The sequence below is a fragment of the Dermochelys coriacea genome, chromosome 22, assembly GCF_009764565.3.
Source record: "Dermochelys coriacea isolate rDerCor1 chromosome 22, rDerCor1.pri.v4, whole genome shotgun sequence".
NCBI lineage: Eukaryota > Metazoa > Chordata > Testudines > Dermochelyidae > Dermochelys > Dermochelys coriacea.
In genome coordinates, this window is record NC_050089.1 from 10,673,590 (window position 1) to 11,182,557 (window position 508,968).

General features: G+C 42.4%; 2 protein-coding genes and 7 long non-coding RNA genes across 17 annotated transcripts in view; 6 read left to right on the top strand and 3 right to left on the bottom strand.

Annotated features, from left to right (window-relative positions):
• Positions 1-26,470: 26,470 nt before the first annotated feature.
• Positions 26,471-47,745, top strand: LOC119846752. 2 transcript variants are annotated; one of them, XR_006276583.1, is made up of 4 exons: positions 26,471-26,604; positions 39,844-39,925; positions 41,414-41,515; positions 41,763-43,748. It is a non-coding gene; the product is annotated as an uncharacterized LOC119846752 (long non-coding RNA). The 2 variants fall into 2 exon arrangements; XR_006276582.1 differs by having other exon boundaries at positions 41,414-47,745.
• Positions 47,746-51,796: 4,051 nt separating this feature from the next.
• Positions 51,797-55,328, bottom strand: LOC122457182. The gene is made up of 3 exons (XR_006276584.1): positions 55,107-55,328; positions 52,319-52,398; positions 51,797-51,841 (listed from the first exon to the last, which is right to left on the bottom strand). It is a non-coding gene; the product is annotated as an uncharacterized LOC122457182 (long non-coding RNA).
• A 43,537-nt stretch (positions 55,329-98,865) lies between these two features.
• Positions 98,866-158,060, top strand: LOC119846837. The gene is made up of 4 exons (XR_006276585.1): positions 98,866-102,171; positions 102,597-102,676; positions 150,358-150,543; positions 151,549-158,060. It is a non-coding gene; the product is annotated as an uncharacterized LOC119846837 (long non-coding RNA).
• A 38,200-nt stretch (positions 158,061-196,260) lies between these two features.
• LOC119846599 lies at positions 196,261-401,154 on the top strand. Of its 2 annotated transcripts, none has more exons than XR_006276594.1 (3): positions 196,261-196,486; positions 265,014-265,099; positions 400,341-401,154. It is a non-coding gene; the product is annotated as an uncharacterized LOC119846599 (long non-coding RNA). The 2 variants fall into 2 exon arrangements; XR_006276593.1 differs by lacking the exon at positions 400,341-401,154 and adding an exon at positions 265,569-266,506.
• On the bottom strand, positions 337,334-438,690 carry SORL1 (sortilin related receptor 1). Of its 3 annotated transcripts, none has more exons than XM_038380420.2 (48): positions 438,133-438,690; positions 422,140-422,256; positions 419,785-419,910; positions 417,281-417,442; positions 410,969-411,036; positions 409,151-409,331; positions 405,099-405,200; positions 403,705-403,874; positions 402,456-402,648; positions 400,436-400,553; positions 399,796-399,869; positions 394,849-394,937; positions 392,659-392,837; positions 390,246-390,432; positions 388,700-388,828; positions 388,206-388,291; positions 386,444-386,616; positions 384,882-385,013; positions 383,507-383,598; positions 382,660-382,906; positions 381,670-381,808; positions 379,308-379,481; positions 378,801-378,914; positions 377,882-378,004; positions 376,550-376,669; positions 370,404-370,529; positions 369,885-369,992; positions 369,246-369,377; positions 367,912-368,043; positions 366,913-367,047; positions 364,447-364,602; positions 363,610-363,759; positions 361,680-361,808; positions 359,596-359,722; positions 357,771-357,940; positions 356,885-356,997; positions 354,510-354,614; positions 353,295-353,367; positions 351,293-351,375; positions 349,913-350,009; positions 348,732-348,916; positions 347,358-347,477; positions 347,090-347,254; positions 346,131-346,305; positions 345,442-345,548; positions 344,080-344,272; positions 343,529-343,741; positions 337,334-342,306 (listed from the first exon to the last, which is right to left on the bottom strand). In XM_038380420.2, the coding sequence occupies exons 1-48, from the start codon at positions 438,403-438,405 to the stop codon at positions 342,236-342,238; spliced, it is 6,633 nt and encodes a 2,210-aa protein (XP_038236348.1). In that variant the 5' UTR covers positions 438,406-438,690; the 3' UTR covers positions 337,334-342,235. The 3 variants fall into 3 exon arrangements, with proteins under 3 accessions (XP_038236348.1, XP_038236349.1, XP_043356741.1); XM_038380421.2 differs by having other exon boundaries at positions 370,404-370,526; positions 438,133-438,658; XM_043500806.1 differs by having other exon boundaries at positions 363,610-363,756; positions 438,133-438,616.
• Positions 406,220-412,831, top strand: LOC122457192. 2 transcript variants are annotated; one of them, XR_006276598.1, is made up of 4 exons: positions 406,220-406,389; positions 407,266-407,376; positions 410,021-410,113; positions 412,785-412,831. It is a non-coding gene; the product is annotated as an uncharacterized LOC122457192 (long non-coding RNA). The 2 variants fall into 2 exon arrangements; XR_006276597.1 differs by lacking the exon at positions 410,021-410,113 and having other exon boundaries at positions 406,237-406,389; positions 412,785-412,829.
• On the top strand, positions 419,904-423,853 carry LOC119846598. Its single transcript, XR_005289913.2, has 2 exons — positions 419,904-420,097; positions 421,600-423,853. It is a non-coding gene; the product is annotated as an uncharacterized LOC119846598 (long non-coding RNA).
• On the top strand, positions 426,979-447,732 carry LOC122457191. 2 transcript variants are annotated; one of them, XR_006276596.1, is made up of 4 exons: positions 426,979-427,315; positions 427,795-427,893; positions 433,148-433,274; positions 447,630-447,732. It is a non-coding gene; the product is annotated as an uncharacterized LOC122457191 (long non-coding RNA). The 2 variants fall into 2 exon arrangements; XR_006276595.1 differs by lacking the exon at positions 447,630-447,732 and adding an exon at positions 434,505-435,426.
• A 51,806-nt stretch (positions 447,733-499,538) lies between these two features.
• The window catches only part of SC5D (sterol-C5-desaturase), a 15,476-nt gene continuing 6,046 nt past the window's right edge, over positions 499,539-508,968 (bottom strand). For all 3 annotated transcript variants that reach the window (XM_038380433.2, XM_043501050.1, XM_038380434.2), the window contains exons 2-5: positions 507,154-507,371; positions 505,893-506,025; positions 503,592-503,692; positions 499,539-501,899 (exon numbers count right to left, since the gene is read on the bottom strand). In XM_038380433.2, coding sequence (XP_038236361.1) covers positions 501,447-501,899; positions 503,592-503,692; positions 505,893-506,025; positions 507,154-507,363 — 897 coding nt within the window. In that variant the 5' untranslated portion in view covers positions 507,364-507,371 and the 3' untranslated portion in view covers positions 499,539-501,446. The remainder of the gene's footprint in view (positions 501,900-503,591; positions 503,693-505,892; positions 506,026-507,153; positions 507,372-508,968) is intronic.

Consider the following 508,968-nt stretch of genomic DNA (forward strand, 5'->3'; position numbering starts at 1 on the left):
TCAAAGCCATGGTTGCTTATTGTTTCTTAGCCTTTCACTGCTCTGCTTTTCCAAGCCTCTTTCCCTATCAGTGGCCCCTGTCAAGGGGAGGAGTAGGGAGAAAATTGCAAGAGTTAGTCGTCCTTTTTATTGCACACTGTTATGATAAACAGCCCAGCAATAGATTCCACAAAATTAGGAATTATAACGATGGGACGGGGTGGGGTGGGGAGAATTCTTTGTAGGTTTGTGTTTGTCGCTGTCCATCTGTCAGAAGATTGGTTTCTTAGGAAAGACTTTTTTGTATTGGTGTTTTGGCCAGCCAAAAAGTAGAAGCAGCTGCAAAGTGAACAGTGAGCTATTTAGCCACAAGGTAAAAATTTCCTGTTGCTATTTGGATACTGAAGCTTTTCAATCTTAAGGGGGAGAAAAAGCATGACTGAAGGCATTTCTTAGCTGTGGTCCATCCATCTATCTATATTTTACATATAAAAGCAAATTATGATGATTGCAACTTGGCTTCTTTTGAAAATGGTTCAACAAAGAACAAGGTTTTTGTTTTAGAACATTGAATCTTGCACTGGAAAATGAAGAGGGGAGCAACTTTCTTGTTCTAGTCACAAGAAAGACGTTGGGTTGTCAGTTCATCTTAAAGTAAAATTGTGTCATAATTTTTTCCTCCCCCAACAAAAATTGTGCTCAAGTGTGTAGTTTGTTTTCCACAAACAGGCCAGCTTTTCCGGTACCCTAACTTCAGGGAGGTTACAAAGTAATGGCCTCAAAAGTTTTTTTGTTTAACTATGTCCTAGTATTAAAAACAAATTATATTTATAAAATGTGGCTTCCAGTAAGAATACAAATGCATTTAAGTATCCAAGCTATAAATTTTTGTTAAAGATAGACAGTCTGACCAAGAAGACAAGCAAGTGAAATTTGGGCTAGAGCTCTAAATTGCTCTACTAAATATCATCATTTTACCAATCCCCTTTTATAGTTAGCAACCTCAATGTAAATTAAATTTGCCCAGTGTGGAATTTAATTTTTAAAAGCATCTCTCATTACATTACATTGACAAAACTATTTTGATATCTATAATTATCAAGAGAAAACATTTAAAATCATTCAGATGTTTATTCCTTGAACTCTGAATATCTAAGTGGTTGCGAATGTCTAGAACTATTTTATCCTGTCTAATAATAGTGGGAATAGTGCTTTCTCAGTTGTAAATGTAGTTTAAGTCTGAGTGGGGTTTTGGAGAGAAATATCCTTTAACTGAACATTCATACCCTGTTTTGGTTATATTTGAGAAGACCTCGTTGTTTGACTCTCCAAAATGATAAATGTTTCTTGTGAATTATTTTGAAATAATTGGGGGAAATTATTTCAGACCAACTCCTTCCCTTTGTAATAGAGAATTTTAGAAGTTACCGATTCTAGTGTATGTTAATGGTCCGATGAGCAAATTATCTTAATACATCATGCAAACACCTTGACTTGCTTTGTGCAGTAAGCTTTTTTAGACATATGCATTGTCTTGTATTACCGAGGTTTAGGTCAAGCATGTGTCTGTTTGAAATTTCTCTATAAATGAAACTTTTGAAGCAACGTTGAAAGAACTCTGGCCTTGTTTTCCGCCAAAGACTGAATGCAGTTGAGGCCACCCTGAGAGCACAATGTTTAATTTCTATTCCACATCTGCCTTATATTTGCAATTGTAGGCCAGTGATCCTGGGCAAGGAGTACTGATCAATGATAAAGTTTAGTACCTTCTTTGCCAGGAGATTGTCATGTCTGCCCTGTAAATCTGGACTATCATTTTGCAAAATCTTCTTTAATGGGAGCTGAATTGATAACTTCTGATGATCCTTACTATGGGGAAAAATACAATTGTAGAACAGGATTCAAATATGTTAAAAATTCTGCACACTGGCTCTTTCAGATACTATCTGCCTAATTCTGATTCTAACTCACTCTAGTGTGAATAAGGAGTCATTCTCTTGAACTCAATGGAGTTTTACCTGTGTAAAACAAGTAAGAATGGTATCAGTATCAGACCCAGTTAATTTCTTTTCAGTTCAAGACCATGGACCATATCTTTCAGGTCTTTCCCCATGCACAGCTCCTATTTACCACTTGTAATGACAGATGCTTATGGACCAGGTACAATGGTCCCAATTCTGCTTTCATTTACATGGAGTAAATCTTTGACTTGGGTGGGTACTCCAAATCCACACCCAATAAAATGAGATCAGAATTTGACCTTCTGGGGTCCAGGAATAAACTGTTGAATGTTTTCTTTAGATAGTAAAATGTATTTCCAATCTAAAATGAGAAGGTTGGGATTTTTACAAGTGCTCTGCATTGGCCTAACTCTCCTCTGATAGATGTCAATGGAAACTTGACCACTGAGTTTTGTTGGAAGCAGAGTTAAGTCAGTGCTGAGCAGTTTTGAAAATCCAATCCTGAGAGTAAATGAGAGGTTAGCCAGCATAAGGACAGCAGGATTTGGCTGCATAAATGTGTTTTACTTCAGCACAGAGCAGTTAATGGGGAGTGAATGCAGAGCTGTCATGACTCTGGGAATGGGAGAAATGGTTCGGATGTAATAAGAAAAAAACTCCCTCTAAGTGCTTTCAGCTGTATTTAATTTGAGGATAGAATATTATCTTTGTATTTTTGTATGTGTTTTTTCAATATTCAATAAACTTCTAATACAATAAATGGTTGTATCAGCCTCTATTCCTTGAGCCCTACTCTTACTGAGTGGAATTTACTCCCATACAGAGGAAAGACCTAGGCACCACTTAACTCCCCAAAACCAAGCTTAAGAGGGACTAAAGTGGTCCCTTGTACTGGTCCCCTAAGTAGCAATGAATGTAATCTTCCTGGTGTTATTGAGTAACTCTGTTACTTCAGTGAGAGTTATTCTGTATCCAGAAGGGAGAATGGATCATCGGGGTCCTATGTGAGACCAGAATCTGAGCCAAAATCCCATTAAAAAGAACATAAGAATGGCCATACTGGGTCAGACCAAGGTCTATCTGGCCCAGTATCCTGTCTTCCGACACTGGCCAATGCCAGGTGCCCAGAGGGAATGAACAAAACAGGTCATCATCAAGTGATCCATCCCCTGACAGACAGAAGCTAGGGACACCATCCCTGCCCATCCTAGCTAATAGCCATTGATAGACCTATCCTCCACGAATTTATCTAGTTCTTTTTTGAATCCTGTTATAGTCTTGGCCTTCACAACATCCTCTGGCAAAGAGTTCCACAGGTTGACTGTGCACTGTGTGAAGAAACATTTCCTTTTGTTTGTTTTAAACCTGCTGCCTACTAATTTCATTTGGTGACCCCTAGTTCTTTGTGTTATGAGAAGGAGTAAATAACACTTCCTTATTTACTTTCTCCACATCAGTCATGATTTTATAGACCTCAATCATATCTCCCTTTAGTCGTCTCTTTTCCAAGCTGAAAAGTCCCAATCTTATTAATCTCTCCTCACGTGGAAGCTGTTCCATACCCCTAATCATTTTTGTTGCCCTCAACCTTTTCCAATTCCAATATAAATAAAAAGGCTACTGGCACAGCAATGGGAATCTCACAACAGAATCTGTTCTCTTGAAATTTGAAATCTCTCTTATTTTTCACTGAGGTTCAGGTGAGCTCCTGACCATTGAGGTGCCTTTTTCTGACTGGAACCTGAACTCTGAACCTTTTGAGGTTTCCCCAGCATGTTCAATTAACTATGGTAATGAATTTAAAAGCCAGTCACTGTACTCCTTGCTCACAACACATACAACTCCCATTGACTTAACTGGGATTTACATACATATAAAGGCTGCAGGCTTAGAAAGTAGCAACTGAACACAAGCAAAGCAGGCTTTTTTGGGTAGCAAGGTCAGGGCAACATGGCCCTGTGGAGGCCAATATTAAATATTTATTGAATCCACACCCATATTTCATTGTCATTTGTGGTATATAGGAATTAGGACAGTATCTCTTTAAATAGTACATGAGTTATCTAATAGTGTTCACTCTTCTGTGTTTTAGAAGCCGCCAGAACCCAACCAGAAGTGCAATGTGTACATGTATCTAGGCCTTGCATGTTGTGTGTATTCAGTGAATATGCTGTGCCCATGTGGTTTCTTCATTTCATGTCTGTTATGTAAAGGGCAAAAGACACGACATCATTGTGGCCCAGCTACTGATTCAAGAGAGTATGGAGTGAAAGACTGGCCTAGCAAGTTACTCTTCTAGTGGGCAAGATTGTCTTGGTTTTCAGTACATAAATGTAAAATTGTGGGTACTGTGTCTATTAGAGATGGTTCAGAATGGTAGAGTTGGGGGGGGGGCAGGTTTTCAGGTGGTGTAACTTGTCATAGCAATTTACACCAGCCGAGGATCTGGCCTCGGACTCATATCCTGATCTGAACTTTCCCTAAAGTGGGAGATGTTTGCATCTGCTGCTTTGCACCACCTACTTTAGAGGTGCCAAATGGATTAACCAGATCAGAACTTTGAAAGCTATGGCCAGTTAGTGCAACAGATAACATTCATGTGATATTAATGGCCGCAGAGATAAGGCTTCTTCTTACAGACTTTCTAACTGGATTCATTAACTACGTTTTAATAGTGTGTTAGAAATATCTTAGATGTTCAAATATCAGAGTTAATTTGTATTTTACAACTAAACACAATTTCTGCTTTGCAGCTGAGACTGCCAGAAGGTGCCTTCAAAAGGAAAATTAGCAATTTCCTTGTCTTCAGTTTGTTTGATTGTTTGTTTATTTTAGCGTCATTTACTGTCTAAGAACTGTGAGTGAAATTTCCACTTTTATCAGTGCATGTTCCATTTCTGGACCCAGCACAGTCACTGATGCAATGATAGTACCTAAATAAAAAAGCTTGGGCAATATTCTGCCCTCAGAGACATGCCCACCATTCCCATTGACTTCACTAATAGTGGATCAGATCCTGAAGTGCTTAACTATGAAAATTTCCCCCTAAGGCACAAAATGAGAGACAGGTGGCCAACTCCTAGTGGTTTTTCAATGGGAATTGGGCACCTAATTGTGCTTTGTACCTTTGAAAATCTCTCTCTTTCGTTCTTGAAATCAACCATTGTTTAATCTGAGCAAGGGCTGAGTAAACATACTTAGGTTAATAACAATACATACTTACCCTTTTCATAGTCTTCCATCCTATGCTGTCTAAGCATCTCAAAAATTAGTTATTAGAGTTGTGTAGATACAGCATTTGCAAGCACAATTTGACCCCTTGTGTAATAAATACTAAACTTGCTATGGGAGAATTTGTCTCACAGGCCATATGGCTGAATCTTGGTACCTTACTTTCAAAGGCAAGAAGTGGGCTCTAGAGCATGGGATTTGAGGTCAAGACTCCCATGTTTTGTTTTCAGTGCTAGAGATTGACAGTGTGTGGATTTAGGCAAGACACTTAATCTCTCTGTGCCTTAGTTTTGCCACCTGTATGACAATAATACTTCCCTATATCTCTGGGCTATTGTGAGGCTTAATTAATGTATGTAATATGCTTTGTTAAAAGGGACTAGAGAAGTACATATAATAATTATCATTTAAAATTTGTTCTGCTAAAATGGGTGAATTTGTTTAGTTAAAATTAGACGACTCCCCCCCACGCACACACAAACACATACATTCTTTCATCAAAATCGCAGACCAAACCTCATTGGAGGTATGAAAATATTCATTAAACTCTTTCCTTATTTGTTTTAATTTTCATTCAGGTCTGAAATTCCAGTTTCCAGACTGGACTAAAACCAGAAGTTCCAAGATCTTTTGAGACAGGCTTTTTTAAAGGATGCTTCTGACCTGCCTGAAAGCAAGAAGTATTGGAAATCTAACCAGAGAGTCAGTTCTCATTAGATTTCAAACACTGGGGCAGATCATACAAGGAGCCGAGTGCCCTCCACTCACATGGATTTCAATGGAAGTAGAGGATGCTTCCCAGACTTGATTCCCAGTTGCTGGAGGTTCAGGAGGAGTAGCCATAAGGTTCAGAAAAACAACTGTTTATTCAAGTGCTTATTCCAATCAAAATGAACCTCCAAACTTATGGAAATTCACCCATCACTGATATCTACCCAGTTTCACATTAATTGGTGTGGCCAAATACTAAAACACTGAGGAAAAGGGTATCTCTCTCTGTCTCTCAAGTAGTTGTACTGGTGAATATCACCATAGTATCGGAGAGCCTAATGAAAGTGTTGTCACAAACTCAAATGTAATGGCACCAATATGCTAGAATAAGAAATCTCTTGTGTTTCATGTTCTTTGCACTAGAATTTATTGCAGACCATGTTTCCTGTATGTTGCCCCTCTTTTCCACCTATGTTACTCACCTTGACCCCTCTACTTGTTTGCTATTCCCACTCCTATCTTTTTCATTGCTCTCCCTGTGCATGGATCATTCTCCCAATCCCAGTTGGTGAAGTCACCGTCTTCTCCATATCAAATCCCTCCTAAATCTTCACGTCTTCAACAGCACCCAGAGAAAAAGAATTACCGTGTTAATATGTGGGTGTGTTTGTTATGGATCTAGATAGATTAGCTAAAAGCTGTGCATATACCTAGACAAAGTAACCATATGGTCTTCCTACTGTAAGCTTTGTACTTCCTTCCCCCACATGTTTGTTAATCTCACTTGTGAGAGGTCTAGAATTAGACTGGTAAACTCTTTTGGGGGCAGGGGACTGGGACAAGCCCCTTTTTTTGCTCCACAGAGTTCACAGCACATTTTGGGGACTGTGTGAATAGGTTAAGTGGTAACAATTCAGAGTTAATTCAAGTACAAGTCTTAGATCAGAAAAATGTGAGATCAACACAGCTGGCACTAAGACCTTGGTTGGTAAAAGTCAGTCAGTGGAACTATGCTGATGGACACTTGCTGTGCATCGGGTCCTGTTGTTCTATGGAAAACAAATTATGGGTCTGATCCAGAGAGGTACTGAGCATCTGAAGCTGTTGTTCAAGTCAGGGGGCATTACAGGTGCTGACAACCTCTTATGAAAGAAGACGTAGACAGTCACTGGCTTACTTCTCAGTGATAAACTCTTATGTACCACCAGCCATTGTACTAACCGCTTGTTACTGTGATGTAGGATGATAGCAAAACCCTTCAGAGCCAGTCTAGTCTGTGGTGTAATCCCATATTCAGGACAAATGTCCACTAATCACTGATATCAATGCACATTACTTCTTCATCTAATATTACTGATATTAGGGGACAAAGCACTCTTCATAGACATTGCCTGAAGTTAGATTAAATTGCAAAATACAGAAACAGTCCTATCATTTGTTGGTCCCAGCTGATGGAGACTGGTAGAGTTGATGGTTTCTCTGTCCCAGCTGCTGGGGACTGGATGATATGGACTGGTAGGGTTGCTTCCTTCTTCTGTATTTGCATTGTTGGAGGAGAAGATATAATTATCTATGAATGGCCAAGTTTTGATGGGATGTGGAACCTCTGGAAAAGCATGTCTTGCTTTGGTGGTTAAAAGTGCTTCCGTTACTTATACTGTGTATGTCACTGAGAGCAGGAATCGTAGGCATCTTTGTGTGTGCGTAAAATTACACAAAACAAAATGTGACTTTCTTGAATGTTCATACCAAAGAAGACACTGACACAAACGGACAAACGTGGTTTGTACCAAGGTTACTATGCAGCCAGTCAGCTCCCAACATACAAAGATGTACTATTTGTTTTTGTTTTGTTCACAGACCTTTTAATGGCTTGGAAAAACTTTCATGGGGTCAAAATTAACCTAAGGTGGTTATTTGTATTAGGGTAGAGGCTCCACATGAGAACAGGACCGCATTATGCTAGACATTGTACAAGCACATAGTGAGGGACAGTCTTTGCTCCAAAGAGTGTAGGATCGATAGGCAGGAGAGACAAAGGAAGTATTTTGCAGTATTATTGTAGCCATGTTGGTCCCAGGATTTGAGGGAAACAAAGTGGGTGAGGTAATAGCTTTTATTGGACCAACTTCTGCTGGTGAGAGAGACAAGATTTTGAGCTCTGCAGAGATCTTCAAAACTGGGAAAGGTAGTCAGAGTGTCACAGCTAAATACAGGGTGGAACTCGTCTAGATACCAAAAATCATGGACTCAGTAGAGACACAAGTTTTATGTCTCATTACAACAATCTCTATGTAACCCACTAACTCTCTACAATGTAATAAGATCCAATAATTTAAAGAGGCAAATTCATCGATTCATTCAGAATGAGGTTACTGCATTGAGTTCTTTGTTCACTGTTTTTGAAGTCCAGTGTTTTTTCTCTTCCAGTTTTAACTGTTTGAACTCACTCAATATTTGTGTGTGTAGTTGTATAGTGCTTTTCATGTTTAAAGCACTTTCCTAACCATGAGCTTGACTCACCTCTTGTGGGTGCACATGGGGCTACATTAGAGTGTGTCACAACTCCATGGAGAGAGAAGGCACTGATGTTGTCATCATACTTCTCCAGTGGAGGGCAGTTTTATGCCCAGCTGGGGCTCCACAGGTGAATAGGTTGCTTAGAAGACCTATTGAATCTCCTATAGGTCTTCTCATCTGGTCCTGCTACTCCTCGGGCTTTGTCGGCCACCTCTTAGCCACTTGGCAGAGTGGGCTGGCAGACAGCTTGCACTTCTGGGACTTTCTGTCACTGGGGAATTGTAGCCCGGGCTTGACTGGTTGAACAAAGGCAGTGTTTCTGGCTCATGAAGCACTGCTTCATCATATTTGACCCCTGAAGTAAGGAAATAGATATCATTGTACCCAGTTTTGCACACGGGGCAAATGTAGCACAGGAAAAGTGACTTGCCTATATCTATAGAGGAGTCCGTTTCAGAGCCAGGACTAAAATGAAATTCTGTGCTTGAACCTAGAGCTGGTCAATAATTTTTTGACTAAGCCTATTTCCATCACAATGCCTGTCTGTAGACACAGGTCAGTTTTGATGAGTTTTTTGTTTTGAAAAACTTTGGAAATTTTTTTTTAAGTTGTTGACACCCCCATCTTGACATTTTCTGAACAAGAAGTCTATTTTTTTATTCAAAACAACTTCTTCTTTTTAAAAGTAAGTTAACTAAAGTAAAAATAAATTAAAAAGTTGAAATTGAAATGAAACGTTTAGGTATTATTAAAACAAAATGTTCTGATTGATCCAAACCCACGTGTGATGATTAGCTCATGAACATTTTTGAGATTTTGACTTTTTGTCCCAATTTGGGATGGGGAAAAAACTCAAAATCTGGAAAACCTCCCTGGGATGGGACAAGTCTTTCCCACCCAGCTCTACCTGAACCACTGGACAAACACATCAGACCACACTTCAGGGACCATCTTTTTGTTCTGTGTTTCTATAGTGTCTAGCACAATGGGGTCCTGGCCCATGTCTGGGACTCCTTGGACCTACGGCAGTACAAATAGTTAGTAATACTAAATGGTAGGAGTCCTTACTGTCTTTATGGGAAATGTCCCTCTACAGGGGTAGTAACATCACTCCTGCAAAGTCCCCTGGTAGCTGACTCCTGATACTTACAGAACTTTGCATATACTCCCAGTTGAACGCACTTACTCTGGTAAAGTGGATAACTCTATTAGAAGGAAAATTGGAAGTGGGGAGAGAGGGTTTAAAAAATGCTAGGACTAATTTGAACAAGTTACTAATCGGCTTTTATTATTATCTGATTTAGCTATATACTTTAGCTTTAAAATTAGCTCATTTAATAATGACATTGTGAGAATTAAATCTATGCAAAAAGGTAAAACCTCTCAATAGCTCTCATGCTGTATATTTACTGCCTGTAGTGCAATACAGATGACTATAGATACTGTAGTAATAAAGCTATATACACTGTTGGCCTTGTAGTCTCACTCTTTGAGAAAGCATGTCTGTTTCTAAGGGTGCACTAAGCCTGTAGCTTGCTATTTTGGATGCCTCCTTCTAGGAAATGATTCAAAAACTAAACATTTGTAAAATGATCTTGTGGGCCATCTGGTTCTTGCATGTTTGAAAAGCTATATTCAGCAGGGTGGATCAGACAAGAAAGTCAGCGACAAAACCTCATTGTTCTGAGATTTAAAATAAACTTGTTGTGGCTAAAACGTAAAGTGTTAGCTCTTTAGAAGGCATGCTGTCAGTCCAGTGCACTGTACTTGGTCAGTCAAACTGTGATTAATTGCAGCACAATGGTTTACAATTTGAAAGAGACATAAAATGCTAATATTTCTTCCCATAATACCCAGATCATATCCGGGCAGAATATACACAAACTTAGTTCCTGCTCCTACCAACATTTGTGCATGCAAGTGTATTACTTTGCTCACATAAATAGTCTGACTGACATAAGAGGGGTACTCACTTGAGTAAAGTTGTGCACATATGTGGTTGTGTTAACCACATTGGTCTCACTCTGTGTCCAGTGCACATGGGCTCTGAGTCTGTTGCAGCCCTAGCTAGGTACCCCAGTCTCTAGCTCAGGCTTGGGGACATTTTACGATATCATTTCTGGAGGCTCCTGTTCAATCCCTAGTGCTGGCCAACATGGCAGCCATCACATAAGTGGAAGCTCATTTGGGGTTTGAACTGCTGTGGACCTCAGATGTGTGGATGGCACTTCCTCTATCTAAAGGAAGTATGTAACCCACTTGACCGTATGTGTTATGCCTCTCTTCTGTGCCTGATTCACAAAGGATATGCATCTCTTATAGCTCCTAGCTCAAGCACGGTTCTTTATTTCAAGCTGTAGAGACTCCATCTTTCAGCTCTGGAGATCCCTGGTTTAATCCTTGGTGTGTTGGCTAAGATGATAGCTGACACATTTGCAGGATCTGACACCTTAGGCTATGTCTATAAACCAATAGAATGGTTTAGCTATTATGAAATATCTGACTGACTGTACAAACCATCAAGGAAAGTTGCAATTTTAGATCTTTGTTTATGTACCCCCACAAAGGATGGACACTGTGACTGTGGCTGTTGATTTGCAAGAGATACTGGGCCTGGTTCTGATCTCTCACTGTTTTCTCCTCATTGCAACACCTCTGGCTTCGTTGGAGTACCCCGATTTCAAGTGTGTATGTGTAAGGGAGATCGGAATCAGGTCACAAAAGATTGTGAAATATAAAGGAACATGGGATGATTATTTTTTCAGCTGTTTTGTGGGTTAGACATGAAAAAGGCTTGAGAATACTGTAACTAGCTGAAAATAAAGAGGGAGTTTTGGAAGGCAGAATGTCATTACCCAAGTTGGACTTTGTCCAGGACTAACATTCCTGCCCTTGCAAAAAACACAATGGCATTTTTAGAAGTAAAATTTTTCATAGTGCTGCTATTATTATTATTGAATCCCACACCAAGGACACTATCTGCATTCACAAGCTATCAGAGTCTCCTTACAATTTGCTTAGCTAAGTTCACAGCATGCATGGTTTAACAATCACAAAGTGCTTGGTTTTAAAGTTACTGTAAGTCCTGAATATGTTCTCTCTATATTTTTGGTCATTTCCTAGATGGAAGTCAGTGAGTTTGTGGAAGCCCATCTTTTAGAAGAGATGGATTTACAGCGGTAAGAAAAGTGAACCATGTGTAAGAGGGTAGGGTGTTTCAACCAAGATCTTTGCAGGGTTCATTTTCTTGAGCCGGGATATTTCTATAGGATTCTCTGCCCTCTGGCAACAGTTCATTATCATTAAGCTTAAAAAACATTGGATTAGATCCTCCTTTGGTGTGGTTTCATTGAAGACAATGGAAGTACGCTGATGTACACCAGTTGAGGACCTGGCCCATTGTATGTTTGGGAGGGAATAATCCCACCACTATTATGAGTCACTGCTAATAGGATGGCTTGGATAAAATAACCACTGATTTTAGCTTTTACCTGTCCCTCACCAATCCAAATCTTGGCCCAAATTCTGATGCACTTACTGAAATAATCAAGGTTTTCTTAAGCAAAACTACCACTGAGAGCTCTAAACCGAGAAAGGACCACGAAGAAGGGACTCAGGTTTTCAGGATTTAGCCTCATAAAGCCTGATGCAATGACCAATAAAGTCAATGGGAGTCTTATTCCAGGGAATACTGGATCAGACCTTTGCTTAAGGTTCAAGAAGCTCTGGCAAACTTTTTATGCCTCTCTATTTATTTTAATGTTTTGCCAGCTTCTTTGCTTTTTGATCTCTAATTCTAGCACTGCTAGAGTAAGGACATTATATTGTGGGGATTTAGTTTATACTAACATTTTCCCATGATGTGGCATGGTGCAGAGGCTTTACTTGGTTTCCAGCAAGCAGAGAGTTATTTCACTGCTCAGATCCTACAGAGAAGTTCTGTGCTGATGGGACTGAGAACTGAAAGTCCCAGTGTTTACTGAAAAGGATCCTAGGAAATGCTACAGAAGCAGCCATTGGATGTGAAGAATACAAGGAAGAAAGACCTTTGAAGGAGGGAGAGCAGCAAATTAAAAAAAGAGTAGAACCTTCAAGGCATAATCCAATTTCTAACTAAATGGAGATAGGAAGAAACTTTCCCTAGATGCAGACTATCCCATACCTATGTATGAGAGGGGTCGGTGGAGGAAGGGCATCCTTCCAAAGTAGCTGCTACCGGCTACTATGAAAGACAAGATTCTGGGCTAGACGGACAATTGGTTTGACCCAGTATAGCAATTCCTATATTCCAAAATCAAACCAGGTTCATTGGAATAGTTCCCAGAGAAGTCACATGATTTACGTGACGGATGTGCTGAGCCTACCTCTTTATGGTCAGGAAAGTCACCATCAACTCAGCAGAAGTAATTCTTTACTGACTTCTCAGAAAGAGTTATTGACAGACTCCATATGTTAGCTGAACTCTCAAGAAAATAGGGAAGAAAACAGAAGGACCAAAGCATTGTCCCTGTGCCTGTCTGATTCAGACAGGCAGTGGCCTAGTACAGTGGCACCTTCCCCCAGTAATTGTGGTCTGTCTCATAATTGCCTTTTATTTTACAGAATAATTATATCCAGTTTGTACAAGGGGAACATGGTTTCCCCTCTGGTTGTTGTGTCAGAGCAGAAGCTTAAACCCAATCTAGATCCCAGCAAACCTGTGGGAAAGGGCACAAACCCATTCACCTGAACCCTGCTGATGGGTTTGCAATGAGAGTCAGTCAATAGGAAACTAGGTACATTCAAACTTCAGATCTATGAACGTATGCAAACAGGCCCTGACAAAAAGAAAAAAACAATTCAGAAATCTTTTTTAACTTGAGCATGGAAAGGTTTGTTTTCTAGTAGAATACCCAGTGCTAAAGCTTTGCAAGTTATTGAATAGCAGAAGCATTGGGTGGTCTCCTGACCTTGCCAGATTTCTAGTCCACCCATAAAGGATAGTTTTCTGGCCCAAGCATTACCTCTGAAATACGTGGACTGCCTCAGGCTGCAGATTCAAATCCCAGCAGGTGCAACTCTGTCCTTTATTCTTTTGAGAAAGATAAGCTCAGTTCAATTCCATTTACTCTTTAGAACAAAACCTTGCTACAGGCCTTTCTACGCTACCTGGGTATTAAAAATCTAGTGACACTTTTCATAAGGCTAGGAGTTTGCTGTGGACCAATTGTCTTCCAGCACTGTAGACTGTCCCATTGATTTGTATCAGTTGGTTGCCACCCTTATCCCAGAAATGGCTTCATTTCATTGATGCTATATGAAGAATTTGCAAACCTTCTGGATGATAGACATTAGAAAAATGTAACGTTCCACAGATGTGCTGGTCATTTTGGATAAGCCTCAGGTGATCATCTGAATATGGGGAGGGTGCTGATATGAGCAGAAACCTTTGAGGGTCACAGATGTCCTTCCTCGATCTTCACAATTTCTTACATGTCCACCTCCTGCTCTGAGGTCCAGTAACTACCTCTGTCATTCTCAGCCAGAGATCTTCACTGCCTCTTCACTCCCCTCTACTCCTCCCGCCCCCCATCCTATGTCACCAGGGACAGAACAAAGCAGTTACAGTTAGGAGAGAGAGAAGAAACACTACAGAAATGTGATTCACCACCCACACTTACATATCTACTCTTCCTTTCTTTAGATAAGCAAGACTTTAACTATAACCATAGCATAGATAGGGACACACCATAATATTTATTATCTAATTTAAATTCTCATTATATTCTATATTAAAGAATGAAGACTTTGACAAAGGGCCTGAACTAATTGCTAATTATGCTATTTTGCAATCTTTTTACAATTTTGTTCAAGAAGGATTAAAAAATCTGCTCATTATTCGTTCCTCTTGTTGGCAACCTCAACACAGGATCTCTGCTCTTGTGCTTAAGGCACAGGACTGGGCCTCAGGAGAATGGTGGTCAGTTGGCTCTGCTACAGATTATTCATGTGAACTTTGTCATGTTACTTACAGCAGGATTTTCAATAGTTCCTAAGTCCTAGGAGGCAGAAGCAGCTTAGGTTCCAGGTGGACCAAATTTTTAAAGGTGTTTAAGCTCCTAATTTCCATTGATTTCACTAAGAGTTTGACATTAAATACCTTTAGAAATTTGCCCCAAGTGCCTAAGTCACTTTTGAACATGAACTTAGTCACCTAAGTCACTTAGGCATGTTTAAAAAAAAAAGTTACCCTTAACGTTGTGCAGGAGGTCAGACTAGATGATCATAATGGTCCCTTCTGACCTTAGTACCTATGAATCTCTGTGCCTGGTTCCTATCTGTAAAATGGGGAATAACAATTACTTCCTTTCTTCTACCCGTTGTTGGTCATTTCTAGTTAATTTGGAAACTCTTCAGAGTAAGGACTGTCTCTTACTATGTTTCGGTACTGTGCCTAAAACAATGGCACTCTGAAGGTGGCTTTTGCCTCTCGGTACAAGTAATCATTAATTAATTACTGAATGGGCCTGGGGATGGGTGCGAGTCTTTTGCACCTACGCCTGGGTCAGAATTGAAAGGCATTGACAGGGTGAGGTAATGACAACCTTACAGCTCAGCAGTGGAAATGAATCTGTTCTGTGGAAAAACTGGAGGCTTCAGTCTGCCGCCTGTTTCCAACCCAGCAGCTTTCACCAGTATTGTACAGCTCCCACCAAGATTTAAAAACTATTAAAAAGAAATCAAACAAATAAATAAAAATACATTTGTGACTCCTGGGAACAAAACCCTCATTGGAATGCTCTCCGTACCTTCCTTGTGGTTTCTCTTGGGACTCATGAGCTAGTTTCAAAGCTATCAGCTGTTCAGAATAGAGCAGGGAGACATTCTTTCACTCTGGTTGACCTGGTGTCCTGTGAGTCCCCCTTGCCGCTTGTCTCTTTTTATATACTGTATGCCAATGACCAACACCGGGGGCGTTCTTGTCTGTTTCATGGCTGTGGCTGACCATCTTGAGGAGAAATTAAGCACAAATCAAGCGTTCTCATGGATGAACGCGAGGAGCAACAAAGACAGGCTCCAGATGGTGGATCCACCTCAGTAGCCAAACTCAGGCCACTGCAGAAGGAACTGTTTTGAGAACGGAAGTGTCAATACGATCAGAAAGCCACTGAGGTTCTGTCATTAGGAACTATGGGAGATGGCCAATGGGAGGCAGCATTCTGAACACAGAATGCTGTAGCAACACAGGCTCCATGAACGCGTCAAACCTGTCATCCAGTCGCTATGCTGATTCTCCCAGAACAGCATGTCATAGGTGAGGTCTTTGTCTTGATCTTCAAGGTGCTCAGTGATGCGGGCTCAGGCTATCTAAACCATTGCCCAGAGTTCTGGGATGAGGACCACAGCTGACAAACCCAAGCACACTGCAACTCTCCACCACAACAATAAAGCTTGTCTGTGCAGGAGACAGAGCCTTCTTGGGGACTGGCCCAAGACACTGGAACATTACTCCCACAAGAGCTAAGAACCATGACAAATCTCCATTCCAAGCACACGTCTTCAGCTTGCTTACACTAAGAAAAAACATGGGTCACCGACTTTTAAAAACAAAAATCCACCCACGATTTTCCTGGTGTGGGGAACGTGGGTGAGAAGAGAGACCAGGTGTGCTACATGCTAATCACATCACTTAATGCAATGCTGGAAGGCGCTCATATACCACAATGATGGAGGCAGTATAAGAACTGGAACAGAATGGAAGAAAAGAAAGGAAAAAGCCTTTTTGTCTGCTTCTGGGTAGCAGTCGCGTATTTTGAGCTGCATCTGAGAGGTCACTATTTGAATCTGTTATTCACTAGCTGTATTTGCGATGACTGTTGTTTTAGGTTGCTATTAAGTTTAATTTACATAAAACAACACACGCACCTTTTTATGCAATGGGAGCATATCTCAGTAGGTAGCTACTGGACTCAGTGATTCCTTCTCCCTGCCTAGTGACAGCAGTATAACCATTTGTAACCCTGACTCCTGTCATATGAAGTGCACTTACCAGCAGTCTTGTGTGTCTCACCCTTATTATATGGTATATTAAGGATGGTGAAATTGGGCCCACACTATTATGGAGCAAGGTAGAAAACAGAACACCCAGCACTAAGTATAATAACGTAATAGGATAAGTGAGAGAGTGAAGCAGCAGGATGTAATAGATGCCTTAGGTACTTCCGTGATGGGGCCCATATATTTACCTAGATAACAGAAAGCAGAAAAACGAGGGCACAGGGATACTTTAGTGCTCCAGGAGGTAGGTGTGGGTGAATTGAGAATGCAGCAATGTGGGACACTATAGGAAAAAAAAATAATACCCAGGGTTTAGCCCTGTTCATCCTGCAGTTTTGGACCCACGGGTGCTTTATACACCTCATATCATAGTGCTTTCCCCTAGCTGTCCTCTTTCCTAATATGTTTTCCCATTGTGCCACTTAAACATCATCTCTGGACAGTGCTTTGTGCTTTGTTAAACCTGGAACGAAGGGAAGATTAGCATAGTCTCCAGTCTAGTTTAAATGTCACCTCTCCACCCACCGACATTGAAATGCAGCCATAACAGGGATAGAGGCATGTGCATGATTCACCAAGGACCAGCAATGGTCTGTGACATTTGGGAATGGAGCCAGCAGGGGATAAAGCAGAACTGATGATAGTGAGCAGGGGTCTGAGGATGCTGTGTGCAGGGGAATTTATGCGGGTGTTGATCAGCCAGGCCTTATCTGGCCTCTGAACAAAACCTCCCCAAATGTCTTCTCCTTTGAGAAATGTTTAGGATATATTGGGTTCCCTATATGCTCAGAGGGGGCCCTCCCCACTTGAATCTGCCTCTGCCATGGGGTCGGTCGTCTCTGTGGCACTGTTTCTGTATGCCATGCAGAGGCCTCTGCCAGGACCGGATGCCTGGCAATGAGGAAAAGCACATGAGCTGTTGAAGTGAGGCCCCCTCACCCCACACTCTGGCACGAAGGCAGCCCTCTTTACGGGAGGAGCAGGATATAAATCTGTATTTCCACAGAGCCGGAGGGTGAGAGCTGGTGGCCTTGGACTGCCCTTCATTTCATGTTTGGGACATCCCCAGGCTAGTCCATTGTGGGATGTCCCCTTTCCCCACCAAATGGAGTGACTGGGAAGAAACTCCAAGGGGGAAATGGTGTCAGAGCTCTCCCTGCTTTCTGCCCCATTGGCACCTCCCTCCCAGCAGCAGATGGAGGCAATATGACTTCCCATATGTAGTTTCAGAGTAGCAGCCGTGTTAGTCTGTATTCGCAAAAAGAAAAGGAGTACTTGTGGCACCTTAGAGACTAACAAATTTATTAGAGCATAAGCTTTCGTGAGCTACAGCTCACTTCATCGGAGTTCATATGTAGTTGTCATCATGCTGAGCAGTATAGCTATGGCAAGAGGCTATGCATTGAACTGCATACTTCCTCAGGCAAGTTCAGACAGTTTTCTTGCCAGCCTTTAGCATGTTTAACATTGGTTTTCCATACCCTCCTTTGAAGAATGCTGTTCTTATTTTCATGGTCTTTTTGCTGCTCCGAGTCTGGATTCCTTAGCTCTGACAGGGCTGCTCTTGGCCACTAAGCCTCCTTTACAGTTTTACTGTCAGTGGAAATGGATGCTTATCTTATTTGCTGACTTGGATTGAGAAAGGTGATGGCTCATATATTCTCCTACTGAAGTGAGAGTCATGTATTCTTTTCTGCTAACACAATGACTCAGATATTTTCTTCCACAGTGGTGCTTAGGATCAGGTTAAATGAACCATTTAGATGAGTTGGAGATAAAGGCCCAGATACAGAGGTGATGTGTAATATGCCGTTATATCATTTCTCTTTGACTCAGGCTGCCTTGCATTGAGTTAGACTCTCTTACACCCACCTACACCCACTTACTGATATCAAAGAGGACCAAGCTGGCTTCAGTTACAGTGAGGAGCTCAAAGAAGTAGTAAGAAGTGCAAGTTAAAATAGCTGTCGCCCTTATGTAACTTACACCTTCCTGCTGATTGCTTTTCATGCTATATTCTTCTCTCCTGACCTCACCCCAGCATGCGACTGTGGCCTGGTCTACAGTACATGGTTAGGTTGACATAAGTTACCTTGCGTTGACCTAGCTGGGGAGCGTCTTCACTTAAATTTGGCTCCTGCCGACGTAAGTGCCTCTCTGCGCCGATTTAGTAATACCACCTCCTCGAGTGGCGTAGAGTCACGCTTGATGTAATTAGACAGACGCGGTGTCACTATAACTACTGCGTTGCTTACTTTGACTGTTACGGGCTTTCAGGAGCCATCCCACAATGCCCCACACTGGCAATGCAATCGATACAAGTGCTCCTTTTGTGGACGTGCACCGCCAACCCAAGGAATCAAGAATGCATGTACACAAGCGATGTAATAACTGTGCTGGCTGCATGCTGACATAAGTTAGGACAACGTAATTTTGTATGTAGACATGGCATTAGTCACACAGACTTAGACTCAAAAGGCCAAATTCCTTTTCTTTGGTTATAAGATTTTGGGGTGAGATTGTTTATTATGGGCCAGATTTTCAACTGAGGTAAATGGATGTAATGCCATTTGAATCAATGGAGCTATGCCAATTTATACCATCTGAGGACATGGCCCTATAATTGTTAAACGGACATTACTAGTATAGGGAAATTTAGAGTGTGTGTGTGTAAGACCCATGACGTTGGTAAACCCTTCATTTGTTTTAAAGGGGATTTGGGACTAACCAGCCCATGTTAAAAAAAAAAAATTATTTTTCCTGTGTTTTGAGGGATTGAGGAGGGACAGGAGAGGAGACCTTTAGACTAAAAAGGGTCGAGGACCATACTTTGAACTCAGTTGCACCAGAATGTTAATCCATTACAGTAAATGGAGTTCCTCCTAGTTTAAACCAGTGCAAATGGGCATCTGAATTTGCCCCTGAAATTCTAAATGATTCCTTAACAAAATCTCTGAAGAGAAGTGCTACCATCCAGAACATTATCTGCATTTCTAAGTCTGAGTTGGGTGGAACTGTATTGGGGCAGTTAAACTCCAGTTTGCCCTTTATTTGTTAATCCATTCCCTTCAAACCGTGTTAATATGTCAGGGTCCGGAATTTGTCTAAGGTTGATATATAGACTCAGATGATATTACTTGTCTTGTGTTAAATAAATGTCCGAAGGAAATGGATAATAAAATTCACACCATAGTTCAAAGGATTGCCAAGATGGAGAAATCTGTTGAACATACTCAGAAAGATGCACAGTGCAGTTTTCAATTATAGAATAGGGGACGTTCTTCTCTCTCCCCCCCCCCCCAAAAAAAAAGAGAGAGAGAGAGACCAAAACTTCTAAAAATTGGTGTAGTTCTTTATTTGGAGAAAGTATATTGTTATACAGGAAAACAGAATTTAAAAAAAAAATCCCATGGTAAGAAACTTAAAAATTTTAGAGGTGAAGGAAGCTTACAAAGGACACACAATCCTTCTATAAATTTGTCAGATTTATTAGGGAAAAAAATCAATTTTAATCTTATTTCAACTTACATAAGTGAAATCATCTTGGTCGCTTAAAAATGGTCAAAAAAAGTTTCATTAGTGTTGTACATTTGCTCTTTCTTCCCTGAGGAACATACACAGAATTTGAATCCAAATTAAGGAGAATTCTATCCTTTATTAAGGACAGCACCACTGGAAAGATGTAAAGTTGAAGATTTAAAATCAGAATTTATTAGATATGAGGGCAGAACTATAACCATATTTTTCCTCTGCTAACTTCAGAATTATTAAAGGTGGAAATAAGTATGCCAGTTTAGATTATGTTGATACAACACATTGGTTGGGTGCCAAGTGCTTGTCTCCCAGGGATTAAGAGGGTGATATTTTATAGAAATTTGTATTTACCTGAGTTTTAGTTAATCTTTGTCAAATTATTTGTTAATGAACTGGGTTACACAATGTAACACTGCTACTAATATAACAACATCTTAGGTGTTTATATGGCCTTCATCACTGTAATGACTGAGCATCTTAGAATCTTTAGTGTATTTATCGTCATAACACCCCTGTGAGACAGGGCAGCCCCCTTTTATGGATGGGAAACTGAGGCACAGCGAGTCTAATGGCCAGATTTTTAAAGGTATTTAAATGCAAATACCATTAAAAATCTGAACCTAACATGCTTACCCAAGGTCATATATGATGCTCAGGGCAGAGCAAGGACTTGAACCGAAGTGTTCCATGTTCTGGGTTTGTGCCCTAACTATTGCACCATCCTTCCTCTCTACTAGGCTTTGCTACATAGAATAATAGAAATGTAGGACTGGAAGGGACCTTGATAAGTCATCTAGTCCAGCCCCCTGCACTGACGCCGGACTCAGTGTTATCTAGACCATCCCTGGCAGATGTTTGTTCTTAAAAACCTCCAATCTGTACAAACTGTACAACTCCCTAGGTAATTTGTTCCAGTGCTTAACTACTTTTATAGTTAGAAAGTTATTCCTAATGGCTAACCTAAATCTCCCTTGCTGCAATTTAAGCCCATTACTTCTTGTCCTGTCCTCAGTGGATAAGGAGAAGAATTTATCCCTCTCCTCTTTATGACAACCTTTTACATACTTGAAGACTCTTACCATGTCCCACATCAATCTCCAGACGAAACAAACCCAATTTTTTCAATCTTTCCTTGTAGGTCATGTTTTCTAGACCTTTCATCGTTTTTGTTGCTCTCCTCTGGACTTTTTCCAATTGTCCACATCTTTCATAAAGTGTGGTGCCCAGAACTGGACACAGTACTTCAGTGCTAAGTAGAATGGAAGAATTACTTCTCATGTCTTGCATGCAACACTCCTGCTAATATATCCCAGAATGATGCTTGCTTTTTTTTTTTGTAATAAACAGTATTACATTTTTGACTCATAAGTTTTGTGATCCACTATAACCCCCAGATCTTTTTCTGTAGTTCTCCTTCCTAGGCAGTCATTTCCCATTTTGTATGTATGCAATTGATTAGTCCTTCCTAAGTGGAGTACTTCGCATTTGTCCTTATTGAATTTTATCCTATATATTACAGACCATTTCTCCAGTTTGTCCAGATCATTTTGAATTCTAATCCTGTCCACCAAAGCACTTGCAACTCATCCCAGCTTGGTATTGTCTGCAAACTTTATAAGTGTATGCTCTGTGCCATTATCCAAATCCTTGATGAAGATATTGAATAGAACCAGACCCAGGACAGATCCCTGCTGAACCCCACTTGATATGCGAATAGGTAAGAGTAGTTTCAGCAGGTGGAATGTATTCCAGCCAGAGTTGGAAGTAGGGACCACTAGCAGCCCTCTTTTTATGGAGAAAACAACACGGGATATTTAATCCACAAGGAATCTCAGTTTTATCCAAAGATGGATAACAAATAGCCTTGTGCGTGCTTAGAGCTTGAAAAGGCGTTTTACTGCAATGTGGGAACCTGAGTGTCAATGTCAATGTGTCACATGACAAGCTTCAATCAGATTTTAGGCTGCAGTGTGCAGAGCCCAGAGACCATTTTAACTGCATTTACACTAATTTGCTTCTTATAAGAGATGCTGGCTACTTAGCATTATTGATTCCTCTTGACTTATTGGGTGCATTAGTTGCCATTGACCCTGGCATCCTGTTGGAACAGCCTGGTGTCTCACGTGATGCTGTCTGGCTTTGTCCTTGCTCTGAGTCGATTCCTGTTTTACTCAGCAGATGTCTTTTGTTCTTCTCAGAAAAGAATTGCTCATCCAATTGCTCTAAGGTTTTACTGGGTGTGACCCCGTCAGACTTATATTTTTGCTGCCATACTCCCCTGTAGGCCAGACTGTCTCCATCTCCCCCTACCCCACCCCCCCTTTAGTCAATTTTACTGCTTCTGCATAAGCCAGAAGGAGCCAACGGGTTGGCTGGATTCTTCCTGAAATCAGCGTAGTTCTTTTTCTGAAATGAAGCAAGGAAATGGATTAAAAAATGACTGAAAGGGCCTGTCTAGTGTAAATCAATGTGACCCCATCACTGATTTCAGTGGCGCTATGCTATTTACTCCCAATAGAGACCCAGCCCTCAATGCAGAGGGTTTATGTGGGACTTAAATGGTACCCTGGCCATCTGAAGGCCCTCTTGCCAGGGCTTAATTTCAGCCTATTTAGCTTCAAAAAGCTGCAGAATTCAATATCTTCTTCTAATGCCTATATGGAGGTAAGAACTAGGGTTTTGCCTTGGATTTTAATATTTCTTTATTATAGGCCCCGGCTGCAAATTTCCTAGTATGCATAAAACTTTCACATAGTTTGAAGAGGGAGTGATGTGGGAGGATCTATTTCTAGGGTTTTGGTTCTACCCCTGGTAGAGATGGGGGTCTGTCTGTGTCACAATCTGAATTTCCCCAAAGCTCAGGAGCATTTGGATCCAGGATCCTATATCACTGCAGGGGCATGTGTTCATTACACTGTGTAACTGCAAACGTTTCTGCTCAACAGCTTCCGTATGCTTGATTTTTTGTTTGTTTTAAATTGCAAATGTAAAAATGCAATAGGGTCTGATTATTCTGCAGTTACTCCTGATTTGCAGCTGTGCAGGTGAAATCGGAAGCAGACTAAGTCTAGTCAGTTTCATTATCTTCCAGTTGTATTATTCCTTTTCTGACTTACTATCCCTTTGGCTCAGTAACAGAATATTGTGTTTCATTAAAAACTTACTATTCCTACTTAAACCACCATAAATTACTATGTTATCACCTTCTGCTACTGACTGCATCTTTGTTCGTATGAAACCGGTTTTTGGCATGAATATATGTTTTTGATTGTGAGGTGGGGTGGTAAAATTAAAAAAAAATCTACTAAAAGGAAAACTGATTCTGGTGGTAAACGAACATACCTGTCATTACTATAGAGGCGCTCCCTCTGCTGGTTGTATGTGGAATTGACTGCTGATAAAAGTGTTTCAGACAATAGAGCTATAGCGAGTCCGGTTGCAATGTTTTCACTTTTATTTTCCTGATGAAAGGTCTGATTTTAATCTTGCTTTACATCAGAATTACACCAGCATAATTCCATTGTCTTGAGTGCAGTTACTCTTTCTTTGCATGAGTCTAAGTCAGCAGCATTAGACCACCATATTTTAAACCTCACTTGCAATACGTCACGTCTTGTAACACAGACAACAGGGTGGTTGATCCTCCATCGCCTGGCACTTTGTGCCATCATTTTCCCCTATGCAAATTAGGTGTGAAATGCTGCCATTCTGATTTTGTAGAATTTCAGCTTCACTTTGTTCAGGTGAAAAGGATGACGAGGTGAAAGATTGTTTAGAATCAGCCCCAGTGTGCCCTCAGGACCTGTTGTGTGGGGTGCAAATGGAAGAAGGGGAAGGCAAAGAATGCTCCTCTGGGGGGGCCTGAGTCACCTGTCATTTACACAGGTGTGAATCAGGAGTAACTCCACTGAAGCCCATGTGATTTGTAAAACTGGCAGGTTAGATCAGACTCAGACCCTGTGAGCAGAAAGCAGATCCAACATGCCAGTTCCATTCCAGGTCCTAACTTTTCCCAAGGTTTTGTCGGTTCAGGTACGGCAGGGTTAGCTTGGCTCAAAACGGTCACCAGCCAAGTTCATGTCCCACTTCGGACTTCATTTTCCAGGATTGGGGTCTAAAGGCAATTGAGCTGGAGACCTGTTGCTGTCTAGTTGTCTAACATCTGCCTTATTGCCCCAGAGCTTTCCTCTTCCTTCTCCAACGGTAATCACTCTGGAGCTGGTTACTTCCACCAGGCCTGTTACAGGAGGTGGGGAGGTATTTTGGGAACACAATTAGTTACAAACTGGGGTGCGATCATGGTGGAGTGGGACTGGGGAGTGCAGCACCCTCTTCTCTGCTAAAAGCACAGGGAGAGCTCCCCTCCCTGCCTAGCCTTGGGTCAGCCCTGTGCCCATACAGTTCTCCATCTGCCTTGGCTGGGGCGATGAGAGCACCTCCTGCTGTTTCGATCTACTTCAGCCCCGGGAGCAAATTGAGATGGAAATTAAAAAATATGGGGTCAAACTCAACATTATCTACAGGAAATCGAGGTTGGGAATCTGCTGGGATAGCAGGGACGGAACACACCCTGTACTTCCCAGAGCACGGAGGTTGTTGACTCTTACACAGGCCATGGAGGGGGCGAGAAGTTTCCCTTCTTATCCTTGCCACTCAGCACCTGTGGAAGGGCCAGGTAAAATCTGAGCCTCTAATACTGTGTCAGCAGGGGGGAGATGTGTCTATATAATGTTGGAGTGGGAGGAGCCATCTATTAAGCTATGTACTGTGAAATTTAAATGATGCCAAGGAACCCAGAGCATGGGAGCGTGCTTTGTCTTATGAATCCATATAAATATTAAACCTGTCTTTGGGCAGAATGAAGTGGCCACATGGGCCAATGGATGAGGCACTCGCTTGGAATTCAGGAGATGGGTTCTTTTATTGGCTATGACATGCTGCAAGGCTTTACTTAAGTCACTATACCCCTCTGTATCTCTCTTTCCCTGCTCACCCTTTGTGCCTGTCTTGACTATTGGGATTGCAAGCTCTTTGAGCAGGCACTGTGTCTTGCTATGTATTCTGTGTATGTACAGTGCCTAGCGCAATGACGCCCTGATCGCAATTGGGGCATCTAGGCACTACTATAATGGAGATGATAATAAGGCAACTTGCCAGCTACTTAGTGTGCTGGCATTGAATCATCGACCCCCTTTGCCAAAAGAAGGAGGCTGAACCACTAGGGGAGTGTTGTGAAAAGAGAAAACAATCTGAATATATGTGTGGAGATTTCTGATTGAAACCCCAGGCTGTGTCATAATGGGTCCATCTTCCTTTCAGGTAGAAACTTTCCAAAGAATAATAAATTCACTCCAGGTCTGAACTGCATGTAAAATTGATCAGACTGCAGGAACCTCCAGAAATCATATGTATGTATGTGTGTGTGTGTGTGTGTGTGTGTGTGTGTGTGTGCATGAGCCCCATCCGCAGCACGGCTGAGGAGTGCACTGAATATTTGTTCCCTCTCTCGCTTGCTTTCTCCTGCACCTGCCTGCTGATGGCACAGAAAATTGATTTTTATGAAACTAAAAAGGTGAACCATGGCACTAGGCAGTTCGGAGCCATCTGTCTTGTCAGGACCGTAGTTGCAGGGAAGCCGCAGAAGGTGGTCACTTAGAATTATTCATGAATAAAGAGACAGCCAAACTCCAGCCAAATAGCCATCCTTCTGTGTGCGGGGGGAAAAAACCCAACCTTATTTTTCTACAAGAATTAGGCAGCGAGTCTGGGCTTTCACTCACACCAATTGAAATCTGGGCAAATGATACATCCAAGCACATATTTATGAAAGGCCTGACATTGCAAAGGTGCTGAGGGCCTCCCGAGAGGGACTGAGTACCTGGAGCTCCCATTGACTTGAGCAAGAATTATGCGTGCTCGGTACCACTGAAAATCAGACTAGAAATGGATTAAAAAAATTCAGAGACAGATCCTGACCCGTGACCTAGCCCCTTTGTGGAGCTCTTGTCTCCCAACGGGGCTGGAAATCAGCTGGATCTCCTTACATGGGGACTCCCCTGGCATAGCTAGCTCCTATGCTGCCGCCACTGCCCCTAGTCGTCACCAGCCAGCACATATCAGAACAACACTGTGCTGGGGCTGGGTTGGAGCTGGACTCAGACTCAGGGAGCCACAGCTAACTGTGCCCAGCAGAAGGGTGGTGCAGTTGAGAATCTAGTGTTTAAAAATCCCTCACTGTATCAAGAAGAGTATTAAGGATACTCCAGGAAAAAAATGGTAGGTTGCCCATGGTATGAGGATAGAGTTAAGGTGTTTTGGGTGACCTTAACGGTTCATGCTTTTCAGCACCTGTTTGTTTTGTAACATAGCCTGGGTTTCCAGGTATTTATATCTATTCTTCCTTTCACCTCACTTGGATTCCCTTTGTTTAGCTGTTTGGCTTTCTTTGATTTTAAACCGACTCCTCTTTATCATTCATTTTTATACTACTATTCTTTTCAGGTTGCATTGGAATATAGAGCCAGATTGTCAGCTGCGATAAACTAGCATAATTACATTGAAGGCAAGGAAACTTCAGGTTTACACCAGCCGAGGATCTTGCTGATAGTTTTACCCCCTTGATCTTGAAAAGGTGGGTTATCCTTCTGTTTTCCCAGTAACATTCTCTGTACCTTGGTTTGCTGAGGAGCTTTGACTTCCAGGCTGTAAACTGTACTGGTTGGATTTCAAAGTGGGAGAGACTGCACCTTCCTTTATTATTTCAATATTGTATCATGTTGAAGGCCTCTGTTTTGAGATCATGTCAGAGATTACAAAGCCCCCAGAACCCTTTTCTGTCCCTGAAGAATCAACCAACCTAAACTAATACTTTAATGATTACTTTTTCTACCAAGGAAACAAATTCAGGCATACACACACACACACATCCACCCCCAAAAAAAAGAGAGAGAAGAAAAAAAGAAGCTAGTAGCTGAGGGGGACCTTGTCTGGTCAATGAAAGGAAGAGACGGATGTCTGGTGCCATGGCAATGGAATAGGGATTACTTTGCTCTGGGAAATAGGTTCCTTTTTTTTTTTTTTTTTATTCCAGTGCTTTTTCTCAGGCAGCTAAGAGTTGTCACTGAGCCTGATGAGAGGCCCATTTAGAGGAAAACGAGATTTTCTGAGTAGAATTGAATGCCTGCTTTCACAGACTGCTGCTTGAGCTGTCTGCTTTGCTTTTAAGGAAAAGAAGCATACCAATGCCTGTGTTTGTTTGGAGCACTTTCGCAATCAATGTATGTGTAAATGTGTGTGTGTGCGAGAGAGAGAGAGAGCATGCAAGTGCAATTCTATATAGATTGAGGCTGGTGGAAATGAACGACATTAACAAGTTACTTGAGGATTGTTTTGATGGTTCAAAAATATTTCATATTGCTGGATATTGTGTAGAATCACATAAGTGCATGCTTAGCACTTTGCCATCATTGGAGCTGATCCTCAGATGGTATCAATTAGCCCAGATCCATTGACTTCAGTGGAGCAACTCCAGTTTACACCAGCTTGAAGGTCTGGTCTAAAGCTGATTGGGAATTTTTCGATGCAAAATTTTTTGTTGGAAAATGCCTGTTCATTGAAACTTTTTGTGGGAAAGGGTCTGGTTTCAAGCATAGGTGCTGGAACTAGGGGTGCTGAGGATGCAGCAGCACCCCTTCGCTTGAAGTGGTTTCCATCACATACAGGGTTTACAGTTTGGTTCAATGGCTCCCAGCACCCCCGCTATACACATTGTTCTAGTGCCCCTGTTTTCAAGGGATAGTTCAGTGTTTTGAGCATTGGCCTGCTAACCCAGGGTTGTGAGTTCAGTCCTTGAGGGGGCCATTTAGGAATCTGGGTCAAAAATTGGGGATTGGTCCTGCTTTGAGCAGGGAGTTGGACTAGATGACCTCCTGAGGTCTCTTCCAACCCTGATATTCTATGATTCTAACTTGAAATTTTTTTGCAAAAAAGTTTCTTGATTGATGAAATATTTTTGTTTTGACTCTTCCAAAACGACAAATCCAGTTTGAAATGACGTCTCCTTTGGACATTTAAGCTATGTGAATTTTGATAAAAAGAAAAGGAGTACTTGTGGCAATTGCATCCGATGAAGTGAGCTGTAGCTCACGAAAGCTTATGCTCAAATAAATTTGTTAGTCTCTAAGATGCCACAAGTACTCCTTTTCTTTTTGCGAATACAGACTAACACAGCTGCTACTCTGAAACCTGTGAATTTTGATGTCATTGAAATGATCAGAATGAAATATTTCAATTGACCTGAAGGTTTTTTGTTTTTTGTTCTTTTTTTTTAAACCAAATTTTTGGTTTGCAAAAAGTTTTTCCTATTTTGACTTGCTGTCCTGATTTGGAATGGAAAAAATTTTTTGTAGGATGGGAAAACTGCTTCTTGTCCAGCTTCAATCTGTTCCATTAGCTACTTAATCCTCCTAACCATATTTGTGAGGCAAGGAGGTGTTAATAGGGCCATTGACAGATAGTAAAACATGGTACAGGGAGGTTAAGGGACTTGCTGAAGTCATACAGGGAGTCTCCAAGCCAGCTAGTATTAGAATTTGGGACCCCCTAGGCCCCCAGACATGCCCTGTGCTCAGCCCCACGCTGTATCTCAAACTAGAACTGGAAAGGCCATCTGACTCCTGCTTTCCAAGGATAAGATTGTTCCCTTCTATGCTACAGAGCTGCTATAAATCAGGAGATAACTCCATGAAGTCAGTGGGCTTGACTTTCCATTGCTTTGGGCCTTTTGAAGTTATTAAAACGTGTGTAAAATGGGCCATGCCCTCAGCTGGTCTAAATCAGCTGAGCTCCATTGACAGTCATGGAGCTGTGTCAATGTATACCAGCTGTGGAATGGCCCAGTGAGTGACAAGTGCTGTGAATGGTACTTTGTTAGTAACTTATGCCCAAATTTCACTGGTGTGCATGACAGCTCAAGGGGCAAGGTGGAGTCAAACAGAACAGGGGTGTTTATTTTGTACCAGTGTTCAGGTTGGCATTGTGCCCATACACAACTCCCTACCGAAGCAGGCTGCTTCTATTGGGAGAAGGAACAAGAGAAATGCGGGAGAGTGGACAGTATGGGTAAGTGTATCAGAAGTGTTTAAGCCCAGAGAGGACACCCCCTGACTACACCCACCCTGATATAGATTCTGAAGTTCATGGTGCACCGGGTTTGCAGTGTGTCACTTCTAAGAAAGGCCAGGATTAGGGTGACAGTGTTTGTGCTCCCCCCTTTCCCCTCCTAGCCATAATAATAATTTGAGGGGTATGTGTAGCCTGCTATCAGTTTAACCCACTGGGACAAATTCAGCCCTGAATAAACTGGTGTGACTTCAACATCGACTTCAGAGGAGATCCAATTGCTTATTCCAGGGCTGAAATTAGGTTATTATGCTTGAAATGTTTTAAATTATGTCCATCATGATGATTAGGTGTCATGTAGGAAACCACTCTGCCCTGTGGTAGAAGGCTGGAATAGGACTCGAGATCTTAGTTCCTGGGACTCAAGATCTTAGCTCAATTCTCAGCGCTTGCCACAGTCTCCCTGTGACACCTTTGGCAAGCCATGTGATCTATCTGTCTCAGTTTCCAGTCATCAGATTGTATGTTGAATCTTTTCCTAACACCTTTTGTCTGTCTTGTCTATACATATGTCCAGCATTTAGCACAATGGGGTCCCAAACTTGGTTAGGACCATTAGTTACTCTTCTAATGCTAATAATAATATTGTACCCTCTCTTTTTCCTGTATGTGCAGAATAGACTTCATAAGCCCTAACACGTTTACAGCATTTGTATGTTGTCTGTCCAGTCTGGAGTGAAAAAGAGCTCCTCTCTCTGATTTTCTAGGAAGCAACCAAAAATAATCTCTTATACGGTGTTTTGTGGGGAAAATGCACCAGGAGTAAAAACTGAATGTAATTCTCCTTTTAAACTGTTAGCAACTGTGAAATATAAAATCTCTGTTCAGATAAAAATGTCTCGTAGTCATAGCAACAGCAGAACAGCTATTTATTTTTGGATTTGCATTTTCACTGATTTATTTAACACATTGAAGATCAATTTGTAATAAACAAACAAATACAAATAATTTGTAATAGACCTTTTTTAAGGTCAGGCTTGACAAAGCCCTGGCTGGGATGATTTAGTTGGGGATTGGTCCTGCTTTGAGCAGGGGGTTGGACTAGATGACCTCCTGAGGTCCCTTCCAACCCTGATATTCTATGATTCTATGATAAACAGGAATTTGTTGAGAGGGTTTGTTTTTGTTTTTAAATTGAACAAAACCAGGGTTGGGTTACTTTAGCCTGTGGAAAATAAAAGGGATAAAACAGAAACCTCTGTTTCTTTCAGTGGCTTTTCTTCTTCCCACAAATGTGTGCACTGAGGGAAGTGTGGGAGTGCGAGAACATGACTAATATATGTATTTGCTGCCTGGTAGAGAAGCTGAGCGGAGGTTTAAGCACAGTGAAGCTATGAGCCATCAGAAATGGATGCTCACTTTGGCCCATGCTTGATTATTTGCACACACCTGCTGCTAAGTAGATATACACAGCCAGTGCTGGATGGCTTTTGCTGCCGTGACTATCATATAGAGTCAGGGGATGCCCCTACACAGGGCTGATAAAGGTGAGGGATAGTGGGGACAGTTGTACTTGGCCCCCTAGCTTGGGGGAGCCCCACAATGTCTGTAACTGGGGTGAAAGGGGAGGGAGTAGAGAGCCAGTGAAAATGACGGACCAGGGCCCCAAATTTCTTTCAGTAGGCCTTGGGCCTAGACAGTGAACAATAACCACTGGTAACTTCTTGCTTTTGACCTCTTAGCGATCCAGTTATTGGTGTGCCAAGCTGACAAGAATTAAAATGGGGACATATGGGGCATAGTGTGTACATTGTATTAACTAATGAGTGTGCAGGTGTGCTACTACCCTCTGCTGGGCAGAATGAAAACTACTCAATTGCACATCATAGGCTCTATAGTGCCAATAGATTCCCCTTTAGCTCGAGTGGTGAGGGCCTGTGCAATAATAATAACACATTTTAAACTTTAATGACATTTCCCATCAAAATTTGAATTTTGAAAATAAAAGGAAAATCTTCATGAAATTTTTCTCCTGTTTTTTCAGACATCTCTAACTAATACTAATAGCCCTTCTGTCATCTTTTCATACAAAGATCTCAAAGGGCTTTAAAAATGGATAAATATCTCTATTTTAAAGATGGGGAGACTGCCTCTTACATAGTTGTTTGAGGCTGATTCCAAACATTGCAGATGTGGCCAGCAGCTTTGGATACTTCCGTTTTTGGGTTTCCATCTTAAGACACTTGGGGCCTGATTTTCCAAAGTGCTAATCACCCACACTTCCAGTTGAAATCAATGCTCAGCCCCTCTAATAGTCTCAAGTTGTGTGCAGAAAAAGGGTGGTGCCCCAAATCAGTGGCCACTTGTGAAAATATTGGCCTAACTAACTTGCTGAAGGCCATATAGTGAAACAACAGGAGAGGGGACAATAGAATCGAGGAGTCCTGACTCTCTCTAATGCTCTGTATGGATTACTCTATTCTCTCTAACTCCGTTGCCTGCTGGTAAATCACCTTTTAGAGTTTACAGTTAGGAGTTATGCTAAAATCTGGCTATGTCTACATTTGAGCTGGGAGGTGTGATTCCCCCGGTTGTGTGGATGTACCCAAGCTAGCGTACTAAAAATAACAGTGTAGCTGCAGTAGTAAGGATGGCATCTCAGGTTATCCATCCAAACACAAACCTGCCCAGACCCCAGGGTATGTACTTGGGCGGCTAGCTGCCCCTGCTACCCTGGCTCCATGGCTGGTTTTAGCATGCTAGCTCAAGCAGAGCTAGGGTAGGTACATCTTCATGAGCTGGGAATCACACCTCTCAGATCAAATGTTAAATGTAGCCTCAGTGGTATTGATTCACAAGGGATTTGCCATATGTGTCAAATTTTGGTGTAAAACGTCTGTTTTCCAACCAGATGTAGTCTGCTCATCTGTGAATTTCGCCTTCACTTTGAGTTTCATCTTCAACCACTCTCCTGAACTCAGTCTAAGTTTGACCTTGCCCAAGCAGAATCAAGTGTTGGGCCAACTTTTGGAAGGCTGGAAAGTATGGGTGTTTAAGGCGGGATTTGTAGAATCAAGCAAAATTGGAAACCGAATAACAGGGAGCAAAACTAAACACACAGGTGTGGAGGGAGCCTGAGTATTTCTCTGATTGGTTACAAAAGCATCATTGCTTTATCATGTTGCTCCAAAGCAGGGGTCTCAAACATGCAGCTTGCGGGTAGCCCGCAGGGTTATTTTCTGCGGCCTGCCAGCTCCCCGTGGCTCCCTCCCAGCGTTTACCTAGAGTGGCTCTGGCCTGGCACGCACCGGGGTCAGGGCAGTCTCCCTGCCTGCCTGCCCTGCCCCCGTGCCACTCTGGGAAGTGGCTGGGACCTAGGGAAGAGGGGGGCCCAGGGGTCTGTGTGTTGCCCTGGCTGCTCCTCCAGGTACCTCCCCCGAAGCTCCCATTGGCCACAGTTCCCCGTTCCCGAACCCCTCCTGCAGTCAAATCCCCTGCCCTGAGCCCTCTGCTGAACCCTGCACCCTGCCCCCGCTGCACCCCTCCTGCACCCCAAACCCCTGCCCAGAGCCCCCTGCTGCACCCTGACCCCCTGCCACACCCTGAACCCCCTGCTGCACCCTGCACCCCAACCCCCTGCCCTGAACCGCCTGCCGCACCCTGATCTCCTGCCCCACCCTGCACCCTGACCCCCCTGCCCTGAGCCCCCTGCTGCACCCCAACCCCCTGGGGGGCAGGGAGGGGGCGGAGTTGGGGGTGGGGATTTTGGCAAAGGGGTTGGAATGGGGGCAGGGAAGGGGTGGGAAGAGGCAGGGCAAGGGGCCTCATGGAAGGGGTGGAGTGGGGGCGGGGCAGCGGGCGGGGCGGGCGTGATCAGTGGTGCAGCCCGCGGGCCAATATATTAGTCCTCATGTGGCCCTCATGGTCATTTGAGTTTGAGATCCCTACTCTAAAGGTTGGTCCCTCTCTGTGCCATGTTCCCTGTGATAGATATGGGTGACTAAGATGGATGGCTGTAAAATAAATAGTGTTGATGACGCATTATATAAGGCTCATTAAAAATTGCGAGTATGACAGATGCTTGGGAAGGCATCAGTCATTTTCTTTTTTCTATTAATATGCATTTCCTTGGTTCAGGCTTGGACTGTATTCAAGAAATGTGTGACGAGAGGCCAGCAGCGGACCAGAGAAGGCTTTTTGCAATTTAGCAGATTTGAGCTGAAAAAAAATGTACATTTTGCTTTCGGGTTGGACATTTTGGCATAAAGTGAGCTTAGGCTTGCATTTTTAAATAAAATCAGACCTGGTTCCAGGTCAAATCCTGAGCTGGTGTAAATCAGAGTGTGGTTCCATAGAAATCGGTGGAGCTTTGCTGATTTACACCAGTTGAGGATCAGGCCTGGGAATAATATTGGGGTGGGGGGAACTCAACAAAAACCCAGCCTCCAGCTATAAACACAATATGGACCAAGACCTAAACATTATTAAACAAACTATCTCCCTTCAGGGCAGGTTTGTTTTATAATGCTTTCTTGATTACAATACCCCAAATCTGGGAGAAGTGAATAGTGGGCTGATTATCCATGGACCATGATCTAAATCGGGATGAAACTGTTCCCATTGTAAGTGAATGATGAACTTTGCATATTCATAGGAAGGGAAGAGTCACTTTCCTCCTTAATACTCCTCCTCCAGATCTGCTTGGGGCCTGATCCAAAACCTATCAAAGTCAATGGGAGTCTTTGTTTTGGCTCTTCATGTGTTCCACATTCCCATATCTGACCATGAAAGATTTGTTTTATGTATATTAAAAAAACTTGAGGAAGCTTCTGTAATATTAACAATTAAAATGATCACAGCCCAAAACTGCTGCACAAGGTACAATGAAAAAAGCCTAAGTAGCCAGATCAATGACTTCAAGTTCAGAATAGGTAACCAGAACAGATGAAGAAGAGGGCAACAGAAATGCTATTTCCATGCAAACGTCCAGCATAAAAAAATAAGCAATAAAAGATGCCAAATGTATAATATATTAGCAGAATTGTTTCCAATTGGTTAAAAAAAATCTGAGAGGTGTCCAAATCCTGTTATATAATGCTTCTGTGGGGGTAGACATTGATAGCTTCACTCACATTAAGTACCCATTGACTTTAATAGGACTTCATACAGAGAAAAGACATTGCTTTACTGTGAGCATTACTGGCTGTTGGTGGATAGAGTCACAGAGAATCAGACTTTGCAAAGGGATTTGTTTTGGCAAATACACTTCATAGAGGGCCACACTTGCTTAGTATTGTCAGCATACCATAGACTATTTGAACAAACACACAGCATGCATTTGTCTCGTGATTCAGCTATGACAGACTTTTCTCCCAGCTTTTTAATTAGCACTCATTTACTAAGCATTAAACCATCTTTTCCTTTAACATAAAGATCACCCCTAGGAGCCACACATTCCAAAAGATAATTGCACCTTGTAATTCCGATGCGTCAACAGTTTAGACTGAAATATTGATGGTAATATTCCAGTGTTGCTGGATTGTTTTTTTTCTAAGCACATTTACTAATCTTTTAAATATCTCTGTGTCATAAACTTTAATACAAACTCCAAATCCAGTTTGGCAATAAAAGTTTAGTGGTTTTGGATAATGCTAATCAATCAAAAGCATTTCAGGCAGATTTCTGTTTTCAAAGATGAAAAAGGCAGTTAACATAAAGTATTGTAAATACAAATTTATGATGGATCTACATTAGTGATTGAGGAACCTCAAAAAAAAAAAGGGCTAGATTATAAACTTGTAACGCTACTGATTTGCACCAGATTCTGTCTTTATGGTGACTGAATGTTTTCATGAAACCTTTAGTAGGAATAGAATCAACACTGAGCTGTGCCCAGGAATTGCAAATGGATATGCAAATCCAGTGAAAGTATATGAAAAAATTGGGAAAATCATTGGAAAAGAAAATCATACCCTGACCTCTTGAATAGCAGTCAATGGCCAACTTTTCTGTTTGTGTGTTGGAGATGGAGGACCACTAAAAAGTGCATAGTAGAGAAACAGCATTTGGTTCTGAATTTATACAAGATCTGATGGTTGCTGGAGGGAATGCAATGGGGGAAAGCATATTTCTCCTCATTTGGGAGGGATTCCCTAAATTACAGAGAGTTGCCCCACAGATCACTGAATTAATTGATAAATAAATAACTGACCTTCATTTACCTTTAACATTGACCTTCTATCTCTTAGTGGTTCTAATGGGACTTTCAGGAAAGGATTATTGTCTTTTGAAAAGCATCAAATGAATTTCATATCTTCTAGTCTCAGACAGCTGGTCTTTGGCACAATTATGGAGAAAGGGTAAAACTCTCAGCTACAGAATCAGGAGGCCTTATTCTCACAAAGCAACAAGACACAAGGGGCTCTCACTGAAATCAAGGGGAGTTATTTGTAGTTTATGCAGTGCGATTGGGAGCCTGTGTTTTGTAGGATGAGCGATCTCCTGGTTATGGACAAAATGATGAATGATCAAAGAAAAGGGGGAAGCCACTTTGAATGGTTTGGTGTATGGTTCAGATACGAACAAAATTACTCTAGAGAAAGAAGTCTGAGACCTAGCGAACGTTCCTTTATTGTGATACAAAGTACTCTTTGGTAATGTATTTGCAAGTCAACACACTCTTGCCTTGATGTTCTGAAGGTATTGTTGTGTATTTCATGAAGCAGTTTTCTGCATCACTCCGTTATGTTTTCAGGTGGTCTGTAGGCTCACCCACTAGATCTTTAACCTAGATTATTTTTGCAGTTTTATCCCATGTTCTATCTGTTGTATCTCACATTGTTTTCCCTGTTTTCTCTGCTGAAAAATTAAATAGGACTTGTGAAGTTGGTAACGCTGCACCCTAGCCTCAACGCTATCCTGGAGGGACCCTTTCATCGACAATGGGACATAGTCCAGACTTTCTTCCCATTTGGCCTTTGGCTTCTCTGGCAAGGCTGCCAAGGAGGATACACATTGCGATCATATTGTTGACCTCTATCCAGTAGGAACTGGAGTGAGACCATCATTTCATTTCATATAGGTCTCCAGGGACAATCAGATGGAGATGACTGTCCATAGGTGTGGGTTGGATTCGAACTAGTGTCCTAAAATGAGTGTCCTTACCCCATTACCCATAATGCTTGCTGTGCATTGCTCCAGTTTGCCCCTCAGAAAGGCTAATGAACAACCAGTTCGTGACCACCCAGGATTATTCTACTTTGGCTGGTTGCCACCTTTTCTGGCAAGTGTACAGCTCATGTCTTGAACTGTGCCAGATATACTGTTCAAGGTTCATTTTCTGCTCTGAGCTTGGCTGCTCAACAAGGCTATATATACACCAGTTGTATTCATGTTACATACAATCTGACACTCACTAGATAGTCTTGGGATTAACAAGGCACCCACTGCTATACAACTTGTATTCCAACTTGTGTTGGAAGCCAGAAGAGCTGGTGGTGAATCCCATGCCTTCCTTTCTCCTGAAAGTCTTCAAGTTTCTTTTTGGCACGTAAATGCAATCAGGCACAAGATACTTGTACTGCCAAGGCTTCTTGCGGAATAGATGACATTTATATTATTATACAGTTTACTGATCTGAACATACCATTGCCTTGCCCTCATAGCCCAGGGCAGGTTCTAATCAGCTTGTGTGTAGGCACCAGGCCATCTGAAAGTCTAAGCATGAGTAGAGACAATTTGTGCATCAGCTGTGAGTGTTGAGTGAACATGATTTCCAGCTGAGGGCATCCAAATGTGTCTGCATCCTGAGCATGCATTTCGGTAGTTTAAAAGAGAAGCGCCGGCACTAAGGATCTTACATTTTAAATAAAACCGATATCTATTCTACAGTCATTTCAGGTGGTCTTCATTCAAGGGGTCAGATCCTCAGCTGGTGTAAATTGGAGTAGCTCCATTGAAGTCTTTGGAACTACACTGAGTTACATCGGCTGATTTCCTTTTATTACTTCACAAAGAAATTGCGGTCTGGAACTTAGCACATGAGGCTAGGAATCAGGACTCCTGCATTCTAGTCACAGTTCTGTCACCGGCTTACTAATTTACCCCAGGAAAGTCACTTATTAACTTCTGTGCCTTGCTTTTTCCAGTTGTTAAATGGGAATAATAATACGTATTGCCTCATGGGGGTCTGGGGCAATTTGCTCTTGGCCGAAGTTTGTAATCATTGAGCTCATTGGATAAAAACTTTGAGATCACTAGATAAAAGAAACTGTCTAGGTGCAAATATTATTTCTTTAGAAACATTCGTGGCCCTACTGAGTGTAATCTGTACTAATCAGCAGGTGGCGTGAGGCTGTTGGTGTGGACATATGTGTAAGAAATAACATAGAGTACAAATCTTCCAGTTAGCCCTTGTTCTTACTGTAAATCAACAGTAGCTCCATTGAAAGAGGTTATCCTGGTATAAAACTGGTGTAAGCACAAAGAGGGTCAATCCCATTGGACCTGATTCTGATCTGAGTGTCAGCAGTGTAATTTTACTGGCTTCAGTTGAGTTACCACTGATGTACATTAGAATAAAAGGCATCAGAATCATGATATTGCTACATTGCTTACTGTACTGTACATTACTTATTGAAGTTCATTGTTTATCCTTAGATTTATTATAAAAATAAAATTCCAGGCTTATCTAATTATTTAAGAAGTCTTTAAAGTTCACCAGCCACGGAATTTGACTCCAGACACTATGTGGATCCTGGGGTTTGATTTGGGCCATTATAAATCTCTTTTTCAGTGTCGATACGGATATGATGCCCATCAGTGCCGTATTGGAGCGCTACACATATGTTACTGAATTTATCCTCACAAAACACCCTCTTATAGGAAAGGAGTATGAACTCTACTTTACAGACAGGGCATGGAAGGGCCCAGATTTGTAAAGGTGTTTAGGTATCCTGGATTCTAAAAAGCTTTTGGGAATCCCACTAGGCAACTACCTGCATCTCTAGGCTCCTAAATACCTTTACAAATCTGGCCCTAAGGTACTTGCCCATAGTCACCTAGGAAATCTGTGGCAGAGCCATGAATTCATGGAGATTTCCTGAGTCCCAATCCAGTGCCTTATCCAGAAAAAAAAATGTGAATAAAAAGGTTACATGTGTAATTTGAATCCAAATTCAGGCTCAGAGTTCTGAACAGCCCTAAAGTTTGGAGAGCGTTTTGATCAATCTCTAGTTTCTTTTGAATTGACTCACAGTCAACTACAATGATCTACAGTGATCTGTGTAGTAAGCAGCAGCTGCTTGTTAACCTATTTCAAAGATGGGTTGGGAGTAAGGGTAGGTAGGGGATAGAGGGGATGTGTACACAGAGACACGCCCATTGCCGAATAGGCCATCTCCTGTTACTATCTCATCAGGTACTACAGTGAATGAAGGTGTTGTGTGTCATTTCTAAGTGTTGCCTATTATCCAGTGATGCAGTTAAGAAAAAATTCAGAAAGATAATTTACAAATTTGTATTTAATATGGTACCTTGTTCCAGCTATTCTACGCCTGATAAGTGCAGAAAATACACTCAGTTTGATCTCCTGCATTAAATTGAATATCCTTGTTTGATACCTTTTTCTTTTTCTTTCTCCCTCTACTTTCCTTTACACTATCATTTAGTTTGATTTTTCCTTCTCAATTTGTATTTTTCTGGCCAAAGTTTCAAGAAAGATTGCCTGATTTGCATTACATTGCATGTAACAAATTGCACTTGCAAGCTTCTGAATTTACAAGTGCAAGTGGTGCTTGCATGGGAAAATGGGGTACTTTCTTTCTTTGTGCAAAAGGGGCAGGTTCAAATTTGGAAGCTGTGTGGAAATTCTGCTGAGAGTTTGGCCCCTGCCATTCAATAAGCATGTGATAATTTTCTTTCCAACAGGGGTTTTTATTCACAGTAGAATACACATTACAGTATGTGCTGTACCATCTACACTTGGGCATAACAAATAGTGACATTTGCAGAACAGAACTATACTGAAATTATGTTGTAAATGTGTTACATTTAATAAGAATTAAAGTTTTTTTAAAAAGGGGAGGAGGATAATTTTCCAGAGTCAAATTAAGGGAATATTGATTTGATCTAATTGCTGTTTTCATGTAAGTGTGTAACTGAAACCAAGCATGTTATTCAAAGCAATGTATACACAGTATTAACTAGAGTCTTGGGTCTGATCCAAAGCCCATTTAAATTGGTGGGTGTCTTTCCTTTGACTTCAACAAGCATTGGATCAGGTCTTAGAATAAATGATGAAGATCCTGTGATTTAAAACTAAACCAACATGCGCTAAGGGATGGGAGCTTCTGAGGTCTAATTCTGGCTCTAATGCTGACACACTGGCCTCACGCAGGTCACTTCTCACTTCACCTGTCTGTAATCTGTCTGTTTCACCTCACCTATTGCTTTGAACATATACCAGTACTATAAGAAAGCTGTGTGTTATTACTGGAGATTCGGCATCTGCAACACACGTGCACACACACACATGAAAGACGGTGATGATTGTTTTTGGTTTGGAAGATACGAAAATGATCTAGTCTGTGGCTTGTGCAAATTGTTACAACTTCATTGACCTCACTGGAGCTGCACAGTTTTACACCATCTGAGGATCTGGCCTAAGATAGTATCATAAGACTCTGTCAGCTCCAGTTATAAACCATTCACAGCGCTTGAGTTTAACTTGTATTCATTTCCCTCCATTTAGCTGGATGTCACATGTCAACAACGTTGAGCAAAGGAGTGGGGAAAAGAGAGGTGTGTTTTTAAGCAGGCCAATGGAATGAAATGTAAGTAAATTAGTTTTCCAGTAAATATATCCTGTAAGAATATTATTGTGGCATATTATTTTTATGTAATGGAGAATACAGTGGAATATGCATATGGAAATACCATTAAAGTTTAAAGAAGACACACAGCTGCTTGCATCTAAAATATAGGGTCTGATTATCCACTCACTTCCATCAGCTTTATGCTGGTGTATCTTTGCTATCTTCAGCAGAGTTAGTCTTGACTTAGACTAACATAAGCTAGAGGAGAATCAGGCCCAGCAAGTTCTGAAGTAAGGCCCCTGATTCACTGAGGTAAGTATATGATGGATTTTATATAGGGCTAGCTGGAAAACAACTATTCTGTTTCATTAGAAATTTCAAGATTTTGGCATTTTCTTTAGTTCCAAAGTGGAACCCTGAGACTTTATGAATTTGTTTGAGAAGGGGGGAGAAAGCCCTCCCAACCCAAAATATCCAAGTGGTTCGGGCACTCACATGTGATGTGGAAAATACAGGTTCATCTTGATGCTCTTTCTGATTTGGGGAAGGGACTTGTACCTGGCTCTTCCACATTGCAGGTGAGTGGCTGAACCATTTGGCTGTTCTGGAGTGGGTCTCTCTCTCTCTCAAATTACATCCTGATCTGGAGAAACCTTCTCAGCATTTTCATTGAAACCGATATGCATCTGTGAAACATTTTTCTTTTTGGAGGAATGGCATTTTCTGATGGGAAAAATCGTTTTGTTGATATTTTTTCAACCAGTTCTATCTGTAAGTCCACACGTAGTTCCACTAAAGTCAACTGGACCATTTACATGTTTAAAGTTAGCTTAAATATGTTGATGAACTGGGGGCTATGAGAATTGATGGGCCTGATGCTGTAAGGTGCTGTGGACCTGTACCTTTAATTAATTTGAAGCCCCTAGTGGGTAAGCATCCATGAGCTACAACCATCAACCTAAAACAGAGGCATAGTAAGGCAAATCTCCAAGCATTGCTACTGGTAGAGAAATTAATGGAAAAGAGGAAAATCATAAATTGTACACTGGTATATAATATATTAATGGTTTAGGCTGGATAGTCGCATCATTCAGAAACTAGACTGAGTGAGCACAGCCTGTCAGGGTTTGACATTGCCAGTTCATCCCCAGCTCTCCCTATTTAATCATCTTCTGGAGCTCCCTCAACAGAGGGCGGGACGGTGGGGGGAAAGATGGTCAGATGTTATAAAATAAGTCAGGCTTGCTGTGAGTCATTGCAGGGAGTCTCTCTAGTGGAAGCACATCTAGATGAGTAAAGCACTCAAGAGCAAGACGTCCAGCCACCCCTGCCCATAAGACATCAGCATGCTCTCCATTACTAAGGGCTGCAGTACAAGAGGAAATCCAGCTTTTACTTTCTAGCAGCTTCCTTGGCTAAGCCCCGTCTAGCAGCATTATGGCTGATGAAAGTCCCAGAATGCATCTGGATTCCACCTCCTCAGGTCTGAGTTCCCCTTTCTCCTAGGAATTAAGAACATCAGTGAAGCTCACCTCTTCCCAAAAGGGGAGCTGTGGCTGCATAAGCTTCTTCCCAGCTGCTCTGCCAATGGACCTAAAAGAACTAGCGGTGAGATTTTCAGGCTTCATGTTGCTTCAGTCAATTGTGACAAGTTTTTTTCCTTTTGTGATATAGATCCCTATCTACTAGGAATTGAACCAGCGGTACCAACTTTTTTCACACAGGCCACTGAACAGCCATTGGATGTCAAGTAAGTCTATTCCCTATAAACCTGACTTGGATTAATACCAGTGACTGACAGATCAAAAGCTCCATAGCCTGTTACCAATCTCACAAGTGTCTTATTTCTCTACAGTTATCCCCTTTTTCAGTCTTTTCAATATGACCATTAATTACCTCCTGCTGCATCGTGTGACTTTATGTGGTTAGAATTTCTCTCATCTGTGAATTTCACACCGTACATTTAAAGGCACTGCTGGGTCTGTTGAAGGCATGTGAGTTGAATGCTAGAATGTACGTTGTTTAAAGAAAATGAGCCGTATGATATATGGGCAGTAGCATATTGAAAAATATCATAAAGCCAAGTATCATGGACAGTATGCTGTCCACTGTCCATGTGCAGAGCTGGTTAGAAAACAGATTTCCATCCCAGGAAAAAAATTGAGATTTTGAAAAAATGTTCATCACAAATCAGGATGAAAAACCAAAATTTACATTTTTTTCATTGAAACAAAATTCTGAAAATTTCTGTGTTTCAGGTCACTGGCAAAGTTTGGCTTCAGTACATTCAAGATATTTTGTTTATATTGTAACTCTCTCTATTTAATTTTTTTAAGTTTTTTAAATATAAAAATAAAATTGCAAGATTAAAAAGTCATTTCAAAACAAAAAATCAAAACTCTCCATTCTGAAAATGTTGAAATGGGGCGTTTCAACATTTTGGAAATGTTCTTTCCCCCAATTCTTTTTCCTAGTTTGTTGTTGTTGAAATCAATACAATTTCATAAAAAGTTTTGGTTGTGTGGAAATGACATTTTTTGACAGAAAATTGACAGATTTTTTGACCACTTTTATCCATGTGTACAGTACTGAGGTAAATGCCACCCATGTGTCATTGTGGAACGCTATCAGTTGTGTCTCTGTTTACTACGGATGCGCTTCATCATCTCAATCTTATCTCCATACACAGGACACTAAGGATTTTTTGGAAGAGTTACTCTCCTAAATGAAATAAAACTGCTGCCCAGCGGGACTCATCCATCATTTAACTCATGATTTTACATCACTGGAATGCAGAAAAGCATCTACAATGAAAAACAAACAAACCCTGTAAACAATTAATCTATTTCACTGAAGGCCATCAAGTTCTGCCAAAGATTAGTTTGGACAATCCATAATGCACTTCTGCAGATCTCAAAGCTTGTTCGATTTCCATAGTTCAAATTTTTAAAGTGACCTTTCTCTGAGTGGGTCCTTTTTAGTAGGAAATGAAGTTCATTTCTGAGTGCAGTCACAAAAGTAACATTTTCTGTGTTTTTGCAAAAGTGGACCCTTTTGAAGCTCTTAATGACATGGAAGACATGCAAAATGTCAAGTACTTTTTGCGACTCTTTCATGCCCCTCTAGTTAAAACTGTGTTGGGCTCCAACGTTGCAGGATGTATTGCCATTGACCCAGCATCTGCAGAATCCTGCAACACATGTCCAGTGACTGCAGTTAGATGAGTCATATGTAGCACGGGCCAAGTTTCATCCCAGAAGGAAAAAAAAACAGCTACAGCACAGGAACAAACCCCTGAAAATAACAGGAATTGGTTCTGTATTTGGGCTATAAAAATAGGTTAGAACAGCCTGGCTATTTCCTTCTTTTTTAAATTTAAGTGGTATTACTCTGCTAACCACTTTCCATTTTTGTTCCTTTTTACCATGACATAAGGACACAAAATATTTTAGAAACCAGAAAAGGGCCATTTGCACTAGTATGGCCTGATGCTAATTTCTGTCCATTATCTGAACTGACCCTCATTCCAGAGATGAACTGTCTATTTCTTAACATAGGCCTCCCACAAAACTTCCCATCCCCTTTAATCTATGATAAACCCCATAGGGGTTGCGTGATCTCAGAGAGGAGGATGGAAGGACTGGAGGAAAGCTAACTTTTGTCCCTCCTCCTGCTCCACTCTGATTGACATTGTATAACAAAAGATCCTCCTGGTAGGGATTGTTGGTACAATTTTCAGTATCTTCTGAGTCACTTAGGAGATACTGAAGTCACATTTTCCAAAAGCACCTAGGCATCCAAGCATCATTAAAAGTCAATAGGGCATAGGCTACTAAGGGTCAAATTTTTAAACGTATTTAGGCAACTAAAGATGATGTTAGGTGCCTAGTGAGATTTTCAAAAGTGATGAGCCTAAATCTCATTGAAATAAATGGGAGTTAGGTGCCTAGATGCTTTTGAAAATCTCCCTAGGCATTTATCTGAATCTTTAGGTGACCAAATACCATTAAAAATCTGATCCTTGGTGCCTAAATCACTTTTGAAAATGGGATTCCTAAATAGAGCGGGGAGACATTTTTCAGATGAATCTTTTTTTCACCGAAAAATGCAGATTTGTGTCGACTGAAATAGTTCACAAATTCATGTCAAATTCACCAAATTGTTGCAGTCAGAAAAATAAATTCAAATTCAGAAGAAATCAAAACATTTCTTTTACATCTGTTCAAAATGAAACTTTTTGACTTTTCAATTTGAAACAATTTTTTAAAAAATTTAGTTCATTTTTTCCCAAAGGTTAAAAAACCACAAAACTGATATGAAATGTTTTCTTTTTGGACAAATAAAACGTTTTTGGGTTTTTTTTACATGAAATTAAACTTATTTGACTTTTTCAGCTCACTGAAACATTTACAAAAATATTTTGAATTGTTCCAAAACTATTTTTGTTTTCAAGTTTTGGGTCAGCCACTGAACCGAAAAATTGGTTATTCGCACAGCTTTTCTCGTAAGCCATGTGTCTGTATTTAGATATAAATATCAACATGTGAAGTTGCAACTCCATGCACACCCATGGCAGCATTATACACAAAAGTTCAGTAACAATGACAGATGAGGACAATGGACAGACAGTGTAAATAGGCTCTTGGGGACCACATTGATTGAAACAGCTGAGGGTCAAGATAACAGATATTTAATTTGATGTATTTAAAGCTTTTCAGCAGGGAGTAGGACTCCTGTTGCTGAAGAGATAGGGTGGGGTACATTATAGCCTTTCCCTCTTGCAGACCTCCATAGCTCACACAAGGATGATACAACTTTTCAAATAACAAAGGTATTTCCTGAGAGAGCCCAGCCACAAGACTATGTCTGCACTAGGGATTTGCCCCAGTTTCAGTCATCAGGAGTCCAGCCGCCAGAGCTGGCTCAAGGTTTCTTGCCGCCCCAAGTGCAAAAAAAAAAAAAAAAAAAAAGCCGGAGTGCCACTGAAGCAAAAAAAAAAAAAGGCCAGAGTGCCGCCCCTTGAAAATTGCCACCCTAAGCACGTGCTTGGTTTGCTGGTGCCTAGAGCCGACCCTGCCACCCGCTGATGTTGTGGCCCAATGCAAACCCCTAGAGTAGATGGGATTGTTAAACTGCAATCTGCACTTTTGCAATTTATTCTGGCTATGCAGCTCTGTTTTCCTCTGTTTGGGTGTGGTTTAGTGGGTATGGCTGGTGACGAGAGCTAGAGAGAATCTCAAAACACATACAGTAACATAGTGAGGATTATTTTATAGAGGAGTAAACAAATCTCCTTTTTCCCCTTCCCTTAACAGTAAGTTGGTAAAGCCAGTGAATTTTAATAGAGCCCTAAAAAAAAAGTGTCTGCTTGTTTCCTAGGTACACCACATTACCCACAGCAAGTCTTACCACTCCACGAGAAAGTTTGTGCAAGTCCTAAAATAATTTCATCCCACTGGCCCACAAATATTCCCCTTTGGTAAACCTTATATAGAGTAATTATTGTTTAACATGGCACCATAGCTAGGTCAGGGTTTATTTTGGGTTCTGTGTTATAAAAAGCCATTTGTAAAAAAATTACTATATTTTCCAGTCTGTCATTTTGAACAAACGGGTCTAGAAACTTGTTAGTTGACTTTGTTGTTGTTTGTTTTGCTTTAAGAGTCCGCGTTCATCAAAGTGCTGGTATCAGTACCAAAGCCATCTAGTCATCGCAGCCCGGCGTATTTAAACGTGTCTGCACTTTAATTATAGAAATGTCACCAGTAGGTAGCCAGTTGTTGTGGGACTATCGACCTATGTTAGTGGGACACACATGTTTGGAAGAAGGGGTGAAACTTTAACAACTACAAATGTAAGAAACTGAATATCATTGGCAGGTAACAGGTGTGACCTTTGAGGAGGAAGTTAAGCTAAGAATCTGACCTGCTTCCCTTTTCACTGTTTTCCAAATGGCACTTAGCATTTTAAATGCTCAAAGCGCAGCATAGCTGTTAGGCAACTAATTCCCACAACTGCTTTGTAAGGTAGGTAAATGTATTAGTCCTGTTTTTCAAATGGAGAAACTGAGGCAGAAAGAGGTAAGTGAATTGCCCCAGGCTACATGGGTGAGTTAGCTTGGATTACAACAAAGGCGCTTCTGGCTCCTTTCCTTATGCTTATTTCTCCAGACCATGCTGCTTTGGATAGCAAAGTTCTTTCTAATTTTAATAACTGGTTGTACAAACTACCATGTGTCTGTATAACAATTGCTTTGCCCATTTCTGAAATGCAGCTACCTCGCGGGTGGGAAACACAGCTGCTGTTTAATGGTGCGTAGCAATACTTTGCAATATTTTAGAACAGGATGGGAAGAATGTTGCATTTAGTTATGTAATTACTCAAGTTGGAACTTGGCCAAGACCTCAAAATTAACACCACATACTCTTACAAAGATGGTCATAGCATCTTTAATGATCACAAAGGAGGCAAGTGTTATCTAGGAGTTAGAGCAAGGATCTCTGAGTTAGGACTCAGATCCAGTTCTTAATTTTCCCAGTGTCTCATTGCATGACTCAGAGGAATTCCTCTCGCCTTTCTGTGCCTCAGTTTTACTCATAAAATGGAGTTAGTAATACTCATTTACTTTGAGTGGGGCAGGTTAGGGGCTAAATTAATGTTTGTAAAACCTTTAATGACCGAAAGCAACAAGTGTAACAGTATTATTACAAATGGTGTGGATCTTGGCTTTATTAATGGTAAGTAGTACTAGTGCAAAGAAGGCTGGGACCAAATGGAGGAACCAAATGTAGATAGAGTTCATTGTTATCTGTGGGGGAAATGATCCAAGGCACACATCGCAGTTGTGTCCACACACACAAAATGATAAGTTCTTTGCTCCAGAGAATGTACAGTCTGAGATACATAAATAAACAGCAGATCGATATGTTTGCTGGACAGGTAGATAGTTGTATTGGGGAGTTTTTCTAAGTTCTAAGGTGCTGTTTTCTCTTCAGTTTGTGGGACATTTAATTGTGTAACTCCTCATTAACTTTTAAGAGGAGCTACCATTTTAAGAAGATTTTAAAGGTTTTTACCCACACGAATATGCTCCAAGGAGCCTCTGAGTTTCCAGATTATGGATTAAGGTGGGAGTTGGTTGTTTTGTTTCAGGAAGGGTGAAGTGGTTGGAACAAAATAGGAACCAGATCAAACTTCCATCTAAAATTTAAACCAAACTTGTCTGTGAGGCTTTTCTCACAAAGGCGGCTGAATTTTTTGTCATTGACCAAGAATACCAAAAGAAAAGCCTTTGCACATGGTACTTCAGGCATCACGGGAAGCAGGTTGTGTCATGATATACGGAATCATAGAAAACAAAGACAGATACAGATTACCACACAGCTTGAATTCTAAACTTTGCCTCCTTTGTTTATCACAGACCACACCCTGCATGAAACTCTGTACAGCCCATAGAGACATCTAGTGGCTGAATAATACCCTGCAAGGGAAGAGATAGTAGAAGAAGCTGAAGTTGAAGAGAGCTGCTTCTCCTGGTGTTTCCAGGCTGAAGGGAAGGGATGTTTTGTTTCCTTTTCTATATTTTCTGCCATGTCATGCCCCAATCCAAGTCTCCTCTGCATGCATTCTGTGCCATCTTCCCTCTGAATCTTGATCTGCAAAGGAATGAGGAGAAAACAGTTTTTCATGCTGATCTATTTTTGTTCATGTAGATCACTACTGTTCAGACTTGGATGTGAAGAGAGGCAAATTCAAGACCACTCTGTCTTCCTTTGTTTGAGGAATGCAGCTACCGCACTAGCACAGGACTGGCCTGGGGAACACAGCAGAAAACAATTGTCAAGGTAAGGAAACAACATTTCCAACTTGTGCGGCAAAATGAGCTACAGCAGATCAAGGGTTAACCTGTCAGAATGCTGGCCATAGCAACACAGGCAATAAACCCCACAGTCTCCTTATTCACCACCCCAGCAGTTGAGATCTCTTGGCATACTTTTCATAAAGACTATGCTTGTCTACAGTATCTCTCTGTCAATGGGATATCTAATGGACCCATCATGGTTATATCTCAGCACCAACCACGTCTCAGAGCCCCCAGATGTGGACTTTGTAGAGTTTCAAGGTCAGGACCTTCTCAGTAAGAGGGCCTCCACTACTGAATTTGCTTGCAACATTGCTCTGACAAAGCTGGAGTTGGTTGATCTGCAAGGCATGCCCACAAGTCCTGTATTTTCTTTAAGAAATGGCTGGCATAAGCCAGGCTTTTGATTAGGAGCTCTTCTTTATATTGACTATTGTAATCTCAGCGGTTTCTAATTTGAGGTTTTCCTTCTCTATAATTGCACACAGAAAGCATAACGGGTACCTGTTTTACCAGTTTAAAAAGAGAGAAATTTTATTTCTTTGACATAGTCTATACCAGTCCCAGTCTTTGGCTGGGAGGAAACAGAACCCAAGCATTTGAAGTGGCACTGATGATCAAAGAGGAAATAGGAAAATTTCTCTTATCTCCTAAGCTTCTTTCTTTCTGTTTTTTCTGCAACCAATCTTGGTTATAATTCCTCCCAATCAAGCTTCTGGACAACGTAAAGGACAGGTAGCAAGCTTCCCCCAAACAGCTACGCCAATGTGCATTAGGATATGTCTACACTGCAATAAAACACCCGCGGCTGGTCTGGGTCAGCTGACTTGGGCTTGCAGAACATGGCTGTAAAATTGCTGTGTAGACATTTGAGCTCAGGCTGGAGCCTGAGCTGTGGGACCCCATGAGGAGGAAGAGTTGCAGTACCCAAGCCCTGTGAGCCAAATAAGCTGACCCGGGCCTGCCGAAGGTGTTTTTATTGAAGTGTAGCTGTACTCTTAGTGCATGACTAAGAGGAGGTCTTATTTTAGAAATTAGAGAGGAGTTCAGTCTCCATGTTCCTCCAGTCACAGCTCTCCTCTGCTGGGCAGTTGGCTGCCAGTGGTGATCTTCATGAGCAGTTTTAAAGCTGTATAAAATATCTGACTTTTTGTTTTGCTTCTTCATATCACATGAAATGTGCAGAATGCATGCTTTCAATGTGGAGCCACCTTTGCTCAAAATTGGCTTTTTTATGGAAAACATTGGCAATCTGGCCGCCTTCTGCTCATCCCCTCTGGGTTCCTATTTTACATTTCACCCTAGTCTTCAAGGGCATCAGATAGCAACTCCCTCTCTGGTGTGCTCTTCTGCCTGGGAATGGTCTTCTACTGAGGCAGGAGGGACCACCCCACCAATAATGCAGCAAGAGCTGGGAACATTCCGAGTGACCTCCGTCCCTGAAGCATGCTAGGGATTAAGCACCATCTTTGATGTAGCTCAGTAGAACGTTGGTGGCCTTGTTAAGAGCCTGGAGTGTTTTCCCACTGCATTGTGTGACACATGCGAGCTACCTGCCCACGCTAAAAGAGTCTCGTGAGGATTGGACGAGGCAGAGGACCATATCAAACAATCCCCTAAAGAACCTTGTGAGGAGAACATCTGACATGCTACTAAAGCAATAGAAAGTTGCTTCCCCTCCACCCCCATGCACCTGCTCCATCTCATTTCCTGAATTTGCTACCCCAGGGAAAATCTGACCAAATTTAGCTCAATAGATTAAATAGACTGCTAGCATGCAACAATGTTGGGTGTCTCCAGACATAAGGCCCAGTCCCACAAGGCGTTGTGTGTCCTTGACTCCTGTTTTCTTGTGTGGAAGTTGAGGCTATTAGCATCCTGCAGGATCAGAGCCCTGATTCCAGGTTTTAGGTGCTGTGGTGACTGGGGAGAAAGATGACTTTTCAATTACAGCCACCCACTGTTTTGCTCTGATATCTAAATCTGCCATCTAAAAACCCCTGCAAGCACGGCCAATATGGCTGCATGGCAGCAGCCAGGGCTCCAACTCGTAGGATAATACAATGCTTATCTGCATGCAGAGACATAGACGGCAAGAGATTTAATGCAAATGTAGCCTCTAGCAGCTTCGGTGCCTTCTTGCAAACTATTGATTAGGTGTCTGATTTACTTTCCCTTGATAATAGACCATAGGAATAAGCCAATAGAACGAGGAGGAAGAAAACCTGTCATGATCATTCGATGCAGCTGGCGAGCCAGTGGAGAGACAAAGCCATCTGATTGGGTTAGAATAAAGCTAGGGTTGGGGGAACTGTCTTAGCAACAGCGGAAAACAACTCCCCCGCTTCTGCACCCACTGTACAGCCACACTGGAAAGTTCCTGATTATATTTCTTGATGCTTTTGTTTCACTACAGCCCTATTTGAACATGACTGGTTTGGTTTACAATGTGTGTCTGTTTACCTGGTCACTCCATGGTCCTTTAGAAAGAATGAAAGGGTTTCTGTTTTCCTGACCAATCTTATTAAAACCCAGTATTGATCTCCAGGTAAAATGATATTCCATTATCTAAATTACCTTCATTTTGAAATCCTCCGTGTGGGCATTTTGGGCTAAAAATGAAGGCGGGTTTTTGTCTTTTGGGGTTTTCAGTGTCTTACTTTGGATGCATTTCCAAAACAGATGAAACTGTGCAAAACTGTCACCTCCAGCATGATTTGATTTTTATGGTACAGTATTACATTCTAAAAAAGAAAAGGAGTACTTGTGGCACCTTAGAGACTAACAAATTTATTAGAGCATAAGCTTTCGTGAGCTACAGCTCACTTCATCGGATGCATTTGCATCCGATGAAGTGAGCTGTAGCTCACGAAAGCTTATGCTCTAATAAATTTGTTAGTCTCTAAGGTGCCACAAGTACTCCTTTTCTTTTTGAGAATACAGACTAACACGGCTGCTACTCTGAAACCTGTGATATTACATTCTAAGGGAGACAGCCAGCTCTTGTGGTTAGAGCTGGAAACCTGGGTTTAAATGAGCAGCTCTGCCAAGGACTTGCTGTGGGAACATGGGCAAATCACTTCACCTTTCCCTGCCTCATTTTCTCCAGATTCCATCTGGATCTATCCTGCAGCTCACACAATCCACATCAGCCTGCACCATGGGTGGTGCTTAATTCTTAGTCTTAGAGTTTAATGTTAGTAAATTGTGTTGAGATCCTAAAATGAAAGATACCTTCTCTGCCAGGTGAATGTCACTGAATAACATTGAGTTCCCATAGTAAGGATACTCTTTTATTGCTGGATAGGTGAAATCTTCAGTTTCCTGTACTGCAAGTATACAATATGGGGAGCCAGTGGGGTCTGGTTCCTAGGTCACTGGTTTGGGAATAAGGAGAAAAGAGTTCTAATCCCAGCACGACCACTAACCTGTGTGATTTTAGACAAGTCACTTCAACTCCTCACACCTCTTTTGTCTGCCTTGTACTTAAGGCAGGGGCTGTTGTTATTATATGTACATACAGCACCTAGCACAATGGGGTCCTGATCGGACTCATGACCTCTAGGCACTATCCTGAGGTAATTATGAGGTGTTAGTGGTGGGGGTTTTTTTGGATAAATCAAGTGAAAATGCAAAGGGCAATTTAAAAAAAAGGTTGAGAATGGAGATAAGCTGAACATTTATTGGAAACCAAACTTAGGCATTTTGAGTCCTCTCTGGAGATGACCTTCATTGTCCTCTTCTCACCTGCTGCCTTGTTCAGCTCATAAGCATTCACACTTTTATGTCACTATTTTCATGCTGATAATAGGCATAGATTGTGTTAGTTCTGCATCTGTTGAGACGGCGGGTACGATAATAGAAGCACTGCCGGGACTAATATATATTGGCCTTGTCTTAGGACCATGTCCAATAATGTCTAGGTCAGGGAGCCTTTAACTGCAGAGTCAGGGAATTTAGTCAGCTGTCATCACTCCTTAATTAAAAATAGCAAAGACTCACTTGGATTCCATAGCTGTGTGTTAACTCATTTGTCATCTGTCCTCTTCTCGCCAACCGACCACCTCCTCACCCTGAAAAAAAGAAATGAGGGGCACAAGCTTAGGAAGTACAAAGGCAATGTGGTAGGTTTTAATAGAGAGCACATTTAAGAAAGAAAATACCTTTTCACGCGATACATAATTAACCTGTGGAACTCATTGCTGTGAGATGCTATTGAGACCAAGAGTTTAGCAGGAATCAAAGGAGGATTGGACCTCTATAATTATGTGGGATGTCCAGTTTCATACTTCAGGGCATGAATTGGCAAGCCAAACAATAACAACTTGGGGTTAGGAAGAAACTTTTTTCTAATGGAAAAATTAACCCATAATTTTCCACTATGGGGTTTCTTGCTACTTCCTCTGAAGCAACTGATCCTGTGCTGTTAGAGACAGACTGGACTATCAATTTGATCCAATCAGGCTGTTCCTGTATTCCTATCTGCATAACTGATTGAATTCCTCATTTCCCACTAAATGGAATTCTACGATATCTCTGCTTTCTCTCACCTTGCAGTAGGTTTCACTAATTTCATTGCAAAATTCCTGAGAGATCAGTGAGATGGAAGGGTTACACAAAGGTCCCGAAGCTGCAGGGAGAGATAAATAGTGTGTTGTAATATATTTATTGAATGAAAATGCAGCCCCCTTTCCTCTTCCCCACCAAAAAAAGGGGGTGGGGTGGGGAATACATTGCCTGATGGAGATATTATTTAACACTTGGAAGCAAGGAACAGGTCTGGCGGTGGGGAGAATTTTTCTGATTGCTGCTACTACAAATAAATCACTGGTGGAATTACATGATTCTGCCCATACTTACACCAAAGTCCGTTAATTTCAATGAAATTACTCCTGGTATGCACCAGTGTAAGTGATAAGAGAATCGGGCTCAATATGTATCTGACCTGTTACCTACATCCAAAGAAATATATGTGCAGGTCCATTTGATTGATGTGGGGCCAAATTCAATTCCTGGTGTAATTTCACTAAAGTCAATTGTAACATCGGGGTGAATTTGGCCCTTTGTGTTCAATTATTATTATTTAGTACATTTAATACAGTTGTGCCTAGGGACCAACCAAGAACAGGGCCCTGTCATGCAAGGCACTGTGCAAACATACAGAAGTAGATAGGCCTTTCCCCAAAAACATATGAACAAGAAGGAATGTAACAGTTTAGTAACTTAACGTCTCCCAGTGGGTCAGTAGCTCAACTCGACAGGTTTCCACTCTGGGTATTTTAAACGAATTAGGTGCTCAACTCCCATTGAATTTTAATAGGCTCTGGGCAACATACTGCTATAGGTTCTTTTGAAAATCACAGCCTCAACTACTTTGTAATCCAAGCAGGTATTGTGACATGGATTTATAGCTATTTGTGTTCCTGTTCATTGAAACCTTTGACCAGTCAGACATGTAGAGATCACTTTCAGTTGAAACCACTTGTCAGCTCATGTATCCCAAGAAGGGTTGCCACTTGTGGCTGCTAAAACAGAGCAGGAGTGATGCATGCAGCTCACCAGTTGTCTGGAATCTATTCTCAGCTTTTCCTGCCATTGTAAGGACAGCACTAGGCTGCTATATGGGGGACCTCTCCTAAAGTACTTTCTGTAAAGAAATAGACTGAAACACAGCCTGTATGATAAGAGCTAACAATATTCTAACTCCTTCAGAGTTTTCCCAGGAAGTTTTCCTTTGACCCTCGGAGTGGAGGCCTAATATTGTGAAAGTGAAACCAACCACGCCGTCCAGCCTCATATCAATCATCCACAACACCAGCCCACTAGCCATCTGTTCTTTGAGTAAACCAAGGGCTGGTTTCCAGGGCGGTCAGTCCATCAGCCCAAATCTGCGAGTTGCAATAAATGGATGTGGTGCAAACAGCAGGGACAACTATAGCTGTATTCCGCATTCTGCAAGGGAAGCAGGATTAGAAGACCCATTGTCCTTTGGCCCCATAAAAATAGGATTCTACTACTTGAGCTGGAGAAGGCCATCTTTAGCCAATAGCAGGGGCAGGTTTCATAGTCTCTCTGTGGCCTAGCTGTTAGATTGGGACATTGCTCGTCCATGCACACAAAGCTAGCATGTTACAAAGCCCTCTTTGCATGGAACTACCATTGATTTCATTGGGAGGTTCACGTGCAGACCGGTGACAAGATTAGGATACTTGGTGCCCTTCCTGGCAGTGGTATGATTCCTTTACAGTGGACATGCATGCACAGCCTGGAAATGGAGCCCCCAATTCATCAAAACCTTCTCTAAATTGCATAAATCTTTGGTGTGAATTTGGCCCATGGCTTAATTTGTGCCAGGGCTCGCCAGGGCTGAGCCCTGGCACCTCTGGGCTTGGCAGTTCACAGCCCCGGCACCCCTGGGCTTGCCATGTCAGTTATGAATGTAAAAAAATTGCTTGAGCCCCTTTTTGTTACAAATTAAGCACAGATCTGATCCCCTATTCAAAGAAACATGGAAGAGTAAATAGAGCAGGGATTCTCAACCTTTTTCTTTCTGAGGCACCCCAAACATACTTTTAAAAACTCCGTGGCCCATCTGTGCCACAACAACGGTTTTCTGCATATAAAAGTCAGGGCCGGCGTTAGGGAGCAGCAAGCTGGGAAATTGCCTGGGGCCCCATGCCACAGGGGGCCCCTCAAAGCTAAGTTGCTCAGGCTTCGGCTTCAGCCCGGATGGCAGGGCTTAGGGCCCCAGGCTTCAGTCCCATGTGTTGGGGCTTCAGCTTTCTGCCCTGGGCCCCAGCAAGTCTAATGCTGACCTTGCTTGGCGGACCCCCGGAAACCTGCACGCAGCCCTCCAAGGGGTAGTGGACCCCTTGTTGAGAACCGCTGTAATAGAGGAACCAGGGGAAGCTAACTGGTTTTGACTGAGTGTTGCTTTGAGAGTTTAGGTTCTTTCAAAGAGATATTCAAGGTGTGTGAATCCAGGGAGATTGAAATTTCAAGTCAAGGTTCATATGGACCCTTAGGAAGCAAAGTCATCCAGTTTGGGGCAGATCCAGGACAAATTTACGTTAAACTGTTGAGAGGGGTAGCGAAATATGAAAATATTTCAGAACCTCAAAAAAGTTTAGTTCAAGTTTGGTTCTAGGGTGATTCCAATCTTCATCTGAGTGTCTCAAAGCACTTTATAAAGATTAAGCCTCATAAAGCCCTTGTGAGGTAGGTTAATCCCATTTTACTGATGTGGTAATTGAAGCACAGAGGTTAAATCCAACATTTTTTAGTGTCTACTAATTTTGGATACCCAATTTGAGAAATTAATTTTTCAGTGGTTCTTACCCCTGCTTTTCCCATTGACTTCAGTTGGAACTAGAGGTCTCAGCACTTCCGATAATCAGTTCCTAGATGTCTCATGTTGGACATCCAGTGGACAGTAAAGAAGCTGAAGTGACTTGTCCAAGGTCACACAGAGAATCTGTGGCAACGTTCGGGCTAGTACTCGTGTCTCCTGATTCCAAGTCGCCTGCTTTAACCCCTAGATCACGCTTCCTGTTTGATCCGATGTCGACCTTAAAGAAAATCAGTCAGTTAATATTTCTCCACTGCTGGTCTTTCTCAAAACTAAAAAACAACACTCTAGCAATCTTTCTCCACTGAATCGAAGTCTTTGTCTCCTCTCTGGAAACCCTAGAGGCTTCTTATCTTCATGTCAGTGGAGACGTTTTCAGACTGCACCAAACTTTTTTCAGACTAATTAAGCTCTGATGACTTCAGCTGTATTTGCAGATCCTGATTAAGGCCATGATACTAATTAAACTCTTAAATGATTAAAAATGCAAATAGTGAGACCCGTGTTCAGCAGCAGGTTTCCATTTTCAAGCTTCGGGACAGCAGAGTGAATATGTGGCAGAGTCTCTAGTGGAAACAGTCTATTTTTAAACAATTTTGCTGCATTCCACTTCATGCAGAAGTAACAATGGCTGCTGGGGTAAGCGTCTCATCTGTCTCACAGCTAAAGAAGAAGGTGTGATTAAAACACAACTCCTCACCACCTTGCCTATTGCTGCCCTAGCTGTGGCAGTCTCAGCAGAGAGGCTGAGAAACCGAATGAGCCATGGGCATTGAATTACCATCTTGACTCTGTAGGCTGATTCTGCTCCCACAGAAGTCAGTAGCAAAATTCTCAGTGGGTGGAAACTACCCCGGTGCAGAGAGCATATGTGGGATTCAAGAGGAGCATAGGCCCTGTACACAGAGGTACATTAAACCCAATGGCACTACAATTGGGTGGGCCTTAGGAGAGGTTCCATTAGGTCAGGATTGAGCCTTACTGGCTAGGTAGTATGAGAGATGCTTGCACTGCTGCTGCCAGTGCCGTATCTCATCTCATTTGGACCACAGAGAAGGCTTTCCTCTCAAGGGCTGAAAAGTCAAGATATTTCATTGATATCACAAACATAGGTACCTAGGGATTTCCATACTGGATCAGCAGAGGGGTGTCTATACTCAAGTATCCTGTCTCCACCAGTGATCAGTACCTGATCCGTCAGAGGAAAATGTAAGAACTCTGCAACTGGCAGCTATAAATGTAACGTGCCCAGAGGGAAAGTTTCTTCATAATTCCTGTTAGTTAAATTCATAGTAAAAGAAATACATGAAAAAACAGATGTGAGGACACTATATGGATGCAGCTAGTGCTGGTCACATCGAATGAGCCAGATCCTCAGTAGGCAAAAATTGGCATATATCACTTGGAGTTGCATCAGTTTACAATAGCTGTGGATGTGGCCCCATTGACTCCAATGGATGATTCTGATTTCCACCAGCTGAGGATCTTGCCTATTATCTCGAACTGGTTCCAGTCAAATAGTTCAGGTGATGTTAAATTGTGTCTCTGTCATTTAGGTGACGACACATTTTTTTTGCAAGACTCTCCTTTTCATAGACTAAAACAAAACAAAAGAGTAAGAGGTAACTGCTCCATGTACAAATGGTAGATTTTATCCATCCAGTGACAGTGGGATGCAGGTGTTTCACAGCCGGCACAAATTAACAAGGACAGACGTGTTGGCCAAATGCCAAAATGATAAAATTGTCCAGGGAGGAAAAATAAAAGAAATCACAAGAGTTATTCCATGCTGAGGTTTGTACTTTTGTGTCTCCTGAAGTGAACACATGGGTCAGTAATCAAAGGTTTGAAAGTCATTCGACCCCTCCAGCATGCCCTCCGAATTAGAATGCAAATCATCTGCACCCCACACTACAGCTCTCCTTAAAGGCTGCAGGTCAGATTCTGATCACCGTTATACCAATGTAAATCCAAAGTAACTCCCTTGAAGTTAATGGAGTCGCTCTGGATTTCAGATTCTGACCTATGCCAGAATAACATCTATGCCAGAATGACATTTGGGGCCCCACCTTTTTACATTGTATCACCATATTAATGGGCTTCTCTTCTCTAGAGCTGATGAGACATTTCAGAGGATTGTCTCATTTTAATCAATCTCGCTCGGCCAAAATTTGCACTCAAAGGAAATAAAAGCTATGAAGACAAGGCAGCCCAGTTGCTGATCTGCAGCCTCCCATCATCATTCACTTCAGGGCCAGGTCTGTGGTGCCAGTCCCAGATGCCACAATAAATCCTATGCTTTGTCTAGACATTGTAACGTTGATGGCCAGTCAGCGGGAGGAAGGATATGCTATGTATGTACTGAAATATCATGCACGTCCTAACTGCTTTGCAGATTGTACTGCTTTGGAAAGCTCATATTGTGAAGCAACAAATCTAAGATGTTATGTATATGGATGTAAATGAAATTGCAGCTTCTGAGAAATGGATGCAGAAGTTTAAAAGAAGAGATGGGCCTGAGCCCTTGAGTTTGCATCCAAAGCCAGGTTCAAGGATTTTGTTCAGCCCGTTGTATAGATAGGGGCCCAGACACCATGGTTATGGGTGTATCTGAAATAGATTTAGTTTTAGATTTAATACAGTTGGTCCCAGTCACTAATTCTAGATCCAGGAAAGCATAGGGCTGTTTGGATCCAGGGTTTGGTTCAGGTTCTTTTCTATCCAAGTGATTTTCTTGTATTTTTGGCTTAGAAGAGGAAAGCAATAACCAATGGGTATGTTTTGTTTCTCTTAGATCTTCCTTGGCAACTGAGTTGACTGGATTTCCATGAGGTGAGAAGAATCATAGAGGCAAAGTTAGATACGGAGGTAAATATTTGTCACGCATCAATTGCCACACTGGAGGGTGTAATTCTGCTCCTGCTGAAGCCATGGGGAATTTTGCTGTTAACTTCAATGGGAGCTGAATCAGGCCCTAAATATGGATTTAATAGGTACTGAAAATCTTTCCTAGATAATTTACTAAATGTCATTTGAATTTAAAATGAATTGTACTGTATTGGTACATGGTTAAATGTTTTAAAATGTGCATTTAAATTGAAGCCAATATGAAACCCAAGATTTAAAATGTCTTCCTCTGAGTGTGAAAACTTCTTGGTACATTTTGGTTTCACATGTGACTCATGTGCAGTTCAATTTTGCACGACGTTGATGTGAAAGTAGAGGAAACTTTTTTGTTTTTGCCAGAGTTTCACGTTAGGCCAGATTTTCAATTGGTGTAAATCAGTGTCTCTTTTGACTATGTCCATTTAAAAAGGTAAAGATCTGGCCCTTGAATTTGGGGATTCACTCAAAGCACAGCCCCCAACTCAGGGTTCACAAGCCCCAGGCAGGACAGAGCTGAAGAAAATATTCACACAAACATCTTCACAGTTAACAAGTTCCTTGCAGTTCTAGTAATAAGGCAAAGCTTTAATCTGAGGATTCTGTGGCTTTGATCATTCCTTTAATTGACTTCAGCATGGGTTATGTACATACAGCTGTTGAGGTGATAAGGTGCCAGTATAAACCTCACACACTTTATGTTGGTGGCTTATTTTGTATCCAGAAATTCTGAATAAATGTACAGCTTTATAATGTGAATGTTGTACAGAAGTTCCCATTTTCTTTCTCATTCCCATGTGTACACACTTTAAGTATCATAACTGTACATAAATGTGCAAGCATGATATGCCATGAACTCTGTTGCATAGAAATAAACATGATCTCTACATTTAGTGTTTCAAACTGGCCCAAACACTGCAGACCTTAATCCCTTTGAAGTCCGAGTAAGGACTGAATAAAAACTGTGTAAGGGCTACAGAATTTGGCATAAGCTTGTGAATTAGAAACACAGTTTCTCCCTACCATTTAAGAACCTAAGGCTCTGATTAGTGGTCAAAGATCTTGCAATATAGTTAGGGCTACACTATGAGTTGGAGTATACGTCCCCCCAACATTTCTCATAGCCTGTTTGCTCTTTGTGCTTCATTTCAACGTCTTGAAAATTGAAAATGTCATGACCAAAATTATTTTTTCATTGCCATTAGCAGGCATACTGCTTCCAAGACAAGAACACTGCCATATAAATGAACTCAATTTCCAGTGACCAGCTGGAAGTTCCAAAGTACCATGGAAGTAGCTGTTCTACTGGTGTTTGCAGATATGACTAGGAAAGGAAATGGCAAAAATTTGATGAGAGACCTTGTTCTTTTTGTCCTATGTTCTGGCCTCACAAGTTGCACATCAAGGTGAGGAAGAATGTGTGTGGAGTGTAGGTATGGATGCAGGTACCATTAAGTACTAAAAGTAGCCTTCTGTATGGAGGGGTGGTGTGTCTCAAGCCCCCTGTGTGCCTACCCCATTCCTTGCTACTGTGCAGAGAATCGTGAAAAAAGAGATGTGGAATGGGTGAAGACATAGGCTTAACTGTGATATTCACCATGCTTGGTGGTGGTGTTAGTATTAATAGTTGTATTGTGGTAGCAATTAGAGGCCCAAATTATTATTTATTATTACTATTTACTGTTCGTATTTTAGTAGCAGCTCAGTGCCCCAGCCATAGACTAGGATCCCATTATGCTAGGTGCTGCACAGACAAAGAACAAATAGCTGGTCCCTACCCCAAAGACCTTACAATTTAAGCATAAGACAAGAGACAACTGATGGAGACAGACAGGGGAGTGCAAGGAAACAGTGAGATAAGGTTGGCCACCCTGGGCCATATTGTGCTAGGTGTGGTACATACACATAACAATACGATGGTCCTTGCCCCAGGGAGTTTACAATCCAAGTCACAGCAGATGGAAGAGAGGACAAGGAGACAACAAAACCGTTAAGATCACCACAGCAAGCAGCAGTCACAGCATACCAGCTGCCTAATCTGTGAAGAGTGTTGTAGGCATCACAACAGATGGCGACGATCTAAGGAGAAATTTGAAGGAGGGTGGAACAGTAGCCTTGTAAGTTCTTCTCTTAGGATTTTCTTCTGCTACTCGGCAGTACTCTCGTTAATGCTAGGCTGGATTCCCCTGCTCTCAGCTCTGCTTGCCACATGGTATATGTGCAATGCTCTATACCTATCGACAGGATCAACCCCCAAGTGCTGGAATGGAGTTTAAAATTTAAAGGGCCAGATCCCCAGCTGCTGTGACTCAATGGAGCTGCAGTGAAGTCAATGGAACAGTGCTGGTTTACACCCACTGCGGCTCAGCCCTGTTGTCTTTCAGATGTAGTCTTTTCTGCCTGCCTCTGTCAAAGTGTATTCCCAGGAACCCCCGGGCTGTTTCCTGCCGTGCTCCTGAGTTTCATTGTGTCGACTTTGGTCGTGCCGCTGTTCTTAATCTACTTCTGCCACACTTAGTTTTTGTTGTTTGTTCTGAAATTTGGTCTCATTTGCTGTTGTCCTTGTGCCAGAAATCAGACAAAGTAAGAGGCAAGGGAGACTCGTCTGGTTTATGTCAGACTGTACCACTCTGGAGGATTGTTCCTGCTTTGTAGCTCCACCTGCTGGAACCAGCTCAAAATATGGATCTCACAAACCTCTAACACACCCCTTGCTTTCCATCCGAGAGTACAGATTTGAAACCGAGCAGACAGCTGTTATGCTCTCTAACACCAACCCATGTGTCTGGATCTCCATTGTTCTTGTCAAATCATATCTGTTCCCTATCCAAAGATTCTCCAGTCCATAAAACCAGGTGCTGTGATTGTATTCATGCCTAAAATACCATCCTTCTATGGTCTTGGGACAGGTCTAAATTTCATTTCAAATCTGTGATGGATTTTGCTGTGATTGAAGCATTTTAACTTTCCTTTGTGGTTTCCAGAGACAAATCCATTTTGTCCAAATCAACCCTAGATCTTTTTCCTGGTTCACTAAATCATCTCTCACTAAGGCATCTAAACTGTTCCATCCTGGGTTGCTGTCTCTGAAACGTGATTGCTGTATCCAGTCTTTGAACCTCAACCTTTTCAGGTTGGAGTAAAGCTAGTAGTAGGTCTAGTGCAAACCTTCATTGCCTCATGCTTTTCTACTCTGCTCAGTAATTACCCTGAAAAAGATTAGCAGAAGGACTTAAAGATTGGGGCTGCCTCTGATTCTCATGTCAATTTTTCATCTTCATTGAATTTGCAAGAACTGAGTACAACATCCTCTCTACCAGCCTCCATACAAAAATTAATAGCATTGGCACCAAGACCACAGAGGGTTTCCTGATGCTGCCAAGAAGAGGGGTGCTAGCTGCAGAGCAGGGATCTGCATCCTTATGTGCTGGAGATCTTGCAAACTCCAAAATGCATCTGCTTTATTTCAGGTCATGTACTGTCCTGAGTAGTTCTTTGTGTGCTCTGCGTCCAGCTGCTGGAACTGGCTCGGGAGAACCCTGAGATAAATATATGACTCCTCTCCCTTGGTACCATGTCCTGACCCACACCCACTGGCTATCTTGACTTTGTTAGTAATACTGTTTATATTGTTATATCAACTTCATTTCTTATCAGATAACTAGAGATGGGGCAAAAGAATGTGGAATGCTTTTCTGTACCTCTACATACAGGGTCATTTGGAGGTCCACAGAAAGGACGGGCACTTTGCTACCACACTAGTTACCCTTGGTGAATGCCATGATGTTCTGTATATCATTGAAGAGAAAAAATGATACATCTTGGAATGACAGAACCACAGGACACTTGAGGGCTGGTTGGCATACTCACAGCTGGACAAATCTTCCTTCCACAAGTATGTGCTGGTATTTTGAGACTTGCATAAGTAGTGCCTGGGCATTTTTCATATTGGGTCATTAGATTCTAAATTCATATAAATTCTCCCTGTAGTTTCATATGGTTACAATAGTCTTTGTTTCTTGTCTTGAACTGCTTTGCGTAGTGTTGACATGAACTGTTTCACAACTCTCATTTTCCATCCTTGACATGCTTGCATTTGAATGGCGGATGAAGGGATTTTATATATACACAACTATACACAGAGAGACAGGCACTATCTATCTCTGAATAGGTTATATATAGCATTCCACCTGCCAAGCATTTTCAAATGTAGCCCCTGGTTTTGAATGAGAGCTGTGGATGTCAGTGAGTATGAATGGGACGTGCTGTTGCTCTGAAAAATCAAGCCCAGTGTGTTGCAAGTTGGACTTCCAAAGACCAACTCACCCAAACTCAATGGCCACTTTGACTGATTGTGTGTGTGGGTGTGTGTGTATACACACACAAAGAATAGCGTAATATGGAAAAGTGTGACTTCTACCTCTGATACATGCAGTTCCATTCCTGGAGTGCCACAAGCAGTTAGTGCAGTTAGACACTTTTGGAAGGCCAGCTTTTCCTACCCTGACTCTGGAAAATGTTTGGTTGCATTGTTTTTATCTTCTTGCCCATCTGTGGGAGTCAAATCTTTATACTGAGATTGCACAGCTTGGCTTCTAATGTGTCCTGGTTGACTAAGCTAGGCTCAGATAGAAGGCGAAAAAGGTATGAATGGTGACTGCAACATTCTGTAGGTCAGCAGCAAGTTTAGGTTCGTTCACAACTCAGAAGTTGCTCAGGACACAGCCACGGTGATGTTGCCAGATCCCCTCTCTTTGTCTGGCCTGGTCAGTATATCTTTCAGGGTCAGAAGACAGAAGGTCCCGAGATGTGATGGTAAATCACAAGTACTGGTGATCATCAGCTTGCTGATGCCCTGTGCAAATGGCCAAATAGTCCCTCAAAACAAATGGGCAAAAGGAGTGGCAATCTTGTATCAAAATTAACTAGTCACAGCAGCTTTCAAACAGCCCATTTATAGGCACTTCTTTTCTTCTTAAGGTTGTGATCTTTTGTTGTGACTTTTTCGTAACCCTCCCTCTCTGCCATCCCTTGATAATGGCTTAACAATTCTCTAAACTGAAACAACCTGCACTTATGTTGTTTCTGGGACTCTGTTCTGTGCCGATTCAGAGCCCTACTGAGTTATCAACATCCTTTGCTGCAATACCTGGCTTTTCCTTGAAAGTCTAGTTCAGGGGAGAGAATGTATGTGAAAAGCTCACTGGTGAGGAGAGGAGGATAGGACCGGTTTCCAGAAGCTGAGAGGTTGTTCTCAGTGGATGTACAAGGGGAGATTGTACTAGGCATGGACAATACATGAGACAGTGTGCAAAGCTGGCAGAGGGTGAAATAGTAATGCAAGAGAATCAGGAGTGATGGATGGATGGATAGATAGATGTCTTTTTCAAGCATTTTGAGATCCTTCAAGATAAAAGGCACCACATAAATGTAAGATGTTATTATTTATTATTATTAGTGTTGGGGGGTCTGCTTCAGTGTTTTCAAATCAATAGTCCCACATTCTCAGACCAGGTAGGACTTTGAATCCAAGACCCTGGTTGCATGTTTCAGTTTTTTTAGATTTCAATTTGATCTTTTTCTTTTTTCCCATTCAAATCAGTGCATGGCCCTTCTGACTGGCTGTCCCACTCGTGAGCAGCAGGTCACGTTGAGTCATAAGGGGTCAGTCAGTAAGGCATCTCGTCAGCCTTTGAAAAAATAGATTTTAATATAGAAAACAGTCTTGTTATCTTAGTTGGCTTCTTCCTCAGGCCAACTCCTTCCTAGGGTGAAACTCTAAAGGCAAATCAAAAAGGAGCTAACCCAGCAAGCAAAACACAACAGAATCATCTTGTCTCAGGGGTGCTCTCAGAAATGGGGTATTTATGCTGCCTCAAACCTTTATTTTATATTCCAGTTGTCACGTATTTTCTTTCTATTGCATTTTTCCTTTCATTAAAATTTTTGTGATGATTAGGCAAACGTATTGTCAATGCTTCATTATCATTATTATTTATTTATACTGTGGTATTACCTAGCAGTCCCAGTCATGAACCAGGATGCCATTGTGCTAGGTGCTGTACAAATGCAAAGGAAAAACACAGTCCTTGCCCCAAGATGCTTACAATCTAAGTAATATAATAATAGTAGTAATCATTTTTAATAGAGACAGCCCAAGCCAAACACTCCCGGATTTTGTGGGTTTTTGAAATCCTAAACTAGCTCCGGATCCATGTTTTGCATATAGCCCATACATTTATGATCAGTGGAACCAGCGTCCAAAATCCAAACACTCTGATGCTTTGAGATGTTCGGAAGGCAGATTAGAATCCATATGCTGTGGGTTGTTGTACTGTATTAATACTTAGGGTTTGATTGTTTCTTGGACTGTGTGCCCAAGTAATGGTGTTTGGGGAAATAGTCTATTTTGACCTCGTGTCCAGGCATTCAGGAGTAAGCGGACATGGCACACCAGCTATTCCCCCCACATGTGTACCAAGCAGGTGGTTGGAGGATTGATTATTTCCCCCATTATGCACTGGCCAGAATAGGTGAGCCAATGGAGGTATGTCATAATTTGCAACTCTCATAGTGCAGCAGCAAATTTCTACCCCTGGAGTAAGGAGGGAACCAGGTGCTCAGATACTGTAGTGATGAGCACAATGTAAGAACCTATACCTAAGAACCTATAGATTAGAATAGAACAGAGGGGCTGAACTCCCGGAGCTACGTTTCCTTTCCTGAGATGCTAGCTCAGCAATCCACTGCCCCTTTTTGTGTCCTGTATCCTGTTTCTAGCCTTTAAAGATTATTAGCATAATCTAATGTGGTACTGGCAGCACAGGCAAGGGGGAAATGTGTTTTTTTGGGGAGGGCGGGGAGGTTGTGTAAAAATAGGAATCTTTTATCCTATCAGTATTGCTTTGAAAATGTATACAGAAAGGAAAACTTGGGTAATATGGTTGCATTGCTGCCCCTAGGGGCATTGGGTATTCAGTGTGGTGGTGGCATGCCCTTAGTCTCAAACTGGTTATGTGACTCAGTCCCTTAAAAATCATACAAGGAATTCAGTAGAGGTGAAAATTTCAACCTAGGGAGGCTTACCAGCTCCTTTCTCCTCCCTCTGCCTGATATTACAGACCAAGCACTGGCTTAAAATAAAGACAGATTCAGATATCCTGCCCTCCCTCTCTTTTGGCCTTTGTGTAAACGGCATTATATCTTCCACCTTAAAAAGAAAAAAGAGGAGGAGGGGGGAAAAGCCCACACTGTGCAGAGAAGGAGAGAGCTGCAGAAAGTGGGCCCCCTGCTTTTTTCAGAGAGGGAATGTAAGCAGATCCCAGCTGAAACTGCTTCGCTCAGCAGTCTTCAGCTTGTTTTAATTGGCCTGGCCTGAAAGAATTCTGAATGCTGTACCTGTGCCAATGAAAATGAAAATGTTTCCCCTAGACTGAGTCGCTCATATTGGTCAAGCCCCGGCTCTGATAGCAGCAGCAGCAGGGCATGGCGACGTGTATCTGACGGGAAACAGGGAGGCTATGATCTAGTGCAGCTTAAAAAAAAAAAAGAAAACAAAGGGCTGTGGAAAGCAAAGAAATAATAACGGAGAGAAGGGGGAAATGCAGTGGTACCTTTTAGAATTCCCTTGAAAATAGGAGCTTCTCCTTAGAGAAGGACAGATGCAACACAAGGCTTTTAAAAAAGGAGTACTTGTGGCACCTTAGAGACTAACAAATTTATTTGAGCATAAGCTTTCGTGAGCTACAGCCCACTTCATCAGATGCATCTGATGAAGTGGGCTGTAGCTCACGAAAGCTTACGCTCAAATAAATTTGTTAGTCTCTAAGGTGCCACAAGTACTCCTTTTCTTTTTGCGGATACAGACTAACACAGCTGCTACTCTGAAACCTGTCAAAAGGCTTTTAAAGGTTCTTTTTTTAAAACTTAAGGGGGAGCTCTGTTTCTGTGTGAAGCCACTATTGTGGGAGCTTTCTCACCAGAAAGGAAGCTGGTGTTTTCAGACACGAGACACCATAGTTCAGAGCAACCCTACAGCCTACTGATGTGGACATGTTAGGCACCAAATTCTGGCCTCGGTTACACTGATTGAAGACCATGAAAATGCACTGGAATAACTGAGGTTACGATCTGAGTTAGTTTGAAAGGCCCAGGCAGCATGACAGTGATGGGAAGTGGGATGTGAAAGTAGGGGAAATATACAAGATATGATTCTGGTACTTGCTGGCTGCCCTTGAAGTCAGCGGGTGGCACAGCTGTAATTGGGGCATACATTGATTTATAGTGCCTAGTGTTTGTTTCTTTTTTGTTTTGTTACATGAATGATACGGTACATATTGATTTAGACCACTTTCTCCCCCCACTTCTCCCCTCACACTTGGATCATTAAGAGCCAAATTCTACTCCCTTTTCCACAGCTGCAAAGGGTCCGCGGTGCATCTAAACCAGTGTGGTTCCGCTGCACAGAGCAAGTAGTATTTTAGGAACTAGCGCAGAAAGGTTTGCACCCTTTGCCTCCGGAAGAGCCTAGCTCCAGAGGGACTCCAGAGGGAGTCTCTTTGCAGGTGGAATCAGAGGGGCAGGATTGAGGCTGGTGTATCAGCTAATATATAGATATACCAGCCAGGGCCCATAGAGGACTGGCTGGCAGGAACAGTGGGGACTACTGCACATTCTGCTCAAGAATCAATGTGGGCTGCGTATGGGCCCCTAGAGTTCTAACCCCACCTCTGCCACTGTGTGTCCTCAGGCAAGTTATAGGAAGCTTCATATTTCCCATCTGTGAAGTGGGGTAAGAATACCCCCCATTTAGAGATGTTGTAGGGTTAATTGATGATTCCATTCCTATAGAGGCCTTTGAAGCTATAAACTGCTAAGAGGGTTGTTCTTAGAGATGAGCCAGGTATGTGAAGTTCAGTCCTGGAACTGGCTGCATGTCTTAAGTTGTCCAAAGGTCAGGGACATTCAGATTTAGAGTTCCCAGTTCGGGGCCATAGTAAAGATGGGTCTGAGTCAGAAGTTTGGTTCCTAACCCAAAGTCTGGTGGGGAGGAATTGGAGCTGCTGTTATAGGTTTGACTCATCTCGAGTTATTATGTAGAGGCTTCCTTGAGGCTCGCAGTCCCTGTTTTCCTTCAGGAAGCACCAGAGCACTAGTACAGATGGGTACAGTTCAAGTGGCATTCCTTCCTGAGCTCCATTTCTTGGGTAAGTCCTTATTTGGCTACTCCATTCATAAGGCACAGCCCCGCTTAACCTTACAACAACACTTATTCCCTACTGGAGCGGAGCACGGGAAGGCTGATCAAGGGAAAACTGTGCTAACCCAAATCCTGTTGCAATAAGATCCCTGGCCCAACCTGTTGTTCAGAGGCTTGCTTAGCTACAGGCTGATAGGTTGGACCCTTGAATAAGCTTTTAACTTAAAGCTTCAAACTGGAATCCAGCATAGACCATAGAAGTGAAAGGGGGGAGTTAACTGGAAGATTGAGAGGGGAAGAACTAAGAAGGATGGATGAACAGTTTGGGACAAACTAGGAACAGGCCTTAATCTTTGTCAAGAGACCAAAACAAACTCAGAGACTCATTTTAATTTTTTTTAAAATAATAAATTGCACTCATATGAATGGATTTTGAAATATGAATGAAGCAAATGGGATTTGTTCCCCTCCCTTTCTCATACAAACACCTACAGAATGTTCTTAAATATAACACAGCAGTTATACTTATAACTGTATAAGATACAGGACCATATGTCTGTGTGTGTGTGTGTGTGTGTGTGTGTGTCTCTCTCTCTCTCTCTCTAAGAACTTCTGTAGTGCCCATCACTGTGGTATGTAAGTATGTCTTATATGATCTTTATACTCCATGGGGCAAATTTTCAAACAGACAAATTATACTTTGCAGTCCTCACCATTCCTAGGTGACACAGGTACCTGCATGTCTTATGACCAGTTTGAGCACCTTGGTGTGGTATTTGAGCATCCTGTTTCGTTGTTTGCATTTGAAAACTGAGTTCTGTAGACATGATCGATCAAGGCTCTTTTTTTTTCTTCCACATGGATATTTTCTTGGTCTGATGTTCATAATACCTTACACGTCTCAGAGGAGGATCTCAACAGGTGGGTGTGATTTGACCATATTTCTATAATGAGCAGCTGAGGCTCAGAGAGTAAAAGTGACCAATCCAAAGCAACGCAATAAGTTGGGACTAGAGCTTAGATCTCATGATTCCCAGTTCCCTGCTATAATCTCTAGTCTAGTCTGATTTCCAGGTTCCCCAGCTGTCCCTGCTCCATAATAGGCCAACCAGAATCCAAGATACAAACGTCCTTGAACTTTGAGGAAGTTCAAATCTGTATTCAAATCCAAACTTTGATGCTGGAGCTCATCTTTAATTGGGAGTTTTGATTATAGTACTAAGTAATTGATCTCAACCAGTGTGTGGTTTATCTGCCTGTTAGGGGCTGTGTAATCCAATATTCAGCAGTACGCAGACATTTCTGAAGCTCCCGTGTCATCCCTACTTTCTTCTAATTCTTGTCTTCCACCTATTTATGCAATCTGCTTGTTGTTTTTCGGTTCCTGCTGGTTGCCTCATGGTTCCTCATGTCTGAGTTGGTCCAATTTGTTGGATATGATTCTGCTTTGTCCTGACAGGATGCAGTACAAACCAGATGATGCGCTGAATCAGAAGTACAATAAAATCCTGTGTAGGCTTCAGATAATAGGTTTCCACCTATGGGGCTTGTCTCACCACTTGACAATATCCAAAACTAGGAAAGGTGTTGGGTTTTTTTGTTTGTTTCTTTGTTTGAGGAAAGGTTTAAATTTTGAGTGTCTGCATCAAGTGGAAAAAATGTTCAAGTTCTACTTGGATTTGGCAGTAAGTCATTCTGGGTTCATAATAGTTAAACTGTGGCATGGGTGTACACACATGAACACAGAACTTCCCCAGACATACTCATACCTCCCCTTTCCAAGCATACATGTCAGCCCCACCAAAATCATGTATACGCTTATGCGCAGCTCATTCCCCTAAAATGCCACCACACACACACATCTCCCGCACACGACTGTCTTACACAAGCACACAAATCTCCCATACACACATACCCCACTAATAAAACACACATGCCTTTATATACCCTACAGACACATCGTCCCCATGGATGAGCACACCTGCACACAAATCGCCCCTGCACACAAACACATGTCCTCTCCATATACACATATTTATGCACAACCACTCCATACACGGACATCTACAGATTCCCCACAACTACCCATTCCCCCTCCCCCCTCCATAGCCATGCCAATGCCTATTGTCAACATCCATAGACACAAACGTGCATCGATCCAAAAGCCCATTCAAAGGAATTACAGGGAGCCATGGGAAACCAGCCCCTTTGCTTACCTGGTCAGCGTATGGTCTGTGACTACTACTCACTGCCTCCATTGTGTATTAGTCCTGTTGTCAAGGTAGTGAATTTAGAAAACAACTCATTTTTAAGAAACTGTTGATACATTTTTCTGGCCTCTTAGCCCCATATCCAGTAATGAACACAAATGATTTCCATTTTCTAGATAAATATCCAGCATCTTAGGGTATCTAAAATTAGATTTGTATACATTTATGGAGCAATGATTATTCTGAATCTCATCCATGGCAATTAAAAGGCATCATGATGACATTTAAGGTGATATTTTTCTCCCTGACATTAAATAATTATAAATAATAATGATTAACAAATTGTTCCATTGCTCCCACTCCAGATAAACCTTTAGGTTAATGATCCAAGCCATTAAAATTCATCTTTCTCAAAGGATTGAGCAGTTAGAATAATGAGAGGAATCTTTGTGCATAAGTGTGATTGATATTACGAAAGCAAAGGCCATTCATGGGATACATGGGTAAAAATTATGAGGGGTCACCAGCTCAGAGGTCTGGTTAAGCTAAGCACCCATAAGATTGAGGGGCCGAACCCTCAGCAGCTGTGAACTGAAGTCAATGGAACTATGCTGATTGACACCAGCTGAAGATCTAGTTCTGGCTGCATAGTTGAACCATAGAACTGATATATGGCCACAGTGGAATCAGCTGTGCCAAGCAGACCTCAGCCACAATCTAGTCCTCTGTCTCTAGAGGAGTTCCTCTTGATTTACACTCACGTGAGAGCAGAATCGGGCCCCAGTTGATAGGATGGAAATGTGAAGCTTCCCCCGCAGGGTTTAGTGGGTTGTGAACATCTCAAGTATTTTGTGGGTTTCCAAAAGTTAGTCAAGGATCAATCATCTTTCGTTGCTGTTGAAGAAAATAATATTTTGCTAGTGGAAGGTCTTAAGGAAAGACTCCTTAAAAACTGATCTAGCATAAGTAGGCTTTCTAAACAGAATATAGACTAAGGTGTAATCCTGCTGTCAATTAAGCCAGTGTGGATGAAATCAATGGAATTATTCCTGATTTAACTGAGAATAGAATCTGGTCCTGTGTTCAATAATTTCTTTTCCTTTTCCTTTTCTTTCTTTTCCTCCGATTACCACTGAAACTGGAAGAGACTCATATTCCAGGCTCTAGTTTTGGGCCAGCCCTATGTTAATCTAAAATGGGCTTTCTTAAAATTCATTGGTTGAAATTTTAAAGCCGTCTCTGGTATATTTTAATTTAAACAGAAGCTGTGTGGCTAAATCCCCTAGACTGATTTGAAAATCTGAAACAGTCATTAGTTTTCACACAGTGGCTAAAATGGCTGATAATAAGGTTTTCCAATACAAACGAAAAAATACTACAATAGTTGTCCAGTAAAGTGTAGTAACACTTTGTATCTATATTAATATTGTTGTTATTTATTATTATATAATAATAATATTTGGTTGCACTTAGAAAACACAAAAAAAATTGTACCCAAATTTGAATTCTCTCCTTTGATGAAGTCAGTGGGAACGTTTAGAGGTCCCAGCCAAAACTGGCATCCCATTGTGCTGGGTGCTATATAAACACATAGTGAAAGACACTCCTGTCCCAAAGAATTTACAGTCTAAGCAGATAAAAAAGTGAAAAGAGACACAGAGAAGTGAAGTGACTTGCCCAAGGTCATCCAGCAGGGATTAGCAATCACGTCATCTGACTTGCAATCCAGTGCCCTTTCTCCCACACCACCCTGTCTTGCAGAGATAAAGGTCTCAATCCTCGTACGTATGTGAAAGTCCCTTTGAGTTCAGTAATAGGTGAGACTTTGTAGAGGGTGAGTACCAAAGACATCCATCCTGTATTTATCTACACAGCCCATCATTGTCACTGTGCAACTAAAGGTACAGTTGGGCACATAGGATTTTGGGTCATTACTGCAGAATAGTGTAATGTTGTGCACTTTTGTTTGTTTTTGGTTATTTATATATATATAGTAAAACACAAATAACATTTATTCATGAGACAAAACAGGGACACGCTGCCAGAAACAGAGGCTGCAGTCAATTACACAGGTTGCTGCTGTGGAGTTTTATGATTCATCCACTATGAGTATGAGCAATTCTTAACCTAAGAGCGCTCTTATTTTTGTGTCCTGTGGCACATGTACCAATCAGTGCAAAAAACCCCAGATATTAGTAAAACAGGAGGGCTATGATTTTAACTATTAAGAGTCATCATGTTTGCTGTTAAGAAGCCACTACTTATCATGCAGACCAATACTGCCTCAGTGTTCACTTGTACTCCCTCATCTGTCTATATCTGTTGTCTCTTATCTTATACTTAGATTGTAGGCTTCCTTGAGGAAAGGACCTTCTTTTTGTTCGCTGTTTGTAGGGAACTTAGCAAAATGGAGTTCTGGTCCATGGAGCTCCTTGGCTCTATGGTAATACAAATAAATAAATAAATAAATATGTTTCATGTGTGACCTTTAACACTGCCACCTTGTGCGTGTGCATTAGGATCAGAGGGAGGATTTTTGACTTGATCATGTAGCAATGTGACATGTTGTTTGGCAAATACTGGTTGACTATTGGCTGAGTGTGCCTATGTGATCAACACATCTTTGATGTAATTCCACTGTAGTCAATTACATAAGGGATTAATTTGGCCCATATGGCCCAGTGCAGGTGAACATAGCTGACTGGTGAATGATTCCCAGTGAACAATTTATTCAACAAAGTTAGAAATAACACTGCTAAGGTGAATTTATTTAAAAGTTTGAAAGAATTATGAGAAACTTCTGTGCATTCTTTGCTGAGCTCTAAACTGATATAGAAATTCTTAGCTGGTGTAAATCAGTGTATTTGTGCCAATTTACACGGGCTGAGAATCTGGCCTTGAGATTCATATGGCCAAATGGCTATATATTGAGTATCACTTGCTTTGGATAACAGCTAGATAATGGATGTGTCTAACCATGAACCAATTTCTTTTGCCTAGTTCTCCTTTTTCTATGTACCATAATATGGTATAAATTAATTAACTTCTCCATGAATATTTGAGGCAGAACAATGGGCAACTTGTCCCTTCCAGTCCTATATCTTATGTCCTAAATATCAAGCTTCAGGGCTTCAGACAGTTGCCTGTGGGAGTCAGGAAGGAAACTTTTCCCCTCCATGTTTTCTGGGTGTGTTTTATTTCCCCTGAAGCATCAGAGCTGGTCATGGCTGGAGATGGGACACTGGGCACAGGGTGCTGGTGTGCTTGGAGGCTGTACAGAGAATTCTCTTTCTCAGATGCTTGGTTGGTGTGTCTGGCTTATGTACTCTGGGGTCATACTGGTTGCTGTTTTCAGAGTCAGCAAAGAATATTCCCCCAGCTCAGATTGTCCGGGGTCTTTTTTTTTTTTTTTTTTTGCCTCCCTCTACAGCATGGGCACAGTGTACTTGCTAGGATCATCTGAGAGTATCTCACCAAATCAATTTCTGGCCTTTGCAGGAGCCTCAGGCACTGATCCCTTACAGACCTAGGATCCTCACTTATGCACTGAATGCTACATCTGTTGTCACTAGCTGTGAATATGGCCTGAACAGTTCTGGTGCATTACCTCAAAGCCAAACTTTATTTGAAATTTGGGTGTCCTCAGTATTAGTGCTGGTGAAATTTGGCAAAAAAAAATTGTAAAAAACAAAATTAATGGTCTTTTATCCAAAATAAGTTTCTGCCCCGACCTATCTCTAAGTACCAGCACATCATTTCCAAATTGATTCTCGTTTTAAGTTGTTAATGCAGCCCCAGACTTGGTGGTTAATAAATAAGTAAATATTTAAGTAAACATCAGAGCTTAGCAAGCATCTCTGTTCAAAGGATCAATGCAAAGGCTGTGCTCCACTCAAGCCCTGTTTTGTGGTGGGAAGCAGCATTTAAATGGTGCATAGACCTTGAGCTGGCTCTGTGCACGGGGTGAATTGTACCTTCACTGCCTGTATAATAAGAGGGCGCTCAAGTGGGTATGAGTAGTGGATTAGCTCGTTTGGGATGATCATAATGAGAGGAGAAAACATTACAACAGGGATAAATACTCATGTCAAAGAACAGTAACAAATATGGAAATGGTAGGGTGGGTCCTTTTGACATCACAAAGACAGCTGTTGGCTTACTGAGATTTGGATCTTTGGTAGGAAACATTGTTGCTGAGACGTCCGTTGTTTGGATTTCTCATTTTGCTAAACAAGTACTGTGATCTTCTCATTTGATTGCCCCCACTTTTCACAAGCTAAGCAGGGTCAGGCTAGGTCATCCTTTAGGAAGCAGACTTACTAGGAACAGCCAGGGTTGGTACCATAGGAAGTGTTACTGGGGATTCGGTGGGTGATTTTCAAAGATTATAAACCAGAAGGGACCTTTGTGAGCATCTAGTCTGACCTCCTGCATAAAACAGGCTATAGGACTTCCCTGAATTAATTCCTGTTTGAAGTAGAGAAGATGGTTTAGAAAAATATCCAGTCTTGATTTAAAAGTTTCCACTGATGGAGAATCAACCACAGCCCTTGGTGAGTTTTTCCAAAGGTTAATTACCCTCCTGTCAAAATTTTGCACTTTATATCTAGTCTGAATTTGTCTAGCTTCAACTTCCAGCCATTGTATCTTGCAGTATGTTTTGTCTGCTAGATTAAAGAGCCCTCTACTATTAAATATCTGTACCCCAGGTAGGTGCTTCTAGATTGTGATCAAGTTGCTAATGCTCCACTGTGATATAAGCAACCACCCCTGCTATCAGAGCTGTTGTCTTCAGATGAGATATCAAACAGAGCTGCTGACCACGTGTGCTCATTTAAAAATTCCCCCATGTGAAAAAACTGCCAAGAGAGTTAAGCCCAATGTCCTGGCTACATTCCAGTTGTGTTAACTATATTTTGCCTTCCCAAAAATTTCCCCTGCAATTTCTGTTAGGCATGACAGTCTTCAGTTCCAATCTGAAATTATGGCCAAAACACGGTTTTTGTACAAGTGTCAGGTAGGGGTACAAGCCCTCATGTGGAGGTAGTTATACTGGTATAAAGGTGCCTTATTCCACTTTCCATACTGGTGTAAGTAGATTTACACTGGTATTATTTGTCCGCCCTCGGGGGACTACACCACTAAAGTGGCACAGCACCTTTTTGTACACAAATCCTTACATTATTGTGTAGCATCACTAGTCACTGTGATGCACTAAATACACCAGCCTCCTTTCAGCAATGTATGATAGGATCATTTGGCAAAATGCTTTGTGATGCTTCGGAATGTAAGGCACTATCATATATGTGCCCAATCCAGTGTCTGTAGAAGCCATTGGAAGCACCCTGATTCAGTGGGCACAGGATTAAGGTCCATGATACTACTATTAAGCTGATTCTTTCTCACACACACTTTCTTTCTGTATCATTATCCCTTCCTCCCTCTCCCTCATTCTCTTTCTTACTCCAAGGACTGTCCTTGTCTACTGGCTAATAGTTCAGATCTGCTCGGGAAGGGGATCTCCCCGAGGATAGTACATTTCCACCCTGTTAACCACCTTTGATTCATTTCCTTATGAACATGATCTTTAAGCTTTGAAAAGTCCTTCCACTCAGTCTTATTCATTCAAGGGCCTGTTCTGCTCTCGCTTGTGCCAGTATAAATCTGAAAAGACTCACTGAAATCAGTGGAGTCACACCAGTGTAAATTGAGTGTAAAAGAGGAGAACCAAACCCTCAGCTTCCTGACGACATGATTTACAAGTGCAGCCAAGTGGTTAGAGACCTGAAGGACACAGGGCTAGACTGTGATTGAACTACACACCTGTGCAGTGAAGTATGAGGTAGTACAGACCTTACATCTCTATGCAGACATTGGTTCTGGGTGTGCAAAGGTAAGCAGGGATATGCACTCACTCTTTTCCTGTGACAGGTGGAGTGGGAATCTGCTCCCCCCAACCTCCCCTCCCACACATCTACATCACTGGCTAGCAGAGCTGATGCAAAAGATGTTGTAATTTATTGCTAGTATAGGCCAGCAGCAAATTCCTACCTCCACCCCCGGGAGCAAGGAGGAAGCAGGAAAGCATCATGACTCAGAGGCATGTGACTGAGTCACAGCATACACTGCTCCTGGGGTGGTGCCGTTTACACACATCCCTTGTTCAAGGCTATGACTGAAGTCACAATCTCGGCCCTGAATTTATCCTGCAATTGTTTGCATGCCCACTGTTATTTGCGAGTACAAAGTGAGAGCCTGTGTCTAAAAATCCAACTTCATTAATACCCTAACAAAAAGCTCAAGGCAGGTGTTTAGAAATATCATGATAATCAACCAGCCATTTATTACAGTTCAGGAAATATATTAATTACATGTCTCTCCACTCAGTACAGCATATGTATGTCTTCAGTTCACTGTGTCTGGAATCCTTGAGGTTGCATGGGAGCATGTGCTGTTCAATTTCAGGTAATAAATCAAACAGCTGAACAGATTGCACTGAAAGGGCACAAACTGACCAAGAATTTCGCTCAGAAAAGTAAGCATCAGCACAGCCAAAGTGAAACCTTCCAAGCAAATTTGCATTTACCTCAAATCCAGTTATTCCCTCCAGGCAATTGAATCATCTGAATAAATGCAGGTCACTTTACCTTGGCTAAACAACAGCTTTGCTATTATCAGAGCCAGACATATAACAGTTACAAAATGCACTTGAAAGTCTCACTGCTAACAAGATGTCAGGTTAAATGAACCAGCTAGTCTGATGTGCTCTGGGTAGGATTCAGGATACTTAGTTAGATGGGGCCAGGGGTCTGTTCAGCTGGTTCAGTTCCTTCAATAGAATTATGGTGTGCAAATGAACAGAAGAGTTTAAGGAGGAAGAAGATGAGGAAGTCAGGGATAAGGGAGAAGAGATGACTTCTAGTGATATGGAAAAAAAATCCCTCCCTTCAACCTTCAGCTGCTCATAGGACAACAGGAGAGAATAGTGAATGTGGAGAGAGGAGAAATACAGGGAAGGGGCTGGCTAGTTTCTCTCCCCATTTCTGATGCTAACACTTTACTCTGCAAAAGCAGATATGGGCCTTAACTCACAATCCCAGATGCAAACACCTTTCCAAATGTCAGGAAAGTTCCAGTTCAGATATTGAACTGAACTATACTGCAGGGGTGAGTCCTGTCTCAGTATGGAAGTCGTCAGATAGTTAGACATTCAGAACAAACACTTTATAATGTCCTTGTAGCTCACTTTATGGCACTTTGTTTTACCCAACTTCAGTTTGCCAGACAATGTCTGGGCTTTCAAAAGGGCCAGTGGAGTTAGAGTGAGTTATTTGTTAAGAGGAAAGATGGTCCAGTGATTAGGACACTGGACTTGTAAGACCACAGTTCAGTTCCCTAAGAGAGAGCAAGATAGTTGTCCAACTGCCTTAGAAATTCAGTGGGAGTTATCTATCTATCTAGATTCCTTCAGTACTTATGTGATCCTATCATTGCAGTATCTGAGCACCTCACAATCTTTAATGTGTTTATCCACAACACCCCTAAGAGGCAGGGCAGTGCTATTAGCCCTATTTTTAAAGATGATGATCTGAGACTCACGGATACTAAGTCACTTGCACAAGGTCATACAGTGAGGCTCCAACCCCAGAAACAATGTCTTGTGTTTTGCAGGTCTGAATCTTTTGGTGTCAGTGGAAAGCTTCACACTGATTTCAGTGAAGACTGGTTCAAAACCCTATTTTCATTTATCTCTTGTACATTGCTGTGTCTGCCATTACCTTCAATCACTCTTCCTCCATCAAAAAAATCTCCCCACTAAATAAATAAATATCCCCACATTTTTGGCCACAAGTGGTTGCTCTAAACAAGTAATTAGGTGCTGGATTTAAAAGCTTAAATCCCTCTTCCAGTATGAGTCAAGCATGCATTTTGTATTAATCACTCCATTACTCTATATGGTATATATTTCCGTAGGAGATGAATCAGAGAAGAGGAACCTTTGCCTCATCTCCCCTCAAACCAATGAAGAAAGAGAGGTGTTTTTTTTTTTCCAATGGTGGGTCAGTTTACAAATGTGTTCTGTACCAGGTGACTCATAAACATTGATACATTTCACAGCAATGCAACCACAGAAGCATTTCTAAATCTAAGCCAGCCAAAGATAAATAGAGGAATGAATGTTCATGCCTGTAATAGAAAAAAGAATGGTTTCAGAGTAACAGCCGTGTTAGTCTGTATTCGCAAAAAGAAAAGGAGTACTTGTGGCACCTTAGTCTCTAAGGTGCCACAAGTACTCCTTTTCTTTTTGAGAAAAAAGAATGGAAATGCTACCTGCCTCCATTTAGGACCTAATCCTATGATTTCCTGAGCACCTCTTGGGATCAGGCCCCTAATGTACTTCCTGCACTGTGTGTGTTATGTTTAATTAGTTTCACCTGTGTCCTAAGTACAGGAGAACCCTTTGTTTCTGCTTAGAACCCATTCCTAAATCTAATTTGAAAGTTGGATTTGTATTCTGTTTAGGAGAGACTGGGAGAAAGATGCAGAGTAAAAATTTTGAGTGAGAAATGGAATTTTTGTGGAGAGAGGGGAATGGATCATCATTTCCCTTGAGGTGATTGAAAAAACAATTAAACAAGCAAAAAAGCCAACCCTTTTTTACTGTTTTTTCTGTTTCCAAATTTTTGAAAAATTCCATTTTTTTTTCAAATCAAAATGTTTCAGATTTAAAGCTGTTGGGAATTTGTTTAAAGCTTGTGCACAGAAATTGTCACTGGCATTTTTCAATTTTTTTTGTCAAGATTTGATTTTTCAACAAAAAAATCAGGAGTCGAAAAAAATTAAAATTTGTAAAACGTTGGCTCTTTCCCCAGAGCTGACAGATGGGGGTCTGTTAGTCCTCAGTGCAATTTACGGAGATCACTATATTTATTCCTAGGGTATTAAGGGTTAAAAGTTTTAAGCAAGGAATCAAATGTCTGGGCCAGATCCTCAGCTGGTGTAAACTAGTGTACATCCTTTCAAATCACCGGAGCAGTGTCATTTTACCCCAGCTTAGGAACTGGCTTCATGGTTTTCAAAGAAGTTTGTAAAGAACCCAACAGCTTATGAGGTGCAGTGACTGCTGCTGCTAAGACCAGTGTCCATTCCTGTAAGGTTCTTCCTCTAAACAAATTCTTAGAGGTTTTGGTTATATTTTTATTAATTAATATCCTGCATTTAGTTATCATCTGTCAATCTGAGAGCTCCCAAAATGTTCATGATCTTTCTAACAGGAACATATGTTTTTGTTAAAATAATAATAATTATAAATAATGCAGCTTTAGAGGGCATGGGGAAGGAAGATTTAGGGCAATGCTGTTGTTAATTAGTAATTATTTGTATGTCAGAAGCATCTGAAACAGATGGGATTGGGCCGCTGTTCTGCTAGGAAATGTACAGATACGTAGCAAGGGACAGTCCCTGCACCAAAAAACATAGTCTAAAGGGCAGCATTTCTTAGTCACAAAGGGCAGGTAGGTGCCAGGTTCCCATTGAAAGGAAATGAAAATTGGGTGCCTACCTCCCATCGGAGCCTTTGAGAATCGCCCCCTAGATTGATGAGACAGACAAAAGGGCGGGATAAAGGGGAAGTGCCATTATCCCAATTTTATATATGGGGTACTGAGGCCCAGAGATATTAAGGGTGAGCTCTTCAAAGGAGCCTAAAGGAGTTGGTTGAAATTCAGAGAGACTGGATCCCTAGATTCCTTTTGAAAATCTCAGCCCCAGTGACATGTCCAAAGTCGCACGCTGAGTCTGTTTTGGAGCTGGGTTCAAACCCATATCTCTGGAGTTACAATCCATTGTCTTAACCATAAGACCATTTTTCCTCTCTATAGGATTAAAGCTTTAATTGTACAAAAAGTGGCAGGAGATCTTCAATGTCCATGCAAAGCAGACAGGGGCTTTGGTTTTTGTCTGCCACGTTAATCTGGATGAAACGCAATTTAGATTTAAAAAAATATATATCTAAATTTGTGGTTGAGATGTCGAGCCACTTCTCTTCTTTATCCCCAAGCAGTTCTCCCCACTCTTCCTGCCACAAAAAAAGTATCCTGCCTAATTCTTTGCACCAAAAAAATGTATTTCAGGATCAATGTGAAACAGTTACACCAGTGATCTCTACACTTTGAGGAGAAAACTGAGTAGCAGTAGCTCTGCTTTGACAGGTCTTTGGAGGATTTCAAGGAAGTTACACCCACTTCATTCATCATAATCGGCTGTTTAACGCAGAACAGCTCAGTGTTATGAATGAACAGGAACATGTTTTGGCTTGTGGATCAATTCAAAATATAACACATCACTCATCAAATACCCAGCAAGGTAAAAGTCTGACTTCATTCTTGAAATAGAAATTAAGAAATGTAAGAATCTTTAAAAAAATTTTTTTTTTAAATTGCAGCTTTTGTTTCTCTAAAGATCCAGAAACATTTTCCATTTCCTTATGGTGGACGTGTGAGTCACTGCGGCTGGAGAACTTGGAAGACAAATCAGAGCCTCTGAAGCAAATTTGATGCAACTGAAATCAGGTTGTGGTGGGGTTTGTGTGTTAGTTCTCAAAATGCCAAACTCCGGGATTTCATAATGGCGGGGAGGGGCGGCGGTGGCGGGGGGGTTTGCGTATGAGGAATGAGATGGGATGGAGCTGCTAGATTAACTGGTTTCTACTCCACGTGGATAGGGAGGTAGGGAACATGCTGGCAAGGTCTGGGTCATATCCTGTGTTCCACAGTGGCTTGGATATTCTTGAAGGCCAGAATGGCCCCTAGGGAGCTGTTGCACCCAAATATAGGTTGGAACGTGCCAATGTAGGGAGTCATGAAAGTGGTTTAAAGCTCCCTTTGGCCCACTCCTTATCCCCAAATCATTCCAGAGCTGAGAGAAGAATCTGTCCCGCTCTGTTATGTGATTGCAATCTGCTTGTGCTTTCTGTTCCAGGCAGGAAGGGGTGCAGCAATTTAAATCCAATAAACACTCACAAGCGATGGCTAAAGCTTGAACTGCATTCAAGCTGAACCGCTTTTTTGGTAGTTTTGAAAAAAAAATGTGGATAACCATTTTTTTTCTGCTTTCTTGCTGCTTTTCTTCTGGCTTTGGGACAAAATGACCAGAAATAATAGTTAGCCCTTTTCTTCTCCCAAGTGCTTTACAAAGCATTAGCTATTTTCACCACTCCCCTGTGGTGCAGGGGGACATATCACTACCTCCATCTTAGAAACAGGTACACTGAGGTACAGGGAGGTGAAATGACTTGCCCAATGAGACAAGAGCTGAGATTAAGAACTTGTCAACGCTACCGCGTGGGGTCGATCTAAGATACACAACTTCAGCTACGTGAATAGCGTAGCTGAAGTCGACGTTCTTAGATCTACTTACTGCAGTGTCTTCACTGCGGTAAGTTAATAGCTGATGTTCTCCTGTCGACTCCGCTTACGCTCCTCATTCTGGTGGAGTACCGGAGTTGACGGGAGAGTGCTCAGCAGTCGATTTATCGCGTCTATACTAGACGCAATAAATCGACCCCCGCTGGATTGATCGCTGCCTGCCGTTCCAGAGGGTAATGTAGACAAGCCCTTTGATGTATTTATCCTTACAACAGCCTGGGGAAGGTAGGTAGGGTGATCATACGTCTTGTTTTGCCCAGTCCCTTTTTAAAGCCCTATCCCAGCTATCCTGACTTTTCAACTAATCAGGTTGGCAAGAGCAAATGGGACAAATGCCCGCTTTTGTCAAAAAAGTGGGGTGTGCTATGGGGGAACGTGCAGGGGGAGGGAGCAGAGATGCCAATCCCATGCAGCGAGAGGCTGGGCTGGAGCGGGGGAGGGAGGAAGGGTTCCAATGCGTCGGGGGGCAGACAAGGTTCCAGCGACAGCCTCAAGTGGTGGGCTGGGAGGGTTCGAGTGACCAGTGACTGTCAGAGGGGGCAGGCCTCTGGCGAGCGGCTGGGGCAAGCCCCGCAGAGGGGCGGGGGGCCTTGGGTCAGCCACATACAGTGTCCCATTTTCCCTTTGGGAAATATGGTCACCTTAAAGGTAGGGAAGTGATGTTGACCCATTTTACAGAGGGGGCACTGAGGCATAGAGAGGCTTAAGACACACTGAGGCAGCTTATAAGGGCAGTGAGTCTCAGAGCCTGGTCAACTGACCTGGGCTTGCCAGGTTCAGCTGCAGAGCAAAAAATAGCAGTGTAGACATTCGGGCTCAGGCTGGAGTGCAGGCTCTGAAACCCAGCGAGGGGGAGGGTCTCAGAGCCAGGCCTCCAACCAGAGCCCAGATGTCTACAAGACTACATGTAGCCCTGCAGTGTGAGCCCTGTGAGCCCCAGTCAGGCTCTGAGACTCACTGCTATGGGTGTTTTTTTCCTCTGTAGTTCTACCCTAAATGATTTGTCCAAGGTCAGATAGGAAATCTGTGGCAAACCTGGAAAAGCTCCTATTGACTTTGATGGGCTTTGGATCAGGCTGTATAACTTGGAGTTTCTAGCTCCCAGTGCCACGTAGTTGTAATAATAATAATAATAACAATAACAATTAACAAAACTAGAGCAGTAAAAAAAAATAATATCGCAGTATTGAATCCGGCCCAAGCTTTTTCATTCTCTAATGCTAATAGAAATATGTGCTTGGGGGAATAAAATAATGAAATTTCAGTGAAAACAGTTTTTTGGGTTAGGCTTTCATATTACACTGTGGTGGTCCCCCCCCCCCTTGCACTGCAGTGTGTTACAAGTGGACGAGTTGCTTTGTGCTCATGCAAGGTAACCTGTAAGGGATTGTGTAACAAATATGAAAGTGACTGGCTTTCTGTTATTCATATTCACTGAAATCCACAAAAGGGTGCGATTCAGCCCTGCATTGAGGGGCCAGCATGATGCCTCCGCTCCGCTTAAGTCCTCGAAATGGGGCTTAAGTAGAACTAAAGTGGCCCATAGACCTGGTGCTGGCCCTCTGAATGGGGATGAATGTCACCCATAGAAAACAGACAAAATAAATGGTGAAAAGTGCATACGATTTAAAATTCTTGCATTAATTCCTTTTTTGTTGGGGGCACTCTGAGATTAGATCTGGGCAAAATTTTTCATTTGAAACTTTCAATGAAAAATGAAGCTTCGGAAACACTGAAAAGTGTTGCAAATTCGTGTCAGTTTCAATTTGTCTTTTGATTCAAAACAAAACAAAAATATGAAAATGACATTTTTGAAATGAATCGAATTTTTGGGGGTTCAAAATGACTTTTTGATTAGTGATCTCATTTATTTTCCTTTCATTTTATTTTTAAAAAATTAAAAAGTTATAAAAGGCTTGAAAGCAGAACAAAACATTTTGTTCAATTCAAAAGGATTTTTTAAAACTTTTTTGAGTCACCAAAAATTTTGGAAAATTTTGTTTCCATTTCAACCCAAAACAACTTAAAAAAAATTCAGAATTGCCACTGAGCCAAAAAATCCATTATTCACACAGCTTCTTTCGAGCAGGAGTTCTCAACTTTTTCCATTTCACCACCTCCTTTTCCGTACCAGGATCTCCCAGAGTTACCCTCCCCTATGGCTGGGATCTAGCCAGAATTTTACTCCCCACATTTAGAAACATGAGAAGAGCAGATTGATTGTGACCCTATGACGCCTGTTTGCGACCTCCAAGATTAGACACCCACAGCTAGAGTGAGGCAAAGTGGTGGTGGTGTTATGGGCTGTCATACACTGCATAGACTAATGCCTGTCTTTCTTTCACAGGACTGTATTTGAAGAGATCAAGAAATGGAGAGCATTTTTTTTTCCCACGGCAGTGTTTAGGGTGAGTAGAATGCCTGATTGTGTACACTGTGCAGTGAAGAAGCATGTCTGTATGGTCAGAGGAACCCCTCCCTTGTTCTATCTTGGCTAGGATAACGCTAGGCCTAATTTAGCAGCAGCGAAGCAGAACATTTGGATTTTGTCATCCATTTCCAAAACTATTGTTCACTTACTTTTGGCCCCCCCATTTTTCATTTTAGCTCTATGTTTTCTGGTAGGTTCCAAAAGATAAGTTAAATGCCAACCTGATGATTAATTAATATTTTGTTTGTGCTCTGAGGATGGAAAGCCTTTATCGAAATACTTATTAATTATTTTATTTATATTACATGGGCACATGTTGATGTATTTACAAGTGTAACCTCTTGAAAAATATGAGCGAGGGGTATAACTAGGAGCAATGAGATAAAACATAATGAAGGAAAATGTATGTTAAATATTAGGAAACATGTCCTAATGGTGAGATCTAGCTGCTATTATTATTAATTATTATTATTATTATATTTATTATTTATGTGTATTACAGTAGGACCCAAAAGCCCCAAGCAAGATCAGGACCTCACTGTGAAAACTGACTCGCAGTGTTCAGTGCTTGGGCTTATCTAACTTAAGCCCTGAAAAAGGGCTGATTTTCAGAAATGCCAATAACCCCTCCTCTGAAAATCAGGCCTCTCAAAAGTATCTCAGGTTGGGCACTCGCAAGTCGCTTGTGAAAATGTAGGCCAAAGATAGTCCCTGCTCTGAAGGCCCATACAATTAAGGGCCCATTTCAACTTCCATTGAAGTCAATGGGATTCTTTCTGATGACTGCAATGGCAGTAGGTTAGGGCATCTAATAACTACCTATAGCTGTTTGAAGGGTGTAATAGTCAGTATCACTTCAATGAGAGCTTGGGCTAGGATCTTCAAAAGTATTTAGGCTCCTCACTTCCGCTGAAAACCATGGGAGTTAGGGATCTAAATACCTTTGAGGATCTTGGCCCTTGTCTTGTTTCTGAGAATGGATTTCAGGATTGACTCCCAATGAAGAAGAATTCTTACTTATGATGGCATCAGTACATAGGGAGTCAGACCTTGCAGTGATGAGTATGATGTAAGGGCATAGATACAACTAGAAATACTGGAATGAAATGGAGAAAGAAGGAAATTCAGGTTGAATAGCAGGGCAGATTTCCTGATGGTGAGGTCTGTATTACTTGATGAATAGACTTTCAGTGGGAATTGGGCGCCTAACATAATTTTGGCACATTTGAAAAGCTCACTCTTGGGCTAAAATTCATTGATTCCTGGGGTTCCAAAGATGTGAGGGCAGAAAATGGGCCTTCTTTTGAAATTCACACTGTGCCTAAAGCCCCCAAAGCACTTGTGTACCACTTAACTATGCACAAGTAATGCATCGAACTTGTATGAGTTTCCTACACCAAGATTTTACCTTCAGTCACAATAAGTCCATATCTAAGTGTTTGAGAATCAGCTCTATGATATTATATATTATCTGTAGACCATTTCTAACGGATGTTTCTGAGTGTTACTGCAATATAAATATTAAGTAGATATATACCTACCGCGAACCACATATGTAAATAATATAAGACAGTCTGTCTATAACATGTGGATGAATGTGTACTCTGTGTGCGTGTGTGGAACAATGTGCTATTGAAGTCTGGCAATACCTCTATTGATTTCAATAGGCACTGGTGGAGGGCTCCCTGGGTCAGTCTCATAGGCACCCAGCTGAAAGCGGCCTGATTTTTAGAGGTCCTGACGCCCTCATTGTCTTTAGTGGGAGTTGTCAGGGCTGAAAACTTCTTAAAACATCAGGCCACATATATCTGAGACTGCTGACTAGATGTGGGGGCCTCACGTGGCCTGTTGGTATAGCACAGAATTTAGACATGAGAAAGAGCCGCTAGGTCATTTCTCTGCCATTGGCAGTGTTTATGTACCTGGGTGGGACAGACAGACGGACGGAGACACACACACAGAGTGTTTTTGTGGTTAAATTTCCTTCCTTCCTTCCTTCCTAGAAACACTAAGGGAGGGATTCTCACTTCCATGCCATGACCTTTTTATAGAGCCACAGTGTACAGGGGCCATAGAATCTCCTTAGGTTCTGGGTGACAATTTCCATGGCGCAGTCATTGGATGTGGGATGCTGCAATCAGAGGTGTGACGCAGAACATCTAGACATACCTGAGCTAGCTTTGATCTAGCTAATTTGAATACCAATAGCAGTGAAGCCATGACTGCACCCATGGCAGCTTGGTCCTGGGTGGGGCTGAACAGCCTGTGCTAGCTTCGCTGCTATTGTTAATTTAGCTAGCTAGATCAAAGGTAGCTTGGGTGTGTCTACACATGCTGCAGTCACACCTCTGATTGCAGGGTAGACTTACCCAGAGGTTGTCCTACAAAGGCTCCTTTGCAAGCCCAGAAATGGAAAGGGGGTCTGTATGCAGCAGCTGGAGAGTCCCTTTAATTTACACTGCTATGAAGATTCTTGGCAGCTGCAAAGCAACCCATGGGCAATTGTGAGGCTGCACCATAATTTAGAACAGCTGCTGGCTGTTTTAAATTATGCCGGTGGCCGCACTGGCCCCTGCAAGCAGCCCAAAACTGGGAGGGCGTAAAGTCACTTTTGTCCCATGTCCCCTGACTGCACCTGCTGAAGAATCCTGGCCTTTGATAATTGTTGTTCAGTCCCCAACTGTAAGAGTCAGCAAACAGCAGGGTCACGAAGATCAGTGACTGAGCATGAGCAATTTATGACTGAAACTGAAACAAAGCTGATTCTCTGTCAAACTGATGTTTCCCTGGTGCATGCTCTTCTCTGATATTATTCTTTGCTTGTAAATTCTCACATTATTGCAGGAAAGAGGGGATGCAAAATTAAAACTCTACTATATAGAGGAAATATGAACAAGCTGTGCAAAAAGTTAGAACCAGCTGGGTTTATGGTGGCGAATTAGATATATCTTGCAGAAACATAGCTGCTTTGTATTATGTGCTCCCATCCACGAAATATCGAAACTATGCTGTCTCTGTGGCACTCAGAGTTTAATGTGTTTTGAATAATATATCACAGTATTGTGGAATTCTTTGTAATCTAGGGCCTTATTTGCTGGAATTTTTACCCCTTTTCTACACCAATATTATTGTTTTGTTTTGTTTAAAACAGAAAAAACACACAATGGGACTTTTTAAAGATGAAGACCTGTTTTAATTTAAGTGTGAGGCATAGAAAAGTTTGGCTAAGGCCACAGACCTGCATCTTGATCGTGACTTTCACAAAGGTCAGGGGCCAGATCCTCAGCTGGTGTAAATGGTAATAATTAAGAATAACTCCACTGAAGTAATTGGAATTCACCGTGTAAAACGTGAGGAATTAAATTTCTTAGTATTTTGCTCTGAAAAAAGTTCCCTGAGACAACAAAAATGCCCATGAAAAACAGATTGGCAGAGGCCCTGGGGTTTTTTTCACCTTCCTCTGCAGCATGGAGCATGGGTCACTTGCAGTTTAAACTAGTGTAAAGGGTGGATTCTCTGTAACTTGAAATCTTTAAACCGTAATTTGAGGACTTCAGTAACTCAGCCAGAGGTTAGGGGTCTGTTACAGGAGTGGGTGGGTGAGGGTCTGTGGCCTGCAATGGGCAGGAGGTCAGACTAGATAATCATGATGATCCCTTCTGACTTTAAAGTTTCTGAGTCTATGAGACATAGAGATACAAGATAAAGACATACAATGCTATCACTATAACCCATTCAGAGTCCTGATGGAATGAATCTCCCAGGGGTTAGGAGCCACAAGACAAAATGAAACGGTCTCCCATGTAAATCCTGGTGGTTGTGATATGGATTCCTGTGGGACCTTTTCCACGGAGGCTGCCTCAGAGAGTTGATGTACTGCATTTGCTGCAGCCGGGGGAATAGAAATCTCTATTATGACACTTTGGACTTACTCCATGCACTCCTTTTTTTTTTTTTTTTAGGCATCTATAGCAATACCAATCGTCTGAGCCTGTATAGTCATGGTGGCTTAAACTATGCCCCTGGCGGTGTCTTGGGGCAGACAAAGGGTTAAAAATTGAGGAGAAAGACCTGGGGAGAAATATGGACAGGGTTAGTGAGTAACCAGAATCATCTGTACCTTGGTAGAAAGAGGATGGGCTGAGATAAACTTGGTCCCTCCATAAAATACAATCAACTGGGAGATGCATGGGGCTTGGGCATAATATATTTGTTCTCTTCATTCACATGGGTGGCATAGAATCATAAAAATGTACAGCTTGAACGGAACATGAGAGGTCATCAAGTCCAGCCCCCTGTGCAGGACCAAGCATACCTAGGCCATCCATGACAGGTATTTGCCTACCTTGTTCTTAAAAACCTTACAAAGAGGGGAGAAAGTTTGGGATCATACTGAGATCAGTCTAAGTGGGAACCTATACTCTTTCTCGAAAGCAGTGGTTCGCAACCTTTTTGATACCAGGGATTGGCTTGCTGTCTTCCTAACCTGTGTCAGGGAGATCTCAGGGACTGGCGAGGAGGCTGCCATGGACCAGCATTGGTCCACGGACTGGTCATTGAGAAACACTGTTGTAGAGAGCAACAAAGCATATACTAATAAGGCTATTTGTGAGCAGCTCAAGATTGTAATATTTAACATGTCTGTGTAAGAGAGGGGGTCTCAGGTACAGCATTATTATCTGGATTTCAAATTCCCCAATATCTAAGGATGTCTCGTTGGGATGGTCTGTAGAAAGAGGTTCTTATCATAACTTTGGGATCAGGATCTAGATTTTGAAGCATACATAAAATTTGTATGCATCCACATTCAATAGTACACTCCTGGACCATTTAGTTCTAATGTTCGAAACTGCCTCTCCCAGAAGACAGGGGAGTTAGAGTTCAGACTTCTGCTCTGGGCTCATCTCAAAGCTTATATGTTTCGTAATTTGATTGCTGGACCCAATGAATACACCAAGTATCTAAGATTATTTTGTATGACGTATTAAATGTCTGGTGTGGTATACTGGGATACTTTGGATATATCCTTTTAAAGATTGATATGCCAGAGTAGGAACCTATAAACAGTCACTGTTGTGCTCGATGCAAGTGCATAATAATTGAGCTTGCCTGTGGCCAGAAAAAACCCAGGAGCCTTTTGGTCAGACTCATCCTCATCCCCTAGAATATTGGTTCTCTCACTGATGTGTTGGGAAGGGCTGTCATTAGCCAACTCTTTAAACTCACCCAGTAAACTGAAGGAAGTTTTGGAATGATGTTTGCCTGTCATCCCATCTCTGGATACTGCTCCATCATCTATGCCAGAGATTCTTTGTTTCTGGGGCTCATAGGGCAATTGTATTAGATTGTACTGTGTGTTAAAATCATTCTCTGCTGCCCATCACCATAATGGCAGAGCACCTCCCAAGAACTAAAAATAACAAAACCGTATCAGTATTACTCTTTCGCTTCCCAGCAGATACTCCTATGTTCCTTGATTAGACTATTGGGGCTTTTGTGGTTGTGAGAGCATCTTAAGTAGGAGGAGCCAAATTGATTTTGCGTTACCAAGCACATCCGGTACTGTCAAAAAGACTTCCCTAAGAATCCTACCCAGACCCTCCAACATGGTTTCAGACACCTTGCATTGCAGAGCGCACAAGCAGAAGACTGTGCTGCACTATCAACAAACTCTTCATGAACAAAGTATCACCACTTCCAGCAAGTAGCACTTAGTGTGACTGTTTGGCAAGTAGTGTTACTTCCCTCCTTGGCTGTGCTGATGAGAAAGCATTTTCTCTTTGAATGGGAAAATGCCGTGAACAGATTCCATGAATAGATTCCTGGGCTGGGACTCAGGCAATGTAGGTTCAATTCCTGGCTCCCCTATGAACTCCCTGTATGGCCTTGGTCAAGTCACTTAATCACTTTGTACCCTAGTTTCCCCATTTGTGAAGTGGGCTGATACAGAGGTGTTATGAGGATATATTCATTAACATTTGTGAGGCCACAGATACCATGGGGTGAGGGGCTACAAGTACTTAGATCAAAGAAATCTCTCATACAGCCAGATATATATGAAATTTACGCAGATCTCCTGAGTCCCAACCTGGTGCATCATCACAAGACTGTTTATCACAAGCTAAAGAGGAGATGGTTATATATTTATGAGAGTCCCTTGTTATAATGTTGGCACCATATTACTAGTTTCAGCTCCCATTTGTGTTCCTTTGAGCAATCAATTTGCCGTTGTCCTCTTTCCCCCACCCATCTAGTAATAACACTCCAAAATACCATGGATTGCCGTTGTGGTGAATCCCTTATTTGATGTGAACATTTGCTAGTCTTGTTTCTTTCTGATGCATTTCAATGCAAAGAAGAGAGAAAAATATCCCTTGCTCCTAGTGAAATTCTGCATTAGCATTGGTTATTTTATCGGACGTGTCGCTTTAAACGACGCCTTTGCCATCTGTTCTGCCTGCTAATTACAAATGCAAAGCAAATGTAACTCACATCTGCTTCATTTAAAATAAGGGAGACTGCAGTGACTGAACTGTTCCTTATTTAAGCATCACATGATTCTTTATTTCCCGGTATAGGCCAATGCCTGCTCTTCCTTCCAGTTTGCAGTAATAGGAATTTCCATAATAGATCAGATGAGTGAGCTCCACCTACCCAGTAACTTGTTTCCAACAGTATCCTGTACCATCTGCTTCAGAGGAAGGTGTAAGACACACTCTACAGTGAGCATTTGTTGAGGTTTTATAGGGGACATTCTCCCATTGCAGAGAGATGAACAATATTACCTAATGTGTCAGGTGTGAGGTTCTGGTTCTAATCTCACTTACAGGGTGTTGATCAGGAGTAACTACTTTGAAGTCAGTGGAGATACCCTAGTGTAAAATCTGTGGAAGATCAGAATCAGTTCCGAGGTCATTTCCATCTCTGTTTTCTGTGGAATGAGGCAGGTTTAGTAGTGGGGCCTCTCCAGTCGCCATGGCAGGAGCTGCAGCAGGTAGTCGGTAGGAAGAGGTGGTGCAGTGTTCTGCTGCTGTGTTGTCCATCAGAAGAAGAAATGAATGTTCCTGGCTTCTGAATATGGGCTCAAAGACTCTTATCCTTAGAGTGGTTCACCAGAAGAAGAGCCATCCCTTTCCTCCTGTGAGTCTGAAGGGGCCACATTGCAAGAAGCTCAGAAAATCACCCCCTTAAATAGGCTCTGCCTACCCAAAGTGTGAGCATTGGCAAAGCTATTTCTGAGTCCATTTCCACCAACACTGGTTCATGAGACTAGTTCCTCTTTCATGTGCATCTTAGGTTGATATGTAGATTGTTGAGCCATCTAGCTGCTGCATCGTCGAGGGTAGCGAGGTGTTGCAGTCCGCCCTCCAACCTTCTAATTGTGTACTTCTCCACAACATGTTTGGTTGTCTGCATCGCTGCCCTGCAGTGACACTGAAGTTTGGGCTAAGCCAAATTTCTGCATTTCAACACCTGCTTGGCGTTGGACATGAATGCGTGAATGGCTGCTGTAAAAGGATGTCACAAAGTCAGTGGTGGCAAGTCAGCAGAGACTGCAGGTGTACATCTTTTCTTGTGGAGACAGGCAGAGCTTCCTGTGGGAAGCTGATTTGTGCCTGTTGGCACCATTGTCAGTCTTGTGCGCAGCAGGTGGTTTTTTCCCCTCATAGCCTTCTGTGCAGTTTTAAGGCATCTCGTCAAAGCTTTGAGGGAGCTAAATAAGCCAACACGTGTAAATTAGATGTTAATCAGGGTGATTAAGGCAACCACTAATGATCTGGGTAGCTATGTTCATCTCGGAATCAGTGAGATGTGTATGCCAACTTCTGCCCTGGACTGCTGCATGGTATTCCGCTGGAGTGAATATTGTCACCAGTCTGAGGTTTGTAGGACATTGGCCTCTGCTCCCCAGGAGGTCCCTGCTAGATTCTGGATCAAGGCAGTGCAGGAGGTGATCTTCTTTAAGTATTCTAAATGGGACCAGTATGTTAGACTATGTCCTAAATAGGTGACAGCTGGCTGGAAAGGGAGTGGATGATCCTCCACACAGACTGTAGGATGCTGAGTGGCCAGGTGACTGTTCAGACAGAAGGGTGTCTTACACTCACTTAACTAAGTCTCCACTGATGAAGGTGATTGGCCAGAGCATCCATGTCCTAGCTGAGCAACCCTTTATGATCATGTAACTCATTACTCAGTGAGACAGATACCATCCTCATATACGTCCTCAATGGCTTTAGCTGTTGGTCGGCAGTGAGTCTATACGTTGAAAAGAACAGAGGGGCTAGTTGGGATCGTTGCAGGAGTCTGGAGTCCTAAGCCAGCATCTCTTGTGTCTCCGGCATCTCTGGCTGAGGCATCTCTGTAATGAGACTAGTTGCAAAAGTATCATTGGAAGCACAGACACAAATTGAAGTGACCTAGATTTTGAAAGCTGAGATGAGACGAGACGCTCGCTGTGCTCTGTTCTAAGGGGACATGAAGCCAAAAGCTAAGCAGTGAAGCAATTTCTCTTGCTGCAGCACTGAAGAAAAGGAGATTTACTTCTTTCTTTAAGTAGCTCCTTATCTTGAGTCCTGTTGACCCCATTTGTTTCACCCTTGGTACCTTCAGTCTCTCTCCTATTACAATCTCAAGAGCAGACATAGAAATGACCCTGAGATATTTTTCCTTTCCTAAAAGTAGTTGTAGCTTTTAGAAACACACCTGCTTGGCTTCTATCCTCCCTGCTTTGGTATTGAACATGTAGACACATGCCTCTATCCCCCAGCCATCACTCTCACTATCAAAATGAATGCATTCCCTTTAACTTTACTTTCAGAATGGAAAAGAAGGGGGTGGTTATGGTGTTTATACCTGCCAAAAGAAACCTTCAGGTTGGTAAAGTACTTTTTCCTCTTCACTTTAAAGCTGATGTGCAATCTTGCCTTCCCTTCCAAGAAATTTAGAAATCCTGCAAACTTTTTTTAATAGGAGTTTTCTTAAAGTATTAGGGCAAAGGTCTTCATAGTCAATTCTGTATCTATGCATAGGTAGTTGTGAGTGGGGGTGGAAATGGTTTTTTGGGGGGGCGTTTAAAGATCACACTTGGAACACCTATGCCTCCAGGTTCAAATCTCAGCTGATTGACTTAGCCCTTCATACACCTGAGGCAGATACACTGGGTGCCATGCAGTTTATGGTGTGTGGGACTTTCAGATGAGACCTTAAAAACTAGTTATGGTAGCCCTGGTAAAACACAGGTCCTAAACCTTCCTTAACTTCAGGGCAATGAGATCTAAATCCAGATCCAAACTCTGTGATTTGAGATCATCTCTGTTAGAAAACAAGGTTCCAGGGCACTTTTCATAAGAGTAGAAGCTTTTGTCTGTATCCTAGGTCTGAAGAATGATCTTATGATTAAAGCATTATAGTGGAGCTAGGAAACCTTGGATAAATTCCTGGCGCTGTTGCACACTTCCTGGGGGACCATCTGAAAGTTGTTCATTCTTTCTGTGCTTCCATTTGTAAAACACAGTGTTGTCACCTCTCATGAATTTATCATGAGTCTTAAAATATTTAAAGCCTCAGCTCCTGGAATCATGTTATTTTGCGAGAATCTGAGCTTTCATATAAAAAAATATAAAGTTTCTAGCCCTCATGGTCTTGGGTAAAAACTTGTACATCTATCTATACCACTATTTGTACTAGTTTTAGGGCATTTTATACAGAATAATATACAGAGCCAGTTGTACTAATTTTAGGTCATTTATATAGATCCAGTGACAGGAACATAGGAACATGATAGTATTTTATTAAATGTGATTTTCTACATTATTTAAATCTAATTTTTGAATCCAGTCAGATGTCCATATATATATATATATAATATAATATTACACTCATAGAGGGTTATTTTTTTTATGTGGTTGCAATGAATGGGTGGCCAGAAGAATGAACTTCCATTCTTTTTGCATTACCCAGCGTGTAGGTGTGTACATATATTCTCCCCGCAAGGCACACTGCAGCCAGTGGCAGCTCTACGCCTAAAGATTGGGTGGGGCTCTGGAACTTGCCTGTAACTGTACATGTGCTCATTAATGGGCTGAGCGCCCTCTACCCCCGTTGACTTTAGAGGGAGTCGAAGGTGCTCAGCACCTTTCAGAAGCACCTGGCACCTTGTAGAATTAGGTCCTATAATGGAGGGCACTGTCTAAAAAAACCCCTTAATACTCTCCTGCTTTAAACCCCTTAATGCTCTAAAAAAAAACCCCTTAATGCTTTCAGGCTTTTCCCTGAAGTCCCATTGACGTTGATTTGGAATCTTGCTATCCTGCACTATGTAGCTGTCCTTGCATTGATCGTTCATGGAAGAGCTAGTGTATTAAATAAGCAGCTATGAATAGTGTATAGAGTTGGGATCAAAGAAATTAAACATGGGAAAGATCTGTTATTTCCCATCCAATCTATCTCCTGGTCAGTGCACGATTGTTCCACTGTCAGGAAGCTTTTTCTTGATATTCAGCCGAAAATTTCCTCTCCCTCATTTCATCTCATTACTTCTAATTACAGCCCCGCGTTAGGGATGAAAGGCAATTGATTTTACTCAAGTCTGTTGGGGGAGAGACTGCAACTCCTTGGATGGAATTATTTGTACAAAGCCAGGGCAGATATGATACCACAAGCCCACCCCATGCGCATCCATTTGTTCTAATTCTTCCACTTCTCTCCATCCCAACCTCAATCCCAATGCAGTCCCAGGTTCAGCATAATTTAGAGGAACCTACCAATTCATGCTTGGTCTGCTTCTGCAGCAGCACACCGATGAATCACCCCTTACTCAGGGCAGAATATTGTTACAGTCAGTCTGTGGTGTCTGGAATAAGGCCACTGCTCATCAAGAGATGAAAGTGTGCTTATCCCATGGCCAGTCCTCCAAGTCATCCAGTCATCTGCCTTGAAACTGAACTTAAAATCATACAATAATTATGTCTGTCTCAACTAGACCTGGATTATCTCCTTCACTCTTGGTCTCCCAGTGCACCTGCTGTTCCATGGTAGCAGCATCACATGCGTGTCCCCTTACAGTGGAACCTTATGATGTACCTACTACAGCAAGCAACAATGCGGATGTATTTTGTCCAGCATGCCTGATCAGTTACATCTGTGCAGCTCTGATTTGCCTGTTCATCACTTAGGTACTTTGGTGATGGACACGGTAGGAAAAAAAATTACGTTACTCTGAGGAGTTAGCAGCATCAAAGCAATGTGTTACTGTAGAGGAATAGCAAAACAGGAGGCACGCTCAGAGAAAGTGACGCAGGCTCTATCCACATCACATTACACGAATCCTTGAGCCAGTCAGCACCTCCCCTCTTGTCAGACTGTTCTGGTTGAGACGCCAGGTAACTTCTTACACAATATTACTGCATCCCATTAAGAGAGCATGTGCTAAAACTTGATAGTCTCAGACACCAATACTTGGATGTCAGCTTGTATGGAATCATTCAAAGTTTTCTTGCTTTCAAATCCATTTTAGAACACAGGTAATGGATTATATGTTATTTCTGGTGGGGGCAGAGGGACCACATTTTACAGCTTTTCTAGATAATCAGCCCTTAAATACAATGCTGGGAATGTGTGTGGGGGGGCATTTCCCTGCCTCTAATGAGGGTTCATCCTCCCCAGTTGGATACTTAAAAGCCATCCAGCAGCAGAGATGGTTTGCATCCATGACTAATATATGTGTCTCTGTTTCTGCTGTTGGAATGCACCAGCTTGCACCGAATGGCAGGTAGTATCCAAAAACTTTGCCCAGGGGGAGGTTACCCTCAGACCCCCTGCAAGGGTTTTATCTCCTCATCTTCAAATTACACAGTTCAAATATGTTGCTAATGATACATGTAATGATGATAAAATGTATGTGTGACTGCAAAGAATAACATTAATATAATGATATACCTTTCACTAGGTCCTATAAAAGGAAGTCTTAAACATCTGCTTTCCTCTATCTGGGTAGAAACAGATGTTTTGAGGCCTTGAGAATGCATAGAGTGGCTTTTAAAAGTTCTGGCTTAGCTCACAACCAAAATGAAAACATGGTCTTGGTTCAAGCACACCATGGATTAAAAGTCACTAGAACCTTTTGAAAATATAACACAAAAGGGACCCAGAATTCAATGTGTCTGTGTTTAACTGCCGACTATGTTGGGTCTCTTATGTAATTTAGGCCTCTAGGCACTGCTGGAATACTGTTACTAGTAAATCTCCCTTGTGAACTGGGTGAAGATCATGCAGTTAACAAACGAAACTAAACGTTGAGGTCACTAAAGATAAATATCTTTAGTTAAAATATTAAATTTTATTATAGGGGTTAAAATATTCTGTCAATATGCAGACAGTGCCTGTTTCTGGGTCCTGATCCAAATCACATTGAAATCCACAGACTCTGAATTACACCTTTGCTGCATTCACTGATTTGTGGAGGGAGGAGGTGGCTGTGGGGTCTTCAGAACAAGGGGTTATGGCACTGGTCAGTTTGGAAGAGGCTGACTGAAAGGCATTACTAGCTGAAGGCTTTTAGTGTTACAGTGCATGAGTGGAACAATGATAATCCCAGTCTATCTGTTCTAGTAGACAAGTGTCCAACACATTATAGAAACCACCTTCACCACTGGCTCCCTTATGGGCACTGAGGCCACTGATTAACTGTACATGGAACCTTAACTGCCGTCTTTTCCTAAGGTCCTTTGTGATTCAGGTTGAGACGCATTAGCAGAGTAAAAATGCTGCTACCCAGGTTGTTTGTTTCTTTGGGTAAACTCCAAAAGTTCTCCCTAGTGGTCAGTTCATCACATTTCAAAAGTAGGAAATGTGCATGACAATTTAATATAACCCTAAAAGTTAAGGTGGAGAAATCTGGTCTGAAGGAAATAACACCTGCCTTGAACCTGTGTCTGTTGCTTGAATTAGATTGGACTCAGACATTTTTGAAGTTCAGTAATTTAAAAAAATAAATGCAAAATCATCCAACTTCTAGACTTCCCATTAAAACAGGAAATAGAAATATCAAAATGCTGAGACCAGATTCTCCTGATCTCTCACAAGATTCACAAAACAAACATGGTCAGTGAAGCTTTAGAACTTTTTTTTTTTTAGATGTTTTAGCCAAAGGGAGCCAAACCTCTGAACCTTTTGACGTTCACTCATCGCTGTCTCAGATCCAGTTTAGTGCTTGCTCTAACTGAAATTTACAGGAGTGATCCAATTTGTTAGTGTCAATGGGGGCACATTCTGAGCCTGCGGACGAAGCCCAGGTATAAGAGAGTGAGTGAAGCAGGGGACTCAGCCCTCAGTCGGAGCTCACAAGCGGTGGAGTCCTTGTGTGTGCCCCTGCAGTCAGACTGAGAGTAGATGCTACCTATTTTTATGGAGGGTGAAAGAGAGTAATTCTTATTCATAGAGCTCATTGCGCTTAACAAAGGTAAGTAAGTAATATTATTCATGTTTTATGGGTGGGGAAAAGGAGGCACAGAGGATACATCTACACAGTAATTAAACACCCGTGCCTCCCCAGGTCAGAGGGTTCAGGATCATGGGGCTTGGGTTGTGGGGCTGTAAAATGGCTTTGTAGGTGTTCGGGTCTGGGCTGGAGCCCAAGCTCTGGGGCCCCTATGAGGGGGAGGGTCCCAGAGCCTAGGCACCAGCATGAATCTAGATGTCCACACAGCAATTTTTATTCCCACAGCCCAAGCCAGCTGACCTGGACCAGCCACAGCCGTAACACAGATCTTTCATTTCAGTGTAGACGTATTCAAAGAGGTTAAACGAGTAACCAAGATCAGACAGCCATTTAGTAGCAGAACTAGGAATGGAAGCCAAGTCTCTTGACACTCATCTTCCAACCTATTCACTCATTGGACCACCTCCTTGGGAGCACATGTCCCTTGTCACAGCTTGGAAACCCTAAAGAAAAGTACACTTATTCTTAGAGTTCTTGGGTTTATCACCATCTATGTCACACAGACACAGAGTGATCTACTTGGGGGTCTGTTTGTCTGCCTCAGGATGATGAAGGGCTGAATCCACCCTGCAGGGAGACTTGGTTTTTTCAAAGCTGAACCATAGACCTCTAAGCCATCCTCAGCACACTGCAAGCATGTGATCCAAACACAGGTAAAAGTATTATAATTGTGGTCATTCTTTGTCTGTAAGAAGTTCATTCCAAAACGTACTCATGTTTCATCTCTTACGTTTCCAGGTTTTAAAAGTGCAATAGTGATAATTTCAGCAAGTGAGCTCCTACCTGTGAAAAGTCCCATATCCAAAGCCCTGCATCCAAAGTAGAGCTGGTTGGGATTTTTTTGACGAAATACTTTTTGTCGGAAAATGTCCATTTGTCAAAACCAAAACTATTTGCAGGAAAAGGTTGGTTTCAACTAACTTCCTATTTTGAAAAAAATTGTGGGGGGGGGGAAGGTTTGAAATTGTTGAAACACCATCTTTCAATATTTTCTACATGAAATAGGGTAGTTCTTGAAACTTTTCATTTCAAAATTGAAGTTAATGTGTAGTAAAATAAAATAAAATAAATAGTTCTAAATTGAAATGGAGTGTAGTTGTAGCTGTGTCGGTCCCAGGATATTAGAGAGACAAGGTTGGTAAGGTAGTATCTTTTAAATAATAATTTAAAAGGTATTGGCTGCATGAATGGAACTGAAAGAAAATGTTAATTTCGCCCAAACCTAATGTCAACACATGCCGGCTACTGTTTAAAGTGTGTGACAGAGGGGTAGGAGAATGGATTGTGTGGCAGGAGAAAAGTCACCTTCAGTGCCCCATTCCTGAATGTCCCTGTTTGTTTATTTATTTATGAACACTGTTTTCTCTTTAATAATAATAAAAAAGAATAAAAAATGCATTTTCTTTAAAATGCAGTTTATGAATCTGCACATTAGAAAAGAAAAAGGGTGGTTTAATATGTCTGTATGATTTCACAGAGATGGGAGAATGAGCTACTTCATGGCGCAGGTTGTCTGGTGGCATAGACTGGGTCCGACATTGTTAGATCTGGCAGGGATTCAGATGCCTCAGACATCTGCCAGGGGATGTGGGATTTTGTTATAAGGAGTGGGAGAGAGAGAGACACACGCACAAGAAAGCTAAGGGAAGCTTGCAGCTTTCTACATACGCCCATATAACACTTCCTCTTTAAAATTCCCTTACTATGCTCGAATCCTGTATTTTTATATTCAGAACGAAGTGTCCCGCCCCCCCACCCCTCCCCACCTACCGCCACCGTCTCTGCCTTTAACTTGTTAAATTTGAAAGATGATATATACACACGGTTTGCTCTGCCAGTCAGCCTGTTTAAGGCTAAGATTAATGCAGGGGATTGGTGCAGTGGTGTCGCAGTGGTGCGTGATCAGAATACAAGATGGAATATAAGGGGAAAAGGCCAAGAAATGTGCCTGTGTTCCGAGTTTACACAAGTCTCCTTAGCAACTTGTCTGAATTTTTTTTAATGTTGTGTGTGTGTGTGTGTGTGTGTGTGTGTGTGTGTGTGTGTGTGTGTGTGTGTGTGTGTGTGTGTGTGTGTGTGTGTGTGTGTGTGCCTGCCCCAATTCACCGGTGAATAAAACGTTCCTCCAGTTTTTAAATAGCCTTATTTTTTTCTTTCCCTTTCCCTTTTGTTAAATTAATCATTTAAATTGGTGGCATGACTTTTTTTTTTTTCTTTTTTTTAGGGGAAGGTGCTGGGAGCGGGGAGAAGGGAGGAGTGGGTGCCTTGATAGTTTTCATTGTGACTTCTGGAGAGTTGGTCTCTTTCAAGTTGTTCACATCTCAGCATGTGGAATTATTGTGCTTTCTTCCGATTTGCCACAGAATTGACAGTAGCCCGACACTAAAACTTATTTGGGTTTGATTTGATTTTTTTATCTATGTATTTCTGACCAGGGTTTTTAAAAAAAAAAAAAAAAAAAAAAAAAAAAAATTGTGACAAATTGTCTTCTCAACCCTCATATTCCTCCCCTCCTCTGCCCCCAATACATTTTTTTAGTTGTCTACTGAAGAATAAAACCCCCCATAGGAGGGAGTGACCTTTTAGTGATCAAGGTATGTTGGATTTTTTTAAGTTGTGTGTTACTATGTTAATAGCATGAGGAAGAGACAGGACTTGGGGAGGTGGGGGGTGAATGAATTACCCTAGAAATGCTATACCTTGAAATAACTCAAGGGAAAATAGTTGCTCCCTCACTTGAGCTGCTTTCAAAATCTTGCTGTGCGTTTTTTTTTTTTTTTTTAAGAAAAGCTTTCCATAGAGGGGGAAAAAAAAAAAAAAAAAAAAGGAAACCAAGCCAGAAAAATTTTGAAGGCTTGATCTTGGCTTCTATACAAACAGATGTTGCCTGTCATTCCGTTGTTAAGCAGGCACCAGATTGGAGCAAGCAGCAGTTTAAGAGGAACTGCAGCGGAGTTTGGAAAATGGGAGGGAAATATATGTATATATGATTTTTTCTATACTGCACATATATATTTTCCCCCCCAGAATTAACTTTACTTATAACAAGTATATTTTATTTTTTATTTTATTTTTGTATTTGTTTTTTAGTGGGAAAAACAAACCCAAAATAAAACGGAAAAGCACTAGCAACTCTGACCCAAATTTTACCAAAACAGCTTCTTTTTTTTTCCACGTAGGTGAACATGTATAGAAAAGGGGGTTCTGTTGGAAAATGCTTAAGGCATTCTCGGTAAGTGAATGTTTATAATGGACTAGGTCAGGATTCTGTCGTGGTTTTTCTTTTTTTTCCTGCTGCAAACCCCGTTTCTGATGGGTTTGCCACTAAATTCTCTCTGTAAGTTTAATTGTGAAGGTGGAAGGCCTTTTTGTCGCCTTTCCAAGTTTTAGCAACATTGTAAGAACAAGAATCACATTGTTTATACAGTAGAAGTTCTAACGAAACATGGATGCTCTCCATATTGTCGCTCTTTTGTGTGCTGCATGCGCTCGCGGATTTAATCCCCCGGTTTCTTATGCTTTTTTTTTATTCCCCCTTCTTTTTATTTTCCGCTTTCTAATCGAATAGTGGCATGCTCAAGAGAAAACATGAGGGGGTTTGAGCCGAAAGAGTTAAAGGTTTCTTGGCACCAGAGCAGCAGTTTAGCAACAGATCAATTCATTTAAATGAAAGAAATCACCGACCAAGCCATCTGATTTTGAAATTTCGTGTCTTATACTTCCACTTTGGAACAAAGCTTCCATTTTCTTCCCCCCCTCCCATTAATCTTCACTGCTTCTGTTTAACTCTGTTGCTTTTGATAGGAACTTTAAGTTATCAGTCACTTTTTTCTTTTAAAAAATGTGTATATTTATTTTTTCATTTGGCATTTGTACATGCTGCACTTAGCACTTCTGTAAATAATCACCCTTACACCTCAGACCATCCAATAACTGTTATTTATGGCAGAGTTTTTTTTCCACATTCTAATTTTATATTTGGAAATAGTCAATTTTTGCATGATCTAACTTTCAAACTATATAAACTATCTGCCACCCAAGTACTATGTAAAATATCCGCCTGTATCTATCTATCGATTGCTATACACATACTGTATAAATACATCTATGTGTAGATATGTCTGTAACTCAAGAGATACCTGAAAGATTATTTGATGGTGAGCAATATCTTTATATACAGAGCTATTTTATATATACTCATTGTATATTTCTCCAATATATCTGTCTGTCTATACCCAGATCTATTTATATTCTTACTGTATATGTGTGTATGTATGCATATACCCACACAGACAGGAAGGATTATATCATTCAATAACTAGATTACTATATATTCAGCATGTTCCATTGAGCCATTTCTTTCACGGCTATTTAAAGCTTCAAAAGAATGAAAAGCAATTTTTTGGTTCATGTAGCGTATTTGATCATAAATATAAGTTCTTATTTTTGTTGCTATATTAAGTAAAATAAAATAAAATAAAATAAAAGACCTTGGGGGGGGGTTATTTTGTTTGCTGCCGTCCTCGGTTTATACAACCTACCATAAAAATAGGGTAATTCCGCTCACAATAAACAAATACATTCGGTGAACGAATTTGCAGCCCCGCATTGAATTTTGATGGTGGCTTCCACGCTGTGATGCTGAGTCTGTTCACGGTGGCACTGCATTAGAAAAAAAAAAAAAAAAAAAAAAAAAGGGCCATGATGCTTGGGCAGGAGCAAACTCCTATCAGCGAAAGCAACGGAAGGGTGGGGACAGGGGAACCTTCTTTTGTTAGGCTAAAAAAAAAAAACCCCAACCTTGAGTGAAGCTTAAAGAGAAAGAAAGAATAGGAGTGAGCGAGAAAGTGGACAAAAAATACAAGTAGCATCCCATCCCCCTTGCCCCCCACCCCCAGCCACTACATGACTAGGGTGGATCACAAATCTGGACATTTTATTGTCTCTTGTTCTTTAACTAGTGTTCCCAGCTGTTTTGTAGGAGAACACCAGGGTGTGGAGCGGAAGGAGCACCCCCAAAATATCAGCAATATTTCTGTGGGTGTCATTTTGGTTACATCACAGCACGCTCCTTCCCCGGCTGTGTTCTTGTGCAAAATTCAAATAATTTTTTTTCCCCTGTTAGCAGCTGTGCATGGGTTTAAGTCAGTCTTTAACATTGGGAAAGGAACAATAAAATGAAAGGCAAAACCGGCATCTTAAAACTTGGCAAGGGAAAGCAGCTTGGAATGGCAGCCAAGAATCGTGCTGTGGTGCAAAAAGAATAGCATCCACGAAACCACCACAATCAGGGGTTTCTCTTCTTTTACCAATACCATCGGCAGAGAGAAATAATGATTTCTAGAAACAGTGTTAAAGAGTCAAAAAAGTTAAAATGGTTGCTTGATGAATCTACTCAGATGCAGGTAACGATCCTCTTATTTGATTTGATTTACCAAACTTTAATCATATGTGGATCAGTACATGATAACTAATCTGTTTAAGACGTTGATGCATGTAACTAGCTACCCAGGAATGTACTTGCAGTCGCAATCTCTGTGTTTGCTTTATTTTTATTGATTGCTTTAGGGCATTAGAATTATCCTGTTTTATGTGCTGCAAGAAATGTGTTTTATTTCCAGATATTTAACTCTTTATGCTGAGGGCGAATAGCACAAAGGCATAGCATTGACATCACCTTTTATTTTGAACAATCAATCTTGCTTTTTTGGATCTCATCTCTTTCTGTCAAGTTCTGTGCTACTAGAACTACAGAGCTTAATGTACAAAGGCAGAATCAGACCATTTAAAAAGGCCACCAAAATATCTGAAAATGTTTTTTGTTTTCCAGGATACGTTTGTTGAAGAGTTGGGCCTAGCAAGATGGCAGCGCATGTGCAATAAGTATTCACATGAAGTACCACTGCTAAGGTAAAGTCATTTCTATCTGATTTGTAAGTTACTCTGTTTTCCAAATATTTTTTTTTTGCATTTGAAGTATATAAATCTATTAATAGATTGATATAAATTATATAAAAATAAAATGATTTTTTAAAGGTCTATATATTCAACAGTTAAAATAGGAAGGGAGGGGGAAGAATTGTTTAGGACTTCTGTTTCTGATTTCTCTCATTGTTATGATTGAAATATGAAATGGCTGCAAACAGCTTTTACACAGGCACACAATATGTTCCACATTGATCGACAATTTTCTTGGAAAATGCATTTGTGCAGTATGGTTTGCTTGAAAACCACATGCAGACCCAAATCAGTGTTATGCCTTTGGAGACATACATACATACATTTGTATATATTCCCCTATATATTCCTTTGGCTGAAAGAGTGGAAAATGCCAGCTTTTCAAAGGGTTAATGCTAGACAAGGGCATCTCTTTTTTATTTTTGTCATCCCTAGTTTCTGGAACGTAATGTTTGTTGATATTATGATCTTTTCAAACTTACATGCTAATCAAAATAAAAAAGACTAGCTGAAGTTCATTATTTATAAGCTAAAGTTACATGCAAATGTATCACAAAGACAATTGATTCATTTGTCTATCATGGATTTTCTGCCAGTGTTTATCTCTTCATGAGGTTTCCACAAGGTATTAACAACTGCATAATTAATCTACAAGGGGAAATTTTTCAAACCTCACCTTTCTGTGTAACCTATAGTCTTTCCTCTGGCACCTCGAATGCATTCGATGGACGTACAATGAGATTTAAAAAAAAAACAATACTTCAGTACAGAAGAACGTTTGTTGCTTTGTATCTTGTTTATTTTCATTTGCTTCTTCTTTTACAAGTTCACTTCACGGGACATTCAAAAGTGTGGTGAGGTTGGGGGTTTTGGATTTTTTTGGTTCGTTTTTTACAAACACTAGGAATTGATAGCTTAGACCTGGACACTTTGTTACTTATAGCATATAGATGCCACAAAATGAAATGTGTACATCTACCAAGCTCCCTTCCTCTAGCCTCAAAGGAGTGCAGAAGCAGTTCCATAAGATTTACGGTGGGAATCCTCTTGAAAGCTAACCATGCCAGTTTGACATATAAAGATCCATTTCTAGAAAGACCTACTATAACATTTAACAAATATAACCATGAAAATTAATTCTTACCCTGAAACTACTCACATTCCCATCCCTTTTCCTTTTTTGCTTTATAAAGCCATTATTGTGTTACGGGAGCTGTAGATGTGAGGTCATTTAGGCATCTAAATAAAGGGTCAGTTTTTCAACAAGGCTTAGCACCCCGCAGCTCCCAATGCGACTGGGTGCTGAGCTCTTGGAAAATCGGGCCACTTATTTCAGGGCTCAAATAAGAGCTAAACTATAATGGAAATCTTGCCCATAGGGCCATGGTGTGCTGCGTGCCCTTGAAACCAGTGAGAATTGAGGGCTCACGTCAATCACAAGAGGTACGTCTGGGCCACCCAATCCCAGTCAGGATGCTAGTGATTATAGAAGTGACTGGGAGATGAGAATATTAGCTTTCAAGGAGGGAAGTTTAAGAAACAAGAATTTTAGTAAACATTTACGCACTTCCATACATTATATACTCTTTCGGTAAGGTTATTAAATTCCTACCATGCACAGGATAGATGAACCAAGATGAATTCTGGTACAAAGAGAGTAGCGTTCATTATGGGCTACTGCATTGCATCCTTGGAGGGACTTGCAAATATAAAGCAAAATTCTTAGCAGTCATACTAGGTTCTCAGGTCAGTAGCAACAGTTGTAATAACGCCTTCTAATTATATGGTTATAGGGAAAGACTCTTAGAAGGCACTCTTAGAAGACTTTTAGAAGGCATCCAATGAAGTGAGCTGTAGCTCACGAAAACTTATGCTCAAATAAATTTGTTAGTCTCTAAGGTGCCACAAGTACTCCTTTTCTTTTTGCGAATACAGACTAACACGGCTGCTACTCTGAAACCTAAAAGAAGGCACTCTGTATTTTAACCTAGATTCCCTTAAAATATATCACTTTGGTGGTGCTTGTATAGTAAGGTAAGGTCTTCCATACTGAATTTGCAATTCCCTTATCTGAAAATATAACTATTTGTAATCTCTGGTCAAAGCTCAATAAAATGTATGTACTGTCCCCCTTGGTGGGTCACTGCACACATTGATGCATCATAACTATTCATGCAGGGGGCTCCTAAATCCATATTTAGGCTCCTCCATAAAAGTTGCCCTGATTTTGAAAGATACTAGACATCTGCAGCACCTGCTTTCAGTGGGATTTGTGGGTGCTGAAAATTTTTGAACACCTGACCACTTTTAAGTAGATGCCTAAGTATTGATGTAGGAGCCTAACTTTAAGCAACCCAGTTTGCAAATTTTGGGCTTAGTTAGTATCTAGACTTCTGGATGGAGGATGAGTAGAGATTCAAGATGAACCACTACCCATGAAGGAAAGCTGTCATTCATTTAATTGTGTCTGTTTACCAGGCTGGAGAGATTAAATATTTTTTATTCTCAGAACCTGTACGAGAACAGAAACAAGCACTTAAAATTATGCCTATATTGCAATTACTATACATGAGTTGACCGTATCATATCGGAAAGAATAATACTCAATTTTGCAAATTCTTATCTGTTGTCTGAAGTATAAGGGAAGGTAGAAAAGGGAAGTTTCTATGACTTTGGGTGGCGGGGAGTAGGGGACAGAAGGCAAGCAAGTATACCTCAGTAGGTTTAATATTCATATTTATAAGTTACAAATAACTTAGGGCCTAATTCTCCTCTCATTTCCACCAATTGCACACATTCAGTGTAATGCCGTTGATTTCAAGTGCAAATTAATTACATAGGGGTGAAAACTTTGGAACTTCCCGGATAATTTTTTTGTTGCAATGACAAAAATTTACTCCTAGATAAAGTCAAATCTTATCAGAAATAAGAAAACATTCACATGTTTTTTGTCTCTATCTCTTTTGAAAGACATTTAGCTAGTATTTGGCAGATTTTCTGGGGAGCTGGGGAAAGTTATTAGATTGCTTAGTGAAAGGAAAATATATTTGCTACAGTTGAAATTTTAATTGTTCTGTATTAAAAAAAAATCTAGACCAACAATTACTTCTCTGAAAGTTAATGCAACCCATATTTTTCTTTTGCATAGTTGTTTTTTCCATCTGTTTAGGAAGACTGCCAGAATGAAAACTAGGAAGATCCTTAAAAAAACTAAGTTTTTTTTTATACACACACATACATACACACCCGCACACGTAAACTCTCACCGATCTATTTTGGAGTGCACCTGTATTACTATCTAACACAAGCAAAAAGTCTTTGTGGTAGGTTGGTTTGCCATGCTGTTATCAACACACCAGTAATGTTTATCGTTTGTCATTTAGTATCACATCATCAATAATCTTGTCTAGCAAAGTGCTTATCTGAAGGAAATACAGAGTGTTACTTTTTTGGTTCAAGTGATATTTATAATGTATTTTGCTGCTCTAAAAAAGGAGGGTGTGGAAGTTATATTGCAGTGAAAGAAACGGTAGTCACAAAAGTAGTGTTTCAGTACTATAAAGAAATAGTTATTCCTATAAATTAGTGTCTTTAATGTGTTAAATATTATGAACACTGCTATTTACTAACAGCTTTGCAATTTCATTTGCAGAAATGTTTTTTAAAAAGTTTTAAAAAAAAAAGGAAGAGATCAAAGCCCGTTGCCACAAACCCGTAGATCCGAACTTGTGGTCATATTCCACACAAGCTTGTATCTATAGGTATGTGTCTGCATGGCAAATGCACAAAACCTGGATATGGTGGTGTTTATGCATTTAAACTGAAAATGTCCAATGTTGCTACTTGCATCTCCCTCTAGCCCCGCTCCCCCCCTTTTAGGAAATATAAAATTAGAGCTGCAAATCTTGTTCTGCAATTATCATATCAGTTTTCAGCTTTGGTTATTATTAACATGTACTCATGGTTGTACAAAACCAATGGCTCATTTGTGCCTGAATAAAATGGGACACAGAGAATTATTTGACATCAAGCTGAAGAAATTAAATCTCGGGTGCATTATGTGTGGGTCTGGATATTTTTTGGTTGTTTGTATTTCCAATGCGATCTGAGGAAGCAGAAAAGAAAAACTTGTTTCATTTTTAAAATAAGACGGATTCATTCTTACATTGATGAAATTGTATCCTCCTTGGAAAATGACATAACAGTTGTGTATGGAGCAATATAGTTTAGTAGTTTTTGGCTGTATAGATTCGCAAGCTACTCTGAAACACGGATTCTGCTCATCCGAAAGCCAGTGTAAATCTTGAGTGATTCTACTGAAGTCATTGGATGTAGTCTAGCGTTGTTCTGTGGACCTCTGTATTATTCTCAGTATAAAATTAGCTTATTTTGAAATTCTTTCCCTTCTCCACTTTGTTTTACTTCAGTTTAGATGTACTATCTATTTCTTTAATTCTTAGGGGGAATATAGCAAATTGCACAAAATCGCTAAAGGAAGAAAAAAATGTGGAAGCAGCAATATAATTTAATATAAAAAGCTGTAATGTTTTAAGTCACGAAGGTAAACAATTATTTTTTAAAAAATGAGGAACATTTAAAAACAGAGCAATATACATATTTTACACATTAATACTTAGAAACTGTGTAGACTCAGAATAAAAACTTACTGGCTTCTTCTCTTAGCTTTCAGTGAAAATTCAATTAAGGAGTTGGCCTGGGTTTCCTTTTTAACTTCCACTTTTGTATGAATTTGGCTGTATTTACCACACTGCTTCAGTGCAAGACTGATTTTTTCCCCCCATTTTAGATTGCCTGTTTTGTATTGTATGAGTGAAAAATAATAGCAAATATATATATATATATATATATATATATATATATATATATATATATATATATATTTTAAAGATTCAAATGCTTTTCTGTGTCCTGGTTACTAGAAATCAGCTCTATATTTAAAACATATTTAAAACTATATTTAAAACAGAATGTTTGTTTATAATGAGACTATGCATTTGGATATCAGCCTTCTACCCCTCCCCCCCTCCCCCCCACATATACCCCGCTTGGAACCTTGGAGTATAAAACATGTATCTGCCATATATGAGGAGTTACTACAAAGACTTTTGCACAGGAGAGTGTACGGATCATACAATGTAGTTATTTTTCAGGTGCATGGTCACTCCCTCTAGACAGTGCAACCTAATAGCTAAAAGCCATTTGTTCTGGTCTATTGTTTTTAGAATCGTGTTGAGTAAGGATCTTTTGTGATATGTAGTGGCAAGTTATACTTGGTTGGCTCTTTAGAGAGATTTTTGATACATCCCGTTCCGTTTGGCCGCAGCTTGAAGGCCCCGTTGAAGCATAGTTATAAGAGGCCTCCCAAGTCATGAGCATGTATCTCACCTAGGGCTTGGAGTTAGTGGGAGATTTGCTATTGGCTTTAAATGGGAGCAGGATGAGATGGTATCTGATGTTGTCACAATGGGCTGTGTTCCTCCTGTGGAGGCTGAACAGATGGGTTGTTTTTCAGATTCAAAATAGGACTTTTAATTCCTAGCTGTTAAGGCACCCTTAGATCAGCTAGTCTGACCTTGAAAGAGAAGGGTCCTGGATGAGAACCCTGATCCTAGCTCTCCCAGACATTTAGGTGTACTTCTTATCTTAGCTTCTTATCCAAATTTGCTGGCATATACCATTTGTAGACATTACCCTCCGGCAGCATTTACCAAGTACTCCCAGCGTTTACTACTGAAGAATTTCTACAGTTGCTGAAAGCTGGCATTTATGGTGCCATTACTTTAAAAGTTCCAGAAACCCTGTAGTATAGGAGCTGTGTGGTTCTGTCTGATATGTGAGTTGCTGCAGTTGGATTTACAGATTTTATTTTTAAAACTATTTTGGGTTTAAAAAATAAATACACATACCAAGGGGAAATTCCATCCCCCGATTTTCCAAATATTTTTGTGCTTTTTTATTTATTTACTTTACTGAAATCTGTTTATAAACATCACCATTTTTGTGGGAAACATAATCTAAAACTGAACAGGTGTCTAGAAAGGAAACTTGTAAAATGTTTTTCCATTAATGGGTACTGAGAATGTGACACTATGCTGCTGCTGTGTGTGTGTGTGTCTGTGTGTGTGTGTGTGTGTGTGTGTGTGTAACATCACATGATATTTTAGGGCTAAGCAAGACATCTGACTAAGGGGGCTGTGGACCTGGATCCAGAAGTCCTAAGTTCTGTTCCTGACTCTGCCATCTACCTTATTTTTGACCCCGGGCAAGTCACTTTCCCTCCCTGCTCTTCAGCTTCAGTAATAACAATAACAGGAACCTCCTTTGCATAGTGATTTGGGATGTATACATGAAAGGCCCAATATAAGAGCTAAGTATTATTATACTCCATCTTTCATTCCCCATTCATGAGAGTCACATGCCATATATGGTACACACTGGCCTGCGCTGTTAATTATGACCTTGATTTTCAAAAGAATTCTGCTATTACTCGGGCACCTAAATAAAACGGCATAGATAGTCAACAGTGTGCACATTCAAGCTGACTTCTTTGGAAAACCTGGCCCTCGTTGTAAGGTGCTGAGCCGTTGTAAGTCTGGGTCTGAATTCTTATGAAAACCTGGCCCCATAATCCTTAGTGCTACTTCCCTGCAAAGCGCTTTCCAAATAGGAACGAATCACCACTTAAGGTAACTACAAGGCTTTTCTCATACTTGGCTGTTTTCCTTTATTGCAGATACAGGGTTGCAGTTTTATTTAAAGACTGAATATAAAAATATAATTGGAAGAAAGCATGCTCATTGTCATCGCAGGCTGGTGAGGTGGATAAGTCTAATTATATCCAGAGAGATGATGGTCCTGATTTCTCCAGGCATCGAACACCTTCTGAGTTGCCAAGTGCTCTCAGTAGGAGTCGAGAGTGCTCAGAACCTCTCAAGACTGAGCCCTAAGTATCAATTGCTCAAGACTACAGAGAAGCCATGTCCAGGCTAGCACAGTCTGTACAGCGATGGGTGCAGTTGCGCCGGTGCTAAAAATGATTTAAGTGTAAGTGTAGACATAGCTGACTCCTTTTTCAGAGCGTTGTGAAGATGACTTGCTCTGAGCAAGCTCAGTATCCGCTTCTGAAACAGCTCTGAACATAGCTTTTGTCCCTGCACTTAAACCAGTTTCAGCACCAGTTCCGCTGAAATTGCTCGCTTGGTATTGATAAGGCTGAAAAGCCAGAGGCAGGATTAGTACTTTGGAGTTCCTGGCCCCAAACCCTGCATTCTGGCCACTAGACCGCATCCCTGTTCTTTTCTCTCACCTTTACTACATATTTCCTGCAGCTCCACTGAGTGTTCTCCGTTTGTTTTTGGGTTTTTTGCATCTCCTGCTCTCTCTTCTCAGCTGTAGCCTCTGACCCCCTCCCCTCCCACAACAGGCTGCCCCCCGGTTTTTCAGCTCAGCCTTTTGAAGGGCAGCTGTGTTGTGTGTTCTACATTAATGTTGTCTTTCTTTCCTGTTAGTTGTATTTCCCTCTGCTTCATTACGTTCTGGAGATTAATTTGACTGTGTGAGAAACCTTGAAATGCATCTTTCCTGTAGGATGGCATGAGCAATGGGAGTCTGCAGAGAGCCCAACCCCTATCTTCTGGGGAAGGAGCAAAAGTGTATTGATTAAATTTCTCAGCTTTGTTGATAAGGATCTTACAGGTCTACATTAGCTTTCATGCTGGTTCCTTACCAGCTACACAAAGTTCACTTCATCTGCCACTGAGCCATAGCATACAGACCCAATACATAACAGTTTAGGGCAGGAAGTAGAGACTGTTTTACACAGGTTGCGGTTGAAAGTGGAATTTAGGGAAATAGACTGTAGTTATCCTGCTTGGAAATACTGTCAGAGAGAGTCCCATGGGCTCCTTAATGACAGGAAAAGGTTAGGGTATCTTATCCAAAAGATGACCACATCAGGATCACAATGCCTCTTCCTTTAACACCATATTGGATCACTGGTTTTAGTTCCTACTCATAGATGAAAAAATACTCTCTTCCTGCAGCATCTGTGTGGTTTATAGAAAGGTGTCTAAGCAGTATCTAAATATGTCTGCGTAGGCTATGGCAATTAATAGAATTGCATTTCACTTCAGCATCGTTACTGTTGTGTCTAGAAGTAGTTGCTCTTGTTTAAAGTTTAAAACAAAAACTATCCAGAACCTGGCATCTCATTCTGGGTGCAGGTTAGATCAAGTCACACCTTTCCCCCCCCATCAAAAATAATAGCAAAACAATTTCTAATAGCTATACATTGCACCTTTCATTGAAAAAAGACCCTAAAGTCCTTTTCAAATCAACACAGGTATCCAAGAATCACTTCATCCCCCTCTGAAACACTGTTGTCTCTGTGGGGGGACACAGAAGGTGTTTATCAGCACCAAGCAAAACTACACAGTCATTTAGGACAAGAGATGCAGAATACTTTATCCAGTTGCAACCACAAGTGGGAATATAGGGAGGCAGAATTGGAATTTGAAACAGTTTGATACCCTAGTTCAAAAAAATCTAATGTGTTTAAACTTTGCAAATACAAATCCCTATATAATGTAGTATTTGGCCTGAGGCTTGGTTATTGTAAGTCAGATAGCAAGAAATATTTTTACCAAGAACAGAAAAATAGGTGTGGGGAAAGATAGTGTTGTGGTTAAGACATTGGACTGGAACTCAGGAAATCCGATTGGGTTCTTACCTCCATTGTAGTCTTCCTCTTTGACCTTAAGTCACTTACTCTCTCTTGCCTCTGTTCCCCATCTGTAAAATGGGTGAATAATTACAGCTGGTAAATAAATGGCAAGTTCAAGACTAGCTGTTGGACCAGTGATAGTTGAACATATAGGGCCATATCTTGTTCTTGATCTAGGAAGTCCCCATGATGTGTATAGAGAGAGTTATACGCGAATCATAGTGAGCTGGAGAAGAAAAAGGTGATGCACGCTAGTGGAACAGCTGCCACTGGGTGATATCCTGTTATGGCAAAATGTGGTCTCATGGTGCCATTCCAGCATTGGCATCAGGTTTTGATGCAGCATCTCAGTATTCAGATTCAGCTTTCCTTCTTTTACGAACCAATTTCTGCTCTGTTGGACCGCTTCTGTTAAAGTCCACAGAATTTAAAAGGCTACCAGATGCTAAAACATAATATTGAGCAAATCAGAGAACTGGTGCAGGTCAAATGACCAACTGGAATCTTTGCTAAAATTCAACCTGAAGCTAAAACACTTTTTTTTTTTGGTGGTTTGAAAAAGTTTGAATAACTTTCTAAAAAAATATTTTTGGGTAGCTCTGCTCTTCTGAGTCCCAGATGAACCCAGATGAGATTTCCAGCCTAATACTGGCAATTCACAATGTCCTAGTATAGTTTGTCGCATCATCCAAACTTTCAGGTGCATCCAAACTGAGTGAACCTCTGATGCTCTTGAGGTTTGCTCATTCCATCAGCGAAGTGACAATGACAATATTTCATCAAACAAAACTGAAAGATTGCTTACTGCTTGGTGACCAGACCACTAACAATCTTGTCAGCATTTCCACTGTAAATTCTCTTGTGCCTCAGGTTTTCAAAAGTCAGCTGTTAAAATAAATAAATAAATAAATAAATAATCCCAGGCTGAAACTTGAGAAACAAGGTCACAGACCTCAGACTGGAACAATATCATTTGTGGGCTTTGGTACTTTTTTTTTTTCAATGACTTAAGCAAATTTTTTCAGTTCAAAAGATTTTTTTCCCTCCCTAACAGCCAGAGCCACAAGGTCTGCTTGGGATCTGAAAATCAAGTCGGGCCCTTTCTTCTTCTTCTTTACCTCTTGCCCAGCAATAAATATTCTGCAATCAAAACTAAGCTGATGATTTTGCTGATGATGCATGAGACAGAATAGAATCCAGCTCCCTCTCCTGGAGCTGTATTGACCCTGCATTACTAATGTGAATAACATCTTGCTTATGTCAGTTTAGTCTGCAGAAATTATCTGTAGACGCATGGGAAGTGGATTCAAGCTGCAGGGAACAAGTAGAATTCTTTGGGCAACATTTCCCATTAATAGTTTTACCGTTTTGAGTGTTTTCACCCTCCAGAAACCCTGCTTTTCTATGGATTTTGACAAAGCAGCTATTTTTGCATTGAAGATGTGTTACAAAATTGAATTTTTATATATTGATGTAGTTGGAAATGTGCCCATGATGGCTCAGAAGTGGGTCCGCTTCCTGCTTGTAAGGTAGTGTCAGAGAAGCTAAATCACAATTTTTTTAAAAATATTTTTGAAGGAAATAGGACAATTTATGTGTTTGTAAATGGAGGAAAAGATCTAGCATTCTCATAGTTTCAACAAGGGAACCCGAGCCACAGAGTTCCGAACCAGAGGTAAACATCCCAAAATTCCCATGAATTTCTATCTAGAGTTTTGATTCATCTCATTGTAGAACTGGGAGCCAGGCATCAAAGTCAGATCTAGACCCAAACTTTCCTGAAATCTGAGATAGGAACAGTTCCTGTACTGTAATCAGCAGTGCATTCCATGGTGTCTTACCAAGACCAACGTCCACTGAGATTTATGGAAAGAGTCCCATTCCCAGCAAAGCCTGTTAGTCTTGGAATTAGTGCGACAGGTTCTGATTTTGTCCAGCTCCCTCAGTGAATTGTCCCCTCTGTTTGTATTACAGTTGAATCCTATCTCTTCTCTGCTACGAGAGACTCTACAGTCTCCATCCAGGTAGTTGATTCAGACTGGTCACCACAGCTACTGTGTATATGTCATAAACCATAAGGACAGATCTATTGAAGGTGCCATTTTTAAACAGACATTTCTGACTATAAAATTGCATTAAAATAATTTTTCAAAAAAGCTGATCCAGTTATTGCTGAGATCTCATTTGTCAACAATCACATGAAGTTGCTTCTAGGATCCTTTTTTTTTTTAAAGCAAGCTTTAAACTCCCCTGAGGTGCATAAACTTTTACAGGAGCTCTCTGCTTCCCACACAGAGCTCTTTTCTCCACCATTGTATTTAATAAGCATTTTTATGACATCAGTACATATCATAAGTGAACCTTGTCATTACAGGACTGTACATATTTACTCTAATTACCAAATTAGCTATAATTGCACTAATTGGGTAAATACATAATTGACTAAAATCACTAAACAAACAAGGACATTCACACAAGTGAAAGAAGGCTCATTAAAAGACACAAGTTCTGTGAGTCTTACTCCCGAAAAGCAAGGAATATCACGGGGAATGGTTTATTGTCAAATACCCAGGCATGGCAGGGTGCAGAAGGGTAATGCCAAAATGAAATGTGAAGTTAGCGGCAGCCAGGGACTTTAACTGTTTTGGGACGACCAGAGCAATTCTGTGCATGGGGACCATCTTTCTGCATGCCATTGAATTTGCCTATGGGATGCAAATTCACCTGTACCTGCCCTAGATTAATCTAGAATTGGGGGGTGGAAACCAAATGTCTATGTTTCTCTGATGCGAGGTCTACAGAGACAAACACCTGTCAAGAATGATCTAGGTAATTAGTCCTGCCATGAGTGCAGGGGACTGGACTAGATGACCTCTCAAAGTCCCTTTCAGTCCTATGATTCTATGATGGGGAAGAAGATTAGAATAATCTGTCCTAAAGGGGCCTGGAGTTTCTAAGAATTCACTGGGAGCGAGTTAAGTACCAAGCGCTGGGATGGAGGCTCCCTTGATGTTAGAGGGCTTGATTCTCATTGACAGTAAGACCTCTTTACACTGCTCTGTGAAGGAGCCTTAAAGTGGGTATAGATGACAAATGCCCACTTTAAGGCCTTTTTACACTGTCCAAGTGGTATAAAGGCATCTTAGTGTCACTGCAAATTCAGGCCAGAATATTTTCTTGGTGCTCTGATGATGTTGGCTGGATCCAGCAGTCCTTGCTCTGTCAACACTTCCATGGATCTCCTGAATAAGGACTGAGAGTCAGGCTCATAGTGTTGGAGCTGGAAGGATTTCTCTTAAGTGGAGCTGAACTCTTATCTAGCAGCAGGGAGGCGGGAGAGTGTGCTTAGAACTGCGGTGCTTCAGCAGAAGGAACTGCTGACACTAGAAGGGTGTTCAGCACCCAGCATGAGGTACCTGCCACAGGTTTAAGGGATTGCACAATGCTTTGGTGAAGGATGGGGTGCAGGTAGGAGGGGAGAGTGACAGAAGTAGAGGTGTGCCAAGTATTCAAAATAAAACTTTAAAACTTCAAAAATGGAGGCTTTCTTATTTCCTTTTTTTGAAAACAGTCAAGTTTGGCAATAAAAAATATAGCAATTTAGCAGGACCACTTACAAATGGGCCTGTTTGTAATTGAAATTTAGCCATTCTTTCTGTTTAGGATCAGCTCCCCAAACATATTCATTCAAAAGTATTCACTGAGGACCTGATTCTAACACTTTTACTCCTGTTGATTTTGCTGGGAATACTTGCATGGTAAATCCAGCACTAATCAGGTTGGATATAGTGGGCAGAATCCAACCTGGAATAATTTCTCCTCATAATTTTTGGTATGTAGCAAGCCCAGGAGCAATTAGTTGCAAGTATTCATTATGCAGTACCTAAGCTGTGCTGTGGTTAGTTTTGACTGAACACTTAGTTCCCCCTTAGGTTTCTTTCAATCTTTCAGTGATCAGATGAGCTAAATTCTGAGGGTATGTCTACCCTGCAGTTGGAGGTGTGATTGCAGCACAAGTAGAAGTACCCAAACTAGCTTTACTCCAGCTAGCCCGTGTACCAATAGTAGTGAAGCCATGGCAGCATGGGCTTCAGTGCAGGCTGTACACTCCCGCCTACAACCCTGGGTATGTACTTGGCTGCTTAGAAGCCCCAGCCCAGCAAAGCAGATGCTCCCTGGAAAGTCAATGAAATCCTAGCTCCTCCACTGCTGTTGATCAGCGCTGCTCCGTTAACTTCAACATTGCTCTGTCAGTTACACCCACTGAGGACCTGACCCTAGATATGAAGTCCAATGGTCAAGAATAAGAGTGTTGCTGTCACCTATTAAAAAGTTGGGATGGTTTCAGCACAAAACCAGACCCAGTAGTATCTTGTAGACTGTTACAAGGTTCAGTGGTCTGCGTGTAGAAAGCCATGAGCTTCTGAGTTCTAACATTGACTCACTGTTATAGGTGATAAAATTAAAATGTGATTGACATGTTTCCATTTGACCATACTATTCATTAGGTTTTAGCCCGGATTGGATATCAACTAGAAGTGACTTCTGAAATGTGCACTCAGTGGAAACTTGAGTAACATTGACAACATCCTATAGGTTTAAATCTCTATAGATTGAACAGTTTTCAAACATACATTAACAGGTGCATACTGGGGAAAAATGTCTTCTCTCTAGAGTCTGTTTTGTTAATATGCTCAGATGTCAGGGTAGGATACTAACTTTTTGCATAAGTCAATACCATTACTTTCTGTTGTCCTAAGACAAAATATGTGTAACCAAGAGGCTAGTTGTTATACAAAACTCAGGATTCAAAGCATCTGATTCACTCTTAATCCCCTTCCAATGCTGTGCAGTTATGCCTGAGAAGGCATTCGCCTGAGAGAGACAGAATCCAGGATCTAAATCAGTCCCAAGTCTTGACTAGCTTTTTTTTTTTTTTAGGATGGAGCTAATCCTTGTTTGCAAGCTGTAATAAATAGATGCAGAACTGCCTTAAGCAATACCTTGGTGGTTGATAGGAATGAGTCACAATGATAACCTCCTGCCCTTTTGACTACAATCTAGTAGAAGTTTAATATGTTCCCAATAAGAAGACAGTACTTTACTCGTGCTGGTCTGATGGTAAAAGTATTTATATAACACCTGACATCCCATGTGATCCCAAAATTGCTTTACAGTCGGTGCACACAGAGTTTCTATGCTGAAATGCAGACACTTCTAGGGTGGATGGGAAGGGAAATTTTGAGCTAGAACAAACCCTCTCTTGTCTTATGAAAAAGTGACAAGGGATCCTATCTACACATAGCAGTCATGATCTGGATTTATGAAATCTCATCTCTTAATCTATGGTGGCATGGGAAGCTATATTTGTCTGGGTATCTTCTGACCAGCAAAGCATTTAATACTGCTAAATTAGCAGATGAGATGATGAGCTCTGTTAGATTTTTCTGGAGAAACCCTGGCGTTGTGTTGGCTGTGACTTGGTGGGTGGTTTTTCAGCATTTTTGACTGCACGCATCCAGGTTGAGGTAGTAGGTTGTATAGTTTAGAATTACACCAAGGGAGATAACTGTACAACCTCCTAGCTTTCCTTGGGTCTTGCACAAAACGGCGTGGTGAGAGACCGTAATTCCTCAACACTGTTTTCTCTGGACACATGGAACACGAAGGAGCAGGTAAGAGTCCGTTGGAGAAGCTGTTTCACTCATATGGAATTCCAAATGTTCATTCTCTCACCATTTTTTTTTCACCGTATCAATGGATATTTAGCAAACTCAGCAAACTGGTAACACTTGTTTCCCCTTGTTAGCATTTGATCTGCTGAAAGTGTAACGTGTGAAAAGCACCATGACAACATGTCAATGGTATTGCCTTTATGGTCAACAATCAGAAGTCTCCAAAGAACATGAAAAGCATCACATACTCTATCAGCCCTGGAGGTGGATGAGTGGGCTGCCCTTTATGTTAGCCTTTGATTACAGGTCAGTTACTCTGTACAATGCCCAAAAAACTAAATTATGCCTCACTTTGTGACAGTGCATTAGAGGAGAGACGAGGTGCAGCTCAGCATACTTGTACAGGAGCTAATTATAACTGGCACCCAATGCCAGGAGGGTAGCCAAGGAGTGCCGGTGGCTCCAGATAGGGTATGCCAGGGTAGGACCGTGCCTGACACCCCCAACATATTAGAACAGCTGCACAGGGGAGGTGCATCAGCTACGAACCTCATAGCTCAGGGTTCCAATCCCTTGGCTTTTTCCAAGTGTGTAGGGATGCATCTTTCAAGGGCACAAAGCCTCCAGCCACTTCCCAGGCAGGTGATACACTTCCTCCTTTTCTCTGACTATGCATATTCTGAAATCCAAAACAGACGCTACATGGAGAATGGGTACATGCAGAGAATGCCTGTGCTAATGTAACCTGTACTAAGCAAGTGTCAGTCTTTGTCCCCCTCTAGTGCCTGGGACCTCATAGGAGGGTTCTGAATCTGAAGCTCCTTCAAGCATTAGACCAAGGGCCAGATTTGTTAAGGTATGTAGGTGCCTAAAGTTGCAGATAGGCCCTTTGTGGGATTTTCAGAATGTCTTGGCACGTGACCCCATTGCCTCAATCTGACCCTGAGTCTCTTTGTTCAAGCAGCACAAGCTCAGGTGCTTAGCTCTCAAGGTCCAGAGTTCAAACCCCAGTGGTGAACCCAGTGGGGTTGGTTATACCAATGCTTAACCCAGGGCCAGAAGAAGTATTTGCCAAAATGGCAAATTATAGCAGAAGTTTGCTAATTCACACTGATGACTGGAACTCCCATTGCTAATTACTGAATTTTGCAAATGAGTGTGTAAATGAATAAATGCATGGAAATCAAGCAAAATGCATGTGGTTTGACAACTAAAAGTTAATTAAATTATTTAGGATAGTATTTCTCAATATACGAATAACTGTACAAAAGTATATTTTGTAAAAATAATGGAGTTTGTCATGAGAGACTTAAATGCAACTCTGCTGTTGAATGTTTGCAGAATGTGGGGAAAGACTGCCACTTTCTTGAGTGGATTATAAAGCATGCAGTTAACGAAGTGTGGATTAGTGTTTTCAGAAGAGATATAGATATCATTACCATGTTGTATTATTCCACAATTCCCTAGATCATGGCTAGAACAATACCGGGTGTGTATTTTATCAGGGCATGTGCATTAGACAAATGTTGCCAGTTTGGCAAGTTGGCAACTTCAAATGTTTTATACAACATTTTGTGAAGGTTTTTTCCTGCTCTTTTTTAAAGATTGAAGTCCAGATCCTGAGCAGGTATCAATTGACGTGCTACACTCGCCAGTTGCAGATCTGTTCCACAGTGCTCAATTCTCCACCGTCTTGCATTTCAGGTCATCGTTTATACCTGTGCAAATGGATGTAAAATGCTACCAAATCAGAATTCTTCACTCACTTAGATGGTGGTGGTGGTGTTTTACACCCACTAAAGCAGTAGATAAATTAAGCCTATATACCTATTTGCTGTTTAAACTTTTTAATTTTTGGACAATAAGGTGTCACTATTATATACCAACCAGATATTCAAGTCAGTAAACCTATCTTGCTGCAAAGAATAAAAACAAATTAAATGGTAATTTCTGCCATGGAATTGACAACTGTCATAATCCAAGATGCTCATTTTGTTATTAAAGAAAATAGCATTCGAGCTCTCCCCTGGATTAGAGTATCATATTGTCAATTAATTAGGCTTTCATCATATGTCCTCATATGCCCTTCTATCATATGTCCTCCATATGTCATATGTCTTCCGTATGCCCTATATGTAATTAGTCTTCCATCATATGGCTTCCATCATATGTCATTTAGATAGACTTCCAGAAGAATATGGCCGTGTTACAACTGTGGACCTTTTGCACTGGGTATTGGAACAGCAATTCTGTACCTCTCAGCCCCAGGAGCTGTGGATTAAATGAGGAAGAAACAGAAGGAAGGTGGCTAGTTCTGAGTGGCCCTTTTAATGGGAAGATTAATTTCTCTCTCAGCTTGGACAATGAACAAATGAGAAACTTTCACTTCTGCTTATACTCAATTTCTAGTTCATTTCCCTGTTGAGTTTGAATGCAGTAACTCAGTGCATTGCAGGAGAATATCTGTTTATGTTTAACAAACTCTTTCATTTGGAATTTAAAAAAAAAATTCTGCTACAAAATAATACCACCTAAATTTTAAGCACAGTTTTAACCCTTTAGAGCTGGAGTCTCAAGCAAAGTACAGAAATTTGCTCTGGTGGCAAGTGAAAATGAGACAGTAGGTTCTTGGTGAACAACAGAGTCATTGTGTGCCTCTTATGGACAATGAATACAGTAACACTGTGCATTTATTGAAATAGGTGGCTCTTAGTAAGTAGAGTTTCTGTGCACAGGAATGTGTATCAGTGTGAGTTCCAAACTTGCCGTGGCTTATTACTGCTGATAAAGGCCACAAATAGCTATTGATGCATCTACCCATAATAAGAGGAGGAAAGCTGCAAATATCGAATGATGATGCAGTTTCAGGATCACTTTTTGTAATCACTATGTGTAAAAAGAGCTTTCACATAGATTTGGAGAATGCATCTGTAATGGTTTATTTCTTTTTGTTTTCAACCCTCTTTTCTATGTATTTGGTCCCATTCCTCTTTTCAAAACAAATCTCTTCAGGTTAAAGTCTAGACTATCTAGAATGTATTTTGGAGATTCAGACTGTGGTATTGCTCCACAATTAAAGCTGGTATTGTTATGGGCATAAAATGTATTGTAAATTCTTTAGCCCTATGCTTCTTCCACAGCTCATCTTGGCTAGTTCATTAAGCAGTGGTGAAAGAGACAGGGCCAAAGTCTGGAGTTCTCTTAGACTCTTGTAGTCTCCCAGTTGGCAGCCAACAGGAAGGTTCTTGAGATGGTGCATTGCTTATTATTTTCTTTTTCTTCTACATTTTTCATGTGAATATAGTGCTGGTGAAAGGTGCCAGATTAACAGCCCTGAAGAATGAAGAGCTCTATCTATCCTCAGAACAGGCACCTCCCACTTCCTTCCCCCCCCCCCCAGGTTGCAGCAGGGCAAGCTTCCTTCAGACAGCTCCATCAAGGTACCTCAACCCTGACATTGGAGGGCTTACCTGTAAGGGTGAGAAGGAACTTCAGTCTCCATTCTCCATTAAGGCCTTGGTCTCTATGCCAGCAAAAGGGGTAGTTTCTTATGCTGTGGACACTTGTCCCCTGGGAAGTGGACTGACACCCTCAAAACTCATTTCTTCACTACAGTCCTTAAATGTGGATTTTTTAAAAAAATATTTTCATCCATCTGCACGGCCGGTCTAACTTGTGCTGCAGCACTTCTATTGCTGAATCAGATACATCAAGTAGAGCCCAATTTGTACATAAAAGTTTTGTCAGAACTTGGATGAAATAGAATGGAATGCCAGAATGATTCATTGTTTAATGAATAGGGCCCTAAGTGTGCTACTGATGCCATTTATAAATCTGCATAAAATGTAGAGAATTCATGTCATAACTGGAATTCCAAGAACAGCAACCTTGTGAACAAAATTATGATGATGGTAGGATACTGCACAATATAATATGAATTCTAACATGCTCCTGCTTGCAAGCTACTCAGGCTGTGTTAAGAATAAGACCGTTTCTTTACATGCACTCAAAACCTAGACCTCTGAGAGACTGATACTCTTCCCCTTTGAAGTTGTAAATTACTCAAAAAGGAAGTGGTGTGTGTGTGTGTGCAATTAGACACCTTATTTGCACTGGTTCAAACTGAAGGCAGTGGAATGACACTGGTGCAAATCAGCTCAGAATCCAAACACAGAGAGGAGTTAAATGACAGCTCTGAGGTCACAAAGTGACTGAGCATCAGGGCTCAGAACTGAACCCAGCTGGCCTGACTCCTGGTCTGCTGCTTTAACCATGAGACAGACCATCTTCACCCTCCCTTCTGCATGGCCTTTTAGGGTTTCATCTGTAAACTAGGAAAGCCTGGTGGTTTGACATGAAACCAGGTGAAACTCAGCACTTGGAGTTTTGTGGTGGGGTTTCTGGGTTCATTTAGGCACAAGCCAGAGGCAAACCCATCCGTGTGTGGAAGCCGCAGAAGAAACTCTCGTCCCCCCAGTAACCAAACCCACCGCATTTCACACAGCAGCGCTGGCAGCCTAGCAACTTGCCAGCAGCCCAGGGCTGCCCCCAGATTGCTTATAAATAGATATATATATATATTTTAAGTAGAGTATGCATTGCCCAGGGGCAAAATGATTTACCACAAATGATTAATTTTTCCTTTTTCTTTGCGCAGTGATCATGTCTCTGTCCCCTACTTGAATGGGCATAACTTTTCGAATCAGGTTTCTGGTGCAAATATGGATACAAGCTTGAAATTTAATTCTCTGATGAGCTGTGTGCTTTCCTCCTGCCCCTAGGGAACACAGGGGATCCACTTTAAAGTTAAAAAGCAGGCCAAGGCAGTACTAGCTGTGCTGCACACAGGCTAATGCCCTGCTTTTAGGAAGGGTTCAGAGCAGTCTCTCTCTTAGATTGAAACAGGATGGGGAGCTCTCCTTGCACCAGCTACAGAGAATGCAACCTAGCTGTGGGGAAGTGCTGCTTACCCTAGGCAGTGAGAGGAGATAAAGCTCCCCTCAATATTTAGGAGAGGAGGGGAAGACAGCAGCACAGGGCTGGGTGGCAGAGTCGAAACAAAGGGCCTCCACCCTGACCCTAGCTTCTGGCAGATTCTTGGGTTCAGGGAGCCAAACGAAGGGCCCATATGGGCACAAATGCCTGCTCCCAATAAAATGATGTGGTGCAGAATTTCCTGTTCCTTTTGCAGCTTTTCCCTATAGAGGAATGATCCAGCTTTTCATTAGAGAGAGTGACTCACCCTTCTGCCTCTGTCGGTTCTGCCCTTTCCCATGGTCTGTTGACAAGACAGTGATTCTCTGAAGTTTCTCTTTGTTACAGGTATGACATCTACCGCTTATAGGGTTTCATTATTGGTTTCAGAACATATTAACGAAATGTCAGGATCAACTCATTTATAATTAACAGTGACATATAAATGTCATGTCTAACAATAGTAGTATTAGAGCGTTTTTGTGAATGGGCCAGTTTTACACATGTGGCTGATGTATCCAAAATGCACACACCCTTCAGCAAAGAAGAAGATTAGATCGTTTGCAAAAGGCAGCTATTTTTTTTAACTGCAGGTCAACATGGGTTTACTCCTTGCCTGGTGTAACAAAAGCAGTTAAAAATACCTCAAAGATATTAGGCTCAAGCTATCATTACTGTGTCTTTATTGCTTTTAGGCCCTGATTCTGCAATGAGCTCTGAGCAGGGAAACCACTGACTCTAAGCCTGTAGAGAGCTCATTGCACTATGGAGGCCATAGAAAGTGAACTATTTGTGATAGGAGCTGTATTGCAGAATTAGAGGGTGTTCAGAGAAGGGCAACATGAAGGATCAAGGGCACAGGAAACCTCTGAGATTGAAAAGATTGGGGTTGTTTAGATTAGAAAGGAGACCAGTAAGCCTACCTTCAGTAGCAGGCAAATTGGTTGAAAGTATAGTAAAGAACAGAATTATCAGACACATAGATGAACATGATTTGTTGGAGAAGAGTCAGCACGGCTTTTGTAAAGGGAAATCACACTTCACCAATCTATTAGAATTCTTTGAGGGAATCAACAAACATGCGGATGAGGGTGATTCACTGGCTATAGTGTACTTGGCCTTTCAGAATGCCTTTGACAAGGTCCCTCACCAAAGGCTCTTAAGCAGAGTAAGAAGTCATAGGAAAAAGCGGGAAGGTCCTCTCATGGATCAGTAACTGGTTAAAAGATAGGAAACAAAGTGTAAGAATAAGTGGTCAGTATTTACAGTGGAGAGAGAGGTAAATAGCGGGGTCCCCCAAGGATCTGTATGGGGACCTGTGTTGTCCAAAATATGCATAAATGATATGGAAAAAGAGGTAAAAAGTGAGGTGGCAAAGTTTGCAGATGATACAAAATTACTGAAGATACAGTAGTTAAATCCAAAGCTGACTGCAAAGAGTTACAAAGGGATCTCACAAAACTGAGTGTCTGGGTAACAAAATGGTAGATGAAATCCAATGTTTGCAAAGTAATGCACATTGGAAAACATAATCCCAACCATACATAGAAAATGATGGGATTTAATTAACTGTTACCACTCAAGAAAGAGATCTTGGAATCATTGTGGATAGTTTTCTGAAAACATCTGCTCAGTGTGCAGCAGCTGGCAAAAATGCTAACAGAATGTTGGGAACCTTTCGGGAAGGGATGGATAACAAGATCGAAAATATCAAAACGCCACTATACAAATTCATAGTATGCCCACATCTTGAATATTGAGTGGCATTTTGGTTGCCCCATCTCAAAAAAGATATATTAGAATTTGAAAAGTACAGAGAATGCCAACAAAAATTATTAGGGATATGGAACAGCTTCCATATGAGGAAAGATTAAAAAGATTTGGACTGTTCAGGTCAGAAAAGAGATGACTGAGGGGAATAGATAGAGGTCTATAAAAATATGAATGGTGTGGAGCAAGAGTATAAGGAAGTGTTATATATCCATTCAAATAACACAATAACCAGAGATCACCCAATGAAATTAATAGGCAGCAAGTTTAAAACAAACATAAGGAATTACTTCTTCACACAGTGCACAGTCAGCCTATTGAACTCATTGCTGGGTATGCTGTGAAGGCCAAAAGTATAACTGGGTTCAAGAAAGAATTAGATAAGTTCATGGAAGATAGGATCCATCAATGGCTATTAGCCAAGATGGCCAGGGATGCAACTCTGTGCCCTGAGTGTCCCTAATCCTCTGACTGCCAGAAACTGGGAAAGGATGACAGGCTGGATCACTTGACAAATTGCCCGGTTCTGTTCATTCCTTGTGAAGCATCTGGCGCCGGCCATGGTTGGAAGACAGAATACTGAGCTAGAAGGACCACTGGTCTGACCCAGTATGGCCATTCTTATGTTCTTATAATACAAATAGTAGTGGCCATACTAAGGTATGTGAAATAATGAGGAAGTGGATTGGGAACTTCTGTTCTCCCAGCCTCATAACACAAGAACGCAGGGACATGCAGCAAAATTAAATGGTGCTGCAAATTCAAAACTGATGAAGGAAAAACTTTTGCAAAATGCCGTGGAACTCATTGCCACTGGAAGTTGTTTAGGCCAAGAACATAAAGATTAAAAGAGGGATTGGACATCTATATGGATATCAAGAATATCCAGAATTATAATTGTTAATGCTAGCAAAACTTTTGGAAGAGAAATAAAACCTCATCCTTCAGGGCTTTATCCTGTCTCTAACTAATAGAGACTAGAATGAGACCAAATGCAGAGGGGCAGATTATCCAACATCTGCCTACTGCAGAGTTCTTACACTTTCCTCTTAAGTATCTGGTACTGGCCACTGCTGGAGATGGGCTGCTGGAATAGATGGGCCTGGGCCTAAGATCTGATCCAGTCTGGCATTTGCAAGCTTCCTGTATCTTTTTGTCCTCTGAAAGACCAAGCATATAGTTAACCCTTTAATAAAAATGATGATGAATAAGGAGAGATTAATCAGAAGCCCTCTGTAGTTTAAAACGGCATTGACAAGGGCTTTCCTAATAGGAATGATGTATTAGTGGTTGTAAATATTCCTATAGTACTTTCCATCCAAAGATTTTAAAGTTTTTTATCGCTGTTAATGTGAGGTGGGGCAATTGACTTATGGTCACCTTACAGATAAGGTGCTAAAGCACAGAGAGGTAAAGTTATTTATCTATAGCCTTGCAGTGTCTCATTGGAAGGGCCAGGACTAGAAGCCAGATAAATTGGCTTGCAGGGCTGCAGCTTGACCCCATGCTGTGACCTTTTACCATCTCATTAAAAACATTTCTTGAAACCTCAATATTGTGAGGAACTTATGAAACACAGAGAAATGGTGAGAAGGCATTAGGGCCTGATTCTGCCCTCACAGCAGTCTTTTGGGCTGGATTCAGTGCGACTGGTATCCGTTGACTGCAGAGGGTTTTCAATCAGGCATACGCGTGGTATCTGACTTCAGTGGACTTGACTGAATTTGGCTCTCTCTTTATAACCAGTCATTTTAATTTTTTTTATAAGTTTGGTTTCTTTTCCTTTCAGTTGTTCTTTCATCTTCTGTGACACAGAATGACATTTGTGGCATGAGAGGACGGCTTGCAATAAATGGTTATTGCGGTTTGTCCAATGCCACAGCTTCCCTTTGGCATTCTCTGTCCTGTCAGAAGAGAAGCTGGTATCATTTAAGAGCAAAATTTAAAAAGAAAGGAAAAGAAAAAGAAATGGAAGGAAGAGGGGAAGGTTGGAAGGAAGAAGGAAAGACATGATTTCTCTCTGTAATACAGAAACCAGCATTAGAGTTGATTTTGGAACTTGGTGTCTGTTAACAATATCTCTTGCAATACAAAAAACAAGCCTATTTTATTATCCAATAAGGACCCAACATTATTTGAATGCTGCATTTTTCCTCATTTATAATGTAGCTGTTTAATAAGAAATCCCAACAACGTAGGAGGTACTGTATGTTACTGTAACTTAATACATCAATAATGTTATAGCAAGACTGCTAATTCATTATTTATTGAGCAGTGTCTAGAAAATACTGAATACAGTGGATACTCCTCAGATTGCAAGGAATAACCACAATACAGTAACACATCCATGGGGACTTTGTGATTGTCACTGTGCTTCGTAGCATGGCTCCTCGGAACTTTATGACAGCATCTCGGAGATCTGTGGTCCTTCTTCAGTGTAACAGACCCCATTACCTCTTGAGCAAAGGCAAAATGTCCATGAGCTGTTAACATTGCAGGGCCTATGCCACATAGTTCTAATTTTTGTCCTGTAGAGGGCCGTTGTCTACACACACCCACAGAAACACACCTATCCCAGCTCATTATAATGCATATGTACACACACATTTGCCAGCTCATTACAATGCACTTTAGACTGAGGCCAGGCCTACTCTCTAAAGTTAAGGAAACCCTGCTACGTTGCTCAAGGGTGTGAAAAATCCACACCCCTGATCGATGTAGTTAAGCCAACCTAACCCCAGGTGTAGAGAGCGTTAGGTCGACAGACTAATTCTTCCTTTGACCTAGCTACCACTTCTCAGGGAGATGAACTAACTATAGCGAGTGAGTGGCTACACTGAAGCATAGACCTTGCCAACAAGAGGGATGGCATGCCATAATATCCATTCTGTCCTGGATTGCAAAGGACCTTTAAAAATTTTATTTTATTTTAAATCAATCCATTTCTTCCTCTTAGGAGTAAGATCATGTTGCTGATGGAGGCATTGATTCAGCAAAGCACTTTATACACTTGCTTAACTTGAAGCCAGTGGAACTTAAGCAAGTGTTTAGGTGCTTTGATGAATCAGTGCCTGAGACCTGTAGGGATAGTGGAGAGGGAAAGAACAGTATTTTCGGATGTGACATTTCAAAATGTACCCTCTCTCTTGCTTGGATGATAGAGACTTAGAATATAGGACGGGAAGGCCCCTCCTTGTTACTGCAGACAACCCCATCATAGAATCCCTTTGATAAACTTATTACGATATTATCATCATTATGATGATAAACCAGTTAGGTTTCTTGCCTTACTACTATTGGAAGCAGCAGTGAGGAGAATATTTTTGAGGACCAATGGAGGACTTCAAACTCTCCCGTGGCTGGGTACCTTGGAGAGCTTTCAAAATGTGCTCAAGAGAGATGGTTTACTTGCAGAACTCAGCTGAGTTTGTAAAACAGTGCCAGCACGCCTTTGTAACCTACCCATTGTGAAAGACCTCGTTCTTAACATAGATGTGGCCTCCAAAACCCTAGTGTGAAGAAGTCAAAATGTTTTATATTTTTAAATCTTTACCAGGGTATTGGATCAATTTGCCAGGGACTTACGTGGACAGGAAGCATGACGACGAACTAAGCTGGGAGGCCCTAACATTCTTTGAATAGACTATGTTTTCCTGGAACAGCTGAGAAAAGGCTTCCGAGACACTCTCAGCAGGTTTTCTAAGTGGCTGGCCAAGTCTGAAGCAAATGTGGACAGTTAATGGGTGTAGACGGCTCCAATTCCAAGTGCATACATATATAGCATGCATCTTTATTTCAGACATCCAGCCTCATAGAGGAGCTAATACAATGTTAATGTATCTTCCTATTATAAAATAGGAAAGAAAAACACAGTCTTCTTACAAAAGAATCCATCCCCTTATAATACTTTAAGGGACTTGAATTGGTATCTGAATGGAGAGAAGGTGAGAAATACAATCAATAGCTACGCAGTGGCTTTCCCATGAGGGCACGGTGTTAATCAGGGATGGCTTGCATAGCAATAGATCAAGTCTGTGAAGAAGTTGGATATTGCTTGGAGAACAGATTTCCTTGCTAGAATGATTTTCTATTGCTGCTGTTACCATGCATGAAGGGCAAATAATTTTAAATTGCAATTAAGTGGCAGTGCAGTCAAATGATAATGCTTTGGGCCCCGATCCTGCAATTGGTTCCATGAGGGTAGATCTTTCAGTCCACTGAAGTCACTGAGGCTCAATATGGACACAAGAGTCCATCTGAGCAGATCTAGTTGCAAAATTGGGGCTTTGATTATTAATATTTTCAGCAATAAGGTGTTTGGACAAGGTGCTTCTGCAATTGGTATGGCGAGTTATTGTCCTTATTTTCCAGCTCTGGGAAATATGAGTTCAGATTTCTCCAAGGCCACAGATGAAATGTGTGTCATGGTTTCAAACTAATCTCCAGTGGCAGAAACCCTTGTTCATGTCACAGAACTAACACACACGGCCCAATTTTGTTTTACCACTGACTGGATTTGGAGCAAGATTAGGCCCAACTTGTGTCTGTCTTAGATATTTCTAAGACAAGGTGGGTGAGGTAATATATTTTATTGAACTAACTTCTTTTGGAGAAAGAGACAAGCTTTTGAGCTACACAGAGCTCTCCTCCGGGTCTGGTCAATATGACGAAAGCAGGTTTGGTGGTTGAAGCAGAAGACAGGGACTTGGTTTTCTCTACCTCTCTCCCTCCATTCCCCATCTACAGAACAGAGATTATACTTCCATACTAAGGGTGTTTTGAGGACAAATGTATTAGTATTTGAGAGGTACTCAGATACTATATTGATAAGTGCCATATAAGAATTATATAGTATGAAACTGCTGAGATAAAGATGAACAAACACAAATGGGGCAATATCTATAATTAAAAGTTACTGTTCCACAAGGCAAAATCCAGTTACGAAGGATATTATTACACTTTTAAATTTCCAAAGTAAATGACCATTTATTTACTTTCTTTACATAAGTTAATTCAAGTGGATTGCTTGATTTGTATTCCTGATTCAATCCCATAAAAATGTTCTGTTGTCACGTTGTATTTTAAAATGACTTAATTTAAGCTTTGGGTGTCATAGAGCCGGCACTACAATATTACAGTAATGCGGAACTATAGACTGGCACCAGGAATAGGGAGACTGGCTGCAGTATTCATGTCCCTCTGCTATTTTCAGCATGGAGAGACTCCCAGAGAAGTGTCTAACAGGCCAAATTTAAGTCCTCAAACATTGCAGCATCTTATTTATGTTCTAACCTTCATGCCCTTTAGCATGTGCCTCTGACATGTTGACTTTCATTTTTTTTAAATAGACTCTGAGCATCAGTGAAATAATGGGAAACAACTCATTGAGCTTTCATATATTGAGACTTACTTTCACATCATGTAGCATGATTGGTTAGGGTGTATGTAATTGGACCTAACCACAAAAGTTCAGACCTTAATCTGAACTACCCCAGACTGAAGGGGGATCTAATTCAGGCCCATTTCTAGACCTCGTTCCTATTATTTATCTTACAATATTGCCTAGAATGCTTGATGCTGTACATATATATCAGGAGTGGCCAACCTGAGCCCGAGAAGGAGCCAGAATTTACCGATGTACATTGCCAAAGAGCCACAGTAATACCTTAGCATCCCCTCATCAGCTCCCCGCCCTCCCGCTCCCAGCGCCTCCCACCCACCGGCAGCCCCACCAATCAGCACCTCTCCTTCTCTCCCCACACCTCCCAATCAGTTGTTTCATGGCATGCAAGAGGCTCGGGGGGGAGGGGAAGGAGTGAGGGCACAGCGACTCAGGGGAGGGGGCAGAAAGAGATGGAATGTTGGCAGGGCTTGTGGCAGAGTCAGGGATTGAGCAGTGAGCACCCCCCGGCACATTGGAAAGTTGGTGCCTGTAGCTCCAGCCCCAGAGTCGGTGCCTATACAAGGAGCCGCATATTAACTTCTGAAGAACCCCATGTGGCTCCGGAGCCACAGGTTGGCCACCCGTGATATATATGATGAAAGACAGTCAGTGCCCCCAAAAAGCCTGCAATCTATATAGACAAGATGGACAGAGTGAGGGGGAAACTGAGGCACAGAGCGGCAAAATGTCTTGCCCAAGGACACCCAGCCAGGTAAGTGTTAGAGCTGGGAATAGGCAGAGATCCTGAATCATAATACAGTGCCCTAGCCACTGGGTCATGATGCTTTGGTCATTTCTGTGCCAGACTGTGGATGGGAGGACCCCATAAAATCAGAATCCAAGCTAGCAATTAAGAAATAATTTAGTCCACTACATTCAGATGTTTCTTCATTTTTATTTAATTCCTGAGCAATATTTGAGTTCCTCCTCTGTCAGAAAATATATTGTCCCCATATTCTTTATTACTGAAGCTGAAAAGGGTAATTGGAGTGCTGAGAACCTGAGAAATAACTTCTGTTTTATCTTATATTCCTTTTAAAAGTTCAGTCATTGCTTATGAAAAGTGCACAGGCTGGGTTTGAAAAATATATAAATATGATAATGCTTTGTGCTTCTTTAGCCCCTATAATCTGAGGTTCTCAAACATTCATTAAGCCTCGAAGGCATAGCCTCCTCCCCATGTGAGATGGATATTATATCCATTTTACATATGGATAAACTGAGGCAGAGACAGGCTAAGCGACTTACCCAAGGATCCACAGTGAATTAATAAGAGCTAAGAATAGATCCCTGAATTCCAGACAGCTCACTCTTTACTGAAATCATTAGATCCCATTCCATCTTTTCAATATGATCCTAGTGCTGCCTTGCCTATTGAAATGCAGGTCTCTCCAGTACTACTATTAATCACAAAATCACTGCTCATTTTACAGCTTTGATAAAATAGTAATGACAAAATCATTTCTCTTAAATGTTTTACTTTTCAAGGGCAGAAAAAAGTTAATCATGCTATTCACCGAAATTAACTTGTGTTTGTTTGTAATAAAAGGGATAATTTCTTGTAGCAATCACAGTATCCATAGAGGCTGGGGTTTAACTGGGACCGACTGAGTCATCTCCAGTAGTCCAATCCTCTACAAGAAGCAGTAAATATAGAGGACAGATTCTCACCTTGTATAAACTGGCATAATTCTAGTGATAGCCGTAGAGCTACACTGATTTGCACCAGCTGAGAATCTGGCTGTATACTTACACAATCTGAACATGAATCCCTGTACTGGCCCTGCCTTAACTACTGCATCTCTTTAAGCAAAACTTTTCAATTTTCTGATTACCTTAGTTGTAAGGACAACAAATTTTTCTTTTTAAGTTCCAAGATTAATTAATTTCTTCTTATTATTAATTAATTATTATGGTAGCACGCAAGAATCCCAGTTACAGATCACAGCCTCATTCTGCTAGGCACTGTGCAGAAAAGTTACCAAAAAAGAGTCTCAGCCCTGAATTTGTCCTTTTGTTCTACTCTGTCTATTATGTTGATGTAGTAAACACAGCAAATTAGTAAAAGTCTAAAAGTGATGTTTTCTATGTCTGAGTGATACAAATTCAACTGGGTCTTGAACATTCAGCAGTGTTCTTTCTGCCTCTTCCACCTGTACAGTTGATAAACATTTTTCCATTTGAAACATACATGAGAATTTTAATGCTGCACGAGGCAGAATAGAATCCATCTCACCTGTCCAGAGCTGAATGGATGAATAAAAAAGCCAGCAGCGGTGATTAAACTCTTGTGTTTGTCTCTAAATAGTAAGGTGAAAAAGAAATAAGGCTTTTACATAGTCACTTTGCTAAGTATAGTTTCACTTTAAGCTCCTTTCTCTGTGTTTTACTACTAGCATCCTGTATTATATAGCTCTTCTCTAACCTATGTTACTGCCACATCAAACTCCAGACACATCTGAAGTTTGGAGAAGTTTGGACTTGGGTCTGTAGCTCAGCCCCATCTCTAGTTTTACAGAGTCTTTCTCTCTCCTCCTCCTCCCCCTGCCTCCCTCAGTAGAAGTAGAGCTGGTTGAAGAATGCTGGAAAATGTTATGAAAGATTTCCATTGAAATTTAAAATTTTCAAAAACATTGCAATCAACTATAGATGGGAGTCCTTCCATTGAATTCGTTAGGCTTTGTCTTAGACCCCAGGTTATATGTATGGTACTATCACCATTATATCTGAGAGAGGTTTGAAATTTTTGTTATGAAAACCCAAATCACAAGAGAGTCACCTGACTTGGGGTTTAATTATAGATTCCAAGCAGGTCAGATTCACCTAAAATTTGGCTGAGGTTGTCAGAGCTTGGGTCAAGTTTTGAGTAACCAAGGCTGATTTATGCTTTGGGGGGCCTAAAGCCATGTGAAATGTGAGGTTTTCTGGTGCTTATATGAGGCATAGATGGGGCACAGCTTTGCTGGAACAGATTTTCAGATGATTTCATCTGAAACGAGGCACAGTTTACTTTCACGTTGAGTTTCAGGCATAGCTGATGGAACTGGGGGTACTGAGGGACCTGCTGCACCCCCTGGCTTGAAGTGGTTTCCATTACATACAGTCTGGTTCAATGGCTCTCAGCAGTCCCACTAAAAAAATTGTTCCAGCACCCCTGGTTTCAGGGTTCAGTTAAGCCTAGAATTTATAGTCAAACAATTTCTCAGATGAACCCCCTACAAACTGAAACCAATGAAATTCACATAGCTCTAGTAGCATATCCCTGCTGTTAACCCGCTCTCTTTGAGACAACTTCATTTCCTTAACCTTTCCTCTCCAATCCCTCTGTTGCAATAGTGGCCTCTCTTTGAACCTTTCCATTCTTCTCAATCTCATTTTAAATGAGGGCACCTGAACTGTGGGCAGCGTTGCAGATGTGGGCTAGACCGCTGCAGTGTCAAGCCAATGACGCTGCAGCACCTTGCTTCTTGCTTGTCCTAGGCATCCCAGAATAGAATAGTTTCATTGCTCTGTAGCCCTATCACTCAGTACTGTACTTCCACCATGATTGATATAGTTAGCGCTAAGAGATCTTGGGCAAAGCTGTCTGTTGAGCAAGAATGAAAATGGACACCCTCTAAGCTCTTGAGCTGTCTGGTGGAGCTTAGTTAAAGTGATCTGCTACCGTGAATAATATACCTTGATGTGTTTGGAGTGGAGAGTCAGCAAGTGAGTAAGAAAAATAACAACTACGTTTTTTAAGAAGAGATTAAATTGAACTGCCAGTGACGAAGAGAAACTTCCACTCAACTCCTCCTGGGCTGTTCTCCACAAGGGCATCAAATGAGGACAATAAGAACTCTGTGCACATATAGTGCCTTTAACCCAAGGATCTCTAGGCACTCTAAGAATATGGGTAAGCATTACTGTATCCGTTCTATGCATGGGGAAACTGAGATCGGAAGAAGTGACATGATTTGGCCAATTTCACACAGTGACATGCAGCACAATAAAACATTGAGTTAGAAGCATGAAATCATCCTTCTCACTGACCACTGAGGTGTGATATTGATAGTAGTGAATTCTTAAAACTGCGGTTTCCAAAAATCACCCTTTTATGGGCATTGTCCTATACCTTGATTTGCACCCTTTTTTATGGTGATTGCAAGATGCTTCATTCATATTCATAAACTTGTCACAGCCTGTCTTACAATTAAAACAAAATCCTCCCAAATGCTCCCTGATTGTAGAGCACCTTAGCGTCCCTTAAGATCAGTGGTGATGTTCAGCACCTCTCTGGAAGGGGCTGTCAGCTGGATCATGACGCTGTCAATGACTCATCGCAATTTTTCCTTCTTCCAATCAAAATTCTCTCTCACATTTCCTTTTTTGCAGCGTTACCTAACAAAGGGAGTAAGAATACAAAATATTAGGCCACGTTCTCTGCTGATGTGAATTAGTATAGCTCCAGTGACTTCAATTTGGCCTAATATTCTTTCTCCCCTTTAGTGCAGTCTCAGTGTGCAATCCTGATCACCAGTGTCAGCTGTGATGTGTTAAAATGTAACATTCCTACTTTGTGTTGATTTAGCACCTTTCTTGGGGAAGGATTCCAAAGTGCTTCACCAGCTACATACATACATACAACAGCACTGAAATGCAGCCATATCTGGGGCTGACAGATTGTAACTAACCAATTCATAGCAGTGGAAAGAGGAGACAATTTTGCTCAAGGACACCAAGCCTGAATTCCTGCCTGTGGAGGACGTTAACTGTTCATACAGAGCAGATAGGAACAGATGTTTTAAGGTCTCATGTGAAGGAACTACATGTAGTAAATTGTATGGGAGCCATTTTATTTCCTGTGCCACAGGACGATGAAAAGCCTCAGTTAGCCCTGAGAGAGTTTAATGACCTGTATTTTTGAGACAGCTTGGTGTTTTAAACCTGGTGCTTAGACCACCATGCCATCCTCTCTGGCTGAACATCCCTTCCCCCATCTTTTTTCCCTGTTGAACCACTGGTTCCTATCTAAGTTCCCATTTGGACTCATGAAAAATGAAAACTACTAAAATACAGTCCGTCATTCCCTTTTATTTTCCACTCTTCCAGCCTTCCTCCTCAGTCCTTCTGTCATCCCATTTTCAAGCCCAAACCAGAAGTGCTTTTCCAAGGGACTGTATCACAGAGAAGATTACCAAGGGGACCATTCATGTCACCTCTGGCTCCAGCTCAGGTTGGCAGTGACCAAACGCTGTTACCCTGTTGCTGGCTTGTGAGGTGGCCGACAACTTGCACAATGAGTTTGGTTGTTTCAGTGCAGCTACTACTGAACAAGAGTCCACATCAAAGCTACTATTAACTAAGCCCTCAGGATGAAACTTGCCGTCGAGACTCACCTAGCCCTTTGTTTCAATACTTGGTCTCTACATTCCAGGTTCGAGGCACACAAGGGAAGCAGCATGGAGGAAGCTTGTACTGACTTCAGAAAAGGTGGCAGCAAAATACAAGATTGTGGTCTCCAGCTGTGCTGTTGTGGGGCCAGGTCATACCAGCACATGGGGGACGTGATTTTGTTCCCAAAATGGTGTCCTCCGTACAGCGTGACTCGCACGCACGCACGCAGAGAGGATGCCATTTTTGAAAGAAAAATGGCTTCCTCTGCACAGTGGGTGTGAGGTCACACTGTCGAGGGCATTCCCATGCTGCTGGGGGCATTCTGGTAGTTGTCCATTAGGACTACATCCCTGGTCTCCAGTGCTGTCTTTCTGGCCCCTTTCAGCACCATTTAAATTCACTTAAAGATGTGCGGGTGAGGAAAACCCAACCCTTCTCTTTTTGAGCTTCAAATCCTGGCATGCCAAAATACTGGAGGATGTTGTCAGTTGTCTCTCCCCTTATTGCACTTGATTTTGAACAGTGCCCCCCAAACTCAGTGCAAGGAACAAGCCAAGCTAAATGCAAACCTAACATACAAAGAGGGGGACTGGCTTTTATGCTTTAGTCTCCTGAGTGGAGTCTTTGAACAACAAGCTTACTTCAACCCTAGTAGATAATGCCTCCGGTGTGAGTCAGAGAGAGTGTGCACATGTCTGTGATATAGCAAATAGGGATCAGTGACATAGTGACCGCTATATTTAATGTTCCTGGAACGGTGTCCAATATAACTTCTGTTTTTCACATAGTCATAGTGTTCCAAAATGTTCACTTTTCAGGTTGAAATTTTCCATGTTTGGTCTCTGCCTGAAGGTAATTCCCCGCCCCCTAGATTTGTGCAAAATCCCACTAGTCATTTTTGACTTAGGGGACAGTGGTGAAAAAATACATTATTCCCATTGGAAAATGATGTTGAGGTATGCTTTTTTTTTGGATGGGTGATGATATAACAAGAGTTTGACTCTTTTAACCATATTACCAAATCACAGCTATAATGTGGTTCATTAACACGACTTTCAAAGAGTTTTGACTCACCTGCAACAAGCAAGACTCAACCATGTTAAAACGTGATTGGGGAACATTTGTTCTATGAAATTATTCTGCAACGTGGTCAAAATGGCTAAATGAGAATCAGGCCCTAAGGCACAGTGTCAAAAGGGGGTGATCAAGCTTCTCCCTACACAACTTTCTCAGTTCATCTCAAGCAACCTGCTAGTGAATAGTCCCTATTATTCCAGTGCTGCTCCATTCTAGAGCAAAGACTTCTAGTCTTGCCAGCTAGCATAGGTGATCTTGATGTCTCCAGTCTGATTTCACTTGGGACTGAGGCATATTTCAAAGCCAGGTTTCCAAAGGTGAGTGCATTCATTCACTTTACCATCCAGCCTGCCCTAGATTAGATTGTGCAATTAAGCAAAGGGAAGCGCAATAGTTAGCTGATTTATCACAGATCATTATATGTAGTAACTGTATTTTTAAAACATCACCAGTACAGATACAATAATTAGAGATGTGCTTTTGTTAACATTGTCAGCCACTACCCACTTGTACAGTACCCTTGGGTACTAAATAATTACCCACTTTGTGTGGTTATCTAGCTCACTAATTACCCACAGAAATTGGGGTCAGGTGTTAACTGCTTGAAATAAGTATCCTCCATAGATTTGGCTAAATTGTATAAAGAAGTGATGTGTTTGCAGCAAAACTTTAAAATGTCAAACATTTTTTCTTTTTCTTTTTTTAAAGCACAGACAAGAAAAGGAGTGTTAGTTTCCTTTGATGTTAAATTCATGCAGGTTGCTACAGTACTGCAAATCATCCAATAGGTCTCAAAGGATGGGCTGCTGAAACAGCCTCTTTTCTCCCAATCTGTTTTTTCCCCAAAATTACATTCTTTGGTACATCGGGCCTGATTCTTCTCTTACACACACTAGTGTAAAGGAGGAATCAGGAGTAACTCTACTGATTACACTGTTATAAATGAGAAGAGGTTCAAGCCCATGGATTTTTAGGTCAGTATAATCACCTAGTCTGCTCTGCATAACCTCAGCCATCACTCAGTGGTTCCTGTGCCGTGCCCCGTAATTTAGTCACATACTGTAGAGTGGTACAGTTACTTTTCCATATGTTTATTTAACTCTCGTGAGCCTAACATGCATGCAGAAGGAGAGTCTATTCCGAGGCTGGGGATGATCTAGTTTGCTTTGAGTAATCATTAATTCCTGTATTCAAGGGAGGTACCCCAGTGAGTCAAAGATTTCTGGACAGCCCCACCCACACCAACTTCCTGAACACTTACTCTGTAGTCACTCTCTGCCAGACCTACACAAAGCATCCGGCTAGCCAGCAACAGCTCCCTCCTTCACACACAAGCTCAGGCAAACAAAAAAATCCCCCCAGCCATAAGGAATTAAACAAGCCAAAACCCTTGAAATATTCCTTGCTTATAACGAAGGCATGTTTGCATTCTGGCATAGCTGTTCCCGTATATTAAGAAGAAACTGATTTCATTGGGACTTAGGTGCCTAGGTGCATTTGAAAATCCCACTAAATATCTATCTGCATCTTTAGGTGTCTAAATACCTTTAAAAATCTGGCCCTGAATGCCTGTGCGGAGCACATCCTAAATACATAAGATGGTGTCTTTGTTTTATTTAGGGTTAAATTCTCTTATCCTTACATGGAATAGCAGCTTGCTCCTCAACCAGCCCCATCAGAATCAGATGGACTTCTTGTGGAGGATGCTGTTACATCAATGTGATCTCTTTTGGGTTACAGTGTTACTCAGTCTGAGTAATGGCATCAGAATCTGACCCTTTTCCAATCCATGTAAAATCAGGCATTACCACTTACTAGCTACCCACCATAGCCTAGACAAGTGAAGTGGTCCATGTTTGTAAGGCATTACTAGCCACCGGCGCCATGACTAAATGTAGGGTCTCCGATAATGGGAAGTATCTGCTTTCTTGCATTGTGTTGCACATCCCTGGGAAATGCCGCTTCTTAGAGAATAATGCAGATTTAGACATCATCTCTGGCTTTTGTTGTTGTTGTTAACAGTCTGTATTATTATTTAGTATTATCAAGGGATTTAGTCTGATCAATGGAGTGTATATGCAACTGATGGACATGTGAAGAGGAAATGCTTGGAGAATGAGAAACATGTCTGCAGTAGAGTGTGTGTGTGTGTGTGTGTGTGTGTGTGTGTGTGTGTGTAAGTATCAGTATTAGAACCACTGACTGATGAGTTCATTTTAAAATCCAAGGGCATATAGCTGGTAAATTATCACAGAGTGCAAATATAGTCTGGTGTGAGAGAGAGAGCAAGGCTGCTATTGAGCAGAGAGGGGTGGGTGTGGAGGGACTTGGGGAAGGCGGGCGGGGAGAGAGAGATTGTGGGCTTTGAAGTCATCACAAGCATGAGACAGAGAGTCTGCCTGCCTGCCTGCCTTCATGCAGGCTTTAGAGCGTTGCTGTTTCCACCAGATGCTGCTGGCTGCAGTATGGGGGGGGGGAGAGTGAAAAAAGCCAAGAGAGTAGTGTTTAATGTTATTCTTTTAAGATTCAGATCTAGTGAGAGATGCTAGGTACACTCCCCCCCCCAACGGTTTCCCCACCCCTATGATACACCCCCCAAAAGAGGCTGGCATACCTGATGTATGTGTCTAGCTGTCTGGGAGGATGTATTATTATTATTTGTCTAATAAGTGTCTAGCCTTTCTCCCTGACCCGGCGGTGTATTTTTGGTCTCATTAGTAGTCAGGGAGATGCTTTAGAGTATCCGGGGCTGGGAGTCGGGAACAGCACACTGCCGGCAACACGGAGGGAGACGGGAGAGAGGGTGGTAGCAGAAGGGAAGCCTTCTTTCCAACTCCTGTCTGCCAGATATGGAAGGGGAAATGTGGAGTAGTGCGACTGGCCCCAGCGTTGGATATGTGATCAGTGATTTTGGGGGGGGGGCGGAGGAAGGGGGGGTCTTAGCAGAGCTTAAAAGAAGGGGAGTTGCTCGGGTGCTTATGGGGGGGGGGGAGTATTGATTCCTTATTCTGCTAAAGATTTTAGGAGGCATGCAAAGAATCTGTAGGGGAGTTGTAAGTGGGTGGGGGTGGTGAAGAATCTAAAAGAGTCTGTAACCAGATACTGAAGCTTTCCAGGAGTGAGTGAGTGAGAGAGACAGACAGACAGACAGACAGCGAGAGGAAGAAAGGGGGCAGTGTGGTCTAGTACATTTCATCTGGTCGTTGATTTGAGCCTGATGCTTGCTGTCCCTCAACAGCCTCCCTTGCCTGATTTTTTTTTTCTTCTTCCCCCCCCCCCCCTTTTGCCTTCTACTTCGCCGAAGCCTAGGGGAGCCAGTAAAGATTAAATGTGCTTTCTAAAAGGCAGCCACTTCATGCAGCTATGTCTACTTTCCCCCCCCCCCCTACACCACCACCACCACCACTAACCCCCCTTTTCAATAAAAGAGAGAGAGAGAAAGGAGGAATATAGTTTAATGATGCCGGGACTGGCTGATCCAGATGGAAAAACGGAGAAAAGATCTGAGATCCCGGACGAGGAAGGACCTTGGTGAATGGTCGGAGACTCCGGAGGTGAGAGAAGAAGGGAGTGAACTATTGTTGGTGGTGGAGATTATTATCCCCCGTCCCTTTAGCTTGCCGTTGGGTCTGAACCTTGATGTTTCTATTCGGACCGATGCTAGTAAAAGGAGGGGGGGGGGATCCGGAGGCAGCCGGAGCTTGGCTGTTTCTACTAAAGGGGGAGGAGGAGGAGGGGTGGGTTGCAGAGAGGAGGAAGAAAAAAATCCACCCCAGCGCCCGAGGCTTAAAAAATGGTTTCGGCTGCGGGGGGAAATGCGGGGCGCATAGTCCGCATTTTAAACTCGGGAGGGGGGGGGGCGGCCGGGGGCCTGTTCCGAGAGGGGGCGGGAGGCGGTTTGCTGGGGGATTGCTTGGGAGAAGGGCCCCCCCCCCCATTCGGAGCTGGGGTTCACACCAAGCGGCGTCACGCAGCGCACCAGGTGTAAAGGCAGCGCCGGATCGGGGCCCTCTGCGCTTTCCGGGGGCCCCTCTGCCGCTGGGAGCTACCCTGGAAACATCCCGTGCGCCGGCGATGGGGTGGGGAATCCTTGTCGCCGGCAACAGGCGTGTAAGGTGATTATTCTCCAGGTTTTCCCTTCAGATACTGGCATCAGAATAGGGAAGGGGGGGGTCATCAGCTGCCCCCCCTCTTTCTCTCCCCCCCCCCCCAGCTCTTTTCCCAGTGACAGGCTGGAGCTTGCTCTGATTAGACTGGCCTCGGCTGCCGCCTCCCCAGCTGATGCATTAGTGAGCAAGAGAGGGCCGCAGTTTGCAAAAAAAAAAAAAAAAAATGCAGAATCATAAAGAGAGAGAACAAGGGGGAGGTTGGAGGACAACAAAGAGAGCAGCTGCTGAAGGGGGGGGGGTAAAAAAAAATCTTAAGGCAAACGTTTTTTAAAAATGCAAGCATGTCTCTCTCTGTTTCCCCGCCACACACGCACAGAGGCGCCCGCACCTTTCTTCTGTCAAAAAATGCAGAGGTAGGGTCGCTTTGTTCTGTGTGATAGTCCCTTCCCTGTATACCCTGGAATCACTCGCTCAGCCTAGGATCATTGAAATCCAGATATTCCCTGACGGCCCCCGCCCCCCCCCCCCCGTTGCTTTTTCTTGCTGCTGCTTCTGCTGAAGGCTGGAACCTTCCCCACTTCCAAATGGTGAGTTTCTCAATTATTTTCTTATTAACACTGTAATATTCCTTCCCCCCTCCCCAAGTTTATATGGGGAGGCGGGAGGAAAGCTTAGTCTATATGCTATTGCATGCTTTGTGCCAGACGCTTGGAAAGATATCCTGTCTCTTATGATGATGATTTCAGCATTATTTTTCATTGAAACAATGAAATAATTCCATCCCCACCCTGACCGATTTTTTTCCCTTAACCATTTAAATATATAGAACTTCATTTATTCTATTACATTGTTCAAAGCTTTAAGGATCCTGCTGTGCGTGGCTTGAAATTTTCATATAAACTATTTAAACAGAATGTATTCTCTCAACAGAGGAGTTCCTATAGAGTCTCTTTCCTTCCACCTGTGTGTCCTGTTTTATAATCTTGAACCTTGATGTGAATTTGCCTGCCATTCTTTGCCTTTTCTTTTTGATCCTTGTTGTGGCAAGAAATAGTTTGTTGCGCCCCTCTCAATCCCTGAGACCCTAACTTGTGATGTTTAGCTTTTAAATCCACGGGTTAGGCTCTTGGGAGCTGTGAGTTGTGCTTTGGCATCTTTTTTTTCTTTTTTTTTTCTTTTTTTTTGGTTGAGCATTTAGTAGACCCTTAAAGAAAAGAAACTTTTAAGTAAAGCGGATCTCTCATCATTAGTTCTGATCAGCTGACTGTAGGGTGCTGGTGCCATTTGTTGGTGGCCATTTACCTTAAAATATTATCTCAAATTAAAATATGAGTGTTTGTGTGTGTGTATATTATATGTGTGTGATAAATATGTACATATAGGTATGTGTATAGATTATATATATGTATATATAGATAAACATGATATAGATGTGTATGTATATATAGATCGATATTGATATGTGTGTGTATAGATACAGATATAGATGATTCAGATGTATGTGCATGAATATGTATATCGGTGGACATAAAGATCTAGATGTGTGCTATCAGTGTGTGTATAATATATATGTGCAATTTCAGATATATATAATGAGACAGATTTGCTGCAGGCCAGTGAATATAGCATCTATCTATTTTTCTTTCTTGAGAGCAACACACAGTACCCTGAGAGCGTAACTGTAACAGCTCGGTACATTGGTGCTTGACCTCAGACCATCGCAGCTGAAATCCCAGCATGCCTCTTGCTTCCAAGTTTAAAACCTGAGCGATTCATCTTAGAAATGTGCTTTGTGGACAAAAAAAAGGGGGGGAGATGGGTTGGATTTTTTTAATTCAGATCTAAAAGAAACCAAACAATAAAATATATATGTAAAATATATATGTATAAATGATTCCAAAATGCTATTCTTCTCAGCAAACGCTGAAGTTTGTTTTAGTCCTTAGAATTTAACCTCTCTGGTTTTAATATCAAACCTGCATGTGACAGATGAAGGAGAAATCAGAAATGTGAAAATACTCCCAGTTCTGTTTTTTCTTTATTACATTTTTTAATGTTGTAAAATTAATTATGGTTGTGATTGTATTTATTTCTGTTCTGTAAGGCAATTTTTAATGATGTTACTGTACCTTTTTATGGCCCTGAATGCTTGTTTTATATTTTAATGCAAATGCTTTAACTTAAAATACAATGCAACAAAGAGATATTAATTGGTGTAATATTTCAGTACTTATATCAGTTTAGGATATGTCTGACAGTTCTCAATATCTAATATTTATCTGAACTAGAAACGCTTTTTTCTTTTTATTTTACATTACAATTTCAGAGATTCTTTTAGCTCCATTTTAAAAAAATCAAACAGAGCATTTTACTTCTGAATTGTAAACTATTCCAAATGTACTGTAATTTAATTATGAATATAAATTTTTCCCCTAGATTATATTTATTTTCCATTACCTGTTTGGTGTTTAAATCCAGATGTAATATGCAAACATCTACCAAACCTTTGTACTATCCTGCTATTGAATTCACACTTGGATACATGAAAAACCTTACCTTTCCTTCAAAATATGTTACTAATCATTTGCAATCATTATTTTCCAAATGGCAGGGAAGAGACCATTTTGTTTGTGAGAGTTGATGATTTGCTTATAACTATTTAATATCTTTGTTGATTTCTTCTGAAGCATGTCAGTGTGAACAATGCCTTATAATCTTTGGAAGGAGAAATTTTAAAAAAGGAATTATTCATATTTGTATTCTGGATAAGATAGATGTTTTCTTTGAACCTGTATCTGTAATCAGCATAATTCTATCACAAATCCAGTTGTGTGGAATGTATATCAATGTTGCAGTGTGATACAGGGCCTGATCCAAAGCCCACTGAACTCAAGGGAAGTCTTTCTATTGATTTCAATGCATTTGGATCACATCCTGAGTTCTATCGTAAGAAACAATACCAATGTAGTGCACGTTTCATATATTCTACAGAAATTATACCGTCTTTCCTCTCACCTTTGTGTAAATATTGGTGCACAAGGATTTCTGCTCTATTATTATGAGGAGAAGTAGATGAAACAAAGCAATGCAAAAGATTGTATATTTCAGAAAGGTTGCTTCTGCTGCAGAGGCAGGTTCCTCACCCCTCCCTCCCAGAAGCACATCACTGAAGTTCAATGAAATGAATAACATAATTGGTAGTTGGTTCAATCACTACCAGTCTAGACTAGCCCAGACACATCAATTAGAGAGGGCTGTCTTTTTAAAGGGACAGTGCAACCGAAACAAGCGAGGCCTTATCTCAAAGTGAAAATCCAGCTTGGCAGAAATAAAAAAAGAAAGGAAGAGAACTAAATTGGAGCTTTTGGGGAACATAGAAGGCAGGAAGCTTGAGAGAACAGGAGGGAATAATAACTGAAATATAGTGCACTCCCCACCTTCCATCGCCCCAACCTACCAGCGCAAACTCATAATTCAGTGCACAAGGGACACAGGTTCAGTGGCATTTCTTAGCTAGATTTGTGTGTGTGCAATTTTAGAGATGGCAATGTTATTGAAACTCAATTACCTTATAAATATTGAGTCAGAGTGATTTCAATGTAAGCAAATAGAAATCAATGCTAAACTATCCTGCAGCATTTTTTCACCCTCCAAACAAACAAACAAAAATCCAAGGTGCATATATACTGGAAGGCTCCGATTGTCTTCTCTCTGATAAAATTATAAATAAAGGTAACTACACAGCCTGTCTAGATCCCAGCACAACTATATAGAAAAGTAAACTATGAAAAGCCAGCTTGTGTTAATAGCAAAATTGAGGAGAAAATAGGTTACAGAATGTCTTGATTTTTATTAAAAAATTGAGGCCATAAATAAAGCAGGCTGTGTTTGAGACTGCATCCAGCACTAAGAAATAAATGCTTAATTAGTTTCAATTAAAGCATATCTAATATATTATAATGAAATTAAACATAACACATTCCGAGCTTATCTTTGTCATACCTATATGAAAAAATAAAAGCAAAAAGCATGAGCATCTCATTTAGAAGATTGCAAACCCCTCCCTTCAATAAATGCTAATTCAGCAAAATATATTTGGCCAGATCTTGCAACTGGGAGTTCTGCCTGAGTAAGGACTGCAAGACTGGGCACTATGAGTTCAAACTCTTTATAATCTCAGCAGAACTTGCTTTCCCAAGCTGAAAGAAATGATGTTTGGTGGTGGCAAAAGGGGAAGTCCAGGACCATCCTAAAATCTTCCTTGTTGCTCTTTTATTTCAAGAGCTATAATATACAAAAGGTTGCACAATACTGTATTTTAAAAATGGAGAATGATTTTACTACCCTTCCATTCCTAATTCCTTCCAGGGCACTTAGGGATTTATTGGGCTAGTTACCAAATGATATGACATACAATTAAATGGCTGGTGCTGATTAGCTGATTGATTAATTCCTAGTTGATTTCTAATTCTAAACTTTATTCACATTATAAATTCCTGACAGTAACATGCCAGTTTGGTGGAAATCCACTTGGCTTTCTCCTATTATATTGCTTTGCAGCCATTTCACATGTAAAGTCAGTTGAAAATGACATAAAACATTTTTCTGTAGTTTACTTTAAACATTAACCTTTTGATTCCCCTTTTAAAGAATGGCCTCTTTGACCACACTTCAGTTCTGTTTGGACATTAGTATATAATGTGTATATACATACCCACCCACACACACACACACACACACAGAGTAACGTTGGAAACTACTGCATTATATAGAGAATAAGTAACAAACTATTCTTTATTTTAAGACTTAACTTGGTGTGTCATCAAATAATTTATACTGTTTTGTGGATATTTTTCTTTTTTGCTGCCCATGGCTGTTTATATTGGCTTAGTTGCAAATAAGCTGCTATGCAAACATCATATTAAAAGGTTCAGATGAAGTTTATAAAACAATACACAAAAGGCACAAGTTTTTAACCGTTATCTCGCACCTCTGAAAATACTTGTGCTGACATTGTCTAGAAGAGAATTTCCTGAACTAACTGGACTACATGGCTGCTGGCACTGCCCAGCCTTTCCCCAGTGCTCAGAGTGAAAGAGCATCCCAGTTCTTCTTCACTCTTTAGAACACACGCATTGTTTCAATAATCCCTGCAATAAATGCTAATTAGTAATGCGCAAGGACCCTACCAGCCAGAGCAATTATCATAATGTACCTTTTCCTTTTAAATACATTCCTTGCTAATTTACATTTTTTAAGCAATAGTTTGTTGTGTGTTCCTTTGAAAAACCTTTCCATTGCATTAGCAGTAAGTGTGTGTGTTATATGTAGCAACATTGAAACACACTTTGATTATTGCACAGGGAATTGCAAAAAGAAATGAAAGTGCGTAAAGAATTTCCCACATGTGAAATTTTATTTTCAAACCCAGATTTTTTCTTTCCCTTCCCTGTCTGCCCCCCTTCTACCACCACCAAAACCCACTTACTGAGGAGAACAAAGGAAATCACTAACTATAAAGGCATCATTAAGTATGAACAGCAATAGCAAGATAAAGCGTGTGATATGACAACATATTTTATTGCACAAAAGTCAAGATAATTAAATAATTCAGTGGTATTCTTAACTAATTAGCACAAAGATCTTTCAGAAGCCATTAGGAGAATGGATCTAACCAAATCTAATAACATGCTGCATTACTCAAAGATCACATATTTTCCAATGCTGCTAATATTTTTCAAACTGATAAAATAACAGGAAGGTTACAAATATGTGCACATTTAATCATCCTGTATTTCAATATGCTCCTTTTCTGCATGAAGGGATTAGATCTTTGTAGGAAGTGACTATGTACAGCGGGAGTTTCCAGGACTAGTCAATGATAAAAATCACAGATTGAGAAAATCAGTTCAGTTTTAACTGATCTCTTAAAAGGATTCATTATTGGGCTAGGATTCATTATTGTGCAGAACATTATGGGGCTGACTCACTTGGATTGATGGTTTGTGCACGTACGCTGGAGTTTGCCTGAGATCTTGTAATGTGGCTCATTGGGAGCCTCATTTGCCCATTTTCTGCTTTCCCAACCTTTAAAAACACGTCTACCAACCCGAAGAGAGACAGATGCGTTTTAATTCAGAATCCAGTTATGAGGCCAGATTCTGATCTCATTTGACTGGTGTAAAATCTGGACTACCTCCATTGAGATCAGTAGAATTGATTTAGATTTACACTGAGGTAAATGACATTGCAATGACCTATGCTCGTGGGGAAATGCTTACTTTTTCCTCTAGGTGCATGAGTCTTTAAGCAAAAGCCAGAAACTACGTGTACGAAGCATGAGCACAATAGGGGCAGACTGTCAGTGGCTACTGTACAGAAGAGCAGACTATACACTGAAGCATCTGCCAAGGCACTGATGCTGCTATTGGAAATTTCTCCTGGTAGAGCTTTTCGGCAAATAGACATCAAATACATCAAATATTATTCATTATATGCAATTATACTGCAGTACCGACACATGTGCATTGTTTTATGTAGTATATTTGCTGACTCACATTTGATCATATACTGCCTATATATTTTACATAAGTAAAAGTGACTCGTTCCTATACTAAACAAAGGAATATTTGGAAAATCATTTTGTCTGATGGAAAATTAAGCATTTATCCTTTTAAGTAAATGTCTGTATATATTCACCATTTAAATAACAGAAAAGGGCCTACGTATATATAATGAGGTTTAGATGCAGTGTTGCCTACTTTTCTTACTATGAGCCCAAACCTTTTCATGTACGAGCAGACCTAACTCCCACAGACTCCACGGATTACTGAGATGAGGCAGTGTTGTGGGGTCAGGCTCTATGTTTGGTAATTCTTTTTGTTACATGTAGCAAGGTAGTGCCTGAAGACACAAACTGAGATTGAGGCCCCGTTGTGCCTGGCACTGTCCACACACACAGCATGAGATAGCCCCTGCCCTAAAGGGCTGGCAGTATAAATAGACAAGACAGACAAAGGGTGGGTGAGGAAAAAGAGGCACCGAGAGGTGACATGCTCAAGGATACATAGCAGATCATTGGCAGGGCAGGGTATAGAACCCAGCTGGCCTGACTCCTGGGCCAGTGCCCCATCCACTGGGCCACACCACACCTCTGGACATGCACAGTTTATGAATACCGTCACTGGTATGCAAGAATGTAAATTCAACATAGCAAGTTGCATTTCTAATGCACATTTGGCTGTAGTTGTGAAAGAATACATGTTACTTACATGAGCAAGTTACACTCCTTTCCTGTATGTTCTGCATCCTATTGTTGCTATTCACTGCATGTTCAGACTATTGTATTTGGTCTGAGATGAGTGGCTGGCTGATTTAAATAGATATATATATTTATATTCAAGGAGAGCAATTACTCTCTCTGATTTAAGAGATTCAAAACATGAAGGTGATCATGACTGAGGTCCTGCATGTACAGTAAATTAAAATTGCTTTTATTTTACTATAGCTATTCCAGTACTGTATAATCTACTCTCGTCAGATGGGTTTGACTACTGACTTCTCATCTTAGCATTTTGTTGTGTTGGCTGTTCTGTCATTGCTATACAGTACTCTGCTCAGAGAGCTCCAAGGTAGGTATACAATCTATAGCAGCGTCTTCACAGAGTGCACCACTGGTACACTCAATTTAATCGTCTGTTTTTTTTAAAAAATAGGCATATAAAGGATCAGCACCGGCTGTGCTGTGCAATCAGCACTTCTTGTGCTATCCTGCAACCAAGGGGGAGCCTCAAGCAATAACTAATGAACAAGAATTGCTTGGACCCAACAAGTGGTAGATTGGCTTCAGCAGAAGCAACTTTTTGCCGCCGCCTCTCAAACCATGACTGCTAATGTAAAAAAATTAAAAATCCAAATAACCAGCCAGCCAACCAACCAACACCAATGCTATTGTATCAGCTGCAACGTGTTGCTGCTCCATAACCTTAGAATATGGGACAAATTACATATGCTCAAGAGGAGGGAAATTCCAATCATGTCCTAAGAGGAGAAGAGAGGTCCCAACAGCTCCTTCTGGCCACCACAAGAAGCTGACCTGATTGTCTACATGCCACAGAGAGCTGTGTTCTGATGATCACAGGGTCCAGCATACTGCTTGTTTGACCTGTGCTCCTCCTGTCACTTCACCCTCAGGAATGAGGAAGTGCTACCAAGCAGCAGAAATTCTAGAGCTTGGCAATCAGGAGAAGCAGCCTTCCTGTGAACTCTTTTTCTATAAAGCTTGAGACTTGCCTAAACTCCAGCTTCTCCACTAGGAACAAGAGTTTGTTCAGAATATGGCGGGGGAGGAAAATTTGGCTACCGTGTGTGTGCACTTGTTCCATGTCTGAACTTGCTGAGTATACAACTATTATTCCCAGGGACTCCAGTAAAAGGTGAATCTGCAAACCAGTTATCTATTTGTGTTTGTCTCATTTGGTCATCCCCTAGGGCCTCATCTGGCCTTCACAGCATCTAGTCCCCCACAAGAGGATAGGTTGTTACAGTGTTGGGATCCATGGGAAAGTTGAAATGAAAGAGGGACGGGAGAGAGAGGCTAATATTTGGGGAACCTCACATATGCACATTAGAAAAAAATGGACGGATCAAAATTTGCCTTCAGTTATACCCATCTACTCCATTTTCACTTCACTGAGGCTGCATGGGCATAATTGAGAGGAGGCTGTGTTAAAAATTACTCTCTCTAGCTGATAGCCTATAGAACATCTTGTTTAGTCTATTTGAATTTGTATTAGCTGCCATCTCTAGAGAATACAATACTGCAGATCATTCCAGAAAGTACTGTACATTTTGGGCATGATTCTCAGAGTCCATTGTCCATTTGCTCATGTAGAGGCATCTGTGCACACTTTTCGGGTATGGTGGCACCTGGGCCCGCAGATAGAATTTTTATGCTCAAAACACATTTGGACAAAGGGAGGCCAACTTAAAGACACTTTGGCTCTTTATTCGTTTGGCATATTTATGTCAAAGTGTTCAGCGTCTGGCCCGAACATACAAATAGATCTGTTAAAAACAAAGCAAGGTCAAAACCAATAAAACCATGCAAATATGCTGTTGTGTTGTTCCAGAAGCATTTGGTGGGTGTCTAATGCCTCTTTTCAAAGAGGCCAAATCCATGATGTTTCTAAAGTCATGGGACACAACCTGAATCAGCAAGGAAATGTGTTAATTGCACCAGTTTTCCCCCTGTTCCAGAGATGAATTTTGCCCACATTCCAGTTGCCAAATAAGGCACTGACACTTCAGGAAGTCTATGTGAATGGTTCATTATGCTTGCATGGAGCCCCATCAGAATCGGGAGGTGTGAAGTTAGTGGAGCTCCGTGCAAGAGAAAAGGGATGTCATGTTGAGCCAACTCCACTCTGGGGCTTGGACACTTAACTAGTGGCACTGTAGGTCACTCAGCAGGAAGAGTTTGCCATACCCATCTTTCAGTTGAGCTATTAAATCCAAGGTCCTTTCTGCTGCTCAGGGACAGATGTCCAAGGAGAAGTTAAGTTCCTTTGGCACAATTTGTGTGAAGCCTTTTTTTTTATTTCTCTTTGGATTTAATACACAAACAAAGAGAAACAACAATATTGCGGGAACTAATTCATCACTCCAGCTTCTGAGGACAAAATATTATGGAACATATTCTGTCCTCACCTGCAGCCTGCTAGCAAGGCTTGGCTTTACACATACACCGGACTACACCACATGGAATAATAACCAGCCAGTGGTAATACAGAAGGGTATTACTCATGGAAGACCATGGCTCATACGTCATAATTTAGTAATAACGCTTTGCACTTCTGCAGCATGTTCCATCGGGGGATCTCAAAGCACTTTATGAACTTTACTGAATTAAACTGCACAAACCCCTTGAGGGGCCAGTAAATAACTATTCTTATCTCCTATTTACAAATGAGGAAAATTAGGCACAGAGAAATTAAGCCCACATTTCAAGATTCTGATCCCCTCACTAGCATGAAGACCTTACCACTCCAGAAGCCAATGGGACTTTTCTAAAAGTGGGGTACTCTTGTAATGAGCAAGGGTGGCTGAATTTAGGTGTAAATGTCCCCTGGCCTTGGGTGCTTCTACTTTTGGGTGCCTGACTCCCAACATCCTTTTCAGAAGGGCTGAGCACCTGTAATTCCAAACAAACCAAGTCAAGGGGCGCTATGGGTGCTCAGCACCTCTGATAATCAGACCCTTAGTGTCTCAAGCTGGGCACCTAAAAGCAGTTGTCACTTCTGAAGAGTTTGACATAAGTAACTAGACCAGCAGAGCTGGAACCCGAACCCAATTTCTTCATACCTGGTACTTTGCTTAAACCATTAGCTCATATTGCGTCTCTGGATGCAACAAAAGCTGCAATCACTTGTCTAATGTATCTTTGTTTCTAATATTTTGCTTTGCAGACATTTCCCTACACATCTTCAAAGAACATACTAAGTTATGGCAAAAACAGCAATTGAGAAATAAGCAGCCCCTCCATCAACTCATAATGCCTCGTGGCACTTGTTGAGACAAGGAAAAGGAATAACTCCAATCTCCTACTCAGCATCACCTCTCTCAGGAAAACAGCCTCTAATGCTCAAAGCTAGGTGAGCTACTTCTGGGAGCCTGAATTACATTTACAGTCACTAAAGTCTGCACTGGCCAGGGGGACTAGTTGTGACCCAGCAGAGACCCCCCTGACTTCAGATAAAGTTGCAGTGGAGATTGTTCCTTAAGAAGTCGTATCCGAGGTCCTGACCCTGCAAAGATTTATGTTTGTGCTTAACATAAATAGTTCAGTTGAACTCAATGGGACAACACACTTTTGTAAATCCTTGCAGAATCAAGGCCTGACTCACAGATCTATAAAGTTCTCCAGCTCTCTTGAGTATGAAAAGTGCTCTATATACACTGCGTGAAATCCTGGCTCTATTCAAAGGCAAAACTCTCATTCACTTCAGCAGGGCTGGGTTTTCACCCGCAAATGCTATTCTGTTCTTTAAATTAATCCTTTATAATATGGTTTCAGAGTAGCAGCCGTGTTAGTCTGTATTCGCAAAAAGAAAAGGAGTACTTGTGGCACCTTAGAGACTAACAAATTTATTAGAGCATAAGCTTTCGTGAGCTACAGCTCACTTAATCGGATGCATTTGGTGAAAAAAAACTTTTTTTCCACCAAATGCATCCGATGAAGTGAGCTGTAGCTCACGAAAGCTTATGCTCTAATAGATTTGTTAGTCTCTAAGGTGCCACAAGTACTCCTTTTCTTTATAATATGGTTACATCTAGGCCTTTTTTGTTTTGCTATCTCTCTCCAATGAGGTGAAGGGTCAGGGGAAATGAGATGACTAAATAGGAGGAGAATAAAAGCTTTGGTACCTGAAGTCTGCACCGTGCACCACATCCTGGTCTCACGCTGCTTTAAATTTGATTCTACTCTACTATAGTCAGTGGAGTTATTCCACATTTAATTCCACATGTGACTCGTATTATAATCTGGCCCCATCGCCATTAGCAGAGTAATATTTGAGGGCTTTGTTGCTGGGATTGTTTTTTCCTCCTCCTCCACTTTTTGTTCAGTTGGTACCTTGTCCATTCTTTTCATTTTGTAGGATTCTGCCCCAGATTTTCACAGCTCAAATGTCTTCTGCACAGTCTCTAACTGTCCTCTTCTTCCATTAAAACAGAAGGGAAAAAAAGTTGAAAAGCTCAGTGGTAAAAACAATCATCAGACCATTTATTCTTGAAGGCTTGGATGTTGCTTGTGCAGCTATGCTCGATCTTCAGGATCAGTTGGGTTTTCCAGTGGTAAAGTAACAGCAAAAGAGCATGTGGCTAATAAATAGACTGATCACTGAAATATACTCAATGATTTTTAGTTCTTGATACATTCCTGATTTCTTGAGGGTTTACTTGTGCTCCTTTCATCAGATTAGACATCACCATCTTCATAGCCCCATATTTTTCTCTGGTAAATGGACAATGATTGCAGTAGAAAGCCACACATACAATGGGCCAAATCCATCTCTGGTGTAACTATTTTAGTCAATGGAATTGCATCAGGGTATGATTTTGACCCAGTGATAGTAAAACCAGATGTTAAGACAGTAAAACAAGAACTGATCTGCTGGCAGCTTTGATCCTGCTGACTTTAATCCTGTTCCAGTGGACTTTTTTTTTTATGCTAAGAGAATGTTTGGAGTTAGATTTAATCCATTTCCCAGAAAGCACTAATGCAATGGTATAAAACCAGAAACTTGCTGGTCAAGACAAGAACAAAGAGCTGGATGTTCAATAAGCCTTCCTTTGCCTGGAGCATCTTAGAAATTGATGCAATATATGATGAACACTCATCTTTGTTTCTGTAATTTTTCCCTGACATCAAATTTCTTTTTTTATTTACGTTCAATACTACATGGGTGAAAGTCACCCATTGAGCAGAGCACGAGGCCCATACACCTCAAAATGGGACTTAGTGCTGCAAAGATCTTGGGCTGGCCCTCTGCAAAAGGGTGAATTTTTATCTCCTGACCATAGCAATTACATAGCCTATGGCTTCCAGAACCATTTTTAACCCTCACTGGAAATGAGTCACCCTTTACCAAGATTGGAAGCTCATAGGGGCAGGAAGTGTGTCTGGTGATATTTGCCCCTAATGGTCCAGGTACACCAATGATGCCGTAGAAATAAAAATAAAGTCAAGTGTCTCGGGCTAAGTGTTTCATTGTGAGAGCCAGGATGGGAACTCAAAAGCTGCTGGCTTCCCATCCTTTGTCCCACACCAGGAGTAGCATTGACGATATAACCTACTTTGAAACACAGCCCAAGACTCAGTTAAGATTTTGAAGCCACAGAATAGTTCATTGCAGTTCACTATTCAAGTTACTTCATTTCATACAATGGCTTAAAAAGGTCTCAAGCCAGCCTAGTAACTAGTCTGATTCAAAAGCCACTGACATGCTTCAGCCCAAAACCTTCATCAGAAGTCCAAGGATCAGATCTTCAGCTGTCACAATTCTGTTGCTTTCAATAATATTAGGCTGATTTACACCAGCTGAGGATTTGCCTGCATTGAAAAGTTTGGCCATTTCAGAGTGTGTGGCTTCATCCCTCACATTGATCGCTGAGATTTTGGACTAAGTTCTGTGCACGTATCTTCATGATTAAGATGTCAAACAATTGGAAAGCAATTCTGGAAACTGCTAAGTATCAAATTAAAAGGTTATTTTTGTACCCACTGTACATTATTTCTATTTGCTTTAACTACTTTGAAAGTGTAATGGCAGATATTCATGACAGCTAATCTATTTTATGACGTTCTTCTCTCAGGAACAATTTTGGGGTTTGCCAGTAAGGGTCATATTGGGACAGTCCACAGGAACACCTTGGATTCCTCCGTCATTGTATCAGTTTCTGCAGATTTTTAAGCTTTCATTTATTTCATGTTTTTAGCGGTTATGGTTGCAAAGATGACTGTTAAAATCTGGAACTGATGCACGGTTTTCTGTAGATAAATGGACAAACAGTAGATCAGACAGGTGTGAAAATCTTCAGTCATCTCAGTGAAGAACTCTGAAACATAATGACACCAATTTAAATGCCAACATTAAATATTTTACTGCCAATAATTTTGGCAAAAAAAATCTAGTTCTTCTGGGATAGTAGCAAGGCCTTGGGATTGGAGCTTGAGAGCAGAATTCTTGGTGGTTCTTGAATAGAGTCCCGTTGTTTGGTTTTTTTAATGCCATACTCTGATTCATGTTACCTAGGGTAGAAATATGATTTGAAAACTGAGCTAACCTAATCTAAATTGTGCTTATGTACCATAGTGATAGGCACTTTAGATAGATTAAAATATAGGTATATGCCATATATTGGTAGTTGGGAAATGCATTTTATTTTCCAGAAAAAAAATTCAAAGAGAAAAGTTTTCATTTTTTTGTCATTTTCCTCCCTGGTTTTCATTGTAAAACCAACCCTCTCAAAAATTCAGTTTTGGAAAACTGGAACATTTTTGCATTTTGGTTTTTTGTTGTTGTTACGAAAGCCTGAATTTTCTCAACAAAACCAGTATTTTTCTCATAAAAAATTGTTGATTTAAAAAGGCATTTTTTCATCCAATTTTTTTTTGAATGAAAAATGTTTGACAAGCTCTAATGCAAGATAACTGACTATGGTCAGTACCTGTAGATATCCCTAGATTACCTGGGGAGTAGTAAAACATTTGTGGACAATCAACCTGTGGAACTCATTGCCAGAAGATGTTGTGAAAACCAAAAGTATAACTGAGTTTAAAAAAAAATTCGGTACATTGAGGGAAAATAGGTCCATCAACGGCTAATAGTCAAGATGGTCAGGGATGCAAGCCCGTGCTTTGGGTGTGCCTAAACCTTTCATTGCCAGGAGCTGGGGCTCAATGACAGGGGATGAATCACTCAATAATTGTCCTGTTCTGTTCATTCTCTCTGAAGTATCTGGTGCTGACCACTGTTGGAAGACCAGATACTGGGATAGATGGACCATTGGTCTGACCCAGGATGTCTGTTCTTATGATATTGTACATGTTTATATACCCAGCTGTCCCTGAGTTCTAGATGAGCTTAAAGACCATGTTTAATGCTGAAATTGGAAATAAACAAGGATCATCTGAGAGCAAAAGAGTCAGGTGATATTGACCATGAAATCTCACTATGTCATGTAGGGAGTTGTGGGGAAAAAAGGCAATGTTTGAGCCATGCAATGTTATATTTCCAAGTTTGAAAGCAAAAAGCCAGGCAGAAAATTTCATTACTGTCTCAGACTGTATTTTACAGTGTGTGGCTGGTAATGGTGCAGCTGGCTCCCTCCCACTGAATACCACGTTACAGATGCCACATGATGCCTGACATGGGGTAGCAGAGAAAAGAAAACCATGAGTCTATCCATGGAGTCACATTATAGTCAGAGAAACACTCTAGAGCTTTTCCATTGACTGCAGTAGCAGCAGACTTTCTCAAGAGACAAAATGACTATTCTAAATTACTGCAGGGCATAAATGGCTTCCTGAAAATACACACACTGCAAGGAGCCTCTCTACCTGGTGCAGAACTGATGTAAGAGCTCCATGCGTGTCCTGCTCTCAGCATCCCTTGCAGGGGTGCATGGACTGTCCTGCTCTATGGTTATTCTCTGCCTGCCAGGGCCCTTAGAAGGTCTTGGGAAATGGGGTGAAAGATGGCTCTGGGCTGCTGTAACTTCAACAAGGACAAACAGGCATCTATACCTCTCCAGAATACAGAGAATCCAAAGGTGTTTTAAAGCTACCTTTGCTCACATGCTGTATCTCTACCCCATGCTCAAGAACAGAGTAACTGAGACTCAAGCTAGTAATTGTTTATAAAGAGATCCAGCTGCATCCATCAAAAAGAGTGGAATTAGCCTTCCTTATTGGCGTTGAGTTTGGAACTTTCCCCCTTTGGCATACGCTATGCTAAGCAACCCAGCATAACGACGCCCAAAGCTTTGACTGTTGTGCAGTGTTATTCGTTAATTGTTTCAGTGTTTCATAGTTATTTTTGTTTTGTGGCTAGTTTTTAAATAATTCAAATCCCAAAACAAAACAAGAAGAAAACTGTTTTCCACTTCCTGTGTGTCTGTCTTTCTAGAACACCAGATCCAAATCCCTTCCCATGTTGGGGCTCTAAATTTTAATTTTTGGGACCAGGGCAGTGTCTATAAGATGGATGTAACTCTGAACATGGAATCCCAGCACTTCCTGAGTACTGGGCAAATTTTTGTTTTAATCTGGATATACTCCTCTCATCTCTGGCCCATCTCTGTAAAATGCATTTAAAACAAAATATAGGCTTCAACTCACTTTAAACTTTAGGGGAAGATCTAGATCTGAACTTCTGAGATCAGTCCTATAGACTAATTTCTCTTATAGTCATAGGCCACAATCTGGCCTGAAGAGAGTGAGACCCAATCTATAATGGATCAAATGTGGGGCTAACTTTTGCCACATGTATCCCATACAGTGCAAACTTTGCTTCACAGATTTGCTGGCTCTTCGCTCACAGATCCTGGAGGTTACTGGGAGAAGTAGGATACGAGTAAGACAATGTCACTCTTTTCCTAATTCCATGTTTGTTGATTGTCCAGTGGGGAAGTGAATCTACTTTCCACCACTACCTTGCATGTCTTGTGTCTGACTCTCTTTGATGGAAGCAGTATGAAGAGTCTGAATGCAGCAGGTAACCATCTAGGGGGCTTGTGGAAAGATGATCACACCTTCAACCGGTGATTTTGGATGGGATGTGGCATCCTCCAAAGACTGTAAACAGCAAGACAATGTTCAGTACTTCACAGTGGTTCTTAAATGTGTCGATTGTTTAACACTCATGGGCTGCCATGTGTGTTTAAGGATAGGGATTGGATCATGAGTAGGGGAGCTACAATGCAGAGAGAAAAATGTTGTGTTACTGTGAGCATGACTGGGCTAATGCTTGTATTAAATCTTTGAGCATTCCAAGGGCAATTTCCAGGATCCTGAGCAAACTCAGGCTGAGCTGCACGCTCCGGTATTTGTTAAAACCTCTGTGCCTTTTCCTGACCAGCCTGACTCTTGATTACTTACTAAACATTACAAGGTGGGTGGGCAGTGAGTCATTCAATGTGCCTACATATCTAATACACAGTACATCGACATCCAACCTTCTACAGCACCACTGGGGAAGAAACTGCTTGGAGTGACCTGGGCTGATACTTGAGATGTAGGATTTTACTGGATTTTAGTGGAACAGGATTTTCTACCATGTCCGGCTCAGCACATAACACAAGAATATAAACCCAGGAAGTAATATGAAGCAGTATTATGTGATAAGGAAAATTCCCCTTCCGGTACCAATGGATCAGTCCATCAGATATTCCATTGCACAAGCTGACATGTCTCTTCTAAAAATAGACATCTGAACATTCAGTCAATGGAGTAATCCAATTGACTGAACATTCTTGGGTGCTTTATCATTTAAATTGCAATAAATCACGGTATGCCACATGCTGTATTGAGTTGCATCAAGTTACACTGCAGCCAATAACATGTGGTAACCAGATGCAATCGTGTGCCATGATGTAACTGCATTGAAAATTCAGTGCATGCACTGTTTTGTCTAAAAGCTGAAATAAAATGGCCCTTTTTAAAATTAGAAAAATTTTATTAAAATCCCTGCTGGTGTCACATTTTGACTTAATTGATATTTGTCCTTTCTTATGCTTTAATTAGTGAGCCCACATGACCTGTTCCAAAGCCCATTGACGTCAATTGAAAGGCTCCTTTTGACTTCAGTGGACTTTGGATCAGACCCATAGAGAGATTTGCAGTAAGATATAAAAGAATCTCTACAGAGCTGTTCTTAGGGCCTCTGGACTTATGCAAGAAGACTCTCAGCACTTCCTTGGAGAGAATGTTCTGCAATCTAACAGCTCTTGCCATTAGGAAAATTATCCTGATATTTAGCCTATTTTTTCCTTTTCTTAACGAAGAGTAATGGAATGACATTATCCTATGTCTCTTAGGTACCTCCGATTACTCATAATTACATCCCTTTGGACCACCTTAAATATTTTCTCTCCCTCCTTAGTTTTGCATCAGATATTTGTACATAATGGATGAGCATAATCATATTGCTTCCAACATTGTTGTTCCTTAAACAGGAGAGAAACATCTAAACATGATTGGACCTGATCCTCAGCAGATGTAAGCCATTGTAGCCCCATTGAATTCAATGATGAAATCGACTTGTGCCCTTAGCTAAAGACTGGTTGCTCTAGAAAGGGACATGGGGGAGAGAGACTCTTATGAGGATGTAAAACCTTTGAAGTCAATGGAGCTATGCTGATTTACACCAGCTGTGAATCTGGCCCAGTGCATTAATATACTCGTGTAAACCCAATATATTCCACTGACTTCAGTGTGATGATAGCATTTACAGTGGTGTGAATGAAACCAGACTCATGCATCCTTAGTGGAATTGTAGGTTGACCTACTGTTGGGGTCAAGAATCAGAGAGAAGGGGGGAAATGAGATCTGGTCACCTTCCCCATTATAGGATCCTTCCAAAGGAGGCACTTTAGATGATGGGGAAAATGCAGCAAAAAAGGACAAAAGAGAAAACGAGCAAGCCAACAAAGAAAAACTCTCCTATTATAAAAACTGAAATCAGCAGTTAAAGGAAAGAAGCTGGCCAGTTAACTTAGCTTAAAGAAAGCTGTATCAGTGAGGGGGCATTTGTAGTGACCCCCTCCTAGGAGGCATCTGTGAGGGTAAAAGATGACTCACTTGCACAGGTGCAGTGGGGAGGGGCAGGATTTGGCTGCAGGGAGGACACTGAAAGTCAAGTCTGTATGCAATAAAGGAGCTGCTCAAAACAAGACAGTTCACCCTTCTGTGGCCTCTTTCTCAAAGTGCTGGAGAAGTGTCAATCAACAAATTCTGGTGTCTGAAAAGGGTTTAAGGGAGAAAGTCACCCAACTCCTATTGGCTTTTAAGTGGAAGTTGGTAGTTCAGCCTACTTTGGAAAGCCCAGCCTATTTCGCACAGCATCCCTGGGAGGTAAATAACTATTATTAGCCCCATTTTACAGCAGGAGACACTGAAAAGCAGACAAATTAAGTGACTTGCCCAAGGTCATCAGAGCGAGGGAGAGGACATGGCAAAACTCCCATTGACTTCAGGACGGCAAGGAGTTCGCCGCAGATCTCCAGCCTCCCACCTTTGTGCTCAAACCACTACTCCAGTATTAAAAGCAATATTGGAATAATCGTAAGCTGAAACACAGCATAGTACATCCAGCTCTCCTGTGGCTACACAGAGATGTCCCTGCATTGTTGAAAATGTGTTTCCCTGACCTTTACAGCTTGTAAAATCCTAGATAGCTGTAACCGTCCAAGCGACAGAGGCAAAATCCTTGAAAAATGGAGCCACGGGGGAAAAAAGTGTCTGTAATTCTTTTAGGCAGAAGGCTTTATGGTGAGCAGCAATTTGAAAGCTTCCAACCAAAAGAGAACTCCACAGGACTTGCTATGTCTTGTGCTTTTCATATTTTCAGGGCAAATACACCAAGAGAGATATGCTGAAGCTGTATCTTCTCTTAGCTTATTACCATAATGGCCCAACATGCTAAACTGATTGATTCTGCTGTTGCATAGAAGAGAGAGCTCCTCATCTTTCACTTTGTTTTCAATGATGACATTCTGAGTCTGGGACAGAGGCCTCCAAACCAAACTGAATTTTCAACTGCTGGCATTGAGGTTGAAAACTCTCAGGTTCTTCAGTGCTTAAAATCCCGGTACAAACTTTGATTTTTCAAACCAGATTTTTCAAATTTTGATAGTCAGCACTGAGAGTCCCATTCACACTCAACTGCATCTCTGCACCACTGGACTTCCTCTTCCATAACTGATGGAACGTCTACACTGCATTAAAAAAAACCCTGTGGGACTGGGTCTCAGAGCCCAGGTCAATTGACTCAGGCTCACAGGTCTCAGGCTGCAGGGCTAAAAATTGCGGTGTCAGCTTTCCGGCTCGGGCTAGAATCTGGGCTCTGAGACACACGCCCCATGCAGGATTTCAGAGCCTGGGCTCCAGCCCGAGCCCAAACATCTCCACAGCCATTTTATAGCCCTGCAGCTTGAGCCCCAGCCAACTGATCTGGGCCAGCTGTGGCCGTGCCATGCATCTTTTACTGCAGTGTAGCTGTACCCTTAGTGACCTACTTATCAAAGTGTGATAATGATCTTTAAAAACACCAGCTCAGATGCAGGAGAGTTGCCTGCTGGCAGGAAAGCAGATCAAGCTAACTCAGCAGACTGTTCCTTTCAGTCTTATTCCAAAGTTTGCATTCTCCGTGATTAATAGGTACCCTCAATTCTCTTCAATATCGTACCTGTCTCCATCGTGTCTGAACGCTTCCCATGTATGTGTGTCTTTCATTTCAGCTTAGGCTGGCCAGATGTCCCAATATTCTTGGGACAGTCCCAATATTCAGGGCTTTGTCTTATATAGGTGCCTGTTTACCCCCACTCCCACCCCCTGTACTGATTTTTCACCCTTGGTATCTGGTCACCCTATTTCAGCTTAGTATATTTCTGTGAATATTCCATCTTTGCGCCTCTCATTGGGGGACACTATCATCGAGGGATGGAATAGCAATTGCTATGCTCCTAACATACCTACTGACTCAGGTGAGATACTTCCTGTGGCAAAAAAAAATAAAATGGGAAAATTCATGTCAAATAAATGCCTACAGTCACATGATCAATTAAAATGAGCAGTGGAAATTATTTAAAACCAATTTCTTTTTGTAAAAAAACATGTCTGTCTCTCATACTGAACTCTAGACAGCCATAGCATAACCTTGGCACCCTATTTGAGAGATCTAATATCACTGTATAATGTTTCTCTAACCAAAAGTTGACTGTTGTAACAATTATCCTTTTGTCTCTGATGATTTGTAAACGTGTTAAAACTTCCCAAATAAATAGATTTTTTTTAAATCAGAGAGGTCTTGTTAATTTGTAGCTAGACCCAGGAACTAGTTCCAACATGGATCCTGACCTGCCTTCAAGTATAGTAAGTGGATGGAGGGTGCCATTTCATTCTGTTCTTGCATTCCTGGGCTTGTCTTGGTGGTGGTGGTGGTCTTTTTAACAACATACAAAAAAGAAACAGAAAACGCTAGCGCTATCCTGCAGTAGAAATGAAGTGAATCTATGGGAAAGTCTAAAGAATCTCTGAGTGCTAGATTAGATGTTGGATCGCATGCCCATGAAGGGGACTAAGAGTGATGGCCTATAAAGACCTTAAGTCTGGGTGAGCAGGACTAAATGCGTGATGCACGTTGTTACTCCCTACTTGGAGGAGGTGGGCAGACAAGTGGTAGATTCTTGGCTCTGCCCCCCACGGTCACCCCCAATGCAGGAGCTAGTACTTCTGAACTGGGCTGGGTGGTGGTATAATTTGCTGCTTGTATAGGCTACCTCTGACCCTCCCTTTCACTCTCCCAGAGAAGGTAGAAGCAGGGAAGGCATTGAGAATCAGAGGGACATGTATGAGTTATATTGTCCTTTCAGGGTCATTCCTTTGCTCAATACTGTGCCTAAAGTGATAATCTAACCCTTAACATCCACCTTTAAGTAACCCATTGGAACAAGCACCCTGCTGTATAAAATGCTACGGCTTTGTGATTTTTCTGTGCTACCCTTCAAACTTGCCATGAAAATGATTCGTTTAGGTCCAAGAGGGGATGGAGAATGAAAGGAAGCAGGAAAGGGGAAAAAAATAGAGATGGAGTGTAAGGAAAGATTGGTTGCTTCAGTTCTACTGATTCTGATCACACTGAAGCTGTGACGGAGTGCTGGGAACCAGTAGCTGAGCTAGCACTCTGGTCACTTAAACACAAATTCATTTTTCCCTGGGTTGACCTGACAATGCCTAATTAGTGGATTAGAATGGGGTAGGGGTGAACTAATGAGCAAATTGTCTCATTAACACAGGAGGTATAAGAAGGCAGAGGAAGTGCAGGGGAGGGAGGCGGGCTAGAAAAGTCAGAGCCAGGAAGGATCTCTGGGTAGAGACATTGCTTCCCTCCCCTTGGTAGAGAACTGAGGATAAACTGAAGCTGTACATAAGGTGCCGTGTGGATCAGAAAGGTGGTGGGAAGTAAATAAACTGCTCTGGGGTGTTTAACAACTAAAGGTCTCAGAGTCTGTGTAGCCAGAGCAGAAGTCAGGAGCAGGATGTCGGCCTGTCACAGACGCCAATGGCCAAATATCCATTGATTTCTGTAGGAAAGAAAGCAGGGCTGAGCCCTTAATCTGCAATGTTTGAATTGTTTGTTAAATTTCCAGAAAGCCTCCCTTGATATCTTGGAACTTCGTTGAATTTTCAAAATGTCAATGGACGGCATTAGGTCCTTGAAAGATGCTGTCTCCCCTGCCCCTTTCTAGAGAAACTAATTACTAGCTATCAGTGCACGTGGGTTTTGGCACTGGGTGCAGCAATATTCTCTTTATATGTATTATTTCTTTAGTTACGTGGAGAGAGAGGCTATAGCAGGGATGGCCAACCTGTGGCTCTGGAGCCACATGCTGCTCTTCAGAAGTTAATATGCGGCTCCTTGTATAGGCACCGACTCTGGGGCTGGAGCTACAGGCGTCAGCTTTCCAATGTGCCAGGCGGGGAGGGGGGTGCTCACTGCTCAACCCTTCCTCTGCCACAGGCCCTGCCCCCACTCCACCCCTTCCCGCGCCCTCCCCTGAGCCTGCCATGCCCTTGGTCCTCTGCCTCCCCCCCCACAGCCTCCTGCATGGCATGAAACAGCTGATGGGGAGGTGCAGGGAGAGAGGGGGAGGCGCTGATCAGCAGGGCTGCCAGTGGGTGGGAGGCACTGGGAGCAGGGCTGGGGAGCTAATGGGGGGAGTTGCTGACATATTACTGTGGCTCTTTGACAATGTACACTGGTAAAGTCTGGCTCCTTCTGAGGCTCAGGTTGGCCACCCCATGTGCTAAAGCCACAAAATTCAACATTCAGATATGGATCAGAAATGTCTCCTAACTTTGAGGTGTTGGGAACTGGGTTTTTGAAGCTATGTCCCGATAGGGGATAATATTTAGGCTGGCTTGCAATGTTATGGTTATTATCTGGCTGTGAGAACTCCCAAGGCACTGAGTGTGTTTGGGGAAAGGGAAGTGTTTTCCAGATGTATTTAGCTAAACTGCACTGATTCTATGCTATTTTGTGTCATTGCTGTCGTGACTACCATCCCATCTCATAAAGTAGGCTCTGGGTAGAATAATAATAGTACTTTGTATTTCTGTAGCATCTTTCAGCTGAGATTCTCAAAAACCTTTGCAACAAGTTCTCCCCAAATCTCCTCCAGGGCAAGAAGTAGAAAATTATCCCTCTTTTGCACACCAGACAACTGATAGATACAAGGGTTAAGTGATTTGCCAAAGATTACACAGTAGGTCAGTGGCAGAAGAGACTCTAGGTCATCTGATTCTTTGTCAAATACCTTAATTCATGGGAAGAGAAAATGCTTGTATGGTTATGTCATAAAACAAAAAATAAACTAATTGTGGCAAAAAAAATTAGACAAAAAAGTAGATCCGGTGGATTATACAGTGAAATTCATTTTGCCTGCATTTGTTGATCCATGGTTGTATAGGTAGATTTTTTTCTGTAGCTGCACCGCTGGCAGCCCACTAAAAGCTGGCTCATAGTTTGTCATTACCTTTGATGGTTACTAAATGACCATATCTGGGAGTTAACTCTCTTGTATGGTCTTCCCATAATGATAAAGTGGTTCTTTTAAGAATTCGATGACTTGCCAAAAATCTATTATTGCACAAGTCTACAGCCCTTTCCAAAATAATTTATAGGACATAGCACTCTGTGCTATGAGTGACTAAAAAGCACAAGAAAGACTCTCATTTAATACCAGCTGTCCAATCCATTTTACCTGTCTATGCATTTTTAATGTGCCCATCACCATAGTATACAGATGTCGTAGATATAAGAGCAGCATTTATTTTCTTTTAAAGAACCATATTCTCCACCCCTCCTATTTTCAATGCCGCTTTCTTCCATGGGTAGTTCTTGTGTGCTTGTCTCCACCACACATTCTGTTGGACAGCCTGCAGCCAGCTTACACAAGACAGATGTGTCTAATCTTGCTCTCTGAAAATAGTGAGCATGAGTTAGATTCAGCCTGAACTCTGGTGAAGAGGAACTCCACAACCAAGAGCCTGACCCCAAGAATGTCTAGTTCCCCTGACTTTGTGTTTCGCTCTGGGCTCTGTCAGCCCTCATGTGATGAGTTGTGTTAGGTCTTGTGCATGTTTTTGTTGGTATAACCTAGGGTGTGAATTTCATCTGATTATATCTATATGTTACTTGGGAAGGAATTTAAGCTAAACCAAAAAAGCCTAATTGTTTTCATTATTAATATAGATAAACTTTCCATGCAAGTATTAACAAACCTTATTCGTAACCCACATTTGTTACTTTTGAAAGGTCTGTTTTTGTTTGGTCTACCACTTACCATTATCAGCATATTAATTTTGTTCCATTTCCCCAACTGGTAACCAGAGGTTATAAAATCTACATTCCCCCCACCTCCTGATTGAGAGAATTTCCCATCCTTTATTTTTCCATCTCACTAATGTTGGAAGAATCTGTCCTTTTCCAAAACAGAGCTATTACAAATCTGGCTGTTACTGGTAAGTGCTATTAATGGGTCTTTCCTCAGGTCTATCACCTCCTCTGGACCGTCAGCTAAGAGAACTGCTATGGGTTGTATGTGTGTAGCTTAACTTTAGTTAACTAGAAAATTCTATTTGTTGTTTTCCACCAATATACTATTATCTTAGGGCATTTTCACCATATATGCGGAAAGGTCCCTATTCCTCCACATCCTCTCCTTTTTTTTATATTTTCTTTAGCTTGAATGGAGCGAAGTACGATTGAGAAAGTACTGTGCTCTTATACCGGAAAAAGTGTCTCCACATGGGGATTTTCCTGGTATAACTTCTATTATCAACAAGGCCTAAGCAGGATTAGATCGACAATCCTTAGTACAAAGGGAGAGTGATTGTCTAGTGGTTACAGCAGGAAGTAGTCATGATCGGGTTAGCTAGATTACCCAGAGTATTATGGGATGAAGATATGCTCCACCCTTCCCTTACTTCCTGTTTAATCAGTCGGAAATTCCCCCCTACACACGCGCGCACACACACACACACACACACACACACACTGTTGTGATGCAGTCAGATAAAGCAGCATGTTCTCAGGTGATTTGTTACTTTTGTTGCACTGAGCTGTCTCTTTACAAAAGCCAGGATTTTGGATTCTTGCTTTCCAACTTCAGCTCTGCCTTTTAAATTGCCTTGTGGCAAATCGCTTCGACCCAGATTGTCATTAGTAGCCTCGATTGTTGGGTGCCCAGCTTTAGATACCTCTGGATTGCCTCTCAGAGGTGCTGGCTACACTCATTGCTCTGTGTCTTTAATTAGCTTTGATTAGCAGGCCCAAGGAGTCCTATACTGGACACCCAACAAAGGAGGCTCCCAACATTTGAGGTGATTTTAAAAAATATTTCCTTTCCTTTCTCTTTGCCCCACATTTTCCATCTTCAAAAGGTGATATGAACACTTCAACCTCCCCCACAGTGGTGTTTATAAGGCTGAAATATTTACCGCTAGTCATTTGTAAGGGGCAGCATATAGCTGTGATCACCCAGATGCTGACCAGGGAATGAATTGTGACTCAAAAAGCCCCATTTTGGTCTGTGATTCCTCCTTTGCTCCAGGGGAACAATGAGCTGCATCCATGTACAGCACTCCTCTGTACGAGCTCAGTTGTGCTGACCAGCATGTGGGAAGATGGGAGTCCACTGCCCATCCATCAGCATGGAGAGACTGGCAAAGGCTAGTCTTTCTTCCCCAGCCATCCTGGGATGCAGGTAAGCTATGCAGGGCAGAAAGGCGTGTATTACACCTCCTCTTACTCTGCTATGCTGGCAGTAGGGTGAGTCACAATCTTGCCCTGAGTAATTATCCTCAGTAATTACCCTGAGATCCTTGCACTCTACCAATGGTGAATATTATTGTTTCAGATATCAGACAGTTCGATAATTGTTCCCCACCTTGAGCTCTCCTTCAAGCTTAATGCATAAAAAGATGACAGCCCTGCTTTCTAGTCATGAGCTCTAATGTTTTGAAGTGGTCACTCCCCATTCTAGCTCTTTATATAAGGTGGTACCAGAGTTCCACGTTTGCTGAAGAGAGCCCCCAGTCACGAAGTTTGGGTCCTCTGGCATTGTATCTAAATGTTGTCTTCCCAGTCTTCCAGGGTGGTATCACAGGGCTCACTGATGGCTAGCGGTGCCTCCTGTAGGCCGCCTGGCAATTAGCTCTGCCAGACATTGCGCTCCCCCTCCAGCAGTATGTTCCCCTGTGCTGTCTCACCCTGCGGCCCCTCACAGTCAAGGGACTGCAGTCACCTCTTTGTCACTTAACCCTTTGGCCAGGTCACTAATGTCCTTCCCTTCCAGACCTAATGTCTGGCTAGCATCTCCAATGCCCTTGCCACTGGCTGGTAGGGGACCCCAGGCCCACCCTCTACACTGGGTTCCAGCCCAGGGACCCTGTAACAAGCCGCCAAAGTCTCTGCAAAGTCCTATCCCTTGCTGCTGTTTCCCTGGGCTTCTTCCTGCTTATCTGGCTTCCCCTCTCTCTGGGTTTGCAAGCCTCCCAACTGACTCACTCCACTCAAGGAGTGGCTGCAGGCTACTACCCTGGCATGCCAGCACAGCACCACCCCCTGGTCTGTAGCCAGCTTCCCAGCTTTATAGGCCCTACCTCTTCCTGCACAGGTGAGCTTGCATGCAATCAATTAGTTCCCTGCTCCCTGGCTCTCCTCTAGGTGTACCCTGGGAAATTAATTGGCCGGCTTGGCCATCTTGACCCCTTCCAATCCTGTGTGGGGTGGACACCCCATCATGGGTGGTCAGATGAAGGGCAAAATTCTCTGCAAGAATGAGTAGTCAAAACTCCATTGAAGTCAATGGGTCTGTGCTCATTTACTCCAGCAGTCAATTTGGCCTGGTGCATTCTGGACTGGTATGAGCCCTTTTTGAGGAAGAGAGAACAAATCATAATATCTGGAAGTGGACCAGACCTGAATTTCATAGGAGTTCAGATATGCTGTTTGGGTTTGGACCCATTTCTTATACAAAACAAATTATATTTTTCCATGTCTTTTTCTCTGTATCAGACCCGCTCGTTTGAACACAGGGTCAATCACGAATATTTTCACTTTCATAACAGAACAGATCCAATAGCTCCTAAAAATTAAAAACCCATCTACCATAATTGCTTTCTTTTTGAGCTCCTTGCAATAGGTCCCAGTAGTTTAGATAAACATTGCATGAGTTTTGCAGCTCATAAAGACTAGAGGTGGCATTCTTTGTTTTGGTTTCTGGGATCCCAGTGTCAAACTTGTCTTCTTTGTTGGAAGATTAATAGAAGTTTGGGTTTGGCAAGGAATCATGATATGAGAAAGGACATCACTTAGCAGATACTTAAAGTGCGGTCAGGCTCTGAAAATTGACTCTTAGAAATGACATTGTGGTTTTCCATATTTATTTTCTCTCCATGACTTCCAGAAACAATCTGCTGAGTTAACAGATCTAAAGGTGATTTGTCAAACTGCCACCCCTACAAACTCAATCTGGGGTCTGAAACCCCAACCCTCTTTTTTGGTGCCTCTTCCATTGTCATCGGTAAGAGGAATTCCACAATCTGAATTGAGTTGACAATTTTGTTGATAGATGCATGAGGCAGAGTAGACTCCAGCACGCACTCCCACAGCTGCATTGACTCTTCAGGGCTATCAAGAGTAACAACTTGTTTGGGTCATTAGCAGAAGTAACGCAAAGACACCCAGGGAGAAAACTGTAAAGTAGGGCTAGGATAGGACATTGATAAAGACAGTGGCCTGATACTTAGAAGAGCTTGGTTCAATTCCCAGCTCTATGACAGACTTCAGTAGGACCTTACAAAATCATTACTGCTCTCTGTGCCTCAGTTCCATCACTGTGAAGTGGAAGAATACTTCCTTATGGTTACCTTTTGCCTACCTTCTCTCACTACATGTATGTACAGCACATAGCACGATTGGGGCTCCCATCTCAGCAGATATTATAATACATGGGTAAGGAGTGGATTTACCATGAAACAAACTATGTGGTAGCACGGGGCCCCCAACGACAGGGCGGGGCCCAAAATGCAGGACAAATATCCGACTGGCTGCCCCTTACTCCTGGCCGGCGGCGCAGCAGGGCTCAGGCAGGCAGGCAGGCTGTCTGCATGCCATGGCCGGTGGCCCCAAGCCACTCCTGGAAGTGACTGGCTGCTGACAAGTCTCTATGCGCCCCTGGCGGGCATGGCGGGTGGCTCTGCACTCTGCCCCCACCCTGGGCAGAGCACAGAGACCCGCTGACCCCCTCACACCACGGGGCTTGCAGAGACGTGCCAGCAGCAGGGCGAAGGCTGCTCCCTGCCTCCCTCCCTCTGCACCACTTTACTCATGGAAGTGGCCAGCATCTCTCTGCAGCCCCTGGAGGGGGTGTGTCTCTGCGCCCTACCCTCACCCCGAGCACCGACTCTGCAGTTCCCATTGGCCGGGAACTGTGGCCAATTGGAGCTGTGGGGGTGGTGCCTTCGGGCAGCAGTGCATGGAGATCCCCTGCCCCCCCACCTAGGAGCCGCTGCCGGAGGGGGTGTGTGCTGGTTGCTTTGGGAGCCACGCTGCCTCCCTGTCCCCTTCCCACACCTTAACTCCCTGCCCCAGCCCAGAGCCTGCACCCCACACCCAAACTTCCTCCCAGAGCTCTCAGCCCCTCCCACACCCCTGCCCCAGACCAGAGCCCGCACCCAAACTTCTTCCTAGAGTCCACATCCCTCACCCCTCCTCCCACACCCCAACCCCCAGCCCAGAGCCAGCACCCTGCACCCAAACTTCCTCCCAGAGTCTGCCCCCACATCCCCTCTTGCACCCCAACCCTGTGCCCCAATCAAGGTTCCTCACTTTATTTTCATGTACTTCCCATTCAATATAAGAGGAATATGAAGGAAAAAAGAATGAAAAAGGGGGCGGGGAGGAGATAAGAGGGAATGTTTCTTTTCTTGGCTGGGTTTCCAAGGGGGGACCCTGAAAATGAAGCTGCGCACAGGGCCCCACTAACTCTAAATCCGCCACTGCATGGGTAAGTTCCACCGAGGCTAAGGTGGAGGACGCTCCAGCCCCAAGCGGTGGCACCAAAGGAACACTACGCCAGCAGTAGCCTCCTTTGCTCCTTCGGCCGTGACTGGTGGATCTACGCAGCAGCGGCCCCAACAGCCTCTTCTCTTTCCCCAGCTTCCCCTGTGCCAATCTACCTTGTCCAGGTGGGCTTCACGCCACACATGGGCATGGCTCTGCCGCATGGACTCCACAGATCCATACTGGCTCTCCAGAGTCCCCACCTTCAGTCCCCCAGCTAATGCATCTGGTGTTCTCATGAGGCTTGGAAGAGTGGAACATATACTATATATGGGGCAAGGAAGCAGAATTCCACCCCCCCCCCCCATTTTAAAGCTCGGTAGATTCTTGAATTCTGTACATTATATGTATCTTTGAAGCTACTTGAATATTTCTGAAACAAAGATGTGTAGTGAAAACAAAGATAAAACCTCTAGGCAAATGGCATCTGGAATTACAAGAGACAGACAGACAAATACGACACACTACTGTAATTTTAATTGCCTGTAAGCTAACCCCCTTTTCCCCCACTGTCTTTCTCCTCCCTCCCCCGCCCCTTCTCTTTTCCCTCCCTCCTTTCCCCCCCCCCCCATGTGAGTTAATCTGTTGGCTACATTCTCAGCTTTTCTTTTGCTTCTGGTTTCATTTTCAGATGACAAAATTCAAGGCACACAGCTCTGCTGTCTGGTTGCCACGGCAACGGCAGCCTATTATCGTACCTTGTCATTCATCAAGAAAGAATTGCACTTGACAGAGATAGACCAAAATGCTTGCAGTTTGCAGCATTAAAAAAAGAGAGAGAGAGAGAGAAAGAAAGAAGAAAAACTCTTTTCTTCTCTTCCAAGTGTGTAAAAGGCCTTTAATGCCTGTTTAGTTACATGTTATATTTAACATTGCTTATTACACGCAGTGATGATTGTCAATACTTATAGAAATAGATCTTTCCTCTTCAAAAATATATTTAAGTAAATTTCATAGATCTGTCTTACTTCATTCTTTCAAGTCTCTCCCTCAGCCCTGATGCAGAATATAAAAGGAAATGGTTAAATGATACCTGTTTTGCATGTTGAATTCTGAGTGACCACACAAATGCTGCTTTTCTGCTTAATTATGCCTTGTGTTGGTTAGCCTTCTTTCTCTCCTTCTAATACTCAAAAATAATTAGCAGGATACATAATTGAATTTTATCTTTAATTGATTTAATTCTTCAAGTGCGTAATGCCTGTGGAATATAGGAGCTTGGAAAGAAAATATGTGTGCATGTGTTTATATATAATATATGTGTCGGTGGAGATTGCTCTGAGCATAAAATCTGTAATCACCTTTTCTAAAGTTGGACCAGTCCCAAATTCATTGTTCTTCAAAGACAGGAAAAGGTAATTACGTGTTGTTTTGCCTACCTCATCTTCGCCATTTGAATTAACCCAAATTAATTCCTGAAATATGTAGCCTAATTCCTTTTTGTTACTGAATGCACTTATATGTTGAAACTCCTAGAATTATTATTTTTAAGTCTGACTATATTCCTAGTAACTGTATGGTGGGTTAAATATCTGTAATAGGATTTGCTATTTTTAAAAAGGTTTTGAATCAGAGTGTTCTCTTACATTGGTCAATTGGCTTGTTAAAGGTGGGATATGTTGTAAAATACTTGTATTGGCCATGTGGTATTTTAAGTACATATCCTCTTTGCTTGAGTTTTGAATCTCAGATTGTTGAATCTTTTGTCGCAAAGATCAGAAAAAGAAGAAAGAGAGATAGTGAAGGAGGAAGATAGAGTGCATTTAAAAAAATCCTTGCACAGATTCTCCAGTGAGCTCTGTTTATTTTCAATAAGTGTGATAATCAGCCTTCAGGTCTGAGGTGCCATGAGCTTTTGAAGATCACTTTCTGCTCCCCACCAAAAAAGAAATCTGTGTGCTGCTCTCTTTTGATATTAAAGCCTTTTCCCTACAACAGCTCCCACATGGGTAAGGGATACAAAGGAAAAGTACACAGTTGTGATTGCAGAAAATCAAATGCAGATCTTTTCATTAGAGAGGTGCTCCGTGCATGCTAGCTGGGAAATTCTCCAGAGGACACATTCTTACCATTTCAAATTTACAAACCTAGGACACTTCTTGACATGGGTCCCAAATTTATTTGCAGCCCCAAAACAAAAAAGGCAGAGAGAAAGAGATGCACTTAAATGGTTAGTTCCTAGAGCCACTTCTGAACTTTTTACTTTAATATTGCCACAACACCAGTGTTCATTTCCTGTTCAACTTCAGCCCTACCTTTTGATTTTTAAATCTCCCTTAGGCTAGTGGTTTCAGCAGACAAAGAAATGAACAGGCAGAAACAATTAAACTAGCAGATACAGTGAAAACCAACACCACAGCACTTTCACAGAAATTGCAGCATATGAACAAATTCTGTCATGGATTTGATGTTCATAGCAGTCAGTCTTATCCTTACAGGTTTTTCCAGCCTTCCTTTTGGCTAGAGGAATTCTGTTTTCCCTTAGGACCTCATAAATACATACAGGCACTGAAAATATTTTATGTGTATATTAATATTACATGATAAACTTGGGGGAGAAGAGAAAAATCCTAAATCTAGATCTTCTTAATTGCAAAATGGCTCCTAAAAGCCTTTTTAAATGTCCACATATGTCTTTAAGAAAAATTGGAATTTGGAATGTTTATACAGCCCTGCACAGTGCAAGTTAGCTATCCTTTAAATTAGCGATTCAAGTTGGTTTACAGCCTGAAAAGTCTGTAACAAGACACAAGTGTTATCTGTTAAGAAAGAAATGGATTTTTTTTATTGTCTGTGTGTCTGTGCTATTAGACAGAGTGGCAGCCAAAATGCCAGCTATAAAAGCACTTTCAGTAGGAGGGGGAGGCTACTGGGCATTAACAAAGAAATAATTCGCAAAAAGAAAAGGAGTACCCGTGCCACCTTAGAGACTAACAAATTTATTAGAGCATAAGCTTTCGTGAGCTACAGCTCACTTCATCGGATGCATTTCGGAATGCATCCGATGAAGTGAGCTGTAGCTCACGAAAGCTTATGCTCTAAAGAAATAATTAACTCACTCAAAAACTAGCCTTTATCCATCACTGCTTTAGACTATTTATTTATTTTGCCCAAGTATTTATATATCTGTTAGGGAAAAATTCCATTTAAGTCAACACATAGCTCTTTTAAAGTACTTTTCAACCATAGATCTCAAAGCACTTTACAAAGAAGGTCAGTGCCATTATCCCACATTTTACAGATGGAGAAACTGAGGCACAAAGAGGTAAAGTGATCACACAGTGGACCGGTGACAGAGCTGACTCAAAGTCCAGTGCTCTTATCTATGTTCCTGGGTATTCTTAACCCTACATTTTGATATGTGTACAGAAAAGTTGTCCTAACTGTGCAGCTGGTAATGTTCATAGATTCACAGATGTTTTTAAGGCCAGAAGGGACCACTATGATTATCTAGTCTGACCTCCTGCATAACCCAGGCCAGAGAACCTTACCTACCATCCAATGCTGTGGCAGCCACTTTAGTTTTATTTGAACTCTGGCATATGGGAGATGGTTGATTCTACGAAGTCAAGCTTTGACAGCACATTTGGCCCTTCTTTCAGCTTTGAAGTCAGCCTTGATGTATGAAAACGGTTCCAGTTGCAGATATGCTTTATAAGGGTCCGACTCAATAAAAAGCCAGTCCTGTTCTGGCAGTGTGGCAGTCCCATGCAAGCCTCTAAAAATGGACTTTCCAGGTGAGGAAAGCTGTTACAAGAACTGAGCTGAGGTTGCACTGGGTGAGAGTCAGATGGAGTTTTACTGAATCCAGCCGCCGCTGTCGGCACAATAAACCACCTCTTGTAAACCGAAACCTGGTTTTGGCTGGTTTTCTTTCTGTATTTTAGTTAGGGTGGGTTTATTTATTTATTCCCCTCATCATCCCCCCGGCTGTTGTGAAAATTTGAAGACTGCTGTTAGTAAACTTAAAACACTATATATAATACCACAGCATGATGTGAGCTTATCTGCAGTTCAAAGTAGATGGGAGGTGACAGTGGTACTTGAGCGTGTTTGAAATTAAAATGTCATGGCCCCGATTCTGACCTTTACTCATGATGAGTAACATCTTACTCCCTGAGTAATCACTTTAATTCCTAAGGCTACTCTGAGTAAGGTGCTACTATAGAATTACTCACAGGGGGATCATCCCATTCTGATCCCTTTTCTCATGCTATACAGAACCTTTCTCTGCATATAGTCCCATTAATTTCAGTGGGACTACTTGTAGAATAAACTACTATTCAGTGTGAGTTAGAGGTGTCAGAATTTGGATCCGACTATAGTATGATTCATCTCAATTCAGTGTTTCACAATCAGGGTCTTAAGAATTGATCCATTGAATTTTGCTGCAGGAAGGACTTTGGGATTTAACCCAATGCTAATATTTCACATTCACATAGCACTTCCAATCCGACCGGATGTCAAAGCACTTTAATAAAATGATTTTTTTTTATGAGCACAAGTTGGGTGGAGACAAGGCAGAGATGAAGTTGGTGGGCTGAGGAAGGTATCTGCTGCAAAGGTCATTACGGAAATGATCTCTCCTCCACCACTGAGTAAGTAGCCTACCGGTCCCCTTCGGCCAAAAAAGTTGTAAATGTAGGGCTGGTTTTGGATCCCAAATAGCTCCTAGATTCTTAGGTTGCATTAGTGGCCAGAGATAGTTTTTTTTTTTAAACGGGGAATGTGGCCATTTCTCTCTGACATGCATACCATGCCTTGGTGACCTGAAGACTGGATAGCAGCGGTGGCTCTGCATGGGGTTAACCCTGAAGACCACTGAGCAGCTACAGCTCATGCAAAATGTGGCTGCCTACTTGCTTGCTGGTGTTAGCCAGAGGGCACATCTCATTCCAGTTTCCTAAAGACAGCACTGGCTCCATAGTTACTCTAAATCAAAGTACTTTCTCTGAATATTTAGCTGGGTCCTGGATGCTTGAGGGAGCCTATCCCTATAGGCCCTCTATGGTGGCTGAGGTCAGCTGGGACACTTTTGATGACAGTTCCCCAGATATACTAACTAAGGAACTGTCAGCAAAAGTGTCCAAGCTGACTTCAGCCACCATGGAGGACACTGTCAGTGCAAGTCCCTCAATTCACTTCCAATCCTGGTCCACTAGAGCCTGAGTTCAAGATAGCCTTTTTTTTAAAAAAACCCTCAGACTTGTGCTTGAGGAGGGCATTTGTGGGATTAGTATATATTTTGTTGGTAGGTGAACTCCATTAAAATCTAGGAGAGGTTTTTTCACACCATGAATAATTAATCTGTGGAACTCATTGCCCCAAGACATCACTGAAGACAAAAGATCAACAGCATTCAAAAAGGGTTATGCATTATATGAATAATAAGAACCTCCACAGCTACATAAGAGTTTAAAGCTTCAGTTTTGACCTGCATAGTCTTTAATGACATAGGACCAGCCTAGATGAGATACCAGCTTTCCCCCCACGCAATGCTGCACAGCTGCGGTCAGCACGGGCCCTTGGTTTAACAAAGAGGGAAATGCTAGTTGGGCATTCTCCGTGTGGTCCTTTGAATTGGGACCTCTTTGGTCCAAAATAGCCCTAACCCCTTGACAGTTAGGGATGCAAATCTCATTGATTCTCCCTAGCTCTGGGGAGGGAGGAGACAGGAGGGAGCTGAGCAGTGATGACAGTGAGGAGAGGTGGTGCTGCTTATTTCTGATTTGGTCACTGCGGGTTGAGTTTGAGATGAGGTTAAATGAGTGGATTTGTAATTCATCAGAATTTTGGGCAAAGGAAGGTGGCTAGGGCCTGGAATGGATATTCGTAGTGGATGTTTCTGCATTAAATAAAATAAAATGGACTACAAATATGTAATGGTTTTAAATCCTGCAAGCATGAGGCCCTAAACCAATCCCTGCATGCTTGGCATTAGGAAAACCCATCCCCTAAGGGCAGATTATTCCATTATTGTCCATTATGGTAGTCTCTTGCTCCTCCCTCTGAAGCAACTGGTGCTGGCCAGTGCCAATGACAGGAGATGGACCATTGGTTTGATTGGATATGGCAAGGCTTGTGTTCCAAAGTCTTGTGGGATATTTTTTTCAAAACTGTAAAGCATCAGAGCGGGGCCCCTCGTTTAAATTAAATAAATAATTGTATGTCTGTCTTAATCACTTCATCAAACACTAAGAAATACAATGGGGTGCATATTCCAATCTCGGTCAGTGACTCATTGTGTGATTCTGGAGTCAAATCCCTTAAGTCAACTTTAAATTTAAAAACTATGTCTAGTAATTATCAAGTCAGGTACTCAAAAATTAAGGCACACAGATTAATGAACAGTGTGAAATTTTTGACCTGGCCTTAACTGAGCCTAAGTTAATACATGCATAAAATGGGTCTTTTTTTTCCCCCTGTTTTACCATTCCTCACAGATGGGTGCAAGGCTCATTTGAATTCATGCTCATAAACATTTACAATTAACTGGACCATATCTTTATACTGGGACAAACCAACCCACCATATTCAAACACCCTCAGATTTTTGGAAAGTTTGCATTGCAGTTAGGAGCCAGATCCAAATGTCATGGGTCAGGAATCAGTTTAATAATTAGATGCAAAACTATTTCCAGACAAAATATCTGCAAAATTTTAATGAGGCACCAGAGTGGGTTGTTGTGGTCTCTCTCTCTCTCTCTGTTTTATAGGTATCAGTCGAACCTGTTAAACAGTAAGTACCTTTTTGTTTCATCATCATCAAAGCATTTTGGCAGCTATTCCAACTGGATTTCAGAGCTTCTCCATCTTTTCCTCAAACTCCTGTTCTCACTTTATTGTTGTGTTAAAAGCCTGTATCTGATTCCTCCTAGAGGGACTCTATTAGCTCCCAGAAAGAAGATGCCTGCTCAGAAGAGGCAGCTGGTTAGACCCACTAGTGGCTGCTGGATTACCACACGCTATGCACTTACTTTAAAAAGATCCTACTGAAAAAGTGACACGAGACAGAACTTGGAGGCTTCAAAAGTGAACAGCCGAGAGAATGAAAAGGCCTTCAGTGTCTTCTATACTCTGTTTGTTTCAACCTGACTACATTAAGCACCTCTGCATTATATTAAAATGTTCTTGACTAGGAGTGGGATTTTTCAGAATAGCCTTCAGGAGTTACGTGCCCATGGGAACTGAGTGTCTAACTCCTTTAGGCTTATTTTAAAACCCCAGCCTTCAACTGCTGTATTAATTTTCTGACTTTTGATTTTTGTTGCAATTTTGGAGTTAAATGAAAAAATCTGGAAAAAAGTCAACTAAAGTTTGGTATGGTTTTTGACCAGTTCTGTTATTGATAAATGTTTCTCTATGCAACCCAAAGAAAGAGTAGCCATAACTGCTGTTGTAAATGCCCTTGTTTCGTCCTGTCTGCAATTTTAATTTTCAGGACATAGTGGGCTGCTGATCTTGCTCCTGTACTTTTGCCTTCACAGATACCTGCAGGTGCACTTTGTACGACTTAGATGTCTATGCATTATTGCCAACCTCAGGCCTTTCAAAACTGTGAGATTGTCTTAACACTCATGAGATTTTTTTTTAAATATACATTTTGGATTTGCTTTATTTGCCTTATAGTTTTAGAATATTTAGATTACACTTGGGTCACATTTTCAACCTTTAGTCTGCAACCATAAGGGCTAGAAACTTTTTTTTTTAAATAAAAGCTGAGATTATCACATAATAACATGATTCCAGGAGCTGGATTTCAAGAAAAACACCAAATATTGTCAGACTCATGATAAGATCAAGAGACTTGACAACACTGTCTGTGTTATCAGATAATTAGACATCTAGAGACTATAAAATGTGTCTACAGAATTACATCCAAGGACGTGCGTCCACAATTATTGGTGGTTGCACCAATGCTGATGCTAAATAGGAGGCCAAGTTGAGGCCCATCTGATGATCAGGGTATTGGATATTTTTGCCATATAGATGTATGTTTTTGTAACATCAGAAGTGAATTGTTTTGCAAGATTTTTGGTATTATTATTGAAATATAAAACAATAAAACTATGTTTTGTTTACCTTCACAAATCTCCTTGGTCTTGTTTTTGGGCTTGGCCATTTAAATTGTATTTATATTAAGGTAGCATCTACATATTATAGCCCACTGCAATATGCATAATATAGACATAAAGTAAAAGACAGTTCCTGCCTTAAAGCATTTACAGTCTATCTGCAAGGAAGGGTGATGGGAGGCAAGTGCCTACATGAGCCTCATTGCTTTCCAGTGCATGGCTGCAGGAACCCTTCATGTGAAGTGTGTTGCAGTATTAAGGATGTAAAAAAAATAGGGTGAAATACCAAAGTCCTTACCTATAATTTACTTAAGCAAAATTCCCATTGATTTCAGTGGGCATTTAGTCTGAGCAAGGACATCAGGATTTGGCCCATGATCAAGTTCAGATTTTGTGAGTGAGAATCAAAAGCCACTATCAAATCAGTCTCTTAAGCAAAAAACAAAGCAAACAAAACCCAAATGCTTGATGTTTTAAAATGGAAAATACATGGAACAATAAATACTTTTCTCTGAGATGACAGGTATGTTTCCCCCCCTGCTCCTGCCACACAAAAGTGCAACAGCAGAATAGTTACAGCACAGATGGATTTTGACATTGCCCACCCCTCAGGGCAGAATAACTTTTCCTTCCAGTTCATGAAAAAAAGGACATTCTGTGGAATAAACAGATTTCTCTAAAGAAATCCTGCACCCATGGCAAAGTCCCTATTGATTGCAAGGAATGCAGGATCGGCGCTCACCTCTTGCATGTCTAGAAAAACACTGACTTCACATCTTTTTTTTATTTTGCCTTTAAAAATACCTGTTAATTAACAAGTGCTATCAAAAGCACATGTGATTTATTAAGAAAGAATTTACCTTGCAGGGCTCGGGAAGGCTTTAGATTTACTGTTCATTATAGGCTAAATCCCAAGAGGTTCTGAGCACCCACAGTTCAGTGTTCACTCAGTGCATAAGGTGCTTGCAAAAGATTTGTTTTATTCTGTGTCTGGTTCCAGCTGGCCGAGTACCACAACAATAGTTTCGCAGCACCCCATCCACACTCTCTGGGGAAGCTCAGCCCTTAAAGGCACTGCCCTTATTGCCACACACAGTTTCACCAGGAATTCTATTGGCATTATTTGCATAAATAGAGTCAACTCACATGACTAACAGGATCAGGCAGACAGGTAACATACCCAACGAAATCAGATGAAGTTTTGTCTAAGGGTGGAGTAAGGGCCCATCGTGAATATCTAATTGGTCAGTGGGTCTGACCTGAGAGGTGCTCCAGCTAAAGTCAAAGTTACTAAGCAATTCTGACATGCAAACCATCCAACAGCTGTGGTAGTGGGGAGACTTGGTCACTTGCATATCAAACTAAAAAGGGGCCAGGTTCTGATCTTAGTTATGCTGGTGGCAATCCATTGCCTATAAGAGTGGTACACTGGTATAATAAGCATCAAGAAGATGATGTGAAATCTTCTTCAGCTGCGCATTTTTGGTTAATAAAGAGGTGAACAGTGCCAAAGGTTGCTTCAAATCCTGCCAATTAATTATTGGTGGTTTCACAAAACAATCCGAACTTTCCCCACCCTAGAATTTTTGTATATCATCACACTTGCTGAGGCTATTCTGTTTATTCTGCCTGTAAATCCACAGCTCAGCTGAAGCCCTGAATGAAAAACCCAGAGAAGTCATTTTTCTCCATGTATGCCCATACTTTTTTTTCTTCTTCGTTTTTTAACCCCAAATAGCCTGTACAGAAAAAAAATGACTATGTAAACCATAGAAAGAGGAGTTGTATTAAGGGAATGCTTTTAAACATAAGCGTATGAGATAATGAAACTGGCTACTAGGATAAGCATATTTATTGGGCTTGTTATGTATCAAATGTAACAAAAGTAAAGTGTCTGAACGACTCCATGTGTGGTTCTTTCACACTCTTTGATCACACAATTCCCCCTTTAATTCAGATGCAGTAGAGCTTAAGTGGCTTCATTGATGTGTTAAGTGTGGAATGATTTTTGTATAAAATTTAAAAAAAAGACCCCATTATGGGGCCAGAAAAGACTTGTGTGCATTTGTTTATTGAGACAGGAAGTCGGTTTCCCACACCGAACAACTGTGCCGAGATGCTGAAAGATTGTGTAAGGAAGAAAAGTAAAGGAAACTTAATTTTCTACCTGGCAGAAATCAGCCTCTGGGGGAAGATGTAGACAATGAGATTGGGCTTAAACCAAATAATAGAGTCTGATAGATTTTAAGAAAATGCTCCACACCATTTGTATGGGGGTTTCATGTGTTCCTTTTGTTAGTAAAATGCTGGGCTTTGGAATAAATGGCTTTGTTGTATGCCTGGCCTATAAGTGCTCCTTCCACTATTACACACCCCAAAAGTGAAAGAACCAAGAAGAAAGGCTGTCAGGTGAAAACACAGGATTGAAATATATTTTTTTAAAAAATACTTTATTGCTAACGTGACACTGGACTCTTTTTTTTAGCTTGTTTTTAACCAGATTTTAGAGGATCATAGAGGAAATCAGTGGGAGGCCCTTTCACACAAAGCCCTAGCTCATCAGCTGGTGCAAAGCAGCGTAGCTCCACTCATTCAAGTCAATGGAGCTACGCTGCTTTGCACCAACCAAGGATCGGGCCCACTGAATACAAGCTGCAACAATCGTAGCAACTTTGTTTTTATGGGGTCTCCTATTTAAAAAGGGGTAAAGGGATGGGAATAAAATACAGCTTTTTCAGCAGGCTACTTTAGGATTAGAGGTAACAGTTATATATTGTCATTATTAATTTATTATATTTATTTATAAATGAGAAAATATAATAAGGTATACATTGCTCTCTGGCACTAGTCATACCCAAGGGTATGAAGATAATAATTATCACTATTTAGTTCAGTAGCACCTAGTAACTAAGATAGGAGATCCATTGTACTAGGCACTATATACACACATAGTAAGGGACAATCCCTGACCCAAAGAGCTTAGTCTAAATAGAGAACACAGACAAAGGGTGGGAGGGGAAACAGAGGCACAGAAAGTGACATGACTCACTCAGGGCCGTGGGCAGCATATTGGTAGCAGAGCCAGGAATAAACCTTAGAATTTGGGGGTTCCACATTTTGTTCCTGTTTCATGGAAAGATTTCACAGTGTTTGCTCAGCATTTATGGCTTCCACCTAAAAAAAGACTCCTGCTTTTTGTGTGAAAACTACAAAATTCCATGTGGGTGAATTTAATTTTGTTTTCACATGGAGGCAGATGAAGATGTGCAACTACCAAACCTTCCTTTCAAAACCCACATTTGCTAAACAAAGAACAAAGCCCTCCAAAATACAAATTGGGCAGGTGTCAAATTAGCCCCCAATGAAATTTGTGTTTAAAGCACATGGGGGGGAAAAATGTTCTCGGCTTCTTAGGCCATCAAGGGGTTAACTGGTTTACTCAGAGTATTATGGGTTGGAACCAAGCTCCAACCCCTACTACTTCCTGTTCAGTGAGTGTTTTTTCCCCACTCTCTGTTGTTTAGCATGCACCGTGTTCCCAGCCTGCGGCACTGTAAGTAGCATGTGTTTCTTGTGCACTGAGTGGTCCCTTTACAAAACCTAGAGTAATGATACTAATATCATAGTGTCACCATTGCATGGTCCCTTTGTGACAACAACCGAGTAGTGGAGAAATAAGTTCTACAAACTTTTTTTTTTTTTTTAAACTTTGCCTGAGTGGCAAGTTCCTTTTAAGTGTGGGGGGCTGTGGGGGGTGGCAGTCCACGCAAATGGTAACTGGTGCTAGCACTTCAGTCCTTTTTGTTATGTTCATGGCATATGCAGAAGTTAGAGACAAACATAAGATACCATTGCTGGAAGATAACAGCATAACACTACTTTATTGCTCAGAACTCAGAACGCTAACACAAGACCCCCCCCCAAAAAGACAGAAAAGCAGGCTGCTCCCCAAAACAGAAAGGCACAGCCCACCCCACTTTGTTGTTGTCTGGCTTTGTGCAGGACAAGGAAATCCCTTGGGATTTAAAGGAAAGTTTGCAATTTAACACAATTCACCACATTTTTTGCTAGCTAGGATGAGAAGGAGGCTAGAAAACCAAAGGGCACACCTTCCTAGCTCACTCCCCCTTTGTGCTTGCTCTTGGCCTACCTGACACACAGCCTTCCCTTCCATTGCCCAGTTCTTTCCTCAGCATTTTCCAAGCCCTGTTACACTCTAGTTCCCTCCAGCACCATCTCCCTATGCTCATTCCGTTAGTGTGCATTACACAACGGTATGATTGCATGCTCTCTTCTTAGGAAATGCATGGTTTGTTGCTGCTGTGTGTAAACCGGACTGCTGTTATTTGTTATTTTAGGGCCTCCTGGATAAGTGCAGCCTTATTCCTAGTTCCATGCAAGCTGGAACTGGGGTTCTTTCCCCTACACGTTGCCCTGTTTTTCCTTCCTCGTTATGGGGGCCGGGGGGGAGGATGGGTTGAAATTATCAGTAAAAGCACAAGCTGTCACCTACTACTCCTTAAACACCCATAATAAGGATAGTGCTATGTAAACAGGAAGAGAAGGGACTAATTGCCCTCTACTTCCATTGACTGCCATGGGGTCTACAGCGATGAGTATAGGAGTGGCGGGCAATAAGCACTTTGAAGGATCAGATCTTTGATGTGTGGGAGAGGGAGTTTGCACTGAGCTTAGCTTTCCAGCACTGAATATGTATCAGATCTGAAATGTTACTCTATTCATTTATCACTACACAGAGACAGCACCGTCCAGTGGACTGAGCGGAAGACTGGGCATCGGGGTTCTGCATTCTGAGTAAGTCAGGTCCTGCTCCTAGCGGCAGGACATTTCAACCGCTGCACTTCACTCTCAGATCTGTAAAACAGGGACAAAAGCATCAACTCCCTCTCGGTAGCTGAGGTAAATGGGAGCTGCAGGCACTGAGCACTTGGCTGGATCAGGTTCTTAAACAGTCAGACATTTGGGGCGGCATTTTTGAAAGAACTGAGCATTTCTCTAACTTCCACTGAACTTGACTTTGATGGGAGCAAAGGTAGGCTAACACATGAATGCTTTTGAAATGAACACCCTTTAAATGCTGTTAGCTAGAGAGTTTCTTCTAGATTTTGCAGAAACTGCCCAAAAAATTATTTAAAAGAGCAAGTTATTGTGTTTTAGCCCAGGCTTCAACTTAGAAAAGTACCAATCTCCACCAGTATTTGTTTCCTTCCTTTGTTATTTCCTTTTCCTCTCCCACCCTTTGTCACTCCTTAGCTAAAGAAAATTTGGCTTTTCTGATTGAAATCAAGATTCAGCCTGATGTAATTTGAAATGCCTGAGTGCTAAACCCCCTGAATGATGGGATTTTATCTAACAGAGTCTTTTCCTCCAGCATGGCAGCATCTAAACCCAGCACACTAAATCAACTATAAATATTAAACGTATGTTTCTTCCTTGAAAAGCATCGTCATCCTGCAGTCATCACTTGGCCTTTTTAAGGTGATGTGAGAAATAATATATTTTGCAAAAATTAAGAGTGTATTTTGTCAGTGCATATGACATAGTGCTAATGGAAAATCCATTTCAGACACTCTCAGTGGCCACCTTCAAACTCCAGACTTGGGGTAAAATTTTCAAAATGCTTATGTGATTTAGGCTCCTATGGCCCAGATTCTCAAAAGCATTTAGGTACCTAACTCTAACTGAAATGCAGGGCTGGATTTAGGAGCAGGTGACCCAGACGACTGCCCTGAGTGCTGGGCATGGAGGGCGCCAGGATCGGGGTGCTGTTTTTGTTGTTGGCGACAAAAGGAAAAATAGAAGGTTTGTAGTAAAATGTTTCAGGTATTCCATATGTGGATTCATTTTTCACTAGCCTCCTAGAATGTTCTGGACCTTTTGCAGAATCTCATGGAACCTTCCAGACTTTGAGAACTACCTTTTCCTTGAATGTTGACAGCCAGGCCCTCGGAGGTGGATAAGGGGTGAGCTGTTGCCAGTCAGTCAATGAGCTATAAGAATGAAATGAAGTGAAGTGAGAGCCCAGCTGTGATACTGTGAAACTTGTTTTATTGTGTAATTGTGTGGGTGGGACACACTGAAGACGCTTGTCGCCTGGGATGGCATTTGGTCTAGGGCCGGCTCTGCTGAAATCAACGGGAGCTAGGTGCCTAAATATCTTGGAGGATCTGGTCTTAAGTGGAGTCAAATCCCGGAACTTTGTGCACACAAACATTTTATTGGATAGTCTCTCCATTCTGTGGCTAACTAAAGGCTAGGTTGTGACCAGCCCTAATGCGACTATAGTGAGGAGGAAAGATTCCCCCACCACCTTTGCGTTCGTTAGGGTTATCTGGATCTTGCATCTGACACCTCAGTGCAACAGAAGACCTCTTCCTCCAGTGAGCAAGTGAGCAGGGCTGCGAGTATGCAGAACCATGGCTCTGCCTCCACCCATATGCACCACCTGGATGCTAGAGAATAAGTATGGTAAAGGGCTGCTAATGCAATTTGTTGCTGCAGAGGAACTGTCCCTGAGAGGGGTGTCTCTGAGGCAAAACCCCTCCTAAGGCTCCCTCAGGTGGTGCACCTGTACATGCTCCATCTCTTGCCCAGGACTCTGCTTGAGAGCAAAATCTCAACCTAAGAGGCTTGCTTCCCATCTCTTCTTATTTTTAAGGGCCATACTGGTATTTACTTTGCAGTTGTCTAAAAAATGAGGGTCTCCCACAGTATAGCATGTGTGTTTCCTACTAAGAAGGCAGACCCAGGTTAATAACAGCTTTTAATGGAATTGTTGTGTCTTACTCTGAACAATATCAGTTATCAAACTATGACCAAGGTCACAAAGACCAGAAAATAAGAAGGAACCCTCTGCAGAAATTCCAAAGGGGGGGTCCCCAGTTTGTTGCTGTAACCCCTTCTGGATCTGCAGCCTTGTTGCTGATGAACAGTGACTCGCCAGAGATTTATCATCACAAACAATGGATCTGATTCGCCTTTCACATAGACCACCTTTACAACAGTGTAACTCCATAGACTTCAGTGATTTACCTGCTATGAGTGGAGAACCAGGGCCACTGAGACTCACAACAGTCATTTTAACTTGGTAAAACATAGACATAGAAAACAGGATGGACTGCAATCAGCCAATCCTTCCTGCAGCTACAAGGAAACTCAGAGGAATGCATCCACCTGGAGATAATGCCAGGTAGGGGTAGGTGGAAATTTCTTCATCCTTGTGCATTTGACCAAGAATATCAGTGGTTACAGTGTCTAGTGTTGTTTATACCGTGTGATACCATTGATAGCTAAATAACTGCTCTTTATTTTGCTTCTTGAATCCTAATGTAAGATTGGTTTTATAGAATGAATTCGGGGGATTCTTTATACAGATGTCTTGCAATTTAGGGGATGCATTGTACAGATCCCTGGTGATAGCTTCCTGCTCCTCTTCCCAGTGGAGCTGAGGTATGAAGGCCATAAAAGTAGAGCTGGTCCTAATTTTCCAAATTTCAAATTTTGGGTGACATTTTTTCATTGCATTTTCAAAATCTGATGGAGAGGATGAATTTTTCACAATTTTTTTTTTTTACAATTTGTTTTGTTTTCAACCTCCTTTAAAACTAGTTGATATTTTCCAAATGTTGAATTTCCATGGAAACCCCCCCACAAACGCTGTTCTGTAAATGGGAATAGCTCCACTGAATTCAGTGAAGCTATGTCAGCTGCGGATCTGGACTACGAGTTGCATGAACAGGTCTGCAATTGTTTTGACAAATATCATAGTAACAAACATCCCTTGTTTGTATTTTACAAACTTCATGCATCAGCTAGATTTCCTTTTGTGTCAGTACATTTTGGGTAGAATCCTGGCTCCAGTAAAGTCAATGGGACTTTGGCCATTCACTTCAGTGGGGCCAGGATTTCACCCATTGTTGAATGCTAAAGCTGCTGTACTGACTCTGAACTTCATCTGCCTTATGTTTTATTGTGCTTGAATCTGAGCTCACTTGCACTGTTGTAAGTCAGGAATAACAGCACTGAAGCCAATAAAGATACCATGGTGTAAGAGAAATTGGTGTCAGGCCCTTGATTTCCATTTTAAAGTGGCATGTTAGCTCTGAAAAGATGAGGTGGTTAGAGAGGCATTTCAGAAAGCTGTGATTTTTCCTTCATAGCCTGGGGAAGTGCAGATTAGAAACAAAGTAGCATCAGCAAAATTAAACTGCTTTGATGAATAGGGCAAACAGGCCTCTGTAAAGCCAAGAACCTGATCTCAGAGCTCATGTAGATGTCATCAGGTGCAATGGTGCCATTTAGTTCCATTGCGGGTTTTTTAAAAACTACCCAGTGTTGTTATTGTTTCTTATTTTAATAGAAATTAGCCTGAAATGTCTGTGAACATGGCCAGGTTGGGAAATCAGGCTTCCAATCCCCATCTCACTCTGGCAAGTAATGGGCGTGAACCAGAGGTAGATTTGGTTGAACTAGCAATGTGGTTTAAATTAGATTTAGGTCATGACTGCAAGTTAAAAAAAAATTCAAAACAGCCTGATGGAATTGGAGCAAGTCAAATTTGGTTGAGTCCAAACGGTTTTCAGTTTACTTTAAGACCATGACTACAAGTTTTAAAAATCCAAAACAGTTTATCATATTGGCAAGTTGTGCATCCACTAATACAGTATGGAAAGCAGCAAGTTTTGCCCAAGGGACCCAGTCTTACAAAGAAACTTACACTGGAAACTGACTGTGCTGAATACAGTGCAGTATCAAACCCTAGCTATGGGGCGTGTGTTTCCCTGGTGTAAACCATCCCAGTTCCATTGAGTTCAGTGGAGCTATGGAAATTTACAGCAGCTGAGGATCTGGCCCTGTGTGTCTGGAAGCAACTGTATGAATTTGGCTGATCTTATGACAAAATCCATATTGATTACCCAGTTACGAGGGTTCATATTGCTCTCCAAATGCACAGAAGTATAACTAATGTTTGCTGCGGCAATTAGCCCCTACTGCAGTTTGTACCATGCTGTTAAAATATGTTATACTCAGAAGGAATGTAATGCCAGTAAATCAATGGAGATTAAGAATATTTTAAAAATTCCCTTTGGCCACAGAGCTGTTTATCATTCAGGCCTCAAAATCCTGATTTGTTTTTACAGAGCTGTACACTATTAAATCATGCAGAGAAAAAAGGAGAGCTGTGATGTTTCTGGACACATTTTAGGGTGTGCCCAATTCTGTGTGTGCTCTGTGCATGGAACTTCTGCTGACTTCATTGCAGAATAGGTGCAGGGCTGGCCAGCGAGATTGTACCCAGTTCTGTGGACTCATATGAGAATTGTGCATGAGTACCAGCTGCAGAGTTGGACCCTTGAAGTGCGATGTTTCCTGTGGAGTAATTTCAAGTACAGCTATCACATTGCTTTTTGAGCATCAGATATATATAAAGTTCAGTCATTTCAGACTGGCGGTTAAGTTTGTATGGCTGGCTTTGGGATCTCTCCTGGGTGTTTCACTTCCTGGTTCACATTTGGGTTAGAATGAACATGAACTTCACAGCAAAATGCACCACGTTTTGCGAGATTTGGAGTCAAATGGTGCCAACCATCACATTTCTGGTGGTTTGGGATTTGGTAAAGAAAGGGTCACACAGCTCTGCTTAGGAAGCACGGAAGCAGAGAAGCTAGACTCTCCGCTAATATAAGTCACCAGAGCTCCATTGAAGTCATTGGAGAGAGACTGATTTACATCAGCTGAGAGTCTGTACCAAGAATTATAAAAGTCCTGACTCAACCTTTACTATGTTTGTATACTCAGTTGTTACTCTGGCAAATTCCCATTGGGGTCTCCTCTGTCTGGGGTTGGACCCTGTTTGGCTACTGGACCTTACTCTTTGGCCTGTCGTTATGAAGAATAAGTAGAGAGAATGGGCCAAAGTCATCCCTGATGTAACTTGTTGCTTGTGAGGTAGTTGGTAATACTATCTACGGTTTGGTTTGAATTTGGAAAGCTTGAGGCACAGAGAGACTCTGGCGTGTCCAAAGTCAGAGAGGAAGTCTGGTGCTAAGCCATGAACCAAACTTCGTATGTACATTTACAGGAGAGCACATTTATTCTTATATTATATATTTACTTTTTTCTATGCTACTTGAATGTTTAAATCTTCCATGTTCTCACATTTCTGTATCACTAGCAAAAGCTGCTATGTGGAATGGATGCCTTCCAGTCCTGCGAAAAGCACTTTTCTTCGCAAATCTTTTCTGCAACAGCAATTCATTATTCACCAGAAAGAGCTGCCGTTGAACACTTGTTGAACAGCCCAAGAGGCTATCGTCTGACATTAAACAAGCACAACTTATATTAGCGGGACTGGACCAGAATCCTGCAAGTATCTCAGTAGAATTCTCCTTCTGTTTTACCAGACACATAATCTGTTGCGACTCTTAGGGCTGCTTATCTTTTGTAGCTTGGATTTGTTCCCATGCACCATTTTGTTCTCAGAGATGCCGAAGCTGATTCTTCAGTGCTAGCCAAAACAAATGAGGATCTTGGCTGGCTGTTGGGTAGCAGCAGCTGGTTTCACTGTGCCTCCCCACACCTAACATTGGGGCAGATTTCACTTTGACAGACGAATATTCTCCCCCCCCCGCCCCGTTTTATGAAACAAGGAAGCACAAGAGAGTGGATTAAAAAAAATGAAATATTTTAAGTAGTTTTGTTCATCTTATTTTTGTGGAACTTTATGTGCATTTGTTATTGGAGTTTTATTGCTTGTAGTTCTGAGCCATTCATCACCATAGTCTATTGAGAGAGCACTATCTAGTGCACAGGGCATTGGAGTGGGCATCAGGGGACCTAGACTCTATTCTCAGCTCGGCTATATGATTTTGGGCAAGTCACTTTGCCAGTGTTTCATCTTCCACCTCTTGCTATCTCCATTTAGATGATCAGAACTTTGTAGCAGGGGCTGTCTCTTGCTATGTGTACATACACGCTAACACAAAGGGGCCCTGAGCTCAGGTGGAGCATGCATATACTATAGAAATAATATAGGTTGTCCAATATATCTAGCCGAGGGTTTTAGATCGGTATATTGGATAGTATAGTGTCCCTAGGCATTTTTTAGTTCCAAAAACTAACCACAACTTGAATTTTTTAAAAAGGAGGGAGGGAGGGAGAGAGGCGGGGGAGGGGGGGAAGGATGAGCTGAAGCAAAACACAAGATCCCAAAACTTCTGAACTTTTCAAAAGTTCAGATCTAGATTCAGTCCTGAGTTTGAACTTTCCAGCTCAGTCCTGTCTCTATAAACAAAATGCCTTTTGATCACAGTTTTGGCGTTGTCTGTAGAGCTGGGTTAATGTCAGTGCTGTGAAGGTGAATTAGGGCTTATGTGGTGCTTAGACCTAGTGATGGCTCTCTAGTGACATGGGGTGAATGTCACTCAGATAGCGTAGAACATAACCAAGAAAAGAAACTGGAAGTCAGCAGCAAAAATATCTAGCGGCAATCGTGAAGATGCTGCATATGTGAACTCAGCTTTGACAGACAGTTTTGAAAATGTAAATCTCATCATAGTGTTAAAAAAGAGGTCCTGAAACTGACCACCTGTGTTGACATACTCTGTTCATGGGCTAATTGACAACAATGGAGATTAGCAAAGAAAGAGCAGAAGTCTGAGGCTATGTCTGCCCTAGAAAGATTCGCTGGTGTAGGCCATAGACAGAGGCAGGGGATAGGGCACTGGAGGGGGACTCTAGAGAACTGAGTTCTATTCCTGTTTCTTTCCTGGGCCTGCTGGGTAACCTTAAGTAAGTCACTATGTGCCTCAGTTTCCCCATCTGTAAAAAAAAAATTGGGATAATGATACTGACCTTCCTTGGTAAAGTGCTTTGAGATCTACTGAATGAAAAGTTCTATATAAGACTAGGTATTATTATTATTATACTGGTTCCCCAAGCAAAATTATCTATAACAGCAAAAGCACTTTTATGCCATTATAATTGTCTAAACTAGGCCTTTAGCCCGTATAGAAATGTCAGCAAAAAAAAAACAAAACACACCCTTACTGACAAAGCTATTGTGGCAAAAGCTTCTTGGGTAGATCTGGCCTAAATAGCTAGCACTTCTACAGTACCCTTCATCTGAGGCTCTCAAAGCATTTGGTAAAAATTAAAGGGCCGATCCCACAAACTCCATAAATAGATCTTCCTTTGGTGACTTCTGTGTGCCAAAGATTTGTAGGACTGGGCCAATATTTAAGGGTCCTCACACTCCTTTGAGGTAGGAGTGATCCAGTGACGTGTGTAAGGTCATATAGCTAGTGGTTAGGGCCACGGAGTCTGTTTATTTATTTAAGGGTTCTCAATATTTTTCCAAATTGAGACCCTCTTTTCCACACCAGTCCCTCCTCCCCTCTAACGGAGATGAAAGTGTACAAAAGGAAGGACAGCCCCACTCTCAAGGTTGCCTGGGAGTTGCGAAACCGAAGATGTCTTCTGCTCCATCACAGACTTCTGATGAGACCTTGGGCAAGACACATCAGCGTCTCTGTGCTGCATCTTTACAATAGGGGTAATAGCAATTCCTTACTTCACAGGGAGGGCTGTGAGGATAAATACATTAAAGATTCTGAGGTGCTCAGTTACTGCAGTAATGGGGACACAGAAGTACCCAAAATAGATGGCTAGCTGGGACTCCGTTCCTGCTTAGCAACATGGGAAGGCCAGGGTGGTTGAGAACCCCGAGGTAAACTTGCCTGTCCCGAGTCGAAAGAACATTACGTCACCCTGAAATACCATGTATTTCATTTTAAAAGGACATTACAGCAAGGCTATAATCAGGTCTCTGAGTGTCCCAGACAGCTTCAGAACCTGATTCAATACAAACATGGCCGGACTCCAGCACTATGAAGAGACGCAGGCTATTAATGTAGGCCTATCTCCTCAGTAATACCCTCTTTCAGAACACAGTTTGAACCATTGGGTCTGGGTTTCTCTTGTTTGTTTCTTATTGAACAGAGGGGATGCAAGGAGATGGAAAAAATATAGCAATCTTGTGTTTGGGTGGGGTAAGCTAATTGATTTGACAGTTAATCAAAAACTACTAAGAGAAAATCAATACAGAGTAAAACAATCTAGTCTTCTGTTCTGTATCCTATTCCCAGTGGCATTGTTGATTGTATAGCATCAGTGTCATCTATTTTAGATGGAAATGTTACCAACTATAATGCCGCTGTTGATGTTCCAAAACTATTCTAATCTCATTTCAATAATAGCTTCTGTCTCTCTTAGTGACACACATGCCATAACATTCTTGGCTAAATTGACAGCTCTAATAACACACTCAGTGTTTATATTATTCGGACCACTGTCTGGATGTTTGAGTGTTCACATTATGGTGCCATGTGAAGAGCTTGCATCTTCCTTTGAAAGCTTCATATAATTAAGTGCCAGGGGCTCCCATTGACCTGAGTAGGAGCTGCGGACACTGAATTAGCACCTTTGAAAATCAGGCCACTCACTTAAATGTGGATTTAGGTGCAGAAATTTAGGTATCCAAGTGTGAAAGTTCTGTTCACAAGTGATTTGCTCAAGGTCACAGACTACAAGTCTTTGAAAGAACAAAGATTAGACCAGACATCTAGCAGTTAAAGAACAGGTCTGGGCTCGAACATGCTTCTTCAGTTTTCTGATTTTTCCGAACAGCTTGAGTCTCCCAAGTTGGACTAAAAATGTCACAGGGAGAGATTTCCTGGATAGATTTCTGACCATTCTACTTCTGCTCAGAGCCTGAAGTTACCATCTGACTGGCATTTCTCATGGTTTTACAATATATCTTGTTCCAACCTGTTCAGAAGCTGGAACTTGAAATATACATCCATGAGAGTCTAGAAACGATGATGGGCAAGTTAGCAATGAATAGATGAATGCATAGATGATTGCATAGCTGTGAAGCTCAGATCTGCTTTTGAACCAGAACATCCACAAAAGTGGATGTATTCAGTTCCTGAATGTTTTACTCAGATCCAACTCAGTGTACAACTCATAGCCCTGGTTCACATTTACCTTGTAGTGGCCTTAGGTCAGAATTTTAGGAGGGTTTACTAGCTTGTTAAGGATGCGGTCTTTATTTCAGGCCTGTCTGAGAGTCCCTTTCAGAGCTCTGCTGTGGTTGCTGGGCTTTTGAATGAAGTTCTGCCGATAGAGGCACCAATTAAGCAAAGCACTTGAGCACTTGCTTAACTTTAAGCCCATGCTTAAATATATCCTATTCATCAGAGCACTATAGCACATGATTAACTTTTAGCACAGAATTAAATTCCATTGACTTAAATTAAAGTTAAACATTAAAGTGCTTTGCCAGAACGTTGCCTAGAGCCTATCTCTAGATGGTACCATATGCAGTTGAGGGCACAGAAGCCAAATCTCTCCTATGGATCCTTCATTTAAAACAGCTTTTGTTTTCAGTTAGCAGCTGTGGATTTAATCGTGATGAAAGTTTATTAATTTCTCTCTGATTTTATCTTTGCTGTTTTTTAAAAAAAGAATTTTCCTTTATTAATTTTTCAAGAAAAAATGTGGAATACAAGTGAACAAACACAACCTGGAGCAATAAGCAAGATATTTAAACTAATTCAACAATCCTTTTCCTGGCATCAGGACAAAGAAATGCAAGAATACAAATCTGTTGCTGTAGGCTGGGATTTTTGAAGGAGCCTATGGGAGTTAGGTGCCCTAATCCCATGAAATCCCATTTATACTTTTAGCTTCACTTTCTTTTTTATGTATTTATTTTGCACATTGGAAAGGGCCAGTGCATGTTGTTATTTGTGTGTATTATTATTATACTTATGTGCATTACAATGGAGCCTAAGGACCACCCGAGGTTGAGATCCGTTGTGCTAGCCACAGTACAAACATAGAGCAATAGACAGCCCCTGACTCAACAAGCTTACATTCCAAATAGACAAGACAGACAAAGGGCGGGGTATAGAGATAGGACATACAAGTAAAGGGAACAGAGTGATGGATTCAAATATCAGGTTACTGTCCATTTTTCTTTTGTTTTTATATTTTTTTGGAGAGGGGATGTTGGTAGGGGGATGGGCTAATCAGAAAAACAAAGGAAGGGTGTGAGGATATAGAAGAAGAGTGGACTGTCAGAAAGACAGGGCTGAAGGGCAGAAGGAGAGGAAGAAGGAGGAGGAAAGGAAAGACAAGGCAAGTGGAGTGAATAAAATTTCCATTTGAAAAACCTACCAGGAATCTAAAAATTGTGTTCTAATAAAGGTACCACGTGTGAGCCATGTTATCTCATGACCTCATTAATCCACCCACGTGACATTACACTCTAGTATACTTTACCCTGCTGCTGCTATTTCTTCCATCAATGCTGATTGCTGGGTCATTCAACCATTCTGAATAAGCTGAAGATGAATGAAATTTTCATTTACTGAATATTACACTTTTGGTTCCCTATAGATGCATTCATGCCAATTTCTTGGTGTTCAGTGGAAGATTTAATTCATTAGATTGTAAACTCTTCAGGGCAGGGACTGTGTTTGTTCTGTGTTTGTGCAGTGCCTAGAACAATGGGGCCTAACTCCATGACTGGGACCACTAGGAGTTGTCATAATACAAATAATAAAATGACTGATAATAATCAACTAATCCCAGTATACACATATTTACAGAGGGGCAGATCTTTTTTTTCCCCCCAGAACTATGGAAAAGTTTGTTTTATTGCTCCAAACAAAAAAAAATGTATACTGAGTCAGGTTAATTATCAGTGTCTCCAGCATACCCGGCTTTTTCTTTTGATTATACTGAGTGAGGAACAGTCACCATTGGATTCAACTAATTGTTGCTAATGATGCATTGTGTAGAGTTTGCTCTGTTTCTTTTCTTATTTTTTATCCAGGAATTGCATCTTAAGTCTAAATCTGAGATAACAGAATCTCTTTCCCATCTAGCTCTCAAAATCACTCCTCCCTCAGCGCCCTCCCCCCCCCCCACAAAAAATGATTTCAGGATCCTAACCTTCCTGTGATTCTTCATTCTTGTTACAGTCTTGTTCCCAGATTGGCAACCTTGTTCCAATTTTTGATCTCATTACAATCTTTCTTATTAAGATGAGGTCCTGGAATTTAATGTCTGATATAACCTGTGATATGGTGGTATGCTATACTGCTCTGACCTTTTCGTTAATCTACATCTTGATTGACTGGCTATACCAACACTTTCCCACAGGTTGGGGAAGCTGTAATCATTGGATAAATTGATGGATAATAAAGCATATAGAATATCAAAAAGGTCAGAATAATCCAGTATATATAACAGGTGGGTATACAGATGTGTGCCATACATGCAGAATCAGGAACTGAATATTTTGTAACATTCCATGAAACTTTTATTCCTCCTCCAATTTTTCCCCGCACAAGAAAACAAAGAAGTTATTTACAGATTTTTTTTTTGGTCTCTTTGAAATTTTTCATTTCCAAGTTGCAATCTTCTCACCTTCTCTCATCTTTTTACTCCTCCCCCTATTTCAAATAAAAATGTTAAAAACTTTAAATATATATTTTCAGAAGGAAGTCATAAAAAGATGAAAGTGGGAGAGAACCTAATTTCTCTCACATTTTTACTCTTTTTTTCCCCCAGTGGAAAAAAATCAAAAAAGTTTTAAAAGAAAAATTTTGCTCTATGTTTTTTTTCACTGAAAAACAGAAAAAAGTGAAATTTTGAAGAAAATGAAAAGTTTAATTTTTTTTGAAAATTTTCATGAAAAGATCTCATCAAATTTTGACCAGCTCTAATGTATCTTTATGCTTAATACACTTCTGCTCTATCCCAGTGCAAATTGCGTAAAGTTTCAGGACATACTACGATACATTATCACCACACTGAACAGCCAGGTCACTGAACTCATTATAAGACTTTAGATCAGTGTGCTAACTCTAATTTGCATGCCTAATGGCAATGAGGAGAGTAGCTGAAGAATAAGATCCAAATAATATGGAAAAGCAGAATCCGTGTGATTTCAAATCAGTTTCCTTATTTATATTAATCAGTCTGGGAATCACTTTGGGTTCCCAACTCCTTGCAAGATTCAGTGCAACCCAAAGGGTAGGAAATAATTACATCCAATTAAAGAATACACAGACAGGCCAAGGTCAAGGTCAAGCTCTAGGGCTCTTCCATTAACCACTTTAAAGCAGGTTCATAGTTGCCTCATAAAAATCCTGACCTCAGTAATATATTATCAAGGGGAAACTGGATTTTGTGCAACACAGAGGGGCAAATTTTGCTCCTCCTTAATCATGAGAGTAGTTCTATTGGACTGAATTCAAACCTGGTGTGTAACTCCAGTGGATTAAATCCACTGTATTTCACTTAGATCTAACACATCAATGAGCAGCACTGCATAAATACTTAGATAAGACAGGTCGGTGAGCATATACTGACTCATTAGTTGTTTGCCTGGACAATGGTCACCTCTGTCCCATATCGGCTGCTGGAAATTACTGTGGATTCTCTTGAATCGGAGTACAGTATTAAAGATTTCCTCTTTATTACCTAAGAAATATTGTCTGTGCCTCTCTCTCCTACAGATACAAGGTGGGTGAGGTAAATTATTGGACCAACTTCTACTGGTGAGAGAGACAATCTTTCAAGGTGACAGAGAGTTCTTCTTCAGGACTCTCTCTCACTCCTAGTCCTGCCAACGTCATTTGGCTTGTTCAGGTCTTCATCGTTTCTCCTATTGATTACTCCAGTTTGCTTTATGCGTTTGTCTTTCAGGATGTGCTGTGCACAGCTCTTTTGTAAGACCACTACAAGGTTAGCCTTCAGTACAAAATATGCCGGTCAGGTCAAGAGATGGGGTATAACCAGAAGCTGTCATCTAATAATCTCTGCCAAATTTGAGGTAGGTGGGGGGAAGGATTTAGATCCGTGTGTTTTTTCTGACCCCAGTTCACATGCAAAACCACAAGGGACTTATTTTCTCATTCCAGCTGGGATGCAACCAAAAATTCTGGAGAGAAAGAACTAGATGACTAGATAAGGTGCTTTACCAAGGGGGTCAGCATCACGATGTCCATTTTACAGATAGAGAAACGGAGTTGCAGAGAGATTAAGTGACTCACCCAAGGTCACTCAGCAGACCAGTTGCAGAACTCCTTTAGAACCTAGATCTTCTAAATCCCAGTCCAGTGCTCTATCCACTAAACCACACTGTCACTAAAATTAACACAATTGGCCTGGGTCTTAGGAGATCTGGGTTTAATTCCTGCCTCAGCTACAGACTGTCTGTGTGAATGTGAAGAAATTACATAGGCGGGGATTTTCAAAGGGGACTTGGGGCCTGATTCTTAAAGGCATTTAAAATTCAATGGGAGTTAGGCACCGAGGTACTTTTTCACTAGGCGCCTATCCGCATCTTTAGACACCTGAATAGCTTTAAAAGTCTAGCCCTTAGGCCCTTTGAAGCGCCAGTGGGAGGTGAGAATCTCACTGTCTTAGACTCCTTTGAAAATCTGAGTCTAAGGGCTTGTCTACACTGGCAACGTTAAAACACTGCCTCGGCAGAGCTTTAACAGGGCTTGTGTAGTCACGGGACAGCGCTGGGAGAGAGCTTCCTCTGTGCTCCAAAAAACCCACCTCTGTGAGGGGTGTAGCTCCCAGTGCTGGTGCACTGTCTAGACTGGCACGTTACAGTGCTGAAGCTTGCTGCACTCAGGGGGGTGTTTTTTCACGCCCTTGAGTGAGAAATTTGCAGCACTGTAAAGTGCTAGTGTAGACAAGCCCTTAGTCTCCCTGTGCCTCAGAATCCCATCACTAAAATGGGGATAACACTACTTCCCTGGTCTGGCTTGTTTATTTAGACTGTGAGGCTTCAGGCCCGCAACTGCCTTTTACTATGTGTGTGTGTACAGTCCCTAGCACAATGGGACCCTGATCTCAAATAATAATCTCATGAAATTTCTGCCATTTGAAGATGAAATCTTATGGGACGAGCTCCTGGGAGTTTGGCCGCAAGATACTCAAACCCTAGCTTTGATATAGCCTCAAGCCTCAGCCCTCTAACCTGAATCCCTAGCTGAACATGGATTCTTCTTCCTTTGGCATAGCTCACTCATGCCTTGGACACTACATGGCCAAAGGATCAGACATTTGATTCTTAACCTACAGGGCTCTCCATGGCCTTAGCTCTGCTTTTCTGGTCTGCTCTTTTGTCTGCTTCTATTCCAGCTTGCACCTTGCAGTGCTCAGGTACTGATTTGCTAATTATCCTCAACAGCAGGCTCAGGAGAGCAGGTGGAAGGGTCTTTGTTAATTGTGCCTTCAGGCTGCAGAGTTCTCTTCCTAATCAGCTACCCTCCACAGCTATGCTCTCAAAGCAGGTTGCAGGGATTTCATTCTCCTTGGGAACTCTACAAATGAACCCTTGTTTGCCTTGAACCTTAAGACATTTAGCTTTGGGCTTGGACAGTTTGTGGCAGAATAAACCAAGGCTTGGGTGTTTTCTACAGCAGTCACCAAAGGCTGATGTTTAACCCTGCATGTGCCATAAAGGAGTGCAGCCAATGGATTGCCACTCAGCAAAGGGTAGGATATTTCTCATTTATTTATATGGAAGGGCTCTAATGCATTTTGTGAAGCTTTTATTTCCCAGCCCTCCCCTCTGTTTTTACTCAAGGAAATAATGGATGCTCAGTAATTGCATCGAAATGGATGTCTCTGAAATTGGATATATTTTCAGGATCTGATGTTTCTAGATGATTAATTATGGCTGGAACTATCTTGCAGTCTTCTATTTGGCTAATTTTTATTCAGACTGGCTTGAAATTGGATATGTTTTGGTAGGGACTTAATCTGGTGGTTAGAGAAGATACTGGCTTTTTTCCTTTCTTCACTGCTGTGAAACTGTGTGATCTTTGACCAGGTCTGTAGGCCCAGATCCTCCAAAGTATTTAGGCACCTAACTCCCATTGATTTTTCCCGTGCCTTGGTTTACCCAACTGTGGAGTGCATCTAAAGCTTTCCTCCCTTGCAAGAGTCATTGTTAGGATTAACTGTTATTGAGCTATAATTATAAAGTATTATTACTTGCCTGATTAGCTTTTGTTATATAACAGTTAATCAGGCAAGTAATAATACTTTATAATGATAGCTCAATAACAATTAATGTTTGTTTTTGGATTATTTTTAGGGCATTTGAATATATATTTTTCACTACCGCTTACCATTTCCTTGCTTTCATTATATGCTGTTACCCGTTATGGAGGGCTTTGATCTTGGGGCACATTCTTCCAAATATTGTCTGCTCTCCCTGGCACCTATTTGTGAATTTCTACTTTTATAAGCAGGCCTCGAACTAGCTTAGCTCATTGTTGTTTTAGCCCTGCCAAGGCATTCAGTAAGAGGCTAGTCCCTGTCCCGAAGAACTTGCAATCAAGGCTTATTGCTCCTTCTATACATCTTAAAGGTCCAATCTTGCAAAACAGAGCATTCACTGCATTCATTCACGAAATGCACCTACTTCTGTTGAATACTGTAGCATCTTAGCAGAGCACAGCTGCTCTGCACAGTCCATTTAGGACAGGAAGTGATAAATATTTCAGGGAGGCTGAATATCATTATGGGAGTTGGAATCTGACCAAGACACTGTGATTTAACAATCCCGTGATTATGAATAGTGGTCAGAATTTCATTTTATTTTATTTCAGAGGGGATCCCCTTCCAAGGATGGAGCCTATAACAAACAAGTCACCTCCTTTCCTCCTCTCTCCCCTGCTCCTCCACCCTCCCCCCCCCGTCCTCTGCCCGCTGCTGTGGTAGTGGCTCTGTCTGACTCAAAGGGAGAGTGCTGCCTATAGAATCACCTAATTCTGCTCTGATTTGTCATATCAATAAGACGTGTGTGCACATGCCTGCCTGGCTTTGTAGATACTTCTTCTGTTTTGCCCCACCATCAAGGCAGTTAAATTTTCAGTGAGCTGGGGCTTGATTCAAAGCCCATTGAAGTCCGTGGGAGTCTTTCCATTTAGATCTGGTCTTTGATTTGATATATGGGCACCCTCGGTATTTTGTCCATATGAAAATCTTCCTCCAGCTCAGACAGGCATCTTGTGCTTCCTCATCTCACAGGGGTTGCAGCTCTCTCTGCCTCAGACATTTTAGGACATCACTTCTTTATTAGTAGTAGTAGAGATCCGCAAAAAGAAAAGGAGGACTTGTGGCACCTTTGAAATGTGAGATGTGACTTTGCTTTCAGCTTTCTTTTCAGCAGCTAATGCTCTGGCCCAGACACTCTGCTGGTGTAAATCCGCAGAGCCCATATTAGGCCATTTGTAACTATGCCATTTGACACCAACTGAGTATCTGACCCTCTATTCATTACCGTCCTCAGGGCAAAATAATCTCTACACATTGTTGATTTTTTTTATTCTGACTGCAATTTCTTCCTCTCGCCACTTTTCTGACCAAGATGGATGATACAGTAGAGATTTATCCCAGTGCCTTAACTTATAGAATGAATCCAATTGATCCAGTTAGACCCATGCTATCTCCCAAGAATACTTTTGTCTGCTGGCTTTTTCAACTTTGGATCCAAACCTCAAGAGAGGACAGGTTGCGAGCAAAAATATAGTAGCACCTCAGAGTTACAAACTGAGCAGTCAGCCACACACACCTCATTTGGAACTGGAAGTACACAATCAGGCAGCAGCAGAGACAAACCAACAAAAGCCAGTACGTTACAGTACTGTGTTAAACATCAACTTGCCTAAATAAAAGGGGAAAGTTTTTTAAAAAAAAAAAATTTGTCAAGTTATGGAAACTGTTTCTGCGCTTGTTTCATTTAAATGAAGATGGTTAAAAACAGCATTTTTATTCTACATAGTAAAGCTTCAAAGCTGTATTAAGTCAATGTTCAGTTGTAAACTTTTGAAAGAATAGCCAAACATTTTGTTCAGAGTTACAAACAAACTTCATTCCCAAGATGTTCGTAACTCTGAGGTTCTACTGTATCAGTGCAAAGCAACCAGCTTTGCGTATACATCAGTGCTGTTGAGCTCCTCTCTGAAGGAGTGAGAACTTCGAGAGAGGGCCAAATTCATCCCTGGTGTAATTCCATTGGAGTCTGCAATTAATATGATCCAGTGAGTGAAGAAGTAGAACACTGTCCTGCTTCTCCATCATAACCAATCTCTTTCATTGGTAAACTAGTTAACTCTTGCTCTTAAATGTATCCCTTAAATATAAGTGACACTGATCTGTCCTTCTTTCAAATAGAGATGGGATCAAATTGCAAAAAGTGGATGCATATTTCAGATGTTCTCTGTCTCCTTGTATGCCCTCATCACTGTAGTACCTGAGCACCTTAGAAACATTCATGAATCTTATAGCACCCATGGGAAGTATCATCTCCATTTTACAGATGGGGAAAACTGAAATGTAGAGAGATGAAGTGATTTGCCCAAGGTCACACACAGAGTCTGTGGCAGAGCCAAGAATTAAACCCAGATCTCTTGACTTCCAGAACAGTGTTTTAACCACAAGGCTATCAGTCTCCTCTACTTTCAAACACCTCCAAAGTGTACACATCCACGGTTTTAGTTTGACTCACTATAAAGTTGGGGACCATTCACAAAACTTGGCTTCAGGTCAGCATTCTGGATTAGCACATCCTCAGAGTTTGTGGGTGTTTAGATCTGAGGTTTGGCTTCTCTTCGAGAAACTAAAATGGGACTTAAAGTATAACCCAGTTGCCTGAAACTGAAGACCTGTATTGGCACCTTTCTTTGAACATAACTTTGTGACAATTATTACTGTTTTTATTCCTTTCAGAGCAATTGTTTCTGAATTTAAGCAGAGTAAATGTAGTGCATTTATTAGTAATGTGGTAAACATGGAAGCTAATTAAATACACTATTTTAATTTAGCCTCCACTGCCTTTTAACAGGAATTGGAGTCAAAATATATTCTTCGAGACATCCAAAGTGCATATACTTTGTACATAGAGTAATGGTGGTGGTGGTTGTTGAAACGCAATTGACTCTGAGAAAGCAATTATTAAGTACGGCACTGATTGTGTAACAGCCCGTACTCGAGTTCAGATGATATCCTTTTACATTTTAAAACCTTCTGTACAGAAGTTCTCAGTCTGTTCCCTTGTCCAGCCTTAGGCAATGCATGGGGTAAAGTGAATGCATTCTAAATGGTTTAACAGCTCATAAATGGACTAAAGGATTCTGGATTAATTCCTGGGCACTTTGGCTCAGATCCACACATTGACTTAGGTGCCTAAATCCGAGTTTAGGCACCCCGTGATCCACAATCCCCCTGCCACTCCCACTTGGCTGCTACCAAACTCTGTAGGCACCTAAACTCATTCAGTACCTACGTTTTCTCAGTAAAAATTTCCTAGGTGCCCAAGTTTCTGCCTCTGGGCATGCGTACTGTTGCCTCACTCTGCGCAACACCTATGTCCCACCTATGAGCCATTGCAATCCGTGAACTAGAGAAGATAGGCGTTCCTCCACCTAGCTTGCCAGCAGAGCCTGTAGGTGTTCTTTGTGGCCACCAAAACAGTCTGGGGGAGTGGAAGTAAAGTGAAGAGGAGGAAGCATTACAATGCAAAAGTCCTCTTGTGGACTCAGGCCTTTGGTACTGAAAAGTGGCTATTCAGAGCAAAGAAACAAATGTGATTTAAAGGCTTTTAGGGAATTGATTTATCATAGATGGGGAAGATCTCTTGAGCCACTCCATGTTTTTGTGCTGTAGGATTGTCCTCACGAGTGAGATGGGAAAGGGAAAACACTAAATGGGTTAAATGCTAAGCTGTGCCAAGTTCATACTTGGGTGGGGATCCAAGCCACTTTTAATTCTCCCCTGATCATGGAGAAATCATAGAATCATAGAATCATAGAATATCAGGGTTGGAAGGGACCCCAGAAGGTCATCTAGTCCAACCCCCTGCTCAAAGCAGGACCAAGTCCCAGTTAAATCATCCCAGCCAGGGCTTTGTCAAGCCTGACCTTAAAAACCTCTAAGGAAGGAGATTCTACCACCTCCCTAGGTAACGCATTCCAGTGTTTCACCACCCTCTTAGTGAAAAAGTTTTTCCTAATATCCAATCTAAACCTCCCCCATTGCAACTTGAGACCATTACTCCTCGTTCTGTCATCTGCTACCATTGAGAACAGTCTAGAGCCATCCTCTTTGAAACCCCCTTTCAGGTAGTTGAAAGCAGCTATCAAATCCCCCCTCATTCTTCTCTTCTGCAGACTAAACAATCCCAGCTCCCTCAGCCTCTCCTCATAAGTCATGTGCTCTAGACCCCTAATCATTTTCGTTGCCCTTCGTTGTACTCTTTCCAATTTATCCACATCCTTCCTGTAGTGTGGGGCCCAAAACTGGACACAGTACTCCAGATGAGGCCTCACCAGTGTCGAATAGAGGGGAACGATCACGTCCCTCGATCTGCTCGCTATGCCCCTACTTATACAACCCAAAATGCCATTGGCCTTCTTGGCAACAAGGGCACACTGCTGACTCATATCCAGCTTCTCGTCCACTGTCACCCCTAGGTCCTTTTCCGCAGAACTGCTGCCGAGCCATTCGGTCCCTAGTCTGTAGCGGTGCATTGGATTCTTCCATCCTAAGTGCAGGACCCTGCATTTATCCTTATTGAACCTCATTAGATTTCTTTTGGCCCAATCTTCCAATTTGTCTAGGTCCTTCTGTATCCTATCCCTCCCCTCCAGCGTATCTACCACTCCTCCCAGTTTAGTATCATCCGCAAATTTGCTGAGAGTGCAATCCACACCATCCTCCAGATCAATTATGAAGATATTGAACAAAACGGGCCCCAGGACCGACCCCTGGGGCACTCCACTTGACACCGGCTGCCAACTAGACATGGAGCCATTGATCACTACCCGTTGAGCCCGACAATCTAGCCAGCTTTCTACCCACCTTATAGTGCATTCATCCAGCCCATACTTCCTTAACTTGCTGACAAGAATGCTGTGGGAGACCGTGTCAAAAGCTTTGCTAAAGTCAAGAAACAATACATCCACTGCTTTCCCTTCATCCACAGAACCAGTAATCTCATCATAAAAGGCGATTAGATTAGTCAGGCATGACCTTCCCTTGGTGAATCCATGCTGACTGTTCCTGATCACTTTCCTCTCCTCTAAGTGCTTCAGGATTGATTCTTTGAGGACCTGCTCCATGATTTTTCCAGGGACTGAGGTGAGGCTGACCGGCCTGTAGTTCCCAGGATCCTCCTTCTTCCCTTTTTTAAAGATGGGCACTACATTAGCCTTTTTCCAGTCATCCGGGACTTCCCCCGTTCGCCACGAGTTTTCAAAGATAATGGCCAAGGGCTCTGCAATCACAGCCGCCAATTCCCTCAGCACTCTCGGATGCAATTCGTCCGGCCCCATGGACTTGTGCACGTCCAGCTTTTCTAAATAGTCCCTAACCACCTCTATCTCTACAGAGGGCTGGCCATCTCTTCCCCATTTTGTGTTGCCCAGCACAGCAGTCTGGGAGCTGACCTTGTTAGTGAAAACAGAGGCAAAAAAAGCATTGAGTACATTAGCTTTTTCCACATCCTCTGTCACTAGCTTGCCTCCCTCATTCAGTAAGGGGCCCACATTTTCCTTGGCTTTCTTCTTGTTGCCAACATACCTGAAGAAACCCTTCTTGTTACTCTTGACATCTCTTGCTAGCTGCAGCTCCAGGTGCGATTTGGCCCTCCTGATATCTTTCCTACATGCCCGAGCAATATTTTTATACTCTTCCCTGGTCATATGTCCAACCTTCCACTTCTTGTAAGCTTGTTTTTTATGTTTAAGATCCGCTAGGATTTCACCATTAAGCCAAGCTGGTCGCCTGCCATATTTACTATTCTTTCGACTCATCGGGATGGTTTGTCCCTGTAACCTCAACAGGGATTCCTTGAAATACAGCCAGCTCTCCTGGACTCCCTTCCCTTTCATGTTAGTCCCCCAGGGGATCCTGGCCATCTGTTCCCTGAGGGAGTCAAAGTCTGACAAATCCTGGGGGCAAACTGGTCACCAGCACAAGTTAGAGCAGCCATCACAGGACTTCTCTTATATTGGCTGGAATAGAGATGGCTGGACAATATCCCGGTCTACCTTTACCCATGCTGATATGACCCCTCCCGGCTGCAGAATGCCCTCTATGCCAGTGGTTCGCACTGCATATAGACTTGTAGGGTCTGGAGGCCTGAGTGGCATTGTTTTCAGTAGCTGGAGGCTTCCCTCAAATATTCCTTTCTGTTCATTATTTTTTGTTCATCTCATGAAACTTCTGCTAGACTGAGACTCCTGGGGAGAGAACTTGGTCCAGTGGATACAGTGCTGGTTTGGAAGCCAGAAGACCTGCAGTCTCTTCCCACTCTGTCGCTACCCTGCAGTGTGATCATGTACAAGCCACTCACCCTGTATCAGCTCCTACGTTCTGTCCGACTTGTCTATTTAGATTGGAAGGGACTCTCTCTCCTAGCACTTTGGGGATCCCACCTCAGTTGGGGCCTTTGAGTGCTACCACAGTCTAGTAATAATGTCACGAGTACAGTCATGCTGACATTGCTGTGACCTCTGTGGTACCCGATCCAGCATTTTTTTTTCAAGCGCTTTTTTTAAAAAGCCTCCCCCACCCGCTCTTGTCAAACATCCTTCCCCAAATGCATTCCTGGTTCCTGTCCGGTCTCTCTGTTTACCTGGCCCTTATACAAGAAAATTAACATCTTACATATGGGAAGATGAATTGAACCCAGCTGCAAAGCCCAGACTGTTGATCACCACTGACTATTTTGTTTTTTAGTGTATTACAGGTGACATCCATGCATGAACTCATCCCTGGGTTATCCATTCACATGATAAACTTGATATACAGTAGTGTGAATAATCCTGTTACTGAATACTACAAGGCAGGACCATTAATAGCTTCCAATGCCGAGACAACATGGCTCCAGCCTCCTCATGAGTCATCCCAGCTGCTTAAAAATACCCTCTTTGTAGATTGCCCCTTGGTCAGACAGGAGGAGGAGGACTGCTCCAGTTCTGCGGTGAAAACATCTCACCAATTTGTAGACAAGAGAATTCTTTTTAAGAAACACTCTATTGAACAAAATACCCAACTGTGATGCGCACGGCACTCAAGCTCATGAGGGCCAGTGGATAAAATACACACATGCTCTCTGATTAGATATGAAATGAACGCATATGGTTCTGCACTGAATATATTGCAGAGTCCACTCTACTTGTATAAGTAGTCATGGGCCTATCCCCAGGACTATGTACATTAAGGGGAGACTGCAATGCAGGTTATCCAAAGTTAGGTAAAAGTTATTCTTTCTTAGAGCACTGAATAATAGGATGGACTGATTGAAAATCGAGATGGAGATTAACATTTGGTATACGTGAGAACATAATTTTAGTGGAGTCACTTCTGATTTGCAAGAGGAAAATCAGGTGCAGCAACTAAAAAACCTCACTGAAGTCTGCTTCATATTTTCTGTTGTGACTTGTATCGCTTAGCTGTGGTACATAACTTTACATATCCAGTATAGCATTTGCAAACAATAATGTGCATCAGAGTCTTTGTAAATTGCTATCTTTTTTTTGTCTTCCAAGCACAGACAGTCAAGTATGTTTTCTGGCAATATACAGGTATCTGCTTTTTTTTTTTTTTTTCTTTTTTTTTTTTCTTCCCCCCCCCCTGCAGTGGCCTAAAATGCCATTGACTCTTATAAGACTCGTGTTAGTTTCCAAACTAGGGGCCTGATCCAAAGCCCACTGAAGTCAATGGAAAGACTACCATTGACTGACTTCAGTGGACTTCGGATCACACCCGTCTATCAGCCCAGATGCATTGTGTTCAAGGAAAGCTGTCGCCAGAGATAAAGGTTTCAAAGTTACAGAGCCCAGCTACAGTTACTAAAAATAATACCAACTTTGACTATCCACTAGTCTGTCAATTGCTCGTTCACTCCAGTACTTTTTAAACCCTTTCACACTGTGGTTCATGTAATGCAAATGCGCACAAATTACCTGCAGATTCCATGCACTCCAATATGGAAAATAAATCTCTAGATATGTTAAGTAGAGACTGCTCCATCTCGTACATAGGAGTAGGACCGTAACAAACCACAGATCTGAACGACCCAAACTTTGAGGAATTTTGGATCCAGCTCGCAATTTCCAAACTGGCTTTTATGTCTATGCAAAGCCAAACCCAACCCATGCATCTTAATATTTCCAAATTCGAAAGAAGTCTAGATTAGGATCCTGACTTGGCAGCTTGGAACCATCTCCTCACTTACAGGTGTGATCCACTTGTCCTTACATGAAGTGCTACCTTACTTGCAAACAGTCCCACTGATTGGAGTAGGCCCTATGCTGCTGCAGATATGGTCCCAGATTTTCAAAACGCATGTGGCTTCGGGTCTCTCAATTTTCAGATGTCTTGAGGCACCTTAAAAGGGGCCTGATTTCAAGAAAGTGTTGAGCACCCACACTCTGAACATCAGGCCTCTTTACAGTGTCTCAATCTGGGGACTCAGAAAGTGAGGCATTCCCAAAGACTTGTCATTTCTGAAAATATCAGCCATGATCTCTCAGCTGAGACATAAAAATTAAGGCTGAGAATATGTGTAGCCATTAAAGGGCCCACAATACTCTCTGTAAGAAATGAGGTGCTAACTCCCTGTCCTGGCCTATTTGTTGCTTGAATGATTCTGTTCTGCCTCTACAGATGCCCCAATTTCAAGGGGATTGTTTACACATAAAACACATTTCAATGCTTAAATATTTTTTGTTGGGGTGGGGACTGATCCAAAACCCACTGATGCCTATAGGAGTCCTTCCATTGAGTTGAATGGGCATAGAATCAGGCTTTTGTGGAGTTTTTTTCATTAACAGCAAATTGTAAGTGGAATTATTGCAAAATCTAAGTTATGGGTGGGGAAAACCAAATAGGTTCAAATAAGATCCTTCCTCTCTGCATGCTAAACCTCATGAAAGACTTGATAGTAGGTTGGCTTGGGTTTTTGTTTTTATACTACCTCTGCACTTTTAAATGCCATCAGGACAAGAAGTAGAAATTGTAATGTACCAGAGGGAAGCCTCTTCTTGCTCTATTTCCTGTTTGTCTAGAACAGGAAATACCTGGAATCACAAGATTTCAAACCCAATTTAGCAGAAATAAAAGGTTGGCTAGTTCAGCTATGTTTTGGCTAGAACATTGAACTATCTAAATTGGATCCAAATTCTCTACATATTTAAGGGTCTCTCATCACTCGCTCTTCTCCATAAAGTCTTCATTGGTGGTTAAGCTTCATGCACTAATGGGACTAAGGAAAAGATTCACTGATACCAAATGAAGTCTTGGAGTTATATTGAACTCCTCACTAATCTTGAATGCACAAACGGAAATGGAGCTGTGCCATGAGTTTCTTCACCTCTGTCTTACAAGGAAACTTCTAGAGCTGAAGAACTATATCTCCCTTCCGCCACCTCCCAAAAAACTTTTTATGAGGAAAAATGGCTATTCAACCACAATGAAAAAAGTTGTGGAAAATTTTCATCTTGGCCAAAGTTGCATATAACTTTTTTTTTTAAGTGAAACATCGGACATTGAAAACTCTTACCAGAAACCAAAAAATTGTTCCTGAACACAGTTCTTGAAAACTAGAAATTTGGGGGGAGGGCTCATGGGAAATGTTCTGCAAAAAAAAAAAAAAAATTCCAACCAGCTCTAGAAACTGTGCTCCTTCCAGAGGGACCTGGCCATTGCCATAGCAATCCATGTGTTTTGTTGTTACTTCCAGGCTAGACTGTTTCAAGCTTGCTGTACCTGAGGTGGAGATAACATGGAAACTCCAGTCTGTTCAGAATGTAGCAGCCATCCTCCATCAAGCAAACCACTGAGAAACTTCACACCAGTGCTTGTGTAAAGTGATCTTCAGAGAGCCACACAACAAGGCTTGAACCAATGACCTCCAGAATTACAAATACAAGCTGCTACAGCTTGAGCTAAAAAGCCAAATTTTCTAGACAGGGCTGTAACAAAGGGCTTGTCTAAACAAACAGGATGCTGCAAGCTGGGGTATAAATCTACAGCCCCCTAGGGTGCTGTGCGCTAACTATCCATGTGCATTTTGGTGCTGGGCACTAAAAGTTCCCTCGTGCGCTGTGATCTACTCTGCTTTGAAATGGGAGCAGGTCAGTGAGCACGAGGAGCTTTTAGTGCATGGCAGCAGAATCCACATGGACAGTTAGTGTACTACATGCATGTGCACTGTTGATTTACACCCAGCTTGCCACATACTCACTGCTGGTCTCAACAAGCCCAGACTTGTATCCTCAGTGGATTGGCACAGTGGGGGACCATTAACACACTATTCAGCCAAAACTCCCATGAACACCAGTGGTCTTTCTTATGGGGGCAGAGCCAAGTGAGCAGTGGAAAAAGAAGAGGTACTTCCCTTGAGGTCTACTGCCAGTGACATAAAGTAACCTCAAAAAGAAAAGGAGTACTTGTGGCACCTTAGAGACTAGCAAATTTATTTGAGCATAAGCTTACGTGAGCTACAGCTCATTTCATCGGATGCATTCAGTGGAAAATACAGTGAGGAAGATGCCACAAGTTCTCCTTTTCTTTTTGCGAGTACAGATTAACACGGCTGCTACTCTGAAACCTGTCATAAAGTTATCTGTGACACATACTCTCCAGTGGGTTACACTTGCACTGATGCTGGATCTCAGGTCACTACTGAGACTAATACAAGCCTCTGATCTTTATGGCCCTCAGTGTGTTTAGGCCAGCTACATCAACGATCACTTCTCAGTTCATGACCCACTGAGATGGCTGTGTTCCTCTGAGGCAATGCATCTGACAGTACCCAGGGATAAGCACTTAAGAGCCAGAGATGATGATGAAAGAAAAAATAGAAAGAAAAATAGACAGTCAGTTTATTCTAAATTGTTTCCAAGTGGCCACACACCTTTGGTCCAGTGGTGAAAATCTTTTTTTAATTATTATTATTTGATCAATTCCGTGTTACCAATTTCTGGATATATGAACCACAAATTTTCAAAATTCCTGAGTTAATGAAGGGCTGTCTTTTCGTTGACATGAATGGGAGTTTTGTCTGAGTAGCAACTGAATAAGGACTGGGCCCAAAGACAGCAAGAAAAACATTTAGCTGCAAAATATGTATTCAGAAGACCTTTCCTCAAAGGTTTTCTGTTTTGCCAACAGGGTAGCAATTGTCTCCTCTGTAGGGGACAATTCCGGGAGATTTTCAGCACCTCTCAAGACATAGTAGAGGGAGAGACAAATTAAGCAAATATTTTAGTGTAGAACTACTTGTATCTCCTCTACAGACAACGAAAGCCTCAATTCAAGCCAGATATTTAAAAACTCCATGCAGCAATTGAGAGAGATTTTGTTTGTTTGTTTTGTTTTGTTTGTTTTTCTCACTGGAAAAAAATCAAGATAGTTAGGAGGCAGGAAAATTCTCTCACATTAAAACTGTGAGAGTTGAGAAGTTTGAAACTGTGATTCTTATCTCCTAAAGAGTTTTACAGTCATCAATACCTAGGGTAAGCTGAAGTCCTAGAAGTAGGTGACCTTAATAGATATAACTCTGTATGGGTTCATTGTACTATGAAATTAATTTTTTAATCGGAATGGATGAACAAAAATGCTGGTTTGATTCTTTTTTCTGTCTCCTACCCACCCAGTATTTAATAGTTTAGTAACTATTTCAGTTCCATAAGGATATGTCAACACATGAAACTTATAAAAGGATTCGTTCCTTATACTGTGGGCTGACATGATCCAGGAACAAAGAGGTCATGGACATTTTTTTTTTTTTTTTTAATGGTTGCAGTTTTGGCCAGGGATTAGGTAGGTGCACATATAAAGTCATGGTAGGTTAAATAAAGGTTCTTCTGTATTGAGTTCTTCCAGTAGGTGTGCAACGTATAGCTCTTCACTTTCAAATTACACATACACTGTTGTTGTTGTTGTTGTTGTTTTTTTAAATCCATCTCTAAGTGATTAAACCAAGGATTAACAATGAGTCAGTAGCAGAGTCAGGAATAGAAAAGCATCCAGGAATACTGACTCCCAGTCACTTGCTCTCTATCTGTCTGTAGTATCCATCGCAGTAGTAAGTCAGCACTAAGCTGATTTAAAATATTTTAACCATTTAATTATGTTTCCATTGCTTGCAATAGAAGGGAAGAAATTTCTCTTTATTTATTTAAAGCGTCTTGTGTGGTAACTTGTCGGGTTCAGGTGATAATTATTATTTTTCCACCCTTTCTTCTGCTCAGCATTTAAATGATCAGCTGGCCCCAAATCACCACAATCTAAACTTTGCTGTAATTGTTGGGGAAATTCAGAGCTGAACTTCACATCTCCGGCTTGTGCTTAGAGTGCTCCCAGACATGAACCCCAAATCTAAGCACCCCACAATTTTGGGAAAATTTGGATCTGGATTTCTTCCATTCAGATCCATCTCTAATTTTAATAGAAGGCAGGTTTTGCTGTACTCCCAGGAACTTGCCTAAGGAGGCAGTGTGGCCTAGTGGATGAGCACTGGACTGAGACTTAGGTTCTGTTTCTGGCTCTGCCACTGGCCTGCTGGCTGACCTTAGGCAAGTCACTTTACCTCTCTGTGCCTCAATTTCCCTGTCTGTAAAATGGGAATAATGATGCTGATGGTACTCTGTAAAGTGCTTTGAGCTCTACAAATCAAAAGTGTTATGTAAGAGCTAGGTATTATTAGGGACTCTGTTAGAAAGTTTTATGAGGTGCCAATTGTTTGTGTCAACAGCACAACAACTGCACTGTAGAAGCTGTTGTCATTGGGGAAGCTGGAGGTTTTGCTAACTCGGTAGTGGGCAGTTGTGGCTTTTTGCTTGCTAAAACATGAGGCATTTAGGAGCTGTAAAACAGTACGCAGCAGTGTTGGAACAATTTGTATAGTGGAGGTGCTGAGAGCCATTGAACAAAACTGTAAATCCTGGATATGATGGAAACCACTTCAAGCCAGCGGGTGCTGCCACATCCCCAGCATCCCTTGTTCAAGCACCCCTGACAGTACCTGAGCTTGATATTTCTGGTAAAATGATCAGCAGCAAAATAATTAACAATGCTGATATTTAACATAGCTTTAAGCAACAACTTCTGTACTGATCCTCAGGGCAGACAGAGCCTTCAGCACATCTCTATCCCTTGAGATAAGGGAGTAACTCCATTTGCAAGTCACAATAGTAGGGATATTATCGTCTGTGAAGACCAGTCACTAGAGAAGGACACGCAGGGGTGAACGTAATGTAAAAGACTTACAGTTATGGGGGCCTGGCTCTGGGCCCCTGGAAAGAGCGGGGCCTCGGGCAGAAGGAGTGGGGCTGAGGGTCAGCCTCCCCCAGGGTCTGCTTCCACGCTGCCCAGCCCGCGCCACCTGAGGCTCTGGTGGCGATTTAAAGGGCCCGGGGCTCCAGCCGTTGCCACAGTAGCCCTTTAACATTGGCTGTGTATGGGTGGGTACCGATGGACACTTCTTACTGGTACGCCGTACTGGCCCAGTTTCACCTCTGGGGACACAGCACACTTGTGATCATCTAGTCTGACCACCTGTATAACACAGACCATTGACTGTCCCCAAAACAATTCCTAGAGCAGATCTTTAGAAAAACATTCAATCTTGATTTAAAAATTGCCAGAGATGGAGAATCCACCACAGCCCTTAGTAAATTGTTAAAAACATATGCCATATTTCCATCAGAATTTGTCTAGCTTCAACTTCCAGCCATTGGATTGTGTTACACTTTTTTCTTTGCTAGATTGAAGAGCTTATTGTTAAATATTTGTTCCCAATATGTTACACTGAAGTTTCCGAGTTAAGAATCCAGGAGACGTCGTCTCTAAGATGCCACAAGTACTCCTTTTCTTTTTAGAGGAGAGAGTATATTTCCCAGAGCTGTTGTTTCAGGCTTTATAGAAACTCAGGAAGATGACAGAGCTTCCTTTAAATGGCTCGCTTTTTTAGGGTTATCCTCACAGCCATCAGGGCTGGATATTTAAATGAAAACTTAGATTCTGGGGTACAATTATGCAACAAATTGTACATCATGGAGGCATGTTCTCTTTCATATTATAGTACTTCCACTATTCCTTAGTAGTGAATCCTTCTGTGTGGAGGGACAATGTGTATTTGTGTCACTGCCTGAGGGATACCTTGTGGATAATCCAAGGACTCCCAGTCCAGTATATTTAATGAGTAGTAAAGTCATATATGTATGTACATAATATAATGGAAATTATTCTGTTTATACATATGTCTCTTCTATAAATATCAGGGCTGTAATTCTTCTGGTAATAAATATAGAGATCCGGTCTTTAGCACTTTTCATTATTTTCCTGCTTTAGACATTTTTATCCCTCTAATGAATCTGACTCAGTGCAGCTATTAAACAGGATGGGCTGCTGTAACTATCCCGCTCCCTAAAGGCCTGATTCTTTTCTCGCTTACACCACTGTAATTGGGGAGTCGCTCTGCCAAAGACAATGAAGTGGCACAAGCGTAAGTGAGAGGGGAATCAGGCGCTGTCTCTCTCACACCCGCTGCCCCCAATTCTCCTCTCATGGTTAATTTCACCAAGGAAAATAGAATCCTTAGAGAGAGACAATTACAGTGTGGAATTGAATGCTTTTCTCAATATAGTTTTAATGGAGCATAGGGCACGTCTGTTGCCTTGCCTCGTTATTGCAAGAGGACCTGCTTTCCTGAGTGTGTCAATACCCCATCTGCCCAGCAGCAGCTAAATGATGCTGGGCCCGATTCTGATCTCACACCAGTATAAATCCACTGACTCAGTCTGGAACAACTCCTGATCTACCGCAGTGGAGTTGATAGAAAAATCAGGTCCAGTTCCGTTCCGAATTGCCATTTCTCATCATTGTGCTGCTTCATTGAATAATGTCAGGTAACTCAATGGCCTCATGATCCACCCATTTTCTTTTTCCCATGAAGCAGTTGGGCACAGCAACAGACCTGTTTCTCCGGAGAGAGAAAACCCAAAGGAAGAGTGGGGGGGCTTGTGTGGGAGCTGGAGCATGTTAAAGAGAGGAAAGGGGATGTTTTCTCATTCCTAATTTCTTTGGTCGGCAGCATAGTCTAGTGGCACATGCTGCATGGGTTCCATTTTGTAATCTCCTGACTCACTCGGAGGCTTTAGGCTAGCCAGTTCATTGCTCTGTGCCTCAGTTTCCACATTTGTCAGGCAGGGATGATGATACCATCATTTGTGCAGTGCTTTGAGATATTTGGATGGAAGTACTGTATGATTTTAACATACACACAACCCATACAGGTACTCAAGGCATTGTACAACACAAAAATCATTCACAGATTAATTTTGCTTTTCTTTTTTTCTGTGTAATTATCTTGCTTTCCCTAAGTTCCCCATGCAGTTTTTACTGGATACAGTTCCTCACTTCCTGTCTTTTTAAAATCTTCTGTTCATTTGCTGTGCATTTTTAAACATGCAGGGTGGCTCAGGTGTGCAGCCTCTGGGTGGCGCTTACCTCAAGCAGCTCCCGGAAGTAGCAGCATGTCCCCCCTTCAGCTCTTATGCGGAGGCGTGGCCAGACGGTTCTGCTGCTCGCTGCCCTGTCCGCAGGCACAGGCCATGGTTCCCAGCCAATGGGAGCTGCTGGGGCAGTGCTTGGGGTGGAGGCAGCATGCAGAGCGGCGCCCTCTGGCTTCCCCTAGGCATAGGAGCCGGAGGAGAGACATGACGCTGCTTCCGAGAGCTGCACGGCACGGCCCCCGACACTGCTCCCTGGCTGGAGCACTGGAGTGGGGCAAGCCCCAGACTCTGTTCCTCAGCAGGAGCTCAAGGGCCGGATTAAAATGGCTTCTAGGCCAGATGTGGCCCGTGGGCCGTAGTTTGCCCACTCCTGCCCTAGAGGATAGGGAGCGATTGTGTAACTGGTGCCAAGTGAATTTAGCAGACTGGAGAACACAATCCTGTCAGCAAGTAGGGGGTGCTTCTACTAAATGATTGCTGGCGTCCTTGCTCGAGGGAGCACTTACACACGTGCTCAACTCCTATTAAAGTCAATGGAGCTTAAGCATGTGCTTAATTGTAGAATCATGCTAAAGAACTTTCCTAAACTGGGGCCTTAGAGCTTGATCTACAGCCTGTTTGAAGTCAGTGGAAAGCCTCCCATTGACTTCCTTTAGCCTTGAGGTGACAGGTTTCAGAGTAGCAGCCGTGTTAGTCTGTATTCGCAAAAAGAAAAGGAGTACTTGTGGCACCTTAGAGACTAACAAATGTATTAGAGCATAAGCTTCCGTGAGCTACAGCTCACTTCATCGGATGCATGAAAGTGAGCTGTAGCTCACGAAAGCTTATGCTCTAATAAATTTGTTAGTCTCTAAGGTGCCACAAGTACTCCTTTTCTTTTTAGCCTTGAGGAGGCCCTTAGAACTTAGCCGTGGTCAATGAAGCAAAATTCCCACTGCAGTTGGATTTACGGTTTGGCTCTTTGTGTTGGTTTCCAGTTTCAGCAGAGATGGTGTTGCATTTATGGCCGTTTCACTGCAGGTAGAGAGGTGGATTGGGCCCTGAGTTGTCTGTAGTACAAAGAAACTTGTTTGTGCTTCTTCATGCAATCTTACTCAAGTTACAGTTGAACAGTCAGGTTTTCTCTGCAGTGATCAATACAAGTAAATTTGGAGCTATCGAACCTCATTAAATATGTATTGCTTGGTTTTATTCTTCCCTGTTTAAAATCATTCTGAGTAGGTATACTGAATGCATATTAGTACCGACTGCTGATGAGGAAACTTTAGAGACAATAGAGCTAATGCATCAATTCTTATTTGCTTTATCCTTCCTTTTGCATAGGAAGAAGTAAGCAGCACACGGCATGTAAATGGTTAACGTGTGTAGTCATCATGGTACATCAAGGGGAAGACAGAGTCCTTAGATGAAGTACCACACTAGTGTTAATGGGAATTAAGTGCATACACTGAAGAGGATAGAAGTGAATCATAAAGAAGGAAATTGTATTAATTATAAATTTTTTATGCTTACACTTAATGCAAGCGAAAGGTGCCAGATTGACAGCCTCTGGAGATCCAAGTCCTCTCTTTGCCCATAAAACAGGCCCAGCATGGTTGGTGGCAACATAAACTTCCTTTGTCACTGTCCCATCAGTGTACCTCTAGCAATCCCCTATTGGGAGTAAGGCACTTCAGTTTCCATGGTTTAGTCAGTCCATGACCTCTGAGTGAACCTGCCAAGCAGTTTCAATGATGATGGTGGATTTGTGCATGGATGTCCTTGTGCAACTGCAAGGACTATCTGCTGCACCTTTAAGGGGAAGGCAGAACCATAGCCTGTCCAGACGCTCCCTGTGAGTTGGTTCAAAATTGCAGCTCTTAAGGAGTGAGTCACACACACTGTGAAAAGAGAAGGAGTACTTGTGGCACCTTAGAGACTAACAAATTTATGTATAGTCTCTAAGGTGCCACAAGTACTCCTTTTCTTTTTGCGGATACAGGCTAACACGGCTGCTACTCTGAAACACACACTGTGCTCTCTCATGGAGACTTTACATTTGGGCTTTCTTTTCATCTCAAATAAAAGCAATCCAGATTGCTCTTTGCCTATGTAAAAACATGACAACTTGTGACATGGATGCTTGTTCACCGGAAATTGGGCTGAGACCTGCTGATCTCATTTCACAGAGAACTACCATGATGGTAATAGCTTTGAGTCAATACAAGTCTAGGCTGAATTCCAGCCACCTACCAACAAGCTTCATATTTCCTCTCTCATTACCAGTCCTCTCCTCATGCCAGTCGCTACCGGGAAGTAATTTCATCTTTAAGTGGAGTTGAGGTGATCATGAATTTAAGAACAATAGATCGGATATAACCATCAGTAAACAGACTTTTTCTACAAAAAGATTATGATCAGCAATTGGAACACGTCTGCATGGGAGACAAGGTGGATCTAAACCATATTAATGGGGCACTTCTAGTGCTCAAAACCTCTCAGGATTTGGCCTAATGTGAATTTGCCAAAGGGAGGGTTGAGTGGAGAAGATATTTTAAAAAGTGACTCAGTAACCAAATTTGAGTACCCAACTTGAGACACCTGGGACCTATTCTGAAGCCCACTAAAGTCAAATGGCTTGGACAAGGTCCTGATTTTCAGAAAGTGCTGAGCACCCATGTTATAAAAAACGGGCTTTTTTAGGGTGTTTCATGTTGGGCACCCCAAAATTGCTAGTCATACTTGAAAATGTTGGCCAGTAAAAACAAAGGTCTGGTATGTAGCTGGTTCCACTAAAGTCAAAGGGCAGCTTGCAATTAATTTCAGTTGGAGTGGGATCTAGTCCTGAGTGACTGCTTCAGGAGTTTGCCTTTAAGTTTGCCCAACAGACTTGGACAGGAAAGATCAAACAAAATGAGAATCAAAGGCATTGAAAGTACTCTGCCTTGTAGCAACTGTTTGTGCTTAGATACCATGATGATATACACTGTAAGTAAGAAGCTAGATTCCTTAATCAATTGGATAATGACCCTACACAGCAGGAAACTGCTGAGCCATCAAAAGAAATCCAGCCCTAAAGTTCACCTCTTCGGCTGTTCACTTAAGAGCTTGCTCATCTCCAATTGTATGATCCCTTGCAAAGAGTCAGTGGCCAACCAACATGGGGTTAGATCCACCAAGCTATAGATATTCAATATCCTTTCTGGAGGTACCTTTATTCACTAAAATTATGCTACAGGACTTGAAACACCGATTCATTCCCACTAGACCACCATTCCCAGAAGTGTCTTTATTTTTCCTAACGTATACATATCAATGGGCAAAAGGAAAAATTTTGACTGATGAAATTCACAGGCCAATATGATCACTGAACCATAAATGTAATACCTCGGAGAACAAAAATGGCGCAGAGTAGATAGAAAAATGTTGTTGTTGGGGAAGCTGTGCATCTCCAAGATCATAAATATAAGGTATGTTGGAAGCAGACTGTGATTTGTGTGTGTGGTAGTCCCACGTACTTCCTCCCACACCTTTCAATCTGGAAATAAAAGAAACGCTAATGTGGTTTAAACAACCACAAAGAAAAGAACAGTAGAAACTGAACTTTTGTTTGACTTGGTACAATGGAGGTTAGATCATGTGACAGTTGAGGTGATGTCAGATGACAGGAAAGCTTCCAAGGAAAAATATGACATCCAGTTACATAGCAACTTTCATCTGCAACTTTATGAAGGTATTATCTTTGTTTTACTAATGGGGAAAGTTTCTTGCCTAAGGGCACATACCAAGCGAGCGGTAGAAGCAGGATTAGAAACCAATGGACCTAACCTGCTATTTCCCTTCTCCAACTACTAAGTCATGAAGATCTAAATTTTATGAACTGGTACTAAAATAATGGTGTGTAAGAAATCAAGGGATGAAGAAAAGTTCTGGTAAGCAACAGTTACCTATCCAAGAACTCAGACTGCTAACCCATGTCAGAATTAATGGGACTTACTAGTTATCATCCTTGAGATACTGCCCAAAAATATAGAGGAGGTGCTGATTAAGGATGGGTAAGCCATTTCGGATCACATTTAAGCATTGACCTAAAGGATCAGATCCTTAGCTGGTGTCGATCAATGTAGTTGTATTGAAATAAAACTGAATTATACCAGTTTGCCCTGGCTGAGGATGTGGCCCAAAGTCAGTGTATAGTTATACTAGTGATGGGTTGCATTACAATCTTCCCTTTCTGCTCTCTGCAAAGTTGGGGAAAGTTCAGTTCCATATCTAAACTTAACAGCTCAGGTTCAAGACTATGCAGAAATTCACACAGGCCAACTATCCTACAAACCCAAAGCTAGATCCTCAATTGGTATAGCTCCACTGACTTTAATGGAGCTAAAACTATTTATACCAACAAAGGATCTGGACCCAAAAGTGGGATTCTCCTATGGAGGAGGAGGGGAAGTAACTTTTTCTCGTGCCCTCAAACATTGCATATGAAGCCCAAGAAAATTTAGCCTTAAAAGCCCTGACTCATAACTCATGACAGGAACCACAGCTTGGTATTGACATTGCTTTGTTAAAGCAATTAACAAGCTCCTGAAATGCTTGGCTAATGTTTCTAGAGTGACTTCTAATGAGGGATAATGATAACATGCATGGAAGATCTCTAGTGAACTTTGGATAATGATGCAAATGTGGGAAAGGTCAATAGTATTAGCAGATTTATTGACAGCTATTGCATTTCTGTTCATTACCTATTTCAGCTCTTATTTCCCCTTCTGAGCACGTTTATGGCTGCAAGAACTTGTTCCTCAATCACTCTGGAGTCTACCAGTTGGCTCACAGATTGACCGAGATGTAAAGTAAATGATGCTGAGCCATAGAACTAGTGTAATGAACTTCAGTCTAGACAACAACCAGGTAATTAAAGGAAAGGAAGCAGTTTCAGATAGAGTAAGAGGTACTTAATTTAACATGCTTTGCATTTATATAGCACCTACCCTCCAGAAATCTCTAAGCAGTGCCTGTAAGTACTGCAGTGAGAACTGTACAGCTGTAGAAAAGACCTGTCTCTTCCAGTTCCTATATCAAAGGCAAGAAAAGGTCTAGGAAGAGAGAACCAGAACTGGCTTGCACTAGTTTACTAGTATAGCTTTACTGGTAAAGTTATACAGGCAAACTCTCCTAGTGTGGACCCAGCTAATCCTGACCAAAAAAAGGGCTTTTGCCGGTATATTTTATACTAGTTCCCTGAGCAAAATAGTCTAGACCAGTAAAAGCACTCTTATGCCCTATAACTACATCTACATTCGGGCATTAGCCAGTACAGAGAGGTCACCAAAAATCACACCCCTAACTGATGTAACTATGCCAGCAGAAGTTTCTGTTGCAGACCTGGCCGCAGACAGGACTCTTAGGGCCTAATCTAAAGCCCCCTGAAGCCAATGGAAGAGCTCTCATTGATTTCAGTGGGCTTTGGATCAGTGTCTTATAGCAGAGAGAACAGGTCCACAAAGCGAAACCCAAGAGTACTAATAACCCAAATCCTGACAGCTGCGTTAGCAGAGGGAGTTGTTTGAAGGGGATTGTGATTTGTTTTGGTTTTCATGCCACCAAATGAAAACTAAGGGAGGGCTGTGGTCTGTTTGGAACAGAGAATTGAGAACCAGAATTTTTGGGTTCTGTTCTTGGCTGTGCCTCTATTGTGACTTTCAGTAAGCCACTACGATTCTGTGCCTTAGTTTACCCATCTGTTTAAACAGACCCAATTACACTTGGATTACCTACCGCACAGGAGATGATGTGAGGGTTAATTAACAGTCAAATTCAGCCCTCTGAAAATTTGCAGTAACAAAAGATTTCAGCGGAGTTGCTCCAGATTTGCAATGGTGTAAGAGAGCAGATTTAGCCCTAAACCATTTTTGGGAAGTGCTTTCATACCTTTGGAAGAATAAAAACATAAATGCAATGTAATGAAAACAGTACTTTGCATTCAACCACTCATTAATAATACTTTTGAGTTCATAGGTCACCTTTCAATTATTAGTACAAATATTTGTTCTCTATTTATTACTATTATTACTAAACATTAAAAGAGAGGAGGAAATAGCACTGGCTAGCTGGAGGGGAAGATGGGGACTATTTAATAAAATAAAAACCATGGAATCATATAATCCATGTGCCAGTTGCCACATTAATCATTTTCACACCCCATCCTGTAAGGATCTCCCGGCTGCTGAAACACTGCCCCTTTACACAATCCCATGGAAATCCACACGGCTGTGCTTGGATGTGTATGTCCTCTGGCATGGAGCTTATTGCAGGATTGGAGCTTGCTTATAAGATTTACCCCTCTCCCACAACCTGTCTAGTTCATTTTAGACAGTAAGCTCCTCAGATGAAGGACCGCCATGTCTTGCTATGAATGCGTGTACAGTACCGAGCACAGTAGGGATCCTGCCTCAGTTTAAATTCCCTTGGGGGAATCATTATTATCTTCATTATTTATGCCTAGAGACCCCAACAGATCAGGCCCCATTGTGCTGTACAAACAGATGGAGACAGACCCCCCTCCTTTGAAGAGCTTACAATCTACATAGATGACAAAGCGTGGGAGGGGAAACGGTGGCACAGAGACATGAAGTAACTTGCCCAAGGTCAGTGGCAAGACCGGGAAAGTACTTACCCAAGTCTTTTGAGGTGTCCCCATTCTCTAGACCACCCTGTTTCCCCCTGATGATTTCCAAAGATAGGTCCAAACCCTTGCCTGCTCCAAAGTCCAAGGAAGTCAGTAGGGGACTTTCTATTGTCTTCAGTTGGCTTTGGATCAGGCCCATATTGCTCCGTTAGAACTCCAACTGACTTCAAGGAGAATCTACCTGAATAAGGACTACTTGGTCCTTTAATAGTTAACGCTTCCAGAGTTCTATTTAAAAGAAAAGGCTCCACAGCTTTGCTACAGAGCATGCCTAGAATCTCCCAATGCTTGGAACATTGTGCAGAGTAAGGAGTAGGATAAAATTATGTATCTTTATTAGCTTTCTGTTCACAGGAAACAATTTATTAGGCACAAGAATGTTATGTTATAGTACTTCCTTTTTGCCTGGGAGTTTACAGTTGACACAAACTGCACAGCACATAAATCCAGTTTTATTTCTCAATTTATTCACCTGGAACTAAGTGGATTTTTTTTTTAAGAAGACCAGGCTGCATTTACAGATGGAAGCACCTCAAGTAATCACAATTGTTAGGTAGACAAAGTTAGTGGTTATGGGCATGAAGTTTTTTTTATATGCAAAACTTTTATGCTTGCAGAGTTCCAATGAAGATTTGTTTCTCCAATGAAAAATGTACCTTTTAATAACCCTCTTTCCCCTTAATAAGCCAATATTGATTAGAATTTGGATTTAAAAGATGAAAGAACTCTGCAATTATCTTCTTGTATATGCCCTTCAGTAAACTACCTTGTCTTCCCCCTTCGTACCTCCCCTTCTTCTTAAGACGACTTTCCCAGGTCCCTCTTGGCTGCGCTTGAACGATGTTGGCTCATGTCCATGCTGCAACAAAGACCTGGCATTCCAGCTGTCTGCTTCTAATCTCCAGTGTCAGCTCTTGTTAATGTTTCAGCGTGAAATCAGAGGGGGCAAAGCTGCATGGAATATTAAAACCATGATCAGAATTCCACTGAAATGCTGATAGTCTACAAGCGCCATTAGGAGGGCCGTCAAATCACTGTCTCGCATTAAATAAAAGATTTCTATCGCCAGGGCACACGGGAAGTACAATCAGTGAATCGCTGAGCTAAATTAGCATTTTTTCAATTGGAGATCGAAGTTGATTTATTGTTCTACACAACGTTAATGTAACTATGTGCTTGACCTGTTAAGGCAGCTAATTTTTCATTTAAATGGATTCTTTCCCTCCGTATGTAAAAAAGGCTGCAATCATATTTCAACTTTGCAAAATGATCAGAAAAGTACTGGAATGTTTCAAAACTGCTTTAGTGTGTGTCTCTTTTTTTCTTTGCCTGGTGGTCAAGGGCATGCATTTTTTTAAAAAAAAAGCCTCAAGTGACTAGATTGATTCTCATTTTCACCCAGCTATTTTAAACCACTTTGGCCACATACAGAGTTGGTGTAAATTACTCTCCCTGAGTGGTGTTAAGGGGCTTTGGTATAAATAAGGATCAGACCCATTAATGATTTTGGAACAGTTTTCTTGCTGTCCTCAGTACTGTCCTGACTAAGGAGCTGCAGGATTTGACCAAGTGGATCGTTACTCAGTTCTTACTTGGACAAAGTTGCACTGAATTCAGTGGGAGTTTACTGGACTTGAGCAGCGTGGTCTGAGCCAAAGCCCACAGAAGTCAATGCAAAGACTCTCTCTGATATTCATGGGCCCCATGAAGCCACGTATGGATAAATGTATGGTTGTTTTTAATTGGTCCAATTTTAAACAGAGGCCTGTCTGACTGTTGCTGCCTGGTGGTTCAACATCCCAATCTGGGAAAACTCTTGTACAAGTTGATGTTCTCCAAATGACAATGTGGAACCCCCGGCACCACCTCCCTCACAATGTGAAGATAATATACATTTCCAATTAGCAGAACGCATTCTAGTCATGTTCTTTTACTCCTTAACTATCTTTGTTTTGCTAAAAAGCTAATCAGTCGTTAATGAAATCCTGCAGTTCTGCTAATCCTACATACAATGCAGCTTTTCTCTAGCAGGCTATCACTGACATAAAACTACAGTTACCCAAGCTCTCTACTGCATTAAGATTTGCTGTCATTTGCCTTTCATTACATACCTGATGTAGCACAGTAGCAGTCAAAAGTCCTCAGCAGGCAAAGTAAAGAATTTAATTGTATTTTCCAATTGCTCCTCCTTAAAAAAACGACACAAAAAATCCTCCACGGTATCATAGTTGCTTGTAATTTCTAGCCGGGTACAAATATAATCACAGTTAAAATCTTGAGTGAACTTACGAAAATAACTGTACTGCCTCTGCCCCATAAAATGCGCCTCTCAATAGAGTTGAACAATGAAGCTTTCATCAAAGGGCATGAGTGATTAGATGTTTTTGACGTTCAGAACTTTAACAGATAAATGGCATCCCTGTTCCTTTATTTGATGTGCTGTACTGTTGGGCTTCAATTAATCTTGTCTGATGATTACAGAACTTCTGCGATCTTGTTTTGAAAGCAAGAGGCGCTGTGTAGAATATTGACTTTCAGCATCTACGTCCTGGATGGCGAGTGTTCGGTATAGAAATTTGGGAAGGGGGTTTGGATGGCTGAGAGGATGGGCAATGGGGTAGGGAGCTGTACAAGTTTCCACACAACAGCCCTGGGTTCCCTGAAGTTTTATTCCTAATAAGTAGGGTGAATAGAATAGCAGAGGAATATTAAGGCAGTGATTTGGGATTCAGGAGATCTGGCACAGGCTTTTTGTGACCTGTGGCAAGTCGCACAGTCTCTTGGGGTATGGTACCTCTTCTATAAAAAGGGAGTAACAGTCCTTCCATACCTCATAGGCTTGTTGGGAGGCTAAACTATTTTGCATCTGTGAGGTGCTCAACTACTACCGTGATAAACACCACTAGAAAGCCTACAAAATCTGTTTATATATTTTTATAGTCGGCTTATAGGAGTCCCTACATTTCACCTCTACGTGGCTGGTTTGAATCCAGCCCAGATCAAAAAGTTGCTACCATCTACTGGTGGTTCAGCAGCCTATGGCAAATGAGTTACTGTTTTTCAGTCCATATCCTAATGAAAGGGTGTAAGTGTCACACAAAGCATCCCTACAGCTGGTAATAATTGCCCCCTCCACCATTCCCACTCAGCAATACAAGCAGAAGAGGAAACCATTGAATGGGCCTCAGATACTGAACCCTCTTCATAGAATCATAGACAATTAGGGTTGGAAGAGACCTCAGGAGGTCATCTAGTCCAACCCTAACTAAATCATCCCAGCCAGGGCTTTGTCAAGCCGGGCCTTAAAAACCTCTAAGGATGGAGATTCCACCAGCTCCTAGGGAACCCATTCCAGTGCTTCACCACCCTCCTAGTGAAATAGCTGTTCCTAATATCCAACCTAGACCCCCCCCACTGCAACTTGAGACCATTACTCCTTGTTCTGTCATCTGCCACCACTGAGAACAGCCGAGCTCCATCCTCTTTGGAACCCCTCTTCGGTAGTTGAAGGCTGCTATCAAATTCCCCCTCACTCTTCTCTTCTGCAGACTTAACAAGCCCAGTTCCCTAAGCCTCTCCTCATAAGTCATATGCCCCAGCACCCTAATCATTTTCGTTGCCCTTCGCTGGACTCTCTCCAATTTGTCCGCATCCTTTCTGTAGTGGGGGCCCCAAACTGGACACAGTACTCCAGATGTGGCCTCACCAGTGCCGAATAGAGGGCAACAATCACTTCTCTCGATCTGCTGGCAATGCTCCTACTAAGGCAGCCCAATATGCCGTTAGCCTTCTTGGCCACAAGGGCACACTGCTGACCCATATCCAGCTTCTCGTCCATTGTAATCCTCAAGTCCTTTTTTGCAGAACTGCTGCTTAGCCAGTCAGTCCCCAGCCTGTAGCGGTGCATGGGATTCTTCTGTCCTAAGTGCAGGACTCTGCACTTGTCCTTGTTGAACCTCATCAGATTTCTTTTGGCCCATCCTCCAGTCCTCACTTTGGACCATATCCCTACCCTCCAGCGTATCTACCTCTCCCCCCCATCTTAGTGTCATCCATGCACTTGCTGAGGGTGCAGTCCATCCCATCATCCAGATCATTAATGAAGATGTTGAACCAAATCGGCCCCAGGACCGATCCCTGGGGCACTCTGCTTGATACCAGCTGCCAGCTAGATATGGAGCCATTGATCACTACCCGTTGAGCCTGATGATCTCGCCAGCTTTCTATACACCTTATAGTCCATTCATCCAGTCCATACTTTTTTAACTTACTGGCAAGAATACTGTGGGAGACCATATCAAAAGCTTTGCTAAAATCAAGGTACATCACATCCACCGCTTTCTCCATATCCACAGAGCTAGTTATCTCATTATAGAAGGTAGTCAGGTTGGTCAGGCATGACTTGCCCTTGGTGAATCCATGTTGACTGTTCCTGATCACCTTCATCTCCTCCAAGTGCTTCAAAATGGATTCCTTGAGGACCTGCTCCATGATTTTTCCAGGAATTAAGGTGAGGCTGACAGGTCTGTAGTTCCCTGGATTCTCTTTCTTCCCTTTTTAAAAGATGGGCACTATCTTTTGGACCTCTTGAGGTGGCCCCTCCCAGTGCATGGGCAAGGCTTATTTCTGGTTCAGCCTGATGAAAGTTTGTGCTATTGCTGCTATGTTGTACCTGATCTGAAAGGAGAAGCTAGTGATTTAATGTCAAATTCTATACCCACTTACTAGGCTACCACATTGACAGTGAGTTAAGTGAGCATTGCACCTATATAACTAAAGGCACAAATCTTCAATTTTTATTCAGGTTCTTTTATATTTTAAAGGCCTGATCTTAAGCTCATTCAAGTAAATTGAAAGTTGCCCAGTTGCTTCTAAAACATCAAGAAATGTGGTTGGTGTGGGAAGAGATGGAATTTATTTATTTTATTTATTTAATTTAATTAATTAATTTAAAAAAAAGGATTTTCAGAACCTCTATTGGCTTAATAAGGTACCTTCCGAGTGCAGCTTGGCTTATATTATCTAGAAACATGAGGCACTAGGTTCATGTCACTGCAATATCTGAGGCTGCACTGATAACAAGATCTCATAAAACCCAGAAAGGGTTTTGGAAGGCTTAACCTCTGGATGAACTGGGTGGGAAATGTATTTCATTATACCAAGAGCTGGCACAGGAGAGGAAATTTGTAAAAGATTCCCAGTGTTTTTGTTTAAAATTTTGGAGAAATCAAGTGACCCCATAGTTGATTGCAAAATGTGAGTGGGAAAAATTGTGAAATGTTTCTATTTTGATGGGGAGAAAAAGTTAGTTGATTAAAAATGTTGATGGAAAAATTCAAAAATTTTGGAAGATTCCAACCAGCTCTAATTACATCACAAGAGAAGAAGCTAAAATTTGAAGGAAGCACAACATTTCAACTTGCAAACAACATTAGGATGACAGGTTTCAGAGTAGTAGCCGTGTTAGTCTGTATTCGCAAAAAGAAAAGGAGTACTTGTGGCACCTTAGAGACTCACAAATTTATTTGAGCATAAGCTTTCGTGAGCTACAGCTCACTTCATCGGATGCATTAGGATGCTATATTATTAGGAATCGTGTTTATTACTGTAATGACTATGGGTCCCCATTGTGCTACATTACTACACAAACATTATATAAACTCAGCCTCGACTTTCAAGCTTGGGGAGAAAAAATATTCCCTTAATTGGATTATTTTTCCCCATGAGATGATGAGGTAGCTCCTGCAAGGTCAATGTTTACGTCCCAATGATATTTGAGGGCCCATGTTATTTGAATCCAAACTACCCCCTCCCCTCACACTGTCTATCATTGAAATCAGAATATGTACCTACTTACCATCCCATTACTAATCTATACAATTTAAGGATCTTTCACAATAAAATACATTATTTGTATATAATGTATTATAATTATTAGACAATAGTCCCTATTAGAACCCTTTTACCAGCTCTAGTATGTCTCTGTGTGCTGGTGAGCACCATTTCAGAGACATAAATGTTGCTTTTGCTTTTTTACTGAAAAATATCTTCTGACCTTTTAAAAAGATTAATTCGCAGATTTAGAGGTGATCAGAATGAGAGCATAGGATTCCCAGATCCATAAGAGTTACACATGAGAAAGAACAATTAAATCCCACCCAGTTCATCTGTGACCCAAAATAGGAATATCCACCATTATATTTTCTAGGGCTTTGTTCAGTCGCATGGAATTGGATCCAAGCCACAAAGTTTGCATCCAGATCTAGGTCAAAACTTTCCCAAAGTTTGCACCTGGAGTCTTTGTTTGGCTCACTTCCCTTAGGAGAATAGTCAACAATCTAAGCATAATGGTTTTTCCTGAATAAATTGTGAACATAGGATTGATATTGCCATTTCTTTGGTAACTGGACATCTTTCTGGAAGACATAATGCAAAATGCAGTTATTAATTAAAGGGGAGTTATACTATTAGGATACTTAGTTCTCTGCATGACCCATTAGGCCAAGTTCATCCTGTAGAAGTTGCAAAAGGACAGCTAGGGTCCTCACCAGGTACTGCAGCACCTCCTCCATCTTGCTTTTATTCTCTCTTCCTCACTTCCACCGTCCTGATCTGACTCCACAGCTCAGCTAGGGAACTCTCTTTGCAGATCCTTCATGGATATCGCCTCCCTGCAGCTCTGCTCTGATTCTGGACTCTCCCCTTACCTTTGGGCAGTCTCACATTTATAACTCCCTGGGGGCAGTCCACCACCACTCCTCATTACACTAAACAAGGGCACACCTGGACTGGAACAGGAGAGCTGGGCTCGATTTCATTTAAGCAGCCAGCTGCCCTGTTCTGCACGTCCTCCAAATACCCACTAAAACATTTCCAAATCCAGCTAGGGTTGCCAACTGTCTAATCACAGAAACCCCAACACCCTTGCTCCGCCCTCTGCCCTGTCCTTTTCTGAGGCTCCACCCCTTCTCCAAAGCCCCTCCCCGCTCACTACATCCCCCCCCCCATCGCTCGCTCTCCCCCACCCTCACTCATTTTCATCAGGCTGGGACAGGGAGTTGGGGTGCGGGAGGGGGTGTGGGCTCAGGGCTGGGACGGAAGGGTTCGGAATGTGGGGGGGGCTCTGGGCTGAGTCTGGGGCAGGGGATGCGGACTCCAGGAGGGGGCTCAGGGCTTGGGCAGGGAGTTGGGGTGCAGGCTCTGGGATGGAATTTGCATGCGGGATGGGTCTCAGGGCTGGGACGGGTTTAGAGTGTGGGAGGGGTGCGGGCTCCAGCTGGGTGGCGTTTTCTTCGGGCAGTTTCTGGCCAATGGGAGCTGTGGAGTCAGCACTCAAGGCGGGGGCAGTGCGCAAAGACCCCAGAAGCAGCAGGGACGTGCCGGCCGCTTCTGGGAGGGCGCGGGGCCAGGACAGGCAGGGTGCCTGCCTTAGCCCCACTGCACCACTGGACTTGCAGTGGCCTAAAATCTCCCAGATTGGCTTCAGTAGCCTCCAGGAGCTAGAGCCCAATTCCGGGAGTCTCCTGGCAAAATCGGGAGGGTTGGTAACCCTAAATCTACAGAGTGCGATAAGATCCTATTGCACTGCTCTGCTGTGCTGTTTTAGTTCCAGGCGATGAATTTATGTTGCAAACAACTGACCTGAACCTCAGTAGGTAATTTGCAAGTTGGGTTTCCTATATGGAGCAGATAATTGTTTGGTACCCGTGAGTGGAATGGGCAGGTCCCCTTCCTGCATATAGCCAGGAGTAATATACTGTATCCATTAGAGAGAAGCCTAATCATCTTATCCTGTCAGATCCAAACTGCCCTCTTTTAAGAGCCAATTTGTTTTCCTGCCAGATCGATGTTCTTATCTGTAATTGTGCAGGCCATGAGTGGCACCCAAGAACCAGTTAATATTAAATTCAATTTCCATGGGGGGAAAAGAAAGAAGAGAAATGTCTTAATTTAAACATTTATTGTACAACTGTGAAAGTGTCCTAAGTGAAATTGAGACTTGGGGAGAATAACTTCTAAATCAGTTGTCTGGCTTGCATAAAATGATATATAAGGATATGACAGTTGGATCGTGATACTATGCTGAGCTGATGAATGCTTTAACCCTGGGCTTACTGCTGTTCTTTTGCCCACATGAGGTTGCAAATCTGACTCCTGCAGATTCTGTGATATCAGGAAGGTTGGTCTAACAATAATACTACAAATTATTGGATTATTATTATTAATTGTTTGCAGTTCTTTAGTCTCTTCTTTAGAAGGAAGGTGCTACAGAACTAGAAAGGAGTATTATCATAGCCATCCATTCACATCCTACCTTACCTCTTAAAATGCTATGAAAATGTATTCCTATCATACTGTGGTCATCACTCGTAATAATAATAATAACTTGAACAGAATAGAATATCTTCAGAAAATGGAAATCTGACCCTAGTGAAGCCAATGAAAGAAGCATAACCTCTGTGGCACATAAAATGTAATATGGAAATTTGGAGGACTAAGGGAATTTGAAGAGTAAATAGCCAAAGAGGTGAAAACAAATAAAAGAGAATTCTTTAGTGATACCAGAAGTAAGAGATCTGCTGGGGAATCAGTGGGCCTGCTGGACTGCCAGACAGTAAAGGAAACAGTTAAGGAGAATAAGGACATTGCAGAGTGTGAAAAAATTTCTGTGCATTAATATTCAACATCAAGGATGGTGGGGAGGTAAAGATGATACTGTCCAGTAGTGAGGCATGAAGAGAGGAGGTGCTGGAACACAGTGATAAATTTATGATGGAAAGATTACATGTTAAGCTCTTTGCGGTAGGGACTGTTCTTGTGTACAGTGTCTAACACAATGGGGTCCCAGAACATTATTGGGCTTCCTAGGTGCTACCACAATACAAATAATAATAAATGAAGAACAAGAAGCCCAAGTGGCATACACCTAAGGGTAGTGAAGGAAGCGATTGAGCTGCTAATAAAAAAATATCCAACCTCTTACTAAAATCAGCTATCATATGGGAGAATAGCAACTGCTGTATCTATCCTTTTAAAAAGGCCCTGGGGCTGATCCTGGAAATCACACACCATTAAGGCATCTCTGAGCAAAGTGGTGAATACAGGAGAATGGGCTGACATAATTTATTTGGATTTAAATAGTAATCTTTTGGGCAAAGGCCAGATATTCAAAGGTATTTAGGTACCTCACTCCTAGTGGGAGTTAGGCACCTAAATACCTTTTGAGGATCTGCACTGAAGTCCCTCGTGAGAGGAAGTATTGTACTCAATGTACAATAAACCTGTGGAACTCCATGCCAGATGATGTCATCGAGGCCAAAAGCTCAGCAAGAGGGAAGAATGGACTGGACGGTCTCTGAGAATGAGCACATCCACAGCTATACTGTATAGGATATATATTTAGAAAATATGAAGTATAAAGCTTCATGCCGCAGGGCATAAGCTAATCATTGAGGCCCACATCCTCAGAGGTATTTAGGCTACTAACTTGCATTTAAATCAACGGAAACTAGGAGCCCTAATAACTTTGAGGATCTGGGCCTAAGTGACAAGGCCCTAATGAGTAGGTTATTCATTATTAAGTACTGTATGATTTTTTTCATCCCCCATTGCAGAATTTGAAAGTGATTAATGTCAGAGGCAAGATACTGAACTAGATGGACCACTGATCCAGTCTGGCAATTCCTATGTGCTTATGTGATATGCTATCGTTCATCCCAAAGTGCTTTGCATATAGAGATCATATCAAACAACAGTGGAATGCAGCCAACTCTGGGGTGCAGTATGGCAGTAGTACCCACACCTATGATATACAATGCTTTTAAGCAGCAACTAAAGAAGAGCATAATAGCTAGTGGAAATTTATGTGTGCGCACTTCAAATACTACAGATAGTCCTTCCCCGCCCCAATCTTTCACCTATGAATACTTTCATTAGAAACATCTTGCAAAATTCGCAAATTATTTTTAAACAATACAGATAATTTACAGGATTAAAAATACATAATAAACATTATTTGATGAGTAGTAGTTAGAATGGGACCAGAGCGCCAGAATGAATACCTGTGGCACCTTAGAGACTAACAAATTTATTAGAGCATAAGCTTTCGTGAGCTACAGCTCACTTCATCGGATGCATTTGGTGTTTTTTTTCCACCAAATGCATCGGATGAAGTGAGCTGTAGCTCACAAAAGCTTATGCTCTAATAAATTTGTTAGTCTCTAAGGTGCCACAAGTACTCCTTTTCTTTTTGCGAATACAGACTAACACAGCTGCTACTCTGAAACCTGTCAGAATGAATACCTGTCCTCTTAGGCGGCAGGGGAGCTGTTGGACTACATGCCCCTGGGATCTCAGAGGTACGTCTCAGCTGAAAGATGGCACTTCCAACAGCAGAATCCAGGGAATTAGCAGGTTAATGATTCAAAGGGAAGAGCTCCACCTACTGAACAGCCAACACCAATTTCATCATCAGCCCCTAATTATTTCTCTGGTGCTTCCTATCAAAGCACTAACCCAGTCCAAACTTGCTTAGCCTGCCTGGAAGCACTTAACAAAAGGATCAAAGAAACCTTGCAAAGTTTAAAACTCACAAGCCAAAACTCAATCTCTGGGAATTAAAAAATGAAAGACAGGATTTTTAAAAATGATCTGAAACTTGGTGACACAGGCAATAAACTGACAATGTCTCGCTTCCTGCTGCCACCCCTCCTGGTGTGACTGACTTTGAACTTTTCAGTACAGAAGTTTCTGAAGCAGGGCTGAGGTAGAGGAAGACAGCACATTTACTTTTTCATTGTTAGGGCCCAATTCTGCAACCTTGCTGTCGCTGTTTATGGAATAAGGTACTAAGATACCTGAGTAGGACCTCTAGGATGACTTCTCCTTTTGCAGCTGTGTAAATTAGGTGTAATTTCGCTAATGTGAACAGGCCAGATTGTCAGCTGGTGTAAACTGACACAATCCCATTGAAGTCAATGAAGTGATATTGATTTCCACCAGCTGTAGTCTGTCCCAGAAAACCTATAGAAGTGTAAAAATGAGATAGAATCATCCTAGTTCAGACAGTGTTCTGCTTTCAGTGCAAATATATTTTTCACACCCCCAATGAAGGCATAAAGGACTGTGATGTAAAAGTCCACTGGATTTTTTTTTTTAAGCCAGATCAGTGCAACAGGAAAGTAAAATGCTGAGCCACCACACAAATCTCTCCTTTTTTTCCTTTCTGTGTCAACTGTTGCTGGCAGAGATCAGCAATTCATTCCCCACCGTTGAGGCAACAGCAGCTAAAGCGAATGTTCATATGTGTGCTGAGGCGTTTGTCCCTGGAAAAAAAAATAACATCTCTCCTTCTATTAACGTTTTAATTAATCCCTTTTAGTTATGAAATGTAACTTTACATTACATAAAAAAAATTACATGCAGGTTCTTAATCTGCTAATCCTTTCTCCAGACAAGCTGGTTCTTTTTAAATCAACTGCCATTTTATCAACCCAATGGAGCAGAGATCCGGACTCAACTCTATTCAACAATGCATTCTTTTCATGAGAGACTGGCCTAGCTAATATGACACCACAAAGGGCTTGAGGAATTCCAAACACCCAGCTCTTTGGATTAAAAGCATAATAATCCCATGCAGTTTTTTGTTCAGAATTGATAGAATAGTTGTATAGTGAGTCACACTCGTTTGAACTTATCAAAGTAACAATATATCAAGCATTTCATCGGGTGATCTTTTTTTTTCCTCAGGTTGATTCAACTTCTTTCAAGTTATTTTATTTTTTAAGTGTGCATTTATATTACCAAACTCCCCACTAGTTAAACAATGAATACATACAATCCAGCAGTGACTCTGCATAAAACTGATTTGTTTTTACCTTATGGCTGGATCTAAACACAGTTGTTATACTGGTATATTTCAGTTAGGGGTTTTTTTTTTGTACTGAAAAAGTTATCCTAGCACAACTCCTACTGTGGACCAGTAACACCAGTATAAGTCTGTTATTTCACAATAGTTTATTCTCCTTCTTCTACAATTATACCATTCAAACTGCATCCGCATCAGCAGGGGTCTACTGTTTTAACTATACAGGAATAGCTAAAGCAGTGCAATTTTTGTGTGTTGACAAACCGTTAGGAATACAGGAACCAATGCAACTAGAACTTGCGGCCCAAAAGCCTGAATAAAGTAGCATTAATCTGAGCTACAGTCACAGGGGTGAAAAGATTCAAAAAAGCAAGACTGTGGGTCTGATTCTCTGTTCAATTAGGGTCTGCTCCAGCCAGATGCTGCGAGCCCTCAACGCAATTGGAGGCAAGGAAACTTGGCACCTTGCAGGTTTGGGCCCTTGCAGCAGTTTTACTCGGATGTGTACATTTTGCCAGATTCTCAGTTGCTGTAGATCAGCATTGTTCCATTGATGTCACTGGAGCTATGCAGATTATGGGAATTAAGGCCTATGGACTTTAATGGAGTTTTTCTTGTTTTGCATTGCAGTTAGAGAATCAGTCCCAGATTTTTCCTAAAGGAGGGTTTTATTAGCTTACAGAGAAGGCTATTGAACACAATAACAAAAAAGAAGATTGATATATGCACTGGAGACTGTGCAGCTTTTGCTGGAGGCATGAGCGCTTCTATTATTAACCAGTGGGTTTTGTTTTGCTGCAGGTGTCAATAGGACTCTGCAGTCAGTTAATTTCTTGCCTGTGGGTCAGAAGGTTCTGGGCTCTAGTCCTACAACAGGATGTACGTTTCTATGAGCACAGGCTGGAAATTTTCCTGTAGAAAATGTCAACGGGATATATTTCCATTGAAATGTTTTCTGTTCCCCCTCATCAGCCTTAAACACATATACCCCCAGACCAACTGCTGGGCTCCAGAGGCAGAGCTACCAGGGCCTCCCCTTGGCCACGGATGTCCCTGTTACATTTCCAGCCTTGATTACATTTTTCACCTACTCCCAGCAAAGCCAGAGGTTTGTGTGTGTTGGGAGGTTTATCTTCTTGGCCCTGCCTCCATCCAGTGTGCTGTCCTCACTCACCTCTCCTGGCTTTTCTAGTCCCACACCCCTTTTCCACTGCATGGATCCCACTGAAACTTGTTCTACCTGTGGGCGTGGGCATGGTCGGAACCTATTTTTAGGTTTGTTTCCTTTTTAAACCGAGCCTGTGTGTGTACGTAACCCACCAGTGAGTGTGTGGTAGAAAATCCCCCATGTGCTGATCCATATGAGTCTGATACAGTCACAGTTGGGGGTGGTTGGTTCTTTAGCTCAAACAGTAGGTGTTCAGTCTCTGGTGTGTTAACCAATGTAGCAGCTGTCACTTGCACACATTGTGCTACTCTGTAGGGCCAAACCGTGATCCCCTTTTGTAGCTCTCCTTGCTTCAGTAAGATTACTCATGTGAGTAAGTGGGTCACAATCTCACCCATAAATAGAAGATAACCCCCTATTTTTCCTGGGGTTCAAAAAAGAACTAGATATGTTCACAGAGGATAGGTCCATCAATGGCTATTAGCCGGGATGGGCAGGGATGGTGTCCCTAGCCTTTGTTTGCCAGAAGCTGGGAATCAGTGACAGGGGAAGGATCACTTGATCATTACCTGCTCTGTTCATTCCCTCTGGGGCACCTGTCAGAAGACAGGATACTGGGCTAGATGAACCTTTGGTATGGCCGTTCTTATGTTCCTGCACAGATAAGAATATCTTCCATCTTTGTATGTTCCACATTAGAACCAGCATGATCTGTATTTAAACACATCAATATCAAGTCTCTATTGATGCACTGCACAGGATTAAGTGCATATTCCTTTGGGGGGGGGAAAGAATAATTGGCAATTTCTTCCTGCTGTTTGGGCAGTGGTGGAGATTGCTTAGCAATAGCTTTATTAAAAATACTAATTATGTAACCAGACTATTATTTTTTTAATATGCGAACACAAAGGAGGACCTAGAAACATTTCCATCTTGGGGCTATTTATAGCTGCCCTGTTATGAGGTGTTTCTTTAAAGGAGCCCAGACTCACTATGAAAGACTCTAAACCTCCTTGAAGACGGCATGCAAACATATGAACTTGGCAAAAAAAGCTGTATATACTAATGTACCAAAAATGCACCAAGGCATTCCAGCCTTGTTAATGTCTTGTTCTGTTCTTTAAGAATTCTGTTTTTTTAATATCTTTGCTCCTTATTAACATTTTTATTGCTATAGCCTGGCGAAGTGGTGGTTTGGCTTGCACATTGGAACTGAAAATGAGAGAGGAGGGAAATTTAGCAAATATTTTTTCCCTAAAATTTCTTTCAGGTTGTCTTTTTTTGGGTGGGGGTGGGTGAAAGATTTTAAAACTCGAAATGTAAGAGTTTAAAAAAAATTTGGCCAGCTCTATGGTTTGGTCAAAAATAAAAACCAAGAAAAGAGGCGACTAAGGGGGGATATGATAGAGGTCTATAAAATCATGAGTGGTGTAGAGAAAGTAAATAAGGAAGTGTTATTTACTCCTTCTCATAATACAAGAACAAGGGACCACCAAATTAAAATAATAGGTAGCAGGTTGAAAACAAACGCAAGAAAGTATTTTTTTCACGCAACGCACTGTCAACCTCTGGAACTCCTTGCCAGAGGGTGTTGTGAAGGCCAATACTATAATGGGGTTCAAAAGGAGCTAGATAGATTCATGGAAGATAGGTCCATCAATGGCTATTAGCCAGGATGGGCAGGAATGGTGTCCTTAGCCTCTGTTTGCCAAAAGCTGGGAATGGGCAACGGGATGGATCACTTGATGATAACCTGTCTGTTCATTCCCTCTGGGGTACCTGGCATTGGCCACTGTCAGAGGACAGGGTACTGGACTGGATGGACCTTTGGTCTGACCTGGTATGGCCGTTCTTGGATTTATATATTTCATTTTGAAATTTGATGGAAATTTACAACACACCGCCCGGCTCTATTTAGAACCCCTGGACTCTGGAGAGCTCCCTGAAGCGTCTCTCACCACCTTCCTGGGGCTTTCACTAACTTCTGTGCCCGGTAGAAGAGCAGGGTTGGGAACTGGGGGAAAGGTCTCTTGGATGAAACTTACAAAACCTCAGGTGTTGTGGGTGTGACTCAGGATTTCCCACAGGGGTGGCCCCTCATCTCCAGACCACTGTGCCCTGCCCTGCACTGCGTGCTGCTCTGTGCATCAAGAGGCTATACTTCGTAAAGCATTTTGAAATGGAAAGTCTTCTATAGAAGGTAAAATGCAGAGGTTCTCTGCTTTGGTTAATGTTACTTGAGGCCAGATTTTCATGAAGCTCAGCTCCCATTTAGGCACCTGAAAAAATATTAGGGGTTGTTTCCCCCCCACCCCAAAGTGCTGAGCAGTGCTCTTTGGAAAATGCTTGCCACTTACTTTGGTCCAAAATGGAAGCTGAGATGTTTTGAGAAACCTGACCCACAGTGACTTGACTGCGGAATCACCTCAGGAAAGCTTATGCTCAAATAAATGTGTTAGTCTCTAAGGTGCCACAAATACTCCTCGTTCTTTTTGCGGATACAGACTAACATGGCGGCTACTCTGAAACCTCCACAATGGAGTTTGAAGAGAGTTTTGATTTAGGTAAAGCCAAATGTTGGAGCGCAGAGCATGCACTGGAGACAAGCAAGCAAGTAGCCCTTATTGAATAAAAGAAATGATTAATGGATTAACCCTTCTTCCGTGAACTTCCTTGAATTTAAAATGGCCTATTGCACTATTAATAATAGCATGCAGTCAGTACCTGTTGTTGTGCATTACGTGTGCAATATGCTGTGCCGACCTTAATAATTAACCACCCTGCCACCCTTATGCAGTGGGTAAGTACAGAAATTGCTGTTTTAGAAACAGCACAAATACTTAGCTAGGAAAGCTAAGGCAAAAAGAGGGGAAGTAACGTACCCAAGGCCATGCAGAGAGCTGGAGCTTAATGGACCCTGGATTCACCCCCAAAGGTATCTCAGTCAGTAGTGAAGAATAGATTATTCTTTTGTATTATGGCAGCACCAAGGGGCCCAAAACCAAGATCAGGCCCCCATTGTCCCAGGTACTCTACAAACAGACAGTTAAAGATAGTTCCTGCTATGAAGCACATGCTGTCTAAATAAACACGACAGACAAAGGAAAGAGAGGCAAATCACTTTGCCCAAGCTTAGTGGTAGAGCTGGGGATTGAACCCATCTCACTGTAGTCCCAAGCCAATGGGGTGTCCGTCAGACACTAGCTTTCTGGTCCCGCCATCAGCGCTATGCAGGTGGATCCTTACATCCGTGCAAAGCCGCACTGATTCTAGTGGAGCACCACACTGGTATATGGGTCTGCCCACTGGGGGCTTGTTGTAGGATTGGGGCTTACTTCAGAATGTAAAGTCCTTGGAATAGGGACCAAATCTTCCTCCCTATAAGATGCTGGCAGCATGAATGATAAAAAAAAAAAAGGAGCATTTATTTAGGAGCCATTATTGTTAAGCTGTTCTCCTTGTTAGTACTTACTCTCTTTCAGTTTCTTAAGCTATTTTATACCTCTCTCCATTAGAACCAGAGCAACATTTTAGGGAAAGCACTATTATTGGAAAGGATTAGACCTTAAAGAATGTGCATAGGACTTGAAGTACTAAAGCACAGTGGGTGATACCAGAAGCATCTGCAATCTTAGGAGTGCTCTGAATTGCAAAGAAGAATGTGTGGCCGCTGCAGTGGGTTATCTGGAATGTAAAATGAATCTGTGGGTGCTACAAGGCACCAGCAGAGAATATCCAAATGTCTAGGTGGGCACCAAGATCTGCACTAGACCATATGAAATATGCATGTGAACTATTGGGAAAAGGGGTGGGGAGGGAAAATGGGTGCTGGAATTAAAACCTAGATTAAGCTACTGACATGTTTTGCTCTCAGTTCTGAAGTATCTGTCGCATGCTGTTCTCCTCTTAATCTGTCAGTTACAGTTAATAGCCGATCAGAGCAGCGCTTTAATGAGTAAGCCAGATTGTTTGCATAAACAGTTGTTAGGCTGATGTAACCAAGAGCAGTTTGCTACTGAATTCTCCTTGTATGACTTACACCTGCATTTTTTTTCCAATTTGCTTCCTGCCAGAAGGACACCTGAGCCTATTGATTAATTTTATTTGATATTTACATAAGTGCAGAGCCCTCATCTTTTCTTATTCACTTCTTCCCCACCATCTACACTCGAATTTGATGTTAAGACACTCCAGGGTGTGACTTCAGGTGTAATAATTCACAGCTAGCACTTCGTCTGAGTGCTGCCTTTTTGCAACTAGGTGTGAATTATTAGACGCGGCTTCTCACCTTCAAGTGCCTTATCAAGATTATAATAGTAAGAGCTGTACAAGGAAAAAGTAAGTGTAGCACACAATTTGGGAGATTAAAATCTGCATGCTTGTCAGCGTGCGTTGGCATATTTACAACTTAAATTTTGCCTTTTGAAGAGATTTCAGGCTTTTCAAACAAAGATAATAGATCAGTAGGACGAGCAATGTTTGCGGTTTCATGTATTAGTTATTACTGCTAAGGATCCAAAAACATCCCCCAACTTGGAGATATTCAGATGCTGATGCAAATCTGAGCTCTGTGGCCTCATCTTAGAGCTATTAATAATAATTAATGACTTTCCATTTATGCAGAGCCTTTTAAATGAGAATATCAAAACCCTTCACAAATATTAATTAATTTAAACATCACTGCACCTCTGTGAAGGAGGTGGGTAGTAAGTCGGGGAAGAGATGGGATGAGAACCCCGGAATCCTGACTTGTAATGTGCTGCTCAAACACCAAGGCAGAATGCCATCCAGTGTACGTTGAAGGTGCGATCCTTGAAGAATGTAGCTTTTAATCTCATTTATTGTGAGCTGATGCGGCACTAGCTTTGGAGAAATGAAGCATTCTCCCATTTTGCAGAGGGGGAAACTGAGGCACAGAGTGACTGAATTATTTGCTCATGGTCACACAGGAATATAAACCAGAGCTGAACCCCCATGTGGTGTCCTGTTCACTCCAGTTGTGGGGGACTCCCCACTCTGAGTCAGTAATGATGCATTGCCTGGGCATAGCATTGACAACACTATACTGTGGGAGTGCCTGTTTTTTGCAGGAGACATAAAAATCAAGGTCCTGGCTCCTGGTGATCATTAATGGTGCCATGATACTTTTTACAAGAGTGGAGTAGTAAATCCTGATCATCTGGCCTAATTTCAATCTAGGAAATTGTATTCTATTCACCTAAAATTCCCCCTGTGTTTTGGATTAGGTATTCTTTGCTTCCAATTTTCAGCAATCCTTCAAAGATGCTGTGTGCTACTCTGTTTCAGTATGGTGCTTGGTGATATACATTACTGGATCATTTGTAAAGACTTTTGAGATCTCCAGGAGACAAGGTGTTATAGAAACACATTGGATAATGATGGTATTGGTGCTAATGAGTTGACAGGGCTTCTTGCAGCTGCTCATTGGACATTTGGCCATTACCCAGACATGTCTTGAGAACTATCAAATCATGGGGAGGTTGCAGCAGACCAGACAGCTGACTCCATCAGAATGCTGCCATAGGAAAATTAGCACCATTTATTTAGGTTAACAGATGGTGATCAGGGACTTGCTCAGCTTTGGCATAGAGACTGAGCAAGGGTGATACTGCCTGTGATTTACTTCCCGAGAAAGATGTATAGAGCATCAGTGTAATGAGCCTATACAATCTTTGAGAGTCGGCTTTTAAACGAAAGACTCACTTGCACCCAGGAAGATGGATAGACAGTATTTTAACTTTATCAAAATGAATTTTCCCCTTGTATAGGCTTGTGATCTACTTACCAGCTAGCCACACCCATTGGTTGGACTCTGCGTGGTTGAACTGTCGAGGATATGCAGCCACGTTTTCAAAAGTTGCCTCTTGAATGCTTTCATTTTTGTGACCCCTCTGGGTTTCTTTGTCAGAGGTGCTGAGGATCGGCTGCTTCCACTGACTTTAAATGGAATTTAGAGCGCCCACGGTCTCTCAGATTAGGCAGCTTGGATGTTGAGCACACAAAATCAGTGGCTATGTTGGAAAAGTTGACCATAGTGATACATTAAGGTCAAAGTATGACTTTCTCTCACTTGAAGAGCATGAAAGTTAAAGAGCAAGAGACAGCATTATTTTCTCTTTCTCCCCTCCCCTTCTTTTTTTAAATTCTACCTCTTCTCCCTCTCTCCTGACTACCACCATTTGTCTAGTAGAAAAAGGTAGGGGAGATTAAAGAAGTCAGAGAAGGTGAGAATTTTTCCACAGTTTCAAAACAAAATATTTAAAATGGAATTCAGTGAGGGTTCCAAAATTCTTCTTTCCCTTTTGACTCAAACCCCTCATTTTCAAAAATGGAAGACATTTTGACTGGCTCTGGTCCATCCCATTAGGAACAGGATAGAATGCCGGTGATGTTTATTGAGCATTTTCTGGGTAACCACATAGCAACCCCACCCTGGGGAATCAGGAATGCCCCGTTTATTGCGCCGTTGGTACAGACACACTACAGATTCCTTCTATTTTCCTGAAACCTCCCTCCACCATTCTTCTACCTCCTACAAACCCACCCGTTCAAAATATGTCCGCTGTGATTCCAGTTCAGCTGACAGAGGAATCTGGGGCAGGTGTGGAGGAGGCAGCTGTACATTGAAAGTTATGGGCTTGTCTTCACAGGGATTCTCAGCTAAGGTAATCTAACTAAAGGTTTGATTTTTTTTTTAAATGGATTTGTTAAACTGCATTAAACCCCTGTGTGGATGCTCTTACTCCAAATTAAAGTGGCTTTAATTCACATTTGAAGTGCCCTAATCACTAGATCATGCAGCAACATTCACTAATAATAAGCATTTCCTCTGTTATACATACACAAACACATACTTTCTCTCACTCACACACATACTGAGAGAGAGAGCGAGAGAAAGAGGATCTATGTGTATCACACAAACAACTGCTAAAATATTCCCTTGAAGTGTGAGAACATCTGTTTTTATAAGGAAACTTCTTTGCATGTTATTAAAAATTGTGTTCCTATTTTAAAATTCAAAATAACACTGTTGCTAGCAAGTAGGACTTAAAAAAAAAAGCCTGAGGCAATTAGGTGCCCATCCTAATTCAATCTTCATTACATCACACCAGTTCTGATGATCGCAGCAAAGGTCACAAAGGATCATTGGATGCAGCCCTTCTCGTGTTATTTTATTAATGCTGGACAGTGGAATAGAAAGGGTTAAAGATTAAGGGAGAAAAGGATTGGGGATACAAGATTGATGTGCTTGCTAGGTAATCAGAATCAGCTGAAGCTCATTATGAAAGGGATGAGCTGGCTCAGCTTTGATCACTCAATAAAACACAAACACCTAGGAGAAAGTTGTGGCTTGAACTTTATATTTAGAAGCAAACAGGCTCTCTTTGCTCAGTGGGAGCTGGGAGGGGAGAGGTTTCTGACTACTGAAATCAGGCTAAAGGGAACATTGGGGCTTTACTCTAGGAATCAACAGGGTCAAAGCTAGCTGCTTGCTCACTTATTATTTCACTAGCTGGGATGCACTAGTTAAAGAATACACTAAAGCTGGGATTTTGAGAGTTTCTGCATCTTGGGTGTGGTAACTTGAGTTAACCTGAACCCAGGACTCTGATGCTGCAGTGTACTTCATCCTTAAGCTGCCAAGAAAAGCCCTTATAGATGACTCTTTGAGGCAGTGCAGGGGGGAAATGCCTGACGGGTTGACTGGCTGCTAGATTGCCTCTGAGGAGGCTTTGTGTTTTGCACCCATCATAATTATGTTCTGCATTTAAGCAAGTCAACTGAGCAAGTTGCTATGAACGCACGTCATTGTCACAGCACAGAGTCACTGAATGTTTGTGAAGATAAAAACGCTCGTGCACACACACGGATTGGGCTACTTAGCCTCCTCAGTATGTCAAGCTTAAACCTTTGAACTACATTGTTCTCGCACTCCTCAAGAGGAGTTAAGATACTTCTATGATGCATTATTTGGAAAGAAATCTTATGCCCTCTAATATGAAGACATTTGAAGTGGAAAAACTTACAAGTGCACTATACATTGTAGTGTAGTGTTTCCCAACATAGCATGTAAGGCTTTTGTGACTGCTGCTCCAACCTTCCATTTCTTATAGTACACTCAAGCCTCTTCTTGCTCCTGTTGACTTCCAGATGAATTTAATATGGTCCTCTAATGCTGACCCTATTTCCCATTTTAGTTACTACATCCTCAGTCTCAACCATAGAGGAGCTTGGGTTTCCCCAAACCCCTAGTCTTTTATGCACAGTTGAATAGGAAATAGTAGGCAGTAGCTCATGGAATGAATGTCCTAGCTCTTGATATGGTTGAGACCAGAGTCCTTGGGGTCACCAAAGTTCTCTCTTGTAGATTGTCATTCCTCTCAGGCACGCATTTATTTATTGAAGTTCTGTGGAGAAAACTCTTCTACGTTGGTCATCCCAAAGCTAAAACTCGGCTTAGAGATTTTCAACCCCAAAGTTAGTTGGCTATAAATTTCACTTCCGTCACTCTGCAGAGCCATGGTCTGGTCCTGAGAGAGAGGCAGTCTAGAGGTCCAAGCACAAATAAAGAGCTAGGATCGCTTCAGTTCTACGCCTATTTGTGGGGGTGATTTGGCCTTGGGAAAATTACTTAATTGTACTATGCCTGAATAATTAGTTAATATTTGTAAAGAGCTTTGAGCATGTGAAATGTTGTGTAAGTACTTTGAATTATCAGCCATTTTTTTTAAACTAAGTAATCCAAACCCATTAGTACTTTGCTGAATTTTGATGAGATCTTTGCACACTTCTAAGGGGGGGCGGGGAGGAAAGAGTTTTTAACTTAACATGAAATTTTCCATAATCAAGATATAATTAGTAATGACTTCTAAGGTTTATTTTGCTTTCAATAATTTTAGTTCAGGCAAGTTTGGAACGCCATTTCTTAAACACTGCAAATGGTGAAATCTCCTGAGAAGAGGATCTCGTAAAACTTTTGGTGCTTCCAGCCTAGGCCAAAAATAAAAAGTAGAACGTCCTTCCTCCTAGTATTTGACACTTGTGGAGGCTGACCATGCATCAGGGGTATCAGCATAGAGTCTTTGTGCCCTGACAAGCATGTGGAAATTGCAGGGATGCATGAAACTGTTAAATCATGAGAATATCGAGAAAATGGCCACATCAAGACCTTGAGAATATTCTTAGTGTGTTGTAGTATATCTGCCATGTTAACTTGAGTGGCATAATGAATTCTCCACTGAATTTGATGAACTTCTTGGCTCGTCTTGCCCAGCTGTAACAAGCTTTAAGAGTAATTCTGATCTAAAAATGGACGCACAGCTGAGATTTTTAATTTCATATTAGTTTTTCCATCCCTAAAATGTAAGAATCCCAACTTTTTCTTGTCCTGGGTATGCAATGAGCTAGTTAGCTTCCCAACCTATAGAAATTAGTGCCTCTATCTTGGGAACACAGCATTCTGGCGATGCATGGATTTCTCCCCAATCATTTGACACATAGTAAAATTAAGTCACTTCAGTTGTAAATAAAACTAATCCTGCCAGCTCACCCTAAATATCCTTTGGATCAACTCAATTATTTTCAGCGAATTTGGTTTTACTTCTAAAAAAAACCAGATCTTTGTTATTAATAAAAATGCCCTTGAAGATTTCATAGCAATCTGATGCCCAGAAAAATGAGGTATCTGAAGATTTATTTCTCTTAAATAGAAAAGAAAAAAGGTTTGTTCTCTAAATACTGTTTGATCTGTAGAATTGCATTTGATTTTAATGATGTGGAGGAAAAAGCTATAAACGCAGTGCTTGGATAATTGTAACTTATATTAGGTACAGGACAGCGGCCAGCTTAAATGCAAATATTTTTCAGTGATAGGTTTACAATTATTCAATTAGCTTTTTATTATTTTCCCATTTATTAGCTGTTTGCAAACTAAAGAAACCCAGTTGTTGCACACCCACAAAAGAGGTCCTTGAGGAAATGAATTTTGCTGGCAAATTTTATTTAAATTCTTGCTACATGAATAGTTGGGGCCCTTGAAAACTTTTCTGAGTAGAAAGAAAAGGAGTACTTGTGGCACCTTAGAGACTAACAAATTTATTAGAGCATAAGCTTTCGTGAGCTACAGCTCACTTCATCGGATGCATTCATCGGATGAAGTGAGCTGTAGCTCACGAAAGCTTATGCTCTAATAAATTTGTTAGTCTCTAAGGTGCCACAAGTACTCCTTTTCTTTTTGCGAATACAGACTAACACGGCTGCTACTCTGAAACCTGTTTTCTGAGTAGCTAAGAGTTCATTGAGGATGTTTCATTTCTATGCAGTGCAGTGATCACATACATTTCTGTGGGCTGAGGATCTAATCCATAGCACACTGAAGTCAACAGGAGTCTTTCACACACTTTTCTTGTGTCTTTGGGTGAGTCACTTCAATGCTTAAATTCCACTTCTATAAAATGGGGATAGAAATACTTCCTTTGTTCTGCCCTAGATGGTAAGTTCTTAAGGACAGACCTTATCTTGTTAGCTCTCTAGTGCAATGGGTTCCAGATCTCCACTGAGTCCTCTGCTGGGATACAAATAATAATCCCCATCGATGGGTGCTCACTCAGCACCTCTGAGAAGCAGACCACTTGTATGGGTGCCTAACTTTAGGCACTCTGGTTTGAAGATGTCCAAAACTACTGCTTCTAGAAGCTAGATCATATTTAAAGTTTCTGCCTCCAGCTGCCTTCCTATCTCTTCTATTCCATTACCAAAAGGTATTTGTATGAAAAAAGGGAACTTGTTGCTTTAGGAACTCAAATATGTGTTTTAAAATAATAACTTCAGCATCTTCTCAATACTTTCCCAACCACTTGGCCACCTACCCTCTTTCTCCTTGTTTGACTTTGCCCTAGTTAATATTCCAACAGGTGTTTCCTTTTTAAGTGCAATTTTTAGGTCGTCCTCTCAGAGGCCTCCTGCATAATAACAGCATATTTGCAATGTGGCAGCTTTAGTGGGAGAGAACTTTATTTTCTTAACCCCACAATTTCCCTTTCTTTGGAGAGAAGGGTCGTGATTTTCAGTCTCTGCTGCCTGTTTTTCCCCTCTGAGAAATGTTCAAGGTGTCACTTCAGAAAATTCCTGCTGAGTTTGTGGAGGGGTGGGGTGGGAGTTAGGGGCTCTGTCATTTCTTTCTGTAGCAAAGTCTGTACAATCTCAGCTTCTGATTCTCGATTCATTTCCAAGTTAGGACGCTATTAAAACCAACCATAACGTAAGTTTTTTAAAGTGGCTTAGAAGACATTCATTTTTGTTTAAATTCTGGTGTTGATAGAAATTATTACCATGATCTACTGGAGTGGGGGAGCCAACAGGAGCCTATCATCATAAAAAAAAATCCACCATCCAATCTGAAAGATGAGTGGACGTGATTTCCCTTCCTCGAATGGTCTTTTACCCCTTTCTCAGGATGCTGCTAAATCATCCTTGCGAGGAAATGATCATTTCTAAAATGATCATACCTAAAACACATCTGAAGTGCAAATATTTCACCGACTAAATGGACCAGGTGTCGGGCATTTAAAAATGCATCCCTGGGATGTGACACCCCCTGTCTCTCCCTTAAATTTTTCAGTTTCCTTCCATTTCATATTACACAAGTTAAATGCTATACTCTATCTGTGCAATCGGTCTCAAGAATCAATTGTAAAAATATCTAGGTGTGTGTACTTGATGCAAGTTTGAGTGGTGCATTTCTAATACAAAACCTGAGGAGGGGACAAAACGCTACCACGCTTCAAAAAAATGCAGAATCTTCATGTTGTTTTGGGGCCAAGGGGGTTGAAAGGTGGCAAACTCAAAAGTGAAATACTTTATCACATCATTAGCAAGTGGAACTCCTTGCCACATGATATCATTGAGGCCAAGAACATAGCAGGATTCAAAAGGGGATTTGAAATGTAAGGGAATAGCCAGAGTTGTAGTGATGATTTTTTTTTAAGTATTTAAGTTGGGGGGATGAAATAAACTCGTATGTGTCAGGGCATAAGCTAACCTCTAACTTTTAGAGTCTGGAGGAAACTTTATCCAAGGCAGCTTATCCTATAACTAAAGGGTTTCTTGCACCTTCCTATGAAGCATCTGGCATTGGCCACTGTTGGTGACAGATAACTAGACTAGATTAGTCCATTACTGTGGATCTGTTATGGCTATTCCTATGTTTTAAAGATGGATATGGGTTGTGGTTGAGAGAGTCCAATTTTTCTTTTTCCCCTGGTGAATGGAAGTTTGTTTTTTTTTCCTTCGTGGGAGTGACTAAGGACCTCAAACTGGGATCAGAGCCCCATTATGCTAGGCCTTGTACAAAATAAATAAACAACACAAATAAAGTTCTTGCCTCAGAATTGTAGTCTAGCATCTAGCAGAATGGGGCACAAATCTCAATGAGGCCTCTAGGTACTACTTATTATTTCATAATAGAACAGACTTCATGTGTGTTGTTCTGCGTGCTGTGGTTGTATGGGCTTCTGTCAAGGTTCTTTCCCCACTCTGAACTCTAGGGTACAGATGTGGGGACCTGCATGAAAGACCCCCTAAGCTTATTCTTACTAGCTTAGGTTAAAAACTTCACCAAGGTACAAACTTTGCCTTGGCCTTGAACAGTGTGCTGCCACTATCAAGCGTTTTAAACAAAGAACAGAGAAAGAGACCACTTGGAGACATCTTCCCCCAAAATATCCCCCCAAGCCCTACATCCCCTTTCCTGGGGAAGGCTTGATAATAATCCTCACCAGTTGGAACAGATGAACATAGACCCAAACCCTTGGATCTTAAGAACAGTGAAAAATCAATCAGGTTCTTAAAAGAAGAATTTTAATTACAGAAAAGGTAAAAATCACCTCTGTAAAATCAGGATGGTAAATACCTTATAAGGTAATCAGATTCAAAACATAGAGAATTCCTCTAGGCAAAAGCTTAAGTTACAAAAAGACACACAAACAGGAATATACATTCCATCCAGCACAGCTTATTTTACTAGCCATTAAACAAAAGAAAATCTAACGCATTTTCTAGCTAGATTACTTTACAGGAGTTGCAAGGCTGCATTCCTGATCTGTTCCTGGCAAAAGCATCACATGGACAGACAGACAACCCTTTGTTCCCCCGCCCCCTCCAGATTTGAAAGTATCTTGTCCCCCTCATTGGTCATTTTGGGTCAGGTGCCAGCAAGTTTACCTTAGCTTCTTAACCCTTTACAGGTGAAAGGGTTTTGCCTCTGGCCAGGAGGGATTTTATAGTACTGGATACAGAAAGGTCGTTATCTTTCCCTATATATTTATGACAGCTTCACAAAGGTCAGCAGAGTCAGAGCTAAGGACCTTTTTGCTCCTGCAATGTTTGCCATTACCTTTGAGCCAGAGGAGAGTATCTCCACTATCAGTATCAGGGCTTATATCCTATCCTCTGTGGGTTTCCAATTACAACTAGACACCAACACGCTGGCAGGTCTGATGGTCCATCCCATGCAGGGTATTGGTACATTTGCACCCTCTCCAATTCAGAACACAATATTCCTGTAAGTAGTTAGCAGCTCTTGAAAGAAAAACATGGAAATTTGTCACTACACAGAAAGATTCTGTTACTAGCAAATTGGCCAATAAAGTATGCATGGCACTTTGGACATCAGGTCTTCTATGATCAATAGAGAAGAACACTGAGGCAGTGATTGGAAGGAGGGAGGGAAATAACCATGGGCTGTGGATCTGGCCAGTATGGAAAGGAAGCTTGGAAAAACTTCTAACTCAGGTAGCAAATTCCTGGCTAAGTGTTACTCTACATCTACCGTATAAGAAAATATTGTATCACCTAATTATGCATTATGTATGGCAAAGAGGATAAGGAAAGAAGAATGTGAGTGCTAAAGCAATATATGCTATGAATAGATTAGATTCTTCTGCTATAACTCCATTAAAAATTGAATGCCCAGTAATGTAGAGCTATTCTTAGTGCTGGTAACTCTTAAAAAGGTTAAGTCCAATAAATTTGCTTGCTGTTGCAGAGCTTCTGATTCTAACGTGGAATGGAGTAAGTGACCTCAATAAGACACTACACATTATTGGAAGTAAGGAGATTGCCATTTAGCAGATTATTTATTTAACCAATCAATATGAAGGTTCCAAGAATTGCAATCTAATTTGAAAGGTATACATTCAACTAAATTAATAAATGAACCTGATTAGACTCAGATGTTAAAAGTAGCAAAGCTCGCCTGATTGATTGGATACTTATAAACAGACCAGGAAGAGGATGGAAATTACCAGATCCATTTAAGAATCCTTATATTTGTTATATCAGGCAAATATTAAAAATAAAGGCTTTCAAGGAACTGTAAAAACAAACGCTTCAAAACCGCTTGTGATCGAGCCAAATAGATTTCATAGCAAAACTTCCTTTCATGTGTTTTTACATGAGATTATTAAAATGAAAAGAATGATTCAAATTTACTTTTCACTATTTTTTCTGCTTACGTCCTTGGACGATGCAAGATGGCCAAGTTGACTTTATTTCTGGTCAGGTTCATTTTTTGATTCTCAAGCCATTAGCTCATTGTTTTGATGCTTCGTTCTCCAGTTCTGAAGAAGGATGTTTTGCACTTTGTTAGGCCCCAGCCCTATAAACACTTACACATGAATTCAAGGGGATTACTCATGTTTGCAAGATCAAGGCTTCAGATGATAAGCTGTTCAGGACACTGACACTTATTTGTTTTAAGCACTGTATACATTTTACCTGCCACACCTTTAAATAACTAAAAAGTTTTCATTGGTTTTTTTATTTTAATTAGTAAAACATTTACATTAATATCAGTGTTTTAAAAACATACTTTATTACATTTTGGGATTAAAGTTATGCTGTCCCTTTAGGGTAGACTACGTTTTATGGTGCAATGATGAGAGTTTTTCAATATTTTGGCTTATGAATACATTTATTACCCAACTGATTCCATTATTTATGTTTACATTGCACAAGTACCAACCAGCCATGATGATTCAGAATAATTGACTTTATATTGATAAATAGATTAGCTAATACAGTCAATGATTCATTCACCAGTGAATGAATCTGCATGCATTTTTTTCTGTAAATAACGTCTACAATAAATTTGTGGATCAGACATTTTGTTGATGTTAAGGTTAGTGGGAGGGAAAACTGCCAAATAACAGGATAATCAAAATGATGTATTGTGTAGCTCTGAAGTAATAAACTGAGTGAATTCCTTGCTGCATTGAAGTCAATGGGAGATTTGCCATTGATTTCAGCGAAGCCAAAATTTTCGCCACTAATTCTTCATGGTTAGCCAAGAGAACATGTAAGGAGTAGCAGCTGAATTTCTTAGGTGTACAGAGAAAAGAGCAAATCTAGAACCCTAATCCCATTTGGCATGAAGTTAATAGTAAAGTTACCATTTTATGGGACATGAGTGGTGTAGGATTGGGCCCTAAAGTGACAAATTAGGACATTTTGGATACGTATATCTGTCACTAGAGGGTTTTTTAATCTTTTAATTATACAAATCACATTCTGTGGCGTATTTTACAATTTTCCTCTTCTGCAGCCATTTTATTAACTTTAGAGCTGTCTTGATGATTTATGGGACCTCAATTATTAATTTATATTTGTATATTATATATGCTATTCCAGATTCGTTATGGTATCAGCATTTTAAACAAGAGCTAAAATAATGCAGCCAAGTTGGAACCAGTCCTTATTTAAATGAATAGGAACTATAACATGAAATTACATTTATATAGCATCATATCTAATTTGTGTGTTGCCTGGACCTGCTTTACAATATTGGAAGTACCACAGGACAGTTATTTTCCTTTAAAATAATGAGGCTAAAGGTAGCAATCTTCTGTATTTGGGCAATCTTCCAATTCATGAAAGTATTTTAGAAAGCGCTTACATTTAAGAATGTGTACAGTTCCGTTGGCTGCTCTTTCTGGTCAAAGATTCTACTGAGAGTGAATTTGCAGCTGGCCTCACATAGAACTCCCTAGATTTTCACTGACTGTCTCAGCCATGTGTTTCAGCTCTTCCAGTTACAAAAGTGGAGTGTTGAACTAATACATTGGCACTATCTTCATAGCATAAAGACTCCTACTGGAATTCTGGAAGGCCAACTTGATGTCCGGCTTTGAGCTATGGGGAAACTCCATGTTGTAAACAGTTACATTTGAAAAGGTGGCTTATTGCAACAAATTGCTTCTGTGGGACCAGATCTGGCAATACTTTCTAAAATATGGGGCCTGTAAATTCCACTTGTGCTGCAGAAACTTAATGTCTTTAATAGAGGAACTCTGTGTTATTCAATGGAATTCACATAGCATGCCAGGTGGACTTTTTAAGGTGTTACAGAATCTATATGCCAAGAAGATATTTCATGAGAAATTCTAACTGGCAAGTCTGATAAAATGTACCTTGCATTACACACCTTTCTGCAGTTAACCAAGCTGTTGGTCATTCTGTCTTAAGTGAACTTTATTTATCCTTTTCCCTCTGCCTCATGTTTTCTTACTCATTCAGTCATTTCACTTTCTTTTCTCCTTTGAATTATTATTATTATTCATTCTAATATTTAAAATTAATCTGTCAAAGAAGAATTTTTCTTACCATTATGACACTATAATGTCATCACATGATTTTACAACCGTGGTATTCTGGTGGGTTTTTTTTATATGCACCCTTAAAGGAAAATTTAATAATATGTTATTGAATTTGAAAAGTTGAATGTGAATTTTAGTGCCAATGAAAACTGACAGCTATGGAGACCGACAACCTCTGTTTACCCACAGATAGGAATATGCCATGAGTACCTTCTGTGCAAGTTTCTCCCCAATTAAAATGTGATCCAAATGCCCAATGAAGACCAGTGGAAAGCCTCTCATTGTTCTATAGGCCTGAATCAGGCCTAAAGAAGCCCCAATAGTTAATAATAGTCAATGATTGTTAAAGGGTTCCAAGTAAATATTTCTTTGTGGTTTTTCCTATTCTCTTCCTCATGCAGCTTTTAAATCTTTCCCCGAGGAAACCAAAAAGAGCATATAGGATACCTGTCTGGCCTTCTCTGTCTTCCCTCTGCTTTGGTTTACAAGCAGGTGAACATAGCGAACGGCTAAATGGCACATAATGTATTTGCACAGAATGTATCTGTTCCCTCTACAGCGGATGGTCCACACATAGGATAACAGTGTACTACTGCTACCAGTTAATGGAAAGGAGTTATTTCTTTAGCTCAAGTGGTAGAGGTCTGTGGTTCAGAGTCATGCTGGGCATCTTTACATATAGACTAGTGGTTGGTGGGGGGATGTGACCGGTCATGACTAGCAGGCACTGTAATGGGCTTTGAGCCAGTTTCTGGTCGAGTATTAACTCTTGGGGCCCTCAATAGGAATATGAATTGCTCGTGTTTAACGGTGATAATTAAACTCACCTAGATGATGGGATTCTACATGACATCTGGAGATGTATAGGTATATCAGACCACAGTGGCCTAGATCAGGTGGTCCCAGGTCACTGGAGAGCAGGTGGAGTCCAGCCAATTCTGAGTGCTTGTTTTGAAGGAGGTTAGATTGAGGTCTGAAGAAGTAAGAAGACAACAGAGTCAGATGGAAAGAGGGACCCATAAAGAGTGCAGATAGCGAATCCACTGCTGAATAGAGACAGCAGTGGCATAGAGACATGGGTTGAAGGAACAGAGATAGCAGGGGCTCAGGTTTATGATGATCCAAGTCAATGATTTCTATGGAATGTGCTGATTTAGACTAACTGAGGACCTGGCCCTTGAGTGGGGCCTTTTTCTGCACAGTTAGTATGGGGAAAGCAATCCCAGACTGGCAGATGTCATGGGAAACTCTTTGCTTACAACTGCAGGGAGCAGAAGAGCAAAAGCAGCCAACACCATAAGGCAGGTCCAACTGCAGGGTAGGAAAAGCTGGGCCATTTAGTGAGAGCACAGAAGTTAGAAATGGAAATGAGCTTAATTTTGAAAATTAGGTCAGAAGTTCTGGTCATTCAATACGCATAAGTGCTTTTTTTATCTTCATCGTCACATTATGCTGTATTGTTATGTGTGGAAAAACATAGGGTTTTTTCCATGAGTTAACGATCACGTGCAAGCCTTCCTTATATTATTATATGCAGTTGTGTGTCCATTCTAGATTTTCCTTCCACCTTAGCTGTTTTAGAATTAAGTACATATTGTCATCAGCATGGTATGTACTGCAACGTGATGGCTATGTATGTTGCATCCCCCTCTAGAGACTGGTACACATAGGGAATCAAAATCTGCAATGGCTACTAGCTAATGGAGTTCTATTTTAGCATCAGTGGTAGAGGTCTGAGCTCTAGAGCTGAAGGTCCTGTTCTCTAACTCCCCATAACTCATAGTGTGGGCTTATTGTGTATAACTCAGGTTTGTAATTTGGTTTACAAGAGCAATTAGTCTCTAGCCAATTGCTTGGCCTGAACTTCAGAGATGCAGATCACCCACAACTTCCATTAAAGTCAATGGGAGCAGCATGTACATGAAAATCCGGTCTTCTATCAAATCTGGGCTACATTTATATGACTTTCTTATGATGGCCCCTTTCCTGATAAGTAGCTTCTTTCATATTTTTGCTGCTTACTTCATATCCAGAATCTGAGACTTGATCTGAGGCATTGGCTCACACATCCAGAGCAGAGCAAGTCTATCCTTCATGAACATCAAAGACAGTATCAAGAAAGATTTAAGGACAAATCCAGATACAACCTTTTAATCCTTTCATAGAGGTATCTTAGGAAACGTACCCATGGGTATTTTCCAGTGCCCATCTATTGTGTAGTCCCTGAACAACCTAACTATCACAACCTTCTGGAAAACAAAGGACATAGTTGTAACTTAATTTTGTCTGAGTGCAAGGATGCATGAGATCAAGACCTTTATGGAAAAGTCCCATAAAATTTAATAGGGATGAAACCAGTAATATTCTATAGAAGAAAATACTCTAAGACACTAAATAATAGTGTAACCACCTTTCAATGGAATTTTTAACCATCTTACAGAATTCTGCAGCAGGGATATGAATCTCTATTAAATTTCATAGGATAGTTCAAAGCACCTTTAGAAAGGAATTCATCTGTTGGATTCTCCCATCATGGGGGGGCGGGCAGAGGGGATGAGAATTCTTGCCAAATCTCGCCTTTCATTCTCAAAAAAAGTCAAGTTTGTTTGTATAAATTAGTTTCTCATTTGTGTTTACAAAGATGAAAGGCTCTGTTAATTAGTCCGTAGGTCAGATATCATGCATTTTCATTACAATGCTGCTTTAAACACTGAGTTATTAGTAATTTGGAATGCATAATAGCTCAGTCTCCTGAATAGACTTTTTGTTACATTTGCTCATTGGTAATAAAAACCACACGTGATAGTTTTCTAGCTAAACAATGTCCATTGTGTGTGTATGTATATGTATATATTGTGTGTGTGTGTGTGTGTGTGTGTGTGTGTGTGTGAGTGTTTTTTGTCTTCTGTATGTACTGGAATATGAGCCATATCCAAAGCCCACTGAAGTACATTTGAATCTTGATTTCAGTCAGCTTTAGATCAGACCCATTCCTTGGTTCATTAAAACAGTGCTGTATATTTAGACCTGCATCATTTCTGTACCCTTAAGGAAATACTAGGAATGTGGGTGTGTTGGAAAATCTAAACAGTTAAAGGAAGACTTGTACTGGAACTCCCAATTCTGACCAACCAGCAAATTAGGGATGTTCAGTTCTAGATTCAGATCTAGACCCGTGCTTAGGCTCAAAGTCACAATCTTCATAATGGGCTGAACCAGAACATAATGGTCATTCCCCTCCAAAATTTAGCGGGTGTGGGCACAATGTCAGATGTCATGGAATCTTATCTTACTAGTATGTTTTCTGTATATGTATTAGTGATGGATTTGTGATATTGTTGTGAATATTAATTACATAATGACAACCAGAGCATGGATGGGCAACTTATAGTGTATAAATTTTAAAATGGGTGGATAAACATTGATTTTTTTTAATTTGAATTGGAATTTTGGAGTTTAAATTTAATGCATGTATCTTTCTTTTAAAAACCTATTTAAAATTAAATTTGAAATTAAGATCTAAACTTGCTATAATAAAAATTTTAGCTGTCTGTCTGTCTGCTGAAGTTTTAAAGAAATACAGACCACTGAACTGGTGGAAGTCACTGCCAAAACCCGGAAAATCCAGAGGTTTTTTTTTTTTTAAAATGTTAAAGCAGCTTTTGACAGCAAAAACCTGTTCTGCAGGTGAAGGGATGCTATTTTCTTCATTTCAGTTTATTCAGCTAGTTGATTCAAAGTTAAAAAACCAACTGGGAGTTGAAAATCATAATAGGCATCTATCCCCCTCTTTGGTCACTTGAGTACCTTTAAAAATCTAGCCGTAAGTGACTAGCCCAAGGTCTTATGGGAATTCTGAGGTGGAGAAGGAAATTGAACTCATGTTTCCTGGGTCCTAGAATAGCACGCTAAAAATTCAACTATCCTTCCTCTTGGTATTATTAACCAGTAATTTTTAATTATCCATACTCAGACCCCTACGTTTTAACTTCCTCATTGATTTTGTAATAAATATGACAACTAGTAGGTATGAAATGTTATCAGGAGTAGAGCTGGGCAAATGATGGTTTTTCTGATTCACTGGCAGTTGCAAATAAAATCTGAAAAAAAATTAATTTGGGTCAAATTTTGAAAACAAAATTTTTGACAACTTGAAAATGTGAAACGTTTCTCGTGGGTTGAATGGAGCGATTTGTTTGATCTGAAATGAAACATCTTATTTGATTTTGTGCATTTTTTAACTTTTTAAGTTTTTAAAATAAAAGTAAAGGACATTTCAAAACAAAATCGTTTTGAATTGCCAAAAATTTAAATATTTCTTCTGAAAATGGTCAAAGCTAAACATTTCAAAGTTGGGGGATTTTTTTAGAGTTTTTTTTTTCCCAACCAAAACAATTCCTCAAAATTGATGTGAATTTGAAAAATATTATGGTGTTGCCAAATCTTCCTTCCCCCTCTCCACCACCCAAAAAAATGCTTCTGTCCAAAAATTTCACCCAAGAGCAACATTAGCAACATAACACTAGATCCAATAGGCCTGATACACAGCTGTTGTCAATGCACAATTTAGTTGCATAAATCTGGAGCAACTAACATCCTAGTCTGATATTCACTTCACATCAGGAAGATGGTTATGTAACATGATTTTACATATTTCACTATTCATTGGACATGTGGCAAAACTCAGCAAGATTCTCAAACGCGGGGACTAGTTTATTTGTATACAACTAACTGCCGAATAAAGCACACCTAATTGTAAGGAAGATCAAACTCTCATCTAAGTGCTGACCCTAAAACATTCTTTCCTTTCTTTAAAAGTTACAGGGTGGGGGAAGACTCTATCATGTAATGGGGGAAACAGTAGCAAGAAATATTTTATCAATTAGTTCTCTCTGTGCACTGATAGTACACGGTGAGGTTTTGTTCATTTCAAAACCTCTTAATTAATCCAAACGAGTTAGAACCTTGTAGCATTCTTAAACAGCTGTTTAAGGGTGTTTAAGAAATGTGTTGATTGGTACTAGTCAGACATCCAAACAATAAAAAGTATCTGATCTCCAAGAACAGAGAGAGTGCTATTAGTGAAAGAGAGGAATTTGGGCAGCATGCTGTTCCTTTCTCTCCACTCTACTATATCATATGCCAGCTTTTAAAAGACTTTTTATGAGATTGCATTTGGACAATGCAAGAACACTCAGGTATCAACACCTGTGTTTTAGTTTCCACTATATGTTGGTGCCAGGTGGGAAGAGAGTAGGAGAATGAGTCCTTGCAACAACCTTTTCAACTGGATCTTTAGAGAGAGAGAAATAGTCAACATTACTTCAGCACAGTGGGGAAGAAGGGATAAAAGATCTGCAAATGAATTCATTGTGACAACCTTTGTGAAGAATCTCAGCGTTTGATCTTTTAAAAGATTACATAATTCTTCTGATAGGTTAAAGAATGAACGGAGGGGGACGAAGTTAACTTTATTGCCACAATTCCATCAAACTAGTAAATATATTTTTAAAAAGTAAGCGGATATCTATATTTAGCAAGCTCCTTTTTTTGTACGGGATGCATATCTAGTTATATTCAGAGCATTAGGAAAACATTCAGTAATATGACCCTTTAGAATAAAGGTTTTAGACAAAGATCTAATGAGCTCTTGTCCAATGGGAAATTGATCTGCTAAGCAAAGTAATTCACTATTTGGAAATCTGGATTTCCACCCCCTAGGTATTTATGAAACCAGGTGTGTCGTCTTGGGGCCAGATCCTCAGTAAATCCATTTTGTGCTATCCTAATTCTGTTTAGACTCTGTATCACACCCATCATTCTGATATCTGAGCACCTAATACGGTATCTGGAGATTCCCAGGTGGGATAAAGGTGGTGAAGCCAGCTCTGCACTAGTTGTTCCTACCCTCTCCAGAATAGAGAGTGTGCCAGGGAGGGTGGATGAATAGAGAGAGCCCCTTAGCTGCCCAGGTGCATCATGTATGCCACGCATGGCTCCATTGAGACTATAGCTCTGAATGTTCAAAGAATTAAACTTGAGATGCCTGGATAATTTCAACAAAAAAGAAATTTTGATGAAAATTTGCAGAGGGAGTAATGAAATGTTCACCAATTCCCCTGAGCCGCCACTTTCTAACCAATGCTAAGAAGAATCTTTATTAACAATGAGGGCGTACTGGCACTTTGGCCTGCGTTATGCAGCATATTAGACTAGATAATCATTATAGTCCCTTTTTGGCTTTAAAATGTATGAATCTATGGTCCTGTTATTGGGGCCGGATGCAGGAACTTATGCCAGGGACATTGAGTCTCCTACTTACAACTTTTGAAGATAGTATTCAAAAATAAAAGTTTAAGGCTTTTCCTTTTCATGGACATGCCTGAAAGGTCAGTTTTTGTGAAACGAAATTTTTCCTATTTATCTTGAGCTTACCAAATTCAGATTCATAGAGGATGCTAGTCAAAAGAAATCCAATGACCAGCCTTAAAAAGAAAAACGTTATGACTAGTAACAGCTGCTAAATGAGTAAGTAGACCCGAGTACAAAGAATTTATAATTATTTCCTCCCCAAAATGCTGAGCAGCCTTCAGATAAGACCTGGGGGTCTTGTAGAATGAGCTCAGAACTCATCTGGAGCAGACCTGAACGGGATGGGCATTCAGTACAGACACTGCTTTCAAAAGGCCCCACATAATTAGGATTTCTCCACCTATCAAAAGTAAAACACACGTTCAAGACCACACATTTCCTCCCACCCCCGGGGAATTTCCATTGAAAGCCAAGAAGATTAACAGGTACTAGAGCTAAAAGGAGTGCCGGCTGCCCTATAAGGTGACTTTTAAAAACATACTTAGCACATGCACATTATCTGTCTTAGCATAAACAGTGCATATAAAGTGTGAGACAGAAGTGTACAGTATCTACTCCTTCCCCAGCTGAAGTCCAGGTTATCCACCAAAAAAAGACTCAGTTCTTCAGCTTTGGTTGAGGATATTAGCTAATTTGTTTGGACACTGGTTTTGCTCCTGTAATCCGCCTTTTTTGTTCATGGCCTCTGAGGCACTGAAAAGGGGTTGGTGTGCAATTCCAACTCAGTGCTTGCGATAACTTTACCTGGTTCTTTGCAACTAGGTTGTGATTCTGATCCCACTTAAAATGGTGTAAAACTGAATTAAGGCTCCAATTCTGCACGTGCTGAAGTCTTTTGATTTCAAAATGGGACTAAAACATATGCTTAAAAACATGCTAAGCGGGTTTGCTGAATCAGGGCTTTATGTACTTTGAACTCAATGGAGTTTATAAGGGTTCAATCCTGCAAGATGTCTGGGAAGTGCAGACTCCTGTCAAAAACAGTAGGCATTAAGAGTGCTCAGCACTTGTCAGTAATTGCTAGCAGCACATAGCAGACACAGGGCATAAATGAGAGGAGATTCGGATCCCTATTCCCGACAGATGTCTACCCAGCATTTTTGGGAGCACAGAATTGATTCAAGGTCAGATTTTTCAGAGCTGCCCACCACTCCCATTGATTTGAGTTGGAGTTGAGTGCTCAGCTCAATGGATAGTCGGACCCATGACTTCTTAAAAAAAAAAAAAATTAAAACCATATGAAAAACAAAAAATTAATAAACAGGATAATGTCTCCTTAAAAACGCCCAACATTCACACGATGCAAAATTTTAAGTAGACCGCACATCCAGGAAACGCATGTAGTTCTCACACAATAGCTACTTATGAATAAGATCATACTTGTATTTGCATTAGCATGGCTGGCTTCTCCAACCAGTTTTACATAATCTCCTTTTCAATGGCTAAGGGTGTCATTTCCCCTTCATTTCATAGAATTGTGCTTTGAAAACGCAGGGAGGAAGTGTTTAAAGAAAGTCCGCATTTTATGAAAAGAAAAATTGCTGGCGTTCCTTTGTGTGTCGCAGTAGGATTTGGATAGATTACTCAGACTTAAAAAGGAAGGGATCTTTTGCTTTCTTTTCTCAATTTTAAAAAAGCTTGCATTAACACGATGTATTGACATATTACAAAATCCAAAGAATGTTGGAGAGTAAATCAGCCATGACTTTGTCCACTTTGTTGTAACAGATTCTCAAACATCATCACTTTCTGAAATAAAATTGTCACATTTAGGAGGCAAATAACTTCTGTAAAAACTGCAGCTTGACATGTTAGATGGCAATAACCACCCTCTCTTGGCTTAAAAATTTACTATATTTATTTTTTTTTCTCTTTTTGATCCAATAAGCCTATTATGAATACAGCAAATTGCAGCAATTTTCATAAATCAAGCAATAGGAATTGATTTTGATACAGAATTGTATTATTCCAAGAATGTAAGGTATACAAAGAACTAAGAACTAACATTTCCATTGATTAAATGGAAGCTAATGCTTTAGCAGCAGGCATGCCAAAGGTACATAATTCTCTACCACATTCCTGATGGCTCTGATGTCAAAACACCTCCTGTGAGTGATGCACAACTCGTTCAAAGTTCTAGCATCACAAGTGTTACTACTGGTCAGTTGCTATAAGGTCATTGCTTTGTATGTTCTACAGTAAAAAGAATCCATATGGAAGTGTAATGTGCTGCTCTATTGTTGTTACAGGTTATTATTTGATAAGAATTTTTTTACAACAGTTTTCTGTATTTCATGGTACCACTTTTAGACAATTTTCATCCCGGTCTGCATTTTAGTATGTACAGCACCTGGTGCAATAGGACCTTGATCCTTCACTAAGGCTAGTGGTGCTTAGAAACCTTAGTGAAAGATGAGGGTAAAATTCATTTCAACCCAATCTTCAGAGGTGCCTTACAGCCAGCATTTAAATTCATATTTAGAGACCAAAATCTTGATCTGATTTTCAGTGGTTCTGAGTATCTGTAACTTTAAATAGAGCTGAGAATGGTCAGCCCTGCTGAAGATTGGGTTGAACTGAATTTTGCCCTTGGTTCAGGATAGCATCTGTGTTAAGGAAAGCACTTAGCATGTGTTTAAGTGCTTTCTTGAATCGGGGCCTTGGTCCCAAAGTTTACGCATTCAACTTTAGAAACTGCAGGATTCTAAAACTGAATGGGCAGGTTATCCCATAATTGCAAGCTTTCTTGTATCTTCCTCTAAAGCAGCTGGTGCTGGCTCTACTGAGACAGTAAGAGATGGAACACTGGTCAGACCCAGTATGGCAATTCCTGTTTCTATTTTGGTCAAAATTCTTAACCAGATTCCTTTATAGGAATTACAACCCTGTTTGGTTTGGGCCCTCTAAAAATCAAGATGTATAAAGGAAATGCAAATACTGAAAAACCATCCTATCTATTGTAAGGCAGCCGTGTCTAGCATAGAAACCAAGAGGAGCAACTTGAAGGTGGATGGAAGAAAAATGTAACACAGTTGATTGTAAACTAATGGATAATATTAGTAGAAGATTTGGCTGGATATAATAAAATAAAAGCTGTTGAACACGCTGGAAAATAACAAGCTTAGTAGCAATATGGTAGAGATGAAAGGAGCTCAAAGAACTCATGTAAGGAGAAGTAAAGTGTAAATTAGTAAGGAACAGGATTCTTTGTTCACTTTAGCCTACACAAGCATTGTTGAATGAGGAAGTCTATAGCCTTAGATATATTAAGGGTATCTAAATGCTAAAGCATCTAGAAAGTTGGAGTTTTCTCTGGTTGGTACTGTGGAGGCTAAAGTGGCTGATGAGATTTATCATTTCCAAAGTAAGAATGAAATGAAAGTCTGGAGGAGAGTGGTGGGGAATTGAGATACAAGCAGAAAAAAGTCAAGAGGTGAGTCGATTGTAGTGTGTGTACAATGTAAAAACTCATCTTAATCCTCATGTCAAGTATAGGAATTCAAAAACAGGAGAAAAAAAAAAGTGAGCACCTAAAATCTGCTTAAGATTCACTCAGACACATTGTGGCAGATGGAGATGAAATCCTGAGAGAAACGAGGGAGGTGAAAATAATGAAGAACAATCTTCATAATGTTTGATACCATATAAGTCAGAGGAATATCATAGCCATTGATGGAGAGCAACAAATGAGACTGTTAGATATATTAGCCTTTTGGGACAAGGCCCATGTCTTGTCTACAAAGTATCTACTGGTAGCACACTCTTGGTGTTCGCTCCATTAGCATTTGGTGTTTGTTTCACTAGCTGGCAGCTGTAGTAGACTTTTATCCTCTCTTTGGACCAGCTACTAGAGGGGAATCAACCCACCTTGTGCAAAGATGTTGTATGTAATTTAGGCTTGCTGACCTATTTGTAAACCATGAGCAGAGGAGATGGGTAAGGATGGAGAGGTGAGAATTGTCTTGTGGCACCATCCCTCTCCTTGGCTCCCTCTAGAGAAGGATTTACAATTGTTTTAGGAAGAGATTGTATATAAAAATATAGTGAAAGAGAGCTGAAGGAGAAGCAAATCAAGGAAATGACTCACAATGTTGAAAACAAGCTACACAACAAATCGAGCCTTTTTTTTTTTTTTTTTTTTTTTTTGCAGTGGTTCAAGATGGGCCTGACCTTTAAAACCTGGATCTAAACACTTCTGAACTGAGGGTTTTTTGAAATCTGGATGCAGAATATTATATTATACTTTTGCACTCCTTGCTGGTGCTTTGGAGAAGAGGTTTGAAGAGGAAGAGCTGAACTGGGACATTGTAGATAGGCTCCAATGTAACAGAGCATTTGAAGTCAATGTTACAACACTCGTGTTTAAAGTTACACACATGGTTAAGTGCTTTCCTTGATCGGGGCCAAAGGCAGGAGAATTCTGGTCCTGGCTCTGACATTGACAGGCTGTGAGATGTTGGACAAGTCATGTCCCCTCTTTGTCTGTTTCTCCTCCCATCTTTTGTTTGGCCTGTCTATTTAAATTGCAAACTAATTGAAGCATGGACCTATCTGTACAGTACCTATCAGAATGGGGCCCTGATCACAACTGGAACCACAAGGAGTTCTCACATAAATAATAATGAGTAACATGCTCCAAGTTCTTTCTCGGGGCTAACGCTGCATGATCTGAACCAGAGATTGCTGATAGCTCCTCTTTAAGCTGCAGAATGGAAAGAAAGCTTCTGATATTCTCTGGTGGATTTTAGGAAGGACTGAAGCAGCCTGAACCCTGCCAACCTTAATCACACAGTCAACCTCCTAGAAGTTTTGTTTACCTCCTTTTGAGCTGCAGAAGTGGGGGGGGAAGGGGAGGAAGAAGCAGTTTGCAGTTGCTCAACTCCCTCTTGGTATTGAATCCTACCCAAGTACATCCAACCCTGCCAACCAGAAAGGAGGAGGAAGGCCACTGAATTATAAGAAAGCCAGGATCAAAGGGAGGATGGGACACTGAGCAGTGCTAGGTGACCTTCCTGTAGAGAAAAATACATTGGATGGAGTTATGTTCACTAATTATCTGTGAACAGACTTTGATTTTTACTGATTTCGTTTCTTCTTCTCAATTATTCAGCAAGTGGTTAATGCTATTCACAGCCACTTTGGCTTTGAATGGATGCTGCTCCTACTAGATCCGGCTGCCCAGGTAAGACAGATGCTCCTCTGACTCTCTTCCCCTGGTTTGTGGAGCGTGCTGGGGCTTAGGCAGGAGATAGGTGTCCGGACACCTTCAATGAGGCAGCAGTGCCTTAGTCCAGAGGCAGACACTTAGGCACCTATAGAGTTAGACAGCCACTGAACAGGAGTTTTGTGGATTTCAGTGGAGTTTAACACTGGGACGTCAGTGCCTAAGTACCTTTGTGGATCTGCTAAGTGCTCCTGAATGGAAGCTGACGGTGCTCAGTACCCTGTGGTATCAGACTCTCTTTGCACTGTCTTGAACTTAAGTCACATGGTGGTGTTTCTGCTTCCTGACTGGGTAACTCTTGAAGTTTCAGGGTTAGTCACGTGAACACTTCTGCCACAAACACTCAGGCAAATCGACTAGTCTTGGGCCCCTCTCCTCCTGCTCCGACTTTGCAGCCTCTGGGAAGACGGCGTGTTTGTAGAAAAAGAGACACTGTTCAAGGAACTACAGCCTCCAGCCATTCCCCAGCTGCTAGAATGTCCCAAAGGGGCCACAGTCCTAAAACAGAGTAGCCTCCTTTGCATCCTCTCCCATTCCTGAGTTGGACCAGGTACAACAAGGCCAATCCTCAGATGTGAATCTTTATGTAGACAGAGTCTGTGCTTTCCAGCTGATCTTTCTCCACAGACAGATGATTGGTTGTGAGTTCCGTGGGAATCATTAGGGTGTGAGCATTTCTCTGGGAGAGGCCCCAGACAACACACACGCCATATTGCCCTGAACTCATGGAAAAATACTGAATAAACACAATGGTCTACTCACAAGGCTATCTTTTCTTCAGTGTTCTGAGTATTACTCATCTCTTGTCATCACTGCGTAGTGGCAGAATCACCCTAAAAGCTTAACACATGACAACCGTTTCTCAAAGGGAGATGTGTTCGGAATCGGATCTAACATTTTTAGAATTCCTTCCAGTCAGTGAAGGTGTTGCGGTGTAAATTTTGAACAGTGAAGGTAATTAACCATCAGAACAGCTTATCCAGGGTTGTGTTGGATTCTGCATCACTGGTGACTTTTAAATCAAGACTGGAAGTTTTTCTAAAAGATCTGCTCTTGTTCAAACAGGAATTATTTTGGGGACGATCTGGGTCCTGTGTCATGCAGGGAGTAGACTAGATAATCACAGTGGTCCCTTCTAGCCTTTGCAATCTCTGAATCAATGTAGATACTGATCTGTTTTGGGGTTTTTTACCATTGACTTTGTAGTCACTATTGGGGTGTTGACAGAAACCTAAAACACAACCTAAGCTTTGACTCTGAATCTGGAAAATTCTAGACCTTTTTTTAATTAAAGTACCAATTTGTCACTTAAGAAGTGGGATGGCATTCTATATTGTATGATAAATTAAATATTTACTGGTAAAATATACAAAGTATGAAGAATGTCCAAACAGAATATAATTTATAGCCTGAGTTTGGTATTGAGTGTTCCTGCAAGGAAATGAATACAAATGTAACACGTACAGACAGAAAATATTAGCTCTTTGGTGCCAGAAGGACAACAAACTTAATATGTGGTGAATAGCTCACACAACTTACTGCAAATTTTGCAATGGATTTGCTTTGGCCGCTTTTGTGACTCTTTTGTCTTAGTTTTTCTGTGACTATTCACGCTGATTATGTTTTACCGGAAAAAATGTTCAGGGAAAACAGAATGTCAAAGTTGCATACACAAGTGTTTACAGCAACCAGATTTAAAACACACTAATTAAAGTATTCTTGACAGATATGCTTGTGTAAAGACCTGGGTAATCAGTGGGGTTTGAACCCAGGACCGCTTACATTTGTGCTAAAGGAATAATTCCACTATCTGGCATCGGTGGTAGGCTGTTATCCCCTGTAGACCATCCTCTTAGGAGGGACTTGTAAAGGGTGCTACACACCTGCATGTTCATCCAGTAAGAGAACAGAAACAATAGCATATTGCTTATTTCAGGAACCGAGCAACACAGCGGAAATTTGGAGTATTCAAAATCCTCAGAGTAAAACAACAGATATTCAATAGGGCTGTTAATTAATCATAGTTAACTCGTGCAAGTTAAAAAATTAATTGTGATTAATCGCGCTGTAGAATAACACTTGAAATTTATTAAATTTTTGGATGTTTTTCTACATTTTCAAGTATATTGATTTCTGTTACAACACAGAATACAAAATGTACAGTGCTCACTTTGTTGTTTTTGATTACAAATAATTGCACTGTAAAAATGATAAAAGAAATAGTATTTTTCAATTTGCCTCATACAAGTACTGTAGTGCAATCTCTTTATCGTGAAAGTGTAACTTACAAATGTAGGGTTTTTTTGTTACATAACTGCACACAAAAGAGCACACACAAAAATAAACTTTAGAGCCTACAAATCCACTCAGTCCTACTTCTTGTTCAGCCAATTGCTAAGACAAACAAGTTTGTTTACATTTATTGGAGATGCTGCTGCCTGCTTCTTATTTACAATGTCACCTGAAAGTGAGGACAGGCATTCGCATGGCACTTTTGTAGCCGGCGTCATAAGGCATTTAGGTGCCAGATAAGCTAAACATTCATATGTCCCTTCATGCTTCAGCCACCATTCCAGAGGATATGCTTGCAGGCTGACGATGCTTGTTAAAAAAAATGTTAATTTTGTGACTGAACTCCTTGGGGGAGAATTGTATGTCTCCTGTTCTGTTTTACACACATTCTGCCATTTATTTCACGTTATAGCAATCTCAGAAGATGACCCAGCATGTGTTTGTTTTAAGAACGCTTTCACAGCAGATTTGACAAAACACAAAGAAGGTACCAATGTGAGATTTCTAAAAATAGCTACAGCACTCGACCCAAGGTTTAAGAATCTGAAGTGCTGTCCAAAATCTGAGGGGGGGCGAAGTGTGGAGCATGCTTTCGGAAGTCTTAAAAGAGCAACACTCAGATGCAGAAACTACAGAACCTGAACCACCAAAAAAGAAAATCAACCTTCTGCTGTTAGCATCTGATTCAGATGATGAAAATGAACATGCGCCAGTCCACTCTGCTTTAGATCATTATCAGGCAGAACCCATCATCAGCATGGACATGTCCTCTGGAATGGTGGTTGAAGCATGAAAGGACATGCAAATCTTTTGACTATCTGGCACCTAAATGCCTTGTGATGCCGGCTACATCAGTGCCATGCAAATGCCTGTTCTCAGTTTCAGGTGAATTGTAAACAAGAAGCGGGCAGCATTATCTTCTGCAAATGTAAACAAACTTGTTTGTCTAAGTGATTGGCTGAACAAGAAGTAGGACTGATTGGACTTGTAGGGTCTTAAGCTTTACACTGTTTTATTTTTGAATGCAGTTATTTTTTGTACATAATTCTACATTTGTAAGTTCAACTTTCATGATAAAGAGATTGCACTACAGTACTTGTATTAAGTGAATTGAAAAATACTATTTCTTTTGGGTTTTTTTACAGTGCAAATACTTGTAATCAAAAAAATACAAAATGAGCACTGTACACTTTGTATTGTGTTGTAATTGAAATCAATATATTGGAAAATGTAGAAAACATTCAAAAATATTTAAATAAATGGTATTCTATTATTGTTTAACAGTGCGATTAATCGTGATTATTTTTAATCGCTTGACAGCCCTAATAGTAAATAAATGTATTTCAATAAAAAGCATTAAAGGAAAAGAGAAACTTTCTCACAAGGAAATTGTTTTACATTATTTGTTTACCTCCAGTGATGATTCTCTCTCTAGATTGGATTCACCTTATTAAACCATAAACATCACTCAATCTGGAAAATTTAGCTTTCTTGAAACGTCAGATTAAGACACTGATCTTGCAAAGACTTGCATCCATGCTTAACTTCAAGCACAGCATACATTTCTGGTGTATATACTTTAAAAAAGATATTGAAAAACTGGAGAGAGTGCATGGAAGAGAGACCACTTATTTGAGGTCTGGAAAAAATGCCTTGCAGTGAGAGACTTAAGAAACTCAAACAGTTTATCTTATCAAAAAGAACACTGAGGGTGACTTGATTACAGTGTATAAGTACCCTCATGGGGAGAAAATACCAGGCTCTAAAAGGACTGTTTAACCTAGTTGAGAAAGCTGTAACAAGAACCAATGGTTGGAAGTTAAAGCCAGACAAACTCAAATTAGAAAAAAAGTCACTTTTTTAAACTATGAGGGTGATTAACTTGTGGAACAAACTACCAAGACAAGTGGTGGAATCTCCATCTCTTCATGATTAGATTCCTTTCTGAAATGAGTGCTCTTTAGTCAAACACCAGTTACTTGGCTCAATACAGAGGACAACTGAGTGACAATCTATGGTCTGTGTTATACAGGACTAGATGAATTTAATGGGTCCTTCTGTCCTTTAGATCTATGAAGCATGTGCATAGTTCTGTTGATGGGGCTACTCATTTGTTTAAAGTCATGCATATGCATAAGTTTTTGCAAGTTCAAGATCTAAATCAGTAGTAACTCTTAAGTCTTGCTTAACCTTTTGGTACATTTAATATAAATGGTTCTTTTTAGGATACAGATTTTACACCGAGGGACCGGTTGCATCCTTGGGCATATGGGACTCCCAGTGGAGATTAGACCTTCTGCAAGGACTGCAGGTAAGATTCAGTCTGGAATATTTCTCTTTTTGACACCAACACACGTAAACTTATTCCACTGTGGGTCTTCAGCATCATGGAAATCTTAACTGCAGGCTTCAAGATGACTGAATTAGAGTTAGATGTGAGAGCACTGGGACAATGCAAAAGCTTTCAGTAGTTACATTCTGGGCTAGATCCTCAGCTGATATGAGTCAGTATGGCTGCATTGATATCTATGAAGTTATGCTAATTTGCACCCAGAGTAATCTTCTGATTGCAGGCAGTCTTATTTCCATTTCATTTGAACTCTTGCTGTGAGAAGCTTGTTATCTGACATTGGACTTGGTCCACTGGAGGGCTATGTATATCTGTCTTAGGTACTGTTAATGACCCCTATTAACATATTGCCTGAACACCTTAGCATCTTTAATGTATTTATTCTCATAACCCCACTGTGAAGTAGGGAAGTGCTGTTCTCCTTTTGCAGGTGGGGAACTGAGGCACAGAGCGGCTATAAGGGACTTGGTTAAGGTCCCGCAAGAAATCAGTGGTGGAGCAGGGTATTAAATCTGTGTCTCTGGACTCTCCCAGGCTAGCACCCTAACCACGGGATTAATCTTGCTTTAGTTTGTAGCAGCTGAAGCATGAACAAAGATGAGTCAGTAGTTGCAATGGATAGCTAGTTGGCTGGTCATGCAGTAGCAGTGGAGGTGGTGGATTTCATCATCATAAATAATAATAGGAGCACCTATGTGCATATTCAAGTCCCACTGAACCCTTATTTTAAGGGCTTAGATGGAATTTAAGAGATCCAACTTCGTAGGCCTTTGTTGGCATTCTGCACTGGAGTGAATTTCACCTATAGTGCTTTACTCCAAAGTGCTGTACAAACATCAGTTCATCAGTGCAATTCTGATTTTCATTAGAAATGTTTGCCCAACCACATCAGCTTGTCTTTCTTAAAAGAAGGTCTGTAAGTCGGCTTTCTGCACTGTATTTGCTCAAATTGTAGTTGCATGCACTTACGCAATAAAACGTTTACAGCTGCTCTAGAATTGTTGCAGTAGGCAGCTTGCTGCTTTCCTCATTTGTTTTACTATTTGAAGAAGGATTTCATGAAGTGTGAAGGAATGCAGAGCCATACCTTGTACTATTCCCCCCACCCCCAAATCCCAGTAACTCTGAGCTTTACTTAATGTATTGAACTTATTACTTAACATGCACAGATGGATACATGAAGATCCTACTGACATAGGTCCAATTCAAAATCCAGAAGTTTTATCATTTTTGCTATTACTCTGTATTGCGGTGTTGGTTTCTTTGTAAGCCAGCTTTGTATTCACACAACAAACAGCTGGTCCCATTTGGTGGTGATGCTTTCTTGTAAAGGGCACAGTTACCATTAAATTACTCTTTACTGCCACAGGAAGGATTGTGATTCAGTAGGTGGCACTGTTCGCATTGGCGCAGCCATCTGAAGTGCCACTTTTCTGTTGAAAATGAGATTTTGACCACTTTTGTGCCACGATACTTGTCGTCATAATTAGGCTATACAAAGCTAATAATAAAAATTCTTTGTAGTTCTCTACTGCCTTCCATTGTAGGACTGCAAAACACATTTCAAACATCAAAGAACTAAGCTTCAACCCCTCGGTCCCCCCATGTATTTTTATTCCCATTTTACAGATAGGGAAACTGAAGCATAGAGAGGTGAAGAAACTAGTATGAGGTTGAACAATCAAGCTAGTGAGGGAGCTGGGAATAGAATCCAAATCTCTTGATTCAGTGACCCTGTGCTAATTACAAGACTTATCTTTGGTCTGCTTTCTGTTATAGCTTTGCAAGTTTTACATGTTGCAATCCAATACCTAAAGAGTGAAATAAACCTCGGGGCCTGATGCTCCATTACTTTGTCACTTGTGTTGTCAGAGAGAATTTTTAAAAAGTGGGTTCTGAAAAATTTCTAAATATTGAAGTTGTTTCTATTTCACAGGATTCAGAACAGACCTATTTTCCATCTTTCATTCAATTTTTTGTAATATATTTACCCAGTATTTTATTGAAATCATTTTCTGAATTTTCCATTGACCAAAAATAAGAGAGCAAGCTTTTCCACAAATGGAAATGTCCAATAGCCCATGCCATCTTGAACAAGGGTTTGATAAAAAAAAATTGCTGTTTAAATATTTGTTTAAAAATAATATGGGAAATGTTGTGGAGGAACAAATAATTGTAATTAATGTTGGAACATTTTCGTGCAATATTTAGTTTTTTCCAAGAAGGCTGTTTGATGGGGGGAAAACTTTTTTTCATTTGAAAAAGTTCTGCCAGGTCTAGTTGACATATCCACATGTGCAAAGTGGATGTGATATGCTATCAATGCACTCACACCATTAGAAGAGTTTTACCTTCCCTTTGCATTGCTATAAATAACTATCCAAGGTTCAAAGTAGTGAAGAATCAGGGCTATTATTTTTACCCTCTGAGAGAAGGAACCTTGGTTCTTTCCTACACTCCCATGTTTGCCGCTACTTCTTTAGAGAATGAAACTTGGTTTTTGATGCCCAGCTTCATGAATTGCTTTTGATCTTTCATTTAATGTGCATACAATGAAAACAATAAAAAGTGCATTTAAAAACAAACATATTTCTAATGCAGGAGCAGCACTAAAATTACACAAATTGCTTTTGTGGGCAGAATTTTACAGAATTCCTATGAGATTCCTCTTAACAACAACAACAACACAACAAAAGCCAAATTGCACTGTTTTACTAGGAAACTGTTTAAATATGCCTTTGGCCAAGTTTTCAGCATGTTTTCTGAGAAGATGAAAGCTTAAATCCCATTAACCCTCCAACTACAGGACAAATAATTTAGTTTCCATAATTGTCCTTCCAGCACCATCTGTAACATGGACCAAACTCTTTCCTCACTCCTGCTTCCTTCCCTTCCCAGCTGGATAAGCTCTCCACTTGTCTCCCCCGCCCACATCACTGCAAACGCCCCAATCCCAAGTGGATGGTGTTCACACACATGGCTACCAGCTCCACATTGGTTCTTTTCTGCCCTGAGCCTAGGGTGACCATATAGTAAGTGTGAAAAATCGGGATGGGGGTGGGGGGTAATAAGAGCCTATATAAGAAAAAGATCCAAAAATCAGGACTGTCCCTATAAAATCGGAACATCTGGTCACCCTACCTGAGCCGCACAGATGGTTCAGAAACCAGCAATGAAGTGAAGTGAGTCATGTTGCTCTTACTCACACTTTGTCTCCCCCTCTAGTGGTAGCTGGATCACATTTAGATGTTGATATGTCTCCATCCTTGTGGCAAACTGCTCTGGGTCTTTTAGAGAGACCAGCTAGTCTCTCTAATATCCTGGGACCAAGACAACTACAACACCGGGTCTTTTGGCTCAAGTAGTAGAGGCATATGCTTTTAGATCAGATTCTGAGTATCGGGTTTGATCCCTGTGCCAGTGACCCACCAGGAGAATGGCGTTACATTGGCATTGCAGAGCCCATGAAGACTAGTTGCCCTCAGCATGGGGAAGGTGATTTGGTTTGATGTTTGCTCCTCACGATAGTTTTCAGCTGTTCCGAAAACCAGACATAGCCGTCTTTCAACATAGCACTGCTACTGCCCCGGTTCACCTTAATTAGCTAGGCACACGGTGATATTACTCACCAGCATTAGGTGGTTAAAGAACCCTTCTGGTCTTATACAAAAAAGCATTTTTGACATGGTGGACCTGGCTCCCTCCTCATTTTGCTGCTCTGAGGGGATCTCAAATGGGGTACTAGCCACTACTGTAATACAAGTAATTAATAATAGCAATGTGTGTGGTTTTGCATTGTTGGAAAGAGCAAGAGTACAGAACAGATGCACCCTTTTGGTATTGGCTTGTCCTCAGAGGAAAGTGTGGAACGATTTAGAAACACATGGAGCAGCAGAATTCTCCTTAAGCACAGGGGAGTAATGGATTTATTCATACCATGCACAGGGTGATACTGACAGTGCTGTAGAATCCTTGGAATGATTTGGAAGCTTGCCAGGAGAAAGAGGTCACCGGAGGGAAATTTTTTCAAAAAAAAAATTAGAATTATTTTTTTAAAAAAAAGCTCCAGTTCTGACTAATTTAGCTTCAACAAGCTCCCTATTCGTTAAATTGAGCAGCGAAGGAAGGTGAATGCATCCCAGCTAATACAGAAGCAAACTGTACTTTCCAGCCAAGCAACCCTTCTTGGGCCTCCCGTCGGCATGCCAGAATTCCCTCTTAAAATGATTCTGTAACAGTACCAGCCCTACAGCTGTCTACAGCTGTATGCCTTCCAGCTCTGCACAACTGGCTTTTTCACACAGAAATGGCCTTTTTGAAAAGGGTTCACTAGAACAGATTGCTTCAGTTTAACAATGTGCAAAACACAGTACTTCAGACAGGCTTTCCTTTTATTGTGTGGTCCTTTTTGGGGGGAGTCTTTTGTACCCCAAACGAGAGGAGCTATTGGCAAATAATTTGACACCACTTTTACCTGAGTGTTTCTCAAAGAGGGTGTCTCCATTCCTCCCCACACAAATACCCCTATTTCTCTTAGGAATGCTTTTTTCAAACTCCATTTCTTTCTTTAAAAAACAAGTCCTCTTTCTTAATGATCCAGATTCAACCCCTGAAAATCTGAGTGTACAGATCAAATTGTAACTCCACAGAGCCCTGTTCTGCAATGCATGTGTGCTGAGTAACACAATGGGAACCTAGACTTTTCTAGACACTCTGGCCTCTAGACACCTGTTGTTTGTACAGTACTTAGTACAATGGGGACTGTCTGCTACTGCAATCCAAATAACATAAAAATTATAAACCTTCCCCATCCCCCTGGATCCAAATGTTACATCTACCCCCCTAAACTTGGGGAAGGGAGCTCAGATAGTGAATTAGGAATGGTCCACCTGTCATCAATTCTTATTCTTATTCATGTGTCCAGTACAAAAGACAGTGATAAAGACAGCCGCTTGCTCTTGAGGGCATGTGGTCTAATTTATCAGAACAGAGGGGTTTATTTGATACAAGGTACAACCGAATTGCATTCTGTCCCTTTCCCATTCAGCTTGTATACCAGGCTACTAGGAGTAAAGACTATTGAATTTTTTTTTTAATGGTTTGGGTTTTTCAGTTTAAAAACTGAATAATGTTCATTTTTTTGACAATCAAAACATTTTCCCATTTTGCCCGGCACACTCCTTTCTTGCCTCTCCCTCCTCCTCCCCTGCCCCTTTTCACTTTGCCCTGGGGCGTGGGGAAGAGGGGAGGAGAGAGAAAAGGGGAGACTCAAAAGACTGAAAAGTGTTGTCTTGGTTTGGATTGGTTTTCTTGTCTAAAATACAAAACATTTTCATGAAAAATTTTGGGGAAAATTTAAAATTGTTAATGGAAAAATAATTACCCCTTTTTCAGTCAGCTCTACTTAGCAGAGGTGGGGTGAGTTGCCTGCTGCATTACAGGCCATACTCAGCTCTGCCTCCATCTCAGCTGGGCCTCCAGCTGGACGTCCTCCATATGGACGTATGTCTATATACACATATATACCAATATGGCGCATTCTACTAGGTTTTCCTTTCTGACATACTCTAACTCTTCTGTGGTTGCACAGAATTTGAAGGTCCTCCTGGCTTTGAGTAACCATGTGCATGAAACCCAAAATCCAGCGAGAATTTAACTACATAAAGAACCGCCTTAAAAAATGGCTGTTTTTCTCTGAACAGAACTCAGCGTCCAAGTCCAATGTCTAATGCTAAGTGAGATTTTTTGATTTAGTTTTTGTGAGTGCTTTTCTACTTAGCCCATCATTATTCTTCAAGTTCTTGCCAACGATGGCTTTGGTACTGACTCAAAGTCCAGCAGGCTCTCCTGTGCCAACTTGCAGAAAATAAAAACCAACTGGAATATTGGGAGGGCAGGGGTTGGCATGTAAAATAGGGCCTTACAACTCTTGGTGGTTGGTTTGAATCCAGATCATTGTTGTAAATCAGTGTAGCTCTCCTTGATTTCTGTGGAATTACGCCAGTTTACACCAGCTGAAGATCTGGCCTTGAAATTGTTTCCATCTGATGGCTGTTGTGTGACACATTGGAACAGTCTGGTGGTCTCACTCCAGCTTGCCAACATACTCAGCATTAATTGGCCTTCTTATGGGCACTCTCATCACTGAAGTTAAGCAGAATCCCCCTTGCCTCCCTACAAATGACCCCATGAGGTCAGGGCTGAGATACGCTGAGGAGGAAGCTTGCCTGTGCTGACTCTCTTGTGTAGGGTGAGAACTCCAGACTCTGAGGTTGGTCAGTCTGGCTCCTTTCACCACCACTAAATTCCCGCAAATATTTTATAAAAAGAAAACTAATATCTCAGCCCTTTTTCCTTTGGGAAGCATGTTTGGATACCCAGGAAGTGAAGGCATAAAATAGGCAGGACCTTCTGGGATCAGAAGGCATCCTGGAAGCATTAGATATGGGTGGTATTTGATACAAGAACTGAAGAGTTTTGCTGTTTTATGGATTTAACCTATTTGCAGTAACGCACACAATGGGCTACATTATGACTACCATGTGGATCTATGCTCCTGCCAATAAACCCAAGAACCCCACACGAGAGAGTTTCAGGGCAGATGTTTTCCCACCCGGATTGTGGTTGCCTTAAAACAGAGAGCATGCGCGTATTTCACAGGATCTCTGCAACAGAAGTCACAGAGGTACATAAGCATTAGGAAAGGCATGGGCTTGCATATTTGTGGGCATATGCCCCTGGAATCTCCAGTAGCAATTAATTGCTTCCTCCTGTGAATATTATTCACACTCCTGGCATAAATAATGTGTGCAGGCTGCGGGGAGGTCTCTGGGGGATGGGGTGCCGCCACCCAGAACATGGGACTACAGTGCAGGTGCTTCTGCAGCATTATTGTACTTTCTTTTAAGGGGCATTTTTGCAACCAACCAGAACTTGCCCCATTCTTTATATTCAAGTTGATTTTCTTTTATAGTAATTGCAGTGGTGTGGAGGAGGGTTTTCAAAAGTTCTATCTAATGTTACGTGCCTCTGAGTTGACTGAGAGATCTGAGCCCTGAGGCTCAGTGGTTCTGGGTACCCGGAAGTCCGTGGGAACAAAGAAGTTAGTAAGAACGTTCAGAAGTCAGCTGGAGCAGTGGCGGCTCAGAGCCTTTCAAAATCAAGCTCCAGGCATCTCGGGTAGGGGTCCTGAAAAGTCAGGCACTTAAAAAAAAATCAGTGGACACTTGAAAATGTTGCCCTTAACAACTACAACCACTGTAAATCCTTGGAATGTGGAGTCTGGCTTTACAGGTAGAGCTCTGCTCCTGGCAGATCTGAACTTGCCCTGGACTTAGCATAATACCATAGACCTTCAGCTCCAAGACAACAGGACAGCTCCATTAGGTGGTAGCTGTACCAGGTGTCTTATGCTCCTGTTGACGACCCAGTCCTGCAGTCTGAACCACACAGGCAGAACCTTACACTTGCTCCAAACAGAATGCAATATCAGGACCAGAAACAGCACAATATTCTATGAGATTACTATTCACTCTTTCACCTCCCCCCGACTCCCATATAAACAGAAAACGGGGATACTTACATTGTACGCAGTAGAGCTGGTCAGAAATTTTCCATTGGAAAACTTTTTCGTCAAAATCAATACATTTCCCAGAAATGTTCTGATAAGGTCAAAAAGCCTGTCTCTGTATGTGTTCCCAATACAAATTGAGGCCTCTTGCTGCTACTGCAAAATAAATATTAACCAGTAGTAATTTACACTAAGACTTGATTGACGTGCACTCGGTTAATGCTGTTTGCTGTTAATCTCACTTTGAATCTTTGCTGTTAAAATTTGAATGCAATATTTTTATCTGGATTTTTGGTTGCACTTCATCCTTTTATTGCTGTAGACTTATCTATAGCTAGGTGCACCTGACAGGATCACAGAGCTAAACTTTCATACATGCCTAACGATTTTGGATGGCTCACATTTTGAGTCTCCAACATGCCACAGTTTAGAGAGGCCTAGTCTTCTGAGAGCAGGTGCCCAACATTTCTGGAATATCTGATCCCTTTAAAGAGTCTAAGTTGGTCACCTAAAATCTGAGCCACCTGAAATCACTGGTTGCTTCTGAAAATTCAGGCTGAGTCACTTAGCTGTTCCACTGGCAATAATGTTTAAAACAATGGGGTTCAATTAAACTGGAATTATTTTAACACTTCAGAACACTGCCAAGTCATTTCCTTCTGCTTTATTGATTTTTCTCTGTTGCCAGTAAATGTACATGCAAAATGAAAGAAAGACCATTGAAAAGGAAAAGCTAGGTGTTAAAAGGGAGAATGACACAGAATATAGACAGGTTTCAGAGTAGCAGCTGTGTTAGTATGTATTTGCAAAAAGAACAGGAGTACTTGTGGCACCTTAGAGACTAACAAATTTATTTGAGCATAAGCTTTCGTGAGCTACGATGAAGTGAACAGTAGCTCCCAAAAGCTTATGCTCAAATAAATTTGTTAGTCTCTAAGGTGCCACAAGTCCTCCTTTTCTTTTTACAGAATATAGAGCATTAGAGCTCTGAAAAGGAGGAGGGTATTTTAAGACAGAAGGAAGTTAGGGGTCCGTGTAGGCATTTTGCAGAGTTAGATGTCATAGCAGATAGCCCAATATTATTTTCCTTCTAATGCTTGCCTGATCCTTCAGTTAGATTTGCTTCGGTTTCTTCCCTGTATTGTGAAGTCCCTGCATGAGCTGCTCTCTGTGTAAAGGCATTCCACCTACATTCTTTTGCCACTGGGTGAGCTGAGGCAGGAGGGCAGATGTGTGGGTTTGCTAGACACAGGAGGCTCCACTCCAAAGCTTATAAACTTGATATGAAAAAGTTAACAGCTTACAACCAGGTTTTTGGTATGCTGCCTTGCTTTCCTATGCATCCTTTGACTGAAGAAACAATCCTAACCTCAAATCTTCCCCCTGCTCAGCCACTGACAGAATAGTTCCTTTTCTTTGGTTTTGTCAACATGCATGTGGCCTTGCTACTTTGTGCTCTCATCTCCTCAGGTCTCAAGGGTTAGGTAGGGACAGATCCAATCAGTCCTTGGAAAGGAGACACCTAGGTTTGTTAATTCAGTAGCAGTGCTACTTGTCTCTAGAGGAGTACTAGTGGCACCTTAGAGACTAACAAATTTATTTGAGCATAAGCTTTCATGAGCTACAGCTCACTTCATCAGAATGCATCCGATGAAGTGAGCTGTAGCTCACGAAAGTTTATGCTCAATAAATTTGTTAGTCTCCAAGGTGCCACTAGTACTCCTTTTCTTTTTGCGGATACAGACTAACACGGCTGCTACTCTGAAACCTACTTGTCTCTGTTAGTCAAGTGCTAATGGCACTATATTTTGGAGGAGGCCAAAAGCCAATGTCCTGGCCACTTAGGCATTTAGAAATCTCATAGCACAATTTGCCATTGCTTAGAGGTGTTAACTCCATTTAACTGACCATATTCCAGTTTACCTATCAAAAGTCCAGCAGAGATTCTGGTCATCACTTCCTGTCTAAAACTGCCTCATAGAGCCGCTATTGCTGGTAAACATGTTTTCTCCCAGAGGCGGCTTCATTTCAGCGATGGGTGAAGTGATTCCTAAAGAGAGCTTGTAGAGAGCTCGTCAGGAGCCCTTCAGAGTGAACATCTTGAATAAGTACAAGATACTGTATCAATATTACATTTCTCAGCAGTGAACTCCATCAGGCATTCATCTTTCTATGTACAGTGCGTCTCCAATATTTTCTAAATTCTATTGGCCTGCTTTTCTGTATTGATTTCTTTCCCTCCACATCCTTCCTTCCCATTTGGGCTAATAAGCAAATTTCATTACCTGTCTTTACAGTCTTTCCTCCAGGCCAATGCTAATGCTTGACTGTGTTCCTGGCAGTCCTTTCACTTAAACTGAAATGCATTTTAATTAGAGATGGGCCAGAACTGAAATCATTTATCTGATCCATTTACTGCCCCCTTCCTGCCCCTCCAAATGTTGATGGTTCAGATAAAATGGATCCAAACCACCGTTGATTTCATTGTACAAAGCCCAAACCACCCAGGATTACTTGTTATGGTGAATGGAAATTCATTGTATCCAATTACCCCATGGGATTTTGTGGGTTCAACTAAAATGGGCTTTGTATGCAAACCAGAAACATGGCCTTCTTAGCCCATTTCTGATTTTAATAGCTTTTTTTTTTTTTTGGTCATTTGTTGTCATACTGTAGAAGCTGGGCGTTTTCACTTTGCTGATCTGAAAATGTAGTCATTCTCTCGGTCTCTCTCTCCCCCTTCCTCAAACTCCCCCCCCACTTCCTTGCACCCCACTTCACAGGAAAAAATCAACAGTCGGGGCTTCTTATGACTTCATTCATTTTACAAAATACTGTTCTCACAACCTGAAGCAAGCCTGCTCTCTGGACAGACACCAGTCTGTGGAGAGTGGAATCAATGGCTGGATCCCACTTCCTTTTAAGTCCTGCTGGGTCTGGGCGATGATTGATCACTGTTCCTAGCTCTGGGTCTCCCAGGCATACTCTCATGAGCAGCCCCGTGTTTGATACCCTTCTTGGACAATGAAACTCCACATTCCAGCTGCCTGAGACCCTGGAGCCACTGTCCTAGCCTTCCCAAGCCCCTAGTTGCTTAGATATGTTCCTCCAGAGTCCATCTGGCTGTGGAAGCTCTGGTTTCTTGATTAACTTCTTCAGGGCCAATGGGGAAAGCAAGAATCACCGTCTTGGAAAAGGAATTTCTTTATCACAGACACTTTACTCTTAACAAAGCACACATGAGAGTTCTAGGTCTTTGAAAAAGAACTAAACCCTGAAAGCATCATCCCCTCAAGTCCACTGTCACACCTCCTGTGAGCCCTAGATTTGGTCAGCATCCTTAGGTTACGCAGTCCTTCCTGCCTTCCTTAGCCTGGTTTTTTTACATATTGCTGTGGTCTGGCCCTTTGCTTAGAGAAATACCCCTCTTTTAAAACGGTCTATGTTCCTTTTTCTCCCATGCACTTCAGCCAGGGGAGTTCTGGGCCTCAGCCCCCTGTGTGTAGAGAGACCTTTAAATTCAGTGGCTCTACTGATAGAAAACCCTGTTGTTCCAGTAGGGGAGAATCTTTCAGTGTTGGAAGCCCTTGATGACTCTGTCCTAGCTTCTCAGACATTGTCTTTCCACTAGGTGTCAAGCCCTGAATACAAAATGTATGTTTTAATCCACAAAGGAGTTTTGTACTGCAACATGAAGGTCACACTCCAAAATTAAGATTACAATACAAATTAGAGCCTCAGAAACAAAATGGGGCTCACAGAACAAAATGAAGTTTATAGTTTGACAAAGATATATGTGCAATCTGTCATATAGTAACAAAGCTGTAGCCACATAGAATTTCAATATCACTATTATGTTATAGCATGGCCACTCAGATCTTTATGGCAATGTGGGTTAGGAACTCAGATCGACCTATTACAAAAGCACAGGGTCTTATCAGCTAAACTAGCAGAGTATCTCAATTACCTTTTAACAATATAAGGCCTATGACACACATGGTTGAAAAAATTCTGATTCCATTCATTAGAAGGGCAAAGGTGAACAAACATGCTAGCCAGTTGTTGCTATAAATAATCCCATTAACTTTACTAGCGTATTGCTATGAATAACTAAAGTCAAACTAAACTCATCAAAATAAATTGACAAAATACATTTTGTAATGCAGTATCCAAATGAGGACAAGTATCTTTCCCAACCTGCTCTACACACACAGTCCATGCAGTGTATAGAGTCCTGGGGTTTGATTTTTTTATTAACATAGATATTAACGATAACAAATAAGTTCAGTTTGCCACTTCTCCCACAGTTGAGCTGCTCCAAGGGTTCTTCCCTCAGCACTGCTCAGTCCACACACTAGATCCTCTCTCTAGAGTCACTCCCATCTCCCTTATATCCAGATGGGATTAACAAGCTTACATTAACATTACAAGTTAATATGCTCCAGCAGGAGCAACACCTACTAATAGGGTGGGGGGTTTCCCTGCCAGTTTTCCCAGATGATTATTTTTGTTAAATAACGTGTTTCTTTGTCCACTCTCTAATCCACAGAATTAAGTAAAGTGCAAGAGGTCTCCCAGTGTTTATTGCCAAATCTGCTGCTGTCACTATTTGTGGAAACTTTAATGCTTTGTTTGAAGTGGGCTGCAGCAAATGCTCTGTGAGGTGGGCAAGTGACTGAACGAACGTGTATGGCCTCCCTCCACCTACCTCTTCCCCCTCCCCCCCCAAATAAGTGTAATTTGTCTTTAAAGGCTCTTAAACAGCAAACACATTCTGTCTGATCCTCCTTAATAAAGTATCCCAGCACCACTACGGTGCCTTAGTTGAGGTCTGTGCAGTCTCATTAAATTTGATATGTCACAGAGGGCTTGGACATGTGAAAGGGAGGCTGCAGGAACCAGGACTGAAGTTTGCCAGATTTAATAAGGAAAAATGATTCATTACGGCTTTTCAAAATGGACGCCCCTCAGGCTTCCCGCTCCACTGATTTTGTGTGTGTGTGTGAGAACGAGAGAGAGAGAGAGAGGCAAAGGGGCCATCACAGCCTGCAGATTTAACCCTTATTAACAGCTGGTTAATTTAGGGATTCAGTTCGATCTCTTAAGATGTATGTACATGTTTCTTCACTCAGAGTAAGGTGGTGGAGGGGGAGGTGATTAAAGGACTGAATGTGACTCATGGAAAATGGAGTCCTGTCTCTCCAATACTCGGTTCAGGCGGAAGGGGGTGCAAAGGTAGCTTCAAGTCACCTTTGCCATCATATTCTTGGATTATGCAACGTCCTGCTTAGCCCGGGGATGTAAGTTAGAGCAGGGTTTTGGAAGCAGAGAATAGCTGTCGAGCAGTGCATTCTGGTTATTTCCCTGACACACCCCTTACTGTCAGAGCAGGCAGACAGCTCCTTCCCCCAGTTCAGTGTCAATTGGGAGATCTTGTGCACAGGGACTATTCTGAGGGCACTGCTGTTGCCTACTTTAAGGCCCCTTTATGCTGCCAAAATAGCATAAAATGACCTAGTTTGAGAACGGAGCCCACGGTCACCACTGCTAGGGACAGGTCCTTTATAGATAGTTTAACACAAAAGCACGTTATTTGGATAAAGATTCATCCTATGGCCACTCCTTCCTCTCCCCAATACTATCTGCTATGGAGCAAAATAGTGAACAATTACAGAGCAACAGAGTAGTCCAGGGTCTATGGTGGAACAACGAGATGTTGTCAGCTTGGTGTTGGTTTCTGTGTGTTTGCTTTAGAACCTTGACAAGTTCTTGTGAAGAGGCCATAATGAAAAGGCCCATGCATTCTCTCTGCTATGTAATGGCATGATGGCCGATGATGGACTTATTTTGTGCTGGTTTCTCTGGTGTTCTCTCTCCTTTTCTTGTGTTGGGGTAAGGGGATGGCTTTGAAGAGGTCTTAGAACTGGGGTGCTCTACGGAACAGGGCTGATCATCCGACACAAGACATCTTGAGAGGGAAGAACATCTTTGCCAGCAGGCTGGCTAACCTAGTGAGGAGGGCTTTAAACTAGGTTCACCGGGGGAAGGAGACCAAAGCCCTGAGGTAAGTGGGAAAGCGGGATACCGGGAGGAAGCACAGGCAGGAAGGTCTGTGAGGGGAGGGCTCCTGCCTCATACTGGGAATGAGGGGCGATCAACAGGTTATCTCAAGTGCTTATATACAAATGCACAAAGCCTTGGAAACAAGCAGGGAGAACTGGAGGTCCTGGTGATGTCAAGGAATTATGACGTGATTGGAATAACAGAGACTTGGTGGGATAACTCACATGACTGGAGTACAGTCATGGATGGTTATAAACTGTTCAGGAAGGACAGGCAGGGCAGAAAAGGTGGGGGAGTAGCACTGTATGTAAGGGAGCAGTATGACTGCTCAGAGCTCCGGTACGAAACTGTGGAAAAACCTGAGTGTCTCTGGATTAAGTTTAGAAGTGTGTGCAACAAGAGTGATGTCATGGTGGGAGTCTGCTATAGACCACCGGACCAGGGGGATGAGGTGGATGAGGCTTTCTTCCGGCAACTCACGGAAGCTACTAGATCGCATGCCCTGATTCTCATGGGTGACTTTAATTTTCCTGATATCTGCTGGGAGAGCAATACAGCGGTGCATAGACAATCCAGGAAGTTTTTGGAAAGCGTAGGGGACAATTTCCTGGTGCAAGTGCTAGGGGAGCCAACTAGGGGGAGCGCTTTTCTTGACCTGCTGCTCACAAACCGGGTAGAATTTGTGGGGGAAGCAAAAGTGGATGGGAATCTGGGAGGCAGTGACCATGAGTTGGTTGAGTTCAGGATCCTGACGCAGGGAAGAAAGGTAAGCAGCAGGATACGGACCCTGGACTTCAGGAAAGCAGACTTTGACTCCCTCAGGGAACAGATGGCCAGGATCCCCTGGGGGACTAACATGAAAGGGAAGGGAGTCCAGGAGAGCTGGCTGTATTTCAAGGAATCCCTGTTGAGGTTACAGGGACAAACCATCCCGATGAGTCGAAAGAATAGTAAATATGGCAGGCGACCAGCTTGGCTTAATGGTGAAATCCTAGCGGATCTTAAACATAAAAAAGAAGCTTACAAGAAGTGGAAGGTTGGACATATGACCAGGGAAGAGTATAAAAATATTGCTCGGGCATGTAGGAAAGATATCAGGAGGGCCAAATCGCACCTGGAGCTGCAGCTAGCAAGAGATGTCAAGAGTAACAAGAAGGGTTTCTTCAGGTATGTTGGCAACAAGAAGAAAGCCAAGGAAAGTGTGGGCCCCTTACTGAATGAGGGAGGCAAGCTAGTGACAGAGGATGTGGAAAAAGCTAATGTACTCAATGCTTTTTTTGCCTCTGTTTTCACTAACAAGGTCAGCTCCCAGACTGCTGTGCTGGGCAACACAAAATGGGGAAGAGATGGCCAGCCCTCTGTAGAGATAGAGGTGGTTAGGGACTATTTAGAAAAGCTGGACGTGCACAAGTCCATGGGGCCGGACGAATTGCATCCGAGAGTGCTGAAGGAATTGGCGGCTGTGATTGCAGAGCCCTTGGCCATTATCTTTGAAAACTCGTGGCGAACGGGGGAAGTCCCGGATGACTGGAAAAAGGCTAATGTAGTGCCCATCTTTAAAAAAGGGAAGAAGGAGGATCCTGGGAACTACAGGCCGGTCAGCCTCACCTCAGTCCCTGGAAAAATCATGGAGCAGGTCCTCAAAGAATCAATCCTGAAGCACTTAGAGGAGAGGAAAGTGATCAGGAACAGTCAGCATGGATTCACCAAGGGAAGGTCATGCCTGACTAATCTAATCGCCTTTTATGATGAGATTACTGGTTCTGTGGATGAAGGGAAAGCAGTGGATGTATTGTTTCTTGACTTTAGCAAAGCTTTTGACACGGTCTCCCACAGCATTCTTGTCAGCAAGTTAAGGAAGTATGGGCTGGATGAATGCACTATAAGGTGGGTAGAAAGCTGGCTAGATTGTCGGGCTCAACGGGTAGTGATCAATGGCTCCATGTCTAGTTGGCAGCCGGTGTCAAGTGGAGTGCCCCAGGGGTCGGTCCTGGGGCCCGTTTGTTCAATATCTTCATAAATGATCTGGAGGATGGTGTGGATTGCACTCTCAGCAAATTTGCGGATGATACTAAACTGGGAGGAGTGGTAGATACGCTGGAGGGGAGGGATAGGATACAGAAGGACCTAGACAAATTGGAGGATTGGGCCAAAAGAAATCTAATGAGGTTCAATAAGGATAAGTGCAGGGTCCTGCACTTAGGATGGAAGAATCCAATGCACCGCTACAGACTAGGGACCGAATGGCTCGGCAGCAGTTCTGCGGAAAAGGACCTAGGGGTGACAGTGGACGAGAAGCTGGATATGAGTCAGCAGTGTGCCCTTGTTGCCAAGAAGGCCAATGGCATTTTGGGATGTATAAGTAGGGGCATAGCGAGCAGATCGAGGGACGTGATCGTTCCCCTCTATTCGACACTGGTGAGGCCTCAACTGGAGTACTGTGTCCAGTTTTGGGCCCCACACTACAGGAAGGATGTGGATAAATTGGAAAGAGTACAACGAAGGGCAACGAAAATGATTAGGGGTCTAGAGCACATGACTTATGAGGAGAGGCTGAGGGAGCTGGGATTGTTTAGTCTGCAGAAGAGAAGAATGAGGGGGGATTTGATAGCTGCTTTCAACTACCTGAAAGGGGGTTTCAAAGAGGATGGCTCTAGACTGTTCTCAATGGTAGCAGATGACAGAACGAGGAGTAATGGTCTCAAGTTGCAATGGGGGAGGTTTAGATTGGATATTAGGAAAAACTTTTTCACTAAGAGGGTGGTGAAACACTGGAATGCGTTACCTAGGGAGGTGGTAGAATCTCCTTCCTTAGAGGTTTTTAAGGTCAGGCTTGACAAAGCCCTGGCTGGGATGATTTAACTGGGACTTGGTCCTGCTTTGAGCAGGGGGTTGGACTAGATGACCTTCTGGGGTCCCTTCCAACCCTGATATTCTATGATTCTATGATTCTATGATCTCAGGGTTGGACACCCAAAAAATGAGGCACTCCCAACTAGTGAACACTTGGGACAGCGAGAGTGCCAGAGCTGGGGTTCGAACGGAGGAGTTCCAGGTTTCCTCTCATGCCCTTGGACCACCTAGCTCACAACCGTTTCTCCGTGCAATACACATTACACTCCAGGCTATTGGAATTAAAAGGTTCTGATTGTCAGCACAGTGTTGAAATAACACACGTTTTATTTCCTGCCTTTCTCTCTGAACTGAGAGATTTAAAATCTACAGGATCTGCGTGATCATGAGAGAGAGGAGAGGAGACATCCAAATTTCAATTCTAACTCCCCAGGAAAATCCGATGAAGTGAGCTGTAGCTCACGAAAGCTTATGCTCTAATAAATTTGTTAGTCTCTAAGGTGCCACAAGTACTCCTTTTCTTTTAGTCAAGAAAACAGATTCCTAGGATTCAGTGTCAGTTTCTTCGGAAAGCAACAAAAGACGAGAGAAAATCAGCAAGGTGCTGCTGAGATTTTTTTCTGATTTGTAGCCTCTGACTTAGGGGCCTAAAAGAAAACCATTTGGTGCTCTTAAAAAGGCTGTAAATCACACACTGAAAACTCGACATTTACATTTTAAGTGAAAGAGGATGTCAAACCATTTTGCTTTATATTTATTTTCAAATACTGTCTGCTCTACTGTCCACTTTCTCTACAGCCTGCACCATCTAAATCTTACTGTATATAGTCTCAGACCCATAGACTGTAAATCTCACACTGTGTATGTATACTCCAATTATTCTTGGGAAACACAGCTTGCCACCAAGAGTTTACCTGAGAAACATATATGAAAAGGGATGTGCTAATCTGTGACACTTTGGGCCTGATTCTTATCCAGTTTACAAGTGTAAATCAAGGGTAACGCCACTGAATTCAGTGAGTGACACGGGTGTAAAACCAGTGTGATATCAGAATCAGATCCTTTATTTTTTAGGGAGATATTTTCAGTCTAACATGCAGAAGATATTGCATGCAAATACAGTTTCCCAACTGCATATTTAAACAAAGCATTAAAACATTCACACTTCTTCTTGGATAAATATTTTATTTCTTCTCCTTGGTTTTCACAGGGTAGTAGAAAGAGCAGGAATAAATTCAATCAGCGTCTTACCTCCTTGTCACGAGCAGAGCGATGCAAAAATAAGATGAAACATTGTGTAAATAAATAGTAAATTTAACACGCGTGCCTCATACTGTAAAACACTACAGGCGTGGGTGAGGAATAACACATGGCAGAGTGGGTAGGTAGATTGAGCTACACTAGATGGGGACCCAGAACATTAGGTTTTGATTCAGATCCGAATGAGCCAAAGTTCAGGGAATGTTTGGATCTGGGACTTTGACTCAGACCCATTGCTAGCTGAGACACAATGCGCATGCATATATAAACACAAACCTAATCCCAGTTAAGATCACATATATACTTTGTGTGTGTATTATGCTTTTTGAATCAAGTATGTCAATAATAGGCAATGTTTTTGCACATCAAGAAGTGTTACTAAGATATGGTCAAAATATTTTTTGTAGAGGTGGTACAAATATTAGCCCTGTTGGCAAAAAATAATAATAATAATAATAATAATAATGAATAGGTCATGATTTTATTAGATTTACCTGATTAGAGTCAAGCCTGAATCTAAGTGAGGGTGTTAATTTCAATGGCTATTAAATTTTGATAGATTCTTGACCATGTCCAAATGGCAACTGAGAATTAGGTCCCTTCTGATGCTGGGACCAATCTGAAAACAAAACTGTAACTGGATCCCCCTACCCTGAAAAGAGAGGCCACTTCATCTGGTATGAATCATGATAGCTTCACCAAAGTCAATGAAGCCATGCTGGTTCACACTAGCTGAGGATCTGGCCTATCTAGGGGTTTAGATGTGGGAGTTTAGATGTTGGTGCGCATCTCGTAAAATGAGACTGACTATTCTTATTTTCATGGGGATGAAATGTCTGCAAACCTACACACAGTGGGCGCGACATGCATGGATTGTAGCCCCCTTTCGACCTTAAACATTTACAAAGCTCTTCCCACCACAGGGGTGGACACCTGGTTAAGGAGGGACTTCAGAGCTGCCCCATGCATTAGAGGAGGTACACAATTCCCCCTTGCCTACATATCTCCCAGACACAGACCATTTACTTAAACTCTGCGTTGGGCAAAGGAAGGGTTGGAGTTCAAGCTAAAAGGATAAGTAGGACCAAATTATGCTGTCAAAAAATACACTCAGATAGCTCAGAATTAGCTGATTAAAATGCTGCCTTGCTTATTGCCATTGTTATGACTCTGAATTAACCATGTGGCAATTTTTCACCTTTTCGTAGTCACCTAATGGCTACAGTGGTAGATGTAGAGAGGAGAGAGATGCCTGGCTTAGGTGGCAGGTGAAATGAGCATGTTGGTTTCAGCAGAGTGCCTATTGGGTATCACAAAATCCCCCACGCACATTCCTTGCTCAGGAGATATGTAGGAACACACAGGCTGGAATGTTCATGTGTGGATGAAGGTGTACGGGCAATGCTATAGGGTGAGTTTAGGAAGATCGCCCAGCCCTGCTGCTTTATTATGCTCTGAGTCTTGCAGTGTTTAGAAGATCCCTAGTTTCATGATCACTCGAATTCCATCTTAAAATTTCAAGATAATTCTCAAATTGAAACAAAGAAGCATTGTGGCATTCTTTGTGTTAATTTTTAAGGTACATTTTGTATTATTGTAGCTGGGCGCTCAACTGTTAAAAAAGGGAGCCGTGTCGGGACTTTTGGGTTCTATTCCCAGCTCTACCATGGACTCTCTCTGCGAGTGCGGGAAAATTACTTAATCTCTCCATGCCTTGGTTTTCCCATCTGTAAAATGTCGATAAGAATATTTACCCAGACTTTAGGAGTGCTGCGAGGCTTAATTGGCTATATTCTTCCTGGGCGTCATTCCATCAAAATTGTTTGCAGTGTAGTTGTAGTTGTATTGGTCCCAGGATGTTAGACAGACAAGGTAGGTGAGGTAATATCCTTTATTGGACCAAATTCTGTTGGTGAAAGAGACAAGGTTTCAAGCTACACAGAACTCTTCTTTGTCTCTTTCAGCAACAGAAGTTAGTCCAATAAAAGATGATATTTCACCCACCTTGTCCATCAAAATTAGTACTGATGCCAGACAGGACCTTTCTGTAGGCTTTTTTTAAGCATCCTATAGAATAAAAATGCAAAACTATGTGAGTGGTTGGTTCATGAAACCCGTAAGGGAAAAAATCACCATCTATTAAATTCTGTAGGTGTCTGTAATGTTTGGTGGACAATCCTCTTAAAGCACCCTGTTGGAATCATCCCTCTTACATTCTGTAGGCAGTGAATTGGACCCCAGATCTGTTCTTTGTTGTAAAATAAATCACCATAAGAACAGAACCACCATCTTCATCGGATCAATGTCCATCTAGCCCAGTATCCTGTCTTCTGACAGTGGCCAATGCCAGATGCCCCAGAAGGAATGACCAGAACAGATAATCATCAAGTGATCCATCCCCTGTTGCCCATTCCCAGCTTCTGGCAAACAGAGGCTTAGAGAAACCCAGAGCATGGGGTTGCATCTCTGACCACCCTGGCTAATCACCATTGATGGACCAATCCTTCATGAACTTATCTAGTTCTTTTTTGAACCCTTTTTTGGCCTTCACAGCTTCCCCTGGCAATGAGTTCCACAGGTTGATTGTGCATCATGCGAAGAAGTACTTCCTTTTGTTTGTTTTAAACCTGTTGCCTGTTAATTTCATGGGGTGACTCCTAGTTATTGTGTTAGCTAAAGGAGTAAATAACATTTCTTTATTCACTTTCTCCACACCAGTCAAGAGTTTATGGACCTCAATCATATCACCCCTTAGTTGTCTCTCTTCTGAACTGGACAGTCTGTCTTTTTAATCTCTCCTCATACGGAAGCTGTCCCATACCCATAATCGTTTTTGTTGCCTTTCTCTGTACCTTTTCCAATTCTAACATATCATTTTTGAGATGGGTTGACCACATCTGCATGCAGTATTCAAGATGTGGGCATAGCCTGGATTTATATAGAGGCATTATGAAATTTCCCATCTTATGGTCTATCCCTTTCCTAATAGTTTCTAAAATTCTGTTAGCTTTTTAAAAACATTGTAGATTCTTTAAAGCATGGTTACAGGTGCATTTGTATGATAGATACAATTAAGCACCAGCTGGTGTACATCAGAGGCAGTGCGGTCTAATTGATAGGGCACTGGACTGGGAGTCAGGAGAACTAGATTCTGTTCCCAGCACTGCCACTGACCTACTGTGGATCCTTGGCCAAATCTCCTCCCCTCTCTCCACATGTCTCCACTCTGATTTCTTGTCTATTTAGACTGCAAGCTCTGTGGGGAAGTAGCTGTCCCTGATAATGTGCATGTACGGTGCCTAGAACAAAGGGCCCTGATCTCAGCTGGGCCACTCGCTGCTGCTGTAATACAAATAATTGTCATAATAAATTAGCGTAGCTCTATTGATGGCAGTAGAGTGACACCATTTTACACCAGCTGAGGATCTGGTCTTAAAAGTACCTTAAAAATGGACACTTTCCAAGTCAAACTAGGGCATTCCATTCTTGGACCAGCAGAGGAGCAATTCAGAGAGAACAAATTCCAGGTCTTCCTCATTACAATTCTTCTCACGCAGGATTATCTTTGATTTTTCCATAGCTCCTCCACACAGGCAGCCAGAGGCTTTGTTGAAAATGTATCCATCTTTATCACTATAATTTATTATTATTATTGTAACTTATTCATTCATATGGCATTCCTTCCTGCCCCCCACCAAACACACACACGAATCAAAATGTTTGACGTGAAGCAATATGAAAAAAGAGAAAGAGATGGGTTACAAAATACATAAATTAGCTGGTGAGATTGATTCAAGGCTTGCACTGAAAACTAGCTAGCCCCATAGAGATCCAGTGGAGAAGTCAATCAATGTGTGGGGAGAAACCTGTATGGTCAGTCATTTCAAAAGTAGCTTTTGGATCAAGAAGAATTAGAACAAAAGTTGATTTGGCTCTGGACTTTGGAAGAAAAGGACCTCGGAGAAGTCCTTGTTTTTTCTGTTTTCCAGAAAATCATATATAGGGATAGGTTGTGATGCCTTTATTCATAATGAATAGTACTCTACTCCACCCATAGTCCCCTTGACTTGAAAGTGGGGCTAGGAGAATATTCAAGTTGGATAAGGGTATGACCCCCTGGCCTACAGTAATTAGATGTGCAAAATACCTTGTATAGTAATGGGTACTCTTTCTGTATGCTCTCCTGAGTTCTCATACTGATTTTCCTTTCATTTACACCAGCATAAATCAGGAATAAATAAATCAGGAGTCAGTGCATTTAGTACAATGTACAACTGGTGTACATGATTGGAGAATCAGGCTTGATGAGCCAGATTTTACCCCATGTATTGGGTCAGGAATGGAAGAGAGGTAATTTGCATTTACCTTATTCATGGGCTGCTCGGGATTGGTGCGGCTACCACCCCAGGCTAGGGGCAGCTTGCAACTTTTCTTCATTGCCTCTGGGGTCTAATGCCCTCACCATCCCCTTCTCCTCAAGCCTCTGGCCCATCCTGGAAAATCCACAACATACGCCCTGCCCCAGCGGCTGCTGCAGAAGTGGTGGAAAGCATGTGGAGCCACTTCTGTGCCTAGCATAGTGGCCCACTGTGCTGGGGATATTCCTGCCTAGCAATCCTTTACACCTGAGCTGCAAAGTTGGGATCCAGATCTTGTCGGAAATAGGCAGATCTAGGGGGTGAGCTTGGCCCAGTATAGCATTGAGGGCCTGCTATGATGTTTGGATCCAGATCTCAGCTTTTCCCAAGTGTGAAGGGGTCCAGCTCTGCAATTTTGCTTCGGAACCATCTAAAGCTTTGTAAGTAAAGGAAGAGAAGAGATTTGGTGCCATGTGAAATGAATACAAGCAGCTGCTAACATAAAGGGGGAAGGGGAAACCCAATGGAAACTATAATTTTGTCTGTGTCCCTTCTCAATGAATAAAATCCTCAGCCACACATCCTACTACCTTCCAATCAAAAAAAAAAAAAAAAAAAAGCAAGAGCCCCTAAAAGAGATTATAGCGGGACATCTTGATTTTTAGATCTATCCAATCATAGTCTGTAGAACCCTGAAGCCTTCAATAATTCATTGTTCCTCATCTTAATTTCCTTTCCTGATACAAACATGCAGACTGCCATATGCACAAGGTTTCACTGAAGGTGATTCTATTTATGCAGTTTTAAAACGTGGCCTCTTCGCTTTTTAATGTTAATGCCATGTTTTAAGGATGCAGATTGCAAAGGCTTGATGTCTCTTTGGTGAAGCATAAGTAAAGCATGAAAAGCAGTGACTAAGGAAAATTGAGAGAGTCTGGATAAGCAGGAGTGCATTTTATAAAATGCTTTGGCTTCCTACCAACAGGAAATTATAGACAAGCATCTTTGGCAATTTTATGAAACACATCTTTTCTGCATTGCATTAGATATTTCCCCTTATTTTCTAAGAATCGACCAGAACCACAATTATTTATCTAAATAGTCTCATTCTCCTTCCCAACCCCACCAAAAAAAATTTTTATGGGCTTGATAAATTAGATCCTGGATCCAAACTATCTCTGGCTTTATAAAACCCAAAGCATCCCTTTCAGAAGTTCTGTCCATCTCAATCATTTTTTCCTGTAGTACATATACTATTAGTTGATAGATACTTTGTATTATACTTTGTGGGGTTCAGCTTCAATCTGATGGACCTGTTGGATTGTATTAAGAGAGCTATTACTGTCTGCCTGCCTGCCTTCTGTCACCTTGGCTTTCTTTAGAAGCTTGTCTCGATGTCTTTTGAGAGGACTCGCCTTCACACCTAGACAGCAAGTAATTGAGTAGGTCTCATGGTCACCACATACCCAACTGTCTATATTACTAATGAACAAATCCCCTAGCATCACAAGTCTCTGTCTCACAATGGCAGCCCCATCTCCCGGAGAGACCACCTCAGCAAGTGCAGGATGATCAGCGTCCTTTGCTGGATGTTGGGTCTCAGTTTTAGGGAGTTTTTCCCTATGTTCCATCTCAGTCTCCATCATGAAACCAGCTTCTTCATGTGAAGGACTGGGGCAGCCACTTCCTGTGTGGGCTTGATCTACAGTGTCCCAACCCACTGTGCTTATAAATCACTGTGTCCACCAGCTCAGCAACACTGGATTAAATTTATTGTATGTATGTTCCGAGGGACACAAACTGCTTCCACACGGGGCACAAACATGCAATGCATGGCCAATTACGATATCAGGGAAAATACTCAGGGTGTGTGAGTACTCAAATGCAAAAATATTCCATTCATTTAATATTCTTGATGAATAGGTAAATTATTCTAATCACATTAGCTATTCTATTCATTTATTAGCTGAGAGTGATTAGAAGTGAATAGCTGTAAGAGGATCCTCCAGGTGTGAAAATTAGACATCTATGGTTTTATGATGTTTATTTTCAGCTGAAGATAATTGTCTCTTTAGCTTCTCCAGACACACACACACTCGCCTTCTCTCTCTCTTTTATCCAGGCCTAAAGAAATAAAAAGGGAATAAAACAGGACTGACATACAAGTGCTGGAAGATCAGGACATTTTAACTAAGGCATCTGCAGAATTTAATAGAATTTTTAAAAAATATTTATATTGAGATATCCAAATGAGTCTAACAGCATTCAGTGGGATTTAGGCACTTTAACACCCTTTGAAAATCCCAGTTGTAAGCCATTTGTTCTTGTAAATTTACACTAGATTTGATAGCATGAGAGAGGTAAGTCTTCAGTTTATCCATGGTGTAAGTGTAATACAGGTCCTGTGCACTGGAATTTCTCCCTCCCTGGAATTCTGTGACTTACTGGTTGCTTACTGATTGGGTCATTGGTATTCTTTTTGTTTCCTGATTGGATGAGTGAACATGCACTCCCTGCTTTAATTTGACTTTGCAACACTGAAACTCCCATTGAGCAAGCATTCATATCAGTGAAATGTGATTTCTCCAACAGCTCACAAGAGGGATGCAAGAATGGCTAAAGTTAACATGTAATAAACTACAGCAAATATTCCTAGGGGGGAAATGGGCAGTATTTACCCAACTCTTCCTATGATGCACAGCTGAGCAATTCCAAAACTGTCCAGTATACATTTGTAGGTCAGTACAATGGAGAGAGCAGTAATATAAGCTGTGGAAAGAACAAGGTCTGGGAACAAGGAACTGTGTTCTAAACTTTGGCTCTGGTACTGAATTACTACCTTGGGCTTCATCTTACATGATGAGTCAACTGACTTCAGTGGGGCTCTTTACCGTTCAGGCTCCATGCATGCAGGATCAGAGTTTCATTCTCAAGCAAGTCACTTTTCACTTGTTTCACCAAGTCTAAAATGTTGGCCGATAATATTTGGACAATAAATGGATGTGAATATTTGTTTTACTACTTCATGACATGCTGCAAGGATTAATTAGTTTCATGCTTCATAAGCATTGTCAAGATGGCAAAATGCTAAGGGCTAATTGATCGTTATATATATATTTAAACCTAAATTTATTTTTTTTATTTATTTTTAATTTTTTTACAGCATTGACCAAATATCTTTCATTTTTCCTGGGAAGAATCTGGCCCTTTAGTTTTGATTGAATTGTCAGCATTCATTGATACGATCTGATGGACACTGGTTGCCACATTAAGAAATGGTGAAAACTGATCTGTTTTAATCCCATTCTCTGTTTTTAATATAATACTCTTGAAGGGAACTGAAGGCAGTTGCTTATTTTAAACAGCTTAAATATTTGTGTCAAAACATTGTCCGTGAAGGTTCAAATCCAGCCCTTGCCATCACCAGAAAAAAAAAAACAAAAAAACAAACCCCAACAACCTGATGATGTGACCATTTGAAATGATCTAATCCATGCTTCAAAACCCTTTGTTCTCTTGTTTGCTTGCAGTGCTGGAGAGTGTGAGTTGAGCACTATGCATTAGACTGCATGAGCGTGTGTTGGGTATTAAGTCTTGTTTCAAAGATTTTCTTCTAAAGGCTGACTTGGGAGATTGTAAGTCTGAAAAATGCAATTTGCTCCGAGTCTGGGAGTATGCGCCATACCATGAGTAATCTCCTGTGGAGGGGGACTAAGAATCCATCACCACACTGCAGGAAGGGACCCACTATATAAGTTTGTACCTTTAGTTTTGGGGGAGAGAGACCCAGTCTTTCTAGGACTTGCAATCCTGCATTTTGCGGGGGTTGAAGAAGCCTTTGAGTAATGATAGTTGTACATTTGTCTGGGAGGAATCATTTATCTCTATGCCAGTTGTTTAGCCTGGTTTCCCAAGCTTGAAAATTTAGATTTATTGGGTGTCAGAAATAGGAATGGACACCATTTAATAGGCTTGTGTTCCATGAAGGTGCCGATGATGATAAGGAAGGAAACTTGAGAGGCTAGCCACAATGGCAGGTGGAATTATGGTGGGACAGGGGTGTTAATAAAAAGTGTGAAATCCGATTGCAGTGATAAAACACAGGTTTTAGAGATCCAAAATCCTGGAGAAATGGGTGGGTAGTGCTGATCAGAATTCGGATATCCTGTCGCAGGATAGATGGTACAAGTTAAGCAATCGACTAAGCTTTGAACTTGAAAATGCCACCTCCCTTAATTCAACCTAGATAAATTCACAGTTCACTATTAAAGGGAGGCCCAAGACAAGACTCTCTATTCAGATGCTGCCTATCCAGAAATCATGGTTTTGGCCCATCTCTAATCAGTCAGGGAGAAATCCTGCCTGCACCTTTCTTGCAAGGGCTCACTGGATAATCAGTGTTGTTCCATGGAGGAAGTGTAGACTGCAAGGGGGCTGGATATATGCATGTGCATTCATGCACAGAGGCTGTGGGAATCTACTGCTATGCAGATACTCCCATTGCCCCATATGCATTGAACCAGAGGCTGGACTAGCCTCCAGGATGTGGTTCCGTAGCCTGGGGCAAAGAGGATTCTCCCATCCCCCAGTACATCTGCAAGCACCCAGCCTGGTTACTAAGCCAGTTGCTGGGCTCAGGATTAGGTCCTATACCATATACACACTTGTTTGTGCATGTGTTTCACTAGTGATCTTCTTGTTTACGCTGTAGGCTAAAACGGGGTTTGCACATAGCAGATGTGAAGCATTAATCTTGGACATTTTCCCAGTTCTCTCATAGAGAATCCAAGTGCTCAGTATTTCCTGCACGAAGCAGGAGTCTTCAGTCTGACACAATGCCAGCTGCGCTAAAAGTGCTGTGAGCGAATGCTTGGTGTCTAGGTGGCTGGGTAGCCCTTATACAAAACCGGCATTTTGAGTTGGATCCATTTCTAGCTTGCTCATTTTAGTTTTCTTCATATTATAATCCTTATCCGGGGCAAATGTCAGGAAAGCTCACGCTTACAGTGTCTCTATGTACTAAACAGCAATGCACCATGACCGGAAAATATACTTCCATTGTCTTGTTATTCCTCCTTGCGCACCTGCTGCTCTTTGTGTGTTGCTGCAGCTGCCCTTGTTTCCACTGGATCCTTAATGATCCCAGAGGACCTTTCAGGTTACATGCAACTATTGTGATTCTGAAATCTACTGTTCTTATGGCAGAAAGAGAGAAGTGGTCAAAGAGGGAATCAGCTGCAAGCTGTGGACTGCTGGTTCTGTTCACTCCTGAAATATCTGTAGCCCAGGGAAGTACCCCACTTTATGATTTTGATTATGGCTTCAAAATTTAGATCAATCAACAATTTTGGAGGGGTTTTTGGGGTGTGTTAATGTCGATTAAGCAAAGTGGTAAACATTTTATTCTTTCCTGCCAAGTTTTTCACTCCCTAGAGTATGTGGATAGCTTAAGAGCTACTATATGGTCCCTTCATTTGCTTTCATATATGGTTCTCACTTGTTCATCTAAAATGCTTGGATTAAGTGGCAGCATCTGTCTTATGTTTGCGTCATCAACACTGAATTTCTAAATGGTCATTTCAAATCAGTGCAGGATGCTCTACTCTGGCTTGAAAATCAGACTTCTGCAGGCTTAGCTTACAGTATTAGAAGCTAACAAAGGTCAGTCTTGATTTTTGGTTCTCCTTGGAGGTCTTCAATCGAACCACGATGGTGCTGGAATGTCCACGAGTAGCCTTCTTCCCTATGAATCAGTACCAAATCGTTTCCAGGAATGGAATGATGCTGCTAGAAGTACTGTCTCCTAGTTCTGTACCTTTATGGTCAGTAAAAGGTCACATGGCACTTCTTGCAAGCGTTAAGGAGATTTATCCCTGGTGTCCTGGCCAGATCCCAAGTCAGATAATTACATTCTGCCGACCTCTGAGCCACCCAGAGGTTTCTCCCATATTAGGTGCTCTCTACTTCTTTTACTTCATCTCCTAAAAACGGTTGCATGGTCTTGTGTAGTGAAGCAGAGTGGCTGCCATGCTCCATTTCAGTGCAAGATGAGCCATCTCCATGCACACAGGGCAAAATTGTAGCTGGACCCAGAGTGGGGTGTACAAGGGAGGGAAGGCCCAAGGATCGTTTTTCTGCCTTCCACCTCATCAAATGCAGAGTCCAGCCAAACATGGTCTACAACTAACCCTGGCGAGAGCCAACCTAAAAGGGATATCAAGGCGGTGAAGCCATGACCCTACACCACCCTATTACAGGGTAGCAGGCCATGATCCTGCTGCCACCATGGCCTCTGGAAGGGAAATTGTCCCTGGAGCTTCCGCTGAGTGAGTCCCCTTCCTTGTCACCTCCAGAGCAGTAGTGCTGTGGCTTCAGTGCAACAACTGGGAGCCTGCAGTCTGAAAGGTGCTATCTACAAGTGAATTATTAACTGAAAGGAACGTAACCCCACCACTACCACCACTCTCCTTCCCATCGTAAAGTGGGAGCAACCGCCGGTATGTTAACACTGCATTCTCCATCACATCCATGTCATTTCAGAAATCTCTCAAGAGTACATTAAGGAGCATTTGAGTGCACCCGACCCCTACAGTTTTGATGCGCTCTTTCGATGATGGTGGTCCTGCGATAGCCATCTCAGGTGTTCAGCTGGCTTTGATAGCATCACCGAGGTTTTTCCATAGCTTTTACGTGTCACTTTCAACACGATGATGATGATGATGATGTCCTTCTAGCTACTGTGTGAGAACTCATTCCTGTTGAAGCGTGGTCTGGACTCAGAGAGTCTGGCTAAGCTACATTCCTTACCAAATTGTTTCTACTATTATTGTGTTATTTCTGTGTTGTTTTCATTCTTAGGATGTCAGTCAGCACTTTCTCTTATTTCTAGGACTCCTTTATCAGGCTGTTTGCAAATAAATTTGCCACCATCCATCCCCTTTCCCTTAGACAATCAATTTTATGATGTAACTCACAGTTTGGATGCTTTCCCCCTCTGCATGTAGAAGCTTTTCAGTTCTTCTCTGGCGGTTGTATCTGTTGTTCCTTTCGTATACAGAGGGAGGGATAAAATACAGATAATTGCAGATCCTGTGCATCTCAAACTGTTTGTAGTTGCAATTATCTAAAATAATTGGCAGAAAAATCTGTAGGCTTAATGCACTTGGCTGAATGAATACTCTGCAAGCTAATGTTTTAACAGACTTTTCCAGTATTGTGACACTCCTTGTACTAGAGCTTTAAAATGAGTTAAACTGACCACAAAGTCATAGGAAGGCACAAAGAGGTTTCCCAAATCACCTTGAATTAGGGCTTGTCTACACATAAAAATTTATCTGGAATAAAGGAAGGTGTGAATTTAAAATGGATTAACTATTCCTGATTAACTCTGGGTGTGGATGTTCTTAGTCCAGAATGAGTGCTTTATTCCATATTACTTAATCCACATCCAAAGGAGAAGGATAAATTTGCATAGTTCCCCATGTAGATAAACCGTTACTTAGAGACATCATGTTCTTGGAATTCAATTAGTTCACCTAAACACACATTAGAAGAGAGGAGCATAACTTGCATGAATACAAATCCTCTATTCTTGTCAATATAAGTGTGTCATCTCCACCACTTGAAGTCTCTCTCAGTCAAAACTGATGTCTTTCTGAAAGTTCAACCAGAAGTTATGGGCTTCATGAATTATCGGGTGAGATTCTCTGGCCTGTGTTATGCAGGAGGTCAGGCTAGTTGATCATAATGGTCTCTTCCAGCCTTAAATTCTATGAATCACCAATATCCATCAGTTATGGTAAGGGGATATTGTTTTTTGGTTAGAGCAGAGGACTGCAAGTCAAGACTCATGGGTTTTATTCTTTGTCCTGCTGCATTTTTGTTGTGGCCTTGAGCAAGTCACTTAATGCCTTGCATCAGTTTCCCCATCTGCAAAGTGGATAGAATAAGATTTATCTACCTTACAGGTGTGTTGTGAAAGCAATTAATGTTTCTAATACAAGGCTATTGATTTCATGTTTGAATTATAATGGTTTCAAAGAAGAGTAGTACTTGAACAGCTTTTTTCAACTAGCCCTTTTTAAATCAATTCCACAAAAACTAAGAATTTTATCCACTCGTGGTGAAGTGTACATAGGCCTAGGTATTAGACATACAATCAGTCTAACTGAATTGTAACTAGGGCTGTCAAGCGATTAAAAATATTAATCGTGCAATTAATCGCACGGTTAAACAATAATTTAATGTTTTCTACATTTTCAAATATATTTATTTCAGTTACAACTCAGAATACAAAGTGCTCGCTTTACATTTATTTTTGATTACAAATATTTTCAGTCTAAAAATGATAAACAAAATAAATTGTATTTTTCAATTCACCTAATACAAGTACTGTAGTGCAATCGCTTCATCATGAAAGTTGAACTTACAAATGCAGAATTATGTACAAAAAAACCTGCATTCAAAAATAAAAAAATGTAAAATTTTAGAGCCTGCAAATCCACTCAGTCCTACTTCTTGTTCAGCCAGTTGCTAAGACAAATGAGTGGACTTGTGGGCTCTGAAGTTTTACATTGTTTTGTTTTTCAGTGCAGTTATGAAACGAAAAAAAATCTACAGTTGCACTTTCACAACAGAGATTGCACTACAATACTTAAATGAGGTGAATAGAAAAATACTATTTCTTTTGTTGATCATTTTACAGTGCAAATATTTGTTGTCAAAAATATACACTTTGATTTCAAATATAACACAGAATACAATATATATGAAAATGTAGAAAAACATCCAAAATATTTAATACATTTCAACTGGTATTTTATTGTTTTAAGATGTGATTAAAACTGCGATTAAGCTTTTTAATCACGATTAATTTTTTGAGTTAATTGCATCAGTTAACTGTGATTAATTAACAGCCCTAATTATATATTCCTAATATACTAGCAATCAGCATGGTATGGGGAATAGATTTTCAGTGGAACATCTAAAAGTACATCACAATATTCCCACATTAGTGCAGGCTCCCATGTTGTGTTCACAAACACCAGCTACAGTAATGACGTCCCAGCATGTATCAATACCAGGATTTGAACCCAGAACCTTCAGCATTGCATGTCGTACCAAAGAAAGACAAGGACATGTGGCTTATCTGACCAATGACAACTGAGCAGCACAGCATGATTGTTTAATATGCTTTGTCAAATACTGTTTGAAATCAATCTGCATGGAAAAGAAAAATGAAAAGAAATAATTAAATAAATTCAAATAATGAATAAATCCTTGAGAAAATGCACTCCGCTTGCAGAAAAGAGGCTCCTGTAGCTGCATAAAAAGATTTCTTGTCAATTTACTCATTCAGCTCTAATAAATGCTAACAAGGGAGAAGCATCGCCATGCTGCATAGGAAAATAATGCACAAAAGGAAACCAGATCCTCAGGTGGTGTGAATCAACGTTGCTCCATTGTCTTAAGAAGTTGGCCCACCATCTGTGAAATCCCTAGAATGCTGCACAAATCACACATGAAATGAGCAGGACCTGGCAGGCAGATAACACGTGAGCTGTCTAGTATCTCTTCTACTTGCTGTTACCTGTTGGCAATGATTGCCTCTTAAAACTTCAGCTCATTCTCAAAAAAAGAAAAGGAGTACTTGTGGCACCTTAGAGACTAACAAATTTATTAGAGCATAAGCTTTCGTGAGCTACAGTAGCTCACGAAAGCTTATGCTCTAATAAATTTGTTAGTCTCTAAGGTGCCACAAGTACTCCTTTTCTTTTTGCGAATACAGACTAACACGGCTGCTACTCTGAAACAGCTCATTCTCAGTATGTCAGGTGCTTATCTGTATGAGATTTCTTCCCCCATGAAGCTAGAGGTCTTGTGACAATCTGTTAGCTGACTTATTTTCACCTCCTACTAAACTGTGTTATCACTTTGAGCCAGATATAAACTTTATACAGCCAACTTCCACTTAAAACATAGATGTCCCACTTTGAGATTGCTGTGCCATGTATGAGCTACAGTGAATAAATGTTTCTTTTCCATCTCAAAAATCAGATTCCCCACTTTTCTGCCAAGTACCTGACCCCTTCCTAGAGACTGGCATGCTTGGAATTACTGCATTCACTTCTGGGCACCTCAGTACCAGAAAGATATGAATACTTACATAGTGCTTTCCAATTATAGATCTCAAAGACAGGGGGACTTGCCTAAGTTCACCCGGGAAGTCAGTGTCAGAGTCAGGAATAGAGTCTATATAGACTTTCAGTCTATTGTCCTGTTCATTGGATCACACTGCCTCACTAGCTGGCGAGAAGGTAAAGGGACCTTAGAGAGGATTAAGGGGCTGGGGAGATTGATTATTGGGGAATATTTTAAAGGACTAAGTGAGTATGATTCTCCACTCACCTATTTTACAACAGTATAACTACACGGTACTTAAATGGAGTTCACCAGTGTAAAACTGTTGTAATAGGGTGGAGTATCAGGCCTATATATATACATCGTTTGGCTAAAGGAGGGCTAAGGGTGGGAGAATGAGGACATCAAATCTACCATTATTTGAGGGGGAATCTGCTGCCTCCATGAAGTTCAGTGTTAGGATGTTCTAAGGTAAGGGGTTGGGCTTGCTGTACATCAGGTATACGTGATTTGACAGTGGAACAGAAACGCTTTGCATTTTTAAAGCATGTAACGTTTAAGGACCTCAAAACATTTCATTTGACACTTGTTAATTAAGCTTCATAAACTTCCCCATGAGCCAGGGAAATATTTGTGTGCAGCATCTCATGCAGTTGGGCTGTGATGGCTGACTGAGGCCTCTAGCTTCTTCCACAATACAACTAATACCTAGTCAAAACATCCTGTTCTCCTGTTCCCAGACTAAGAGAGGTGAGAGATAAAGCCTCTTCTGCCAATGGGATTCAGCTGTGGAATGAGATTGCAGAGGAGGCCAAACTAATCCAGGATCCAATCTCTTTCTGGGCACACTTGTCTAGGGCAAAGAGAAAATCCTCAAACTCAGCTAAGCATCCTGTAGATTTGAGGTGGGATTTTCAGAAGCAGGACTCAATGACAACTCCTCGCAGGAGCAGAGTTAGTCCAATGCTGAGCACTCCCCCACAGTTGTCCTTGACATGTGAAGGGCTCAGATACTGCACTGTAGAGGCAACAGAAAACCCTGAGAAAGCAAGATGGGAACATGAGGCACAGAGAGGTGAGGTGGCTTGGCCGTAGTCACACAGGCAGATCCAGCAATAGCACCCAAATCTTCTGGACTGGACTGCATGTTTGCCAAAAGGCCATTCTTCCACTCCAGTCAGATTGTGGGAAGGAAAACACTCGGAGCTGTGGACAAACAATAATTTACAGGCGCAGCTTTGCACCCTGCACAAGCCAGCATTTTAAAATTTGGAATGAAAAATAAAATGATGTCATCACTGCAGCAGCAAGCTTCCCCTCGCCCCTCCCTGTGCCGGCACCAGCCTTTTGTCAGAAAGATGCCAGTGAAGATTGTGCCAAGGTGCTTTTCACTGACCATCTGCCTGATGAGCCCACATGCTAGGACTGTTTTGATCCAGGGCCTCATCGCACACAAGCCTGCTGGTTTATGGGAATCCATTGTGCAGTTAAAACCAAGTCTATTTAGGGCTTCTTCTAAACACACTGGAGAGGGGAAAGGTGGAAGCTGCTGCAGGGAAGGAAACTGAGGGAAGCAGGGAGGAGACGCACCCGTAAGGGGAGAGGAACAGAGAGGAGGATGGGAAAGGGAGAGAAACAACAGTCCTGGAGGTGAGCAGGTTTTGATACTGAGTGATGCTGGAGGCAGCATAGCTAATATTGATGGTAAATGAAGCTTGGATTTTCAAATGAGCCAATGGGAGTTGGGCACCTAAACCCCTTATGCCTCTTTAAACTTTGTAGACTAGGGCTTTCAAGGAGATCATATCATTCTACCCAGATCTTAGTGCAGACCCTCCTGCCTTGGGCTGAGGGGAGTATATCCTAGATGTACACCCCAGCCCACAGACCATGGTTAAATCATAGTTTGGCCCTCACCGCTATCCAGTTTAACACCACATGTTAGGCTAACATGACAGTTCTTAGCTGTGGACTGGCCAAGGCCAGAAGCAGACCTCCAGACAGGGCAGGCCAATAATCTGATAGGGCACAGCTAGCTCTGGTGTTTACACACTCGACTATAGAGCTATGTAGATCAGAGCTGTCTTCACTGGGATGCAACGTAGGCACCAGGGCTGAGGCTTTCAAAGCTGTCTAGGGCAGGCAACCCATTTATATTAATGGGAATCATATGGTGAAATCTCCTCGTGGGCTTTGTAAGTCTCAGCTCGGAGTGGTAGCCATTCCCATCCCTGCTTTAACATCGGCCTGGAATTTGACTTTACGTCTCTTCTGAAATACAGCACTGCCTGCAGCATGGTGCCCCGTATGGATGTGCTAGGTATTCGCTCAGTACTGACAGATGGAAAGAGTGACTCCTCTTGAATCACAAAGATGTAAGCTCTTTCCAGCAGGGAGCATCTTTTAATGTGTTTGTACAGCACCTAGCACACCCTAGTCCTCGCTGTGCTAACATAATTATAGTAATAAATTCCGGAAGCCCCCTGGTTTTGCCTTGAAAATCTCCCATCCAGAACCCAGCTCTCTTGGCTTCCAGGCTTGAACCTTTTCACTAGATCACACTGCCTCTCAACCTAGTTCCTGAGCAGAATGCAAGTTAAGCTACGCACACCTTCACCTGCCTCATCCTTCTTTAATGAGCAGAGAGAACAGCAATAACTAATCCTGATGCAATTACTGCACTGCTGTATTTCACCGTGATAATCCTTCAGCTCTCCTGAAGGTGCATCTCAGGGGTGCAGGGCTTTCCCAGATGTGCACTCACTCATTGATCTCCTATTGGAAACATGTCAGCAGCTGTAGACAATATCTACTCCCTCCCTCACACCATTCCAAGAGGGAATTGTCTTTAAACAGCATATTCTCCTGCAGTTTGAAAACCATACCAGTTTGCCTGAGACTGTTTCTTCTGTGTTCAGTCTAGTGTTTCAGGCTACATACCGGAAACACACACACAATTAGTCCTACCTCCCTAGAGTTCAGCTTACCCTGTTAAAACTGAGTAATGAAAAAAAGATTGTATGGGACCTCCTCGTTTTATTCTAGCGGGGATCTGTCCATCACTTCTTTGTGGATAGTTTCTACACACACATTCCTTTGTTTAGGAGGATCCCGTATTATGTTGACCCGGCAGCATGTGGCACTAGAAAAGGAAATCAAAAAGGCTCTTGAACGCGAACTATACTCGGTTCAGAAAAACACAGGGGTTTGCTGACAGCCCTGCTGTGTGCCACAAAGAGAAGGCTGATTAAAATATTAAACAGCAGCCTGAATTGCAAACGCCACATCAAATATCGGTTCAGCCCATTGCAGGGATATTGCAGGGGACAGTTGTGAGATCTGGCTCCCAGATGATTATTTCAGTTTCATGGATCAAATCTGGATCCGTGGTCCGGATGAATATGCAAAGCACAGGGAATAATGCGATGCAGGCTGTTGCTTGGTTTCTATTTGCTGTTTTGCCAGTGGCACACTGTCCGATCAAGTTACTTGCCTGCTCTGTGCTTCAGTTTCTCCAACTGTAAAATGGGAATACTAGTGTTGGGTGCTGTAATGATTGCGTCATGAGCTAATGTATTTAAGGAGCAATAGAACTGCCAAATGTTGTTATTTGGTTCCTAATTAATCAGTTCCAAAACTTAAAGAATGACATCTTCAGCAGATGTAAATCAGTATAGGTCTATGGAAGTCAATGGAGCTACATTAGTTTACACCTGTTAAGGATCTGCTGCTAGCCGTTTCTCTGAAGCTTATTAACATTTCCTGATTCTACTAAATTAGGCCCGAAATCTTGTTGTTTCCTCACATTTTCAGGAAAATACCTGAAGCATATACCAGGAAATCAGCTTTTCTAATGGTCTTTCCATTCAGGACTTTTTTCTGGTACTCAGGAAATGTGACACAGAGTCCCTAGCTGACCTTGGGCAAGTCATTTATACATCATGTACACTAAGGCCTCTTTACACAACTTGCCCTTTACAGAGCAGTGTAAAGGGTCTCTAGAGCAAGTGAAATCAGGCCTTTAGCCTCTGTGCTTCATTGCCTATCTGTAAATTGGGGATAATAATATTCCTTTGGTCTCACTCTTTTTCTGTCTGTTCTGTTTAAACTGTAAGCTCTTCAGGTCAGGGACTAGTTTGTCTCACTATATCTTGTGCAGTGCCTAGCACAATGGACTCTGATTTCACCTGGGATCTCGAAGCTCTCCTGTAACATAAAAAATGAATCACAGGATGCTGCAGGATTGCATTCATAGCCTCCCGCTTTCCCTCTGCCTCCATTTCACCTCCCAGCTTCGATTTATCTATCTCCTGGGGGCCTTTCAGCTTCTAATTCCATTGTTTCTCACCTGGGAATTTCAGGCTATTATTTAATTTTCTTCCAGATTTCATCCCCCCACTGCTACCCTCTTGTCCCCTCCAAGAAGGCGTTTTACTTTTCTGTCCCTCTGTGCAAGTCAGTTTTCGTTGGCTCTCGCAGAGTCTCCCCTTGTCAAGGCATTATCCAGTGGGGAGCCTGATTATTTAGATTCCTTGGTTTTCCTCTTTTTAATATATCTCATCTGTGTCCTATAGTCTGACCCCTGCCAAAGGACCTGCCAGGACGGCTATTTCTTCCAGCCAGAAGCCCTCCCCCGGCTTCCCTTTCATCTGCATTTGCTAAGAGATCTGTACTTAAGGCAGAGAGTCAGTGAAGGGTTTAGGGCCTCAGGGTCCATTGACTGATTCTTCCTATCACCTGAGAAAAGGCAATGGCAGGGGGCAATGGTGGGGGAAGGTAGCAGAGCCTGGCTGTGGAATGGAAACAGTTTAATCTCCTGAGCAATCCTTTGCCTTTATTTGACAAATCAGTACTGAGCTTTATTTATTTATTTTTTTAAGCAACATAACTACCGAGGGCCAGATTCTGCTTTCTGATCCTCCTCTGCAGCTCCCATTGAAGTAAACGGGAGCTGGCCCTGAAGAGGTAAAGGCCACCTTCTAGCCTACTTTATTTTAATCATCATAAAAGACCAGAATGCAGAACTATAAATGCAGTGCCCGCTAGATATGGACACTAGCTGCACATTTTGGAATCAAGTTAATGGGAGTGGTCTGCTCCCTGGAATCTGATCTGGTCCATTCGCAGAATTTGGATCTTAGTCAAAGCCTGAAGTCTGAGAATGTTTGGGTCTGGGGTTTTGGCTCAGAATCTATCATTATTTATTCTTTGAATTGCTGTAGCTTCTAGGAGCGCCCTGTCACGGACCAGCACCCCATTGCTCTAGGCAATTACTAGGAACTACACACACAGAACAAAAAGCCAGTCCCTGCCCCAAGAGTTTACAATCCATATAAGGTCTGTCTCTAATGTCTCTAATGCACACTAGAACCGTGAGTGATTGCCTCTCTACCCTGATATCCAAAGGCTTGGAGGTTTGTGCAGTTGAACACTGCAAGAAATGAATGCTGAGGTATTTCAGTGTAATTCACTGCCATGGAAGCCCAAATGCAGCAACACTGTGAAGATGATGATAACACCTAGCTCTTGTACAGTGCTTTTCAGCAGTTCAGCTCCAAATGTGTTGCAAAGGAGGTCACTTTCAGTACCTCTGTTTCAGAGATAGGAAAGTGGAGGCACAGAGAGGTGGCATGACTGGCCCAGGGTCACCCAGAAGACCAGTGCCACAGCTGGGAATAGAACCCTGGTCTGCTGAGTCCCCCTCTGGTGTGCTAGCTACTAGGTCATGCTGCCTTTGCTAGAAGGCCTAAGTAGCAAATCACAACCACTGGGTGACTGTTTCATTGCCATCTGTTCACCCTAATGTGCTACTAACAACAAACCAAGTCACAACTGTAACACCTAAGGGACCAAACTGATTCAAATAGCTTTTGCACTTTGGCGAGTTCCAACATTCAAGGGAAGTGGGCGATCCAGAACTTGAAACCTTTTATATTTGAACTGGTGCGATTTTCCTGAAATTCATCAAGGTTTGCTCCGCTTTCAAAGGACGCCCTGGACCCCGATGTGGAAGGCTGACACAAGCCGCAATACTAGAGGCACGATGATCATGTGATGGAGAGCCATATGCACAGCCTGGGATCCTAGGCAATCACCTACCATATGGAGAACAGAAACATGTTTTTCCTAGCTCTTCGCCAGGGATTTGTTCGTTAAATTCCTAGAAAAGGAGGAGACCCACCGACATCTCAAAGCTCTGAATCCAAAGTAAATAACATGCTGCAGTAATATATTTAGCAAATGATAATAGGGATCGTAGAAAAACAGAGAGAGGAGGGGGGAAAAATACATCTCCTGGCTGGGAAGTTATTTCAAGTTTATAGCCAGAGGATTGGCCATAGTGATTAGCACAGTATAAATGCCTAGATAGACTGGGTCAGGGGAAGGTCTTTAACACAGATGATGACTCTGCCATTGATTCAGGTCTTCAGCTGGTGTAAATGGTTGCTTCATGGAAATCCACCAGTGGAGGGTCTGTCTCTTTAAATCCCTTGTGAAGGCCTTCAAAGCCCTACATAACTCCACACTGCCCAACTTATCCAAGCTGGGCTTATTGCACAGCTGCTTCTTCACATTGGCCTTAACCTTTCTGGCTGAGATTCTGAGCTGCACGTTCTTGGAGAAAAGAACCGAATGGTGGAGCCCAGGAGGACAGGCAAAAGGTGCTTGAAGTTACCTTTGTGCCCACCTTCCTGGGTTGCTACGGGTGCCTGTGAAGACTCTGATGTAAAATAGAGGTGCCAGAAGCTGCTCAATTTCATGGGAGACCTCCTTGGGGGCTGCTTATGGGTTGCTCAGTAGCCCACAGCAGCAGCGAGTACCCATAGCAGGAGTACATTACAGGAGACTTTCCTCTCACCCACAGTATGCTCTTCTGCTAGGGTACATCCGGGGGTAAGCATAGAGCTGTTGGGGAGTTCTCCCCCGGACAGCTATGCTACAGGTGCCATAGCAGGAGGGAGAGTTTCTCCATTGTGTCTGTATCCCCCTCGGTAAAATGGTGTCAGTAATACCGGCCTCACGGGAGGGTTGCATGGATGAAGGTGTTTGATGCATGCGTGGGTGTTCTGAATCTGTGGAGCATACTGTTGGTGCTAAGGCTTATTAGTAACAACTGTGGATTGTTGGAGGCTTGGTTTGTTGTGGTGGTGGTGGTGGTGTTGGTTTTTAACCACATGCTGCAGAGAGCTGCTGCCTTCGGAATCAGTCACAACTGACCTAGTAATTGGCACAACTTGTCAGACGCAGTCCCATCCGTCACACGGCACAACGTGACACGTCAGCTGGGGAAATTCAAAAGAAGCCGTTTTCTGTCTGCTTAGATTTACCAATAAAAAGATGGAAAGACTTTGAAAACACAGCATTCAATCTTTCTATTTCTCTATGAAAGTCTCTTTGAAAACATGAAGGGACAATTTATCAGTGAAGAACATTGGGCCAAGAGTACAATGAAAACAATATTTTCCTCACGGGCACCATTTTTGATTGTTTGTTTTGTTTTATTTGGTTTTTTTCCCTAAAATGTTTGGGTGAATTTAGCCCCCAATCTAGCAAAGCACTTGTCTTTTAGCACAGGCTAAATTTGAAGCATTAACATAGTCCCATTGACTTCAACAGGGATAATTGTTAAGAACTGATATGAAGAGCCACTAGAGGAAGCCTTTTGAAGTGCCCGACAAATTGCATTGGTCCTACAAAACCTGGGAACTATGCTACATGTTCTTGAGTGCCTTCTGCTGGCACCTTATCTATTAAATAACTATTTGCCTATAGGCAGCTACAGAACACTCCTGTAGCACTAATTACACGCTTAAGTGCATGGAACTTTATTGGATCAGGACCTGGGTGCTGATGAATGGTATCAGCCTGATAGTCCTGGGGACTGTCACCCACTGCAGAGGAACAGTAAGGGCCCAGAAGTGCAAGCTTCCCCCGTGGTGCCTTGCCGCTGTGTATCAACCAGTCGGGTTGCCTTGACCACACCCATCCTTAATTTGTCTTCTGAGACTGTAAAGAATGTTAGGTCACAAGTAAAAATAGATTTGATGGTCTCGTCTCGATTTCTTCTAAGAGTTGCCCCAGAACATAAAAGAACCATAACTGATTGCACATGAAAAACCCCAAATTTCAGATGTTGAGGATGCAAAGAACCTACATGCCACTGACACACGTACATTAATTACTCTCTTTTTCTGTCCCTTACAGAGCTTAGCACATGAATCATAGACTTTAAGGTCAGAAGGGTCCATTATGATCGTCTAGTCTGACCTCCTGCACAACGCAGGCCACAGAATCTCACCCACCCACTCCTGTAACAAACCCCTAACTTATGTCTGAGCTATTGAAGTCCTCAAATTGTGGTTTAAAGACTTCAAGGTGCAGAGAATCCTCCAGCAAGAGACCCCTGCCCCACGCTGCAGAGGAAGGTGAAAACCCCCCAGGGCCTCTGCCAATCTGCCCTAGAGGAAAATTCCTTCCCGACCCCAAATATGGCAATCAGCTAAACCCTGAGTATATGAGCAAGACTCACAAGCCAGACACTCAGGAAAGAATTCTCTGTAGTAACTCAGATCCCCCCGCATCTAACATCCCATCACAGGCCATTGGGCATCTTTACCGCTAATAGTCAAAGATCAATTAATTGCCAAAATTAGGCTATCCCATCATACCATCCTCTCCATAAACTTATCAAGCTTAGTCTTGAAGCCAAATATGGCTTTTGCCCCCACTGTTCCCCTTGGAAGGTTGCTCCAGAACTTCACTCCTCTGATGGTTAGAAACCTTCGTCTAATTTCAAGTCTAAACTTCCTGATGGCCAGTTTATATCCATTTGTTCTTGTGTCCAATTCTCAATTGACCTCAAGCACTACCATAATAAACAGGATCAATAATAAATAACACACTATCATCTGGGACTAGAATAGGGGTGGGCAAACTTTTTGGCCTGAGGGCCACATCTGGGTATGGAAATTGTACAGCGGGCCATGAATGCTCACGAAATTGGCAGGAGGGGATGAGGGCTCTGGCTGAGGGTGCAGGCTCTGGGATGGGGCTTGAAATGAGGAGTTGAGGGTGCAGGAGGGGACTCCGGGCTGAGTCGGGGTTGGGGTGTGGGAGGGGGAGAGCTCCGCCTGGAGGTGTGGGCTCTGGTGGGGCTGGGGATGAGGGATTTGGGGTGTAGGAGGGTGCTCTAGGTTGGGACTAAGGGCGGAGGGTGGGAGGGGGCTCTGAGCTGGGGCAGGGGGATGGGGTGCAGGAGAGGGATCAAGGGTGTAGCCTATGCACAGGTGCAGCCAGGCGGCTCTGCACGCTGCCCCATCTGCAGGTGCCACCCCTGCAGCTCCCAATTGCCACAGTTCCCAGACAATGGGAGCTGTGGGGGTGGCCCTTGAGGCAGGGCAGTGCATAGAGCCTCCTAGATGCCCCAAAACATAGGAGCCAGAGGAGGGACACGCTGCTATTTCCGGGAGCCTCAGCACGCACGTGCAGAATAGCCTCCGACTCCGTTCCCCGGCTGGAGGGTGGGAGCAGAACAAGCCCCAGACCCCGCTCCCCAGCAGGAGTCAGATTAAACTGGCTAGAGGGCTGGATGTGGCCCACGAGCCATAGTTTGCCCACCCCTGGACTAGAACCTTGATAGGAGTATCCAAAAATACAGGCCCCTACCATGTGAGCTAAATGAGATCCCCCTGAGTAGAAGTAATAGTAGGTTTGTTATGTTCTAGATGAGCAAGCCACTCATGGGCAATAACTTCACATACAAAGCCAGTTTATTAAAAGGTATATTGGCAGAGTTGTGTTATGCTGAGATCTGCCAGGGTGCTATACATGCTCACTTTCAGCACCATTTCTCCCCCCACTCCTTATTTCTGCATTGATATTTTCAAGATATGAGGCTATGTGTAGTTAGAGAACATCAGACAGACCATAGGGTGTTACCTCTAAAATCTCATAAATAATTTCATCCTCTCGAGGCCCAGGTTGTTCTAAACTGCTGAAGGTAACACAATGGTGTAGCTAATTCAGGCTAAGTGGACGTTTGTTCAGATAATAAATACATTGCAACTATAAATTCCTCCCCCCTGTTAAAGTGCAGTTGTATTACTCCAGCTATATTATCATTTTTTTAAACATTTGGTTCTGAGACTAAAACAGTTCTATCATATGGTTTTAAGTAATGCTTCCCAAAACCAAATACTCAATCCAACCAGTAGCTCGGGAAATAAAGATATGACATCTGGATCAGAAGTGCAATACTATTTAATTTCCTCCTGGTTTAAAGACTCTCTTAACGTTAAGTCTGGCTTTGACAAATGCCATCCCACCCCACTTATATCCATTCAAACACTGAGACAAATGTCATTTTCCTGGCTCTCTGCTTCAACCATGTCATACCATGGCCCTCTTTGTGGCCCTCTATTAGCTCCCCCTTCCCCACTGCATGAAATATAAACAAGGTGTCTTCATTTCCCCACCGGATGGGTCTCTCTTAGGCTACTGAGACATCAGCTCCTTCCTTGCGCTGCCAACAATGCCAGTCCTGTTTGCTCGTTTGTCACATTTCCCAATTTCCTTCAAGTCCCTCATAAAAACCCATCTCTTATGTGTTGCCTATAAAAAAAACTCAACAGTGGACAGGTATCTGGTGTGCTGTGACCGCTGCTTATTACACTGATCATCCCATTGCTGCTTTGTGCTTCTGAGTCTGTTTTTCCATCCACCTGTTGTCTTTCCTCTTATACTTGGGTTGTAAACTCTTTGGGACTGGACCCATCTTTTTGTTATGTGTTTGTACAAAGCACCTACCACCAGGGGGCTGGAGCAGCAGTACAAATAAAAATAATCGTAGAAACACAGACCTGGAAGGGACCTCAAGAGGTCATCTAGTCCAGCCTCCTGCGCTGAGACAGGACCCAGTAAACCTAGAACGTCCCTGGCAGGTGTTTGTTCAACCAATTCTTCACAACTTCCAATGATGGCAACTGTACAACCTCCCTTGTAAGCCTGTTCCAGAGCTTAACTACCCTTATAATTAAAAAGCTTTTTCTAACATTTAACCCAAATCTATCTTGGTGCAGATGAACCCCATTTCTCCTTGTCCAACCATCCTCTTTATAACAGCCTTTAACGTATTTGAAAGCTATCAGGTCTCCCCTCAGTCTTTGCTTCTGAAGACTCAACATGCCCAGACTTTTTAAACTTTCCTCATATGTGAGGCTTTCTAAAGCTTTTATCGTTTTTACTGCTCTCCTCTGGACTTCAGTTTGTCCATATCTTTCTTAAAATAATAATTTGGGGGGAGAGGCCACAGTGGATGAAAAAAAGGGGCCAGATCTTCAGCTGGCATAAACTGGTGGTACTCCATTGAGTTTGATGGAGCTGTGCAGATTTACTCCAGGTGAGCATTTGGCCCATATTAGTTAGATGTTGTTAATTGTTTTCTAATATAAGCGAGATATGTTTTGAAGTTCAGAATGCTTTATCTCTTTTGAAAAAGCAAGAAATAAGACACAATACAGCCATTATACATAATGCATGAGACAAAAACAAAAAGAGACAAACAAAACAAAAGTAAGATCAAATACATATAATTCTCAGAAGTACAGTGCAACACTCCGTTTGTACACTGCTCCTAGTGGTCACAACAGCTTGGACTTGTCTAACACCTTTCAATCCAGGATCTCAAAGCTTTTTTTTTTTTACACAAAAAACCCAAATCCATAAGCCTCACAACTCCTGTTTGACATGAGGGGACAATATGATCACTTGCCTCACTAGTGAGATGCAGTTACATCTGGGGTGGAACACAGCAGCTGTTTAATGGTGCACAGCAATATCGTGTTTCAGACAGGAGCTGAAGAAGCTTACTGTGGCCAATTATAGGCAGAATAGAAGTCCCTGAAATTGGAATATGCTCAGGACACTGAGATTACTATCCTACCTCTTCTGAAAAGTGCCATGATATCTTAAATGGCCACAAGTGATCGCAACCAAACCACAATAATCAACTAGATGTATTGGATGGGATGATATATGTTGGCAAGTAAGACTGTCTAACCTACATGAGTTTAATAATGGATGCAAGGTACCAATCTACAACTTTCCTACACGTTCAATGCTCCTTGGAACGCTGTATGCCAGTTTTAGTGCGGTCTAGTTGGTGGGGCACAGGACTGGGCCTCAGGGGACATGGGTTTTCTCCCCAGCTTTGCCACTGCCTGGCTGTGTTAACTTTGGGTCTTTCTGTGTGTCAGTTTCCCTGAATATGGCTCATGATCATGACATAGTAAAGCTCCAGGTAACCATCCGCTTGAAAGGGCTATAATATATGGGTGTGAGCATCATCAAGATAAGTCCTGGGACAGCTTACAATGATATGAATGCTTCCAACACAATCTAGAGTGAAAGAATGAGCCTGACCCTCAGCTGGTGCAAACTGACCTGATTCCGTTGACTTTCATGGATCTAGCCCATAATATAGACATTTGTGTTGAACTGCATCCTGTGTGTTTGACTGTATGTAGATCGAACTGTAAACCTTACATTGAAAATTCATTTGCAAAACCCCCACCATCGATAAGCAGCTGAACAATCTCCAGCAAAATAATGGAGGTTTCAACAGTATTCAGGTCTGTGTTTTAACCTTTGCATTACTTCTTCCATCTTTATTCCTCAGCTATGTGATATTCCCCTCCGCACAGACACACATTCACTCCCTCTCAATTTTATTGGAAAAGGGCTTAGGAGTCTTACCTTTGTTTCAAGACCTCCTACAAGAAACAGGAAGGGAAAACATGAAAGATCTGTTTCCTTTCAATTGGGGTGGGGGAACTAGTTTTTTTTCTATAGTGAAAGGACCGTTTTGAGAAGCCCTAAATACTTTTGAATGGAATACATTGAAGTAATAGACACAAGGTTTTAATTTACAGTTCTGGGTCTCTTGTCCCCCCGCATATGAATCCTATAAGTGAGACGTGTTGCTACAATGATTCCCACCGGGAGAGTCTGGACCTAGAGTAAGAACAGCTGTAGAGCTACAGTCCACCAAAGTCGGCTTCTGAAACAGATATGAATTATTGGTTCAGTCAGATAAATATGGCTTTGCCTTTCCCCCCACAGGCAACCACATATGGCAGTTGGAAAGAATTAAAACCTTTACCCCTGACCAGGTCTGGTTAAATAATGGCTCTTTTTTATATATACTTTCCCCCGCTCTCCATTTCCTCCCATTCATTCTTTCAATTTTCCTTTCATGATTTCTTTGGCACCAGTATCCAAAATGCCACGTATTCAAGGTGACCTTGTCATTTTACAATGTCATCTGTTGGGTCAAGGGCACAGGATAAATCAGTTACATGCAAAGACATTTCTCTCACTCACTCTCTCTCACACACACTCACACACTCTCTCTTTCTCACTCACACACGCGTGCACACACACACGCACACACACACTCTCTCTGCTACTCTGCAGTAACTGAGAGCTCCCATGAAGTCCAGAAGAGCACTATATATTTTTACTATCTATCTGGCTCAATTTCAGTTGATTTGTTCTCCCTAAGAGGGAGGATGGTCGGCCCTGGGATGAAGGCGCTGGACTGAGAATCAAGAGACGAGGGATCGACTGCTGGCTCTGCCACAGATGCCTTGTGTGACTTTGCACCAGATCTTCAAACACTGCTGAGCACCCAGCCACTCTCATTTATCTCAATAGGAGTTGCTGGGTATCATGCTGTGTAGCCAACCTGGCCCCAGGTCTCGTCGCTGAGCACTTTTGAAAATCTGTCATTTAAGCTCTTTGTCCTTTGTTTTCTTTATCTATAAAAAAAGGAATAATTCAACCAGGGTCAAATTAGATTGTAAACTGCTTGGGGCAGAGACCATCTTTTTGTTCTGTCTTTGTACAGCGCCCAGCATAGTGGGGTCCTGGTCTGTGACTGTGGTTTCTTAGGTACGAGTACAATATAAATACACCTCTACCCCGATATAACGTGACCCGATACAAAACGAATTCAGCTAGAATGCGGTAAAGCAGCGCTGGGGGGGGGCGGGCTGTGCGCTCCGGTGGGTCAGCGTGTCTGGCCCCCATATGCGGCTCTGAGCGGCCTGTTACGGGTGCCAGTCTGGGGTCAAGGGGTTGGATAAGGGGCAGAGGGTCTTGGGGGGCAGTCAGAGGACCGGGGTTGTGGGGATGGGATGGTTCGCAGGTTCTGGGGGCAGGGCAGTCGGGGTGGGGAACGGGGGCGTTGGATAGGGCTTGGGAGTCCTGGGGGCCTTTCAGGGGGTGGGGGGATGGATAGGGGGCGGGGCAGTTGGGCCAGGGAGCAGGGGGGTTTGGTAGGGGGTGGGGTCCTGGGGGTGATTAGGGACGGGGGGTCTCTGGAGGGGGCGGTCAGGGGACAAGGAGCAGGGGGGCTTAGATAGGGGGTGGGGTCTTGGGAGGGGTGGTTGGGGCGGGGGTCTCTGGAGGGGGTAGTCAGGGGACATGGAGCAGGGGGCGTTGGATGGGTTGAGGGTTCTGAGGAGTCAGTCGGGGGCGGGAAGTGACTACTAATAACGGAAATGCTCGAGGCCAAAGCAAGTTCGATATAACGCGGTTTCACCTATAACGCGGTAAGATGTTTGGGCTCCCGAGGTCCGCGTTATATCCGGGTAGAGGTGTAATAACAAAGACACAGGCATTCTAGGCCTGTGCCTAGAGCCGCAGTTTCGGAGCTTAAGTGATTTTATATGAATCCCAGTTTCCACTTAAGAGCCATGGAGCAGATGGGAGTCATAGATTCCAAGGCCAGAAGGCACCAGTGTGGTTATCGCAAAAAGAAGAGGAGTACTTGTGGCACCTTAGAGACTAACAAATTTATTAGAGCATAAGCTTTCGTGAGCTACCGCTCACTTCATCAGATGCATCTGGTGGAAAAAACAGAGGGGAGATTCTGTTTTTTCCACCAAATGCATCTGATGAAGTGAGCTGTAGCTCACGAAAGCTTATGCTCTAATAAATTTGTTAGTCTCTAAGGTGCCACAAGTACTTCTTTTCTTTTTTGCGAATACAGACTAACACGGCTGCTACTCTGAAACCTGTCATTAGTGTGGTTATCTAGTCTGATCTCCTATATATCGCAGGACAGAAGATTCCCCTGAATCAATTCCTGTTTGAACTAGAGTAGACGGGGTGCGCTTGGGGCAGGGGGCAGAATCCTGTCCAGGGCTGCTGGCCCCCATGCTCAACTCCTTCCCCTCCCTCCCAGCGCCTCCTGCACACCTGGGAACAGCTATTCAGCCCTGTGTAGGAGGTGCTGGGAGGGAGGGAGGGGGAGGAGGAGGTGGAATCATGTTTCATGCCTCCCCACTGAGACATACAGCACCAGGGTAAAGGTGGCTTTTTGCTACCTCTGCAGTTCACTGCCTGCATTCTGGGCAGCTGCAGGGTCCAGGAGGGACCCGAGCACACATTAGAATGGCCTAGGAGGTTGCTCTAATTTTCAGCAACCTATGTACAAAGCTTTGTCGTGCTGAGTGCTACAAGCATCCTCTCTCCCACCCGCAGCATGTCCCCTATGCCAGGGCCCGTTTATGTCAGCCCTATGCTGCTCCTGAATACGAGGAATTTTTTCCTGCCCCTTTGCAGCTCCTTCGTGGTTCCTACACACCGCTGGAGCAGTGTATAGGGGTCAAAACCAACCCTTTGGAATCCAGGACTGCAGATTCAGAGCAGCGTCTTATAGGGAGATACTCAGCATCATGATTAAGAAATACATTGGTTTGTTTTTTCTGGGATCGCTGGGGTTTCCCCCTCATTCTAACCCTGGTTCATTCCCTCAGGCTTGCAAACTTGGCAAAGTTGTCCAGCAGCCAAACTGTATGCTAGGTTTTAACCCAGTTCTCCTAAAACTACTTTGTGGCTTTTAAAAATCTGGAATTAAGAAACCTGTAACTTGCTGCTTTATCTCATTATCTCCTGTTTTGCATTTTAATGTGCCTGTTCTAAAAAAGACCTCATTGATATTCTGGTTCGGCATGTGTTTGTTTTTGTCTCCTGGGAAAATTTGCTACAGATATTACTAAGTCAAAAACACACACAGCAGAGCTCCTTGCATATTTTTCTCCTTTTTTCTTCCTCTTTTGAAGATGTTCTTTTATTCACTCTCTTAAGAAAAAGGAACTGATACTGCTAACTTTTGAGACAGTCCAGATCACACTAGGCAAATTATTTCCCCCCGATATGTTTGTCTATGGATCTATGATGGTATCAAACTCCCATGCCCTCCTGCACAGGGACCCTGAGGTGGAGTATTCTCCAAGGATGGCGGAAGGTGAGTGGCACTGACCACAGAGGGGGCATGGCTGGAGGATGAGCAGAACCAGCAGAGTCCCCTCAGCTACCTTCAGTGTTCGAGCGCCTATGGAGAGGATTTAAAGTTGTTGGAAATTCAAGGGCAGATGATATTGTCCCCCGTCCTTTCCATATGAATCAGACCCTAATTTCCTAAGATCTGCAAAATGATTTGAGTATAGCAGTCCCTTATGTTCTAAACTCACTAACTCGTGTAGTAAACCTATGACATTGAAACTGCAGTCCATGCTTAAGATCAGAGAAGCTTGAAATTTGGCTACCCTCTATGTGGTCTCTTCTGCCCCTCAGGCACAGTTCTCATTACCAGTGGGGAGTTAATTGTAGGAATGAAGGAGAGAATAAGCTGATGGTATCCTAGGCATCCAAACAGCAGAATGTTATGATATTATTAAGGGAGATGAGTCTGAACACACTTGAGATACGGGAAAGTTCAGATCTTGCTCAAGTCCATGTCTAATCCTTAAACGGTTCCTAGAGCCTGGTGTCTTCTTATGTATGCTGTATCCATGCCACTCTGTCCAGTGATCCTCTGAGATCTCATAATAGGGGCAAGGTCAACACATGGACAGGAGACCTTCAAGGAACACAGCAGCAGCTACCAATGGTACTGGTGACTTCGTGCTGTAGATGGCATTCTTCCCATGCAATCAATTCAGAACTCAGTGCTCAAGCAAATGCTAGGGAGCAGTTGTGCTGCTAGAGATCTCTCTCTTTCAGTTAAGGTATAAAATCATCTTCATGCCCACATAGAGCCTTTGAGGAGCCCCAGGGCACTTTTCTCAAGGTTGTTAAACATTATGGTCCTGGCATGTTTCCATTGTGTCAGTATAACTGCCTGTGGTTAACAGTGACCAGCTGACTTGGCTTTTAAACACAATTGTTTTTGTCTACACTCACTGCTCAGTCATGTTTATCATCAAGATAGTTCACATGTGTTTATAACATGATGCGGTTTCCCAGAGTGGATTAGTTCTAAGGGGCTGATCCAACACCCTTTGGAATAAATGGAAAGTCTCCCATTGCATTTTGCTATGGAAGAGATCATGTTAAAAAATACTGCATTATCAGATCAAACTAGGATTGGCTAGTCAATACACTAGAGGCATTACATCACTGGCTGTTTGTGAAGTCATAGTCTTGTACAAATGAACCCTTTCACAGGTTAATAAAGGTACCTTTAACAAAAAAGTATTTTCAATAGTCCTGTGTCTTAAAACAACCTTCACTACTCAGTTCAAAGGCAATGGAGTATGTGGAATCCTTGATTATTGCTTCCTGCTTTTTGACATGGTTTTGTATTTGCTGTATTTTATATACATGACTAAATAACCAGGTTCTGAATAAATTCTCTTCAGGCATTGAATCTTGGCAGCTTGTTTACTTGTACTGGACAGGGGATGATGCATGTCCTGCCATGATGCAGGGATCTGATGGACTAGATCTCCCACTAGACTTTCCAATCCAAAGGACTCGATTTAACGTATTGTGTTGCTAAATTCTAACTTGAGTAATTGCATTCTAGCTCTTCAGTGGCCTGATCCAAATGCCATTGAAGTCAATATTAAAAAATGACAAGACTGACTTTAGATGAGTCCCTAAATGAGTCTCACAGTTTCTGTCGGATGTTGTATTCCTCTTCACTTCCTGTCCTAAACTAGGTTTGAGTGGTGGTGTGAACCATTAGACAGCTATTGCGTTTCACCCTAGAGTTTTCTGCATTGCAGTGGTGGATAAAATGAAAGAGTACAAATATTTTTATCAGTCTGCATTTGTAAAGTGTCTTGGGTGCCATAGAATGGTGAGGGATTAGATATTAATATTTATGGCAAACCTGCAATGAAGCATTTTTCAATTTCTCTCCATTTCATGAGCATAATTCAGAAATGTAGGAGAGTCACCTTGGATTTATCATGTAGATTTTGAGCTCTCACGGCCAGGGACTGTCCTTTGTTAAATGTCTGTACAGTGCCTGGCACAATGGGGCTCTGATCCTGGATTGGGGTTCCTAGGCACTAAATAATAATGACTTGATTCTGCACTATTAAAGTAATTGGGAGTTTTGCCATTGGCATCAATGAATGATTAGAACAGGACAGCTCATTTCTTCTAAGTTCTGAACAGCTTTTTGGAGTTGAAGGAACTCAGCAGACAGGAAGGGATGGTCCAGTAGTTGAGCGGTGGGACCCTGGAGACTTAGATTCACATCCCTTCTCTGCCGCAGACTTCCTGTGTGACCTTGGGCAAGTCATTGAGTCTCTCTGTGCCTCAGGTCCCCATCTGTAGAATCGGGATAATAGCACTCTCCTACTTCACAGCGGTGTTGTGAGGATTCAAGATTGTGCGGCACTCGGATACTATGGTCATGGGGGCCATATAAGCACTTCAAATAGGCTCAGCACCTTTCCAGACCAAACTCCAAACCTGTATGTGAGTTTTCAGATGACTTCAGCAATAGGTCACACTTCCGCCAGCCAGTTCAACACTTCACCATGGGTCCTACGTGCCAGGAGCCATTTTAACTCAGGGTTTTACTGTTGGTATTTCTTCCACTTAGTCATTAATATAGCACAAGTGTCTGTATTTCTTAAGTGAAAACAAAAGCACCTTTAAAATGCTTTTAAATATGCTAAACTTTTGTACACTCTCGTTCTTATTACCTTGACCTTTTCCACATTATTTATAGGCTGATTTTTCTGAGCAGCCCTCTTTTCCCTTTATGTTATGGTGCTGAAACACCAAAGTCTCCTGTCCAACTTGCAGTAACTCCGAGCGGCTTGCAGGCTAAGAGTGTGGTAGGGCAGTAGTTGCTCTGCAGCCAGATGCTCCAGTGAGCAAACATTTCTTCAGATCCCTGCAATTTACCCTATAGTACTAGAGGCTGCCACTGACTGTCCAGAGGGTTCCCAAGAGCACCGCAGCCATGCACTTTATTGACTTTAAAAAGGACCGAGGTGAAGTAACCCTTCTTTATTTTTTTTTCCCTAATACCCTGTGGTGCCGAACTGAAACTGCAGCCAGCTTCTATTTTCAGAGGCCTTGGTAAGAGAATGTTTTTATCTGGGGATACAATGACTGTCGCCCTGTAGCCTGCAGTTCCCATGCTGGTGCTGCCAGGACCCATGAATGCTTGCTTTATGAGTTGCTCTTGCAGGTGTTCAGGGGGCATGTAATCACTAATGAATAGTAGAGAGACACAGAAACTCTAGGCAGGCTCTGGCACGGAGAGCTAGGCCAGGCTTTTATAATTCTGTGAGAAAAAATTACAGTGCCTTCCCTCTGCTTCTTTGCATACTTTACTGCCCAGAGCTCTGCCTGGGCTGGCTAGCTACTGGCTTCCTTTATATGGACTCTGGTGGAAATGCTGCCATAGAATTCAATGTGCTCTTCTTCTTGGGGAGTAACTGCAGAAATCTTGCAGGCCTTGCTCAGGCAAAACTCCTATTAAAGTCAACAGGAGATTTGCATGAGGCAGGTCTGCAGGATTTGGCTCATAACTGGGTCTCGTGTTTAATCCATTTCGTTCTGCTTGCCCCAGGTTTATGAATAAAACAGGTCAATAACGGTGCATGCAGAACAAATAAACTAGTCCATATGTGTTAGGGTGTTTATATTACAGCAAGACTGGTAGCACCCCCTAGTATTAAGGTTGCCCTGTAAAGCATAAAGACTGTAAATGAACTGTAAAAACTTTAGCACAATGCATATGTGCAAAGGAGCCAAATTCAGGTCGAACAGACAAGCTCAATTCTGGCATTTCCTAACTTTGGAGTGCTTGATTTTGTAATCTTAAAAATGATTTTTAAAGTGGGAGGGAAGGTTGTGTGTGTAATCTATTTATAATTGAAAACAAAGGAGAAACAGTCCTCTTTTTGCAAGCCTGTTAGTTTAAATGTTCCAATACTGAGGTTCAGCATGACAGCAACGAAAATCAATCTAGTTTCCAGCCACTAGAGCTGAAGTCTTTTGGCTTCTGTAACATGAAGTGATCCAAGCCCTTGCCAAAGTCTTTTGCTCATGGGACAGATTAAAGGTGACAGGGCTGATTTTTAGAAGTGCTGATTACCCACAATTCCCCTGGGACTCAATGAGAGCTGCAGGTCCTTAGCATCTCTGAAAATCAGTCCCAAAACTTTAAGGGCTTGATCCAGCTACCTTCCAAGATAATGGTGGTTGGATTAGCGCTTGGAAAGGTTCTTTTGAAATTCATTTTTTACACTTACACACAGAGGAAGAAACGATATGACCCTAAAATTAAGGTGACTTGAATGACTGTGTGATAGGTTAGCATTTGAGTATAAAACAACATATCTCCAAGCATAAATGAAAAGTGTTACGTGATAAAATTGAGGAATGCACCAGCATTCAGTATTTTTTTTGTGCATTTCCATTTTTCACTGGCTTTTTTAACACATCAGGAAGTCATGCCATGAGAAAAACCAGATCTCATATTATTTTGGCCCCCAGAGCCTTTAAAAATACTTGTGAATAATGGAAAGACAGGTACCATGCTCAGGTATTTGATCATGTATATCAGAAAGCCACCATTTTGGCCTTTATATCTACAATACCCAAATACAGAGCTCTAAGATGGAGGTAGAGTGTGTTTCTCTTAGAAACAAACTGAGAGCCAAACATTGCATGTCCATCTGAGAGCAGTAGCCAGGCAAGTTTTTATAGAGGTCTAATGTTAGTCATGGACTAATGTCTGAACATACCAGGAGAAACATCATGGCATTACACATTGTAATGTAATGTGTAATGTGAGAATAATGTTTTAGCTTAAAAAGGAAACACAACCTCTAGATGATTTAGCGGAAAATGAGGATAATTATGGATTAACAAGTATGATACTTTGCACTTATATAGTATCTTTCATACAAGGATCTCAAAGTGCTCTCAGTGACGGGTCAGTATTATTATATCTATTTTTACAAGGTGGGGAAACTGAGGCATGGGGTGATTACATAACTTGTCCCCAAGATCACACAGTGAATCACTGGTATAGTGCGGAAGAAAACCAAGGTCCTCTAACTCTTAGACCCTACCCTTACCAATGGGCAACTCTACCTCAACATCTGTTTGTGTCAGAGATGCTCATCTGGCCTGAAATACTTTATCATCTGAGCACCTCACAAGCTTTAGCATATTTATCCTCAATGAGGCAACTGTTATCTCCATCTGACAGAGGTGGAAGTGAGGCACACAGAGAGAATAATGTGAGAGTAGAGAATAGAACTCAGGGTTCCCATGTTAACCCCCTAACCGCTGGATTGTTCTTTACATGGACTGCTATAGGTAACATTTCCCCTAAATTTCCTGTCTCAACTCTAGTTGGCTATCTTAGCTTTTCGGTATCACAGTTCTGTAAAAGAAACGAAGAAGCACATCCCTTTATTTAATGAAGAATTTTATCTAACCCAGATGGCAGCACACAGTCTCATTACGTGCTAGATAAACCTCCTCCAAATTATCCTGCATGACTCTAACTTTCTTGCCTTTTGATCCACAGATCTAATGTTATTTTGACTTTCACTTCATTTGTCTCTGCGGTAGCCTTATTTCTAAAATGATCCTTAGTTCTGCCCCCTACTCCCCTTATGCCAGGTTTGACAGCATGAGGTGGGATTTAAAATCACAAATTCAGTATGTCAGATATGTTTAGTTTCTATCAGAGCACAGGTGCTTTTGAAAATCCTGCCCAAGATTTGTTCAATTTTTAAGTGATTTAGGAGCATAAGTCCAATTGCAAGCCAATGAGACTCGGGCCCTTAGGAAGAGCTACTCAAACCATTATCTGTTAAGGGGTGGAATTTTCTAATAGACCTAAGGGATTTACCAACCTGCATTTTGTCTGTTTTCCTTTATTTTACTGCTGATCTTGTAATTACATTATGTGTAATTTAACAGCAGAAATTTAACCATCTGTTGAAAGATATCATCCTTTGCTGCTAGTTTCTGGTAATACCTTTGGTATAGGCTGTAACTAGCATTAGGTACATGTGATTTATACCTGGAAAACCTCAAGCCAAAAAGGACTCCCAAACTCATGAGTGACTCCAGCTTTACAGCCCGTGTTGCAATTCACCCTGAATAAGGGAAATTCCAGAAAGTATTGTATTATTGGTAACATATTTAAATAGCACATATCATTTTACAACTTATGGGGTCATGCATTCCTTGCAAATCCCCTGTTGATCTTAGGAGAAGTTATGCATCCATAAAAAATTCAGGGTTCATTATGACACTCACTAATATGCATCCACTTCTGGGGCAGAATATGACTACTCTTTCACACAGTTAAAATTCGCTCAAGAGCACATGATTCATCTAACAGTTGTGAGTTTGTAATATGTTGGCTTATGAAATTCTTATTCATAATCAGTTGTTTCCTAACTTGAAGTCATCTCAAATGATAAATTGCTTCCCTAACCAATGCAAAATTCAGCTTCATAATGGCACGATTTGGGCTATAGAGAAATCTTTGGTGCCGTCTGCATGTTATAAGATGTAATACTAATGCAGGTGGGTGTCTGCAGCATGGAGTAAATGCAGTTGATTAGGTATTTTGTCTAATTCAAGATCCTCTTCTGTTAGCACTAGATGAAAGTTTAGTAAAGCACAAATGCATATTGCATCAAGGGCCTGATGCAAAGCCAACTGAATTTAATTAAAAGACTCCCATTGCTTTCAATGTGCTTTGGGTCAGGACAAAAATGCTTAATCACATATACATGATGATGTGCGTGTGTTGGTGACACCAGAGACTGTTTCTTCTAACTATAACAATTGGTGTTTATTCCATAATACATATAAATATTGTTAATTTCTTGTATTTTTCATTTATGGATCTCATGGGGCTTTGCAAATATTAAGTAAGTCCCAAAACAGCTCAGTGAGGCAATATTATCCCTATTTTGCCCCAGGAGAAACCGAGGCACTGTGAAATCAAGTGACAGGACAGGACCAGCGTCTCAAAGGGCAACCCATGTGTCCTGACACCCAGTCTCCTGCTCTAACAGTGAGCACCACTCCCCTGTCTTTGGGGGGGGGGAGGGGAACTCTAAATGTTTGAGAACATTTATTTTAGGGAAATGTCAATACGTTTGAATATATTACCATCCCAGACACTGCTGTCTCCTAAGTCTGTCCTGCTGCAGAAACAAAAGATCTTATCTTTTTACAGCTGTTCTGAATGCCATTTGTAGAAACTCTAAATCCCTCTGCCCCAGTGAAGCTGCTTTCTACCTAACCCCATCCTCAAGGCCTCATGTCCAACACACTAGCTGAGCAGCTCTCCTTAAGCCTAGGAGAAGGTAGCTTCAAAGTGCGTTCAGCATGTTTCTTAAGCCTGAGATGTCCCTTCCTCTGTGGGCGTTTCTCTGAGGATAACTGCCTACTGTTTCTACTGGCTCACAGATGCAGACTGTTCGCTAAAGGGGTACAGTGCTGAACTTGGGTGGCTGAGGCCCTCTTGGGATCAGATCTTGCTGAGGGTCTGCGAGGTGAGGGTTGTTCTACTTACAAGGGCTGAAACATGTTGCCTTAGCAACACTCCCAACCCACAGCTGGACTGTCAGCAATGGACCAATTGTGAGACTCACCAGCTCATATTCTTTATGTGGCAGCAGCTCTACAAACTCTGATCACAACACAGAGGTATCAGTTAGAGGGCTGTGCACAGGCACTGGGACTTAGAAATTCTCATTAGGGCTGATGAGCAAATGTAAGGCCGGGAGTGGGTAGCAAAGTTTAGCTTGTTTTTCGTTGAAATTTCCCAACTTGCTTGGAATCCTTCAGTGACTTTGGGCAAGTCACTTACCCTCTCTTCTGATAATTGTTTACGTTATAATAGTACTGAGATGAGAGCACCATTGTGCTAGGTGCTGTATGTACCCAGAGTGAGAGAGAGTTTTTGTCCTAAGGAGTTTACAGTCTGAACAGACAAGACAGACAAAGGAAGGGGGGAGAAAGGAAGGATTATTATCCCCATTTGACAGACAGGTAACCAAAGCCCAGCGATTAAATGGTTTGCCCAAATTCACACCCGGGATTGGGGGGGGTTGGGCAATTCTCCTTGCGAATGGGGATGGGAAGAATAGGAGAGGGAGTGAGAGGAGATACTGAGACTGGGGGGTGGGGGGGGTGGAGCAGTTGGTGCTCAGGTGGAGAGGAGGGTCCCAAGGCTTTCTACCACAGTTGCCAACTTTCAGGCAGTAAATAAGCACCCCGACTTTCACAATAAGCCAAAAATCAAGTAAATCCCATTTCAAAACAAGCCCATCCCTAATAACCCCAACACTCTATGTGACTAGCTTCCCCTGGCGTGCAGTCTGAAACTGTGATGGGCCCACTGTGCACCTCTGACTCTCTGCCCCCCTTTACCCCCTGCTTGCTGGGAGTCAATCAAAAAAAAAAGAAGCAACAAGCTGCTACAAGCGCAACAAGCTACAAGCCCAATAAGGAACTCGCAAGCTAATTATGCCAAAACCAAGCCTAATTTTTGCATTTTTTCACAGGTTTGGCATGTCTGGTTCCTACCTGCTCTTGGGCCAGTTCCAGCCCTCCCGTGCCCCCCCCCTTCTTGTCTCCACACCCCTGCCTCCTCCCAAGCATGAGCAAGTTTATGAAGAAATGGAGCTCCCACAGTATTTCCATTGCAGGGACACTAGGTCCCTCCCCCCCCGGTTCCTGCCACAGAGCCAGAAACTGGATCCAGATCTCCTGAGTCCTTTAACACACAAAGCCATCTTTCCTCTTTGCCTCAGTTTCCCCAGCTTAAAGCAGAGGGTCATAATTCTTACAACAGGAGGGATGACAGGTGGAGGGAGTTAATTAATCTGTAACATGGTCTGAAGTTAAGTGCAAAGTGTTGTTATTATTCAAGTAGTCTCTGCAATTCAGTTGCACAAGGTAGGAAGCCAGTTCTATAACCTGAGCCCATTAGTTTCTCCCTTTGCTAAATTTTCATATTTATACTCCCAATATTTCTCCTCTATGCTCTCCTTCTTCTTCCTCCTCTGGCCTTATATAGTCATGCGGTTATTCAAGTAGCAAGGCAGCATGCCAGAGTCTCCAACCTCACCCTGCTGCCAGCGCTGATTGCTCTCAAGAGCTGAAAATTCAGTCAGAACGCAGACACTAATGTAACTATTTGCTGCATCATGAAATACTGTTTATGCGAATGCGAACGCCCAGATAAATAAATAAATAAAGTGGTGGACACCCAGAGCATAATATGAATCTGTAGTTCGAGGCAACAACCCACCCCATTTCAGCCTTCACCGGAGAGCAATAAATGAAACTTTGTTGCTGAAATACATGTGGGTTTTTTTTTTCCCAACCAAAAGGCAGAGTGGTGTTAGAGACCTCCAAAAGGTCAGTGAGGATATTGCAAACACTTCCAACTACAGCTACAGTTCTTTGTGCCAGTATTATACTATCTGCAAATTTTTTTTCTCTTCTTTTTCTTCTCTCTGTCCATAAAATGGCAAATACTATTCAGTGAATGAGTCTTGGTGCAGTGCTAATAAAAAAGATTATTCTCCTACTTGCAGAAGAAACTGTCTCACTATAGGAATGAACAATTGACATTTAAATTAAATGAATTAGTTCCCTTCTCCCATTGTCTTTGTGCCTCTTGAATCATCTGGAATTGTATGTTCTGTGCTGTATTTTTTTCTTGCATGCTAAAAAGTTTAATTTCTTTGTTGTTGTTAATCATATCAATCCGTTGTATTAAAATCTTTGCTGATTATAATTTTTTCCTGCCAATTTTCTTTTTAAGAAAATATCATACAAAAGAGGGAGGTAGTTCTCTGTTGCACCATATCTGCAGGCATTTCTGCCTTCATTAATTAAAAATGATAGCAAGGAAAGCAACCAAAAGGTTTTGAACTTTGTATAGAAAAACAATATGCAGCCTATGTTAAACCTTTAAGCAGTAGATTTACATATTTCACCCATATATTGCAACCTTTATGGAATGTCTGTCTCCGAAAATACACGTGATGCTCTAGACAAAAATTTGCATGGGCTATAAGCAAAGGAAATATCACAGAAAATGTTTTTCTTCCCATCACACACAGTTATTGATATCTGTATTCTCTATTTTATTTATTTATTACATGCAAGACATGTTTATTTTGTATAGCATTCGATCAGCTTTTCTTTCAATCTTCTCTATTTAAAGAGCCCAGCAGCAAAGATGATAAATGCCATGGACATTTTTTGGATGGGGGGAATTAAATTCATTTTCTGTAAACCATTAGCCAACATATTTGATTAAGAAAAAAAGAAAAGAAATGCAAAAAGTGCAGCAGAAATTTAGAACGGTGTAGCTTTAAGAATCTAGACTGAAACACCTTAAATGAACTCTGCAGCAGACAGATGAAAAAAAAATTCTTGGCCCTTGTTGCTTCGCTATTATTCATGATGTAATTTTTCAGGTGTCAGTTTGCTGGAGAAAGATTGGAACAGGGCTTGTTGCTAGGACATGAATGGAAAAGCTGCTTCTGATTGGTTCTCTGGGATTTCTTTGCAAGCCAATCAAAGGGGAGAAATAGGAATAGAAATGAGAAGCAGAAAGGCTTCTGGCTGGGACAATTAATGTGTTTGCAGTGTCAAAGCAAATTGTAGAGCAAAGTACTGTACATTTAAAATAATAATAAAAAAAACTTAACCAATGTAGGTTGGTGATTCTGTCCTAATGGACTAAAGCAATTAAAAGACATATCGTGATAGACGTAGATGACAGCGTAGACAGGAGACATTTTTTTACTTATATAGCACAGCAGATTATTTAACATTTTTATTATCTTTTGCCTGCAGAAGTAGATTAGGTAGATTCTGATTTCCTGTATTTATTATTATTTACTATGCAAGGCCATCACTCGAAAATAATTAAAAACACTAATGGGTGATTGCAAATGATTGATTGCACCGATTATTTGAAATGTCTCTGAGAAAGCAGTTAGTTGGCATAGTTTGCTTTGCAGCAATTGGTGATTTCAGGACGAAAAACAAAACAAAAAAAAGGCAAATGGAATCTTCTCCCTGCAAAGATCTTTGTGTAGAAAGTATCAATTTATAAAATATAATTGAGCGTGTTTGTTATTTCAGACCCTAGCTATAAAAAGCGTTCCCATTTAAGTTGTTATAAAAGTGCTTGCTTGACAGAGGAATAGCCAAGTAGGCAGTTTTGCCTGTCCGTCATCCTTAACTGTTTGATATCAAGACTCTTCTGCAGTACACCAGAAGAAGGGGTGTGTTTCCTTACATAGCTCTGTGTAGCCTCTCTCTGCAAAGTATTTTTCACAACCTGGGGTTCAATGTTTGCATCTACAGTAGCACGCAAATCATTGAAGGCAGTGTGCTGTAATGTATTAGGGCAGTGGATGGTGAATCAAGAGATTTGGGTTCTAATCCTGGCTTTGCCACTACCTAGTTGTGTGACCTTGGGCAAGTCACTTCATCTTTCTATGTCCATGTTTCTTTTGTCTTGTCTATTTAAAGGTTAAAGTCTTCAGAGCATGCACGAACTACCTCCAGTGCCTGTCACAGTGGGGTCCAGTCTTGGTTGAGGAATCTAGGTGCTACCATAATAGAAAGCATGCACTTCTGTATGCTGTGCTACACACACCTTCCTCTAACACAGTAGAAAGTATTTAGCTCTGTAATGAAAAAAATTACAGCAGTGTGAACTGAGATCATGGCACTATTGTGCTAGGCAGTGGACATATACTAACAATCCTTGCCCTGAACATCCTGTAATCTAGATAGACATAGGAATGATCATCATTCCCATTTTATAGATGGGGATTGAAGCACAGCAAGATTAAGTGGCATACTTGGGTCATATAGGAAGTTTGTGTCCAGGTGGAGGATTGAAAACTTCTCCTAAGTCCCAGTCTAGTGTATTCACCACAAAACCATCCTGAGTCTAGAGATTCCCTGTGGTATACTTGAGAGAGAAATTTGGCCCTTGGTCTTGTTTCATACTAAAGGAACCCAAAGTTGTCTAAACTGAAATAGCTACTGGCTACTCAAAAGACTAATATTTTTGTATGTGAACCAAGGAAAGTGGCTCCCAACACATGCCAGGGCCAGAGAGAAATGACAGAAGAATGAAGGACCTTGAGAACTTCTGGTCCTGAAAGAACCGTGGACGTGAATCAGTGCCACTTCTGCCCCACTTAAAAGCTATAAAACCGTGTGTAATTCCACAGGGACGCTTTTCATTTTTCCTACAAAACTTTGAACTTGGCTCCTATTCCTGGAAGGGCAAAGAGAAAAGAGACTTGTGGCTAAGAGAGATCAAGCTTGTTTTGTCCAATAGTAAAGCTTCAGAAAATAAACCATTTTCATCTCTGTATGTTAGCTGTAGATCAAATTCTGTTCATGCTGAATAGCATCTTGCTCCATGAATGGTCCTGTTAACTTAGATGAGGCTACTCACAGAGTAAGGTACTAGTCAACCAGACTGTGATGGGATGTCCACCCCACACATGGTCAGGTAGGCCTATTAACTCCACAGGCTGCACCTGGAGGGAGAGCTAGGGAGCAGGGAATTGATTGCAAGCAGGTTCCTGCTGGACAGGAACAGGCAGGGTCCAGGAAGCTGGCCACAGACAGGGGCTGCTGCTTCTGAGAAAGGGCAGTCAATCCCTGGGAAAAGGGAGGAGGGTTTGGAGGCTCCAGAGACATGGAGGCTGCAGTCGCGCTCAGGGCATAGTGTTTGGTGCTGGTACACCCAGAGAGAGAAGAGGAACCGGAGTGGCAGGAAGCTGTCCAGGGAAGGAACAGTGAGGGCTGGGAGAGGAAAGCCCAGAACTGCTGGTTTGAGGGTCCCTGGACAGCAACCCAGAGTACCAGGCAGGCCTGGGTTCCCTTACCAGCTATTGTAGGCATGGCATAGACTAACGGGGCAGTGAACTGGACAGTCCAGGGTCACTGTGGGAGTGACAGAATGGGAGGAGTGTACCCCGGAAGGGGGAACTGCCACTGAGTGACCTGGCCGGAGGGATGAGTCACAAAGGGGACGCTGTGGTTCCAGGGACAAGAGCGGAGCTGCAGATGAGAGAGAGTCCGTGACTGTGGGTATGCAACCGCAGGATGGGGGCATCGATCTTGATGGCTAATCCCCTGCGTGACCAGGAGGAGGTGCCAGACTAGCAGTGAGTGGTGTGACACAGACGATATGAATATCAGAATCTGATCCTATACATTTAACCAGGAATATTTAAAGGACTCTAAGGGAGGTCGGCACCAGTGACAAGCTGCCTCAATTAAGGGAGCCATGTTGCTCAGAATCCCTGCAAGTACGGGTTTTGGCAACACCTAGCACTGCTCCTATCTCCCCTATTCTTGCCCCAGACCTCATCTACACTTGTCACTCGTGGTGAAAGGATCCGCTGTCTGTGCAAAGCCTATACCAGGGGAAATGCTCTCCCTGGCTTTAAGATCATGTAAAAGGTCTTTTAATTTATTAGTTTTTAATTCCACAAAATAATAATAAACTCAAAGGGCCCAATCCCTGCAAAATTTTAAGCTACATGGGTACCGTACTTATCAGTGCAGTAAAAGGACCAGAATAGACGAGACTAGACTAGATCTAAAATTGGAATTAAGCAGTGCATAGATACCCTCTGTACAGGGATGCGTTTCACCCACGTGATTAGTTCTACATTACAGCAAAATCCGTTAGAATGTAATGGGGATTATACCAATGTAGTACTGGATAAACCGAATAGGCTTCTTTTGAAATTACGCTAAACACCATAGAGTTTAATAGAGAATGAGATGTTTTTCTATAGTTTAAAAAAAAAACATTCTGTGGAATTCTATAGCAGGGATGTGACTGTCTGTGAAATCATACAGGATGGTTCAGAAAAAACTTTAGAAATGGGTTTGTTAGCTATTAAATTCTGTAGGACTCTTCTTATTGACTTCGGGCCTTATTGCTACCCCTTTCCCCCCTTTGCTCACATTGAGTGGTTCCTTACTTATGTGAGTCACCCTGCTAATGTCAGCAGGACAGCTTGCATAGTAAGGGATCACTTGATGTGAGTAAGAGTGGCAGAACTGAGCCCTCTGTCTGCTCACGGGAAGATTTTATTCTCAGAAAGGAAATAATCCGATAACAAATTCTCTATTCTGTGCAATGACATCTCCTTTAGTGATAATCTGCAGGTTGAGATTTACAGCTGTGAAATAGAGCAGAATTTGGCCCCCCGGTTGCACCTGCTGATGGGCGACTGTGTACCTGCTTTGCATTTCTCCAAGTTTCACACTTGGGCCCTGGATACAGACAGGAAGCGGGAGGGGTGTAAAGGAACTGGTGTGTAAAACGCTATGGATTCAGCATTTGATCCATCTGGCTAGAGATGAATTGGAGGATTTCACTCCCAGGCATTCAGATGAAAGGAACAAATAACGCCGATGACTTTCTGAATGGTTCAGTACTTTTGAGCTACATTGAGACTGCCCTGCAGACATCCAGGTCAAGCCAGAGTGGGGTTTTTTCCCCCTCCTTGTTTTAGGTTAGAATAGTAAGAAGGGAAGATGGTTTCCACCCATGAGTTTAAAAGGACAGTCAGGAATATTTCTCTGTCTAAGGGATCTATGATGCCTAGTAACTTGATATCTCAGTTGCTAGGGATTGTAGAACAACTACTATTTATTTATATTGTGGTAGCACCTAGGAGCCCCTGTCATGGAGCAGGACCCCATTGTGTTTGGTGCTGTACAAACACAGAAGAAAAAAATGGTCTCTGCCCTACACTACCTACAATCTATGTTCTTCTCTGTGGAAGAAACCCAGTGGTTGTCATAGGGGGTGACATTCACTCCTGAGCAGAGGCCGAGCAAAAGGCCTAAGCCCTCAACATAGGGGTCAGACCTCGCGTGAACTCCCTCCACAGGGATGAATTTCGTCTGTGGTAGATAGCCGCTGTTCCTGATATTCTCCTGGCCAAGGTTGTCACTACTTGTGGCAGGCCAAACTAAAACAAAGGCGGTGTCTTCACTACAGAGGCATAGCTGTGCCAGCATAACCCCATCGTGCAGATGTGCAGGAGTTCTTCTGTCAGGGCAGGAGCGTATCTCCCCATCACAGTCAGGACCTTGGCTTTTCATCTCAAATGATAGCTGGCACCTCCAACAGCACACTGCTGGGGTAGTGCCTCTGTACTGACTCACCAGGAAAAGTGTGACTTGTTCATCAGTTCTAAATGACACTCCCCATAATTCAGCTCTCAGTGTCCCCCAAAAGCAACTAACTGAGGCAGAAAAGATGAGTTCTGTATAATTCTGCAATACCTGGCCTAAGTTATTAAATACTTACTTTTTTGTTACCTACAGTGACTGCACAATAATTAAGAAAACTAAGCTGGAATCTCACAAAGCAATTAATTTGACTATTAAAATATGCAGCCATATATATAGTAGGATATGAAATATGCACAGCCAAAATTGGAGCCATTTTCTGGTTCATTAAATATGAGAAGAATTTGCACATTTTAGCCTATTATCTATCCACAGATGTGTATACAAAGGGAATATTTCACACCTTTCATGGCTATTGTAAAAAAAAAAATTAAAAAGCCACAGACTTCAGTCATTCTCAGATTTATAATGCGCAGTGGGTCTGGTGCAAGAGAACTGCACAGTGGGGCTGAGTAAAGTGTATGCACATGCTACAGACAGAGAACTGTTTACTGGGGCATTTGTGTCAGGTACTCGTTTCAGGATCTATCATTATGGGAGAGGAAGGATGGTTGTGTGGTTAAAGCTATCCTGGGAAGCAGTGACTCTGAAAAAGATGTAGGGGTTCTGGTGGCTAATCAGCTGAACATGAGCTCCCAGTGTGAGGCTGTGGCCAAAAGAACTAATGCAATCCTGGGATGCATAAACAGAGGAAACTTGAGTGGGAGTATAGAGATTATCGTACCTCTGTATTTGGCACTGGTGTGACCACTGCTGGAATCCTGTGTCCAGTTCTGGTGCCCAGGGTTCAAAAAGGACGTTGATAAATTGGAGAGGGTTCAGAGAAGAGCTACGAGAATGATTAAAGGATTGGAAAACATGCCTTATGGGGAGAGATTCAAAAGGCTCCAACTATGTGGCTTTACTAACATAAGGTTAAGGGGTGACTTGATTACAGTGTATAAGTACCTACTTATGGGGAACAAATATTTAATACTCTTCAATCTAGCAGAGAAAGGTAAAACACAATCCGATGGCTGGAAGTTGAAGCTAGACCAATTCAGACTGGAAATAAGGTGTCAACTTTGGAAAGTGAGAATAATTAACCATTGGAACAATTTACCAAGGGTTGTGGTGGATTCTCCATCACTGGCTATTTTAAAATCAGGATTGGAAGCTTTTCTAAAATATGTGCTCAGGGAATTATTTTAGGGCCGTTCTCTGGCCTGTTATACAGGAAATCAGACTAGACTTGTGTCTGCCGATAGTGGGGTGGGCAGAGTGAGGCCAGCCAGATTCAGCAGTGTTTCTGAGCATGCTCAGTCCATATTCTAAATAAAGGACACTAAAGCAAGGGATGAAAAGAGATGTTTGCAAATTTCAAAAAAAAAAAAATAAAAAAAAAATTAGGACCTACCTCTTCAAAGGTTTTACTGTTGGTTTTAGTTGCCTGACTTGAGATGCCTTGAAAGGGCTGAAAATCACGAAAAAGCTGCCCCAAATCATATGTTGTTACTTTAGTTCTGGGTAGACTGGCTCCATAGGTAACACGATGGGGAAAATTATGGAGAACGAGTCTTTCCTTAACTTCTGTGGGCTGTAGATCAGGCCCTAAAGTGCACATGGGAGACTGGATGATCCAGATGCTTGTTACCAGGATAGGGAACCTGACACTTCTGACCCTGCAGAATCGTCTGAGGTTAGGTAATGCCTGAAAGTTGCTTTTACTTACTGGCGTCTGTATGTTTGGCCTATTGGGAAACAGGTCCATGTAAATATATGTTCATGGCAAAGAAAACCACTACCAGGACTAGCTCTAATTATCCCCTTCTTGTTAGCAGCCCCCCTAGAGAGGCCAAGGACTGAATGGAGCTGAGAAACTGAGTTACCCTCTCCTCCTGAGAGGTCAGGAGGGAGGCATGTTCACAGGGGAAGCTTACCCTGCTGCCTCTCATGTTTACCTGTTCTGAAGATACACAGGGGAGGTCAGTCTTCAGGGCTGTCAACGTGGCCCCTTTCACCAGTGGCCAAATTCACACGAAAGGTTTCAAAAGCAGCCTGGACTGGCAGGGTTGGATTCCATTTTACTCAGGACGTTTGATGGCCACCATTTAGATACCCGAAGGGATGAGAATAACCTCCCATAGCATTTACATTCCTTTAGGGGGATAAGGAGGCGGCTGTATCAAAGCGTAACAGGAAAACATTACGAAAAAGCTGTAAAATCTCCTAAGTAGCTGGATGTGGAGTCAGACTCAAGAACATGGGCTAATCGTAAGAGTGTAGGGCTAGGCATCAGGAGTCCTGGGTTCTGCTCCCAGCACTTCCTGTGACTTCCTGTGTGACCTTGGGCAAGTCACTTAACTTCTCTGTGCCTGAACTGTTCTGTAAAATAGAGAGAATGCCTACCTTCCAGGAGGGTTTGGAGGCATACTAGCTTGTAAAGGACTTTGAGATCCTTACTCAGAAGATGCCATGTACATTGCAAAGGGTTATTTCCCTTAGCGTTTGGCAACAGAGGGCCGCAATGGAAGTTACAGTGCTCACCGGCCATGCTGAACAATGTTCTGGGGTGTCAGAAAGTGGGTTGATGCTGCTAGGGAAAAATCCCACATGCCAGCACAAACTGGGAGAGTTCCACTGGGGCAGGGGAAGGGGGCACAAAGTGAAGGAACCCTCCTCTCATACACAGCACCCTGGCCATCTCTGCGGCCTCTGGGCTACAGTGGCCGCAGCAGCTTCTGGAACCCTGCTGACTCTTCAGCTTCACTAACCCCATCTTCAGCTTCCCCCTGCCTGCCCCCAACCCCACACACAGAGAATAACTTGCAGATCCCTTGCATGGGGTTCCAGCCATCCACTCCCCTATGCTGGCCCTGAAGTATGGACCCTGCACAACCACTGGGAAGGGAAGTAGGATTTACCCATACATGCTTGTGGGAGGCTAAGGGAAGGGAACTAGCATCAACACCTGAAGCAGTTTAACGTGACACATTTCATTGCGCCGGGATATAAATGCCAGAGGGGACAGTTTCCAGTTGGCTGCACTCCTACTGTACATACAGAACCTCCAAGGCCATGTTGCTGCCTGACAGCAAACCGATGCTACTGTAAACACTAGAACAAAGGACAAGAACAAAAAAGAAGGGGAAGGAACAAGGAAAAGGGAGCAATGGAAATCCGATAAGCAGTGAAGGCTAAAACAATGTTGGGAAAACCTGAATTTGCTCAGCACCTATTCAGACCTCTGCCAAAGCTAGCGACTAACATATTCCCAAGGCCATTAAGGAAGCCGTGTGGTCTAGGGGATTTAGGCGTAAGAGCAGGCGCTAGGACTCCTCAGTTCTAATACCAGCTTTGCTGCTGGTGTGCTCTGTAGTCTCACTATCCTTAGTGAAATTCACTCCTGTGCAAAAGGTCTTCACGCCATTTAGTCCCTCAACAGAGGGTCATCCAAATCACCAGATACTGAATAATTTGGTTATTGTCAATGTATTAATGGTCAGACCCGAATGTGCCCTAGATTGTTAGAAGTTGAATGTTGAGCGGTATGCTGTTGGAAAGCCATAGATTGGCAGTACGAGCTCTGAGTTAGAGCTATGGGCACACTGTGTAAATGGTTTCCATACAGCTTACGTAAGTGGGAACCTTGGCTAGTGGTTGAGAGTGGGGATCTGGGAGCCAAGATTCTCTCAGCTCTACCACTTACTCAGACTTTGGTCTTGCACCTGTCACTTAAACGACTGCTAAAGCTGAGTCTGGATCCAGAGCCAAAGCATTGGGTCGTGTTGCTCCATGCTTTTGTTTGACCCATGTATATAGTCGGAGATGCCAGTTGTGTGGGAATTCCCACACAAGTAAAGGGGTATTCAGACTATGCCCATCTCTGTCTCTTAGTATCATTGATTGAGAGCCAACTGTAGGCTCTGCATCATCCAGATATAGAGGAAGATACATTTCCTGCCCCAAGAAATTAAATCAGAGTCAGGCAATAGAGGTCAGATACATACCATGTCATCTGAAGGACCAAATTTAGGCCTTGACAGGGTTTTTTATTTTTTATATCTTTTGTTATTGAAGAGGCCATGAGGAAGAACGTTAAGGAATCATTTGAATGGGGACATGCACGTTGTTTGGTGCATAAAACTTTGTCTGAGTTTACCCGTCTGCAAAGAATCAGTAAAATAATATTCCATCAGCTAACCCAAAATGGCAGTTGTGAGGCTTAATTAAAATCTGCATGTGCTTTGAGATCCTTAGTTTATAGGCTCTGTGTACAGTGAGTTATATAGGCAAACAAATGTACAATTTCTGGTATATTTGCTAGGATTTTACTTATTTGCAAGGCTCAAGTCAGTTAATACAACCCTAAAACATAACTTGTTTATACAGAATATACACATTCTTCTGTCGGGGGAGAATTCCACTAGCTTTCATGATAATTTTAATATCTGTAATCTACGTAAGGCATAAAAATCTCAAATAAGTCAATAATGTAGCACAAACATATGCTATAAATTTAGATAGTCTATGTGTAACTTTTTCAAGATTTTTCGCCTGATCCTCAGGAAATGTGGCACTGATTCTAATGGAATGGAAAACCGGGGGAGGTAAATTTAAAACCGTGTACAAATAAAGGTAACCCCAGCAAACGGCAAGCAAATAGCAGTAGAATCACAACAAGCAGACAGTGCATGTTTTGTGTCCAACAATAGCAGCATGCGTGACTTGAAATGCTCTTTCCTTATAAACCAAAATGCGCACTGGTATGGCTTACTAACACTAATCTTCAAAGAGCCACCCAGTCCAGAAGTTCCTGGTTCAATACATGAATTCAATTCCACTCTAGCAAGATTCATTTGTACAAAGTGCCATTGTTACTGATGACCATGGATTGACTGTGTGTGTGTGAATCTTTTATATTTCCCCTTCCGTGTGTGTGTGTGTGTGAACTTTTTATATTTCCCCTTCTGTGTGTGTGTGTGTGAACCTTTTATATTTCCCCTTCTACTTGCATAAGGAGTGTCCAAAACCCCTCAGCAACATGCCTCTGATGTATAGTTTACATGTGACAATGCTGCATTTGAACTTGCACTGACTCGGCGTAGAGTGGATTGGGTTAAATGGAGTATTACAATGCCAAGAGCTCATCTGGAACTAATAATTTTTGAGGCCACCAAAAGTGAAGAAAAGGAGAGAGAAGGAAACGGGGAGAGGGGAAAGGTACCTAGTTTCAGTTTGGTTTTCTGTAAAATAAGGCTTATGCTGCCATCTACTGGACGTGTGCATTACTGTGCAGAGAACTAATTCTTCGTTTAATACTTCCATTTGGACTGGATCATACACAGAATTGATTATTCCCTCTCTAGCCTGTTCTGTTTTGAAAGTAGCCCACTCAGAGCTCTATATGCTCTACCCAGTCACCAGCTCTGTATAAGCATAGTTGAAGTCAGGCTTGCTCTTTTCTAACTCCATTGTTGAGCATCCAGTGAGTCTGCTGCAAAGGGAATCGACCCATATTTCCATCTTAGCTCAGTTTTGTATTGCTGCCATTTGCTTAGGATTCACCCCCAGGGAACGAGCTTTGCCTTAAATTTGTTGAAAATTTTAACAAAGCACTAGGCTATTGCCTGCAAATAGCAGCAGCACAAATCGCACAACACAACCAGAGCTGAAGACACCACATCTGTCTCGTCTCAGAATGAGGGACTGATCCCACTCGTTAGCCCCACCTGCTGGAGTTGGCTCAGACATTCCAGAGCTCATCTGCCAAACCAGACAATAAATGTGGTCTATTTATTTACAGTGACTGGAACCTAACAAGTCCTTGGCATATTCTCCAAGGTCAAGGCATTTCAGTCACTTTTCCAATTTCTTTTCATTTTCATCATCTTGGTTGCCTGATATTCTTCGTGCTTATTCTCCCAGAAGACCTGTGCTTGCAACACATAGCTCGCAGCCATTGCCTGTGCTCAGGGCAAGGTTACATAAGTGTATGGGGAAAGCAATGCTGTGTATTCAGCTAGATGAGTCAAACTATCCTGTCATCCTATCAGCTCAGTGGCTAGTTTGAAGAGGCCATTGTGCCTGACTATCTAGACAGATCAGCCATGAAAAACCGTTGCTGAGCTGGGAATTACTCAAACAAATGGGCCTCTACTAAAGAGAGGCTGATTTTGAGATTAAGGAACAGGAGTGGGACTCGGGCCTCCAGCATTCTTTTCCTACTTCTGCCAATGGCTCCGTTTGACCTTGAGAAAGCCATTTCGCCTTTTGCTGCCTCAGCTTCCCATCTCTGAAATACACTGTCTGCCTCTGAGTGTCATACAATCATAGAATATCAGGGTTGGAAGGGACCTCAGGAGGTCATCTAGTCCAACCCCCTGCTCAAAGCAGGACCAATCCCCAACTAAATCATCCCAGCCAGGGCTTTGTCAAGCCCGGCCTTAAAAACCTCATGAGGCTCATCTTCATCAATGATCATAAAGCACTTTGAGATCTTTGGCTGGAAGGTGCTGCCTCTGACGTTAGCCCAGGTACATTTTGTAACAGTAACCAGCTGTCCTGCCCAGACCTGCTTCCCTCTAGGTGTGAGCTACCAGCCCTCCTTCCTTGCTCCCCTCTGGCTCTGTGCTCCAGCTTCTTTCCTTGTGACTGATGTGCGCTCATCTTGCCTGTGGTGTCTCGGCCTCCTACCACCACCTAGTGGCCTCTTTTCAGCGTGACTCTGGTACAGTGGCTCCCACCGCAAGCGCAAGCAGTACAATCCTCTCTTTTTAGCACCACATGTTCAGTCCTTGGCACCTCGGTGTGAGTGCAAATCAGTGGAGCCTCAGCTGGACTCGACACTGGACATTTTGGGGATGTGGGCTTGAGTTTATGGGAAAGAAATAAACCTCATATCCTGGAAGAGCCTGCGTTGTTTTTCTGGTGTCTCACGTTTGCCAGGTTGCGAGGCGTATACCCAGAGTCAGGGTTTTGATTTTTAGAACCAGTCTTTCTTCTCGCAGTCTTTTCTTCCCACTGACAGTGACAACTGGGACAGTGAGAATTTGTGTTCTCTTAATCTTAAAACCAAGCTCTAGTCCTGCTTTTTTCTGCATGTTTCCCGCCAAGAGGGTTTAACACAAACACTGGTGCCAGGGCAAAAGAAGCTTGGGTCACAGAGGGAAGGAACACATGAACCAGTTCTTCAGCTGTTCTCCTGATGGCAGAGTTCAACTGTTTCTTGAAATGCTTCATGTGTGTCAGGAAATACTTTTGCAATTCTGGCTTTGCTCTGCTCACAGCTATCATATTCAGTTTGCTGTGCTGGGCTCTGGATGGGCATAATGGGATTATTATTTATTTTTATTCTGCTGGGAGTCCCGGCTGTGGGCCAAGACCCTATTGTGCTTGGTGCTGTATAAACGAAGGACAAAAGGCAGTCCCTGCTCCAAAGAGCTTACAATGTAACTGTAAGACGAGCCAAAGGTGGAGACAGGCAGATGGGAGCATAAGGAAAAAATAAGACATTCTGTATCTCAGTATCCTCATCTGTGAAATGGGAGTAACGAGACTGACTTGTAGATCTTCTGATGAAAAGAGCTGGGTAATACATATATTATCATAATAAAAATACAATGTAAATACAGTCTGGAAATTAAACAGACGTGCAGGCCTCCAGCTATGAGATTTTCTGCCCTTATGTGTGTATTGTTTCACCTTCTCATGTCCTCCTGCTGTAGAAGCTCACCTTCTCCATTTTTTCAGATATTAGGGTACAGTGGCCTTGTGGGGGGTGGGGGAAGGAGAAAGCCAGTGGTTTAAGCTCCATGGGGTAGGAACAAATCATCTCTGTTTGTACTGCACTTGGAACAATGGGATACATGCATCACACAAACATGCACATATTACTGTATCACAGCTCATTATGGGTGAGATTCAGTGCTGTGCACCATATTTTAAGCCCCAAAGCAGCGTTGTCAACCCCAAGAGTTCAAAAACCGTAAGTCAGGTTCCCCCCAAATCTTGAGATTGCCTTGAAAATCATGAGTTTTTGAGAAATTAATGAATGTTTTATTCTTTAGAGGTCATATTTACAAGCTTATCTCTAACCACAAGGGCGAGAAGCTTATTTTTTAAAGGAAAGCTGAGAATCTTATATAGTCACAGGACTCCAGGAATTGAGACTTTAAGGAAAACAAATACCATAAGCCTTGTGATTAAAACCATGAGTATAGGCATCACTTCAGTGAGAACAGCTGGCATGCCACAGTGGGTCAATCTCAGACTGTCACTGACAACTCTATTTACAAAATACATCCTTTAAATTAAAAAAAAAAGCAGTGTTCAGAAATAGCATTGTACAATAAAAATGTGTCCTCCAAAAAATAACTCAAGACAACACATGTAGAATAGATTTTTTTAACATCCGTTTTCTTGACTCAGTTAAGTTTTATTTATTCCGTGAAAAAAGTTTGACATTGAAAGACAAAAAAAACCTTTCAAAATTGTGCAATGAGATACTAAAATCTGCCACAGAAATCATTTGATTGAAAAACCATAGAAAAGCAATTGAAATGATAAATGTCTAAACGTCACTTTAAGAGCTTACAGAGGTAAAGTTAATGCTGATGAGAATGGTTGAGACTGGTTGCCTATACTGGATGCTGAAAGTTTAGAATGATCACTGTTTGTATATATATAAAAAACCCTTGAAGTTGGTACTATATGAAGAAGTTTTCTGGATCCAAGGTTACTAATTCAATTACGACAGTCACATTCTGAAGTCCATTTGAAAGAGATGTGGAATTTGTATAGGAAAATACTGTTCTTGTCTTTCTTGAATACAGTTTCTAAAGTTGTACTGACAAATCAGCTAAATCTTTCATTAGATCTTTTGAGGTCCCTTTAAACAGATAAAAACATGCTGATTCTCTGGGGCACAAGGCTGTACTGTTTTTGGAAGAGAATGTTTTGCATCCTAGAGACTGATGCGCCTTTGTCCACAGAGTGTGATCAGTGGTAGAGCAAGCTACGCCTGCCTCACCAATGTTACTTCACACCAGCCCTGGAGAGACCATCTCTAGGTCTGAGAAGAAAGTTCAGTCTCTATGACTCCTGGCCATATAGTTTTGGATTATCTGAGTCTGAAAACAACTTTACCAATTAGTGCTGTGTTGTAGATAGGTTTTAATGTTGTGGCTGCTTGTCTACTGAGAAATGGACAGAGATCTTCCAACTCATTTACCAAATACTGATTTGTGCTGGATTCAGTCTAGTGACCTGGAAGTGAAAATTCCATTAACTGGTAGTACCATTCTGCTAGAAAGCCAAGAAGAGTAAATATGGGTTTTGGTAGTCAGGATTTTCATGATCCTACATATATAATAGTTTTGATCTCTGACTGCTAATCATGTATGAGTTCTACATGCAGAATGTATACTGCAGTTAGTGGAGGTGCTACGTATGAAATCAGTGTAGCATTTTCAGTAGAAAGCTAAGTGCAGATCACCATTTTATGGATGAGGCTTTTGCTATACAACGAACAGAAGTAATTTGTTCACGGTGAAGGGAAAAACTGGACCTGGTTTCATTTTCCTGAAGGGCCCTCAGATTTCAAGTTTAGGAAATGGTATCTCCATGTATATTCACCATACAAGATCAAAAACCAAAGGGCCAACACAGTTAAAAGTTGTTGTCTTAAGTCAAATGGACTTCAGAATGCAGACTTGCTTCTAATGTGTGTCGTAAACAATAAAACAAACTCAAATGTTCAATCAGGGTTAAATAACTGAAAGAGTCACCATAACCAGGGTACAACTAACAGCCTTTTAGCTGAAGTATTCAATAGTTTTGTTCTGTTACAGTAAGGAAAAACCCAGTCACCTCCCAACATTTAGGGTAACAATTCGCTTCACATTTAATAAAGCTACTGAAACAAAACAAGAACAAAATCTGGATCTGGATCATGTGTACCGTATTTACCCCCCGCCCATATCTGTGAACAAGATTCTGTGCTTCAAAAGTTCATAAAAAATATACAATTTATCCATAACTGCATCAATCTTGCTCATGCTCCCCGGAGCTTATAATTTTCTATTTATATAAAATACACTAGCCCTGTAAGGTTGCTTTGCCAACAGCACAGTGGTTATTTTTGCTGTAAGGGAAAGTTTTGAGGGTTGAGGATGTCTCTCCATTTCAGCACTATTCACACAAGGTGAAATTCACCCCCAGGAGAACTCGCACAAGGTCTATGACCTGCTTAAGTGCCATTTAAACCCTTCAGCGAGCAAAAGCAATGCTCAGGCAAATGTGCAGACCCAATGCACTGAGCTTTATTCCACCCACATTGCATTAACTGAGGCACTGTTAACCGGAGTATTTTTCATTTGCAACCAAGTGTTTCAAACTGGAAACAGTCTATGTTTTGTACAGCTGAGAAGTGAATGCAGTGACACTGGTCTGAGTGACCATCAATGATCAGTCACCCAAGCTGAAGTAGGTCTTTAACTTCAAAAGTTTGAAAACATCATACTGAGGAATTGTAATAGCATAGTTAAGTGGCCATGAGGTTAGTTATTGGAGTTGGTCCTTAGTGTGTGTTTCCCTATACAGGAACAAAAGGCAATAGGCCAAATTCTGCTTGCCTTACTCAGGTGAGTAGTTCCACTGAAGTCAATGGGACTGCTTAGGTGAATAAAGCATACAGGATTTGACCAATATCAGTGTTCTACAGACACACACCCCTTTTGAGATACTCTTATGCTAATTTTTGTAGCGATTGTGCAGAAATATCTGTTTAATAAGAAATAATAACCACATCCCTAGGTTCTTTTTCTTTCTTTTGGCCATTTCCCCACTTTTCAAGTATTTGAATCTTTCAGTAAATCTAGGAATTTGTCACTCAGGGTCAGATTTTTGATTTGGGTACGCTATTGTAAATCAGGAGTGATTTCATTTACATCGAAGTTTGCTGCTTAAAATTTGTATCTCAGAATAGCATCTGGCCCTCAAACCAAGTTAAAAAAAAAACAAGTCACAACTCTACAAGCTTAAAATAAAGAAGCAGTGTCCACAAAAACCCATTCAATTCTGGTCCCCCGGAAAAGAAAAAAGAACCAATTTGTCACTTGGGAATGACACTGTCAGTAGCTGAAAATATATTTAGTATTTCTTTAGTGTATTGAACTATACAGAACTTCTACAGTTTATACATTTTCTTATTTGAAATTAAATGAATCACTTGTTTATCTAAACATAGTTGACCCTTCTTTTTCTCACTCTATCCATAGGAAGACTGTAATTATGTTTTCAAGTTACACAACAAAGATACTTTTGGTTAAAATAAAATATTTATATCATGACAAGATGGCACATTGTATTTTAGTGGTGTAGAGCTGATAGACTTTGCATATACAAAGTATGTATAGATGTGATCCGTGAACACTTACTTACATCATTTGCTCTCCGGCTGGCAAGTAGTTTTGACTCTGTGGTGGGATTCAAACTCTACTGTCACAAAAAAGCTAGACAATGGTACCAGACGTTTTTAACAGCTAACGTTTAGCTTTGTAGCCAATGGTGTGTCTACAGTAAGTGCATAACAGATAGTGATCTGTATATATGTTTTACTTCTGAAGTTGAAGCTAAAACCACAGCTACTTCAAAACGCAATGAAGGAATATAGTATCCTTTTGTAACCTCAAATGAATTCAGATTTTCTAGCTTCGTAAGACTGAGGAAAACCTGCAATCAAAGCTCTTTCTCTAGTTTTAGGTAGCGTGTCCCCATCCCAGCTGCCCATCAATATATTAGCATCTTAAAGAAGTGCAATAGAGGAAACACGTTTGTCTAATTGCATGTGACAGCATGTACTGAAATGTGTTTTTAAAGACAGTCAGTGGCAACATTTTCCTGTTAGTTTCCAATTTTTGTCAATAATATATTTAACTAAAGGATCAGGCTACAAATGAAGGGCAAAATCCACTACTGTACATAACTCTAAAGCATTTAGGACAATGCTGGTGATGCACAGAACTACATAGACTGTAGTTTTATGAGGCAGAAAGTAAGGGCCAAAACTGAAAACTTTGGGGCTTAGGGTTAGTCATCTAAATCCATGTTAAGGGCCAGATCACTAAGTTGTGTAAATTTACCCAAGTGCATAAATAAGTATTTGCACAGTCTGGACCTTAATCCCCTAAATTAGTCACTGACTCAGCAATGTACTTAAGTATGTGCATAACTCTGTGTACATGATGTACATGAGTAGTGACTTCCATAAGGAATATTTACATGAATATTGGTAGGCACATACCTCAGTACTTTGACAGAATCAGGATCAAAAAGTGGCCTGATTGACTCTGTCCCTGAAGCCAGTGGGAGCTGTGGGTCCCCTTTCTGAAAATCAGGCCACTTACATTTTTAGGTCTTTAAGCAGACCTCACTTTAGTCCCCCAGGTCTGATTCAGGAAAGCACTGAAGCACACACATAAATCCCAATGAAATCAATAGGATTTCAGTACATGCTTAAAGATAAGGAAGTGCTGAAGTAGGGATTGGTCCTGCTTTGAGCAGGGGGTTGGACTAGATGATCTCCTGAGGTCCCTTCCAACCCTGATATTCTATGATTCTATGAAGTGCTTTGCTGAATTGGGCCCCAATGTTTTAAAATGTTGACCGAGTTTTTTAATAATGGAGGGGGGGAATTAAAATTAATGATTTTTTTATTATTATTGCAGTAACAATGATTGTGATACCAAAAATCTACTGCTGGTCAAGATAAAGTGGCACGCGTTCTATCTACACAATGTGTACAATATCTGATGACTCTGAAAATCTGATCTAAAGCATATTTCCCAATAAATTAACACAACAAAAATACTTTCATATAAAACAAAGTCCAAAGGATTTTTTTTAAAGTAAATGTAAAACCTTCAGGGACTATATTACTTGTCTCTCCCCCCCATATATATATAATCTCCTGAATTTTTTAAAATAAATTTCTTATTGTCTTAGAAAAATAAAAAGAGTAGCCAATTTAGTCAACAGAAAACATCTCACAGACTTAAAAGCATGCCCAGCAAGCATAGCCTTGTAAGACTAAATTAATGTTAAAACAAAGCAATTCGTTTCTAAATCAACTTGGTCTGCAGTTCACAGTTGATTACTACAAAGTGTATTTTTTTTATTATTTTTTGGCCCATATAAAAATAATGTATTGCAACTCAAAGTGCATTTTTAAAATAAACAATCAACTATTTTTATCAAATGAAATATTTACACCATTTGGTTTACAGTCAGAAATGCGCTTCATGCGATGACCATGGGAACATCATCTGAGAATCCCGTTATCATAGGGGCTTCGTCGTCGTCGTCGTCTCCTGGAAAGTAAACGCCAACGCTCTGTCACATAGCTACAGTAGTTTCATGCATCCTAAGACTAGAAGGGATCATTACATCATCTCGTCTGACCTCCTGCATAACCCAGGAAAAATGCAGCAGGGCAGGCTAAGCAAGCGCTCGACTATTTGAGCCAATTTTCCCTCCCTAACTGAAGTAGCAGAGGACAATTTGCCTCATGTTGTAGATTTCGATTCAAACACAGTTTTGCATTATTGGGAGATCTTGGAGTAACAATAATAAAAAGTATCTTATGTTTATGTAGGGCTTGATCCACCACATGGGATCAAACCCTACCAATAGACCTCAACTAGAACAAGAAAAAATCCACAGAGCCTCATCCCAAAGTGGCCCCAGAACCCAGAATAGAAGTTAGGTGCCCGTTCTGCTCCCATTTAAGTTGATGGAAGTTCTACAGGAGTTGGATACAGCCTGATACACACACAAGAATTTATTTGCTGTTGAAAATACAGCCGTTTCTGGGATGGAGGTGGAACTGGGACAATTTTGGCAGAGGACACTAGAGTAAACTCAGATTCTTACGATGAGTGATCTATAGTATCCTCTCACTACCGACATGAGACTAGATTCTCTGCTGGCTTCAGTGGAATTATGCTAGCAGAGAGTTTGTTCCAGAGGTCCTAAACCTTTGAAGTGCACAGGAATCTTGTCTCCAATGTGCATAGGGCAGAAACCCCAACACAGTAAGCTGCATGGAATTCTCAATTTATCTGACTTGGAAGAATGAAGTGGCTGAGTTGGGAGTTGAACCTGTGCTCCCATGTATCAAAAATGCCAAGAGATGGTAGATAAGAAGGGGGAAAAAGAATGAATCTGTCCACGCTCTGTACATCCTTCTTGGTCAGAGCTATGCATATGATGTGCCATGTTTGTGCATGGCTAAGAGGGCACAGTCAGTGGGGTTGCTCACATGCTGTACTGATTACATTCTTGTAGATGTCTGTGAGGGAGGCTGAGCCTAGAGCCAAAGGCAGATGGGACAGGAGCTGCAAATAATGCTGCTACAGCCACATGAAATTGTGCATTGCTTGGAGCTTGCTCCCAGAAACTGAAATGTGATCAGGAACTACAGTCATTTCAACAGCTTATCCACTATCTAGGTCAATTCATCAGGAGAGCTTCAGTGGATACAGATCCACAAACCTCTTATAAAATTTCAGGACATGGACTAGCGCTACTTACCTAAATCATCACCGGAAGAGAATATGGCTGACCCAAGGCGGGAGCTGTAGTGGCTATTTGCAAAGGCAGTGAAGCTGTTCTGTAGTCTTCTGTGTCTCATGTATAATACAACAAACCCTATCCCCACGGTCAAAAGCAATAGGAATAATATCGGGACCACGATGGCAGCTACATCTGTGGATTTACCAGTTTTAGACGCAGAGGCATCTTCACCTATGAAAGGGGGGAAAAACTGCCATTTGCAACTGCAGCTTTACAGAGTTCAGGTAACTGCTATGTATTCAGTTTCCTGAAGATCTGCCAGTGGAATAATGAATCTGCATGGTGTAAAATCACAATAACATTTAAATCCTGCTAACTGTGGTGATCTCCCTCTAGATGCCCTCTAGCAGAACACAAATATAGATTTTATTAACAATATTGTATTTCATTAAGTCCTTGGCCTGAAGAGCACACAGTAAAAAAAACAAAACAGCTTTTGTTCTCATATTTAAAAGTTAGTCTTTGATCATGTCTGGGTGAAGGCAGAAACACAATGAATGAAAACGTACCAGTTCCTAGTTCATCGTACAGAAGAGTAGCAGGCTCCCCACACATCTGTCCGCTATAAAGACATCTGGCCTGAACTGTGAATGAATAGTTGTGGCCTATCTTCAGGTTGGAAATTTTGAAGACGTTCTCTGTGGTGTTCCCAAGATAGGCTGTGATATTCATCGTGCTGTCAAACATGTGTATCTCGTAACCCTGATATACGGGGGGGTAGGGGGTGAGGGGGGACACAGAGAATAAAACCCAGATCACTCAGTTCTTCAACTAAATGAGCACTCCCGTTCAGGGCTTGCTACTTCTGACACCGTTTTAAACTTCTTTTTGCTAGTGAATTTAGCCCTGTTGATACCCCATTGACAGCAATAGTGCAAGCTTCCTTCAGGAAACCCTGTCAATAAGCTTCACCCCTGACCTGGAGAGACTAGTCTAGAACTGAGAGATTTCAGCCTCCATGGATTACTCAATGCTTAGCATCTCCCTGAAATTGCCGAAGAGGGAATGACACTTCTGTGACATGGACCCCCATCCACTAGGAACTAGACTGAGAGCACCAGTAATTCATTTCCCATAGATCTTCTATCAGTCTTTAGATACTAACACTTTTCAGGCACTACTTCTGTGGTGACCTACATGTGAAAGGCTCTGTGTCCTACTCCCATTCCCTTAGACGATTTGATTGCCCCATGTAGTAGAGATTTTCAGGAGGAGAGCGATGTCTTCAAAAGCCAATGGAATGGGTCTCGTATCATTAATGAATAAACAAAGCTACCTGCATGCAGGAGGAATATCAGGAAAACTTTGTGGAATAGGGTGTACTGCCCTTCTAATGACTTTATGAAGACATCCCTCCTAGGCCCGTGCTACTCCATTCCAGGTTTTCCTTGAACAATACCTGTAGGATGGGGATCTGGGTCAGTGAGGGGGAAGAACTGGCAAGGAGCCATCTGGAGTTCATTAAAAACACCAGAATGCTGACCCTAGCTCTGAGTCCTGAGGGTGGTGTTCCATGAGCAGGGAGGGTGGGTTGGAACTTGCCTCTCCCTTCAGTCTATCCTGGTTCCTGGTGGATCTAGGTGTCTCACCTCCAACAACAGGAAAGCAAGGCAGGTTGGGTAATGAAGTCTACTGGAACAGCTGTATTGCAGTGCTAGTGTGGGGCAAGGCATGCTGGGAAATAAGGGAGCTACTTCTCTATCTATCCACACACACACAGAGGCATGTATATGCATTTACAGACACGCACGTCAGTGTATTGTGTTCTCAAGCCATTCTGTAAAACGTCACCCATTTCACCTCTAACCAAACCAGCATCTTATTTAAAAATAAATAAATAAATAAAAACCAAAGCAACCCCTGGGACTTACCCGGCTTTCATTAAAATTACTTTCTTTCAAGGCTAAACTCTTCCAAAAAAGCAGAACGTGATCATTTTCTGTGATAATTTTTAAGGCATCTGGTGCAGAGAGTGAAACTGCAAATGGGGAAAATGAGCAAACACGTTCCTTATCAATAATGTCTCTGTTTTTAGAAACTGCACTAAACAAACTCACTACTGAGCATTTATATCTATCTATCTTCTATTCAGCACGGCATTCTGTGTACACTGACTTGATACACATAGGACTTGCACCATTGAAATCAATGAGAGTTTTGCAACTGGTATGAATAGGAGGGGCAGAGGCTTACTAGGTATTCTGTTTCCTCACTATGACAAAAAGGACATTTTTAATTCCTCCATTTAAGCAGGTGAAAAATTCCCTGCCTGCCACTTCACTGACTGCCCTCTATTAAAGGGCTGGGTTTTTTTATTGCTTTCCCTGGAAGTTGCAGGTGCTCAGTATCTCTCAGGATCAAGCCTCAAGTATGGAAGATGGACTGGATGACATAGGAAACAGAAGTCTCATACCAGATCAGATCAGTGGTCCATCTAGCCCTGGATCCTGCCTCAAACTATGGGCAGTATTGGGTGTTTTGGTGAAAGGTGCTAGGTTCCTCTAGTGGACAACCATGCAATAACCTGCCACACTATCCAATGTTAATACTCTTTCCTTACCTGTGGTAATTTTCATGCTTGATTCTTTGCTCATGTTTCCGAGCTGAACAATTATATGGTATTTTCCTCCTGGCTCCAGCTTTTTAATGGTGTATTCCACTGTGCTGTTACGGGTTTTCACCTTGTAGATTTTATCTGTTTTTTTAATTAAATCTTTTACTGCGACAGCATACAGCTGCAGGGAGGAAAGTGACACACAGTGAATGACGGAAGCTCCTACTTCCCATCCAGAGGCTGGTGATATAAAATGCCACTTAGCACACGAGATTTGGGGAAAGAACCAAATTTAACAAAGTCTTTTATGTGTTGGAAAGCTATAAAGCCAAATGGGATTTCAAACTTCTTATAGTACATTATTAGCAGCAGATAGACCAACACCCCAGAAAGCGATTTACTGACTCACTAAATCTAGCAGCTGAGGAATAAGATAATTTTTCTTTTTTTCAAATCTGCGCTTTGTGTTGTAGTTCAATGTAAAATAAAATCTTTTCCCATGTTTACATTCAATTTAAGATACCAGTTTTACAAGGATGATTTATAACTCTTGTATTATTATATATACAATAGTAATAACCCAGCTCTTTCATACCACTTTTCATTAGCAGATCAGCATTATTTCAAAGAGCTTTACAAAGGAGGTTGGCGGCATATACCCATTTTACAGATAGGGAAACTGAGGCACAGGGAGGTGACATCACTGACCCAGCCCGCCAATGGCCTAGGGCCTAATTCTGATCTGAATGCCCCTTTGCAAATGCATTGACTTCAGTGGAGTTAGTCCTGAGTTACCCCAAAGCATGTGAGATCAGAATCAGGACCATTAAGATGCTGAACGCTCTCCGTTAGTAGGGCTCTGATCTTGCAGTTAGAGTAAGTGTCTCCCAAATGAATTCGAAAGCATCTTTACAGAGTTGAATATCCTTTTCCAACAGCATAAGTCATGTGCGCAAAGGTATTACCATATCCTGGTCAGGCGAATCGTAGGGCGACTCCCACTTGATGACAGCAAATGTCTTTCTGGTGAGCACAGAATGCAGATGACGAGGGGGAAGCCTGTTGTCCGGTATCATCTTCACCACGATGTAGTCGGAAGGTGGTCCTTGGTACGGAGACATCACACGGACCTTAAAATGACAGCATGCTGGTTAATATCATGTCTTAAGATTTCAGTAGCAAACGTTAGTCCAAGCTGTGTGTGTGTGAAAAGTAAACAGAAAAGCAACCTACCAGAAACAGGTACTGCTCGTCCCTGTTCACGATCACAGTGATGTTGTGTAAAGCAGTGGTGGTGTTATGAGGGTTTCTATATAGTTCTAGGAACGATGTGGCATAGAAAACACCATAGACCTGTAGAGAAGAACAAAGAAGAGACTATTCAGCAGCTGTGCTCTGCAGCTGTATGGATACAACCTACCAAATGACCCAGACTGTGTGATGAAATCTAAGGACATGTATTACTGTCCAGGACAAAAGAGGTGCTGGAAATTTAGCATGTGGCACAGCCTCCCTCTCTTTGAATCTATAATGACCCAATGTCACAGCGTGGTGTTTTATTTTGGAGTGGAGGTGTTCCTGTCCTTTTGAGGAGACAAAACACTTTGGTCCAGACCAACTAGGGTCATGAAAGGTCCCATGAAACCTCTGATAGATTGAGGGAGTTAAATGTGTATATTTCAGTTGTCCATGTTACAGCATAGACATCCACAGTCTAACTAAATTCCCTAGCTGGATGCTGCCTTCTTCACTCCCTGTCTTAACTGCTGTGCGCTGCTCTGCCTCTGGTATCTACCAAGGATGGCCATATAGCCTTACAAAGACCTCATCCACTTTAGTTAATTATATTCGAGATTGCATATGGTGGTACGGTGAACCTAATCACAGCCCGCAGAGCAGTGATACTCAGACCTCAGTGATTCCCGAGCCAAATTAGTAATCAACATTACCCATAAGAGCCACTGTCGCATGAATTTGCTGTTTCATTTACTGTACTACTAGACATTCATATTTAAATAGTGCGAAAGGGGAAATATTTAGCTTAGCTATTTATATATACATAAAAATAAAAACTAAATATATATATTATTCTCACAGCAAAATGACTGACCAAGGATTCTTATTTTATCAACTACAATTGGTTAATGACATAAAAAAAGCATTCTGATTGGTTAACAACTTAGATTGATTAATAATTAAATCACACCGTGTTTTAATATCATGCGCTGCAAAGAACCACAGGAGACACATTAAAGAGCCACTCGTAGCTCACAAGCCTCAGTCTGAGCATCGCTGATTAAGAGGCCAGGGGCCTGTTGTGTTAGGTGATGGGCAAATACCTGAAACAAAGACAGTCCTTGCCCCAAAGAGCTTACAATCTAAGAGGATACTTGATGTGATTTGCATCATTTTTCAGACAAGTGTTTTGCAGAGTCCATGATGCAAATCACTATAAATGGTGCAAAGTTCACCACGCTTTTCCTAGGGGATGGGACTGGATGTCCACACAAGCCTATCAAACAATTCTGTTCAAATGGCTTATGTCCTGAGGTTCCAAGGCTAAACCGAAGACAAGTCATGACTGGTAAGAAAAGAATGGAGCCTTACGACATTCCTCGGTCCGGTCCAGTTACACTCCACAGCAGTCTGATTGATGGCTTTGGCTTTGAGGCTTGGCGACACGGGTCTCGTACCGCTGGTCACAACATGTGCAAAAGACAAAGGGCTGTCACCCAGTGCAGTCTTGGCCCAAGCAGAAATTTCATACGGTGTGTGCGCTGTCAAATTACCAACTGAACAAGAAGAGAAAGTTGAGCCATTTCGTTAAGCGAATTATTTATAATCACTTGGACAGTAGATGAATGCTTTAATAAATATTAAGCACTAATACACAGTCACCTGGCCATTTGTTTTCTATGTTCATTCATTAGGAGTCATTTTTTATTACAGTTGCACCTAGGAACATGTCACTTAATCAAAACAGTTGTTTTACTGGGATGACAGTAAATGGAAATGATTTCTCCTTAACTGATTAGCAGGGACACATCTGATTAGCTTCAGTGATGCTTTGACCCAATGCTGAGAAGGTACGAATTTCTAAGCTGCAGTCTTAATATGAAGGTAAAATGTTCAACCTCATCTAGCCAATCTGGGCTTTTAGACATCTAAGTTGCTTAAAATACACCGGCAAATACTCATGGGGTGCAAAATTGCACCTCCTTTGCTCATAATTTGTGTCCACAACAGGAGCCAGTGTCTGAAAATCTGGCTCATCATCTGGCATTTTCTGCAGATCTTTTTTTTTTTGTTTGTTTCCACTTGTGTTTAATCCTTCCTCCTTCCCAGAATGATTCAATTGTGTATTGGCAGGGGAGAACAGAGCCAGCAGCAGAGCCTGTGCCGAACTCTGCACATCCATGGGTGCATGCTCCCACTGTGGCAGTGCAGAGCAGTGCAAGGGGGAGGAATGAGGGTATGGGTTCATGACCACCCCACTGCAGTGGCCATAACCCCATGTAAAGGAAAAGGGCAGGGGCTACACGTGCCAATATCGCTCTGAGGCTGGTGGCTTCATCCCAACTTACCTGGGGTTTTCACAAAGGTCAAGGATTTGCAGCCCAGCCCTGAAATCCCTTGCTCACAGGAGTAATTCCTACTTACATGATTAATCATCCTAAGCTAAGGACTGCTCAGTTGAGCCTTATTTGCAGGACAAGCCCTGAACCCCCCAATGCCAAACTGCTCATCGGGATATCTGAAGGCAAGATAGCTCCAGCTACAGGTTTTACCTGTTTGTGCTGACTTTTCGCCATCTAGGAACAAAGTCCTTTTTTCTTGCCTGTGGGTATCGAAGGTCCAGAAGAAGTTCACAATATAACCATTCACCTGTCAAGGAGCAACACCACAGAGAATGGATGATCTGTTTGTTATGCTATTTTTATATGCTATTGAATGAAAGTTTAAGTCTTCATATTATATTTTCTGTAACAACTAAGGGACCTGGTTTAGTCAAAAATGGAGTTTATTTACTCTCCCCATCCACTATCTCTGGGTTTCTTAATCCATTCCCCGTCTTTCCTCCCCTAAGGTTCAGAGGCACTATAATAGAGGAGCATCAGGGAAACCAGACTGTGGAAAAAGGGCTGAGTGTTTTTAATAGAGCTGGTTGGCAATTTTGGTCAGAAAATGTTGATTTGTTGAAACCGGAACTGCAAGAAATCGTCTGTTTCGCCGAATCTCCCAAATCAAAATTAAAAAAAAAAAAGTTTTGAAATGAAAAGTTTTCACTTTTTGATTCAAAATATTTTTGTTTGAAAATATTAGTTAATTTATACTTCTAAGAAGTTATTTCAATACCAAGTTTTTGTTATTTTTTAAAACAATTGACCCAATCTGAAATGTGTTTTTCAGATTATTAGTTGATAAAATTTGTTGATATTTTGACTTTTCGCATCCCAAAACAGGACAATTTCTACCCCCCCGAAATCTCACTCTAGCAGGCTGGGAAAACCATTTCCCTGTCATTTTTAATGGTGAAGGCAAGGGAAAGCTATTTTTTGTTCTTGCTTTGCTGGCTTGTTGTTATTAGGATTCCAACACATACAAATATCTATCAAACAATTCACAGCCCATGCAATAAATGCAGGTGCCTTCGTTGTGTTCTGAGTGAAGACTGATTATACAGGATAGAAAAAAAGCCCCACTTCTCTGTCTTTCCCTAGTGCTCATCTGAAACTCTCCAGGAAACGCCTACCTCAGGTAGACCCACCTTCTCACATGAGATGAACTGTGTTAGCCCGCAGCATAAGTAAATGTCATTACTTCTCTAAATTACAAGGCATACATAATTCTACCAGCATCCTCTGCCTTTGTATGGGAGCTGGGAACCCTATCATTACATGGTAAATACCAGACTGAAGCAAGGTACTTACACATTAAGTATTAAATAATTCTTAAAACAAAAACCCCAAACCCTCAGTGACAGTATATTTGTTTTCTAATCAGGTGATTTGCTTGAGGACAGGATTATTTTTGGCCGAACAAGTCTCGGACTGTCGTTCTCGTTCATGTTTGCAGTGTTGTTGCAGCCATGTTATATCCTGCCAAATATTTGTGACTCTGATCTAGCTCCCTCTGCTCTAGTTATAGTCAGGAAGTTCAAACTTTACCTTAATGTTAGTGTCCACTTTCAGGGTGAAACTTATGGAGTTTTCATTGCAACTCTCAATACGGATGGTAGGCGGTGGGATAACTGAAGGGAAAGGAAGAAACAGACATGAATTAAACGCCAAAAACATAAAACACAATCCTATCTTTATGGGGCTGGATAAATGCAGATTTTCAGTTACTAACTATCATGAAGGTTTTTTCCAAAAAAGAGTTTCCCCATCGATAAAAGTTGCTAGAATCTTTCTAGCACCCATCATTGCTCCTACAGGAACCTGTTGGAGTAGCGTGCCGACACTTGGAAGGTATATCTTAAAGGGAAGTTACTGTTTTAACCTGGGGTTGTTTAAATGCAAGGGATCCTATACACCAGGTCATCCTAAAATACAGCCCTAGGCTTCCCTGTCTTTCTAACCACAGGATGAAGACAGAGTGGATCGGATGTAGGTTTTTTATTGCTTGTGAATTCAAACGAGCAATTATTTGCTCTTGCAACTCCTGAAGTAAATGGCACAACTCCCACTGACTTCAATGAAGCAGAATCAGGATTGTATTGAGAAAGATATAAATATCACTAACACATTTCTTCCAAGAGGCCCCAAGGCCTTGGCCCTTCCCTTGAAGGAAAGTTTAATAAAAGCAGGATGCATGGCAAACACCTCTGTTCGAGTCTTATCATCTTACTTCCCATCTGCTGCCCTAGTGTATTTGTTTAGATTGCTATTATGTCCCCTAGGTGTTGTAAAATATCCCGCCCTTTCCTACAGCAGACGATAGGCAAACTGTCCTCTCTGCTACAAAAAGGCCTAATTGTGGAAGGAAAGATAGACTTCTGCTTCCAAATGTATTAAGACAAGACATGATGGGGCCAGTACTTTAGAGCAATGGGTAAAGAGAGGAGAATGAGGTTAGAAAAAGCAGAGTTGGTTGAAAAATTCAGATGAAAAAAATGCAGATGAAAATTGTTGCAATTTATTCCTCCTCTGTTTTCCCAACTAGTTCTAACAATTAGTTACTGGTTGCTCTTCATGTTACCAAGGATACTGCATTTTCAGTAGCATCCTTTCCTCTTCTCTGGCTTTGTTACAATGGGGAGAGAGCACTTAGGGCTTGTCTACATTACCCCCTCCAGTGTAGACCAGGCCTTAGATCTAACAAGTTAATGCTGAATTTTTAAAAAAGGACACTGTCGGCAATTTAGGGATGAAAACGTATGTTTTATTTCAAAAAAGTTGATATAAAACTTGATAATTTAAATGATTTCATGATTTAAAAAAATGCCACAGAAACAGGGTTTTGTTGTATTTAAACAATATCTGTGATCTAACCATTGCAACCTTGTTCTAAAAAAAATGCCACAGAAACAAGGTTTGGTTGTTGTATTTGAACATTACCCTGCAATGTCTGCAATCTAACCACTGCACCCTTGTTCTAATGCATGGGATCCTGAATGAAACTGACTCGTCTACGTTGACAAGCTACATGAAATACAGAAGGCAAAATCAACAGAGCCTAACCCCAACCAAATAGATTTTAAAAGTTCTTCAGTATAAATAACCAAATGATTTATTAGTAATGGGAGTATGGAATTTCATTGTCTAGAGCTATGATTTTTAATTTGACAGTCTACGTTCTTTTTAAGGTTTCAGAGTAGCAGCCGTGTTAGTCTGTATCCTCAAAAAGAACAGGAGTACTTGCGGCACCTTAGAGACTAACAAATTTATTTGAGCATAAGCTTTCGTGAGCGACAGCTCACTACATCTGTAGCTCACAAAAGCTTATTCTCAAATAAATTTGTTAGTCTCTAAGGTGCCACAAGTACTCCTGTTCTTTTTAAGGTGTAAATGCTATAGCTCCTCTTAATACAAAATACAGCAAATTCAGTACAGATATTAAATCACTAAGGAAAAGACAGAAAACTACAATTCATGCTAATGCTTATGTTCAAGTTTTTTTTCTGTGTTGTCCGAGTCCATTTAAACTGAAACCCAGAAAAATGTTTACCTTTGCCTTTCATGGTGGTTATGGATTTGGAATCACTCCAGTTTCCTACGCCCCGACTAGTTACTGCAGCAACCTTTTTCAAATTAGAAGGTGAGTTAAAATTTTATAATGAGAACAATGAATGAGTTTAGAAAAGGGTTATTAGTGCAGTGGAACTGATGAAAAATAGACTTTGAAACAAAACACAACAGCTTGTTTAATGACTTGGTAATATAAGGTTTGTGAACAGAGATAAAGCAGAGCTGCTTACAGTTAATTAAAGTAATCTATTGAGATACACTGCAGATAACAGACAATGGCGAGATCTTTACAAAAAAAGCATGTAAAGTAAGGGGGGCTGGAATAATTCTGCCCAGTATAACCTAGCACAACTCCCATGAAATCCATGCTGGCAGCAGTTTTGGCCCCAACAATTTATTAGAAAGTGTCCTGTATACAGAAGTGATAGTGCATATATTAAAAGGTACCCACTTCTTGCACACACATGGGATTATACAAGTAACAGTAAGAATAACTTTGATTCATAAGGGTTGTATCCTGCTATCTGAATTGCCATTAATATCAATGAGAGTTTAGCATGTGGAAAATTGGCAAGTTAAGGCTGTACTCTTCGCAGTGTTCGCTTTGCAGGCTTGCCTCTCAAACTCAAATTCTATCTGATTTTAATCTAGCCTTTAGCCCTCCCTAGCATCTCTCCTGCCCCATCCCCAACCTAGAAATATAGGGCTGGAAGGGACCTTGAGATGTCATCATTACTTGCTGTCCTACCATCAGTGGACAGAAAACAACTGATCACAGTCCTCTTTACAACAGCCCTTAACATATTTGAAGACTGATATGAGTTCTGTTTCTTTCTCCCATGATACAATTAGAGCCAAATCTGTCTCTGACCTATATCCTGTGCAACCAAAGTAACTTCAGAATTGTGCCATCCGTGGATGACATTTAGAACTGCAACCTGGGTTTCTTGGATGGGGTGCAAATCTAAGAACAGAATTTGATCCTTTACTTTTGCCTTTTCTTGTCAGTACACAATGAAGGAGTCCACAAATGTGCTGGCCTTCTATGTACTTTTAGCAATACAGTGTCTTAACTTGCCACAGTGGCACTAGTCTGTCAGTTAACTCAGTGCAGTACTCAGATCATACAGTAAAAGAAAACCCACTTGAGAATGTGTGCAGTACACCTAGAATCACCGGCTTTGAAAATACTCACTCTTAGGGTGTATAATTTGTTGACCTGCAAATTCTCAATCTTGGTATAGTTCTTACTGGCTCTAAGTGAGGACCACTCCTTGGAACCATTTCTACTGTATTCCACCTAACAGGGTGAAAAGAAGAGATCGGAGGGTCACAGTCAACAATACAAAAGGGTGGGATGGGGGATGGATGGGTAGCTAGCTTTAAAGTACCATGGACCATTAAAATTACACAAGGGCCAGAACTCAAACCCTCAATCTGAATGCTCAGATCTGGGGTGGGACACAGCACACTTGTAATCAAAACCATGCAACATTTTCCCCGTCTTGTCTAACTCCAGAGATGGGGAGAGACTGTCTTTACAGTACTTGCTATGTGGAACCCTTTCTGCAGAGTATAGGGATCCATGGCTGCATTTCTCCTATGAGAAAGTGGATGGAAGATTCCACTCTGCTCCACTGTACCCAAAGGCAGAACCTGGTCTTTATCAATGATCAACAAGGCTATTCATTCAGGGGCCCCATCAAGCACCTTAATATAATTGATTAAAGAACTAATACAAGCTTCATCTTACCAGCTCTGACAAGTATAAAGGTTGGATTTATTCTGTGTTTAGGAGACAGGTGCATCTTAAAGTTGCCAAGTTTTTTGAACTATTATTTTTTATCATAGCCTAACTCAGGGGTAGGCAAACTTTTTTGGGCCGAGGGCCACATCTGGATGGGGAAATTGTATGCAGGGCTGGGGAAGGGGGTTGGGGTGCGAGAGGGAGTGCAGTGTCTATGAACGGGCTCAGGGCAAGGAACTGGTGCAAAGGAGGGGTGCGGGCTGTATGAGGGGGCTCAGGGCAGAGGGTTGGGGTGCAGGGTGCGATGGGGCTCAGGGCAGGGAGCTGAGGTGCAGGAGAGGTGCGAGGTGCAGGCAGGGAGTTGGGGGATGGGGTACAAGAGGGGTTCAGGCTCTGGCCCAGCGCCGCTTACCTAAAGTGGCTCCGGGGTGGCAGCGGCATGCCCCGGGGCAGGGCAGGCTCCCTGCCAACCTACCCCAGCCCCACACTGTGTCGCTCCGGGAAGCGGCCACACCATGTCCCAGTGCGGCCCCTGGCGGGGGGCGCCCACAGGGCTCCACATGCTGCCCTTGCCACTCCTCCAGGTACCTCCCCCGAAGCTCTCATTGGCCACAGTTCCCCATTCCCGGCCAATGGGAGCTGCGGGAGGCAGTGCCTGGAGGCAAGGGCAATGCACGGAGCCCTCTGCCCCCGGGGCTGCAGGGATGTTGTGCCGAACACTTCTGAGAGAGATGCGGGGCCTTCGGCACTACGGGGGGCAATCCCACGGGCTGGATCCAAAACCCTGAGGGGCCGGATCCGGCCCGTGGGCTGTAGTTTGCCCACCCCTGGTCGAACTGAAAGCAAAAGGAATCCACCCCACAAAAACAGGGACAATCACGGTCTGCCCATATGTCTCTAATAAATGCAGACGACTTTCTTACATTATTAAATCTGAACTGGAATTTCAGTGACTATGTATAGAAGCGATTTTGCCTGAGCTCCCCCAATAAAACTCAATTTTCCATCGTCCGCACCTCAAAATCATTTATTCATCTTCCTCCATATTATTGTAATGGACCTGGAAAAAAATATTTACATGATCTTTGCAATAACTGCACTGTATCTTCTGCTCCTGTTTCGACTCCGTCTCTCATCATTGAGAAACTAGCTAATTGTCAAAGAACACGCTCACAATCTAAATTAACTGAGCTGAAATTCATTCTAATCTCCAATTACTTGAATTGTAAGCTCTGTGAGGCAGGGACCATCTTTCTGCTCTATGTTTCTACAGTGCCTAGCACAACAGGATCCTTGTCCATGACTAGGGCTCCCAGGTGCTAGACTAATACAAGTAATTAACTGTAATAGTTCAGGAAAACATTTTAGCATATGTTTAAATCCCATTGATTTAAATAAGATTCAATCAATGCTTACAATTGAACATGTGCTTAAGTGCTTTGCTGAATTGGGACTTCTGTGCAAAGGGGCTCACACAGGCCGTGTTAAGGGCTTGAGTTGTGCTGAATCTTCCTGCAGATGGTATGTATATGCACGGGGGGGGAGGGAGGGGGGCGAAACATACCTCTGGCCACTTCAGTCTCACTTAAGTGCATAAAACAGGCCTCTGTGGAACTTAAGGTGATGCATAGGCCTTGCACAGATGTGATTTTCATCATGAGTGAACAGCTGCAGATAGTTTTGTTCAGAAGGGTCAAATTCCCAGAGCCAAAACCACTGATGCCCTTTGCAGTGAGGAAGGAATCCTTCCTTCTGCTGCACATGCAGGGCTCCCATTCAGCTTTGGGTCTGGAATGAGGAACAAGTGGCAGAATAATACTTACGATGTACTCTCGGATCATGCCGTGGGCATACATGGGCGGAGCCCAGTGGGCGATCACCACGCCTTCCACCTCTTTCTTTAGGGACAGCTGAAGATGAAGGGGCGGATCGGGTACTACCAAAGAAACAAGTGAGTTAGGGACAGACTGACCACAGGGATCTGTTCATCAGAAGCATAAGGGGAAAAAAGTAAAGAACAAGTGTCCAGATATTAGTGAGCAGCTTATTCCCTACTGGAGCTTGGTCACACCATGGAGCCAGTGGGCGCGGTCAATATAAAAGCGCACCCTTCCCATGGATCCTCAGCCAGCAGTGTGCCCTCAAAAGAGGCAACTAACAACCTATTGCTCATGGGAAGTGGAGACCCACATATGGTAGGCTGCCTTCTGTGTGCAGATCTGCAGGGAGAGGATCCGGATTCTGAATGTGCACCACTCATCCCTTAGAGATGCTGTAACTAGAGGGTGCAATCTGGCTCCAGTGGAGTCAACGGGGGTTGTTCTGTTGACTGCAATGAAGCCAGGATTTTGCCCAATGTGGTCAGCATCAAACTTTATTTTGTACCTTTCCCTACCCCCACCCCCAAAAAAAGCACAGATAAAATGGAGGAATATCACTGTATTCCCTCCACAGAGCTCTTCACGGCACTGTAAGAGATGAATTTCCCAGGAACACCTTTGTTTTGGGTAGATCCTTGAATCAGTGGAATTATTAAAATTTACCCCAGTTGAGGCTCTGTCCCCTTGCCTTCTGCAAAAAGTTGTGGGATGCTATTCAGAAAGCACGTCTCCACCTTCCTTTTGTGGAAGCACAGTGCTGTGGCTACTTGACGGATTAGAAGTGTTACATATCCAGGAACTTAGAACAGAACATGCAAAGACCACTTACAGCCCTCCGGCGTACGCAGAGTGATAAAGTCATTGGTGTTGTACACTTTGCTGAGGCACTGGACCTGAACTTTGACCTGATAGGTGCAATCTGGCTTGAGGACTTTTAAGACACTGTTTGTTTTGTTACTGTGAGTTTCTAAAGTTTTCCAAATGCTTTCGCCAACCATCCTGTGGGAGAGAATAAAACCACTTATCTCAGGAAGTATTTCAGTATCCAGAGGTGTCAGCTTGTTCTAAGAGCACCCATCATCTAATGACACTTTAAAGGCCTGCTTAAAGGGATACTATTAACTTAAAGCTAGTCCACTTCAAAATATGAGTTAAAAGTCACTGAAAGTTTTACACTTGCCACTTTCTAAATTTTTTTACAACACTGCCTTAACTTCTTGACACTTTTTCTTTCATGGTAGCTCTGTGCTACACAAAGGCCTAAACAAACAAAAGGGGAAACTGACTACACACAAATGGCTGGAAGTTGAAGCTAGTCAAATTCAAGGGTCATGGTGGATTCTACATTACCGGCAGATTTTAATGTCACAACTGGCTTTTTTAAAAAGAGATATGATCTAGTTCACACATTAATCATTTTGGGGAAGTTGTACAGGATGTGTTATACAGGACCCCTGACTAGACTGTCACAGTGGTCCTTTCTGGCATTAGAAAGTATTAATTTAGAAAATGCTGGCAAATGCACAAGGTAAACAATCTGAAAAACACACAGACAAATAATTTTTCTGTAATCTCTTCTAGCTAAAGCCATTTCAAGTCTTGTTGGTAACAATAATAGGTAAAACAGAAATGAAGTTTTTAAGTTGACTTCACAAGGTGCTTAAGAGAGTGCCTGTCTACCTTTAAACCAGGGTGGACTGACTTAAAATGAAGTGATTTAAATTATCAATTTTAATGAACTTTTCCATTTGTACATCACTTATTTTCTAAAGAGCGGTGCATTCTCACTGGTTGATATAACCGTTTTGATTTGGTACATCTTTTTGCTATCCAGGGGGTATATATGTATAACTATATACATTTATTTAAGCAATTATATAGCTTAATATTTTCAGATTCTTATTTATTGTACATGTTAGTATGTTAGAAAATGGTAAAAGATATATTACTTATTTACTTGATACTTAACTTTTTGCTTATGATGAGGATGGTAACTAATTTAACACAAAATGGTATATACAAATATTTGTATTAAACAAAGCAGCCTTGCATATTTTGGATGCATAAACTTCCTTTATCAAAACATGTTTCACATTTACAACTAAATGATTTATTAAACAGAGGGGTTAGCTGTGTAGTCAGTTGATTAAACATTATTTCAGGTCAACCTGGGAAAATTTTCAAATATGCCTAAGTGAAAATGACTGGCCCTTAAGTGCCTAGTCTCACCAGAGCCTCTTGAAAATAAGAGAGTCTCCTTTGTTACTTAGGCTGAGCTATTGCACCTTATTTACAAAGCCTGACCTCAAAAGTTTTCCCCCATTTTCTTTGTATAGAAAAGCATCCTTTAACTCAAAGTTTTTGATAGAGGCTCATGGATTTATCATATTTATTTTGTATTAAAATTGTATTTAAATATTGTAAGCTATTATAATAAATTTAGGCCTTAATGTGTTTTGTATTAAATTCAGATTTCATTTTAAACAAAAACAATTTATAATTTAAATAACAAAATTAAAAAAAAATCTAATCTAAATTAAAGAATCACAGATTTTTATCTACCCTGCTTTTAAACATAAATAGTCACAATGAATTTAGGATTACTCGCATGCTTCATCCGATAAAAAAAAATAATCAAGATTTGTGAAATTTACCTGTAATAGACATTATACACACAGGCTGTTGAGGACATTTTTTTAGGTCGAGCCCATGTTAAAGTGACATCACCAGAGAAATCAGCTGTCCACTGGAGATTCTGGACTTTGTACACAATTGTGTCATCTAATCAGACAATAGCAAATACTATTTTAGAGAGGAAAATAAAAGCAGTGCTTTACAGAATGGGGGTAAAGGGTTACGTGGCACAATTAGTGCATAAAGCTGTAGACTGAAGCATACACTTAAATAATCAATGCCCATGGACAAAGCACCATCTGAAATTATTCAGAAGAGCAATGGTCCTGGATTGGCCCTTCTCACCAATCTGATCTAAGAAGTCACTTCTCTACTTGTGGAACACATCTAGGTCATGAATCTCTACGAAGTTTGTGAACTGTCCGGATCATGGACCTTTTCTGCATGCTTTTCTTTATAATGCCTATAACACAGAGGGAGGATGGCGAAGAAGGCTGGTCTTGGGGCCAAGGCAGTGAGACTCAGGTGATCTGGATTCTGTAGCTTGCTTTGCCGGAGTCTCCCTCTGTGACCTTGGGCCGGTCATTTAGTTTCTCTGTGCCTCAGTTTCCCCCCTTGTAAAAAGGAGGAAAATTTGCACTTCATTACCGCACAGACACGCTGGGAGGATCCATTCACTGATGTTTGTGGGACACGTGGATAATACAGTGCTGAGGGCTGCATAAGCGTCTAGACAGATAGCTGGTGCTAACCAGCAGTGTTCAGATAGTGTCATTTATTCCTTTAGGTCACTTGCTTCTTTCTCCTTATTGGAGAATGTGTGCGAGGCTCAGTGTCTGAGTAAGCCTGGCTGCCAATCAGCTCTACAGTTCGGCTGTGTGGAAGGTAGCGTGCTCTAGTGGCTGCAACAGGGGACTTGCAACCAGGATACATCGTTTCTAATTCTAGCTAGTGCCCTGCCCTTCTCTGTGCTTCACTTTCTCCATCTGAAACACATGAGGCTTAATCACTTGCTGTTCATTAAGTACTTTGAGATCCTCAGTTGGAAAGCCCTAGAAATATTATCAAAGCTACCCAATGTCTGGTAGTTCCACACTCTCCACTCGCTGCTCCTGTATGTGATCCCCTGCAAATACAACCCTCACCTATATCTGCAGGCCACCTTATTCCCCTTTATGTGCAATCTGTCGCGCTCTGTGTCCCACTTCCCCCCTGCCTCATTGCTCAGCTGCCAGGCCTCTAAGCTGTGGACTCCAGCTCCGCTCCCAGGGCCCTACGTAGCCCGCTGGTTTCATTTCCAGTTTATTAAGGAAACTAAACAGAGAGCTCTGATCTGCTCCTGATAGAGTTTCCTAATCAGCTGAAAATTAAACCAATGAGCCTGCCAGCCCACGGGGGAGGAGATGAAATCTCCCAGCACCAGGAAGTCTAGCAGAATAAAGCAAGGGTTTCTTGCCTCACTTCAGCATTCCAGCCCAGCTGTGGGTCTCAGTGGCTCCTTGGCCTCCAGTCTGGGCCGCTTCTCAGAATCAATATTTAATTAAAGAACTACAAACTGATTGATGTTCAGTACCCCAAGCAGTTTACTGGGAAAATGGCTGAATCTCACATCTGGGAAAAGACAGTGATCGATGTTGTTATTATCTACCCAGAACGGACCAGGACTTCCAATCAACGTGTAACACGTCTGGCTCCAGGGGTAATGATGGAGGGGAAAATTGAAAGTGGGGGAGCGAGGGAGCTTAGCTCTGTGCCTGTGCACTCAGGGATATGTTTTCAGAGCAGGACACAGTGGGCAAAATGCACCCACTTGTTGGCTGTGCTAATCAGGGAATGTCCTGTATTTGTGTGCCACTAAATGACTGTTATTTGCCTACGTCTGCAATTGCTGTAGATGCACTGAAGGAAATTATGTGTGTGGAAGCAGGAAGGGAGGTGTCTGATTGTGAGCAGGAGGGGAGATGGACCATACAACTGTGAACAAAGGAGGGTTGATCAAGGTGATTGTGAATGAAGGACAGGAACCTGTGAGACAATGTCTGTATTATAACGTGGTCTGTGCTATGGAAAACATGAGAACTTCCGTGATAGCGCATTTACTTACCGGTGCAGTTTCTCTCGTCGCTACTATCTGAACAGTCAAGAAATCCATCACACCGTTCTGTTGTCATGATACAGGCTTCCCCATCTTCACACTTATAACCATTCGGGCACGATAGTGTGCTGTGAGTAGCTGGAAGATGGAAAAGCACTGCATGATCCAAAGCAGGAGAACTCATTTACAAGTTTTCTGTCCGGAACATCTTGCACAGTGCTGTCAAGCACACCGCTAAACCGCAGCCATACTGAAATGCAGAGGTGGCCGCATCTCGTTCATAGGTAAAGTGATCCCAGTGTAGAATACGTAATTGTTATTGTTACTATGTCCATATTAGAATATCTTACTGAGATCTTTTGGGGTGAATGGCGTGACAGTGTCAATCACTAACCATGCTGGTAACTAGAGTGCTCTAGGAGGGTTTTATTTTGCACCCTGAGGTTAAGAAACTAATCTTCAATTATGCCAAACGGTAATTTAAAAAAAGCAAGTGATAAGTAATGGTTTTATTGTGAGCTTTTAGCATAAACACAGAAATTTTAATGCATCTCTCTATAGATGAAGGGACTGAGCTTAATTTTCAAATTTGGGAAGTTGAGGAAAAATGGGAGTCTGGCACCTAAAAAGGTGCCCATGTTTGTATGAGTCTCTAAGCCCAATTTTCAAACATTGAGTCAGATTTTCAAAAGTGTTCAGCCCCTAGCAGCTCCAATAGTTCTCTGAGCATGTCTGAAAATCTGGTGCTATATCTTTCTGTCTATACTTAAAAAGAAAAAGAGTACTTGTGGCACCTTAGAGACTAACAAATTTATTAGAGCATAAGCTTTCGTGAGCTACAGCTCACTTCATCGGATGCAGTTGACAGATTTCCACTCTATACGGCTAAATTCAGTGCCTTGCATAATGACAGGTTTCAGAGTAGCAGCCGTGTTAGTCTGTATTCGCAAAAAGAAAAGGAGTACTTGTGGCACCTTAGAGACTTACAAATTTATTAGAGCATAAGTGAGCTGTAGCTCACGAAAGCTTATGCTCTAATAAATTTGTAAGTCTCTAAGGTGCCACAAGTACTCCTTTTCTTTTTGCAACTACAGACTAACACGGCTGCTACTCTGAAACCTGTCTATACTTAATATATATATTCATATATATTTCCCCGCCGCGTGAATTCTGAATGTGACGTCTGCCTTTGTATTGTTTTCCATATCCTTATCACATTTTCACACTAGGCCAGCAAGAACTTGACAGTGCCCCAGTGAAGTCAATAGCAAAACTCCCAATGAGAGCAATATCACACTATGAAGCTATCAACTACCATCCTGTTTTAATTAATGTTTTCTGATCAACTCACATAAAATTGTCGGGGTATGATGTTATAAACCGACCCAAACCGAGTCTCTCTCAAAACTTATTTTTCCAATAGGAGGGAGGGACAGGCACCCAAGCATTAGTCTTTTCGCAACATACCCTTGCTATTTCTCTGATGTTAAAGCCATATAAAGAGGGCAGTCTTGTCTAGTGATTAGCGCAGTACGCTAAGTCACACAAACTGGGCTCTACTTCTTTTTCTGCCCTTGACTTGCTGTGTGAATTTGCACAAATCACTTCCTCTCTCTGTGCACATTTCCAGTTCTGCTCTTTGTCTACCTTGTCTGTAGAGATAATGAGCTCTATGGGGGCAAGGACCATCTCTCATTAACTATCTACAGCATCTAGTACCGTGATGCTCTAACCTATGCGCTACCATAACACTGCTAATAAATGTGTGTTTGTTTTTACATTGGTACTGCACTAAATGCATTACAATGCATTGTTCATTGCATACCACTAGCATGGATTCCACTTGCACTGACGCGATTTTCTGTGGTCTTTTCTTTGAAGAAAGCCTTGCTCCGAGAGAGCTAAAGCACTGCTCAGCCTGTGGGAAATGAGCACTTACGACAGTTCATTTCATCTGTGCCATCCTGGCAGTCTCTCAAACCATCACATCGCTTCCAGTTAGGGATGCACTTCCTCAGTTGCTGACACTCAAACTCAAACCTGCTGCACCGGCCAAGGGAGGTGGTGGAAGTCGTAGTTACGTTGACTACTGGAAACCACGAGAAAGAGGAAGAGAATAGTCAGCAAATTACACAAGCAGTAGCAGAACCCCCCACTGGGCAATGGCAATGACCGACAGACTGAGTTGTCTATTGGTTCCTCTAGTTCAGAATCGGTTCGCATCTCCCCACTCCACCAGATGGCAGCTGCTTCCTGTATAAAGAAGTAACTAAATCCACTGCTGCCTCCTTTATCCAAATCCTACATGTCCTAACCAGGGCCAGCTCCACTCACTCTTTCAGGGGTTACAGTGCAAAAGCTGGCCTGCTACTCTAAAGGCAACCTACAAATGGAGATGCTGGCATGTGCATAGGCTTCTAAGTCTGGAAAGGAACCAACCGCAGCATGCTCCCACCTGAAAGTCTCAGGTGTCTCTTCCTATACACAATCAGAGATTGTTATGGCTGCAAGCATGTAACCACCTAGTTTGAGCTGGGACAGAGATGTGTCTTCTAAGCAGCCACTGCTCCATGGCAAATATTTCCACTGATTCTCAGAACTCAGAGTGAGTGAGCCAAATTCTCCCCTGATACAAGTGGGTGCAACTCCATGTGAGTGAACAGATTGGCACCCTTTAACCCAGCATATACTTTGGCCCAAATCTTCAGGAACACATTTGCAGGGAATAACCACCACTGCGTGTAAAACGAAGCGGCAGGGGAGGAGAAAACCTTACATAAAGTAGGGCAGGCTTCCTCATCTGAGCCATCTGTGCAGTCCTGATATCCATCGCAAGCCCAGCTGTTCATGATGCAGGCGCCACTGTTGCAACGGAAGTGGTTAGGTAAACACGTCGCTGGGGCAGATGTCGTAAAGGGAAGGATCTGTGAACCTAAAAATAAACCAGTGAGAGTTGAACTTACTGGACATGTTCCTACGAATGATTATGTGCTAAAAGCTTTTTCTGTTCCTAGGAGACTGAAAGGCAAAATCCCAGGACATCAGTTGGAAAAGGAGGAGGATGGGGAATATGTCACAAGCACAGTGTTTTTATTCTAACAGCACAAAGCTGGCTCCGAGAGCCAGACCTAAACTTAAAACAAAGCTGCAGTCAAAGGACAGGAACCCGAGGGTGAAAACACAGTGATGCATCTTACTGACGTGTTTTTTAAAGGGTAGCACCACTTTAAGCGCGGGAAGGTGCACAGTGATTACAGTGAGCTTTGTACCCTCGGTCCCTGCAGGATGCAGACTATTCTACTGCTCCCTAGGTTTCCTGCAGACATTTCCCTGTAGCAGCTTCCAATATACATGGGCCCGCTCCTATGCGCCCTCCCCATAAGTGGATACAGACAAGCCACAGCCTGGTCAACACAGAGAACTCCAGTAGGTCAACATAGGACAAAGTATGCATTCTGGCTCAGCACAGAAACCTTCTCCACATGCTAAAGCCATGGTCCCGCAAATCAGATCTACCTGGGAGGACCCTTATATAATCCCGAGGTTCCACTAAAATCAAGGTTTTTCCATGAACAGATCTGATTTCAGCATTGGGGCCTTGATCAAGACAGCTCAGATGCCTTGTTGACCAGATAAAACGGTCAGGAAAAGGTGAAGGGCTTACCTGTCTGTCACACAACTTAGCAGGGGATTTAACGGAAGGGTGTGCTTTCCTCCTAGCAGGAGAAATAGGCAAGGAGAAGACCTCTACAGACTGCAGGCCAGGTGGGGAAGGGGAACTGTTTTGATGTTACTCGAGTTTTCAACTTAACCAATATTGTGCCTGAGGGAAGGAGCTGTAACGGACACAGAGACCACCAGCTGACACGACAGCACGCAATCCAAAGAGGCCGGTCTACATGCCGCATGTGTGCCGATTTCACTAAATCTGTTTAAAAACCAATTCAGTTAACTCTGTGCAGCCTCCTATTGTGAACGTGCTCAAACTGGTTTAGGTGCATCCACGCTAGGGAACTGCATCTATTTAACTACCCTGGTTTCTAAACAGATTATGTGAAATGGGTGCACATACTTGTCTGTAAACCACGCTAAAAGATTCTCTGCTGGACAGGAAGCTTCTGTACCATTTATTTAAACAAACATACTGTGTAAAAATGAGTCAGGGTACTTTTGTTTTGTGCTACGATCAATGTAAAACATGGAACTCGCTGCTTGAACAAGGCAATTATAAGGACTCAGCAGAGGGCTAAGTGCTACAACTGTGATGTATCAGCTATTTTAAAAATGAGTGGTTAGATAGAACATAAAATCATCACTGATAAAGTCTCCAGATGACACAGAGATTCAGGGAGTGGTAAATAAGGAAGAGGACAGGTCACTGATACAAAGCAATCTAAATTGCTTGGTAATCTGGACACAAGCAAACAATATGTGTCTTAATAGCTAAACGTAAAATTATACATTGAGGAACAAAGAATGTAGGCATACTTACAAGAGGGGAGACTCTATCCCGAGAAGCAGTGACTGAAAAAGACTTGGGGTCATAGTGAATAATCAACTCTCATTGTGAAGCTGTGGCCATTAAGGCTAAGGTGTGATCCTTGGACATATAAACAGGGGAATCTCGAGTAGGAGTAGAGGCTATTTTACCTCAGCATTTGCCATTCATGCGACCACTGCTAGAATACTGTGTTCTGTTTTGGAGTCCACATTCCAGAAGGATGTTGATAAATTGGAGAAGGCTCAGAGAAGACCCATGAGAATGATTAAAGGATTGGAAAACATGCCTTAGAGAGAGAGATTCAAGGAGCTCAATCTATTTAGCTGAGCAAAAATTTAAATTTAAATTTAAAGAGTGACTTGATCACAGTCTATAAGTACCTACATGAGGAGCAAAAATTTGATAATGGGCTCTTCAGTCTAACTGAGAAAGGTATAGCAACAGCTGGAAGTTGAAATTAGACAAATCCAGAGTGGAAATAAGATGTAAATGTTTAACAGTGAGCATTATTAGCTTTTGGAACAATTTACCACTAATTGTAATCTCCATCACTGGCAATTTTTAAATCAAGATATGGGATGTTTTTCTAAACGTTGTGCTCTAGTTCACACAGGAATTAATTCAGGGAAGTCCTATGGCCTGTGTTATGCAGGAGGTCAGAGTAGATGATGGCACAGTGGTCCCTTCTGGCTTTATAATCTATGGAACAGGTAACTGAGGCTGCGGGCCCCTTGCTCTTACCCCCACATTCCTTTTCGTCAGACCAATCACCACAGTCGTTCTCCTCATCGCATTTCCACCGGTTAGGGATGCAGTGGCCATTGTCACACTGGAACTGGTAGTAGCGAGAGCAGTTCGGCACTTCCGTTGGGTTTTCTAACAACAACAGGAAATTGTCATGAGGTCCAGCATTCCCGACTCCTCGATGACCCAGGCTCTGTCCATCCTACAGGTGAAGCCTGACTAGTGGTGCTCCATAGCTCACAGAAGCAGTGCTGTTTCCCTGAGAAGCAAACCCCCATCCCTCACCATCTCCACTAGGGTTTTGTCATTGTTATTTACGCAGCACCCAAAGTGGGCTAGGTGGTGTATGGACAGGGAACAGAAGCAGCCTCTGCTCAACGGAGCTTACCATTGAAAACGAGATCACGCACAGTAACGCAAGAGATGAGGCAGGGGAGAATGGAGTGGAGAACGTGGCTAACACAGTCTGAACGTGTGGTTGGCTGTGCATGTTTTCCTAAGGCTTGCAGGGAATAATTACTAACCCTGCTCTCAGATATAAGACCTGTCTGCACTGGATTGGGAATCTGTGCAGCAAATGTGCTCACATATGGCTTCAAGTCAACCACAGTATAGAGAAGGCCCGATATCAGATTATCAAGAATTCAGTGGATATGGTCATGGGAGGCAGCGCGGTCTAGTGGATAGACACGGGACTGGCATTCAGGAGACCCGAATTCTGTCTGCAGTTCTGCCACTGGACTGCAGGGTAGCCTTAAGCAAGCTAAGTTACTGCTCCGTGCCTCAGTTTCCCTAATGGTAAAATAGGGATGATGATACTGATCTCATTAAAACAATGAAATCGACAAATAAAAAACGCTATCCATCTCTCTCTCTATAAAGTGATTGCAGTCTTCCCCATGGTGACCACTTGGTATCTTAGGGTAAGGCAATGCTGTTAATACGCAAAATAAGACTGAGCTGAGGTAGGAAGGGTTAATGATCCTCTCTGCTCACCACAGTTTGCTTCATCAGAGTAATCCCCACAGTCATCCATCCCGTCACATTTCCACACCAAACTGATGCACACGCCATTCTGGCACTGGAAGTTGAACTGGTCGCAGGTCCGGTGAAACTCTGAGTCTTGAGCTAAAAGGGACAAAGCGAAGTTAAAAAAATAAAAAGTCAAATGCAGCTGTTCTTTCTGAGAGCTTAGTACAAAGGGCTCAGATCGTGGCTTGCTGCGGGGAGGAGAGGGCAGGGCACAGAGAATCCAATCTGCCTCATTGCAGAATGGTTCCTTGTGCATGGTTGTGCAATGGTTCCTTGTGCATCTGGCCTGCAAGGACTGGCACTGCTTCACACAGACAATGCCGCTAGGAACCTATAGGAGATGGAGCAGCTTTCTGGCCAGACAGGTGGAATGGGGAGAAGCACCAGCTGCACCTTTACAAAGAGTTGAAGCAAATTCCTTATACAGCCTACATCAAACACTAACTGCCTAGAGCTTGGAAGAAACATCCCGTGCACGCAGAATAGCCCATAACTGTCTATTATGGGCTTCCCTGCACCCTCCTCTGAAGCTTCTGGCACTGGCCACCAGAGGAAAGAGGATACAGCACTAGATGGACCACTGGTCCAGTTTGGCAGTCCCTATGTTTACACACAGACGTACACTCCTCCAGCTGCCCTGGGTGGCATTACATTGACTCAGCTGGAATGATCTGCGAGAGAGGATGTATGCACCCCCTGGCCCCAAAGCAGCCTCTGGCTGTAAAAGCCAGGTTAGAGTCCTATGGGCCAAAAGCCCAGCTTTGTCAAACATGCTGGTGAAACAACTGGTCCCACTGAACTTGGACTGTAAGCATCCCAGGGATAAAAAGTAATTGCTTGGATTTTGGTGACAACCCACCCAAAACAGCGGCCAACAGAAACCAGGATTTTTAATGTCAACGAAATGCTATTCAGGTCATTTACATCCAGAATGGGCCTGATTTAAAGGAACATACAAGTGGCTTGGTATGTCATTGACACAGTCCAGAAATGACACACTAAACCCCTCTGCGCTCTCCCTAAGGACGCTTATTTATTCCCTTCTGGTATCTCTTCAGAGCGGTGTTGCCTAGCGGATGGAGCACTGGACTGGGGTGGGGCTCTGCAGACCGTGGTTTCTAATCACAGTTTTGCCACTGGCCTACTGGGTGATATGGGGCAAGATATTTCACTGCCTGGTGCCTCTATTCCCCCCCAAGATAATGGTACTGACCTTTGTAAAGTGCTTTGAGATCTACTGATGAAAAGCACTAGGTATTAGGTAAATGCTAGGTTATTGGTATTACTATCACACTTACAGCATCCAGCATAGTTGGCATCTTCATCCGAGCCATCCCGACACTGCACAATGCCGTCACACACCATAGAGTGGAACAAGCACTGCTGCCGGTTCTTACACACAAAGTCCATGTAACGCGTGCACAGGGGGTCTGGAGGAATCAAAGGGATTGCAGGGGGAAATGACAGCATTTCAGTGCATGGCGGTAAGAAACATTTGTACAGAGCCTAGCACAATGCGATCCTGGTCTATGACTAGGCTCCTACATGCTATGGTAATACAAATAATATGTAATAACTACACTGTACACCAAGTTATTTTGTTGTCTAATCTATGTGTACTTAACCACCCTCTCTGACTTACAGAGAGTTAAATACAGTGGCTAGATCTTATCAAGAGTTGGATAATTTTGATGACCAATAATACAAGCTACGCAGCTATTCAAGCTTATTGTGTGTCATGTGTCAGGATGAAAGCGATATGCACTAGGTATTAAGAAGGAATCGCCCGCCACCCTGTCTATAGAGCTACATAGGTGGCTATGTACATTATACAGGGAACTTTTGCTTTCCTTTGAAGCATGAGGTGTTCCAGACGGGATGTGGTATTCAATTGACCCATCTGGTGCTGCAAATTCCAAGTCCCTGTGTGTACCCACCGCAGTGCTGTTCATCAGAGCCATCAGAGCAGTCATGCAGCCCATCACAGTGCTTGCTATTTGGGATGCAGGTTCCATTCGGACACTGGAAACCGTTGCACTTTTTTTCTAAAATTCATTTGGAAAAGCAGCCTTAAGTATGGAAGAACTTCAGCACAGAGGAACGTAATTAGGGTTTGGCTTTGTTTGTTAGTCCAGAATGGCCAAATCCCAGGGGCATTCGACACCACGAAGAAAACCCCCAGGATCAGCTGCACCCTTTGTCCATATAGTCTATTCAGATTGGAGGCTCTTTGGGGCAAGGACTGCGCATGCAAAGGGGCCCTGGTCTTGGGCGTGTGCCACAATCAACCAATCAATAATGATGTGGTTTTAGGGCTCCCCAAGTTTGCTGCTGTTCTGTTGTGTCCGTTTAAGAGTGACAAAGCTAGTGTGCATTCCATAAGACGACAGGCCAGTGACTTAGAAAATAACAACTGTAACTCCCCCCCACCCCACAGGCGAGATGAGAGCTCTCACCACACTTGACAGGGTCCTCGTCGGAGCCATCCTGACAGTCGGCGTCACCATCACAAGCCCACCTCTGGGGAATGCACTGCCCATTGTGGCACTGGAAACTGGAGGTTTCACACGTATGGTATACTGCTGAAAACAAAAAGAAAGCATTTACAGACTCATTGATTTCATTTGGGCTCCATGGAAATAAACCACCATTCTTTTCTTTTGTTAAGTTTATTTGTGACACATTTAAATATATGTTCACATACATACTATTATTAATAATTATTATTTGTATTGTGGCAGCATCTACGAGCCAGAGTCATGGGCCAGGACTCCAGTGTGGTAGGCACTCTACATGTTGATTTATCGTCCTCTTATGAGTGTCAGGGCTCCAGGGTCCCATTTGGCCGGCTTACTGACTTGCTCTGTGATCCTGAGCAAGTCATCTTATCCGCTTGTGCCTCAGTTTCTCCACCTGTAGAATAGGGACAGTACTTACCGACCTACTGTACCTCATAAGGTTGACTATGGAGGTTAATGAATGTTTCTAAAGCTCTCTGAGACCTCTGGAGTCAGCCCTTTCTTATTGTTTCAGTCCTTTGGGTCAGCTGGCAAAGGTAATGATGTCTGGCCCTTGCTGAAACAGCAACTGACAAACCTTGGTGAGCTGGCACCCCCCTTTATATAGGGGGTGATACCACCAAAAGGGTTTTGAGCACCACTGCCATCTGCTGGCAGGGAGGATCTGCACACAAAAGTCTGACTTGGCACTGAGTATCAAAAAGAGAACTTGTTTGTATTTTAGGTTCTCAAAGATATTCTTAACTAGACTTAGGATGGGATTTTCAAAGTTTCCTAGGAGACTTAGACACCAGATTCCCAGTGGATATCAATAGAACTTGGGCACCCACCTCCCTTAAGCTCCCACTTTGAAAATCTCTGCCTAAAATATGTTTTTTTTAAATAAGTCATTTTGGAGCCTAATTTATGTGCCGTACCTCTTCAAATAAAAAAAAACACGCTAACATGAGAGAATACTCTTCGTTATCTAGAAAAAGAGCAACATTTGACTTAATTAAATTGCATGCTACTACATTTTAGTCTAGCTAGTGACATGAACTTCCAGATATTTTAAAATACTAGTCATCTGGTATGAATATTCTATTAGGTATTCACTGTGAAATATTATTATTTTAGATAAGAGCAATAAATGCAGCCAGCAGAGTTAGAAGACAGGTTTCTCAAATAATTGTGATTCTTATCGATAATTTCAATTTTAAGCTTAAAAAACCAATACGCTTTCTGAAGTAGGTTCACTTCTTCCTCTAGTAATTCTCACTCAGAAAGTCATAAGAGATCAGTGATACCAAAATATATCTCCTTTCACACCCACACATTTGGAATACCAACTACTGGAATCCCCAAGCTAAACAGTTCCAACCATATATAATGATGAAATTCTGTAATGGATTTAGTAATTACATATGTCTAAATTCTGTGGTTATGGTGTAAGCATAACTCCCATTGATATAAAAGGGAGTTTGCTCAAGTAAATTCTCCAGAACTTGATCCAGAACCAGGGCATTTATTGTTTAAAAATATGTCTGTTTGGAAAACTGCATTTAAACACTGAAGAATTTACACTGTATAACTTTAAAGCCAAAAGAGACTATGCTGATAATCTAATCTGATTTCCTGCATAACCAGATTAGAGACCTTCACCCAGTAATTTCTGCATCTAACCTATACCCTATATCTATTTGGGTTAGGGCATATCTTTTAGAAAGACAGCTTGTCTTGACTTAAAGATTTCAAGTGATGGAGAATCCACCACATCTATAAATAAGTTAAATAGCCTCCATGACACTGTACCCTGTATTTTTCATAATGATATTATGATATGATTATGATGTATTTTATGAAAGGTAAGTGACGTGAGGTGTCATTGGAAAAGTTATATTTGCTGAATATGATTATCCTATTTGTACGCATGTATCATTTTTGTATCTGAAGTTATGAATATTGACTATGTAACTGTATTTCAAATGTAGTCACAACTTGGTAACGCCCACTAGACAAGATGTTTTCAGCCTAGATAGTCGGTGGGGAAGGGCCTATTCAGGGCAATGGGCCATTAGGAAAAAACAAAAGCCATTAGGAGAAGCTTATCTCCCACCTGGGGAGCCTTCCCGAAAACGCTACAGACAGCCTCTGAGTAATGGCTGCTATGACTCTACAAGGACATGTGATGAAACCATATGTCTCTGGACTTTATCTTGGGATGTCAGTATTTTTCCACAGACTTGTCTGGGAACCACGCTTTGGAAACACAGGGTTCCCGCCCTATGCAAAAGCTATATAAGGCAGGGAGTGACATCATCTGGGATTCTTCATTCCCCGCACAAGGAGACTCCTGGAAACACATGAGGAACAAAGACTGAATTTGGGGAAGTGCTGGACCCAGGTTAAAAGGATTTTTAGCCTATGAATGAGACACCTGGGGATTCCAAGCTGTAAAGCAAGTGCAGCTTGCCCTTAAGAATCTGCAGCCTGTTTGTATCAGCTCTTAGCGTGAGAATCTGCTAATTCATATCCAATCTATTTCGTAGATTAAGCTTAGTTTGCATTTTTTGTTTATTTGCTAGGAAATCTGCTTTGATCTGTTTGCTATCACTTATAATCACTTAAAATCTATCTTTTGTAGTTAATAAACTTGGTTCTGCTTTATCTAAACCAGTGAGTTGGAGTAAAGTATATGGGAATCATAACTCAGGGGCAAAGGCTGTTGCATGTTCCTTTCCACACTGAGGGAGGGGGCGAATTTTATGAGCTTATGCTGTACAATTCCCTGTGCTGTGCAAGATGGTATAATTTTGTGTTTATACTCCAGATGGGGTGTGTGCCTGGGAAACGAGGAGTTGCCTTATCTGTAGCTTTCCTATGCAGAGGCTGGTCAGAGAGCATGCATATAACTGCAGCTGGGTGTGTCCCTACCTCTGTGTATGCTGGTGAAAGTGAAGGCTAGAGGGCTTTGCAGGTGATCACAGCAGTACAATGGGAGAAGGAGCCCAGGCTGGTGGGAAAGGGGCCTAGTGGTACCCCAGTTCCAGGTGGCACCCCAGGGGGAACCTGCCACAGCCTCCCTCAAAAATCTTCATCTTGTTTCTAGTCTGAATTTGTCTAGCTTCAACTTCCAACCACCAAATATCATTATACCTTTTTCTGCTAGATTAAACAGCCTTCTACAATCAGAATTCTCTTCACTGTGCAGATACATGAAGACTGTTTAACTGAAAATATCAGAGCAGATGTAATGTATAAAAAGTGGGGACTGAATTTTAGTATGTTCTTAGGACTCTTCTCACTTATATCCACTAGTGTAAACTCCGTTGTTATCACTGGGTTGACTCCAGTGTATGAGTAGAGAATCCGGACCACTAATTCAAGGCCTGATGTAAAAGTGTCAATCCGGAGTGACTCTATTTTTCTCCAGCTGAGTTGCACTGGTGTAAATCAGTTGTCAGTAAAAGGGGAATCAGGTCCTTAGCGTACGACTTTGCATAAATTACATCCTCTTTATAGCTCAATCACCGCAGCTGGAATGCTAGGTAAAAAGGCAAGGCCATGCTGAAGAGCAGTCACTATTGGAGCCGAGCATCCCTTCTCTGAGATAAATAGTTTAGAAACTGCTAAGAAAATCCTTCTTTTCCGCAATGCGTTTTACTGTTACAAAACAATCAGAGTCCAAGCTGTAAAATTAGGTCAGTGCACACCCAGCCTATTTTCAGTCTGTACATGTTGTAACAACTGCGCACTTTTCAGGGAGAAGTATTCTTATTAGTTAACATCTTGATCTTCAGGACCAATGGTTACAATTATGCCTCCTTATTTTTCAGATCTTCAAAGGTAGGGGAATCCTGTTTTTATAGCAGACCACGTGGTAATACATTTTTTAAGCAAGTTTTGAAGCACTGTCAGGTGTAAACGGCACTACAGATGAATGACCTCAATGTTGATTTGATTCCATCAGTGTAATTTTGCAAATATAAGCAAAAATGAATCACTGCGCACATCAAAAAACAGTCAGCACTTTCAGAAACGCAGCAATTAAGTTGCTAAAATCAACAGATCATAAGCTAGATGCTTATTCTCTCAGGAATATGATCTTATTAGTTTCCTGGCCCAATTTGTACATGCTGGGTCACCCACAGCTCCAACTGACAAGTTGTTCAGCGCCTGTGAAAAACAGGGCATGTAGCAACATGTTTTGTAGGGCTTTATGCAAAAAGGGCATTTGCTGGTGAGAGGTTTTTATTTTTAATAATTTCGAAAATCATGTTTCTCCCTTACTATTTATAAGTCTACAGAAATTTAAAACCAAAATTTGTTTCCCTGAAATTATTTCCTCTATTGCTTGTATTTGCCCTGGTTTGTTATTGTAAGGTCACTCATAAGTAATGGGCTCCTACCACGGTTTGAGTTTTAGACTGTATTTCATATGCACTGTGACAGGGTCGGGCAGATGGCTATAGGAGAGTAATAGAAGGCAGATATATTAGCCCCAGGTTAAGTAGGTCCCTTTTCCCTGGGTAAGGTAAGAGGGAAGGTTCCAGAAAAATCAGGAACTTGCTGGAGACAATTAAGACAGACAGGCTGATTAGAACACCTGCAGCCAATCAAGAAGCTGCCAGAATCAATTAAGGAAGGCTAATCAGGGCACCTGGGTTTAAAAAGGAGCTTACTTCAGTTTGTGGTGCGCATGTAAGGAGCTGGGAGAAAGAGGCGCTAGGAGCTGAGAGTGAGAATGCGGACTGTTGGAGGACTGAGGTGTACAAGCATTATCAGACACCAGGAGGAAGGTCCTATGGTGAGGATAAAGAAGGTGTTGGGAGGAGGCCATGGGGAAGTAGCCCAGGGAGTTGTAGCTGTCGCACAGCTGTTCCAGGAGGCACTCTAGACAGCTGCATTTCACAGGGCCCTGCACTGGGACCTGGAGTAGAGGGTGGGCCCGGGTTCCCCCCAAACCTCCCACCTCCTGGTCAGACACAGGAGGAGTCGACCTGGACTCTGAATTCAGAAAAACGGCCAAGCTGAGGGCTGCCGTGAAGCTCCAAGGCGAGCAAATCCGCCAATAAGCGCAAGACCCACCAAGGTAGAGCAGGAACTTTGTCACAGCAAAAATGATACATAGTTTGCCAATAAATATTAAGGTGAAAAGGGGAGATGATCCACATTTTCTGTCTGCCAACTAACCTGGAGCATGTTTTAAATACAGGAGAGTATTGTAAAGGTAGGGTAGACACTTGAGCTAAGAAGAGAGAGAATTCAGAGCTAAGGCTCTCACTGCATTCTTCATTCATGCCAGAACAAATACTTAACAGGTACCTTATTTTCAAATCACATTAACGTACTCATTTTCAAAAACCCTTGCAAGGCAGGTGACTATTATCCCACTTTTACAGATGAGGAAACTGAGGCCTGGAGGTTAAACAATTTAGCCAAGGTCTCGGGGCAAATTACTGTCAGCCATGGGATTAGAAATTGGTTCTGGCTCCATGCTCAATCCACTAGCCTGTTTGCTGCTATATTAGGATCTAGTGCAGTGGTTTCCAAAGTGGGCCATGAGTTTGTTTTAATGGGGGGGCCAGGCCCAGCTTTACACTCCCCGCTGCCCCAGGGATGAAGCCAAAGCCAAAGCAACTTAGCTTTGCAGGGTCCCTTGTGGCATGGGGGCCCCCTGATTCTGGACTTTGGAATCTAGAGTAATACAGGGCACTGGGATCACGTAGTAATTTTTGTTGTCAGAAGTGGGTTGCAGTGCAATGAAGTCTGAGAACTGCTGATCTAGTCCAAAACCCACAGGTATCTCTCCACTGACTTCAGCCCACGCTGGCTCCGTTCTTCTGTTGCTGCAGTGTTTCCATCTTAACTTCTATGTCACTGCCCATCAGGATTTCCCTGCAGTAGCCACTAGCACAAAATACAGGAGCAATAGGACAATGGAAGATCCAGTCTCATGACACGGCAGGGTTAACACCTTCCTGCGCAGCATGTACTCTTCTGCACAGAGCTACCCTAATGCAAACCCTTTAAAAACACAGCAGCTGACAGCTAGCAACGAGCAACTCCAGCAGAGGGTTTCTCGAGCACATCCCAATGCTTACCAGTGCAGTTCGCTTCATCTGACCAGTCTCTGCAGTCGTTATCGCCATCACACATCCAAGAAAGACGAATGCACATCCCCGAGCTGCAGCTGAATTCATCACTTCTACACTGGTGAGCGTCTACAAACAAGTCACCCAAAGTTCAGATGGGGTGATGGGGGTGGGGGGGATTGAACACAAGCTGTTGACTTAGAATAAAGAGCTGACATTTCATAACCGGCAGCCTAAGCAGCTCAGAAAATCTGTTCTGGGCTTGAAAGTATTTTTAGTGCATTGTTTCTAGCCCTGAAAGATCAAAAGCTACCACGTCACTCTGATTCCCATCTTCTGTTCTTCCCGTGGATTTAACAGTCTGCTGCTCAGGAACTATTAGCCTTAGAGGTTGACAGCCTCACCCACAACCCATTCAAGAGGCTGGGAGCTGCAAATGCTCAGCTGCCTTTGAAAAATCAGGCCAGAATCTCCTTTGAAATGAGGGATTCTGAGCTCCTTAGGAAGTGCTGCAAAGAACTGGCTAGTGTGTGCCTGCACCACTGCCCTCTGCTGGATGGAGGTGGAGCTGCTCGACACTGTGCCATACACCCTAGACTGCACACAAGTAATGGAGACTCCCCTTTCGGTTAGGAGCCTGTGCTGTTAATGCAGGAGACTGAGTCCTAACCCTGCTATTACTGTGCTCATGATGTGCAGCCATGAACTTGCTAAATGGCCAAGGATTTCTTACCAGTATGAAGCAACTGGGGGAGGGTGAAGGGGAACCTACTGTTGCAGCACTTGAATTTGCAGCCCCAAAGGCTTTAGGAAATACCAGATCTTGGAGCTGTCTAGCCTGTCCGGGTGCTTTGAGGCAGCTGTGTTTTTACCCTTCTCCAAGACCGAACACATCAACTCTCAGAAACTGCATGCGTATAATTTTTAATCCCTGCCCGATTATTTTGTTTTATGGCAGATGTGCATGGCAGGTGAAGGGAGCTGGGAACATCTGATATCAGTGCCTCCCTGCCAGCTCAAGACGTCACACCTCGGGTGGGGTGGATATGGGCTGTCATTGCTCTTTATTGCTCTTTTGTCCTATGCATCTCATCCCCTCCCCTGGACCACATCTGCACTAGCTGCCTGACGGCATCCAGGAAGGGGCTAGTAAGCCCTGGACAGTGCGCAAAGTGGGTCCCCTTCAGTGATCTCCTGAGAGCCAGAGACGCTGCCTTGCCCTGTCTCCATCCGGGCAGGCTCACGCCCTGCCTGGTGGAGAGAACAGTGATATTCTTCCTAAGGGGGGAAAGGGAAAGGACATCCAACTGAGACAAACAGCTCGCTCCTTATCATGCTTACCGCAGTGGCTTTCATCGCTGTTATCTCCACAGTCGTCTTCCAGGTCACATTTATAGGACAGCGGGATGCAGGTCCCTGAGCCCTGGCAGCGGAACTGAGTCTCGCTATCACAGACTGTTGTGGCTAAAACAAGGAGGGGGATGGAGGGAAAGAAGAGAGAGGTTTCAAGGCCACCAATTAAATAATTCTGCCCCTGACCCAAACTTGCATGTTCTAATAAAAGCAAGGGGAATAACATGGAGGGAAAGAGCTTCCTCGGAGATATTCTTGCTACAGATTCTGGCTATGTGCTGGATGAATTTCTCCTAGTTCAGGGCAGTAAGGGCTTAATGGTCTGACCCAGAGATGGGACTGAAACCAGTTCCACACTGCAATACCAAGCCCGGAGAAAGTACCCTCCAACTGGACAGAAGAAAAGATGAGGAATTTGGTTTCATGGCTGGCTTGGCCTGATGTGGGGGACCTTGAGTCTAAGCAGCCATCAGTTAGGAACCTTAGGAGCAGCTAAGCCTGGGGAGACGGTTTGGCCTGGACTTTATTGTCTTATTGTTCAGTTGCTTGACATTCGGTCCCAAATCCAGGTCCTAACTTTGAACCTGGCCCTGTTTCTGTAATGGGCTGAGCCATACCTCTATGACTTGGGGACAGCTCGGCCAGATGGCTGTTTCTTCCCTTCATAAGCTCATTGGGCTCTTTGTCTGATTTTCATTCAGAGGATGGCTTGCTCCTTGAATGTACCTGAACTAGCTTCATTAGGATATACCACACCACAAGGGCTTGTAGGAAGGGTGGAAAGACCATATTCATTATTACTAATCCCCTCTCCATCACTGGTGGAAGCCTTTTGCTCCCCAGGCAGGCTTGATAAATGATTACCGATCAGGACGCATACACAAAGTGACCACAGAAGGACACTTACGGCAATTCTTCTCATCACTCATGTCTCCGCAATCGTTATCGTTGTCACACTGCCAAATGCTGTTGATGCAATTCCCGTTGAAGCATCTATACTGGTTAGGCAGACAGGTGTTATCTAGTGCCCAGCGTGTTAAAAAAAACAAACAAACAAGCTACAATTAGGCACAGCACCATTATCTTTGCCAAAAGAAAAGGAGTACTTGTGGCACCTTAGAGACTAACAGATTTATATGAGCATAAGCTTTCGTGAGTTACAGAGCTGTAGCTCACGAAAGCTTATGCTCAAATAAATCTGTTAGTCTCTGAGGTGCCACAAGTTCTCCTTTTCTTTTTGCGGATACAGACTAACACTGCTGCTACTCTGAAACCTATCTTTGCCAAGTGATCATCACTCTTTCTAAGCTTTACACTGCAGGTCAAAAGGTAAAGTCAAGCTGACCTATCTCCCAACTAAGGAATTTATCATTTTTCAGGATTAAATAGCAGCAGGAGTTAAATAGGGTTTTACCTTCCTTGATGCAGGTGTTGTTCTTCATCACGTATCTATGTGGACAATCACACTTCACTTCCCCTGATGGGAGCACGGTGCTGGAGACTCCCTCAGGACACTTGCAGCTTCTGCTGTTGTTTGATTTGGGCAAACACAACAAACTGCAAGGCTTGGTGATGCAGGCATTCCGCCCTGTCGGGAGGGAACAAAGTAACTATCTGGCACTGCAGTACAGGGCAGGGAACCTGCCACCACGTCTCCGATCATCCCCTTGATTCAGGCTGCTATGCAGGCTCTCTGGGCACCTGGGTGTCAGCTTCACTTGGTTACGTATTTAGTCTGGCCTTGGGAGATGCCAAGAGCACTCCACACCCACTGATTTCAATGAGGCTTGAATGCACGCTCAGTGCCCTACTAGATCAGGCCCTTCGATCCTAGTGAGAGGTGGTTTTCAGATTAATAAGTAAACAGGATACACCACGCAGATCCCCCACTGCCTTATATAGTCGTGAAATATGAATAATTGAATGGAGGTTTTTTTCCTCGCCTCAAATGAGATGGTGAAGTCAAACCACGCTCTTTGGGACAGAAACCATGTTTCTATTTTGTGTTTGTACAGCGCCTAGCACAACGGGGTCTTTGTCTACGACGGAGGCTTCTAGACACGGCTACAATACAAATAAATAATAATTAATAATAGACCAACACTGAGAATGCAGTGCTCTCTCACTTGAGCTTGGGGAAGATTTAATTTAATTCCCTAGAACACAAGTTTCAACTAGGGCTCGGGACCACCTTCCATTTCTTAAGCGCTTGATGGGAAGAGTCACAGAGCTTAAGACCAGAAGGAACCACCAAATCATGAAGTATGATCTTCTGCATATCACAGGCCACCAAAACTACCAACCACAAATACACTAAACTCAACAGCGAAAATGAGACCAAAGGATTACAGCCCACAGGCGCCAAGACTATTATGTGTCACAGGCAGAGAATAGGAGGGACCAAGGTGCACCAATGCCCGAGGACCCTGCAATGGCAGGAAACTGATGGAGATAAACTCAGATGATTCTGGCAAGCGGTCCCTTCTAACCCTATGATTCATGCTGCAGACGGAAGGCAAAAAAATCCTGCAGAGGGTCCCAAAACTTCTTCCTGTCCTGACAAGTTGTGGCAGCCTGGAAAGGGTTGAGAAGCACCATCCTGGAGACCTTTCTGAAGGCCACCCCAGGAAGCATTACTTTCCAAAGGCTCGCTAATAAACCTCATTAAAGTGTCAGGGAGGAAGCAGGGGCTTCTCATCAGCAGCTCCATGCTAACAAGAGCATTTCAGAAAACACAGCGACTTAAGGGCCAGTTAATCGGCACTTAACAGCCTCCTGATCAGGCTGAGCACCTGCTGAGGCTTAAACACAACTGAACAGCCTTTTGTTTCAGAGGGATCAGATGAAGTCCACAGCATCTCCTGGAAACTAAGGGGTCACTGACTTTCTGCTCGGGTGGGCTCATTTTAAGATGCTACTTTAAATTCATTCTAAGCCATCTGGAGGCCTCTCAGTCACGGGTTTATCAAGTCTATGGCTCTGAACTCTTAAATATTCGTGCTACTGTTTCATCTAAAGACAGTTCACTCTCAAAGCCCATTCAATCCCTGACCTCTCCGCTTGGAACTGTCAACATGGGCTCCAGCAAGGCCGGTGATTTTGTAATGGGTGCACACCTGGCCTTTAGCTTGAGACCCAACAAATCCTTTCATGTAGGTCACTAAGGAGCTGTCGGACGGTAACAACTGCTACCTAATGAGACCTGCACTGGACTCAAACCAGTGACCTCGAGGTGACAGAGAGATTTTAGGATTTTAAAGCTGAGATGTGATAAAGAGATCGTGATGTACATCTATCTTACTGAAATTTACCGTCAGCAAGCACCATTCACAAAAGATAGACAACGCTTAGTTCTATGGCTGAGAGCTGCAAAGTCACCTTCGGAATTTGGATGCATTTGGACTCAAAAAGTTTGAGGAAGGATGGCCCAGTGGTTAGGGCACTAGACTGGACTTTGGAGACTTGGGCACAATTCCCTACTTTGCCAACCCTCTCCCCCCCCCCCGGGGTGATTTCCCTCCCTCTGTGTCTCACTTCTTCATCTGTACAATGGGATAACAGCTTTTCCCTACCTCAGGGTGTTCTGGGGATAAAATACATTAAAGATGGTGAGGCACTCAGATACTATGGTGATGGGGGACCATATAAGCAGTTAAGATAGACAGACTCCCAAACCCCATTCAATGGGAATTAAGCAGCCAAACACCCTAGATGGCTTTTGAAAACCTCTGCATGCAGTCTACTTAGAAAAGATCTTTACAAACACTCCACATTACCTGTTGTCTTTCCTCGGTAGAAGATTTTCATATCCATGATCCCATTTAATCGACCAACTAAAATCTCCATTCTCGACCCACTGTATTTAGATGCTCTAAAAATACTCAGCTGCGACCAATCATTCCAGTAGATTTCATTCTGAAACATAAGCTTTGTTCCTTAGTCCATGCTTTGGTGGAGAAAGGCAAATAACATGACCTCTGCAAACATATTCTTTTCCAAATTCAGGATCCTACAGATCAGGATCTCCCAGTTAATCCTGATTTTTCATTGAACTAGCCAATGCAGAAGACCAATTTCATAAAGTCAGTTTCAACTGAAAACCAAGGGTAATATTTTGCATGGACGTTGCCTGTGCCCCCTAAGGTTTCATATACCGCCAATACTACTTTGCACTTATATATTGCTCTTCATGTGGCTTCAAAGCGCTCTGCAAGGCTGGGTCAGTGTCATTACCCCCATTTTATAGATGGGGAAAGTAGGATTGTATTAGGGTTCAATGACTTTCCCAATGGAGTCATAAAGTGAGTCAACAGCAGGGTCTGGAACAGAACCCAGGTCTTCTGAATCCCAGCCCCAACTTGCTCGTGTCTGCTTGTATGGACACAGCTGTACAAACAAGAATTAGTAAAGCGCAAACATGAACCTGGGTTCAGATAAGCAGACAGACATCTGTGAGACGTTAGCCAAAGGTTATCCAGATTACTGCGGCTCTCAAACCTACGAATCTCAGAACAGGATTGTCAGAATGTTTCTTAAGTCCAAAGGAAAGAAGCTAACAAAGGCTTAAAACTGGACCTGTGCAGAACCTGAAACAAAAGCCACGTGTGTGCGTTAAGGCTGCAAACCATTTGGTGAACTGGGTCAGAGTTCATGGTGAGCTTGGGGCCTCTCAACACAGCTCAGCGTCTATCACAGTCCCAAACTGGACAGTTTGGGTTGAGCCCCTATATCTACTATACTTATCTCCACACACACTGTATAAATACCTTAAATACAGCAATAGCATAGGGATGAGGAAGACTATGCAGTATCACGGATCTCTGCATCCCACTGAAATCAATCCTCTCGATTCTATCCATATAGGCTTCCGTCCAATAAATCCAGTGATCATCCACAGAAATGCCATTTGGCCATCTCACTCCCTCAGAGACGATGCAACTGGCTGACGAACCATCCATATCGCTTCTGTAAATGCCAGGTCTAGAGTCTCCCCAGTCTGTCCAGAACATCAACCTGATTATGTCCATAAGCAGAGTTAATTTAAAATAATAATACAAAGCCTCATCTAAACAGGTGTCCACACAAAACAGTGAGCTCCACTCTTTAAATCCTATCTCACAGAAAGAGTATGTCTTTTTAACAGGAACTCAATGGAATTCAATGGAATGCACCTGGCAGGGGGAATATCAAGGCTCCAGGACTGTGTTTAAATACACATGAACCACAAGTAAAGAAGTGATTCAGCAAACAGTCAGCTTCGGAAAGGTCAACTTCTCACATATCAGCACAGTGACTCCCAATGAAGAGACCAGTGTTCTGCCTTCTCTGCTGAATAACCAGTGGCCGCTATGCAGGTTCTTACCCAAGGAATGTTATTGTGAGGGAAATGGAAAATTGCTCCCAATCTCAATTGAACTGAAGCCCAGTTACCCGGATCAGACTATTTAGGTGAGAAAGAGCCACGCAGGGAAACAGCTTTCAAAACAGCACATGGAGGAGCGCACTACTTTGATCTTGTATGAATTTAGTCCTGACGAAAAGTGCAGGATTTACTTGGTTTTAATTGGTTTTTATACAAATTAACACGACTATTCACAGATAGGTCCTACTCACCCTTCTTTAGGCACCAAAGCTAGGGCTCTGGGTCGTTCGAGTACAGAGGAATTCAGAACAGTAAATCGCAAGTCTCCATCTGGGTTGGCAACCTAGCACAAGACGTAGAGGTGTGGTTTTTGTTTGCAATATGAAGAGCAATTGCATTGTTTAAAATTAAATGAAATTCTGCAGCATTTAATTACAACCACTTAGCAAATGACAGTTCAACGTATACATACTTGACAAACAGTTATCTTAAGGCAAGTGATAAAAGTTTATGGGCTTCATTTACTTATGTGATTTCCACAATGCTGAACCAATTGCTTACTGCTGTAATGCACTATGTGCAGCTAATTCTATCCCGCCACATTACAGAGAGGAAATTGTTCCATTTAATGCAGTTCAAATAACCTGTTAAATTACCTGACAAATTTATCCCTTATGTTTGCCAGTCGCTCACAACTTGTCCTTAATTTTGATGAGTGTGTTTGTTATTGGGCCATAGTTGAAGAACAGCTTATGCAAGCAAATTTGAGGCTATGGGCTCTGCTGAGAACTCTTCATTTGAACCATTTGCAGTCTGTAATTTGTCACCAACCATAAACCACATAATATTGTTTCTGCTCACTGACTGGATGAGTAAAACTTTTAACTAGGAGAATGAGGAAGAGTGATGCACAAAATTTGGGGGGAGTAAGAGTGATCCAAGTGATGCACAAAATTTGGGGGGGAGTAAGCTTTTGTCATAACATTCGTGCATCTTTCACGGTTCACTGCTGTTTTCCTGAAGGAACCAGCAGTTATCCAAATACTGGTGAACAACAGAGCAAACTTGCCACGTTTATTTATGAGCATACTTGTGAATCCCTTTTTGGACTGTTCAGTCTTCCCTGAATGTGTCATATCGATCTGAAAGTGTCAAACTGATCTACAGTGTAAGCCCTCTTCCATCATCATCATAGCAAATCCTAAAGGGATGTAGTCTCCTTGCAGATCGAGCACCAAGCAGATTGATCTCTACCTAGGTTCATAAGACAGTCTGTGTCCCTCACTAGCGATCTTACTGCAGCTTTTCATGCCTACATGATTACCGATGGTGGAGCGTCATTCCTTGGTAAATGCATTTTGTAATTCACTGATCTTCCATTTTAAATATAAAAGGCTGAATTCTACTCTGCCTTATGCATGAGTAGTTGCAATAAGCCCTTGGATGAGAAGGCTGGATGGCCTTACTGTCCCTAATATGTCAGCCAACATTCAGCTGCCCCCTCCCCCCCATCCTCCAGGAATGGGGACTCAAAGCTACACATGGTCAAACGGATTGAAGGCCTGGTAAACACAAAGCAATGGGGCTACAGCTACCTGTTATCATGAAGATCGGTTGCAGACCTACCTCAATTTTTGGAATACCAGCGTTCACCCAGTAAAGCAACTGACTGAGAGGTTCAAAGGCCAAAGCTTCCACTGTTTCTAGGCCAGTGCTAATGATTATCTCCTGTCCAGAGCTGCCGTTTAGACAAAGACGCTAAAACAAACAAATAAATAGAAAATTCTAAGCATCAAGGTTAGTGCACCCAGCTGTTCGGGGTGGGGAATTAGAAAAGGAGCCACTAACGAGAAAAACCTACCAGCAGTATTTGCATTGCAAAGCGTATCTATTACAGCTCCCCTGAGATACATCCATTTCTGGGATGCAGGGAGGCCAGGAGATAAACAGGAGTCCAACACAAGAGAGGGAATAGGAGACATTTTTGGCTTAAAAGGGAAAATGCTCCTCTTGTGATATGTGCCACCTTTCATTTCCATTCACAACAGAAGATAGGCGCTTTGAAAAGTGCTTTGTAATGGTTTTCAAGGTCTCACCCACAAGGACAAGACTAACTCAATTTAGACAAGACAAAGACAAGACAAAACTCAATCTCCACCTCGGTAGAAGGTTCTCTGCTTCAGTAGAAAATTCCAAACCTGGGGTTTAACCAATGAAATCCTCTCATGTGGCTTCAAATAAATATTAACTTTTTCCTCTTATCATTTTCAGTAGCTGCAAAAAGAACAGGAGGACTTGTAGCACCATAGAGACTAACAAATTTATTAGAGCATAAATTGTTGTGGGCTACAGCACTGGATGCATAGAATGGAACATGTGGGAAGAAGGAAGATAGATACATACAGAGAAGGTGAAAGTTGCCATACAAACTGTAAGAGGCTAATTATTATAATAATCATCATCTTAGTTAATTAGCCTCTTACAGTTTGTATACCAACTTCCACCTTCTCTGTATGTATATATATACCTTCTTACTATATGTTCCATTCTATGCATCCGATGAAGTGGGCTGTAGCCCATGAAAGCTTATGCTCTAATAAATTTGTTACTCTCTAAGGTGCCACAAGTACTCCTTTTCTTTTTGCGGATACAGACTAATACAGCTGCTACTCTGAAATCTGTCTTTAAGTAGCTGCTATCTTACAAATCAGATATACAGGGCCAGATCCTCCGCTGGTATAAATCAATGAAAAGTCATTTACACCAGCTCAGGATCTGGCCCTTAGACCCTAAAGGACATTCATGACCAGACTAGCCCTTTTAAGATAGGTTACATGAGGGTCTCAAAGACAGAAAAACATAGCTCCTGGCTACGGCTGTGTTTTTCATTAATAATAAAGATGCTTCCTTCTTATACAGGGCTTCTCATCAACAGACCTTAAAGCACTCTACAAAGGACGTCAGTAGCATTCTCTCCATTTTACAGATTGGTAAATCGAGGCACAAGAATGTGAAGCAATTTACCTAAGGTCATCCAGCAGGCCAGTGGCAGGAATAGTACCCCAGTCTCCTGAATCCCAGTCCACTGCTTAATCCACTCGGCTCTAATATCACACAAGGTATACGCTCTTCTAGGAAAACATCCCAGAGCATTGTGCTAGGCAGGGACTGCCCAGAACCCCGCTCACCTGTATAATGTCAAGCGTCACATCCGCCCAGTACAAACAGTTGTGGTCGTAATCAAAGTCCAGAGCCACTGCCCCTCGCAATCCAGTCAGAGGCAACTCCTCGCTGATTCCAGAAGAGAGATCGTACCGGTGGATGGAGTAGCGCGTGGCATACAGAATAAACTCATTCTCTTCTAGAGGTACAGAGAAATATTTATGTAGAAGCCTTTTCCCACGTGTTCCCTTGGGGATAAGGTGAATAAATGGGGTCTTCTTCATTTCTGACCAAAACCACACAGTTAGGACCTTATCATAAATGAGAATCAGGCCCTTGTTTTTGGAGAGAGACGATTTTAATTGGTGTATGTCACTAGCCATAGATTTCTGTAACTCACCCACAAAAGTGAAAAAATATTATTACCGCTATTATTTATTCCGGTTGGTGGAAAAAGAGGGTGAAAATTGCAAAAGTAGATTCTTTCTTTTATTTATAATGTTAAATTTTGTCAATATTAAAAAAAAAATTAACCAGCTCAAAACATTGCCAAAAAAAAAATTGTCCAAGTGCTTTCTCCGGAGCCTAAATGCATTTAATGTTTGTGAGCCATAAAAGTGCCGAAGTCGACAGATCCCGATGGGAGTCTTTGGGGTCTAATGTAACATAAATACTTATCATGTAAGAACTTGGGGACCATCCGTCTGTTTTGTACAACACCTAGCGCAACGGGGTCCTGGCCCAGGGCTGGGACTCCTAGGAACAGGAGTCTGTACCCAAACCCCAAACCAAGTGAGGTTGGGTCATGTAGAGAACATTTCATGCCTCTCTGATTACCACTCGGCCCTTCCCTAAGACTCCAGTCAGGCTGGGGGCTGGGCGGAGGGAGGGAAAAGAGTAGGGGATCTTGATTCACACCAAGAGAATAACTCCCATTGATTTTGGCTTGCTTTGGATCATGCTCTACCTTCTTCCTTGCAGATACCTCTCCCCCTCTCTCTCTTGCACATTAATCACGTTGCGCATGACGCAAGATTCCATTAAGGCTCTAATGATCAGCATGCAAATTACGTTGGCAGCACATGGGTGAATGAGATCACTGCAGGGCCCTCATGTCTGGAAAGAGAAGGGGAGGAGGCGATATCTTCGTGTGACTTGTCTGGCTCACACCACTGAAGTGCTAAGGCATAAATTTTGCTCTGCGTGGGCACAGAAAGCCCCAAATGGCTGACAGACTCAGTGGGGGCAGGACGGGGAGCAGTGACTGTCTGGGGGCTCTGCAGGCTGGGTAAAGGGACGGAGAGGTAGAATTCTTGCTCTATTTGTTCTGTTTTAATCTTATTCTAAACCTACTACAGTATGAGTCAGGAAATCATGGAGGAGTTTGGTTCCCAGTTATCACCTATTTTCATGTCTTCAGCTCCCCTCAGTGAGCAAAGGGTGTTTAGCACCATGTGGAATTGAGCCCTTACTCTGACACCCAATCAAGTGGATTTGGGGCATCCAAACTCCATGTCACTTAAAAGTGTAAATTCAAACCTGCTCCCATGTCAGAAACTCTCACTGACTCCAGTGTGAGCAGGGCTAAATCCTCAAAAACTGCATAAGGGACCCAGAAGGAAGAAAAGACTTTTTATGTGCTCAGATATTTCAGATGCAGTTCCATTACCTTTCTCAGATTTCTGAGAGCCTCACGGGAATCTGTGGATAGTCCCTAAACAGGCAGCGAAAGGAACACAGATTTTGCAAGGAAGCCACCAGAGTGGCAGTGCTCCCACAGAGACTTACCTGCTAGAGGGCATGGCACCAGTTCCCCTTCTAGCCGTGATTCAATGTCTCCTCCTACACAGGTGTCCCCAGAGATCTTCCGGTAGCTGGAAAATATATATATATATATATATATATATATATATATACACACACACACACACACACACACACATTCATTTCTTAAAGGAAAAAGCTAGCATACTCTCATGTGCAACCAACCGGTTCTTGTAGGATTTAGAATTAAGAGGGTTGTTAAATCACATTATATTGTGTACTCCATGGGTGCATTCCCCTTAATCACTTATTAATATGATTCTTCTTTTAATACCATTCAAATAAATTTCAAAAACTTAGATTGTAAACTCCTCGGGGTAGGAACCCTCTTTTTCTTCTGCATTTGTACAGCACCTAGCACCATGGGGGTCTGACTTGGGGGTCCAAGGAACTATAGTAATGCAAATATTTAATAATAATTTGAAAAGTCAAGTTTCTTGCCCATGTGCAGTACGTACCCTCTAGTCTTTCTATAAGTCGAGCCAACGGGACAAGGCACAGGTGGGGAATATGGTTTCCCAGCAAATTCGGGATCAGGGATGCAAACTTCTAATAATAAATCATCGCTCAGTTTAAAACCAAAATCACTGCGGCAGAGGGGAGAAAAAAAGGAAATGCTATCAAGTTATATTGCTACTTTCATGTATTCTTTGCAACAGTGTTAGAAACACAATGTGTTGGGAAGACCATTAATGGTAACATTCAAATTAATAACAATGTTTTGCAATCAGACAGCAGCTTGTATCGAAAAACTTCAAAACATTTTACATGCATTAAGTAATTAAGCCTCACAATCATCAAAACACATTAGGGCATGGGTGCCAGCACTGGACTCGGACTCCAGATATCCACGTTCCATGCCCAACTCTGCCACAGGATTATTGGGTGACGTTGGGCAAGTCCCTGTGCCTCAGTTTCCCATCTGTACAATGGGGATGCAGTAGAACCTCAGAGTTACGAACACCAGAGTTAGGAACTGACCAGTCAACCACATACATAATTTGGAACCGGAAGTACACAATCAGGCAGCAGCAGAGACCCCACTCACCCCAAAAAATGAATCGAGTACAGTACTGTGATAAACAAACTACTAAAAAAAAATGGAAAGCAGCATTTTGCTTCTGCATAGTACAGTTTCAGAGCTGAATTAAGTCAATGTTCAGTTGTAAACTTTTGAAAGAACCATAACGTTTTGTTCAGAGTTATGAACATTTCAAAGTTACGAACACCTCAATTCCCAAGGTGTTCATAACTCCAAAGTTCTACTGTAATGATGTTTACCTCCTTTGCAATCTATACATAAAAAGTGCTAGATAAAAGCATTATTGTTACATTATCTTAATTTTACAGATGGGTAAACCGAGGCACAAACTGGTCAAGTGACCTGTCCAAGCTTACACAATGAGTTAGTTGCAAAACTGGAAACCAATCCCACAGTCCTTATTCCCCTTCTGACCAGCTCTAACCAAATTCATCATTATTCCTTATTTAGGTGCCTAACAGGGAGCAGAACTCTTTATAAAAATCTGACCCCTGCCCAACAATTCACACATTAACGAATAACCTTTACAAGTGATTGTCAAAGCAAAGCTTCTTTATCTTGACAGCTGTTTAGTTTCACCGATATCTAAATTAAAAATAAAATTACATAGCAGTGCCAATCACATCCATCTAGTTAAATGGTCTCTTAACTTTTCTATAGTAGCTTTTTGTCTTTGGAAATCATCCGTATCCATTTTAAGGGAGAAGTGATGCGATAATAATACTTTGCTTTTCTATTGCACTTTTCAGAGTCTCTCAAAGTGCTTCAAAGACCTGAATGAAACCTCTTACCTCCTATTAATGAAAGGATGTTTTCAGTCTATTTAGTCTGTTTGCTATAAAACCAGGCCATAGATACAAAGAGATAAATAAATGGGATCTGTTTGTTTGCTCACTGTTGTTAGTTACTGATATTTATAACTGAATAACAACCCAGACTAAAGAGAATTAATTGGTACTTACCATTCAAAGTCTTCTCTTGTACATGAGCAGTTGGAGACCATAACTGGTCTATCAAAATCTTCGCCATTGAAGCAAGTCGCATGAGGAGTCCTCCTTTTGAAAACTGTCTTCTGCCCCAGTAAGCACTCATTACCTCGCTCATCGGAGGGTGACCACAGTTTGTAATCGTTTTCTGTGCAAGGGACGCCTATGATAAATGACATGGTTGGGTTAAATAAAAAAAGTCACCATGACCTACATACCCAAAACTTGAGATTTAAAAAGAGGGGGCCTGATTTTCCTCTGCCCTTGTACCAGGAGTTGTCTTTTACCCCTGTGCAGAATGGGTGCAAGATGCTGGGAGGCTGAAGATACTAACCACCACTGGAAGCCAGTTGATCTGCTAGCATTTTAATCTTCGCACAGCTGCCAATAAGCACACAAGGTGCAAAGCTGTGGAGAATCAGGCCTAGTGTTTTGTCTTTGCAGGAGTCTGAGTTGCATCGTATGAACATGCACATTCCCTGCCGCTTCTATTCCAAGAACAGCACCTCAGGCTAATGTCACTGAGTCCCACATACTCCGCCCCTCTCTCTGCGGTGCTGGGGTTTCACAATATAAAGGGCTCCTAGAAGCCTATACGGGGATATGAGCACATTTTTTGTGCTGCAGAGCAGGCTCTTAGCATGGATTTATGGACTAGAATATCTATTGCTACATGGATTTTCTGAGGCTTCGCCCTACAGAGCAGGCGGGCAGGGGGAAGGAGGTGATTCCCAGGTCTCAGTGCTCCAGTGGCAATTTGCAGTGGGATTCCTCTCCACCATGCCCTGCCGAGTTCTGCAGATTCCTGGCCCAGTTTACAGGCCCGGTGCTGCGGAGAAAGAGTTGCATGTTAATACCTTTTATGCCTTGGGTTTAAAAGAGGGAACTGGCTAGCTCAAAGGCTTGCCAATGCAGCCTTTCCACTTCCTCCAGGTTAGCTGTTCCGTTCTGGACAAAGTTGGTAGTGCCTGAAATCCTCTTATGGAGCCAGTTTTCCCTCTCTTTCACACCAGGGGGAATCAGGGGTCACTCCATAGGAATCAGTGGAGTAGGACCCACTTGCCCAAAACAAATAGAAAAAGAGACACTATTCCAATTCAAGGCGCACAGCGTACGGAAGAGGAGAGATGTTCAGTGACAGAAGGCAATAAAGGACTCCGAAGCAATGACAGTGCCTTTGCGACGACTTACTTAAATGAAGTCAATTTGATCCCCAAACCGATCCATTTATAACAAAACATCAAGGGAATCGGTTATAAATTTTAGTCAGGCAAATTCCTCTGTCAAGTGTAACTGTCTTTTCATTAAAATGCTGCTGCACAATCAAAGCTGAAATTGGTTATAAAACATTCATTGGCCTGGCTTTCAGAAGTGGGTTGCTGGGGTGTTTTGTTCTTGTTTTCCCTTTTTAAAATCCTTCAATTCCCAGAGAGGAGATTTTAGCTAGAGAGGAAAAATGCAAATGTCCTTGGCAGGCATTTCAATCTAAAAACTCCGTCAATGGGCATGAAGGGGCACAGAACCTGAGGAAGGGGAACAGTATCACTGAAGTTCCTGGCATCTGAAGGTGAGCCTCTCTTAGGGTACATCCACGCTGCAATGAAAGACTTCTGGCACGGGCCGCCGCTGGCCTGGCTCAGCTGACTCAGGCTCACGGGACTATAAAACTTCAGTGTGGACTTTCAGGCTTGGGCTGGAGCCTGAGATTTGAGACCCTGCAAAGGGGGGTGGGTCTCAGGCCAAGCCCAAATGTCCACACTGCTGTTTTTAGCTGTACAGCCCAAGCCCTGTGAGCCCGAGTCAACTGACCCTGGCTCTGACATTCGGTGGCAAGAGTTTTTATTGCAGTGTAGACATACCCTTAGGCTCTGAGCCTGCAAAAAGGACCACGTGGGTGGCATCCTTGAGCCTTGCAGAGCCCTGCTGAAGAGCTGACTTGCCTTTCAATTAGACTTGGGCTCCTAAGTTACTTTTGAAAACAAGACTAATGCCCATAAGTGAGTTAGGTGCTTCTGAAAACGTTATCGTAGCGCTCAGATGACTAGGTTGTACTTCCTCTTTCTCCCTCTCAGCAGATAAGCAATGAGAGCCCATGAGTATATGAACTTTTAAAGGCCCTGCTTGTCCCTACCTTAATAGTAAATGGGGGAAGTTGCAAGGATCTGCTGCTTTTCAATGAATGACAGGTTTCAGAGTAGCAGCCGTGTTAGTCTGTATTTGCAAAAAGAAAAGGAGTACTTGTGGCACCTTAGAGACTAACAAATTTATTAGAGCATAAGCTTTCGTGAGCTACAGCTCACTTCATGTGTGTTTGAAAAGCAAGGCGTTGGGATAAACAGACACCGTACGTGCAAACCTCAACGCCACATTAGTACACCAGGTCCCTTACCAAGCACGTCAGTGGTGTTGATCTGCAGTATCAGCCAGCTGTGGCCGTTCTCTTTATAGGAGCCGAAGATGGTGAACACGGTGCTCTTCTCCCCCGGCTCGGTGAGAAGCCCATACACAAATACTGGTTTCTCTGAGAAGGTGAACATTTTCCAGGTCTCCCCTTCATTTGTGCTGTACCTAGAGGGGGAGAGACAAGGACGGTGGGACTGCTGCAAATAAACTCCTGGTGGCCTCCTGGTTGGGATTTATTTGCTCATTTCTAAATTTACACAAAACCAGGTACTTTCAAAACCTTACTAAGGTCATGGTCATGACTAGTAACACTTCGCTTTTCCATCCCATAGATCTCAAAGTGCTTTACTAAGAAAGATCAGTGTCATTAGCCCCCTTCTGCAGGTAGGGAAATTGAGGCACAAAGAGATGTGACTTGCTCAAGGTCAGTGATAGAGCCAGGATTAGAAGACAGATTTCTCAATTCCAAGTCTACTGGACCACACTCATCACAAAACAGAAACAAGCAGCTGCATAATTTATCTGGACGATATCTTTTTTTCATAGATACACCTGCACACGTATGTAATAGGACAGTGACAGCTGCTTGCAACTATGTGGCTTAAAATTCTGTCAGTGAGAAAAGCCAAAGCTTGTGAGAGTCTGTGCACAAAAGGAAGAACGTGGCAGAAGCTAATCTGTAGATGGTAGTTGGTTTCCCAACACCACAGATGTGAACCAGAACATATTCAAATTCTCTGCAGGGCTCTCTGACCTTTTTAAGAGAGACTGACCATGAAGCAGTCAAGGGACATTGGTATGAGGCAACACATGTGCTTCCTTGACACAACAGTGATGCTCATATCATAGACTAAGTTTTGGACCTAAGTTTTTGGACACCAAAGCTATGTCAGAGGGGATGCTCCCTTTCAATGTACATCTCTGTAGCATATTTAACTTTTGTAGGAATCCATGCTCTTAGTCATGTTGAAACCTTTCCTGTATAATATTTAAATTAAGCTTTTAAGTTAGTTCACTGTCAGAACAGCTGAGAAAAGCAGCCCTTCCAGTGCAAAAAGAAAAAAAAAGGGAAATTAAGCCAAAGCATTTAATGGCTTCGGGAGAAAACAGGCTAGACTTCTTCCACGTCTCTTTGCAGTTATCTAAAACAGTGGGCTGTAAACTGATCCTGCAAACTGTTACGCATGCAAGTTACCCATGCTCATGCTAGCTGCCCCCAAGGGCTCAGAGGGACCATCCGCACACGAGTAAATGCTTGCAGGATCAGTACCTATGCCGGTAGAGCGAACATAGTAATTACATGCTCAATGACCCACTGTCAATGGCGGGTGTTAAATATTTGGGGTCTCAGGCACACATGTAAAGGGCAAGGGAGACTGGGATTGTACAGGGGAGAAAATGGGGAATGTGTAAAATCAAAACAATAATTTAAAAAATCCTTTCCTCTGTTCTATCGTAATATATAGCTCCGTCCCTGAGAAGCTGGGGATGTGTGTGTAAAAAAAAAAAATCCTAAAAAATATATATATCCTAGTCCAAAGTGTGGCAATGCTACAAACCCTCATACGCATTCCAGTTCTATTGTACGGGGGCTGACCTGCCGCTGCGTTGCAACAGCATACCTTCACTGAAGTTAATGGAATTGCCCTATTGAAAAATGGAAGGATGTATTTGGGGTTAAAGCACTAGGTTAGAGCTTAGGTGACCTTGGTTCAATTTCTAGCTCTGCCAGGGATCTCTTGTTGGACACTTAATGGCCCAATGCCTCAGTTTCCCATCTGTAAAACGGGGATAATGCCATCTCACCTCACAGAAGCTGTGAGAATAAAGCCTGTTGTGTTGGTCATGCACTCAGACACTTTGCCTATAGGGGCCATATAAGCAGCAAGGCAAAGAGAGAACAGTGAAGAATAAGGCACAGAGCCATGGAAATACAGCACTGTACCACAAACAGATGTCCTGTATACCTCAGCCTATTCCTGTTCGTGAGAAGTTTCTTTAAAATTTTTAGAAAGGGGCAGGGGAGAGGGTGATGAATTAGCATATCAAGGATATGTTAAGGGCAAAATCAAGGGTCACTTGCTAGTCTATTGTTTTTGTTGGCTCACATCTCTTGGGAAGTCATCTGCTTCTGTCAGACAGTTTGAAAGAAAACCTATCCACCCCAGTAACTTACTTGAGCTGGTCTGTCTCTGTGCCCTGCGTTATTGCTACGAGAATGCCACCATGGTCACCCCAAGTGTAGTAATGGGGTCCGGACAGTGCCTGAGAAAAGAAACACCGACACAGGGAGCTTAATGAGAGAATGTTGAGGTGGCTTGGATATGAGATTATAAAGCATCACATGAACCATAAAATATAACCACAAAGGCTCTCGTTCATCTGAGTCCTTAAGTATATTCATCGTGTGTTGAAGTCCCATTGAAGCTTTGCTGAATCAGGGCTGAAATCCTTGCTATGAAACACGCTCTATATGAACTGGGTATTTGAACTGTGCTGACTTTCAGGTCTTCTGGGCTCCAGCAATAGAGACTCAAGTGTTTACAGGCTGTGGTCTAGGGTCAACTGGAATCATCGGACTGGAAGGGACCTCGACAGATCATCTAGTCCAGTGGTTCTCAACCAGGGGTCCAGGGTCATCAAAAACAGACCTGAAAGCAGGGCCAGCATTACTCATTGGAGCTGGGGCTCAAGCCGAAGCCCGAGCCCCACTACCCTAGGCTCAAGCTGAAGCCTGAGCAACTTAGCTTTGCGGGGGCCCCCCAGGGCATGGGGCCCCAGACAATTGCCCTGCTTGCGACCCCCTAATGTCAGCTGCAGCTTTTAAAAATCTGCTGGATATGCAAAAAAAGAGTTATTGAGGCACAGGTGGGCCATGGAGTTTTTATAGCATGTTGGGGGGGCCTCAGAGAGAAAAGGGATGAAAACCCCTGATCCAGTCCAGTCCCCTGCACTCATGGCAGAACTAAATATTATCTAGACTGCAGCAGAGTTAATCTGAATTTGCACACCTGTAATCAAGAGCAGAATAGGACCCTGGACCCTTATTCTCCTCTCACTTAAATTGGTGGAAAACAGGAATAATGTCAACGAAGTGAAAGGAGCTGCAACAGTGTAAACGAAATCTAGAGGAGTTTGTTATGTTTGCAAAACCTTCCGGTGAGCTGAGTGGAGACTGGTTGGTTTCCCAGGATTTCAGCCAATTTTATGTTTGAGTCTGTGAGGTTTCTTCAATACTAAGAAGCCAAAGGGTGCTTGGAAACCACATGTTAAATGGTCCAACAGCCAGTTCACACATCCATCATGTGAAGAACTGTCGTGTGTCAGACCCACCCACAGCTCTGTTTTGAAACAATATCAGAATTCGACAGACTGCTACGCTTTTCAGGCTGGAGCAGATGATTTTCACATAGCTGCTTGCCAAAACCGAGAGGCAGAAACCGAGGTCACTGCTGCACAGCTGCATACTCGAAAGTGCTGAGTCATTCCCCTTCTGCTCCCCTCTTTGCACCAAAAGGAAGATTTAGACAATCCCAACGAGTAACTCTGAAGCCAGGGTCTTGTGAACTAAAGCTCCCTCTTGCTCATCACATTTTTACCTTGTACTTTTACATGGAGCCCTCCCCGTGCAAGGTCAAGTCAGAACAGGAAGCACGCATGTGGCTATCTCGCTTTTAAAGATCAAACACTTCCACGTCACCCCAGAAGTTCCTACGTGAAGAAACACGGCTCCCCCATTGCCTTTCCTAGGTTGAATCTTTGATATGTACATGCTTTCAAGGACAGGGGTTCTTTGGACAAGGCTGTATCTCGGCAGTAACAAAAACAGCGGCATGTTCCCACTGCTGCCCCAGCAGCCCAAATGTTAACCAAACCACACAGCATTTACTGGGAGGAAAAGGAGGCCATTTTATTCACAGGATTAAACAGTTTACAGATGTTGAAACACCATATTACACTAACAGCAAAATGTACAGACAGACCACAAACCATGCCACAGACCAGAACACCCAGTCAGTAAAGAACATTCAACACCCATAAACTGAGAACAACATCTCTTTCCACTGGAAGATGCCAAGGGGTTTCTCAGCCACTCAAACAGGCAGAAAGCACTGGCTTTTCTCTGAGTTTTGTCTGCATTTTAAGAGGGCAGCACTCAAACATAGAAGACATATAAATAGGTATATCAAAAGCTTTAATCCAACATGTCTGACGCCTCTGAAAATCCAGAGGAAAACAGCACTAAGCGCAAGAGGAATGTAAACATTATTCTTGCTTCCCCGGGTCCCCTGAATTCAGCAATCCTCAGTGATGCCCCAGTATGTGCTATTATTATTATTTCCATTACAATAGCACCTAGAGGTCCCAACTGACATCAGGTCTCCACTATGCTAGGTACTGCCCCAAAGAATTTGCTATCTAGAGAGACAAGAAAAACAGAGGAAATTATACTGTCTCTCTTTGCAGATGGGGACTGAAGTTTAAGCTCTCTTGACTAAAAGAAAAGGAGTACTTGTGGCACCTTAGAGACTAACAAATTTATTAGAGCATAAGCTTTCGTGAGCTACAGCTCACTTCATCAGATGCATTTGGTGGAAAAAACAGAGGGGATATTGATATACACACACAGAGAACATGAAACAATGGGTTTATCATATACACTGTAAGGAGAGTGATCACTTAAGATACGCCATCACCAGCAGCGAGGGGGGGGGAAAGGAGGAAAACCTTTCATGGTGACAAGCAAGGTAGGCTATTTCCAGAAGTTAACAAGAATATGAGGAACAGTGGGGGGTGGGTAGGGTGGGGGGGGAGAAATAACACGGGGAAATAGTTTTACTTTGTGTAGTGACAAAGGAGGTGCTGTCGTCATCATGAATAGGTCGGAGTATGAACAAGAGGCCACTAGGCAGCTCTCCAACACCACTTTCTACAAGCCATTACCCTCTGATCCCACTGAGAGTTACCAAAAGAAACTACAGCATTTGCTCAAGAAACTCCCTGAAAAAGCACAAGAACAAATCCGCACAGACACACCCCTGGAACCCTGACCTGGGGTATTCTATCTGCTACCCAAGATCCATAAACCTGGAAATCCTGGACGCCCCATCATCTCAGGCATTGGCACCCTGACAGCAGGATTGTCTGGCTATGTAGACTCCCTCCTCAGGCCCTACGCTACCAGCACTCCTAGCTATCTTCGAGACACCACTGACTTCCTGAGGAAACTACAGTCCATTGGTGATCTTCCTAAAAACAACATCCTAGCCACTATGGATGTAGAAGCCTCTACACCAACATTCCACACAAAGATGGACTACAAGCCGTCAGGAACAGTATCCCCGATACTGTCACGGCTAACCTGGTGGCAGAACTTTGTGACTTTGTCCTCACCCATAACTATTTCACATTTGGGGACAATGTATACCTTCAAATCAGCGGCACTGCGATGGGTACCCGCAGAACGCCACTAGCCATCACCTTCAGCCCCCAACGCATCATCAAGGATCTACAACCTATCCTGAAGGACGACCCATCACTCTCACAGATTTTGGGAGACAGGCCAGTCCTTGCCTACAGACAGCCCCCCAATCTGAAGCAAATACTCACGAGCAACCACACACCACACAACAGAACCACCAACCCAGGAACCTATCCTTGCAACAAAGCCCATTCCCAACTCTGTCCACATATCTATTCAGGGGATACCATCATAGGGCCTAATCACATCAGCCACACTATCAGAGGCTCGTTCACCTGCGCATCTACCAATGTGATATATGCCATCATGTGCCAGCAATGCCCCTCTGCCATGTACATTGGTCAAACTGGACAGTCTCTACGTAAAAGAATGAATGGACACAAATCAGACGTCAAGAATTATAACATTCAAAAACCAGTTGGAGAACACTTCAATCTCTCTGGTCACTCGATTACAGACCTAAGAGTGGCTATCCTTCAATAAAAAAGCTTCAAAAACAGACTCCAACGAGAGACTGCTGAATTGGAATTAATTTGCAAACTGGATACAATTAACTTAGGCTTGAATAGAGACTGGGAGTGGATGGGTCATTACACAAAGTAAAACTATTTCCCCATGTTATTTCTCCCCCCCACCCCACCCCACCCCACCCCCCACTGTTCCTCAGATATTCTTGTTAACTGCTGGAAATAGCCTACCTTGCTTGTCACCATGAAAGGTTTTCCTCCTTTCCCCCCCTGCTGCTGGTGATGGCTTATCTTAAGTGATCACTCTCCTTACAGTGTATGATAAACCCATTGTTTCATGTTCTCTGTGTGTGTATATCAATCTCCCCTCTGTTTTTTCCACCAAATGCATCCGATGAAGTGAGCTGTAGCTCACGAAAGCTTATGCTCTAATAAATTTGTTAGTCTCTAAGGTGCCACAAGTACTCCTTTTCTTTTTGCGAATACAGACTAACACGGCTGCTACTCTGAAACCTCTCTTGACTAAGTGACTTGACCAAGTTTGCAAGCAAGGAGTCTGTAGCAGAGCTAGGAATTGAATGTAGATCTTCTGAGTTCACTGCCTTTAACACAAGGCCAACCTTCCTAACCACCCACGCTGACCGACGGTCCAGCTGCATCATGCTGGTCTTGGTAAGTTCAGCCACAGAAGGCTCTAGCTGTATGTTGTGACAGATTTTAACTCTATATTGTTTAGTTCTTCCAATTTTTACATGGTTTTTAATTATTTTAATAAATGATGCTTTGCATACCTATGGTACATGTGGGCATCTTTAACACACTTGGAAAACGTCTTGCAGAACCGTGCAATACAGAAAGAGAAATCTGGTGCTTTCTACTGTTCCAAGCTCTTCCATGGTTGAAATGACATCACCAGAATAATAGCATCTGTCAGAGTAAGTAGGACCAAGAAACATTGGTTGGATGCTCAAAGCCCTTTTTAATTCCATTTCTAGGGTCTTCAGTACATTTCAACAAAAGCTACTTGGTTTGTGCTTTAATTAAGGATGTATCGGTCACCTTTAATACATAACGTACTGTGTAATAGTTATAGACTAATATAGCAATGCTTGCCCCACAGAGGTGCCTTCTTGGCCAAACCGCCATGCAAGTTCAACACAAATGGCATCCTTACCTCTCTCCACCTCGCTCCTGCACTGCTTGAAACGTACACGTTCGTTTTGCTTGCCATATTCTTGCCAACTGAGCCTAAGAGAATGAGAGCGTCATTTTTCTTGATATTTCTTAACACAAACTCAGCCCCCTCTGAGCTATTTTTTAACTTGTAATCAAATGAGTTGTTTTTGAGGAGCTGATTTTTCATACTATCAATGAGTTACTTTAAATAAGAAGTTTTAAAAGATGATTACAGGTTTTAAAAGCAAGCAGGAAAACGACATCAAGGTAAGTACGGCCAGATGAAATCGGCTCTGTTTGAAATGTTCAATAGAGCGAGCCTTCTGCAATAGAATAGTGAATCAGATACGAGTCCCTGTATGTTTTTAAAAAGCCTTCCTCTTGAGAGAGGCAGGAACAGACTACAAAGCATGTAATGGGTTTCTACCTCGAGAAATAGGGTGGTGAAATTTATATGCAGTAATAATTATAGGAGGAGTGCTGAGGACAAAGGATTGCAAAATTCATATTTTAATTGATTTTTTTGTAACGTGTTTTTAATAGATGCAATGGCTCCGACCCGCAATGTGCTGAACGCCTGCAAGTCAACAGGAACTGCGGACAGTACTCACAGGATCAAGCACTTGAGAAAAATATACCTGTGGCAATGATGAGTCCTGGAGCAGATTCTTTGGAGAGAATGGGCATCCTACGCAACTGGAAGTTAAGCAGCTGACTCAGTCGCTGGGCCAGATGAAGAGAGCAGCCCTTTGAAAACTGGAACAGAAAAAACACACTATGCCACTTGCTAGTGCAAAATGCATTTCATGTGCCATGATCCTATGTGAGCATCTCAAAATGCTTCCCAAACCTTTGTAAATTCAATCTTCCAACACCCCCCTAAGGTAGAGAAGAAACCTTGGTCACCTCTCAGCTGTACTACAGCAATGTGATATATCTGCGCATAAAGCCTTCAGCGTTTAAGAAACTCCACTTGGTACAGTCCGCTGCAGCGTGTCACCTCAAGGTATCACAAGCACATCACACCTGCCCTCCACTCCCTACACTGAGCTCCCACAAAATATCAAATCAAGTTCATGGTCTTGGTCCTTCAAGGCATCCAATGGCCTGGGCCCAGGATATCTAAAAGACCCATTAAGGATCCAGTATGAAGACCACCGTGGAAATTTTTACTCCTCTGGCAAAATGGAAATCTCTTCAATAAGGGTAAAGCTTGTCTATACAGCAGAGAGAGGTGGCCCAAGACTGTGCAATGAACTCCCCCAGGAACTAACATCACAAACCTCCGAGCCTCAGTTTCCCCATCAAGAAGAAGAAGAATGCTTCCCTACCTCCCAGGAGTGTTGTGAGGATAAATTCACAGGTCTACGTGAGGTGCTCAGATACTACAAAGACACCACCATAGAAAAGCCAAAAACCAATAAGACTGTATGATGTAAAATCTGCCTATAGTCAACTCTTACGATGAAATTCCTTTTACAGGGGATGTGTTCTGGGTTTTTTCAGTGCCCTGCAAAATGTAACTAAACATATCATTTATTTCTTCTGAATAATAAAAAAAATAAAAGGGGCCTCCAATGTAATCTTTACAAAGCCTAGAAAAACTGTGACCTTCAAAACATTAATTAAAAGCTACATTTGGAAGAAGAAAAATCTCGAAGAACACAAGGGAAAAAAACTCCCAGCACTGTAATCAAAAAGCCACTAACAGACACACAGAAAGTGTTCTATTGTCCAGTCTAATCTGCTTCATGTTTAAGAGACTTTCACAATGAGGAGGCCTTTTAAATATGTCATGCTTGTTCAGTGCATCAAGCCACTTCCCCATGCCAGGTTCTTGTGCCTGGCCCCCAACTGGGGGGGCTAGACTTGGCAGTGAAGGCGGCTTGAGCTCTCCAAAGACAGAGTACATCCATTCATATGCGGGATTCACAAAGACAGGGCACTCCTTAAACCCTCTTACCCCACGCTAAGCGACATCGAGCCCTACATTTTTAGCATCTGTGTGATTTGATATTGAGACAACAGGTGGAATCCTGGCCCTACTGACGTCAATGGAAGTTTTGTCACTGACTTCAACAGGGCCGGGAGTACACCTACAATGTCTTCAAACTGGTACCACCTCAGATCCTTTCAACCGACTCCGTTGTAACAGGCATTTCCTTTCTTTACAATAGACACACAGGAGCCTCATCAACAATCAAGGCTAACATCGGCCTCCTGTAACCAGCCGGCTAGGGACATGAGTGGAAAGGCTCTAGCCCCAGTACTGACCCAGTGCTCCAGGATGATGCTGGGGGCTGTTGGAGGTGCCATCGTTCTGACCGCAACATCAAACCAAGGTCCTGTCTCCCAAGATCCTCAGACACTTTTAGTACTGTAGGGTGCTTAAGTCTGGTCTCCACCCTTCCTGTTTGTAATCTAATTCCCTTTAAAATGATCATTCAACCACAGTCTGTACCACGGGGACTGATGACTGGGTATTTCATAAATCAGATTACATTTTCATTTTTGTCACCTTTCTTTTCCTTTTTATTCTTGCACTGATCCTTCCAAGGGAGCAAACGGTTAATGATTGACCCAACAGTTCTTCAAAGGGGAAACAAGGTTAAAAATGGTCCCTCCCTCCCGCAAACACCAGGTTTTGCTCATTGTTACCTCACAATCTATTTTTTCTCCATAACCTGTATACGCTGGAGCCTGCAGGAATTCCCAGGTTCCACCTTTGTCAAAGGTGATGACAGACCTCATGTTCTCTTCGCTAAACGAGCCGTTTATCAGGGTGGCGATGTACACTCCTCTCACACCCTCGACCCGGTGGAAGTCTGCAAAAGGCTCGTTGGCAAAATACCTGCAACGGCACACACGAGTGGGTCATTTGGTTAACTGCAATAAGCCCTGGGATTCTGGGGGAGAACGCGCAGGTGTGTTCAACATGAGGGACCTCTCTCCTCAGAGAAATAATCAGATCAAACAAAGCATGGAAAGCCAATTTACTGAGCGAGAGTGACTAATTTACCTCTGTCAACTATACTGAGCCCTTTCATCAAATGCTTCTACTGAGTCACCTCAAAGCCCCCAGTAAAAAGAAGCCTCAACCTCTCTGTACCTTCCTCACAGTGTAGGTTCTTCAGACTGAGAGAGGGAGTAATGCTCTGCTCGCTCACGCTAGTCTTATGCCATTAACACAATGGAGTCATAGGCACCAACGGCATGGGTGCTCCGGGGCTGGAGCACCCACGGGGAAAAATTAATGGGTGCTCTGTACCCACTGGCAGCCAAGCTCCCCTCCCCGCCCCCCGTCCCACCTCACCTCCTCCTCCACCTCCTCCCCTGAGCGCGCCACGTCCCCGCTCCTCCGCCTACCTCCCAGTGCTTACAGCCGGGCTGCGTAGCAAGCCCTGGGAGGGAGCGGGGAGGAGCGGGAATGTGGTGCGCTCAGGGGAGGAGGCGGGGCAGGGTTGGGGATTTGGGGAAAGAGTTGGAATAGGTGCGGGGAGGGGGCGGAGTTGGGACGGGGACTTTGGGGAAGGGGTTGGAATGGGGTCGGGCCAGGGGAAGGGTGGAATCAGGGCAGGGGGCAGAAGGGGGGTCGAGCACCCATCGGCTCGAGTGGAAGTCGGCACCTATCAATGGAGTTACACCTAAGGACCTGGTCTAAACATAGGAGCGGGAGCCCAGAACTCCTGAGACCTAATCCCAGCTCTACTACTAACTTCTTCTGTCATCTTGGATGAACCACTTAACAACTCCACCTCCTCTGTAAAATGAGCATAATGCCTACCTTTTAGGGAGTTGTGAGGTTAAATGCTCATTACCTGCTACCCACTGTTGCATCCTCTCTCATCTTGAGTTCCTTAAGCCACCTAGCCCGGGAGTCCCATCAAGCCAGCCCAGCCCTCCTTACCTGACCAGGGTATCACTGCCCGCACCTCCAGGGCTGTAGTACAGCACATTTTCTAAAGACAGAGAAAACTTCAGGCCTTCTGCTTCTGAGATGTAGAGGTTGGTGCTGTTGTTACTGTGGCTGACACACACGAACACCTGGTCCTCAGATGCATCCGCAATGTAGTATTCCTTAGTGGGGGGTCAGGCGGAGGGGTTAATGACATTAATTCACTCAGCCTAGCCATCACTTACATAGATACACGCTGGGAGGTTTTCCCATCCTCCATTGTTTGTCGTTTCCCCTTAGATGCCTAAAAATAAATCCTCCTCCCTCCACCAAAAACAGCTTTTCTACTTGGCAAACAAATTTCTCCCCTATGCTTCTTGCACGTGTCATCTCTCTCTCCCGCTCTCCCCCTCCACCAAAACCCTCCTCCAAGCACAGTCTGTCCACAAAGAAGTCCAACAAAGATTATTAGCGTGGCAGCATACTTAAAATTCATCCTGCTCACATTGGTTCGCCAAGCCGTATCTCTGTCTGGCCCATTTCTGTTTGGATCTGAACAAGGCTGTCAGCGCCTCGAGCACGGAATGTGCCCCTGGGCATACTCCTCAGCAAATACCACAAAGGCAGCAGGGCACTTGTCTGTGAGCTCCTGCTTTGGGAAGCGGCAGAATCAGCGGTGCCAGACCATCTCGGGGTTTGAACCCGATTGATCCATTGTGCCCCTTCTGCATGGCAGAGCGTGAAACAATCCAGACCAGACTGTTCTTTCAAAAGCACTGGCCCACACTGAGCATACGCACACATTCAGGAGGCACAATCCTTCCCCCCAGTTCCCCCCTCCCAAGGGGAACACGTGTACGCTGCACCGTCCTTTTGCAAAGTGCTAGCGGGGAGCAGTCCCCACACTGGCCCGGATTATTGTGGCAGGCCCTTGCATGAGGGGAGAGAAGGCCCCCCCTACCGACAATGATTTTCTGGGACACAGCAATGCTGTCAGTATTTAGAATCCAGAGGCCATTCCCCTCTAGATGACACTAATTTAAAAATCTATGCCTAAAAAAAATGGTCAGAACTATTTATATCGACTCTATCAGGCTCGATCCTGCAAACACGTATGCACGAGTGATTTTACTCTTGTCTGTAGCCCCATTTATATCCATAGGCATCACGCACACAGGTAAAGTTAATCCTGTGTAAACAGCAGGATCATTGTAACACTTTGCTTCCATTCCATTCCAAACATGAGACGGCCAAACTGTTTTGAACTAAGTATAGAATAAGGGTACTTTTGCTACCCATCTAGCTAATGTAGTTACTAGTTAACAAGTAAAAAATGCTATTTGGATCCTAAGGTGCCTTTGGCTGAAGGAGGAATAAGTAGATGCCATAAATCGACTCCATTTTACCTTAACTGGATGTCTGGTTACAAACTGCGCAGCTCGCATTGGCCTGCGGTTGAAGGAAACCCAGAGCTGGACTGAAGTTTGCTGCTGGCTGCCCAATAAATGCTGTGAAGAGGGGGGAAAAACGATAGGAATCTTTTTTTATTCCTAAATTCATAATTCCATAGAGAACAAGTTAAAGACAGACCAGATACAAATTAACAAACTCAACAGTACAAAAGGCAAGCAAGTACCTTACCCACTCTCCAAAAAACCACAACACAATTACTTGATGGCGAGTTTGGATGGGATCCTGAGGTACTAGGATACCACAAACATTAAAATGGCTTAACTGTTCCCTGTGATTGTGAAACCTGAAAACTGTATGCCCCCTTATACCAGTACATGAGATATTATTATTGGTAACATAGCAACCTCTCTGCAATTTATTCATCTATTTGCCCCATATATTGTCAGTGCTAACTAAGGAGACAGGAGCCTTGGAAATCCCAAAGATTGGCTATATGGCTAGAAAACTAGCTTGAACCTGTTGGGGATTTCTGTCCTTTTGAGAAAGGAGAATGAGACCCCTTTCAAATGCACAGCATTAAGTCTTTAGATTCTTCATTGTCCTGAGCACTCTTTCGGAAGTTGGAAACAACCCCACCTTTCAACCGATTAGCCAGGTTTTCAAAGGCTGATGTTTTCCTCCCATAGTTCTTCCAACCAGACTGCATGAAATTAACATGTCTGTTTTTATGTATGCCTTTTGCAGGTTAGCCTCAATACTTTAATGTTGATGTTTACTGTTTTAGGGATGAGTATCACATTTATAAAAATCATGGCCAAAATTTCCATACATGGGATGTCTAAGTTAGGCACCTAAATCTGTATCTAGGCTCCAAAATAAGTGGCCTAATTTTCTGAGTTGCTGAAAACCCACAATTCCCACTGAAATCAATAGGAGTCAAGGGTGCTCAGGACCCAGGCAATGAAGGTGCCTGTAATCAGATGTACCAAACCCCCACTGAGCAAACAGAAGCTGACCAATCACTGTGGGCCTAGGAGACCACACCCTTTGCCCCTGCTGCACATGCTCCAGGTGGAGGGGACAGATAAAAGGAGGCAGCCCAGCTCAGTTGGGGCTAATGGAGGAGGGAAAAGGACATATGTTGCAGGTGCCTGGAGAGGAACTATTGACTTCCCAGGTTGTTGGGACTATGGAGCTGGATTATGCTGTGCATGACTGGCTGACCACAGAGACTGGCATGCTGAGTCACTGCTAGCCCAGGAGATGCCTGAGATGGGCTTTATGGTAGGAAGTGACCCAGGGAATGTATTAGGAGCTGATGCTTGAACCCTTAATGTGGAGTTTACTGTCTTCATCGGGCCCTGGGTCAGAACCCAGTGGCCTAGGGTGGGCCTGGGTTCCCCTCCCCCAGCATTTACCACTAGGCATGGCTACTGGGGGCTCCTGATTTAGACTGATTGCTCACTCTGCCCTGCACAGAAGGTCAGACTCTCCCCTCCCCTACCCCAAACTACTTTTATTTGCCTCAGCCAGGAGGCTGAGGGGCTGCAGACTGATAGCTTGCTCAGTCCCGCAAGGAGTCCTGGGCCCCTGGATCATGATTGACTCAACAGAGAATCCTGATAACTGTGTGATGAGGTGTATCAACCCCACAGTGAGCAAATGAGGGTGGCCCTGCTCATAATGCTGAGCCCCGGTTACAATGTCTAAATATGGATTTAGGTGCCTAACTCAGTGTTGCCCACTCACCCAACTTTATTGCAATTCTCACAATAGTAATTGTTTGACTTAAAGCCCAAGCTCCAGGAGTCATGGGATTATGTGAGACTTGACTTGTTTTTACTAATCCTTATGGTTGCAGAGGAAAAATTGAAAATGTAACCCAAGTGAATCCTAAAGGCTAAAAATCCAGCAGGCAAACAAAAAAGAAAATTAAATTTTATTACATTGTTAAAAATCTCATGATTTTTTTGGGGCCTGACTTGGGAATTTTGAACATTTAGGATTGGCGATGCTGCTAAACTTCATGCTCCCAAGTTAGATATTTAAAAATAGCAAATTTTCTTCTGTTACTCAAAAGTGCTCAGATTGTTATAACTGCATTGCCAAGGGGAACAGGCAGAGGGACATCCTGAAAACCTCTCTTCCCCAAATCTGCAGTGCTGGGGACTGATCTCATGCCACTTTGACAGCAGTAAGGAAGACTGATCCAATGATTGAGGCACTGGTCTGGGGTTCAGGTTCAATTCCCTGCTCCACCACAGACTCATGGTATGTCTGTGGTCAAGTCATTTAGACTCTCCATGCCTTAGCTTCCCAGCTGTAAAATAGGGATAATAGCACTACCCTCCCTCAAAGGATTGTTGTGAGAAAAAATGCATTAAAGATTGAGGAGCTTAGATACTAAGATAATGGGGGCAATATAAGGAAGATGTGGGGGACAAAGGCCTGTATCTCACAGAACAAGACAGGAGTACAAATTAGCAATGTCTGCTTCCTATTTGGGTTAATTTAGCACTAAAAAGCATGCAGCTCCCATTGACAAAGCAAGAAAGAATATCTTAATTCTCCCATATGATGCAGGGCCTGATCCTGCTTTGGAATAGGCCCAGTGCCAGCTCAATATATTCAAAAAGTTGAGGGTTCAGTTTTTGTAGGACTTAACTTTTAGCAATTTAAAGTGTCCTTCAAACCATTCTCTTCAGACATGCTTTTATCTGTTGAGCATTCACATGGCTAAAGGTAAACATTACTCCTGCTCCAGTGTAGGCTTGTGACTTAATGCTGCAGAATCCACAGAAGCCTTAAACATTTGGGGGAACCACAGAGAAGTGGCTAGGGGCTGACTTGTTAAAAAGTCTTGATAGTGTTAGGATAAAAACATCATGTGGTGTTCTGGGGGGGGGGGAATAAAGCTTTTCATATCACATTAGAATAATTTTGAAGTCTGTCAATTTAGTGGCCTTAATCTATTTGAAACGTCCTAACTAAATTATTGCAGGTATATATCCTCTTTTCTTAGCTCCACCCCATTATCGTAATTCTGCCTTCCCTTTACTTATAAGCGTTTAGTTCTTTCCTGCCAGAATTCCAGCCCTTTGCAGCCTGACCTAGTTCTGCCTAACTCACTAAAATCAAATAAATCTATAAAAATACTGCTGTTCCAAGCAGGGCTCCTATTAATCCTGCACTGCAAATTGTTAGGCCAAGTGTCAGCATTTTTCTTTATCTGGTCATTTTAGACCATGCCTTTCCAAAGAGCCATTTAGCCATTCTTGTTCATGTATGCTACGGTAAGATACCAGATGAACAGCCCTGGAGACTGGACTCCTGTATTTATCCATGCAGCATGGTGGTGCTTTTACAGTGGGCTCAATAAAACATCTCAAAGTACTTTGATGCAGCAGTAGGCAAAGTTTTAGACCTACTAAATGCTCTAATCATCTCTCTAGACGATTCATTTGAATGTGTGTCAGCTCTCAGCAGAAGTCCTGACTGGCATGTCCAGGGTGCTGTTTGTTAATATGCTGTGGGTTTTTTAATTTTCACCCCTGGTGTCAGAAGCTGTATTTCTCTTAGAAAGCACAAGGCTGAGCGCCAGTCACTAAAGGACAATCAAGTCAGCTCACTAACTCCAGCCAATTTTTCTTTCTCAAACTGACAATAACCTTACACAATCTTTAATGCTTTGCCTCAAGGCTTGAAGTATATTCCCTTACTTTTGTTCTGTCATTAATGGAGCCTGACTAGCTAAGCATTGTCTGTTACTATACTGCATGTTCAGAGCCCAATTCAGTTCTGTGAAATCAGAGCCCTTCCACTGACTTCAGAGGGTGTTAGATGGGATTCAAATAATCATAATACCTAGATCCTTATATAGTGCTTTTCATCTATAGATCTCAAAGCGCTTTACAAAGTAGGTCAGTATCACTATCCCTGTGTTCAGAAGGGGAAACCAACGCAGTGAAGTGACTTGCCCAAGCTCACCCAGCAGATCAATGTATTGCATAAGCCTACACAGTGATTTTTCTTACATGCTACTTACCACAGTCTTTGTGGCAAACAGATACTTGTCCCTGAGCTGGAAGTCTTCAACCTCTTCTAGAATGATTTCTTTATTTTCCCTGGTTTGAAAGAAATCTGTGCTGCGAATTATAGTTGAGGACCCTGTAGGCTCATGTCGTTCTATGTAAACTGTCTTCAGCTTATCGTACGGGTCAATGCCCCTTGTATTCAAAAAAAAAAGCAGGTATATATTTTTTTGTGCTCACACCACGATCAAGATAGCACCAGGTATTTATAAGCAAGTCATTTAACAAGAGACGGGTTCAAACATCAAAACCTGGATTAGAATTTTGAACACCCCGAAGCTGGATAATGAGATCTGGGGTTTTGGCTCACCTCATAAAGAGGTTATGTGCAAAATTTGGATCTAAATTCTGATTTGGATTTTTCAAACCACTCACAGAACAGCTGGTCAAAATAAAGGGTACAACTGCAAAAAATATCTGACATTCCCCCCTGCATTTTTTAATTGATCAAGATGTATTGAAAAGACCAATTTCAACAGCTGGTTGAAAACCAAGGAAATTGCAATGTTTTGTTTTTTTTCCTCGTTTGTTCATAATCCATCTGAAAGTCAATCGTTTTCTCCCCAACTGCCAGACAAGTTAAGAGGAGTATTTTATTAAATTTAATAACATTCAAGATGTAGAGAGATGGTTTTGGTTCAGTCCCATGTGCATGTTTCAGAGACTTATCAAGGCAAGTTACTTATCACTAGAATGTAAAAAAACCTGCAAGTTAGAAACTGATGGTTTCTTGTACTGAACAACAAAAGTAATCACAATGGAAGAGCAACTGATAACTGGAGAGCATGTACTATTTTTTGTTTACTACTCTGAAATCTCTTTAGTGACCACTCAAGGAACCAGCAAAAAATCACCTTCCATTCAGAAATTGGGCCCTTAGTGCAAGTTTCACTGCAAATTGGTGGCATGAAATAGATGTAAGTAGTTTTGATATCCAGGGACTTTCATTAGCTCTAAGGCCTGATCATGTGCCATTTATGTCAATAAGAGTTTAAATCTTGAGATCTTTCATTCAAAAGACTCTCATTGCAGTTAATGATTAGAGTAAAACTGACCCTCGGACCCACAACAGATCTTGAGTCTGATATTCTGCTGCAGCTGTCTAACAGTGCACAAAACAATTTAGGACAGGAAGCAAAGGAGAATAGTCTCTACCTGAAACTGCAGGAGTTCAGGGAATAACTGCATGAGCTAGATTTGGGGGGGGGGGCGGCAAGACACCCCTACTCAATGAACAGTAAGTTTTAAAAATGGTTTTTAAATGTCCCTCTTAGTATTATGTTTTGCTACAATGCTTAGGGGCTCCAGTCCTAGATCAGTATTCCAGGTACTGTACAAACATGGAAGAAAAAGATAATCCATGTCCCTTAGCCTCATGGGTCAAAACCTACCGACAGGACAACCTACTGACCCACCAACACCAGCTATATGCTGGTTTTTCCTTCACAGACTCTATCCAAATACCAACACAGCTTCATAATCCTTAGCTTGTGAAAGCTGTGGGGGCATAATATGGGTCAAGCTGGAGAAGCTCCAAGTACTATTAGCTTTCTTCTGTCATGCTTCTGCCCCATATCTCCATGGTAAACTGCTGTGATCTGATTGCCATTTATTACGGGGTTAACTTTGGGGGTGAATAGAGTTCTGTATCTCAATACTTGCCAGCATCTTCTATGCCTGAGTTCTTGGCAAAGGATGGGGGAGAAGTAAGGAGGCCTGGGAGGACATAAAGGGGGAAAGGTTTGATAGTGACTCAAAGATCCAGTACATACCAAGAAAAAGATTTCACATGTTCCTGAATCATTATCCAGGTCTGCCCAAAATCGTCAGATTGCCAGAGCTGCAATACAAAATGTCAGACACAGGTGGGACTCAGATACTCTAGGCACTAGAGCAGGGGTGGGCAAACTATGGCCCGTGGGCCACATCCAGCTCTCCAGCCGGTTTAATCTGGCCCTTGAGCTCCCGCTGGAGAGCAAGGACTGGGGCTTGCCCTGCTCCTGCACTCCAGCCGAGGAGCGGGGTCAGAGGCCTCTCCGCATGCCAAGGTTTGGAAGCTAGTGGGAGCTGCAGGGGCAAGGCCTGTGAACAGGGCAGCGTGTGGAGCCGCCTGGCCGCACCTCCAGATCGGAGCTGGAGTGGGGACATGCCGCTGCTTCCAGGAGCTGCGTGAGGTAAGCGCCACCTGGTGCCTGGACCCCTGACCCCCTCCTGTGCCCCAACTCCCTGCCTCAGCTCTGATCCCCCCCACGCCCCAGCCTGGAGCCCCCTCCTGCACCCTGAACTCCTCACTTCTGGCCCCACCCCAGAGCCCACACCCCCAGCCAGAGCCCTCACATGCACACCCCCACCCCAGCCCTGATTCCCCCTTCTGCCCTCTGAACCCCTTGGTCCCAGCCTGAAGCACCCTCCTACACCCCAAATCACACATCCCCAGAGCCCACACCATCAGGCAGAGCCCTCCCCCCTGCACTCCAACCCCAATTTCATGAGCATTCATGGCCCACCATACAATTTCCGTGGCCCTCAGGCCAAAAAGTTTGCCCACCCCTGTACTAGAGCCTAAATCATTGCCCAGGCTGGATTAAAAACTAAAGGGCTAAATTCTGGAAGTCTGTTCTGTTGCTCCCCAAATCATACACTACATAAGCAGGGCTGACTTGGGACCTGGATTCTCACTCAAAGCAGCTCCATGCACTACTACTCTACAAGAGAATGCTGCCAGAAGCAACAATTATCTGCTTGTAAATGTATAGGAGCCAGATGTCAGGTTCAGGTGAATCTGCAATCCCAAAAACCTGGATAGATACCATATTACTGCCTGCAGAGACGTCCTTGCAGGAGGCTAACCAGAATTAGGAATAACTTCTAATGTGAAAGCAATAGCAAGTGACACACCTCAGGGGCGGAGCCAGTCTTGCTCTGTTTCTATTACAATATCAACCACCATGTTGGCGCTTAAATCATAAGAAGTACATTTTTTGCTGGTTTGTGCAAGGAACCAGCCAGATTGCAGACCCAATTTTCAGTGTAACAGTTTGATTTCAAAAGGCAGTGATCACCAATAAATCTAGCAAAAAAGGAGTACTTGTGGCACCTTAGACTTACAAATGTATTTGAGCATAAGCTTTCGTGAGCTACAGCTCACTTCATTGGATGCATTCGATGAAGTGAGCTGTAGCTCACGAAACCTTACACTCAAATAAATTTGTTAGTCTCTAAGGTGCCACAAGTACTCCTTTTCTTTTTTGCAAATACAGACTAACACGGCTGCTACTCTGAAATAAATCTAGCATGACTTATAAAGGCACCATTGCCACCCATTAGCAATGTAGTTCAGCACATTCAGAGCGGAGAATTAAGCTCTTTAGCTCAGAATTAAGAGTACAAGGCTGTAACAGTCTGCAGTACAGTGACTAAGGACTGGTTATTGCCCTTTCACTGATCTAGCAGAATGGTGATGTTTGATTGTGCCTGAAAGAAGTGATGTGTGAGCATTAGTCTTGGTCCTTGCCATTTCAGAGATAAGGCACATTTATTTAATCCTCTAAAATATTACTCTGCTTCCATGGCACCCTTCTTCTGCAGATATCCAAAAGCTTTGCAAATATGCATGTAGACCCTTACAAAGAAAAGTATTATTTGTCTTACAAATAGGTAAATTAGAGTTCAGTGATATGATCTAACCAGTCACACAATGAGTCAGCTGCAAAACAGGGATGAGAACCCAAAAGTTCTGACTCGGACAATTGATCAAACCGCATGATCAACCCTGTCTCTGCATTCTCAGCTGGCCTAGTGACAGCAGCTAATAAAAACACAGGCCAATTCTGAGCCTTATACATCCTTCCAGCTGTGTACGGGGTATGCAAATGAATTGCCAAGTCCTGGGGGTGAATTCCCAAGGTGCAGGAGCAGGTCAGGCAAAGGAGTAGACAGGCTGAGAGTAAGTGCAGGAGTAGTTTATTGAGTTCAGCACTATGCAGGTTGTGAGCACGTGGTAACCCCGAGGAGGCTGCTTTAAGTTAGAGGGGTTTGGGGGCTGCTCTATCTTTTTGTAGGACTCACTTCACACATTCCAGCAGCAGCCCAGAATCAGGACAACACACACAAGTGGCATAAAGCTTACCTTTCTCCAACCTATGCCTGGGTTGTGCCTTCTGTACTGTCTGTCTGATGATGCAGCACAGAATCCAGCCCCTTAGTATGCAACTTAAAGACTGGACTGTAAAGAGCACTAGACTTTCATTTGTGTTTTAGGCGAGGAGGATCTAGCTTTAAAAAGTGCATGCACAAGTATTTAAAAAGCTTTACCACCCACCCCCAGCCCAAAAAGAAGCCATTTGCGCCAAAGCAGCAACCTGCGGTGCAAGGCCAACTGCGAACATCAGCAATGCAAACCTTTGCAATGCAAAACCGCCAGCCCATGGTAAATGATCCAAAGGTCATTGCTGACTTTATGGGCAGCGAACTGGCATGAGTTACTAATGATGCAGTCAGTGGATCAGTAGGACTGCAGGGAAGGGGCATAGGGGAGCCTGTCGAAGGTTGATTCTGCCACCACCCCCCCCCCAAAAAAAACCCCACCACTTTTATCCTTGCTGCCCAAGGCAAAATGCATTTATCTATTTAAAAGGGAGTGTCCTGGCTAAGTAGAGCTGGGACAGTAGTGGATGTTCTGTGTGCTCTACCCTGGGTGAAGAAATCGTCTACTAATTATAGCAAGGAGATATCAAAACACAAACCCACATGATACTGATATGTGACTTTCCAAGACCAACATTTGGCCACTGCCAACCATAAAGCCTGCAGAACATTCAACACCCTAGTATTTCTTAGCCTCCCTGCTTCTTCCCAGGGTAGAGTATAAATAAGGCTCGCTTCTTCTTTGAAGTGGGCTCTAGTTCACCTTCTCTCTATGACCATTCTTAAATTAAGTAAGATTGCTATAGAATGTGCCTGAGGAATGAGCCAGAAAGTCGGAACTCCTGGGTTCACACCCTGGCTTTGTCCCTGATGCACTGTGTGATCTTGGGTGAGTCTCAAGCTCTCCGTGTGCCTCAATTTCCTCATCCAGGATATTTTTACAAGCGGTGTCTTTTGGCCCATACATGTGCTGTAGCTCTCCTCATGCCCTCAATCAAGGACATAAAAGGTGATGCAGCCACTTTCTCATTTCTACTGCAGTCCAAACCATTTGCAGCAAAGAGGACAGAAGGCAGGTAGTGGAATACAAATAGGGACAACACATCCCAAAGAACTTCCAGTTATAGGCTACTAAACTCCATTGCTTCTCTGAGTGATGGTCCAGTGTGTATTCCACAGGTGGGAGATTAACAAGCAGTAGTCCCACACGACCTCTGAATATCTGAGGAGGGGAATGAAGAGGCTTCAATAAAGGGAGCGGGTCTTGACTATCCCATCAAAAGAAACTTCACTAGGGGGTCAGAGTTTGATGTGGCGGTGGATGTTGCAGAGGCTGGGTTCCTGCGTCTATAAACATGTCTCTTGTATGGTGGTTCCTGAGGACGTAGGCGATTTAACACAAGGCTGAGGAGGTGCCCTACACCCCATCAATGATGTTTTCTTTAGAGAATGGGATATAAATGTCCAGTGAGTGAAACTTCATCCTTGAGTCTTTAAGGGAGTGGAAAGACTCATCTGTCTTCTCCTGGAACAGGCTGGTTATACCAAGGGCAGATTCTGGATGGTACCCTGCACCTCTAGGGAAAACCGAGGACTGCAACCATGAGTCTCTTCTCATAACGGCACAGACATCATCCTAGACACTGTATCTGCTGCATCCACCGTGGCCTGGAGGGAACTGTGGAGGCCAATCTGCCCTCATCCACTGAGGCCTGGAAGCAGACTCTATCCTCTTCAGGGAGCTTGTCCTTGCATTCATAAGCTTGGTATAATTGATGAAATCCTGTTTGGCCAAGAGGGCCTGATAATTCAATAAACTGAACTGGGGGGAGGTAGAAGAGCAGACCTTTCTCCCTAGGAAGTAGTCACATATCTCTTATCAGAGGGAGTAGTCTTTGGGTGGTGTTGCTTGGACCGCTCTAAAGCCACCTGAACCACCAAAGAGTTCAGTGGTGGTTGAGAGAACAAAAACTTTTTCCCCCCCACCCCCTTCAATGGAATATGCTCTCGTCCCTCTTGGGAGTGGAAGCAGAACAAGCAGAAGTGCGACAAACTGTCTTTGCTGGTTCATGATGGCCTCGCTGACGTAGAGGGCTGCGTGATTGGGACCACAAGACTGAAGAATGTCTAGTAAACTCTGCTGAGGTTCCTGGACTTCCTCAAGCAAAATCTGTTGCTCTGCCATAACCCTGTACATAAGCTCTTGATATTGCTTGAAGGCACCCGGTAGAGATGGAGAAGATGGAGTTACTGCCTCACTGGAAAGACTACGAGGTTGCTCACGAAACTGTCAGATCTGGCTCACCTTCCTCCTCCAAATACTCAAACAGGACTGTTTGTGGATGGCCAGGCAACAGCAAATAGGACTCGTGAACCAATCCTGGGCAACTAATGTAGGGCTCCCCTGGTCCCCAATATAGCCAGTAGAATGGATCAATCGGCAGAGGAGGACCCCATGGCATAGGAGACCACCTGTCTCTTGGACAACCATGTCTGGTCAGAGGCTGATCTTGCGCTCCTGTCCCATTCCAGCTCCGCTGGATGCTGCAGAGACTTCTGCAGGGCCTGTGACTCTTCCCAAGAGAAATCTGGATCCTGTACCTCCAGTGGAACTAACGTTATCTATGGCTGCGCCTCAAAGGTGGGAGGGAAGAAAGTCTCTTCCTGTCTCAGGAAGAGATGGTCCTGATAGAGATGAATGAGGAGAGGGAAGAGCAAAGACATCCTCTGGGTAGATGTATATCTCAGACTGCCCTAGAGCAAGAGGAGTGACCACTGGTGGCACCACTGGAGCCAGAGATTCCCTGAAAAGAAAAGCAGTACTTCTGGCACCTTAGAGACTAACAAATTTTAAAATTTTGAAATTTAAATTTTAAAATTTGTTAGTCTCTAAGGTGCCACAAGTACTGCTTTTCTTTCTGCGAATACAGACTAACACTGCTGCTACTCTGAAACCTGTCATTATGCAAGAGATTCCCTGGTCACCGTAGCAGTCGGCTCCCTCCACGGCCATGTTACCAGTAAAACATCACCTCTAGAAGTGGATCGGAACACCAGGAGCTGTTTGTTTCAAGTCTTCACCATCAGAGTCCATATTGGAACTGCTGGATGCATACCCTTTGTGCACCTCCTTCTCTTGCCTAGATTTACTTGGGCCAAAATTCTTGGTGCCTGTACATGCCAGCTCTTCTGACTTTGATGGGATTGGAGAGGGATCCTTTCTCTTCAGGGCAGCTTTAGACAAAGATGGCTTGTCCTTGCACCTATGAGTGCCCCATACTCTCTTGTGAAACCTTCTCCTTAGGCTTACAGCCTCAGCCTCCATTCCCTAGCTTGTGCTCGGAGAGCCGCTGCCTGTTTGAGACTGATTTACAGGGGGTGAGGGGTGATCTGATAGGGACTTCATTGCCTCTTCTATCAGATATTTTCTGAGTCTCTTACAGCCCCCATGAATTTTATGAATGTGAAACTGGAGAGGCATCAGCCCGCACCATCTTTTTATGCCCTCCATTCGGAACATAAGAGCTATAGCACATGGGCAGACCAACAGACCCTGCTTGTAAAATAAATATGCATACAAATGCACTCATTCCAGACTCAGGCACAGGGTATGCATGCATATCCCACATGTGGCATGCATGTGCGCGCGCACACGCACCCCATCACTTGAAGTATTATTGCTTACTCAGTTTGACTGAAACGCCAGAGTAAGGATGGAAGATGGATACATGGATAGTTGCCTTATCAAAATGATGGCTGGATAGATGACTGGAGTCAAATGCTTCTCAACCCCATATGCAAAAGGGAAGAGGTGCACTGCACCTCTTCAATCAAGCACATCTCACAGCAAACCTCCCAACATGTATGTAGCAGTTTAGGTACTCGGAAAAGAAACAGAAGCAGCATTACTTGGCACTCGTCTGACTGCAGCTCCTCACCTGTTTGTTGGGATGAGACCTATCTAAGCCCAAAACAAGGTTGGGGATCCTACTGTGTAACAGCAGATCTGCAGCTCTGAATGGAATAGAGAAGCCCTGGATATTGCTGCAGAAGTCCACGGTGATCCAGAGGTACTGGGTGTAGGCATCCACAAAGATGTACTGGAGAGGAGAAACAGGAACAAAAACAGTCAGCCAATGGGAATTATAAGCAGAAGATGATAAAACAGTACAGGACAAGGAAGCCATCATCAGTAGTGGAATATGGACTACAAAGGCAGTGCAGGAGAGCTTACCATCTAAACCTATCTGCCGTGGAATGCATCCTGTATCTGCAATACTCATTCTAGCAGAACTGGAGCTAAGCCACCTGGGACGTTGGCTAGGATACTACCTACACTAGAGACAGCACCTGGAAGAGGCAAGAGCACTGTCTTGGGGGCCTAGCTACTGCACAAGAAACACGCTAACATCTGTTCTGCTCAGGGAAGAAAAGAGAAGCGCCTTGCTGCTTTTTACCCCTGTAAGCACAGCAGGATCAAGACCACTCTAGCAGAGCTAGCTGGAGACTTTGCTGTCCACCCCCCCCCCAACACTATCATCAGGACTGGTAGCTAAGTTTCAATTGCAGGGCCAAGGAACACCTGTGCAACTACACTGAAGACAAGGGAATTGCAAAGGTGTAACTGAAGGCAGAACTTGGTGATGTAGGTTCTCATTCTGTTTCTTGGTTCCTGTGCTCGGGTCCTGTTTTGTCCCCAATGTAAATATCACAGAGGCTTTAGGGGATATACAAGCCAGGAAGGTTCTAACCTGACTCTCTGCTCCCAGAGTAAGTTTTCAGGGCTGGAAGTTGGGGGGGGGAGGGGGGAAGGAGGAATCTTTTTAACTTGCAAACTTGACTTGCGGTCACTGGGGCACAATTAAATGGAATCACACAATGGAGTAACTTCCCAGAGGAAATATGAAGTTTTCCCCCATGGGGATGTTGACAGTCTGTCAGCAGATAAGACTAGGGATGGGTGAAGTCAAGCTGACTGATTACTAAGCCACTTCACCTTTAGCTTTCCAGCTCAGCGTTGAAGGTTATTGGGTTTGTGCGCCACTTAAGAGTGGGATGCAAGAGAAGCCCTGTGGAGTGGGGCCACGTGCTACAGAGGCTTCATGGACCCATTCTGTAGGTGGTAGAGTAGGCTGCATGCCAAAAAGGGGTCATGGACCAATGCCGTAGACTGGCCCTCATCCAACACAGAGGAATTTCAGTTTGTTGCATTTAGCACCTTCCACAAACTGAGAACGGTTGTTGCTCGGACAGCTGTTGAACCCTAAGGTCTCCTTCACCATTCTTGCCTCTAAGCCTTCTTCCTCACCATCCTGTCTCCACCTTCAAGAAACCATTAACCCCACCTTTTCCAGGAAGCATTGAGCTTGGCTGTCTTGTTTGCCTATCTGCCTGCCTTTTTGCCTTTATATTTTAAACCCTGCAGGAGGGGTGTGGGAGGTGGGAACCTGTTTTTGGCTTGCCCCCACTCCCTGGGCACAATTTGCTCCTACAGAATTATACAAATGGCACATAATAACAAAGCTGCCTAAGTTCCTACTAGAGAAACTACAATTACTGGGTGTACATCTTTTTTTTTCCCTAGGAACACAGTCAATTTTCTTGATCAAATTCAATTTATAACTCCCAAGAGACACGTTTTCTCTCTGCTGTAAACTTTGGAGCTACTTTCTGCAACACTAACCAATCCTTTAATAATAAAAAAAAAAGCTAGCAAAGAACATTGTATAAAGACTACTTCTATTTGCAAAAGCACATACAATCTGCTGAGTGCTTTCCTGACATATGGGAAAGCTTGCCCCATTAAAACACCTGGATTGAGACCTGGTGGACAAAACACCTGGATTCTAAAACATGGTGGACTGAGACCTTGATTCTATTCCCACTGGTCTGCTGGGTTCCTTTGGGCAAATCACTATAATGCTCTGTGCCTCAGTTTCTTTATCTGTAAAATGGGGATAATGATACTGACTCCTTTGTAAACCACTTTGAGATCTACTGTTTACCAATGCTACATAAGAATTAGGTATTGTTCCAGTTCACAGACTAAGTCCAGACAGACACTGCGGAAGAGAACAATAAAAAGAATATTCTATACAAATGGACAAGATTCACTATAGCTGGCATGGCAGTACTGGGCTTTTAAGAGTCTTAAAACTGGAGAGGGGAAGCTTTATTTATGTAGCCTATTTAGATTTTTGTACTGGTGTAACTATTTTAGTTAGGGGTGTGAATTTTTACCAGTATCATTATGCTGGCACATCTCCTAGTGTGGATGCAGTTCTACTGCTCTAAAATGGTCTTTATACACCAATAGTTTACTCCCCTTCATACACAGGAATAGAGGTACCAGCATAAAGCACCTGTCCACTGGGATAATTAAAGCTGCACAACTTGTGTGTGATGGGGAGGCCTTATTTATTTCTGCTTGTTCATTTCTTACCCTTTTGTTGTCAGCAGGGCTGTGGTAGAACTGTGAGATGGCCACGTTGCTGGTGTTCCCTGCACCAAAGCTGAATTTCTCCGATATCTTTTTAAAGGTCTTCCCATAGTCATATGACACATAAACCTGCAAAAGAAAAAGCTCCTGCTGTTATGGAGACACAGGTTTAATTTCCGTGATGGCAGTCCCTTCCCCTCTCTTGAGAACAATGGCTTCTTCAAGTTTTATGCAACTATGGGGGAAAAACACACGATACAGAAGGGACAGAGTCCACTCTCCTCTCTATTGGCAACAACAGTGTCGGAAACCAAAGGTAATATACACAGGGTAATGCACAAAGGGAAAGACTGAGAGGCTATAACATGATGAGATTTGCACACTCTGCACCAGCTGTGTGCCAAAAGCCAAGGCAATAAAAGCCTAAGCCAATATTGTTCGTAGTATTATTGTAGTCTTGTTGGGTCAAAGATATTTGAGACAAAGGGGTATGAGGTGATATCTTTTATTGGACCAAATTCTGTTGGTGAAAGAGACGCTTTCAAGCTATGAGGGCCCAAAGAAGAGCTCCATGCAGCTTGAAAGTTGGTTTCTTTCACCAACAGAAGTTGGTCCACCAAAAAATATTACTTACTCACCTTATCCTACTGAGACAGACCTGAAGTAGTTTCCTAAGCAAGCTGTTGCAATTGTTTCTGTCTAGCTGGCAGAACAGACAAGTAGTTATCTATCTACTTACTTTCTCTCTCTCTCTCCAGCCAACAGCCATGAATATTTCAGTGCATGCATTAATATTTATTATTTGCATGACCACAGCATCTAGCAGCCGCAGTCATGGACCAGCACCCTGTTGTGCTAGGTGCTATACAAATACAGAACAAAAAGACAGTCCCTGCCTCCAAAGAGCTTACAATTACTTGTGCATTGTTGTAGTGATAGGAGGAATGGCTTGTCTAGGTGCCTGGAAATGGGATATAGAACTTTTCCTCTCTAGAGAGGGGGCCGTTCAACATTTATCGCCACAGTCATTGACTTTATCACCGGAAATGGGGTATCTGCCATTCTGTGTAGTGGTACCACAGAAGTGCAGTCAGTCACCCCTGCCCTGTACCTTAGGCAGTCATTTATGCCAATGCAAAATCAATGTCAAGTGCTACTCCTTTGACTGGGGTAGTGTTTTACACCTATGGAAAGCAGGTGTAAGCCATGGCTACACAAGGTGCAGGGCAGGGGTGAATCTGGCCCAAAAGCTATAATTAGTAAATGGTGGCTTTTATTTTTATTTTCAGTGGTACCTGCTGGACCTGTATGAATCAAGCCTGAGCTGCTATAAACCAAAAGTCATCACCCTGCGATTCTCGTTTGCTGGCCTGTGTGAAATGCACCAGCAGGGGCTTCTGATTAGTTCATTCTGAGCAGGTGTCCACCTTACAGTAACAGCCACAACAATTAGCGGACTGCTCCCTCTTCTTGACAGGCAGAGATGAGAGGCTAATGCTTTAATGAGGCAGGGAGAATGAACTCCCTTCTTTGCCCTCCAGAGTTGGGTTAAAGCACGTTGGCACAGACCAGTTTGGTGAGGCCCGCACTGTTTGAGAGTGAGCGCGCGCGCACACAAAACAGTTTCTGGGACTATCAATCTGCCACCTCTCTCCAGCACAAATTCACAGAAACAGAAATGGACGGTTTCTAGCAGGCAGATGAATACAGTGAAGTAAGGAGTACTACCACAAAGATTATAAGATAGCCAGATAAACACAGCCCAGTATAAGAGGAAGGGCTAAATAGTGCATTCATGTCTCTGCTTTTCTATTACAGTGCATGGAACGTCTTTCGGGGAAGCCCTGGGGATAGCAGGTGCCATGATGTCCAGCGTGTGGAGGGGGTGGCAAGGAACTGGAATCTAGTATGGAAATATGGCGTCTTGGAAGGAACAATGGGCTTTGGAAGCTGAACGTTGTGATACATTGAGGAGAGACAGATTTCCCCCTCTCACCAAGGGAAAAGACATTCAGGAAACTTGTCAAATCTCAGTTTCCTATCCCCTACTTGCCATTAACAGCACACAGTAAAGGAAATTTTACAAGCACTATGATGCAGATCACTAGGACTCCATTTGTCTGCCTGGGCAGGTTCATGGTTAAGTTAGCCCTAGCCCCTGGGAATCTATGGGGCAAGAAAGTCTATAGGTCTTACACCTGAAGTCCTGATGAATAGGCCATTGTCTTTCAAGCATATAACAGAAAGGCCCCCTCTTACCAACCGGTAGAATAGATTAGATTAAAACATGTCATCTCACAAAAAAGTACCTCTCTCTCTCTCTCTCTAGTAATAATAATAAAAAATCCGCATACTTACATTGCTTTTCTTGGGCCTCAGTAACCCCAGGCTGTCTCTAGCCAAGGCCACAATCACATTGCTCTTTTCTCCTGCCCAGTGAACAACCATCTGATTGTGAGAATCATTCAGGCTGACCTGAAACACAAACGAAATGAATATAAAATGGTGAGCCAGGGCCCTGGACATAGAAATATGTGGACAACCCCCACACAAGTCGATTTCTTTCTCTCTTCCCTAGGAACGTGCGAGGATGGAGAAAAATGTTTGCAGGAACTGATTTAATTCATATAAAGAAACTGAATGTTCAGTGTTAGCATGCAGATGTCTGAATTTAGGACTATGCCCTTGGCGGATAGGACAGCTCAGGAACTGCTGCTTTGACACAGTGCACGGGTTCTCTAGGTCCACATTTCTCAAATGTGGCCACAGCCTCCTGGGGCTGCAAGGAGGGGTTGGGCCCTGCCCCTCTTTGGAGCCACAAGCACCAGAGGAACAGACGACTGGTGTGAGCTCCCCACGTTCCCGGGGGCGGTGGGGCTCAGGCTTCAGACCTAGGTTGGCGGGTGGCAGGCTCCAGCCATGGGCTCTGACCAGGGGGTTTGGGGCTCTGGGTTTTGGCTATGTAGTAGAGAGCTCCGTTTCCCCGGCCTCTGGGCTCGCCACCCCCTCTCATCACCCCTGACCCCCCACTCCTACCTCCAGCCCCTCACCCATCTACCCCATCGGCCTTGGCCCCCACTGTCTCCCTGCCCACCTCCCCATCCAGGGCTTAATTTGTCCCCCAGCTTGCCAGGGCTGAGTAAATCTGCGGTGAAAAGTGGTATATGTATGTTTGTAATTATCACTCATCACTGCCTCAGAGCTAAATAAGTTTGCTCCTGTGAAAAAGTGATATTAACAAATATACGAATATCACCTTTTCACTGCAGAAGACATACTAGCTAGCAAGTCTATAAAAAACCAAAAGCCACAACCAAAAAAAAAACAACCAACCAACCAAAAAGGACAAGAACATGCAAAATCCCTTATCTGTTTTTATTCTGTTTAGGTCCAGTAAAGAGAAGAGACAACTGTACATTATTATTGTTGAGTGTGCAAATAAAAACCCTACATAAATGAATTACTATGATTTGGACTTGTGTATGTGCATATTTGTTTGTTTTTCCTACATTAATTATTTTAGGGAAAATTGTCATAGTGGCCACCAGCAAGATTTGGTGGCCGAACGCTGAGGCCACCAAAAAGTTTGTGGAAAGAACTACTGCTCGAGGTGGCCTGTTCATATTCAATCCAGTTAGTAGGAAGTGGGAGGTGTAATTCTCAGCTAGCTATGTGGATGTTTCTGAGAAATAAATTTGGAGGTGCCCTTCTACTGCTGTAGTACACACCACAAAAGAGTGCCTTCATAACTGGTCTCCCTCAAAGGACTGAGGCTCCCAAAGCACATACCTAGCTTTAAGCCCAGGGGCAGTTCCATTGATTTCAAGGGCACCACTCAGGTACTTAAGTGCTTTGCTGGATCCGGGCCTTAATGAGCTGTTATGACTTGAGTCCTCCTCATGCTGGAGGGTCTTCAACAAGCAGAGGTGAAGCATGTTAACAAAGAACAGTGGTGCAAGCTTCCCCAACACTGATAGCTGTTCTTTGGTTAACTACATTCAATCAGCAGGGTTGTGTGTATAGTGCCTCTCGTCAGTGCTTTTTTTTTTTTTAAAAGAAAAGCAGTTCCTTAAAACAATGCACACACTACAGCAGTTCCTAAACCAAGCTTAAAGGAAAAAGCCAAGAGCGCTTTGTATCTAAAAGTCACTACAGGTTGCTGTGACCCAGAGCAACCCAATTCTTTCCATTCAGTTGTGTAGCTCAGCTCCATTGTTCTCCGGCTCCGCAAGAGGTCATGTATAAAAGTTGGCCTACCGCAATTATGTCAGAGGGATGCCAGCAATTACACCCAGGGCTATCCTGATGCCAATGAAAGGGGAGAGAGTCACAGATATGCATGCTGCCATTCAACCAGAAAGACAGCTTGGAAGGTGACTGGTAAACCTTCCGCCTCAACTAAAACCTCCTCTGTTTTCATAGCAAAGCCCTCCTGTAGAGCTGATCCTTCTGCCATTGCCTTCAACCAGCACCACCTGAAGCAGGCAATTCCTTACCCCCCTGATGATCTCTGGCACTTTAGGACTATTTCTAGCCATAGCACTGAGATTATTAATGGCACTCCAGTTCCCAGATTCCAAGACCAGAAGGGACCATTGTGACCATCTAATCTGACGTTCTGTATGCCACAAACCACATGACTTCCCCCCAGGTAATTCCTAGCACATCGCTTTAGCAAAACATCCAATCGGCAATTAAACATTGTTTGTGATGGAGAATCCAACACAACCCTTGGTAAAATCATTCCGACAGTTAATTACTCTCACCATTAAAAATTTACACCTTGCTGCAGTAATTTGGATAGTAACAGGCCCCAGTCCAGCAAGATACACAAGAATATGCCTAGCAGACGACACCCATACTTAAAGTTTAAGTGCCTTGTTGAACTGGAACCCTAATAACCCATGCTTTAGCTGAAATAAGAGTGTCCATATGGCACTTTAATCCAGTTTAACTAAACTGGTATATGTTTTGAATGTAGACAAGGCCTCAGATTGATTGAAGGGGCCTAGTTACCTACCCTGTGCAGTCATTTACAGCAGTGTGAAGTGAGTGTGAACGGTTACCATTCAGATTTGCATTTTACATCCATTCTGCACCTGTGCATGGTCACAGGTGCTGCAGGGACTGGAGAAACAGGCTCAGGGAGTCGGGGGTCCTGTAAAAAATGCAGGGCCAAATTTGCAAGCCCTCCTCGCACTCTTTACTATGGGAAAGCTCCCCATGTCCACCATAGGACTGCAGCCTGTGTTAAGGCTTTTGGAGAATCTTCTAGCAATTGGAAAATAAGCCTTTAAAACACAAAGCCATTACCCTGAGAGCGCTGCTGGGAAAAAGGAAATGAAATAAAAATTGCACTTATGTAACAGCTACATGCAAGAAAAGAAAAGGAAAATGAAAATGTTCCTATGACCTGGCAGCAGCAGCCCATGGGGTCACATGACCAACTCCCTGATGCACCCTCGCTGAGTCACTGCCTGTCAGTAAGAGGAAACCCCCTGACACAGGAGAGCTGAGCCAAAGCAACATGTCAGCAAATGCTGAGGAGATGTAGGTCAGCAAATAAAGCAAGCACCAGCCTCGCACAGTTTCTAATGAATAAAAGAGCTGGGGGGTGGTCGAGTGTGCAGGGGGGCTCAGAATTTGTGAAGTCTAAGCCCAGCTGTGCCAATGACTCAATGGGCGGCCTGGGACTTTAAATTCGTCACAGTTCTGTGCCTCAGTTTCCCCCAGGCTGTACAAGGAAGGTAATAATACCTATCTCACAGGGGTGTTGTATGGATTAATATTTGTACAGGGCTAGCAACAACAATGGGCCCGATTCTGCCACACTGACTTACATCAGCTATTGTCTCAGTCAATGACTAGCACCAACAAGGCTACTGTTGGTGTGAGTGTGAGGGACTATGGTGCACACACCAAGCAGGCAAAAGCCAGACACTAGATAATTCTGGCAGCACACCCCTCAACCTGCCAAAGTCCAAACATGTGGAAGAGACCCAAAATGAGGGACACACAAAAAAAAAAACCTTATGATTGCAGGGAACCTGAAATGCAGGCTTCCCTCCTGTAGCATAAATAGCTCTCTCTGGACCCTTAGTTCCATGCTGCTTTATTTGCAATCACAATAATTTTCAGCAGCAAAGGTGAGGGGCCATTAAATCTGAAATACGCAACATTCCACGGGATGAGCAACATTTGTGAGGCACAGTGGAGTTTTTTGCTACTAAATAATGCCAAGTTTAAAAGTGGGGCTCTCATGCACCCCAACATTCTCAAGGGTTTGGATCAGAGGTTTTGCTTTAGCCTGCTATGAATTCTCAAAAGCCTCTTCCACACTGAGCCATTATGGAAAACTTTTGGGATTAAACTAACAAGCAGAAAAAGTACACCACCACCCATCACTGCAGTATCAGGGCACTTGCCACCCAAAATCAATACCACCTACTGAAGTCCCTAGTGAATTTCACGGAATTTGTGGCATTTCTCCCTTTTGCGGTCACAACTCTGGGGATAGGGTAGTTTGGTTTTCTGTTTGGGGGATAGATTTTTATGGATTTCCTTTTTTTTTTATTGGTAGTTGGAAGGGATTTAGGGAGGGTGTCAATGGTGTGTCATTCTTATGGCCAAAAGCCCTTTCTGAAGAGGACAGTTTTGCACTGTTCCCTAAAGACAGTCAGATTCTGGATGCACCTGATGTCCTCTGGGAGTGTGTTTCCTACCTGAAGCCCCTCCACTGAAAATGTTCTGGCCCCAACTTGATTCCCCTTGATCATATTTACAGTTGCATTTTCTGTTTCCTTTTCTTTATACTGGGGAAAATTTGGATGAACCCAAGACTGTGATACCATGTACCACAGCCTGTGGTGTGGGCGCAACATCTCACACTGCTGTACACACAGGAACAAACTTCCTTGGTTCTTTCAAATGTTGCTAGGTCATATACCTTGCCCAGGACACTTATGGAAGTTAGGTGCCTAAATCCCTTAGGCTCTAGGCCAAACTCCTGAGGAATGGAGTGGGATGGGGGACTGTGTTTGGGAGGAGAAGGAAGACAGCTGAGTTTTATTACTAACATCAGCCAGTCAGCCCTCAGGTGATCCTGTTACCTTTAACAAGCCTATTTAAGGTTGAGTCTTTATATAAAGGCTGAACTGCTACTCAACAAAGTTGTTGTTTTTTTGTATTTTAGAAGGATCATACAGCTGAGCAGGGTAGTAAGAGTCTTAGAGGGTTAGTTAGTATGTAGGCTCTTTGAGCTATTAGGTAGGGAATCCAGCAAAAGGGCTTTCCCTTTTTCATTCTCAAGCTTCCTGTGAGTTTTCTGTGTAGCGCTGACCCAGAATTAGGAATTCTCTCTGTCTCTCCTTTCATTCCTCCAAGTCCTCTGATCCTCCCTGAAGAGACTACAATCTGCTGCTGTACAGTCTTATGATCCTGGGGGGGGAACTACTAGGAACTGAATGGCTGTGGGGATTAGTAATGGGACCCTAAGCCTTGTTTCTTTGGTTTGCTGGTCTAAGTTATGTCCCAGGTTGGTAACGTCTGAATGCTTTATGAAAAGTGAACTGTAAAGGAAGGTTTATGTTATCCTAGAACCTAACAATCTAACTCTCCTGGTCCTGGGTGTCTTCCTTAAAAACCTTTTAAATCTTGGCAACTCTCCACATGCCAGAGTGCACAGTGCCCTGCTTAACTGGGGAAAATCTCCCCAGGAACTGATTTAGTCTAATGAGAGGGAATGGCAAAGTCTGCTGTTTAATTGAGACAGTATTTGCATCAGTCCCACTTAATGGAGATGTGTTTTGGTCTTTGCCAAGTGATTAAGTAGGTACGAAATCTGCATGAAATTCTAATTATTGTCCTGCTAATACAGAAGCTACTGAAAAGTTCAGAAGGGAAAAATCAAGTCAAAATGCAGTGAAGATTTTCCTGAATTTGTAGTTCAGCATTTTGCTACTGGGTCTCTTCCAGTGTTTTGGTGTGTGTTTTTTTTTTTTTTTTGTATTTAAGTATTTTCTCTTTACTGGAACCACTGCTTAGCTGAAGCAACAAGATGTCCACCCCAGCAGCTCCATCTACAAGCACTGTCCTATGCAGGTTTACAAGCAGGTAATTGCTAATCTAGACCAACAGAATAGCCTGGGGAAACAGCCACTAGGCATCTTTACTGCTCCCGCATTTTGCTTTCTTCTGAGAAAGGGGTAATATTCTCTGACACCCAGCATTCTAATGCAGGTTTCAGAGTAGCAAATGCATCCAATGAAGTGAGCTGTAGCTCACGAAAGCATATGCTCAAATAAATTTGTTAGTCTCTAAGGTGCCACAAGTACTCCCATTCTAATACAGATATCTACCCAGATGAGCAAAGCTAGTTTCTGATCTATTTAGCTTGACCTGTAGAATGGCTCAGGAGAGAAGAGGGGAGAAGGTTTGCAGCAGTGGGAGAGGGGATAAGGTTTGCAGGGATTCAACCACCCTCAACTTCATATTTTAGTACTTCCAACAACTACAAAAATACTGCTGTTTAAACACATTTTATACCCTTAAAAGTTACTACCAGGCTGTGTAGCTGTTGTGAGGCTGCTCTGCACACACAGTTGTACCTATTTAACTAAACTATCATTTTTATACTTATGTTAAATGAGTGCCATTTTCTGTGGATGCTAGGCAGGCTGAACCAGTGTGCCCAGTATGGGGGTTTGCACTCATCTAATTAAACAGGTGCTGTTCTGAAATAAACTGATGAACTTAATCTAATTTGAGGGCAAGTGTCCCCACCACAGCTGACACTGACTGGCCCCTTTGCTAAGGATCTCAGCAGCAGGACTCAATAGATTGTGCCCCCTCTCCTAATGCTATAGAGTTTCTCCAGGCCATAACTGAGACAGTAACTTAATTTAAAAAAATTACAAAGCATAATACTTAAAAACATACAAATGTAGTGGTGGCCAAATACCTGCCATTAAAACTATTCTTAATGGGCTCAGTCATCTGCATCAGTGAATTCATTTTGCTATGAATCAGCAGTCTGACTATGACTCCAACAACAGCATGGGCTCCCCGCTTCCCTCCCCCAACCAACTTTATTAATGAAAATTCTGAAAGAGAAATACTTGGAGGTTGCTGCTATGCACTTCAGACAATCGGCACTGCACAAATGTGCATCTAAGTACTTGATCATCTTCTCCCTTCCTTGTATGGATCTCTTCCAAAAGGTGTCTCAGATTAAAAAAAAAAAAAAATTCTGTTCAGTTTAAGTCATTTGGCAACACTGTTGTAGAGTCCTCTCCTTGTTTCCCATCTCTGTGGACCTTTTATAGGCCAACAGCAGGCGAGAAACACTCAAGCAGACTGTGGTTTTAGGCAGGGCAAGTGCAGTATCTGAAACTGACTAGACTTCCAGCTGTCCACTGACAAGATTTCTATGTCCCTTTAAAAATACTCACAACATCGTAACGGGAATATTCACTCTACTATGCTCCTCCTCAAATATTTAAGCAGTTACCCAAGATATCTCAAACTTGATTGGTGAAGAAAGAATCCCAAGAGAAAACCTTGTAGAAAACATGTTAATGCTTTAAAAAGCTTAGTTATGAGACCTTCGAACAGCCTTCTGAGAAAGTTGTGCAATTTCCTTGTGTGCTACTCTCTAGTGGGTCAGAAGGGAAACTGCTATGACTTGTATTGACAAAAGCAATGGGGCTTTAAGGCAAGGCCATCCTAACCGTCTTCTACTTGTCCTTTAATGCAAGTCCTGCATTAAGTCTGGTAGGTAAATACCACACCCCCTCTTCCTCCTGCTCACTCCTGAGAGTTCTGCAGCATCTTGGCACAGCGGATGCATTAAGATGGAGTGAGTCGTCTCCATGCTAGTGTCTGTGCATGTCACATTCCTCATCACCTCCATCATGGTACCTTCCGCTTTGCTTCCAAGCATCTCTTTCTATCCCTTCCAGTGTGCATCATTTCTTGTGGCACTTGGGTTGAAAACACTCATGTGCCTGGATATGAAACATGGATGATTCATTTCAAAGAACTATCAGGCTAGCCTAATCCTTTTTACAGTGAAGTCATGTTTTCTCCTTGCTCCTAACATCTCTGCTGTCAAGAAATCTTCTCTACCAACCCCTTTTTAAGGTGTATGGACCTCTGAAACATTGGGCTTTTACAAAGGTTAGGGTCCTCTGGGTCCTCAGCTTAGAGAGATGGGAGCAGCACCCTGTTGGAGTTCAGCTCCCAGAAATTGAAGCAATGTTCCGGAGGCCCTCAATTACTCAGCAAGAGTGGAGTCTCCAGGAGCAGAGAGGAAGTTGGTGCAACCCCAGGGAATATAAGGGGGCTTCAGTTATGGGAGCAGGGAAAGTTAAGGCTCTGCTGAGGTCAGTGTATTCTAGAGATGGCTCCACAGAAAGCATTAGATGTAACACCCACCACACTAGGGGGTTGTGACCTCTCTGTTAAAATTGTAGCTAAATGTTTTACTAAGGGCTCTGGCTGAAGGACACAGGGTCAAACTGTGCAGCTAGAGTAACGCCAATGATTGCACCAGCATTACTGCTGACTTACCCCAGTATAAATAAGAGCAGAATTTGCCCAAATGCCAGCCAAACGATAAACGCTGAAACCTGCTGTTGCATAACAAAAATACAATGAAACCTTGAATACTTCTCCCCACCTGCTTTAACTGGAACAGTAGAAACACTGTGACCGAACATGTTCCCAGGTAAACATCTCGCCTGCCAAGTTTCAGTATAAAGCAAGCATCAGAGACAGAGATAAGGCCACCTCTTTCCACCAAAATCCTACTGGTGAGAACTTTCTGCATTTACATTCTGTCATAGCGTTAGCTGCAATGGTATGGTCAAGTTTATAAGAGGCAGTGTTGTCCAGTGGATAAATCTGTGGACTAGGACTTAAGACTTGGGTTGCAGTCCTGTCTTTGCCCCTGGTCTCCTGAGTGCTATTTACCCTATTTATTATTTTCCCTTTTGCAAAATGCTTAATGGGCAGCAGGTTTAAACAAATAAAAGGAAGTGGTTCTTCACTCAGTGCACAGTCAACCTGTGGAACTCCTTGCTGAGGAGGTTGTGAAGGCTAGGACTATGACAGGGTTTAAAAGAGAACTAGATAAATTCATGGAGGTTAATAAGTCCATTAATGGCTATTAGACAGGATGGGGTAAGGAATGGTGTCCCTAGCCTCTGTTTGTCAAAGGGTGGAGATGGATGGCAGGAGAAAGATCACTAGATCATTACCTGTTAGGTTCACTCCCTCTGGGCCACTGTCGGCAGACAGGATACTGGGCTGGATGGAACTTTGGTCTGACCCAGTATGGCCGTACTTATGTAAATCAGGGATCACATCATGAAGTTAACAGGCAGCAAGTTTAAAACAAGCAAGAAGTGCTTCTTCACACAATGCACAATTAACCCGTGGAAATCGTTGCCATGGAATGTTGAGGGCCAAAAATGTAACTGGATTCAAAAAAGAACTAAACAAGTTCATGGAGGATAGGTCCATCAATGGCTATTAGCCAAGATGGTCAGGGATGTAACCCTATACTTGGGGTGACCCTAAACCGCCTGCAGCCAGGAGGGGAAGATAGGGATAGATATCTACAGAATTGCCCTGTTCTGTACACTCCCCATGAAGCTCTGGTACTGGCTACTGTCGGAGACAAGATACTGTGCTAGATAGCCCATGGGTCTGATCCAGAGTACCCATTCTTATGTGCCCTTACGTAAATCACTTCACTTTTGTGCCTTTATTGTACCATCTGTATGCAGGGTGTGTGGGGAATGATACTGGAAGCTTTTGTTAACTAACTGATTTATATCAGCTGGGTACTGCTATGATTTTTGGAAATGAATGAGAAAATGGAGCTTTTGGCTAATTTTCTGTACTGCTACAAGTAAGCTTGTCTGAACCATACAAAAGTTACTTTGACAATCCAGACAGACTGGCTACCTAATGCTCAAGGGTTGTTTAATTATTATTTGTATTAGACACCAACAAACACACAGCATAAAAGCTGGATGCTAGAAGGTTAAACTCTGTTCTTGGAAGGACAATTATTGATGGGCTGGCAAATTAGGTCAAAATTAAGTATGGTTCATTTCAAATGTAGTGAAATTGATTTCTGCATTCACATAAGATGGAATTTGCCCTGCCAAGCAGATTTCTATACTCTTCAAAAATAGAATGTTCTCTGTCCACATCACCAAATCTCCTCTCTCCCCCTCCTCCCTCTCACAATCAGATCAGTCCCCAGAAAAGGTTGTTCCCACAGCTACTGGGTTATTTGCCCCTTAAACAAATTAACAAAATGTGATCTGGCAATCCTCAAATGTGATCAAGTTGAAAACAAAACAAAACAAAATACAGTGAAGCAAATTGAGCATGGAGTATCAGCCGGGGACTCCTAAAATCTAACCTTAGCTCTGTTGCTGAAGGCCATGCTGCAATTCAGCTGGTTACTTTATCTCTGTTCTTCTCTCCCCCCCCCCCCGATGAAACCTATCAATCTGATATTTCTGACAGTGCTTTGCAATGGGCGTGTGTGCTACATAACCCAGCTAAAAATACTCTTTAAAAAGCCAGCTGGATATTATTTTATTTATTGGATGTGGGGTGCAGGGGGACTCAAATGATTTTTCTCACCAGCCTTGGCAAATTAACACCTTGAAGACCCAGACTGAGTTTCATTGTAGGGACCTACTACATTGTAATATAATGTAGGTTGCAGTAGGGCTCAGTGCAGTAGGTGTTATGCAAATACAAGGACGAGACAGTCTCTGCCCCCAAAGAACATGCATTAAGAGGAAAGGTTACTGAGGTGACGATAGGCCTACAGTTTATTAATGACATTTCTTTTGTTTAACGTAAATGCTAAAGGGCTTTGCAGACCCCTTTGGGGATGATGCTCCATGCATAGCCCTTGAGTGGGAATAGAGGCTGCTGTTATTGGCAGAGTGAAGAGGGCTGGAGCACTAACATGAGAGATGTAGAAAAGTAGTCTTTAAGGGGCAGAATTACACAGGGCCATGACAGCAACAGCAAGAGTCTTAATTTGATGTGGTGGAGAAAGTCAGTGGCTGGTTTCAAAAGGGGTTTAACGTGGGGTCAATGAGCAAGACTTTTAACTGCTCTAGTTTGTCTGAACTGGAGTGGGGAGGATGGCATGGGTGTCAGAAGCCAGCGCGGAGGAGGCTGCAAAAACTGAGGCAGGAGACGAGGCCTAGACGAGGTCTGTGTGTGGACAAAGAAGGGTCGAATTCTTACACACAGCTTCATCGCTTTAAACTAGGAACAAGGCTGTAGAAATTCCACTCCTTAACGTGCCCATTTCCTTTGTTTCCATCAGAGTTGGGAGACAGTCAGAGATCTCGCTTGTGCTGGTTCATCGGTTCCTCTTCCAAGCTGGCTACGGCACAAAGCGGATTCAGATATTGAATTCCACGGTGGTGGAGGAAAGCTAGTCCAGAGAAGAGGTAAGCCATGCAATGACGGTGGGGATCTCTGTTCTCCCCTTTGCATACACAATAATACACGCTAGGAATGGAATTCCCCTTATTCCTAAGGGGGACACATCTGGGGTGTCCCAGGAAGTTTTTCAGGTGGCTGAAATGTGCTCTGGACGCCAACAGAGATCTGTGACAGCAGGCTGTGAATGGCTCTCTCAGAATTCTCTGGGTGTACGGGTGATATTGTTGTAAGGAAGCACAGAGTTAAAAGCACTGGAACTGTTAGACAGGAAAGGAGCAGCTGCGGGCAGGTTAACAACAACTAATGTCTTGGGTCCAACCACCTGATGATGCCTTCAGCAGGGAAGGGGCTATCCAGAGGCAACCAAGTTGCTGATGCACCCCCAGCAGTGCAGGTGTAAAAAGAGCAGCCTTCAGAACTGTAGGCAGGTCTAGCCAGGCTGCATGGAGCTCTGGATGGAACCCCGGGTTGCGCTGTGTTGATTGGTCTCAATTGCGCCCATGAGCAAAAACCACTCTTATCTTGAAACCGAGTCTCCTGAGTCTAGTTCGCAGCTTGCAAGGCTGAAACACAGCAGCTGATGCCTTAGAATAAGCAAGAGCCAGATGGAGAAAAGGGGCGCAAAGGGAAGACAGAAGGCTCCCGATAATCTTACCTGGAGCACAGCGCTATGTTAAATACGTCGTACATCTCTGATGCAGGGCCTGACTTCCAGAGGCGCTGAGCACCTGCAGCTCCTACTGAGTTAAGCTCAAGTTATAGGTGCTCAGTGCTTCAGAAAACTGGCTCCCGGAAACCATCCAGGGAACTGCCGCTTAATGCAGTGGGAGAGAAAAGGAATGTTATAACTCCTTAAGCTTGCACATTAAGCCAAGTGACAGCTGAGAGGGAAAGTTTCCAATCCTTCCCACCCATCTTGTCGGCTCTCTGGAACAGGGAATGATCTTAAAGCACCTAGCGCTAGGTAAGCTATACCCTGGTCTCATAGAGCCTCCCAGCTTTAGATCTTTCCTTTCCTGTCTCTGGCTCCCTGATGATCCCCAGACACACAACTAGGAGCCAGGGACTCTACTTAACTGCAGCATTCCATTTGAGATAGGAAGTACTAACCCCCAGCTACAGATGGGGGGAAAATCAAAGGATTAGCGATTTGTCCAAGATTTTGCAGAGCCAGGATTAGGTTTGTAAAGATCCCTGAGGAGCTGAGAAGTGCTTAGTATTGCATTTTGGTTCAGGTTCTCTACCTCCTATTTGGAGAGGGGGGAGGGGGACACGCAGAGCTGGACTTCTTATTGGAGAAACAAAATGGGCATATGAGAGCTGACGTGACCACTAGCAAAGGCCCCAAATTGTGTGTTTGTCACATTGGGCTTTTAGTCAATGTATCCCCCCAAAATCATGCTGCCTATCTGCTTTTGTTCAAGTCAAAAGGAACCAATGGACAAGCAAACTCTTAGCAAGACCTTATTGTTGGATGGGACCTCCATGAGATTTTGCCAGATATGCAGCTGTCAGAAGGTACTGTGAATAGAGGCTGGGCAGTATGTTTCCTTTGTCTTGCTTACCGTAGCAGTCTTGGACTGATCAATCCAAGGTATTTCACTCAACTGGAGTCTAAAGCTGATGCTGACCCTTTTTAAAATTGCCTTTCTGTCTGAATCTTTTCCTACTATTGTTACGAGAAACACCTGTGACGAAAGGAGAGGTATTCCTTTAAGTTGGTGCATTTGACAGTACTTCAGGGGTAGCCAGTTCTAGAATGTCCCTTGCCTAATCACTAAGCTCGTCATTTCCTCCGTTTGGGTAAGTAACAGGGGACAGAACACTTCAAAAAAGAACAAATGCCATAGTTGAAACTAAAAGATTGTACCGGAAACTTCTTTCTGCAATGAAGTTTCAAGCTGACATTCTCCCTCTGATATCTGGAACCTGGGCCTTAGATTTCTCATAGCCTGTTCTGCAGCAGTGGAAGGACAAGAGGTTAAAACTCAAGCCTCAAAACAGTGTATCGTGCTGTTAGGAAGAGTGACTCAGTTCTCCAGGGAAAGCGCTCTTTGAAAATTAAAGGCAACAAGAAAAGGCCAAATACAGTGGAACTTTGATGTTTAACTCCTACTGCTTCCTATTTGTCCTGGTTGGTAATGGAATTTACTGTGGTCGGTTTTATTCAATCTCTGATGTTGCAGACTGCTGCCAAAACTTTCCACCTGAGCTGTTCAGGAGGGTTGAATGAAAGCCACTGGAGGCTGAGTGGGAACTGATAGAACAGTGGTACCAAAAGCGAGAGTGAGTGTCAGGTTCTCCGCAAATGACCTCATTATGCTCTCTCAAATTCAGTAAGTGTCAGGGAAGGCAACAAGCATTGTGTCAGATGTGTAGGAACTGCTCTCTCCAGGCGTTCGGAGAAATGACCTCAGAGCAGCCTTTCCCTAACCTGCTCTTTTCCTGCTTTTACATTAAAGCAGCTCTTACTGTGCCAAAGAGTCTATATCCTCTATTTCAAATGGGATGGATCAGTAGATCCCATTCCACATCTTCCTTCTTTGCCGGATTCTCCCTTCAGGATATCAGCAAAAAAATCTGTAAGATGTGATGAACTGAAATGGCATTAAGTGTCAGAATGTGTGGGGAAACTAGACTTCTTTATATGGCAAAACCCAGACTGAAGCATGAAGCAATACATTGCTCAATGATGGCGCGTTACACTTCCCCTGAGCAGCCTTGAGCTAACGCGGGGTTCAGAACCAAGTTCAAGTAAAGGCCATCGCTTGAATAACTTAATGTAGTGAGGCCTTCTGTAAATTGGACAAGCTGCTATGTTAACTTCAGGGCTGCCTCTAGCAGACACCAAGCAAGCTGCATTACAACACTCCTTTCCTGTCCCTGCTTAAAGTGACCCCCTGCAATTCTCAAAAAGAGTTTCTGCCATCTGTTGTCAAATGCAGAGAAAATTGTTCCGTATCAAAACTGGAGCAAGGAGACTACAGTGAAACACTTCTACTCTCTGATCTCCACACCACTTTCTCTGAACACTATTCAGAAACAAGCTCCTTTTCTCTCTCCTCTCTCTTCCCCCGCCGCCCCCAGGGTTGATGGAAGGTAGATCCTGAATCCATTGCATGGTGGCTTCAGAAAGACGCATATAAAATACAGCTTTGGGATGCGATTTCTTTTATGGCAGAAGGGTGGGATGATAAGTTAAGTACTAAGTGCAAATCACTCAGCTACATACGTTTTAGCTGTGCTTTGTATTATGTTCAGTCTAAATAAAATGCCTCTACCCCATTAAGATGTGCATTTATAGTTACATAAGCAAAGTGAGTGATTTTTTCCATGAAATCTCCTCTTTACCCTTAGTCATTCCCAGAGAAGGGACCTACCTTGTTCTAGGAAGATCATTCTACAGGGGATGCTACCCTCTTTTAGAGGGGCATGGTCTCGTGTATTTATCTGTTGCTAACGTTTAGATGGCTAAAATCAAAAGGTTGTCTTTCAAGTTCTACTGCTACATGTGACTAAAGCAATCTCTAATCTAATGCACTTCATGCCAGCAAAGGAGTTGGCGTGTTGTGGGCTACAAGCTGCAGGGGGAGGAATTTCTGTCTCCAAAATCTGTCACCAGTTTCTCAAAACTGTCATTTCAGGACACCTACTAGGCTGAGTAACTTTCAGCACCCAAACTTTCAACCTGTAACTACCTGCCCATGTCCCATCTACAGGAAAGACCAGCCACGCCTTTCTGCTCGAGGCAAAAGGTGAACGTTTAATATACAAAATGGGACTGGACACCACTTTAGCGGGAATGAAAGTCATTTGCACAGCACCAAGTGTCAGAACAGAGCCTGTGCAGTTGATTTCAAACTACTTACAATTTTCAGTCTGAAATTTGATTTTTTTAATTGATTTGTTTACATGTGGGCCATACAATGTCACCTTGGCATGTCAATACCACAACCCTACCACAGATCTCCCTGAATTTATGTACCAAGCCTATTGTTTTATTAGCACTATCGTGGGGAGGGGGGGAAGGTCCTCAAGAGGAAGTTTGATTACTTGATAAGATGACAGGCTAACTGAGAAAACCACTTGCACTTTACAAGATAACCTAACCTTTGTATGGAAGAGGACAATTTACCCTTCCTGTCGCAGCATCCAGAGCCACCCCAAGTAAAACGGTTCAGAGTTGCAATTTAAATTATTTGATAAGGGGGTGCATGCAGGGCAATTTTAATATTAGTCAGTTCTAAGCAGAACAGTATTTACTCCCTTGCACTGGAATGATGCAATGCTCCCTTCTGCTCGGTTTGATTTTAACTACCAAATATTAAAATAAACACTTCTGAGTTCTCCAACCAGGGAGCAACGACTCACGCCACTTGGCTCTAACGGGACCTGTGCGGGACCTGGGCCACCTTTCCTGAAAAAATGGGGGAGAGCTCCAGGAATGTGCACGGAGGGTCTGGTGCTTTGGGGGCGTTGGACAGGTGAGAGACCATAGATGCAAGGTGCTCCGGTCATATTTACGGTGCGTGCCAAGGCCTGAGCGGGAGGAGTGGGGGAGAATGACCGCATGCATTGCTTTCAACAACCCCCTATATAAGGGGAGCACTGCACAGAGCCACAGCGCTCCTAGCAGCCCCTTTGCAATTGGAGGGGAAACGTGATACAAGGAACGAGTGCCACGGGAAGCTGGGGTTGCAAGGCGTGCACACAACAACCTGCCCCTAATTGCACGCGATGCTCCCCCTTTCACAATGGGGGGGTTCCGTGGCAGGAAACGCCTGCACCCTGGGGTCCTGCAAGGGGACCACTGCAAGGCAAACGGGCAGCTGGGGAGTCGCAGGCTGTTGCCAAGTTACTCACCTGCCCATACACCTTAATGAGCTCTGGCTGCTGCTCCGCAGCGCTCCTCTTCCCCCGCGGCTGAAGCCTCTCGCCTGCCCTGCCCGTCCCTCTGTCACCCAGGCTCAGCGCTTCTCCTTGCAGCAGCGCGAAGCCCAGATCCTGAGGCCGGGGTGCAGCCCCCCCGTGCAGCAGCAGCGTCCTGGCGGCAGCCGGATAGGGGCTCCATGCAAGCAGCAGCAGGGCTGCCAGGCAGGGGAGCCTCAGCTCCCCACAGCTGCTCCCTGTCGCCATGTTCCTCCTCCTCCGCCTGCTCCCGGGTGCTGGTGGGGCTGCTGCAAAGTGGGGCGCCGCCGCCAGGAGAGAATGTGCAATAGGAAGGGGGGAGGGAAGAGGGACGCAACGGCGGCGGCTGCCCGAGCCCTGCTGCAGCCGAGCTGGCGCGAGCCGCTCCCGGGCTCTGCACGCGCTGCCCCGGGTGCTGCGCGGTGCCCCTTGCACTGCGCGTGTGGCGGGGTGGGGGGGAGGAAGCGCCGCCGAGCTTGCTCGCACCAGCAGTGGGGATGCAACTTGCAAGTCACGTGTAGTAGCCACACTGCAAGCTTCTTTGCTTCCTCTCTTGACTCAGGGGAAACAGGGCAGCCCCAGAAGCAAATAACCAATTCCCCCCTTCCGCGCCCCCCCCGTCGCCCCAGAAATCCTAGGAACGAGCCTCTTGAAGATTTTTTTAAATCTGTTTTTAAGGCCTGAGCTGGAACGGGCGGTGTGTTCGCTTAACAGGGCGGTGAGGCCACAATGTCTGCATTTGCGGGAGTAGTAAAGCATCCCACGTGCACCCCAAACTCGGGTGCATTTGAAAAAGGGTCTGGATGCAGATGGAACATAACATCTGGGCCTTTCTATCTGGGGGTTTTATACTGCCACCTATCACTGCAGCATCTGCATGCACTTTCAAAAGTAATCTCTGTGTTTGCACTAGTGCAAGCTTTTTGCACTTGTGAGGTGGTAATTATCTAAATACAGTTTATTTTATAGAGCCCCCAAAAGCATGCAAGATGCTACACCGAGCTAGAATAAGTCGGCTTTCTCCCCCTACCACTTACAGTCTTACACCATCCTGGTTTAACTGAAGAATGGTTTAAGAAGACAACAGGTTTCAGAGTAGCAGCTGTGTTAGTCTGTATCCGCAAAAAGAACAGGAGGACTTGTGGCACCTTAGAGACTAACAAATTTATTTGAGCATAAGCTTTTGTGAGCTACAGCTCACTTCGTCAGCACTCTAAGGTGCCACAAGTACTCCTTTTCTTAAGAAGACATGTGAGTGTGGACACTAGATGGGTGGCTTTGTGGTTATGTATTAGCTCAAAATGATCAGAGACGGGGGTGGCCAACCTGTGGCTCCGGAGCCACATGTGGCTCTTCAGAAGTTAATATGAGGCTCCTTGCATAGGCACCGACTCCAGGACTGGAGCTATAGGCGCCAACTTTCCAATGTGCCGGGAGTGCTCACTGCTCAACCCCTGGCTCTGCCACAGGTCCTGCCCCCATTCCACCCCTTCCTGCTGTGCCCTCACTCCTCTCCCTCTCCCCCAGGGCCTCCTGCATGCCACGAAACAGCTGATCGGGAGAGAGAGGGAGGCGCTGATCTGCAGAGCTGACAGTGGGCCGGAGGCGCTGGGAGTGGGGGCGGGAGCTGATGGGGGGCTGCTGAGGTATTACTATGGCTCTCTGGCAATGTACATTGGTAAATTCTGGCTCCTTCTCCAGCTCAGGTTGGCCACCCCTGTCATAGACAATCACTGGTGTTGGTTGTCTTCGTTGGGGGGAGGGCTAACTTGAGACATCTTGTACCTGATTTTCATAAGCCCTGAGCATTGACAACTCCACCTGAACTCAGTTGGAGTGATGGATGCATGGCATCTCTGCTGATCATGCCCAAGATATCTACAGCTGAATATGCAAAAATGATATCGCTAATCAGAGGCCACTCAAAAAGTTGCTGTGGAGCGTTCTTTGCGTTAACTTTTCCCTGTCTATAAAACGGGGGTAACATGCCCATCAAGCAGAGATTTTGTGAGGCTTTATTACAAAATGTTTGAAAAGCATTTTGAGAACTAAATGCCATATAAATTGCAAGTGTTATTTGCACCAGCAAAAGATTGATTATCCACGTAAAACTGCAAGTGCAATATTTTTAGACACGCATAGGTTTCAAATTGCCTGCATCTAAAATTTTACTGCACACGACCGTCATTTTGGAGGGGAGGATGGCAAGTAGTATTATTTCAGAGTCTACATTATGTGAGCAAAGGTAGAGGCCATGTGACAGCAAGTGAAGCTGGTGCAGTACATCTCTTAACCAACAAAGGCAGGTAGCAACACATCACCTCCCTACCCACATGATGGGGATGTTCCAATCTACCGCAAGGAATGCCAAGCCATTCACACTGCTCCAAGACACATACAGCATAAAGATGGTATCATAAATGTAAGTCATGAAGTTGAGGCTAGAAGGTTTATAGTGGTGGAACCTCAGCTGGGGAGCACTTTACAAGAAGGAGATTAGAAGGATCTTGACCTTGGTACATCTGGGGCTAAAGACAAAAGCCACCTCTTTGGAAATACCTTTCCTTTGCAATATATTCCTAGGACCAATCCACAAATGGAAAAACTGGAACAGAAGAAATGTGAGGAAAGAGAAAGCAAGAATCCCTTAAATCCCTTAAAGAACAAATGCAGACTGTTAGAAAATTGCTGCTTAGGTTACACTGTGTCCTACCTTTAATTTCAAAGGCTACTCTGGCCCAATAATACTGAGCACCAAATCTCCCCACTTTTGAAAACGTGGACATTAAGTCTTTAATGGAAGAATGAATTTTTTTTAAACACCCCAGGATGGTCCATGGCAGCAGCAGGCCTTTTTAAAAATAATAATAATTAAAAAAAAAGGTTTAGTATGAAGATTTGAAGGCTAATTTTTTCAATTAATTCACAGTTCAAACCTCTCTGGCTGTATTTGGGGTCAGTTTCTTATTTAGATTTGAATCAATTGACCTCAGATCACAAATGTGTTGTGAAGGGTACATGTCCCCTTTCCACTCCGCACTCCTGTCACCCCAGACTTGGTCTGTGGATGCCTACAAGTGACTTGTGCAAAATCTTGGAAGATTTTGAATGATAAAATCCTTAATGAGGGCACAATCCTCTCATCCCAATCACATTTGTTCTCCATGTATGTTAATTTATTCAGCAAAGCAAGGAGATGCAAATGGAATGGTTTAATTTAGTTCATACCAAAGTAGCTTCTTACATGTGGTAGTTAATGGAAAGCGTCTGATGATATAAAACGAATAGACTATTAAATTATGAGAATATTTCCGGTCAAAATTGACTCCTGTTTAGGGCCAGAGCATCTGCAAACATTGGCCCTGATCTTCTAAACACTTATAATTTTACTCACACAGCCAAAGCTAAGAATATGCATAAGCATTTGAAAGCTTGGGGTCATTCTCTGTGCAACCATTTATATTGTATGTTGATAATAGCCTGGAAATGATGTGTTTATTATGCAGATGACATTTTTTCAATACAACCTGTATTTATGCTACTCAGGAAGTCTTCCTTGAGCAAGTTCATCATACTGGCATTTTTTTTTAGTGTAAGTTGTTTTACCAAAGCTCAGTTACTCTAGCCACAAATGTAATTCCATATTCCTTCTGGAATTCAAGTAGAAATTGCTAATGAGAGAACCCGCTCATGGGACAATTTTCTCTTTACACTAAGCCAAACCCCAAACGCATAATAAATTATTAAAATAACAAGATGTTTGAACTATACCATAACTAAAGAGGTCCTAGATAATGCACTTTCTCAAAGATGGAAGGCAATGCAGTGAGTTAGAGGCTCTTTAGGGAATAGAATATCAGCCATATACATGAAACTTGATGGGCTAAATTAAAGTTGCAGTGATAACTCTACATTTTCTGGCAGTTTTTAAGTCAGCCGTACTGTGTTGTTCTTAGCACAGTTTACTTTGTATGTGAATTTTCTTTACTATTTTTTGTGGGAGCCTGTGGGGCCAGGAAATATCCATGGAAGTGTGTGAGTTAGCATAATTTTTAGAATGCACCTTGTTTCATTTGAAGACTCTATAGCAAGGTAAAAGAGCCATTGCTGTTTGTCATGCAAATAGGGCACTCAAGTCTACAAGCCTCATTCAGTACTTATGTCTGGTCTGCGCTTAAAAATTAGGTAGATCTGGCAATGTTGCTCCGGGCTGTGAAACTTTTCATACCCTGAGCATCATACTTAGGTCGACCTAACCCCCAGTGTAGACATGGCTAAGTCAACGGGAAATTCTTCTGTTGACCTAGCTACCACCTCTTGGGGAGAAAGATTAGCTACATCAGTGGAAAACCCCCTTCCGTCAGTGTAGGAAGCATCTATGTTATGGTGGTGCTGCTGTAGCATAGACGTGTCTTAGCCCAGTGGTTCTCAACCAGGAGTACGGAGAGGTCTTCCAGGGGGTACATCAACTTATCTAGATATTTGCCTAGTTTTACAACAGGCTACATAAAAAGCCCTAGTGAAGTCAGTACAAACTAAAATGTCATAGAATGACTTGTTTATACTGGTTTATATACTATACACTGAAATGTAAGTACAATGTGTATATTCCAGTTGACTTATTTTATAATTATGTGGTAAAAACGAGAAAGCAAGCCATTTTTCATTAACACTATGCTGTGACACTTTTGTATTTTATGTGTGATTTTTGTAAGTAAGTAGTTTGTAAGTGAGGTGAAACTTGGGGTATGCAAGACAAATCAGACTCCTGAAAGGGGTACAGTAGTCTGGAAAGGTTGAGCGCCACTGCCTTAACCTTTCTACTGAGTCTGCTAGGGAGGGTGCTGAGTATTGCTAAAGGAGACGTGAATACTTCTTCTCTAGGCACTAGCCTGTTATCACCAGATAATACCATATGAATCACTAAACGGCTGTCTATTGATGAAAGCTTTACAGCCAAAGCAGAAGATCCACCACGGGTTGGATCTGTCAGTGTGTGTGCTGCCCACTCACGTGGATAAAATTGCTACATGAGTTAAGACCCCTCCGTCCTTTTTTTACCCATTAACGATATATAATTTTGAAGGCTAGAACATTTGTATCAAAATAGAATTAGGCCAAGGCTGCCCAGCAGAAATCAACGTGCTTTCTGCTTTTGTGACTTGCTAGCCTACTGCACTGGCACACGTATAGTCTTCCATCATGGTTATTACCTGAGTGCCACAGCTGAGCAGTGCAGGGGGAAGGACGCTGCTGCTCTGGAAGAAATGGCACCGCAGAGGACCCTGCTGTGCTGCTTGAAAGCAGAGTCATGTGATAGGAAAGTGTTGAAGGGAATAAGGAGTTAGGGCCCCATTCTCAAAGTTATTTAGGTACCATTGATTTCAAGGGAGTTAGGAGCCTAAAGACGTCTGAGGATCTGGGCCTGGATCTGTATACTGCCCTCTGTTTGTTTTGTTGTGCTTTTATTAATGCAAAACTCCCCCCTTGAATTCCACAGGGAGTTCTGGATACAGCCTCTTAGCACGCTATGGCAGTTAACAGGTGTAAGGAATAAAGGAACGTATCCAGTTCCCAAGGAAATCAATCAACGTCTTTCAATTGGCTTCAGTGGGAATTGGATCAGGACCTAAATGCAAATAAGACACATGATTGATGATAATGTAGGAGCAATTCCACCCTGGCAAAGAGATGTGTTTGGTGACCTAAGATATTTTTTCCATCTCTAGCTTGTTTGAAAAAAAATCACTGGAGTGAGGTGCTCAAACTCTCCTCCTATGTTAAGAGGGAGAGAATGTGATTAACTTCATTGTACTTGCTATATTAATTGACTTTCCCCTTGCATACTGTGAGGTTCTATTACTGAATATTAACACTATCTTAGAATTGCCCACTATGATTTCTTTCCTCATCTGACCATAACATCAGGTAGGAACAGTCGCTGCTTCTTAGCAACCCCCGAGAGAGAGCCCTCTTGTAAGATCATGAAGAACAGCTAGATAGGAGTCCACGGCCCTGCAAGGATAGGGTATAACTTCTGGCTACAGAAGGGCTCAGATATTAAACTGATACAGTTGATCTTAGCCAAGAGGCAAAGAGGAAATGAAAAAGGCTGTTGCTCTTCACAATTAATCATCCGACCGCTACTTTTGTGCTGGCACAGTAGGCTCATGCATCAGAAACCCAGCCTTTTCCTTCCGGCCTGGCTCACTTTTAAGCTCTGTATTTCATCTGAATTGTGCTACTATCATCCTAGCACCCTCACTGCCCCTAACACCCAGCCATCCATGAGGCAGTGCGCTGCTGCTGTTCTGTCAGGCATTTATGCCACCACAAAATATTGGGTGTAGTAACATGATTCACACAGCCAAAGAATTCATCCGCCTGCCCTTGGTGATGTACATCAGTTACACAGGGGCAATACAGAAGCATGTTAGATTATGGTTCTTCCACATGTCTTGGCTCAGCAGCATTGTCTTGCACAATCTTGGAGCATGAGGAGACCCCAGCAACTTGATAGAGCTCCCTCTGGGATATCCCAGGCAACACACTGTCCATCAGGGATGCTTCTAAAGTGTGTATTGCTTGGTTTCATTTCTACTGTGGGAGTATTTGGGGGAGCTGGAATCTTCATTGCAGAATGCAAAGAAGGGTACTCCACACAGTAGACTTTCACCTGCATGCTTAAAGACTCAGGACTTAAATTGTGAGCTCTCCGTGGCAAGGAGGGACTATCTCTTTGTTTTGTGTTTGTACAGCACGTAGCACAGTGGAGTCCAGGTCCATGCCTGGGGCTCCTAAGTACTAGTGCAATACAAGTAATCAATTTTATAATAATAAAACTAAATCATATTCAAATCAACACACTCAAACCACTCCTTATCATCTTATTAAAAACATTTTAATGTAGTGTAACCAAGATGGAGACGGTGCATCACATTTCTTTTACTATTTTCCCCCACCCACCCACAGACCAAGGGTTTTAATTTTCACTAACAGAGTTAAGCCCCGTTTCAGTAACTGGTAATAAAGGGAGAGATTTTCAAAGGCCCAAATGAGCGTTAGGGCCACCAATAGCCATTAACTTTCAATGTCGTTTGGGCACCTAGCTATTGCAAATTACTACAATATGACATTTGTTACACGTACAGTGCCAAACTGCAGCACATACCTACTTAGCACAATGTGCAACTAATGTAAAAAAATGTATTTACTGTATGGGTTTTTCTTTTAAAACTCTCGTCTGTATGGAGTTCATTCTTAGCCTTGGCCAGGAACTTTAATGGTCACCTGTCAAATGTTCCTTTTAGTAGCTAATTTGCAACATCACTGTCATCGTCTATCTAAGACACTTCTTTGGCCTCTGTTATCACAGTGTCTGAGCACCTCATGATATTTAATATGGTTATCCTCACAACACCTTCTCTGTGAGGCAGGGCAATCCCCATTTCATATATGAGGAAGTGAGGCACAAAGAGATTATGTAACTTCCCCAAGATCACATAGGATGTCAGTGATGGAGCAGGGAATTAAGCACTCTGAAGTGACAGGCTACTGATCTAACCACTGACCCATTTTTCCTTTCCCATCTTCCTTCTTCTCACCACCTTTGGCAGCTCCTTCTTACCATCCTGAAGTCTGACTAGGATTTTGCTCTTGCTTTCTGCTGATCTTCCCTTTTCCTGTGGCGGGCTCAACCATTCTCAGGTATGTAGACATCTGCAGCTCTCTGTGTTCCTACTTAGAGAAGACAATACCAGTGACCCTGGATGACTGAAAAGATGTGACTATGGCTTTTGGTTCCCACTTGGCACTTTTTGGTCTCTTATTGGTAAACCACAGATGTCTTGTAGGAATGGTAGCTGCGCCAGTAGGAGAAGTTCTCAAGTCGTTTCCATTCACGGTTTTCCAGCTAGGAGATTGAAACCAGAATAGTAGATTTCCCTTCTTGCTTCTCATGCACCAGCTGGTGTCTGGGGACTTCCAACTGCTGGGAAATATATAAAAAGATTCAGACTGGCAACCGATGTCTGAAAGTTCATAAATCCCATGAACGACCCCTGGGCCATTCAGTCCCCCATGTTTTGGTTGATATTAACTGTAGAAGTGTTGTCCAGATCTTTCCCTGGAGTACTTTTCTCATAGAAACCGAGTTAATGTATTTTACTTACTGAGTTAATTCAACTATAAGCCTTACTAATAAAGCGTGTAGCTATCTTGATTCAGTGTAAATGTCCCTCTAGAGGATTAGAGCTCAGGATGGATAAGGGCAGAGTCGACTGTCATGCTCATAAGATTTTTATTGTGCAAGAATCCATAAAACTGATCCTTATCAAGAACAAATGTGCAGTGCAGATAAGAGAAATTGGGGGAAAACATGTCATTATTTGGAAACCACTGCTAGAATCTGATTACTTAGGCCATGTCCCATGAATTAACAAAAGGCCCTTTTTTTACAAACAAATATGGAGAAGTTTTTATAACAACCCTCCCAACTTGGGCTGTAGTCAAGGTTTGAACCCAGGGCTTTCCAAACTAAAATCATGAGACTATATGAGCTAAAATAGTAATTCCCTTAGCTAGAGGTGACTCAGCTTCTCACCTGGATCAGCCATTATATGGGGACCAAGACCCATACTCTCCATGTGTGGGTTGGATCAATTAAGATGGGCAGTAACTGGCTTATTATGTATTTCAGCCCAAATGGTTAAAGTTTGGCAAAGGTATAAGCAACTGAATACAGGATCTTATAATGGAAAGTGTCAGGCAACCTATAGGCAGCACTAACAGCTCTGCCTGTTACGATTTGGCTTATATAGGCTTTGGCTTAATTATACAGCATTTGGCTTTGTTAGATAGAGCTTTTCTTCCACCATATTATAGTATTTCATAAATGCTCTGGCCAAGATTTTCAAACCAGCTGCCTACGGTAGGCTCCTAAATCAATATTTAGGTTCTACATTTCTAAAATAGCTTGATGTTCACCTAATTGGAAAGAGGAAGGGTAATTTAGTCAAGTTTTGTCTAGATACGTGTCTCCCCTTCCCTCTCATGAAGGATGGGGAAGTTCTAAGCTAGCTGAATTCCACCCTCCCTTGTTTTAGGAGTTTCTGATCTCGTTAAGCATTATGGGCCTGATCTATCGTCCACTGGAGTCAGTGGGAAAACTCCCACTGAGTTCAATGGTTGTTAGAATTGGCCTTTACTGTCCATGCTCCATATAGTGATTCTTATACAGTGGACAAAGTTATCTGCCATCCACTGTACATAGAGGAGAGATGAGAATGCCTGTTTCATTCTTAAAGGACTTAACTGTTTTGAGGTTATTTTGTGTAGCGGTGGGGGAAAGGTGCCAAGGACCTTTTGAGTGTATTTAGTGTACTGGTAAAATGGTAATGGGTGCATAATCTTTTCTTTGCTGAGGGAACTAGCCTATCCTTCCTTTCAAGCAGGTTTTAAAATCCATCCCATATTATGAAGGGGAGGGGGACAACACAGCAGAGTTTGTTAAGGAACATCTGGATTTCATTGGCAATGAACAATGTGCACTTAGAGCTTTGAGGTAAGGCGCTCCCCCCAACCCCTTCCTTTTCCACTCTCTTAAAGGCACTTGTGTGCACTTTGAGGAATGTTTAACTGCATTCTAGCCACGGAGTGGTAAGATAAAATGCATCAGCCATCATTAGAGTATAGTCTACAATTGAGTCTACAGAGGCTTAAGGATAAAGAGCCGATAAAGCAATTGAAACAACAATCTCTTATGTGGCTGGCATGTGAGAAACAGAGTAAAAAGGTACACTCTAGATGGGGCAGTGAGGTGGAACATGATTCCTTTCCCTGAGCAGTCAGAGGCCAAAATCCCAGGAGTGCGAGGAGGGAGATAAAATTTTTATGGTCCAACTACATTGCAATAAAAGGCCTGGGAAGTGTGGCTACAGCCAGCCTAGGTGAGCTGACTAGGGCTCAAAATTGCAGTATAGATGTTCCGGCTCGGGCTGGAGCCCAGGCTATGAAACACCATGTGGGGGATGGGTCTCAGAGCCCTGGCTCCAGTCTGAGCCCTAACATCTACACTGCTATTGTTAGCCCCACAACCCCGAGTCAGTCAACCTGGGCTCTGAGATCTGGTAACACAGATTTTTTTTTATTGCGGTGTAGACGTACTCGTAATGATCACACATACACACACAAACCCCCACTCTCCCAAAAAAAAAAAGTGATGGGCCAGCATTGTGCAAATGATTTTCCAATAATGAGGGTAATCCTGGCACTTAATCTGTATTGAAAGACATGCCGGGGCTCAAGGAATTAGGTGCTGGGGCTCAAGCAATTTTTTTACTTTCATAACAGACATGGCAAGCCCAGAGGTGCCGGGGATACGAATTACCAAGCCCAGAGGTGCCGATGCTCAGCCCTGGCACAAATTAATCCACCACAGGGACATCTTAGCAAGGGAAGTGGTGAATTCTTCATCACTTAAGGTCTTTAAATTGAGATGAGATCTCTCTCTAAGAGAGATGCTCTAGCTCAGCCCCAAGTTATTGGGGGAGATGGTGCTTAACAATAGTTCTTCCCCCCTCCCAGGGAATCACTGTGTAGGATCCTCTCTCCTGTGTTGTGCGGGAAACCAGACTAGATTCTCATAGTGCTCCCGCCTGGCCTTAAAAATCTGAGTCCCATCGGCAGAGAGACCTGCTGTAGTAAATAAGCTGGTTTGGTGACACAGACAAGCATTGTTTGGAGGCCCCTGAATATTTCATTCATGCCCTAGCAGAGTACTATAACGTAGGATGTTAGGATACTATTGCTTATAGAAAAGGTGTACTTGTGGCACCTTAGAGACTAACAAATGTATTTGAGCATAAGCTTTCATGAGCTAGGATTTTTTAACATTCTATTCGAACACAGTTCTAGGAAAGGGCATTAAAGAGCAGATGACATCTTCCAAAAAACATTTTAATTGAGAAACAGTTCTTCTTTTGGACCACATTCTTCCACGCTTCCTCCTGTCAAATAGCACTTTATTCTGTGAGGGGTTTCATTGAAATCGGACTTTTACACAGTAAGACACGGCACTGAGGTTGGCAAGATATGGCCCTTTATACATGAAGATTGGGAAATTTCTATCTTTGTTTTCTCTTTCTGCATGGTAAGCGCATTTTTCCCCCTCAGGAAGCTTTTTTTTAAGTACTCCCTTGCATCAGTTGTCTGCTCCCTACCTATCAGTTGTCTTCGGTCCATGCTATCCCATTGTAGATGAGACAGGAAGAAGGGATTATGATCTTGCGGAGGATTATACCTCTGCATGAGAATTTCAATGTGAGTGATTTTGCCTGCATGTTTTTCTTAGATTGCTTGTATCGACGTGTCCTATTATCAATTTCTAATCCTGGGGGAATTGAGAAACAACTTCCGCCATGTTTATATGCCTTTGCTTTTCTTGGTGCTGCCTCAGAAAATGAGATCTTTGCCAACACTGGAATTTTCCCTGGAGCCTGACAGAGTTGCCTGCCCAGCTCTCATTAACATTAACAGGAGCTGGGCCTAGTCTACGCAGACTTGCATCAGTTCAGTTGAACTGTTGCAATCAATAAAACAGATGTAGTTAAACCAGTACAACAAGCCGCTGTGTGGATACTTATTTCAGATTAAGACCAGTTGATTTTGGTTTAGCTTAAACCAGTAGCTAGTTGATTAAGGGCTTGTCGACAGTACACCAGCCTGCCATGCACTAAGTCTCTGTATAGACAAGCCTTTAGGCAATATCTACCCTACACAGCCTATGCTAGCAAAGCCCCCCAATGTAGATGCTTCACATGCTAACAGAAGGAGGAACACTCCCAGCATAATAACAGTGTCTCCCCAAGAGACATTCCCTAGATAAAGTTCTACTCATGGCTAGAGCCCTGCTCCATCATGGTGTATTTCTGAGCGCTGTTGCATATATACAGGTTTCAGAGTAGCAGCCGTGTTAGTCTGTATTTGCAAAAAGAAAAGGAGTACTTGTAGCACCTTAGAGACTCACAAATTTATTTGAGCATAAGCTTTCATGAGCTACAGCTCACTTCATCGGATGCATTCAGTGGAAAATACAGTGGGGAGATTTATGTACATAGAGAACATGAAACAATGGGTGTTACCATACACACTGTAACAAGAGAAAAGGAGTACTTGTGGCACCTTAGAGACTAACAAATTTATTAGAGCATAAGCTTTCGTGAGCTACAGCTCACTTAAGGTGGGCCATTTCCAGCAGTTGACAAGAACGATTGAAGAACAGTAGGGGGTGGGGGGCGGAATAAACAAGGAGAAATAGTTTTATTTTGTGTAATGACCCATCCACTCCCAGTCTCTATTCAAGCCTAAATTAATTGTATCCATAGAATCATAGAATCATAGAATATCAGGGTTGGAAGGGACCCCAGAAGGTCATCTAGTCCAACCCCCTGCTCAAAGCAGGACCAAGTCCCAGTTAAATCATCCTAGCCAGGGCTTTGTCCAGTTTGATCCAGTTTGCAAATTAATTCCAATTCAGCAGTCTTTCGTTGGAGTCTGTTTTTGAAGTTTTTTTGTTGAAGAATTGCAACTTTTAGGTCTGTAATCGAGTGACCAAAGAGACTGAAGTGTTCTCCCACTGGTTTTTGAAAGTTATAATTCCGCCCCCCACCCCCCACTGTTCCTCAGACATTCTTGTCAAGTGCTGGAAATGGCCCACCTTGATTATCGCTCCAAAAGATTCCCTCCCCCCCCCACTGGTAATAGCTCACCTTAAGTGATCACTCTCCTTACAGTGTGTATGGTAACACCCATTGTTTCGTGTTCTCTATGTATATAAATCTCCCCACTGTATTTTCCACTGAATGCATCCGATGAAGTTAGCTCTAGCTCACAAAAGCTTATGCTCAAATAAATTTGTTAGTTTCTAAGGTGCCACAAGTACTCTTGTTCTATTTGCGAATACAGACTAACACGGCTGCTACTCCGAGAGATGTCTAGACAGCTATTTTTAGTGAGTAGCATGAGCATCGTGAGCTCGAGTTGGTTGATCTGAGCTTGGAGGCTGGCTGCCATAGAGACCCCACTGTAATTACTGAAGAAAATTGTGTAGATGTTGAGAACGTGGCTCATGTTTTTAGACACCCTCCATCTGTCTTTAATGCCAGAGGAAGAAATCTTGATTTATGTCTTATGTTCCCTCTAGAGCTATTACCAATCTAATAATATATAAAAAAGGGATGGAAAGGAGGGTGGATACTACTCAGTGTTCGGAAGAATTTGGACATGGGAAAATCTAACTACAACTCCCTAAGGCACGGAAGCCTGATAGCCAAACTGAAATATATCAGTTTTTGGGTGTTTGGTTTGTTCAATGAAAACTAACTGTTCCCAGCACAAAGTAGACACTTTTCATATTTAGTTGAAAACTGTTTTCCACCAAAAATAAACAAAAAAAATTTCAATGGGAAAAAATGTGACCAGCTCTAACCCTAGGCATGTTTGCTGTGGAAGTGGAGGTACTTTGTGTGATGAGGTTACACATCCATTAGGCACTGGGTTAAGGTTCCAAAGTCATTTCAGAGAGTCCAGCAAACGGCTTTCAAATGAACGCCACAGCCTTGGGCCTGGATTTGAACCAACATCCAAGAAACAACAGGGTCCATATCCCTGGACCTTCCATCTCCTTGCAGAGCTGCCCTGTGTTGAATTTTGCGAAAACATCTTGTATTGGGATGCAGGAAACCCAAAGGGTGGTGATGACTCCTTAAGATGCAGTGAGCATGTTTGTATTCTGGTGTGGGTGGAACATGCGACAGGAACCAGAACTATTGGAATACCAGAGTAGGGACCCTGTGCCAAAGTCCCCACCCTTCAATAAGAGGCAGATTTGACCCCACTTATGTAGTATTTTATGGGTCATCTAGCTTTTATGTGAGCAATTAGCAACCTATTTCCTCAAGTGCCAAACCTTTCAGCATGGTACAAATCTAACTCTGCAGGCTGCTAATCCTTCTCTCACTCCACTCCTCCGCCCCCCCCCCCCCCATCCTCCGCCCCGTCCAGCATTCTCATGCCAAGATTCCCTGGCTTGAAATCCAATGTAATAATCATTTCCCACAGGTCTTGGATCTTACTATTCATAGAGCTTCAGTAAAGCCACTTCTGATTTCAGAGGAGGATAAAGCAAACTCCTAGAGGGATCTGATTGGGGAATTAAGATATGCAAAACTTGTGATGTACTCCGGCAGGGATACCAAGATGAACCCTAAATGAGAATGACAGACAGAACTGGAACAGCTCCTTGTCAATTGCTATCTGGTCCTGCCAGCAGGCAACATCTAGGAAGTGCTACAGGAGAATACTTTGGTGATAACTGGATTTGCCTGAAATACTCTTTCATCTCTCTCTCTTTCAGACAAGCTCTGAAATCCTGCCCCGTTTGAAGTCCGTGAGAGTATTGTCATAGGTTTCAGTGGAACCAGGATATCATCCAAAGTGTTTTGTTTGTGAATATGTTCACATCTGGGCACCTTTGGCCATGATGCCTGCTCCTGAGGTTTTGGTGGTGAAGTGGACAGAGAAGTGGGCCTTTACAGAGGGAGAATCCTTATCTTCAGGAGAAAAACGAGTGAATGAGAAAATTAATCTGTCACTGACCTGCTGTATGACTGTGGGCAAATCACTTCAGCCCAGATCAATGGGAGTTAGGCACCTAAATACCTTTTGAGATCTGGGCCTTCACCTCTCTGTGCCTCTGTTTCTACCCCAAACCTTTGTCTGTCTTGTCTATTTAGATTTAAACTCATTGAGGCAGGGGACTGTCTCTCCTATGTGTCTGTACAGCACCTAACACAAAGGGACACTAAACTTGATTGGGGTCTTTAGTTACTATTGTAATATAAATAATAATAATAATTAATAATATATTCCAGGTGAGGTCTCACTAGTGCCTTGTATATCGGTACTAAAACCTCCTTATCCCTACTGGAAATACCTCTTCTGATGCATCCCAAAACCGCATTAGCTTTTTTCACAGCCATATCACATTGGCAGCTCATAGCTGCAGTTTTGTTTACATTTCCATCAGAACTGTCAGACCTTAGCAGGTACGTCTACACTATGATAAAAGACCCGCAGCACAGCCATGGCTGGCTCAGGTCAGCTGACTCAGGCTGGTGCTATAAAAATGCAGTGAAAAAATTCCCCAAAATTCAGGCTTGGGCTGGAAACCTCCCTTGTGGGGTCTCAGAGCCCAGGCTCCAGCCTGAGCCCAAACATCCACATGGCAATTTTAGAGCCCCATAGTCCAAGTCAACTGACCCAGGCTTTGCGATGTGGTACCATGGATTTTTGATCTCTGTGTAGACGTACCCAGAGAGTTTGTTTTTTAAGGAGTGAGATGCTTTGGTCAACATAAACTTTCAGAATCGGCCAATGTCCTCCTTGAGAATGTGTTTAAAGGGCCAGTGAATTTTATTTTGGTGGGAGCGTTATCTCACATAGGATTGTGATGTTGCAGCCACATAAAATAACACCTGAAACCTGCCTACCTCTTGTTTAGTTTGCCCCTTTATATTGTGTTTTACAAGAGTATTCTACCCTGCTGAAAAACTCATGGGCAGATTCCTCTTTTGTTAGCATATTTCTTTGCAAGTGTTTCTATAGAATCCCTCCAATAGCTGCAGTATAACTGTAATATTTCTGTAAGATGCCTCCCTCCATGTTGTATTCGATCTCATGTTTCCTGCTGTTTTTGACCTGCAGTACAATCGGAGTTTGCCAGCTTTGCTGTTTAAAACCACTGCACAGCAATAGATACTTTTGTGGCTGCCCATTTGACATTTTATCTAGTTTTATTGCTCTGGTGGGACCAATAAGGCATCTGCATGTGTTTTTTTGTAATCTGCAGTAGAAGTCTTTAATTTTCAAAATAAATGTCCTGAAGGAGATAACTAAGAGTTCAAGAAACCTAATGTATTATAATGCAACCTAACACTCTTGGTGTTCATGGCATTTTTACAAGCCACAAAATATCCTCTCCCTCCATCTTCAATAAAATGGCCTGGCAGGGAGTGGATTTGGCCGAGGCTGCTGTTTTGTTATGAACACCGAGGATGTGTTTCTGCACTTTACAAGAAAAAGATGTTTCCTGCGCGAGCAGCTTGCAGTCTAAAATCATGATCCTGCCACACCGTCCTTATGGTGTGTAGTACCTTACTCCTCAAACCGTCCCAGATGCGGTGTGAGGCTTAACTACTGATCACAGAGTGCTTTGCCATCTTTAGATGGAAGGCACCACGGAAAGGAAAGAATTAACGCTCTTATTAGTGGCTCAGCTCTTTGAAGCCAGGTGCTGGGAGTTGTTTATTCATTATTATAGCTGAAATTACCTAAGTCCCTTAGCCTTCTAGGTACATCTGGCAGAATCACAAGATATAATCATACCATCTGACTGTAGAGGCCTGAGCTTTGAAAGCACAGGTCCCAGTTATACAACCTACTCCCACCTCTCACAGTGGCATATGATTGGCTTTGGAGGTGAATGTGGTGGCGAGCCTGTTGCATACTGGCTTGCTCTGTATTCACATTTCCATAACAAACTCTTCTTAAGTACATTCTGTCATTCAAGCTGCTTATGTGGTTCCCTGGCCAGCCTGAATGGGGCCTTGCTCAGAATGTGTAAGGTTTTTTGATTGGAGGAAATAATTCTTTCCAAGTAAATGTTTGAATAATGATTTCCATTCCCCTTCTGGTTTTTGTTTTTTTTTACTGGCTCCAAGGGCAAACCCAGTGATATCTTTGCTGGGAACTTGAATACAAGGTTATAAAGCAGCTATTAAGCCACGGCACTATCTGCAAGAACACAGACTGTTTTTTCGCCCTGCACTGTTATTGTGTCAACATTTTGGAGGTTGTGTGAACATAGAAACGTGATTTGTTTTTTCTTCCTGTTCTGATTTGCGGTTGATCGAAGTTGTCCAGTGACTGAACCAATCCACTGGGACTGGATGTTATAACAACTCCCCCAGGTCCCGAGATGCCTGAAGTTTGCCTGATGAGTCAGACCTGTATAACTTGAGTGTCCTTAATTGTTTGGATCTTACAGGCCTGATCTAAATCTCATCCAAGTCTGTGGAAGTCTTTCCAGGGACTTTGGATCAGGTGGGAATGGAATAAGGTCACTGTAAAAATTGTAAGCCCTGCAAGGAAAGGGCCCATTCAGTAGCAGCAGCGGCTAGGAGGAATACAAAGGTATTGCAGCTTAAATATTTAGCCCTGTTGAGTTCGGAAGAACGCTTTACTTGGCCATCACTCAGGGCTTTTTTGGTCTCAGCCAGAGTCTTATAGTCTTCACAGGCCCCAGCCTGCAGCAAGTGAAGGAGTGAGAGGGGGCTATCTGGACAGGAGTTGCCTTTGCATCTGGTCACTCTGCTGCAGGGGATCATGGTGGCTGGTGTGTGCTTCTCGTCTTGCTTCACAGACAAATTGAGCCTTCCTTTGGGTTTGCTTCCCTCTCCCCACTTAAAAAACAGCAGGGTCCCCAAATGTCTGCCTGGGTTTCTTGTGCTTAAGGTTGCCTCAGGTTACAGCTGTTCTTAGGCCCATGGGTGCAAAATGCTTCCTGACATCTGAGAAATGTTACACCCCAAGAACGCCTGGCGTGCAGCAATCTGGCCTCGATTCAGAGCAAAGCCTGCTTAGTCCAGACCTCAGTGCTCCTGGAGCCCAGACCAGTTCTATCAGCGGGGTACATGGTGCAGGGAACAGACTGGCCTTTCCTTGTACAAAGATACTGTTGCTCAAATTGTTCTGAAGGGAACAGCGGGGAAAGTGTCTCAGGATTTAGTGCTGCATTAACCTGGTACACACACGACAATCCATCTCAGAGGGTGCTTATGCATTATCACATGTCCCCCTGACTTTCTCTGCTTTTTTGTTTGCTGTTGCATAACCAGATCCAGGGCTCAGCTTTGGATCCTGGCAGAACTTCAACAGCCAAGGGCACCCACTTTGTGCCCAAACATTTTGCTTATTTTTTATTTAATTGAAATAAAAGGACTTTGGAACATCCACAAAAGGCTTGTAAAGAATCCTGCAGAATGGAGGGCAAAATATTTTTTGCATGATCACGTAATATCAAGCCACGGTCAGACCATGCAATTCACTGAGTTTCAGGAACCCTGAATAAGTCACTGCCCTTTCTGTGGTGGGTTAGCTTGCTATAAAGCAGAGGTGGCAAAAGGTGGCATTGCTTTAATGTGAAGCTTTCAGAATTGCACTATAATGAGGCTAAGTAGCTCACGAAAGCTTATGCTCAAATAAATGTGTTAGTCTCTAAGGTGCCACAAGTACTCCTTTTCTTTTTGCGAATACAGACTAACACGGCTGCTACTCTGGAACCGTGTTAGTCTGTATCCACAAAAAAAATGAAGAGTCTGGTGGCACCTTAAAGGCTAACAGATTTATTTGGGCATAATGAGGCTAGAGTCTTGTGAGTGATTCCTACTTACTGCCCTTGCAGTAATACAGCTCCCTGTGCATAGCTACTGGTTAAAAGTCTGCTAGAACTCACCAGGGATGATGCTTGAACCAAAACTCTGAGCCTGAAATCGGGAAAGGTCAAATCTGCATCCAAATTTTTTCAGCTTCAGATCAGTTGTTTCAGTGTAGCCTGCAATAGAAGTGGCAGTGTGTGTGTGGTTGGAATATATTTTGCCCTTTATGAGGGGGCCATTTTCCAGGCAAACTTGTGCTTTTCAAAGCCTCTTAGATAGGTGAAAAGATACCAAAAACATCATTGCTCATCCTTCTGCTATTGCAAGAGGAAGTTATTGCTTCATGAGGCATGTAGGCCAAGTATTATTGTGTCTCTAAAAGACAACAAATAATCCAAACAAAACAGGAACCAGTTCTTGAGAGAATATAGCGTATTTATTTAAATCATGTAAACACCAGGGACTATTCATTTTCACCTGGCTTTAGCGAAGTCTCTTCTATTCAGCACAGCAGGGATACTGGAGGAGAAAAGATACTATATAAAATCTGTCATGTGTTCCGTAGAGGATGCGTTAGATATTCCCAGTGCAGATTGTCTGAAGTTATGGGTAAATTCCAATTTGCATCCCTCCAGCACCAGAAGCTGGTAACTGAGAGTGGAGGGAGAGAGGTAGATAAGTGATCCTAAGAAATCCTGGAAGCATCCTCCCACTTTAAAGGTGTAGAGAGAGAGATGAAAAGGGCAGAGAAACCAGAGCCAAAGTAAAAAGAACAGGAGTACTAGTGGCACCTTAGAGACTAACAAATTTATTTGAGCATAAGCTTTCGTAGGCTAGAGCCCACTTCATTGGATGCATGCAGTGGAAAATACAGAAGGATGATTTTATATATACAGAAAACATGAAACAATGGGTGTTACCATACACACTATAAGGAGAGTGATCAGTTAAGGTGAGCTATTACCAGCAGAAGAAAAAAAAAATCTTTTGTAGTGATAATCAAGATTGGCCCTTTCCAGCAGTTGACAAGAAAGTGTGAGGAACAGAAGGGGGGAAAAATAAACATGGGGAAATAGTTTGACTTTGTGTAATGACACCTCCACTCCTAGTCTTTATTCAAGCCTAAGTTAATTGTATCCAGTTTTCTACCGAATGCATCTGATGACGTGAGCTGTAGCTCACGAAAGCTTATGCTCAAATAAATTTGTTAGTCTCTAAGGTGCCACAAGTACTCCTTTCCAGTTTGCAAATTAATTCCAATTCAGCAGTCTCTCATTGGAGTCTGTTTTTGAAGTTTTTTTGTTGAAGAATTGCGACTTTTACGTCTGTAATCGAGTGACCAGAGAGATTGAAGTGTTCTTGACTGGTTTTTGAATGTTATAATTCTTGAGGTCTGATTTGTGTCCATTTATTCTTTTACATAGAGACTGTCCGGTTTGGCCAATGTACATGGCAGAGGGGCATTACTGGCACATGATGGCATGTATCACATTGGTAGATGTGCAGGTGAACGAGCCTCTGATAGTGTGGCTGATGCGATTAGGCCCTATGATCGTGTCCCCTGAATAGATATGTGGACACCAGAGTAGTTTTGCTGTGAGTTAGGCAGAGCAACAAGAAAGGGAAAGTATGTATGTGTGTGTGTGTTCCTTCTCTGCTCATGAACAAACAAATATCCTTCCCTCAAATATTCAAGATTTATCTCCCCTCTGTCCCAGCATATGGGCAGCTTGCTTAGTGCACAGGGGATCTGGATTCTGTGCATTGCTTTATCCTGTGCAACAAAATTGTACTGACCCTATTGTGCCTGGAGCCTGCTATTCCCAAGAAAGAAAGAGGTAAAGCAGGCTTTGCCCCTTAATGCAGTTAGATGGAAACAAGAATTGTTACATTTGGCTCGCAGAGAATCCTTATCTGTTCTGTAAGACTGAGGAGCCCGATCCAATAAAGTCAATGGAAAGACTTACTAGATCAAGCCCTACGGGTCTTGAGAGCTCCCAAATTATTACAGTATGGATGAATTTCCTCCCTTTCCCTTAGTTATTTTTAGTCCTCAGGCTTTTAATTTATTTTTACTACTACTATTTGGCTGGGCATATTTTTGCATCCCTTATTATCTTTGCGTCAGGAAGATAAATTTATCCTCATCTCAGGCTTCCTATTGTTATGAAATGACAAAGTTAAACACAACTTATTCACAGATTGTTCATTCAGTGATTAGCATGTCACTTAGAATGGAGCATTAACATAGTGGGATTAATTCACTCTTGCTATTTATATAATTCTTTACAGGAGCTTTCAATTTTCTTTCATTTAAAGGCGGGGGAAATGAAAGAAAAAAATCCCCTCAACAATTTTCTTGTTTATTAAAATATTTCTGAAGAAACCTTTTTTCTGAAAGTGGCGTGGAGGCTTCTTAGTTTGAGTTACTTTAAACCAGATCAAAGAGAGTCTAGGAGACTATATTGTAGGGAAGAATGTTGCACTAGATCCCAATGGGATTAGACAAGTGTGATCTAAAAGACACCTATGATTCCTCTTGGATAGTGGTTCAAATGATTCTAGTGCCTTTGTTAATCAAGTACATATCTCTCTGTGTAAATGCTTTGTTAATGTTGTAGCTAGTTTTTAGCCCCGTTGGCTGATTTCCTTAAGTACAGAATGAATTAAGTGTCGTCGGTGCCTAGTCATATTGTCCTTATAAACATCTATTGTCTTCAAAGTACATCTTTTCTGAGTGAGGCCTGTAGGGTCAGACCCATTGGTCTACAACTTCAAAAGTGCCTAGTGATTTTGGAGACCTTTTTTGGTGCCCAACTTGGGACACTCTAGGCCTGTTTTTCAGAAGTCAAGTGCTTAGCACTTTGTGAACATTAAGCCCATGGAAGGTCTCTTGGGTTGGGGACTCAAAAATGGAGACATTCATAATCACTAGCCTCTCTTGCAAATTTAATCCCCATCGTTTCTCTCTCTAGATACCCCTATAGTCTCTATTACCATAGCATCTGAGCATCCGGCTGTAGAGTGTCCTAAATTGATACTAACAATTCACTTTGCTTGCAGGTTAACCCCCAAAATAATTATCTACTCGAGTCATGCTGAACCACTAGAATTATTCCAGGAAGCACTGCGGTATCTTAGAAAATTAGATTAAGTTGCACAGGTGTTTGATGCACCTTAGAGACTAACAAATTTATTTGAGCATAAGCTTTCATGAGCTACAGCTCACTTCATCGGATGCATGTAGCTCACGAAAGCTTATGCTCAAATAAATTTGTTAGTCTCTAAGGTGCCACAAGTACTCCTTTTCTTTTTTGCAAATGCAGACTAACACGGCTGCTACTCTGAAAGGTGTTTGATGGTACAGTACCATCCCGCTAAATTTCCTGGCACCATTCCTGTTCTTTCAAGTGAACACTTGATACTTCCAGGAGCTGTACCCAATCCAGCAATGTGCGGTGCACCCTCAACTCTGATTTGATTTCAGAGGAGGATGAGCACACTCATCATTTCACAGGATGGAGAACTTGCCTGCTTACTCCAGACATAGACAGAAGAATAGGTGGAGCAGTATTTGCCATGCTCTCCTAACTCCCACAGCTCTATAATTAGAAGTTAACCAGATGGTCCCATCTAGTTCCAAACAGACATAAAGCAAACTCGGCCAAAATGAGCTGGTTAACACAAATGGGACAGCAGCAAAAAGCTAGCAACCAACAAAAGATAGATGCCTACAAGCTGCTAGGGACTAACTCACTGAATCAAAAATCTGAGAGCATCAGCAGCTCTACGAAATCTGTTGCCTGTGTGGCAACTTGGCTCATACAACTCTAAACAGAGGTGGACGCTAATCAAATGTGTCCCATATTATGCCACAAACATCAGCTGGAACCCCCCTTCAATATGTGCACACACAAAAAGCCTCCACCAGATGCATTTAGTAATCAAAGCCAGGTATTACTTGTAATTCTGCTTGACTGGTATGTTTTTAAAATATATTCAATGCATTGTCTTGCATTTTGTACCCCAGAATACTTTAAAGATCTAAATTCACATACCAAGTGATAGATGAAGGAGAAAAAATAAGAGATGCAACCAGGAACTTCCCCCAATCCCTGTGTTTTCAGATAAGATTTGAAAACAGACTAGAGAGTCAGTGGAGTGGAGAGAATCCAGTTGGCTGTTCTAGATGGCAGGAGCTGCAGAGGAGAAGGCTCTTGAACCAACGGAAGTGTGAAGGAGTATAGAGGAATTGGAGAAAGGGGCAAGAGATAATTGTGCCCAGACTTTTACATGCTGATTCACGCATATCTGTATTCATAGAGGACCAGAGTAAATCAGCAAAGCTCCACTGAGGTCAGAAATTGAATCTGGCTCAGTATATATAGTTGAAGTGCCAAATTCGGATGTATGGCTAACAGCACAAATGGATCCTATAGATGGAACCAAAATGAACAGCTCTAGAGTCTGTCATTTCCAATAGGGAAACTGAAGATACTTGCAATTAATTTTGTTCCTTTCGCCTGGCACACTCTCCTTAATAACCCGCCCTTGCCTCAGATTTCCTGGCGTATGAAGTGAGAGCCATTTTCAATGTCTGCTGCTGTTTCCTCACTTAGGATACGCCGCTCAGGTTAATTACAAGCTAAAATCCTCACACCAAAGTACCAGCCAATGTATTAGCATTTTCAGAAACGGGAGCACTTTACTTAGCATCCTTATAAACAGCAGTATCAGTACTATATATTAAATTCCCTCCTGCCCCCCCCCAAAAATATCTGAAGCAATGTGTTCTGGTTTAGAAACAAGCCATCAAAGACAATCAGATAAAATTTGAGCCAAAGATGCTTCTCTGTGTGTTTGGCCTAGCAATGAAACCTAAAAGCAATTTATGATAGTAGCTTCCCTATCTACTGCAATAGTTGTGGTTAATGAAGTGGCTTAAGGATACAGTGGCAGCCTTGTTGATTTTAGTGTATTTCAGTAGCATCCAAAAGGGCACAGTCAGGATCAGGTGGTCTCATTGTGCTAGGAGCCATATAAACATATAGAAAGACATGGTCTCTGCCCCAGAGGGCTTACAATCTAAATAAAATAATGTTCTCTGCATTTCTGTAACACCTTTCACCCCAGGTGCTCAGGGCACCGTACAAACTATAATGAATGAAGCTTCATAACCCTTGGTTGTGGTTAAGAAGTCTATTTCCCAATTTTACAGGAGGGGTAGACCGAAACTCTTACTCAAGGCCACACAATGAGTGATTGGAAAAGCCAGGAATAGATGCCAGGAGTTCTGATTCTTAGACCCCAGTTTAACACTAAAACACATCACATGGGCTTTTATGTATTGTGTCTGAAGTGTCGTCAGTTCTAAATCCGTTTTTATTAGTAGCATTAAGGTAACGCCTAGAATCTGAGATTGAGGCCCCATCGGGCTCACCATAGAGCAAGAACCCCTCCCTGCTCTGAAGAGATTACAGTCTAAACCAAGAAGGCAGAGAGTGTGGGAAAGGAAGAGTTGTTATCTCCATTTTACAGATGAGCAGAGGCCCAGGGTTGGTTCAATGACTTGCAGAGTCAGGAATTGAACCTTGTTCTCCCAAGGCCCCGTCCTGTGCCTTAGCAACAAGAGTACAGCTAGTCAGTTCTATTAGCAGTAGCAGAATAATTATAGATCTGGGTGAGATAGTTAGATACCTTTGAGCTAGTAATTGTTACAGATGGGTCTGGATCCCTTTTTCCAAACTTCAAGTGGGTTCAGCTTTGATGTGCTCCAACAGGAGCATCTCTTACAATGTCGCTTACCATTGGCTTTCCAAGTTCAGGTCAACTCAGTCTGTGACCGTTGCACCAGTGGTTACTTCCCAGTCATGATCCCACACATTATATGAGCCAGCAGCTATTGAGACTGACTCTTAATCATAGACTCATAGACTTTAAGGGGACCATCATGATCATCTAGTCTGACCTCCTGCACACCGCAGGCCATAGAACTTCACCCCCCTCACTCCTGCAATGGACCCATACTCTCTGGATGAGTTACTGAAGTCCTCTAATCTTGCTTTAAAGACTTCAATTAACAGAGAATCCATCATTTACTCTAGTTCAAACCAGCAGGTGACCCATGCTCTACGCTACAGAGGAAGGTGCAAACCCCCCATGGTTTCTATCAATCTGAACTCAGGGAAAATTCCTTCCTGGCCCTAAATATTGTAATCAGTTAGACCCTGAGTGTGTGGGTGAGACCCACCAGCCAGACACCTGAGAGAGAATTCCCTGGAGTAACTCAGAGACCTCCCCATCTAGTGTCTCAACTCCAGCCATTGGGGATATTTGCTATGAGCAGTTGCAGCTGGGCCACATACCATTGTAGGCAACCTCCTCATTCCATCCCCTCCATAAACTTATCAGGCTCAGTCTTGAAACCAGTTAGGTTTTTTTGCTTCCACTGCTCTCCTTGAAAGGCTGTTCCAGAACATCACTCCTCTGATAATTAGAAACCTTCCTCTAGTTTCAAACCTAACCTTATTGATGGTCAGTTCAGATTTATTTGTTCTTTTGCTGCCATTTAAAACTGATCATTGATGCAGAAGCTCTCGGTGTCATTGTCCACCGCCGGTAATGGGTGTGCTTCTTTGCAACGAAGCTCCTATGTGCCAGGCCTGGGAAGAGCTAGACACAGCTCATAGGATGGAGTGTGTCATCTTATGCAAAAACCAGGAGGATCAGAGGCTGCTTCTGCTTGCCAAAGAAAGGGGCATCATCCCGTGCTACAGCTGCTGTTGTCCTTGTTGCTATTACAGTCCCATTGGTGGTAGGATACCATCCCCTTTTGCATTATTCTGACATTTGCCCCTGCTTGGTTAGATCACGTGGGCAATAGCATTGTCCTCGCTCTTTGTGGTTCTGGCATGTTTAAGGGGAGGTTCTGTTGGAGAGCTGGGCAGTGGTTGCTGATGGAAGAGCTATTCTGTCCCTCTCTTCTGCAGGCCGCTCGTTCCCACAGTGCTGTTGCTGCTTGCTGACTAGAGAAGGCTGTGCACTGTAGCATAGATTTCCGAAGTGATCTGCAAAGAGAGCTTGCCCTCACTCTTCCAATCTGTTGTAGATTAGATGTAGAGACGGCACAGAGAGCTCTTCCTGTAATAGCTGGGGGTGTGCTTACCTCTGAGGGCCGTTCTTTTCGTACTGCTGTTCGGGGATGTGAAGTCATGTGCTGTAGACCATAACCACAATCACTATAGGAAATACATCCGGGCAGGCAACTGGCACCAGAGACTTGTTCCTTCAACCCCAAAACACAGGGCCTCTGCCACTTCAGCTAGTAGCCAGCCTTCTGGCTGATAGTGGTATCAAGTCCCACATCCTCTCGGTGGCTGTAGTGATTAGAGGGCAACATCGTTTGGCTGTATTGCCTAGTGGATAGAGTACTGGACTGGGACTCTGGAGAACTGGTTCGAGTACAAGTTCTGCCACTGGTCTGCTGGGTGACCTTGGGCAAGTCACGTCACCACTCTGTGTTTCAGTTTCCCTATCTGTAAAATGGAGATAATGGTACTTTTTGGACCCTCCCAGCTTCCAAGAAACACTGAAAGCTGCTTCCACTCTTTCAGTGAGGGGCTCTTAAAATTGGAAGCGGTGTTGGGGTTTGCAAGTATTAAAGGCCAGCCCTGATGCCATTAGACCATTTGTCCAGACTGGTTGTGTCTGAATAAGACAAATGTTTTTCTACTTGTAAACAGCCTGTTGGTGTGGATTCCCCATGCTGACTCCTTGATGCAGGTCCCCTGGCATTTCATAGCCTGTTCTTATTTCTAAGGGAAGTGTTGGCTGGCGTCAAATGCAAAGAAGCAAGGTTGTGTCTCTGTGCGAATACCCACTAGTCCCTCTGCCTGTTGGTATTATGAATGATTGATTGCAATTTGCACCAATCCATTTCTGCTGTGAGCCTAAAATAGCGTAAAGTCACCATGCATGAGAGAATGAATTGATTGTTCCAGGCAGCAACGTTGTTAACTCCAAGAACTGGTTTGCTATATACTACACATTTTCTTAAAGTTGATGTGTGTTTTGCAAATGTCACTGCAACATCTTTTAGGCTCTTCTGTTGTGCACAAACTGCAGTGGCTTGCAGAGCCTTTACTTGCATATTGGTCTTTTGGGAATTGGGTGATGTTTACCCAATGGATCTTGGTTACATTCAGGGGACTGCTGGGTGTTAAAAATCTGTCCTGCAAATACAGTGGTTCTTATGAATCCAGTCAGTAATTCTCCTGGAACACATGAATTTATGCAGCACAGGGGCTGCTCATGCAGCAGCCCAAATGGCTTGATGTTGCCATTTTTTCTCCTTCCAGATACCTAAATGCGTTCGAGCACATTATGCACTAATTAGCTACACAGTTCCAGTATTAAGAAATGAGCTGCACTGAGTTTTTAAAGCATTGCTGTGTGTCAAACAGCAAAATATCCCTTTTACATCCCTGGAACTGGGCATGAAATGGAGGATTGGCTGGTTCAGGAGGTTGGTTATGCAATATGGAGCCTTCCACGCTTGAGCTTAGCTCCGTGATGGCAGAAAGTTTGCCGTCCGCTGACAGCTGTTTCGTGGCTGATGTGAAATGGTTGCTTGCTCTTAGTCCTGGCAGAAAAGTGTCACAAAACCCACAGCACAGTTGGGACTGGCTGGTCCTTTGCCAGCAGTCTTTGGAAGGGAACAAGGACTGAATGAGCCCACGAAACATTCTCAGCCTTTCCCAGGGGATCTCTCAGGTCAAGGTTGATGCAATGTGGAGGGAGCTTGAACCACCCCTGCTTACACCGCACTTGTTATGGAGAGTCTTTGAAGCCCTGCAGCTTCTCGAAAGAGGACGGGCTGCTGTACCCACTCACAAACAATTGCAGAATCAGGGCCTGTCAATTCAGGCCTTTCAGGATCAAAACAGCCTTGCATTAAACGACAATCCCATCCCACCCTGTTTGGAAACACTTGCTCCCAGGCTGAGAAACTGACTGTAGGCCAAATTTTAGTCCAGAATAATTTTACTGTTAGCCAAATTGTGGACCCTTTTCTAAGAGGAGCACATAGTGCAACGGGAAACCGGACTCTTCTCCAGATGAGAGAGTGCTCTACTCACCAGCAGCCAAAGCCAGCCTCATAAAAGGCAGAGAGCCTGACTCTCAATGGTGCTGAGCTCCCATAATTCCTCATGTCGTCTATGGGAACAGCAGGTGTGTGCATCATCTTTGCAAATCAGGCCCAACCCAAGCAGCTGCTTCAGGACATGCTGCTGAAACTTTCTTTAGTGCAAGAAAAGAATGATTTGTTTGCAGTTCTCTAGCAGGCTGGTTCTGAGGCTCTCCAAATACTCCAGACGTGAGGCAAATATTATCTCCCTTTTACAGGTGGATAAACCGAGGCACGGGGTATTATTGTTGTTTATTTGTATGAAAGTAGCTCCTAGGAACCCCAGGAGCTAGGCAGGATTCACTGGCCGGTACCGCCTGCAGGACTAGAGGGACTGTAGTCTGAGGGCAAAGGGAAGTGTGTTTCTCACAATTGCATGGAAACTCTGCTGTTGGATGGCAGTATCAGGACCCCAGCTATGGAGGCACAGGTCAAGGCCAGGGCCTGGGCTGCAGGGGGCTTGACAACGTGGCCCAAGTTCAGTCCAGAGGGGCAAGGTCAGCGGCAGCTGTCTGTATCAGTGTCGCACGACAGGGCCATTTGGAGTCGAGGTTGATGAGCTACACCAGGCTGGAGCTACATGAGCCAGCCAGAGTAGAGCCAAGTGGAACCGAGGCATCAGAAGCGGAGCAGGGGACTAGGAACTGAGGCTGGGTGAGGTGTCGGGAGTAGGGCGGGGAACCAGGATGGGGAGTGAGGCCACGTATCAGGAGCAGGGCTGGGGCCAGGAACCAGGAGCAAAGCAAAGTATCAGTAATGCACAGCAGGGTCTGTTTGCAGCAGCAAGCCAGGGAGGGATTTGCCAAGCTGTGCAGACAGCCTCTAAGTGTTTTTCCTAGCCTTAAATAGCATGCCTGGGCCAATCAGGGAAAGTGGTAGGCTCTGCCAGTCAGGACTTCCCTGGGCAGGACATCCCGTGGTGCTTGAACTATAGGGCTCCTAGGCTGCTGTTCCCACTTCACCAGAGCTGGTGGGTGGCGGTGTGGTCACAGCAGCCACCCAGGAGCTAACAGATCCATATTCCGGACCCGTGGATCCTTACAAACAGCCCCATATATTACTTGTTATTTGGGTTGTGGTAGGGCCGAGGAGTCCTTGTGATAGATGGGAACCCCATTGTGCTAGGTGCTGTACAAACAAAGAACAATAAGACAGTCCTTGCTGGAAAAAGCTTGTAACCTAACTGTGAGACGAGACGACAGATGGATAGCGAGAGAGAGATGGGCAGACACAAGGAAACCATGAGAGAATATTGGGTCAGTACGCCAGGCAGCGCTCTCGGCACTGGTATTGATGTGACTTGCCCAACATCACACGCATTGTCCACGTGGGGAATAGAAGTGAGGAGTCCTAATTATCTGTCCTTTGCTCATGCGACTGCTTAAGTTACTGAGAAGCACAGTAACCTCATAAAATGTGTGCTACAGATAAGTTCCTGCTTGGAATTGGAATAGCATAGTCTTAGGCTGACACATGGACCCATCTGTCATGGACCCATTAGAGTTATTATTCTGCTCAGAAGCCTTCAGGCATTTCCAAAGTTTCTCTCACAAATACCATGTATGCATTTCACAGTCTATAATAGTCTCTGCTAAGGGCATCCTAGAGGAGATAAGGTATCATATGATTTATTGGTGGCCCTGTTGGGGGCCATTTATTCATTGTGGAGTATGAGATGTGTTTTATAAACAGCTGTGGTATGTTGCCAAAGAATAAGTGTCCAGTTTCCACCAGGATTGTTGCAGATATGTCCTGTGATGAAATTCACAACTAGGCATAAGTTATGCCTTTTACTGCTGTAGTTTTCTGAAGGCAAGGTTTTAACAACGTGCTGTATAAAATCCATTCCCATGCACTAAAATTCACTCACCCTTTTGCTGGGCTTTGTCTTTATTAACCAAGAAATCAGCAAAAAGGTAATAAAGTTTAGCTCAAACCTTCTCCCCAGGCTTTGCTGTTCCTCCTTCAGGGCTGCTTAGCCCACTCCCTGTTCCTCAATGTCTAGAGAGCCACTCCCACCTCTTTTATATCAGTAACAAGTTGCCTTCCTCAGTGAGTCAGCAGAACCTTCTTAATTCTTGATACTTAGTATCTGATCACCTCACAATGTTTAATGTATTTATTTGCAAAACATCCATGAGAGGTAGGGACTATTTTACAGATGATACCGCCACTCATTAGGGGTGGTTTAATTATGCCGGCAGGGGAGCTCTCTCGGGCTGGTATACAGCAGCTACACACGAGACTGTACAGCTCTGTCGCTGTAAGGTCCGTAGTGTGGACATAGTCTAAGTGACTTGCCCAAGGTCACAAAGGGGTCTATGGCAGAGCACGAAGGGGTCTCCTGAGCCCTAAGCTTGTGCTCTAACCAGTGAACCAGCCTTCCCTTTCACAGCAGGGTCAACACTTGCAAGCAGGGTGGAATGTTTCAGGCAAATGCGGCCAGCCATTTACCCTCTAGGGTATGTTATTCCATTGAAAGTAAGCAATCAGCTTAATAAATTGGTGTCCTGAGGGTGTGGGAGGTGTCTGGCTTTTCTACTTGTGCATTAACATCTTGTTGTCGGAGTAAAGGTCTAAGTAATGAGTTTGAGTTTACAAAGAAAAATCTGAACCACTTCTCATCCATCCTGTGAAACTGTTGTTTAAAAAGAGGTCAAAGATTCTCAGCATCTGGCCTTCCCCTTCATCAAATATGAAAAACCCTCTTAATAATTAAACAGGTTTTCCACACGCTTAGTGATATAGACATGTAGAGAGCCAGCCACAAATAACAAACAGTAATGCTATACTGCAGGGGACTCCCCCAAGCCGGTCAGATTACCAAATCAGTGCAGTCTATCAGCTCGCGAGCATGTTTCTTGGAACCTGTCCAGAGGCATTGCTCTGTAAATCTTGTGTTGGTAGTCCTTGGATTGATGGTTTTGTTCTGCTGACCTTGCGGGGAATAAAAAGAACAACATGTGGGACCCTCAGAGAGTCTGACAATGCGATGGGGTCAGGGAGCGCTTACCCGTGTGGTTACGGAAAGAGAATTTCAACCGTTTTTTGGAGCGGGTGGTTATCAGGGCATTCTTCTGCTTGGGGTGGGGATCATGGCTACAACATAATGAGGTTCTGTTGGAGCTGTATCTCCAAATACTGGGACCCAGTGGCCCCACACATCTGGGCATGTATCTAGGGCCAGCCCTGGCAGTAATGCTCAGTATGTGACCTTAAAGGCTCAGAAACAAGAAGGCAAATAAAAACAGTCCTAATTGACTGAAAAATCATAGGCTTTTTTTAACATGCTCTCATTGTTTTGGCGATCTTAAGGTTGGCACTACTGTATATCACTTATGTCAGGTCAGACTTAAAATGCTTTCATCTCAGTCTCAGCGTTTTTCAGCCACCACCAATAGTTACTAAGCCCAGAAAGCAGCCCAGCTGGATTCCATTCTCAGAAGAGGAGCTGGTTGGAAGCTGGGAATTTGAATTCTGCAGGAAGGTCCAGCCTTTTGAAATTTGCTCTCGTTCCCATTCAGAACGAAAAGTCCAAATTTCAGAATTGACAGTGGAACAGAAATTCAGGAAAATGTTGATTTGGAAACCGTTCAGTGTTTCCATTTTGAGAATGCTGAGTTATTTCGTTTGGAGAATGTTGAAACCTTTTGTAAAGATGTTTCATTTGGATAATCCTGAAACATTGTAATATAAACATTAAAAATACATAAACATATGACAATCAATATTTTCATAGAAAAGAAGTCTAAATGAAATGAAACAAAATGATAAGAGTCAAAAATGTTTTGACTTGTTGAAAATATACCTTTGGACACCGAGGAAATGAGAAAGTGGAAACAATTGGCATGTTCCCCTGGAATGTTTTGATTTTGACAAAAGTGCGTTTTTCCCGGCAGGAAACTGTTCCATTAAAAAAAAGTTTCAGCCAGCTCTCCTCAGAATGAAGACACCCAGTTTGTTACGCTGTTTCTGAATCTTCAAGGCAATGCAGCGCTATTGGGCTCTGCAGGCTCCAGTCTCTTTATACATTTTTAAATCCTGCATCCACCCAAACTTATGTATTCTCTCAGTTAAAGGGACATGCATCTCCATGCCCAAATGACTGTGTGACATCAAGGTCATAGGTCAAAGATGAGACTTGATTACAGGAAGACTTCCTTTCTTTCAATATTTAATTTTCTGAATGGGGTCAGTCTATCTGTGTGAATGACTTATACAGCTGAATGACTTATGTGTTTTCATTTCATCTCCTCCCCATCTTTTATTAAGTATTATTTATTTACATGGTGTATTCCTGCCACTGTCATCAGTCCCAGCAGCAGAAGTTTCTGGCTCAGAAGTTTCTGGCTCCAATCCCCCAATCCTTTGCAACATTAGGGAAATGTCTCTTGGCTGGGGACTGACTGGCTAGGCGGCAGTTCTGCAGAAAAGGACCTGGGGATTACAGTGGATGAGAAGCTGGATATGAGTCAGCAGTGTGCCCTCGTTGCCAAGGAGGCCAACGGCATATTGGGCTGTATTAGTAGGAGCATTGCCAGCAGATCGAGGGACATGATTATTCCCCTCTATTCGGCACTGGTGAGGCCACACCTGGAGTATTGCATCTAGTTTTGGTCCCCCACTGCAGAAGGGATGTGGACAAATTGGAAAGAGTCCAGCAGAGGGCAACGAAAATGATTAGGGGGCTGGGGCACGTGACTTACGGGGAGAGGCTGAGGGAATTGGGGTTATTAGTCTGCAGAAGAGAAGAATGAGGGGGGATTTGAGAGGTGCCTTCAACTACCTGAAGGGGGGTTCCCAAGGAGGATGGATCTAGACTGTTCTCACTGGTGGCAGATGACAGAACGAGGAGCAATGGTCTCAAGTTGCAGTGGGGGCGGTCTAGGTTGGATATTAGGAAAAACTTTTTAACGAGGAGGGTGGTGAAGCACTGGAATGGGTTCCCTAGGGAGGTGGTGGAATCTCCATCCTTAGCGGTTTTTAAGGCCCGGCTTGGAAAGCCCTGGCTGGGATGATTTAGTTGGTGTTGGTCCTGCTTTGAGCAGGGGGTTGGAGTAGATGACCTCCTGAGGTCTCTTCCAACCCTGATAGTCTATGATTCTATGAAATGTCCAACTACCCAGGCTCATTAGGCTTGGCATTTTGTAACCATGTTGACTTTTCTGTTCCATCAGTCAGATGGGGATAATAGTTCCCCAACTCCCATGGGGTGTCACAAGGCTAAATGAATGTGTCTGATGGATTTTGAGATGCTTGGGTCAAAGGCCATTTTCCATCGGATTATTGGAGCTGGTCAGAAAATGAGTGGGGGCAGGGAGGATGAAAATTTCAACGTTTTGTCGAAAAAACAGAAATACAAAAACTTTTTGATATTTTTTTTTCAGTCAAAACATTGTCGATGTTGGTTTTCCAGTGAAAAACCAACAACTCTTGAGGTGAGCAAATGCTTTCTGCAAAGTTTTATTCTGTCAGAGACCCAGTTTTCTGATGGGGGGAAAAAATGTAGATGGGAAATTTTCCACCAGTCCTGTGTCTTGTCAGCATGCTCCAGTCAGTCAGCTGCTGGACTGGGACTCTAGAGCCATGGGTTTTAGTCTAGGCTTGGCCACTGTCCTGCTGGGTGATGTTGAGCAAGTCATTTTCGTGTCTCTGTGCCTCAGTTTCCCTGTCTGGCACAATGATATGGACCTTCTTTGTAAAGCACTTGAGATCTACTGAGGAAAAGGCCTCTTTTACAGCGAAGTATTATTTATTATAATTTGAGAAGATTGGCTCCCCTACGTGCCTCCATTGATCCATCAAGCCAAGTGTCCTTCCTTAGGCACTTGCTAATATATAATCCATATTGTATCTTGCCACCTCTATAAATATGTCTGTGAAAAAATTCCTTTTTGATTCCTGCAGTGGTAACTTTAGACCGTGAATCAGATTTGATCACCCTTGTCTTAACTTTCATAAATTCTTATGAATTCAACTCCTGCGCATAAAAGGAGAGAGAGGGAGAGAGATAGATGGCTGCTTAAGTATTTGTCACCTGCTTTATTTTTTAGAGGCATTCATTTTTTTCATTCCATTACTGGGAACCATCAAAACACCTACATGGTAGTTCAGCTCCTGTATATAAGATATTGTCACATATGGGTAGTTCTGTGGCTGGGTTAATATCCTCACCACATACTATATGTGATCAGTCTCAAATGCTCTCTAGTATTTTCTTGAGGAGATTTTCAAAGAGGGAACCTAGTGTTTGGGAACACTCACTTGCTGTAATCCATTGCCATCAGCAGCCGCAATAATGATGTCCCAAGTATCTTGTACTGAATGCAAACTATATTAAAAAGAAAGGGGAAGATATTAGCTAATGAGGGCTTTGCGAGGACTAAAAAATATAGAAGAGGAATGAAAGTTCAGGAGAGCTGGAATGTGAAATTCTGTTTCAGACAGAACTATTTTGTCCCAGCTAATTAGGACACGTTAAAAAAAATTCAGTGAGACATCATATAATGTCTATACTAAAATAAAATTGCATTCAGTCATAATATTGTTACTTCTGATGACCTGAGCAGTTAGCCAAATTCAAGGGGTTGGGGAGTGGCCCAGAATGCAGTAGGAATCCAACAGCAGGACACAATTTCTTTGAAAGAAAAGGAGTACTTGTGGCACCTTAGAGACTAACAAATTTATTTGAGCATAAGGTGCCACAAGTACTCCTTTTCTTTTTGCGAATACAGACTAACATGGCTGCTACTCTGAAACAATTTCTTTGGTCACTGTTCCAAGTCTGCCTTTCAGCCAGCACTCTGTGCCCAAATAGCTTTCTCTCAGAATTACATTACCACTTACCAGTGCTACTGTTACTGTCTGTTTTGCTTTCTGGCTGCTTTTGAGCCTGTCTTGCTTTTCTCTTTCATACACAAACATATGCAATACCCAACCAAGCCCCTATCCACATAGTGATCATTTCTCTGTGGCCTTGGATGTGCCTTCATTTTGGCTGGCAGCTGTTACACCCAACCATAACAACAAGGTTTAACCCAACCTATAACAGTATCATAAATCCTTATCAATACAGAGTGCATCGGGACTGTCGCTGGGTCTTCACAGGAACTCACTCAATAATTGAATCTCAGATGGAGCAGATAATGAAATCTGGACCAAGGAAAATGGGAAGCTCAGAGCTTGGGAAATGGACATTGATCCTTTATCCACAAGGGGAATCTGGCTTGGATCAATAGTGACCAGAAGTTACCGTTGTCGGAGCTATCTGGTGATCTACATGAATTAACTCGGTGGTCTCATCGTAGCTTCTAGCAGACAGATGTCCAGATCCACCATTGGTACCCATTGGCCCTGTCGATGACCTTCTCAGGCCTTGGCCATGTTAGGAATGCACCCTGATTCCAGCAGTCAGGGACTGGCCATTGGTTTGCTGGAACTGGGCCTCAGACATGAAGACTAAACTCTTAGAAGTGGTTCTGTGCATCTCAAAGTTGAAGAACACTTGCCTGCCCCAGCCCCTGGCCATTTTATATCTGTTCTGTGGATCAGTAGAGGATTCCATTGCCCAAGGGTGTCAGTTTGTCTCTAAATGCAGTAAATATATCTATATTTGTCTATATTTTTAAAAACGGCTTGATGAAATTTGTGACACTTAAAATGCTACAATGGCACAGCTGCAGGGCTCTTCAATGTGGACACCACCTTTACTGATGTGACTGGTTCTCTTGTCTGCTGAACTCTGTCATAGGCCCTGTATTGCTCACTAGACCTAGAGCAGAAAAAACATTTTGATTCCTTTATTGATATTTCAAATTAAAAAAAAAACCGATAATTTTGACCAGCTCTGTTGTTTAGTGGAAATTTCATTTTTACCTCAAGCTGTAGAATCTTGTGTGTCTGGATCAGGGGATATGATTTCCATCCTCATTGCTAGCATGAAATTCCAAAGGGCAGGAATAATGACTGTGAAAGTCCAGAGTCACCAGAGATTTGTTACACAATATTCTTGTGAGGTGTTGACTTTTTCACACCTTACCTCCTGTTAGGCTGTGATGAGGGCATACCCTGGCATGTGATATCTGGAGTAGGCTTGGTTTTTAATCAAGAGCACCTTTGTGGAAGGATCAGAAGTGGCTTTGAATAACGTCAGTGCTGAATCAAATGTCACAGCACACTCCTCTCATCTTTTCTCAGTACATTTTATAATATCTAGTCACTTCTGTTGTGGGAAGCTGGCATTGTAACAACCAGGCAATCATGTGTGAGGTGAGAGAATTCAACTTGCCATTTCTAAATTGAATGAGTCAAATAGTCTAAACTCCTTGAATGTTGTCCTAACTTTCTAAGGAATTATGTCGCAGGAACTTGTTGCTGATTATTATTTGTTAGGAGCTCTCAAGTAATTGGCCAAATCATGCTGTGTACTTGGCCATTTGGTGGGAGTAAGAATACTTTAACCTAATGAAGTTGCTCTAGCACTGAATCCTTTGGCGAGAACACCCGCACCACGCAAGCTTATATTTGATCTCATGGCAGCAAGAAGTGTGAAAGGCAGCCATCTGGCTGTGTAGGAGGAAAGGGTTTTAAAATATTCCTCTCTGCCCTATCACAGAACTGGATTTGGGTTTACCTGACTCTCACTGGGGAGGAGGAAGACAAAAAATGTGATGTTAGGTGCTTGATGCTCATACTAATTAACCTGACAAGCTACCTAAAAGCCCTATTCTTCCACCCTTGCTCTTGTGAGTCATCCTCATTCATGTGAGTAACACCTTCAACTGCATGAGTCAGAGTTACTCAGGTCTGCAAGGGTGGGACAATCTTCCCCTAAACTTATACCTAATATAGAATCAGCATTCAGTACCACTGCTATAGCACAATGGAGGAGAGCGAGTCAGGGAGGAGGGGATTGCTGCTTAATTGTTGTTTGTTCTCTCCTTTATTCACCTCTCAATCTACCTGACTTACTGGCCTTCAGTCAAAGGATTCCCCTTTGCTTCCCACTGCTGATTTGTTTTGCCTTTGCATTCCTAATATTGGACAGGTCTTTTTATTGGTTTAGGGTGGGATTTTCAGAGGGCCCTAAGGGAATTAAATATCCAGCTCAGGAACCCAGTTGCAATATTTGCCAACACTCCTTTGGCCTCCCTGGCTGCAAGTTGGCCAGGAGCAAATGCAGAAATCCCAGCAAAGGAACGTCTCCTGCTAGTCTTTTTCCAACCTGACTGGTGCCAGCAGCTATTAGTAACCTTGCACGTGACTCTGTTCTTGCCAGATCCTTGTCACGACCTATTTGCTGACATTACTATCCTGGACTCTTTTATTTCCTTCCTTGCCTTTTTGTAGATGATTCCTCTAGACAGGCCCTATCATAATAAATCACTGATCTGTAGCCAACAGAGTATCAGTAACACCTGCCTCACAGGTATATGGGTCCCTAGATATTGACCTTTGAACTATTATGCTCAACACTAAACCGATGCACTCATGCAATCAATATATCCCATGCCCTGGTCGTACCTGAGTTTGGCATCACAAGTCAGTTGCCAAACATTCCCCTCATACAGCTTTATGCAAAACAAACCTAGCCCTGAAATGTCTGTTTATAGATTGATAGATTTTAAAGCCAGAATAGCAGTTGATGTTGGATTAGAGCTGGGTGAAAATTTGTGCATGAAACGTTTTTTCTGTAAAAATAAATGTGGCTTTAATGAGGCAAACATTTCACAAATTGTTTGGGTCAAGAAAACAAAAACAAAAAACAAGAAAGAAACCCTAAAAAAAGTCAGGAAAATCTGAGTGTTTCTCTTCAACATTTTCAAAATGAAACCTTTTTTTGTTAGAAACCATGTTTTGTTTCAAAATTTCATTTAATTATATTTGTTAATCAAAAATGTTTTAAAAAGATCAAACATAAAATGTTTAGTTTGACTTGAACCTTGTTTTTTTTTTTAACTTTGTGATTTGCTAAAAATTTCCCAAAAAATTTGGTTTTGGTCCTGCCTGACCTGATTTTTTTTTTCTTTTGAGTTTTTTGGAATTGTCAGTGACCCAAACCAATCCCTTCTTCACCCAGGTTAGTTCGGATTCTTCATTCTTCTTTCACTTCTGTTGTTATTCCCTCGTTCACTGGCTTTTTGCATATGTGATTTATTTGCATGATTTATTTGCATTTGTTCTAGAGCAAGGAGTTAGGTGCACTGTAATGAACTGTTTCAGAGTAGCAGCCGTGTTAGTCTGTATTCGCAAAAAGAAAAGGAGTACTTGTGGCACCTTAGAGACTAACAAATTTATTAGAGCATAAGCTTTCGTGAGCTACAGCTCACTTCATCGGATGCATTCGATGAAGTGAAGCTTTCGTGAGCTACAGCTATGCTCTAATAAATTTGTTAGTCTCTAAGGTGCCACAAGTACTCCTTTTCTTTTTGTAATGAACTGGTGGCCCTGGCTCATGCACTGTGTGGAAAAGGGAGAAAGGGACCTTGGTGGGGGAAGAGGGGGGGCAGTAGGGAGATTGGACAAGTGGGGACCAGAACGGGTTCTTTGCAGAGGGGAGGGGAGACCAGAATTTGCCCTCCCCTTCCCCAAGAAATATCTGAATTGATGCCACTGTAGGATGGGTAGGACAGTGGGCTGGGACTTGGAAGAGCTGAGTTTGATTCCCAGCCCTGCCACAGACTCCCTGCGGGGCCTTGAACAAGCCCTGTTATGTTTGTGGGCCTCAGCACCCCATCTGTACAGTGGGGATAATCCTCCCAAGGGTGCTGTGAGGAGCTCGGATGTGATGATGGGAAAGGGCATATAAGTACCTAAACGGATAGAGAAGAGGGGAGCTCGTGTTATGACAAAGGTCACCAAAAAATGCTCCTCAGGAAGCTGTTCCAATACTCCCCCACACCTCCACGGAGCTCTCTAATCACTGAGTTTTTGTGGTCTAGATCCAAAGGGGCAGCCCCAGCCTGTCCGCTCTCAGTCCTCACAGAACAGAGAGTGGCTTTTTAGTTATTCTGATCTTCTAGTCCATGAAGGGAGATGGCGCTGGGGAAGTATTAACGGCACCATGAAGCAGGGCTGCTACATCAAAGCCCTGCCCTCCGGACACTGTCTGCACATTGTGTCTTGTGCTATTTCCCAGCTGGATGGAAAGGTCAGCCAGACAATTACAGTTCAGATATTTCATCGTTTACTCCTGTGTCCTGGAGCTTTCTCTCTGGCCAGAAAAACATTTCTTCATTTTAGCTATTAGAGTAGCTTGTTCTGTTCTCAGAGCCAGCCAGAACTATGTTTCTTGGGGCATTAATTAGTTATTTTTAAAGTACTCGAAAGGAATTTAATAGGAAATGGTAATTAAAAATACATACTATGTATACTGTGTGGGTACATCTCTATCTATATTGATTTAAAATATCTTTGAGGCAGAGACCATCTTTTTGTTATATATATGTACAGCACCTGGCACAAAGGTTCCTGACCCTGTGCCTCTAGGAGCTACTATAATAACAATATTTGCACAAGACTATAACAGGGTTCAAAAAAGAACTAGATAAATTCATGGAGGATAGGTCGATCAATAGCTATTAGCCATAATGGGCAGGGATGGTGTCCCTAGCCTCTCTGTTTGCCAGAAGCTGGAAATGGGCGACAGGGGATGAATCACTTGATGATTACCTGCTCTGTTCATTCCCTCTGATGCACCTGGCATTGGCCACTGTCAGAAGACAGGATACTGGGCTAGATGGACCTTTGGTCTGACCCAGTGTGGCCATTCTTATGTTCATTGGTATGTGTGTGATGAGTGTGGAGGGGGAGTTTAGATAAACACAGACGCATACCTCTTAAGTATGTTCAATCCAAGCTGCTCAAAGTTCTTTGTCATTATTAAAAAATTTAGCCTCACAGACAAGTATCTTTACTTCATTTTTATAGATGAGACACAGAGAGGTGAAGTGATTTGTCCAAGGACACAGAGTAAGTCAGTGCACGACTGCAGACTAGAACGCCAGATCTCCTTGTCTCTGTCGAAACTTCGGGGTTTCTGAAGGGGACTGATTACTGTTTTAAAAATAAGTCTTTAAAAAATATCCCTAGAAGATCACCATGTATACAACAACATTATCTAAGGGGAGTATTTTGCTCTTAGGCAAACCTGTAGCAGCATTGACAATTCAGATGGAAAATGGGAATTTTAATAGAGCGTGTATGAGCAGTTTGAGTCATCTGTGTTTGATAGATAGTTGAATCATTTTGTCTTTTTTAAAGAAAGGTGAATTAGCTCTGATGTCTGTCTTGACAGGTGATCACAGAAATACTGATTAGCCCCATCTCATTAAACAGTAGGTGAGGCATGTGTTAAATACACTTGATGATTTACTCAAATTAATTTTTCTGATCTTGCTTGGAAGCCAGTATAAGGTTGGCTTTAATGCAGTGGGGAGAATTGTCTTAACAATATGTGAGCGGGTGCTGAGCTATTTTCCTTTTAGTCGCACTGTCTTTCATCTGTGGCTGTCATCTATCAAGAGAAGAAGGCCAAATTCAGACCTGATCATTGACTTTACCGAAGTTAGCCCATAAACCTTCTCATTTTATTATAATCTACCACCAAATCTGATTGTCTGCTGTTCCTTTAATTGGTTTTTGGTGTGTCAGAGCTGGCTATGGAGTAATACAGAGTAAAGTGGATCCCCTGTTCCAATACTCCATTGAACCAGTGTGCTAGGACCATCAACCATTCAAAAATCATGAGATTGGTTAGAAAATCATGAGTTTTTTTTTAAAATAAAAAGTGTAGGGTTCTTTTTATTTGCCTGTTGGTGTTTGAGCCTTTAGGGTTTTCCAGATTGTCTGCAACCATAAAAGTCAGCAATGCTTTGTTGTGTTACAGATCTGAGGGAATAATTAATTAATCATGAAACAGATTTCAGTTCTTTTTCTGCTGGAGGAATGTCTGTAATGGGCTAGTGATTTGCGCACATTTTTGGTATTTGCAATTGTTCAATGAAATTTCACAAACTGTATTATTCCAATGGCTCACTGAACATTGCTCCAGAGGTTCAAAATCCATAATTCAAACTGTGATGCTGAGTTGTGATCAGTCACATGGTCTTGTTTCTGTTCCTTGGCTGGATGAGTGTAACTCTGGAACAAATGCCTATAGGAGGCAAATATAACATAGACTGTGAGCATTTCCAGGGACACACTCTCTTTGTTCTGTTGGGATTTAGACAGCCTCAGGCTGCCTGGAGAAGTGTTGTGTTTTCAGCTGCAGGATCTTATAGTAATAAATACACACACAACCCCAAGATCCATGGGAATGCTTTATAGATGCTTGGAAGATGTTAAAATGTGTAATAGGTGATAATTATGGCAGAGTGTAGGAAGCAATATCTCCATCTAGTGGTGAAACTACCTCAACATTCAGATACACCATTAACTTCCTTTACACGATATGCTACCGTGAGGTTGGGAGTGCCGCTGGATCGTGTCAAACACTTTCTATGTCTAGTTTTTATCTGTAGCACTGTATCCCTGCCCTGGGATACAATAGCTTTACCCTTCAGGTCCATTGACTCATCGAATAAATTCATGTCTATCACTGTGACAGCTACATAGTTTGGATTTCTGATTGCCTTACCCTATGTGCATGTGTGAAAGAGATCTTAGACAGTACATGATAATGGTTAGAGGGAAGAACTGGGGTGCAGGTCTAACAGGTTCCTCTTTTGGGCTCTGACACTCGCTCTGATCACGTCATTTCATCTTTCCCTGCCTCAAGTTCCTCATTTGTACAATGAGAATCATACTTTACCTAGGTTTCAGAGTAGCAACCTTGTTAGTCTGTATTTGCAAAAAGAAAAGGAGTACCTGTGGCACCTTAGAGACTAACACATTTATTTGAGCAGTCTCTAAGGTGTTAGTCTCTAAGGTGTCACAAGTACTCCTTTTCTTTATACTTTACCTACTTTCCTTTGTAGCGTTGTTATAAGGCAATGTTTATTAATTTGATCATCCATTGAACTTTGCTTCCAAATACAGTGCACTGTGGCTTTATTTATTGCTGGATTTGTTGATGTGTAACCCTTGCATTGGTTCAAACTTGAGCTTCCATACATGGTCTACAAGGATCTATAAACAGGTGCAATTCATCTCCCCTTTCAGTGCCCTCATGTTCTGCAGGCGGTGATAATTTTCAGTGTTTGGCTTTAGGTAGCAGTAGCTGCTGAACATGGGCTCCCAGACACATCAGTCTTATTCAAGACTAGTTAAACAGGTCTGCAGCTTCCATCTGTGTGCTCATCCATTGAGGCTTGGGTATAGCTGGTGTGATGCAAAGGTTCAATCTTTTGGTTAACAGCCATGGATAAATGAGGTTAGGAATTATTTGCCCTTTGACTGCGATTTGCATCAGATTCACTTTCAAGCCATATTTCCTGCCATGACAGTGTCTGATGGCTGTGATTTTGTCAACTTCTGACATACCATAGTCAGTCATATATATATATTTATACATGTATAATAAATAAAACCTCAAGGAATTCTTTTTCCAGCACATCTTCAAGCTGACACCAGCTGATCCTTATTGATTGCATAGCTCAGCTTCATCAGCAATTCTCCTGAACATTCCAGTTGCATTAACTTGATCTATGATTTGTTTCTTTATCCACTTGCCCGTGCAAGATGACTCTACTTTATGCATGAGTATTTGCAAAACAGCTCTGCAGAGCTGTCTCCTGCATCATTCCTCAGTTCCAGAGAAGCTTTTGGATTGTCAGGATCTATAGGCTACAATATCTGTTTGTTTTCCTCACCCCGTGATTAAACAATGTTGTTGTTTATTTAGAATACCATCCAGTTTTTTGCTATTATGTGTCCCGCTCTGCAATTGAATTACAACCGGGAACATTTTTTTTCTTCCAAATGCATCTCTCTACATTTGGGATCCATAGCGATGCTCATTCTATTTATCGGGAACATTTTTTCCTGCAAAACAACTCAACAACTTGAATTCCTGGACAATGAATCAGCAAACGTCCCCCTCTGGAGAGGAGGCAAAGCAAAATCGATATAATTTCCCTCCAGATTCATATGAAGAAATGAAGCATACATCTCGACCAGATGCAAAGCAGTTGGCTGAGGTTTGGCCCTTATTCCCAACCCCTGTACGATGCTCTTGAATGGTACAAGTCAGACCAGGATTAGTCTATTATGCTTCAGCCCCGGAAATTTTCCATTGGCCTCCAGACCATTTCAGAAACTGTAAGAAATCTTCTCCTCTAGTCTTGAGGATCCATCAAGACTCTCCAACCTTCCTTCATTCTCTAGTCTAGACCATCCCTTCTGTTCTTCAAATGCTTGATTCTCTTTTGCCCTTGTTCTATACAGTAAGCCCTGGATCTTCCCACTGTATCTCAAGGGACTGGAACACACCTCCAGCCCCCGCATCCAGTTGGCTCTCTTTGCAGTCCATTTCTAGGTTCTGCTGTGATGCGTCACGTTGTTTCAAAAGCCTTGTCTACACTAGGGATTTGTCTCGATTACAACAATGGGTCCTGGTGTAGCTGTGCTAATGCAACCCGCCCCCCTCCCATGTAGATAGGCAAAGCCACTGTTTGCACCAGTGGAGTGAAACCGGGGTGAAATGCATGGGTGCAAATCATGGGCAGTAGCAGTTTACCCTGTCTGCACTAGGGCTTTGCACTGGAGCAGATACGCTGATTGCTGGCTGTTACTGGGGCAAATCCCCAGGGTAGATATGACCTGATGTATTACACCTCGATGGTCTTCAAACCCTAGGAAGTGGGGATCCTTTCCCTTCCTAGTACTTACTAAGCTAGGCCCTGCTCTCAGTCATATCTGTGTAACCTTGTTGCCTTCAGCATATCAGAGGATGGAGTCTGCTCCGTTGTATTTGAGAGGGTGTGTGTTAAAGTGACGACAGTTGTGCTGAGTGCAGACACTCAGGAACTAGAGCTAGAGGGGGTTCCCCCAGATCCCTTTTACCCTATTCAAAGCAGGCTATTTAAAGTGGTTCCACATGGAAAAGCCCTTTTCCCTGAACAGGTCGATTCCAGGTGAGTGAGTGAGTTATGTATTTTGATCCACCTGTTGTTGTGCTAGATTAAAAGACAACGGACAGATGGGCGGGTCCAACATTTTAATCCAGGAAACCGATGCTATGACAATCGCATGGGCACATCAGCTTGCGTGTGACACTCTCAGTCGTGGCCTTGATCATGCAGATGACATGGACCTGTCAGCATTCATTTGACAGGAGTGACGTGCGGTGCTAAAGGACCCAAATCTTTCTATGAAATATGGAGGCAGCTTGCTGCACCGCTGCCTTTTTGTGTTGAAACAGCACGCTAAAAAGCCTTGGGCAGAGGAAAGAGTCATCTTCTCTGCACACATGCTGCCTGTGCCCAGATGCCAGAGCGGCTTGGGAATTGAGTTTTCGCCATGGCATTGGTTGGCCCGTCAGCGCACACTGAGATGGAGATGGGCATTTCAAACTGGCAGAGGATTTTGAAAGCATTGAGAGCTGAAAATTCTTTTCCCGAGACTCAACCTCATCCCTGGGTTTCAGAGCTCGAGCTGTCTACACAGCCCTGGTAAAGCCCCCTTGCTGGACACTCACCTGACTTCTGTGTTTGGGTCCCACCCTGCTAGACCCATGTGCTTTTAAATGTTCTCTGTCTGAGCAGAGTCTACGCACTGCTTCTGGTTTTGGGTCTCTGGGCACACTCCTGGGGTGCAGATCCTCTGTCTTGTAATCCCTCCTGAGAGCTACTGTGTAGGTCTTCGACTAGTGCTGGCTCCTCTAGGCTTCCCAGTAACTTAAGCACACCCTTTCCCAGAGCTCCAACCTTGTGGGTATTCCAGCTTTCAGTTCACCCCCTTCAAGGACACATGCTAGTGGAAGCACATAACACATGGTCTTTCCACAGGTACCAAAACCAATCACTCCTTACTTTAGATAGCACAAGAAATATACAGATCCAGGCAAAACAATAAAACATCTGCACATGTTTCTCTGCCTCAGTTTCCTCACCATTCTTAAGCACCCTTTGGGCTCGAGTCAAAGTCTTTTAATGTCTCCATCCTGCACATGACTTCTCCTCCGAATCATGGAGTGTCTCTCTGACCTCGGCAATCAGTGCTCTTCTGTTCTCCCTTTATCCGCCTATGCCTTTGTTCCTTCTGTGAATACCTCCCCTGAGTCTCCTTGGCTGTTTTTTAAGATCCAGCACTAGCACCTGATTTTTGTTCTGCTTGTGGGGAAATTCCACTCCTTTCAACCCTAGCCTCCTGCAAAGATGTTGGAGAAAACTGGTTCCCCTAGTTTCAGCCAGCCCATTGTCCTACAGTACTCCCATTTGCATGGGCTGTCATCAAGGTTTAAGAACCCAGCGCTGTCCCTGGCCTGGAAGAGATGTGACACAGCCCTGGTAGCAGATGGTGGATTCCATGTACACTGAGACACCCAATGATACTGCAATTTCATAAAATCAACCAGCCTTCATAAGCTGCACGTAGAGAGATTCTGCAAATTGTCACGCCATCCTGCTGCTGCTGTTTGTTATTAATTTGTATTACCATAGCGCCTAGCAGCCCGAGTCATGGACCAAGATCCCATTCTGCTAAGCTCTGTACAAACACAAAACAAGACGACAGTCTCTTTGATAGAGAATTATACTCCCACCTCATCCTCTTGAAAATACTGCACACATTTTATAGAAAAGACCTGACTGTCTGTTTAAATTATATAGATTTTTAGAATAATGTTAATAGAACCCTATTAAATGTCTATCAAACCCTGTTGCATAGAATCATAGAATATCAGGGTTGGAAGGGACCTCAGGAGGTCATCTAGTCCAAACCCCTGCTCAAAGCAGGACCAATCCCCAACTAGATTGTCCCTATTGAATTTTATTGTTTGTTTCATCCCTATTGAATTCTACAGGATTTTTCCATCAGGGTTATTTTATTTTATTTTGATATATTTAAAATCCTCTCCAAAGTTCTGACGCTTTAGTAGCCACCCCTTCATCAGGCCAGCCAAGGGGAAATGTTGTTAAATGTAAATTTAATCAGAGCTGCCCTGGATTTTAAAGGCACAGGAAGAAGTAATTACTTTTAATAGAAGCCGTGGCTTCTAAACTAAGATATATGGCAGGATGTGTATTAGTCCATTTGACAGGACATAAAATGCAAAGCAGTTTGGTAAGATGTTAATAGAATAAGAATTTTAAAAAATAATCAGTGTGCCCAAAGCATATTTTTTATTGTGCATAGAAGTCATGTTAAACAGCAATGATAAATGGAGTTTTTCCTCTGAAATGACATCGTGAATATTTTTCAGTTCTGCACTCGATGTTTTTCTTAAACACACAAGAAGGGAAATGAGAGGGATTCACTTCTTATGTAAACAAAGAAAAGTTGCTCCTAATGCAAAATAGATTCTGAAGTTAAGGCCACAAGAGGGACGGTTATGGTAATCTAGCAAGCCAGTAGCAGAGATGAGAATTCAACCCATGTCTCCGGCACCCCAAAAGTGTTATAGGCCATACTACAGACCATCAAGAGGTAAGGTCCGACAGCAGGAGAGTCAGTAAAAATGGTCTCTGTAGCCAGGCAATGGAAGGAATGAAGTGAGGAGGGTGTGGGCAGTGCAGGGACAGCCTGCACCGTGGCTTTTTGCTGTTCTGTTTGTTGTATAACTCAAGCTCTTGAAAATCAACACAGGCTGCAATTCCCTGGGAGAAAGACCCTTGCCATTGGGCCTGCATTGGCTGTGTCTGTGCATCGGGCCCTCTGGACACTAGTCCACCTTCGGTTGGGTTTCATTACATGGAGCAGAAGGCCCTGGTTCTGTTCAGACACACACCGGGAAAGTTCAGTTGATTCTTGAGCCCATAACATTGGACTGGCTGTCTTAAAAGGACAGAATGGTTTGTGAGGGTTGTTGTGCTTCTGCTTACACCACAAGTGCAGAGAGCACCATGAAAACAAGGTGAGGAGTGAATTATCTGAGTAATTCAGAATACAGACGTGTGGGACTAAGGCTACAGGTTTGTTTGTTCATTTACAGCATTTCTAGAGTGCTCCTTGCCATAGTATCTGAGATATTTGGTGTTTGAAGCATCTTCGGACCCCTCTGAGTTAGGGAAGTTCTGTTCCTCATGGTACAGATGGAGAACTGGGTCACAGAGGGGTTAAAATTACTTTCCCAAGGTCATATAGAAAGCCTGTAGCAGAAGCAGGAATTGTACCCACATCTTCCAAAGTCTAGTTGGCTACCTTAATTACAAGATGGTCCCTCCTTTGGTTTAGGCAGCGGCCAAGCTACAGATGGGTCCACGTTGCCAAGTTTTGGTTCGGAACTTTCCCAGTAGTTCAAGGGCTTTGGTTCAGTCCATTAGCACAATAGGAGCCAGCTACAATTTTCAGAGCCAGATCCATGCTTTCCTAAAATCTAGAGGTGTTCCAAACGCTCAGTTAAGCCAGCGCAGCTGTTGCTAGAAAAGATGGATGGTCCAGTGGCTAGGGCAGCAGTCTTGAGCCGGGTTAACTGCCAGCTCTGTCACAGACTTCTTGTGAGAATTTGGGCAAGCCACTGGGGGCTTGTCTTCATGAACACTTAGTTCACAGCAAGCTGGGCTGTAAATGTACCTTGCACCGGCCTGCCGTGCACTACCTGTGGATTCTGCTGCTGGGCGCTAAGCGTTCTGTAATGCACTTTGATCTACTCCACTTGGAAACAGGAGCATCGGTGCACGGCAGCAGAGCCCACGAGTGCGCCAAACATTTACACCCCAGCTTGTCGCGATCTCTGTTCATATAGGCAAGCCCCGAGCTGCTTTGTGCCTCAGCTCTCCATCTGTACACAGGGATAATAGCACTTCCCTAGGGGTGCTGTGAGGGTAAAGACATTTAAAATTGTGACACACTCAGAACCTGTGGGGATGAGGGACCCAGAAAAGGACCGGTGACAGGCTAGATAGACTCCGGAGTCAGAATTAAACCAAAGTGATTAATCAATCCAAAGACACCTTGCTTGTAACTGAGTGGCTAACGCTGCCCATGAACAGTTCACCTGTTTGTTTGGCTTTTTTCAAAGGCTTTAATTTCTATAATCCTGATTGATCTTTTCTTTTGCCTGGCCTTTGACGTTGCTATTGATTCCAAGTTAATCTTCAAACCACCGTCCAAGTTCAGGCGCATGTTGCAGAGAACGATGAACAACACTGAAGCCAAACAAAGACAGGCTGCCATAAAGACACAAGGTCAACACGGGGGCATGGTAAATAAGAGGTTGCTGGTTATTAGATGGTCGCCTAGGCAGCAAATTACTATCCTGCTGCAATGCAACCCATCTGTATGTTGTTTTTTTGAAATGGAGAAAATGGTAGGCCAGGACATAATAATATCAATTGCTGTTTTGTAATAGCTTTTCCAGTAGCCGGAAAGATTTTTCTAAAGGTCATCGGACCCGTTTAATGCAAGAGAGCTTTAGCCACATGCAGCAGTATTATAAAATAAACCTGCAGATGTGCTCTGAATTCTTCAAAGTTTCAGGTTAAAACACTCAAGGCTGCTAGGGTGTTGCTGAAGAAAAACAGGGGTTCTGTAGGAAAATCTCAGCTCGACGGAGATTTCTCTTGTCAGATGTAACATCTGGATTCTACTCCTGGTTCTGCTATTGATTCACTGTGTGTTCTTAGCCAAGGCAGTGAGGTACAACTTTTTCAGCGTTGTGCCTATCATTGGAAGTCACAGTCCTTGGCTGGTCAGCTTTAGACAGCTCGGGTTTATTGAAGTCGATGGCAATTTTGCCATTGGTTTCAGCAGCGCCCAGCTTTCATCCAAAGAGCCTGATTTTTCAGAGATGCTGAGGAACGACAACTCCAGCTGACATCTGTGGCAGATGTTGCTCTTGAACACCTCTGAAAATCAGGCTCAAGGTACGTAAAGTCGCACACTCAGCATTCCAAGCCACTTTCGAAAACGTGAGCCTTAGGGTTTTTGTGCCTCCATTTCCGCATCTGTAAACTGGGGAGAATAATCTCTCCTTACCCGCCCTTTGTAAAGCTCTTTGAAATAGATGGGTGAAAAGTCCGTGTGCTAAGTGCTATTACTTATGTGCTACCATATTTGTGGGACATGCATTGCGGTACTGAATTGGCATATCGGGACTGATGAAAGAGAATTTGCAAACACGTGAGCATGATTAATCTCAGCGCCACATGAGTGAACTGAATTTCCATAACATTATACATAATGAGATTTTTACTCGGACATTAAGAGAACATATTAAATACTTAATATGCATTCATTTTAGCCAGCTAAAGAAGAAGCTAATGAAAGATAAGCTTAAACACCACTTAATGTCAGCACAGTAAACAAGTGAGAGCTAATTATCTTGCTGCTAACTTGCAATTTTAGCCAAATTTAATAAATTCAACACTGTTATTGCTCATGTCATTTGAATTCAATTGCATGGCAATTAAACTGACCATTTACATATTTAAATGTGTAAGTTAATATACAGTTACACAAATTGCAACCACATACCATCATAATAATTTTAAAAGATCATTTGGTGCTGATGGAAGGTGCTGGATTGGTTACACTTGAAGACCTAAATCCTCTGTTAAGCCACAGAACAGATGCACTATGGGCAGTGACAGGCCAAGCTTTCCCCACTCTGCCCTGCTAGCATTCCTCTCCTCTGAGCTGGAGGTTCTGTCTTTGGGGAAAATCTCCATGATTCCTCCAAGAGGGAGGATACTTGAATGGCTGAGGTGCTGGGCTGAGACTCTGGAGATGTGGCTTCAATTCACTACAGACTTCCTGTGTGACCTTGGGCAAGTCCCTTCCTCTCTCTCTGCCTCTGTTCCTGTTGAGAGGGTTGTGATGAAATACACCCCTGTATTCACATCCTACAGCGACCGAATATACCCCCTGTGTTCACACACACTACAGACCATTGTAATAATGTTTGTACAAGGCATGCCTTTGAAGGTACCATTTGAAAACTCATAATTTGCTGGTCAGTATTCTCCTGATAAAATACGTGTGGCAACATTGTATGTGTAGTTATACGATTTCCCTGTATGATGTTACTAATACATGTTCCAAACCCCACAGGCCTGCCCAAGTAGAAGTTGGCAAACAGGTAGAGGAATCTGTGCTTTTCTTAATTGTCATTTAAGCAGTAAACAGAGTCATGAAGCAGGAAGGGAAAACAAAGGAAGTTCAAACAGGTGAAAAAACCCCAGCAGGGAACATCCTTCCACATAGACAATTTGGCTCCTGGTTCTCAATTGGAAATGTTTTTCAAGAAGGGGCCTGAAAGTATAAAAAGGAGGGACAAACACCACAAGGCATCCACTCACCCCTGGTCTGTCTGGCATTGCACCTAAGAAGATAAAAGAAAATAACCGACTTGGGGGTAGGGAGGGTCTCGTGACCTGAAATTATGGTCAATAAACTGCTGGAGCACATGTTGAGAAAGTTTGCTTTGCAACCACAGTAGTTTCTTAAGTGGATACCAGTAAGTGTTTTATCTTTATTTTTCTTGTAACCATTTTTGACTGTTATCCTTCATTACTTCTACTCACTTAAAATCTCTCTCTTTGTAGTTAATCAACTTGTTTTACTGTTTTAGCTAATTCAGTGCATTTAAAGTGAAGTGTCTGGATAGCTCTTTAAGGTAATAGACTGGCATATTATTCCCTTAAAGGAATAATGGACTTAATATATTTGAACTATATAGATTTCAAGAGAGGGTTGGGCAGTACAGGACATACATTGCTGGGGGAAATCCAGGATTGGGGCTGAGTTGGGGTCACCCTGCAGTATAACCCAGGCTGTTGAAAGCCAGGGTGTAGCTGGCAGGCTGCAGTTACACACAGACATGCAGGGTGTGGCTTGCATGCTGGAAGGCTGTTTGGGAGCAGCCCAGGTGGGAGTTACTATAGCCAGGCATTATAAGGCACCCAAGGTTGCAGGGGTGACACAGCCTTCCCGCCCCCCTCCCCCCTGCCCAGTCTGGATTGTGCCAACTGACCCATCACTGTTCTGATGGATAATTCTGGATGAGCAACCCGTTTGTTTCACACTGGTGACTAAATAGCTATCAGGGTGGCAATGAGTAAAAGTGGACCAGATTATGAAAAAAAATGTCGATGCCACTAGCTACAGCCTGGCTCTTTAGTGACGATGCAATGTTGTTGGTTTGTCTGGAAAGTCCTTCTGTTAGGGTCAGTATAATTAGAAGATGGGAATCAGTATGTGGCTGTTGTGTGTCACAAATGAAGCTTTGTGGAGTGGGGTCTCTCCAGGACGTAAATCTCCTGTGTTGGTCAGTGTATGACGGCATGATTGTTTTTACTCTGCTGTGCATCTCTTGTAGCTTAATTTCTGTTCTAACAATAACGCCAGCGAGCCATATGTGTCCGCACTGCCTTCAAGGTATTCTAAGTCTTTCTTAAGGGTAGGAGCTATTGATAGGAGGAGATTTTGCTTCCTGAGGTGATTCGCTTGGAATGAGTCAGGGTAGAAATCCTTTCCATGTGAAGTCTGCTGGTGTTAGACATGGCATGAAAGTGTTACTGCAGTCACACTGGCTCTTCCCTTACTTGTCCCACCATGACCCTCACAATAGCCATGAGCACCATCATCTGAGTTTGTGCAGCACCTAGTATGGTGGGGTCCATGACTAGGGCTCCTATGAGTTACTATAATACAGATAATAATCATGTCCATGAGGCTCAGATACTGTAATTCCCCTTTTTGTAAGAATCTCCGAAGGGCATGAGAATCATAGAAACACAGAAATGTAGGGCTGGAAAGAACTTCAGAAAATCACCTAGCCCATCCCCCTGTGCTGAGGGAGGATTAAGTGTACTCAGACTATCCCTGACAGAAGTTTGTCTAACCTGTTCTTTAAAACCTCCACTGATGGGGATTCCACAACCTCCCTTGGTTACCTGTTCCAGTGTTTAACTATCCTTATAGATAGAAGTTTTTCCTAGTATCTAACCTAAATCACCCTTGCTGCAGACTAAGCTGATTCACTTCTTGTCCTGCCTGCAGTGAACATGGAGAATAATTGATCACTATCCTCTTTATGACAACCTTTCACATATTTGAAGACCCTATCATCAGGTCGCCATTCAGCCTTCTCTTCTCTAGACTAAACATGCCCAATTCTTTCAACCTGTCCTCATACGTCATATTTTCTAAACTGCGCCTCATTTGTATTGCTCTCCTCTGGAATTCCTCCAGTTTGTTCACAACATCTTTTAAGTGTAGTGCCCCAAACTGGACACAGTACTCCAGCTGAGGCCTCACCAGTTTTGGATAGAATGGGATCAGTACATGCGACACTTCTGTTGATACACCCCAGAATGCCACTTGCCTTTTTCACATCGTGTTGTCTCATTTAGTTTATAATGCACTATAAATCATGGGCTTGAGCAACCGTGTCTCTATATTTTTGCCTGCCATGCAGTAAGAACTCATCCAACATCCACTGAGATAAGTGGAAAGATTTCCATTTATTTCAATGGGCTTTGGATCAAGTGGGCTGCCGATTAGAGTGGCAGATTACATTGAAACTGGAATTGTTTGTTAGTCCATGTATGTTGAAGCTAGTGCAATGATTAGGGCCCTACCAAATTCACGGTCCATTTAGATCAATTTCATGGTCATCGGATTTAAAAATCGTAAATTTCAGCTATTTAAATCTGAAATTTCAAGGTGGTGTAATTGTAGGGGTCTTGACCCAAAAAAGAGTTGGGGGGGCACGAGATTATTGTAGGGAGGGTTGCGATACTGCTACCCATACTTCTGCACTGCTGCTGCAGGGCGCTGCCTTTGGAGCTGGGCACCTGGCCAACAGCCACCGCTCTCTGGCCGTCCAGCTCTGAAGACAGCGCAGAAGTAAGGGTGGCAATGCTGTGACCCCCCTAAAATAACCTTATGACCCCCCTGCAACTCCCTTTGGGGTCAGGACCCCCAATTTGAGAAACTCTGATCTCCTATATGAAAGCTGTAGAGTATAAAGTAAAAGCGCAGAAAAGACCAGATTTCAGGGTCCATGACACATTTTGCATGGCTGTGAATTTGGTAGAGCCCTAGCAATGACCAGGTACTTAACATGCAGTTATTTAACAATTAACACTTGTACACCCTAATTATAAACATTCGTGCCCTAACATGAAGAAAAACTCCAGCTTTCCTTTACTATCAAATGTCTCCACTCTTTCAAAGATCACCCTAAATCTCCCCATGACCTCTAGAGCGATTTTCTGGGGTCCCCCTCCCTTTTTTGGCTGTGCTGGAACTCCTATGATGAACTTGGAATTGGAAAGAGGGCATCCTTTATCATCATATTGTATTGTACAGTATAGCAATATTTTAAATACTGCTCCGCAGGGCAGGAGAGAGGTAAGACATAAAGGGAGTCTGAGGTGGAGCCCAAAGCCATTATTATGTTTTAGATCAACCTCCAGTCTATTCTAAGCACCAGTTAATATGCGACTTATGAAAAGGATGTGGTCTGAGACCGTGTGGGAATTAACACAGCAAAATAAAACTGTGTTCTGGAGGAGAGAACAAATGCCTAGGATTTGGGGGATAACAAGATGAAGAAAAAACCATGACTTGTAATTCCCTAAAGCCATGACACACAAGCCTCAGCATCAGCAAAATCCAGTGCTTTAAAGAAGTATGTTTAATTATAAAACAGGGAGGGAATTGTAGCTTGTGGATATACAGCAGAATCTTAAAAATTAATCTGATTGTTGCACTGGCCTTCTTCGCATGTTGCTAGTTAAAGGTATATGGCCTAGCTTCTGCTTTATAATTTTAATGTTTGTAGTTGGGGTAGGGCAGTGGGGAGATAATGAATTCTGCTACTGTGGCATAAGGGGAAACATAATACTTAGCATGTATGTAGTGCCACCAGCTTAATCCCACGTGCAGTTGTAGGCCACAGTTTTTGTAGTCCATGCCTTCTGTTGCGGGCCTTGATTATACAGTGACACGGGTGCCTCAGAGCACCTCTGGGTTTGGAGTTAATCAGGTTTCAGCAGCTTGACCATGAAGAAGAGATGTGAAGTGGGTATCTGATAATCCATGGAATCTCAGCGTGTCTAACTGCAGCTGGCTGAGAAACCAAATTTAAGTTCCAAGAAGATTTTCGAGTTTGTGGAAATATTTTTCATCCCGAATTGGGACGAAAAGCCAAAAACTCAAAAATGTTCACAGAACTATAATCCCATAAAATTGGGTTTTGGAAACATCGAAATATGGTGTTTCCAAAACAAAATATGCTCCACCTAGTAGTTAAGTTAACAACAGTCTGGTCAGTTTCATAGCAGATAGTCAGTGAGAACTACCTCAATTTCATTCCACAGCTGCCAGGTTTTCCAGGGCTTCCAGCTCCATTGCAGCTAGCCTGGTCCTAGTTTCTCAGTAGCCTGCCAGGTGGCTGAAGGGGAGCCTGGGAGTGCTGATTGCCAGCTTACTGGGCTGCTGAGGAGACAGGTGGATCAGCTAACAAGAAACCAGGCAGGTGTTTTGCTATGGACTCAACTTTGCCACCAAGGGATGTTAATTTCTTCGTAGATTTTTTTTTTAAATTCCAGAAGCGACCTTTACATCATCTAGTGTGTTCCTCTGTATAACACAGGCCAGAGAATTTCATCTAGCTACTTTGGAATATGATGTAGTTCAATCCAGAACGAAAGGCATAAAAAAATTCTCTAACAAGCAGCGTGGCCCATGGTAAGAACAGGGAATTGGGGTCTGTCTTTTGTTCCCAGCTTTGTCACTGGGCTGCTTAGGCAAGTCATTTCCTTGCTCTCTGTGCTTCTGCATCTCCTCCTTTTGCCTATCTTATTTATTTAGACAGTCCCTATCCTTAAGAGCTTACAATCTCCTCGTATGTGTTTGATATTCTCCTAGTTATTGTACAAATAATAATAACAGTGAGCCATGTAATTTAAGTACTGACCTGGGTTACACAAATGCATCCGATGAAGTGAGCTGTAGCTCACGAAAGCTTATGCTCTAATAAATTTGTTAGTCTCTAAGGTGCCACAAGTACTCCTTTTCTTTTTACAAATACTTCAGTGCACCCTCCATATTAAAATTAATTGTGTCATCTCCCTTTCAATTCCTGATCACAATGGTAGAGTGAGCAAACAATACCAGAGTGTGCACTGAGCAAATAACCCTGTTTGCATGCCCCCCTGAATCTTTCAACAGAGACATACTTGTCTCCCCGGCCCCTTTTCTGCCTGGCTTTTTGCATTTGTTCTCTTTTGCTGTCAATTCTTTGGAAGAGCAACAATTCTCCCTTAGTCTCAATTTAGCAGAGAAAGAAAAAGCAGGAAGAGGAGCAGTTTACTCGGGCACATGTGCCTTTCCAGCAGTGCAGCAGAACTGGGATGTGAAAAGTTAGGTTTGGAAGCCAAGTGTGGAGGCTATTCTTTTGCGGTTTAACAGCCTTCCACATTACTCCCACCTGCCTGTCTGTACTTGGGAGCTCCTGCTTGAATTGAGTGCAACATAGGGACATGCTGCTCACAAATCTATATGCCACGTTCATCCGTTGACTTTGGTTACTGATAAAGCACAAGGAAACTGGCTGGCACCATCTATACTCCTTGCTTGGTAGCTGCTGAATTTAAATAAACCCAACCAGAGAAACTGCAAAAGCCAAGTCAATGCAAGAAAATATAGAACAGGATTTTGTATGGCAAATGTTCATGCAACCCCTATCCCACTCTGGAATTAAACCGCAAAATGATAGTGTTAAATATTACCCATAGTGGAGCGGAATAAGGGTAAAGAGGCAAGGGAGAAGAGAAGTTTTCAGACGAGGTCTGAAATCAGTGAGCCAGAGAAATACGGGGAGATAGCCTCAGACAGTAGGCGTGTCAAACGAGAAGACTCTCGGTATGAACAGCGGTGACCTTGTGAGAAGAGCCAGAAAAGAGACTGGCATTCTCTAAGGGTTTTATATAGCACCATGGCGTCAAAGTGCTGTAGAGGAGTTAAGGGAGCAAGGAGGGGAGAAGAGAGGGCTGTGAATTTGGCAGGAGCACGTCAGTAGTGGTTGATAGCCCTAGAGACTGATTCAGCACAGCAGCAGTGGCACAAGCTTTCACCAATGTGCTTTACCTCTAGACATGAGATAGTTCAGTTCCTCTGGCCCATTTGTTCCTTGGTGCCAGTGCTGAGACTGGCCCCTTGAGTAGTTCTGGGAATTGGATGAATGCCTCCCTAGGAACTGGGTAGGTCACTTAACTCAGGGGGTGCCAACCTGGTGCCAAACCCCGTCCCCCCATCACAAACAGGTGCCAGAGTGTCATAACCACACTGTCATTCCAATCTCGGTTGTGGGGAGGGAAGTGCCAACTAGATAGGAAGAGGGAGATCCCAAGGTGAGCGGTGTCCAGGTATGGAAAAGGTCGAGTACCACTGACTTTGTGCACAATCAGTTATCCTTGACTTGGATGAGAGCTGCCATGGAAGGCTACAGTGCTTTGGTCATTGCTCTGAGGCAGGTGCTGAAGGGGTTTTCATAGCAGGATCTTCTATTATTTGGCAATTCAGTCCCTGAGTTGGCCTTTGGCTTTGGTGAATTTTTGGTAGCATTGTTTCAATTTTTCACTTGTCCCTAGGGTGACCCCTTTCCCCAGATCATTTATGACCTCTTTTCTGCGCCCCATACATAGATCTCACTTTACCATGAAGGCAGACTATGCATATATGTATTAAGAAGGGTAGACCCTGTAGGGCTCCGTTTGGCAGATGGCCCTTCCAGTCATGGCCATACAAAGAATAGGGAGGAAGGGCTTGTGCTTGTGCTCAAGGCGCTCATCTAGGACTCGAGAGGTGGGTTTGATTCCCAGCTCTGCTACAAACTCCCAGTGTGACCTTGCCTAAGTCACTCAATTGCTCTGTGCCTCTGTTTCCCATCTGTAAACTGGGGATCATTATACTTCTTTTTGCCTACCCTGTGTCAATTATGCCTGTAGATTGTAGGATTTTCAGGACATTGACAGTCTATTATATGTAGGTACAGCACCTAATATGAGGAAATTCATCTTGGTTGGGCTCTCTAGTCACCTCAATGTGCAAATAATAATTCTTCTCCTGTTAGACCTGTTTAGCAAAAATATGGCTAGTCTGGACAGTCTTGCATTACTGTTTAATTCTAATTCAGAGCCAAAAGGTCAACTGAGTTGAGAGTTAATCAGTCTGAGAACCTGAGTTAGTGCATCTCTCTAGTTTCACTGTAGCCAGGGAAGCTCAGTCACATTAAAAGTCCCAATAGGGGGATGTTAGCAAGACATCTGATGATTTACTGTGCCAAGGCTGGCTACCCTCGCACCCTTCTGTTAGGGTGGCCTTGTGTCCTCGCATAAGGTGGGATGCTGGTAGCATCCTTATTCCTTATGCGTATTATAAAGGTATTCAGAGGATCCAATCACACTTGGAGGCCCATTGTGCTCGGTGCTATACAAGCAGAGTAAAAGATAGCCCCTGCCTCATAGAGCTGGCAGTCTATTTTAATCTGACACAATAAATGGGGAGGGGAGGTGGAGGATGAGAATACCAGAGATAGGAACATGAAGTTGTGCTCACAACTAACATGTTACAAGTCACTTTATCTGTCTCTATAAATATGGCTATATGGGAATCACCAGGGATACTCATTATATTTGTATTGTCACGGGCCATGGTTAGCTGGTAATTTCTGGAGGCATCAGTAAATAGGTCTGAAGGAAGGGTGTGGAGGAAGACTGGGAAGCAGTCTTGCAAATTAGCTCAAGGGAATCCATGCACTGTATGGCAGAAAGATGTCTGTGCAAGAAGCAGAGAAACAGGCCATGGAAGGAGAAATTCTTGGAACAGCAGAAGGGACAATATGCTCAGCGATGAGAAAAGGCAGGTAGAGAGGGGCTGAGTTGTGGAGGGCCTTTAAGGAACAGACCATCATTGTGGCTGCTAAACTAAAGGGGGTTTACATGCACAACCTGCCCGCTCCTGTGAGGGCCATCTCTAGCACCTTCTTTGTGACAGGACAGCTGCAGGAGAAGCATATACCACTTCCTGCTTGATTGTGTCTCTTGGTGTTCAGAGAGCACTCTGAGCAGCAGAGCAAAGGTGGCTACCCACAAGGTTAGGGGGTGCCAGAAACAGAAGCTGAAAACCTATAGGTGAGGGCCCCCTTTTTTCATCCCTTTTGTGTGTCTCAAATCATAAGCAGGAGAATTTTTTTGGGGCCTTGGTAAATAATTTATGTGAAATGGTCTTCAATGCCTCTGCATGATTTATTTGTGCCTTGATAAGACTGGATTGTCATTGCAAGCATTATTAATTTATTGCTACCTTGGTAATGAAGGGTTACATTTTCTAAAGGGAGAAATGAGCTGTAGGTGCAAACTGGAATACTGCTAACTACCTGACTTGTATGTGCAACTGACACTTGCAAAAGGGAAGATGGGTGTTATGAAAATTAACCTCCTGCCAAATTTTTGTAAGTATTTAAGCATCTAAAGATGCACGTGGATGCCTAGGACGGTTTTCAAATGCGCCTATGCAGGGTAAGGTGCCTAACTCCTATTGGTTTCAATGTCAATGGGACTTGGGCACCTTACCCTGCATAGGCAATTTTGAAAATAGCACTAGGCATCCATGTGCATCTTTAGGTGCCTCCATATGTTCCAGAATCTGGGACTAAGTATTTAAACATTAGTAATTGACTCAGGTAATGGTGGTAGGATAGAGGAAGGAGTTTGAATCCTCTGTTTGCCCATTGACACCTGGTCCCTCAGAGACCAATCTGAGACTAAGGACTGAAGGACAATAGCAACAAGACCATCCTCTCACCTCGAGATAATATCTCCTGCGCAGGCTGGAGGCACATTAGCTGTCATTACCTACACAGGTTGCAGAGTAGCAGCCGTGTTAGGCTGTATTTGCAAAAAGAAAAGGAGTACTTGTGGCACCTTAGAGACTAACAAATTTATTTGAGCATAAGTGGTATTTTCCACTGAATGCATCAGATGAAGTGAGCTGTAGCGCACAAAAGCTTATGCTCAAATAAATTTGTTAGTCTCTAAGGTGCCACAAGTACTCCTCTTATTACCTGTACAGTTCCTCTTATTTGGTTTAGAGACTGCAGCTCTCTGAGGTATCGGTCTGGCCTCTCTTACACTCACTATGTCTTAAATCTTTGCAAAAGGACACTAGACTGCCTGGCTGGCATTCCTGATCTTATATACACACACACACACACACACCTTGTGTTGTAGTCTGTAGGCAAATGAAGTGGACTGAGGACTGTAATCCCTTCTGAGTTTATTGTGGTGACAGCACTGATCCATGGGATGGAGGCCTTGCTTTTACCTATTTTATTAAATTATCCAGCCACCCAGGAGTTAAACATTCTCTGTAAAATTCCTTTTATTCTCGCAGGTCTGATACTAGAGCACCACAGGTGTGCAATGGTGCTTTACAGATTCACAATGTCCTTCACCAAAGAGCACCTACATCCAGCATCTGACCTGACCAAGTACTGAACAGGTGCACTCAGCACCTGGAAAGGGCCTTAAAGAAAGCACACATCCTTTTTATTTGTTCTGACACAAGCAGAACAGCTATATTTGTTCACTCTATGGCAGTGTCAGACTGTAAGCAAAAATAATGCATCTAATGGGAATAAGCATTTGCTTCTTACGCTGTTCAAACATTTGTTGCAGAGGCCATTTCTCCTCCACGTCATCATTTGGCTGTAGAGATATCTTGTAAAGTGAACAAAACCATTGCATATTTAGTTCATTTAAAATGCAGACTTTTATTACTTAAGAAAACATTAGCATTAAAGACTAACACACTGGTCTGCAACAACTCCTTTTAACACAACCTTCATACAGTAACTTCACTTGTTATTTACACAACATACTATGAACCTTCTTCTGTCTCTGTGCCATGGCTCATTTTCAGGAGGGAAAAGGTCTGTGCAAACCACTTCACTTGTTTACAGTATGAAGCAGAGACATTCTGTTGGAACACTGCTGTGCATACATCACACTTAAGCCACTGGGAGGGGCTGGCAGGCAGAAGTGCGCTTTGTGCGGAAGTTTCTAAAGTTGGAAACGGCTGACGAACCTGTACCCACACCTTGCCTTGCCAAATCCGAACTGGAGAACACTAAGACAGAGGTTCCCACCAACTGGTATCCAAGATTCACCCATCTCTGCTTGAATATGGGGCTTGTGAGTTCTAGATGTCTTAGTCAAATCACACATGCTTCATCTCCCTATGCAGCTTGGGCACCCCTTGGAAGGAAGGGGTCACAGATGTAGTCCAACAAAGTGGGTAGCATTACCCTGAGAGGTTGGGAACTGGTGCACTAAAGATTTCTCCTTTCCTTGCAGTTTACAGAGTTGCATGGAGAGGAACACATCTATCCACTCTAAGCTGCTCTTACCATCTCAACTTACATGCCTGCTTCCCTTCCTCACCCAGTGCTCTTCAACTATTTAGTTATTTGGCATATTTAATTTATGGATCATATATTGGTCATGCTACTATAGCCAACAGTGCATAGCATTTGGTGAACAAGCTCACGCTGTCCGAACAGCCTTCTCATAATGCAGGCCCCCTTTTTCCTACTTTGATCATCCCTTTCTTCTAAGTGTTCACTGTTCTAATTGCTGATATCTAACCACTCTGTGCATTAGCATTTCTCTAATTTATGAACAGAGCAGGGGACTGACTTTCAGCTGAAGTCAGTGGGAACTGCAGATGTTCAGCATCCCTGAAAAACTAAGCCCTAAATGCATTATTTTATTCTCCATTTAAGGAATTATAACAGGCATTTGGTTTCCATTGGGGGACTCTGCTAGTCTGTCTGTACTAATATTTCCACTTCTGATTTGTATTTTAGAAGTGCTTTTTGCATAGAACATATAGTAGGAACTGTGAATGTACCCTGTGGGGGAAGAGATTCTTCATCATACCTAGATTTTTAAAAAAAAAAAAAAAAAAAAAAACAAAAAAAAAAAAACCACCACACACTTCAAGCCCCCTCCTGCCTACCATGCAATACCCACTGTCAGCCCTTGTGTGACTTACAGCGAGTTGGGCACATGAGAGCAGAATAAGGTCCCCAAGGACTTCAGGAGAGGTATTTAATGAGCTCCACAAACCAAATTTCATATGTTCCCCAATTCTCCCAGGAACCAAGTGCTCAGAAGTAGAGCAGGAGCAACAGCTTTGGTGCATGCCTGCAACCTACCCCTGTACAGGCCAGCCAGAGTCCTGCTGAGCAAGCACCAGGCTTCAGAAGCACCACTGAAATTGCCTAGATAAGAACTCCAGGGCACATATGCTGCTCTGAAATAGCAGTGCAAGTCAGAACCCAGTATGCAGCTCTCCTGGATAATGGAGGGATTTAAGACCATAGCAACACAGGGCAGGTCATTTTGCTCCAGCTGGTCTGGGGAAGTGGAGAGAGCCTGGTGGGGCTGAAACCTCTACCAATTTGGTTGCTCTATTCCACTCTCAACTTTCAGACGGGCTGAGGCTGCTAAGCCAACATTTTCTACAGTGGTCCTCTTTATCACGCAAAGGGAAAGCCAGGACTGCAAGTTTCATAGTGTTTTCCTACATAGCTTTTCTGCCTGTAAGGCTGGTTCTACCCTGCTCCCCATTCAAACTTTTTCACTACAGATAAATCGTAAGGAACTCTTACTGCCATGCAAGATTTAAAAAACAGATTCCACTACTATATACCAGGGGATCCTTGCTTCCTGAAGGAGGGGGGGGCAGGAAACAAAAAACCCACACCATTCCTCTTCAGCTCTCTCCTCATGTTAGGTAATTTTGTAATGCTAGGTAAACTGTATTAGAACCAGCAAAAGCTTTAATCTCTTGTAAGCAGTTTTTAAAAGAAAAACCTTAAGATTTAAACTAGGCTGTTAGAGAACCATAAAACAGAATGGTCTTCAAAATTTAGAATCACACCTCTTCTACATCAAAACTGAGATTTAGCATCATGCATGTCTGCACAATAAAAATATTTGTTTACTCTTTAAAAAAAGTCAGATGCCAACAGGGAGAAAAGAAAAAAACAGTAGAAATAGAAAGCCAGTAAGTCACCTGGTAGCTTTCCCAAACTGATGTGAAGTGAATGTTAACAGCCATCTGCAAGTATTTCCCCATCTCTGAAAACAGTAGCCAAACAGTCTTTCTTCCTCCAAAAGGTATATTACTACTGTAGGATTTCTACCTGCCAGTTGATTTTTGCAGGAATTATAAATGTGTCAAAAGACTATAAAAAACTCCAATTGAGAAGTTTTCCTCAAGGACAAAATTCCTGCGTCTATAAATCTAAAGTGGGAGAAGTTACCCTGTTTGAAAAATACTGAAAGCTTAGAAGTACAGCAGTCTGTATATTCCTACAGTTACTTTGGACTGTCATTCTGCATGATTTGATTGGGAAAATTGACAGAATACAATTACTTTATTTGTAGCAAATGCTATTATGTATCAGTGCTAAAAATACACACAACATGTAAAAAGTTATGCTGTCATGTTGTTCAGACATTCTATTAACCATTAGAGATGGGAGCTCATGCTTTCAAATTCATTAAGCCCAAGTATAAGGCAATATAAATGTGGGTAGGTAAAGAGAAGAGGGTCTAGTTGGCAATGCAACAGCATTGATAGATTCATTCAAACAATTCAACATGTAGTTTATATATAAACAGTGTAAGATTTTAAAAATAGTAGGGCTGGTCTATCTTCCTCCTATTGTAAAATACACAAAATTCCTGCCAGAACAAGATTAGCTCCATTTTGATTCAGATGGTTTCTATTTTAATGCTAAGCTAATATACAAGTTAGCTGGATAATTGGGAAAATGTGTGTTTTTATTAAGCTGGAGGTATGTGTATATGCAGAAAAGTATAGTCACACATTCCATATGCAAAGCATTAGTTTATATTGATGCAAGTGTCTTCCTTTATTTGAGGAATTTTCCTTTGAGGTACACTGAGCCAATAGTGAAATTTCTGTATAGTGTCACCTATAGCATCCTGGCTCAATTAGCAAAATTCCCAGTAAACTATCACTGCAGAGATCACTTACTATCTGGAACAATGTACTTCCAGGAGAAAGCTTTTGAGTAGGGCAAAAAGATCTGTTACTGCTGTTATGGCAGAATTGAAGTGTAGACTTAACAGAGCCTATACTAGAAAATGTACTTCCAATTTCAATGCACTGACATTTGCATGAAGTGCTGCAGAAAATTGTTATTGCATCAACATTAGACATTACATAGGTCTTATGCTTTTTACTCACCATAAATGGCCCCCATTATGGGACTGCATTGTGGTACTTAACTACACAGCTCCACCATAATAACCCTACTAAGCACCTAAAATGCTTGCATCCCAAGAATGCTATAATAGGGGAAGGGCTCTTTATAAGTAGGTTTTTCCTTTTTTAAAAAACTGGAAAAGTCAGGGCCTTTTTACAATAGCTTGAGGAAAAAATTATTCATTCTTTAGACTGTCTCTATTCACCAATTCTTCATCCACATGGCCATTTTCAATATGGGCCAATTCTCCACTCTTTAGCTTTTTCAAATAATCATGTGGCCCTTTCCCTTCAAAGGATGAGGGGCTTTTGTAGGAGCCCCCAATTTTATCCCAGAGTGTGAAATACTGACCATAGTTGTAATCAAAATACAAGTGATGATCAGTGTGATGGGCAGAGCCATTGATAATGTGTTTCAAGAAATCCGGCACGCGGTAATCGCCATCATGAATAGAGATTGTCCAGACATTGACAGCGATGTAGAGACCCAAGTAGGTCACTTTGTGCAAAGGAAAGAGGAAAGGATAGATGTGATATGGAATACTCTGCAGGAAGCCATCCACGGGGTGGAAGGCGTGACTTGCAAATGGTGTAGCAACCTTCCAGCGGTGATGGGGCTTGTGCAGATGCTAAAGAACAGAACAGAGTTAGTGCCTATGTTTTGACAAGGCAAAAAAAAATTTGGGCTTCAATCTGGCATCTCCTAGCTCTACACTGCCTACCATATGACTAGGAATATGTCTGCATAACTGCATTTTACTGTAGCTGTTTCTTCCTGGTCTCTCTCAACTTAAGAGACAGGGTATGGTGGTAGCCAGACACATGCAAGCTCTGCTCAAGCTTTGTGCTAAAAACAGTACTGTGGCCTTGGTGACATCTTTGGCTAGCTGCCAGAGTCTGTACCAAGGGGATTGGGCAGCTCAAATGAGCTGCTGCAGCCAGTGCCATTTTAGTGTGCTAGCTGGAGCCAGGTCAGCTGCTGTGCAGACATACATTTCCCCTGCCAAAGTGGCAATATCTGGAAGCAGGTCCAAAGGGCTTATTTGCCACCCTGCAATTTGTGGTGTTTAAATCACTACTGTACTGCAGAGAACAAGATCAGATTAAAAAAAGTACATTTTGCATCTTGAGTTTGACACCCACAGAATTCAAGATTTCCACAGTGTTAATGGTTCAGGTTAACTAATGACACCACCACCAGGGCCATGAGAAAAACATTTTAGGATTAGATTTTTATTTTAATCTAGCATATGTTAGGCTGATCTGAAAGCCAGTCAGTGGAAAGTTCCACTTCTACTTCAATGGGGTGTATTCACAATGTCTTTTACAAGCAATCCTAACCAGTTCCCTGTGGGTTAAGTAATCTCATTTTGCCAACAGGGAAACTGAGGCAGAAAAGGGGATGCAACTTATCCTAGGCTGTAGAGGGAATTCTCTGAACTGGATTTGAACACAAGAGTTCCTGGCTCCCACACCTGAACTCAGACCAGGAGCTGAAACCTAAAATGCTCACTTACATTATACCACCATTGGGCTAGAAGGAATTAAGCATGCGAGTAGCCCCAATTAGTCCCATGGGACTACTCATGTGCATCAATTCTTTAATTAACTGAGGCCTAAAACCTTTATTTTTCTATTGACATTGTAACAGTGATTTTCAACATTGATGTATAAGGTATGCAACCAAGATACACTGGGGAGAAAAAAGCCTCACCCCCATCCCAGCCCCTTTATGTGGCTTAAAAGGGCCAGAGCTGAGTGAAGGAGCTGATAGAGCCTAGGGAGGATTCCTCCAGCACAGGAACTGTGGCAGACATTCATAAGGCTGCCCTCCAAGGACTCCCCTTGCAAAACCAAGCATAAGGGATAGCACATGGACAAGGCTGGGAAGGGTACATCAAAGATATTCTAAGCAGTATTGCCACAAACGAGGCTAGCCTGGGGAAGCTGCCATGCCTTAGACACACCCTCATGGCTCCTACCCCCAGAGGAGCCAGGGTCAGCTAGGCACAAAGGTGACTTAAAGCCACTTGCCTGTGCCCCCCCCCGGGCTGCAAGTTCTGAGTTACCTCTTAGAGATCTTATAGTAAAAAACCCAGTAAAGTTCCATTACATTTTAAAGCAGTCTTGCTAAACTGCCATTAAAATATACCAAACTAAACTAGACAGACTTGTCTGTCCTTTCTAATGAAGGATATTTTACTCAGCCCTTCTGGGAAACTGCCCTGCTTTTAAAAAATGGAGGGTCACATCCTGGGTGAGTGGTTATACAAAGTTGTTCTGACATCTAGTAAACTTTATAGCTATGTCACTACTCATACCTTGTACACAAGTTTATGATGGAGGAACCTGTGAATCCAGTAAATGCACATATCGGTGAAGAAAAGGAAAGAGAGCATGCTAAGGATTACACCAAACCATCCTAGGAAAAAGACAATTAGACAATTGGGTAAGCATCAAGATTGAGAAATAAGTCTGAGAAGGTACAAGGAGCATATAGAATTACTGAAACATTTTACTTCTACATCTGAGGCTAAATCATTTTGGTTATAAAGAGCAAGCTCAGCCCAACAGGATTTGCATTGTATTAGTGTAGCGATTCTTGCTGGTGAAAAGTTGATATTGCTTTTAGGTGCTAAAATGCTAAACTGAACCTAATGGAGAAGATTTCAGTATGGTCTCATCTATAAAGTGATCTGATCTGATCTCAACACTGTCCGCCTAAAAAACACATTAGCTACTTGACAGTGTCCTTTAAAGTACTAGAGTTACACTTCCACACACTGCGTATATAAACAGAAACATGCGCAGTTTCCAAAACACAGGTGAAGACAGGAAGCAACACAAGACTTGTTTCCACTTTGGAACCAGTACAGACACTAGATAAAAGCAGCCAACAGAGATACTGAAGTTAGGTTGAGTCTCCTAGTTTACAGAGACTTTATTTAAACAAATGCCCTTATTACCACTAACACCTTCAAACTGAATACTACAACTATTTACTTGGTTGCTTGTTACCAATACAAAATGTAAACCTGGCCAATGAAAGTGAAGTATCTGTTGGGCCTCTGTCCTGTCTCATACTTAGGTTATAAGCATTTGGGGACAGGGGCCATCTGTTATGCATTTGTATGCCACCTAGCATGGTGGGGGCCTGGTCTACGATTGGGCTCCTAAGCCCTGCTGTAACAAATGGTGGATTCCTGGTGCTGCACTGTTAGGGTTGCAGTTCTGCAGGGGAATGTTTATTTGTTTAACTGAAACTATTTCTAGTGGGGGGAATGGAATGCATGAAGGGTTTTGTAAAAATAATGAGTTCTGACAAAAATGTAAGTTGCAGGCTGTCCTGAAAGCTTCCTATTGTGCAGAAAGGCATGAGGAGCAGCATCCACTCAAGTGTTCTCTCTAACTGGAATCCCACTTTTTAGATGTGGTAAATTAAAGCTGTATAGCATGTAGTGTACTTGTGGCACCTTAGAGACTAACATTTGAGCATAAGCTTTTGTGAGCTACTGCTCACTTCATTGGATGCATCACGAAAGCTTAAGCTCAAATAAATGTGTTAGTCTAAGGTGCCACAAGTACTCTGTGAATACAGACTAAGATGGCTGCTACTCTGAAACCTGTCAGTATGTTGTGTGTATGGGAGGCAACTCTTGATTATGCCCTTACACTTGTACAGCACTCAAAGAACAAATGTAAACAGATTTAATTTCAGGCAGGGTTTTTGTAAATGAATCTATTTAAAGTAATAGAGATGCATGAGCTGCTAGAGTGGAGAACTGAGTTGCCTCTGAAGGCAAACCATTAATGCTGTCAGTTTCACTAAAAATAGGGACTGGTTCTTCAGTTTTAGCTCTTGGATGCACAAGTGGGTATGTTTCTTATTCCTCCCAACACATGCAATGCCACCACCATTTGTGCCAGACTATCTTGTGTCTGCACATGAAAAAAAAAATAGAGGCAAGCTTCTCTTCAGGTGAGGTTTGAAGAGGGTGTAGACATTAAGGCCCTCATTTACTGTGGTGTCAGTCAGAAGTAACTGCACTCAAGTCAAAGGAGTTACACAGTAATTGACAGGATCAAAGTGCTTTTTTGTTTAAGTCCCTTGCCATGAGGGAATATTTTTCTGGAGAATTTTAAAGCACTGGAGTTCTGACAGAGAACCCATGCCATTGTGTTCTTTTATGGAAGAACTAGACAAATTCAGCTCAGCTTTGGAAGAAGCTGGGGTGTAATATAGCTTAGACACGTTTTAACAAACCATTTAGGCAACCTGGCAATTTACATAGCATTTTCAGCACAAAGGCATGTTCTCACTAAAAGGAGAGAGAATAAATAGGGCCGGACACTTAAGGGAAAAGAGGTGAGGAGGAAGTAGGTTTTACAGAGCAAGAGAGGAGAGAAAGTAGTTGTTAGTGGCAGATTGTATTCCAAGCTAAGGGGCTAGTAGAGATTAGAGTGAAGCTGAGAGGGAAGAATGAAATGCATTAACAATTGAAATGTAGCTAGGATGCCAAGTATTACTATTGTAGGGCCTAGGACCCATTGTGCTAGGCTCTCTACATAGAAAAAGACAGCTCCCAACCCAAGGGGCTCGGTTTAAGTAATGAATTTCATACCATATGGAGAGTCTTCAATGTTGTCATAAAGCCTGCTGTAACCTCTGACCTCTGCAAAGAAGAGCGCAACTGTGGGGATGCTGATCCAGGGCAGTGACTGGAGAGCATATTTTATCTCAAGCTGCACCTGATTCTAAATAGAAAAGCAGACAGGTTTTAAATTTTCCAATAGAATTTGAGTGACTTTGCTGCAGAACAGGAAGAGCAGAGGTACTGCCAACTTCATGCCTGCTTCTGCCCCAGAAGAGTGCACCAATTAAACCACTCACAATACGCTTGTTTTGTAGATAAGATCTAGAGAACCACCTTCGTAATAGTCCTCAATCAAGTTTCCTCTGCCATGTTCTGTCATGAGAGAGCAATTTGTTATCCACTGCCAGTACAGTCCTGCCAATAGTTGTCTTTGCCACTTCCTTGAGCAACCTTATGACTGCACTTTGTCCCTTCATACCTGTTTGTCTCTCTACCTTTAAATATGCAAAACCTCCCTGCCATTGTATTTTTGGCAGAACAACTGTTGGCCTCAGAAATGCTGGCCTGGAAGGGCCTCACAAGGTCAACTAGTCCATCCTCTTGTGTGGAGGCAGAATGAAGTTAATGATTAGGAGTCCTCTTTCCACCCACCATTGCTTTTGTTCTTAAGGTGAAGTTTGATGTTTGCATAATGTAATGTAGCCTTGAGATTGGAGGGTGCTTTATCTGTATTTTTGATTTATCTGATAGGCAGCAGGCAATGGAGGAAATGAGTACAAGGTTAGGAAGCTGCCAGTCCTGAGTTCCAATTCTGGTTTATTCACTGCTTTAGTCTTGGGCCACTTAACTGCCTCAGTTTCCCCAGCTTTCAAATGCTGACACCTACCTCTCTCAGGGGTATTGAGAGGGTTATAGTAGAATCTTAGAGTTACAAAAACCTCAGGGAAATGGAGGTTATAACTCTGAAACAAAAAAGGTTGCCCTTTCAAAAGTTTACAACTGAGAATTGACTTAATACAGCTTTCAAACTAATATTCTGAAGAAAAATGACACTTAACCATCTTAATTTAAAACCAATCACAGAAGCAGTTTCCTTCTCAAATCTTCCTCCCTCAAACAAGAGTCAGAGTCCATGTGGATCCTCTTAATAGTTAAGAAATATTTGAAGTGTTATGAATGCATATCCAACCTTAACTCAGCACAGAATATGAATTCTTGAGAGGTAAAGTTCCACCTGCCACATAACTGGCAAGTTGTTATACTAGGAAAAGGCTGAAGTTCTGCTCACCTCTAGAAACTGGGGGTGTTGCTTCAGAGAGTGATCAAAAACCAAGTAGTAGCTCAAAGTTCCAAACAGCAAATAAAGCACAAGTGCACCAAGATTTGTTACAATAAGAAGACTGGTGATCTGTCGAAAGGGCTCATCCTCAGGCCATGTGGTTGGATACACATGTGGTGTAAAAAAGTTGTAATCTACATAGTTCAGGACTAGATCCATTGTTATACCTATGGAACATAACATAACAACATTAAGTGCATTAATGCTCTGCCTCCAATGTAAACAATTACATGTCAATGGCATGAACCACCACAATTCTGTGTTCCAAATCCATGATAAACATGGATCTTTAGTCTCATGTACTTGGATAAACAATTTCACTTGACTGTGGTAAATGGTAGCATGTCTGACTAAAAATGGAATGTTTCAAGTAAAGATCTTGTACAAGAGCTTATGCCATACTTCTGAAAAACCAGTGAGTTCTATTTCTCTTCACTAAACAGGTATAGCTGGTTAACAGCTATGTAGCTTCCCCCACCTACATGCCTCAGTGACAACTAAAGCCCTAGGTTTGTCCTAGTTAGGACTTCCAATTTTTTCCACAAGTAGTGAAGTTTTGAAAAGCAATAACTGGCTTAGGAGTCTGAGACTTTCAGTGGCACATAAACACCAAGACCCAAATCCTCAAAGATATTTAGGCACCTAGTTCTGGTTGATGGAAATTAGGAGCCTAAATATCTTTGAGGATCTGTGCCCTAGTCACTTTTGACCATTTAACCTGTAGTCCTCTCCTGTTAGGAGTTACTGTACAACAGTAGTTCTCAACTTGTCCAGACTGCTGTACCTGTTTCAGGAGCCTGATTTCTCTCATACCCCAAGTTCCACTTCATTCAAAACTTACAAAATTAGACAAAAAATACAGAAGTGTCACAGCACACAGTCACTGAAAGAGGACTTGTTTTATCCTTTCATCTGTAAGAAATTTTAGTCTGTACTGTCTTTAGTGCTTTTTATGTAGCCTGTTGCAAGATGGAGGCAAGTATCTAGACAAGTTGATGTACCCCTGGAAGACCTCTGCATAACCCCAGGTGTACATATAACCCTGGTTGAAAAAACACTGCTACACAAGACCACACTTGAAAAAAGTGGCAATTAGTAAAGGAGTTTAAACAATTTTTCATGCAAGAATGCAACTTGTACTAGTCCCCCAACCGCTGGTCAATACTCCCCGATAAATTCATTTCAAAGGAGGTTATCACCCATAAGCTTGTTTGAAATTCCAGCCCCAAATATGCCACAAGCTTTCCTCTTACCAAAAATTAAGACACTTGTGGCCACTTCAGGTCATGGTTAAAACTCTCATGGTGAGACATCTAAAGCAAGGTCTGTGGGCATGGCCCATGAAGTCCCTGGCTTCTCTGCTGAGGTGGCCATTTGTTACAATTAGACCCTAAATTTCTGAATTTTCAAAATTTGTTTTTAAACAAAATATTTCCACCATTTTTTCACCATCTCTTCTAATAAAGACACTTATCTACTGGACAGCTGCATTTTTTTAATCTACTGATGAAAAGTGGTATATAAGAAATATGCAGTGTAGTTGTAGCTGTGTCCATCCCAGAATATTAGAGGAGACAAGGTGGAAGAGGTAATGCCTCACCCATCTCTCTAAGAAAAGAAATGGACTTTTTTTTATTAGTGGTGTTGTACTGTCTTGGAACCCTGCTTGTGCCCAGGACCCCACTGTGCTAGATGCTCTACAAAAACAGAGCAAAGAGACAGTCCATGCTGCAAAGAGTTTACAGTCTAAACAGGAGTGGACTG

Bases quoted from the DNA above. Each gene is read 5' to 3' on its own strand.
- SORL1 (XM_038380420.2), bottom strand. From the start codon at position 438,405: ATGGCGACAGGGAGCAGCTGTGGGGAGCTGAGGCTCCCCTGCCTGGCA. The intron at 411,037-417,280 runs GTGAGGAGCTGC...TTTGTATTGCAG, and splicing joins GGTCTCATCCCAACAAACAG to CTCTGGCAATCTGACGATTT. The intron at 399,870-400,435 runs GTATATTTTTCT...TCATTCTCTTAG, and splicing joins AGGACTCATCATTGCCACAG to GCTCAGTTGGCAAGAATATG.